The following is a 428,158-nucleotide window of genomic DNA, read 5'->3' as shown; positions in this document are numbered from 1 at the left end:
CATAATAGTTACAGTGAAAGAGAATTAGAACCCAAGGGCCTGGAAAAGCCCTTTACCTTCATCCCCTACATCACGGATCCAAATTCTTACCCAGTTCTCTTAGTTGGAAGAATTAATTTGACAGGTTTTGTAAATATTGTGCTGTTCTAAGTATACTCCATAATCTTTTTATTTAAACATCTTTTGCTGTCATAAGCAATGCTTCCCTGTGTGTGTGTTGTGAGCATTTCTCTAAGGTAGATAGCAGAATGAGGAATTGCTTGGTTTGTAGAGTTTGCACATTTTTTTTTTAATTAAGCTCTGTGTGTTTTTTTTTAAAGGTGAAGTTTTTCTGTTTTTGTTTTTGTTTTTTTGAGGAAGATTGGCCCTGAGCTAACATCTGTTCCCAGTCTTCCTCCTTTTTTTCCTTTATTCTCCCCAAAGCCCCATTAGATAGTTGTATGTCATAGTTGTACATCCTTCTAGTTGCTCTATATGGGACGCCACCTCAGCATTGCTTGATGAGTGGTGAGTAGGTCTGCACCCAGGATCCGAACCGGCAAACCCCGGGCCACCAAAGCAGAGGGCGCGAACTTAACCGCTAAGCCACCAGGCTGGCCCCTGCACATTTTTTTAATGTAATAGATTCATGCCTTTAAACCACTCCATCTCCTTGGCACAGAATGGATCTCCTGAGAGACAAGGTAAGCGAGAAGATAGCTGTGGCTCTGAGCTACACCATTTCTCCAAGATATGGGGGGGGCGGGTGTAGCATAGGGGGAGTAAGCCTGTCTCAGTGTCACTTCAGAGCAAAGTATCCCATCCCATAGGGACAGAAACTCCTTTGAATCTCTGTGGAGTAGTGTGCTTCTGGCCACATCTTGCCTATTTCATATATATATCTATATATTTGTGGGGGGTTTGTTGTTTTTCATTTGATTCCCACCATCTAATTAATTAACACATCCATCACCTCACATATTTATCTTTTTTTTTTTTTGGTGAGAACACAAGTTCTATTCTCAGCGAATTTTAATTATATAATAGTGTTATTGGCTATAGTCACCATGTTTTACAATAGATTCTCAGACATTATTCATCTTATAGCTGAAAGTTTGTACCCTTTCACTAACCACTCCTGATTTCCCCCACCCCCCAGCCCCTGGCAACCACTTTTCTACTCTGTGTTTCTATGAGTTTGACTTTTTTTTTTTTTTTTTGTAGATTCCACATGTAAGTGATACCATGCACTATTTGTCTTTCTCTGTCTGGCTTATTTCACTTTGCATAATGCCCTCAAGGTCCATCTATGTTGTTGCAATTGGCAGGATTTCCTTCTTTCTCGTGGCTGAATAATATCTCATTATGTATGTGTGTATATATGTATGTATATATCACATCTTCTATATCCATGCATCCGTTGATGGACACTTAGATTGTTTCCATTATCTTGGCTATTGGGAATAAGGCTGCAATGGACATGGGGGTGAAGCATTTGGGGGGGATGCTCCCACCCCTAGCCCCACCACTCTTCATACAAAGAGTTAGGAGTTAGAGAGTCGAGAAGAAACTAAATCGGTGGATTTTGGCCCCCTGAGGCTGACCCTGATCCATAAGACTACCCGCACCTCTGGATTCTGGATTCACAGACCAAGTACAAGCCCATTCTTATGTCTCCATCAAAGCCCCAAACGGCATTCTCAGTACTTCTGTTTGTTTTTGTACATTTTATTAGAAAGGACTATAAAATAGCCACTTAGTCACTTTACCTCTTCAGTATGCATATGTAAATAAGTTGTAATATAGGAAATCTTTTGTTTTAATATAAGAATGAGCCTGTCCAATTTCTGCTGTACATTATTAAAGTTTTATTCCCAAGGCTAAAAAAAAACTGTATATCTTCTTTGGAAAAATGTCTATTCAGTTCCTCTGCCCAATCAGATTGCATGGGGGTTTTTTTGCTATTAAGTTGTGTGAGATCTTTATATATTTTGGATATTAACCCCTTATCAGATATATGATTTGCAAATATTTTCTCCCACTCACTAAGTTGCTTCTTCATTTTGTTGATGGTTTCCTTTGCTGTGCAGAAACTTTTTAGTTTGATGTAATCCCACTTGTTTATTTTTGCTTTTGTTGCCTTTGCTTTTGGTATCAAATCCAAAAAATTATTACCAAGACTGATATCAAGGAACTTACCCCCTATGTTTTCTAGTTTCATGTCTTATGTTCAAGTTTTACAAATTTCAGCATTTCAGTTTTATGGGTTCAGGTCTTATGTTCAAGTCTTTAATCCATTTTGAGTCGATTTCTGTGTGTGGTGTAAGATAGGGGTCCAAGTTCATTCTTTTGCATTTGGCTGTCCAGTTTTCCCAGCAACATTTATTGAAGAGAATATCTTTTCCCCACTGTATATTCTTGGCTCCTTTGTCATAAATTAATTGACTGTATATGCATGAGTTTATTTCCTGGCTCTCTATTCTGTTCCAATGATTTATGTGTCTCTTTTTATTCTAATACCATACTGTCTTGATTACTATCACTTTGTAATCTAGTTTGAAATCAAGGAGCTTGATGCCTCCAGCTTTGTTCTTCTTTCTCAAGATTGCTTTGGCTTTTTGGGGTCTTTTGTGGTTCCATACAAATTATAGGATTGTTTGTTCTATTTCTGTGAAAAATGCCATTGGAATTTTGATGGAGATTGCATTGAGTCTGTAGATCTCTTTGGGTAGTACGGACATTTTAACAATATTAATTCTTCCAATCCATGACCATGGAATATCTTTTCATTTATTTATGTCTCCTTCAATTTCTTTCATCAATGTCTTATAGTTTTCAGTGTACAAGTCTTTCACCTCCTTGGTTAAATTTATTCCCAGGTATTTTTTTTTTTGATACAATTGTAAATGGGATTGTTTTATTAATTTTTTATAGTTCGTTGTTAGTGTATAGAAACACAACTGATTTTTGTATATTGATTTTGTATCCTGCAACTTTGATGAATTTGTTATTAGTTCAAACAGTTTTTTTGTAAAATTTTTAGGGTTTTCTATACATAATATCATGTCATCTGCAAATAGAAAGTTTTACTTCTTCTTTTCTGATTTGAATGCCTTTTATTCTTTTTCTTGCCTAATTTCTCTGGCTAGGACTTCCAGTACTATGTTGAATAAAAAAGGTGAGCGTGGGCATCCTTGTCTTGTTAAAGATCTTAGAGGAAAAGCTTTCAGCTTTTGACCATTGAGTATGATGTTAGCTACAAGCTTGTCATATATGGCTTTATTATGTTCAGGTACATTCTCTCTATGTTCAGTTTGTTGAGAGTTTTTTTCATGCATGGATATTGAATTCTGTCAAATGCTTTTTCTGTATCTATTCAGATGATCATACAGTTTTTATCCTTCTTTTTGTTAATGTAGTGTATCACCTTAGTTTCCTTTGAATCTCTTTGAAGTTGTGTGCTTCTGGCTACATCTTGCCTATTTCCTATATATATATATTATATGTATATATATTTATATAATATATATTTATATTATATATATTTTTATATATTTATATTTATATAATATATATTATATATTTATATATTTATATATATATTCAAATATATATATATATTTGAATGAAACCCATCACATATACAGAAGCTAGGTGCATATAATTATCATAATTGGCAAAGTTGAAGAGGCAGCCAGAGGAGGGCTGATCCTCAGAGTTGTGGAGCTGATTAGTAGAACACAGTTCCTTTAGGAGCAACTGGATGGACAACCAACAAGAGAATTACTAAATATGTACCATTAAAATAAATCAGCCTCGAGAGACTGAGGGCAGTTGCTCCAATAAAAAGTCATGATCTCTTATTCTGTTTCCAGACTTTAGTCAGTTTTTCAACCCAGAAATCATTGACTGAAGAAAAGGCCATGTCCCCAGGAGAAGGACCATGCAACACATGTCAAGTATACATGGTAATGATTCCCCTAGTCCTTCCCCAAGGGACCTACCTCTATTTACTTTGGTAACTGTGCACTGGCGAAAGGGAATACCCAAATATTTGTTAGATGCAGGGTCTGAATTGACATTGATACCTGGGACCCAAAGCACCAATTATGGTGGGGGCATGTGGGTGGCAGGTAATAAATAGAGTCCTGGCCAAGGTTTGGCTCACAGTGGATCAATAATGTCATTTGCTTAGCTTCTGAATGTATTATTGGAAGAGAAGTACTTAATACTTCATAAAATCCCCCACATTGTGTTCATAGCCGATAGAGTAAGAATTTTTATAGTGGAAAAGACCGAAAAAAAAAAAAGAAAGAAAGAAAGAAAAGACCTCTGGTTCAAGTGGGAACCTCTGAAACTGCCTCTATCCCTCAGCCAAATAATAAATCAAAAACACTATCTTACCCTGGCCGGGGGGGGGGGTGGTGATGGAGGAAATTAGTGCCCCTGTTAAATATCTAAAAGATGGTGGACTCTCATCATAATCACATGTGGGTCATAAAGAATGACGATAGACTACCACAAACTCCACTAAGTAGTAGCCTCAACTGCAGCTGCAATGCCAGGTGTGATATCCTTTCTATTGCAAACAAACATGACCTCAGGTACAAGGTATGCAGTCATTGATTGGGCAGATGCATAATTTTTCATCCTTGTTGCAAAGAAAGGATCAGAAACACGTTGCATTCACAGGGAAAAGATTACAGTATACATTTATAGTTTAACCCCAGGGCTATTTAAACTTTCTTGTCCTTTGTTATAATTTGAAGAGTTTGCCACAGAGAACATCACATTAATCCATTATATCAATGATATAATATTTACCAGACCATATGAGCAAGAAGTTGCTATCACATTGGAAAGTTTGATAAGATGCATCTTCTCCAGAGGGTGAGAGGTATACTCTAAGAAAATTCAGGGATCTGCGACATCAGTAACATTTGTAGAGTTCCAGTGGTCAGGGGCATGCCAGGACATCCCATCTAAAATAAAGGACAAATTATTGCATCCTGAACTTCCCAAACATGAAGAAGGAAGCATAATGCCTGGTAGGCCTTTTGAGATCCTGGAGGAAGTTTATTCCAACTGGGAATACTGTTTTGACCCAGTAGCATAAAAGGCTACCAGCTGTGAGCAGAAAAGGGGTCTGCAGTTATATGACCAGGCGGGTTCAAAGGTTCTAGAGGTATCAGTGGTAGGAAAACTGGAGTTTATGGGAAGCCCCAATAGGGAAATCACAACTGAGGTCCTGGGGGTTTTAGAGTAAGGCCATGCCATCTTCAGTGGAGAATTATGTACTTTTTGAAAAACAAAAATAGTTTGTTGTAGGAGATGATGATGTATAAGAGATGGAGAACCTGACTAGGGGGCAAAAATCATCATGTGGTCACAACTGCCAATCATGAGCAGGGCTTCTGTCAGACCTAAGTCATAACCTTGGGCAAGTACAGCAATAAATCACTGTATGATGGAACTAGTACATACTGGATTGAGGCAAGAACAGGACCAGAAGGCTCAAGGGAGTTGCATGAGCAGGCAGCTCAGATCCCGGTGTCATCCATTGCTGGTGCATCAGTTTCTCTCCCTCAGGTCACATCTACAGGTGTATTCCTGTAGACCAGATAAAAAAGGAGGAAAAACCCAAGCTTGGTTCATGGATTAGTTACTTCTGTGGGTGCAGGCTGAAAATAGATGGCAACTGCCATACAGTTGCACTCAGGGACGGCACTGAAAGCCAGTCACAGGGGAGAATCTTCCCAGTGAACAGAGCTTCCAGTGGTATACCTGGTCATCCCCTTTGTGTGGAAAGAGAAGTGGCCTGGGTTTAGAATATACATGGACTCTTGGGGAGTGAGAAATGACTTGACTGGCTATTAAGAGGCTTAGGAAGAGAAAGATTGGAAGATTGAGTACAAGGCATAGAGGCACGTGACATATGGGAGTGGTCATGAAGTGTGAGCATCTTCATATTACATGTTAATGCCACCCCAGTGTTGGCACAATGGGCACATGAGCAAAAGGCCTATGGTGGCAGGGATGAAAGCAATGTATGGGCTTGACAGCATGGGCTGCTATTCACCAAAGCTGATCTAGTTTTTCTGCCATTGCCAAGTTTCCAACCTGCCAGAAACAGCCACCAACACTGAGTTCCTGATATGGCACAATCTCTTGAGGAGACTAACCAGGCACTTGATGGCAAGTTGACTACACTGGGCACAATAACAGACATATTGCAGGTATGAGTCTGTCTTTCTTGCTTACACCATCACTTTTTGAGGGTTTACAGATGGTTTGATTCATTGGCATGGCATCATACCTAATTTCGTGTTTCACCAGGGTATTGACTTTAGAACAAAGGTGTGGGAGGAGGCCCATGATCAGGTGATCCATAGGTCTTATCACATACTGAATCACCCAGAAGCTGCCTGATAATGATAGAGTATTATGGCCTGTTAAAAGCACAGCTGTAGCATCAGCTTGGAGGTTTGGAGGTGATATTTTTGAGGATGGAGTATCATCTTCTAGGATGCAGTGTACACTGCAGTATACACTGTTTATATGGTGCTATGTTTCTGATAAAAGAATACATATGTCTGGGAACCAACAGGTGGAAGCAGGAGTGGCTCTACTTGCCATTACTCTTGTGACTCTTGGAATTTGTGCTTCCCATCTGAGCAACTCCTGTTGAATTACATATAAACTTCAACTACCACCTGGCCACTTTGGGTTCCTTGTGCCAAGAGACCAACAGGCAAGGAGCCACCATCCTGGCAGGGGTAACTGATCCTGATCCCTCTTTAATAAAGAACTTGCTGCTGCACCTGCTGGGAGTACTGACAGTAGAAAGCTTTCAGCTGTCAGCTCATTCAGGGAGTCTCAGCTGCAGAGCCCCATTGCCCATGGCATGCCTCTTCCTGGTGAAGCCCACATTCAATGACTTACCAGTCATCCTCATCTACCAACTCTGAAAAGCTCCCTGTGGGGTTAACTGATGTCCAAAGGCACTCCTTTAGAAAACATCCTGCATGCTAAACTTCACCAGAGTCTCCTTCCTGTGGGAACTCAACCTGTGACGAGTTACCATGAGGCCCTCCAGGAACTTATAACTTTTGTGGGTAATTGTCAATTTCAATTTTTATACTGTTTGAAAGTGCTAAGACAGGGTAAGGAAAAGATTTTATGGGATTATTAGTAGAGGCAACTAATTTGGTCTTTGGGAGCCTCAAGAGACTTTTTTGGGAAAAAAACCACTTAATTTATCCTTTCAAAGTTAAAGATGTTTCTTAACAACAAGCAGCTGCTTTTGAAACTGTCATAATATAGTGAGAGCATTTTGAAAATGGATATTTGTCCATTGTGTTGGAGTTTATTACTGAAAATAATGTCACTATAAGAACTCTCATACTTGTAAATGCAATTTTCTATCTCATTTAAAAATCTTCCCAAGGATTTTTTTATAAAAAAAAATAAATGGAATACCTTTAATTGACTTAAAACTAGCTGACTGATCTCAGGAATATAGAAACTTACTAGGTACATTTTTTTTTTTTTAGATTATTTATTTATCTATTTTCCCCCCAAAGCCCCAGTAGATAGTTGTATGTCATAGCTGCACATCCTTCTAGTTGCTGTATGTGGGACACGGCCTCAGCATGGCCGGAGGAGCGGTGCGTCGGTGCGCGCCTGGGATCCGAACCCGGGCCGCCAGCAACGGAGCGTGCGCACTTAACTGCTAAGCCACGGGGCCGGCCCTACTAGGTACATTTTAATGAAAATTTGGTATGCTTAGGGGATGAGACTGAAAAATTAATGTCATGTTTTAGCAAAAAGCGCTAATAATGCAGTTCTTCCTTTAGGATTTAAGTATTTACATGCTTTTGTTTGACCTATGACAACAAAAAAGCCAAATATTTAAATAAACTGAATTTTCACAAAGTATTAAACAAATTTTTTTTTAAAGAGAGAGCATAAAGACCTGGCCATCCAGTCCCTTACTTTATCCAGTTCCTTTAACTCTTTGTAAAATATTTTAATAGCATACTTTTGGTGAGAGCAAAAAGGGTTTGATACCATTAGTAAAATAAAACATTTAAAAAATATTGCATATGTTCATTTTATCCTTTAAAATTTTCTTATGATTAAAATTTATATACTAGTAGAGTAGCATATGTATATTATATAGCACACAATTTTTGCAATTAGGAGTGATTTTTAAAAACAAAGCAAAAGTAAAGCTTTGGTAAAGGAAACTTCTACAGATGCTGCCTTCTTGGGTTTACTAAATCTGACAATTTGACAGGGTTTACCTATTCCTAATAATGATTTAAGAATTTAACTTGAGATTTGAAGAATTCAGCAAAATTACTGATGACTGAACTTACATGACAGTACAAAAGCTAAATGCAATTTACTATCCATTTAAGCACAATCAAGTAAATTAAACTAACATACAGGGACTTTGATAATTTCAACTTATTTTTTCACTTATTGTGACATCCTTTAGTAGAAATGGCTGTATATGTTTATGTTGCAATCTGGTTCCTGCTTTCTTCTTATTGTTCAAGTCTTAGTTTTTTGTCACATGCTATTCTCCCAGTGTTCAGAACTGGCATCTTTTTCTTGAGTAATACAGTTTGCTGACAAATTATTTTTGCATCCTTAATTGCCCAGAGCTCTTCCTAGATTTTTTTTTTGCATGGATTTTAAGGAGGCTACTTCCATCTAATACTGCCTACAAAATTAATGCTAATTAATGGCACTTGTTTGCAAGGCCCTAAGTTCTGCTTTTTAACCTTAGTTGTGCACAATCACTAGTCTGCCCAAGTAAATAGGTGGGCATATGCTGCTTCTTTATGCAGAAAGGGTAACTTCTTGGTTGGAATTTGTGGAAACATGGATGCCATACTACTCTTTGTGTAACATCAATAAATATTCCCTATGACTAAAGTAGCCAAATGGCTCAACTGCCCTTTCATTTGATCTTTGTACTACGCCATTCCTTCTCACCAGTCCCCACCCCCAATCTGTATGACAAATAATGTAATCACAGTGAATAGCTCATGTATGTTGTTGGTCATAGCACAGACTTCAAAGCCTGCAAGTGTATAGTGGCTGTATATAAAGTAATTATCTCTTGAGCAACCTACTCTATGACCAGCATTTTTGTTGTTGTTGTTGTTGAGGAAGATTGGCCCTGAGGTAACATCTGTTGCCAATCTTCCTCTTTTTGCTTGAGGAAGATTGTCAACTGAGCACCTGTGCCAATCTTCCTCTATTTTGTATGTTGGACACCGCCACAGCATGGCTTGATGAGCGGTGTGTAGGTCCGTGCCCAGGATCCAAACCCTTGAACCTCGGGCCACCAAAGCAGAGCACGCAAACCACTACGCCACCAGGCCCGCCCCTGACCAGCATTCTTTTACACATTTTAACATGGCAATACTGTGGTTTAAGATCCAGCTAGCTCAGTGAGGGTTTAGTTTACATTCATTATCATGCCTAAAACCTTTCCATTTCCTATGGAAGAGGCCTGTCATCCTTATATTTCACTCTATTAATGAAACATAGCATTGGAATGATTCCTGACTGAAAAGTGTAACAAAACTTTCTTTAGTCTCACATTAATTGAAACTACCTTGATAGAAATTTATACTTAAATATATTTAATATATTCTTCAGATAGCAGTTTAGTATTAACTACACATCCATCCTAGCACCAAACTGCTTTAAAAAACAAAACAAAAAAACCCTAAATTCTCATCTGATAAAATATATCCCACGTTTCCAGAAATAAATATTCAAGTTCACTGGTTTTAGGTGAAAGTTTTACACATATGATCCTGTTTCTTGCTCCTCTTTTAAAGGTAGGTGTATTTTGTCTTGACATTCATCAGGGTTCTCTACAAATTAACACACATTAGAATAACATCTATATATTTCTCTATGCATGCAAAGTCATTGCCTTCAAAAACCATTTAAAAGATTCTATTGACTTGTGTAAACTACACCTTTTGCTACAACTGCTTATTTCTCATCTTGGAAAAATAAACATTTTGAGTCACAAAACCATTCTCTTCACTGCTGCTGTTTCTAGCTACTCCTGGAAAAATAGAGCCAACTTTGAATGCTACACTGTCTGTTGCCCTTAGCTTAAAATTAATTAGGGTGCCTTTTTTCTTTCCCATCACCTTTCAACTTCAGTGCTCTTGATATCCAAGAATTCAACTTATATGTGCTTGCTGGGATTTGTCTGTCTAGATACTTTTGGCAAAGCATGTCACTTTCAAGCAAACCATGAGTTTTCTAACTTGCTGAGAATCTTTGAAGATTCCAACTTCTGAAGGTGCCCTGCTACATTAAGTGTACTTTTGTGAACATATCTGTGAACCAAACCACAATTAAGTGCTGTTAAATAATTAAAAACAAAACAAAACACCCTCTCTGGGTAGACACAACCCCAAAGGCACCTTGGCCAGGTGGCTGTGCCTTGGTAGAAATTAGGAAAAAGTATTCCTACCTTTACGTGGATGCAACCTCACGCATTGTCAGGGCACACTATTTGTCGCAGATTGCAAGCTGGATTCCTACCTGCCCTGCTCCTCTTGGCTGGGTGCCCATCTGCATAACACAACCCACACAAACTCAGTGTGGTGGTCCTGCTATAATTTATAGCGTAGTTCCAAATAAATTGAAATTTAAGCATTTTTTAAAAAGTAGATTACTCATTATGAAGATCTCAGGGGAGGGTGTTTTAAAAGTCCAATGTTTAAAATAATAGTTTAAAAATAGTGTCAAAATAAAGTTTAACAACTTTTAAGTACTGGAAACGTTCAGCTTTAGCCTTTTTCTCCTTATACAACTAAGGCAAAATGACTCCAAACCATTGTGAGAGCAAATGGTTCCACTGCAAGTTGAAGAGACTGTCACTCTGAAGTCCAAGGATGACAGAGCAAGTTTAAATACCTTTTAATTATTTGGTAAATTTGGGGGAATACAGGTAATACTAAAGGGAAAAAAACCTTCTACAAGGAGCTTTCAAAGTTTCATCTAGGTTTTTAGAAGGCTACCTATAAAACCTGACATAGATTCACATATACACACATGCATTTGTGACAGAAAATGCTACAATATTAATTTACAATGGAAACAAAGTTTGCATGTATGCACTGTAAAGGATATTTCAGCAATCCTACTTAAACTAAGGTACGGGATGAACAATAAAGTTGTTGAAAAGCTGGCATTTCTCATTTATATTGTCGAAATGATCAAAATAATATACATGTCAAAGCATAGGAACTAAAATACTGGAGCCACACAGGATTTCAAAAAATTAAGACTGGTAATCAAAGTTAATTTTTAGTGACAATGTATTCATACATTATTCAGTGGCACCAATTTTTGTGAAAAATGTCATCAGTGTAAATGCCTCTATTATGTACAGATAAGAGTTGAAGTTTTTCTAATATTTGACTTTCCCCTAAATTATTGAATCGTCAAGTGCCTAATCAAAGGCAATCCTCACGTTTCAAAACTTGTATCGTTCAATGCCATCCTTTTTCTTTCATTTCCTGATACTGAATTAGGGGGTAAAGAGTCATTTTTGGAAGAAATTATTTCCAAAGGTAAATAAGAACAGTGGGAAAACTATTTTAAATCATATGGCAGCCTGGTTAAGTTTTTTCCTTCATAGCTTCTATTTACCTCTACAAATAACCTAACTCCCCAGTGCCAAAATACTAGCATGGTCCAATTAGGTCACCTTGAAGTGTCAATGTTTCTGGTAATAATAATTTCCAGAACCCAAAGATATTAATATTTTTTCATTTCTGTATGAAATTTAGGCTTTTAAAAGCAATAATGTCGTGTTATCACAGGAATCTATTTTAACAGACAATAGATAAAACCAGAATATCTAAATTTATAATGTTAAATTTTGATATATTTAAAATTTCATTTCAAAGTAGTTTTCAGTGACAAAGCAAACCTAGTCTACTAATTCTTAAGAAACAATTATGAACATAAAATGTAAAAGACGACGAACCACAAGTTTATTCTACAATTTTTCTATAAAAGGTATTAAATTCTGTAGAAAAATGCAAACATCACCTTTATTGTTATTATTTACATTTGGTTCTGTAAACAAAGTTGGCCAAAAAAAAAAAACTAAGAATTTTATACATATTTGCAAAATTTTCAAGAATATGATCTTTATCACTTCTGAAAGGTTTTTTTTTTTTTTTTTAAGTCTAAAAGCCAATAAATGTAGAAGTTGAAGGGGAAGAGGAAAACACTGACAACAGATTATTTGAATTTTCCTCTTCCCAGATATCTAAAACATCACATACACCACTGTTTTCGGTGTAGCTTGTGAAACCCAAAAATTCTGACTTCTCTTCACTAGTCTGAAATAAGTCCAATAGAGATTGTACTGGTGAACTACAAATTCTGTTTTCCTCTTGTGTAATAAGAAATTCAGTTCTTTTCTTATCTACTTCCACATTTGGTTCCAGATTTTCTTTTTTATTTCTTCCTAATAATATCTTCACTTTCCGGTGGATTTTATGAGAAGGTAAACTATCCATATTCTTGATGTCACATTCACTGGGTTCCTCAGGAGGACTTCGGGATGGAGTCTTTGCCTGAATTGTTAGGTGCTTCTGTGAACTGTTTATTACTAACAGACCAGAATCATGACCAAATACTGAATGATGGTCCTTTTCCTTTAGATCCTTTGCTGGAAAAAGCAGAGTATCTGACTTTTGTTTTGGTTGAGATGCACTATTATCCATATTGAAATTAGCAACTTGTATAGATGCCTGTAGGCTACATGGACAGTGATCTACCTTTAGTTCTTCTAAGTCATTTTCATTTATAATTAATTTATGTTCAGAAACATCAAGAATGCATCCCTGTTTATTTTTATGTGGAGGTAGATGTGTAAAATTTTGTTTTATGTCCTTCTCAGCTGGATTTAACATGGAGCATTTATTAGTTGGTTTCTCATCAAGTCCTCTCAATTCACTTGAAGGATAGGGGATGCATTCTGAAATAAACACAAACTTGTGTTCAAGTTCCTTGGTTTCTTTATACAAGAAACTCTGCTCAATCACCTGTACATTATTTTCCCTGAAGTCTTTCTGACAAATATGTTGCAATTCTAGCTTTTCTTTTGGTTCAGACTTTTCCAGGACATTTGCAGTAATAGGAGGAAGGGATCCAACACTGTATTTTATTCTTTATAGGAAAAAAAGAAAAGAAAAAAATTAAAATAATTGCTATAAAAAATTCCTAAAATTAGCTAAAAAAATAAATTAGTAAAAATCTTTTAAAACTATTTACAAAACTTATTTAACTTAGAAAATATTAAAAAAATACAGAAATCTTAACATTCAATTAAATTCACTTTAGACATTTTTAAAGTAATAAAACTTTACAGATACAGATGAAAACTCTAGTATACTCTGTTTTCATCTACATTATTCCCTTTCCTTCCAGAGGTAACGAGTATCTTGAATTTGGTGTCTAAAACTACTTTAACCATATAAATCAAAGAAATATGATAGTAAAGGGATTTGGGTCTGTTCCTAATTTTTTCATTATCTTGAAAATTTTCATAACTTCTATGCTTTAATTGACATTAAGGTTGTCTCCTCATTTACTTAGCAATGTGGAGAATGAATGTTTACTGGGAAACCTAAGGCAGAAACATTTTTTTATTTACTACAGTCACGCGTTGCTTAACCACAGGGATACGTTCTGAGAAATGTGTCATTGTGCGAACATCATAGAGTGTACTTACACAAACCTAGATGGTATAGCCTACTACACACCTAGGCTATATGGCACTAATCTCATGAGACCATCATTGACCAAAATGTCATTATGTGGTGCATGACTGTATTTAACTATAAAATATCTAATATCATAGTGAGCTGAAAACTTGGTATCTTGGTAATAATTTGTCTTCTAAACATGACAAATTAGTAATCCTTACGTTTCACACACATATTTGACCTGAAACCCTCTTCTCCATGGAGCCTCATGATATCTTAGATCCTCAGGATGCTAGTTTGTGTTAGATAATCCTAAATTATATACAAATAGAAAGAAACTTAACAGCTCACTAATTATGTTTTATTTACATGTCACATATAACAGAGAAATACAGAGTTCTGCTTGCTCCTTCAAAACCAGAATGGTTCCTGTTTTATTTACTTTGTTTATACTTTCACTTAAGAGTCCTCTTGAACAAATGTAAGATAAAAAATGTAAAAACACTAGTTCATTGGGCCGGCCCTGTGGCTTAGTGGTTAAGTGCGCACGCTCTGCTGCTGGTGGCCCGGGTTTGGATCCCAGGCGCGCAGCAACGCACCGCTTCTCCCGCCATGCTGAGGCCGTGTCCCACACACAGCAACTAGAAGGATGTGCAACTATGACATACAACTATCTACTGGGGCTTTGGGGGAAAAAATAAATAAATAAATAAAATTTAAAACACTAGTTCAACACCCTCTCTCCTTTAGTCTAAAGATGTTTAGCTGACTTGCACAGAGACAAAAATTGTGCAAATAATAAGATAACTGATTAAAAAACACCCAGTTTATACATAAGTACTAGTTCAGAATTTTGCTGCAGGTTGACTTTTTAGGGAATTTGAAATTCTTACAGTAGCCCATATAGTTTTTTTTTTTTGCTTGAGGAAGATTAGCCCTGAGTTAACATCTGTGCCAATCTTCCTCTACTTTATATGTGGGTTGCTGCCACAGTGTGGCTGACTAGTGGTTAAGTCTACACACAGAATCCAAACCCATGAACCTGGGCCACCTAAGCAGAATGTGCTGAACTTACCACTACACCATGGGTCAGCTCTGTGCATAAAATTTTTTTTTGGTGAGGAAGATTAGGCCTAAGCTAACATCTGTTGCCAATCCTCCTCTTTTTGCTGAGGAAGATTGGCCCTGGGCTAACATCCGTGCCCACCTTCCTCTACTTTATACGCAGGATGCCTGCCACAGCAGAGCTTGATAAGCAGTCAGTGCATAGGTCCACGCCCGGGATCCGAACCTGTGAACTCTGGGCTGCTGAAGCAGAGCAAACGAACTTAACCACTACACCACCAGGCCAGTGCCTCTGCCCATATAGTTTTAATAGTTGGAAATATATGCCTCCTATTCAAATATCACATTAAATCAGTCATGAACAATTATGAATGTTACAGAAATATGAGGTTTAGGAACTGTTCTACCTAGATACAGTCAAAAAACTTTCTAGTTAATGTTCAGAAGCTGTAGCTTGGTATCATATCTTCTAATCTTCCTTATGCCTTAAGATTAGTCTAAAAACAGATATAACATCTACATAACCTATTGAGTTATCACTAATTCTAGGGTGTATCCACATGAAAGCATTTCTTTTTATTTTAGATTTATGGGAATAATCTTACCAGGATCATTTTCTCAAGTGCAGTTGTATACTGAATAGCACTGTATTCACACTTGTCCTGTCAGTACCTTTAGTAAATATTATCAGCAAGTAGAGTTTAAGCAAAAATATTTAGTGACAGTATCAAGAAGACTTAATAGAGGTAAGCAGAGGAAGGCTTCTTAAAACTCCTTAAGATTAACTAAAAATTCTAGCTTTCTTTTTACTCTGAGCAGATAGTAAACTTCATAGTTCTAGACCAGGGGTTGACAAACTATATAGCACATGGGCCAAATCTAGTCTGCTGTCTACTTTTCTGAACAAAGTTTTATTGCAGCACAGCCACATCCATTTGTTTACATACTGTCTGTGGCTGCTTTCATTGTACAATAGCAAAGCAGAGTAGTTGCCAACAGAGATCTTACGGTTCACAAAGCCTAAAATATTTACTATGTGGTTCTTTATAGAAAAAATTTGCCAACTCCTCTTTTAGACTATAATGTTAAAAGAGGACCTTAAAGGTAATCTAAGGTAAGCACTTCAGGTAGTGGAGGAAGAGGGCGAGAGGAAACAAGTACTCAGTTCTTAACCACATTTACATCCTGAAAATATGCATTCCTTCTAAGAACAGGAAACCTTGTATTTATTTTTAGTTTAATAAAACAGTTTAGTATTCCAGTAAAATTAAAACTTAGGTTGAAATTACCTTTTCTTTTTAGGCATGTCCCTTTCATATTCCACAAAGTCAAAAACTAACTTAGATACGATATCATCAACAACTTGGTAGTGATTACTGTGTGCAAAGTTTCTGTGTTGCTCACTTAGAAGATGCTAAAAAAAAAAACAAAAAAAGCATATAAATCACAAAATTATATTTTTAAGCCAACAGATACCTTTTGTTCAGGTTTTCTAATATTTTCATGCACCTAATATTAGGTTCCTAATAACTCTTCCCCAGAAATATCCTTTACTAGAACTTCAAAGAAAGTTAAGAAGTAAAATAAAAGCAACTTCTGAGAAACCCCTAAAACTACTTCGGTTTTCACAGTCTCCCATTTTTCAATGAGAAAAATTAAGTACTAATTTGTGGTTTCAATGGAACTGAAAACAAATGAGCTATATCAGAAAATGAAGCTAAAGACGGAGAAAAACAACAGTCACATTTAACATTCAGAGTGTGCTAATACTTTTGAAAACACTTTTCTCTTTACTACTTTATCATTATACAATTACCACTAAGTAAGGTAGGGATTGTAAAATATTAAATGAATGAAATGTTATCAACTAACATACAAGAATCCAGAACAAGAATCTAGAAGGCAGATTAAACCAACAAATGAAATACAATGAATGCTGTGAAGTATTAAAAAAGAAAAGATTCATAAATGAGGAACATATTTGAGAATGAGGAAATAAATGATCTCAGTTACCTAGTGCTTATCACTGAGAGTACAGAGAAGTTATTCTCAATCTTCAGAGTGGTAAAGAACAAAAGTAAACAAATTCAGTGTATTGGGATAAAACTCACATGGAAACAAAGTTCTTTCTGAATAGGCGGAATCTGCAGGCTAATTCTATCATTTGTCTGTCAGCTGATCAGGGAATTATATCTAGAAGCCTATACCAAGATGATTATGGAAGAACCTCATTTCTGTTTCCCTAATTTCATATAATTTTAACTTCTGATCATCTGATTGTTTTTGCAAAAACTAATTTCTCCAGTGGGCACAAAAAACACAGTATTCTGGAATATCTATGTATTCCTTCCTTATTTGCAAAATTTACCACATACAAAGTATCTATGACCAGTAATGTTAAATGAATAAGAAATAATTAAAATTTAAAAAGAAACACTAACTCTTTAAGTTCCAACTCAGTTTATTCGTCTTCTTGGAAGGATAAATAATTTATTAATTTAAATAAATTAAGAAAAACAGGGCCTGCCCCGTGGCTTAGCGGTTAAGTGCGCGCACTCTGCTACTGGTGGCCCAGGTACGGATCCCGGGTGCGCACCGACGCACCACTTCTCGCCATGCTGAGGCCACGTCCCACATACAGCAACTAGAAGGATGTGCAACTATGACATACAACTATCTACTGGGGCTTTGGGGGGGAAAAAAAAAAAAAAAAGGAGGAGGATTGGCAATAGATGTTAGCTCAGAGCCGGTCTTCCTCAGCATAAAAAGAGGAGGATTAGCATGGATGTTAGCTCAGGGCTGATCTTCCTCACAAAAAAAAAAAAAAAAAAGAAAAACGAAAAACAACCTCCAACTTTTGCACAGCTCCTGTCTACCTCCTCCTAGCTCTTCTAACTCATCCTTTAAGTCTTGATTTAAATGTTGCTTTCTCAGTTGAGCCTTCTATGTCCCTCATTCTACATTAAGTACTCTCATTATTTATTACCACTGCACTTTATACTTCACTTTTGTGACACTCATCATACTTGCAAATACATGTTTTATATCTGTCTTCTCTGCCAGATCCTAAGATGTTTAAGGGTAGGGAATATGTTTTGCTTTGTTTGATGCTTAATTTCCAGTAATAAAATTTGTTAAACAACTGTCTTGATATAGGTAGAAGGAACTCAATCACTGTGAAATCTAAGATTCAAAAAACTAAAGAATATTTTCTTTATTCTTAGTAACTAAGAAGCATAGACATGAAAAACTATAATAATAATTTTAAAATATCAATCCCAACATCTACTTTCACTAATTTTCCTTCCTTGTGGCAACAGTAACCAAGGTAAAGTAAAGTAAACCAGCAAAGTAAAATTTCAGGACCAATCTGTAATTTAACTTTTCAAACTGACTTTTGAGAAGAGGAACTATTTCTGAGATAGTTTAGTTTCTAACTAAAAATAATTTTAAACTAACTGTATTCTTCTTTATTATATAAACAAAACACAAAAAACTGACACAAAGCACTGATGTATCAAACTTCAATTTAGAGTCTGAGACAAAGTTTATGAATCAGATATTTTCAAGTATTATTCTTTCTCCTTTACTTTCCCACCATCTTCTACCAAAACCAAGCACCAAAACAAACCTTTTATTTTAAAAATTAATTCAAATAATAACAGCTAACATTTAATAAGCACAGTGCCAAGGCACTGTCCAAGGTAACATAGACAGGAAGCCAAGATTCACACCTGTGCAGCCTGGATCCAAAATGCTTGCTTTTTTTTTTTTGTAATCAGTTTACAAACTGTATCAGTTCCCATTTTTAAAACTTTCTCTTCATCCCATATACCCTTCCAACTATTCTATTTCTCTCTCTGCTACTTTAAAGAATTATCTCCACTTTCTTCTCATCCTCCCATTAGTAAATCACATGATCATTTTTTAATTGCTCAGGTCTGAAATATTCCAGTCACTCTTGACTCATCATCTTCTCTCAACTCCCAACATCCAATCCATTGGCAAATCCCCTTGGCCCCACCTTTGAATTATATCCATAATCTGACTGTGTCTCATTACTTCTACTCTCACTGCTTAGTTCAGGCCACCACCATCTGTTCTTTGATCCCATCAATCAGTTTAATTTCGCACTTTTGTGCAAAATTTTGAGTTCTTAAAATTTAGGATAACTCTATCAAAAAGAAATATATACTACTTAATAACTATCAAGTTGCAAACCACAATCAGAAGAATAAGCTAAAATTTAAATAGCAAATATTATTCATAGTTTTATAAATATCAGCCCCCTAAACAGAAAATCACATTTACGGTTTCGAGATCTTCATATTTTTGCAAGCAACATTCACAATATCCTTTTTTTTTCTTCTCTTTCAATTGGAGTTGAATTGGGATTCCACCACATTTATCGCCATCCGTTTGGATTCTGATGGAAATACATGGTAAAAGAATTAACTGCTGAACATGAGGAATAATTTTTAAAATTCATAGTCCTCACCTATCAAACAGAATCTGCTGTAATTTATACAGAGTCTTCCATCAACAAATAATTCTTAACTATATTTCTTTTTAAGAAATTGAGAAGCAAATTAAGAATGAAATGGTCATTCTGGAGAATATTTAAGATCACTTAAGAGAAACAACATATTTTAATTATTTGCAAATATTCAAGCCCCATCCCCCCTCAATCTAAAGTTTCTAAATGTGACAAACTTAAGAGAGATTCAGACTTCAAATCTAGCAAAGCGGCATTAAAAATATACAGGGGGGAAACCCTAATAGCAACCAGAAACACATGCACACACACTCACACCACGCATTAAATGAATTACAGTCATGAGCCACATAACAACATTTCGGTCAATGAGAACCGCATATATGACAGTGCTCCCATAAGACCAGTCCCATATAGCCTAGGTGTATACTAGGCTATACCCTCTAGGTTTGTGTAAGTACACTCTATGATGTTTGCACAACAACAAAACCACCTAACAACACATTTCTCAGAACATATCCCTGTCGTTAAGTGATGCATGACTGTATTTTAAATGTTTGCTTAAAAAGATAAAAAATTACTTGAAAGTTAAACCAACCTTAGTTTCACCTGAGTTTGCTTTTGGATGCTAGATGGCTTATCTACATCAAATGGACTGGAGGGCTTCTGAATAGAATAATTTATAGAAGGCATATTGGTCAGCTGAAGATAAAATGGCCTATAAAGTCTAAAAGAATAAAAAGACAAATACATGAGATTCTTTATGATGAAAGAAATCACGTTTGAAGTCTTATATTTCAAAATCACGTAATTCATCTGGACTCTGAAATAAACAACAGAAACCAGTTAGGCTTTCCTTCCCAATTTCTAGACCTAATATTTTTTTTTAACATATCAAAAAATTTTTTTAATTGTAGTAAAATATACATAGAATTTACTGTCTTAACCATTTTTAAGTTTACAGTTCAGTTGCATTAAGTACATTCACAATGTTTTGCAACCATTAACACTGTCCATCTCCAGAACTCTTTTCATCTTGCCAAACGGAAACTCTGTACCCACTAAACAATAACTCTCCATTCTCCCTTTCCCACCAGACCCCGGCAACCACCATTCTACTTTCTGTCTCTATGAATTTGACTACTCTAGGTACCTCATTAAGTGGAATCATGCAGTATTTTCCTTATTTCACCTAGCATAATGTCCTCAAGCTTCATCCATGTTGTAGCACGTGTCAGAATTTCATTCGTTTTTAAGGTTGAATTATATTCCATTGTATGTATGCACCACAATATCCATTCATCTGCTGACAGACATTTGGGTTGCTTCTGCCTCTTGGCTACCGTGAATACTGCTGCTATCAACATGTATTTGCAAGTATCTCTTTGAGACCCTGCTTTCAATTATTTTGGATATATACCCAGAAGTGGAATTGCTGGATCATATAGTAGTTCTAATTTTTCTAAGAACCTCCAACTACTTTCCATAGCAGTTTCACCATTTTACAATCCCACCAACAGTGCACAAAGGTTCCAATTTCTCCACATCCTTGTCAACACCTGTTATTTTCTGTTTTTTTGATAGCAGACATCCTAATGGATGTGGTTTTGATTTGCATTTCTCTGATGATTAGTGATGTTGAACATCTTTTCATGTTTGTTGCAATTTGTACATATTTGGAGAAATGTCAAGTCTTTCAACCGTGTTTTAATTGGGTCATTTGACTTTCTGTTGTTGAGATCTTTACATTAACATCTTATTAGATATATTATCTGCAAATATCTTCTCCCATTCCATGGGTTGCCTTTTCACTCTGTTGTGTCCTTTGGTGCACAGAAATTTATAATTTTGATGTAGTCCAATTTATTTATCATCTGTTACTTGTGCTTTCAGTGTCGTATCCAAGAAATCACTGCGAAATCTAATGTCAGAAAGCTTTTCCCCTATGTTTTCTTCCAGGAATTTTACAGTTTTAGGTCTCCGATCCATTGTGAGTTAATTTTATATATGGTATACAAAGTAAGGGTCCAAATTCATTTTTTTGCATGTGGATATCTAGTTTTCCCAATACCATTTGTTGAAAAGATACCCACTGAATGATCCTGGCATCTTTGTCAACAATCATTTAACCACACAAGTAAAAATTTATTTCTAGTTTCTTTATTCTATTCCATTGGTCTATATACCTTTCTTTATGTCATTACCAAACTGTTTTGATTACTGTAGCCTTATAGTAAGTTTTGGAATCAGGAAGTATAGACCTCTAACCTTGATCTTCCCTTTCAAGATTGTTTTGGATGTTTAAGTTCCCTTGAGATTCCATATGAATTTTAGGATGGATTTTTCTCTTTCTGCAAAAAAAGTCATTGGGATTTTCGTAGAGATCGCACTGAATCTGTAGATCACTTTGGGTAGTACTGACATCTTAACAATATGAAGTCTTTCAATCCATGAACATGGGATGTCTTTCCATTTATTGGTGCCTTCTCTAGGCCTGATTTTGAATTGCATTTTTTTCCCCCATAGTAACACGTTTCACAAAAAGAAGTATTCACAACAAATTTGTCACTCACTAAAATACTCTTAGTGAGTATCCAAGAGAATTATATCACTCATGTCTAAATGACTAATGGGAAAGTCAAAAGAAAGTAATCTAATTCTCCCATGCCAAATTTACTTATATCTTTAGTCTTAAGATTACCGTATAAGGCTTCAGAGTGAGTTTAGGAAAACTACCAAATTAGATATTATACTCAGATTTCATATTTGCAAATAATACCTAATAATTTCTTTTTCTCAAATGTAATGCAATCTTTAAGAAGTAGTTCTAAATCATATGGTACTGCATGTAGCCAGTGAACAGTTATCTGAAAAACTAAAAAAATGAGTTGGTCTCATGATTGCTCTAGATATTTCAACATACTCCAACTAAATTCAGTTCTTGAGCACAAATTAATTAATACTACTTTCTTTTTTTTTTGTGTGAGGAGATCAGCCCTGAGCTAACATCCGCCAATCCTCCTCCTTTTTTTTTTTTGCTGAGGAAGACGGCCCTGGGCTAACATCGGTGCCTATCTTCCTCCACTTTATATGGGACGCCGCCACAGCATGGCTTACCAAGCAGTGCGATGGTGCGCGCCTGGGATCCGAACCAGCGAACCCCGGGCTGCCGCAGCGGAGCGCGCGCACTTAACCGCTTGCGCCACTGGGCCGGCCCCAATACTACTTTCTAACTTGTGCTACATACATATTAGTATAACATATACCTAACATAAAGGGACCTAACAGTATTAATGGAGATAGCTTAATGAGATTTTTTCCTTTAATACTGTACTTAAATCATACAGATTGAACTTAGATACTTACTGGCCCATATCTTCAACCTTTACAAAAGGCTTTTTGAGTCTACCTGCTTGAGAACATACAAAACATGATATCAGATACAAATCCAGGATTTTTTTTTTTAAACAAAACTACTCTAGCTTAAAAAAACCCCAACAACGTATCCATTATCCATTTCTTTTCAATTCTAAGTTTTAAGCCTCAGGTGAGGTATTTTACAATATCAACCCATTTCCAACATAACTGAAACTCTGTCTATATTCTGAGATTCTTAAACTGAATGGATCACCCAAAGGATCTATGACTAGAATGCAGGAGGATCATGAGCTGGAACAGGAAAAAAAAATCCAACTTTTATTTTCACTAACCTCTAACCGAAATTTAACATTTCCTCTAATTTTGCATATAAGCAACAGGATCACAGTAGTATTAACAGTGCCTGTAATTCTGATACCAATTGAAACAGATATTTTCATATCATATTAGTTATTACAGATATCTCAAAGCATCACTTATGCCTATCACTTCAAAACGACAGTAGCAATTAGAATCACTGCTAGAACTTGTTTTTAATGGGTAATAAAAGCAAGTATATCACTATTTCATTATTAAAAATATCCTGATAACTGAATTCCAATATAATTGATTTTCTTTGTAACGTAATGATTTTTCAAAAATGTTTTTAAAAACATTACTCTGAGAAGGGGTCCATAGGCTTCACCAGACTGCCACAGGGGTCCATGTTCTAAAAAGGCTAAGAACTACTGAGTAAGTCATTTAAAGGGTTGCTTACATGATTTTTTAGATTTTTATATGATTCGTTCTGTTTCCTAAAAGTAAACTAACCACATAATTTAAGGATATCAAAATACTTACTTCTTGCTTTCTGTGTGCCAATACCTACTCTTTTCCCCTAAAAAAAAAAAAAAAAAAAAAAAAAAAGTGTAGTGAAAATACTGGATTTGAAAGTACCGTGAAACAGCAACTACAATTGCTCACTATCCTCAAGATAAAAACATCACAGAGGAAAAGGACTATATAAAATAAAGGTGATTATTGTTTTGTGGGGGAAAAAAGAGAAGAACTTGCTTTTAAAAATCAATTCAACCAAAAAAATGAAAGGAAACAATGACCATTCAAGAATTAAAGATCTTAACCATTAACATGGAATTTAGTAATACAAGCTCACTTTTACAATTCAGCCAACAAGTACTTTGGATTCTAGCTATAATTGTTTTTGTCTTCACAAAAAGAAATCAACCAATAAGGAAAAGGTGCACTTAATGAAATAATCTAAAAATAGTCATGCAAGTTATTTTTATGCCCTTATTCAGCAAAACCTCTGTGATAAACTGAAAAAGGAATTATTAAAAAATTTATTAGTTGTCAATTCCAGTCAAGATGAAATACCTCCAACATGGTCTGTAAATCCCACTGATTAAAAACTCTGGACAAAATACAATAAGCAACTACCTGCAAACTGAAAAGTACACAAAAGCAGGCATATTGAGGAGAGAAGTCAAAACTTTAAGAGGCTACCTTTAAGGGGGTAAGTTTCCCATTTCCCCCACCCTTTTCTCTTGCAACGTTGAGTAGAGGATGGACCTATAATTACGAAGTTGGCAGCAACAGTGGAGCCAGTGGCTAAAATTCCTATACAAACTCCATCTTTCAGGCTAGAAAGAACCAGGAAACAGGCTCTTGCAGTCCAAAGAGTACAAAGGGAAACGCTGTATCATTTCTTCTTTCTTTTCTCCCACAGTTTTGCCCAGAGAGTGGGCCCCAGTTATGAAACTGCAGTTGTAAAGGTGCCACGGGCAGCTAAAATTGAGAAACCCTGTCTTTCTGACCAGAGGAACTAGGAAGGCCCATTGTGGACTGGAGAGTAAAGGGGAAACCACAGAGAGTAGCAAGCTGGAGAAGGGGTTCCCTAATTTCCTGTATAAACTCATATTAAGTGCCAGGCTTAACTCCAAGGCTAAACTCTAAGTTGCATATGCTAAGGACAGACCCAAAGCATATCAAGGGCTTTGAAAATGGAACTAAGATTTAAACCACTGCCCAAGTCTTGAACTAACCGTCTTTGAAAACCGAAACTGAGGCCGGCCCTGTGGCTTGGTGGTTAAGTGTGCGAGCTGCGATGCTGGCGGCCCGGGTTCGGATCCCGGGTGCGCATCGAGGCACCACTTCTCCATCCATCCTGAGGCCGAGTCCCACATACAGCAACTAGAAGGGTGTGCAGCTATGACATACAACTATCTACTGGGGCTTTGGGGGGAAAAAATAAAATAAATAAAATTAAAAAAAAAAAAAAAAGAAAACCGAAACTGAGATTAGAATCACCACCTACAGAAATTGAGACAGAACTGACAGTTTGAACAAAACTGGATGACTGCCTGCTAAAGCAATGACAGCAACAAGAAGAAAATCAGCAGTTCTCCAGATAAATATAATAGATCTGGGGTCTACACAACATAACATTTACAATGTCTAATATGCAGTCAAAAATTATTTGATATATTAAGAACCAGGAAAACATGATCAATTCTTGAGGGAAAAATCAGATGCCAACCCCAAGATGTTCCTGATGGTGGAATTATCAGAAAAAGACTTTAAAGTAAAGGTAAACAACTTAAAATGAATGGAAAGATGTAAGTTCTCAGCAGAAAAAGACTATAAAAAAGAATCAAATGGAAATTGTAGAACTGAAAAACACATAATTTGAAATACAGAATTCACTGGATGAGACTTAATAGCAGAACACAGATGACAGAATGAAGTGTCAGTGAACTTGAAGACAGATAAATAGAGATCTTCAATTAAAAGAATGGAGAAAAAAAAAGATTGGAAAAAAAAATGAACAGAGCTTCAGGGACCCAGCAAGTACCTAGCATTCTAGCTATAATTAATATAAAAAAGTCTAACAGTCTTATCAGAGTTGTAGAAAGAGAGGAGAGAGAATGGTGAGGAAAAAAATTTTAACAAAATAACAGTGGAAACTTTTCAAACATAAATTTACAGATTCGAGAAGCTCAGTGAACAGCAAACAGAATAATTTCAAAGTACACCATGGCTAGGCACATTACAATCAAACTGCTGAAAACCAAAGACACAGAAAAAATCTTGAAGGCACATAAAAATGATACATTACATATAAGGAACAACAATTAGAACGACTGCAGATTTCTCATCAGAATCCACGGAAGGCAGAATATATAGCTGTGGAACACTTGTAAAGTGCTGAAATAAAAAAACTTTTAATTCATAATTCTTTATCCAGTGAAAACACCATGCACGAATGAAGGTGAAATAAAGATATTCTCACATGGAGGAAAACTAAGAGAATTCACTGCCAACAAACCCGCTCTTAAAGAAACGCTAAAGGAAGTTCTTCAGGCTAAAGGAAAAATAGCATCAGAGGGAATTGTGGAACTTCAGGGATGAAGAAAGAGCAAAAGAAAAGATAAACACCTAGGTAAATAAGACTATTTTTCTCCTCTTAAGTTCTTTAAAATATATATGACTTTTTCAAGCAAAGAGGATAGCATTGTCTGGTGGATTTTTCATATATGCGCATGTAATAAAAATAACATTATACTATAAAGATTGGTGGGGGAAGGTAAAAGGGCTCTAAAAGTTTTAAGGTTTCTACATTTTATTTGAAGTCGGTACAGTATTAATTCAAAATAGACTGTGAAAGGTTACATACATATATTTTAAATCCTGTAGCGACTACAAAAGAAAACTATTAGTGTACTGGCAGGCATAAGTTCAATGATATTGATAATTACATTAAGTATAAAGTCACAACATGCCAATTAAAAGAGATTGCTAGATTTGATAAGAAGACAACTTTTTACTGTCTACAAGAAACACATTTTAAATAGATATGTTAAATGTAAAACGAATCAAAAAGATACACCATGCAAACACTAATCAAAAGGAAGCTGGAGTAGCTATATTATATCAGGCAGAGCAGACTTCAGAAGAAAAACTACTAACAGGGACAGAGAGGGATATCATATAATGATAAAATGGTCAATTCATGTCAATTCACCAAGAAGACATAAGAATATTAAACGTGTACACACCTAACAAGACTCAAAATACAAGAATCAAAAACAATGACAGCATTGAAAGGAAAAACACACAAATCCACAATTAAATTTGGCACTTCAATACTCCCTCCTCTCTCAATAATGGCTAGAACAAGACAGAAAATCAGTATGGATACAGACGACCTGAACAATACCATCATCCAACTTGACCTATTCGACATTTATAGACCACTTCACCCATTAACAGAATATACATTTTTTTCAAGTGCACATGGAACTTGCACTAAGAAAGACTATATTCTGGGCAACAGAACAAACCTGACACACTTAAAAGAACTGAAATCAAACAAAGTATGTGCTCTGACCATAACAGAACTAAAACAGAAATCAGTAACAGAAAGAGATGTGGAAAACTCCAAATTATTCAAAAACAAATGATGTAATTCCAAATAACCCATAGGACAAAGAATAAGTCATAAAAGAAATTTTAAAGTATTTTGCATTGAATGAAGATGAAAATCCAACATATCAGCAACAGGAACTCTCATTCACTGCTGGCGGGAATGCAAAATGGTACAAGCCATTTTGGAAGACAGTCTGGTGGCTTCTTACAAAGCTAAACATACTCTTACCATATGATCCAGCAATCATGTTCATTGGTATTTATCCAAATGAGTCAAAAACTTATGTCCACACAAAAACCTGTGCACAGCTGTTTATATCCGTAATTTATCCATAACTGCCAAAACTTGGAAGCAACCAAGATGTCTTTCAGAAGGTGAATGGATAAACTGTGGCACATCCAGAAAATGGAATATTCAGCAACAAAAAGAAATGAGCTATCAAGTCATGAAAAGCTATCAAGCTATGAAAGGACACGGAGGAACTTTAAATGCCTATTACTAAGTGAAGAAGCCAATCTGAAAAGGCTACATACTATGATTCCAACTATATGACATTCTGGAAAAGGCAAAACTATGGACATAGTAAAAGGATCAGTAGTTGCTATGAGTAAGCAGGGGAGAGAGGGATGAACAGATGGATCATGAAGAATTTTTAGGACACACTATTCTGTATGATACTATGATTGTGGATATATATCACTATACATTTGTCTAAACCCACAGAATGTACAACACCAAGAGTGAACACTAATGTAAACTATGGACTCTGGGTTATAATGACATGTCAATGTAGGTTCATAGACTGTAACAAATGTACTACTCTGGTGGGGGATGTTGATAATGGGGGAAGGTATATGGAGGTAAGGGGTATATGAGAAATATCTGTACCTTCCACTAATTTGGCTGTGAACCTAAAGCTGCTTTAAAAAAATAAAGCCTATATATAAAAAAAAAATCCAACACAAAATGTGTGATGCAGCTAAAGCAGAGCTTAAAGGAAATTTATAGCAAAGCTGGTTCTTTGAAAACATTCATTGATAAAACTCTAGCCAAGCTGGCCAAGAGGGAAAAAAAAAAGACAGAATAATGATATCAGGAGTGAAAGAGGAGACATCATTACAGACCCCTGGACATTAAAAGCTAACTTACTAAGGGAGTATTACAAACACTTTTGCGATCAATTCAACCATTTAGACAAAATGTACAAATTCCTTGAAAAATACAAAAACACAAACCAAAGTGCACTCAACAAGAAAGAAATAGCCTGAATGTCGTCTATCTAATAAAAAAACTGAATTCATATTTGAGAATTTTCCAACAAAGAAAATTCCAGGCCCAGATAATCTTACTGGTAAATTCTACCAAACAAGAAATAAATAAAACCAATTCTAAAAAACTTGTCTACAAAATAGAAGTGGAAATACATCCCAGCATTTTATGAGAGCAGCATTACGCTGACACTAAAACCAAAGACATCAAAAGAAAAAAAAAAGACCAATATTTCTCATGTACATATATGCAAAAAATTCTCAACAAAAGAAGTTTCAGCTAAACTAAGGGGAGGGGAACTCAAAGCATTTTAAATAAAGTAATGGAGCAAAATATACTTATCCAACTAATTTTTTTTAAAAGATACATACTAACAAGAGTATTTATGAGACTCTAATGTCTTAAAATTTAAATGCACTATTTAGTGTACATAAAATTTATACATATTCATTCAAGACCCATAAAGGCATCTTCATTAAAAAGTTGTATGTTTTAGTACTTGGCAAACCAAAAATTTTCCAGAAACATTTTTTTCTCACATACAGAAGAAAAAAATTTCAAGTATTGGAACCAAGTCAACCAGTTACACATCCTGGATTATGAAGGTATTTGGTATGCCTATCCTTTTAGTTTAGGGAGAAAAGTAGGATCTGTTTCACAGCTATTTATCCCAGCTTTTTATTGTTTTCCTTGTTTCATGAGGGCAAATACTCCTAGTGCCTCGCACATAACAGGCACTGAGTATTTGTTGAATACTGAATGAATAATACGGGTTACATGTGTAAACAAAACCCAGTATTGAAAAAGATAAGATATATCTGGGCCTTCATGGAGTTTATATTAGATTCAAGGCACTGGTTAGGGACTGACACCTGTTAGTAAGTATCTTTCAGATCTTCCCCTCCCCTTCAGTTACCAGCTTAAGTAGGTTTTCAACATTTCTCCTGATTACTGACATAACACCCCAGAGTACTTTTTAAACTGTGGACTATAACCTATTAGCAGGCTGTAAAATCAATTTAGAGTTGTGACTAGTATTTGTAGAATGAAAATCGAATACTATAGAAATACTGTAATGAAGCACATTAAGGGTAAGCATTGTTTCATGAAACTTGTTTCAGATATGTACTTATACATAGGCGTGTGTGTATAGATAGACATGATATGTGCGTGTACTGAGTCCATAAATGTCCTTGTGGGTTTAAATTTTCATGTTTATTTCTATATACAATCCAAACAATCCACAAAACGCAGTAGGGATAATCTATACGTTATTTAGCATATTTCAATAAAGGAATATTCACCCATCATTTTGGAAAAATTTGGAAATAGCCATTTGGAATTATTTTACTTATAAATAAGACATCCAAACAAAGTATTAACAGTTTTATTTAAATACTAAGTAAATTATTTGTTGCTTTCTGCAAACTGTTCATATCTTAATGTGAATTTATTAAAAATGTGAAATTCATGAAGACTTTATGAATCTTTGTATATCACATGCATATACAGGGTACTCATGATGTAAAGTATGTTTCTTATTGAAAATTGAGTTCAAGAAAGTTCAAAAGCCACTGTCCGATCGTCAGTCTCGCCAGCACAATTCTTTACTGACAATAAGATGATCTTTCCAAAATGCCTATCCAACCAGGTTACTCTCCTACTACTAATCTCACAACAATTTTCCAAACCCTTCAAGATAAAAATCTAACTCCTTTATATAGTGCGCAAGGTCCTATCTGAACTTGCTAATTTTTCCGGCTTCATCTCTTGTCATTCTCCCACTCAAAGGTCAAGTTGCATTATACAGAAAATTTCCTAAATATGCCATCCTACTTACGACTTCATGTCTTTACATACACTCTTTTATAAAATTTATTATCCTTTTAGATTCTAGTTATCCAAGGATTGAGTGAAGAAAAAGCAGACCACGAAAGAATGGTCTGAGAGATATAAAAACCATGAGACAGCTAAGAGATGAAAGAAGTTTCAGAAGAAAATAGATAAGTTCAAGGAGGAAAGGAATGCTAGCTGAGAGAACCAATATAACTGGTTTTAAAAATGCTAACCTGATTTGGCAAATTGTTCAGTAGTTTCATACCTCATAAGTTGAAGAGTGAATGGAAAGTATAAAAGTGGACATTTAATGGGGGCCGGCCCCCTGGCTTAGCGGTTAAGTGCACACACTCCACTACTGGCGGCCTGGGTTCGGATCCTGGGCACGCACCGACACACCGCTTGTCCGGCCATGCTGAGGCAGCATCCCACATACAGCAACTAAAAGGATGTGCAACTATGACGTACAGCTATCTACTGGGGCTTTGGGGAGAAAAAGGGAGAAAAAAAAAAAAAAAGGAAGAGGATTGGCAATAGATGTTAGCTCAGGGCTGGTCCTCCCCAGCAAAAAAAGGAGGATTGGCATGGATGTTAGCTCAGGGCTGATCTTCCTCACACACACACAAAACAGGTGGACATTTAAGAAGTTTGGGGGCCGGCTCCGTGGCTTAGCGGTTAAGTGCGTGCGCTCCGCTGCTGGCGGCCTGGGTTCGGATCCCGGGCCTGCACCGACGCACCGCTTCTCCGGCCATGCTGAGGCCGCGTCCCACGTACAGCAACTAGAAGGATGTGCATCTATGACATACGACTATCTACTGGGGCTTTGGGGGAAAAATAAATAAATAAAAAAAAAGAAAATTAAAAAAAAAAAGTTTGGATGATATAAATATTAGATAGTAGTTAGGAAAAGACATGAGATCAAGGGAGGTTTTAATGCATTTGTTTTAAAGGACAGAAGAGGCTTGATTCTGTATAGAGGCTTCAAGGAGGAAGTTAGTAAAAATGGAAGAGACTGAAGATACGAGAACATTAGGTCTAACAGAGTGTAATGCCCAATGTGCTTATTTTACAAAAATTTGGAGGTCAGGCCAGACAGTCATACTATATAACAAGATTTTGTTATATCACCATTCTACAGCAGTTGAACAGTATATTTCCTATTTATGTTCCCAAAAGGAATATATTATTTATAATAGGAACTTCTTATGCAATAGACTAATTGTGGTGTTTTCCTTCAGAATGAACAAAAGTATCTGTTATAAAGAAGCAGCAACCAAAGAGGAAAAAGAAAAAAAAAAAACAAAACAAAAACTATGCCACCATCCAGGTGGCAACTCTTACCTCATTAAGTCCTAAAATTAAATGATACAAAATTTATTCAAATAACAGAAACATGCATATAGTATGCAGGCTTACCCCTAGGATACCCTGGCAATAATATTTTCTACTTCTCAAGAAAAATTTTATAGATATGTAAATAAAAACCAAGGTTGATTAGTTTAATTAGTTTAAAAATTAAGGAAAATAACATACCACATCTCTTACAGAAGTGCTTGATTTCTTCAGTAGATACAATTCTTTTTTCTTTTGTTCAATGTAGTATCTAATGTCTTTATTAAAGGAAAGAAGGGTTTAAGATTAGCATTTTTACCTTTGTAGTTAAATATTGCTCTTTTCTTATAATCATACTAAATTTAGATGAAAGAATTACCACTACAGTTATCTCTTGCTATCAGAATTCTTGTTATGTAAAATTAGGAACCAACTGACAGAGATGGCTATGTATAACAAATATTGTCAAAAACCAATTATAAAAACCTTACCATCAATATGAAGAATTTTTACTCCCCATGATAAGGCATTTGATAATATACTATTCGAAGGAATAAAATCCTGTAAAAAAAAAAGTTCAATAATTTTTCTAGGAAATTATATGTTACATGAGCTAAATTAAAAAAATTACTTAAAGCTTAATGTCACTGAGAGGGTTACTCAGAATAAACCCTATACAGTTACAAGAGCAACGAGGACATCAGTTTTTTTTTTTGGAATTTCTCAAATCAATCCTGCTTAATATATTCCCATATTCTTGACCATTAATGCACACTGTAGCCTTACAGTTAATAGTTTTAAGAAATTATTTCATTTAAAAATACAAAAATGCCACAAGCTTCAGAAGTCTCCAGTAATATTTTAAAAGGCCACAAGATGGAGATGTTTCTTCAGGAAAAGCAGATTCTGTTCTTTGTAAAATTAGATACATGCTGATATTTACGCTTTTCCTATTAAAAATAAGGAAAGGAAGATTTCAAGAACATCTCTCTTTTTCCACTTGAGTTATTAATAATAGGTAATGCACTGTGAATTTTAAAAGTTCCTACTTACATGGTCCTTGATAGCTTTTTCAACTAATAATTTTCCTCTGCTCAAACACACCTATAAAAAGACCAGAGAACATAAAAAGTTACAACATAGTGCCTCATTGGAAAAAAGGTTAAAAAGATAAATAAAATTTATAAACTTTAATATATACATAAAATTTAAAATAGATAAATTTTATTGGTACAAGTCTTAATAACTATCAACACAAAAAAAAGTATGATAAAGATTTTATTTATTTTTTTTCCCCCCAAAGCCCCAGTAGATAGTTGTATGTCATAGCTGCACATCCTTCTAGTTGCTGTACGTGGGACTCGGCCTCAGCATGGCCAGAAAAGTGGTGCATCGGTGCGCGCCCGGGATCTGAACCCGGGCCACCAGCAGCGGAGCGCGCGCACTTAACCGCTAAGCCATGGGGCCGGCCCAAAAAAAGTATGATAAAAAGTGATTTCCTTAGAACTTTTGTAATAAGATCTATTAAAAAGCTTGTTTCGGGGCCGGCCCGGTGGCGCAAGCGGTTAAGTGCGCGCGCTCCGCTGCGGCGGCCCGGGGTTCGCTGGCCCGGATCCCGGGCGCGCACCGACGCACTGCTTGGTAAGCCATGCTGTGGCGGCGTCCCATATAAAGTGGAGGAAGATAGGCACAGATGTTAGCCCAGGGCCGTCTTCCTCAGCAAAAAAAAAAAAAAAAAGAGGAGGATTGGCAGATGTTAGCTCAGGGCTGATCTCCTCACAAAAAAAAAAAAAAGCTTGTTTCTTCCTTTTTCGGTGGAGCAACTTAACTCAATCGAATGAGACCCAAGGTGAGTTCCATAGTAAATTCTATCCAATATGAAAAATAAAATAGGTTTCTCTGAAATTCTATCTATAATTAAATAAGTTTACATTTTAGTTTCCTATTAAACTGAACATCTAAGAATATGAACAGTTAAACTGTATATAGTGTTTTTACATGGTATTTCACTTTTTAAATAAAATACTAGGAAAAGCAATTGAAATGCTAAGAGCAACAATTAATTTGGAACTAGTCACTGGTATATAATCCTGCTCCTCCAAAAAAAAAAGCATTAACTGAAAGAATGTATGAGTCTTCCTTGGTCTCCTCTTCAACTTTTTTCCTTCTATGTATTTGTTCCTTTTCTCAAGTGATATCTATTATGTAACTCATTTCTTCTGCTTCCCCACCCCCCATTTTCCTGCTTCCCAAATGGCTACAGTAGATAAGTTCAGAAGAATATTAAAAAAGGATAATTACATTTCAATAGAAAAATGAGATAAACCTCTTACTTTTCAATCTCTTCCCCTCTCCATACCCAATTAAATCAATTGATCCTTCACTGTATCTTCCAACTTATTGGCAATGGAGTGGTAGGGAAGTGATGTCAGTAATTCTAGAACAGGGGTTGGCAAACTTTTTCTGTAAGGGCCAGACAGTACATGCTTTAGGCTCTGCAGGCCACGTGGTCTATGTCGCAACTATCCAATTCTGCCGTTATACAAGGAAAGCAACCAATCAATATGTAAAATGAATAGGTATGGCCGTGTTCCAATAAAACTTTATGGACAATGAAATCTGAATTTCGTATAATTTCCACTTGTCACAAAATATTCTTTCGACTTTTCCTCAACCATTTGAAAAAGTAAAAACCATGCCTAGCTCAAAGGCTGTAAAAAAGAGGCAGCAGGCTAGATTTGGCCCAGGGGCCATAGTTTGCTCACTCCCGTTTTAAAACAAACAAAAGGTTTCTATTTCCTCTTTAAAACCATGATTTGCTGTTACTTTTTAGTGGTAAAATATTCTAAAACATAAAAGCCATCCCTAAACACAAGCGTATATTTTAGGAATCAGAGTATGACTACACAAGTACTATTAGGAGAAAAATCACTGTTCTGTAAGACAGCAACCTTATTAACTGGAAAGCTACACATAATGAAGATATTGTTCTACCTAAGTGAACTCTGCTGCCAGCCTACTGTTGAAAATCATGAGCTCCTCAGGATACAGCCTTTCTGAGAGTCTCAAAGCATGTGTAACAGACTTACTGAATCTGGAGACTTAAATGAACTTCCATCATGGCTGGGATGAGGTGAGGTAGTTTCTGCAGTATATGCAGATTCTGGACTTGGTACAGGAGAAATTCGTCCCAAGGTTTGCGCAAATTTAGCTTCCTTTTTATTTGAAATAAGATAACTGATATCTTTGCTGAGAAATTCTTCAACTCGCTAAAGGAAAACAAAGTATTTTTAGGTATGTCATATAAACCATAAACTGTATCATATACTAGGCACGGGTAAAATGCCAATTTGATGCATTTTAATATTTAGTAAATTGGTGGTTTTTATACTGTATTCTTCTGAACCTAGAGTTCTGAGGAAGTACAGTTGGAGTTCCAACAACAACATAAAAACAACAGCATGTGCTAGATAGTATTTTTAAATACTTTATATATCCTAATTAATTTAATCCACATAACAACCCCACAGTACTAATATTATCCACATTTTGTGGCGAAGAAAACTGAAGTTAAATGACTTGCTTGAGGTTACACCAGTAGTAATAGAATTTGAACACAGGTATTCTGATTCAAGTCAATGCTCTGAAGTAGTACCATCCAATAGAACTTACTGCAACGATGGAAATGTTCTTTATCAGCACTGTCCAGTATGGCAGCAACTCGATACATGTGGCTACTGAGTACTTGAAATGTAACTAATGTGACTGAGCAATTGAATTGAAAATTTTATTTTAATTAACTTAAATTTAAATATCCACTCGTGCGGGGGCCGAACCAGTGGCATAAGCAGTTGGGTGCGCTCCGCTTCACTGGTTCGGATCCCAGGTGTGCACTGATGCACTGCTTGTCAAGCCATGCTGTGGCGGCATCCCATATAAAGTGGAGGAAGATGGGCATGGATGTTAGCCCAGGGCCAGTCTTCCTCAGCAAAAAGAGGAGGATTGGCAGATGTTAGCTCAGGGGCTGATCTTCCTCACAAAATAAATAAATAAATAAATAAATAAATAAATAAATAAATAAATAAATAAATAAATAAATATTCACATGTGGTTAATGGCTACTGTTTTGGACAGCATAGTTCAAAATGATCAAGTTATAACATCTTTCCATAAGACTTAAACTAATGGGAAGGAGGGAACCCTTACCCTTAAGAGTGTTAAGACTGTTTGAAGAGAATTTCCCTACAAAAATATTTAAAACCACTGCTTAAATGCCTGAATTTATAAACACATGTAACAAAGTCAATATTATTGAAGATCACTCCCATTCAAGGACAGGAAAATTAAACTAGGTAGACATAAATACTATTAATCATTAACTATTTTCATAAATTAAAGACTGGTAAAATATTTTAAACAGCTATATCTAATTTCTACAGGATCTCATATAAATGGGGATAATTTAAAAAATGAAGCAAAGTATGTAATAGATGAGTTAATTTCATCTAAGCATTAAGTAGAATTTGCTACTAAGACCAGTGGCCCCCTTGGTTAAATGCAAATCACTAATTCCTTTGTTCTTAAGCAACAGTTTCATCAACCAGTAAATAAACTAAGTACCCACGTTTATTCCAAGGATCACAAACTCAAATGCCTACAAGGGCCAGGAGGAATATAAATGAACAATTTACACATCAAATACTTTCTTCATTTTCATAAATATGTGGCCCTAGTACTGCCAGAGGTTCCAATTTTTCATGAGAAGCCCAATCTCCTACGTTTTTTTTGAAAAAAAAAATTGTTTTTTAATAATTTTATTTATTTATTTTTTCCCCAAAGCCCCAGTAGATAGTTGTATGTCATAGCTGCACATCCTTCTAGTTGCTGTATATGGGACGCAGCCTCAGCATGGCCGGAGAAGCAGTGTGCCGGTGCGCGCCTGGGATCCGAACCCGGGCTGCCAGCAGCGGAGCGCGCACACTTAACCGCTAAGCCACGAGGCTGGCCCTCCTACACGTTTTTTTTTAAATTGTGATAAAATATATATAACAAAACTTACCATTTTAATCATTTTTAAGCATACAATCAGTGGCATTATGTACATTCACAATGTTGTGCAAACAATACCACTATTCATTTCCAGAACTTTCTCATCACCCCAAGCTGATAACAGTACCCATTAAACAATAAATCCCCATTCTCCCCTCTCCCCAGCCCCTTTTAATCTCGATTCTACTGCTTCTATAAATTTGATTATTCTAGGTACCTCATATAAGTGGAATCTTCTATTTGTCCTTTTGTGCCTGGCTTATTTCACTTAGCACAATGTTTTCAAGGTTCATCCACGTTGTGGCATAGACCAGAATTTCATTCTTTTTCAAGGTCGAATAATATTCCATTGTATGTATATACTACATTTTGTTTATCCATTCATCTGCTGATGAACATGTGGGTTGTTTCCACCTTTTGGCTATTGTGAATAATGCTGCTATGAACACAGGTATACAACTATCTCTTTAAGAGCTTGCTTCCAACTCTTTGGGTATATACCCAGAAGTGGAACTGCTCGATAATATGGTAATTCTATTTTTAATTTTTTGAGGAACCATCATACCATTTTCCATAGCAGCTGCACCATTTTACAATCCCACCCACAGTGGATTCCAGTTTTCCCACATCCTCGACAACACTTATTTTTTTTTGATAATGACCATCCTAACGGATGTGAGGTGGTATCTTATTGTGGTTTTGATTTGTATTCCCCTAATGATTAGTGATGTTGAAATCTTTTCATGTGCTTATTGGCCTTTAGTATATCTTCCTTGGAGAAATGTCTATTCAAGTCCTTTGCTCCTTTTTTAACAGGGTTGTTTTTTGTTGTTGAGTTGTAGGAGTTCTTTATATATTCTGGATATTAATCCCTTATCAGATATATAATTTGGAAATATTTTTTTCTCCCATTCTGTGGGTTGTCTTTTCACCCTCCTGACAGTGTCCTTTGATATATAAACCCTTTTTCATTTTTACGAAGTCTAATTCATCTATTTTTTCATTTGTTGCCTGTGCTTTTGGTGTCATATCCAAAGAATCAACACCAAATCCAATGTCATGAAGATTTTTCTCTATATTTTACATGAAGAATTTTAGCTCTTATGTTTAGAACTTGATCCATTTTAATTAATTTTAGCATACGATGTACAGTAAGGGTATAACTTCATTCTTTTGCATGTGGATATCCTGTTTTCCTAGCATAAGTTGTTGAAAAGATTGTCCTCTCTCCACTGAATGGTCTTGGTACCCTTGTTGAAAATCAACTGACTATATATGCAAGGGTTTATTTCTCCGCTTTCTATTCTATTGTATTTGTCTATATGTCTGTCCTTATGCTAGTACCACACATTTCCTTTGGTTTTCCATTTCCTATAGCTCAGGTTATAACTCTTAAGTAGTGAATAAAATGTCTTTTACAATATGGCCCCAATATAACATTGTTTCTTGCCATTTCCCTCATCTAAACCCCAAGCTCAAGCTACATTTCAATACCAGCAGTTGCTCAAACAAACCACACATATATTTTAAATATGCTCTTTCCTCTATTTAGTTTGTCCATTCTGCCTGGTATATTCCTACTAGGCTTTTAAGACTCAACTCAAACTTTATCCCTGCTATGATTCCTAAAGGAAGAGTCAATCATTTCTATCTCTGTATTCTAATGGCAATTTTGATATAATTTCGGTTAAAGCACTGACAACGCTATACCATAAATTATGTATTTAGGTGTCTGATATTCCCATAGACTGAGAAGTCCTAGAGGACTACACTACATCTTACTTATTTTTGCATCCTCGGCATCTAAAATAGTGCTGGCATATGGGAGACACTGGTGGAATAATTTTTGAATGAATTTCCACATGCCCAAACCATAATCATTCTTCAAAGCTGAGTTCAAATTGTGTCTGTACAATGGGCTTCAAGATTCCTCAGTTGGAAGTAATCTCTCCCTCTTCTTGACATTCTGTATTGTATTAATATTAATTGCACCCATGCCATCTCTACCTAGATTAGAAGTTGAGGGCAGGATGGACATCAGATTCATTTTTGAATCTACCAAAACACTTAATACTGTGCCCTATACTGTTGACTTAATTTTATTATGGTCTTCAATTCATTACCTATTGTTGAATCTACATCTTTTAAAGAGTAAACTCGAAACTTGTTTTCTGATGACTCAAGATCACAATAAACAAACAAGTAACTCTGTCTTCAAGTTCATAATATGGTAAGGTATCTGCCCTTACATCTCTTTTCTTCTCTAACTGCCTTGTTTTAGCCCAAACTGTTTAGACATGGACCTAAATGTGGTTGGTTCCATGTCCTTTTTAGATGGTTTTGTAACAGCTATTTTCCTTGCTATTATTAAAGATATTCCCCATTATGTCAGGCTTCACTTGCTGTGCTCTCAGTGCTTAAATTTGTCAGAAGCGTACTCTCCAGATAAATGGGGTATTTAGATGTTTTCATTAAGACTAGAGAAAACAAATGCTTAAAGTAGACATTAAAGAAAAGGACAACACTGGTAATAATATGAAGAAAGATAAATTACAAAAAGATAAAGGGCCTAAATAATCCTAACAATTAAGTAATAAGCACAATTTATTCAAGGAATATCTATTCAACTAAATATTCCTTAAAGTTTAATCTTAACACTTAAATGAATGTCTAGAAGTAAAAATTCCTTTATAGTTAGGATCTTCACAACAAAAGTCTTTTATAGTGATAGAAATGGTAATGTGCTAGGGACAGAAATTAGGACATCATTCAATTACTGGAAAGATAGTGTAGGGGGAGATCAGAATTTGATTAAAAAATTTTTTTTAAAGAGCAATTAAAGACCAAAGTCAATAAATCAAATTCAGTTGAAAATCCACAGCGTTAGGGGAAAATCTAGAAACTTATGCCCTTAATAAACATATTAAGGAACACCTCACTTCATTGGTCTACTTCAAACCATTTTAGGATAAAAATTTAAAGTGTATAAAGCCAAAAGTCTCTCAACTATTATCTGATGCCTAAGTTAATTCAAAATTTGTTTCTTGCAAACTGCCTCAGGAACCGCTGTGGGGATGACAGGAGAGAACAAGGGGGCAAGGCAAGCAGTCTCTGCACTACTTCTATACTGCTGTTTTAGCTAGAGCAGTTCTATATTTACCGGCTTTACACACTGGACTTCTGAATATGATTTTATTTGAAGGGTTCCACTGCTAAAAACACAAATCTAAAATCACTTATTTAGATCAGAAGGGCTAACAGGTTATTCATCATATTTGAGAAAGCTGCAAAACTATATCAGATAGCTACTTTGTAGACATTAATTGCTAGAAGGATAGTCTGGGAATCTGGAGGCTACTCCTACCCTGGGCCAGTCATTTACCTTCTCTGGACCGTTAAGTACTTAATTTCTAAAATGAAGGGATCTCTTACTCAATGTCTAAGATCCTTAACACATTTAGACACTATTGATAAATGGTACAGTCAATACAGTGGCAGGCCTATAAAACATGACCTTGTGGAATGCAGTCATATGGTCATTATGATACATGCCACTACTGTCACAAACATGTGACAATGTTTCAGTTTAAGAAAATGAATAGCAAAAAAGTAGAATAGCTTTTCAAAGATAGATAAGTAAAATATCACGCCAATAAACAATTCCAAGAAACTTGTTACATGTTCTTCTGCAAATTTCTATTCCAGGAATGACAGGACCTGCTCAGATTATTAAAGATGTTAACCTTGACAAACTCAAAGTGCAGGAAAAACCTTTTAAACAGAAAGAATTAGGAAATAAACTAATAAAATCTTAACCTCACTTGCTAAAATTTACTCAATATTAACTTTAATCTTAAGAAAATCTTAGAATTTTACCCAAATTTTCTAATTTCCTAATCATTCACTCAATGAATAGGTAGGAAAGAAGCAGGTTTTCCATATTTTTAATCCAAAATCCTGTTCCCTAATGACACTCATTCTATTGAGACTATATCACTTGAGCAGTTTTAACTCTTTGTGGTCTGAACAAGTTTTCCTTGTTCTGTAAGTAACATTCTTGCTGTTATGCTAGTTCAGACAAATTTATGTATCTCTCCAATAATCATAATCAAGGAGTTCTTGCTATCTGGAGGATATCCTGACATTACAATGAGAAGGCAATCAGCGGTTCCAGAAGGACAAGGGAGTCTCATTTCTCACACTTCGCAAACTTTACGTTATAGAAACCTGAAAGTTTTGTCAGGCTACAAAAAGTTATAATAGATGGTTTTTCATTAATGATAAACAGCTGATAAAAATTTTAAGCTTGGTGCTTATATGGTTATAAGTTTTCCAAAATGAAAATTTTAAATGATTACATATTACAAAGCACTAGTTACAAATTTTTCCTTTTTTGTCGAAGTGTACAGTTTTGACTTACCCCTCCCAGATCCTTAATGTCCTTTTGCAGTTTTTCAGATATGGTGACAGAAGGTAAGTCAATATAAAATACTTTTCCCCAAAGCGGCTTATATTTGGATTTTTCTGGTTTGTTATCAGTTTTCAGAGATTTCAAAGATGGTCTGTTTTTTTCATTTTTGACTTGAATTCCACCTGTTGTTTAAAACATTTAGAATTAGATGTTTTATGCAGACAGAAAATTTTTACTGTTTTAAAAACCCGATAGTTGAATCTGCAGGAAATATTCATGCTTTTCTTCATGTTTTATGTATTAAGGCAAGGAACTACATAAAACCTTTTTGAAAGATCTTCTTCCTTGGAACGTAAACTCCATGGCGTATTTATTCAACAAATATTTATGGAGCATCTGCTATTGTTGAACTCTCAAAACTGGTGCTTAGGATGTTAAACACTAAGCAATGCAAGAAACCTGTTACCCAGAATGACCTAGTCCTCAAAGGTTAATGACTGCTGAAGGTTTAGTTTCATACAGTCTGTCTACATATTAAAAAGAACTAAATGGTCCATTTGAAGAACCAAATCACCCTTCATTATTTCCTTTGAAAACAGATCTGAAATCCAAACAACGGCTTTAAAAATTATACAACCTGTTCCTAAGCTTGAAGGTACTATACATATATATATATGTACGCTATATATAAAAATAACATATGTATTTTAAAAAATTGAGAGGCTGGAATGTTTTACCAAACACAGTGATAGGAAATGGAAGTTTGCTTTTGTTTCTGTTTGTCTATAATGTTGGAAACAGCAGTGGTGTGTTTGAAATACAAATACTTTCCCTCAACTTTACGAGTGAGGGAAAATGAACTTAAGACCAAAAATCCACTCACAATCACCCAATCTAATCATGAACCTGAAAAGGCACGAGCACATCTGCTTTTAAATTGAGGATCGAGCTGCAGCGTCAACGGGCCCGGGCGGAGTCGCAGCATCTGGGGGAGCCCCGGCGGGTTCCCGGGGCCGCACACTGTTTTCCAGCTTTACAACCAACAGCACGACCTGGAATGTGGGGCCGCGGCTGGAGCGTGAAGAGCGCGAAGGACCGGGCCGGGATCCGTGCCCTTCCTGAAGAAAGCCCTGAGCGGAGCCTGCCTTCAGGCCAAACAGAAGGACGCACGAGCCAGAAAAGAAAAGAAGCAGGGACCCCATGGAGAACTCTGAACAATCAATGGTGGCACCATGAGGGAAGGAAAGGATTAAAGAGACTGCAGGCGGAGGAGGAGCTTCATACCCTGGAAATGTCCTTTGCTGTGGATCCTCATGGCTCCGGAGTTCATGGCAGCCGCCCGGCACCTACATGCTGGGTCCAGAGAGGGGGTCGCGTCCGGCAGTCGCGAAAACACGGCTCCTCCAGGCCTGTTGAAGACCCAGTCTCCTCTCCTCTTCCGCGGACTACCGCACCCACGCAGTAGAGATGCCGCCTCTGCCGGCCGGGTTTCCGGGGCCGGATCCGGCTTCACCGCGCGGAGAAGGAAGGGGCAAAGCACAAACGAGTGGGCTGCGGCGGTTGAAGATTTGAAAACGCGTCACGCGGCCGCGGCGCCCATACGCGCACCCCGCCCCCTCTCACGCCGCGCGCCGCGTCCCGCCTCGCGCTCGCCCCCACGTGACCGACCCCTCGCGCTGCGCGACCCGCCCCTCACGCCCCGCCTCCTCGCGCCGCGCGCCCCGCCCCCACGCGCCGCGTCTCCGCCCTCGCCCTTCTCCCATTGCGATGCCCTCCGTTCCTGAAATCGGCGCTTCCCGCCCGTCGCTTAGCTTCTGTTCGCTGCGGTGAAGAGCCCTTGTGGCTCCGTGTTGACCAAAGGTAGTGGTCGCAGTTAGCGCCGGAGGCCGGCCTAGTCCTCCACTATGGTCGTTCCGGTCTTCTAGGGTTGCCGGGACCGCCTGCCCTCCAGCCGTCTCCTCCACCAGGTACGCTAGGGGTTAGCTGTGCCGGAGGCTCGAGGCGCGGCGGCTGCGGCTGAACCAGACTCAGCTTCCGGCCTGGCCGGGAGGCGGCGACAGTCCTGCTCAGTGCGCCCCGAGTCGCAGAGCGTGGTTTCCCCCCGATGTCTGCCGACCCTGCGCGCTGGAGACCGGCCGCAGAGAGTAGCCTGGGGGGCGTCGGAGCCAGGGTGGGGCCGGGCGGCCCCCGGCCCAGAGCGCGTTCAGGTCGCTTTGTGTCCTTGAGTACTTGACTGTGTGCGCTGCTCTGTTGACCTCTTTTGTCCCCAGACCTGTTTTCGTTTTGTTGTATAGAAGGTTGTTTCAACAATAATAGAAAGAGTGGAATTTGAAATCTCAAGTGTAGGGTTTTGGTCTGGACTGGCCCCTTACCAGCTTGTAAGACTTTGGTTACATTAGCTAACCGCTTTCAATCTCGGTTTTGTCTATAAAATGGAGATGATAATGGGATTATAGTATGGGTTAAATTAAAAAGTTTTGTAAATTAAATTAATTTTGTTTTGTAAATGGGAAAACGCCTCACAAAAAAATTGGTTTTGTTATGTTTCTGCTTGTAAACGTATTAAGGAGGAAGAGGATTAAATCTTGTGCTACTTTGAATTCCTTAGCTCCTGGCCATAATAGTCGCTCGTTTACTGGCTGATTTTTGATTCTAGTAGCTCAGGGGAGAGTTAGTGCTGCCAATATCACTGTTTCGCAAATAGGTACCTTAAACCATAGGGTGGATTCCAATACTATTAGCCAAAATGGGGAACACAGGGAGATGGTTCGAGTTTGCTAAGGGAAAGGAGAGTTTTGTTGTGGATGGCTTTAGGTTGAAGGGCATGGGGAGACAGTCATGAAGCTGTGTTTATTAGACACTTGGTAGTATTTGTCTGTAACTCAGGAGAAAGGTCTAGGAGAGAGGGAGGGTGAAGAGAGGGAAGATAGATTGATTTGAGAGACATCATACAGAGGAATCGCTGATTCTCAGCCATGGGGTGATGCATAAGAGGTTTTCAAATCTTGAGAGTCAGGAGCAGGTGTAGTTTGAACAAACATATTCAACATTAGAATTTCTATTTGAGAAAAAACCTATTTTCAAAATGTGAACTACAGAAAGAGCACAAGATTTTTATGTTTACAAAGAGCTTTAAAAGATTGAGAAACAAGTAGTTAAAGTCATGAGAGGAAATGAAATTGCCCAGAAGAGCATGTGAAATAAGAGAAGCAGTGATGAGCAGAGGGTGGTATAATAGTGAACGATGGAGAACCAGGAGAGCATGTGAAATGAGAGAAGTAATGGTGAGCAGAGGTTGATGAAATAGTGAATGATGGAGAAAAGGCCGCAGAGTTAGGAAGAGAACTGAGAACAAAACTTAGCAAAAACCACAGAATTGCAAACATTAGCATCATGCAGGCTTCACTAACTGTATGGCTTTGGGTAATTTTGAGCCTCAATTTTAATCTGTGAAAAGGGGGTAATAAATACTTCTCAGATGTGAGGATTACGTGAAACGTTTTTGAAAGCTTAATTAGTACAGTGCCTGGCACAGAGTGAGAGCTCAGTAAGTGCTATCATTCTGATGAACTCTGCACCAACTTCTCCATCCTTAAGAGTTCAAAAAGGCTAAGAGTTGAAAAATAGGCCTTTGATTCTGATATTTAAGATGTCATTGGTTTCCTTAGTGAGAATTTCACTAGATGGCTAAAGTAAGTACTAGATAAAAACTGTGGACTTGAAGTGGAGACAGGTTGAGTGTACTCTTGCAAAACATGTGTCAGTGTAGAGAATTAGGGTAATAGGAAGGGAAGATAGGGTCTTTGGAAGGTTTAGCGTATATGGGAAAAATTGAAACATGTTTCTATTGAAAATAAAAGAATGGAAGCCCATTTTATGTTCTAGTGCAAGATGTTACCTTTCTTATTTACTATAATGATGAATGACAGTAACATAGTTGCACCCTGTGCTTTTAGACACACCCTTGACTGCACTGTAGGTGATAATGCCAAGCTATGAACAAGCAGAAAGTCTGTTTTACTGGACAGTGTTAGTTGTTTTTTAATCTGTAACCCGAGGTTAATTTAAAAAAATATTACTGGAACTCAGATGTTTTAGTAGGCATGGGAAGAAGGAGTTGGTCATATATCTATGGCCTGAAAGTAAAGAACCCTCCTTACTTATGTCAATCATCAGGGCTATTGGTAAGAGAATACAAGTTTACGTTAAAGAATATCTTGAAATGTGCTTCAGGTGAACGGTATACACTCAAGAAGAAATTAATGGAGGCAGGGTTATTTGTGGTGAGAAGTTTGGTTGAACAAAACAACTTGAGCAAAGTTGGAGAACATGGTCTAATTAAATGAACATTTGGCTGTGAATCAGGAGAAATGAATTTCATTCAGTACTGGCTCTATTTCTAAGTTTTATGACCTTGGGCAAATATTAACCTTTCTCTGTGCTACAAATTCATCTTTAAATGAAGTACTTATCACTTCCCTGTTTTCTTTCTTTTGCTTAAGCCTCTCCACCTGGCTGGCAGTTTTTCCTCTTTCCTATTCATAGCAAGCCTACCTTAAATACAACCTTTATCTCTGCTCATTTGGGGCCTTCAGTAATACTCCTGTTTGAATCATTTGCCACCTATTGATATATTATCTTCTGAAATGTGTTCTGTTGCTGTTTGTATTACTTAATTTTCACATTTGAGAGTCTCACTACCCTGGTGAATTGGAGGGCCTAAGGTTTTTCTGAGGTTAACTTCTTAGTTTTGGGTGGTTTTTTTTTTTTTTTGTTTGTTTGTTTTTACTTTTTTTGTGTGTGAGAGGAAGATTAGCCCTGAGCTAACATCTGTTGCAAATCCTCCTCTTTTTGCTGAGGAAGATTGGCCCTGAGCTAACGCCTGTGCCCATCTTCCTCTACTTTATATGTGGGATGCCTCCACAGCATGGCTTGACAAGTGATGTGTAGGTCCATGCCCAGGATCTGAACCCACCAACCCTGGGCTGCCAAAGCATAGTGCGTGAACTTAACCATTACACCACCAGGCCGGCCCCTTAACTTCTTAGTTTCACAGTGTGAGCATATGCAAGGATAGAGTTGGTTAGTGGCTGTGGCACTGAGTCCATGTCTCAGGTGAGGGTAGGCTGGGAAACCAGGGCAAATTCAGCATATCAAGTCCTCGAACACAACCTAGTGAAGAGTCAAAAATGGAGAATAAGCAAGACAGGAGGATTCAAAATTTGAGAGTGGATCCCCCTGAGACAACATCCTTCAGAGGCTACTGCGGCACCAATAGGAGCTGTTATGGGTAATGAACTGGTTCAGAGGTTATATATTACATTCTGAACTAGATTGTAAATTCCTTTAGGATGGTCCAGAATACCTGTTTGGCCACGACTATAAAACAATCTACCTACCTATCCCACTTCCTACTTTGTTTCTCTATTGATTGAGCACCTGTAGTGTGCTATGCCCAGTGAGATTGGTTTGCTATGAGACCCCATAGAAGTTTAATCATGTAGATTTTTAAAATTTATTTTATTATTTTTTGTTTTTTTGTTTATTGCAGTAACATTGGTTTATAACATTATATAAATTTCAGGTGTATATCATTATACTTCTATTTCTGCATAGATTACATCATGTTCACCACCAAAATACTAATTACAACCCTACACCACACACATGTGCCAAATTATCCCTTTTGCCCTCCTCATTCCCCCCCACCCCCATCCCCTCTGGTAACCACTAATCCAATCTCTGTCTGTATGTGTTTTTTTGTTGTTGTTGTTATCTACTACTTAATGAGGGAGATCATACAGTATTTGACCTTCTCCCTCTGACTTATTTCACTTTGCATAATATCCTCAACGACCATCCATGTTGTCACAAATGGCTGGATTTCATCATTTCTTATGGCTGAGTAGTATTCCATTGTGTATATATACCGCATCTTCTTTATCCATTCATCCCTTGATGGGCACTTAGGTTGCTTCCAAGTCTTGGCTATTGTGAATAACGCTGCAATGAACACAGGGTGCATGTATCTTTACGCATTGGTGTTTTCAAGTTCTTTGGATAAATACCCAGCAGTGGAATAGCTGGATCATATGGTATTTCTATCCTTAATTTTTTGAGGAATCTCCATACTGTTTTTCATAGTGGCTGCACCAGTTTGCACTCTCACCAGCAGTGTGTGAGAGTTCCCTTCTCTCCACATCCTCTCCAACACATGTTGTTTCCTGTCTTGTTAATTATAGCCATTCTGACGGGCGTGAGGAGATATCTCATTGTAGTTTTGATTTGCATTTCCCTGATAGTTAATGATGTTGAACATCTTTTCATGTGCCTGTTGGCCATCTGTATATCTTCTTTGGAGAAATGTCTGTTCAGGTCTTTTGCCCATTTTTTAATTGGGTTGTTAGTTTTCTTGTTGTTGAGATGCATGAGTTCTTGATATATTTTGGAGATTAAGCCCTTATTAGATGTATGGTTTGCAAATATTTTCTCCCAGTTGTTAGGTAGTCTTTTTGTTTGTTTGTTTTTAATTGCTTATTTTTTTTTTAATTTTTTGTTTATTGCAGTAACATTGGTTTATAACATTGTATAAATTTCAGGTGTACATCATTATACTGCTATTTCTGCATAGATTACATCATGTTCACCACCAAAATACTAATTGCAACCCATCACCACACACATGTGCCGAATTATCCCTTTTGCCCTCCTCCCTCCCCTCTTCCCCTCTGGTAACCACCAATCCAATCTCTGTCTCTACGTATTTGTTTATTGTTGTTATTATCTACTACTTAATGAAGGAAATCATACGGTATTTGGCCTTCTTCCTCTGACTTATTTCACTTTGCATAATATCCTCAACGTCCATCCATGTTGTCACAAATGGCTGGATTTCATCGTGTCTTATGGCTGAATAGTATTCCATTGTGTATATATACCACATCTTTATCCATTCGTCCCTTGATGGGCACTTAGGTTGCTTCCAAGTGTTGGCTATTGTGAATAACGCTGCAATGAACACAGGGGTGCATGTATCTTTACGCATTGGTGTTTTCAAGTTCTTTGGATAAATACCCAGCAGTGGAATAGCTGGATCATATGGTAGTTCTATCCTTGATTTTTTGAGGAATCTCCATACTGTTTTCCATAGTGGCTGCACCAGTTTGCACTCCCACCAGCAGTGTATGAGTGTTCCCTTCTCTCCACATCCTCTCCAACACATATTGTTTCCTATGTTGTTAATTATAGGCATTCTGAGGGGCGTGAGGTGATATCTCATTGTAGTTTTGATTTGCATTTCTCTGATAGTTAATGATTTTGAACATCTTTTCATGTGTCTGTTGGCCATCTGTATATCTTCTTTGGAGAAACGTCTGTTCAGGTCTTTTGCCCATTTTTTAGTTGGGTTGTTAGTTTTTTTGTTGTTGAGATGCATGAGTTCTTGATATATTTTGGAGATTAAGCCCTTATCAGATACATGGTTTGCAAATATCTTCTCCCAATTGTTAGGTTGGCTTTTCGTTTTGTTGATGGTTTCCTTTGCTGTGCAGAAGCTTTTTAGTGTAGTCCCATTTGTTTCTTTTTTCCATTGTTTCTCTTGCCCAGTCAGACATGGTGCTTGAAAATATGTTGCTAAGACCAATGTCGAAGAGCCTACTGCCTATGTTTTCTTCTAGAAGTTTCATAGTTTCAGGTCTTACAGTCAAGTCCTTAATCCATTTTGAGTTAATTTTTGTGTGTGGTGTAATGTAAGGGTCTACTTTCATTTTTTTGCATGTGGCTATCCAGTTTTCCCAACACCATTTGTTGAAGAGACTTTCTTTTCTCCATTGTATGTTCTTGGCTCCTTTGTCGAAGATTAGCTGTCCATAGATGTGTGGGTTTATTTCTGGCTTTCGATTCTATTCCATTGATCTGTGTGTCTGTTTTTGTGCCAGTACCATGCTGTTTTGGTTACTGTAGCTTTGTAGTATATTTTGAAATCAGGGAGTGTGATACCTCCAGCTTTGTTCTTTTTTCTCAGGATTCCTTTAGCTATTCGGGGTCTTTTGTTGTTCCATATAAATTTTAGGATTCTTTGTTCTATTTCTGTGAAAAACGTTGTTGGAACTTTGATAGGGATTGCATTGAATCTATAGATGGCTTTAGGAAGTATGGACATCTTAACTATATTAATTCTTCTAATCCAAGAGCACGGAATATCTTTCCATTTCTTTGTGTCGTCTTCAATTTCTTTCAGCAATGTTTTATAGTTTCTGTGTACAGATCTTTCACCTCTTTGGTTAAGTTTATTCCTAGGTATTTTATTCTTTTTGTTGCAGTGGTAAATGGGATTGTATTCTTAATTTGTCTTTCTGCTACTTCGTTGTTAGTGTACAGAAATGCAGCTGATTTTTGTATGTTTATTTTGTATCCTGTAACTTTACCGTATTTGTTTATTACGTGTAAAAGTTTTTTGGTGGATTCTTTAGGGTTTTCTATATATAAAATCATGTCATCTGCAAATAGTGAGAGAGTCACTTCTTCCTTTCCAATTTGGATCCTTTTTATATCTTTTTCTTGTCTGATTGCTCTGGCTAGGACTTCCAGTACTATGTTAAATAGGAGTGGTGACAGTGGGCATCCTTGTCTGGTTCCTATTCTTAAAGTGTTAGCTTTCAGTTTTTCACCATTGAGGATGATATTAGCTGTGGGTTTGTCATATATGGTGTTTATTATGTGGAGGTATTTTCCTTCTATACCCATTTTATTCAGAGTTTTTATCATAAATGGATGCTGTATCTTGTCAAATGCTTTCTCTGCATCTATTGAGATGATCATGTGATTTCTATTCTTCATTTTATTAATGTGGTGTATCACGTTGATTGATTTGCGAATGTTGAACCATCCCTGCATACCTGGAATAAATCCCACTTGATCATGGTGTATAATCTTTTTAATGTATTGTTGTATGGGATTTGCTAGTATTTTGTTGAGGATTTTTGCATCTATGTTCATCAGTGATATTGGCCTGTAATTTTCTTTTTCTGTGTTGTCCTTGTCTGGTTTTGGTATCAGGGTAATGTCGGCTTTGTAGAATGAGTTAGGGAGCTTCCCCCCTCCTCAATTTTTTAGAAAAGTTTGAGAAGGATAGGTATTAAGTCTTCTTTGAGTGTTTGGTAGAATTCACCAGGGAAACCATCTGGTCCTGGAATTTTATTTTTGGGGAGTTTTTTGATTACTGTTTCAATCTCCTTACTGGTGATTGGTCTATTCAAATTCTCCATTTCTTCTTGATCCAATGTTGGAAGGTTGTATGATTCTAAGAATTTATCCATTTCTTCCAGATTGTCGAATTTGTTGGCATATAGCTCTTCATAGTATTCTCTTATAATCTTTGGTATCTGAGGTGTGTGTTGTAATATGTCTTCTTTCATTTCTGATTTTAATTATTTGAGCCTTCTCTCTTTCTTTCTTGGTGAGTCTAGTTAAAGGTTTGTCAATTTTGTTGATCTTTTCAAAGAACCTGCTCTGGGTTTTATTAATTTTTTCTATTTTTTTTTTGGTCTCTATTTCATTTATTTCTGTTCTGACTTTTATTGTTTCTCTTCTTCTACTGATTTTGGGCTTTGCTTGTTCTTCTTTTTCCAGTTCCTTTAGGTGCATTGTTAGATTGTTTATTTGAGATTTTTCTTGTTTGTTGAGATAGGCCTGTATTGCTATAAACTTTCCTCTTAGAACCGCTTTTGCTGTATCCCATAAATTCTGGCATGTCTTATTTTCATTTTCTTTTGTCTCCAGGAATTTTTTGATTTCTTCTTTGATTTCTTCGTTGACCCAATCGTTGTTCAGTAGCATTTTGTTTAATCTCCACGTATTTGTGGCTTTTCTGATTTTCTTCCTATAATTGATTTCTCGTCTCATACTGTTGTGGTCAGAAAAGATACTTGGTATTATTTCAATCTTCTTAAATTTATGGAGACTTGTTTTGTGGCCTAATATGTGATCAATCCTGGAGAATGTTCCATGTGCATTTGAAAAGAACGTGTATTTTTTGGTTTTTGGATGGAATGCTCTCTGTATATCTACTAGGTCCATCTGTTCTAGTGTGTGATTTAAGGCCAATGTTTCCTTATTGATCTTCTGTGTGGATGCTCTATCCGTTGGTGTAAGTGGAGTGTTAAAGTCCCCTACTATTATTATGTTACTGTCTGTTTCTCTTTTTATGTCTGTTAATAATTGCTTTATATATTTACGTCTTCCTACATTGGGTGTGTAGATATTTACAAGTGTTATATCCTGTTGTTGGAGTGTTCCCTTGATCATTATGTAATGCCCTTCTTTGTCTCTTTTTACAGTTTTTGTTTGAAAGTCTATTTTGTCTGATGTGAGTATTGTCACCCCAGCTTTCTTTGCATTCTCATTTGCATGGAGTATCTTTTTCCATCCCTTCACTTTCAGTTTGTGAGTGTCTTTAGGTCTGATGTGTGTCTCTTGTATGCAGCATATATCTGGGTCTTGTTTTTTTAATCCAATCAGCCACCCTATGCCTTTTAATTGCAGCATTTAGTCCATTGATGTTTAAAGTAGCTATTGATAAGTATGTACTTATTGCCATTTTTTAGCTTTTTTTTTTCTTAGTGTTTTAGTAGTCCTTCTCTGTTCCTTTCTCCTTCTGTACAGAACTGATGGTCTCTTTAGTTTGACCTCTGTCTGAAAGCTCTACTCTTTAACTTCCCTCCTCCCTCATTTTATGTTTTTGATATCATTTCTAACCTCTTTTTGTGCATTTGTATCCATTACCCCCTTGTCATGGAAATAGATAATATTTCCTATTTGTGGTCTTCTCTTTTCCCCCTAAATCAGTCCCTGTAACATTTCTTGTAGCACTGGTTTCTTGGTGACAAACTCCTTTAATTTTTGCTTGTCTGGGAAACTTTTGAACCTTCCTTCCATTGTGAATGATAACCTTGCTGGGTAGAGTATTCTTGGCTGTAAGATTTTTCCTTTTAGCACTTTAGATATATCATGCCACTCTCTTCTAGCCTGTAAGGTTTCTGCTGAGAAGTCAGCTGATAGCCTTATGGGGTTTCCTTTGTATGTAACTTGTCTTTCTCTTGCAGCTTTTAGGATTCTCTCTTTATCTTTAATTCTGGACGTTTTGATTATGATGTGTCCTGGTGTGGGCCTCTTTGGGTTTATCTTGTTTGGGGCTCTCTATGCTTCCTGTACCTGTATGTCTGTTTCCTTCCTTAGGTTAGGGAAGTTTTCATCTATTATTTCATCAAATAGATTCTCTGCCTCTTTGTCTCACTCTTCTCCTTCCAGAATACCTATAACAGGGATGTTAGTGTGCTTGATGTTGTCCCCGAGGTCCCTTAGACTGTCCTCACTCTTTTTAATTCTTCTTTCTTTTACCTGTTCAGCTTGGGTAATTTCTTCTAGTTTTTCGTCCAGCTCGTGCATCCGTTCTTCTGTATCCTCTACTCTACTTTTGAGTCCCTCTAGTGCATTTTTCATTTCCAGTCTTGTATTTTTCATTTGTGATTGGTTCTTTTTTATGTCTTCCATTTGTTGGTTGACATTCTCACTGAGTTCATCTATTCTTCTCCCCAGCTCAGTGAGCATCCTTAACACTCTTTGTTTGAACTCTCTGTCGGGTAAGTTGCTCATTTCTGTTTCACTTAGTTTTTTTTCTGGGGTGTTGCTCTGTTCCCTTACTTAGAATGTATTCCTTTGCCTCCTCATTTTGCCTCTTTCCTTGTGCTTGTGTCTATGTATTAGGTAGGTCAGCTACGTCTCCTGGTCTTGGATAGGTGACCTTATATAATTGATGCCTTAGGAGGCCTGCAGTGTGCTTCCCTCAGTTCTCAATGTTCCATGGGTGACCTCTATGTGGGCTACGTGTGTCCTTCTGTTGTGGCCTGTTTGCTCTCCCTGTAGGCGCCCAGGGAGGCTGAGTTATGCTCCTGGCCTAATCTTGTAATGCTCAGCTGCTTGTAGTTGTTGTGGGCCCTTCAGTCTCTTTATTAGGTCTGGGGACCCTCAACAGAGTTGGCTGCAAGTTCTAATACCACATTTGTGTTGCAGTATTTCTTTTAAGTGAGTAGGCCCCCAGCATGGCAGGTTGTTAGGCTCAGGGCCTTACAATTGATATAAGCCTCTAGTCTTTAGGTCTCTTGTCAGTTCTCTGAGGATTGCAACTGGGTGGGGCTGGCTTCAGGCACAGGAGCACCCCGTTGTTTCAGGCTTTGTAACGTGGGGCAAACCCCCTATGTGGGTCTTTGAGAAGCACAGTCTTCTGCAGCTGACAAGCCCTGCCGCCCACAGGTCCACACACACAGTCAACACAGTTCTCCTGCCCCGTGTGCGCTCCCCGACCTCGTGAAGTGGACCCAGTCTCCCCACGGTGAGAGCCCCACACACTCCACCACTGCCCCACACTTTCCACCCGCTCCTTGTGCATGCCCTGCCCCACTGAAGTGGGCTCAGTCGCCATGCTGCAGAGAATCCAGTCACGAATCTATGCAAGCCCACAAGTTTCCTGAGAGCTTGTTGTTGGGTGAGCTGCCTGCCCTGGCTGAGCTGGCTTAAATCGGTGCTCTAGTGGGTGGGGCAGACCCTGGGCTAGCAGGCCCCATGGAGAACTTCAATGGCATCTGTGTCAGCACAACCACACCAGGCCACAACAATGGCCGCCACCAATGTCCCAGTCCCTGGAGAGGTCTCACCTCTCACTGCAGTGCACTCAGAGCCTATCAGGTGAGTCTCTTTTCACCAAAGCACTGTGCACCTTCCTTTCTGGTGATTTTAGGTTGCTTTCTGAAACAGGTGAATTTGCGCCTGGACCCTTTAAGAGCTGGTTTTAATTTCTTTGTGAACCAGCTTTTCTGGGGGTACTCCCCAATGTTTTAATAACAGGCAAAATCAGATATTATGGCGCTTGTCTGGATTGTGCTGGGCCCACACAATGCCCACAGCAGGAGCGCTCCCGGCTCAGGGCCCTGCTCTTCCAGGCAGGGCTGTAGACCTTTGGGCTGCTTCCGGGCGGCCGTGAAGCTGGCAGCTTGTGAAGGCGGCGTTTTTTCTTTCCAGAAGGGAGTTTCTGCCTCTTCCACCTCAATTAGGATTGTCCTTTGTTGCAGGAGTTCCTCTTATCCAGTTTTCAGTTCTCAGTGGTAATTTTTCCACGAGGAGTTGTAAATTGGCTGTGTCCATGGGAGGAGGTGAGTTCAGAGTCTGCTTATGCCGCCATCTTGACTTCTCTCGTAAAAATTTCTAATACTCTTAATAATCCACATATAATATTTTAAGCATACAGATTGATGAGTTCTAACAAATATGTATCTCCATGTAATTATTGGTGTCTTGGTATTTTTGCTGTAAGCATCTTTGCTGGAGACATCTTTCCTGCAGGCATTTTTGCTGCAGTCGTTTTCGCCACGTAACTAATTGGCTATAAGGCAGTTTTGCCAGGAAAGGTAAAATAACTGGTTGACAGTTTGGTTTCAACTAGAAGATACGATGATAAAACGTACTGAAAGTGTGAAATAAGAGACTGTAAAGCCAGAATGCATACTGTACCAGAAAATGATATATCAGTTTGCAAATCCTTCGATGAGCACAGTCATCCTTCCCACCACCTCTCAAAACCAAAAGTTTACCAAACTGTGGCAAAGATAAAAGAGATGGCTAAGTCATTCACAACAGTCTTCAAGAGCATTTATTATCAATTCTTTAGCTAATTTAGTTGCAAAAGCTTGTTCTCTAATGCTGTCTTTACCAAATTTATTACACAATATTAGAAGTTGGAGGCAAAAGAAGAATCAAGCTCCTCTTCCTATTTCTCCCCCCCCACCCCCGCCAAAGGAAGTGGTTATGTGATTCCTGATGAGTATAATTTTCTTCAGAATTTTTTGCTATTTGATGTTGAAAAACATGAATTAGACAGAATTTTGGTATTTGGCACAGAATCTGGCCTAGATGATTTGGTGAAATATAAGGACTGGGCATGTGATGGAACATTTAAATGTAGTCCAGATATGTACTACGTGTTTCATTATGTCCTTTTTAATGTCCCTCTTTTATTTTTCATTATTTATCCTTTATGGCAAAATTGCCTTATTGCCAATTAGTTATACAGCAGAACTGCTGGCGGCAGAGATGTCTGTGGCAAAGATGCTTATGGTGAGTGTACCTAGAACTGTAATTACCACCCCAATCAATATATATAACATTTCTTTCATCTCAGAAGGTTAGTTTATTCCTTGTTCCAATCTCTCTTCTCCCACCATTGGTACCCACTCTTCTGATTTCTATTATCATAAATAGTTTTTCCTGTATTTCAGCTTCATATAAATGGAATCATGTAATTTATATGTTTTGGGTCTGAATTATTTTGCATAACATAATATTTTTATGTTTCATCCATGTTGCTACATGTATCAGTAGTTCATTACTTTTTATTGCTGAGTACTATTTCAGCTGTACACCACAGTTTATCTGTTCACCTCTTGATGGATATTTGGGTTGTTTCTAGTTTTTGGCTATCATGGATAATGCTGCTATGAACATTTGTAATAGGTCTTTTTGTGGACATATGTTTTTATATTTCTTGGAATTACTGTAGCATATGTTTACTGAAGGTTTAACATTCTGAGAAAGTGCTAAAGGTTTTAACTTTTTCCTCCAGCAATGTATGGGAGTCCCGTTGTTCCATACACATCCTGTCACTCACTGGGTGTAAACTGGTATCTCGTGTAGTTTTTTAAAAAGTTGAGATGAAATTCGTGTAACATAAAACTCACCATTTTAACCATTTTGAAGTGTGTAATTCAGTGACTTCCAGTGTATTCACAATTCACAGTGCAACCATCACCACTAATTCCAGAACATCTTCAACACCTCAGAAAGAAACTTAATACCTGTTAAGCAGTCATTCCCATTTCCCCCCTCTTTTCAACCCCTGGCAACCACTAATCTGCTTTCTGTCTCTATAGATTTGCCAATTTTGGACATTTCATATAAATGGAATTGTAAAATATGTGTTTTTTTGTGCCTCGCTTCTTTCATTTAGCGTAATATTTTCAAGGGTCATCCATGTTGTAGCATGTATCAGTACTTCATTCTTTTTGAACTTTGATTTATTAAAAGATGTTTTAAAGAAAGTGGAAAGACGAATTATAGACTCTGAGAAGATATAATCTATAAAAACTACAAATAATTTGTTTTAAGAATAAAAGATTCTTCAACCCAGTAAGAAAAATATAAATGCCTCAACAGAAAAATGGGCAAAAGATATAAATGGACATATTACAGAAGAGGTAATACATACTGCTAATAAAAATGTGAAGAGATGTTCAGCATCATTGATCAGGGGAACATAAATCAAGACTATAACAAGATGGCATTTAACACACATTTGAAAAAATTTCTGAGGATACTAAGTATATACTGACTTACTGTCTTCTGACTTGGATATTTTGCCTTAATCCTTTTATTAAAGCATCTCCATTATCATTTCGTTGAGTAGATTTTATCATTAAATAATTTTCATTTCTTCCCCCAAGAAGGGCTCATTGATTATTCATGTTTGAAAATATTTGCCATTTATACTTGAAGACCACCTTGGCGAGGTATAGCAAATTATTAATACTAACTTAAATAGGGTACAGAATGCAGAAGAGGTATAGAAAAGAGGAATTTCATGGAGAGGTGAGGAAGGAAGCTATTCTTGCAGAACGTTTTTTTATGAGACGTCTTAAGTTATGGAAGATATTAATGTTCAAGTCATCTGTCTCACTAGTCCGTGTGCTCCCTGAAAAGGGAACAGTAACTGCCACATAGAAGAGTGGAAAGATGCAAAGAAAAAAGATAAGTAGGTTGATAGGACTATAGGGAATTTAAAGCACTGGAGAATATGTTATGAGTACTAGACAATCCACTAAGATTATTATTTCCCACTTTTTCTCCATCTACTCCCAAAGCTGTGGTTATTTTCTCCATGTTTCCACATTATTTTTCAGATAGATTGAAAAGGAGACTAATTTTTCAGATCTCATTGTAAGTAGATACATGTTATGATCTTAGAAGATTATATATACCACTTATTTTTCTTAAAATACATATATGTTAAGAAATAACAACAAGTCCAATAACCTTAATTCTTCTAAAAAGTTACATCTAAATTTCTGGATTTTTTTCCTTTATGCTCTAAATAATTGCTAGAAATATATACATATATATATATCAGTTTTTCTGGCTTTAATTTCAGGTGAACGTATTCAGGTTGCTAACTTTGCTGGGATGGGTGTCAAAATAAAGCACTGTAGGTCTTTTAGTCTTCTGGAGGAGGAGGAGTATGCCTGTATTCTAGCATATGTATATTCTTTTTCTACTTAAAAGAACTGTGTTCATATAAATGAATGTTAAAAGTATGTTCTTAGACTTGAAAATTGTATGTAAATTTCAAGAATTAAAAAAATTTTATTGTACCTATTTTCTCATGTACAGAAAAATACAGGAGTGAAATATTTATGGCATACTTATCACCTAGATTTAACAGATCATTAACATTTTAGTATTTTTTTTGAATAATTGTAAACCACAGCTATCATAACATTTTAGCCCTTAATACTTCAGTGTGAATCTCTCAAAAAAAAGAAAGACACTTTCTGCATAAGCACAATACCATTATCTCACCAAACAAAATCAACAGTAATTTTTTAATACTATCTAATATATGACCCATGTTCAGATTTCTTTAGTTACCCTCAGACTGGCTTTTTAAATTTGCTTATTCGAACCAGGATGCGTTTGGTTGGTGACTCTCATAAGATTCCTTTATTCTAGAACAATTCTCCTTCCCCTGCCATCTTTTTTCCCCACCTTTCACTTGTTGGAAGAAACCAAGACAGTCCTATAGACTGGAGTAATACACCTTCTCATATTTTGTGATGCACTTTACCATGTTATTTTAATCTCTGAATTTCCTATAAATCAGAAGTTAGATCTAAAGGATTGTTTAAATTCAGGTTAAACTTTTTTCCCAGTAAGTACTTGCTAGATAATGCTGGATACTTAATTTTGTGTCACAAAATCTAGTTGACTCTTAACGATACTAAGACTAATCAGTATGTTTGGGTTCTAGAATTGTTTGTTTTTAAAGCAGAATATATTTACTGGGATAATATGAAATTCTTGTGAAAATACTTTCATAAACTCTGTTACTAGCATTTGTGGAGTGTTCTTCATATTTCTCAAAGGGCTTAATAGAAAGCATTCAATAAATATTTGTTGACTTGTGTTTTAAAGTTTTTTACATACTCCTTTCCTTTAGGCTTGTTATCCCTTTTCTGTGTGAAAAGGTAAGACAATTACTTTATTTTTTCACTACAGATTTTCAGCTACTGATGTTACGAACAGTAAAATATTGGAGCATAGAATTGAGGAAAAGACTTAAACCAGGTAGGTAAATAATAAAAGCCCAAAGAAACAATAAACCTACTGTTCATTTTTACAAAGATCACTATTGGGGTAATTGAAAAAATTGGGATATGAACTGTAGAGTACTATCCAAATTAAGTTTCCTCAATTTGATAATTGTACTGTGATAATTTAAGAATATTCTGAGCTATTCAGGATGAAGGGACATGATGGGTGAAGTCTACTTTCAAATGGTTCAGAAAAGATAAATGATATGTAATGTGAGAGAGTTTGGGGAAGTTGTGGATTAATAGGAACTCATATATTGCCAGTGGTAGTATAAATTGGTCTAACCTTTCTGGAAAGCATTTTGGCAATTTATCTCAAGTTTTTAGTTTAGCCCAGCAGTCTTACTTGTCCTGCTATGGTAATTGTAGGAAGACTACAAAAAGATGTATGTATAAAGATATTTATATGAGAGTATATGAAATGAATGAATCAATGAAAAATTGGCAGTAACCTAAATATCTAACATATGAGACTGATTAAATATAATTCAAAGCTGTGTAAGCATTAAAAATGATAATGTAAATCTATTTTTTTGACACAATGTCTAATGTATTTTTAAGTGTCAAGCAGGCTACTAAGCAATATAAATAGTATTAACCTATTTTTTTTCCTAAAAAGATGCATGTACACAGTTACACGAATGTATGTTTGATTAGTTAGATGTAATGTGCATGTGTGCGTGCATGCGTGATTGTATATATACACACACAGATACATATGTATGTGTTTGTGTGTACATAGACATTTGGAAAGATGACGCCTGTATGTTGCCAGTGGTTGTTTTTGAATAGTAAGTTTGTAAGTGATTTTTATACTTTTTTTGTATTAACTGACTTTTTAGAAAGAGTATATATTGCTTTTCTCATCAAATTTTTCTAAGGTAATACTTATGAAGGTTATGTGTTTTGATTTTATACCTTTGCAACAACTTTTGCTATGCAATAAAAATAGTGCTATATTTGCTTATAACTCTGTACTAGATTAGAGTATCTGAGTTAGTTCTCATGAGGCTAAATTCACAGATTCTGAGCCTTGTTGGTCAGCTGCTTTCATTTTATATGACCAGACTCTGTTTTCTTAATGCTCTGTTAACTGTCTTAACAAATGTGATGCTGCTCACACAGCTTAGCTGAAGTACATTACCATTTTTGGAAAGTCAGAGATCATGTTCTGTTAATGACAGTTGTGTAGTGCCTTTGTGTAGAGAACTTATATATTTACTTTTGATGGTGGTCAGCAACATGTGCTTTGATATTAATGCTGATTGTTGTTTTTGTCGTTTATTTAGTTTTTAGCAGTCAATTTTGAGGGCATTTTCCATTAAGCTTTTATTTTACCTCTTGCTTTTTTTTTTTTTTTAAAACAGATTTTTCTTCTGTTAGTTAACAAGATGGATCCTGAAGCAGGGGGATCACAGATTATCAAAGTGACACCTCTTCAACAAATGCTTGCCTCTGGTACTGGAGCTGTACTGACATCACTAATGGGTAAAATACTGTTACTGATATAGATTATGTAACTCAATGAATCAGTGATTCCATTGGGTTTTACTATCTGTGAGGTTCTTTGAGGTCCCTATCAATATTAAATATTATGATATTAAACTTTTATTACTCTATTATCTTTTTTATAAATAGAATGCAAGAAGATGGAATAAAATATTAACAGAATCTGGGTAACTTATAGTAGCAACAAATACAAATTATGTTTTACTTTGCTTGTGTTAACAGTGAATTTCCTAAATTTCTCAGGACCACATTTTTCTGTTTTTTATAGTCAGTTTTCTTATAGACACAGCCAAATGACATAGGTGATAGTTTAACATTTTACTGATTTTAAGTTGGCTAGTTTATTTAAATAAGATAGATGATTAGAACAAACATAAACTAATTGCTTTAGGATGTAGTATCTTACTTTAGGTCAGAATGTTAGTAAAGACCTTAAAGATCATCTAATGTGACCTCCTCATTATCAGATGAGGAAAAATTTTCTTAGAACCACTATTTGGCATTTTTTCTACTTGGATAAAATATAGCATGCAAATTAAAAGCATTTGGCTTTGTTGTGCTGTTCCTAAGTGGAATAACACAGCATGATGGTAAAAGATTTATGGCTAGCTTACTTAAATTTGCATTATCTATAGTTTTTATTTGATACAGGTGAATTTAACAGATTAGGAAGACTAATCTTGTTTGATTATTGATTACTTATAGTACAGAGTTATTCTCAAATATTTAAATAGACTTTTGGAACTTTTATTCTTTACCTTAGATAACATGTTTTCTTATAAATACTAGTATTTTAGTTTTAATGTTAATGGAATTATAGTTGTAGAAATATTATAAATGACAGTTTAGTACTCATAGGAGAAGTAATTACATTGTCTTCTCTTTGGTCTTCTTTAAACAAAATTCAAAGGCAAAAAATTAGAATGTTATATTCACAACCACTTTAAGATAATCTTACCCATTATGTAGTCATGAGGAAAGGTATGAATCCATGTATTTTGTGTTCTTTGGACAAATATCTGTGTAATTTACAGGTATCACTTGTTAACTGAAATTTGTTTATCTTCATAGTGACACCCCTTGATGTTGTTAAAATTCGACTTCAAGCCCAAAACAACCCATTTTACAAAGGTATGGGTACTAGTTATCCTGAAACTGTTATGTTAGATGTTACTGCATTCATTTTTATTTGAATAATACTGTCTTTTTGTCACTTTTTAAAAATTGATGCCTCTTTATCCTCATGCAGAAACATTTCTTCCTCACTTTGTTGTGTATAATGAGGTCTAGGCGGAAAACAAATATATATGTATAACACATATAACGCTTTTATGAACTAGCTAATTAAAGCAGAGGACGATTTTATGTTTGAATATATGCCTCAGAATTATACTTGTAAGGGAACTTAGGATCTAGCTTCCTCCTTCGCCCGAGAGCTGTGCCCATCCTAGAACATTCATCCAACAGTCTTCCAAATGTTGCTTGAATACAGTGATAGGAAATTCATTATTTTATCAGGCAGCTTCAGTAATTGCTGGACAGTACAGTTTATGTGGAATTTAAGAAGAGTAGTTATACTTTTTAATTAGAGGGGAAAAATGGCAATTCCTTGGTCAATCTTTTACAGCTTTGTAAAGATAATAGCATTTCAAACATATTAAAATAGCAGAAAACAGACTGTTTGGACTGTGAGAAAGTTGGCTCAGACATAAATGCCACTCTGTTGAATGCATAGCAGTGAAGTGGAATGAACAACAGGCATATTTCAGATGAATGAATGCATAGATGGATTGTAGGAAGAAACTAAAAAGTAAGGTAGTTTCCTATACGTTAAAGAAAGCCTTAGAAGCAGAAGGAGGCATTTAGACTTATGTATTATGAAACTCACAGAATTGTATATGGTTGAACAGAGAAGACAGTTCTGGTAGCGAGAGTGAGTCCAATAATGGAAAGGAGTTGGTATTAGAAAGTTGTAGTAAATTAGGTGGAAGCTGACAAATGTCTAGATTGAGCAACGTAAATAACAGAGAAAGGGTCCAAGCATAGCATTATTTACATTGATTGAGAAGAGTATTTGTTCTTCATAATCTGTTTTTTCAATTAAGGTATAATTGACATATAACATTGTATTAGTTTTAGGTGTATACATATACATATATCAAATCAGTATAATCATTATGTATATACTGCAAAATGATTGCCACAATAAGTTTAGTCAACATCACCTCACATAGTTAAAATTTTTTTCTTGCGATGAGAACTTTCAAGATCTCTCTTAGCAACTTGCAGATATACATTAGATTTCATAATATATTTTTGTCTGAATTTCTCTTGTATACCACAGAGTTTTCTTCTGGTCAAATAGAGAAGACGTACACCCTTGTTCACTTTTCAAAACAGCTTTTCCTCTTTTATCTTCCTTCTTTAATCCCTCAGAAAACCTAAAAGAATTTATTTCTGTGTGTGTGCATTTGCTTACTACAGTTTGAAAACATAAAATCCACTAATTTACTTTTGTTTTTCACCACTGTGAGTTTAGAGCCTAGTGCTATGTCATTAAGCAAATCAAATTATGTATATTTCATCTTAAAAGGTGAAGACAAGGTTATATCTCTTCTCATAATTTTCTAGTCTGTTCATCATACTTTCAGTTTGTTCATCTGTAAAAATAATACAGTTGTGTGAAGTAATTGTTGACTGTTGGAATCTTCTTTGTTAGGAAAATGTTTTCTATATAGTAATGGACTTATGGATCATCTATGTGTCTGTGAAGAGGAAGGCAACAAAGCGTGGTATAAGAAGCCAGGACGTTTCCAGGGAACATTGGTAAGGAGATTATATCACAATGTGTTTTCTATTTTTACTTAATCTTGTGTATGAAAGATTTTCCAAAGGCAGGAGAGTAAGAAGTCCATCATGTAGTTAGCACACGTACCCAGTTAAAAGGTAGATATTGAAGCGGGAGAAGGGAAGCACTTTTTTGCTTTTAACTCTTTGTTAATTTTCTTTTCATTTATGCTTTTTTATGTAGAAAGAAAAAAGGGAGTAGATTTTTTAAAATTAAACTTTATTTTGAGATAATTGTAGACCATATGCAATTTTAAGAAAAATATACAGACAGATCCCATGTACCCTTTTCCCAGTTTCCCCCAGTGGTAACATCTTATGAGACAAGTACAATATCACAACCAGGATATTGACATTGATACAGTTAAGATACAGAACAGTTCCATCACCTCAAGGATCCTTCCTGTTGCCCTTTTATAGCCACATCCATTTCTCTTACCCACTCCTTAACTCCTGGCAACCACCAATCTGTTCTCCATTTATATAATTTTGTCATTTCAAGAATGTTATATAAATGGAATCATAACATTTTGTGATTGGCACTTTTCACTTAACATAATTATCTGGAGATTCATCCAAGTTGTTGCATGCATAAACAGTGTGTTCCTTTTCATTGCTCAGTAGCATTCCATGGTATGGATGTACTGCAGTTTGTTTTCTGGGTTGTGTCTGGGTTTTGGCTATTCTGAATAAAGCTGCTACATACATTCATTCACAGGTTTTTGTGTGAAAGTAAGTATAACAAAAAACTGCTCACTGTTTTTCTCTCTGAACACTCTACTTACAGTACTTCTGAAACAGATATGTGGGTTTTTTTCCCCACCAAGCCGTTTTCCAACTATCAGTGGACACCAACTAGATATCCTACAATTTAACTCAATTCTGACACTATCTACTTGGAGTTGGCGTCAGATACCACAGGTTATGGGCTCAGTCCGACAAGACTGCTCCCACTTTAGATATCAATCACAACTCTGGGTTGTCACCTATGTTTCTGACTGACTGGCTATAAATTGGACGTTCCCACAACCCCCTCTTTGAGTTCGATAATTTGCTGGAATGGCTCACAGAACTCAGGAAAACAGTTTGCTTAGTAGATTACCAGTTTATTATGAAAAGATACAGCCAGATAGAAGAGATGCATAGGGCAAGGCTTGGGGGAAGGGGTGTAGAGCTTCCGTGCCCTCTCCAGGTGTGTCACCCTCCCAGTACCTCCGTGTGTTCACCAACCTAGAAGCTTCCAAACTCCATACTTTGGGAATTTTTATGGAGGATTTATTATGTGGGTGTGGTTGATTAAATCATTGGCCGTTGGTGATTAATTTGACCTTCAGTCCCTCTCCCCTCCCCAGAGACCCTGAGGTTTGAGAGTGGGGTTGGATGAGGGGGTAGGGCTGAAGGTTCCAACCTTCTAATCACTTGGTTGGTTCCCCTGGCAGCCAGCCCCCATCTTGTGGTTATCTAGGGGCTTTCCAAAAATCACCTCATTAACATAAACTCAGGTGTGGTTGAAAAAGGGCTTGTTATGAATAACAAAAGACACTCCTTTTACCTTTATCCTCTCGAGCTATTTCAGGACTAAGGACAAAAAACCCAAATATTATAACCAAAGGTGCTTCCATTACTCTTTATCACTTAGGAAATTATAAGGGTTTTAGGAGCTGTGTGCCAGGACCCATGGATGAAGACTGAGATGTATATTTCTTATTATAAATCACAGTATCACTGTAAGTCTTCCTGGGATAAATGCTCAGAAGTGCAGTTGCTGGTCTTATGGTAGTTGCATGTTTAGGGTTTAAGAAATTGCCAGTGTTTTCTAGGCTGGTGGTACCATTTTACATTCTCAGCAGCAATGTCTGTCTGATCTAATTTCTCTACATCCTCACTAGCATTTGGTGTCGTCACTATTTTTTATTTTAGCAATTATGATAGATGTGCAGTGTTATCTCATCGTGGTTTTAATTTGCATTTCCCTAGTGGCTAATGATGTTGAACATCTTTTCATGTGCTTATTAGCCGTCAGTATATCTTCAGTGAAATGGCTTTTCATGTCTTTTGCCCATTTTCTAATTGAACTGTTTGTATGTTTACTGTTGAGTTTTGAGAGCTCTTTATATAATCTAGATATTAGTCCTCTGTTGAATGTGTGGTTTCAAATATTTTTTCCCACTCTCTAATTTGTCTTTTCATCCTCTTAAATAAGGTCTTTCATGGAGTAAAAGTTTTTAATTTTGCTGAAGTTCAATTTATCAGTTTTTTTTCTGTGTAGATCATGCTTTTGGTGTCAAGTCTAACAACTCTCTACTTACCTTAGACCTAAAGATTTTCTCCTGTTTTTTTTCCCTAAAAGTTATGGCTTTACATTTTACGTTTAAGTCCATGCTCTATTTTTAGTTATTTATTGTTTTTGCCTATGGATGTCCAGTTGCAGTTACTGAAAAGGCTGTCTTTCCTCCATTAAGCACCTGTGTCAAAAATCAGTTGGGCATAATGTGTAGATTTCTGGATTTTTTATTCTGTTCGGTTTATCAATTTGTCTGTTACCTGTATCTGTTCCACAGTCTTAATTACTAAAGCTGTAGAATAAGTCCTGAAATCAGGTAGACTGATTCCTCCCACTTTATTCTTATTTTTCTTTTTCAAAGTTGTTTTAGCTATTCCTAAAGTTCCTTTGTCTTTCCATATAAATTTTAGAATTTTAGTCTTGTTTATATCTACAAAAAATCCTGCTGAGATTTTATAGGAATTGTGTTAAACCTATAATTATTTGGGGGAGAAATGACATCTTTACTCTATTCAGTCTTCCAATCCATTTTCAACCTGCCTATGTCATTATAGTAGAAGTTTCTTGTAGAAAGCATATAATAGTCATGTTTTTTAAATCACTCTATCAATTTTCATCTTTTAATTGATGTATTTAAACTATATTTAATGAAATTACAGCTATGTTAGAGCTTAAGCCTGCCATTTTACTTTTTGTTTTCTCTTTCTGTTTAATTTTTCCTGCCTTCTTATGTGTTACTTAAACATTTTTTAGAATTCTATTTTGATCTATAGGGTTTTTGTGTTTATGTTTCTTTGCTGAGGCTTTCTAGTTTTTCATTTGTTTCAGACATGTTTATACATGATCATTCAATGATTTTTATGTTGACTGTTTTAAAACCTTATCTTACCTTTAAAACCTTATAGATAATTCTAGTCTCTCAGTGTTGGTGTCTATTTATTGTCTCTTTTTGTTCAGTTTGACATCTTTTTGGTTCTCAGAATGACAGATGATTTTTGACCAGTTGCCTACTCAGCCTCCATTGACACACAGTGTGGGGGAGGACCTCTTTACTGTTGGATAGGTGCTATGGTCTGAATGTTTGTGTCTTCCTCCCCTCAAATTCCTATTGAAATCCTAAGGCCTGATGTGCTGATATTAGTAGGTGGGCGCTTTGGGAGGTGATTAAATCATGAGGGCAGAGGCCTTATGAATGAGATTGATGCCCTTATAAAAGAGGCTCCGGAGAGCTCTCTTGCTCCTTCCACCATGTGAGGATACAATGAGAAGGCTGCGCCCCGGAAGAGGGCCCTCACCTGACCTTGCTGGCACCCTCTTTTGGATTTACCACCTCCACAACTGTGAGAAATGAATTTCTATTGTTTATAAGCTAGCTTGTCTGTCGTATTGTGTTATAGCAGCTCAAACAGACTAAGACGATAGGGATGGGAGTTCTGGCTCCCTTTGTGGTTTCCGCTGACACTGGCAGGGTGAGCTCATTGCTGTTGGGTGATGGTGAAAGTCCTGACTCTACACTACTCCTCTCCTGACACTACCATTAGAACCCTTAGCATATTCATCATAGTTATTTTAAATTCCCAGTGTGATAATTCCAAAATCTGTGCCATCTCTGAGTCTGGTTTTGGTGCTTGCTTTGTCTCTTCAGACTGTGTTTTTTACCTTTTAGCATGCTTTGTAATTCTTTTGTTGAAAACCAGACATGATGTATTAGGTAAAAGAAACTGAGGTAGATAGATCTTTAATGGGAAGTTTTATGTTTGTCTGGCTAGAAGTTAGGCTGTGCTTACTGCTTGTTGCTGCTCTGTCAGAAACTAAAATTTCCTCTAGTGTCCTAGTGTTTGTCTTGCCTATTGTCTTTGGATTTTCCTGGAGACTCCTCAGAGTCTAAGGCTTCAGTTCCTTTTTTTTTTTTTTTTTTGTGAGGAAGATCAACCCTGAGCTAATATCCATGCTAATCTTCCTCTTTTTGCTGAGGAAGACTGGCTCTAAGCTAACATCTATTGCCAATCCTCCTCCTTCCCCCCCCCCAAAGCCCCAGTAGATAGTTGCATGTCACAGCTGCACATCCTTCTAGTTGCTGTATGTGGGACGCGGCCTCAGCATGGCCGGACAAGCGGTGCGTCGGTGCACGCCCGGGATCCGAACCCCGGCCACCAGTAGCGGAGCACGTGCACTTAACTGCTAAGCCATGGGGCCGGCCTGAGGCTTCAGTTCTTTTGGCTCTGTTCCTCTCTTGTTTTACAGGAGCCCTGTTGTTGTGGTGGTAAGATGTGGAAGAAGGGAAACTTTCTATAGTCCTTTTTTTTTGCTGAGGAAGATTAGCCCTGAGCTAACATCTGTTGCCAATCCTCCTCTTTTTGCTGAGGAGGATTGGCCCTGGGCTGACATCCATGCCCATCTTCCTCTACTCTACATGTGGGACACCTGCCACAGCATGGCTTGATAAGTGGTGTGTAGGTCTGCGCTCGGGATTGGAACTCGAGAACCTCCGGCTGCGAAAGTGGAGTACGTGAACTTAACTATTACGCCACTGGGCCGGCCCCATCTATAGTCTTTTAATGAGTATCAGTTGGTTGTTTCCGTTACCCCAAGCTGGTTAGGTTTTGGTAAAACCCCAGTGGTTTAGGCTCTGGTAAAATAGTTTCCCTTGAGTATAGGCTTTGTTAAGGAGAACAGAGATTTTGGATATATTTCCAAGTGGTTACTTTGCCCCTTCCCCTGCTTGAAGCAAGAGGGGATTTTTCTTTGATCTTCACAGTGAAACTTTGGTAGGGCTCATGGAACTAAAAATCATGAAAGTGTGTAGGGACCCCTCCCTACAATAGGCACCTCAGTTTTTGATTCTCAAGTTAGTCTACACTGAGCTTCCAGCAATTTGTCAGTTATAGTTTACAGTGTTCCCATTGATATTGGTTCCAACTGCGGGCGTCTACTCTAGTAAGCTGTGAGTCTCTATTGGACCTTGTCTCTTCAGTTTTCAGGGTGGCACTTTACCCTGTGATCTCAAGTCTCTGATGAATCTAAGAAGAGTTGTTGATTTTTCAGTTTGTTCAGCTTTTTTCTTGTTGTGAGGAAGGGAGTGACAACTTACAAGCTCTTCACATGTAGGAGCAGAAAGCAGAATTGTTCTTTGGGTTTATTTTGGTCGTTCTCTTCTACTTCCTTAGGTGGAAACAGGGATTATTGATTTTAAGCATCCTTCTTGACTCAACTAAGCATTTAAAACTGTAGATTTCCTTCAAACTACTAAATTAGCTGTATCCCACAAATTTTGAAGTTGTGTTTTCATTATCAATCAGTTGAAATATTTTCTAATTTCCCCTGTAATTTATTTTTTTTGCCTTGGATTATTTAGAAGTATAATATTTAGTTTCCCAATAATAGAATTTTTTCTAAATATCTTATTGTTCCTGATTCCTAATTTAATTCCAGTGTGGTCAGAGGAAATACTCTGTACGTTTTCAGATTGTTGAAATTTATTAAGTCTTGTTGAATGGCACAACATATGATCTGTCTTGGTGAACATTTTTATATGCACTTTAAGATCTATATTCTGTAATTGTTGGGTATAGTGTTCTATAAACTATTAGGTCGGAGTGACTGATGTTTCATTTAGATCTTCTAAAGTCTTACTGACTTTTTGTTTTAATTGTTCTCTCATTCACTGACAGAAGATGTAAAAATCTTCAATTATAGTTGAGCATTTGTCTGTTTTCTTTTTTAGTTCTGTCTGGTTTGCGTCCTGGGTTTTGAAGCCGTTATTAGGGACATACACAATTATACTTCATATGTTTTTGTGATATATTTTTATTATAATGGAATGCTTTCTTTATCCCTGGTAATATTCATTATCTTGAAGTCTTTTGTCTGATAGTAGTATAGCTACTCCAGCTTTCTGTTTATGTGGTATATCTTTTTCCATTCTTTTACTCAGAGACAACACATAGTTAGGGCTTGTTTTTTTACCTTTTCTGACAATTGCTGACTTTTTTTTTTTTTTTTTTTGTGAGGAAGATCAACCCTGCGCTAACATCTGCCAATCCTCCTCTTTTTTTTTGCTGAGGAAGACTGGCCCTGGGCTAACATCTATGCCCATCTTCCTCCACTTTGTATGGGATGCCGCCACAGTGTGGCCCGCCAAGCGGTGCATCAGTGCACGCCCGGGATCCAAACCAGCAAACCCCGGGCCGCCACAGCGGAGCACGCGCACTTCACCGCTTGCGCCACCGGGCCGGCCCCAACCATTGCTGACTTTTAATTGGAATATTTAGTCCTTACCTTTAATGTAATTCTTAATATGGTAAGTGTTAGTGTACCATCTTTGTCTTTTTTTTCTCTTTGCTCCCTCTGTTTTTGTTTTTTGTTTTTTTTTCCTCTTTTCATGCCTTCTTTTGGATTAGTTGAATTGTAATAATATTACATCGATTCCTCTATTGTCATTTCGAGGGAGACAGTTCTTCAAAGGTGTTTCACATTTCTGTACATCTTGTGAGCAAGGTACTGACTGCCTTTTGTTTCTGACCATCCTTTCAAGGGTGTTTATAGTGAACAACCTTGAAAGATACAGTGTTTCCCTCTAGAGCCAGGGGAAGGCATCCTTACTGCCCTTTATAAAGGATTTGGGTTCCGTAGGCTCAGATTTCCTCTCCTGTAGTACCATCCACTGTGTGTTCAGATGTCACCTAGCCTTCTTCACATTGCACTGTGGAAATTGGGGCTCAGGGAATTGGCACAAAAATGTCATACTCTGGCCACTGCTGTTGCTGTATGTAATAAACTGTCCTTCATGTCTTACCCCAGAGATTCTTGTCTACCAGCTCTCATGAGACCGAGGCAGGCTAACTGGTTAACTTGCAAGTAGGGTAAAATCTCAAATCCCACACACTTCTTGAAACCACTCCCTCCCTCCTCGTCCTTTGTGGTATTGGTTCATGTATAGTACATCTTTGTACATTATAAATTTCACAATTCAGTGTTGTAATTTCTTTTTTCTTTTTTTTTTTTATTTTAATTTTATTTATTTATTATTTCCCCCAAGGCCCCAGCAGATAGTTGTAGGTCATAGCTGCACATCCTTCTAGTTGCTGTATGTGGGACGCGGCCTCAGCATGGCGGAAGAAGCGGTGCGTCGGTGCGCGCCCGGATCGAACCCCGGCCGCCAGCAGCGGAGCGCATGCACTTAACCGCCAAGCCACAGGGCCGGCCCCAGTGTTGTAATTTCTGATTTAAATAGTCTTACGTCTTTTAAAGTAGTTAAAAGGAGAAAGGGGGAAAATATGTTTTATATGTACCCATGTATTTACCATTTCTCCTGTACTTCCTTCCTTTTTGAAGATCATAGTTACTGTTTGGCATGATGGCCCCACATTCTGAGGAAACTTTTTTCAGCATTTCTTTAGTGCAGGTATTTTGGCAACGTATTCTCTCATTTTTCATTTATCTGAGATGTTTTTGAGCGTTCTTGAAGCATATTTTGGCTGCTTATAGAATTCTGGCTTAATTTTTTTTCAGCACCTTAAATATGTTGTTACATTGTCTTTTGGCCTCCTATGTGTCTGATGAGAAGTTAGCTTTCATTTGTATCATCCTTTCTCTAAATGTATTTTGTCATTTTTCTTTTGTTTTCATTATTTTTATTCTACTTGGGATTTTTTGAGATTTTGGGCTGTGTAAATTGATACCTTTCACTAATTTGGGAGGTTTTTTGCCATGATTTCATCAGGTAATTTCCTGTCCCATTCTCTTTCCTTTCTTCTATGACTCCAAATAAACCTGTATTATACCACTTGATATTTCCCCTCAGGTCTCTGAGCCTCTTGGTTCATTTTTCTTCATTCTTTTTCTCTCCCTTCTTCAGAATGAATAATGTCTGTCTTCAAGTTCAGTGACTCTTTCTCTGCTATCTCCATTCTGCTGTTAAGCCCACTTAGTGAATTCTTTATTTTGGGTATAGAATTTTCATTTGGCTATTTTTTATAGTAACTATTTTCTTGCTGAAATTCCAAATTTGTTCTTTCATTATTCATATATCATCTTTTAAGCTCTTGAACATATTTATAATAGCTGCATTAGAGTTCTTGTCTGCTAATTGCATCATCTGAATCATCTCAGTGTTGTTTCTGTTGACTACTTTTTCTTGGAGTGTGACCTCATTTTCTTGTTTTTGTGTCTAATGAATTTAGATTGGATAATGGACATTATGAATGATGCATTGTAAAGACTCTGGATCCTTTATATTCTTCTGAAGAGTCAATTTTTTTCTAGAAGGCAGTTAATTTTGGCTGAATTCAAACTCCAAACTCAGGCTTCCCTTTGGTGGGCTGCAGCTGAAATTTCTACTCAGCCTTCAGCTGCCGCTTTTTTTTGGCCAGGACCCTGCTGTCTTCCCCTGGGATTGCATAATTTAGTGGTGAGTCAAGTTTTGTGGCTGATTTTGTATGCAAAAATTGGGGCTTTATCCCTTTGTAGTGCATTCTTTTCCAGAATTTCTCCCCTAACTTTCTGAGTATTCTACTAGCCTGAACTCTGCATTTGCCATCTCAAGCAAGAAAATGTGCTGGTCTTTGCCGCTCCCACAGGCAAAAAGCTGGAAACTTGCAAATCTCACTCATTGTATTTGGTCTTTTTTGTGTGTGTTTGAGGAAGATTGGCCCTAAGCTAACATCCGTTGCTGTTCTTCCTCTGTTTTGTATACGGGATGCTGCCGCAGCATGGCTTGATGAGCGGTGCATAGGTCCACGCCTGGGATCCGAACCTGCCAACTCTGGGCCCACAAAGCAGAGCACGTGAACTTAACCGCTATGCCACCATGCTGGCCCCTGTACTTTGTCTTTTAACAGCAGACCTCCCTCTAGTTTCTGCCTGCTTTTGATTCCTCTCCAGAGATTTCAAATACTGAGTTTAAATAATATTTTCTCAGATTTCATAATTAGGAGAGTTATCTAACCAATTCTCTGCCATTATTCCACTTCCTTTTTATAATAATCTTTGAAAAACTTGGTTTCTAAGACCTAAGTAGAACAGTCCAAAGTTGTGTAGTACAGATTTTATTCTTTAAACAGAAAGTAATATCCAAAAATGCTTTACTTGTGTTTGAAAGTTGAGGAAAATTCCTTTTTTTTTTAAAGAATGAACATATATAAATCTGAGAAGCTCATATTTTAGAAATAATTGCTTGAAAGAATCAAATTATCAATTATCACTAAATTTTTTGTACATCAGGTTCTGGTGTATATTTTTGACTACTTTCTTCTATTATAATTTTAGGATGCCTTTTTGAAAATCGTTCGAAATGAGGGCATTAAATCCCTGTGGAGTGGCCTTCCTCCTACCTTGTAAGTTGAAATTTAATATTTTTCTTACTAAATGATGGTTGTTTTGCCTTGTAATCAGCATGGTTGGACAAAATCGTGCATTTTTCATATTAGAACTTTTTCATTTTCTAAAGCATTGTTTTGTGAGTTTCACAACCACCCACACGTTTGATGGTTTGCTGGAAGGACTCACAGGACCTAAAGAAGGTTATGCTCATGTCTGTGGTGTATTACAGCAAAAAGATGCAAAAGATCAGTAAGGGAAAAAGACACAACGGAAGTTGACTAGGCATAGGCTTCATGAGAGTCCTGCCTTGTGACATCACATAGGACGTGCTTATTCTTCCAGCCTTAAACTATGGTAGCATGTACAGTGTTTCTACCTCAAAATGCACTTGGATTTCAGGGTCTAGGGCTTTTATTGGTGTTTGATGACGTAGGCACATTCTGTCTTTGTGACCAGCAGTGATTACCAAAACTCCAAACCTCCAAAAGGAAAGCAGATGTTTACCAAAAATCAAATCATTTGCACAAATAAACCTAGACAAGTTGGTTTAGTGCTCCAGACATGCAAAAAACCTTTATTATAGGGAATATTCTAAGGGCTAAATTCCTTGGAGCTGGCCAAAGGTCAAGCGTGTAACTAGGCCCTCCTAAAGATATAGAAGATGTGTTAAGTCTTTAGAGCACAATTATTTTTTTTTTTTATGTTTTAGAAGTTAAGAATTTGGTGTGCATTTGACTTTTTATTTTACTAAAATAATGAGAAAGATTGTGATTTGTATACTTTCCCTTTTCCAGATAATTTTAATTCTCTACTAACTAGCTATTATATGAATTAACATGACAAACTAGTAAGGCTGAATGTAAAAGTCTCAACAAATACCTTGCCTTTCTCTGCCTCGTTTCTTTCTAATTTATCTTTTTATGGAGCAAATTAGTCAACTTTGAGGCATATATTTTAAAGTTAGTGGAAGATTCAAAACTAGCACTCAATCCTATTCCTAAATTCTCATCGTCAAACTTCACTAGAGAACATTAGGCATTCCAAAGTATGGTCTGTGAATGTCCTTTATTAGACCATAAACATAGACTGGTTTCTTGTTGCATTAATATTTATGACATGACAGTGCCTGCAACTTTGTGTTTAATAATTTCCTTTGGATATTTTCATTTGAAAAAATATGTCACTGAAATTTCCTCAAAACTATTATATATAATTCCAGTGATGTTAATTGTAATTTATTTCCAGTTATAAGCAGTATGCTATATGGCCCATAGTTCAGAAGTATTTTACAGTTGATTTTGTACTTTTTAAGTGATTTTCATGTTATGGTAAATGTAATTGGGAAGGAAGATTTGGGAGACCAGAAACAGAACAAGTCAAAGAGATAGAGATGTGTCCTCATTTGTCTTATCCTATTTATGACCTGACTGAGTGCTCTGTAACTTACCTTTACAACTAGAATGTAAACTTCTGGAGGGCAGATATCTACTTTACATCTTTTTGTTGCCTACTAAGTTAAACACTAATAATTTTTAAAATAAAAGAAAACTTGATCTCATGGGCTGATTTGTTGTGGTTTTCAACTTATACAAAATATGTATTTTAGCTTATATTTAATAGTACTTTAAGAATATGTTCAAGCCTTTTGATAGTTTTGTACAAATTGTTTTGTTTGTATGTTTCTAACAGAGTGATGGCAGTTCCTGCCACAGTTATTTATTTTACCTGCTACGATCAATTAACTGCTCTTCTGAAATCTAAGTTAGGAGAAAATAAAAGCTGCATACCAATTGTTGCTGGAATTGTGGCCAGAGGTAAGTAGTCAATTTACTATATTTTCATTTTGATTTCTGTTTAGAGCTTCTTTTAAAATTGACATTCACAGAGAATTTGTATAAAATACAGAGTATTGGTGTAAGAAGTATTTTGCATTGTAGTTTATACTAATTTGTTAATATCTGTGCTTGAGAAGCCATATGGTAGGATGATTGCCATCAGAATGAGATGGGATCAGCTGAATCTTAGACAGAGATTTTAGATTCGAGATTTTAGGCTTTAGATTTTAGGATGACATCAGACTGATGTCAAATTGATGCCAAGGTCCTGCATCACTTTTCTTTTAGACTTTGGGATTTAGAGTTTAATTTGCCTCTGTGCAGAAGGACATTTTTCTCTGTGCAGTGGGAGTGAGGTTTTATAATACACCTAGTTGATGTGTAGTATTTCTGGAACTGCTCTTAAAAGACTTGAAACCAGAAAAAGTAAGGTATATGAAAGCAGACTTTGTTTGTTTGTTTGTGAGGAAGATCGGCCTTGAGCTAACATTCGTGCCAATCCTCCTCTTTTTGCTGAGGAAGACTGGCCCTGGGCTAACATCCATGCCCATCCTACTCTACTTTATATGGGATGCCACCACAGCATGGCTTGATAAGTGGTGCATAGGTCCGTGCCTGGGATCCGAACCTGTGAACCCCAGGCTGCCGAAGCATAGTGCACGAACTTAACCACTCTGCCACCGGGCCAGCCCGAAAACAGACTTTTAAGAAATACCTTTACCAGGAAAAAAAATCTGCACCAATATGTTGGCATCAGTAGATATTTGATTTTAAGGTTTGCAGACATTTCAGAATAAAAGTTTAAAATATAAAATGCATGAAATATTAATTTTTGCATACGTGTTTGCATGGTACATGGCTTTGTTTTTGTTATCTTATATTTGCCTGTTTGTTTTAGTTGGTGCAGTAACTGTGATAAGTCCATTAGAATTGATTAGAACCAAGATGCAATCTAAGAAGTTTTCTTACGAGGAACTGCATCAATTTGTCAGCAAGAAAGTGTCTGAAGATGGTTGGATTTCCCTTTGGAGGGGCTGGGCTCCTACTGTTCTTAGAGATGTACCATTCTCAGGTAAGATTTACCTTATTAGTTATCTGCTAAATTTTAGGTAACTTTGTATTATTTATATATTACTTTTAAATCAACTAAATTTTAAACCTTTCAAAGCTAAATGTAAGTTATCTTCTTTAGTGACCACAAACTCCTAGTTCAGTGTTGGGCTCTCAGATCTTCATGAGCCTTTATTGAATGAGTAGTTCCTAATTCAAGCCTGATGTTCTTTTCTCCTTGTGTTTGCTTTCTTTTTAAACATTAATTGGTAAATATTGTATTCATATTTAGATAATGCAAATTGCCTTTAACATTATTCTAAACAGGTCATAATAGTAGGGTAAGTAAACTACTATAAATCAAAATATCATAAAATACATTTAAAACCACCTGTGAATTATATTGACTCCTACGTTTTTCAGTTATTAAAGATAAAATTCTCTCCCATTAAGTGAGTGTTCTGTAAAAGGCTGTTATAAATCAGATAGAAGATCGTGCTAATCAATGAATTATGAAAAGGGAGAAAATCCTGAAAAAGAAGTACACAACTAACAAGTAACTTGTAAAATGTGCATACTTCAGTAATATTTCTCTTGTGGATCACAAGAGTTTCCATTTAAGACCTGAAAGAAGTAATTATTGAGAACCCTGTATTAATGTTCCTCTTTTTTTCTTTTTCCCTTTGAGTTAATCCTTTTCTTGGGCTTTCTTATTCACATCTCTATGTATCTTTCCCTTTCCGTTAGTATTTTTCTTCAACCTTTTCTGTTCCGTTATGCTTTTTAGAAACATAGATTCCGAGGCCAATTATGTTTCTTCATTTTGTTATTATATGATATTTGATACATAAAAAGTAACATAGATATAAATTATGAAGTAGACTAATAAAATGAGCACCTGTGAAGGCACCACTTTAAAATATGAGCTAGAACATTGCAATTTTGAAGTCGTGAAACCACATATATCCATCTCCAGTCACCTCCCCAGCGGTAATCACTTAAGATTCATTCTTCTTTTTATGTGTAACTGTTTCCTTCATTTTTACTCTTGTTTATTTCTGAGTAAACAAGTAAACAGTGCTGCTTGTGGACTTTTTTTAAGTCTCTTGGTGTATATGTACAAGAATTTTTCCAGTATTAGATTTGCTAGTTCATATAAATATATGCATTTTAAATTTTATTAAGTAATATCAAACTCTTTTCTAAAGTGATTGTGCAGATCTACACACCTGCCAGCTTCCTGCTGCTTCATTTCATACCCTCACTAGCACTTTTATTGTTCAAGTTCTTAATTTTTGTTTATCTAGTAAATTAAAGTGGCATCTCACTTTAGCTTAGATTTCCCTGATTATTAGTGAGGTTGGGCACTGTTTCCTTGGCCATTCATTTACCCATAATTGATTTGGGGTTATGGACTGAAATAAGTATTCAATTTTATTTTCCTCTCATATGGATAGATAGTTGTACCAGCATCACTAATTGAATAACCATACTTGCTCAGGGTTTTGCAGTGTCACCTCTGTCACATCAAATTTTCGTATATACATGGATCTATTTCACTGGCCAATTTGTCTAACCCTGTGCTAATACCACAGTATTGTCTAAATTATTAGTGCATTATAAAAAATCTTGATGTTACCTTATTTTTTTCCTGTAGGAATATCATATCTCTTTGTTATATAACTCTTCTTTAAACTGTTTTAGTAGAGATTTAAAATTTTCTTCATAAAGGTTATATACAACCTTTTTTCTTTAGATTTATTTATAGGTACACCCACTCACCCCCAACTTTTGGTAGCTATTTTAAAAGCTCTATTTAAAAAACGTGTTTTCTAAATCTTTGCAGCTGGTGCAGTATTGCAATTGATTTTAGTGTGTTAGCGTATATTCAGCTATTTTAAAACGCCAGTAAAAATTCTAATTTGCCTCTCTTTTGGGTTTTCTATGTAGACAATAATATGTAAATTATGACTAGTTTTTTTTTTTTTTTTTTTTGGTGAGGAAGATTTGCCCTGAGCTAGCATCCACTGGCAGTCTTCCTCCTTTTTTTTTTTTTTTTTTTTTTGCTTAAGGAAGACTAGCCCTGAGCTAACATCCATGCCAGTCTTCCTCTATTTTGTTTGTGGGGTGCCTCCACAGCATGGCTGATGAGTGGAGTAGGTCTGCGCCCAGGATCCAAACCCAGGAACCTGAGCCGCCCAAGCAGAGCGCGCGAAATTTTAACCACTTGGCCACGAGACTGGCCCCTGTTTCTTCATTTTTAATCGTTGTAGCTTTTATCTTTTTCTATCTTACTGTGCTGCCTAGTACAGTTTGGAATAGTAGCAGTGATAATGTTGCATCCTTATCATTTTCCTCATTCTAGAGGAAATAGTTCTGTTGTTTCACCATTAATAATTATGTTTGCTATAGGTTCTTGATGCATGTTGTTTATCAAATTAAAGAAGTTCCCTTTTATCCCTGTTTCCAAGAAATTTCTTTGTTTGCTTTAAATGAAAGTGTGTTGAATTTTATGAAATGCTTTTCCATCATTTTTAGGTGATTTCATGGTTCTCTTAATGTGGTGTATGGCGTGTAAAGCATTTATTATTTACTACCTTTGCATTCCTTGGATAACTTGATTTAGTCATAGTGTATAATCTCTTATGAAATACTTCTGTCTTCAGTGTCTTATTATTATTTTATTTTTTTACGATTTTTACACCTGTGTTCATGAATGAGATTGGCCTGTACTTTTCCTTAACTGTCCTTGTCAGAATTTGGAATTAAAGTCCTACTTTACTGATATGTAGTTTTGTTTGATTGTTCATAAGACTGCTAGAATATTATTGAGAATTTGGCTCCTTTTTTTTTTAAATCTCACTTAGTATGTGTCTTGGGGCTGGCCCCGTGGCTTAGCAGTTAAGTGCGTGCGCTCTGCTACTGGTGGCCTGGGTTTGGATCCCGGGCGTGCACCGACGCGCCGCTTGTCCAGCCATGCTGAGGCTGCATCCCACGTACAGCAACTGGAAGGATGTGCAACTGTGACATGCAACTATCTACTGGGGCTTTGGGGAGAAAAAGGGAAAAAAAGGAGGAGGATTGGCAATAAATGTTAGCTCAGGGCCAGTCTTCCTCAGCAAAAAGAGGAGGATTGGCATGGATGTTAGCTCAGGGCTGATCTTCCTCACACACACAAAAAATCTCACTTAGTATGTGTCTTAGCCAGCCCTGGTGGGTCTAGTGGTTAAGATTCAGTGCTCCGACTGCTACAGCCCAGGTTTGTTTCCCAGTCAGACTGTAGTGGCTGTGTGTTCCTGTGATGCTGAAAGCTATGCCACCAGTATTTCAAATACCAGCAGGGTCACCCATGTTGGACAGGTTTCAGTGGAGCTTCTAGATTAAGACAGACTAGAAAGAAGAACCTGGCCACTCACTTCCGAAAAAATTGACCATGAAAACCCTATGCATAGCAGCAGAGCATCATCTGATATAGCACCAGAAGGTGAGAGGATGGCTCAAAAAGACTGGGTAGGATTCTGCTCTGCTGTACACTGGGTCATTAGGAGTCAGAATTGACTGGATGTCACTAACAATCAAATATGTTGTCTAAGCAGAAAGCAAAGTATGCCAAGGTTAGAATTTCTCTTTTCCTTTAATGTATAACCTCACAAATATTTTCTTTAAAGTCCACGTTTCATTTCTAAATATGTGTTCATTTCATTCTCTGTTTTTATAGCAATGTACTGGTATAACTATGAAGTTTTAAAGAAATGGTTTTGTGCAAAATCTGGTTTATATGAACCATCATTTATGATCAACTTCACTTCAGGGGCATTGTCTGGTTCTGTAAGTTTATTCTTTTGTTGTTAATATTCTGGAATAACGATGATTGTCTTATTAAAACAGAACAAAATATTATATAGCATTTCATGTCTATTGAGATAGGACTTTTGGGCTGTGCTGCTTTAAAAATTTTCTAAATATTTACTATCCTATTTTGAGGAAATAAATTATTTGCCATTAAAATATTTTAAAATGCACTTTATGTCTATGTTTTTATTATACTACAAATACATTATTATATTTTTCTGAAAAACTTTTGGATTTGTTAGATCGTTACAGTTATGATAATAGTAGTTTAAATAGTGCTTTCTTATTTACAAAGTATTTCACAATTCATTAAATGCCAGTAGATCTGGTTAGGTAATATTTCATTTGAGTGTCATCTCACGTGTATAATTGGATTGAATAGAAGTAATTTCATCCTCTGCTGCTGATTCCTGTTTCTTTGGGAACATTTTGGCCAAGTATTTTTTTTTTTTTTTTTTTTTTGTGAGGAAGATCAGCCCTGAGCTAACATCCACGCCAATCCCCCTCTCTTTGCAAAGGAAGACTGGCCCTGGGCTAACATCCGTGCCCATCTTCTTCCGCTTTATATGGGACACCGCCACAGCGTGGCCCGACAAGCGATGCATCAGTGTGCACCCAGGATCTGAACCCTGGGCTGCCAGCAGCAAAGCGTGCACTCTTACCCGCTACACCACGGGCCCGGCCCCTAGCCAAGTACTTCTTAAAAGATTTTTAACATGAATTATAATTAGAAGAGAGGAATCTCAAATGACTATTTTTGAGTAGTGGAGAGTTCACCTTTTCCCACCTCTCCGCATAATGAAAAGTTGTGTAGTGGACTTCCTTTATGCAGATTCATATCACCGTAATCTTGGCCACAGCGAGTTTTCTCATGCCCACTTACTTATAAAATGAATTTGTGAGGTGCTAACTTACAGGAACCAAATGAAAAGTACAGTGAAGTGATGGAGATCACAAATATTGGAATATTTGTATTAGAAAACCTAGGCTAAGAAAGCCACTGTGATTGAGTTCTAAACTTAGATGTGAATATTCCTAGGTCTGAGATTTGCCAGATTAAGCCTAGTAGGTTATAAGCTTATTGAGGCAAAAGTGCAATTACTTTTTTAGCAATTTAAGTAGTTACAATACCAGTAAAATCTTTTTATTATCCCTCTCATGTGTGAGGGGATTAAATGTAACTTAATTGTATTTAATTTATATCTTAATCCAGCATGGATGAAGAAAAACAAGTACTATTTTTATTTAGAAATTAATAATAGTTGGAATTACAGGAACCAATTCCATACTTGACTTACAAATAAATGCTTACTGTCAAAAAAAAAAGTTGAATGATGGCTTCAGGATGTTGTACCAGCTTTCCAGTAATATGAGGGAAAGTTCTCTATTTTACTACTTCTGCTTAATATAGAAAATCTATTAAAAAATTTTTTTTGATCTAGAAAATATTGCTGCCTTTTGGCTGTTTTCAAGTAAAAATTTGCCTCTGCAATAGAAAAAGCACATCAGTGTGACAGTGTCTAGACTTTCTGTCAGAAAACAAAATAGCCTAAACCATATCCTTTTAGAAGTGTCAAAGAGGCTTATGTATTGGGGCCGACCCCGTGGGTTAGCGGTTAAGTGCGCGCGCTCCGCTACTGGCGGCCCGGGTTCGGATCCCAGGCACGCACCGACGCACCGCTTCTCCGGCCATGCTGAGGCGGCGTCCCACATACAGCAACTAGAAGGATGTGAAGCTATGGCATATAACTATCTACTGGGGCTTTGGGGAAAAAGGAGGAGGATTGGCAATAGATGTTAGCTCAGAGCCGGTCTTCCTCAGCAAAAAGAGGAGGCTTAGCATGGATGTTAGCTCAGGGCTGATCTTCCTCACAGAAAAAAAAAGAGGCTTATATAACATTGTTGCTACCTTTTGCTACTATATCTTAGATTGTGGAGATGGGAGAAACAATAATTGATTTTATCTTACCTGAGATCTTTGAAACTGATTTCATTTTAAGAACTTACATCAACGTTTTCAGGGTAAAATAAAATATAAGTGATTTTTGAGGGGCATTTTATGAGCATATTGGCCAGTTGTGAGTTGGGAAGCAAAAAATAGAGACCAGGTTTTACTTTGAATGGTGATTATATCAAATATTATGAGACATTCTTAAGGGAATTTAATTATTCTTTTAAAAAACCTTCCTTGCTTAATTAGGGCATTATGAAAATGATCAAGTTGATTCATTTTGAGATAAGTTTTTAAAAATGTGATTTGTGAACTATTGTAACTATATTTGATAAATTTGTTGAAACCCACAAAGAAAAGATATATAGAACTAAAAGTTCAAATTCCATTTTCTTTATTTAAATTTAATGTTTTATTCTATTTATTTTTAAAACACTTTTTGGAAAATTTTAAATGCTTACTAGATACTTGAGAATTTCTGCTTTAAAATATGTATTATACCTTTATGTGTAGTAAGGGAATAATAGAATACACAGAAGCATCAGAAACTGTGAATACTGGTTTTGGAGTCAGAGAGGTCTGGTTGGAATTCGGCCTCTGCCCCTAGTAGTTATGTAAGCTCAGGACAGTAGGGGAACTTTTCTGAACACTATTTACTTACTCTTGAATTTTGGGAGAAACATATAAGACATGTATCTATTTTCTTGCATAAAAGCTTCTCTTTAAATATATCTGGTTTCATTTGGAGTTTCAGTTTGGTTATGATTTCCATTATTATCCTTATCAAGTAATGTGCTAGCTAGATGAATGTAAAAAGATTTTAGGAAAAATTTTAAAGTAGATTTAAATTAGTTTTATTTTTTGTTAGTTTGCAGCTATTGCAACTTTGCCATTTGATGTGGTAAAAACACAGAAGCAGACACAACTTTGGATACACGAAAGTCATAAAAGTAAGTTTAATTAATTTAAAATATTTTCAAGATGCCTTGGAAATTTTTGTTTTTCTTTCCAGATGCTAAGTGAAGAATATCTAAAATAGAGAAAACAAGTCTTTTTTTTCCCTCTGCTGCCTTACTCTTTATTTAACTGAAACTAATATACATTTTGAATGGAATACCCAGAAAACAGTACTCTAAACCCAAACAAAAAAATTAAGAAATCTTAACATCTATGTATTTTGCCTGCTATCAGTTAAATCTCATACCTGCTATATAGAAAGTTAAATTATGTAAATATTCTTTCAAGTAGATCTAGAGAGATCAGGGTGAAGGATAGGAAACTACTGGGAAACCTTTTTCTCTTGATGTGTTTAGTTTCATTAGTATGTGTATACATTTTATTTGTTCTTTTTTCCTGTTTATTTTTTAGCTTCCCTTCTTTTGATGTGTTTTTTGTACCTATTATCCCATCTCTTTTACTTCTTTATAACCTGTAATTTCCTTTAGAACAAAAGTGTACTCTTAGTTGCTTCCACTAGATTCCTTCTGTCATTATTTATTATCTACAGAAAATGTAACAAACCCACTGAAATTATCCATTACAAAATTGTGTCATGTAAGCCTTGTAATAAGCCTATTATAATGTAATTAAATTGTTCTAACCCACCAGAATAACATTGTACAAAGTTAAATAAATATACCGTTGAAAGAATCATTGATTACAGACCTCTGAAAATGAATCTGATGAATATTAGTGACAACTTTGTCCTTGACTTACCAAAGTCCTAGTCTCCTCTAATATTGGAAGCTAACTAAAACCTGGGAGGCAATCAAAGTTTATTATGAGGGTTTTCCCACTTCCCTCTTTTAGGTGTGAGCCTTCTAGCTGCCTAAGCCCTATCTGTTCTCTCTTGACAGTTCAAAATTATTTTGTTTCATTCTTCCTTCCAACTCATCAGAACTCCTGTTTTCTCTGTTAAGTGAACTATTTAATATAGTAGGAATATCTCTTTGGTGTAATTTATCTTAAATGATTGATGGCTGTGGCAGTGAAGTGGTAGTGGTGATCATAATAATCATGGTCATGGTAACAAAGAGGGAGAAGATGGGAATCTCTGTTACACACTGATGCACACTGAAGTTGGAGAGCCACTTACCTAGGTAAATAATCTTTGGAGTCACCTCGGGTGTGTTTTCACTACATCTAAAGCTGGGCACCACCCCCAGTGGACTCTGATTTAATAGATCTAAGGTGGGGCCCAAGCTTGTGTATTTTGAAAATGTTCCGTAGGTGATTGTGATTGTACGTCCTCATTGAGACTGGCACCAGGGAGCATCTTCATTCATTAGATTTAACCCTTACCTATCACTGCTTTTTTTCTAATTAATGTTTCTCCATTTAAACCCAAAAGGAGAAACCTTAAATAAGCCTTAGGTCTTAATTTCCCATGATTTTCATTGGTCACTTTTACCTGTTACTCTGCTTCAACTATGAACTAGTTACATTTAGGAAGATAAATTTCCATTGCAAACTGCACTTCTGATTTGAGTGATAAACAGCCCATATTTTTTGTCATTATTTTTATTATATATTATTTATTCCCACCAAAGAAGTAAATCAGCTCCATTTAGAAGTGGCTTCCTCCATTCCATAGCTCAGCTATACCACATCCCTTATCTCTAAGCAAAAAGGAAACTATGAAGTGTTACATATAGAATGATGGTCAGTTCCATGCAAGAATATGATCTCTCACCTCAGCGTTCTTAGACAACTTCTCCATCCTTCGTCCGTTAGCTGACTGCTGACTGAGTGCCTACTCTGTCTTGGGCACCGTGCTGGTATATACAAAGGGAGCAGATCCAAGTCCTTAAAGAGCTCATACTGTAGTGGAGGAGAAGCTATACTTACTTACTTATTAGGATATAGTAAGTACCCGATCCTATAACAGAGGTAACTTACCTCATTTATGAGTGTATCATTTATATTTAATTTTTAAAAATTTAATCTCTGGTTCCAACTTTTTAAACCTGGCTCAGATTCACCTGTTTTCCACAGGTTAAACTTCTTTTTCTCTAAACATATTTATTTAAAATACTTCAACAGAAATTTAAAAATCATTTAAAAAAATGGTTATACAGGGCAATAGAAATTAAAAAATGGTTATATGTGGCAGATAAATTTGTGAAAAAATGCTCAATCTTAGTAATGAGGAAAATGCCAACTAGAACAGCAATGAGAGGACATTTATACGCACTGGATTTCATTGGGGAGGATGTGGAGCTGTGGGAATTTTCATGCTGTGCAGGTGGGAGTATAAATTTGCAACAGCTGCATTGGAAAATAATCGGGCAGTATCAAGAAATGCTCTTTGAACAAGCAATTCACTCCTAGATGTGTGCTCTAGAGAAACGTTTGTATGTGTACAAAGATATTCACTGAAGGATTCTTAATCCCAAAAGGTTAGAAACCACCCAAATGTCCCTTGGCAGGGAAATGGGTACATTGTGATAATCCAGATAGTGCAATACCATGCAGCAATTAAAATAAATGAAATATAACTACACTTACCAACATAGATAATCCTAAAATCACACTACAAGAGTAAATGTACAGTGTGATATCATTTATGTTAAGTTTAAGAGCATGAAAAGAAAGAGCATATGGTGTTTATAGATATGTTCAGATGTAGTAAAAGTCCAGACACATACATGAGAAAGATAAAGAAAAAAAGAGAGACAAGAGAGTGGTTACCTCTGAGAAGAGAGGAAGAATGAGATTGGGAAAGAATATACAGGGGGCTTCAATTGTATCTGACAGTTGTTAGGATTTGATAAATTTGGATGGTCAGTAAATGAGTATTCATTTTATTGTTGTCTATGCTTGAAATATTTAATAATCAAACATTGTTTCCTTACAATGTAAGAAGTTGCTTATGACATGTAGGAATAGCTCTTAATGTTGGAACGGTAGGCAGGAGATACTTTCAGGGTTCCATTAGAGCACTGCCGTGGCTTACCTTCAGTTAATAACTGTCGATTCTTTTACAATAACTTCACCTTGCTATTAAAATAGAGACCAGTTGTGGGCTTGAGTTCTACAAGATTAGAAATACCTGGCTACTTGGCCTCCTTTCCTTCACCAGGTTCCAAAATTTAAATAAAGTAATTTAAACATGAAGTACAAGTTGCCAACTTGTAGTATAAAGTTTTGTCATTAACTTTCTTTAGAAAGTTAAATTTCATTCATAAATACTTTGTTCTCGGTTTTAAAATAAATGTCCTTTGTGTTGGGTTGCTATAGTTATTATATTTAGTACAGCTTCTTAAATCACAATGCCTCACTTATCTTCATAGTCAGAGAATCTGATATTTTATATAAGTGAAATTTGAGATAATGAGCCCCACTCCATTAAGTAGCAAAATTCTAAAAAGCTATTTTTGAAAGATATCTTTCTCCAATCTTTCCCTTTTTTGCTAGGCATGCTTAATAATACCTTAATCTTAATGGCTCAGAGTTGTCATCAATGTTCACACTGATTATTGTAGAGATTTATAATGTACCTCTCAGAAGCTAGTGAGAGTATACTAGCTCAGAGCTTGTATAGGAGTGTTTGCCCATCATGCAGATGGTCTCAAACCTAGACTTTGAAATCTTCAGCATGTCAGCTGCCACAGCATTCACATGTGCACTGCTAAGGATGCCTGCTTCTTAGCAGCCTTTCTTTACTTATTGCATCTAGTACTCTGTGGGCTAAACCAGCTGCCTAGAATCACTGTGTACGATGAAGGTAAGCGAAATTTGTGTATGAACAGCTCATTCATAAGCTTTTTGTTTGAACTTCAGTGCCATCTATTTTTGCTGTTTTTTTTTTAAAATATAAATCAGTTTTTTACTACGTTTCAGATATTTGAGTGGTTGCAAATAAGTGAGATGTCACTGTTAGTTAAAGGATAAATCTGCCCTTTGGAGGAGACAGGACTGATATTTATTTCAAGACAGGCACATCTATTTAGAAAGGGTTTAATAAAGCAGGACTTCACTAGGAAGAATGGGCTATTTTCCTCAGAATCCCCTCTATTTAGAAAAAACTTTTTTTTTAATGTGTGCAATAAAAATTTAATGAAAAATGGTTATCAAGTCTTCTCTATGGCTTTGGGAATCTTATGAAGATTTCTATACATCTTTTTAAAATTTCATAATGAAAGATTTTTAAGATGTAGGAAAAAAGTATGAAGGATACCTACCACCAACCTTAACAAACGCCATCAATTCAGGAGAAGTATCGAGTCCTATACACCTTTAAACTAATACCTTTTTTCTAATTTTTCTTTTTAATTATTCCAACTATTAAAAATCAGATTTAAAATAGCTCTTTAGGTAAACAGATCTGTTCTTATAATAAAATGATATACCTCCAAAGGCCACAAACACTATTTTATGTGTATTTGAAATTATGAAGTGGTAATTTATAATAATATAATTTCTTTATTTTAACATTTAGTTTCTGTGCCTTTGCATATGTCAACCTGGGCTATAATGAAGAAGATTGTTGCTAAGAGTGGATTTTCTGGATTATTTACAGGTAAAAATATTTGCTTTACCAAATCATTGAATAAAAGGGTTACTTTTACTTTTAAATCTGTCACCTTCCTAAATTAACTTTCAGCAGGAAATTATTGAAAACATTACACATTTATTGAAAACATTCCATATTTACTATTTCCTCCTAAACATCTTTGCTATAAGTTAAAAAATGTTAAATAATAATAGATTTACTATCGATAAAATTTCTATGTAAATTAACATGGAATTAAAGTGAGGAGGTTGGGAGTGAGCAGTTTGGCTTGTTCTTTGACACCAGTTTCTGGTACACTATTTGATATATCATTTCATTTAATTTGATCATTATCAGAATGAAACCAAGTAAATTACATTTTTAAAAATAAGGTAGGGGCTGGCCCGGTGGCGTGCTGGTTGGGTTCGCACGCTCCACTTCCACAGCCTGGAGTTCATGGGTTCAGATCCCAGGCACGGGTCTACACACTGCTTATCAAGCCATGCTGTGGCAGGTGTCCCGCATATAAAGTGGAGGAAGATGGGCATGGATGTTAGCCCAGGACCAATCTTCCTCAGCAAAAAGAGGAGGATTGGCAGCAAATGTTGGCTCAGGGCTAATCTTCCTCACAAAAAATAAATAAATAAGGTAAAATTTGTTCTGATTTTTTTTTTCAGGCTTAATTCCCCGTTTAATTAAAATTGCTCCTGCTTGTGCTGTTATGATCAGTACCTATGAATTTGGAAAGGCTTTTTTCCAGAAACAAAATGCTCGAAGACAGCAATACTAGTGATGCTATTTCAATTTGGAAACAACCATAGCCAAATAATAAGTTGGAGACTCTTAGGCAAGAACTCTTTTTCATCATTATCTTACAATAATTTTGTATCTTTCTTTCTTATAATTTAAATGAATAGTAATTTCTACTTTTTTTTTAAATCATAGTCCTAATTTTAAAATAAATTTTGCTATCTTAATTTTTATCCTAATATTGCAGATATCTTAATATTTCAGATATCATAACCATTGAGCATTCTTGTAACACAACAGACAAATTATTCCTTAGCACTGAAAGCAATATCTCTGAGGGTTTAGTACTATAGGTTTTGGTGTAACTTAACCTTAGTGGGAGTGTGTCAGATCCATCAGGACAGTTTGAATTGTGTGCTGAATGATGAACAGAATCTAGAAGAAAAATGCCCAAGTCTTTTATACACATTTAAATCGTGTACCTAAATATTTAAGTATTTCAGCAAAGTAGATAATAGAAGGCAGTCTTTAAATAACATTATTCATATTTACCAAATACTACCTATTAGTTATTTAATTCAAATGCATTAGTTTTTTTTTTAACCCCCTCTTACTGTTTTAAGGTCTCATATGTATTAGGATTTCTCCTATCAAAGGTAAGGCTATTTTATCTTTATGAACCAAAAAATAATCATTTGTGTGATATAGATGCTGCTGTTGACTAAAGACCCTGTATTATCTACTATTGCTGCAAGAGGAGAGAGGGGCTTTTTACTGATTGTATTAAATGTTCACTTCAGTCAAACTTGGGTGTGCAGTGGAAAACCACATAGTATTTAGACTAGTAAAAGTAATGTTTCGGCACAGGAAGGGCCTCTGGTATCAACCATCTTGTAATTCAAGTATTACTGTTTGTGGAGTTCTCATCTCACAAGTATGCTAGACCAAGAGACTAAACAGGCAGCAGTTTCCTTGAAGAAATAGCTTTCAGTCATTGTAGGCTAATACCTAAGTAATTTAGCTTATGACTGTAGGAATGAAATTAAAAGGATATGATGGCAGAACAAGAAATGATATTCTTTTTTTATATTTGATTTTCTCAGGATCTATATCCTGTAAGAAAAAGCACTTTATTGCAGTCTATGTGTATTTTATGAAAATGTGAAGCATTTTTTCCCCCTAAAAGAGAGTAATATATTTAGGTGACAAATCTTCTCTAGTGTTGGTAGAGGAATTAATGTATTTTGTATTATAGTAGAAGTGTTTAGATGTTTCACCAGAAATAAACTATATAGGGTTTGTATGTAACCTTTTGTGTTTATTTTATCCTGTGTTGATTTACCTTAAATTTGCAACATACATATCCTTAAAAATATAAATATTTATGACTTTAACTTATATTTTCATTAAAATATTTTATACTTTCATAAAATTATCACTGTGCTTCTATTTTCATATAAAATAATTATGTTAATGCTATATTGTGTGTGTGTATATATATAATATATATTAAAATTTATTTTGAACACTGCTGTTTAACAATATTAAATTTACCTTGGTTCTGCTATGCTTCTTTTTGATAACTGATTGGTAGAAAAAGGCAGAAAAATTTAGATTTAGAACTGTGCTCTCAAAAAGCAGTCACATATTTCAACCTAATATCACTTATAAATAACAGAAGGGAAATTTCCACATATACCCCCCCATACTGATGCACTTGTGGGAAATTCTTATCATTTATGACTAAAATAAATCTAATTCCCTAGTAGTTTTTCGAACACATATTATATACAATGTATCTGAATGAAAAGAAGGCTGAATTGAAGCTTTCTCTATACTTAAGTGGTAAACAAGTATTAATACTTTTGTTAAATAAAAAAAAAATAGCAGCGAAGGAGTTTGGTTGGAAATAGTGTTCTTGGTAATGTTTCTGAAAGGAAACAGTTTCATTCTATTAATGTTAAATTTTTTAACATACACATTTAATTTCTCGTGTAAATTTTTTTAGAAGAAATGCCTTATTCAAGTATTATGTATTTGCTACCTTTCATAGAATACACATTTGACTTTTTAAAAAAGTAGATATGGGGGCCGGCTTGGTGGTCTGGTGGTTCAAGTTCACGTGCTCTGCTTCTGCGGTCCAGGGTTCATGGGTTCAGATCCTGGGTGTAGACCTGCACACTGCTCATCAAGCCATGCTGTGGTGGCATCCCACATTAAAAAAAAGAGGATGGGCACAGAGTTAGCTCAGGGCCAATCTTCCTCACCAAAAAAAAAAAAAAAAAAGGATATGGAGTTAAATTTATTTCTAGGAAAACTATTCATTATTTCTATTTAACTGCAGATGACTCCTTTAAATAATTCTTCCCTCCCTTCTTCTGGGGCACAAATTCCAGGGATGTGGGAGAGTTTAGTGTATCACTTTTGAATTTTTTTCCAAAATGAACTTGTTGTTGTTGTTGTTGGTGAGGAAAATTGGCTCTGAGCTAACATCTGTTGCCAATCTTCCTCTTTTTGCTTGAGGAGTGTGGTCCCTGAGCTAACATCTGTGCCAGTCTTCCTCTACTTTGTATATGGGATGCTGCCACCGCATGGCTTGATGAGTGATGCATAGGTCCATGCCCAGGGTCTGAACCCGTGAACCCCAGGACGCTGAAGCAGAGCGTGCAAACCACTATGCCACCAGGCCAGCCCCGCAAAATGAACTTTTTAAATAAATTACTGTGCTTATATTTTAATCTATCATATAACAAACACTGATTGAGACCTTTTATGTGGGGGACAGTACAAAAAGCACTGGCGATAAGAAGACGTTTCAGATACTGTCACTGGCCTCAAGGAGGTTTCAGAGCTATGATTGATAGAAGTGTGCATAGGGAGTAAGGGGAAAGCTGAGGCATTCTCCACTCAGCCTAGGGGAAGAAGGGGAGTGGTCAGGAAATGCTTCTAAGAAAGATTAGGACAGCTGATCCAGTTAAACGTAACCTGGAGATGGAAGTCTCAATCAGGCAATGGAATTTAGTCCCAGTGGCTTGAACAGAAGGTATACATAGCAATGTGATAGGAGATCAGATTGGAAATGTAGTCAGAGGCCTGTGTGCCAAAGGAGGAACAAGAAGGCAACACGAAACCAAGGAAGCATTTTTGGCACAGCTCTAATAATTAATTAGAGAGTTGGAGTTTTTATTTTTCAAGACCAGCATTTTTTTTTTTTTTTTTACTAAAAGAAAATAGGGTAGCATAGTTTAGCACATCATAGAACAGAAAACACCAGAATGTGTTACATGTAGTTGGTGCCAAGTGTTGTGTAGTAAAACTTTGGTTTTAGTTGTTGGGTTTTAGAAAAATAATTGGCAGTATGGAAAACAGGACTGATAATAAGAAGATAACCTATTTAAAAACAAACAATCTAAAAGTTTTGGTTTGGACTAAAATATACTTTTAAAAGTTACCATAATGACATTGATATAATTTTATCTTCCCCTTCCTACCAGTTAAAAAGAACAAATGCTAAAGATAAATAGAAGCTGCTTTGCTTACAGAAGAGCAGAGTGAACTAATTAAAAAATAAATTTAAGGGGCCGGCCCGGTGGCGCAAGCGGTTAAGTGCGCGCGCTCCGCTGCGGCGGCCCGGGGTTCGCTGGTTCGGATCCCGGGCGCGCACCGACGCACTGCTTGGTAAGCCATGCTGTGGCGGCGTCCCATATAAAGTGGAGGAAGATGGGCACAGATGTTAGCCCAGGGCCGTCTTCCTCAGCAAAAAAAAAAGAGGAGGATTGGCGGATGTTAGCTCAGGGCTGATCTCCTCACAAAAAAAAAAAAAAAATTAAGAGCTCTGATGTTCAAAGCAGTTGTGACATTTCAGAGGTAAGCCAGTGTATTTATCAAAACTGGAGATTTTACTTAATGATAGGAACTTTAACAAAGCATTTCCAAAAGTTATAAATTTCAGACATTTTTAACCACTTGAAAACTTGCATGTAAACCTTTTAAAGATAAAAACTGACTTATTTGCATTTTTAAGGCTTTTTAAGGCTTCTGTCAATCACAATTAATAGCAGCTTGTGTTAGCATTTACCTTTTACGAACTTACTTTTATATGTATGATTTAATGCTGATATCATCCTGATCCCATCACAGAAGTGCTGAGACGATGGTGATGTTTCCATTTTACAGGTGAGAAAATAAACATAGCTATCATATAATTAAATCAGCAATACTGCCAGAACCACTACTGTACTGTACCACTTCAACAGATGTCGTGCATTATAAAACATACCATGTTTTTTTTTAAATAAAAAGTATTTAATTTCATATGCGTTGAAATAAGGATTTCTTCAAAACCATTTTCATATTACTATGTTAGGTGTTAAGTAATATACATTTATCACATTTGTTGAAACAACAGTTCAGTGTACAACTTGAATCAAGTAACTTCATCAAGGAAAAAATAAGACCACTAATGCATGATACAAAATGTTTAATATGCATGCAACAAGTATAGTACATCAAGGCAACAAAACACACATGGAAATATTAGCATATCATTCAGCATTCTACTTTGGAGAGTGTGTGTGAACACTACCACCTAAAATTAAAGATTGAGACATACATTGTTTCCTCATGCAAACATTTACCTCTATAACTAGTGTGAGATGAACTGTGTAGAAACCTGAATTCACATTAGCAGAATTTTATACCAAGAACTCCAAGAAAGGAGGAAAAGTCATGATCCTCAGATGTCATATTTAAATCTGCACTTAGCAGCATGTTAAGATGCACAAGTTACTGTATACATCAGACAAATCTGAAAAAATTTATCAGTTACGGAATCTTGAATTTCCTTTCTGTATTATAAAAATGTGTGCAAAAAATTTAACAATGATTTTTTTAAAACTACGGAAGGATAATACATGAGTGTGGACCATGAATGATAAAGCACTTAAACATTCTGATAGTTCTTAGGAAAGCAGCAATAGTGCTTAAGGCCAGCCTAAAATTTTTGCAGTTCCCCTCCTTAATCATATCTCACTCCCTCCTCCCAAGGTTTCCATTGTCCTCATGTTATACCTTCCTTCCATTGCTCGTGCTAATTAAAAATTGCTTTGGATACCTCACAATAAGGTATACAGAATTAAGAGTAGATTAGAGGTACCATTTCTCAAGAATATTTGCATTTCTACAAGTACTAAAGCCTTAAGCTAAAGGATAATGCTCTGAGTATGTTCGGGTACATCTGAGATAACTTATTTTAAGGGCCTCTAGGCCCTCTTTGTCCCTGAAATGATATTGTTCTGAACTGTCTTACATATAAGACTAGCCTTGTTACTATTTATAATCTTAAATTCCAAATTATAAGAGTAAAGCTCTAAATATTGCAGAGAACCAGCACACTCCTACATTTCTAATACAAAGGATGAATGTGGTAAGTTAAGTTCAGTGTTTCTTGCCTCCTCGCAATAAAATAAATTATTTTAGGAGTAACAGTCTTCCTATATGTGAAAGCTAAGTTTGAATGTAATAGAACAAAAATAGCATATGAAGTCCCCAGTAAGTATTGCAGCCTCTTCATGTAAACAATATATAAAACTTCTTTGGCACAACTGATCATGTTTTCCTCATATTGCTTACTCTAGAAAATATACTTCATATAGTTTCTCCTTCAATATTTGGAATTTTTAGGGAAGAAATGTATATAGCTCACAGCTTTTTTTAAAAAGAAAACTAATTTTACCTGTAGAAGTGTAGGGATTTTTAACATCAATTTTAAATGAGATTATGGCATGATTAATGATAGAAACTGTAAAACGTACATGACAATTCATTGTTGCATGCAAGGGAGAGAAAAACAGCACTGCATGTCAAGACATATTGTTAAGTATGGTGATTACCCTACTGATCCTTATTTAAAAGCTTCTCAAATCTTTAATTGAACTTGAAATCTTTCCTGATAAAATACTTTTTCAACATCTGTTCTACTTTTTAAAATGATCCCAACTTTTGAGGCATATGTGATATTTTTAAATTGATAACCTTTTAAGAAAATCTTGGGGGAAAAAAAGATAAATTTATTCATTTTACTTAAATGGCCTAAAATACTGTAAAATACTTTCCCTATGACCCTAACAAATTTAGTAACTGCCTAAAGGCACATTCCTACAAAATTTATAAAATGTTAAGTGAAATGTTAAGTTGATACCAAATGATAACTGTTAAAGAAAAACAGAATAAGCCACTTTGAAACTGCAGCTAAGAACCTTCTCTTCTATTAAAAACAAGACATTTAAACATCAGAACCTAGGAAGAAATTAAAATTAATAAGTCATTTTTAGAAAATTTAATCACTGAATAAAAGAGAGAAAGAAAATACTTAGCGTATGTCTCTGGAATAAAACGTTGAATTCAGTCTCTGGCAATTATGATACATTTAAATATATGAAAATAAGCTGAATAATATGTATAAATTGCAATGGCTTATTAGAGTATGTTTGAAAGCTTTTTAAGCCTATTCGTTTTTAAACTTCCTCAGTGACAAATATAAGAATTTTACAATGAAAAATGGCAGGATCATTTTTTAACTCATAATTTCATGTGGAGTAGATTGAATTCGCTAATATAGGCAACAGAATTCTAGACATGTGCCAGAACAATATAAAATTCCAAAGGTTTTCCCAGCAGTCAAACTTATGTAAATAGAACATTTGCAACATAAAAACATTTGGCTTTTACATAAAATTTTCAGGATGGAGTTAGGCCTGGACTTGTCATCTCTGTTGTAGGACTTGCAAGGTAGTCATTAGATTTTAGACTTGTTAGAGATTTGTAACTTGCCACTGATGTTAGAGACCCACAGAGACCAAGTAATGAGGGAGTATCTTCTTTCCCTGAAAATTAGAATAAAATAATAAATATTTAATTGCTCTTCAAGAATGATACCAATAAGATCTTAAAACCATTAAAAACTTTCATACTTCACAAAATATTGCAAACATATCTAACTATAAAGTCAAAGATCTGTGTCACCATGTTTATCTTTCAACGTCACCCTTAAAAAAACACTACAGAGGATTATTCATGCTTCTCGTAAAAGTTCTAGATATACAAGTTGAGATACCATGTTTTAGAGCAAAAATTAGAAGTTTACCTTTTTTGGAGAATATATTCCTGTTCAGTTAGTAAAGGATAATAAAAAACTAAAGTAACAGTACCAGTACCCAAGCCACAGAAATACCAGGAAATCCACATGTAGGTTAAGTAATGCAGTAAGAAGCAGAACTGCTTCAATTCAATAGGGGGGCTTGATTTGGGAGCCTTGCATCTACTAAGCAAGCATCAGGAACTTTGTTATGTGTTAGACTTCAGTAGGCCCATGAAGGAGAAATGGTAGATCTGTTTCCACAGCTGGAGAAAACAAGTCCTTTCCAGAGCTGAATAAGTGTCAACCCACAGTGTGCAAAAAACAGCTGTAAGTGGCTGGTTTGAGGCTGTGAAAGGCTGAGGTCTTTAAAAATTAGCAGGTTTTCAAAGAACATGAAAAATTTAGGTTTTACACAGTTAAAGTGTAAGCTGAATGAGATATCAGATGTTTCTGTATATTATATATATTGTTTCAAACAGCCCCTCCAAAGTGTTCCCATCGTCCTTTGTACTTTACCCCACCTCGTAGTACTACATGATATTTGTGGGGCTTTTTCCTTTATTACTATGAACTCTTTGAGAAAGGACATGGAATTTGTTGTCTCCATTGTATATCTCAGTGCCTAGCACACAGTCGATGCTCATTAAATAATTATATAATTAATGAATTATGATTCAGTAAGAACTGCACTGGGACACAAGAGAGCCCCTATGTCCTTTTTAGCTGTGTGACCTTGGGAAAGGCATCTTCTCTGAGCCTTTTCTTTCCTTTGTAAAATGAAAACAGATAACCAAAAGATGATTAGCTATGTTAACTTCATAGTTTTGCTGACTAGTAAAATACAGGAAAATACAACAGTGTTAAGAAAAGATATGGAAGAGTAATTGTTACATTCAGATTTAAAATGTTTGTCATGTTACATCAGGATTAAAAGATAATAGATGTTTCAAGCACTCTTAATGTTTAAGCTTAGAGACCCATTTCAGGCCAAAATCAGCTCTCTGGAATTCTTTCTAACTGCTCCAGGAACTCTGCGTTGAACGGTCTCTCCAGATTTCTACTTCATCATTGGCCCTAATGTTTTAAAGAGATTTACTGCTAATTACATATACATATACATGTACATATGACTATTTATTGTGGTAAATATGTATCACATATAATTTACATTTTAACCATTTTTAAGTATACAGTTCAGTGGCATTAATTATATTCACAGTATTGTTCAACGATCACCACTAGTTCCAGAAATTTTCATCACCCAGATACTGTCTACCCATTTAAGCAATAACTTTCCATTCTCCGCCTCCCCCTAGTCTTTGAAAACCTCTAATCTACTTTGTATCTATGAATTTGCCTGTCCTAGACTCATATGTGGAATCCAACATTTGCCCTTTTGTGTCTGGCTTATTTCACTTAGCCTGATGTCTTCTAAGGTTTAGCCATGTTGTAATATATGTATACACACACACACACTCAGTCCTTTTGTATGGCCAAATAATATTCCATTATATGTATGTACTACATTTTGTTTATCCATTCACCTGTATGGACATTTGAGTTGTTTCCACCTTTTGACTATTGTAAATAATGCTGCTGTGAACAATGGGATACAAGTACCTGTTTGAGTCCTGTTTTCAATTCCTTGGGGCTATATTCTTACGTTACATATATATATATATTTTTTTTTTTTTTGAGGAAGATCAGCCCTAAGCTAAGATCTGCCAATCCTCCTCTTTTTCTGCTGAGGAAGACTGGCCCTGGGCTAACATCCATGCCCATCTTCCTCCACTTTATATGGGACGCCGCCACAGCATGGCTTGACAAGTGGTGCGTCGGTGCGCGCCCGGGATCCAAACTGGCGAACCCCGGGCCGCCACAGCGGAGCGCACGCACTTAACCGCTTGCACCACCGGGCCGGCCCCACATATTTTTTTATTGTAAAGATTATCATATAGTAATTGCAAAAGACTAAACAATCTAAATGTCTAACATAGTTACACAATGGAGTAGTATGCAGCTGTAAAAGAGAACAAGAAAGATCTCTCTGTAGTGCTATGTAGTGATTTCTAGGATATACTGTTAAGTGAAAAAAGCTAAGTGCAGAATAGTGTATAGTATGTTACCTTTTATCGAAAAGGGGGGGCATGAGTTTATTTGAATTTGCTTATATTTTAAAAATCAATAGATAATTCAAAAACTAATAAAAATGGTTACTTGTGAAAATGGAAGTGAACGGAGTTGAGATGAACTTTAAGCAAATCACAAAGAAATGTTAAGCTATTTTAAGTTACCATATTTTAGTAATAATATAGATATTATTTTGAAATTTATATATAGAGAGTAGGAAATTACAGTCATCCTCCAAGACCCTCTGCACATACCAAAATCCATGGATGTTCAAGTCCCTTAGTCAGCCCTCTCATCCATGGGTTCCACATCAGATACAACCAAATGTTGCAGATTCAATGGGAACCCACAGATACAGAGGGCTGACTGTATATTCATATGAATTAGAAACCAGTATTTTCATCATAAAGATATAAAAATATAAAATTAAGTATGTAGAAACCTTGAATCTTATATTTGAATTATAGAAGTATATTTTTTGATTAAAAAAATTCCTAATTCTGTCCACTGAAGAGGGCTAGAAACAATGACCAATCCAGTAGCAGTAGGCACCCCTGAAGCCTAGACTATGATCTTGAACATCGTTTCCTAGTATAAGGAAACAGGACTTTTTGGAGAAATAGCTGATCCTGCGTGTGGGCACGAAATACACCAAAGTAATGCAGAACATTTTGTTTTACCACAGAGCGAGGAAGCTGTAAGAGACTACTGGAGTGTCAAAAGGACACAGGAGCCATCTTTAAGGGTCTCTCAATGTCCAAAAAAGACAGTAACCTCCTGAGGAGATGCACTAAGATCCATTATTTATGTTGTATTCTTGCTAAATATGTTTAACTTGAATATGATAATAATGAACATCAGACAAATCTAAATTATTGGACATTTAACAAAACAGCTGGCTTGGGCTCTTCAATTATATAAATGTTATGCAAGAGAAAGAGAAAAGTTGGGAAGTACTCTGCTAGATGAAAGGACACCAGAGAGACTGAAAACTAAATGCAATGTGTGAGCCTTGATTGGATCCTAGACCTAAGAAAAGAAAAAAAAAACTTTAAGGATAATACTGGACAAGTGGAGACAGGTGAATATTAACTAATTATTTGGTAATATTGTACTGATGTTCAATTTCCTGAAAGTCATAATCATGTGGCTTTTTAAGAAAACATCCTTATCCCTAGGAAATACATACTGATGTATTTAGAGGTGAAGTGTCATGATATCTGCAATTTATTTTCCAATGGCTGAGGAAAACAAAATGTGGACATATGAGTAAATGGAGGGAGCACATCCCCACAAGAATATGAGCAAGATCAGGCAAGTGTGGCAAAATGTTAACGATTGGTGAATCTAGGTAAAGTATACACAAGTGGTTCATTCTCCTGTTCTTTCAACTTTTCTGTAGGTTTGAAATTATCCAAAACAAAAGGTAGAGTGGGGGAAGAAGATAAGGTACACGAAGTCCTCAGTGGTGCCCCAAGGAAACAAACCCTACAGCAAAGCTAAGTAGGGCATAAAAGCACTGGGGGATCTACCTATAGAAGCCAGCCTTCAAAGATGCACGGCCAACCTCTGAAAATATTAATGATATGGAACCTGCAGGGCAGTGTGGTGCCCTCAAGGAAGCCAAAAGAGGCGTCATTCCAAGCATTCATTTAAAAACATATGGGGAAAATGGTGCAGAAGGATCCAAAATGGTTATGTTCATTGGGATTGCAGCTATGCGACTATGCTTATAAAAGGAAATAAGCAAAACTGTGTTACAGTAGAGAATGACAGGTGATTATTCCAAAATGTTCTTGAATATTGTTGCAATGTCAACAGTAGCTAATACATATATATATATGCATATAAATAAACACATGCAAAATTACCTCAATGGATTAAAAGTAACCAGTATCTTAGAATTCGAGTTAATGATATTTTAAAAGCAATTTATCCACATGAGGGGAAGGAACTTGTCAAGGTTAACAAAACTTTCTAGCCCAGATGACTGGGAGAGTGATAGTTCCTATCAGAAACAAGTTAGTCATCAGGAGCAGAAAAGGGATCTTTGATTTATATCAAGAACGATCAGTTTTATATTAAATGTGGAGTCTGGACTCTACAAGTCTTCAGATGGTACTGTTACAAATATTATTAAGTTAGAAGTCATTCATTCAGCAATTTACTGGATGTCCTATATGTGCCAGGCACTGTGATAAAAAGATAAATTTGAAAACCACTTCTTGCCCATAGGGAACTTAGTATATGGTGGAAACAGACACAAACAGAAGATTATAATCAAATGCAGTAAGTGTAGTGAGAACAATAAGTAAAGGGTATTAATGGAGGCTCAAAGAAGAAGTATCAGAACCAAATCAGAAGGTATGGATTGAGGGCAATTAGGGGAGCTTCAGGGAGAAAGTGTCCATTGAACTGAATCCTAATGGACGTGCATACCCAAGGAGGCAGAAACCAGCGGAGGCTCTACAGAAGAACGGTATGAACAAAGAAAGGTATAGAGGGAAGAATTAGCACTGAAGATACAGGGAGCTACAAGCAAGAAATGAGACTAGAGGAATGGGCAAAGCCCACAGAAAACTTTAGAGTTCATGTTAAGGAGCCTAGAAATTACCTTGTAATCATAATAATACCTTTGTGTTGTGACTTGAAATCAAGTCTTCTGAATTCAGAGACTACATTCTTGGTCATACTCTTATATAGCAGGGAGCCACTGAAGCCTTTTACATAAGGGAATTTCATGGTTAGTTTGTATTTTAAATACTTGATGGCTCTGTGAAGCATGATTTTGAGGGAAATAACATGGCTCTAGGGAAACCAGTAAAAAGTCTACTGCAGTTGCCTGAACCAGGGTAGCAGTAGACGGGATACAGAGAATGGAGCACATGTAGAAATCTTCAGAAAGTTAAACTGGTAGGACTTGGTGAAGGCAAAATGTTAGGTGGGGGGCCAGCCCGGTGGCTTAGCGGTTAAGCGCGCGCGCTCCGCTGCTGGCAGCCCTGGTTCGGATCCCGGGTGCGCACCGACGCACCGCTTCTCCGGCCATACTGAGGCCGCGTCCCACATACAGCAACTAGAAGGATGTGCAACTATGGCACACAACTATCTACTGGGGCTTTGGGGGGGGGGGGAACGGAGGAGGATTGGCAATAGATGTTAGCTCAGAGCCAGTCTTCCTCAGCAAAAAGAGGAAGATTAGCACAGATGTTAGCTCAGGGCTGATCTCCCTCACAAAAAAAAAAAAAAAAAAAAAAAAGTTAGGTGGGAGAAGCCACGAATGACTCAGTAGATTTTGAGAATTGATAAGTGAATAGTGATATCAGCCACTCCATAAGGAAGAGAAATTAGGGCTGGGGAGGGAAGGGGTCAATGAGGAAACAGAGGCAGTAAATATGTATCCTAATTTTAAGGAATGCCTAAAGAGATTCCTTAGCCACTATCATAAACACATAGCTATAGGGAAAATGTTATATTAAGCTATTGTGGAAGGACCATGTTTCCTTTTTGTGATCAAGGGTCAAGAAAAGGGGTGGTTATCATTTTGTGCAATAAAATTTCAACCTATTGAAACCCATGTGTGGTGTAGTTGTAGTTGGCCAAGAGGGAGTTGTGACATAGTTGTTTTTGCATGGGCATGCATGAACTTGGTCACAGGTATTCATATTATCACTTTGAGTTATTGTGTTTATATGCTGCTTAAAATGTTTTCAAAAACATTACAGTATAATTGCCCTTAAAATTAATAGTTGTCTATTCATAGAAAAGCATGAAAACAGACAGTAGACTAAATTTCATATTACTGAAGCAAACAGTCATTACAGGAATTACTGCAATTCATATTTTCTTGTAAAACAACACAAAGAGCTTGTTAAAAAAAGAAATCTCTAAGAAAGGGAAAAGCCCTGCAAGTAGATGAAGCTTGGTGACATATGCAAAAGGATTGCTTATCACATGCCAAGCATGTAACTGAAGGCAGAAGAAATTCCTCAGAATAGATAAAAGAAGTTTTGAAGCAACAAGCAATTATTGTTAACTGATTCATGCAGCATGCAGGATTTCTGTTAAGATGTCAAACATAAATTTGACATGGAATTCCTGTGGCCAATGAAGAGAAGCTGTTTAACTTCCAGAAGCGAAGAAAATGAAACTATAAGTTAGGCAAATAGGAAAGTGTCTGCATAAAATTGTGCAGGATACTTGTTGGTAACTTGAAATAAAATCTCTACAACAGTGGAGTATTGTTTTAGGAAATGGTTCACTGTTGGCACAGAGGATGAAATTGTGAGAAAAGACATAGCCACTGACAATTTTGATTTAAATGATTCAGAAAAGATGAATTCTGAACGTGAAGTTCTTGGCAACCGAATTCACTTTTATTTTCCTTTTTATAGATACCGAGGAGTGAAATTAATTTTTAAAATCTATGCTTACAGTCTAAAAGAAGCAATAACAATCAGAAAATAAAATTAAGAAAATAATTCCATTTACAATAGCATCTAAAAGAATAAAATACTTAGGAATAAATTTAACCAAAGAAGTGTAAAAGTTTACACTGACAACTACAAAATATTGCTGAAAGAAATTCAAGGTTGAAATATAAATGGGAACACATCCCATCTTTCCATGGATTGAAGACAATATTCTTAAGACGGCAGTATTTCCCAAATTGATCTACAGATTCAATGTAATCCCCATCAAGATTCTAACTGCCTTTTTTCAGAAATGACAAGTTGATTCTAAAATTCATATAGAAGTGCAAAGGACCTTGAATAGCCAAAACAATCTTGAAAAAGAACAAAGTTGCAGGACTCACAAGTCCTGATTTCAAAACTTATTACAAAGCTACAGTAATCAAGACACTGTGGTACTGGAGTAAGGATAATGTGGCAATGGCACAGACATGTACACAAAAGGAATAGAATTGAGAATCCAGAAAGAAATCCATAAATGTATGGGTAACAGATTTCAACAAGAGTTCTAGGACTATTCAGCGGGGGAAAGAAAGAAGAGTCTTTTCAACAAATGATCCAGGGACAACTGAACATCTACATGCAAAAGAATGAAGTTGGACCCTCAGCTCCCACCATATACAAAAAATGAACTTGAAATGGATTAAAGACCTAAATGTAAGATCTAAAACTATAAAACTCTTAAAATGAAACATAGGCGTAAATCTGCATGACCTTGGATTAGGCAAAAGTTTCTCAGATATGACACCAAAAGCACAAGCAACCAAAAGAAAAACTAGATAAATAGGACTTCATCAAAATTAAAAACTTTGTGAGTCAAAGAACACTAGCAAGAAAGTGAAAAGATATCCCTCAGAATAAGAGAAAATATTTGCAAATCATATATCTGATAAGAGTCTACTATCCAGAATATACATAAAGAACTATTACAACTCAACAATAAAAAGACAAACAATGCAATTTTTAGATGGTCAAAGGATTTGAATAGACATTTCTCTAAAGATGGTACACAAATGGCCAATAAGCACATGAAAAAATGCTCAACATTATTACTCATTGGGGCACTGCAAATCAAAACCATGAAATTCCACTTCATACCCACCAGGATGGCTATAATAAAAAAGACAAACAATAACAAGTGTTGGTAAGGGTGTTAAGAAATTGAAACTCTTAATTATTGCTGGTGGGATTGTAAAATGGTATAGTCACTTTGAAAAACAGTTTGGCAGTTCCTCAAATGGTTAAACATATGATTCAGCCAATTCCATTCCTAGTCATATACCCAAGAAAAGTTAAAATATATCTTCACACACAAACTTGTACATGAATGTTCATAGCATTATTCATAATAGCCCCAAAATGGAAACTATCCAAATGTCTAACTGATGAATGGATACACAAATTGTGATATATCCATTCAAGGAACATTAATATTTTAGACATAAAAGGGAATGAAGCACTGATACATGCTGCAATATGGATGAACTGTGAAAACATACTAGGTCAAAGAAGCTAGACAAAAAAGGCTACATATTGTATGATTTCATTATATGAATGTCCAGAATAGACAAATCCAAAAAGACAGAAAGTAGATAAGTAGTTACTCAGGGATAGGGGAGGGAGGAATTGGGACTGACTACTAGTAGGTACAGGGCTTCTTTGCTGGGTGATGGCAATGTTCTGGAATTAGATCGTGGTGATGATTGCACTACATTATGAATATTCTATGTTTTTTTGTTTTTGTGAGGAAGATCAGCCCTGATCTAACATCCATGCCAATCCTCCTCTTTTTGCTGAGGAAGACTGGCCCCGGGCGAACATCTGTGCCCATCTTCCTTCACTTTATGTGGGACGCCGCCACACCATGGCCTGACAAGCGGTGCCTTGGTGCACACGCCAGGGATCCGAACCTGGGCCACCAGCAGCGGAGCCCGTGCACTTAACCGCTATGCCACCGGGCTGGCCCCTACATTGTGAATATACTAAACACCACTGAATAGTACATTTTAAAATGGTGAATTTTATGTTATGTGAATTAAAAGTTTTTTAGAATTCTAAAGGATCTTTCCAGATAAATATTAAAAATGCTAAGAGATATAGAAACAATGTGAAATAGTTTAATTGTTGGCATTTTATTTTTCTTTTCTTTTTTGGTGGTTCATAAAATAATAGTGTTTAAAACCCAAGGCATCTTAGATTTGATGAAATGTGGTAGCTACTAGTAATTACTAGCATGACATCTGTCATATGATAGGCTTTATAAATGCTTTTTGAAAAAAAATGACAACTTCTCGCCCTTTTCTAAACAATTACAGTGCATTTTAACTTCTGAAATTTTCTTTTATTTTAATAATCATTAGAAGGAATGTAGAATAGCTTTTTGTTTTATACCGTTTTACTATATTATTCATTAAAATAAGTCCTTGAGGAATGTAAGTTATGGGACTATATAAAGGCATAAAAGCCTTTTCTGCTTGAACCAAGTTTTAGAATACAAGCATATATTTCTATTTTTCAAGTCATAAGTAACAAATCTCTATTTCTTAAGACTCGTCATATGGAGATGTTAATGAAAATATTTTTTAACTAAAAATGCATAAAATATGTAAAAGTAACAATCATTTACAGTTCAACCACTAAAATGAGCCACTTTTAACATCCTGACGTATCTGGCTTCCAGTGTTCGTTTTTAGAGGGGAAAAAAAATCTATTATGTTTGTAAAAAGTGACATATTCATTATAAAAATTTAATCAATGCAGTAAAGCATGTAATAAATTTTAAAGAAATTACCATCCAGCTTACATTCTGACAGAAAAATAGATAGAAATAATAATATAAAAACTGGGATGATATAATTAATGTCTTTTAATAAAAAGTTTTCATTTTATTTTTACTGGGATTCAATATAACAAAAGGCCAGTAAATGAAATGCTGAACTTTCAGTAAAACTTTTTTCTTCGAGTTAATATTTTTTAAAGGATTACTCTATGTTTAGAGAACATGAAAAACATTTATAATTTTACCCAAGTTTGAGTGCTTTTTAATGACAAACATCAATTTTAGAATTATCTATTAAACTCTCAAAACTCAATAGTAAAAAAGATAAGTAATCCAATTAAAGAACAGGTAAAAGACATGAAGAGATATTTCACCAGAGGATATAGATGGCAAATAAGCACATTAAAAAATCTTGAACATCATTTGCCATCAGGGAAATGCAAATTAAAACCATAAAGAGGCATCTCTACATACCTATCACAATGGCTAAAATAAAAAACAGTGACACCACCAAACGTTGGCAAGGATGTGGAGAAACTGGATCACTCAGACATTGCTGATGGGAAAGCAAAATGGTACAGTCACTCTGAAAAACAGTTTGGCAGTTTCTTAAAAACCTAAACATGGAACTACCATACAACCTAGCAACTGTACTCCTAGGTATTTATCTCAGAGAAATGAAGACTGAGGTTCACACAAAAACCTGTAAATGAATGTTCATACCAGCTTAGTCTATTCGGGCTGCTATATAACCAATACCATAAACTGGGTGGCTTATAAACAACAGAAATTCATTTCTCACAGTTCTGGAGACTGGAAACCCCAAGATCAAGGTGCTCGCAGATTTGGTGTCTGGTGATGGCCCATTTCCTGGTTCGTAGACAGAAGTCTTCTCATTGTGTCCTAACATGACTGAAGGGGCAAGGGAGCTCTCTGGTGTCTCTTTTTAAGGGCACTAACCCCATTCGTGATGGCTCCACCCTCATCACCTAATCTTCTCCCAAAGCCCACATCCTTATACTGTCACACTAGAGATTAGGTTTCAACATATGAATATGGGGGGACATAAATATTCAGTCTATAGTAGCAGCTTTACAGCCCCCAAATGGAAACAACCCAAATGTCCTTCAATGAGTCGTTTAAAAACTAAACAAAAACAAAAATGACAGTACATCCATACCATAAAATATTCTTAGCAATAAAAAGGAATGAACTATTGATACATATAATAACTTGGATAGATCTCAGGGAAATTATGCTGAGTGAAAAAAGCCTGTCCCAACAGTCTATCTAGTGTCTGGTTTATACAGTACTCTTCATAATTTAAATAGTATTCTTCATAATTTCATGACAAACTTATAGTAATGGAGTACAGATTAGTGTTTGCCATAAGGAAGGGACACAGCTAGGGCAAAGCTGGGAAGGAGGTGGATATGGTTACAAAAGGGCAGCAACAAGGGATCCTTGTGGTGATGGAACTGTTCTGTATCTTGACTGTGGTGCTGTATACACGAACCTACACGTGTGATAAAATTGCACAGAACTAAAAACACACTAATGAGTATATGTATATCTGAATGAAATCAGTGGATTGTGTTGTCAATTTCATGGATGTGATATTGTACTAGTTTTGTAAGATGTTACCACTAGGGCAAACTGGATCAGTAAAGAGTGCATGGATCTTTCTATTATTTATTAAAACTGCATGTAAATATGTAATTAACTCAAAATAAAAAGTTAAATTTTAAAAAGAGTATAGCTAGAGAAATTCCCTAAAATGTGGTAAGCATTTAGGGAAAAATGCAGAATGTGAATGAATACTAAGTGAGCAGAATAACCTGCTGCATATATAGTTTTGTACTGCTTAAGTATATCTTCAGAGTAAATTTCTAGATATGTGATTGCTGGATTAAAAAATAAAAGCACAGGTAGGACTGTGTTAACTTTACATTAATTTAGGGAAAACTCAAAGTATTTCTCTCCATTTGCTTGAGTCTACTTTTGTGTCTCAAGAATTGTTTGTAGCTTTCCTCATTTAGGAATAAATTTAACAAGAAATGTGCAAAGTCTAAATATTTTATTATCTCTGTTGCTATTTAAATTGTTTTTTCCCCCCTCCCAATAGAGTCTCTCACTGGTTATTGTTTGTACATGTGAAGGCTACTGATTTCTGTATGATAATTTTATATCCTGCTACTTTGCAGGACTGCTTTTATTGTCTAAGTATTATTATTTCTCTGTGTTTTTCAGGTTCATGACATCATCTGCAAAAATCCAATTCTCATGTCTCTAGAAGTTTCTTCTTTAAATGCATTAGCTAATACCTCCATTATAATGTTAAATAGTGGTAGAAACAATGGGTATCTTAGTATTTCCTCATTACATAAGATGCTGGCTTTGGAACAAAGACATACATACTCATGTAAAGGAAGTATTACTCAGTTCTTTTTTTCTTCAATGTTTTTGTCACACAAGTGTTGAATTTTGTCCAAGGCTTTTTTGGCATCTGTGCAGATAACCTTTTCTATCTTAGATCTAGTAATATGGTATATTATATTAATGGATTTCTTAATATTGAATCAGCCTTACATTCCTGGATTAAATCCACCTGGTCGTGGTGTATCATTTCTTTATGTGTTGCTAGATTCTGTTCACTAATATAATATTTAGACTTTTATATCAGTAACCATAATTGATACTGGTCTGTAATTTTCTTTTTCATACTGTATTTATCAGGTTATACTTATTCCTTATATTTTTGTTTATTTGTGCTTTCTCCCTTTTGTGATTAAATTAGCTAGGTCTCTAATTTGTTAATTTATTTATTTATTTTTATAATTTTATTTATTTATTTTTCCCCCAAAGCCCCAAAGTAGATAGCTGCATGTCATAGCTGCACATCCCTCCAGTTGCGGCACGTGGGACGGGGCCTCAGCATGGCCGGAGAAGCGGTGCGTCGGTGCGCACCCGGGATCTGAACCCAGGCCGCCAGCAGCGGAGCACGCGCACCCAACCGCCAAGCCACGGGGCCGGCCCGCTAATTTGTTATTTTAAAAAAATAGGGTTTCTTGATTTATTAATTAGATCTTTTTTCTAATTCTCTATCTCATTAATCTATGGTTTTATCTTTATTATTTTCTTTTTATTTACTTTGTTGTTCTTTTTCTAGCTTTTTGGGCTAGGAAACAATTCACTTACTTTCTTTCATTTTTGATGATAAATGTATATAAAAATTATGAATTTTCCTCTGATTGTTGCTTTAAGTAAAGCTCACAAAGTCTGCGATGCAGTTTTATTGTCAATTCATTAGAAGTTCATAATTTTAGCTTATATTTCTTTCACCCAAGAGTTAATAGAAAGTTTATTTATTCCCAGGTGAAAGAGCCCCTTTGAACAAAAAGTTATCAATAATTTCTACTGTTCTTTTGCATGGTGATCCGAGTACTGTCTGTAATACTTCTACTTTATGAATTTACTGGTTTCTTTATGAATATGTTCATTTTTGTTCCTGTTCTATCTGCACTTAAGAAGAAGGTATGTTATCTATTAACAAGTGTAAAGTTCCATATAGCAATTAGGTCTACCTCATTGACTATGTTGTGTAGGTCCTTTATATCCTTACTTATTTTTTGTCCATTTGATTTGTCTTATACTGAAAATAGTATGTTAAAGTCTCCTATTGTCACTGGGTTTCTATCTTTGTCTCCTTATATCTCTTATATAGGTGGATGCCATTATTTGGTGCATAATCCTAACTTATATCTTAATTGTGGCTTTCACCATTAAAACATGTCCTTCTTGGGGCTGGCCCAGTGGCATAGTGGTTAAGTTTCCACGCTCTGCTTCGGTGGCCTGGGGTTTGCAGGTTCAGATCCCAGGCACAGACCTATGCACCACTTATCAAGCCATGCTGTGGCAGGCGTCCCACATATAAAGTGGAAGAAGATGGGCGCGGATGTTAGCCCAGGGCCAATCTTCCTCAGCAAACAGAGGAGGATTAGCAACAGACGTTAGCTCAGGACTAATTTTCCTCACCAAAAAAAACCCACAAACATGTCCTTCTTTGTGATGTTTAATGTGTTTTGATTTAGATTCTATTAGTCTGATACCAGGATTTTTAATCTCTGCTTTCTCAGTGTTTCCATTTGCCTGGTATATACTTTTATCTATTCCTTTATTTTTAGTCATTCTGAATAACTTATAATTTTATTATAATTATTATGTGTATGTTATATTTACTATGTTTCGTTCTCTATATGATATGTTTTCTTTGCCATTTTTATTTTGTAAATTTCTTTTGGTGTTCTCTCAACTGTGACATTATTTTGTTGTTGTTATATTTGCTCTGTTTCTTTTTCTAGATGATGACAAGTTTTCTTTACCTTTTGCTTTAATTACATGTTATTTAGGAAGGTTTGTAGTTTTGTTCTGGTTGTTACCTTTGTAAAACTAGAGAAGTATACTACTAGTCTCATTCTCTTCCCCTTATAAGTTACTTGATCTTTTTGCCTAGAAGCCCTGAATATGTTTTTTTTATTGTTAATGTCTAATAATTTTAGTAGAATATTCTTGGAGTTGCTTATTACAGGTTAATTTTCTCTGTAATAATTTTCTCTGTACTTGGTTAGCCCTATCAATTTGTAGATTTAGGTCTTCTTTTATTTCCAGAAATTTTTGTTGAATTACAGATTTCAATATTAGTTCTGCTCCACTATTTTATCTTCAGCGACTCCACTGATAGGCAAATTCCATCTTCTTTGCTTGACTTCCAATTCAACCACTTCTCTAATTCATTTTACTTCTTTTTTTGGTGAGGAAGATTAGCCCTGAGCTAACATCTGTTGCCAATCCTCCTCTTTTTCCTGAGGAAGATTGGCCCTGAGCTAACAGCTGTGCCCATCTCTCTCTATTTTATATGTGTGATGCCTGCCACAGCGTGGCTTGATGAGCGGTGTGTAGATCCATGCCTGGGATCCAAACCTGCAAACTCCAGGAAGCCAAAGCAGAGCCTGCAAACTTAACCACTACGCCACTGGGCCAGCCCCATTTTACTTCATCTCATTTTCATTCTCTTGGTTGTTTTCCTGCTTTTCTTCAATGTTCTATATTAAGTTTTATTTCAAATCTATTCTTCTTTAGACATTTTATAATTTAATATTTACTTCTGATATAATTTTGTCTTTTTTTTCCATTTCTTTGTAGAGTTTAATCAACTGTCAGTTCATTTCTTCTTGTTTCTTGAACATTTCTGCTCTTAGTTTTTGATATCTGATTTAAAAGATTTTTATAATATCTCTAAATGCTTGTTTGAGGATATTTAATAAAACTATATAGTTGTATTATAGTTTTTTTCTGCTTCACTACTGTTTTTCTGGGGGAGGCTTTCATCAGCTGAATTTTTTTCTCAACTGATGTGATATTTTTAAATAGTAATTTTATATAGACAGAGTGTTTGCTCCTCAGGATTTCTGTGGAGAGAGCTAACTTATTTGGGTGGTTTATGAAATTTTTAATTCAAGGGCACCATCTTGTTTCAGTGTTTCAAAATATGGTTTCCTAATTGTATGGCTTTTATTGGGGGGAAGGATGCTGTGCGTGGAAGGGATGTGTGTCCTTCAATTTTTTGAATATTTTATTTTATTTTACACAATTCTATATATATCTTATAGCCCTTTGTGTTGCTGGTGAATTTTTTGGCTAACCTCTACTCTTTTTATGATCATTTTATTAGGTATTTGGGTATGGAAATTCTGTAAGTAATATTTAATCTGTTATTTAACCTTAAAATCTTAAAGCCAATACTTTTTAAATATGTATAGACTTTTTTTTTAGAGTAATTTTAGATTCACAGCAAAATTGAGCATGAAGGAAGAGATTTTCCATATATCCCTTATCCCCACACATGCATAGTCACCCCATTATCAACATTCCCCACCAGAGTGGTACATTTGTTACAAATGGTGAACCTACATCATTATCACCCAGAGTCCATAGTTTACATTAGGGTTCACTCTTGGTGTTGCACATTCTATGAGTTGGACTAATTTATAACAACATGTATCTACCATTTTAGTATCATACAGAGTAGTTTCATTGCCCTAAAAATTCTGTATGCTCCAGCTATTCATCCCTCCCTCCTCCTCTATACATCTGTTTATACAGTTTAAAAATATTCATTGTTGGGGCCAGCCCCGTGGCTTAGCGGTTAAGTGCGCGCGCTCCACCACTGGCGGCCTGGGTTCGGATCCCGGGTGCGCACCGACGCACCGCTTGTCCGGCCATGCTGAGGCCGCGTCCCACATACAGCAACTAGAAGGATGTGCAACTGTGACATACAACTATCTACTGGGGCTTTGGGGAAAAAAAAGGAGGAGGATTGGCAATAGATGTTAGCTCAGAGCCAGTCTTCCTCAGCAAAAAGAGGAGTAGTAGCACGGATGTTAGCTCAGGGCTGATCTTCCTCACCAAAAAAAAAAAAAAATTCATTGTTAATCTTGTCCTATCGATATTAAAATGCCTATAAGTAAAAATTAGATTAAAATCCTAAATAAATGTGTCTTTTACATGAAGAGTCATGACAAATAAATCCACTCATAGTATGGATTAGTTTTTTAAATATACATATTCTAAATTACGACGGTGAATCCAGTTTACGCTTTTCCATTTACATTAGTGCTACTAAGACGCTCTAATATGCTATCTTCATTATCCATATCATCAAAAAAAGATTAATTTGTAGTCAATATACACTATTTACTAAGCTAGTAAAATAGACTAACGCCCTCTGAGAACATTTCAACAACCATCTTAAAAGAAGCAGAAAATTCAGCTTAACACAATTCTTTCTGGTTAATTGAATTTTTACTTTATACTACCCATACTTTGTTCCTCACATTCTGACACTCATTCATTATGTACTTATTCTATCAACAAATATTTAATAGTTGTCTATTATGTGTCAGGCTCTAGTAATACACTAGTGAAAAATACAGATAAGATTCCCTACCCTTAAGAGGCTTATATTTTAGTGAGGAGTTACAGACAAGAATCATAATGTAACATATGACAATATGGTAGAGTGCCTGGGATGGGGCGGATATGGAGATGGGAGTGGTTACTTAAGGTATGGCAGTCAATAAAATCTTCTTTAAAGATATGATATTTGAACAGAGACCTAGTAAAGAGGTTACCATACAAAGACTTTAAGAAAGAAGTTTTAGGAGAAAAGCAAGTGCAAAGATAGTTGAGGCAGGAACCTTGGAGGACCAGCTAGGAGGTCAGTTTGCTGGGGTGTAGAGAACAAGCAAAAGAATGGTATGAAATGAGGCAGAAGCTGGCAAGGAGAAGATCATGTAGGAGGCCATGATAAACAGTTTGGATTTTATTCTGATTGTCATTGAGAGCTACTGGAGAATTTTAAGTGGCGGTACAATATTTTCTGATTTGTTTTCAAAGATCACTGATTACTGTATGGTGAATAGACTGAGGGGGCAAGAATGAGAGAGATGAAAAGAGCAACGAAAAAGCTGAGGCAGCAGTCTATCCAAGAGGCTTGCTCCAGGTGGCTTAAACTAGGGCTGTAGTAATGGAGAAGATGATGAGTCAATGTAGGTAGCATATGTTGTATGGGGAGCTGACAGGACTTGCTAATAAATTGACTTGCAGTTTTAAGGGGAAACAGTAGAATCTAGGATAATGCCTATGGTGGTGCCCTTTATTACAATGCAGAAGACAGGGAAGAAATTGGAGGCAGAGCGGAATGCAGGTTCCCCTGAGGTAAGGAATTGTCTGTCTTTTCCTAGCCCTCACACAAGCAGATGTAGAGCGGGGAGGAAGGAGATATAAAAGATGTGAGCACGATATCATACCAGCACCGTTTGTCTAATCCAAAATGCTAGGGTCATAGATCTAGCCTATGCTGGGGGTAGGAAAGAAAAGAACTTTGAATCAACTAAGCTACTGACGTTTAAAAATGAATAGGTTGAGTTTTAGAAACTGAAATATGATAATTGAAAGTGGCCTGAAAAGTTATGGAATTGGACCAAGATGTTCAGGAAGATGCAACCCAATGGAAAGAGGTGTTGATAGAGCACAGCGAACATGGTAACAGGAAAAATTAAAACTCTTTCATGTTTATTCCCCAAGTTTTTCAGAACACTCAATAAATGAAGTTCCAGAAGTGACTCAGGAGTGAGGAAGTGGTCAATTGTATCAAAAAGCTGTTGAGAGCCAGCCCTGATGGCCTAGCAGTTAAAGTTTGGTGCACTCCGCTTCAGCGGCCTGGCTGTGGTTCCCAGGCGCAGAACCACACCACTTGTCTGTCAGTAGCCATGCTGTGGTGGCAGCTCACACAGAAGAACCAGAAGAACTTACAACTATGTACTGGGGCTTTGATGTGGGGTAGGGGGGGAAGAGGAGGAAGATTGGCAACAGATGTTAGCTTAGGGCTAATCTTCCCCCTGCAAAAAAAAAAAAATGCTGCTGTGACGTTTAATAGGATGAAGACAGAGAACTGACTTTCGCTATGTGGCAGTGTTTGATCACCTTGATGAAAGTCACTTTAGTAAATGGCAGAGACACAAAAGCAAAATTGGAGCGAGTAAAAAAGAGTGCGGGAAGTGAGGACATAAAGGTAAAAATTATAGACAATCCTTCAAGAAGGTTAGCCACAAAAATATATGAGAAAAAAACAAGAGCAGACCATTTTTAATAATAATGGCAGCTTAATTCCTAGCATGCTTTACAGAAATGTCACTTTTATTCTTCAGCAATCCTCTGCAACCAAAATATAGAATAGTGCAGGAAAAAGTAATTTTCAAATAGATTTTTTTTTTCTTACCTTCACTGATTAAATTTAATGTGTCTTGTTTTCCATCTCCTTCTTGTGACTGACTTGGATCCAGTGAAGTCTGAGAAAGGCTAACTTCAGCTGATAACTGGTCAAGACTTTGATAACTTTTTCTGTAAAACAAGGGTAAAATATTACTTGAATTTCTTCTCATAAAAAAGAACTTCAAGAGATATTCTTTAATGGTTTTCTTCAATTTATTGAATTTCTGGTTAATTTCTCCCCAATTTTTCCCCTTAAATTTGTCTTTATCATGGCTGCAATATGATCTCCATTACACTTTTCCCTCTACCCTCTTTGGAGGTCTGTTTAATCCACAAAAAAAGGAAAAGATAAACAATTTGTCAAATTTAAATCCTTACACCAATTTTTTTTATCCAGATAATTAAGAAATGGGGACTTCCAGTTATTACCAATTGTCAAAGGGGCGTACTCTTAATGCAGAAACAAAATTGACATAACTTAATAATGACCTAGTGTCTCCTAAGCACTTCAGAGTTCTCCAATGCCTTGATATTTTTACAGATGGTTATTATATAACAATAATAACAAATTTTTATTACAAATCCTTATAATTTAGAAATATAAAACATGTTGGGTAATTAAATACCTATTCGCGTTAATACACCATCAAGCTAATTAACCTCCTTCCTTCATCTATTTATTATTGTGATCCCATTTTCCATTAAATAAATTAATGAGAAATGAATTATAATAGAGGAAAAATTCAGTTATAAATGGAAAGTTAATGAAGGTTTACTATTAAAGTTTCCTCATATTTGTTTTGTCAACTCAAGAGATATATGCAGCTTTGGTGTTAATGACATTTCAAGTAAGAGAACAGAATCCATTATTATTTCCAAATAGAAATGATCTAGGAAAAGGAATGTTTTTCAGGCTCAACATTTATTTCCCAAGGTAGCCAAACCCTATCTAATTTCCTAGAAATGTCATATATTCTACAATAATGTTATAGGAAAGCATATATAATTTAAGTAATCTTTCCATAGCTATTCTCTATTCATACACACAAGAGTAGACTGACTTACAAATTTCTCAAAGATAAGTATATTAAGTAAGGGGGATATACACAACAGATATCTATTTTTTTCCTCTAAGAAACGAAGAGAAGAATGAGGTGATGGAAAAACTTTACGAGTTTACAATACAAGCAGCATTCTCACTTTGTAACATGATGACTTTTTAAATGTCGAGAGTATAAAAGTTCTTAATTATATTTTTAAGTAGCAAGATTCTATTGTAGGAAACTTCTGATAATTATAATAGATAAGAGGTATATAAGCTATACAACATGTAACAAAAAAATAATACCCAATATTTACATAGCACTTACCAAATGCTAGGCAATGTTCTACATATTTTATATATATTAACTTATTTAATCCTCACAACTACCCTAAGAGGTGGGAATTGTTACTATCCCCACTGTGTAGCAGAGGAAACTGGAGCACAAAGAAATCAGATTTGAACCTGGTAGCCTGGCTCTAATTCTGACCTCTTCACTACTATGCTATCTCCTCTCCAGTATAGGAAGAAAATACTTGGCTTCCTATTTTATTAAAAACTCTTCTTAAAAAACAGCCTTGTTTGCTGAATAGACCATGTAAACTATGTTGTATTTAATCATATTGCTGAAAATTTCACTTGATTTCCATTAAAATCTTATTTCTTTAACCATAGAGGAAAATAAGAACACAAGAATTTAATAAAGGAAGTTATAAATAAGTTTCTTGTTCACATTATTTTTCTGTGCCTAGTTAGGTAGAAGCCTTGCTTTTAAAACTGGCTTAAGATAAGTTTCTGACATTGATTTTTCCTCATAGGAAACTTATTAGTATTCAATTTTAAAAAATTATATACAGAAATATTTACAAACAACAAATTACCCAGAAGAAAAAAAGACAATTCATTTGAATATTTTAAGTAAGGACTGAGAGCTTGACAGCACACATTTACAGTAATCTCAAGGACTGTCACCCACTTGAGGGAGGACAGCCTGTAAAAGCAGCCTCTGACAACAACAACAGAAAATGAGCTTTCTGCATGACCTATCGAAGTTCCTTTTAGAGTATCACACTTCCAAATCCAAAGTGATTTTGGGATCTTTCTACCCTTTAATATGTCACATTTAGTGAGAAATCCTTGAGTTTATAGGCTTTACTCAACCAAATGCCAACCGATATAGAAATAGAATTTGGTAGACAATGATGTTCTGAAGCAATAATAAAAATTCCAAGCCAAAATTAAGCATCTTATTTATAAGATAATAATAACAGTACCATACGATATCTTCCCTGCATGAAACTGACTACAGACCCACCATATGGGAGGAATCTAGTTCAGCTGCTTTCAGTAATGACAAAGAATGGGTTTGGTTTCCAGATTCTTACCTGATTTCCACTGCCACGGGCAGCTCCATCTGACAAACATGTTTTATCATGGAGTAAACTATCTGTCTATGGGAGTTCTATCTTTAAAAGCTCCCCACTAAGTCCTATCTTAGAATTCTACACTCATTAACATCACACTGTAGGAGTTAAATGTAACCCACTAGACACATCAAAACCAATTAATAGTCTCTTACTATTTCTCAGAGCAGAATTTTTAAAGTAGCAATAGTTTACTTCATCAAAATAAGAATCCATATAGTAAGAGTCATGCATTATGACTATATAAAAGTTTAGTTTAATCTGTGCCTTTACATTGTTAAATGTAATTTAAATTAAACTTTTAGGAATTATGTCATATGTCACAAGCATTTGGGACATAATAAAATCCATTGCATTTAATATCTAACTATTTAGGAAAGTAACATCAGCATCATGGTGGAGTGAGCTTCCCCCACTGAACTCTCCCCCTTTAAGACACAACAAAAAGGACATTCCTATTCCAACAGAAGTTATTCACACAACACAAGGGACATCTGAGGCACCCATGCATCGTACACCTGAGGGGTGAGGTGCTGGAATCCCCAGAGGAGGTGGAAGGAGGTAAGAGGAGCTCCCTTCCTTCCCCAAGGTCTGCGACCCTGAGACTGAGACCATGCGGCTCTCAGGGGGAGGGCCGGCACAGCCCTCTGCGGGAAAACCAGCACTCTCCAAGAGCCCTCAGCCCATGGGGAATCCCCCTACGGAGGGAGCAGAACTGTTGCAAATGTAGTTTTGACAAGCTGGCCCTTCAGGAGAGCAGAGAGCAACAGGGAAGCAAGAAACCTCTGGGATTGGGGAGGCGAAATAAGCGCCACCCTCTCCCCCCGCCTGCCCGGCACTTCAGCATAGTGGCCCTGCAGCATTAGCTCTGTGGTGCTGCAGCTCGGCCCTGGCCCCAGCACCAGTGGCGGCAGTGCGCCCATGCCCCGCCCCCAGTGGTGGCTCTCCAGAGCCCCAGCACCAGTGGTGGCAGTGAGCCCACGCCAAGGCCCCTGCAGTGGCAACTCCCCCATTGCCCTGGCCCCATCAGCGGCAGTGGTGCGCCCACCCCCAGCACCAGGCGGCAGCCCCCCAGAGCCCCGCCCCCAGCGGCAGCGGCCCCCCAGAGCCCTGGCACCAGCGACGGCAGTGTGACCACACCCTGACACCAGCGGTGGCAGCGCACTTGCACTCTGGCCCCAGAGGCGGCAGCCCCCTGGCGTCTGGGCAACAGCAGCAGTGGTGCACCCACACCCAGGCCCCAGTGGCTGCAACCCCCCAGCTCCGCGGCCCCACCAGAGGCAGTGGCACCCCAGAGCTCCTGCACCAGTGGCAGTGGTGCGCCTGCACCCTGGCACTAACAGCTCAGGCCTGAGCGTGCCCAAGTCCCAGCTGCTCTGGCTCAACAGTGCCACGGCCCCAGCTGCCCCAGGCTCAACCATGCCATGGCCCCAGCTGCCCCAGCTCGACCACGCCATGGCCCCAGCTGCATTGGCTCAACCGTGCCCTGGCCACAGCCCCTTCGGCTTGACTGCACCCTGGCCCCAGCTCCATCGGCTTGACCATGCCCTGCTGCCGGCTCCTTTGTCTCAACTGCCCCCTGGCTCCAGCTGCTTCTGCTTGGCCACAATCAGTCTCCAGCTGACTTGGCACCAGCTACTTTGGCCCATCCATGCTCCAGTTCCAGCTTCTTCAGCCCAGTGGCCCTCCAGCTCCAGCTCCTGTTTCTTCAGCCCCACCTGCACTTCAGCTACAGCTGCTTCAACCCAACTGCACTCCAGCTCCAGTTGTGTGCACCAAGCCATGCTCCAGCCCCAGCCGTTCCTACACTCCAGCTCCAGTTACTTTCGCTCAGCCACACTGAAGCTCAGTTGTGCTTCAGCTCCAGCTTCCTCAACCCACCCACACCCGAGCCCCAGCTGCTTCGGCCTAGCCGCACTCTAGCCCCAGCTGTTCCCGTGCTCCAGCTCCAGGTGTTCCTGTCCTCCAACCCCAGCAGCCTCCACTCAGCCGTGCTTCAGTTCAGCCGTGCCTCAGCTCAGCCTCGGGCCAACCAGAGCACCTGTGGATTGAGGCAGGCACAGAACACACAGCTCTTGACCCCCACCCAGTGGCAGCAAGAGGAAACTTCGACCAGGTGTTTTCACTATGACAAAAAATAAGCCAACACCTACAGGTACTAGGCAAAAATATATTAAATCTCCAAACCAAAAAGAAAATGACAAGCACCCAGAAATCAACCCTGAAAGAACAGAAATGTATAACCTTAATGACAGAGAATTCAGAATAGCTATCATAAAAAAGCTCAACGAAATACAAGAAAACACAGACAATTTAATGAAATCAGGAATTTCTTCACAAAAGAGATTGAAACTATAAAGAAAAACCAATCAGAAATCTTTGAGATGAAAACACAATAGAGAAGATAAAGACAAATCTGGAAGCCTTAAGCATCAGAGCTGACAATATGGAGGAAAGAATAAGCAATATTGAGGACAGCAATGCAGAAATGGTCCAGATGAAGGAGGAAAGCGAACTAAGACTAAAAAGAAATGAAGAAACTCTCTGAGAAATATCCAACTCAATTAGGAAATCCAACATAAGCATTACAGGTATTCCAGAGGGAGAAGAGAGGGAAAAAGGAGCAGAGAACTTGTTCAAAGAAATAATAACTGAGAACTTCCCAAACCTGGGGAAGGAGCTGGAAATACTAGTGAATGAAATCAACAGATCTCCTAAATATAGCATCACGAAAAGACCCACTCCAAGGCATATAGTAGTAAAGCTGGCAAAAGTCAACAACAAAGAAACAATATTAAGGGCAGCTAGACAAAAAAAAATAACATACAAAGGAATTCCTATCAGGCTCTCAGCCGATTTCTCGACAGAAACTTTACAGGCTAGGAGAGAGTGGAACAACATATTCAAAATTCTGAAAGACAAAAACCTGCAGCCCAGAATACTCTATCCAGCAAAATATCCTTCAGATATGATGGAGAAATAAAAACTATCCCTGATTAACAAAAGCTAAGGGAATTCATTGCTACAAGACCCCCACCACAAGAAGTGCTCAAGAAGGCCCTCATCCCTGAGAAAAAAAACAGAGAGGGATACAAAGTTTTGAACAAGGAAGAAAATAGGTCAACAAAACAAGAAAAATTGCAGCTCTCTATCAGAATAGATTAGCAAACACTTAATTATAAAATCAAAGATCAATGGAAGGAAAACACCAAAAATAAATATAACCTCATCGTGTTAAACACCAACTTACAAGACAAGATGGAATAAGTTGTGACAACAATAACTTAGAAGGGGAAAAGGAAAGAGATCGAATCGACTTAGTTTAAGGGAATAAGAGGCCATCAAAATATGGACTATCACATCCACAAGATTTTTAATACAAACCTCATGGTAACCACTAACCAAATAACCAGAACAGAGTCACACATGATAAATGTGTGTGACATTTAGAGAACCTCCATACAGAACTACCAAACTGAATTGGTAGTTCGAAACACACGGGATGAGAAACAAAAGAAATGCAAAAGAACTGGAAAATGAGCAATAAAATAGCAACAATAAGCCTTCATATATCAATAATTATCCTAAATGTAAATGGACAGAACTCTCCAATCAAAAGACACAGAGTGGGTGGATGGATTAAAAAACAAGATGCAACAATAAGCTGCTTCCAGGAAACACATCTCAGCTCTAAAGACAAACACAGGCTCAGAGTGAAAGGATGGAAGACAATACTCCAAGCTAATGGCAAACAAAGAAAGCAGGTGTTGCCACGCTTATATCAGACAAAGTTGACTTCAAGATAAAACAGGTAATGAGAGGCAAAGAGGGACAATATATAATGATAAAAGGGACACTCCACCAAGAAGACATATCATTTAAAAATATATATGCACCCAACACAGGAGCACCAAAGTACATAAAGCAACTATTAACAAACCTAAAGGAGATATTAACAACAACACAATAATACTAGGGGATCTTAACACCCCACTTACATCAATGGATAGATCACCCAGACAGAAAGTCAATAAGGAAATAATGGACTTAAATGAAAAACTTGATGAAATGGACTTAATAGACATATATAGAGCACTCCATCCAAACAAGCAGATTACACATTCTTCTCAAGCGTGCATGGAACGTTCTCAAGAATAGACCATATGTTGGGAAATAAGGCATGCCTCTATAAATTTAAGAAGATTGAAATCACAACAAGCATCTTTTCCAACCATAACACCATGAAGCTAGAAATCAACTACAAGAAAAAAACCAGGAAAGAGATAAAGACTAAACAACATGCTACTGAACAACCAATGGATCATTGATGAAATTAAAGGAGAAATCAAAACATATCTGGAGACAAATGAAAATGAAAATACACTGTACTATATATGAGATGCAGCAAAAGCGGTCCTGAGAAGGAAGCTCATAGCAATACAGGCCCACCTTAACAAACAAGAAAAAGCCCAAATAAGCAACCTCAAACTATGCCTAACAGAATGAGAAAAAGACGAACAAACAAAGCCCAAAGTCAGCAGAAGGAGGGAAATAATAAAAATTAGAGCAGAAATAAATGAAATCGAAACAACAAAAAAAAAAACAGTAGAAAGGATCAATGAAACAAAGAGCTGGTTCTTTGAGAAGATAAACAAAATTGATAAACCCTTAGCCAGACTCACCAAGAAAAAAAGAGAGAAGGCTCAGATAAATATAATTAGAAATGAAAAAGGAGAAATTACAATGGATATCACAGAAATATAAAAGATTATAAGAGAAATACTATGAAAAACTATACACCAACAAATTGGACAATCTAGAAGAAAGAGACAAATTCTTAGACTCATACAACCTCCCAAAACTGAATCAAGAAGAAATAGAGAACCTGAATAGACCAATCACAAGCAAAGAGATTGAAACAGTAATCAAAAACCTCCCAAAAAATAGAAGTCCAGGCTTCTCTGGAGAATTTTACCAAACATTCAAAGAATATCTCATACCTCTCCTTCTCAAACTATTCCAAAAAATAGAGGAAGATGGAACATTTCCCAACACATACTACAAGGCCAACATCACCCTGATACCAAAGCCAGACAAAGACAATACTAAGAAGGAAAACTACAGACCAATATCTCTGATGAACATAGATGCAAAAATCCTCAATAAAATATTGGCAAACAAATACAGCAATACATTAAAAAGATCATACACCACGATCCAGTGGGATTTATACCAGGGACACAGGGATGGTTCAACATCCACAAATCAATCAATGTGATACACCACATTAACAGAACAAGGAATAAAAACCATATGATCATCTCAATAGATGCAGAGAAGGCATCTGACAAGATACAACATCCATTTATGATAAAAACTCTCAAAAAATGGATATAGAAGGAGAGTACCTCAACATAATAAAGGCCATATATGACAAACCCACAGCCAACATCATACTCAATGGGGGAAAACGGAAAGCTATCCCTCTGAAAACAGGAACAAGACAAAGGTGCCCACTCTCGCCACTCTCATTCAACATGGTCCTGGAGGTTCTGGCCAGAGCAATTAGGCAAGAAAGAGGAATAAAAGGACTACAAATAGGCAATGAAGAAGTGAAACTCTCGCTGTTTGCAGATGACATGATCTTATATATAGAAAATCCTAAAGAATCCATTGGAAAACTATTAGAAATAATCAACAACTACAGCAAAGTTGCAGGGTACAAAATCAACTTACAGAAATCAGTTGCATTTCTATACGCCAACAATGAGTGACAGAAAGAGAACTCAAGAAGACAATTCCATTTACAATTGCAACAAAAGAATAAAATATCTAAGACTAAATTTAACCAAGGAAAAGACCTATAAAATGAAAACTATAAGACATTATTGAGTGAAATGAATGATGACATAAAGAATGGAAAAATATTCCATGCACATGGATTGGAAGAATAAACATAGTTAAAATGTCCATACTACCTAAAGCAATCTACAGATTCAATGCAATCCCAATCAGAATCCCAAGAACATTCTTCATGGAAATAGAACAAAGAATACTAAATTTCATATGGGGCAACAAAAACCCTGAATAGCTAAAGCAATCCTGAGAAAAAAGAACAAAGCTGGAGGCATCACAATCCCTGACTTCAAAACATACTACAAAGTGACAGTAATCAAAACAGCATGGTACTGGTACAAAAACAGACACACAGATCAATGGAACAGAATTGAAAACCCAGAAATAAAACCTCACATCTACGGGCAGCTAATCTTTGACAAAGGAGCAAAGAACATACAATGGAGAAAGGAAAGTCTCTTCAATAAACGGTGGTGGGAAAACTGGACAGCCACATGCAAAAGAATGAAAGTAGACCATCTTCTTTCACCATACACAAAAATTAAATGAAAATGGATCAAAGACCTGAAGGTGAGACCTGAAACTATAAAACTCCTGGAAGAAAATATAGGCAGTACACTATTCATCATCGGTCATAAAAAGATCCTCTTGAATTCCATGGCTACTTGGACAACGGAAACAAAAGAAAAAATGAACAAGTGGGACTTCATCAGATTAAAGAGCTTCTACAAGGCAAATGAAACCAGGATCAAAATGAATAGGCAACCCACCAGCTGGGAAAAAATATTTGCAAACCATATATCTGACAAGGGATTAATCTCCATAATGTATAAAGAACTCATGCAACTGAACGGCAAAAAAACAAACAACTCCATCAAAAAATGGGCAGAGGAAATGAACAGACACTTCTCCAAAGAAGATATACAGATGGCTAACAGGCACATGAAAAGATGTTAACATCACTAATCATCAGGGAAATGCAAATCAAAACCACACTGAGATATCATCTTACACGCATTAGAATGGCTATAATCACCAAGACAAAAAACAACAAATGCTGGAGAGGGTGTGGATAAACAGGAACCCTAATTCATTGCTGGTGGGAATGCAAACTGGCACAGCCTCTATGGAAAACAGTATGGAGATTCCTCAAAAAATTAAAAATAGAAATACCTTATGATCCAGCTATCCCACTACTGGGTATCTACCCAGCGAACCTGAAATCAACAATCCAAAGAGGTTTATGCCCCTGTGTTCATTGCAGCATTATTCACTACAGCCAAGACATGGAAGCGACGCAAGTGTCCCTCCACTGATGAGTGGATAAAGAAGAGGTGGTATATATACACAATGGAACACTACGCAGCCATAAAAGACAAAATCGTCCCATTTGCGACAACATGGATGGACCTGGAGGGTATTATGTTAAGCGAAATAAGACAGAAAGAGAAAGACAAATACCACATGATTTCACTCATAAGTAGAAGATAAACCAACACGCAGACAGAGAGAACTGTTTGGTGGTTACCAGGGAAGGGGGGTGGGGGGTGGGCACAAGGGGTGAAGGGATGCATTTATATGGTGACTGACAAACAATAATGAACAACAAAAATTTCACAATAAAGAAAAACAATTTTGAAAAAAAAATCTAAACATTTTAAAATTACTCAAATACAAACTTCTGTACACAGAATTGGGTACCAAATAAAGGCAAATTTAAAGGAAATTAAGCAATAGACCTGAATTCACTTATTAGTAAATTTTTCTACAATCTTATACTTTATATCAGTGGTCAAAAGTAATGATATGGAGAATCTACATCACTTATTTTCCCAATAGATGTATTGGGGTCAATAATAATTTACATTATCTGGTAGTCATTGGGCAGCAGAGAGTGTGATGCACAGGAGACATTATCCACATGTAGAAAATAAAGACAAATACATGCACACTGTATACACAGAGGCACATGAATACGCATGGAAACATATATTATTATTTTTATTCTGGGTTTAATTTTCATAGAAACATATTTAAGAAATAAAATAAGCATTTGCTATAGCACAATACCTATATACTCCTAATCTATGAAAATTAATGGAAAGATGCAAGGGAGCCTGAAAGTGAAAAATATATGTGAGTCAAGTCAATGCAAAACTTACAAAATGTAAAAGATTTCTGCAGCCTCAGTGCTTTAGGGAATCCTGCTCCAAAAATACTGGAAGGACACAAAAGGGAAGGAGACCCTTTAATACATCTGAAGTGATTATATCTACTCATCAGAAGTCATTAAGCAAAATTAGCATAAATAGTAGATCATGAAAGACTTATATAAAAGCTCCTAATTCTCAATAATTTTGTGAATGATAGCCAAATTGCAAGACAATGATAAATTTAGAAGACTAAAAAAAGCTTAAGTAGAAAATATAAATATGATGACAATGAATCTGATCTTTTGGGATGGGAATGAGTAGGTTAGGCAATAATCTAACAAGATTATATAACCAGTATCTAACAACCTCTTGTGACCTAGACTTTACATATAAAGAAACATATTAAAACAGAATTTATTGGAAACAAAAAAGAAATCAGTTGCTCTGTGTGTTAAGGGAATGGGCTTTATATACTTATTTATTGTTGAGTTTTTACAGTAAGCCTGTAATGCTTTAAAATTTTTTAACATGATATTCCTATGTTTGAAATAAAGGAAAGGATAAAATCCAGCATAACTAATCTTACCATGTTCAAATAATCAAGAAATAAACTGGAAATAATATTTTCAAGTTTTATAAGCAGTACAGTAAATGGAAATAAACTTAAGATCTTCTATTGTGAAAGGGATCCTTCCATGAATAGGTGACAACATAGCCAAGTTATCCAATGGCTCATTTTAAGAAATGTCAACAAGTCCATGAATTCATTAAATCAGACAGCACACTCTCTTTCTTCTCAAAGCTAACTGGGTGAATAAAGTCGCAGAACTCCTAGCAAAATAACTATAGACATCCCATATTCTTAGCAGGAAACGGTAATTATAATATAATGTCTCATTATAAGGTCAGATTCTTTCTCCAAATTATCAAGAGAGCTAATGCTCCTTATTAAAGAGGTTTTGGCTACCTCCTCCATAATTTGTTGGTTCTCAATAAACGTTTATTAAGATATTTAAGATATTGCTCAAATTAAGAGGAATTAGTGATCAGGTGAGTTCAAGAACTTTGGCTTATATAATAAATTTGAGGAGAGCAAAAACTAGATTCTGATGAAAAGCTATGATTTGTTCCAAACACGATTTATAGAGCACTACTCTGTGTCTGAAAATCCAAAGCCTCCATTTTTACATGAAAAAGTTGGGATTATTTATTCAGAACAGTTGGGGATTTGCTGGTCATTTAATTTTACATAAGGTTTTACAAACTCTCTAAAAAAGTAGACCTTGGGACATTGGATGAGTGTGTATTCTCCAAACATGAAAGACACAAGGTTATATGAGAATATAAACAAAAAAGATTATATGGAGTATAAATAAATAAAGATTTACCAGGAAGATATTAAGTACCAGGCAACTTATTACCTCATTTGACCCTCATAATTCTGTTTCAATAAGCATTACCCCCAGTATTACATGTGCAGAAACAAAAGGTAAGAAGAGGAAGTGTTGCTTAGTGTTACACAGCAAGTCAGTAGCAGAGATGACTGTTAAATCCTAACCTTAAACTCCAGGTCCAGTGATCACAGTACTGCACCCTAGCTGCATACTCTTTGTTCAGGGACATCAGTTTGGCAACAGGGCCATCTAAAAGCAACACCAACATCTGAGGTTGGGCCAGATTAGAGGATGATGCTGGGAAGGAAAGGGTATCCCTCCTTAAGCTAATGGTAACTGAGTCCAGAAGTATAAAATCTGGATCTAGGCTAAACAGATGAGCAGGCTTGTTCACTGCTTTCTTTTCTGAGACTGCAGTTACTTTTGTTGCTGCTACAATACTTTGTCAAAACTAGTCACTATTACTCCATGCAGAGGTAAAGTAGTAATGAATCTTCCACTTAGACTCCTCATTGGTTCCTTAATAGGTAGCTCTGTCAGCAGGCAGGGGTTCACACATGTCTTTTGGTTAAAATATTTTACCTCCCACTATCTAAAGTGACAATGTGGATATTGCAATAAAAAGACACAGTTATTAGTCTTTTAACTTGTCAGTGTTGGGACCTATGGCAGGCCACCCCAAAATATCCCACAATAGCACATTGATTATTTTGAATTAAAGTTATTTGAGAAGCAAAAAGGGCATTCTGACCCTCCTGTCTCTGTTCCCCTGAAAGCAGGAAATAAATCTCCCCTGTGAAAGGTGTTTTCCCTCCATCCTTATCACCAGAGCTGGGGAATTCAGAGTGGAGAAGCCTGTATCAACAAACCTTGCTAATTGACTACCTCAAGCCTAAACTCTGCTTAAATTCCTCACTATATACCTCAAATCTAAGTTTCTTTGTCCTGTCATTCCTCACAAATTTATGTTTCTTTGTGTAAAAGATATATATACTGCCCGCTTTGTTCACTCTCCAAGCATCATTTCTTTATGATCTCCAATATGTATGTAATTAAACTGGGTTTTTCTCCTGTTAATCTAGTCTTGTGTCAATTTTATTATCAGTCCAGCCATAAGAACACAAGAAGGGAAGAAAGGGGATTTTCCCCCACCCCGATATCAGGATTTAGTATTATAATATTTTTGCAGTTAAAAAACCAAGAGCATCTCATATGTTATATATAGACAAGATAAGTGTACCAAGTATTGCTATAAATTCCGTTTTTCAATTACGAATTAGAAATACAAATAAACTAATATCCTTTCATTAATTAAATATGCCACAGAAAGATAAAATTATATACCAGCATAATAAGATATATTCTAATTATTCATAACTATCATCAGGGTATAAAAGGGAACTAGATTCCAAACCACAAAAGACTCAGCACCTTGAATCACACTGAGCAGCACAGTTTAGATGTTGAAGAGAGTTCTACTGATTTATTCTGTAATCTGCTCGTTTCCCTGCTTATCTCTAGCGATCAATGAAAAACAAAAATCATTAAAACACCTAGCAATTTTTTAAACAACATAAGGTCAAATTTATTCTGAGTTCTACCTTTAATAAACAAAAAAATATTACAGAATAAAGCAGGTGGAAATTATGTCTGTGATAAAACATTGCTTGTAGAAATGTCTGGCTGCTAATTACCTAGTGGAAGGCACGCTAAGAAGCACAGAAAGATGTAGGTAGCTGTACCAGTGAAATTTCAAAACAAGGGCTCTAAAAGAAGAGCAAAGAATGAAACAAAAAGAGAAAGAGAAGAAGGGAGGAGAGATGGGAGGTAGGAAGAGAGGGAAGGAGGGAAAAGGAAGGAAAGGGAGAGACAGAAGGGGAGAGAGAAAACAGAGGGGATGGAGGGAGAGCAGGGAAAATCCTCAGAAAATTAGCTGAAGAGAGAGAGGAAAATAAAGATACTGCAAAAATTAGGAAGATGGGAAAGTGGCTAAAAGCCAAAAGAAGGTAATACAATTTACAAGGTCCAAAATGAAGATTATCTAAAGGAAGACAGCCTACGATTTTGCAGCTCTCTCAACATTGGGAAACTATGACTAAATGAAATAGTCTTGAACACTGGGACAAAGAAATAGGAAAAGGATCTTGTGGCCCACAGGTGGAATGATTATATCTTTCATAGCTACCAAAAATTAGATTTATCAAAAATGAACAAAACACTTGTAGATCCACCAAGAACAAGTAAATATCTTTCTATATTTTTGTGAGATGGAATTTTGTGTTTTCTAACTAGCACAAAAATTAATCCTAAGGCAAATACAAACACCAAAGCTACAATTCAAAAATAGATGGCTCATTAAATACCAGCTCATAGACTTAACTGAAGGACTGGTTGAAGATTAACAGGAGAAGTAGGCAGCTGATACAATCCTGCATAAGAATTTCTCAGATATTTTACTTCCCCAGGGTGCCTTGGCTTCAAAACATTAACACATCCACTACCTTAATCTAATCTTACCAAGCCAAAGTAGTCTTAAATCCTGCTTTTGCTCTAAGCTAATAATGAATTCAGATGAAAGAATAACTGAGAAACCAAAGTGGATAGCTATATGTTTTGGCACAACTAAATTTGCAATTAGTTGGAAAAAAAGTATTACACTTACTCATACCACTGTTTATTGTGTTTTCGGTAAAGCAACGTATCCAAGGCAACAGCATTGACATCCAGAGCTCCTGGGGAAGGCCACTGGTTGGTGAGGTGGGCAGTTAACTCTTGTCTTGATCTTAAATCATTATTCTTTAGCACAGTCCTGTGAATATTAAGATGGTGAGTGCTTTTGACTTCACTGTTCTGCAATGGCAGAGGAACCTAATGGTATCAATTTAGGCCCCCAAAATTCGTCTTTTTAAAATGGTATGTTAACAGATTATGAACAGAACTATAGGAAGGCTAGTTGGGGCCATGACTATTTTGTCTCCTGCAATATGTGTTTTTCACTTTTTCTCTGCTGGCTACAACACATCACTACTTGCGAAATTTGGATTTCCTATCTTTTCCACAGAGGTATCACTAAAGGACTAAAGGACTCAGGCTGCATTTTGCATCTTAACTAAAAAACAATGGTGATATCTTAAAGTTACAAGTTATCAGTAAACATAAAAACAATTAAAATAAAAAATAAAATGCAGAAAAAATAAAAAATCCATGAGGTTCCCATAATTGTTTTTGATAGAAGGCAAAATACTAGTAAATTACTAATAAATCTTCATGAAAATAATCACATCAATGACAATTGCATCGAACAATATAATCCACTGGAAATATTTCAACTACAGAATGAAGCCATTATAACAACTCATGGTTTACTTTCATTTTTGTAGAACTCTTACTTGTTAATAACAACTTGCAAAAGAACTAGCTTTTTGCCAAAATTCCAACTTTACAAACCCATTGATCATTGTCACAAGACTAATTCAGCATTTAAACTGGTGGTTAAAGATAATTTGAAAGCGTAATTCTGTTTGCAAAAGTCTTATTCTACCTCTAAAAGGCCTTAAAATACCACCTAGGCACCTGCATCCTCAAACAGGAGTCCATGACTTCAGTGTACCAAGGTTCAGAGCCATCAGCTCAGAAGCAGGAAGTAATATGCCTGCCACTTACTTTCAGAGACAACTGTGGGTGGCAAACAGTCAGTGGTGTGCTAGCAAGACAATCCTGCACTAGAGAAAATCAGCCTGCACAACGCCTCTGGCTGTTAACCATGATTCTAATGGAATAACCCCATTTATATGTCTCTGACAGGCTACATATGAATATTTCTGATTTTAAGGATATCTGTGTGCATTTAAAAATACTTGCTCCACTATGTCCACAAAGAAATATTATCTGATGTAAACACTAGATTCTCTCTCAGAATGGAATACTGAAAGTGAAAAAGGCAGAAGTCAATGAGAATGTATCCCATTAAGAGATTCTTCTAGGCTAGGTCCAATAATTTCATTTCACTGGAAAATTAAAAAAATTTTAAAGACTTTTAAGGTACTTTAACATTGGTTTTTATGAAAACAGTAAAGAGTGATTAGAAAAATTTTCAGATTGACAGAAATATCATATAAAGCAGAAATGGGGATTTTTCTCTTTCACCTATTCCCTCTTTCTAGGGTCTTTAGTGCATGTCACTGGAACACGCAACTCCAATGTCATAAGTGGCTTACAGGAAATAAATCAGAGCAGGATGCGAGAAAGACAGATGTGCATCTGTGAGGAAATGACATTGGTAGAACTCAGTTAATGATAAGTAACTGAATAACCTCCAATTTAGAAAATATTCTTTCTGGAAAGTAAAAAGTTTTATACCACATAAAATGGAAAAAGAAACTGAAGTTTCACAAAAGTTTTTACGCACTATTTGTCCACGGAGAATTTTCGCCTAATGACAAATTAAGGTATTGTCATTAGATCTTTGTGCTTAGAAATTCTAGTGATATTGTTTTCTATGGTAGCTGGTCCTCTAAAACAGGAGATAAGAGATTTCAGGGTATTGAGTAGGCAGTTTTCATCCATGCCGCATCTGTTTTCTACCTTTTGTGAGGAATGTGGAGATAGTAAATCCTTGCACTTGCCCCGCCTCTATGAAAACAAAAGGTTCCTGGAGGATCCTGAGAAAGGCCCTTTCTTTCACCACTCCAGTACACCAGGGAACAGGCAAGTGAATTAAGTTAAACTGAAAACCCCATCCCTGAATTCTGAATCTTGACTAAAGATATCCATTACTATCGAGAGTAATAAACAGACAAAGCAGTATATTCATTTTAGTAGTGGGGTCCTCACCAAAAAATACCAGCAAAGAGACATTCCTGAAGTTCTTACTTCCCAACCCTCTAAAGCAGCTCAGCCTACCTCTTTCCAGGCCTACTCTTCCAGTCTTTCTGTCCATTCCATATGTTGTTGATATTAATCTAAAGAATTCCATTTGTGCTTAAGAGCTGGTTGTGGTTGCTTGCAATCAAAGAATCCTATTACTTACCTTAGAACAAGCAAAATATACCTAGTTAACTTCAAGAGCTACTCAAAGGTAATCCAACTGATGTTAATACGAAGAATGAGGATATTTTTCTCATTTGGCCAAGCTTAAAAATAGGTTCATCTTAAATTAGTCAACAATTACTGTTATTTCACAGTGCAAAATCTTTGGCGATTAAAGGTAAAAATATGTGATAATTGCATTTAACTTTAAAACTCTAACGAATGCTAGTGTTATTGAGCTAATCTAAAAATTGAATCATTCTATATGAGGTAGACTTTACTTGCAACTTACATCTATAATACAAGTTAATTTAACATTCTTTCATTAATTTAATAACTCTACAGAAAGATACACTAAACAAAAATTGTTTAATTTACTAAGAAAGTAGCAATAATATATTTATCATAGCTAATTTTAAAAACTTTCCCGTAGTATCTACCTCTAAATTGCTAGATAGCTAATTTCTTTTCAGATTGTCCAAAGGAATTATTCAGGAATTTGGCCACAAAAAAACATAATTCAGTCTTTCCCCACCACGAACTTTACTGAGGTAAAACTGACAATTAAAAGTTGTATACAGCTAAAGTGTATAATTTGATGATGTGATATACGTTTACAATGTGAAATAATCACCACACTCAAGCTAATTAACATACCCATCACCTCACATAGTTACCTTTTCTTGTGTGTGATGAGAACACTTAAGATCTACCCTCTTAGAAAATTTCAATATTGTTAACAATATTGTTAACTATAGTAACATTGTTGTACATTAGCTCTCCAGAACTTATTTATCTTGCATAACTGAAACTAATACCCCTTGACCAACATCTCTCCCTTTCCCCCTCTCCCCAGGCCCTGGTAACAACTCTCTGCTTCTATGAGTTTGACTATTTTAGATTCCACATATAAGTGAGATCATGTAGTATTGTCTTTCTGCATCTGGTTTATTTCACTTAGCATAATATCCTCCAGATTCATCCACGTGGTCCCAAATGGCAGGATTTCCTTCATTTTTAAGGCCGAATAATAGTCCATTGTGTGTGTGTGTGTACATAGACATAGGGTCTTTGTGTATCACATTTTATTTATCCATTCAACATGGATGGACATTGAAGTTGCTTCCACTTTTTGGCTATTGTGAATAATGCTGAAATTAACATGAGAATGCAGATATCTCTTTGAGATCTTCATTTCATTTCCTTTGGATAAATACCCAGAAGGACTGCTGGATCATAAGACAGTTCTATTTTTAATTTTTTGAGGAGCCTCCATACTGTTTTCCAAAGGGGCTGCACCAACTGACATTCCCATCAACAGTGCACAAAGGTTCCCTTTTTTCCATATCCTAGCCAACGTTTGTCATCTATTATCTTTCTGATAATAAATATTCTAACAGGTGTGAGGTGACATCTTATTGTGATTTTTATTTGCATTTCCCTGATGATTAGCGAAGCCGAGCATCTTTTCATATACCTGTTGGTTATTTATATGTCTTCTTTCCCTGTTGGTTATTTATATGTCTTCTTTGGAGAAATGTCTAATCAAGTCCTTTGCCCATTTTTTAATTGGGTTTTTTTTTTGTTCGTTTTTGCTATTGAGTTGTATGAGTTCCTTATATATTTTGGATATTAACCTCTTACCAGATAGATGTTGCAAATATCTTCTCCCATTCCATAGGTTGCCTTTTCATTCTGTTGATTGTTTCTTTGCTATGCAGAATCTTTTTAGTTTGATGCGATCCCATTTTTCTATTTTTGCTTTTGCTGTCTGTGTTTTTGGTGTCATATCCAAAAAATCATTGCCTAGAGCAATGTCAAGAAGCTTTTTCCCCACCTTTTCTTCTAGTAGTTTTACAGTTTCAGGTCTTACATTTAAGTCTTTAATCCATTTTGAGTTGAGTTTTGTAAATGGTATGAGAGAGGAGTCCAATTTCATTCTTTTGTATGTGGATATCCAGTTTTCCAACACCATTTATTGAAGAGACTATCCTGTCCCCATTGTGTGTTCTTGGCTTCCCTGTCAAAGATCAGTTGACTATAGATGCATGGATTTATTTCTGGGCTCTCTATTCTGTTCCAATGGTCTATATGTCTGTTTTAATGCTAGTACCATACGGTTTTGATTACTATAAATTTATAATATATTTTGGAATCAGGAAATATGATGCCTCCAGCTTTGTTCTTCTTTCTCAAGATTGCTTTGGTATTCGGGGTCTTTTGTGGTTTCATATAAATTGTAGGATTGTTTTTTCAATTTCTGTGAAAAATGCCATTGAGATTTGAAAGGAATTGTATTGAATCTGTATATCACTTTGGGTAGTATGGACATTTTAACAATATTAATTCTTCCAATCTATGAACACAGGATGTCTTTCCATTTATCTGTGTCTTCTTTAATTTCCTTCATCAATGTTTTTAAATTTTCAGTGTACAAATCTTTCACTTCTTTAGTTAAGTTTATTCCTAAGTATTTTATTTTTCTTATTGCTATTGTGAAGAGGATTATTTTTTAAATTTCCTTTTCAGGTAGTTCATTGTCTGTGTATAGAAATATGGTTGACTTTTGTATGCTGATTTTGTATACTGCAACTTTGCTAAATTTGGTTTTTAGTTCTAACAGGTTTTTTGTTATCTTTATTTGCTTTGGATATTAGGTGCTCTAATGTTGGCTATGTATACATTTATAAATGTTATATCTTCCTGTTGAATTGACCCTTTTATCATTATATAATGACCTTCTTTGTCTCGAAAGCAAGTTTTAGACTTAAAGTCTATTTTGTCTGATCTAAGTATAGATACCCTGCTTTCTTTTGGTTACCATTTGCATGAAATATCTGTTTCCATCCCTTCACTTTCAGCCTGTGTCTATAAATCGGAAGTGAGTCTCTTGTTGAAAGCATATCATTGGATCTTGTCTAATACTAAAAGTCACTCTATGCCTTTTGATTGGTGAGTTTAATCCATTTACATTTAAGGTAAAAACTGATAAGTGAGGACTTACTATTGCCATTTTGTTAATTGTTTTTTTGTCTCTTTTCCAGCTGTTTTGTCCCCTTCTTCCTTTCTTGCTGTCCTCGTTATTTGATGATTTTTTTGTAGTGATTTGATTCTTTTCTCTTTATCTTTTGTGTTTCTATTATAGGTTTGTTCTTTGTGGTTAGCTTGAGTCTTGAATAAAATATCTTCTTATAACTTCTTTTTTTTGTGTGTGAGGAAGATCAGCCCTGAGCTAACATCCATGCCAATCCTCCTCTTTTTGCTGAGGAAGACTGGCCCTGGGCTAACATCTGTGCCTATCTTCCTCCACTTTATATGGGACGCCACCACAGCACAGCCTGACAAGTGGTGCATTGGTGCGCACCCGGAATCTGAACCCAGGCCGCCAGCAGCAGAGCGCATGCACTTAACCGCTACGCCACGGGGCCAGCCCCTATAACTTCTTATTTTAGATTGATAACAACCTCAGCTGCATACAAAAAACACTATATGTAAAGCACTTTGAGAGTGCTTATTTTTTCAGTACTTACACCCAATTTAAGTTTTAACCTAAAAATTTAACTTAAATCTACAAAATATTTCACAGATAGCGTTTTCATGAAAATTGAAGAAATATATTTACAACTAATACCAAGTAAATGTATTAGGTAGGCAGTGGAAGATACACTTAACATATGTGAAGAAACAACCATCTAAGAGGATCTGTGATTATTATATTTTTTCATAGTAACTATCCTCAAAATAGGGAGTCCAGAAAGTACAACTAAAATTCTCCTCTTATTATATTCTACCACTCCCAATAATTGGATTCTAGAACCTTGAAGAGTCTTTGTCTTGCTGTTTGTATAAGTTCTTTTACTTGGCAAGTAAAAATATATCATTTGAAAGTCAAGTTTGATTTTTTTATATGTAACTACATTGAAATATGTGTCAGTAATAATTTATCAACTATTTCATGAATTCTTTGAATATACCCTCAATTGTTCGATTGAGCATGTCTCTGATGGATATATGTAAATTCAAAATTCTATGGATTTATAAACACAAAATCTCTCTATGAAATATGGAGTCCAGCTCTCTTGCAAAATAGTTTGAAACAAAACAGGAAAGTTTTCAGTTAAGGTTGAAAGAGCTGTTTTATTTTTCAAAGGAAAAAACAGCTCAGTATTAAGCCCTCCTTGGCCTGATAGAAACATTCAATGAATACAATTTATTCTGTGGAACCTAGCTCAAGCCTGAAAAGTTCCTATACCTTCTAAATATATAATTTGCACCATAGATAAGTATATAATTTGCCACCAATACTCTATTTTTCCTAGGTTTATAATTGTTCTTCACATGATTATTGTTAGTGTATCTTAACTAAGCCCTACAATATAACACAATACAATAAGACTCTGCATTGATGATAAACACCAAAGACTTCACTGTGAATCCTTTATGCCGTCTCAGGAGGAAATTTCTCTCTCAATGTTTTTAAAGAAAAAACAAATTTAGTAAAAATGCACTATTATTTATTGCCTCTTTTGAAAATATCATTCCACATCCAAGTTGTCCATTATGTAATTTGCTAAAATTCAGTTTGTGAGACTGTGTCACATAAACATGAGCCATCAAGAAGGGTATATTTACCCCTCTCTTCCAATAATGTGGAGTATTTTATAGACATTTTAATTTTTAAAAGAGGCTCATCTCAGGTAAAAATGTACAGTCCCAATAAAACATATTTCAATGTTCCCAGAAAAACTATTTGCTTCTAATAATACTTAATATTTTATTACACCGATCTTCCTCATATGATGTTCTGCACCCATGTTTCCAAATGTGCTCTTCCCTTTACCTAGGATAACCTTCTCTCTTCTCCCTTGGTCACCAAGAGAACTCCTGAAAAGCCCTACTCAAATATCAACTTCTTAGTGATGATTTCCCTGGACTACTACTCCTGTGCTACTTCTATAAAGTGTCTATACTTTTATTACTGTACATATATACACGTTCCTATACACTCATCACTTCATTTAGACATTTAGCTAACTTTGATATGCTCACAGTCACAGTTATCTTCTTCACGCTTAAATTATCAGTATCTAGCATCACAGTTCCTGGAACAAAGCAGGCACTCAATAAGTATTTGCTTATACATTAGAAAATATTATTTCAAAGATTTATCTTTCTAACATGGAAATCTGATATTGGTAACTCCACAGAGCTCCTTAGCATGGCATATAAAGTCCTTTCTCATTTGGCCACACACACACACACACACACACACACACACACACACACACACACGCTTGTCCTCTATGTTTGAGTAATAAGGAGCCACCACGCAGTTTCTTATATTTGTTGGACTCTTTAATCTCTCTCTGTTTTTGCTTTTGTCGTTTTCTCTGCTTGGAAGGCCCATCTCTTCCCATACTAGTCTTTCAAATGTCTAAACCACTTTAAGGAATTAGCATAAGCATCACCACTTCCTTAAATCCTTTCCAGTTCATTCTCCTTTATAATGAAATCCTTTGAAATCCTGTAGAGGTACAAGCCTCTATCACAGCACTAGGGACATCTTATCGCTCTTATTGTTTATATGTCTGTGTCCTCTGTAAGCACTTTGAGGGCAGGAACTAGAACAAATTTATTTCTGTATTCTTGGCACCAAGCCCAGCATCTAGGACAGACGAGGGGCTCAATAAACATCAGCAGAATGAACAAATGTTGAACTATAAAACAGAAAATTTTATCATTATCAAAATAAGCCATGGCCCACTTTTCTGAATCTAAAGGACAACAGAGAATCTTAAAGAAAAGGCACCTTGAAACATAATCTAATCTGTAAGGGAAGATAGCAAATATAGAATATAGTCTACTTCAAAACTTCTGGAAATTAGATACCAATGCATCTTTCTTGCTTAAAATAACAAAACATCTAGGTAGCTTTAATGTTTAGAGAAGCAATTAAATTGCTGTTAAGAGCATAATAAATATCATTTTGCTTTGCTAGACATAAACAAACTTCTAGTTTAGTGGTTCTCTATTCTGACTATGTATTCGAATAACTGGGGAAGCATTTAAAAAATATTGATATCAGGTCTCATCTCTGATCAATGAAATGAGATTCTCTGATGGTGGGGGCTCAGGCAATGGTATTTTTTTAATGCTCCCTAGGTGAATCTAATATACATTTTTTTTCCTCTGGTGAAATAATAACAAAACTCATCTCTCTCTGGCTGTTCTTCTTGGTTTCTTTCAGTGAGGTCCCTTCCTCCACTCAGTCCTCAAATGTTGGTGTTCTCAACGATTCCTTCTACTTTTATTCTCAAAATCCTTGAACAGATTCCCTGTAAATACAGAGTACCCCAGCTTCAAAAATGAGATCTTACACCTTTTGAGCCCTGAACATTATATTCATTATTTGAAATGGAAGAGAGAAAAATGAGATTTCCACAGTTTGGTCTCTTTCCTTCCTTTCAGAGATAAGGCTCAAGTCTACTGTTATTTAACAAGCTTTTTTAAAAGATCTGGCATTCTATACTCTATATTTTGATAGCAGTGTTTAGCCAATTCACAACTATTATTTTGTTCACTTGTTTGATTCTTTATCTTGTGTCCGCAGACTTGAGGGTTATCCTCTCTCCCTTACTTTGCTTCCTTCTCACTTACCTCAGAGGCTGTGCTGATGCTCATGACGAAGTTAGACTTTCAGATGCTGAATATACATAAGGCATATAACCCCTGGCACTTAGGACTTAATATCTGTGATTACAAGTATTCTAAGCAACTCCAAAGGTCCATGATATGAAGCAATCTTTAATTTTGGCAGGGCAATACACACATTTGAAGCCCATGGCTATGAGGTAAGTTTTGAGAATGAGTCTAGCAAAATGCCTAACATCACTGCAGCAAACTTTTGTTATTTTCCACTTATCACTCATTGTCTGATGTGCTGTAATTCTCAGAATGTATTCAAGTGCTATTTGTGTCGTGGCACATTGAGAAAATCTTAGGCTATAATCTTCACAAAAATAAAGGATCTAATATATCATGACTATAGTAATGCACAATTTTATGCTAATGGGCAGAATAGCTAGGTAGAGAGCACTGAAGGTCAGAGAAAGAGAAAGCCACCAAACATGAGGTGTTACATACACTCCACCCCCTGACTCTCTTAGGAACACAGGATAGCAGAGTTACCTACCTCCAGCTTCTCTTGACAACTTTGAAAGAGGAACAGGACCATCACTCAAATGCTATTTGTTTACTGTTGGTCTCTGCCCTCCACCCAATGTAAAATCTTTGAGGGCAGGGACTATGTTTATTTATTCCTGACTCACCAGCACCTAGAACAGGGCCTGGCTCTTCATACATTCTCAATAAATATTTGTCAAATGAATGAATGAATATCAGAGACGTTACAAAAGCAATTTAGTATCAAGAGGAGTAATGAGAACTTTCTTTACTTTATTCATTTAAAGTTTTCCAGAATTGGAAAATGCTTATTTACCTTGTGAACACCCTAACTTTTTCATAACATTAATATAAAAATGTTCCCCATTTGTGTGTTTTTGTTTCTTTGTTAATTTTAGACATCGTCATGGGATAATCACTTAAATATATCACTTTACAATTATTTCCCTCAAATAAAACATTCTGAAAGAAAAAGCCTAAAAAGGAGCCAGGTATCCAAAAATTATAAATTATTTACCTCTGAAATATTCTCGCCCAAAAAGCTAAGCTCAAATCTAACCAAGTCTCCAAGAATAGTAGGGGTTTTCAACCTTGGTTGCTCTTGAGAGCTTAACCTGACAGTATCCTTTGAAAAGAAAGAAACAATAATGAGGACTCCAGAACTTCAAAACAAAAATCAAATACTTTACTTTCCCTCCCATTTTATAACATAAGATAAACCCTGAATCCTCAGAGGAATGGCTGATGCCAGGTCTGGGGCAGAAAACAGACAAAGATGAGCCTGGGATACCTTGTGCCAGAAAGCAAGGAAGTTATCAAAGACAAATGGGTCGTGTCAGAGGGACACAGGAATTAATTTAAAGGGATTTTCATTAGACAAAGATGGAACAATCTGAACATCAAAAAGAAAAATAAATGTAAGTGATAGAAGCACAGTGAATATAGGCATTTCTGCTATAATGCAGAAACAAAACAAAGGTGTTCTGCAATAACACACTGAAAATAACTGGCTTTATGGGGAGGACAGGGTTAAAAGCTAACAACTCAAAACCTATTCAACTTTCTAACTAGAACACTAAGAAAAACAACAACAATACTAATAAAACTTCAAACCCAATTTAAAATATTTGTTAAATTCCTATTAAGTAAAAAAAACAACAATAACCTCACAACAACATAAAAGCCATTTGATGGAAGAGGGTGTAAGGAAGGGTTGAGGCTGCTGAGATTGAGGCTTGCCGTGAAGGGAAGGACAAAATTCACAAAGCAGGGCTAACTACAAAACAAACACCTCAACCAAACCAGAGGAATGCAAGGTGAATGAGTATCACGTACAGCGAGAGAGTGCCATCTATTAGTGGCTTGCGGTATTTGCCTGTGTTAGTGTATTTTGCTTTCTGCTAGTGTTACTTGTTGAGAAACGTTAATCTCCCGGAAAAATCAACTATGAATCAAGGTGATTTTTTGCTATACTGACATCATCTCCTTATTTATGAATCTTGTATGAGCTAATTCACATTATAGAAGAGATTATATATAACAAGTTCATAAAATTCTCAAAAATAAAAAAGAGAAAGCAAAACAAAATCTTCATCTCATTGGTAACTAAGTAGGGCATCGGCATCTTATTCTGAAAATTAATAATATCCTATAAGAACTGTAATGGTAACTACTAAATAGCCCTAACTGATAAGGAAACGTTCTTCTTTATAGATGATTCCAGCCAATAAGCATGGAAGGAATGACAATTAGAAAATCACCATTTTACAAATCCTAATGAATCAATTGCTCCAGGTAATGCTCATCCCTGGTTCAAGCCATTAGGTGAAACGCTGATGGGAACTTTTACAAAGGAGAAATAAGGCTGTCACCACCTGAATCCACTGTTCAATCTTAGGATCACTAAAAGTGGGACAACTAGTGTGCTTCCCAATATGAAGTATACAGCACCCCTACAAAATACTCTTGTCATAAAAGTTAAATTCAAATTTAACCCAGCACCTTAGAACAGTGGTTCTCAATGCTGATTGCACATCAGAAACAGCTGGGAAGCTTTTTAAACACACTTGCCTGGGTCCCACTTTTGACCAATTAAATCAACATCTCTCGAGGTAAGGCTCAGTCAGGCATCCTCATTTTCCAAAAAATATTTTAAAAAGCTGAGTGATTCCAAATGTGTAAGCAGGGTGGAGAACCACTAATCCAGAGTGAAGAGGATATACTTTACAGGATATACAGCACAGAGCAGTAATTCTCAAACTTTAATGTGTCAACTAATCCCCTGAGGATCTTGTTAAAATACAGATTCTGATTCAGTAGGTCTGGGGAGGGGCCTGAGATTCTGCTCCCAGATGATGCTAATATAGCTAGCCCACTCTGAGTAAAGAGGATACAGACCAGTGCTGTCCAATACAAATATAACAAGAGTCACACAGGTAATTCAAAATTTTCTAGTAGTCATATTAAAAAGAAGTGAAATTAATTTTAATAATGTACTTATTTATTATTTAACCCAATAGATCCAAAACATCATTTCAACACGTAGTCAATATAAAAAGTTATTAATGAGATATTTTACATTCTTTATTTCATACTATTTAGTGTGGATTTTACACTTAAAGCACATCTCAGTTCAGACTAGCCACATTTTAAGTGCTCAACAGCCACATATGGTTAATGGCTAATGTACTGGATAGCACAGGTGTAGAGGAACAAGTTAAACCACAAAGAACCAATCCAGAATGCTGGATGCCCTATAAGAAGAGTCTGCAGGGCTGCCCAGTGGTGGAGCAGTTAAGTGCTCACGCTCTGCTTTGGGGGCCCGGGGTTTGCAGGCTCAGATCCAGGGTGCGAACTGGTGCACTGCTTGTTAAGCCATGCTGTGGTGGTGTCCCATATAAAGTAGAGGAAGATGGGCACGGATGTTAGTCCAGGGCCAATCTGCCTCAAAAAAAAAAAAAAAAAGTAAATAAATAAATAAATAAAAGTTTATTAAAAAAAAGAAGAGTCTGCAAATAGACAACGACAGGAAAAGTAAAAGTGGGAGAAACAGCTCTAAATTAAGACGCTTAAAAAACATAACCATACGTAATGTATGACTTGGAATCCTAATTTGAAAAAAATCAGCTGCAGAAAAGATTTTATTTTTAGACAATTTGGGAAATTTGGTGTGAATGAGCATTAGATGACAAAAAGAATTATTCCTAATTTTATCAGGTATGATTATGAAGTTATGTGAGAAAATTTCCATATTTTTTAGAGACGTGCAATGAAGTACAAAGGAATCAAAGGACAAAATTTGCTTCAAAATAGTTCAGCAAAAAATGAAAAAGAAAAGAGACAGATAAAGCAAATGTGACAAACTTTGGTAACTAACCATTCAATCTGGATGATGGGTGATCAGAGGTTTATTGTACAATTATCTCTTTTGTGTACACTTGAAAATTTCTTAATAAAAAATTAAAAATATAATAGCTTTAAAATCTAAATGCTAATTTTATAAATGTCAAATGCTAAAGAATGGAAATAATTGAACAAAATAATGATATTTATACACTAATATTGATATTATGTTATTTATAAATTGTAATTTAGGGAGGTTTCCTTTTTTCGTGTACTCAATGTAAAACATTCACTAAATAAGGATGCCAAAAGTGAGTCTTTTTTCTATTCTAATGAGTCATTTCTTCTCTATGAAATATTGTACTGTTGCAGTCCCAACTGTTGCTAGGTCCCTGGCCCAAATATAAGGACATCTGCTCTAGAAGAGAATCTGCTAGCAGTTTTAATCAAACACCATGACTAACGGCAATGAAATAACATCCATATCAAATTAGTACCTTTTCCTGTTGCAATATCTAATTTCCCATGAACACCAAGAAAACACAACAGAATGTTTTTACCTAACTATCTGGTACATGGCTTTTTTCTCTTCTGGATATATTTTCTTCTTTTTTTTGTGAGGAAGATCAGCCCTGAGCTAACATTCATGCCAATCCTCCTGTTTTTTTGCTGAGACAGACTGGCCCTGGGCTAACATCTGTGCCCATCTTCCTCCACTTTACGTGGGAAGCCGCCACAGCATGGCCTGACAAGCGGTGCGTCAGTGTGCGCCTGGGATCCAAACCTGGGCCGCCAGCAGTGAAGCGCATACACTTAACCACTACGCCACAGGGCCGGCCCCTGGATATATTTTCTTGATTTTTCTGTTCTTATATGGATAATAGAGTATGCATTACATATTAGCATGATTGTAATTTAATATTTTAGTAACAACTGTTACCTGCCAAAATATATATATGACCAAGAACTGTCGTAATTTGTCCATTACTAACTGGGCCATGATGACATCATTGCACTCTTTTGTTAGGATCCATACTACTCCCCTAAAACTTGTGAACCAGGATGCCATAGCACCATTGACTCATGGTTTGCAGGCTGATAGATCACACCATCACTACTCACCATGAACTATACCAAATTGGCTGTTGAACTTGAACAATGACTTAGTTTTAGCAATGCATGGTTCTTTACTTCTATTATTTAGACTCTTCAGTTCCTTCACTAGGGAAGCCTATATGACATGTTACTATTCCTATTATCTTTTTTTTTTTTTTTTTTTGTGAGGAGATCAGCCCTGTGCTAACATCCGCCAATCCTCCTCTTTTTTTGCTGAGGAAGACGGCCCTGGGCTAACATCTGTGCCCATCTTCCTCCACTTTATATGGGACGCCGCCACAGCATGGCTTGCCAAGCAGTGCGTCGGTGTGCGCCCGGGATCCGAACCAGCGAACCCAGGCCGCCGCAGCGGAGCGCGCGCACCTAACCGCTTGCGCCACCGGGCCGGCCCCTATTCCTATTATCTTTTAAATCACGAATAGAAAAATTCCATCACCTAAGTAGAAAAAACTACTTATTATACATTTTATTGGTATTAATCATGACAAAAGTGTTTAGCTTTTGCACATAGTTTCGAGGCTGTCTATTCCTGAGGTTTGCAATGAGTGTTTTACAAAGAATTATCTGTACAGTAGATCATCTATCTGAAGGTCTAAACCTGTGGACGAAGACAAAGCTTCCCTCCCATATATGGCACTCTTTAATAACAATGTGATTGATGATGCAATCTGTCCACTTCACTAGCTTAAGGGCCCCTTGTAAAAAGAGACTATGCCTTACTCTTCTCTGCACTCTCAGTTACTCTCAAGCACAAAAGTGTACATTTAAATAAATGTTTACCGAATAAAACTAAATTAAAAAATGAAAAGTTTTTCTACCATTAGCATAAATAAATATGACAAGTTTTTAAAAAGGCCATAAACAGAATATATTTCATAATATTATGAGAAACTTTCCATATACAGATTCAAAGTATAATTGATACATTAAGCTTGTTTATATTTATTTTACTGAAGTTTAATATACAAATAAAATGGAGTTAAAAGTTATTGAAGTAAAATAAAATCAAACTGTACCACAGATTTCAATAAAACTATGAGAATAAAAACCTAGAATAATGCTATATTTCCCAACGAAATGATAACATTATTCCTAATCATAATATTTATAGATTTAAAATCATTTGATATTTTAAACCTCTACCAACCATAAACTTAATCATTCAAATGTACCTTTGTCAATGCCTTGCAAAATACTCCAAATTAGTATTGCATCAATTATCAATGAGGAAAAGAATTACAGTTAAAATAGCACCCGTTAAGTAGTCAGTAACCATGTAACCACTCCCCACATACATGGTATACACAAATCTATACTGTGATTATAAATATTAATCCAACTGCCATTTAGAAACTAGATCTCAAAATTGAATTTCCTGATACTTGGGGATAATACAATCAAGTCCAAACTCATTGTTTGAGCTGTAGCATCTGGGCATGATAAGGTAAGACATTTATTCTTGTGTGTGAGGAAGATAGTGCTGAGCTAACATCCGATGCTGATCTTCCTCTTTTTGCTGAGGAAAATTGGCCCTGGACTAACATCCGTGCCCATCTTCCTCTGCTTTATATGGGACACCCCATGGCTTGACAAGCGGTGTGTCAGTCCGTGCCCGGGATCCGAACCTGCAAACCCCGGGCCGCCAAAGCGGAACGTGCGAACTTAACCGCTATGCCACCAGGCTGGCCCCAAGGTAAAACATTTTAAATATACTATTTATCTTTCCTAGCGAATTTATGAAGGAGATTTTAAAGTTTCTATAAGGCAAAATAGAGGAATAATCTTTGAATGCCTTCTTTGTCCTAGCTATGTTATACATGATACCATTTAACACGCATAATAATCTACATGGTGAATATTATCTTCATTTTATAACTAAAGAAACAGATGCTCAAGACATTAATTAAAGATTGAGCTCATCATAGGCAACTATAGAGCCAATATGTGAACACAGTCCTGATTTACAAGAAAGCTTTAGGACGCTCCTGTACTACATCACACTAGCTTGTACTCTACTGTCAAAACTACAAAAGGTTCAGATTTTATAAGTATTGAAAGACATGACTAAAGTATACTTTAACAGTAACTGAAAAACACATCGAACCATTGAGATATATATAAAAAGAATAAGCAAAATGACAAAGGATTTAAATCACCCAACATAATCAATATAATGTAGAAGCAAATATTACATGCCTCATACTCCATTTAATACTCCTCTTCGGACCTTTTCCTTTATATATTATACATTTTAATCTTCTCAAGACTGCTTTTATCATCTCAGGATTAACAAAGAGAATTTCAGTGCCCAGCTTTGACTGCAGGCCTTCCTAACTGTTGGTAAAAAATCTCAGCAACATAAGAAGGAAAAAAATGTCTACTCTTTCCCTACAGCTGCAAAAATGCCCAGAGTATTCTGCACCATAAAGATGATTCTGATAAAGTAGCGAATTGTGAGCATTCTGAAAGAAATGTATCTTACTTTTCTGTTCAGTATTCTTGTAACGGTTTTTGTACAAAAAGAAATCTCATAAGACACCAATTTACACCCATCTAGACATTGTAGCCATGTTATGTGAACGTAAATCTTAAACCTCTAAACTCAAGAACATAGTCTAATTCTGATTGGTGGCCTTAATTTTTTATTTGTTGCTCTGGTAATATTGTTTTAGTTAAAATCTCCTTAAAGGTATTAACAACAACTGTAAGATTTCTTTGCAAAATCAAGAGGGTTAATGACATTCTTCTATCATAGAAGTATGACAAAACCATAACTCGAGGATTCTTTTTTCTAAAAGCATAAGAGTCTTTGTGGGTTTTTTTTGTTTGTTTTTTGTGAGGAAGATCAGCCCTGAGCTAACATCTGTGCTAATCCTCCTCTTTTTGCTGAGGAAGACCGGATCTAAGCTAACATCTATTGCCAATCCTCCTCCCTTTTTTTCCCCCAAACCACAGTAGGTAGTTGTATGGCATAGTTGCACATCCTTCTAGTTGCTGTACGTGGGACACGGCCACAGCATGGCCGGAGAAGCAGTGCATCAGCGTGTGCCCGGGATCCAAACCCGGGCCGCCAGTAGCGGAGCGTGCGCACTTAACCGCTAAGCCATGGGGCCGGCCCCAAGGGTCTTTGTTTTCTTTAAATTATCAAAAGTAAAATAAATGCAATACATTCAAGTTTATTTATTCATTTATTTATTTATTTTTTGTGAGGAAGATCAGCCCTGAGCTAACATCCATCCTAATCCTCCTCTTTTTGCTGAGCAAGACCTGCTCTGAGCTAACATCTATTGCCAATCCTCCTCCTTTTTTTTCCCCAAAGCCCCAGTAGATAGTTGTATGTCATAGTGGCACATCCTTCTAGTTGCTGTATGTGGGATGCGGCCTCAGCATGGCCGGAGAAGTGGTGCGTGGGTGCGCGCCCAGGGTCCAAACCCGGGCCGCCAGTAGCAGAGCACGCGCACTTAACTGATAAGCCACGGGGCCAGCCGATTACATTCAAATTTAATTCTTCAAATGAAAATATCTCTTTGATAAAATAAAAATTGATTGAATAATTATTTTTAAGTTAAAAGCCTTTAGACAAACTACCAGTATTATTGGCAAAAGAAAAACTACATTATCTTCTTAATCTTTTAATTGTAAAGAAATGACTAGAAATCTCTACTGTTTGGCTTTTAATATTTTTCTCCCTGCTTACAGAAGCAAGGGGCTATGGAAGGTGTTAAGCTACCCCTCAATGAGTGATACTCCACACAGGACAAACTCTCTTTAAAATATTAGAGAAAATATAAGAAACAATATATAAACATAATTCTTTTCATCAAGATACAAATTCCCAAAAAACATTAAATTTTTATGTTCCTTAATAAAACTTTTTTACTTAAAAAATCATCTTTTATATTTATTTAGTCTCAAAGTTATCTCCTTGCAAATTACATGTTAATTACAAAAGGAACAACAGTAACTATACAGAAGAAAAAAAACTTTAAACCAAATGATTAAAACTAATGTCACTAATAAAAGGCAACAGACTTCATAGACCTCTGGATTTGATATCCTAAGGACACATCACTTATGTTGTATTCTAGCCACAAATGGATAAGCTCATTCTAGTCACAAAGAAAAGCAAACAAACTCAAATTGAGGACATTCCAGAGCCTGTATTCCTCAAAAATATCAATTTCATGTGAGACAAACATTGAAAAACTATTCTAAGTAAAAACAGAATATTTTAGAATATATTCTAAATATAGAATAGAATAGAATAGAAAATTCTAAGTTAAAATAGACTGAAGAAACTGACAACCAAATGCAAAACATGATCCTAGATTGGATCCTGTACCAGGAAAACAAAAGTTGCAACAAAGGACATTATTTGGATAATTGATGAAAGTGAAATATGAGTTATAGATTAGATGAAAATATTCTATCGATTTAAATTTCTTAAATTGATAGCTGAACCATGGTTATGTAAGAGAATGTCTTTGTTTTTAGGAAAGACACACTGAAGTATTAAGGGGTAAAGAGATGAATGCAGCCTCTCAGGTAGTTCAGAAAATAACGTGTATATATACACAAGGAAAGAGAGAGAGTTATGACAAATGTGGCAAAATGTTGCAAATTGGTGAATCTAGGAAAGGGCATATGGGAATTATTTTGTACTATCCTTGCAAGTTTTCTGAAAGTTTGAAATTATTTCAAAATAAAAAATTTAAAAATCATCGTTTAAGATTAAGTAAATATTAACATGAGAAGATTTTCACCATAAACAATTAATTGATAAAATCAAATTTGACAAAATGGTATGATTAGTACAAGTGCTTTGAATAGTGACAAATTAAGGAGCTTGTACCAGAATGTAGATCAATACACAACTTTCTTCATCAAAAAAAGTCTTGCTATGCAAAAGCCAGCTCTACTAAACTGTGCTTAATAATATTCTGGCACAACCTGGTAACAAATGATTTATGCACTGGCGCTACACTTTGAGAAGTTCTGGTCTTATATATCATCTGTTTGAAATCAATCAATTAATCAATTAGTCAATCAATAACTAACTAAATACTTTGAAAATTATGCATATGCATTTGGAAAAATATACACCAAGTTATAGCAGTTAACTCTGGGTAGCACAACTGAAGGTGATTTTTATTTTCTTCCTATATTTTGTAATGTTTCTACAGTGAACATGGATTACTTTTATAATAAGAAAAACAACAGTAAGCTTTTCAAAAAGAATAAGTGGAAAAGAACTTAATAGCAGGCAGATTTCTTGGAGTTTGAATCCTATGTCAAAACATGACATTTTCTTATGTTTACATATTGCCAAAATTTTTCCAAAAGGATCTCACTTACAGCTGATCTTGAAGTTCCACAATTATATATTCTAATTGTTCCTTTTCCAATTTATGGGCCAGATCAGAATCTTCAATCCTTTGCAGTAGTATTTTATTCTGGGACACAGATTCAGACAGCTGGTTCTCTCGAAGTCGTAAGAGTTCTTCAAGATAACCCTGGAAATATAGATCACTAAGATACAGAAACTGTAAAATTCTAATATATATCTTGAAGATAAATGCAAAGTAGCTTAAATGTTATTCTTATCTACACTGTAATGAAACAATTTCAAAGTATCACTGATGAAATAGTAAAAAAAAATTGCTTTAATTGCATACAAAAATTTAACACGTTCTCCATGATTTAAAGCTCTTCTCTGAAGTTCAATAAAATATATTTGTAATTTAAGGTAAAACTTAGTCAAAACATTATAATTTCTACACTCTACAACAGTGATAAATACTCTACATGCCTCCTAGCTTCAAAATACAGACCTAATTACAGAATGACCAATTAAAAATCTGCTGCTATGTGATTATTTTTCAAAGACAGATATTAACATTTTAGCATTAACAAATTAGAGGGAAGCAGTATAATGTTTTGGTTAAGCCTGCAGGTATAGGGATAGCCTAGTGTCACATTCCAGTTCTACTATAATCAGCTATGTGTCCTTGGGCAAGTTACTTAATCTCTCTGTGCCGTAGTTTAAAAAAGTGGAAACAATAAGTGCACCTAGTTGGGAAGATTAAATGAATCAATATAAGTAAATTGCTTGGAATGGTACCTGGTACACTGTATGCAATGTATAATTCCTAGCTATTATTATTAGCAAACACCTAACAGATATGAGACTTCTTGGACTGATCCTCTGTCTCACCTTTTTTACTCATTTACTGTTTCTTCGTCCTTTTGCTCTGTTTTCTGGGAGACTTCAATGAATTTATCCTCCAAATCTTTACACTTAAATTTTTGAATTCAGGAAATCTTATTTTTAATTTCTAATAGCTCTTCCACGTTTTCTGATTGTTCTCTTCTCATGACACCCTATTCTTTTTAGTTGCAATGTGCTTTTAAATTCCTCTCAGGATATTAATTAGATTTTTTTTCTTAAAGTATTCTTCTGTTCCATTATGTTATCCTATTCATGTGTCATTAACAAACTGTTTTAGCTATTTTAGCTTTATGATACATATTAACAGTAGCTACTACTACTGTAAGCACAGGCCCTCCAGGACCAGTTCAACTGACCTCATCTCTTATCAACGGAGTGATTAAGAATTGCCTTTCAGAAAATCTGCAAAGTCACTTAGCCAGGGCATGTGCAAAAGAAATCATGACCTGAAACAACCACAGAACCAAAGATCCTCCTTCCCATGGAACCCAAGGACTGGGACACGACCGGAACTTGAGAGTCAGACTCTTATCAGAAGTGAGGGGTCCCTCATTCAGGAAGGCCTGGTGTTAAAATTCCTTCCCTACCTCATCGAAAATATTTAGAACCCCATCATAAAAGTTTAGAACTTCATCATAAATGTTTAGTACCCTGTCATAAATGTTTAAAAGCTTACCATAAATGCCTGAAGCCCACCAATCAAAACCTGTCCCACCAGCATTTCCACATGCCAGCCTATTCTCCCTAACCTCTTAAATTTTGCTCCAAATCCTGAATCGGGGAGACAGATCTGAGGGCACATGGCCCTGTTCTCCCTGCAGATCAATCTCACAGAATAAAGCTGATCTCTTTTCCCAAAGACTGATGCTGTAATTAATTGGCTTGTTTATGCACATCGGGCAGAGAATCCCAATTTTGTGCCGTAACAATTGGTGACCAAGAAGGGACAAGGTCCTGTGACCACACGCCCAAGGCTCAGAAACTGCCGGCAGGGTGTGGAGTCTTTTCATCGACCCTAAGCGGCTGCCTAGACAGTTTTGTCTAGAGGCTCTGATTGGATTCCCATTTCGTGCTGTGGTTCTCCAGGCCCCAGGGTGTTCTTTTCCTTTGGGAGAAGAAACAGCTTCTGGATCAAGATGGCTCTGGGCTCTGGGTGAGTAACTTTAAGACAGTGACTATCCTTTACCTCGTCTCTCTAGTTTGATTTCCTGGAAATATAAGTTTGGCTTGTATTCTGGGGAATCCTGGCAGGCTGAGACCCAAACCTTGGGCCTGAACAACCCGAGGTAAATAGAGGCAGGATAAAAGGTTCATTCGTGAAGTTGCTTCTGGATCTGGGCAAGTCCTGGCACTGGTTCCAATGTGCCCCTGGCAATCTGGTTTCAGGTAGCTTCTGGCACTGGTTCTGAACTACTCCTGGAAAACTAGCTAGTATTCTGGTCTGTTATATGTAGAACTGTATTGTGTGTTAATGTTTGTCTGAATTGAATTGGCTGTTTGGGGACTGAGGTTCTTGGTGATCATGAAACTCTCTTTAGAAATTACCTTGTTTGTTGCAGCCACCTTGGGAAAATCCCCCTAAAATGGGGATAACTATTAACAGCTGGCAAGATAATGGGGGATCATTTAAAATTACAGTGGCCACTTTGGGCTCCTTTTGAGCTTTTGAACTGAGAAAACAAAGAAATCTTTAATGAGTCAAGGGCTTCACCTTTCAACTGAAAAGTTCCAGAAGCTGTAAATGTTTACAAAGAACTGCAGAATCTTACCAAGCTTGTTTTCTGCCCTGAGGGCTTGGCTTGATAATCATCAGGTTGGGGGGATCCCAAAACTACAGTGGGACAAGAAATGCAGGTTGTATTCCCCTTTGTGGCTAAGGGTCTTACCAAACTGCCATCAGACTCAGGGAAATTACACTGGCCATTAGAAGGAAGCCTTGGCTTAGCCTTCATTGTAAGGATCTTGTTTTCAAGGATGCCCGAAATTTTCACGATCTAGTTCTAGTTGCAGCATAAATATATTTTTTACTGGCCATGTCTAAATTCTGAAACAATGGGAAACAGTAATTCAATCCCCACCTGTAGCCCCTGAGGCTGCATTTTCCCAAATTGGGCAATATTTAGCTACAAGTATATAGTATGAGCTACTGAGTACTCATTGATTTATCGATCCTTCTCCTCCTAGAGATGGTCACTATTTTTCCTTGTCTCTGTTTTTTTCTGTCTCATTTGTCACAAAAAGGAAAATATTCGTAGGGCAAGACACAGGCATCTCCATAAGCCTGTTGTCTGGGGGGTCCCACAGTAAACTTTGCTGTAGGGCCCTCATACAGAGTATGCACATAAGATGGAAGCTGTTGCTAAAGGGCATCTTAGAAGCCAAAAAACGCTGCAAAATTGGTGGGCATGGGTAGAGCAGTTAAGAGCCATTAGGGTACTCACCACCTCAAGAAGACTCCTTCTTGATAGGATAAGTTGGTTATGCAATGGGGTAGATGACAACAGGTCTCCCACCAACCTCAAGAAAATGTCCATGCAATGAGGTACTCTGTAAAGCACACTCAATCCCCAAACCCACGGCACCTCCCTCCTAGGTATTAATCTATCTCCAAGAGACCCAAGGCTTAGCTAAAGCTGTTAATGTACATGTAAGATTTTCTTTTGTATTGTTCTGTCTTGAGATCTTGGCTTTGTGAACTTTCTGGTCTCCACCATCTGGAGGATGCACACACCAGCATGCATCTTGGCGGCCAGTCAAGTAGACTGGGGTTCCGAGATGTACTCTCTTTGTCTAGCTGTATCAGCTCTCAGAGGAGTTTGCCATGAGGGGTCCCAACTGCTTTCACTAGGGGCCTTTGTCATCTCAACCGTCATTGCTGGTTAGTGTTCTACTGCCTGTGCAGCATAAGCCTTTGCTCTCTTGGACTGTTTTTGGGAGTGAACTTTCTGGATCTCATGAGGGCTGCTTCTTTTGTACTCTCTTTTGGGGATTCCTCTTGCATCCATAGTTAAGCCATAAACACTTACTAGTATGAATCACTATTAAGATCCTATTCACCAACGGTCAGAGGATGGATTCTTAAATTGGAAAAACTTCTAAATTGAAAAAATGTAGCTGAAAGGGTGGGTCAACTTCTTTCCAGTTCTTTGGGGAACTGGAAACAACCATCTTTGTCTTGCAAATCCTCGAAAGAGTGGAAATGCAGCTCTAGAGGCAGTTCAGATTCCACTCATTTCCCTTATCTCAAAGAGCTTGCAAACTCTCCAGGAAATATCTAGCCCATCGCTAATTCCTAGGATTGAAGAAAAGAAAAGGCAAAGGAAAGAAAAACGGCCATAAGAGCACCCTCACCAAAAATCTAGCATCTTGAGTGTCTCCTCCACAAATATTAGCAAAAAGGCTTAAAACAAAATTTGGATTCATAACTAGGGAGCCCTGTATTCATGGCAGTAATTTTAAAACAATAGCTGTGGATGTTGGTACCACTCACATAAACAATAATCTTTACTATACATATTAAAGCTTTTGTTCTCATTATCTTTAAATTGAATCAGAGTATAGGGCATTGCTCCAGTCTCTGATGCATATCCAGTCTCTCGAAAACAGAAACATTGGTCACAAGGGAGGAAAAACCAAAGATGATAAGAAACTAAGACCAGATGTCTGCCCCACCCAGAGACTAGCCCCTATATAACTGGCCTGTAGTCTTTCTTCTGTCAGATGGGCTTTAAGGACACTAGTCCACCAACTTCCATCTTTGCTGGCAAGAATGAATAAGTCTTTCTATTCCACCAACTTGCCTCCTGGCTTTTTGGCTAAGTCTTATAGCAAGCAGAATGAGCCCGTTGCACAGTAACATGGAGTCTCTGCGTATGTGTCTATATATATATGTGTGTGCGTGTGTGTGTGTGTGTGATATCTTACCTACAGATGGTATAATTTCTAAAAAGCTCTATTCAATTGGCTTAAAGTAAGCGCTTATATAAATTATTTCTAAACGTAACAGCAACTAACCCAAATGTCTTTCAAGTTAACATGATATAAATTAATCTTTGGTAAATGAAAGCTTATTTAAGATTGTTGGTTTGATTAAAATGGACATGTCCTCAGAGTTATCAGCATTGGATATGATGCAGACATGCAGCCTTTACTCTATGTTTATTGGTCAAATAAGCTGATGTTATCTCTGTTACAAAACTGGTTAGCAAAAATAATACCTTGATAGCTAATTTTGTCTAATGTCACAGGAAGTTTTGTAGGCAATCTAAATAACTATTAGGTATATTAATAATTGAGTAAACTTACTAGATATGAAAATGATAAAAGTGTTGGGTGAACTTTTTATGTGTTATGGCATGTATATTTAAGATAACTTCCAAAATCTCTCTGGTAACTTGAAACTTTGAAGTTTTGCTAGGTGAAATTAAGTAACCAAAAAATTCATTGACTATCTCGGTCATTTTCAAATAAGAGAACATACTGAAAGTGTTTAGAACGCTAACATAAAAGACAGTTCATAATTGCTTTTTAGTTTTCATGAAGGTCCGTAAAGGCTAAAAATTCTAATTAATAGAGGTAATTAAAGCTACTCAGGCCGGCCCCGTGGCTTAGCGGTTAAGTGCGCGCATTCTGCTGCTGGCGGCCCGGGTTCGCATCCCAGGTGCGCACCAACGCACTGCTTCTCCGGCCATGCTGAGGCCACGTCCCACATACAGCAACTAGAAGGATGTGCAACTATGACATACAACTATCTACTGGGGCTTTGGGGAAAAAATAAATAAATATATAAAATTATAAAAAAAAAAGAGTGCATGAAATGTTTAAAAAAAAAGCTACTAAAAATTAATAAGGAAAACATCTTTGTATTCAAGGAAAGTAAGACATATGCTTTCAGTAAAGAAATTATAAAGAATGGAAATATTTTTGTTTTTTTTAAGAAAGAGAAATTTGTCCCAAAGTACTAGGAGGAAAAAAAAAAGGGAAAGCATGGGACAAATTCTGAATGTAAAAAGAAAGTTATAGAAGGTCTATGGAAGAGGAACCCTAAAAAAGAGTTTTATGCATGGTCAAGTTGGCTAAGACTGAAGTAAATCTAATTAAGTAAATGAGTTTTAATGTCAAAAGTAAGCTGGTACAAAATTAGAATTTGGTTTTCTCTTAAAAGGCTAATTTTCTTGAACTTTTAGTCTGCTCTTTATAAAGAGATTATGAAAGATTTTTTTTCTTTGAGTACTAGAAGGGTAGGGATTTTATGTTTTATCAAAATAAATTTCCTGTATTGTTTTTATCAGGTCTTTAATCACAGGTGCTAAGGTTTTTCTTATAGATATTTAATTTTCTGCCTTGGCCTGAAAATCTTTGTTGCCATGGTTAAATGGATAACTAAGTTCTGTTTCATAGGGACCTATGATATCATGTGGGTAAACGTTATTGATAGAAGTGTTTTAAAATATTATACCACAGTCCTAAAATTCTAATATGTCCTGGTTGTCAGCCATAATTATAGTTATTATCTTAAAGTGTTGTATGTCACAGAAATAGCCAAGTTTCTTTGTCAATTGCCCTTTTTGAGTCTTTTGTCATTTACAGATAGTTGTTGTTTTACTCTGATGTTTTTGCAGATGTATTTCCTCTTCAGAGAGATTCATGGAAAGGACTCTAATACTTGCTTTAGAATACAGGTTTCTGATCAATTTTCAGATCATAAAACTGAACTGGGTAAGAAATTACAGAACTCTAACAGAGAAACTGATGATTTCATGAAACTGCTAATAGAAGATTAAGATCAAGAATCAATTACACAGGACTGAATGAACTGATGAAGATGATTATAATCTTTATGACTTTTCATTTGAGATATTACTGATTTTTAATATTTTGTTATTTTCCAGATTTAAGGAAACCCTTTTCTCTTTTCTGTTAAGCTAACTATGACTTACAGCAATTTGGTAAATTATACCTTTGTATGCACAATTGAAACATTTATCATTTTTTCTTCCTACGTGATCCCTCCAGAATTTGGAAACTCTTAGTGAGTATTGTTTTCACAGCAATGCAGTTATTTGCATAAGTTCAATAAGAATCTGTTCTCCTTATAGCACGACACAATTGGAAACAAATTGGTTATATTACCAAAGCTTTGACTGGAATGTCATATTTTAGAGAAACATGCAGACTCAGATATGACAAGACAACTTTTGAGGAATAAAGATTGGTCTTTATGGAATAAAGCCACTTGGAAATATTGGCCTGGTACCTTGCTTACAGGGTTCCCAGCAACTTACCAGGAGAGTAAAGAAGGTTATTTCTGTGACAGGTGCAAGGAACCTCAAGATATTTTGGGGACTTCAAAAAGAGAATTCACCCAAAACTGTAGGTATTGCAAGTGCAGTCTGATGACAAGTCCTTGGGTTGGCTTTCCTGGCCTCAGGATGCCTTTAAGGTTCAATCTGAGATTCCTCATGAAAAGTTCCAGCAAAGCAGATTGAAAAGAGCCTATATGATCAATTGCTATTCTTATGTAAATAATTGGGCCAAGTTTATTGAAACTAGACTCATTTTGCCAAACAATTAGTCCTAATTTGCCTATGTTTGGTAAAAATGGGCGTGATTTTAGAGATAAAAGTTATGTTTCAATAGAAACTATAATACACATTCATGGATATTAGCTTCTAGTTCTGATAATTGTCTTTGAGGTTTTGTTTTATATCTTTTAACTGGACTGGATCCTGAATTCTTCTAGTCTCCCAAAATATCTGCCTACAAATCTCCAAACTAACGTTTTCCATTTTTTTCCACCATTTTCATTTGGAATCATTGAGAACTGAACCTACCCTTTTTCCTGAAACCTTGCAACCTGAAGCTGGATAACTTGATATAAACTTAGAAAGATTCATGTCTGTTGCTGTGTAAGTCACTCAGAAAGATACCTGAACACCCAATGACATCATCAGAGACATTTCAAACTGCAAACGATGCTTTGACTCTGACATCTAGAAATCTTTTGACTGGCTTCCTCCTGGGCTCAAAACCTGGTTTATAAATTGCTCCAACAATTAACCTTGTTCTTCCAGAAATGCATCTTATTAAATACCTGGTTCCTTTGGGAGCCCACCCACATCACCATCTTACTAAGACACTGGTTTAACAAGATGGAATGACCTACACCCCTCATCAGCAGGAAGAAGCTAGAGCAGTTGTCACCCAATATCCCTCAAGATTGAGGAATGAACAACAAAAAGGGGGATTTGTAACCACGGGTCCTCCAGGACCAGTTCAACTGACCCCCTCTTTTATCAACAGAGTGATTAAGAATTGCCTTTCAGGGGGCTTGCCCCATGGCCTAGTGGTTAAGTTCAGCATACTCTGCTTTGGTGGCCCGTTTCGGTTCATGGGCATGGACCTACACCACTCATCAGCAGCCATGCTGTGGTGGTGACCCACATACAAAAAATGGAGGAAGATTGGCATAGATGTTAGCTCAGGCCAAATCTTCCTCAGCAAAAAAAAAAAAAAAAAAAGAATTGCCTTTCAGAAAATCTGCAAAGTCACGTAGCAAGGGCACGCACGAAAGAAGAAATTGTGACTTGAAACGACCACAGAACCAAAGATCCTCCTTCCCATGGAACCCAAGGACTGGGACATGACTGGAACTTGAGAGTCAGACTCTTATCAGAAGCGAGGGGTCCCTCATTCAGGAAGACTTGGTGTTAAAATTCCTTCCCTACCTCATCAAAAATGTTTATTTTTTTAATTTATTTCTTTTAAACCTTTTTTTTTTAACAGTTTTATTTATTTATTTATTTTATTTTATTTTTTGTGAGGAAGATCAGCCCTGAGCTAACATCCATGCTAATCCTCCTCTTTCTGCTGAGCAAGACCGGCTCTGAGTTAACATCTATTGCCAATCCTCCTCCTTTTTTTTTTCCCCCAAAGCCCCAGTAGATAGTTGTATGTCATAGCTGCACATCCCTCTAGTTGCTGTATGTGGGACGCGGCCTCAGCATGGCCGGAGAAGCGGTGCGTCGGTGCGCGCCCGGGATCCGAACCTGGGCTGCTAGTAGCAGAGTGTGTGCACTTAACTGCTAAGCCACAGGGCTGGCCCTCAAAAATGTTTAGAACCCCATCATAAACGTTTAGAACTTCATAAATGTTTAGAACCCTGTCTTAAATGTTTAAAACCTTACCATAAATGCTTGAAGCCCACCAATCAAAACCTGTCCCACCACCATTTCCACGTGCCAGCCTATTCTCCCTAACCTCTTAAATTTTGCCCCAAATCTCGAGTCAGGGAGACAGATCTGAGGGCACATGCCCCCTATTCTCCCTGCAGATCAATCTCACAGAATCAAGCTGATCTCTTTTCCCAAAGACTGATGCTGTAATTAATTGGCTTGTTTATGCACATTGGGCAAGTGAACCCCAATTTTGCGCAGTAACACTACCCTCCCCTCGTTGAGTTTCTTTTTCATATTTTTTCATGACAATTCTCAATTTTTTTTTCATAATAAAATCTCAAAAATTGGGCTGGCCCGGTGGCACAGTGGTTAAGTTTGCACGCTCTCCTTTGGTAGTCTGGGTTTCGCAGGTTCGGATCCCAGGGGTGTACCTATGCACCGCTTATCAAGCCGTGCTGTAGCAGGTGTCCCACATATAAAGTAGAAAGGGTGGATGTTAGCCCAGGGCCAATCTTCTTCTTCAGTAAAAAGAGGAGGACTGGCAACAGATGGTACCTCAGGGCTAATCTTCCTCACCAAAAAAAATATATATATCTCAAAAATTAAAAACAAAGTTAATTTTTACAAATGAAATATTTCATGTTGATACACAGCTTATTATAAACTATAAATGAATATTTATAAACATTAGCAATTAAACAATACTTATATACCCAATACTTCGATTAATTACCAATACTTTTAGAGACCCTATAATGTTTTTCCCTGATCATCCCCCTCTGCCTCCTTTGCAAAGATAACAATACCCCAAGATGTGTGTTTATCATCGCTTTGCTTTTCTTTCTAGCTTTACCACAAATGTTATGTCATCTTAAACAATATGTTGCTTAGTTTTGCTGGGTTTTGTCTATATTCCTTTGAAACTTGCTTTTTCATCTTCAGTGATACGTCTAGTTAGAGTTCATTCATGCTCAATACTGGATAGTATTCCATTGTATGAATACTGCAATTTATTTATTCACTCTTCTGTCAATAGACATTTGGATTATTTTAGGTTTTTCTTAATATAAACAATATTACTGTGAACACTCAGTTGTATGTTACCTGATACACACATCTTAAGAGTTTTTAGGAGATATGACTAGGAGTGGAATTGCCGGGGCATAGGCCATGCATATCCTCCCACTTACTAGATAATGCCAAATTGTCCATACTATTGTTTTTATACCAATCACATTCCCACTGGATATTAATTCACATGACCTTATATTAGTATCAAAGTTAATACTGAATTTATAAAATTCATTGAAAAATATCCCTTCTTTTTCTATTCTCTGGAACATTCAGTATAAAATAGGGATTACTGCCTTCTGAACATTTGGTAGAGTTTACCTCCAAAACCAAACAAATGGGGGGGAGGAGTGGATAGATTTTAAACTACTTATTTAATTTCTTTAATGGTTATAGTCTATCCGTTTTGAGAAGTAATATTTATAAAAATTCTTCACCTATGCTTTCTAAGGTATTGACATAAAATTGCTGAAATTATTCTCTAATAATTATTGGAGGTGTCTTTGCTACATTTATAGTTACGCTGTCTGCTCTCTTTTATTTCTTAAAATTGTCTATCTATGACTTAACTCTCTTATAAATTTAATTATTCTTGAGATTTGTCTATTTCACTAGTTTTTACAAACAATCAGCTTTTGGTTTTATTAATTCTGTTTCTCTGTTTATTTCATTAATACCTGCTCTTATTTTTATTATTTTCCTCTTTTTGAACTGGTTTGGTTGTCTTAGCTCTTTAACTTTCATTCTTTGTTTTCTAAATTAAGTACTTCTACAAGTACTGCCCAAGCTGCAACTTACAACTGTTAGTATGCATTGTTTTCATCCTTATTCATTTCTAAGTATTTCCTCATTTCCTTTTGACCCCTAATTTAAAAGTCTTTATTTTTCAAATCTCCACTGGTGGTCTTTGGGTGGTGGTAAACTTTTTGTATTGAATCTAACTTGACTGCACTGTAATCACTATTATATCACTTCTTTGGTATTTGTGGGCATTTGCTTTGTGACCTGGTATGCTCCATAAAAACTGGATAGCTGTCCCACGTGTGCTTGAAAAGAATATGTACTCTAATTGTTAGCATTTAATATATTTTAGATCGAGCTTACTAATTGTGTTGTTCAAGTTCACTACATCTTTACTAATTTTTTGTCTATTCAATCTGTAAATTATTTGGAAAAATGTTAAAATTTCCTACTGTAATTTCAGATTTATCAATTTCTCCTGGATAGTCTATTATTTTCTGCTTCATATTTTTCATGGCTACATTGTTAAATGCATGTAAATTCAGCACTGCTTGTTATACATTTCTGGTGAATTTTTTTTTTTAAAAAAAAGACAATGTCTTACTTTAGTCTTAATAATGCTTTTTGCCTTAATGTCTATGTTGAATAATATTAATATAAAATTCTTTTGGTTAGTATTTTCCTACTATAACTTTACCCTCCTAGTTTCTATTTTTTTTTGTGTCATTGTATTTTATGTACATCTCTTACAGGTAGCATATAACTAAAATGTATGATTTTTTAAAAATAAATTTAAGAGTTTGTCTTAACTGGCAAGTTTATGCCCTTTACGTTTATGGTGATGCTGACTCTTTTGGTTATATTGAGATTTATTTCTGCCACTTTATTTTGTGTTCTCTTTATACCATCCTTATTTTTTCTTATTTTTTCTTATTTTCTCCTTTCTATTATATTAATCAAATTTTCCTTATTTCTCTTCTTTCTTGATTATTAGTTTGGAAGTTAAATATTCTACTTTTAATTGCAACTTTAGAAACAGGCATGTACATTAAAAAATGTGTCTATATTCCTTCACTATAAAACAGAGACCTCAAAAAGCCTTAGTGCCAATCATCCTCTCCCGCCCTTTCTGATAATGTTACTTAGCGTTTTAGTTCCACTTTGCTTCCCAGTGGTGGGCTGCAGCCAGCTTGTACAGCTCTTGAGAGCTAACTGTTAAATCTCAGAAATTTTGTAATTTAGTTGTTAAACACTACTACTATTAAAAGTTAAATTATATAAACTTACAATTAAGTAAATTATATTAAAAACAAGAAAATAACTACTCAAAACTCATCTTCCTAAGTATTTTACGATATTTTGCTATTATTATCTGTGTTCTTGAGGTCATTTACATCTATTGTGTCTATCTGGTAGAAATACTATATAATGGTGTGCTACTGTGCATCTCTACTCAATTCTATATTCAGTGATGTTACACTGATGGCGTTAAGTTGGCCATGATGGGACCATTTACCCCAGAGAAATCAGCAAATGCTACAAATCAGGGTTCTATTTCCTCTGTGAAAATAAGTTGTTAAACATATTCCAGTACACCACTGCCATTTCCTATTGGTCATTAATGTTACTGCTGTTGTTTCATGTAGTCAAGGTTTATTTACCAATTTCTGTGCTTACTCTGCCATTTTGCATCTCACTCCTGCCTTCTAGGTTCAGTTTCCATCTTGAATGATAGTGGGACTAGATCTGCTGTTCCCCTGTTGGTATCAAAACACAAGTACCTAGATTAAGGGAATGGTCCCATACCCCCACCCCAGCGACTTTACTTTTCTTGTTTTTAGGTCCTTCTATGTTTCTGGTCCTAGTGAGCTCCTATTCTGAGAAATCAGCTCTTTTAAAACTCTTTTAAAATTGTACTACTCTACTCAGCGTTTTCAGATTTTTGCAATGTACAGGCTTTCAGACTATCTTAGTCTGACTTCTTGCTGGTACCAGGAGTCTTCTTTAATAGGGTATTAAAGTTTTCTTCATATAAGATTATGCACATTTTTGCAGCTATTATAAATGGGATTTTTTCTTTCTATTTTCTAACCAGTAGCTGTTTTTCTATAGGAAATCTATTTATATTTGTAAATTTACTTTGTAACCCTTTTCCTCAGTGTATTTTTTACTATTCTAATATTTTTATTGATAATTCCATTGGGCTTTCCCTATATAGATCATCTGTGAATAATGATAATTTGAAAGGAAGGGTAGAAGGGAAAATAGATAACATAGTAAAAAAGAAGAGGTTAAAATTCCTCAAGATAATGGAGTTTATTTTCCTTTCTGTTATGTACTCCACTTTGCCCAGTATAGTGCTTAGCACAGAAGAGCTGTTAAAATACTCCATTGAAAAAAAAGAGAGAGCCAGCCCTGATGACCTAGTGGTTAAAGTTTGGCGTGCTCTGCTTCAGTGGCCTGGGTTCAGTTCCCGAGCATGGAACCACATCACTCGTCTGTCAATAACCATGCTGTGGTGGTGGCTCACAAAGAAGAACTAGAAGGACTTACAACTAGAATATACAGCTATGTACTGGGGCTTTGGGCAGGGAAAAAAAAGAGAGAGGAAGATTGGCAACAGATGTTAGCTCAGGGCTAATCTTTCCCAGCAAAAAAGAAATAAAAAAGAGAGAGAGAGACATATATGGAATTTACTTAGGCAATCACTGCATTTTCATAAACCAAATAATCTTTTATAAAATTAATCATAGGAACTAAAATCTCAAACATATAAATGAAACTGCATACAGAAAAATAAATGGCTTATATTTATATTAAAACATAAAATTAGAAAAAGTTCAATAAAAGCTTCTCCTAAAACTTTGCCTGATTTTTAATTATGAAGAGGACAATTCAAGAACAGAAAAGAAGTAGCAATGGGTAAAGACTTTTATTCAGCTAAAAGATCTTTTGGCAGTGACAGTCCAAAGGCAATAATGAGAACCAAATTAAATGCTTCTGACAACTGATAAATACCTTCTGTTCCAGGGTTAGCTGATACTTCTGTTTAACTCGCTTACACTTGTTGAACCAACTATTCTCATCCATGATGAAAGGAGGCCCGACATTCTCTGGAGTGCTGCTTTCACTACCACTGCTTCCCAAAGTCCTCAGCTCTTCCTCATCACTGCTGATACTATCAGAACTAGAAAGATTAAAATTAAAAAATAAAGTTAGTAATATGTTCCACTTTGATTTTTAAGAAATACTTCTGTATTTGCAAGCTACTAGTGAGAAAACCCCAAAATATTTAGCACTAAATATACAGTTATAATGATGACATTATAGACTGTAGCTTTCTGAAAAAAATGACAAGCTAGCATGGGCTGCTGACTACCTCTCACAAAGTCAAGCCTAAAGATGCTGCCAAAGTTCAAGTGAGTTTATAGAACTAAGGAATTAACATAAAAACTGTGAGAATGTCCTGAGGAGAGATAAACGATTTCCAGAGAAGAGAACCAGAAACTCAAGATGTGTTGGGAAGAGCTTTCTGGCTGGGTTCTTTTCACCTCTCCAGGTGGATCACTGCCAGTCCAACCTCCACTGCGAGGCAGACAAACAGGACTACAGCCTAATGCCAGTGGGGTATAATATCGGGGTAGTGTTCAAGGTCAGCTCAGCTTTGGCAAAAAGAAGATAAGTTCAGAAAAACTAGTCATGCCTAAGCATTTTCTGTTGGGGGAAGGAGAGGCAGAGGTGGACCAGAGAGAACATCCATTACAATCTGTATCTAAAATTCATTCTGACATCAATATGGTAGAGGAGTACAGAATAAGGTGAATAAAAAGGAGAGGAGAAACTAAATGAGAAGAAAGTGTGCTAAGATGGCTATCTGGTTTAGAAGAAAGATATAGGTGATAATATACTTAAAAAGGAAGCGGGGAAATTAAATTTTAATATATGAGCAATGATTAACATATAAGAAACAGAGCATAAAAATAATCTGTATAAGCTTCAAAGTATAAAAAAATAAGACAGCAGACTGAGCCCTAATACAAAAGAAACTAAAAAAATCTTAAATAGGTTAAACTCAACAACCAAAAGCCAGATGTTCAGATTTGATTAAGACAAATAAGGGCCAACAATAACTTCTCTGCAAGATATACATGAATACAGAAGAATTAAAATTAGAGAGATGGAAAACACACCAAGAAAATATGAAACAAGAGATATCCAGGCCAGAAATGATAATTTCATAGGTTAACATAGATATAATGGTGGAAAATATCATAATGGTCAAAGAAAGATATTTTATATTTCATCCTCTGTGATCTGTGTTTGTATCTTTTGGGATCTTGAGTGTGGAGTCCAAGCATGCTGCAAAATTTGAATCAGAGACCTCTGCATAAAGAACTTCTCCTTCTCCAACCAAGGAGAAGTTCTCATTTGATAATCTAGGAAATAAACCAATAAACAAACACATACCAAAGGAAATTTGCTTGTCACAGCTGTGGCTTTGGATGGAGTGGAGAAAAGAAAGCAGTGGCTGATGATAAAGTTTCAGCTTTGGAAAACAGACAAGTAGAACTTCGAAAATAATATTTGACATTAAAAATTCAATGGATGAGCTAAAAAGCAGATGTAACTGAAGAGGGAATTAGTAAAATGTAAGATAAGATAAAAGAAATTATAATATTTATTAAAGATTTTCAAAATGCTAAGAAAAAATAACTGCTATACTAGGATAGCATATCCAGCAAAATTATCTTCCCAGAAAGGGGGCAGTATAAGCATATAACTGTATTCAGAAAACTACAACCTGAGAGATGTTATCAACAAATTCTAACTAGAAGAACTTCCAATGATTGTACTTTAGGAAAAAAGGAAAATGATCCAATAAGGAACAGTGAGCAAAGAAAATGGTAAACTTATGGGAAAACCTAAACAAATGCTGAGACTATGAACCACTAACAATGATGCCTACCTCATGAAATTTTAATTAAATCAATGACAGACCTAAAATTCTAGATAGTAATAGCATATGTCAAGAATGAAATGACTAGAGTTAATACAAGGTCCTCATTTATTTGGATAGGTGGTAACTTGAGTCTATGTTAAATTTTAAATACACATATCAAAATTAATGGAGTACCAGTAAAAGAAGAGAAGTATAGTATGTAACTTGTAAATTAGCAGAGGAAGAAAATCAGGGGAGAACGGAAAAATCAATCCAAAAAAAAAAAAGAAGACAGAAATAGTAGAAAAATAAATGCAAAAAGTAGGACAAACAGAAAGCAAAAAGTACAATAGTAGATATCAATCCAACCATATCAATAAATATCCTAAGCCTATTTAGACTAGATTTTTAAAATTCCAGTTAAGTACTATTTTTAAAAGATATACTTAAAAACGTAAGAACACAGGTTGAAAGCACTCTATTTCATAAATTCCTGCTGTACATTTTTTCACATATTAACATATCTGAAATCAAGGTATAGCTTACAATTGATGACATCTTACTATTGCTGTCAAACCACTTTCTCTGAATTGAGATGCATTTACAATGGAAGGCATGTCAGAGTAGATACAACATGGTAAAAAAAGAAAAGATAAAATTATACTAGAAAAATACTAACCTAAAGAAAACTGGTGGGACTCTATTAATATCAGACACAACGGACTTTAAGGAATAAAAAAATTACTAAATATTTATGGTTACTACATATCGATAAAAAATTCATTACATCAGGAAAATTTAAGAATTCTAAAATTGTATGCATTTAGTAAATTACCTTCAAAAAATATAAAGCAAAAATTAAAAGTACCACAGGGAAAAACTGATAAATCAAATATCACAGTGAAAGAACTTACTACATCATCTCAACAATTAAAAAAATGAAGCAGCAAAAAATGAGAAAGGATATAGAATACTAGAACAACACTATTAATAAGCATAATCTAATGAATATAGGGTACGATTATTGGAATACTGACCAACTCTAGGCCATTCAACAAATTTCAAGGAATTATTATTATGTAGACCACATTCACTAATTAGAACAATAACAAAAGCCCTGAATAAGTTTGAAAACTAAAAATTGACCAAATCCTTTGGTAAAAAATAATTATAATGGAAATTATACTTAAAACAACTAAAATAAAAAATAACAAACTTATAGGATGCAGCTAAAGTAGTATTTCAAGGGATATTTATAGCCTTATATACTTATAAGAAAAAAAGTAAATTTAAGTACTGAGAAAGAAAATATCATAAACACTTGCAACAAACTGGGTATAGACGGAATGTACCTCAACATAATAAAGGCCATATATGACAAGTTCCCAACTAACCTCATACTCAATGGTGAAAAGCTGAAAGTTTTTCCCGTAAGATCAGGAAAAGGGCAAGGATGCCCACTCTCACCATTTTTATTCAACATAGTACTGGAAGTCTTATCCCGAGTAATTAGGCAAGAAAAAGAAATAAAGGGCATCCAAGTCAGAAAGGAAAAAGTGAAACTGTCACTATTTACAGATGACATGACATTATATATAGAAAACCCTAAAGACTCCACCAAACACTGTTAGAACAAATAAACAAATTCACTACAGTTGCAAGATACAAAATCAATATGAAAATATCAGTTATGTTTCTATATGCTAATAATGAACTATCAGAAAGAGAAATTAAGAAAACAATCCCATTTACAATTGCATCAAAAAGAATAAAATACCTAGGAATAAATTTAACCAAGGAGGTGAAAGACCTATACAATGAAAACTATAAGATATTTATGAAAGAAATTGAAGAAGACACAAATAAATGGAGAGATATTCCATGCTAATGGATTGAAAGAATTAATATTGTTAAAATGTCCATATTACCCAAAGAGATCTACAGATTCAAAGCAATCCTTATCAAAATTTCAATGGCATTTTTCACCTAAATAGAACAAAAAATCCTAAAATTTGTATGGGATCACAGAAGACCCCAAATAGCCAAAGCAATCTTAAGAAAGAAGAACAGAGCTAGAGGCATCACACTTCCTGATTTAAAAATATATTACAAATCCACAGTAATCAAAACAGTATGGTACTGGCATAAATACAGACATATAGATCAATGGAACAGAATAGAGAGACCAGAAATAAACCCATGCATATACAGTCAATTTATTTATGACAAAGGAGCCAAGAATATACAATGGGGAAAGGACAGTCTCTTCAATAAACGATGTTGAGAAAACTGGTCAGCCAAATGCAAAACAATGAAACTGGACCCCTATCTTACACCATACACAAAAACCAACTCAAAATGGATTAAAGACTTGAATGTAAAACCTGAAACTGTAAAACTGCTAGAAGAAAACACAGGGGGTAAACTCCTTGACATCAATCTTGGCAATGACTTTTTTAGATTTGACACCAAAAACAAAGCCAAAAAAATGGAAAAACAAAAATCAACAAATGGGACTACATCAAACTAAAAGCTTCTATACAGCAAAGGAAACCATCAACAAAATGAAAAGACAACCTATGGAATGGGAGAAAATATTTGCAAACCATATATCTTATAAGTGGGTGATAACCAAAATATATAAAGAACTCATATAACTCAATAGCAAAAAATATATAAACAATCCAAATAGACATTTTCCAAAGAAGACACACAAATGGCCAAGAGGTACATGAAAAAGTGTTTGACATTGTTCAAATCACTAATCATCAGAGAAATGCAAACCAAAATCACAATGAGATATCATCTCATATCTGTTAGAATGGCTATCATCAAAAAGACAAGAGATAACAAGTGTTGATGAGGATGTAGAGAAAAGGGAACCCTTGTGCACTACTGGCAGGAATGTCAACTGATACAGCCTCTATGGAAAACAGTATGGAGCTGCCTCAAAAAATTAAAAATAGAACTATCTTGTGATCTAGCAATCCCACTTCTGGGTATTTATCCAAAGGAAATGAAAACAGGATATCAAAGCGATATCTGCACTCCTATGTTTATTGCAGCATTATTCACAGCAATCAAGATATGGAAACAAGTGCGTCCATTAACGAATGAATGGATAAAGAAGATGTGGTAAATATATATAATGGAATACTATTCAGCCATGAGAAAGAGGGAAATCGGTGAGATAAGCCAGACAGAGAAAGACAAATACTGCACAGCATCACTTATACGTGGAATCTGGAAAAAAAAAAAAAAAAAAGTCAAAGTCACAGAAACAGAGAGTAGAAGAGTGGTTCCCAGGGGCTGGAGGGTGGGGGAAATAGGGAGAGGTTGGTAAAAAGGCACAAACTATCAGCTGTGAGATTAATAAGGTCTGAGGATCTAATGTAAAATATGGTGATTACAGATGATAACACTGTATTGTATAAGTGAAATTTGCTAAGAGAGTAGAACTTAAATGTTGTCACCAAAAAAAAAGATAAATATGTGAGGTAATGGATGTGTTAATTAACTAGATAGGGAGAAGCCATTCACAAAGTACATGTATACCAAATGATCACGATGTACACTTTAAATATCTTAGAATTTTATTTGTCAATTATAACTCAATAAAGCAGAAATTTAAAAAAAGAGAAAGAAAAGATCATCACAAACCCAAAGAAAGTAGAAGAAACAAAATAATACAGATAAGAACAGAAATTAATAAGCTAGATGGCAACAGTATAACAGAGGATCAACAAAGAAAAAGAAATACTTAAAAACACTAATAAAATTGACAATCTAAATTGACAATCTTTTGGCAAGAATGATTAAAAAAATGAAAGCAAAAATAAAAGTTGTGAATACAAAACGTAACTACAGATGAAGAGAGATTTAAAGGATATTAAAAGAAATTCTCTGAACATCATAATATAAATTTTTGAAAATTTTAATAAAATATAATTTACCAGAACTGAGTGAATAATAGAAAATTAGAATGATCATATGACTATCAATAAAATTAAATCAGTAATTTAAAAATCTTTCAAGAGTAGAAAGGGAGGATTGATAATAAGGAAGTTCCTTGTAGAAACAAGGAAGAAAATAAATACTCACCTACAGTGATTCCAAAGTCACCTACAATGATTCCAAAGAACTATATAAACACTTCATATACATTATCTCATTAATCCTCATGATAACCCCATGAGGTACTGCTCTACTCTTTTTTTTTTTGTGAGGAAGATCAGCCCTAAGCTAACATCCGTGCTAATCCTCCTCTTTTTGCTGAGGAAGACCGGCTCTGAGCTAACATCTATTGCCAATCCTCCTCCTTTTTTTTTCCCCAAAGCCCCAGTAGATAGTTGTGTGTCATAGTTGCACATCCTTCTAGTTGCTGTATGTGGGACGCGGCCTCAGCATGGCCAGAGAGGCGGTGCGTAGGTGCACACCCGGGATCCGAACCCGGGCCGCCAGTAGCAGAGCGTGCGCACTTAACCGCTAAGCCACAGGGCCGGCCCGGTACTGCTCTACTCTTTAACAGATTCATTCAACAAAGGAAGAAAATGAGAATAAGACATGGTAAGTAGTTTACTCAAGGTCACCCTAGTAAGGGGAGCTTGTATTACACTAAAAATATATATTTTTAATTATTTATTGATGTCATGATAGTTTATAACATTGTGAGATTCCAGTTGTACATTATTATTTGTCAGTCACCATATAAATACGCCCCTTCATCCCTTGTGGCCACCCCCCAACTCCCTGCCCCCTGGTAACCACCAAACTGCTCTCTCTGTCCGTGTGATAGTTTATATTCCACATATGAGAGAGGTCTTACACTATAAATTTTTAAAATGATATCACATTGCCTCTCAACATTTCAATTACCAATACTATATATGTCCAAAAAAGCTGAATTGGTGGTAGACAAATAACATGGCTAACAAGGTAAATTGAGGCCAGGTCCTAGAGCGTCTGTATGTTTTCCTAAGACTTATTTAATTTATGCCATGGACAATGAAAAGTTGATACTCTTAAAAGTATATCTTATTCTAAAAGATATAGAAATTCTGCAAATATTTTTAGTGAAAAAATGATGCTTAAGAATTTCAGGAACATTTCAATATTTTAAAGAGCAAAATATTTTTTAAATTTTTATTGAGGAAATGAAAGACATATCAGTGATATGAAAGGAAAAATAGTTTTAACAAAAATCTTTATAATGCTTTACTGTTTATAATTATTAAATAGAGAGTAAGAATTCTTATTACTCAATTTCCTTATTCCTCTACCTTTAATAATTAAATATTTATTTTTAATAAATATATACAAAGAAGAAAAAAATGGACCATAAAATTTTCAGCCTGATAACCCTTGGTGAAATTTAAAAGTATCAATTCCTTCACAGGAATTTTTTTTTTTCGGTGAGGAAGATTAGCCCTGAGCTAACATCTGTGGCCAATCCTCCTCTTTTTGCTGAGGAAGATTGGCCCTGGGCTAACAACCGTGCCCATCTTCCTCTACTTTATATGTGGGACATTTGCCACAGCACGGCTTGATAAGTGATGCATAGGTCCGCAACCAGGATCCAGGCCTGCGAACCCTGGTCCACCGAAGCAGAGTGCGCGAACTTAACCACTATGCCACGGAGCCAGCCCCAGAGGAATATTTTTAATCCTATAAATAAGCATTAGAAAATCCAGAGGATATTCATTCATTTAATTTTCAAAACATATATTTAGTACACATCTATTGTCTGCTAAGCATTGTTCTAGGCACTCAGGATATGTGTGTGAACCAACACAAAAGTCTTTGACTTCTCGGGGTTTACATTCTAGTGGCAGGAGACAAAACAAATAACATAACCTGTATTAGATATCAATAGCTGCTATAAAGAAAATAAAGAAAGTAAGGGCATACCATGGGTAGAGATGTTATTTTATGCAGGAGGTTCAGTGAAGGTTTCATTAGTAGGTGGTATTAAGCTGAATTTCAGAGAAGATGAGGGAGCTAGCCATGTAAATATCTGAGATTGTGTTCCTGGTAGAGAGAACAGAAAGAGCAAAGGCCCTAATGCACAGGTGTGCCCTTATGCCTGGTATGCTCAAGGAATAACAAGATGGCCAGTGTTACTGAAGCACAGTGAGTGGGAGGGCAGGTAATATGAGATGAGGTCTGAGAGGTATTGGAGGCCAGATCAATCAAGGAATTTGTCTTTTACTTTGAGTTAGATGGAAAGAAGGTACTAGAAAGTTTTGAGCATAGGAATGGAATGATCTGATGTATATTTCAAAAGGATCACTCTGGCTGCTCGATGGAGAATAAACCAGAGGAGTCAGAGGTAGAGGCATGAACACAATTGCAAATTGCCAGGTTTAAATTAAGGAGATAACAGTGATGGTGCCAAAGGATTTGCGGATGGACCCTATATGAATTATGGCACCGAGAAATCAATGATGACTCCAAAGTTTTGAGCATAAGCAACTGGAACAACAGAACTACCATTCTTGGAATGGGAAAGACTAAAGGAAGTTTCAGGGGAAGAAATTAGGAGTTCAATTTTACACATGTTAGTTTGAGGTGCTTATTATACATCCAAGTGGAGATGTCAAGTTGGCAGCTAGATGTACGAGTCTAGAGTTTAGGGTAGTATTCCAGGTAGAAGTATACATTTGGGAAAGAGCAGCAAAAAAATAGTGTTTAAAGCCTTAAAACTGGATGAAACTTAGAGTGTAGATAAAGAAGATGATTCAGGGCTGATCTCTGAAACAGTACAACATTTAGAGGTTGGGGAGATGAGGAAAAACTGGAGAGCAAGGAGGAGGAAAGAGGAGGAAAACCAGAAGAGTGCTGAAGACAGCAATCACACGTATCAAACACTGCTGAAAGGTCAGGTAAGATAAGGACACTAACCACTGGATTTGCCAATGAGATATCACTGCTGCCTTTGACAAGAACAGTTCAGGGTTAGGTATTAGAGCTAGATTTGAAAAGTTCAAGAGAGAATGGAGACAAAAAAAACTCTGGAGGCACAGTGTTGTAATAAAAGAGGGGGTAATGAGAAATAGCTAGAAGTGAATACGGGGTTAGAAAGGTTTCTGTTTCATTTTTGAAGATGGGGAAAGTAACAACATGCCTGTATGCTGTGATACATGGGAACATCTAGAAAAGTGAAAAATAATGGAAGGGAACAATTGCTGGAGCAAAAACCTTAATAGAAGAGAGAGGATGGGATGTGGTGCATAAGTCAAAGAAGTGGCCTTTGGTAGCAAATGATTAGTTTATCCCTACTAAGAAGGGGGAAAGGCAGAGTATATGGAATCTTACATCTAGGAAGGGCAATTTAACAGCATATTTGATCATGTACAGCCTCTTTAAGTCAGCAATTTTGTTTGTAGAAATTTGCCTCTTTAGGAAATAATCATGTTTGAGTACAAAGACTTAGCTCTAAGTATCTTGATGATGGCATTATACTTAAAAGTGAAAAATTGAAGGCATCATACAAGACGAACAATCATTAGCTACTGGACTTTTCAGGCCTAAAATCCACTCAAGAAAAAAATGTTGAAAGACGTTTGAAGTTCTATCAAGCAGTAACTCAGAAAAACACAACCGTTTCTCACTGGTACACAACCTAAAACTTAAATTAATTTTAAATATGAAATACATTTTAGGATGTTTTCTATTAATGTACTTCATATATTTGGCTTCAGAAGGATAAAACTCCACTTAAAAAGACTAATGATTAATAAATATTTTTAGAAGTTCAACTTCACCAGCAATCAAATATATGCAAATTAAAACAAAAACAGGAAATCATTTTTCATTTATAGAATTGGCCACACTTTTAATACTTAGTTGGCAATGGTAGGAAGCAGGCACTCCCACATATTGCTGATTCAAACAAAATTGGTATGGCCTCTCTGAAGGGCAATTTGACAGCATATTTCAAAAGCTTTAAAAACATATATGCTGTTTATCCCAGAAATTCTACTTGCAGGATTTTAACTTAAAGAAATAATCATGGTTCTGTAAAAAAGATGTAGTTATAAGGATATTAACTGCAATACTGTATATATACTGAACTGAAGGTACCCTAAAAGTCCAACAATAACTAGGAGAACCTATTACACTATAGATAATGAAATTCTATTCACTTTAGGAAATGATGCTGTAGAAGGATAATGAATGACATACAAAAATGTTCATTATACAGTATTAAGGGAAATAAACAGTTACATGTACATTTTGATTCCATTTTAACTAAACGAAAAATATAACTACGCATAGAAAATGCTGGAAAGCTATCCATCAAAATGTTAATGTTTCTAGCAGCTGCTTTTTGAAGGTAAGATTTATGACTGACAAAATTTCTTCCATCTACCTTTCTGTATTTTCTAATTTTTCTACAATGAATATGAACTACTTTCCAAATAAATTAAAAGCAGTAATTTGGGGAGGGACAGACCGTTAGGGTTTCTTAAAATTAGGAAACTAACAGAGTTTTTTAAAAAAGTGTCTAATACAGGTATATTTCAGCGGAAGCAATTCAATTTTTAAAATATTGGTTCTGTATGACAATTAGGATAGTTTATATCTTCCTTAAAAGAAAAACTCCATGGCCAGTTAATGCTAACTGATTTATGACTAGGTTGAATTGTTATTTCTCTTCTTGTTTTAGTATCCTTTATAACAAGATGGTGGGAATCCCTCAGTGTCTAAAGGAGAGGAAGCTTTACACACGTTTGGATTAGTGCATCAAAGAAAGAGAAAATTGCATAAAAATTCAAACAAAAAGTGGTTAAGTAGTTGCAGATACAGAGTATATACGATTAAATTCATTCTGAGGGCACTAGTTGAGAAGGTTCCATTACTGTATCTTTTAAAAGCATTGTAATAATTACTACAGCCTCTTATGTAAGTAGGATAGGAAAATTAGTATTTACATTTATCTTTATAATTTAAGTCATTTCTTAAATCACTAAAAATAGCCTTTGCACCTACATGTTGATGACCAAACTCCTATTTCTAGCTGTCATCTTGCTCTCTAATTCTAGACTTGTGGCTCACTCTGCATAAACTAGCTGTATAACTATGGAAAAGTTATTTAACTTCTTTGTGTTTCAGTTTTTCTCATGTGTAAAATAAGGATAGCAGTACCTATCTCACTGGCTTTTGAGGATTAAATGAGCTAATAGAAGTAAAGCACTTAGAACGATGCCTGGCATATGATAAGCATTCAATAAATATTATTACTATTATTTTTATTAGTATTATTTTGAAGTATTTGTTACCTTCACAAAATGTCCTATAATCCACTATGTCCCAAAACGGTATAATGTTATGCCTGTTCAAAACATCGTCTTGCTGTACTTCTTTTCTAGATCTAATGTACTAGAATTATCCCTTTTCCCAAGGGATCCACTTACTCAATTAGAAATCGTGGTACCATAATACTCTATTCCTCCTTCTCTCTCAGCAACCAAAATATCTTCACACTCCTAGCTCTGAAATAATACCAACTTCTCTCACTAGATGATGATTATCCTGGGGTCAGAGGTTGTATTATTTTTCAGAAGTTCATGAAGTCCCTATACTCTTGACATCTATGTATCCCCAGTAGCTAGGAAAGTTTTTTTCCTACATTAGGCACTCAATAAATGCATCTTGAATATGTGTGTGTGTGTGTATACATATATTACATATATACATATACATATTACTCACTCTCTCTCTCTTTTTCTTTCCCTTACAGCTTCGGCCTGATCATAACATTGTGAAAGTATATAAAGATCATCATTCTATTCAGGAAATCAATAACGCAAGCAGACCTTCAGAAAATCTATAGATTTCATCTGATTAATGTTCAATCTGACAAGATTGTGGGAAATCTGTGATTCTCACACAATACTGGTAGCAGGATAAATTGGTACAACTCTTTTATAAAGATACACTTTAAGAGCCATAACATTTTTTGGGCCGGCCCCGTGGCTTAGTGGTTAAGTGTGCGCACTCTGCTACTGGCGGCCTGGGTTCGGATCCCGGGCATGCACCAACGCACAGCTTCTCCGGCCATGCTGAGGCTGCGTCCCACATACAGCAACTAGAAGGATGTGCAACTATAACATACAACCATCTACTGGGGCTTTGGGGGAAAAAAAAAAAGAGCCATAAAATTTTTCATTGTATTTACCTGAATAACTCTTGTAAATTCACAATAGAAACAAAAAGAAAATTGATTTGCACAAAATGTTCATTATTCTTTTATTTATAATAGAGATAAAATGGAAAATAGTCTAAATAATGAATTATAGTTTTGAAATCTCAATGGACTACTAGAGAGCTATAAAGTTATTGTTATAATGACTACAGCAATAGAAATACATGCTGTTTTTAAAACTTATACCTATGCTGGGATTACAACTATGTAAAAACTGTGTATTTACATAAACACTCAAATGTAACTGGAGTTTGTATGTTTCAATGACTTCTGGCACTGAAATAAATGTTTTATAAAAAGCAACTTTAATCAGATAAATGCACTGTACAACAAGACACTCAATTATAAATTAAGATTTCAATAACATATTTCAAAATGTCAAATACCTTTGGGTAAACTTCAAATATGGTGTATAGTCTATTACAGCAGGAAAGTTGCCATCCAATCCTTCTCCCTTTAGGCAGAAGCTAAGAAAACAGACAATAAATATTCCATATTAATACATAAAATTTTAAATCAAACTTAAGTGTTATAAACAATCTCTTGTTAGAGACGTTTGTTTCATCAAATTGCAGGAGAATTTGTTTGTAATTTAAATGTTACTTGTTACAAATAAATACCTCAATAAAGATATTCCACCTTCAATACCAATGACAAAGCATTGTGCAAGTTAATACACTGTTATATAAATATATTATGCAAATATAAAACTTACTGAGAAACCTGTTCAAACATTGTTTATTTATTTCATACTATCTTGGTCTTTATTGGACATCACTAGAGAACTTTCAAATGAAGACTTGTTCACATTTACATATAAATTCTCAGGTGACACTGAATATCACCTAAAAAAATCTGACTAATTAGAAAATGAGGGCTGGCCCTGTGACATAGCGGTTAAGTTTGCATGCTCCGCTTCAGCATCCTGGGATTCGCAGGTTCGGATCCTGGGCGTGGACTGACTCACTGCTTGTCAAGCCATGCTGTGGCGGCGTCCCATATAAAGTAGAGGAAGATGGGCACGGATGTTAGCCCAGGGCCCATCTTCCTCAGCAAAAAGAGGAGGAGTGGCCACAGATGTTAGCTCAGGGCTAGTCTTCCTCACAAAAAAAAAAAAAGAGAGAGAAAATGAGGGTTTTCTAAACTACCTGAACAGGTGGAAGGTCTTAGATCTTAGACCTAAAAAGAATGCAAAAAATCTTCTAATATCTATTCAATCCTTTTTAAGAGGCCATGGCAACAAGGAAAATGTTAAGTGACTTGCCCAAAGTCATACTGTGAGTCTTGTAAAGCCTATATAGAAACTCTAGATCTCCTGGTCCGCCAACCCAGTAATCTTTGTTTCGTACAATGGTATATCCAATTGGATGATTTAAAAAAAAAACATGCTTATGATTACTATTGTTAAAAGAAAAAGTACACCTTCTAGGAAGATGACCATAGGAATATTTATAAGATGTAGGTTGATCTTTCAAAGGAAAAAATTCATCTATGAACTCCCATCATCTGGTTTCTTTGGAAGTTTGTCTGTTGAAATATTTGTACTAATATATTAATATCAAGGGTATATATGCATTTTTTCAGACTTGAATAAGGACAGAATCAAAGTGGAACACACTATATGGGCTTTTCTTCATTTACAGAAACATTACTAATGTATCTTTAAGACATTTGCTCTCAGTTGATTACACAGAACCAATGGGGTACAATAAAACAGTTCATATTCTTATCCCAGGTTTTTTTTTTTTTTTTTTTACAAAAAAAGAAAAATTGTAAAGGATTTAGACAGAGCCAGCAGCATGCCATGTAAAAAGTTAACACCCTTAGAGGAATCACAAAGACAATCTTCATATTGCATCTATCATGTTCATCCTAAACAATTAAGCTAATTAACCTAACACTACCTTACTAAATCTTAAATAGAGGAAAGTTATAAAATGATAAATATTTTGAAAAGGAAGTGACTTACTAGAAAAAGGTAACCTCAGTGAAAACGGATAGTGTAACTTTTTAATTCAAGACCCAAAAGTATATTTCATTTAAGTTTTATACTTATTTTGTTAATATTCTTGCATTTTAAGTGATATTTCAATAAAAATATATATCCTTTATTCTTATATTTGAGTTCTTGTTGTAGACAAACTTTCTACTTTTAGTATAATGTAAAATCTTGAATCAATTAAAGAAATGCAAAAAGATGCTTCCATAAATCTAAAAAGAACTCACATTGTGCAGTTTTAGTACTTGTCATCTTAGTCTGGAATCAATTCATCTTACTAATAATAAAAGCAAATATTAATTTTTTAATATTTTAATACATAATACAAGAAACATAAGATACCCAAGATATCCTGTCAGGATCTTCTTTATCTCAACACATGAGATAATGAAAATCTTTCTGGCTTTGACTCTACTTTTAGTGTATTTCTTTTCACTTAAAGCAGTAGCTGAAAAATACTAAGAGATAAGATCCAAAACCTTCCTTCAGTGCTACCAGAGTACACGACTTTCTGCTTGGGCGGATGCAGTCTAAGCCTTTTTTTAACCCAACAAGAGAGCAAGCCTGTCAGTTAATTTCTTAAGTTTGAGACAGTCTCTCTTCTGAGACTAAACCCTTTTAGAAAACTGATGTCATTTGAAAGGGAACAATATGAATCAAATATCAACACCCAACTGTGTGCTTTACTTAGAAAACTGGAAGGAAAAAATCATAAGCAGAAACTATTATGAAGTAGAATAATTTAAGAACTAAACATATTTAGTAAGATTAAGTACCTAAAATCAATAGCATTGAGTCCAAGCAGCATGCCAGCAAGCATATTTGCTTCCTCACCCAAGACAATTGCTCCATCCTCATAAAATCTCCTAAAAAATGAAATAGGTGAATAAATAAATATTAAAAACAGACTGAAGTTTCATCTAGAGAAATCACTTAGAGCCCAAACTAAAGTAGAAAAAACTAAATTTTATTTAACAAAATAAAGACATACTTGGATCACCTAAGTCTTGTAGATATTTAGAAAAAAACAAAAACTGCCAACATGACAAAAAATCATTCTAAGCGTTTCCACCTCTCTTAAATAGAATCCCCAAAGTGACTCTTTCAATGGTTCTAGAGTGCCTAGCATTTTTTCCTAATAGTGAAGCAATATAAATGTAATCTGAATGACAGCAAATTCACGGTCATTTATACTGGTCTATTTTTAAAACTATGTAGACTATTGTTCTAGACATAGAACAAACACAAATATACATTCTGTTTTTCTGTAATTCCAAGGGTTATTAACCAAATTAAGAACTAGGAAGGTATGATCACTAGTAATTTGTGCTAACCTTTAACACTGCAATACTAACTTTAACACTGTAGATGGGCTACCAAAGTGGCTGCATAAGAAAAAGAAAGTATTCATTATCTCTGACAAAACGTGAATATGAATCTATCTTGGCTAATTCCTGTAAAGCCATCTGTTTTGGTAAATATTAGTTTTTAAAATGCTAAAATTTTATTTCAAAATGTTTAAAATAAATATTTTTTAAAAATATCATAATATGGGCCTAAGGTATTTTTCAAGAATGTAAGATCACTGAATTTACTTCTTTTTAAAAATAATATTATGCAAAAACTACTTTATGTTCAGTAACCAGGGATCATTAAATTGTTACATCTACTTATATTACATATAGACAGTGAACACCATTCTATAACACTCCACTAACTAAAGGGAAAACATTTTAGTAAATGAAATTTGTCTTGCTCTTTTCAAAGTATCCACGAATTTATAAAGGCTGCAAAAAGATTTTAATATGCTCAAAATCCCACTATCAATTCTGAAAAGTTCACAGTTTACTAAATACTTTTACAAACATATCATTTGATACTTGCAAAAAAGCCTTACACTTACTTGAAGTAAATGTGGAAGAAATTGTCATTAGTTTCAAATTTATCACCAAGAGTTACGTTAAAACGATTTGCCCAAGCTCATGTGGATGAACTGCTCAAGGAGGAAACCCCGTTCTTCTTACTTTAAGTTCTATATATGTTCTATTAAACCATATTAGTAAACAGAAATATTTAAAGAAAATTTAACTTATGTTATGGTTCATAAGGAATTTTAAATGAATAACAAAAATACAAAGAGGAAAATAAGAGATAACTACCCTCTGATAGATGTGAGGTTACAAACAAATATGGGGGGAAGACTAGCTTGGAATAGATGTTGTCTGTTCCCCTGGAAATATGAGAATTGCTTTTATTGATTTATATAAAAGGAAAAAAAATTAAAACTTCCAGCCTAACAAAGATTAGTAAAATAAATGGAAGGATTTTTTACATATTCAATGGAAGTGTTCCACAAAAAGAGATATTTAGACAAATCTATATATCTGAGATTTTGTCCCTGCCCAATGGCTAAGTTGGCTGTTGACAGAATATTTTATCAACTCCGGAAGAATATGATTTCAATGGTTTTACACCACCAAATTCTTTGGGACACATGTGTCAGAAAAGAATTCTGGTTTTTGATGCTGGCAACCATTATTGCTAGTATTTCCCTATATAAGAAAAGGTCTACTTTTTCTATTCCCCATCTTGAGCTTACCAGGTTTAAAAGTACATTCTAAGAGTCAGATAAAACTATTCTTGCTTGCTTCCTAATGTTAATATTGTTTTAGCAACTGTTGAAGAATACCAAAAACAAACACAGAACTATCTGGTTTTAGAAATCTTTTAAAGTCTAAAGGTCTTTTATATATGTGTATATAATATTATTTTAATGATTTTTTTGGCTTTACTTTTACTAATGTTTTTGTGTGTGTGTATGAGGAAGATTAGCCCTGAGCTAACATCTGTTGCCAATCTTCCTCTTTTTGCTGAGGAAGATTGGCCCTGCGCTAACATCCGTGCCCATCTTCCTCTACTTTATATGTGGGACGCCTGCCACAGCATGGCTTGATAAGCGGTGCATAGGTCTGCGCCCAGATTCGCACTTGTGAACCCCAGGCCTCTGAAGCAGAGTACGAGAACTTAACCACTATGCCACCAGGCCGGCCCCTACTAATGATTTTTTAAGCTAACCCCAACACAAACGAAATGCTTGCTCCATGTGAAATCAATAATTCCACTCAAATAAAATCATACCTGAAGCATAATATTGCATAGACCTGGTTTAATACAACAGTATTTACTGCAACAGAGGGGAGGAGAGGACAAATATAAGAAGAAGGGCTACTTAAGAGAATCATCCATTGTTTTCATTTTTAGTTCTGGTTAAGAAAAAAAGTATTTTGCATAAAATACACATCTAAGTTTGAGATAACATTTTAAAAATAACTTAATTCAGTATTTAAAAGAATACTGAAGTGATCCAAATTGGAAAAGATCATATTTTTATCATTTAATCAAAGACAAGTCATTCATGTGTACTAAAGAGACAGAAGCTGTTAGGAAAAATTCATTTTTCATTTCCTTAATCAAATCAGCATATCAATAATTTTGACTGAAAATCTGATTCCTGTTATCAATACTTTCAAAGGCTTCAAAAGATTGTAGGCTTTGAACCTCTTCATTTATCTCATGAAAAATTGGAGCATTAATAAAGTTTGCTTACATAACCAAGGTTCTATAACAAATGAGCCAAGAGAAAAGTCTAAGATGACTAATCCAATAATAGTAAGGTATACACTAAAAAAATTCCTTTTCTTTTGTTGAAAATATTTTTTGTCCTAAAGAAAATATTTTTATGAGAAGAGTCTAACCAAAACAGTGTACTGAACTGCAAAAATGTATCATAAATATTGAAAGTACCAAGGTGAAAAATACACATAAAACTTCCATTTAAAGATTTACATATTAGAATATATCTTTAAAGAAGTTTTGTATTTTAGAAGCAAAGGAAAATTGTGAGCAACCATTTGATATTACTGTGATCTGGAAGAAAAGCCTCCTCTTTTTACTAGGTATACTCATTCCAATTATTTGTAGGTTGACTAGAAAAATATTAGAAACTAGAAAAGCATTTAAAATAATACCTTCATAAGGATAACACTTCTCTTAACACATAATTTAACTCTAATTGAAATATGTCTTTATAATGCTATTTTTACTGTTCATTCTGTAAGACTATTTTAAAGGCCTTTCTGATACTTCAATAACAAATATCCTTTGGTTGGCATCCAAGGTGAACAACCAGTATAGATTATGCTGATACTGCACAGTATCATGCCTCAAAATTTCCTTTTTTTTGAGAGTGAGAAGTTATTTTACACACTGAAAGTGCAATATTAAAATATGAGAAAGCTTATCTTATAAACCAAAGATATTTCATTACCAATACTTTTGTTCTCTTCCCCACTTTAGTCTCTATATATGAAACTTTAAGAGAGGAGATAAGAAAATTCTCTCTCATGACATGCAAAACAGATTACAGTGTTATAAATAAATGTTATATTCTAGGGAAAGTCAAGTTGAATCAGAAGGAAAAACTGATCAAAAAGTAAATCTCCAATGGTCTTGCTATAAGCATGTGAGATTCATTAATTATTTTATCAACAAATATATAAGAAATTTGGTGTTTTTCACTTATCTAGGATTCATTTCTTTTTGAGTAACTTAACCCTATTTAAAGACAGACTGCCCTACATGTAACAGCTACGTACAAAACAGTTATAAAACTGTCCTTGGTTTTACAATCATAATATATAAGAAATTCCTACTGTGTGGCAAGAAATGTGCTAGGCACTAGAGTTAAAATGGTGAACATTCTCCATTTCCAACTGTGTAGGTGAGTCTGTTTTATTGATTGGCTGCTGTTCAAATGGGAATCCGATCTGCCTCACTGGACAAACCCTGTCGTTCACAATAGGCTTTCATTTACTAAGCCATGGATGCCTCTTAATCTTACACGGCACCACAGAACCATCCTGCCCCACTACCTTCAAATTAATGATTGTTGTTCTCAGTCTTGACTCCTTGGGCTTTTCATCAGCCATGGTGAACTCCAGAGTCTCCTCAGTTACCACTTCACAAAAGAGGTACCAGGTCCCTGAGCCTGGAGCAGCTGCAGAAGTACTTCATTTCTTTTCATGACTGAATAACATTCCACCTTATGGAATATACATTTTGTTAATTCATTCATCAGTTGATGGACATTTGGGTTGTTTCCACTTTTTGGCTATTAGGAGTAATGCTGCTATGAACATTTGTGTACTCATTTTTTGTGAACATATTTTTTAATTCTCTTGGAAATATATATATACATATCTAGGAGTCACGTGCTGGGTCACTGGGTCATACGGTAACTCTATGTTTAACCTTGTGAGGAACTGCCAGACTGTTTTTCAAAGTGGCTGCATCATTTTACTTTCCCACCATCAATGTATGATGGTTCCAATTTTTCCACATCCTTGTCAACACTTGTTATTATATATTCTTTTGATTGCAGCTATCCTAATGGGTGTGTAGTGGTATCTTGTGGTTTTGATTTGCATTTCCCTGATGGCTAATGATGTTAAGCATCTATCACGTGTTTACTGGTCATTTGTGGATCTTCTTCGGAAAAATGTCTATTCAGATTCTTTGCCCATATTTAAATTTTTTTTTTTATTTCTGGGCTGTAAGAGTTCTTTATATATATTCCAGATATAAGTCCCTTATCAGACATATGCTTTGCAAAAATTTTCTCCCATTCCATGGGTCCTCTTTTCACTTTCTTGATGGTGTTCTTCGAAGCACAGAGTTTTTAATTTTGATTATATCCAATTTATCTATTTTTCCTTTTGTTGTTTATGTGTTCAGTATCATATCTAGCAAACTACTGCCTAATCCAAGGTCACGAAGCTTTACATCTACGTTTTCTGCTAAGAGTTTTACATTTAAGTCTGATCCATTTTGAGGTAATTTTTGTTAATGCCGTGAGGCAGCAGTCCACAAGCATCTTTTAATAATGTTTACTTCATGAGGCTGGCCCCATGGCCAAGTGGTTCAAGTTCTGCGCTTCTGCTTCAGCAGCCCAGGTTCGTGGGTTCACGTCCCAGGCACAGTCCACTCATCAGCCATGCTGTGGAGGTATCCCACATATAAAATAGAGGAAGACTGGCATAAATATTAGCTCCTGGCTAATCTTCCTCAAGCAAAAAAAAAAAAAAAAAGAAAAAGAGAAAGACTGCCAATGGATGTTAGCTCAGGGCAAATCTTCCTCACCAAGAATAAGGATGATGATGATGATGATGATGATAATAATAATAATAATAATGTTTACTTTTTCATCTTAATAACGTACAACTTTTAAACAGATTCAAATTCCCAAAGTCTTTCTTAGCTTTTGAAATGGTGGTAATTTACCACTATTCTACCTACTTTTCTATAATTGAGAAAAGTGTTTATCAACACTGTTTTTTTTTTCATTTTGTGAAAGCTCAGTAATTTCTAAAATTTTATTTATACTTTACTTCTTCTCTTACTCCTACTATAATATCAAGATAATTAAAACTTCTTCTGAATGCAACTTTTGTCATTATAAATTAAATACTGTGGTGCAACTGGAAAGTAATAAACACGTCTTCATAAAGTTAATTTTATCTCTACTTTATATTTTCTGTATTTGTTACTTCAAAATCTTACCAGAATAGTTTCAATCTTGTTTCAAATGTCACATTTGTATTTTTTAGCTTAATTTTTCTGATTATTTTTCAGTCTGTGGGTGGGGAGAAATTAAAACTTTGAGCAAACTAATTCAGTCTGTACTTTAATTCTCTAATTCTAGGTCTTCTCAGGAACCTACCAAAACAATTTCCCACATTTTTTTTTTTTTTTAGCTTAGATTCTACTCTTGACTCTGTCAACTTCCTACCTCTGGCTATTTCCCAATAACATCCCAGTCCCTAAACCATGAAACTCTTCACAGGCTTTTTTTCAATTGCTCACCAAGACATCCTTCACCCTAGCAAAAAGAGCACATGAATTTCTCTAACACTTTGGAGCCATAGTCATGTACTCCAAGAAGAGGAGGTATTGTGTTTCTGTCCCCATACTTCCTCCACCCAATCTTATCCTTGGATTTTCACTGATTAGTACTTTCAAGCTTGGCTGTCTTAGCTCATGTAGCTCCTCCTTCTGTACTGGGGTAAACACTTGTATCACCATTTTAAAGGACGTCATTACTCTTTATCTGTGAAGAGTAGAACAAGAAGAAATCACTTGATTCAAATACTCTCCAGATTCCTAAAGGATTAGAGATCATTTCTCATTATTGAGGAAGCGTCCAGACAAAAGGTAAGGTATAACTATTCCTTCCAACAGTTTGCTTGTATTTTACAAACCTAATCTTCCAAATAGATATGTTTTGGCTAGAAGTTTTTAAACAAATTTATTTACAATTAAGAAGTATCTTTGGCTTGATTTCGGTAAAAAAAATTGTTTAAATAGTCAAAAAAAACTTCCTTGTCTTTTTGCAACTGCATTTTTTTTAGTTAACCACTAAGATGAGAATTCCGAAACAAATCCCTACTTACTTCCTTTCTTGAGAATTACAGAGCCACTACATTCACATTTAAATACTGTGTATGTGTGTATATAAATATTACATATTTGAGTGTGTGTGTATAAACATACTAAGCCATGTTTCTGTTTGAATAATGCATATTTATATATTGTTACAAGAATATTATTTTTACTTCATGGACTTCTTTAGAGCTGAATCATTTCCTTTTTTAAAAAAGGACGGCTAACACCTAAGAACAAGAGAAAAAACATTTCCCTTCAATATTTAAACTACTTATTCTAAAAATAATCTATTCAAGAATTATTTCTACCCCACCCAATTGTTTAAACTAAGAAACAAGACTAACAACTTAGAGAGATTATTAATGCTTTAATTTCTATTTAGAAAAGACTATCATAACTTTAATATAATCTCGTTATTGCATAGGAGATGATTATTGTGTAAACTTGGTTTTGATTTCATTAATTTTGGATTTTTAGGTTTGATCTATGAGATTCTAGTAGTATTTTTATTTTCAAAGCCTTAGTATCTTCAATATTTAATACCTCTCATAATTAAACTTATTTACTAGTGATGATAAATAAAAGAAACAAATGTTTCATTTCATGAGGTTCATTTCAAATGTCTAAAAGTTTATCATCTCACTGTCTATCTTTAGAAATATCCCAAGATTATCATATTGCTTTAAAAGAATTCAATAGGTATATATCAGATTTACTTTACACAAATACTTCTTTTAGTTAAAAGTCTTTCTATCCTGATCAAATTTATAATTATGATAATTTTTCTTTGTATCTAGCAACTGAAAAATTTACTACTTTATTACCTAAAAATATAGAGCACCTAAGTAAAGATATTGTAATTTGTAACAGCTACTTAAAGCTAAGAATGTGTCATAATAAATGCCCAGATTTTCTCAAAATCCAAAATGTCAAATACTGCATTAGGACATGGAAATTAAGATCCCAGACACACGATTTCCTTATACATATGCCTAATTTTCTCTATCAAAACTGGTACATAGTTGTCACTCTTTTCTTCTCCTTCAGAAATACAATTAATAAGGTAGAAATAAGTATGGTAATTTAGAAGTGTCTAAGGCAGTGCTGTGCATAAGAACTTGCTGTGATGAAGGAAATGTTCTATATCTGTGCTGTCCTATTTGGTAGCCATTAGCCACACACAGATATTGAACACCTGAAATGTGATACAGCAACTGAAGAAATGAATTTGTAATGTTATTTAATCTTAACTAATTTTAATTTACATAGCGACATGTAATTAGTGGCTACTGTATTGAATAGTACAAGCCTAAGGTATTGAAATTATTAAATATTTTCATTTAGAAATACTCTTGATATGGAGAAGTAGTTTCTTTAACAAAAGCTATAACTAAAACATATATAACTAAACATATATGTAATAAAACATATGCTATATATGTTATATAACATATAACTAAAACATAGATTAGTAGACCAGAGCTCAATAAGAATGATGTCTTAATATGAACCTTTTTTCTACCATCGTAAGAAATTAGTAAAGTCTTGTTTTTCACATGACACAGTATGTCATCTTTAAGTCTAATATAATCTAAGAAAAACAACATTGGTACAGACTACCCTAAAAAGACAATCGAGCAATCATAATTATATATATGAATTAAAGAAGTGAATGATTCATTTATATTCTTTATAAGCAAAGAAATAAATAAATGTTGTAGTGTAGAAAGAGAAAGAATGCTATAGGAATTTCGTAGTTAGATTTTTCTTCAAATTGGTCAGGGAAAAGTCTGTGGAGAGAATGAAACCTCAAGTGTTGAAAGAAGTTGACAAATTATATTTTCCTGAGAAGACAGTGGATTTATCTAAGCAGTACAAAAATAAGGAAATAAAATAGTTGAGGACTTTAGAAATGAATGTCTTCATTCTATTCTTATATCTAAGTCTTTAGGTGACTCTTTCAAACATATATTTGAAAATTAAAAGAACTTTTAAACCTGGTTGTTTTGAAGTCTCTCAGAGCTGTAGAGATGTATTCAGATAAATGTTTTTCCATGAGTGCTACTCTGATCCAGGCTCTACCCTAAAAGGAAGAAGAAAGAATCAAATATGAAAGAAAAAATTAGAAGTTAAAAAATATTTTGCCCACTGTGTCATCAAAAATACAAGCATTTTAATATGGAAAGAACAACTCATTCAAAATAAACAGTTGACAAAGACTAAGAAAAATATTTAAGTAGATAAGAATAGGTAAATTTTTATTATGTATAATATATATGGTACATATTTTGTTTCTCTGAAGGTATAGGGTACAGCAAGTCAGATTACCTTTCTATCCTCTGAAGAGACCGAACCATTAACATTGAGTTACTTGAGTTAGAGACTTCTTTTGAATCATATAACATAATCATTAAGACACAACTCTCTACTTCAATGCCCAAGATCAACATGCCAATTAAAAGGAGTTCCCTTATAAAACATGTTCTCATTAATAAAAACAATCAGTCTCACACTGTTACCGCCCAAGGAGGGTGTCGTCTGCCCACTGCAAGACATGCCAACAGTCAAGAGGCAAGGTGGCAGGAGAGAAAGGACTTTTTATTACAGCTTGCTAGCAAGGGGGAAGATGGTCGACTAATGTCCAAAAGAACCATCTTCCAGAACAAAGACTACAGGCCAGTTATATATAGAGCTGGTCTCTGGGTGGCGTAGGCAGCTGGTCTCTTGGTGGGGGTATCCATCTGATCTCCAGGTCGGGGCAGACATCTGGTCTTAGTTCCTGATAGTCTTTCGTTTTACTGGATATGCATCAGAGACTGGAGCAACGCCGTATACCCTGATCTTTCAGTTGTTAGTAATGATGGCTATCAGCATAGACTCTCTGCCCAGGGGGTTATCACATTCTTAAGGAGCTCAAAAGAACAAAGTTATCAACTTATAGAAGCTGGGAAGGGCTATAAAAACTACAGAGCATGTCTGGCTTAGTCAATCAGAGGCCATTCAAAGTTACAGTTACAGTACATCTATAATATGGCTTCCCTTATGTCAACCTTGTGTTGAGCGGGTATCAACACCACTTATTTAAGAGAATTTCCCACCTATCCTTCCAGTGAGAGGTTTTACACAACTAATAATGAACCAAATTTCATTATTTATCATGCATCCAAATCATGGGTTACTGAATTTGGTGCCCCCAGAAAATTCTAAAAACGATTACCAAACGTTTAAACCAGAAAAATCAAATAAACAACAAAAATACCCCAGAAGCATATGCTAGAACAAAATCACAGCAACAGACGATTCTGACTAAACGTGAATAATTTAACTTTACTTTTGAAAAGAGGTAACATCTCTCAATAGTTGAGTCTAGCCACTGGATTTTTTTTTATAATCCAAAGCATTTCTTCTGGACCCTCTGTTTAGAATGAAAGAATGTAAGAGATCATATTTGTAGTGAGAATTTTATAATTCAATTACTTTCATTTTCACTCAACCTTTTCACAAATCTCCAGAAAATCCATACAGATTGACTATATAGAAAATCAAAACACTGCAATGGCCATTGAGAATAAAGGACACTAATCAATATTTATGATGGTCAACTACCAGTAGGGAGGGAAACTAAGCATTCTTAAGAAATGTCTACAACTCCAGTGAATTCACCCAACTCTTGCATAGGACATATCAAAAAGGAGTCAATCTAGACAGTGGTAAAACCTATCAGGCTAGGAGCAGCAGTACTGTTGGGAAATAAAGGAATGATATGGGTGTAGTTTCATTAAGCTCAAAATCTCTTTCAGTTTGTCCAGTGCTCAGTCCATTGTTCCTGCTGAGTAAGCCTAGGGAAACATACAATTAGCTGTGGCTGACTTGAACAGAGGAAGGAAGAAGCAAGCTACTGGCCAGCAGTCTCAAGTTTCCCTCTTGAAATTTCATCTAAAATACACAGAGACTAGTAGTGGTGGCTTGAATCAAAAGGCTACGATTTCACCAACAGAAGCAGAGAAAGTTGCTCTCCAGAGAAAGACACAGGAGACTTGTGCCATTGCTAGATAAGAAATGTGAGGAAAGTCTTATTTTCTGATTTATTAATTTCAGTCCATACAACACTGGGCTGCACCTAGTTTCCTGTCCTTGGATGTTTTGGGAATTCTCTGTTATACTGTAATAATAAATTGTGCTAATTTTAACAGTTCCTTTTCTTTCAGCAAAAGAACGTTCACTAGAACAGTAGATAAACAGACTTATTAAAGACTGTTGGAGCTATGAAGTGAGAAAGCCGGAAACTTAGGTTTAAGATTTTAGACTTTATCAGTTAGATAATGGTAAAAGTAAGTCAACACTTCTTTAGAATGCAATTAATATATGCTTGACTCTGTTTTAAGAGCTTTATATACATTAAGATATTTAATCCTCCCAAGAATCCTGTATTAGGTTACAATACTATCCCTACTTTACTATATGAGAAAACAAAAAATAGACAACTAGAAGACAGGAAACTCATCTCACCACCAAATCGACCAACCTAATCGAAATTTATACCCATATACTCTACCTTCCCTCCTGTTTCAGGAGATGAACTGTAATCATTTAAGAGAGTGAAAAGACAAATCACAGAGTGGGCACAGATATTTGCATTATATGTATCTGACAAAAGACTCTCATTCATAAAATACAAAGAATTCTTACAAATACATAAGAAAAAGACAACTCAATTAAAAAATGGGCCTGCCAAGGGGAAGATTTTTAACCATAGATTCAATTTCTTTAGTAGATATCAGAATATTCAGATGTTTTCTTCCTTTTTGTGTTAGTTTTGTAAGCAACATCTTTCAAAGAATTTGCCCATTTCATCTAAATTTTCAAATTTATAGGTATGAAGTTATTCATAATATCCTCTTTTAGGATTTTTAATGTCTGTAAAGTCTATGGTTGGCCTATTCTTCATTCCTGATACTGGCAATTTATAATCTCTTTTTTTCTTGAATAGTCTTGCTAGAAACTTATCAATTGTATTAATCTTTTTAAAAACACCAACTTTTGCTTTAGTTGATTTTCTTCTAGTGAACATTTGTCTTAATTTAACTGAATTTTTGCTCATTATTTCTTTCCTTCTACTTTGCATTTATTATTTTTTTCTTTTTTACAGCTTCTTTAGATGAAAACTTTGATCACTGATTTTCAAACTATATTTTTTAAATACATAAAATCCTACCTAAGCCTATTTTCCTCTAAGCACAAGTTTTTATATGGTGCATTTTCATTATCATTACTTTCCAAACATTTTTCAATTGCAATTGTAGTTTCTTCTTTCATCCATGAGTTATTTAGAAGTCCTTCTCAATTTTGACTCATATAAACATTTTCTAGATATCTTTTTGTTAATTATTCTAGCTTAATTCTACTGTGGTTAGAGAACATATGTTATATGATTTCAATGCTTTGAAATTCACTGAGATAAATTATAGCTCAGCAAATGATCAATTTTTGTGTAAGTTCTATGTTTGGTAAGAACGAATATTCTGTAGTTTTCTATTTTGATTTTCTTATATAGTCCAGTTCTCTAGAATTACTAATCTTCATTTATATTTTCTTGAACCTATTATAATTACTTAAAAGTCTATTATCTGCATCTCCCATACATCTGTTTCAATTGCCTTTTTTATATTTCTTTTGGTCATTTGATCTTGTTTTCTGATGTCTGGTGATTTTTTGATTGAGTACTGGACATTGCGTATGGAAATTTGTAGCAGCTCTAATGCTACCTTTATCTACAGTAGATTTATTTTTCTTCTGGATAGGCAGACAGTATACTTTAAAATCACCTTGCACCATTTAACGGCACCACTTTTAGGCCTTTTCTGGGCTGGTCTTCATCTGAATTTCCCTTACTCCCAAGGTGCAGCCATGCTGAGGTCTCAGATAAATGCATGGAGTGTTTACAGTGATCTTCCCACTTGCTTGACCTTGCACTCTAACCTCTGTCTCTGCACAACAAGACTGTGAAACCTTTGATCAGCTTTTTCGCCTCCTACCTGCTGCTTTTGCTCTGTGCTTCAGCTGACTAAAAGTTGGCAAACACCTCACAGGAAAACTGCATGTACAACTTCAGGCAAATTTGTCTTCAGTCCTCTCCTCTCAATTAAGACCTGGTTTCACTGGGAGTTCCAAGCTCCAATTTCTGTTTCTCTAGCCCGGAGAAACAAACAATCATCCCTCACCCCTCAGCACTTTCTGCTTAGCCTCTATACCTATAATGGGAACAGACAAATGCCCTTAGGCTAAAAGCCAAGATGAATGTGGGGCTTACCTCATGTACCATCCTTCTCCCCAGGACTGTGGCCACTGGAGTTATCATGCCTTGGTTGTTCTCTTATGTCTTAAATTTGTTGCTTTGTGTATTTTATTCAACCTTTATATTTGTTCTTGGCGGAAGAGTTCCTCTGATACAAGCTATTCTGTTATCACCAGAAGCAGAAACTGATTCATTTCTCACCTCCAGGATCATCTCTTTTTTAGATTCCATTTATACCCTCCTAACTGGACTCTCTGCTCCCACCCTCCTGTCTATGCATTCCCCATATGGTACTCAGTTGATCTTTTAAAAATGTAAATCAGATTACAGTAATCTACTGCTTTAAAAAACATTAAAAGTAAGAAAGAAACCCTCAAGTAGCTCCCCATTGCATTGAGAATAATATCCAAACTCTTAATCATGACCATATTCTACACCTTGCTTCCTCTGCTCAATATTTGCACAGCACATTTCTTCCCATAATTCACATCCTGGCTCAAATGCTCCTGCCTCACAGAAGCCTTCCCTAACCACCCTATCTAAAAGAGTGTGCTCTCCTCCACCACTCCTATCACTTTCTAACCTCTTAACTGGTTTCATTTTTTTCATTGCCCTTGAGATTATACTATGTATATATTTATTTGTTTGCTGTATTACCAAAATGTAATGTACATAACATTTTCTCTTTGCCATCTTTTTCACCACTGCCACTGTAATCTCAGTATTTATAATAGTTCCAGACACAGAGTAGGCACTCAATACCTACTTGTTGAATAAGTGGATAAAACTAAAGGAGATAAGTAACTTGCTCACAGCTACTAAGCATCGGAGCCATCAGTGAGAAGCGGAGAAAAGGAATGACATGAGGAAAACGGTATTTTAGAAGGATTCATATGAAGTTAGTATTTAAAATGGGTAGAATGTAAAACAAATGGGCAGAATCAGAATATCTCTGGTTTCTGCCTAGGAAACTGTTTATTTTTAAAGCTCCCCAAGTATTTCTAACATTCTTCCAGGTTTGGGGCCATCACAATAAAGAACCAGGGATAAGAAGTGGTGGTTAAAAGAGGAGATAGATTTATGAGTCAGTAATAGAAAATGATCATAAAAAATGGCCTCTTTGCAATACTATATTTTACTGTAAAGTTATAGTATTTGATACCTCTGGTATATCTGTAATTAATACCTCCTCTGCCTCTGACTCTTTCAGTAGAAAATTTGGCTAACCTACCTCTGGGACAGAGCATTGACAAGGCCAGCTTCTGAACAAGGGAAAAAGTAAACAAGAAAATGAGACCAAGAAAGACTAGAAAGGATTAGGGATATATGTCATAAGAATGTATTAAGGACCACATTCACAGTTCTGACATGGTATAGGTGTTCCATAAAAATTTACTGGATGGAGGATGCATGGATACATGGATGGCTGATGTGACTAGTATATTCAGAAATTGGTCTAATATGTTAAATTCAATAATAGAAGGAATGTACAGGGTAAGCAACCACAAACTAGGAAAGCCTAACTTAGCCAAAAATAAGAACTGTTCTTAAAAATAAAGAAAAAGAAAAAAAACACACAAGATATGCAGGAAGGTAGGAAGAACTCAAGAATAGCACAGAGCTCATACTTTGAGGTCAAAAAAATAAAAAATGAGGGGCCAGCCCAATAGTGTAGTGGTTAAGTTCACTTCTGCTTCGGCAGCCCGGGCTTCATGGATTTGGATCCCGGGCACGGATCTACATACTGCTCATCAAGCCATGCTGTGGTGGCATTCCATATACAAAAAGGTAGAGGAAGATTGACATAGACGTTAGCTCAGGGACCATCTTCCTCAAGCAAAAAGAGGAGGATTGGCAATGGATGTTAGCTCAGGGCCAATCCTCCTCACCAATCAATCAATCAATATTTTAAAAAAAGGAAAAAGGATTTCCTGAGTTTAAAATCAGTTGGAATACTAGGAAAATCCAATGGAAATATCTGCAAGATCAAAAGCAATAGTAACTAAGGACCCTATTAGGGGGTTTCTGTCAGAGATCATATATTATGCTTATAAGTAATTGGCCAAATAGTAGATAGGGAAGATGGGTGAGTTCAGAAGGCAATGAAATAAGCACCTGTCGAGAAATAAGTGCCTGTTGAGATGAAGTTATTTTTCTGAGTGCTAATTCTAGTGTGAAATCTAAGTAAGTTGATGTATAGAAACCCCACGTCCCAGAACCCCTGCATATCGTAGAAAGAATAGCTGCAAATATGTCTGAGATGGAAAGATTACTGACATGATCTGCAATTCAAATATTCTATTCTACTCTTAGGCTGTGGTTACGCCCTGGAAAATAGGCTCAACTAGTCACAGGCTAAGCAAAGAAAGGGAATCGTCTGCATTTCATACATCTCAGCTTAGAGTGACTAAGCACCAGATATCCCATGGGGGCAAGTTTCTACAATATGAATCTAAGTTGTACAGTGGTACTAGGACACAATCCTGATTCAATCAACTCAACTAAATTCAAAGAATGTTTCTATACTGAGTTAGGCATTGCTCCATAGTGCATCTTGTCTTCCATTGCTTAAAATGTCATCCACATCACCCTAAAGGTGTATTTTAGAGTGAATCTGGCTTCTTATACAGAGTTCAAAAATGAAGATCTGTTTTGGTCCCAAGTGTACTGAGTTGCACATTTTTTAGCATGTAAGTTTGAGGCTTCAGTTCTGATATGTTTTCACAAGTGTCAAGACTGAATAAGAGTGCTATGTATGTTATCAGTCACTCCACACTGCAACTCAAAGGCTCAATAAACCTGTCATCTGAGGTATTTGTTTAATCTTTCAATCTTGACACTTGGCAGGTGAGATTTACTGAGTAGATTAAGTACTTTGCTCTCCCCACTGCAATGAATAAAGACAGAGGTAATCTTTGCCTACAGACTTTTCCCAGGATAACCAGGCAAATCACAGATCTCCTTCCCCATTAAATGGATGCCTGAGCAAAACAAAAATATAAATGTAGGATTTGGAACATGATTGTTCTGTTGTGTTTTGCTACACAACACTGGTTTTTTACAGAATAAATATTAATTCTCTCTGCTGGACAGCATCTTGCTGTGCAGGGCCTAGTCCCAAGAGCCTCATTAAAGAGGTGGTCACCTAGGGTTTGGGTTTCTTTGGTCCACCCAGGTTCAAATGCTACATTTTTATCTTTATTGACTTCTCAATTACTTTTGTATTTGGGGATATGCTAGTTCTGTAAATATATTCTCTCCATTATTGAAGGGGTTTAGAATACACTTGTCAGGTTGATCTCTTCTACTTTTAATTTGAAAATAAAGTTTATGTACCACCTGGAATGTTATCTATTTTTATAGACTTGACTCATCCAAATTACAGCTAGTCTTTTAATCTTAACCAACAGAAACCAAGATATTATTCTTAAACAATAAGGAAAACTGACACAAATTCAACTAAGATTCAAAGGAGAATTCAAATTGCACATTTTTTAAACCTGTAGTCAATCAATTAAAAAGTAAATGCATTAATAAGTTGAATAGTTTAAGAAAATGGAACCTAAAGGACTACTGAGACAATAGTTGTGACTAAAATCTTTTAATATACAATAAAAAAACAAGATTTAAACATCTATGAGAAAAAAATTATTAATTAAAAAAATTTAGCTATAATTGACTTAAAAATGAAGGAATTTATTAGCTTAAAAAAAAGCATGAGGCGGAGTGGAAAACCAATTCCATCTAAAAGTGTTAGAAGGTACTGAAGCAGAACGGTAACTGTTGCTCAGACAACCCCTTGGTTGGAGACTGGCAGGAGGCAATGAAGGAGGGATCAGTGGTTTCAGAAAGTGAACTCTACAGCTTCAGCCTAGGTCTTCAAAAGGTGACAAAAATCTAGTTATAAACCTTATCCAAAGATACACTTCCATATTATGAATTTAAAAATGTTTAAGGGGGCTGGCCTGGTCACATAGCAGTTAAGTGCCCATGCTCCACTTTGGCGGCCTGGGGTTCGCAGGTTCGGATCCCGGGCGTGCACCAATGCACCACTTGTCAAGCCATGCTGTGGTGGCGTCCCACATAAAACAGAGGAAGACTGGCATGGATGTTAGCTTAGGGTGAATCTTGCTCAAGCAAAAAAAAAAGAGGAAGGGGCCAGCCCCGTGGCTTAGCAGTTACGTGCGCGTGCTCCACTAGCGGCAGCCCTGGTTCGGATCCCAGGCGTGCACTGATGCACCACTTGTCTGGCCATGTTGAGGTGGCATCCCACATACAGCAACTAGAGGGATGTGCAACTATGACATACAACTATCTACTGGGGCTTTGGGGAGAAAAGGGGGAAAAAAATGGAGGAGGACTGGCAATAGATGTTAGCTCAAGGCCAGTCTTCTTCAGCAAAAAGAGGAGGATTGGCATGGATGTTAGCTCAGGGCTGATCCTCCTCACAAAAAAAAAAAAAAAAAAAAAGAGGAAGATTGGCAACAGCTCTTACCTCAGGGCAACTCCTCCTCAGCCAAAAAAAAAAAAAAAATTGGATATAGGAACAATAAACTTAGAAACTACACTTTTGAAAGATGATTGTTATATTTTTGTTTATTATACAGACATGTAATTTATAAGTTTATAATTGTGAAATAATGAATTGAATTATGTCAGTCATAAAACTGTACATATCTATTTCCAATCTCTATTTTCTACTTAGGTTTCATTCTGTAATTCTTAAATGTCAAAAACAGTAAGGAAAGCTACTATGAAAATCCAATAAAATAAATAAATAAAACTCCTAAACTAAAGCTGATATGGCTTATATCAGCAGCTCAGACTTTTCACAATTTTAAAAACACTAAAGATCCCAAAGAGCTTTTATATAGGCTACATCTATCCATATTTACTGTACTATAAGTTAAAATTGGAAACTTTTAAAATGTTAGGTAATTAAAAAAAATAATAAACCCATTATATGTTAACATAAATAACATATTTTTATGAAAAATAACTATGTTTTCCTAAACAAAAATACTAGTGAGAAAAGTGGCTCTGTTTTACATTTTTTCAAATCTCTTTAATGTATGGTTTAATGAAAGAGAACTATATATCTGCTTTTGCATTCAATCTGTTACAATGCATTATTTTAGTTGAAGCATATGAAGAAAATCTAGCCTCATACAGATACATAGTTGGAAAAAGGAATCATTTAATAGCCTTTTCAGATAATTGTGGATATTCTCCTTTGATTATACATCAAAACTCAGTAAGTGATAATTTCTTAAAGATTAGTTGAAACATGGAATATAACCATATCATTCAATTTTTCATACTGTATTACATTAAATCCACTGGTCCATCTTGCACTTTGACTGGATCTTTTACTCATGCATGATTTTATAATTCCACGCATCAGTCATTTGGAAAATATGAGTTATGTAGGTCTACCAAATGTTGACACATTTCATTAAACAATTAAAAAATACATTTGTTAATATCAACATCAATGTTTTCAGAAAAGCTGATATCATTGGAGGGAAGGGAAGCTATCAAGCTTAAGATGGTGAATACAAATTTTCCAAAATTCTAATTTTTATTTGAAAGCTTTAATTTTACCCTCAGCAACAAATACTGTCAGCTGCTTTCCTGGAAGTAACAGGCTCACTTCACTCTATTTTTATTCAAGAAATGTCTACCAAATGCCTAAGTCTAAAAAACTATCTAGTTTTGTACTTTTAGTACAAAAACTAGTTTGTATTTTTTTCTTTCAAGGAAAAATAGTATTAGATATCTGACAAAAACGTCTAGTTCAGCTCACATTCAAATAACTGCATGAGTACTTTTCCTTGAGGCAATCATCATATTTCAATATGCTGCAGAAATGCTTTATGCATACTTCCCATTTTGTCACTCAGAATATTAAAAAAATGGGGACTCAAGGATTGAGAGTTAATAAAATTAATAATGTTTACTGCATCATCATGGACACTCTTAAGTGAAACCAGCTTTTTTATTTTTTAGACTGAGTGCATGGTGGGTAGGAACTCAATGACTACTAGTATAGCTTGATGCCACTGCTTTTATTCGTGCTAAGGCACCAGCAATTTTACCCACCATTGTGCTTCTTAAAAAAGAAATTCATAGTGACTAGCTTTCTACCTTCCTGCTATTCATAAGGCAACAGTGAAGATTCAAGAGCATTCTAAAGTAACTACACGCAATAAAAAAAAAAAAAATGGACACAAGCCTCTGAAAGATGTTAAATTTGCTCAAGCGCTTAATTCCAACAAAGAAAAGAAAAATATTTTATATAGCAAAGAGTTCAAAATTTTTTATTTGGGTCAAAATTGTTTAGGATTAGATTATACACATTACATATTATTATTTATGTCTTACCTTAGCTCTAGAGGAACTGACATTTTCCATATTTTCAATGCTGCAGATACAATTCTGTGAAACTTTCCGGCAAGCCACTCTGATATAGTCCCAGAAGCTACGAGGACTCTCATAACCAAACCAGGTTACTTGACCTTCAGGAGACAAATTGTAATACAAAATAAAAGAAAACTAGACTAGAAAATTCAAAATGCAAGAAGATTACAATTCTGAAAAATAAAAGGCAACATAGTGTGCCACAGTGGAAAGCGTACTGACCTCAGAATCAAAAAGCCTTAAATCTGGTCCTGTTCTACCTTTATCTAGTGTTGTTACTTTGGGCAATTTATTTAATGGATCTGGATTACAGTTTTCTCAACAGTAAAATCAAACAATAAAATAAAAAGGAGCTAGACACTAAAAAATCTCTTGCAGTTTAATATCCTCTATTCTAATATAGTCTTTTAGATAGCACACAGAAAACCTTCCTTGTGGTTCTAGTTAAGCATTAATTTAAACATCACCAGTTCCATTCTAAAGCTTTCTCTATCTAGAAAAATAGAAAAAAAGTAACACAACCCTTCTCCTCCTCTTGATAGGGATACTTCAAAGAAATCAAACAATGTGTGGTCTATCCTATACGTAAACATAATCAATTAGAATCCTACATTCACTAATCATTCATAATCTTCTACCCAACCATTCTCATCTATAAGGCCATAAAGCTCCCCTCTAACTATCATTAATCTGCTCTCTTCTAGTCACCAATCCTTGAAAAGTCCTTCAGGCATTTACCATTCTAATCTTTCAGATTTGGGTAATCATGTGTCTGTTCATGAACAAATGTTCTTTTGTGTGTATCTTATATTAGTATTAATATTTCCATGCAGGACTTTGAGTAGAACGTCCACGGGAACCATTCTGTACTCCTAATATTTTTAAAGGAGATATGAAAGACATCTTAATACTTTCTTCAGTTGTCTGGAATGATTACCTAGGAAAATTGTTCAATCTTAACGTAGAAAAATTTGCTTTTATATGTTAAAATCTGTGCTTTCTCGTTTTGAATTAATTATTTATTTATCTCAAATCTTCCCTTCCCCAGTAAAAGCTTCTCTCTAGCAACATCAAAAGTATTCCGGTCAGCAAGCACCAATTTAGGAGCAATGTCTGAAATGAGATTTGAGTGGTTCTCAACCATGGCAGCCCATAAGAATAACCGGACTGCTTTTTAAAAATACTCATGCCTGGGGGCTGGTCCGGTGGCGTACCGGTTAAGTTCGCGTGCTCTGCTTCAGCAGCTCAGGGTTCGCAGGTTCGGATCCTGGGTGCGGACCAAAACAGCGCTTGTCGAGCTATGCTGTGGCAGTGCCCCATATAAAGTAGAGGAAGATGGGCACAGATGTTAGCCCAGGGCCAATCTTCCTCAGCAAAAAGAGGACGATTGGCAACAGATGTTAGCTCAGGGCTAATCTTCTTCACACACACACACAAAAATACTCATGCCTGGGCTCCACCCAAATTAAATAATCAGAATCTTTAGGGGAGGGCGCAGGCATTGGTATTTTTAAAAAGATTCCCCTGGTATTTCTAATAATATATTTATTGTTAATCAACCAATAGAAAGCCTACATATCACGATAGGTAACTCCTATTCATCATTCAGAACATTTTAAAGGCCTCCTCTTCTTGTAAGCCATGTGTCATCTCCACAGTGGGTCAGTTCCCCTCTATAGAGTGCTGGATTAGCACCCTATGCTTACTTATCCTTATAATTATCTGTTTACTGGATTGTCTCCCATATTAGGTGGTAAGGTCACTAAGGCAGAGATTGTGTCTTATTTGTCTTTAAATCGATCTCTAGCACTTGACATAATGCTTGGCTCACAGTAGGCATTCAATAAATATTTGTTAAACAAACCAGTTGGCAAATCAGCACAAAACAGATCAACTTAATTGCAATGCATATAAAAATCTGAATTTTAAAAATCAAATTAGTATCTTTTTACAGTAACAGTTCAATGACAATCTAGTATCAAGATGTCTGCATGGTAGATTACAAGTATCAAATATTCCCGATAAAAATATTTACCTTTGTCTATATATAAATAAAAATACAAAAGTATCTATAAATCCTTACTCAAATATCTATATAACTCAAATTTCCCTTTAAAAATCAAATCTTACTACCAACAAACAGAAATCTATATATAGGAATATTTATAATTTCCCTTCTTCCTCTCAATCTCTCCCCATCACTGCCCTTTGCCCCCTCTCTTCTTAAGTTAAAAAAGCTCCTGGAACAGTGTCTCAATACAGTTTGTATTTAGGGCAATTTTCTTATTATCAATTTGTCAGTCATTTGGAGAGGAGACAGGATGCCTAGTGGTTAAGAATACGGGCTTTTGAATCAGGCAGACCTGAATTAGATCACTTTCTAGCTATGCGATCTTGAGCAAATGACTTAACTTCACTCTCGAAGTCTGGGTTTCTTCCATAATATATTTGATAATAATGGTAGTACCCACATGATAACACTATTGTGAGGATTAGATGACATAACGTATGTGCAGCAAATAGTATATAGCATAGGACAGATGTTAACAATTATTACTACTGTGATTACTATTATCATACAAATAGTTAAGGACCCAAGCTCTCCTTGCACCACAAACAAGTGGGAATGAGATGCAAAGTTATGTTTTTCCCATTGCTTGCTGAGAATCTAGAAAAATCTTTAAAACTTACTCCGTAATCCAACCTTTTCCCATATTAACCATTCTAAATTTACCTCCCTAAAAGGTTTCTAGTCTCAAATAATTTTCCTTGGCTTCTATTAATTGAGATCATTCCATAATTTAAAAATGAGAGGTATAGTTGCCAGACCTCCCTCACGCAAGAGTACTACACACTGGCAGGGATCTTAAAGAAAAGGATATCACAAGGTTTCTCTGGTGACTTTATTTTAAACCTCATAAATATGACATAGCTAAGGAAAATAATTTATGAGAAGTTTTAAAGTAAAGCTGTCAAAAACCAAGAAAATATAACAAAGCCCCATTTTGGAGGAGGGGAAACAAAGATATAGAAAAACTAAAAATCTAGGCTTAGGTTAAACAGACAGGGAATGGACACTAAATCCTGCACTAAATCCTTAGGACTCTTGCTATGGGTGGGATACGCTCTCTACAAGATTTTTACCCAAAAGATAATAAGATTTCCAAGATTACAAACTGAGAAATGAGACAATTAACAGAATGACCTATCATCATGACTTGCAGGGCCTTAAATAAACCAGTAGTATCTTCACAACACTTTTATCTACTCAACAAACTAGACGTGAGGATGACTTGGCTTGATTCTGCCTTCCCTTCTCTTCCACGTGCATCATTTCCAAAGTGAAGTTCTTAATTCAAGACACTGAACTTTTCACATTCAGAATGATCTGCTTTGATTAAGAGAAGATGGATTCCCTTGTTAGAACTTCCAAACAAACTCTCATGTAAACTGTCAGTACCCTAGAATTTTACTTAAATAATTAAATAATTTCTACATCTATGAAAAGGGTTGAATTTAATTAAAAATAATACAAGTGTTCAATTAGTTGAGATATTATTATTCCACATCACTTTTATTTAAACACAGAATAACTGCTAACAAAAGATGTACTTGGGCTATTAGTGTGTAACCAGTATTCAACAGAAAAATTAAAGAACAATGCTACAAGCTAATCATGTCTTTAAAAATAACTATTAAATAAATAATCACTCCCAAGATATTCTCATTTCCTTTAAAAATAACCACAGAAGCAAATCACATAGCAAGAAACTGACTAGTCTATATTTTGAAGAAATTTTATTCCAGAGATATGCTGTCACTAACAGAATTCTCTTTTTAAAGCTCTTGATGTATATAGGTGTATAATATGCTTTCAATCACATGTGTTCCTAGAAGTTGACTTTTTAACCAATGACAAAGTTAAATAAGATTTTCAAAACTTATTCCCATCCCATGAATCCAACTCTAATTCATTTTAGGCACAGAAATAAGAGGTGAAAAGTTTGCTACACTAAAAGGTGATCTGCTGCTAACCAGCTATGTGATATCTTTCCCACTAAACTGCCTCATTTTAGGCACCTAAAAATGGCCTGCGATCTCTAGGGTCTAACGTTATTCTAAAATTACTCTTCTATATTATTTCTATGCTTCTGTTTTGCTTATATCTTATTTTATGGCGAGAATGAGACGTTTTAAGAACAAGAACTAAAATTTCAAAAGTGGTTCTCTACTAAGTAGTGGCTAATGATACATGACTTTTTGACAATATAATATAAAATATAAATGAATCTGTTAAGTGACTTCCTTTCTCCAGCCTCTGTATTAATGCTTAGCTATGTAAAGAGCAAATGAAAAACTAGTCTCACAAGGTGAAGTTCTGTTAGTGTTACAATACATCACCTAGATAACAATATCAAAGACTATTACCTTGGAGCTGTTATTCATCTAGACAAGCAATAAGAGAGAGTCCCATCAGATTTTAACAAACCACTCTGATATCACTGCAAAAGTTTTCAGATACTTAAAGGAAATTGGTTATCTGTGGATTTATTGTTTCCAATATATTAATAGTTAGATATTTAACTTTTCACTTTTCACTTTAAATTTTGTAGCAGCAATCCCAAATTTCTTACTGCTAATTTATGAAAGTTAGTTTAATATTTTCCATGATCTTTTTACTAAACAGAGAAAATTCCCATTTCTGCAAGAGGTCAGAATCTTTTCCTTTAAAAAAAAATATTAGTTGACGTTCATATTTATTAGACCACTCAGCTTTAAAGGTAAAATTATGACCTTAATTAACTTTCTAAATAAAATCTCATATTAATATTCTTAAAAAATAAAACAAATTTAAACACTTTGAAAATAACTTTACACTTTAAGCTGAATATTAAGAAGTCTGAGTCTAGATTAGATACTCAATTGTACTTATATTGCTAGCTCTGTATGTTACTTACAGGATGCATCAAGTAAATCATTTAGCAACTATGAATCACAGTTGCTAATCTATAAAATGTAATTATTATCCTCTGTTCCTGACAATTAATGTTTTGTTCACTGGTAAGGAATTTATCACAAACAAATAACTACAGTATGTATCGATCCCATAAAAATTAGTCAATTCTTAATCTTCCAAAATAAAAAAAATTAAGATAACCAGGTTCACCAAAAATCTGAAAATTGAATTTGACTTAATAGCCTTTTTTATCCCAGTAATTTTACCATCATTCCAAGTTGAGTACACAGGTTTTGTTTCTTTCTTCCACCAGTGTTTTTAACATAAGATTTAGAATACTGGCAGATTGAATTAGAGTACTTAAGGCAGAAGTCCATACAGAGAACTACACATAAAAGTGTAGTCCTGAAGAAATCAAGCATAATTTGTTTCAGTAGTGATTGAAGCTATACATAGGGAACATAAAACAAAAGAAATTGTTTAAAAATGATTACTTGTGGGAATTAGGATTGAGGAAATGAGAAGACATTCATTTTCTACTTTCTATCCTTTGTCTTACTGTAATCTTTAAGAATAATGACTATGTATTTCTTTTCTAATTAAAAAATATAATAAAAGGCTAGGTCATAAGTACAGAGGCCTAGAAGTGTTTTGCCTACAGCAGGAAATCAGTAAAAAAGTTCTGAATAAATGAATAAGGAATGATTCTACCTGGGAGAAAGGAAACTAAGGAATATATCCCACTAATGGTTTATGAATGGCAAAGCAGTTATTGTTGATAGCACCCACGTATGTTTTACTGAGTGACTTCGGAAAATTCACACAGCTTTCCTGAGGCTCCAGTTTGCATGTAAGACAAATATTATTACACAGCACTTACAAAATTGAGGAAACAACCAATAAATCTTATATCATTAAGAGTTATAATAAAATTTAAATAACACAGATATGCATGATTAATAAAATAGTGCTTAAAACCACAGAACTTAATAGAAACATGAAGGGAGTTACATGGGAGAGGGAGAGTAAATAGATTATTGTATGGGTTTACAAGATTTTAATTTAAAAATTAGCATAAGCATTCTTGTGCCTTCTAGATTAGCAAAAACAAAAACAGAAAGCTTTGCAAAACCCATGCAGTGTACTAAAAAAGATCACTTAACTGATACAGCCCTCCCCAGTAAGTCAATTCCATGCTCCCGTGCAGCTCAGTGGCGGGAGACATCACCAGCACAGAGTACCTTGAAGAGGTATTTGGAGATGAGCCAGCCATCTGCAACTTTGGGAAATCTCTTTAAAAAAATGAACAACAACAACAACACACAGATATTTAAGAAACCTGCCACCAAGTTTACAATTGCAAACTGAATAGTCCAAATAAGATGGCTACACATAATCTTGATGCAGTAAACACTACTTTTACCTGATAAATAAAATGAACTCAATTAAGATGAATACGAACTTTACTTGACAAGTAAATCAAGCTGGTCCCTTGTAGCCTATTCTATTGGAGAGGCTAGGGTGTGGGTAAGTCATAGACCTAGTGAGAAGCAACTGTGCCCTGTTCACTTTCACCTCCATCATTCTTTCTCAAATGTAATAAACTGATAATGACAATGCAAAATGAGCAAAAGCTTGACTGAATTCATTAGCTTTGCACCTCAGAATTGGTAAGTTCTCTTTTTTTTTTTGGCCTAAGGAGAGTTAAAGTGGTATGTTTTTTTCTCTGAATTATGAGAATAGCACTTAGTATATCTAGTAAAATGTTCTTCAGTTTAACCAATATTGAATAAATGCTTACTCTATGCAAAATACTGTTTTTTCCCCTACAGCTTCCAATTATTGCTTAACAATCAACATCTGGAAAAGTACTATAAATTCTTGCTGTGTTATTTGGAAATTCCTAGTATAATTTACAGGAAAACTCCAAAGGCAAATTTCTGAAGTCACATTCCCAAAAAATGATATTTTCTTCTCTCGTAAGCAAATACTGAAATCTCCAATAGGACATGGTCCCACACCTTTCCAAATACTTAGACTCTTTATGAAACCAAATAAAAACAAAACAAACACAGTCAGTAATGTAAGAAAAATGAAAGAAAGGAGATATACACAGTTGTGCTATTGCTACATCTATGTCTCTACCATTCACTCTCTATCCTCCCACCTCCATTTGTAACATTTTAAACAAATATTAAATTTGGAAATACATATCCAAAAGGATCTATAATTTGGTACCCTAGTTGAAGCCCATATTGGAACATAATGCTCTTGCTACAACTACAACAAACAAAAATGAAAATTTCTCAGCATTAGAATGTAAATCATAACAGAATGCTTTTCACTGCACATATTACGAACAGCAATTCTTAATGTTTAAGTCACATTTTTTCTATCTCTGTCTTGAAAACAAAGTTATGTATCTTATTTGTAGTCATTTACATAATTAAAAAGTTATCAAAGTAGAGACGATTTCCAGGAAAGTCTAACTTAAAGGAATATTACTTCAAAAAAATGTATCAAATAAGACATATCATATCTAAATTTATGTCATGGCTTAATCAATCCCTGGTATAAAGTGGGGAACAATTATGGAATCTATTACAAAACTCAATTTAGAGATTAGAGTTTTTTTTTTTTTTAAAGCTGATATTATGTTAGGCTTTATGCCCTGGTTATGCATATTATTTTGATCTTGGCTGTGAAACACCATGTGAAAATAAAAAAAATTAAAATATTTTCACTTATTTATAGGCATTAATTGCTTTAATTGTAATTTAATGTCTTACTCTAGGTCAGTTATAAGCAACCAGAAGCATCCAGGACAAATGACAATCCACTAAATTTCAAATTATCTGTAGTCAAATTTCAACAATTCTCTCATGTTATAGATGAGAAAGGAAAGGCCCAGAGAGAGCCTGCCTACACCCAGCACATCTCTGTTCCCTGTAACCTCATGCTGATCTACGCCTTTGGCAACAGACAAGATCTGACAGATGGAGAGAATCAGTCAGTTGGTTATGAGTTTACACTGACAGCCTCAGAAATAGGAAAAATAATGGGGCAGTAAACATGTAGTATGACTGGGGTAAATATTTTTCATATAAAATTTCAATTCTCAGAATAATTGCTGCCAAAAAATATATATATAAGTGAACAACAAAGCTAACATTATTTCAGAGTGGTCCAAGGAGTGCTCGTTTGTAGAAAAGCTTTTCATTTGCAACTGAAATAAAACTTTTTGTTTTAAAATAGATAATATTAAATATTTATTTATATATTTAATTTAAATATACTTATTATATAAGTATATTATTATTATTATACTTATTATAAGTATATTTAATTAAATTTATTTATATATTTAAAATACAAAATGTTAAGAGAAAGTGAAACAGTATTTTACCTTTAAGTAGCTTAGAAAAACAATTGAGATAAGACTAAATAAACAGAAAGTGTTTTGTTCAAGAACAAAATTCATTCAAAAGCACCATTATAATCATATCATACATAGTCATAGGTTTTATCTAGTTTCTGAAATTTCAGCCAAAAGAAGAATCTACGCAGAGATGAATATGCAATAAAAGAACACTTAATCATACTGAAGATATAATATTTTCTGACCCAAAAAGCATATTTTCAAAAACAAATAACTGAAAATAAATGCAACTCTATAATCTTTTCATTAATGTAGAAATTGGCCCTCATATAGAAAAGATTACTGACCACTGCTTTAAACCAATGAATCTGTCTTGGTGATAGACTGAATATAATTCTCATCCATGAATATGATACTTATTCTTCCATTTCTTTCATGTTAGCCCTTGTTCCAACTTTAGCTTTCTATTCATTTCGATTTCTTTGATGACTGAGCTACATTATCACGATTGATAAAATTTGATAAATGTTAACAACTATGTAGAAGGTGAACTTTTTGCCTTTGCTACTTTCAGTCTAATTTTCTCTCTTTCTCTGTGTGTGTATATATTTTTCTAATTGAGTTACAAGTAGATGACTTTAGGGCCGGCCCCGTGGCTTAGTGGTTAAGTGAGTGCGCTCCACTGCTGGCGACCCGCGTTCGGATCCCGGGCTCGCACCGACGCGCTGCTTCTCTGGCCATGCTGAGGCCGCGTCCCATATACAGCAACTAGAAGGATGTGCAGCTATGACACACAACTATCTACTGGGGCTTTGGGGGGAAAAAATAAATAAATAAAATCTTTAAAAAAACAAACAAACAAACAAAAAAAAACAAGTAGATGACTTTATTTTTAAATGATCCAAGATGGATTCTTGAAAAGATCCCTACATGGATCAATTTGTAACCTGACTGCCATTTGTAAGGCAAATAACAAAAGTGATTATAAATTATCAAATAGTAATTCAGAATTTTCACAAGTTTTCTTTTTAAATTGGCAATACCAGATAGAATATATTCTATTTTGTCACTGACAATATTAATGCAAGTTCTTACTGTTTGAAATTTTGACTCTTCAACCACATATTTATATGTAAGAGAAAAATCATTCCGTGAAGCCATAGTTAAATTGCAATATGCACTGTAATTCAGCTAACAATGAAACAATATTATTTTCTTTTCTATGCGGCCATTTTTCATTTCTTAATAGGTTTGAAAATAAAATGTAATATTATATATAACAAACTTTTAAAAGATTGCTTTAAAACACCATTTACAGGTAGATGGTAGATATGTTAGAAACAAAAGTATTTGTTCATTGATTCAACAATTGTAAAAAACTAAGTACCAAAAACATGCAAATATTTTACATTTGAAAAGTCAAAGTTACTTTGAAGGAAAGAAATGTAGGAAGAATTTTAATTAAAAAATATTCGATTACATGAATGACAACTCATTGAAATCAGAAAATCAGAAAGATGTGGGAACTGAAATTATGATCTTCTCCAAAAATGAACTGAAGTCCATAAAATTGTGCAATCTTTTCCCTGTTCTATAGAATGAGAAATATTTACTTCCTTTAAAAGAGAAATATTCGAGCATTAAAAGTGATCAAAACTGTTGCTAGTATTATGTAACAAAAACATTTAACAAAAGCAACTTTCCATTACTTAAAATAAACCAAACATGACTTGATAATTACAAGTACTGTAAGTTGCTCTATGCTAATCTGCAAAAATCATAGAGTCAAACTGGAAATGTCCCATTATTTTTCTGGCAGAAACTCAAAGGGCTACAAACACAAATAAACAAATACAAACCATCAGAGACCACCAATTCTTGCTAAATGCAAGAATTTGGATCATCTGGTAGAATCATAAATGTCTTTAACTTTCTCATATACTAAAAAAAGACATTAAAAATATCTTATGCAGGGGCCGGCCCGGTGGCGTAGTGGTTAAGTTCGTGCACTCTGCTTTGGTGACCCGGGGTTCCCAGGTTCGGATCCTACACACTGCTTATCAAGCCATGCTGTGGTGGCGTCCCACATACAAAAAATAGAGGAAAATTGGCAAAGATGTTAGCTCAGGGACAATCTTCCTCACCAAAAAAAGAAAAAAAATCTTACGCAGTTTTATCACTAGTAGTATTATTTAAGTCTTTTCATAATATTTTCTTCTATGTGGTACACCCCCTAGAAGCCATATCTAAACTTAGAATCCTTTGATTTGAAGGGGTTTTGAAAGTGAAGTTCATGCAAAATAAACTTGAAAAATTCTCCAGAGATAACAAAGTTTAAAACCATTAATAAATCTCTCATTTCTATAAATAAATATTTAAATTTGGGGGTTAAAATGACTCCCTGAAAATTCTGGTTTAGTTGTAAAATATAAAGACCATTTTGTCTATATCTCCTAAGAAGTACAAATACTTGAGATATTTTCTTGCTCTTCACCCAGAAATGCCTACAGCAAATACAGTAATTAAGAGTACTATGACAATCATATAGCTCCAAACAGAAGCAAATAACCAAGTATGTGAGGATTGTGTATTTTAGAATTTTAGACATTCAAAATTATATAAAATGTTACAAAACTAAGACAAGAAAACTATTTCAGATGTTTCAAAACAAATAATAAACCCTCAAATGAAAAATGATAAGCATAAAATGAAATAATAAACTATCAATAGTAATTACGTAAGAAGACTAATATCAAGGGAGAAAAAAGGTCATTATTAACCAAAATGGGCTATATAAAAACCAGTTCCACATGATGTGAATAGTTTTTTTCTATTCTAGGATAAGTAAGAAAATTCACTCCATAAAAGAAACAGAGAAAGGTCATAATCAGGAAATCAGAGAAAAAAAGATTAATAAATATGAAAATATATTCAATCTCATTTGCAAATACAAATTAAAATAATAAAAATTTTTATATATTTCATATTAATAGAAGGCCAAAAAAGATATTTCCCCTTATCAAATTAAATATTAAAAATATTAATGGTACAATGAACACATAAGAAAAACAAAAATCACATACGTTATTGTCAGTACAACCTTTCTGGTAGACAATAGTGCAACAGATATTAAACATAATATAGTACATATATCAAAATGTACACACCCTTTGATTTCAGTAATTACAATTCTAAGACTGCATTAGCTATTATTATTAACAGGAAATAATTTTATTTTATTTATTTATTTTTTTGCTGAGGACGATTCACTCTGAGCTAACATCTGTGCCAATCTTCCTCTATTTTGTACATGGGTCACCACAACAGCATGGCTACTGACAAGTGGTGTAGGTTCGCACCTGGGAACTGAACCCAGGCTGCTGAAGCAGAGCGCGCCAAACTTAACCACTAGGCTACAGGGCTGGTCCCAATAGGAAATAATTTGAAAGAAATTAGAAAATTATGTAAAGATAAATATTCAGTGATACATAACAGCATGCTTAGGAAAGGGAAAATTGAGGAAAAAATAAATACAAAATTAACTATGGTTCATTCACATAATGGAAATTATGCGCTTGTTAAAAATGAAATGGAAATATACTCAAGAGAATAGAAAACATATATTCAAATGAAAACCTGTACATGAATGTTCACAGCAACAATATTTATAACAGGAAAAAAGTGGAAACAATCTGAATGTCCATTAAATGAATAATGGATACACAAAATGTGGTGTATCCATATAATGGAATATTATTCAGCCACAAAAAGTAATGAAGTACCAATACATGCTACAACATGGACAAACCTTAAAAACAATATCCTAAGTGAAAGAAGCCAAACACAAAAGGCCATGTACTTTACGATTTCATTTACATGAAATGTCCAGAATAAGTAAATCCATAACGACCAAAAGCAGATTACTGATTTCCAGAGGATGAGGGGATGAGAGAAAAGGAAGTGACTGCTTAATAGGTATAGAGGTTCTTTTTAGGGTGATGAAAATGTCTGGAACTAGACAGTAGTGATAGTTGCAAAACGTTGTGAATGTAACAAAAACTACTGAAATGTACACTTTAAAATGGTTAAAACAGTGAATTTTATGTTATGTGAATGCAATTTCAAGTTTTAAAATATTAAAAAACAAAATGAAATGGAAAATATAGTATGGTCAATATACTAAGGGCAAAATACATATAACAAAGAAAATATAAAAATAGATACACACTCATGCATATACATATATAACATACATGATACATATACAAAGGTGTTACTTGCAATTATATCTGGGATTTCTGAAAGTTTTTATTAATACTTCCTGCAGCATTATATTTGAACCTCTTGTCATTTTTATGAGTAGTAAGGGAATGAAAGAAGGCAAAAAATGATTGGTAGCCCAAGAAGACAGAAGTATATACTACACAGAAAGACGGTAAATTAAAGAATCGTGATAGAGCTTTATTCTTTTCTTTTTCTTTTCTTCCTTCCTTCTTTCTTTTTTTAAAAAGGTTGTAGACCTTAGTAGACCATTAACAGGGATGCAAACAAAGTCAAGTAGTCTATATGGCTGTTATGGGATAAAATCTTAAAATGAAGAAAGAGGCTTTTCAAAAGGCATCAGAAAAAAAAAGAAACAATGAGGGTTACAAGCTTAAGAGTAAATAAAGTATAGGAATATGACTTAGATAAAAAAACATAGATGAAGAGCATGGAAATTTGAATGATACTTAAATTTTTCCACTTACTAACCTTTTTCACCATACTTGCTTTAGAGACTAAGGCTTTCTAGTTTAAGAATCTACATAGTTACTTATTTACTACTGAACCTTAAATTTACTATATTGTATAGAGGTTAATTTTATCCCCTATGCAATTTAAGACACTGAACCAAATTTACCATGCTACATATAACCCTAGATGTTTCAAGAATTACTTGAATATTATGATTTTCTGACATACAAAATCTGCTGAAGCTATCCTAAATTTCAAAGTACATAACTTAAAAGGGTGTTTTCTCAGAGTGGCCTTGTCCATTGTCTAAAACCCAAACTCTGGTAACCTTCAGAGCCACTTTCTTATCTCTTGTATCATGTTTTGGCCTGAGTATATGGGTATTGGGTGAGTTGTGTTCATATGTTACTACAGAAACAATTGAAGTCTCATTTTGTGCACAAACCAAGAATCAAAAGTTGGAAAACCTTCAAAAATTAACAAAGAAAATTCAAAAGCCAAATGGTCAGGTTCAGCTGTACCCATTGTTTCAAACAGTGTTTATACTGTACTTCAAAAGGTGGCCTCATGGGGAGGTAACTATTTATCATCTAAGTCAGGAAGAGCTTTGAGGTTCAAGCCAGTGTTCCTGAGCAATGCTTAGGTATCATAAGAGTTCAACTGGATTGGAGAAATTCTAAAATGTCATGTCACAGGCATTCTAACTTGTTTTAAGAGTCTGAATGCAGATGCTATCAGAAAAAAAAAAAACACCAAAGATTATAACTCTTGCACCAAGAATTCTATTTTCCAACAAATATTCACTGAGTGCCTACCATATCCCAGGCACTGTTCTAGAGATGCGGGATACATCATGAACAGAATCGACAAAAATCTTTGCCCTGGTGAAGTACAGGTAAAGAAAGACCATAAACAATAATCATAATAAGTAAATCACATAATATGTTAAAAGTTAAGATTTAAAAAAAAAAAAGTAGCGCAGGGAAAAGAGGTCAGGAGTGCTTGGGGTGAAAGGAGGGGAGGGGAATTATAATTTAAAACATGATGGAAGGGTTAGGCTTCAATGAGCCGTTTTAAAACCAACGGGGGAGTTAACCATTCGGATAACTAGAACGGTTTTCGGCACAAAGGGAACAGCCAGTGCAATAGTGGACTGCATTATGGCAGGACTGTGCCTGGTATCGTCAAGAAAAAGCAAAAGATCAATAAGGCTAGAGCACAGTAACTTAAAAACAAAAAAAGGATTCACTGTTCACAAGTATAATTGGAAAACAAGGTTCTGAATCAGGGCAAAATCTGAATTGAATGTGAGTCAGCAAGCCCAATGTTAATAAGTATAATTAGCAGATTAATTCACAGTAAATTTGAAACTGTCTAATTCTACTTGATCATTTTTTTAATAAATGGTATATTACTAATTGATAGTCTGTAGTCCTCTATGATACTCAGAAGCTTTTCATTTTAATCAGTTATTTTCCATATAGCCTTTTACAAATTCACTATTGTATCCCATTCCCACACCACCTAGCTGAAGTTTCCCACTAAACTTTATATTTTCCTTAAACTGTCTGGCCTGCCAGTCCATAATCAAAGCCAGAGATGACATTTTAAAGAATTAAATTTTAGTTTTCATTTGAGGCACTTTTATGCCTCTTTTCTATGTGAAGCCTTCCCTGACCCATCCAAGTAGAACAGATTATTCACTCTTTTGTGCTACATCACACTCATTAACACTTGTATTATGACTCAATGACACTAGTATACACCATTATTTGTTAATGTATCCTTCTTCTGCCCTCCAAGATTGAGTTTCATGTGAAAGCATTCCCTATTAATCTTTGTATCTTAAGACTCCAGCACAGGGCCTAGATGGATTGCTAAATAAGAGAATGAATGGGATAAAGAGAACACAGTATGTATGTGTGAAAAAGACTAGGAGGAAAAAATGCAAGTGAAAAAAGAAAAAAAGAGGAAGGCAGCTGTGAATGTCAAATTTAAGGCATCTGCTCCAGAAAAAGAATAGGGAACTCATGTTATGACTCATTTCCAAAGCAGAGGAAAAGTAGGAGTTACATCTAGCCAAGAAAAATGTAGAAGGGTGATGGTAATGTTCCTTGAGGTTTCTTTCTACTGTGCTCCATAACAAACTACCCAACTTGCTAAAGTAACTGGGGATCAAGGAGTGGGAATTTTAAGTATTAAAATGAAAAAGCAAGATCCTCCCCATTTTAAAATGTTTTAATGGGAAGCAATAGAATTTTGGGGAGCTGTAAATATATTTTTAACTTACAGTAGATTCACTGTTGGTATACAGTTCTATGAAAAAATTCAAGGAGTCATGTAACCATGACCCTAAGACACATAACAGTACCACCACCCCAAAAAACTTCTTCATGTTGACACTATATAATCAACCCTCACACACCCACCCTCTAATCCCTGATACCACCGATCCTGTTCTCTGACACTATAGTTTGGCCTTTTCTAGAAGGTCATATAATTGGAATTATACATTATCTAACCTTTAGAGTCTTGCTTCTTTCATTTATCAGACTGCATTTGAGAGTCATCCATGTTGCGCGCAGAAACAGGTTTTTTCCTTTTTATTGCTGAGTCTGTCCATTGTGTGTGCGTGTGTGTGTCCACTGGGTATGTAACAGTTAGTTTACCCATTCATCATATAAAGGACATCCGGGTTGTTTCCAGTTTTTGACAATTATTTATAAAGCTGCTATAAATAGGTCTTTGTGTAAATATAAGTTTTCATTTATCGTGAGTAGAGGAGTGAGAAACCATTTCACATTCCCACAAGCAACACATGAAAGTTCCAATTTCCCCGCATCCTCACTAGAACTTGGATTAGTCAGGTTGTATCTTCCTAAGTTTTGTTAGGATTCGTCTTTCAAGAAATCAGTACATTTCATTCAAGTTGTCAAATGTATGGTCAGAGTTGTTCACAGTATTCACTTATCCTTTGACTGCAAGGTCTCTAGAGATATGCCCTCTTTCATTCCTGATATTGGTAATCTGTGTCTTGTCTTTTTCTTGGTCAGTCTAACTAGAGGCTTATTAGTTTTATTGTTTTCAAACAACCAGCTTTTCACATTATTGGTTTTATCTATTGTTTTTGTGTTTTTAATTTCATTGATTTCTGCTTTTATCTTTATTATTTCCTTCCTTCTGCTTGCTTTGGGTTTAATTTTCTTTTTTAGTTTCTTAAGGTGGAAGCTTTGATTATTGACTTTAGACCTTTCTTCTTTTCTAATATATGTTTTTAATGCTTTAAAAATCCCTCTAAGCACTGATATAACTGCATCCCACAAATTTTGATATGATGCATATGATTCATTTTTTCATTCAGTTCAAAATACTTTCTAATTTTCCTTGAGATTTCCTCTTTGATCCAGGAGTTATCTACATTTTTAAAAAATTTCCAAATATCTGGTGATTTTTCAGACACCTTTCTGTTCTTAATTTCTAGTTTAATTCTGTTATAGTTAGAAAACATACTTTGTATGATTTCAGTTCTTTTAAATTTAAGGCTCGTGTCATGGCTCAGAATAAGATCTTTTTGAATGTTCCACTTGCCCTTGAAAAGAATATACATTCTGCTGTTGTTGGGTGGGGTGTTTTATAAATGTCAATTAAGTCAGTTGGTTGATAATGTTGTTCAGCTCTTTTATATCCTTATTGATTTTCTGTCTACTTGATCTATGGATTATGATGAGAGGAGTAGTTGCCAAGTACAATTGTGGATTTTTCTATTTTCTAATTCTCCAGTCAGTTCTATCAGCTTTTGCTTTTTGAAGTTCTGTTGTTAGCTGCATACATACTTAAGATTTGTCACATCTTTTTTTTATTATGTAAATATCCACCTTCAATCCCATGAATTTTCCTTGTTCTGAAAGCTACTTTGTCTGATATTAATATAGTCACTCCAACTTTCAATTAGTTTCTGCATCCTTTTACTTTTAACTTACCTGTATCACTATATTTAAAAATGGGTTTCTTTATATATTCAGTCTTTTTTTATTCAGTCTTTTTTTTTCCCTCCAATCTCTTTTAATTGGTATGTCTAGACCATTTATATTTATTGTAATTACTAACATGGTTGGATTTAGGTCTACCATTTTGTTGTTTGTTTTCTGCTTATCTTGTCTTGTTTTTCCTGCCTTCTTTTGGATAATTTAAATATTTTTAGCATTCCACTTTAATTTATTTCTTGCCTTTTGGGTAAATCTCTTAGTTTTGATAGTCACTGCTTTAGGGATTACAATACAATAATCTTTAACAATCTACTTAGAGTTAATATTTTACCATCTTAAGTAAAATATATGACCACAAAGGTCCCTTTACTTTCCACTCTGTCTCAAATGTCACTTATATTATATATGCAAACATTGAAACCTCCCAAGTAATGTTACGATTTTCGCTTTCAAGTCATATTTTAAAGATCTTAAGAAGATAAAAAAAATCTGCTATATTTACTCAGATATTTACCATTTCTGTTGCTCTTTCTTCATTAATGAAGTTTCAAGTTTCCCTCTGCTATCATCTCCTGCTAGCCTGAAGAACTTCCATTAGCATTTCTTTTAGACCAGGTCTGCTAGCAGCAATTCTTAGTTTTCCTTCACCTGAGTATTTCTCTATTTTGCCTTCATTCTTGAAGTATATTTTCACTGGATATAAAATTTTGAGTTGGCAGTTCTTTTTTTCAGAACTTTAAAGATGTTGTTCCATTATCTTCTGTCTTCCACGGTTCCTGATGAAAAACCTGCAGTCATTTGAATTGCTGTTCCCTAAACATAATGTATTATATTTCCCTGGCTGCTTTCAAGATTTTTTCTTTATCTTTTATTTTTAGAAGTTTGATTATGATGTATCTGAGTGGTTAACTTTGAGTTTATCCTTTTAGGGATTTGCTGAGCCTCTTGAATCTGTAAGTATATGTCTTTCCCACATGCAGAAACTTTTAGCTATTAACTCTTCAAATGTATTTTCTGCACCAGTCTCTTCCTCCTTTCCCACTGCAACTCATATGACATGAATGATATACCTTTTGCAATTGTCCAACAGGTCCCTAAGGCTCTGTTCATTTTTCAATATTTTTTCCCCTCTCTTCTTCAGATTGGATAATTTCTATTGATCTATTTTCAAAATCATACACAGCTTTATTTTCTCCATTCTGCTATAAAGCCCCATTTAGTGAATGCTCTGTTTCAGATATTGTACTTTTATGTTCTAAAATTCCCACTTGGTTCTTTTTGAGGTTTTTATTTCTCTATTCAGAACTTCTGTTTTTCTATTCATTTCAAGAATGTTTACCTTACATCTTGGAGCACAGTTATAACAGGTGCTTTAACATCTTTGCCTGATAAGTATACAATTAATTGCTTTTGTATTCTGCTCAGAGTTTTTAGCTGCAATCAGTAGGTGAATGCTATGAACTGAATTGTATCCCCCCAAAGTCATATGTTAAAGACCTAACATCCAATGTGACTATATTTAAAGATAGAGCCTATAAGGAGGTAATTAAGGTTAAATGAGGTCATAAGGTGAGGCCCTAAATCGATAAGATTAGTGTCCTTATAAGAAGAAATATCAGAGCGTTCTTTCTCTCTGTCATATGAGGACAAAGCAAGAAGGCGAACATCTACAAGCCAGGAAAAGACTTCTCATCAGAATCTGAATCAGCCAGCATCTTGGTCTTGGACTTATCAGTCTCCGGAACTGTGAGAAATAAATTTCTGCTGTTTAAGTCACCTAGTCTGTGGCATTTTGTTATAGCAGCCTGGCGGACTAAGACAGAGAGTTAGGGGGGCCGGCCCTGTGGCGTAGCGGTTAAGTGCACACGCTCTGCTGCTGGTGGCCAGGGTGCGGATCCCAGGTGCGCACCAATGCACTGCTTGTCAGGCCATGCTGTGACGGCATCCCATGTAAAGTGGAGGAAGATGGCCACAGATGTTAGCCCAGGGCCAGTCTTCCTCAGCAAAAAGAGGAGGATTGGCATGGATGTTAGCTCAGGGCTGATCTTTCTCACACACACAAAAAAAGAGAGAGCTAGGATAGTAGCAGACTTACTCCATCTTGGCTAGTACCATATGTTCAGTTAGTTTTTTCAATAGTAACTTCTGAAGGCTATAATGTCATAAAATGTACAGCATACTAAAAGACATAAGATAAACAGGACCCATGCTGGCTAAAAAAGAATGCAGTAGAAAAATAAGGAAAGTTTCCTTAGGAAATTTTCCAGAGATAAGAAAAATGAAATGGAGAGTTCAGAATGCAGTAATACATAGTAGAGGAAGGAGAAAAAACACCTGTAGGGAAAGCTTATTAATAACTGGCTAGATAGAAGGAAATAAAGAGGAAGCAAAAAGAAGAATGCAGCTGAAGTGGAAAATGAAATGGCTACTCAAATAATAGTTTCAATGGATAATAACCAGAAGTAGACCTCATGCTCAAGTAGAAAAGAACCTTGTACCTAAAAGAACAAAAAAGTAATTAAAATCTAAGGCTAGAGGATGTAAATGGATGGATTTATGTAAGGAGATGGACATAGTAAAAAGGGGGTGTGTAAACTTAAAATACATATATAATACATTATATACTGTATTACATAAATACTAATATATAATATAGTGATTATATATTATTATAGCATATATAATATAGGATATACAGATAGATATACATATGTTGAATATTTTTTAATGAAAAAATTTTTTTAATTACATGACAATAGAGGCTATCTAAAAGGAACCAATGAATACTTAAAATTAGGGCCACGCTTGTTTTATCTCAACATTATATACTTTACCCATTAAATTTAACTGTTCACCCAAATCAACAACAAAGGGTAAGGATAACTTTCAAAGAAGAAAAGAAGAGAAAGTTTTGGAACTCTCTTTAGAGATAGTAATAATTTGCCCATGGAGTGGAAAATATGGTATTTCAGGAAAATCTTCCTGCTATGCAACACAAAAGAAAACGACAGATAATTAGAAATGCTGGATAAAATATAATAAATACACTTTCAAACATAGTAAACATATGAAAAAAAATCACAGAAATCCTTAAGAGGCCAAAAATGAAAAATAAACAGAAAATAAGGGAATCTATAAAAACCTTAAAACTGAATGCACCAACATAGATTCATAACATAGAAAGCAAAAAGAGACATCTCTATAAGAATAACTTGATAAATCCATCAGAATAACAAAATAGTTTAATATTTCTAAGTTATTAATAGATCTAGCCAACAAAAATGTGAATAACATTTGAAAAACATAATCAACTAGAGAATACACATTCTTCTGAAGATGGAATATTTATTAAAACTAACTATAAGCTAGGCCATTAAGCAAATCTTAAAAATTTCAAAAAATCTGCCATACAAAACAAATTTTCTGACCATAATTTAATTAATATAGAAGTAAAAATGAAAAGATAAAAATTTCTGTTTTCAGAAACATTCAAAATAAACTTTCAAATAACACATAAGCCAAAGAAGAAATAACGAAAAGCAGAAATTACTTCAAAATGAATATTAATGAAAATAACAAATATCCAAATTGATAAATGTAGCCAAATCAGTACCTGAAGAGAAGATTGAAAATTAATCTGCTAAGAGTCCAACATAAACAGAATACACTCAAAGAAGATATAATAGAGGAAATAATAATGTCATTAGCATACATAAATGATCAACAAAGCCATAAGTTAGTTATTTGAAAGTAATAAAATTGAGAAATCTCTGACAATACTGTTCATGAAAAAAGAGAAAAAGAACTAATAATATTGGGGATGCAAAAGAGGACAAACAAGCTGACATCTGTGTGGAAAATAATACCAGGTATTCACTGATAGAATTTTTGTTTCACTCCTTAACAGCAGCTTGAATGAAATATGCCATACCCTTCAAAGTGGGGGGATGGCTGGCAAGTCCTGAGGGTAGGAAGCAGGTTTTTTAAAAAACAGAATCTTAGCTTTAACAGTGTTATAAATACATGAATATGTGCCTTAAGTTTTAGTCTTTAGATCTCTTGAGGGAGATTAACTTCTTAAAGCCATTCAGCTGAATTTATCTATTTTAAATGTCATACTGAAAAGAAAAATTGCAACTAACTAGAGATTAAATGATTAAGAGGATATAGAAGAAACTGACAACTGTAGAATAGAATATAGGAGAAATCAACATGCTAAATAGACCTGTAAGCATTAAAGAAAGTAAAAGTGAATTAGTAATTAAAGCGCATGTGTGCACGTGCATGCACATGCACACACACCACTTGACCCATAGTTTTTAGTAGCAAATTCTCCTAATAGACGATTCCAAGCTTATGCACAATTCTTCTGAAGAATAAAAGAAGATAAAACACCTCCAATTCATTTAATGAGGCCAATATAATCTTGATTAAAAAAACCAAAACAAGTACAAAACAGAAAAATTACAGACATTTTACTTATAAACAAAAAACCAAAACTCCAAAAATATTAGCAAACTAAATCCTAAATCGGGCAAAGTATATTAAAACAATACATGAAGCTTAAGTTGGATTTATCCCAAGAATATACAGATTATTTAACATTAGAAAAAATATTGATATAATTTTTCACATTAAAAAAATTAAAGGAGACTTCTGGATTCAGACAAGATACAGTAGATGCAGCTTTTTCCCTATAAATACAACTAAAAGCCCTAGACATTATACATAAAACAAACATATAAAACATATATAAAACAAAGAAGATTTTGAAGGTGGAGAACAAAAGGAACACTGGTTAGGGACCTTTGAACCCAAGAAATGACACAGCATCAAGTTCCCTTGCCTCATATATCCCAGACTGTGTGCTGGACAAACCAGCAACCTGAAACAATAGGCTTGCCTTCTCCACTTGAGTTTTCTAAATAAAGTTTGATGGTCAAAACAACAACTATAACACCGTCTAATGTGGTCTAAGTATATGTAGGGGAAAGGTTTAAAACAACTATATTATAAATGGGGAGAGTAAAGGGACATGAAGAAAGGTAAAGTTTTTAAATTTCAGACCAGAAAATGATAACACTAGCATACTGTGGTAAGTTATGTATATATAATGTAATATCTAGAGCAATCACTAAAAAATCTATACAAAGAGATACACTCAAAAACCTTATAGATAGATAAAAATGGAATTCTAAAAAATGTTCAAGAAACCCACCAGAAGACAGGAAAAAGAAAACAGAGAAACCAAAAACAGAGGGACCGGGGGTCAGCCCAGTGGCGTAGTGGTTAAGTTCACGTGCTCTGCTTTGTAGCCTAGAGCTTGCCGGTTCGTATCCTAGGCACAGACCTACACACTGCTCATGAAGCCATGCTGAGGCGGTGTCTCACACAGAAGAACTAGAAAGGACATACAACTATGATGTACAACTATCTACTGGGGCTTTGGGGAGAAAAAAGGAAAAAAGGAGGAAGATTGGCAACAGATGTTAGCTCAGTGCCAATCTTCCTCACCAAAAATAAATAAATAAATAAATAAATAAACAAACAAGAGAGGGAACAAACAGAAAACTAAAGATAATAGAAAGCCTATTGTATTTACCTATATTTTTGTTTACCACGTTCTTCTTTCTAAAAGCTTCTTCTTTTATCATCTCTTTTCTGCTTAAAGAAGGTTCTTTAGCTATTATTTTAGGGTAAGTTGGCTGGTAACAAACTCCCTTAGTTTTCCTTCATCTGAGAATGTCTAGATTTTTCCCTTCATCTGTGAAGGATAATTCTGCCGGATATAGGATTCTATGTTGCCATTTTTCTTTCAGCAGTTGAAATAGGTGCTTTCACGGTTTCTGGTGAGAAATCTGCTATCATTCAAATTGTTTTTCCCTTATAGCCAGGGTATTGTTTTTCTCTGGCTACTTTCAACATTTTTTTCTTTGTCTTTATTTCTCAGAAGTTTAGTTATGATGTGTCTTAGCATGGATTTTCTTGGATTTACTCTGTGATTCACTCAGCTTCTTGAATGTATATGTACATGTCTCTTGCCAAATTCAGGAAATTTAGAGCCATTAATTCTTTGAGTACATTTTCAGTCTCTCTCTCTCTTTCCTCTCTGTCAAGGACTCTGATGACAGGAATGGTAGATCTTTTGTTATAGTCCCTACAAGTCCCCGAGGCTCTGTTCATTTCTTTTTTAGTCTATCTTTAGACTATTTTTAGTCTCTGTTATTTAGACTAAGAAATTTCTATTGTTCTGTCTTCAAGTTCAATGATTCTTTCCTCTGTCCTCTCCATTTTCCTGTTGAGCCCATCTACTGAGCATTTTATTTTGGTTTTGTATTTTTCAGTATCAAAATTTCCATTTGCTTCTTTATATCTTCTATTTCTTTGCTGAGGTCTTCTGATTTTTCATTTGCTTCAAGCATGTCTGTAATTGCTCACTGAAGCATTTAATCATGACTGATTTATTATATTTGTCAGTAATTCTAACACCTCTGTCATCTCAGTGTTGACATCTATTGATGGTCTTTTGTCATGTAATTTGAGATCTTCCTGGTTCTTGGTCTGACAAGTGATCTTCGAATGAAACCTGGACATGTTCATATTATGTTATGAGACTCTGAATCGTATTTTTTTTTGTGAGGAAGATCAGCCCTGAGCTAACACTCATGCTAATCCTTCTCTTTTTGCTGAGGAAGACTGGCTCTGAGCTAACATCTATTGCCAATCCTCCTCCTTTTTTTCCCCCCCAAAGCCCCAGTAGATAGTTGTATGTCACAGCTGCACATCCTTCTAGCTGCCATATGTGGGATGTGGCCTCGGCATTGCCGGAGAAGCGGTGCGTTGGTGCGTGCCCGGGATCCGAACCCAGGCCGCCAGTAGCGGAGCGTGCACACCTAACCTCTAAGCCATGGGGTCGGCCCTCTGAATCGTATTTAAACCTTCTGTTTTAACTGGCTTTTTGTGATATTGCTCTGGCAAGGGAAGGTGGGGGGGTACTGCTTCATTACTGCCAAGTAGAGGGAGAAGTCCAAGTTTCCCAGTTGGCCTCTACTGACATTTGAGCGGGGAGTCCTCATTACTGCTGGGTGGAGGTGGGAGTTAGGCTTCCCAAATGGTCTCCACTGATAATGCACCAGAGGTAGCCTCGTTACCATTGGGTGATGGTGAAAGCCATAACTCTCCAAAAGGCCTTTTCTGACACAACCTCCAAGCCTGGCAGGAAAGCAATAACACTTCATTACTGCTGGGTAAGGATGGGAGTCCAGGTTCTCCGTTGACACATTGTTGGGGTCGGTGGGGAGAAAAGGTTCACAACCAGCTAGGAGGAAAGAAGTCCCAGCTCTCTGCTTGGCCTTCTCTGATACCACTCTAATGGTTGTATTGGGACACTCTGTTACCTCATGAGGGTGGAATTCTAGGTTCCCCACTCAGCTTTTTCTGGCCTGAGTCGGGGTAGTGCCACAGTCTTCCTGTGGTATTTGGCTGAAGTACAGCAGATACTGTCTAGAAGTTTTCCATGATGCTAGGCTATTCTATTCCTGGACCTTTAGCTAGAGAGAGCAGGCCATTGTTGGGACTTTTTTTTTGTTCCCGTTGATGCTTGTAGGTTACTGGCTTATCTAATACCCGGATTTGGATATATGAGGCAACCAGAAAATCCAAGGAACCTATCATGTCATTCCTAAGGTCCTGAAATCCCTAGACAGTCTTCCTTTCTCTACCTTTCAGAGTCTTTTTCTGTTTGTTTTATATATAATATCCAGAGTTTTTGGTTCTACTTAGTGGGAGAAATAGTGAAAAGTATGTTCACTTCATCTTCCTGGAAGTAGAAGTCCTCCCTAAATTTCATTTTTACAGCCACTTCATCCATCTCTAAAGTGGATAATGAAGTTTGATATCCCTATCAAACTTGAGCTCAGGCAACTCATTTAGAGAACCTAAATGAGAAGCAATAGTTCAATTTTAAAAAGCCTTGGGATTTTACTTGGTCATAATTTCAGTGTAAACAGAAAGTATGAAGTGGGAAACAAAATGTCAATGTAATCTTAAATTCTAACTAATACAGAGGTTAGCCTATCTGAAGCATTTTACTCAGCTCTGAGTACCAGATTTTAGGAGGAGTACTAACAAACCAGTGATAAACTAAAAGAATAAGATTATAGTGCTTCCAGATGATAGAAGAACCTAGGGATAACTTACCTGGAAGAAAGAAAAAGGGGAACTGAGGAGAAAGGGTTATATAATAGCAATCTTTTTATATTTATTAGGCTCACAATTGAAAAAAGTGGCAGAAAATAGTCCAAAGCACAGTCAGACAGGTTGGCTTTCCCTACATAAGAATTTTCTAACAATCTGAACTGCCCAAAAATATGGACTGCTTTACTAGCCTACGTTCCAGATATCAGAACTATTAAAACAAAGACTGTATGTACAGCAGTTAGAAATATCATTGAGTGGATTACTTCAGTAGGAGAGAGACTTAGAGTAGTGATTTTTTTTTTTTTTTTGCTGAGGAAGACTGGCCCTGAGCTAACATCTGTGCCGATCTTCCTCCACTTTTTTTTTATGTGGAATGCCACCATAACATGGCCTGACAAGTGGTGCATCAGTGCGCATCCGGGATCCGAACCCAGGCCACCAGCAGCAGAGTGAGCGCACTTAACCGCTACGCCACGGGACGGCCCTTAGAGTAGTGATTTTTTTTGTGTGTGTGTGAGGAGATCGCCCTGTGCTAACATCTGCCAATCCTCCTCTTTTTTTGCTGAGGAAGACTGGCCCTGGGCTAACATCCATGCCCATCTTCCTCCACTTTATATGGGACGCCACCACAGCATGGCTTGCCAAGCAGTGCGTCGGTGAGCGCCCGGGATCCGAACCAGCAAAGCCCTGGCTGCCGCAGCGGAGCACGTGCACTTAACCCCTTGCGCCACCGGGTCAGCGCCCTAGAGTAGTGATTTTTAATCCATGATCCACAGCACTACCTCAACTGGTGCTGCGGTGTTGCACGGAGAGGTGAGATTGCTGCTGAGCAGGGAAAAATGCCTGATTTCCCCACCCTGCTTCAACAAAAGCTTCCACTTATATATCTAGCATCTGAAGCAGCTTTTACTAGGGGAGGTGCGAGTGGGGTGGAGAGAAGAATTATGCTTTAAAATAAACGTTCAAAAATTACTGAACTGAAGACCTGAACCAGGGTCTCTTTGAATTCTGTCTTCTGTGATTAATTCCTAGTTCTCAGCCATATTCCAGAAAAGTAAGATCATCATCTTACTGGGGGATTACTGTAAACAAGATTAACGTATGTGATTTTAAAGCTTCCTTTTCCCCAATAATGGGGCTTTTAGAAATGAATTAAGTAGATAACTGTTTCAGCTCTCCACTTCACCTGTGTCAGCACAGCCTATATTGTGGCTGGGGGCAGATTTTACCTTTCTCCAGAAAAATTTAATATGTAAACTAAATGCCCTTTCATTTCAAAAATAAAAAGTAGCTGGAGAAAAGTGTCTTACAAACTGATGAAGTTATACATTTTAAATTTGTACTGCTATAAAGAAAAACATTGGAAAAATTAGTTGTTATATAACTAAATTTTAAGTAAACATTGTACTATCAGAAAATTACATAACTTCTCCAAAATTAAATGCAATTTGTTATATACTAGAATACTAAAAAATAGGAAATAATATAGAGAAGTCTCCAAACACTTGAGTCTTTAAAATACCTGATCTCGAAAGTTACAGATCATTTCATGATTCAAACCTACACTAATAACTGTGACCACAATAGTCAATCTACAGGAACTTTGTTTGAAAGCATGTTTTGAATTATTAATCTTACATAGCTTAAAAAATTAACATAAATTTCACTGTATCATCTTTATTACTGTCATAGTCATACTAATGGAATTCTTATCAATAAATTAACTAGATATTCTATTTTCAACTTAGTAGTACATTGGCTTCTCAGAAATAACATTCATTGTTAAGAAGCCATTCTAAAGGTGTACGATCTATATTTTGCTGAGGCATGACTCAGAAGATAGCAGACAGATGTGTGGTGGGGGTCCACTTATGTGGTAATGAGTCTACCCAATCACTGAGCATGGATATCAGAACACGGCCTGTTTTCTATTGATAGTTTTTTATGTATTCTGTGAGTGAATCATATGCTGAATGGTAGGCTGAATCAAGGGAACTGAGGTCTCATAAAACACTTGTAAACATTCAGATACATCAAGTTCTAGTGTATTATATGCGTTTTTCAGTCAGGTATTATTTATAAATTTATACATAAAATTTAAAAATATAATCACCACACAATATAGTAACCACAACAATATCTCAAAATACTCTCATATCCTTTGCTTTTATAAAAACTTATTTTCTTATAAAAGGTAACATATTAATGGTGGAAAATTCAGGCAGAACAGCAAAAATTTAAAAAAATAACCCTTTTTAAATGCAAAATAACCAACTTCTAACAAAAAAGCACCAGTGATTTTTATGGACCCCATTTTAAGTTGCAAACAGCTGACTGTATTCAGATTTTGTTTCCCCATGAAATTAAATTCAATCCTTTGTTATAAGCCCATAGGACTGCTCAACTGATTTAAACATTTACAATAAAACTAGATGCATCAAAAAGCACAGACTAGAATTAACCTTCAGACAAAATTTGAGATTCTCATAAATTATATTACTAAAGCAGATGACTGATTCGAAACTATATCATTAAAATTGTAAAGATAATAAAAACTTAAGAGAAAACATGTAATGATCAAGTTTCCTTTAGGAAGACTAGATAATGAAATTAATGAGATAAAGTTATTATTTATTATTACTAAAATTTACGCTACACAATATTTCTTGAAGTTATCAGCTATATTTTACAGATACCTATTTTTAATTAAAAAATATTTTATAATCCTGAGAGAACATAGCTACCATTTATCTTTTTAAATTTTAAGAGATTTGTGTTTCTGCTGTAAGTATACTTACTGATTTTAAGAAAACCAAAGTCAAGCATCTCCTTGACACATCTCGTTTTTAACCTACTTGATGATAAAAAATTTTCAAACATTCTGCAGTTTAATGAAGCAAGATAAGCAAACAAACTTAATGCCAGGATGCTTGTTTATAAATGGATTAAAATACCATCTAGTAACCTTTGCAGATGGGTTACCTTTTATTTTAAGCTCTTATTTTAATTACTTATAGAAAGCGACTCACTCCTTGTATGTGGCAATCAATATACTCAATATTTTAATGTATCCCAGAAATGGGTATAAATCTGAGAATAGACTATTTTCCAGGGACACAGGCCAAAAGATTACGTGTTCTACAATCAGTTTTATGTTTCTCAAGATGCGGCTTGGCTGCTCTCTAAATCACACCAGATTTTATGGTTTCTAAAATTTTAAGCTTATTAAAAAGAGAGCTGTTGGGAGAATAAATAATATATTAGCACTGTTACCTTTTAGCCGGTGACTTAGAATCTGTTCCAAAATAGCTGCAAAATTGTTAAATTCAGGAGAAGAATCATCAATTGTCTCAAAGCAGGACCGATCAATCAGGGTCTTTACAGAAAACCTATGAAAAAAAGGATTATTATTATTGCTTTTAAGCCAAGTTGATTCATCCACCTAAGCAGGCAAACTGAAAGGAAACCAATTTGGAGAAGTATTAATTATATAAATACTTCATAAGATTATATATTCTGAAAACTCCATTTATTCAAATTCACTCTGTGAATAGAACATTTTACAGAAATATTAGGCTTTTCACTTATATATTTACTATCTATTGATTACACTAAGACTTAGGAGTAGCTCCCTGTCCTCACAGCCATTAAAATCAGAATCAAAAAATGACTTAAATTATTAACTCCAAAATACTCAAAAGCTATAATACTACTTTTAAGAAATTTGAGCATCAGACCCAAATGTTTTTAAGAGTTCTGCAACACAAAACTGAACAAAATAGGATGTGAGTTTTCATGAAATGCAGATCCAAAGTTTTTATGAGCTATAAACAGGAAAACACAAATCTGTAAAGTGTGCTATATTTTTCCTTCTCATCAGAATGTCCTTTGTCTCTATTTTTTTGTGTGTGAGGAAGATCAGCCCTGAGCTAACATATGATGCCAATCCTCCTCTTTTTTCTGAGCAAGACTGGCCCTGAGCTAACATCCGTGCTCATCTTCCTCTACTTTATATGGGACGCCGCCACAGCATGGCTTGCCAAGCAGTGTGTCGGTGCACGCCCGGGATCCAAACCGGTGAAGCCTGGGCCGCCGCAGCGGAGCGCACACACTTAACCGCTTGTGCCACCAGGCCGGCCCCTTTGTCTCTATTTTTTTACTGCCAAAAATCAATGCATTTTCCAAGACTCAGCTCAAATGCCATCTCTTCAATGAAGAATTATCTTCCTACACATTTCTAGCGCACATTAGCATTTTGCGTGTACCTCCATTAAGAGACAATTAATTTATCTTACTGCCGTTATTTGTGTTGTCTGTTTCTATCTTAATATAAATTCCTTCAGGGCAGAAACATATCTTCTCTACGTTTATATCTTCCTCAGCACGTAGGACAATCCCTCGAATACTGTACTCAGTAAGTACTTGCTGATTTATTTGTAGCCCTATTTTCAAAGAATGGCAAAGAAATACCTAAATTTCAATACCATGGCAAGAAAAAAAAAGGGGTTTGATTTTTAACACGTATACATTTGTGTAACTACCATCAAAATCAGGATTCAGAACAGTTCTGTCACCCTAAGCAATCCCCTCATGCTATCCCTTTACAGTCATACCCTATACAGGCGGACAGATGAGGGCCTAAGTAAAGAGTCAGTGGGGAATGAAGAGAAGAGGATAATTATGAGAGGTATTAAACAATTAGAAACATAAACTATGAAGGAGATACTGGAGTACAAACTGCTGCTTAGGCTTTAGGCTTGCTGGTTATACTATTCAACCAGGACAGAAAATCCAGGAGACGAGTGTAAAGGGGAATATGAAGAGATTTGTTTCCATGGCTTATATGTATCAATATTTACTACATCAGAAACTAAAGGGAGGAATTTTTTAAACAAAGGCAGTGTTCACTTTGCACAGTACAGTAGGACCACAAATAATGACTGTGCAAGCTGAAACCATGCAAAGTGATCTTAATAATCAATGGAAAGAATTACAATTGTTCTGTGATTCTTACAAATTTTGCCAAAACATTAAACATCACTGCTAGTAATAATGTATAAAAAAATAGAACTTTTATTTAGTATGCTGTAATTTAAAACATTAGAAATCTTGAGAATTAAAGTGTCTTCTTTATAAAAAACTTAGCAAGAGTAGTTTGAACAGTGCTTGTTTTCTTCTCATTGTATAACTCATTGTATGGAATGAGCATACAATGCTCATTTCCTATACCTTGGCAAACTGTCGTACTCCTTCCTAAGTTTGGATCAGTTCCCAACATTTTATCCTTTGCACTTTCAAAGTTGTGAAAACCTCTGAGAGGCCCTACAATGTGAACTAGTTTGCCACTGTCACTTCCTCTGGGACATCTTCAACCTTTTTGTCACGACCACTTTGCTCATTTACACCAATACGTTCGCCTTGACTAAGTTCCTCTGGCTGCATATCTAAATTCTCTTGAACAGCAGCAGTGTCAACATTCCCATGATTAACTATTTCTTCTATAACTCCATTTATGTTCCAAATGTTCCATTTATGTTCAAATTTCACTTCCAACATTATCACTTTCCTTTTCTTTATCATACTTTTATCTTTGTTGGCCAACTCACTCTTTCAATTGTCCATTTCATAAAACAACATGTGTGATTATCACTAGGAGACAAGGAGGTTACACAACTACAAGCTTTGATTTCTGTGCATGAACTAATGACAGATAAATAGTGACCAATCCTAGACAGACTTTGAAGGATGTGATGTGACTGGTCACTGATCATGATGTGCATGTGTTATTTACACAGTGATATGTGGACTAAAGAACTAGCAGCAAAATTTTATTTCATGCAATTACTCACAGTTAATACACAGAGGTAGTCAAATTGGAAGTAGTTGTTGTGGGACTGGAATTATTTTACTAAATTGTAGTAACTGAAATTAATGCATATTGGAACTGTGCCAAGTGAGGACTGCCTCATTTATTTATTAGTTAATTACAAACAAAATAAACCCATTACACATTAGCATAAACAATATATTTTAATGAAAAATATATCTTGCAAAATAAAAATATTGGCAAGAATATTTAAGATGCATTGTTTTACATCTTTGCAAATATCTGTAATGTTGTGTTTAATAGAAGATAACTAAATTCTCATATCTACTTCTACATTAAATCTATTCTAAGACTACACACCACGTAGCCTCTAGAAAACTCCACAGCACACTTGTTAAAGAATGAGTAGGGGATGGCCCAGTGGTGCAGTGGTTAAGTTCACATGCTCTGCTTCGGTTTGGTGTTTGCAGGTTGGGATCCCGGGCACGGACATACACACCACTCTTCAAGCCATGCTGTGGCAGTGTCCCACATACAAAATAGAGAAAGACTGCCACAGATGTTAGCTCAGGGACAATCTTCCTCAAGCAAAAAGAGGAAAATTGGCAACAGATGTCAGCTCAGGGCCAATCTTCTTCACCAAAAAAAAAAAAAGAAAAGAAAAAAGAAAGAATGAGAACAAACAAGGTAAATAATGTCTTATAATTGTCAGGAAAATAATTTTGACCCTTCAGACCTCTGAAATGGTCTGAATCCAACAGTATACTTTGAGAACCACTCCCCTAAGGCACTCTTTGTATGTAATGAAATAACTTTCTCCTATGCAACTAGAATGGTAGTAATTATATATCCTTGAGAGATTTAAGAAAATAGTTACTCAAATAATTTTCAGTCTTCTTTGGGTCAGATGAAAAACCCTGACTGAGAAAGGCTGAGATAGGTTAATATTCAACTACATAGCACTACCTACAACAGCAACTGGAACATAATGGAGGAAGGCAATATGTAAAAGAAAGAAAAAAAAGAACATCTAGGAAGTAACACTGATGAAGTTGGTCTCTTGTACCTAAAAGACAGTCAAGTTAGATAAATGATAGAGGTAATGCATGAATAAATGAATAGAAACAACAAGAAAGTAAACAGAAACCAGATTAAAGGGGGACTTGAAAACTCATTTTTGTTTCATATGTGTATTTCATTGACAATACAGCAAAAAAAATGCTGCCAATCCTCAGCAAACTTTTAATAAGAATAAATAAGTATAATGTTCTTATTCAGTGAGAAAATAAAATGGGAAGTGTTCTTAAAACAAACAAAAACCACAGAGTCTTCACCTCCACCTTTGACCTACAGAGGAAACTTCTGATTCTTTGAATGTTTCTCTCTAATCTTTATTAGGTAGAATGGAACAGGAAAGCTGACTCTGCAATCACATTCAAGGTACAAGTAACCTACTGCCTTAAAAAATTATATCATCTAAGATAGTAATACACATTGGTGAAACGAACTGAAAATTATACTTAAAGATAAAAGTAATAAAGTGCTTATTTCATCAAAAAGAGCTAGGTTAGAACGCAATTTCTACCTGTACCAGTCTGATGAGATTTTACTAGTCACTGCTGTCCTCCAGGAATAATACAAAACCACTTAACAAATGACGTACTTTGTAAACTGTAACAGAAAAAAAAAAGGCCATGGATAGTAACACATATATTTCTGTAGCATCGAAGGGCATATACAGATCAATCAGTGGTCAACAAAACACGAGTCTTTTTATCCTGTTATCTATTACATTCCTATAGAAGACACTACTTGAATGACAAAAACCTTAGATGGTGAATCTCAGAGCACTAAATTACCTTAAACTCAACATCTGACTAAAAACTAAAACAAAAGCAGAGTCCAAATATCCCAAAGCATATCATTAGACACAATTTCTGTTATTTCCAAGCATGAAGATATTTTAAGGGTGACAAAACATTTTAAATAATTTCTATTATATCAAGGTTAATAATGAAGAAGAAGAATGTTTCCCAGCTTTGCTTCGCCATTTATATCCTGCTCTCCTCCTGTCAACACAAACCAAAATTTCAGAAGGCAAATTACTTCCTTAGAGTCCATGTTTTACTCCAGCTAGCCAAGTCTTCCCACTCAACACTTAATTCTCTAGAATCATGTAGCTAGCTCCACTGTGTCAGAATGAGAATCTTTTCCTCCATAACACAGAAACTAGCTAAGATGTGCTATAAAAACCAAACCTGTAAAAAGATTTCAATACATCTAAAAATATCACACAGATGCCGAGCTATTTCCTGATAATGATGACACTAATATTAGTCATCTATTTCCTAAAGAGGACTGATTTTAAAGTAATTAAATGACAATTTGATGAATGTCTAAATATACCAACTCAAGTCTAAATAACAGCTTTTACGTAAGAATTAAAAAATCAAAAATTTACCTAAAAGGGTCTGATAATTAAGTGCAGTTTTTGAAATGTCTCTGACTTAAAAGATTCTCTTTCCCATCTTCATTATCCCAAAGGAATTTTTGTTAGCTTCGAAATAAGAAACAATGATTATGACTAAAACCTTCAAACCTAAGAAAGCATGAACTACTGTTTTCCCTTTGGCAACATACCAAGAAAAATGAGAGAGTTACAAAACTATGTTTAAAAAATCTTCCTTATACCCATATATTAAATTAATTCTTTCCATAGTTCAAAGACTTGTAACTACAAATAATTAGAAAGCGAAAAATACAACAAAATCAAAAATAAAGTTATCCTTTTGTTAACTTTCCTCACCACTGGAAAGAAATTATTCAAACTCCGGAAATTGACCTTTAACATTTAAGGCCCTGCATTAGTAATATACATGTATATATTCACATACATACAGAGTAATTAAGTAGGAAAGAAATGTATTCGCATCTCTTTACAACAAGCTCATATAATTTTAACCATTTATCAAATAGGCTTCAGAAAAAATAAATTTCACACAAAACAGGTTTTCTTATCTATAATGTTGTATCCCTTTACATGGAATTATATCTGACAACTAAAGTACATAAAAGCATCTAGAATCATCACATTTCAATACTAAAAGGGGTTCAGAAAAAGTTACAGTCATTCATAAGAAGACTGATATTTTTAAATGTAATACAAGTATCCAAATTCTGAGATAGAGTGTTTCCTACTATTTCACACCAAATTTACAGGATTCCTTATATTATTATTGCTAGTAGTCTTTACCAAGGAGGTGAGGTATCTATCCTCTGCCATTAATATAATTTTGTGGTGGTGTCAGTTGACTTGACTATAAATTTGTCAAGTCAATTCCGATTTCTAGAGACCCCAGGAACAACAGAGTAGAATCCAGCCCAGTCTTTTTGCTTCCTTCTCTCACCTTCAGGAGCTATATTAGACAATGTTCTGCTGCTATTCATAGGGTCTTCATGGTCAATTTTTCCAGAAGCGTGTGGCCAGGTCTTCCTAGTCTGTTTTAGTCTGGAAGCTCTGCTGAAACCTGTCTATTTGAAACACAGGTGGCATAGCTTTCAGCATCACAGCAACATGCAGTCACCATTGTATGACAACCAATAGCCAGGTGGTATGGTTCCCTGACCAGGAAACGAACCTGGCCCCTGGTGTTGAGACTGCTGAATCTTAACCAGGAGACCACCTGGAATGACTATTGATATAATACCCATCATCAATAATCAACAAGGAGATGGCTGCCAACAGATAGATACAACCTACCCCAAATATAATGTAAAACTGTGACTATAGATGATAATGAGCACCGTATCCAGATATCTGTTCACTGGAAGCTTATTTCTTTTCTTACATTTTACACAAGAAACTGAAAAATTCTTTTAGAATCAGCAATTTGCCTTCTTTTTTCAAGTATTATGCAAGTTAAGAATTCCCAATCATCATGTGTATTTCCCCTTTATTTTTCCATAATTTTAATCTATTTTATAATAAGAAAAAATACTTTTCCCCTATCCTTTTAGCAGGAGTCTGTAGGCTACTGTCCACAGGCCAAATCTAACCAGTTGCCTGTTTCTGTAAATAAACTTTCATTGGAAAACAGGAAAAAAAAAGTCCCAATCATCTTCTCTGGAATTTGTACCCTGAAACTCACAAGTCTCTCTGTTATCATAGTTATTTACCATTTCTAAAAATTTTATTCAATGTAAAAATTAAAAGGAAAGAGAGAGAGAAGTAAACTCTAAAATATTTTCCCCACCTGTATTATCAAAATTTCTTTCAAAAAGAATTGTTAATCTAGGCACCTTAAATATGAGATATTCTATTACTAACATCTTGTATTGTTATATAGAAGATTAACAACAGCAGATCGCCCAACATGAGAAATAACATTAGAAGCACTATCTTTAAAAAAAAAAAAAAAAGACAAATTTTGCACACAAAAAAATTCACCTAAAATTAGAAAGCTATCACACAAAGGAAACTTCCTATCTTAAAAGAAATTAACTTGTTTGATCTCTTATATGAAAGAACTACCAATTAAAATCATTTTCATAAAGAATACTTTATACACTTGGATCACATATCTCTTTGGAATCCAATTGTTCTTTTCCAATGACAAACAAAATATTCAAGTAACATATTTTAACGAAGGTAAACAGTTTAGTAAACTAGATATAGATATTCAATGCAGCAGTACAACAATAGGAAGAACAGGATCTTTGATATCAGAAGGGCCTGGATTCACACCTGGCTCTGCTATTATCCATTCCTTGTCGAGACACTTAACCTCGCTGAGTCTCAGTTTCGTCAGTAGTCAATTATCTAATTATTGTGAAGATTAAGGGAGATAGCATAGATAAAGAATTTAACATGGTCTTAGCTTATACACAAATTACTAATGTTACCACATAGGATTAATAACATCTAAGCACAGAAAAAGGGAGGCAGAAATTTCGGGTGTCTGCATGTAAACCGATTTTTTAAAAAATCATAACGTATAGTGATCATGGTTTATCAACATTAGAAATACTACAAAAATGAAGATTCCCAATTTCCGGTTGTATGGCTCAAATACAAACACATATACACAAAAACACACAGGTGTACACATGCACAAACACACAAACTAGATCCAACTGACCTGTCATAGACACTCAAGGCAGCATAGCATAAGAGAAAAGCATAGGTTTTGAAACCAGATGTATCTGGGCTTAAATTCTAGCAATGTTAGCCTTAACTAAAAACAAATCCGCTTTAAATAAAAATTGTTTTAATTAGAACTTTCATTACAAGTCATAAACACTCAATCTAATATTTTTCCTCCAAAACGCATATTCTCCATGCATTATATAAATTAAGTAATATAATGCATTTTCTTTACATGGTAGGCATAGATGTTTTGTGATGTTTTAAATTTACTAAAATTTTAAATTGTATTTTTAATATTAATTTTGAGACTACATCTGGAATATAACAGAAGATTTGACTTTATAATTGCAAATACTATAATTGCAATTACAATTGCAAAAATCAAACGTTAAATTTGAATATTTGGCGGATATTATTATCCTATCCTTTTCTAAGGACAATCACCATCACTGTAGAAAATGGACAGAAAGTCATTTAATTTTGCAAAAACAACAAAATGTGAGCATTACATACATTTTTCTATCTTTTATAAAATATTTTCAAAACAGTATGCATTTTAGAATTTCTACCTATTTTTGTGAAATATAGTTTTGTATAAAATAGAAAATTAAAGCAGACTGCTATGGGAAGGTAAATATCAAAAACACATCCATTAACTTAGTTCAACCTTCAGCCTTCTTTCTTTTAATTCAAACACTGGAAGAGATGAATTTTTATTTTTCCATTTCCACATTAAATTTCAATTAGAATAACTCCATTCAAAACAAAGCAAACCCTACTGCTGAACCTATTAGATGTTTGAAATTCCACTATCATTAGAGATTAATCATTAGGGTGACTTTTTAAAAACAAGTGAGGTTAATTCTTTAATTCAACCTTCAACTTTATTTTGAAAATGTCCACTGCTATTACTCTTCAGCAGTTAGAGAGAATTACCTTATTCAATAAACATGCCTTCTAGGTACTAAATGCTGACAATAAACCAGACACTGATTAACTATGATTCCTGTACTTGAGAAATTCACATTCTAGTAGAAGACAAAAGAGACAGATTACAGTATAATGAGTACTATGTTTATTTACATAACCTATTCCAGAAAACACGAAGGAAGAAGATGAAAAATATGGGAACAGATTTCCACTTCCCAGTAGGATGGAGTAACTACTGGTAGACCAGTGCTCCCACAGAGTACAACTAGAAAAACTGGGGAGAGGGGAATTACAGAAATCTCATGTTTGAGAGATGCAGAGAGTTGCTGAAACAATAATTAGAGAGGCTGAGACTCCAGAGAAGGAGGAAGCTCAAAAAGGTGAGCTGACTGCTACAGCTGCTTTTACCCAGGAGTGTCTGCCAATTCTGAGTGCTGCTAGGGTCTGGCACCCACCAACGTTGCTAGTCAGGGAGAGAAAAACCAGGAAAGCTGTTGAAGGAGACTTGGGAAAGCCTCAAACACAGTATGATTTTCTCTTCATCAGGAGACTAAAATCTTAATCAAAAAGCCTCTGAAAAACAGAATAAAGTATTTGCTAGTTTCAGAAGACAAAATAATAGTTTAGGACTACCAGAAAAACAGTGCTGGAAAATACACCAAACCTAGGTAAAACTCTGGAGGGTCATGGACAAAGTAAAGGCTGACTGAGACTTATGAGGGTTGAAATCCAGCCTGGACTCAGCACAAGCCCTGACTGGATGAAGATGATTAACCACAACTCTGTCTTTTAGGGGAAGATAACATTAGGAAAGGAAAGTGAGCACTAACCTCTACTATTGGCTATGGGCTCTTGGTCATGTTTTCCTCAGATTGAGTGGTGCATTCCATTTGTTTACTCCACTGTTGTCTCTCTCTACTACATGTTATGTTCTGATAAAAACTTTTGACACATAATAGTCAACAAAAGGGTAAATGTAATAGTACTGAAAAAACAATAAAAGTGCTAAAAAAAATCTAATACATATTATTTGCCATTCAATAAAAAAATTCTAGACATGCCAAAAGATAAGACTACATGACAAAAAGAGGAAGAAAGAAAACAGACAATAAAAACAGATGTAAAGATGATCCAAATATTCTAAATCAACGACAAGAACTTTAACTATGATTAATATGTTCAAGAGAATAAAGGAAAAGATAGACATAGATGAAAAGCTAGGTATTTTTATCAGAGAATTTGAGTCTATTAAAAAAGAATCAAATGGAAATTCTAGAAATATCTGAAATTGAAAACTCATTTGATGGGTTAAACAGTAGATGAGACACAACAGAAGACATGATTAATGAACAAGAAGAAAAGTCAAAAGAAAATATACAAACTGAAGCACACAAAGAAAAAAACAGAAAATACAGAAAAGAATATGAGTCAACAGGGGCCTGAGTTTAACATACATGTAATTGGAGTGTAAGAATAGCCAAAATTTTTCCAAAACTGATGGAAGAGCAAGGAAAAGGGTAAATATGTAGGTAAATACAAATGTACTTTGCCTGAATATCGAGTGTAAAATACAGTAATAAAATAATCTTCCAGAATTTAAAATGTAAGTAGATTTAAAAAGTATGTCTTAGATGAGGGGGAATAAATAGTTATAACTTACTAGAGAAGCAGCAAGAGTTAAGTTTGCATTAGACTGTAATAAATCAAGGGTAACTGCCCAAAAAAGGATATAAATCAAATATAGATATAGAAAAAGAAAAAGAATATATGACTAATAAGTTCATAGAAAAACTGGAATAGTAGGATAAATGGAATAAGAAATACTTTACTGATATACAAGAAAGCAAGAAAAGAGAAAAAAGTGAACATAAAAAATAGTAAAATTGTAGCTAAAAACTCAACATTAAATGTAACATTATAAATACATTTATACATTACATTTAAATAACATTAAATGTAAATGGGCTAAACTCTAAACAAAAAACTAGATAAAATGCAAAATTCAATTCTATTCTGCCTACAAAAGACACTTTAAATTTAAGGACCCAGAAAGACTGAAAGTTAAGAATGGAAAAAGATGCATCATACAAACACTAACTAAAAGAAAGCTGTTTTAACCATATTAATAGCAAACAAAATAGACTTTAAGGCAGTAACAGTATTAGAGACAAAGAAGGAAATTTCATGATGAACAAAAGAATCAAACCACTAGGAAGAGATCACAATTCTAAATCTGCACACACCTAGTAATAGAGCAACAGGATATTTACAGCACAAAATGACAGAACTAAACGGAGAAACACACAAATCTACACTCATAGAGATAGACTTTAATACATCTCTGTCAATACCAGATAGACTAAGCATACAAAAAACTAGTAGGATACAGAAGAGATGAACAACACAATTAACATACTAGATCTAATTAGCATATACAGAACATACAATCAACAATGACAGAATATATATTCTTTTCAAATGCATATGAAATATTTATCACAACTAACCATATGCTGCATCATAAAGCAAGCATGAACAAAATTTTAAAAGTTTAAAATCTTTCAGAATATGTTCTCTGTACAGTGGACTTAAGTTACAAATTAATAACTAAAAATAGAAAATCCTCAAGTGTTTGAAAGTTAAACAATATATATTTAAATAACCTATGAGTCACAGAACAAATCCCAACAGAAATTAGAAACATTTGCAGAATGAAAGGAGAGATAAATAGTTTTCCAGATAAGCAAAAACTATAGGAGTGTATCACCAAAAAACCAGCCTTACAAGAAATGCTAAAGGGACTTATTCAAGTGGAAAAGAAAAAACCAAAAACAGGAATAAGAAAATTATCAAAAAAAAACCCAACAATAAAATCACTGGTAAAGTACAGTAAAGGTACCAGGTCAACCACTTATGAACCTACTATGAAGGTCAAAAGACAAAAGTACTAAAATTATCTATTTCCATGATAAGCAGGTAATGGAAACATATGCACAAAAAAGAGGTTAGATATGATATCAAAAACATAAAATGTGGGAGGAGGGGAGTAAAAGAGTACAGCTTTTAGCAAGACGTCAAACTTAAAAGATCATCAACATAATACAGATTGTTATATGCATAGATTATTATATGTGAATCTCATGGCAATCACAAACCAGAAACCTATAATAAACACACAAAAAATTAAGAGAAAGGAACCCAAACATAATACTAAAAAAGCCATGAAATCACAAGGGAAGAGAGCAAGAGAAGAAAGGAACAGAGAAGAACTACTAAAACACTGAGAAAAAAAAGTAACAAAATCGTAATAAGCACATTCTTATCAAAAGCTACTTTAAATGTCAATAGACTAAATCCTCCGATCACAAGGCATAGAGTCGCTGACTGGGTAAAAAACAAGACCCATATATATGCTGCATGCAAGAGACACACTTCAGACCTAAAGACAGTCATAAACTGAAAGTGAAGGGATGGAAAAAGATACTCCATGCAAATGGCAATGAAAAGAAAGCTGAGGTAGCAATACTTATCTCAGACAAAAAAGACTTCAAAACAAAAAGTGTAACAAGAGGGGCTAGCCTGGTTTCATAGTGGTTAAGTTTGGGTGCTCCACTTCGGCAGGCCGGGATTCACATGTTTGGATCCCGGGCGTGCACCGATGCACTGATCATCAAGCCATGCTGTGGCAGTATCCCATATAAAGTAGAGGAACATGGGCACGGATCTTAGCCCAGGGCGAATCTCCCTCAGCAAAACGTGGAGGATTGGCAACAGATGTTAGCTCAGGGCTAATCTTAATCACACACACACAAAAAAACTGCAACAAGAGACCAAGAAGGACACTACATAATGATAAGGGAACAATCCAACAGGAGGATATAACACCTATAAATATCTATGCACACAAGAGCACCTAAATACATAAAGCAATTATTAACAAACATAAAAGGAGAAATAAACAGTGACACAATAATAGTGGGGGACTTTAACACTCCACTTACACCAATGGATAGATCATCCAAACAGAAGATCAATAAGGAAACAATGGCTTTAAATGTCACATTAGACCAGATAGACTTAGTAGATATATACAACATTCCATCCAATAATCACAGAATACACATTTTTTGCAATACGCATGGAACATTCTACAGGATTGATCACATATTTGGCCACAAAACAAGTCTCAATGAATTTAAGAAGACTGAAATAATACCAAGCATCTTTTCTGACAACAATGGTATCAAACAAGAAATCAACTACAACAATTGGGTCAATGAAGAAATCAAAGGACTAATCAAAAAACACCTGGAGACAAATGAAAATGAAAATACGACATGCCAAAATTTATGGGATACAGCAAAAGCAGTGCTAAGAGGGAAGTTTAAAGCAATATAGGCATATTTCAACAAACAAGAAAAATCTCAAACAATCTAACAGTACACCTAAAGAAACTGGAAAAAGAAGAAGAAACAAAGCCCAAAATCAGTAGAAGGATGGAAATAATAAACATCAGAGCAGAAATAAGTGAAACAGAGACTAAAACCACAACAGAAAAAAATCAATGAAACAAAGAGCTGGTTCTTTGAAAAAACAAACAAAATTGACAAACCTTTAGTTAGACTCACCAAGAAAAAAAGAGGGAAGGCTCCAATAAATAAAAGCAGAAATGAAAGAGAAGACATTACAACAGAAACCTCAGAAATAGAAAAGATTATAATACTATGAAAAACTACACACCAACAAATTGGATAATCTAGAAAAAATGGATAAATTCTTAGAATCATACAACCTTCCAAAACTGAATCAAGAAGAAATAGAGAATCTGAATAGACCAATCATCAGTAAGGAGAGCGAAACAGTAATCAAAAACCTCCCAAAAAATAAAAGTCCAGGACCAGACAGCTTCTCTGGTGAATTCTACCAAACATTCAAAGACTTAACACGTATCTGTCCCAAACTCTTTCAAAAAATTGAAGAGGAGGGGAAGCTTCCTAACTCATTCTATAAAGCTGACATTACTCTGATACCAAAACCAAACAAAGACAACATAGAAAAAGAAAATTACAGGCTGGAGAGGAAGTCAAGATGGCAGCGTAGGCAGACTCTGAACTCACCTCCTCCCGCGGACACAGCCAATTTACAACTATTCGTGGAAAAATTACCCATGAGACAGAAGTGAGAACTGGATAAGAGGAACTCCTGCAACAACGGACAATCCTAACTGAGGTAGAGGAGGCAGAAACTCGCTTCTGGAGAGGAAAAACGCCGCCTTCACAAGATGCAGCGCCTCACGGCCACCAGGGAGCAGCCCAAAGGTACGCAGCCCTACCTGGAAGCGCAGGGCCCTGAGCCAGGGAGCGCCCCGCTGTGGGCATTTCGTGGACCCAGCACAATCGAGACGAGTAGCATAATATCTGACTTTGCCTGCTACTAAAACATTGGGGAATACCCCCAGAAAAGCTGGTTCACAAAGAAATTAAACCCGGCTCTTAAAGGGCCCACGCGCAAACTCACCCGTTTCAGAAAGCAACCTAAAATCACCAGAAAGAAAGGTGCACAGTACTTGGGTGAAAAGAGACTCACCTAATAGGCCCTGTGTGCATCTCAGTGAGAGGTGAGACCTCTCCAGGGACTGGGACATTGGCGGCGGCCACTGTTGTGGCCTGGTGTGGGGGTGCTGACACAGACTCCATTGGAGTTCTCCCTGGGGCCTGCTAGCCCAGGTCTGCCCCACCCACTAGAGCACCGATTTAATCCAGCTCAGCCGGCAGGCAGCCCACCCTAGAGACTGGCCCCACCCAACAACAAGCCCTCAGGCAACTTGTGGGCCTGCATAGATTGGTGACTGGATTCTCTGCAGCCTGGCAACTGAGCCGACTTCAGTGGGGCAGGGCGGGCACAAGGAGCAGGTGGAGAGTGTGGGGCGGTGGCGGAGTGTGTGGGGCTCCCGCTGTGGAAAGACTGGGTCCGCTTCGAGAGGTCGGGGCGCACACAGGGGGTAGGACTGTGTTGACTATGTGTGTGGACCTGGGGGCGGCAGGGCTTGTCAGCTGCAGAAGACTTGTGCTTCTCAAAGACCCACATAAGGGGTTTGCTCCACCTTCCAAAGCCTGAAACAATTGGGTGCTCCTGTGCCTGAGGCCAGCCCCACCCAGCTGCAATCCTCATAGAGCTGACAAGAGACCTAAAGGCTGGAGGCTTATAGCAATTGTAAGGCCCTGAGCCTAACAACCTGCCACGCTGGGGGCCTACTCACTTAAAAGAAATAGTGCAACACAAATGTGCTATTAGAACTTGCAGCCAACTATGCTGGGGCTCCCCACACCTGATAAAGAGACTGAAGGGCCCACAACAACTAAAAGTAGCTGAGCATTACAACAGCTGGCCAGGAGCATAACTCAGCCTCCCTGGGCACCTACAGGGAGAACAAACAGGCCACAACAGAAGGACACATGTAGCCCACATAGGGGTCACCCTGGAACATTGAGAACTGAGGCAAGCACACTGCAGGCCTCCTAAGCCATAACTTACATAAGGTCACCTATCCAAAAGCAGGAAACATAGCTGACCTATCTAATACATAGACACAAGCACAGGGAAAGAGGCAAAATGAGGAGGCAAAGGAATACTTTCCAAGTAAGGGAACAGGACAAAACCCCAGAAAAGGAACTAAGTGAAACAGAAATGAGCAACCTACTAGACAGAGAGTTCAAACAAAGAGTGTTAAGGATGCTCACTGATCTGGGGAGAAGAATAGATGAACTCAGTGAGAATGTCAACAAAAAAATGAAAGATATAAAAAAGAACCAATCAGAAATGAAGAATACAATACCGGAAATGAAAAATTCACTAGAGGGACTCAAAAGCAGAGTAGAGGATACAGAAGAACGGATCTGCGCGCTGGACGAGAGACTAGAAGAAATTACCCAAGGTGAACAAGTAAAAGAGAAAAGAATTAAAAAGAGTAAGGACAGTCTAAGGGACCTCTGGGACAACATCAAGCACGCTAACATCGGTGTTATAGGTGTCCCGGAAGGAAAAGAGCGAGACAAAGAGGCAGAGAATCTATTTCAAGAAATAATAGATGAAAACTTCCCTAACCTAAGGAAGGAAACAGACATACAGGTACAGGAAGCACAGAGAGCCCCAAACAAGATAAACCCAAAGAGGCCCACACCAAGACACATCATAATCAAAATGTCTAGAATTAAAGATAAAGAGAGAATCCTAAAAGCTGCAAGACAAAGTCAAGCTACAGACAAAGGAAACCCCATAAGGCTATCAGCTGACTTTTCAGCAGAAACATTACAGGCTAGAAGAGAATGGCATGATATATTTAAAGTGCTAAAAGGAAAAAACTTACAGCCAAGAATACTCTACCCAGCAAGGTTATCATTCAAAATGGAAGGAGAGATCAAAAATTTCCCAGACAAGCAAAAATTAAAGGAGTTTGTCACCAAGAAACCAGTGCTACAAGAAATGTTAAAGGGACTGATTTAAGGGGAAAAGAGAAGACCACAAATAGAAAAAATTATCTATTTCCATGATAAGAGGGTAATGGATACAAATGCACAAAAAAGAGGTTAGATATGATATCAAAAACATAAAAGGAGGGAGGAGGGGAGTTAAAGAGTAGAGCTTTCAGACAGAGGTCAAACTAAAGAGACCATCAGTTCTGTATAGAAGAAGAAAGGAACAGAAAAGGACTACTAAAACACTGAGGAAAAAAAGTTAAAAAATGGTAGTAAGTACACACTTATCAATATCTACTTTAAACATCAACGGACTAAATGCTCCAATTAAAAGGCACAGGGTGGCTGATTGGATAAAAAAACAAGACCCATATACATGCTGCATACAAGAGACACACTTCAGACCTAAAGGCACTCACAAACTGAGTGTGAAGGGATGGAAAAAGATACTCCACGCAAATGGCAATGAAAAGAAAGCTGGGGTAGCAGTACTCATATCAGACAAAATAGACTTTAAAACAAAAACTGTAAAAAGAGACAAAAAAGGGCATTACATAATGATCAAGGAAACAATCCAACAAGAGGGTATAACACTTGTAAATATCTACACACCCCATGTAGGTGTACCTAAATGTATAAAGCAATTATTAACAGACATAAAAACAGAAATAGACAGTAACACAATAACAGTAGGGGACTTTAACACTCCACTTACACCAATGGATAGATCATCCAAACAGAAGATCAATAAGGAAACATTGGCCTTAAATGACACACTAGAACAGATGGACCTAATAGATATATACAGAGCATTCCATCCAAAAACCGAAGAATACACGTTCTTTTCAAATGCACATGGAACATTCTCCAGGACTGATCACATATTAGGCCACAAAAAGAGTCTCCATAAATTTAAGAAGATTGAAATAATACCAACCATCTTTTCTGAACACAACGGTATGAAACTGGAAACCAACTATAGGAAAAAAATCAGAAAAGCCACAAATACGTGGAGATTAAACAAAATGCTACTGAACAACGACAGGGTCAACAAAGTAATCAAAGGAGAAATCAAAAAATACCTGGAGACAAATGAAAATGAAAATACGACATGCCAGAATTTATGGGATACAGCAAAAGCAGTTCTAAGAGGGAAGTTTATAGCAATACAGGCCTATCTCAACAAACAAGAAACATCTCAAATAAACAATCTAACAATGCACCTAAAGGAACTGGAAAAAGAACAAACAAAGCCCAAAATCAGTACAAGAAGGGAAATAATAAAAATCAGAGCAGAAATAAATGAAATAGAGACCAAAAAAACAACAGAAAAAGTAATAAAACCAAGAGCTGATTTTTTGAAAAGATCAACAAAATTGACAAACCTTTAGCTAGACTCACCAAGAAAAAAAGAGAGAAGGCACAAATAAGTAAAATCAGAAATGAAAGAGGAGAGGTTACAACAGACACCTCAGAAATACAAAAGATTATAAGAGAATACTATGAAAAGCTATATGCCAACCAATTCGACAATCTGGAAGAAATGGATAAATTCTTAGAATCATACAACCTTCCAAAACTGGATCAAGAAGAAGTAGAGAATTTGAATAGGCCAATCACCAGTAAGGAGATTGAAACAGTAATCACAAACCTCCCCAAAAATAAAAGTCCAGGACCAGACGGCTTCCCTGGTGAATTCTACCAAACATTCAAAGAGGACTTAATACCTATCCTTCTCAAACTCTTCCAAAAAATTGAGGAGGGGGGGAAGCTCCCTAACTCATTCTACGAAGCTGACATTACCCTAATACCAAAACCAGACAAGGACAACACAAAAAGAGAAAATTACAGGCCAATATCACTGATGAACATCGATGCAAAAATCCTCAATAAAATACTAGCAAATCGCATACAACAATACATTAAAAAGATTATACACCATGAGCAAGTGGGATTTATTCCAAGGATGCAGGGATGGTTTAACATTCGCAAATCAATCAACGTAATACACCACATTAATAAAATGAAGAATAAAAATCACATGATCATCTCAATAGATGCAGAGAAAGCATTTAACAAGATACAGCATCCATTTATGATAAAAACTCTAAATAAAATGGGTATAGAAGGAAAGTACCTCAACATAATAAAGACCATATATGAGAAACCCACAGCTAATATCATCCTCAATGGTGAAAAACTGAAAACCATCCCTCTAAGAACAGGAACCAGACAAGGATGCCCACTCTCACCACTCCTATTTAACATAGTACTGGAAGTCCTAGCCAGAGCAATCAGGCAAGAGAAAGAAATAAAAGGGATCCAAATTTGAAAGGAAGAAGTGAAACTGTCACTATTTGCAGATGACATGATTTTATATATAGAAAACCCTAAAGAATCCACCAGAAAACTTTTAGAAGTAATAAACGAATATGGTAAAGTTGCAGGATACAAAATCAACATACAAAAATCAGTTGCATTTCTGTACACTAACACCGAAGTAGCAGAAAGAGAAATTAAGAATACCATCCCATTTACAATTGCAACAAAAAGAATAAAATACCTAGGAATAAACTTAACCAAAGAGGTGAAAGAACTGTACACCGAAAACTATAAAACATTTCTGAAAGAAATTGAAGAAGACACAAAGAAATGGAAAGATATTCCGTGCTCTTGGATTGGAAGAATTAACATAGTTAAGATGTCCATACTTCCTAAAGCCATCTATAGATTCGATGCAATCCCTATCAAAGTTCCAACAACATTTTTCACAGAAATAGAACAAAGAGTCCTAAAATGTATATGGAACAACAAAAGACCCCGAATAGCTAAAGGAATCCTGAGAAAAAAGAACAAAGCTGGAGGTATCACACTCCCTGATTTCAAAATATACTACAAAGCTGTAGTAACCAAAACAGCATGATACTGGCACAAAAACAGACACACAGATCAATGGAATAGAATCGAAAGCCCAGAAATAAACCCACACATCTATGGACAGCTAATCTTTGACAAAGGAGCCAAGAACATACAATGGGGAAAAGAAAGTCTCTTCAACAAATGGTGTTGGGAAAACTGGATAGCCATATGCAAAAAAATGAAAGTAGACCCTTACCTTACACCATACACAAAAATTAACTCCAAATGGATTAAAGACTTGAACGTAAGACCTGAAACTGTGAAACTTCTAGAAGAAAACATAGGCAGTACACTCTTCGACATCAGTCTTAGCAACATCTTCTCAACACCACGTCTGACCGGGCAAGAGAAACAATAGAAAAAATAAGCAAATGGGACTACATCAAACTAAAAATCTTCTGCACAGCAAAGGAAACCATCAACAAAACGAAAAGACAACCTAACAATTGGGAGAAGATATTTGCAAACCATACTTCTGATAAGGGCTTAATCTCCAAAATATGTAAAGAACTCATGCATCTTACCAACAAAAAAACTACCAACCCAATTAAAAAATGGGCAAAAGACCTGAACAGACATTTCTCCAAAGAAGATATACAGATGGCCAACAGACACATGAAAAGATGTTCAAAATCATTAACTATCAGGGAAATGCAAATCAAAACTACAATGAGATATCACCTGACGCCCGTCAGAATGGCTATAATTAACAAGACAGGAAACAACATGTGTTGGAGAGGATGTGGAGAGAAGGGAACTCGCATACACTGCTGGTGGGAGTGCAAACTGGTGCAGCCACTATGGAAAACAGTATGGAGATTCCTCAAAAAATCAAGGATAGAACTACCATATGATCCAGCTATTCCACTGCTGGGTATTTATCCAAAGAACTTGAAAACACCAATTTGCAGAGGTACATGCACTCATGTGTTCATTGCAGCGTTATTCACAATAGCCAAGACTTGGAAGCAACCTAAGTGCCCATCAAGGGACGAATGGATAAAGAAGATGTGGTATATATACACAATGGAATACTACTCAGCCATAAGAAACGATGAAATCCAGCTATTTGTGACATCATGGATGGACATTGAGAGTATAATGCAAAGTGAAATAAGTCAGAGGGAGAAGGTCAAATACCGTATGATTTCCTTCATTAAGTAGTAGATAATAACAACAATAAACAAACACATAGGGACAGAGACTGGATTGTTGGTTACCAGAGGGGAAGGGGGGAGGGAGGAGGGTGAAAGGGATAATTCGGTACATGTGTGTGGTGATGGGTTGTAATTAGTATTTTGGTGGTGAACATGATGTAATCTATGCAGAAATAGAAGTACAATGATGTACACCTGAAATTTTTACAATGCTATAAACCAATGTTACTGCAATAAACAAAAAATTAAAAAAAATAATAATAATAAAAAATAAAGAAATCAAAGAGGAGAAATTACAACAGACACCTCAGAAATACAAAAGATTATAAGAGAATACTATGAAAAGCTATGTGCCAACCAATTTCACAATCTGGAAGAAATGGATAAATTCTTAGAATCACACAACCTTCCAAAAGTGGATCAAGAAGAAGTAGAGAATTTGAATAGACCAATCACCAGTAAGGAGATCGAAACAGTAATCAAAAACCTCCCCAAAAATAAAAGTCCAGGACAAGACGGCTTCCCTGGGGAATTCTACCAAACATTCAAAGACGACTTAATACCTATCCTTCTGAAACTCTTCCAAAACATTGAGGAGAGGGGGAAGCTCCCTAACTCATTCTACAAAGCTGACATTACCCTGATACCAAAACCAGACAAGCACAACACAAAAAAAGAAAATTACAGGCCAATATCACTGATGAACATCGATGCAAAAATCCTCAACAAAACACTAGCAAATTGCATACAACAATACGTTAAAAAGATTATACACCACGATCAAGTGGGATTTATTCCAGGGATGCAGGGATGGTTTAACACTCACAAATCAATCAACGTGATACACTACATTAATAGAATGAAGAATAAAAATCACATGATCATCTCAACAGATACAGTGAAAGCATTTGACAAGATACAGCATCCATTTATGATAAAAACTCTGAATAAAACGGGTATAGAAAGAAAGTACCCCAACATAATAAAGACCACATATGACAAACCCACAGCTAATATCATCCTCAATGGTGAAAAACTGAAAGCTATCCCTCTAAGAACAGGAACCAGACAAGGATGCCCACTCTCACCACTCCTATTTAACATAGTACTGGAAGTCCTAGCCAGAGCAATCAGGCAAGAGAAAGAAATAAAAAGGATCCAAATTGGAAAGGAAGAAGTGAAACTGTCACTATTTGCAGATGACATGATTTTATATATAGAAAACCCTAAGGAATCCACCAGAAAACTTTTAGAAGCAATAAACGAATATGGTAAAGTTGCAGGATACAAAAAAAACACTCAAAAGTCAGTTGCATTTCTATACACTAACAACGAAGTAGCAGAAAGAGAAATTAAAAATACCATCCCATTTACAATTGCAACAAAAAGAATAAAATACCTACGAATAAACTTAACCAAAGAGGGTAAAGACCTGTACACCGAAAACTATAAAACATTGCTGAAAGAACCTGAAGACACAAAGAAATGGAAAGCTATTCCATGCTCTTGGATTGGAAGCATTAACATAGTTAAGATGTCCATACTTCCTAAAGCCATCTGTAGATTCAATGCAATTCCTATCAAAGTTCCAACAACATTTTTCACAGAAATAGAACAAAGAATCCTAAAATTTATATGGAATAAAAGACCCCGAATAGGTAAAGGAATCCCGAGAAAAAAGAACAAAGCTGGAGGTATCACACTCCCTGATTTCAAAATATACTACAAAGCTATAGTAACCAAAACAGCATGGTACTGGCACAAAAACAGACACACAAATAAATGGAATAGACTCGAAAGCCCAGAAATAAACCCACACATCTATGGACAGCTAATCTTTGACAAAGGAGCCAAGAACATACAATGGAGAAAAGAAAGTCTCTTCAACAAATGGTGTTGGGAAAACTGGATAGCCACATGCAAAAAAATGAAAGTAGACCCTTACCTTACACCATACACAAAAATTAACTCCAAATGGATTAAAGACTTGAATGTAAGACCTGAAACTGTGAAACTTCTAGAAGAAAACATAGGCACTATGCTCTTCGACATCGGTCTTAGCAACATATTTTCAAGCACCATGTCTGACTGAGCAAGAGAAATAATAGAAAAAATAAACAAATGGGACTACATCAAACTAAAAAGCTTCTGCGCAGCAAAGGAAACCAACAACAAAACGAAAAGACAACCTAACAATTGGGAGAAGATATTTGCAAACCATACATCTGATAAGGGGTTAATCTCCAAAATATATAAAGAACTCATGCATCTCAACAACAAAAAAACTACCAACCGAATTAAAAAATGGGCAAAAGTCCTGAATAGACATTTCTCCAAAGAAGATATACAGATGGCCAACAGACACATGAAAAGATGTTCAAAATCATTAACTATCAGGGAAATGCAAATCAAAACTACAATGAGATATCACCTCATACCCGTCAGAATGGCTATAATTAGCAAGACAGGAAACAACATGTGTTGGAGAGGATGTGGAGAGAAGGGAACTCTCATACACTGCTGGTGGGAGTGCAAACTGGTGAAGCCACTATGGAAAACAGTATGGAGATTCCTCAAAAAATCAAGCATAAAACTACCATATGATCCAGCTATTCCACTGCTGGGTATTTATCCAAAGAACTTGACAACACCAATGCATAAAGATACATGCACCCCTGTGTTCACTGCAGCGTTATTCACAATAGCCAAGCCTTGGAAGCAACCTAAGTGCCCATCAAGGGACGAATGCAGAAAGATGTGGTATATACACAATGGAATACTACTCAGCCACAAGAAACGATGAAATCTAGCCATCTGTGACAACATGGATGGACATTGATGGTATTATGCAAAGTGAAATAAGTCAGAGGGAGAAGGTCAAATACTGTATGATTTCCTTCATTAAGTAGTAGATAATAACAACAATAAACAAACACATAGAGACAGAAATTGGATTTGTGGTTACCAGAGGGGAAGGGGGGAGGGAGGAGGGTAAAGGGATAATTCGGCACATGTGTGTGGTGATGGGTTGTAATTAGTATTTTGGTGGTGAACATGATGTAATCTATGCAGAAATAAAAGTTTAATAATGTACACCTGAAATTTATACAATGTTATAAACCAAGGTTACTGCAATAAACAAAAAATTAAAAAAAAAAAAAGAAAAAGAAAATTACAGGCCAATATCACTGATGAACATCAATGCAAAACTCCTCAACAAAATACTAGCAAATCAAATAGAACAATACATTAAAAAGATCATACACCATGATCAACTGAGATTTATTCCAGGGATGCAAGGATGGTTCAACATCTGCAAATCAACCAACGTGATATACCACATTAACAAATTGAAGAATAAAAATTACATCATCATCTCAACAGATGCAGAGAAAGCATTTGACAAGATACAGTATCCATTTACAATAAAAACTCTGAATAAAAGGGGTACAGAAGGAAAGTATCTCAACATAATAAAGGCCATATATGACACACCCACAGCTAATATCATTCTCAATGGAGAAAATCTGAAAACTATCCCTCTAAGAACAGGAACCAGACAAGGATGCCCACTTTCACCATTCTTATTTAACACAGTATTGGAAGTCCTAGCCAGAGCAATCAGGCAAGAAAAAGAAATAAAAGGGATCCAAAATGGAAAGAAAGAAGTGAAACTCACTCTTTGCAGATGACATGATTTTATATGTAGAAAACACTAAAGAATCCACCAAAAACTTTTAGAAATTATAAATGAAAACGGTCAAGTTGCAGAATACAAAATCAACACTCAAAAATCAGATGCGTTACTACACACTAACAATGAAGTAGCGGAAAGGGAAATTAAGAATACAACCCCATTTACAACTGCAACAAAAAGAATAAAATACCTAGGAATAAACTGAACCAAAAAGGTGAAAGACTGGTACACTGGAAACTATAAAACATTGTTGAAAGAAATGGAAGAAGACACAAAGAAATCGAAAGATATTATGTGCTCTTTGATTGGAAGAATTAACATAGTTAAAATGTCCATACTTCCAAAAGCAATCTACAGATTCAATGCAATCCCTATCAAAGTACCAATGACATTTTTCACAGAAATAGAACAAAGAATTGTAAACTTATATGGAACAACAAAAGACCCCAAATAGCCAAAGGAATCCTGAGAAAAAAGTACAAAGCTGGAGGTATCACACTCCCTGATTTCGAACGATACCACAAAGCTATAGTAATCAAAACAGCATGGTACTGGCACAAAAACAGACACACAGATCAATGACACAGAATTCAGAGTCCAGAAATAACCCCACATGTCTATGGACAGCTCGTTTTCAACAAGGGAGCCAAGAACATATGATGCAGAAAGGAAAGTCTCTTCAGTAAACGGTGTTGGGAAAACTGGAAAGCCATAGGCAAAAGAATGAAAGTAGACTATAATATATAAAAATTAACTCAAAATGGATTGAAGACTTGAATGTAAGACCTGAAGCCATAAAACTCCTAGAAAAAAACATAGGCAGTATGCTCTTGGATATCAGTCTTAGCAGCATATTTTCAAGTACCATGTCTGACAAGGAAGGGAAACAACAGAAAAAAATAAACAACTGGGACTACATCAAACTAAAAAGCTTCCACACAGGAAAGGAAACCATCAACAAAACAAAAAGACAACCTAACAACTGGGAGAAGGTATCTGTGAACCATATATTTGATAAGGGATTAATATCCAAAATATATAAAGAACTCAAACATCTCAACAACAAAAAAAAACTAACGACCCGGGCCAGCCTAGTGGCATAGTGGTTAAGTTCGCGTGCTCCACTTTGGCAGCCGGGGGTTAGTGGATTTGGATCCCGGGAGCAGACCTATGCAGTGCTCATGAAGCCATGCTGTAGCAGCATCATATATACAGAATAGAGGAAGATGGGCGCGGATGGTCAAAAGGCACATGAAAAGGTGATCAACATCACTAATTACTAGGGAAATGCAAATCAAAACTACAATGAGATATCACATCACTCCCACCAAAATGGCTATAGTTAACAAGACAGGAAACAACAATGTTGGAGAGGATGTGGAGAGAAGGGAACTCTCATACACTGCTGGTGGGAGTGCAAACTGGTGCAGCCACTATGGAAAATAGTATGGAGATTCCTCAAAAAATTAAGAATAGAACTACCATACGATCCAGCTATTCCACTGCTGGGTATTTATACAAAGAACATGAAAACACGAATGCGTAAAGATATATGCACCCCCATGTTCACTGTGGCATTATTCACGATAGCCAGGACTTGGAAACAACCTGGACACTCATCAAGGGATGAATGGATAAAGAAGATGTGGTATATATACAAAATGGAATACTACTGAGCCATAAAAAGATGAAATCTTGCCATTTGTGACAACATGGATGGACCTTGAGAGTATTACGCTAAGTGAAATAGGTCAAAGGGAGAAAGTCAAATACCGTATGATCTCATTCATAAATAGAAGATAAAAACAACAAGAAACAAACACATAGAGACAGAGATTGGATTGGTGGTTACCAGAGGGGAAGCAGAGAGGGAGGAGGGTGAAACGGGTGATTAGGCACATGTGTATGGTGATGGATGGTAGTCTTTGGGTGATGAAGATGACGTAATCTACACAGAAATCGAAATATAATGATGTACCCCTGAAATTTATATAATCTTATAAACCAATGTTACCTCAATAAAAAACAACAAATAGAATCATACAGTAAAAAAAGAAAGAAATTATAAAACATTTAAAACTAATTAATAATGAAGATACAACATTCAAAATCTTGGTTGCTATCTAAAAGCAATGTCAAACAGGGAATCTGTTGCCTTAAAATGCATATATTAAGACAGAAGAAAGGCTGAAAAACAATGATCTAAACTCCCATGTCAAGAAATTTAAAAAAGAATAGGAACTTAAAGAAAGTGGAAGAAAGAAAATAGTAAAGACAAGAGAAATCAATGAATTAAGAAACAAATGTACAACAGAGAAAATTAGCAAAGACAAAGGTTGGTTCTTTGAAAAGATTAATAAAATTTATAAACTCCGAGTAAGAAAAAAACATGGGAAAAACAGAGAGAGAAATAGGAAATAGAAAATCAGGAGAGAAAAATAGAAAATGACTACAGATTTATTAAACAATAAAAAGATATTAAGAAAAGCTTTAAGTTTAAATTTGATAGTATCAAGGAAATGGGTGTATTCCTTGAAGAACTTGCTGAATCTGACATAAGAAACAGGAAATTTGAATTGTTCAGTATCTATTAAGTAAATTGAATCTGTTACTAAAAGACTTCCCACAAAGACGATCCGTGGTTCAGATTTCTTTCCTGGTGAAGTCTTCCAAAAGTTTAAGAAAAAAGTTATTAACCTTACACAAACTCTTCTACAGAATAGAAAAAAACTCCCAACTGATTTTATAAGGTCAGATAACCTTAATGACAAAACTAGACAAGAACACTATAAGAAAGAACAATTATAGACCAATCTCTTCCATGAACAAATATGCAAAAATCTCAAATAGATTATTAACTCACTGAATGCAAAGACATGAAAAAAGATAATACAGCACAACCAAACGTCTTTCATTCCAAAGTGGTTTAGCATTCAAAAGTCAATCAATATAATTCACTACATAAACAGAAAAAAAGGGAGAGAAATCATATATTCATCTTGATAGAAAAAGCATTTGATAATATAGTATTCAGAATCCACTTATGATAAAAATTCTCAGCAATCTAGAAGTAGAAGGGAACTAAGAAAAACCTACTGCAAACATTCCACTTAATGGTAAAATTGTTCATGCTTTCTGCAATACTATAGTCCTAGCCAGTGCAGTAAGACAAGAAAGAAAAGGCATAAAGTTTGAAAAAGGAAGAAATAAAACAAGCAGATAACATGACCGCGTACGCAGGAAGTTAAAAAAAAAAAACTGCAGAAAATCTGTTAGGATTAATGAGTAAATCTGGTAAACAGGATTACAAGATCAATATTTTAAAAGGCCAATTTTACAACTATATATCAGCAAAATGAAAATCATGAAAAATATTTTAAATGATCTTACAGTAATATAAAAATATCAAATACGGAAGAATAAGTCTAAAAAGAGATGTACAATACTTATATACAGTCATGCATCACTTAACAATGGAAATACATTCTAAGAAATGCGTCATTAGGCACTTTATCATTGTGCAAACATCATACTCACACAAACCTAGATGATATAGCCTACTACACATCTAGGCTATATGGCAATCTTACAGGACCACTGTCATATACGCAGCCTGTCACTGACTGAAACATCCTTATGTGGCGCATGACTGTATTCAAAACTACAAAACATTTTTGAGAAAAATTTCAGAATAGGTAAATATATGAGGGGATATATTATCTTCATGGATTGCATGTAAGTCTTAATATTGTGAAGATGATGGTTTTCCCAAGATTGATTCATGCATTCAGTGCAATCTTAACAAAAACCCCAGGAGATTTTTTTAATGGAAATCGACAAGCTGATTCTTAAAATTTAGCTTGCAAAGGCCAAGAAGTGCCAAGACATTCTTGAAGAATAAAGCTAAAGAACTTATATTACCAAACATCAAAACAAATTATAAAGTTATAGTTATTAAGCCAGTATGATATTAGAACAGGATAGACAAATAGAGTATTGGAACAGAAGAGAGAGTCTAGCGGCAAACACACAAATGATCCAGTTACCTGACTTATAATAAATGTAACACTTGAGTGTAGTGGGGAAAGCACGGTCTTTTTTAAATAAATGGTACTAGGTCAACTGATTTCCTTTAAGGAAAATATTTCATCTTGACCCCTATACTTCACAGAGCCAGCCCTGGTGGTCTAAAGGTTAAGATTCTGTGGTCTCAGCACTGCAGTCCAAGTTCGTTTCTAGGTCAGGGAACCACACCACCTGTCTGTCAGTTGTCATACTCTGGCAGCTGCACATTGCTGTGATGCTAAAAGCTATGCCACCGGTATCTCAAACAGATTTCAGTGGAAGGTCCAGACTCAGACAGACTAGGGAGATCTGGGCATCCACTTTCGGAAAAACTGGCCATTAAAATCCCATGAACAGCAGCAGAGCACTGTCTGAGGTAGTGCCAGAAGATGAGAGGATGGAGCAAAGTGACTGAGCAAGGATCCCCTCTGCTGTACACAGGGTCACTAGGAGTGGGAATGGACTCGACAGCACTAACAACAACAAATACTTCACAAAATAAACAAAAACTACAGGTGGATTATTGATATAAATGCAAAAAAGTAAAACAATAAAGCTTTTAGAAGGAAACAATATTTTCATTACTTTGGGGTAGGCTGATTTCTTAAGTCCGTCACAATAAGCATTAACCATGAAGGAAATTTATGGACTACTTTACAATTAAGAACTTCTAGCTATCAAAACACAACATACAGGGGCCAGCCCGGTGGCACAAGCGGTTAAGTGCGCATGCTTCACTGTGGCGGCCCGGGGTTCACCGGTTCGGATCCCGGGCGCGCAGGGACTCACTGCTTGGCAAGCCATGCTGTGGCGGCGTCCCATATAAAGTGGAGGAAGATGGGCATGTTAGCCCAGGGCCAGTCTTCCTCAGCAAAAAAACGGGAGGATTGGCAGATGTTAGCACAGGGCTGATCTCCTCACACAAAAAAAACAAAAAACAAAAAAAAAACCCCATAATATACAGAGAATGAAAAATCAACCCACCAAATGGGAGAAGATATGTGCATTGCATATATCCAGCAAAAGACCTGCATACAGAATGCACAAAGAACTACACATCAAACAAACAAGTCAGAGATCCCAGTTGATAAATAACTTGAACTGGCACTTCACAAAAGAGCATCTCCAATGGCCAAGAAACTTATGGAAAGGTGTTTAACTTCATTAGATATCAGGGAAATACAAATTAAAACCACCATGTGACACCCCAACAAACACACCAGAATGGCTAAAATTAAAGACAGAAAAATTTCAAGTGTTAGTAAGGACGTAGAGCAACTAGAACTCTTATACACTGCTCACTAGTACACAAACTGCTACAACTCCTTGGGAAAACTGCTGTATCCACTGAAGCTGAACTGAACCAGAGATATATTTTATAAACCTGTAAAACTGAATACAAGAGTGGATAAGCTTCACATATTCCCGCTTGACTATCATATCTCTAAATTGAGCTTCTGACATTTATCAATCAGCGGTGAAGTTAAGATAATATACTCTTGTGCCGGGGACAGTTATTCTCTGTTGTCAGTTGAAGATGAACCCAGTTTAACTAGGAGGAGAGATAGTGACCTTCGGTGAATGCTGACAAGCCTACCTAGGACTAGTAGCTGAAAAGATGATCTTCCTGCCTCCACTGTGAACACCTACTATTAAGGCTCTAAGAGTCCTTAGAAATGATGCAGAACCTGCTCCAAAGCAACAAAACTAATGTTGATTAAATGTTGATGACGTCTCAACCCAAGTTCTACCACATACAACCTGACTAAAAGAGCTTTAGCCAAAAATATATTCACTAAAGCCAAGGTATGAATACTCTTATGAGGCCATACTCAAGCAAACAGCAACTAGAAAAGTAAGTCACTGAATTTAGCTCTTTAAACGATTATATTACCAATAATAGTCAGTAATATTTCACATATCTGCATTTCACCCACGAAGTTCAAGCATAGTAATAGACATTTTTTTCTGCTTATTCAGCAACCAGAATGTTAAGAAGTTCAGGGTGCTAAAGCTCATTCACTTAACTCAGGCCTCTGGTGCCTTTTTTTTTTTTAAGCACATGATAAATTTACTTATCTGCTTTCCTAGCTGACAACCAATTACCATTAGCAAGTCAGGATGGGAAGCACAAATAAAAGAGCTGCTAGAAAGAAACAGGCAGAGTTGTAAGAAGTAACAGCTAATTTGGTAGGAAGAGACAGCAAAAGCAGACAAAGAACTGCAAAAACACAATCTTCTGGGGCCATTAGGCAAAAAGCCTTAAGAGCTACCTCAAGAGTCTTTAAGAGCAGCCACTGCACAGGGCACATTCATAGAGACAGATCTAGAGTAAGGCCATCAGTAAGGATTATATGACACTACACAGAGACGTTTTAAAGAAGGTAGGGAAATGTGTAATCCTTTCTTAAAAGCAATTCATCCAAAATGTTTTAAATATTATTGCTTATTGTGATTTAAATCTGAACACTTAAATTATAACCTTCAGTTATACAGAAGATTGCACTCCACAATAAATGCTGAGTAAAGCACTATGGTTGATGGGACAATTTTAAGCTTACCTCAAACATTAGTTACATGAAAAATACGAGCATCGCATTCCCGGACTACACTGGAAAAACGAGGTGCTGTTATTTGAAGTAACATTCAAGTTAAAAAATGATATCTTGTATAGAAAATAATAAATATATAGAAATAAAAGAATAATATCCATAGAAAACTAAGAACAACTATGTACATGTTATTAAAAGTACTTTAATTTTGAAAATCATCATTTGTCTCCACTCTGCTTAGCTCATCACATTATCTCCTTAAATCGCTCATTAGTCCTTTCTATCCACAAGACAGGAAAATTATGACTTTTTGTGAGGAGTTTCTCTTAAAAGTATTGATTTAAAAATGTAACAAATGTTATTTTTAAATCTTTTTATGCATATATATTTAAACATGTATATTTTATAATTTTCTCATAAAACAATGTTAACTCATAGAAAGAGAATTTAGATTTTAACTGTCAAAAGAACTAAAATGAGAAATATGTAAGCTTTTCAATAACCTATGAAGCTTAAAAATAACAGAAAAAATGACTAATACCTGATTTTCTATGGGTGAAAAATGCAGGTTAAAAAAAAGCCTGAAAGACTTTAACAATTTAATTTCTCAAAGTTCTAAATGGTAGAGAATTTGCAGGGAAAATGGTAATTGGTGCACAGAACCAAAGTCAGTCTATGAATATTTCAGAGTTGAGTGTAGAATATTTAAGAGGCCTCAAATGACCTACTTTCTCTCCACTACAATCCGTGAAAAATATGATAAAACTACTTATTTGCTGAGCTAAGTACCATCCAAGTGTTTTTAGTCTACAATATATAAATGTTAACTGAAAACAAAAACTGATGAAATAATTACAATCACAATGAACCGATATTCAATCAATTCAATTCCTGACTATCCTACCTAACCAAACAACCCCCTTCCAAAGTTGCAACTCTAATAATATTGCTGTTGTATCAGGCGTTTTTAAACCTAAAGAATTGTGTAGTTATAAGGTTTTAAACCTAAACTGAGAGTATGTCTAAGTTGTTCCATAGGTAAGGAAAAGCATTACTGTATGAGTATTAACAGACAGAACAATAGTGGGGGCACTTTGTTTTGGTTTGCTTTTGAAAACTGTTCAATTTTTCTAGAACATCAATAGGGAATCACAAAATGGAAGGCAGAGTTCAAAATGTTTTTGTTTATAGAGAAAAATGCACATGCCTCATCTAGCTACCATTAAACTTATGTCTACCGTTCCCCGCTAGTATTTGGAGAAATTCAAAACCAAACATGAGCACATTTTGCTTGAAGGCTATTATTACTTTTAGGGTTGTCTTGAAGGTTATATTAGTTTTAGGGCTGTCTTGAAGGTTACCAATGATTTAGTCCAAGATTATTTTACAGACGAGAAAATGTAATTTAAGCAAGGTTGAGGTATAAGTCTCTTTCTTCTCCTTAACTGCCTCTGACGAGGGAGCAAATGAACATTAAATGACCTAAAACCAGCCATGACAAAAATGGAAAAGCAAAAGGAATAGTACCTACCACTGAATTTACTCATTCAATAAATATTTACTGAGTGTTAGATGCTATAGCAGGAAGTAAGAATCTTAAAAAAGGATGACAACTAAGCAAATACTAAAGGTCGCTGCTCTGTGAAGTTTAACTCTGATGGAGGTTTTATGAAATACACTATCCCAAGAAGCACTGTATATGTTGGAGCCTGCTCGAGACCATCCTCTTTTTAAAAAAATAATTCTCTTTAACATCTGTAAAATAAAGGTAAGAAAATCAGCCTTTCTTATTGTTCTATTTACCTAACAACAACAAAAAGATTTGCCTAGATTTACAAAAATTTCATAGTCTTTCTCAAAAAGTTGCATCCTAGACAGCACAAATGGTAAATTAAACAGATTCCATATTATTTTACTGTTTACAGCTCAAAGTGCCATAACAGTCAGTGACGCAGGTCTTCCTGCTAGACAGGTGAATATCTGTAATACTTCTAGTTAAAAAAACAAAAAGTCACTCAAAGTTATTGAATATAAGTCCTAGTATAAATATCTGTATTCTGCTTAAGAGGCTAGAGACATTTTTACGCAAAGAAAAGAGAAGAATATAGATACAAATTGCAAAGGAAGAGAAGGTTTCATCATACTCTGATTCTTAGAGGATTATCCATGGCTGATGATGAGGGGTTCCATGGAACAAAGTAATTTTAAAACAACTTAATGGTTCAAAGAACTTAAGAAAAGGATGGCTAGGACTTCAATTCTTTTTAATACTCAGAAATAAGACCTAAAGAAAATAAATCAGCATGTTAAAATCAGTTATTTCCGCATACTAGACTCATGGAAATTATTCCTTTCATGTTTCTGTATCTTCCAGAGTAAGGGAATACTACATTTGTAATTAGAAAACATCTAAAGAAAGGCACACCTTGGAATAAATCACTGACACGAAGACTACGTGTCCTCCACAGGCCCACTCTTGAGAACAACTGCAGAAAACAGCACTAGCACTGCAATTTAAAAGTGGAGAGGGATACACGCGCGCGCGCACATACACACACACACTTGCTTGACTTGTAGCAGGCACACACACACACACACACTTGGCTGGGTTATAGCAGGCACTCAGTATTCATGGCAGGAAAGGACTGAATTTATATGTAAACAAGCCAAACAAAAACAAAGTGCACTCGGCTTTTGAGCAACACAGTAAACAATCACGGTAACCACCACCTGACCAAACGCTGGCTGACGGCGTTCCGCGCACTGCACGCCAGAGCTCCTGCTCCCCGCCCTCCTCCTTTCTCTGACACCACGTCGCACACTCAGAACAGATCCTCCCCCAACCCCGCCCCAAGCCCTACCCTCGGCGGCTTCCAGCCCTGGGACTGACGGAAAAGTCCGGGGCCTCGGCGGCGCCCAGGCTCGGGCCCCCTCGGGGCGCTCCGGCCGCGGACACGCCGCGCGGCAGAGGCTGGGGCGCCGGGGCTACAGCCCCCCGGCTCCGGGCCCCCAGGGGCTCGCGCGCTCGCCCAAAGCCCTTGCCCGCGGCGCCGGCGGCCTCCTCCCCGCTCCCGAGCGGGGGCCGCGCCTTACCTGCACACCGTGATCAGGTTCCTCCTCTCCACCGCAGCGTTGCGGGCGCTCAGGCTCTTCTTGCCGCCGCTGCCGCTGCCGCCGCCCCCGCAGCGGCTTCCGCTCAGGCCCCCCAGGCTTCGGGAGGCCATGGCGGGCTGACCCCTCTCCCTTTTGTCTCGCGCGACCCCGCCCGCCCCCCACACCTGCTTCCCCGAGCTCCCCCTCGTCTGCGTCCGTGGGGCCGCGGGAGCGTCGTAGGGAAGGAGCGGAGACGGAGGGAGGGTGTGGAAGACGGCGGGGGACTCGCACCGGGGACTGACAGCTCTTGCTCGCACCCGAGCTCCACACCACACACACACACACTCACGCGCACACACGCACGCACCACCCCCGCCCTCGCGCGCGCCGCCGGTCGCCGGGCAGCGCGTGCGGGTCCGCGTCGGGCACTCCCCTACTTCCCGAGGGACCTGAGCTGCGGCAGCGCGCGCCCGCACGCCCCACACCCCCAACCACCCGCACTCGGCCGACACGCGCGCTCCAGCCGCGGTCGCTGAGGTGAGGCCACTGGAGTCGCGCGAGCAGCTCCGCCCCCCCTGCGACTACTGGGGCACGCAGCTTCACCGCAGCCAATCACGGCGCGCGAGGGGCGGGGCCGGCCAGCGGACAGTTAAAGGGACGTGCTCGAGCCCCGCCCCGGCGCGTGGGCAGCTGTCAGGACGCCGGGCTGGCGCTTGCAGCCCGTGTGCTGCACACGGTCGGCACGCAGGGGAGCAGCGCTGCTGTTCGCACCGGGCTCGTGAGGTGCGGAGCCCGCGAGAGGCCCGGGCGGATCACCGACTCTAGCCTGACTGCTGGGATCTCTAGCTTTAAAGGCTGATCACTTTCCCGGAAGCCGACTCCCAGGTCCTGTGGCATCTGTCGCAGCAGCGCCGAGAACGCGGCAGCGCCGGCTCCCGCACCCGACCCAGGGCCCGACTCCCAGGAAGGGAGGGGGGTTCCCTTTGTCCCAACCCTCCCTGCCTGATAAAGCAGCGACAAATAGCCGAGGCGGGAAATTGCCCCTGGAATGCCCCTCTTGGGGCGTCTGTGGTGGGATTTCGTGACCCTCCCCGCCACGTCGCCCCTACCCCAGCGCCAGCAGGCCTGCAGCGGGGACCGACCGCCCGCGTGAGAACGAGCGCGGTGCGAGTGTCCAGTCTTGCCCTCGCCCTGCTCCGGCCTGGGCAGTGACCGGGACTGGGCGAGGGGGACGGTGAGCCTAGGGGCACTTCGGCCTTGGCCGGGCCCGCTGCTCCCTGGCAGAGGCCAGGAGCGCCGCCCTCGTCGCGCGGGTTCGGAACCTCGCGCCCACTTTCCAGAGCTGCTCCACCCCTCAGGCCGTCCCCGCGGGAAGGTGCTGGCTTCGCCCGGGTCTCTGGCACTCACTTAAGTCGGCCTTCGACCTTCTTTGCATCAATATGCCCAGATTTTACTTAATGACTACTGTCCCCGTGGGGCCTAGCACGGGCTGTGCGTAGAACAGGTTCTCAATCAATGTTCGTTAACTTGAAGTCACATTTGGCAATATTTTACTGTTTGGTTGGCCCCAAAATCCATATACCTTCCAGCTCTGGTTTTGAAGATTCTGTCAAAGAATGTTATAGGATATACAGTTTACTCCAAATATCTCTGTACTTCTCATATATTATCATATTATATGAGCCTTTCAGCTACTAAGTCTAATCATAGTAGAATCGAAATCTGTGTAAGAAAAAATATTTGTCTTAACTAGTTTACTACAATACATATTCACACATTAAAAGTACAAGAAAATAATTTAGACAGACTTCAAACTTTATCTTTCACTTTAATGAAAGTGGGAGGATTTTTTAGGTCAGTGCACTTGTTTCCAAACATTTCTTGTCTGCTCTCTGGAGACAGAGACTTGTAAGGAGCTTTGCCCTCCTAGAAGCTCCACCTTAACCTGTCTCTTCTTGCTAGCCCAACAGTTTGAATTCAGAAGTAGCCATCAGGAAACAGATGCACTGGCTGTGCAGGCAGTCTCAGCCAAACAGTTGCACAGGCAGTGACAAATTCTACTCAAATTGAAATTGTTCTTGTCTTTTTAACACAGATTAAAACTAAGTAGGGGAAAGAGTGGAAAGCCAACAATTATCAAGAAAATTCCTAGACATCCATGCTGGTTTGTCCTGCAGGAGAGAGAGACACATGCCTGAAACACTTATGAAGACGACAAAACTGAGTGGTCATATCAAACAGAGAACAGTGAGGTGTCATTGTTCTCAAAAGTGGCTTTCTAGCCTCAGTTACATTTTCATGTTATTTGTACTATGAATTCATGACTGAGGACTTAGTAAACCTCCGTCTTAGATGATTAGGTAATAATGCTACTTTTCAAATGCTACTTTTAGGGGGAGTCAGTTGACATTGGTACTTGCTGAACAAGATCTTGCCTTAAGCCATTGTATGTACAGTGTATCATTAAACTGCCACATGGTGGCCTTATTTGATAAAGCTTTTTCTTTATTATCCTGAGCAGTATTTCCTGGGTCTCATTCTTTGTCTACATTACTAATCTAGAAATAATTAATCCATTATATCCAGTATAACGTATTGTACCACTACTATAGAGCCACAGGAGTTTTCACACTACTTTTTTAATCTCTTTCAGCACCTATTGCAATTCTTTATTTTACTTATTTGAGCATTTGCACAAAGGTTATTCAGAGATATAAAAAGACTCACAATAAAAATAATGAAAACAGTAGATGCCTAAATTAACCTATAAGAATTCTGTAGAAGTAAATGGGAAGACCATACTCATTCATCATTCTCCCACTCTCCTCCTTCTTCTCATCAAAAAAGACAAAATTACAACTGTAACATATAAAATGTCCTCAAATCTAAAATTCTATACATTAGGGAGATGACTAAACCATCATTTATTTTAATCTCAAAGAAGAGGTGGACTAAGTATGCCCAAACCTCGCAGCCATATAGAAAAGACAGATACAATTGAAGACACAAAAAAATTTTTTTAATCCACAAAGCAAGTTTCACCATAAACAAAATTGAAGGAAAATAAACAGGCTGAGAAAACACATTTGGAACTCATATCGTGGACAAAAAGCTAATTTCCTTTATATATACAGTACTCCTGCAGATCAAAAGAACTGTTTCAGTAGGATAATGACGGTCTAAGTCAAATAGGAGAGAGTAAAAGAGTCAGTGGGAAGTGAGAATCACACAACTCTTTTAAATAGTTTTTGTGAAGGGGGAGAAACAAAGGGGAGTGGCATAGGGGAATATTGAGTAGAAACCGATGTTGGCATTTTCTCCCTACTGTTGTATTGTTACTTTTCATGGAAGTGACTGGAGCACGTTTTAAAGCTGGTGGAATGAACCCACCGGGAGGGAATGGTTAATAATGCAAGAGGGAGAAAAAATGATCAGAAGTGAGAATGCAGAAAAGCAACGGGATCCAAGACACAGATGGATGGGAGAGCTTTGGTTAAAGCTACTAATTCTCAACTGTAACCACAGAGAAGGGTGGGAGTACGGATACAGATATAAGTAGCTTTGAGCTTTTATTATTAGAAAGTCAAGGAAGTTCCCATCTGATAAATTCTGCTTTTTCTGTAAAATAAAAGACAATGCCACCAGCTGAAAGACTCAAATAGTCCTTTTATAGTGAATAAGTCAACTTATTCACTATAAAAGAGTAGTTGACTAATGATATTTAGGACTCTTGGTCAGTGTTTGAGGACTGATTTGAGATTGGGGATAATGAATTTACAATGAGACACATCCACTCTATTGTGTGACTTTCTTCAGCATTGTTAGCATCTCAGTCAGCTCGGGCTGCCATAACAAAATGCCATAGTCTGGGTGGCTTAAACAACAGAGATTTTTTTTCTCACAGTTCTATAGGCTGGGTAGTCCAAGACCAAGGCGCTAGCCGATTTGTTTCTTTGGATTGGGAGACAGAGAGCAAGCTCTCTGGTGTCTCTTCTTATAAGGGCACTAAGCTCATCTTTAGGGCCCACCTGCATGACCTCATCTAACCCTAATTACCTCCCAAAGCCTCCATCTCCAAATACCATTACACTGGGGGTTAGGACCTCAATGTATGAATTTGGGGGGAACACAAGCATTCAGTCCAGAACAATTAGACTGCTGGCAGTCAGGTAATAAGGGAAATGTTGATTTCATGCAGGACTGAGATTTTATGAGAAGGTAGAAGGAAACGACAGAAAAAGAAGGAAGTTTGGGATATTAACAAGAGTGTGATTCTAATGCACTTTAAGTTGGATCTAGAGGGAAAGAAGAAAAGAGAGAAGTGAGGGATTAGGGTAGGGAAGAGGGATCAAAGGACTGGATGATCTGTTGAGTTCAAAGAATAATCATAAAGCATATAGTTAAGCAAGCCGGGAGAGGAAATTAGAGATTGTGATCAGAGAGTGGTATACTTGAATTAGCAATTTTGGAATTAGAGTAGTTATAGGTGATGACAAAATCCAAGGTATAATCATGGTAATGCGTGGCACTGGAGAAGTGGAGGGGTAGATCTGGTGATGAAAAAGACTAAAAAAATTCAGAAGTCAGACTGTTGAATGGCCATTTATGTTGTTATAAAGTCACCCAGGATTATGGCAGGATTTAGAATACACAGTAGCTGCTGTGTTATCTTATCTCCGATAATTTAGGGAGAGTAAATGGGAGACTGGTAGATGACAATACTGTCAAATTACCTAAGCCTCCAGGATTGAGAACAAATTTTGTTGGTTCGCCTGCTTTTTACAAGAAGGTGGAGAAATAATAGTCTAGAAGTGGCAATAGAAACCAGGGAAAACACTACTCTTCTGGCCCTGAGGTTTGAAAGGGATGAAAATATTTAAAAACAAAACCAAACAAAAATATCCAGTTGAGAGTACAACAAGGGAAGCAGAGCCCTCAGTGGAGATCCAGATTTCCGTTAAGGAAAGAGGATGAAGGGACCACTCAGCAGTGGAGGATATAAGGTAGTATTGGTCACAGAGCAAAAGTTCCAGAGGGCATCATAGAAGGGAGTGGCAGACAAGGTCAAAGGCAAGAAAGTGTAAAACATGTTGGTGCAATAGAGTTTGGATGGTGAGGCTGGCATTACAGGCTATCCTGAAAAGTACCTTGACAGGTCTCACAAACTGTTCTTTGTAAAAAGTCTTAATCTTTGGGTAAGGCTGATTAAAACAAAGTGGATTTGGTCTTACAGTTTCTTTGAGAAGGGCAATATGGACCCTTAGTTCAGAGGGCTTTTTTCTTTTCTTTTTTATCTTGGAGAAAGGTTAATATTTGATTTGTTAGCCAAATGTAACAGACTCCAGATTTTGCATGGAATATATTCATCAATTAATCTTCAGAGTCATTCTCTGAAGGAGGTACTGTATTCTCCAATTTACAAACAAGGAAACCTCTCTAAAAAGAGGTTAAGCAACCTACAGAAAATCACACAATAAGTGGCAGAGCCGAGTAAAATCTTAATCTATTAGATGCAAAATGGATCTATTAGATTCATCATTTTCCCTAACATGTTTTACTGCCTTTTTGAGAAAATAACTCCAGGTAAAGCTTAAATACAATATCTCTGCTTTGCACATATAGTGCTTAAGAATCAGCAAAAGTTGTATAAAATGACCAGTTGCATCACTCACGGAATGTAGAGTCTCTAGAGAGTTGAGAGCAGCAGAGCTCAGGCTTCTTCCATAATTTATGAGAAATGTGGAATGAATTTCACAGCTAGCAAGACAGTCACCTGATCAACTTGGGTGGGGGCGTGGGGGGCAGCAGTTCTTTCATTTCTCTCCTCCCTCTTACCTTTCTCTTTGGACTAGAACCTTAGCCTCATATTTTACTAGACTGAATTATTTTATACCAAAGGTTATTGTTGTCAGCATTCTCCAGCATATTAATTTCATTTTATATCCATTCTTTTCCTCTTCTGTTTCTATCTCATACCATCAACATTTTTCTGTCACCTTAACAACAATAAATACTCTTCTACATCAGAATAACAAAATAATATTCCATCGTATAGTTGTATCACAATTTACTGGATCAACCCCACATTGCTGAACTTTTAGCTTGTTTCCAATTATATTATTATAGACGACATTAGCATTTCAATACCTGCATATCCATGATTACTGCTTTAAGAGAAATTGCTGCATATACTTTTGGATTCAGAGAATATGTGTTGAGTCAAAAGATATGAAAAATTTTAATAGACACAAATTAAATTTTTCACTAGAGACATTTTACCAATTTACATTCCTACTAACAGTACATAAGAGCATTTTCCTACACTCTTGCTTACTCAGAACTATCATTCTTTTTGCTGTTTTTCCACATAATAAGCAAAGGGCGATATCTTATTTATATTTTAACTTTTTTTATTAGCAGTGAAACTGTACATTTATTTCATGTGCTTATTGGTCACATATCTTGTCTTTGGGTTTTGCCTATTCATGTTCTTTGCTCATATTTTTCAAAGGAGTATTAGTCTTTTTTAGAGCGGCTTATTATCATATTGGTTTATTGTATGTATAGCAAATACTTCTTTTAGTTTGTTGTTGTCTCATTGATAGTGACTATAGAGTTATTGTATGAAGAGATGTTGAAAATGTTTTACATAAATGAAATTCATCAATCTTTTTTTTTATTGGTTTTTCTTTTGGTCATTTTAGAAAGGCTTTTGCCGCTCCCAAGATTATACAGGTACCTTCTGGTTTCTTTTTTTTACATCAAAAATAATTCATCTATTGTTCTCATTTAAAAACATAATTCTGTAAAAATTTATATGCACTATGGCTCCAGGAGGACAGCTATCATTTTCATTATGTTTGGCATCTGACACATCATTGCTAGTATTCAATAAATATTTTTTGAACAAAAAAAATATTCATTTGTATGGATACATGGAGGTGTGAAATTAGGATACAACTTTATTTTTTTGAAATAATTAGCCATTTGTCCAGTTCTACTTATTAAATGATCCATCTTTTCCATACTAATTTGAAATATTAAATCTATCATGTAATAATTTTAAATAGCAATTTGCATTTGTAGTAAAGATTTGTGCTCATGATAATAAATCCACAGAGATAACTAACATATATGTTTCATAGGAATTTTTTTCTAGATATCTCTCTAGACATACAATAGAGATATATGTACTTAATTTTACCCAGATGGGCTCATGCTACATAAGCTGATACATATTTTCACCGTCTGTTTCACTATTTGTTTGTGTTTGTTTATAATATTGTCTTCCTTTCAAAATTTTGTATTTTTATGCTGTCAAATTTATATATTATTTTTTTATTTATGTAGTAGGTATTATGTATTTTATTTATTTATGTATTATTTATTTTTATGGTTTCTGGGTTTTCATGCTTAGAAAAGCTTTCTGTATCTGTAGATTGTAAAACTGTCTACCTATCTTTCTGTGATATTTTTATTTATTTATTTGCATTTGTATATTTGCTATTTATACAACTTATCTTGATGTAAGAGTCAGTTGATGAAAAAGCCTAACTTTTCCAAATGGCCAATAGTTACCCAATACTGGTATTAAATAATGCATCCTTTCCCACTGATATGAAATGCTACCTCTGTTAGGTACTAAATATTTGTATATATTTGAGCCTATTGCTGGATTTTCTATTTTGATCCATTGATTTATCATTTGTGAGGTAGTGGTACCAAAATCTAACAAGTTCTGAAGACTTATAATTTTCTTAAATATCTAGTAGTCATAGTATCTTCCAATTATTCTCTTTCAGAATCTTCTTAAAAATTTTAGAATGTCTGTTCTTCCATACAAACATTAGAATCATTTTGAAACATTCTCCCCCCTAAAAGCCTATAGAGATCCTGATTAGAATTGCATTGCATTTATACATTAGGTTAAAAAAAATTGACATCTTTGCATTATATGAGATGTTCTAAGACCATAGTATATCTCTTTATTTCTTCATATATTCTTTTTTTTTTTTTTCGGGTGAGGAAGATTAGCCCTGAGCTAACATCTGTTGCCAATCTTCTTCTTTTTGCTGAATAAGATTGGCCCTAAACTAACATCTGTGCCCAGCTTCCTCTATTTTATATGTGGGACACCTGCCTTAGCATGGCTTGATAAGCAGTGCGTAGGTCCGCACCCAGGATCTGAACCCGAAAATCCTGGGCTGCCAAAGGGGAGAGCACGAACTTCACCGCTATGCCACTGGGCCGGCCCCTTCATATATTCTTTTATTTCACTTGGTAGAGTTTTATAGTTTTCATCATAAAGTTCCAGATTGATATTATGACTAGGTTTTTTTCTTCCATTATATTTCTAACTAGTTCTAATTTTTACATAGGAAAGCTGTTCTTTTTTTCACAATTACCTTTCTAAGTGTACTTATTGCTTTTAATAGCTTTTCAGTTGATTCTCTTAGTTTTCCAGGTACACAGTTATATCATCTGAGTTTGATATTCAGGTAGCATGGCAGGCACTTGGTAAGGACTCAATAAGTGTTAGATATAATTATTATGATTCTTATTACTATTTATATTAGTAAGTTATCAGAAAGACTAAATTGTCCATGACAAAGTAAGTAGGTTTACATTTTTGGATTTTGGCAAAATGACTCTAAATTTCATCTGTAAGTATAAACATGCAAATATAGCCAAGACCATTTGGTAAAAGAAGAGTAACAAAGGACAACTTGCTTTATCAGATATTAAAATATATTGTAAAGTATATAAAAGCATATTATAAAGTAGCAAGACACTAGCTCAAAAGCAAAAAGATTAATAGAGAGGTTAATGGAGTAGCACACAAATCTTTTTAACATCATGAATTTATTTTCATAGCTGAGAATGTGTGAATACCAATTCTACAAAGTAATTTTCTGTAAGTTGTCTTACAGAAAATGATGTCAAGGATGTCACCTTAATTCCTCCTGCCGAGAGACTAAATGAGACTTGTTTCTCTTAAAGCAATCTTCAAGAAAATTCTCGCTGAGATATCCATAAAGTCAAAAGAAATAAAACACGTTTTAGTACCAATTTATGTCCAAAGCTGAATTTTGCTTATGCAAGCTTAAAATATATCAGAATGACAATGATAGTAATGATTGCTCCCTGAATTTTCAGGGTCAATTTAATCATATATATATTCATATATTTATTAACATATATATATATATATTATTTTTGATCACTAAGATCTCTGCTTGGTGTTCAATAAGTGGACAGCTGCATCCTTCAACTCATAAATCTGACCAAGTATATTTACCAGTGCCAACCAATGAACCTAAGTAAAGAAAAGAAGAATGCTATGATCATCCTTCAGATCTTTACCAACCTTATGTTTAATTCATTGTGTTTCATATAATTGACCTTAATAACAATGTTAATATCCTCTCAGATATATGCTTGGCAGAGTTTGAATGCCAATGCTTAGTGGTTATATTACTTTTCTATTGTTATGTAACAAATTACCACAAACTTAGTAGCTTAAAAACACCCATTTATTAGCTCACTCTTCTGTAGGTCAGAAGCCTAGCCCAAAACGAAGGAATTCTCTGCTCAGGGTGTCATAAGGCTGAAATCAAAGTGTCAGCTAAGCCAAGTTCTCATCTGGAGGCTCTGGGGAAGAATCTACTTTTAAGCTCATTCAGGTTGCCGGTAGAATCAAGTTCCTCACAGTTGTAGGAGTGAGGTTCCCGTTTTCTTGCTGGCTGGGGGTTACACTCAATTCCTAGAGGTCACTCTCAAGTCATTTGCACCTGGCTTCCTCCATCTTCAAGAAAACAACAACTTGAAGCCGTCTCACGCTTTGACTTCCTCTTCTGCCACTAGCTGGAGAAAACTCTGCTTTTAAAGGGCTCATGTAATTAGGTTTGACTCACCTAGATACTCTCCCTATCTCAAGGTCAACTGATTAGTAACCTAATTACATCTGCAAAATCCCCTTTGCCATATAAAGTAATGTAATCATGGGAATAATACCAGGGAGCAGAGATCATACGGGCTATCAGGATTTTGCGTAACACAGTGGTGAAAGAAGCAATGTGTTCCTTAAAGAGAATGCATTTTGTTAAATATTAACTTAGCATTTTCCTTCTCACTCCAAACCACTTCTATTGACATCTTTATATGAATTTTGATACAGCTAACTTCAAAGAGACCATCAACTTACTGGTGAACTCCAAGGCTTGGGAAAACAACATTTGTCATTTTTATTCATTCAATAAATATTTTTTTAGTTGCTGCATTAGCCAAGGTTCTCCAGAGAAACAGAACCAACAGCATATATACGTAAAGATAGTTATAAGAGAAGAATTCTTATAAGACAGGGCCCGATTATGGAGGCCAAGAAGTCTCAGCATCTGAAAGATGGAGAACCAGGAAAGTTGGTGGTGCAGTTCAGCCTGAGTCTGAAGTCCTGAGAACCAGGAAGTTGATGATGTAAGTCTGAGTCCAAAGGTCCAAGATTCCAGGGGCCAATGGCGTAAGTCCTGGTTTGAGTCCAAAAGCCTGAGAAGCAGGAGGGCTGATGTCCAAGGGCAGGAGACGATGGATGTCTCAGTCCAAGAAGAGAGCAAATTTGCCCTTCCTCCCTTTTTGTTCTATTCAAGCCCTCAGTGGATTGGATGATGCTCACCCAAATTGGTGAAGGCACCATTTTCTTTACTCAGTCTACTGATTCAAATGCTAATCTTTTCTAGAGACACCTTCACAGACTCATCCAGAAATAACGTTTTACCAGCTATCTGGGCATGCCTTAGCCCAATTAACTTGACACAAAAAATTAACCATCACAGTTGCCCATTATGTGACAGACACTGTGCTAAGTTGTAGGGGTGTAAGTGTTCCTGCTTTCTTAGAGTTTAAGTTTTAAATGGGAGAGAGAATTATTAATAAAAACTAAATAAACACGCATAAACTTATAAAGTATGATAAATGCTCCAAAGGAGAGGAGAACATTTAAAAGGGAAAGTTTGGAACAGGACACCAGGAGGTACAATTCCCATAGAATGCAATGTCAGCAGCGCCCCTGGAGCTGAACAACACTGTGGCCCTGCACAGGTGTCAGGGAAGGAAGTAATGATTGAGCTGAGATACGAAGGAAGAATTAGGAATTAACTAGGCAAAGGGGCTTGTGGTGGAAGAAAGTATGCAGGCAGAAGGAAAAGCACGTATAAACGGTCTGTGGCTGGAGGAAATACACTCTGCCTGAGGGTAATGTGGCTGGAACTCACAGAGTAAATGACTAAGAGGGTATTGTTGGACATAAGACCAGAAGGAAGATAAGATTTGCTTTACACAGAGATTCATTGATCACATCAAGCATTTTGATCTTTATCCTAAGAGTACTGAGAAGCCCTTGGAACTGTTTGAAGCAAGAGACTGGCAAGACCATACCTGAATTTTGAAATGATCACTCTGGCTGCCATGTGGAGAATGGTCGCAAACAGCAAGTAAATAGTGCTGCCACATTATAATTTGGCAGCACTCAGAATGCAAGATTTCATTCGAGTTTCCCTAATGACTTAGGGTATTATAGACTTTGTGATTTAAAGCTCTAGTTTTTGCTTTAAAGCCTTCATAGGTTCCTGATAAAAGGCGCCAGTACTGTGCAATCTGATGTACTGAGCCAAGTTGTACTTTGTAGAAGAAGAAGTTGAACAATAACAAACAAAAAAGTCCACTGGTTTTTCAGTAATATATCTGTGATTTTGCCTCAGATGAGAAGGCCACATGTTGTCACTGTTTAGTGCTTTCTAACCAGCAATACAGTGAGTGAGACTGTTGTTGTAAAACCCCTTCTTTATAACATATGGGAATCGCCACTTGACATATGCCTCCTCGAAGTTTTGGTTGTCTGGGTCATTATGATCTTCTATCCAAAAGAAAAAATAAAGGAAATTGAAAAACAGACAGGAGTATGAGAATTTCCCGCACAACTGATGAATAATTTCTAAAAGCAATGCCTGAGTGCAGGATTGTCCTGGGTATGCCTGAGCTCCCTCCCCACTTAAGTGAAATTTAGCCATCAGACCAGTGTCTTGAGCCATTTAACAGAATCCCAGGCCAGTAGATCTCAATAATCTTATTTCACTAATTTTGTGATTCCCAGCTTGCAGGGCTGGGCAGAACTCCAGTTGATAAGGATGGACTAAATAGAACATATAACCCAAATCAGCCCATATCCAACTCCCATGAGCTCACTCCTGTTCCACTTGCCACACATACACATTCCCTACCTGTATTATTCAGGGTTCTCCAGAGAAATAGAACCAATAGTTTCTCCAATAGAAACAAAAACAATAATATAACCAATATTATATTATATAAAATATACATATTATATTAAATAAATATAAAATATATTTACTATAAGGAATTAGCTCAAGTGATTATGGAGACTAAGAAGTTCCACAATCTGCCATCCGCAAGCTGGAGATTGGGGAAAGCCAGTGGTGTAATTCGGTCTGAGTCCAAAGGCCTGAGAACCAGGGCAGCTGATGGTGTCTCAGTCTAAGGGCAGGAAAAGAAGAGATGTCCCAGCTCAAACAGTGAGGCAAGAAAAAAAGGGGTGAATTCCTCCTTTCTCTGCCTTTTGTTCTATTCAAACCCTAAACAGATTGGATGATGTCCACACACACTGTGGAGAGCAATCTACTGCACTGAGACCACCAATTCAAATACTAATCTCATCCCAAACACTCTCACAGACACACCCAGAAATATGCTGAATCTAGGCACCCTATAACCAGTCAAACTGATGCATAAAATTAACCATTACATTACCCATTCCTCATTAATATGTGTAGGTTTTCTCTCTTAGATGAAAGATGCAGTGAAAAGGGCCTACTGAGTTCTTCTCAGACAAATTCTATTCACCCTCACCACAAGGCTGTGTAATAGCTCTTAGCTCCATCCTTGATGAGCTAGGTGATCTTGGGGAAATTACAAAATTTCTGTGTACTTCAGTTTTCTGATCTCTAAAGTTGGGATAATGATGATAGTACCTATTTCATAGAGTTTGGGGGAAGATTAAATAAAAAACAAATAAAGCTCTTAAAACAGGGTGTGGTGTACAATAAGTGTTCCAGAAGTGTTAGCTATTATTATTAATTGTTATTCCTGGAGCACATCAAGTCTGAATTCAGCTAGCGCCCCCAAAATTCTATTACATGCCTTGGCAAGGGCTTTATGAATTTGACCTTCGCATTGTTTTTAAACACATGAAATTATGTCAGTTCCAGATTGGACAGAACATCTATCCTTCCTTACCACACATTTCTTCTTCATGGTCTTATCAAGAACACCCAATAGGGTATTTTGAATGATCTGTGTCCTTTTCTTCTATATACTCATGCTGCATAAGACTTCCAAGGCCTCACAACACATAAGTCACAACAATCCAGGAACAGCCCAAGATATGCTCACACTTAAGATACCTTATTATTCCAAGTAAAAGGAGATATCAATATAAGATATAAATAACACTCAGGTACATAATTTTACAGGGCAGATGCTTCTTATTAATTTATCCCATTACTATAAATTCAAACTCTATGTTAAAGTCTACTCTCCTAAAACATGTTATACCTACTTGAAGCAATAGCCATAGAGGTATAAATTACACCTTCCATTTACTATGAACAGATTTATTAACAAAACCAAGCACAAGGTTAATTGTTAGGCTCTCTTTCAATGATCTCTTCCTTAGTCTTCTGAATATCTTCCATCCTGACCAGTCAAGAAGATTTTTTAGATCTTTAATTTCTGTAGTCTGAGTGAAAAATCTATTTTTTCCAATATAAAATTAGATCAAATGTGCCTTTTCAAACTTATCAACTGGAAACTCTGAAATGACCTCTTGCCCTCCTACTCCTTTGATCACTTCTATGAATAGGCTATTTTAGCAACTTTAACGATTATACAAGTCTGCAAATTATGTTCCCATGACATTTAAGGCCACCTACATTCGTGTTGGTGGTACCTTCAAAACATATCTGGAATCTGAACACTTCTCATCACTTCCACTGCTACTCCTCTGGGATTACCTGGATTATTGCAACAGCTTGTCAGTCAGCTTCCTGCCTCTGTCCTTGGCCCGCTTCTGTCTCATTTCAATTCAGCAGACAGAGTGATAAGATTACGTTACTCCTCTCTCCAAACTCTCCATCCTTTTCTCTCTCACTTCCAGTAAAAGGCCCCATAGGATGGAATCATATGTCACTGTCCCTTCTCTGACATCATCTCCCACTGCTCTTCCCCCTTGGTCACTCTGCTCTGGCCACACTGCAGCTTCCTGCAGCTCCTTGGACTTGCTAGGGATGCTCCTGCCTTAGGGCCTTTGCACTGCTGTACCCCAGATATCACCAGGGCTCCTTCAGTCCTTAATTCCTTCAGTCACCTATTCAGTGAGGCCTTCCCTGACAACCCTATGGAAATTGCAAACTGCTTTCCTCTGAATTCCCTGTCTTCTTTCACTGCTTTGTCTCTCCAGCGCTTATCACCATCTTAATACTGTATCTATACTGTCCACTCATCTGTTTGTTCATTTTCTATCTCCTCTCACAAAGATGTAAAACTTCATTAGTGCAAAAATTTTTATATGCTTTGTTCACTGATGTAGAACAGTACTTGACATATAATAGGTGTTCAATTATTATTTTTTGAATCAATGAAACCAGCCACAGCTTTCTTTTCCTACTTCATCTCCCCTTTTTAACTCACCCATTATTTATTAAACACATTACATTCTAGGTATTATACTGAGGTTACACAAATGATTAAGACAGCCTCTTCCCTCAAAGTGCTCACAGACTAGTAGAAGCCATAAACATGTAAACCAATCATTACAACACATTGATAAGTACTCTCATAATGAAACCTCATACAATGTATATTGGAACATCAAAGGGGGCATGATTAGTTTTACTTGGGAGCTGAAGGTGAGAAAGAAAGACTTGCTGAGTAGTCGTTCACTGAGTGGACTTCAGGAGGAAGAACCTTCCAAGCAGAGAGCACATCATAAGAAAGTCTGGGGAGAGGAAGAACATGGTGGATGTTGGAGCTCCAATTAGTGAGGTCAGACTGGAGCAGAGGGTGGCAAGAGAGGAGGCTGAAAAGGGAAACAGAAGCCAGAATTCAGAAGCCCTTGTCTGCAAAGCAGTTTGGACTATACTATTTAGGCAATTGAGAGGCACTGAAAGTTTTTAGTCAGCATTTGTCTGATCTGTTTTTCTAGCAACTTTAGAAAGATCACTCTGGTGGCAATATGGCATTTGAATGAGAAGGGACTGAAATCAGAGGCAAGGAGCAGGTTGATTATTCTAGAGTACTCCCCATTTTTTCCTTCATTCCTAGGCCTCTGGTTAACTCTCAGTGGACTAAACATACAGCCCAACCTTATTCATTCATTAATTCAACCAATACAGACTAAACCCTTACTCTAGGCACAGGCATTAGGAGATTATTGAAATGCACAAGATAGACAGAGTTCCTTCCTTGATGAATTTATAGTGTAGCAAGAGAGACAGAAAACAAACAAGTTATAGAAATAAAAGGCAAAACCCAGGGTTCGGCCTAGTGCCACAGTGGTTAAGTGCACGCGCTCTGCTTCGGTGGCCCGGGGTTCACAGGTGCGGATCCCAGGTGCGTACCGATGCACTGCTTGTCAAGCCATGCTGTGGCGCCGTCCCATATAAAGTAGAGGAAGATGGGCACAGATATTAGCCTAAGGCCAATCTTTCTGAGCAAAAAACAGGAGGATTGGCATCGGATGTTAGCTCAGGGCTAGTCTTCCTCGCAAAAAAAGTAAAAGGCAAAACCTATAATAATTATTATAAATACCTAAACTAGCTGATTTTAACACATTTCAGTTTGCTTTATTTTAGATTGCAACACTCTTCCTACTCAACGAACATTCACCTTGAAGACCCTTTATTTGATCTGTTGCTTTGTAATGCAAGGTCATGCACGAACTTTGAAATGCTATAAACTAGAAAACGTTGTAAGCTTCAGTACTAGGTATCAGTCAGGCTTTTCTCCTTTCATCATATTATAATTTTTTTGGTTTGGGGTGGAGAACTAGCTTCATAATGTAAAAAAAAATATTAAAACATTTAGAATACTTTGGCTAAAATGAGGAGAAAGCAAGTAGAGGATATTAAATATTATCACCAACCCAAAGGATAGTTTAACAGAAGTCAAGTTTTTATAGATTACTAAACAAAAATAAAACTTCCAAAGCTGGTAATTTCCTTTTTCAGATCCAATTTTTGATTAAAGAAATTCAGGTTTTATATCTGAGGGAGGAATTTTTTCAATAAAGTTACTGTCATATAATTCAGCTATCTCTGGGAAATAAATTGCAAAAAGACAAAAAGAAAGAGAAGAAAAACATAAAAGAAAATTAACCGGAAATAGTTGTGTTTGAAGGATTTGCTGTCCTTTAGAGCTGCAATGAAGTTTTCCCACAGAACCTGGAAATCAGGTTGCTCTCTGATAGTTAAATTTAAAAACCTACATATAATGCATCAGAATAGAAATATACCAAAATACCTTAAAACACATGGCTAGGAAAGCAAGACACTGAGTCAACATATGTGAAAGTATTAATAAATCTAAGGGGAAAAATGGAATCAATTAGAAGAAACTGGATTGATTAGCCATGAAAGCCTGCTGTTTTTCTAAGTGTTGGCAGTGCCCAGTGGAGACCGATTCATGTGAGGAGCGCCCTCACTCAAGCTCCCTCTCTGCCCCTGGTGGCAGGCAATTCTCCATTGTGCACATAGACATAAGATATGTGAGTTTCCATCTATGAGATATAAACGTAGTAACTTCCACATATCCTCGCTCACCGCCTCTAAAGGCTTGACATATGTTTACAGGTAGACAACTCACCCATTACACTGCTGCAAAATTTAATCTATGCTTCAATAACTCAGAATAAAAAACATTTTAAAGGGTACATTTCTCCTAAAAACATTTGTTACCTGTGTTTTCCAAAGTATACCCTGTGCTAAATTTAACTATAAAAAATAAATGTTATTGTATGGCAAGACTTTATTCATTCCATGCGGAGTGAGTTTCTTAAAGTCAAAAACAAATTTTTATTCCCTATCTGTCACAGAGCCTGTTACACAGAGCACAATGCCTTGCACATAACACACAATCAAATATTTAAATAGAAAAATGACATTAAAAGGACTTTTAAAAGTATATAAATTCTTCATTCTAAATGATAACCCCTTGAATTCTGATAAAACTTCTAAAAAGTCAGTAACTAAAAGCATGTTTTACTTTTAGTAAAGTTTTGTAAAAGAATGGGGTCATAATTATTATAGAAATACATCATCCTTCTTACAGAATAATAGAACATGCATATTTTTAAATTTTGGAAAGAATAACATTTTTTTTTTACCCATATGTTCAGGCTTTTGATTACGTGCACACATTATGATATAATTGTAATCATATAGTAAAAACAATTCTATATCCTGTGTTTTTTACTTATTTATATGGTAAACTCTTGCTATGCTATTCCAGAGTCCTCCTGTATATGAAAGTGGTCACAAATCATAATTTACTTCACTTTTGTTTCCCTATTGTATGATAATTAATTTCCAGTATATTATTTGCACTTCAAATAATACTATGATAATGACCATTGTCATAAAGCTGTTTTGTATTTAGGATTATTTTTCTAACACCAACTTCTAGGAGTCTAATTACTGGGACAGATGTTAATACTTTTGAGATTTTTAAAAAAATATTGCCAAATTGTTTTCCAATAGGTTTAAATCAATTTACAAGTCCAATGACAATGCATAAAAATGCATGTTTCAATCTACCTTGCCATTTAGATATTACTTTAAAAAAATATTTTCTCAGAAGATAGGCAAAAACAAACAACAACAGGCAAAATTATGGTTTCTAAGAGCTCATTATTGTTTTGAATGTGGGTTGAATATTTCTATTTTGTAAATTGTCTAATTACACCATGTATCTATATATTGCTATCTTAGCATTTTAAAATAATTATGTTCTTCACATTTTTTATTTGTATAATAAGAATAAACTTTTATCAGTTGCTTACTATGTGCTATGCTCTTTACATATATTATTTCATTTAACTCTTATGAAAGCCCTATAAGTGACTGCTTTATCTTCATTTTACAAATGTGGAAACTGAGACCTAGTAGAGTAAAATACCACTTCTCTACATTACTACGCTCATTGGTTACTAAAGCCATTAACTTTTTGTCTTTCATGTCTGCTTTAAACATTTTCCCTAGTGTGGTCTGCCTTGTAATTACTATTATTTATTTTTTTTGTGAGGAAGATCAACCCTGACCTAACACCCGATGCCAATCCTCCTCTTTTTGCCAAGGAAGATTGGCCCTGGGCTAACATCCGTGCCCATCTTCCTCCACTTTATATGGGACACCACCACAGCATGGCTTGACAAGCGGTGCTTCAGTGTGGGCCCGGGATCCGAAACTGCGAACCCTCGGCCCGCGGAAGCGGAGTGTGTGCGCTTCACCACTGCGCCATCAGGCCAGCCCCTGCCTTGTAATTATTTTTACTAACAATTTTTTATTTTTTAATTTTTTACCAACAAAGTTTTATGTTTCTATGTTGTCAAGTCTGTCAATCCTTTCTTTTGTGATTTTTTTTTTCTATTACTTCTAAATTTAGAAAGTCCTTCTCTCTTTGGAGGTTTGATACATATCTAATTCTCTCTTTTAATTTGTCTGTTTTCTTTTCTGTTTACTTTTAAGCATATATCCAGAATTACCTTGGTAGGTGGTATGAGGTAAAAATTTAAATGGATCTATTTTCACATAAGTAGCCAATTGCTCAGAGTTTATTGAAAAATCTCTTTCTTCACCATTACTTGTGATGTTTCTTTTACCACACGTTATTTTCTAATCTATAACAGAGTTTCTTTCTGATTACCTGTTTTGTGCCAGTACCACATTGCTTTAGTTATACTAGGAAATGCTAACACTTCCTTAATACTTTTTCATTAGATTTGGACATCTTCCATCTTTAGGTTTTGAACTAGTCTGTAAGTTTTGTAGATAGAAACTAAGTGACATGTTTGCACCTTTTGTAACTAAATTATGTTTTATAAATAAACACATTTCAAAGGTCTATTGTATGGTGCCTGTGTATTATCTCATAGATCAATGTTTAAAACAGTTTGCTTTAGCACTTCCATAAACTCTAAGATATCTGGAAGATAAGATATTCATCGAAAATCTGAACTGTAGGAACTCAGCTAGAAAGACAATGTTGTTATCATTTCATTGAATGTATAATAGTTTATCATTATCTTTTAAAAAATCACAATAACTATCATCTACTTTGAGAAGAGGTCTACTTTTTTGGCTGAGGTTTTCCTTCTTACTACATACTATGTTTAGGACAGTGATAATCTTCTCTGAATACTGTATTATGTAAAAACATTGTCTTCCATTAACTCATTAGTGAAAATTATGGGTTTAAGGAATGTCTGAATGTTAAGAAAAAAAAAAGAAAAGAACTTAATCTACATGCATTCACGCCTTTCCACTCTGTCTTTCCTCATTCCCCCAATTATCGCCATTTCCCCAGATGTTTCCTTTGCTTCCTTTAAATGAAGTGACCACATAAATCTGAAACTCTCTCGATACAGAAGACATTTAAAAAGGATAGGATTTTTCTTCTTTAAAGTCTAACAATTTATATCCTGGTTTGAACTGCCTCATCAGAACAGATCAGGCCAATTTTCATGAGGTTTAATTGTAAGAATGAGATTCTTGGAGTAGAATTTTCTCCCTGCCACGTAGGTTGAGAGCTCCTTTATACTCTTCTTATGAAGCCTGCCATGAACCCAGCATTATGGAGGAAGGACTCGGGGAAGAATACCCTGAGCAAACTGACACCTAGATCCACTAGGGATTAACCCTCCAGGATTTTGATTCTTATCCATCCTTCCTAAATTGTAGAACTTCATCAGGAAGCCACTAAAGTAGGATACCAGTGCTCCTTCACGATCTAGAATCACTATACAAGATAATCTCGTGGTCTGTACATTGAAGAAAATGTCAAGGAATACATGGAATCGTACAATCCAGACATGTAGACTAAGGTTCCATGCCATCACTCCCAGGCTGATAGCAATTACTGAAAACTCTTCCCACACACGCTCCACCCATAAAGACTATGGCAACACTTGTCTGGATTTAAATGTCAGTCTTCCCATGTCCCAAGGCTACCTTGAGTGCCATGTCATCTGGAAACTAGCTCTGAAACCTGCCTATCAAATCATTGAAACGTCCTCCAGCTTTTTAAGTTTAACAGGCCTAGTTTTACTCTTAAGAAACTATTGAAAGTATATACCATTGCTGGTTCAGATTGGTTTGAAGTCTTCATGAACTTGAATTACTTTCCTTGGAACATTGATGGAGACCATTTTAAGTTTCCTCCCAACAACAAAACAATGTACCTCAAATATTCATCCTCTCAAACTCTAATATAGCTGCATTTAGCACTAACTTAACGTGATTTATTTGAGGGGGAAAAAAATCAAATGTGGAAATATAGGCTCTCAAAAAGAGATGGTTCTGCCCTTAAGTAGTACACTAGCTGTCTGAAAAACCTCAGTTCTGCTTCTTAAACACATAATGTTGTTCTGAACCTAAGGAAGCTTAGAGAAGTGGTTAAAGATGTGGGTTCCAGAGTTCAAATTCCTGTGTAGGATCCTGGATTCAAATTTCTGTTCTGCCACTCACTGACTGACAGCCTTTTAACTTAACTGAATCTTAGTTTCCTCTTCGTTAAAATATTGTAATCATAGCCCTACTCGTGCCAAGATTAAGTGAGACAACACCTGATTTAGAGCTCAATAAATACTAGGCATTGTTTTTATTTTCTTTCCTCAAATGTATTAGGGCATTAGTCCTTTGAGGGCAAGGACTAACTCATTTCTCTTAATATTTAGAGTGTGCAGTGCAATTGCTCAATAAGTATTTGTTAAATTTTGTTATTATGGAATTCTTAGATCTGAGGGAGCCACCTGCAGAATGCTATAAAAAATTTTTAATAATGTATTTTCTATGGCATCAGATTACCAGGGCATAGCATGTGGTGGCAAAGAGCAGGGAACTTCTGCCAATACTGGTCACAAACCTTGATCAGACCAGTCTCCAAAAAATTTCCAATGTAGTATCTTTTTCTTCAGTGAAGGTGATTTGCTATATGCAACACCAAATATGATTGATTTATACCTTTGTAACATTTTTTATATACAGAAAGTCATAAAACAAAAATTATTCCTTCGTGAAACCCTGTGTCCTGATTCTTTTATTTGCAACATATACACAAAACTAAAAATCTGATCTGCATAGATCAAAGAATTTCAGACATGCTGTAAACATTTTTTTAAAAAATATGAATGCATTATTTTCTTCAGTCTCAAAAGATGGGAATTTTTGTGAGAATGTCAAATGAAGGTAGTGATCTTTGGCAGCCAGGACCTTGCAATATTGTTCTAAAAATACAGAATGAGGAAAGAGTAGGATATAATGAGGGAAAAAGCAAGAGGATGAGCAACGATATTAATTTAGCCATTCCTCATTCAGTAAATATTTACTGAATGTCTACTAGCTTTCATTGGCTGGGAAACACAACAAAACAGAGATGTGCTACCTTTATAGAGCTCATATCTCAATGGGAAAGACACATTTTATGAAGAGAAAAAAATACAACTGTGATGTACAATGGGAGGGAGAAGTACAAGGTACTCCGTGAACTACTATCAAGGAGACCAAATCTAATCAGGAAGCATAGGGAACATTTCCCTGAGGAAGTGACTTTTAAAGTAAGCCAGAAGAATGAATGCATATTAGCCAGGTGGTGGTGTGTGTGTGTCCCTGTAAGCGCATGTTGGGCAACTGGGAGGGAGGGGAGAAGGTAGAGAAAGACCGCGTCAGGAGGGCAGACAACAGGAACACAGTGCACAGCATAGCTCCAAGGGGCTGACAGAAGGCCAGTGTGGCTGGATCATGAAGGAGCAAGGAGAGGAGTAGCCTGAGGTTAGGGAGGTGAGCAGAAGACGGATCATAAAGGGCCTTTGGAATTGAACCTGAGAGCAATGGGAAGGCATCGCAGGTCTTACCTGGGAGTGTGACATGGTCATCTGTGCATGTTTACAAGTTACTTTGGCTGCTGTGTTGAGAGAGAATTAGAGGGGGTCTAGAATGGATGTGGAGAAACTAGCTAGGAAGCTCTGATAGTAGCCCAAGTAAGAGGGGAAAGTGGTTACAGTGGTTTGGACAAGGTTATTGTCACTGTTGAGAAGAAAATGGATTTGGATTGGATATAGAGAGGAAGGGAGAAGGGGGTGCCAAGGATAACCCCTCCCCTCCCACCAGGTTCCTGACACAAAGTAAATGTTGATGCTGTGTACCACTTCAGATGCGTCTGCTGAAAGAGAAGCCAATTTGAGGACAGGTTCGAAAGCTCAGCGTTCAGCGTGAGATGTGTTGAGCCACTCAGGTGGCAATATCCACAGCATGATGTTTAGAATTTACTGTCTTTAATAGTAACAAAGATGATGGAGAATGAGAAAAACTTGACTACAGAATAGCAAGAAGGTTTGCCTTTGCCATATGATGAAATGGTAATAAGGATAATATACCAGCTTCAGTAAGCACTCTTTGATTATAATGCATAGTAATAAATAAAATAAAAGGAACAAAGCCTGAAATGATAGCAGAATATCAATTGCAAATTAAATTGCCAGGTTCTAGAAAAGAACACCACTATATGACTTGACAATTAGGTCAAGCTATGCTATGATGAGGTCATGGCATGCTATGTCAAGCAACAGAGACAATATAGTCAAGTATTTGGCAGAATTACAGAATACCTCACTGGGAAGGACTAATGCAAGAGAACCCAATTAAAAGATAAGAATCAGAATTCATCAGTGTCTCAAGAAAAGGTCATGCAATAAGTTAAAAGTTTTGCAACTTTTTTTTACTTTACTGTGATTAGCATAATCCCCTCGTTCTTTGTGTTAATATCATTTAAGGTATTTTACTAAATAATTTTATTATTAATTACAACAAAAATGCAACTTGTAATGAGAAATATTTTTTTCATCCCCCTTTTTCAAGAATTGCCCAATAAAATTAACCTCGGGCCTCAGCTGGCCAGCTTTAGAATCCTCAGAAGTTGGACAGCAAACACTACTAAGGCAAACACATAGAACGCACTCTAAGACCTATAGCCCTCTGGGTCCTGAAGAATGGTAATTAAAACAGGCTAGTTGACTGATCAAGGGCAAAAACACAACCAAGACAAGAGCAAGTTTACACAAAAATTAAGTAAAACAGCTAGAGAACATGATTGCCCCTGGCCCCCTAACACATATCCCACACTAGCCAATCTGAAATACTCACCATTAGAATTTCCTCTCAATATAAGAGAAAGAACAACAAACTCACTGTCAGAAAACCTACGCTGCTAACTTGACCCTCTTTCTAACAGACTGTCTGGCTTTGGACAAGTTCTTAGCATTTCAGAGACTCAGTGTAATGAGGGAACTGCACTAGATGACCTCTAAATTCTCTTACAAGCCTAAGTATCCACGAATCTAGAGAGAAACCCTAGAGCACGAGAATTACCCTACAAGAGAAACCATTTTATAGAAATCATTTTAAAAGCATTAATTTTCAGGGATTTCTAAGATCTTAACTGCACCACTCAAAACTTTCCTCAGCTCTATCCTGTCTTGGCTGAAACGAGGTCATCCTGCTTAAAATTGTAATCTTTCCCTGACTGGGACACCCAGTCTCCTTACTCTGCTCTGTTCAGCTCCGTAGCACTTTCCACCTCGTAACATACTAAATCACTTATTTTTTATGCTCTTGTCAATCTGTCTGCCCCTACCACCAAATATAAGTTTTACCAGGGCAGGAGTTTTTGTTTGTTTTGTTCATGGATGTATGCCAAGGACCTAGAATAGCACATGACATATAGTAGGTGCTCAATTAATATTGTTGAATGGATGAATGAGAGAATTCCTAATACAAATTTAAAATGAAACATTCCCTAACTTAAGCTACAATTGTAAAATCAGATCTAATCAACTATGCATTGGTCTATTAGCATGATGTTCCTTACATATGGAAGTATATTTTAAGTAGATTTGTCTTTTGAAATAACACAAATCTTTAAAAAAAAAAATGAGTGAACATCAGATCATTGAACTGACTTGACCTTGTTACCAAGAGAGAGTTCATTTAAGATTAGGGAAGGTCAAAGTCGATGAATCATAAAGCAATTAAAAAGCTAAGAAGGAAATGACATTTTTTATGAACTCTGAAAATTCAAAGCCATTCAGGGTAATATTGTTACTATATTAGGAATTCCTCAGTGCTAACGTCTGAGGGCAAAAGGTTTGGTTATATAGTAGGAAGGTGATTAAATGGATGTATACTAGGATTGATTCAAAGAAATTTCTCTTTAGGAATAATCAGAAAAAATTTACTCAGCACAGAAGAAAATTTGGCTCTTTTATAGCCATATTTCATTTTTAGCTGACACTTCTCCCAAGGAAGTCACTCACTAGTCTATTAATAATAACAATAACGACAAAAACAACAAAAGTAAATGCTCAGAACGTATACATCCAGGTACTAAGCTAATTGCTTTACATTCACCCTCTCACTTTACAAATGAGGACTTTCAGTTGCAGGGAGAGTAAATAAATTGTCCAATGTCAAATGACCAGAACTTAATCTGTTTAATGCTAAAGCCCATTCTCTTCACTGCAATGCCAGGTTCTCTTGTTTCTAAAACTTAAATTTATCATTAAAAGGCAAAATTTACTACTATTGAGGACCTTCAAAGCATATTTTTGTAGACTCTGAAGACAAATCCAAAACAAAGTTCAAACTACTTTATTTCTTGGCAGCATCATCGAAATTGCTTCAGAGGTTCCTTGGGCATTTACTTTGAAAAGGATACTGGTCATTTTAGATGTAAAAGTCCAGTTTTGTTTGTAAAAAACAAAAACAAAATAATCACCCTGTATACTAAAATTATACTAATTCTTTTCACCCTTAAAAACACACATACACAACTTGAGGACTTCGTGCAGGTTCATCTTCACATCACCAGCATCCAGCAGAGTGCCTGCCATATGTTTAGTTCTCAATAAAAATATTAAGAAAAGAAAATAAAAAAAAAATAATCGCTCCAGCTAAGGCCCTCTTTATTTGTTTGGATATGCTTTAAAATGTCAAATAGTGCTGTTAATGGGAATTTCTCTAGGTCCGTTCAACAGACAGAAATTGAGTACCTACTACGTGTGCTGCGCTTTGCGTTAGGCACTAGATGTACAGCATAAAAAAAAGAGACAAGATACCTACTCTCATAGAACTCCACCTCTTCAGAGGGATGACAATTAAGTCCTTATTTGGTTCTCTCTCCTCATTATCTTTCTTAGGTAGAAGTACAGCTAGCTTGTAGTATCCTTGGGTTCCGCATCTGTGGATTCAACAACAGCAGATGGTGTATGTACGATGTTTATGATCCGCGGTTGGTTGACTCCAAGGATGCGGAACCCGCGGATACAGAGGGCTCACTACAGGACCTGAGCATCCGCGGAGTTTGGTATCTGCAGCGGGTTCTGGAACCAATCCCCCGTGGATACTGAGAGGACTGTACATGGTGGTTAGTCAGGGAAAGTATCTGCAGGCCTTTGATCTTCTCCGATTGCTCCTTGAGGTTGACATGGAAGCAGCAATTAGATAAAAATATATCCAAGTTACGTGAGGAGTTGATGGCAAAACCAAAGCTAGACTCCAGTTATTTCAGAGTACCATAGATTTTCTTATCCCTTAAAGATCGTCTCTCTCTATTTTTGTCTCTATCTTTCTCCCTTACCCCTTTCTCTCTTTCCTTAGAAACATGCTGAAGGAAATCTTCAGAAATATGAGAAAATTTTGAAGAAATACAGAATATTGGGAATTCTCAATGTTACTTGTTTTAGCCAGCTAATTTTGGCCTTCACTAAATGTGACTGTTTGCTCCTTAATAAATAGCAAACCCCACTGAGAGATGGATAACAAGCCAGATCCTGGACCTTCTTCCTTATCCCCATCTCCATGCTTTATACAAAAACCCTAGGTGGATTCTGTTATTGTCTCCATTTTAATGATGCAGAAATCGAAGTTTTGAGATGTTGGGTAACCTGTCCAAAACCACTCAGCTGATAAGTGATGAAGCTGGAATTCAAACCCTCCTGAGCCCCACTTCATTCCCATCTTTCCCTTGATCTCACTCCTTTGTCCTCTCTCCCATTAATTCTGTAATTTATTAAAAAATTCTTCTTGTGCTATTATGGTGGATTTATTTTAATAGAGGACAGTCACAGAGGGATGATTCTCTAAAGGAGTTTTAAGGCTGATAGCGGCTATAGAACTTTCAAAGCACCTAATGATTAGCTAGGCAGTTAGCCTACTAGTCTAACTTCTATAAAGCTGTCTCTGATATGAGACTCTGAACAGTTCATATTTTCAACATTTATCGAATCTTTATTTTGTGTAAGTTGCCGCACTGTTAAAATATAAAAAGAAATTCATAATCATATAAAACATTAATAATAAATAAAAAATGAGATGTATAAATAATGAGCAGTAGGATTGGGTGGGTAGAAATCACTTCTGGCTAGTGTAGACAGAGAAGGGTTTAAGGAAGAATAAAATTCATGCTTCTGTTGGCCATTGTTGACACATGGTTAAGTGACTTAGTTGTTTTTTTTTTTTTAATTGGCATTCTTTATTCTTTTTGAGGAAGGTTGGCCCTGAGCTAACATCTGTTGCCAATCTTCCTCCTTTTTCCCTTTTTTTCTCTCCAAAGTCCCAGTAGACAGTTGTATGTCATAGTTGTACATCTTTCTAGTTGCTCTATGTGGCACGCTACCTCAGCATGGCTTGATGAGCGGTATGCAGGTCCACACCCAGGATCTGAACCAGAGAACTCCAGGCCACTGAAGTGGAGCACGCAAACTTAACTGCTATGCTACTGGGTTGGCCTCTGACTTAGTTTTAAATTGTCAGTTTGTTATCATCTGATCACCATTTCACCCAGATTGAGGCTGTGCAGCATTGGTTAAATGATGTCAAGAGAAATAACCTCTTGGAGATGATTATAGTTATACTGAAACTTTTTTTTTTTTGAAGTGCATGTGTGCATAGAAACAATCTGATGTAATCCAACTTGAGTGAGTTAAGGTATAGTTATTCAATGTCCCCTGTCATTAAGCCAGTCATTTATTCATAAAAGTCACTTACACATAAATGGGTGGAGAGTGTGTGGATTCTTTATTGTTGTTGCCACAACTGAGTCATTTGTCTTGCTCTTTGGACTGGAAATCTCAGGTATATTCTTTGTCTGGCTCGGGTCAATTAAGTTCATTAACATGAATTTGTATTCCTTCTTTCAGAATAGTGAACCTTCTGGGGCTGGCCCCCTGGCCTAGTGGTTAAGTTCAGCCTGCTCCACTTTGGCGGCCCAGGTTTGGTTCATGGGCGTGGACCTACACCACTTGCCGATGCCCATGCTATAGCAGCAACCCACATACAAAACAGAGGAAAATTCGCACAGATGTTAGCTCAGGGTGAATCTTCTTCAGCAAAAAAAAAAAGGTGAATCTTCAACTCAGACCCAGATTGGCTAAATAGAGGAGCTGGGAGAAATAGGGAAAGTGATTTATTGGAGAGATCAGAGAAAGAAACACACAGGATTTACAACAAAAGAGTCATAGGAAGAAGAACCTCCTGAAGAATTATAAATCTTAGGGAAAGTAGGTGAACAGCATAATAGATAAATGGTAAGAGGAGATTAAGAAAATAATAAAGGGTTGAAGGAGGTAGCGTATGAATATTTATCTGAACATACAACCAGAAAGCCTGTAAATTCTTCACAATTTAGTCAATGTGTGTTGATTGATAGAAACACAGGTAATAGATTTTCTATTGATGGCAGAATTTAAAACTTCTGAAAATTCTACATTAAAGAAATATAAATATTTATTAACAACACATTTATAGAAATTAAAAAGCAAGGCATTGGAATTAAGATTCATTTGTGCATTGTAACATAAAGAGAACCAATGAGAGTAGCTAAAATACTGGTAGGCCTTCCACATCTAATATCTAATTTCAATGCGCTGGGAGAAACTCACCGTTTATGAGACTTGTATGGCAAATAGTCTTTACATTTAAGGTTGAGTTGTTTGGTTTGGTAGATCTTCACATATTAGTTTTGCTTCAGGTAGGGTAGAAAGGTGTGTTTCAGAAGAGGTTAATGTCATTTTGGATGGCAAACAGTTTCAAAGAAAATAAGGCAACTAGCCTGACAATAGTATTTATGGAATCCTTACCAGTGAAAAAGCACTATACTAACTGCTATATAAACAAAGAAATGAATAAAACACATAATCCCAGTCTATCTGGGCCAGCAAAACTTCTACAAATAAAATAATCTGCAATCTCCCTGAAGGCAGAATATAACGTTTAAATCATCTTTCACTATAATTTAGCACAATGCCTGCTTTGGCAGGCACTCAGTAAAGGACTATGGAATAAATCCTGACTGAACTGAAGCCTAGATTTATGAAGAAATATCCCAATAAGTATAAGCTCAAATAATTAAAAAAATTTTAAGCAGCGTAAAAATAAGAACAATGTTTTATCTTAGAACCAAAAGCCTTTATATGACTTTATATTTAGTCTACAATTTCCTGAGTCAACCTGCTCATTCATTTTTTCCTTTCATTCACTTATATATTTATTGAGCATTTACTATGTGCTAGACAATGTTTCTAGATACTTGGAGCAAAATAACACAGCATTTGAGTAAAGACCTGGAAAAATGAGGAAAGGAGTCATGCACTATGGTTACCTTAAGGGCAGAGAGTTTCAGGCAGAGATAATGGTAAGTGCAAATGCCCTAAGATGGGAGCATGCTTGGATGTTCAAAGAACAGAAGGCTGATGAGACTGGAAAAGAATTAATGAGGAAAGAGAAATACGGGATGATGAGGTCAGGGGTCAGAGGGGGCCAGTTCATGTAGGGACTTAACAGGCTACAGAAGGGACTTCAGATTTTACCCTGAGTGAGAGGGAAAACCATTGGATAGTGACAGAATTTGACCTGACTTACTCTCAACAATAGGCCCTGTGGAGGGGAGGGTGGAGAGAGACTGTTAGAGAGGGCTAAAGGTAGAAGTAGAGAGACCATTTTTGAAGTTATTGCAATATTCATGGTGACAGATGCTGGGGAAAGTGGCAATGAACGTATGAAATGGTATTGCATTTGTTCATTTTCTTTATTATTTAGGTATTGGCGTCTTTTCTCTATTACTCTATTGAAAGTAATAAAGAATAAATAAATGTAGCTACATACATGAGTGCTGAAGAATGCCAAGGAAGGGCAAAAATAGATTGAGAAGGGGGAATCATTACTAATATATAGCATTTGAGTGTTTAAGGTGGTTCAGGCACTGTTTAAGCCTTTTAAACACACAAATTATTTAACTTTGCAATAACACTATACCAAAGAGACAACTGAGGGGCAGAAAAGTTAACCTGTTCAAACTTACAGAGCAAAAACAGCAGAAATTGTACTTGAATCTTTTTTCCTGAATCTACGCTAAACCCAAATTGTTTAGCGGAGTCAGGTGCTGAAGAAGAACATTGTTGTAAATCAGTTGAGTTTAAAGACTTACATGTGGAAAGGCACAGAGTGGGAAAAAAGAGAAAATCATCTGAGAGGTGAGTTGGGCTGAAATGGAATGAACAGGTATGGATGTGTTGGGGGCCAGGGAGAGAGTATAAGAAGTGAGGTGGTTGAGGAAGGTCAGAGAGAGGTAGTGTGTTGTAGTCCTCAAAAACTGCGTGGAAACTCAGATATGATACAGTTGGTGGTAGGGAGCCATTGAAGGTGTTCTAAGATGGAGTCATAACATGAAAATGTTTCATGGGGCTCGAAAAGACAGTGCAGTAGATGTGCTATAATAGTGCACTACAGTGTAGGCTAGTGGTGATGAGTGCAGTTGTGAGAGTTGGACTGCTTTCAAGCCCTGAGTCAGGGGCTTACCAATTATGTGACTCTGGGCAAATAACGTAAACCTCAGTTTCTTCCGCTGTAAAGTAGGAGTAGCAACAATAGTACCTACTTCTTAGGGTTCTTGTGAGGATTAAATGAGTTCATCTCTTTCAAGTGCGTGGGACAGTATCTGGTACAAGGCCAGTGTTTTGTTAAATGTCACTTATTACTATTACCCCACAGGTATGTATAGGATAGACAGCAGCAGGGACACAAGTCTTGAGCGTTGGGAGAGTACAGACAAGGTGGAGAAAGGACTACACGCCGGTGGAGGACAGGAAGGTGCAGAATCACGGGGAAGCCACGTCAAAAAGGAAAAATAGCTGCTTGAATGAAGGCGTGCGAGGGAAGACTTGGAAAGGGGCTGCTTGGGTTTCACCGAAAATTAATGAAGCTCCCAGAGACGCTGCCTAGCCCAGCCGTTAGGTATCACCAGGAGTGGTGGACAGTAACGGGAGCCAGGAGTCAACGTCTGAGAAGAAGTCAAGGACTGTGGCTTGGACGTGGCTAGAATTGTCCATTGTTTTAGGTCCATCATGTTTTATATCCATATTTTCACGTCAGTAGAGCAAAGAAATTCAAAAAAATATATTGGAAAGACAGAGCTTTATTAACAATTCTCTGGGCTATTCTGATCCTTAAACTATGTCTGTCCTTGACAGAGATTTTCACTTGAAACTCAAGCTTGTAGAAGCAGTATAATTGGCATAATATAATACTTTTTAAAATATCCTGCATTGTTTTAGGGAAAATTTAAGGCAGTTTATAAGGATAAATATATATTTATAATTAACATAAATATATTTATAATATAAAAATATTTTAATATTATATATAATATATAAAAGTATAAATATATAATAAATATAAATATATAAATTATATATTACATGATAAATATACATATAATATTACATATATTTATATATATAAAATATAACAAGATCACATTAAAGGTGGGACAAAGTAAAACAAAGAGAGCAGAGGCATGAATCAGAATAAAAATGCATCTGAGGGAGATGAAAGGTTTATACATTTGCCCCAGGTGGGCCACAGGATTGACGTTAAGCCTTTAAGCAGTGAACCAATGCCGTACACACGCATATCCAATTGGAACAGAGAGAAAAGTAGTGGCCTGTTAGAAAGCCTAATTAACAGTTTGTGAGGAAAGAAACCTGATTGTATGGCTAAGGACAAAATCCAGGCAAGGAAAATTTGGAGTAAAGGATGGAAAGAAAATCATGGCTTTGAAGTATGATTTACTTAAAGAAAGGAGGGAGAATACTCACACTTTGCAGTAGAAAATAAAAACATTTTCTTCTTTTAAACTTTTGCAGTGAGCTGAGAGGCAACACATGTAAGTCAGAGGATGCAGACTAAAGGTTACAAAACCACCTATTTTCCCTAGGTTTATAAGAAGTACAGAAAGCTCTGATGTGAATCAACTGCTTTATGAATTTGAATTGTGAAGATTGCACTTACTTTTCATCAATGTAGAAAATAGTGGACAAGAAAAAATAGTAAATGGTAGCAGTAAATACGGAATGAAATTACTATTAAAGTTACATGCTCAAATACACGATACTTACTTTAATAATCTGAATTAAAATGTAAGAGATTTGAAATTCCTTGGGAAAAACATGGGCCTTGATCTGGTGGTTAAAATTTGAAAATATTACATACTTTTAAATACTATTTCTACCCTGAAATGTCTGTTTTTATTTACATATTTAAAAATCTTCCTATTTATTTCCTTCCATTTATCTTCAAATAAAAGATGCACAGATACACCTCAGAAACTGTCAAACACACTGAAGAAAGACTCTTGTAGAAACATTTCACTTTGCTTTTTTAAAGGTGCTTCTAGGAGGGAAGTTGAACTCATTTTAACCACAGAATGGGCGAGGTTGGAGGTTGTTTTATTAAGTGTATTAGATGCGATGCCCAAGACAGTTTCCCCTATCCACTCGAGATCCAGGGGCAATTGCATATCTACATAAACATACTCCTGTGGATATGGAGACTTACGTGGACGGGTACAGACATGACTCTATACACCTAAGTGTCCCGGATGATTCAGCAGATAATGCGTTTCTCTACTCGCCCTTTAGCTGAGGGACAAAAGAAGTGAGGGCATTCCTACTGGAATTCCAACCTGTTTTGTAACTTGTGCAATAATCATTCAATCAAGCGGGGCCGGGAGTCATCCTGAGCGGTCAGGCTGATTGGCTGGGCAGAGCAGCGCCGGGGTGTGGGTTGCGCACCCCTCCTCACTCCCTTATCTACAGGAAGACTGGGCGCATTCGAGCAGCAGCTCCTCCAGCATCAAAGAAGCAGGGGCGCTGTTCGCACCCGCCGTGTCTTTCAGCTCAAGTCGGAATCTCTTGTTCCAAAATCCACTTGTCGGTGGACGCCCCGGGCACAGCCCGAGGTAGGGGCGCGCGAAGCTAGGGACTTGGTGGGCACGGTTCTCAGGACGGGTCGGGCTCTCCAATTTCCTGAGCTTGGTCCCTGCGGGAGAAGGGCTTCGGGGGAAGCGATGGGAGATTTCAATCGGCAAGTCCATGGGGACCAAGTGGGATGAGACCTAGTCTCACTCGGGGAGCCCCTGGAGCTCCCCCAGCCCACAGTTTTCGGCGCTAGCCGCGCGCACCGGCTGACACTGCCCAGAGCGCGGAGGGCCAGCGCGGTGCGGGGAGCCGGCCTCTGATCCCGCGGAGGGTGGACGGAGGGAGCGTCGTCCGGGCGAGGGGAGCCTGGAGGGAGAGCCACGGCGGCGCCAGGCAAAGTCAGAGCAGCCGCCGTCCTCCAACTCGGCGCGCGTCGGCAGGCCGGAGCCCCGGCGCGCAGGCGGCCCCTGCGGAGACCTTCGCGGCCCGAGCAGCTAGAGCATCAGGGCGGGACCCCGCTCGCCGGGCTCCGCGGGGGCGTAAAGCTCAGTCTCGCTTCCGCCTCCTGCGGACCTTGCGTGTGTCTAATGGGCTGTGGTTTCTCCTCAGGTCACGATGGATCTTGAAGGAGGCCGCAGTGGAAGAAGGGGGAAGAAGAACTTCTTGAAAATTAACGAAAAAAGGTAGCCAGTTTGTTTTACTTTCATACTTTGCGTGGCTTGAGAGATTTGGCCGATTTGTTTCTAGCCTCCAGCTCTGAAATGAATGAAGAGTTGATGATGATTTTACTCTTATCTGAAACGCCAGCGGTTGCCATGTAGAAGTTCTCTGGCTGAGCTGAGCACATCGCCTTGGTGAGCTGCTGCTTCAGCTTCAGGCCGCAGACAAGCCAATGCGCACATCCTTTTCCGTGTTTTACAACCTTCTGCTTTACTAGCGAAGTTGATCGCCTGGACGGTGTGCTGCTTGTGCTCTGCTCTGTGGTCCAGTCTCTTGCTTCTGGTCAAACAGCCACATAAACATTGTAAGTTTGTGGCATGGCAGATGGGACAGCAGGCCAAAACTACGTTTAGGTGTTAATTTATTAAACTAATGAATACTCTGAAGCTCTTGTAGAAGACGTTCTGAAAAGAGAAGACCACAGTACCAAAGAAGCTAGCATGGTGTGAAATTATCCAGATTGTATATAGAAGTGGTAATGTAACCACATAGGGAAAATAATTATTTTAAGGAAATGTCTACACAGGAAATTTTAAACATCACAGAATAGGTTTGTTGTTAGTAGTAAACTCTAATATAAAAGGTAAAATAAAACAAATTAGTAACTATGTTAATATCATTACAAACCAAGCTTTCCAGTGTAAGAGAAAAGAAGTACAAAATGGACATAAAATGAGTTTTTTTAAAATGTTAAATTTGAATTGGAAAGTTCAATATGAAATCCTGATTTTTTCAATAGTTCAGTTTCTCTCTTTCTGCCCACTGAAAGGCACAGTAGCAACGAGCACATTTAGTGGCAGATCTTGGTTTCTAAATACCATTTTCACTACAAGGAATCCACACTCCACATAGAAGTGGCTAATTCCCACCATTTCTGGGGCCGGGAAAATACAAAGTGAGCCTGGAGTATCTTGTGGTACCTGAAAACAAGGAGGCAGAGTTTAACGGAATTGTCAAAAAGGACACAGGAGATGACTTGAAGGGGCTTCCATTGGCCAAGTTTAGGACAATTTGAGCATCAAAAAGAATAATGACAATACTTGATTGTGAAATATTGAATACAGTACAATCCATGAATCCTTACAAACTTTGAGAGGGGGAGGAAGACTAAAAGGATGGGAGAGGTGGAGAGAATAAAGGAACATTCTTTATAGAAAAATGCCAGCTATCATATTGGAACCTGCATTGTTGTAATTGATTCAGGCAAGGATTGTTAATGGATCCTAAACCACTCAGAGAAAAGTTGTAACTAAGAATTATCCAAAATTCTTACTAATTGGAGAAAGGAACGTGGTTTTCTAGGGGAGAGATTCTGCAGTTAGCAACTTTAAGCAAGTGATCAGACCTGGCAGCGCTCATGGTGGAACAGACTGTGTTAGTGACGGGACAGCTAGGAAGTTAGTGACGCACCTAGGAAGTATGTTTGGAAAAACATTTGGTCTGAATCCAATCAAGCTTCTAGACTGATGCTGTCCAATAGCAATATAATGTGAGCCACATTCATCATTATTAATTTTCTAGTAGCAACATTTAAAAAGTAAAAAGAAACAGGTGAAATAAATTTTGAAAATATATTTCAGGAACCCAGTATATCCCAAATATTATCATTTCTACATGTAAATGGAATTATTAGTGAGATGGTTTACATTTCCTTTTTCATTTCCTCAAATCTGCATATTTTATACTGCATGTCTCAATTTGGACTCAGTTTGAAACAGACATATCCAAGATGTGGGACATTCTAAGACATTGGTTCTTGTTCCCACAAAAAGTCAATGTTGGGGGTGTCATAGAAGGACTTCTACATTTTTTTAAAATTTAATTTAATTTTATTATTATTATTTTTTTGTGAGGAAGATCAGCCCTGAGCTAACATCCTTGCTAATCCTCCTCTTTTTGCTGAGGAAGACTGGCTCTGAGCTAACATCTATTGCCAATCCTCCTCCTTTTTTTTTGCCCCAAAGCCCCAGTAGATAGTTGTATGTCATAGTTGCACATCCTTCTAGTTGCTGTATGTGGGACGCGGCCTCAGCATGGCCAGAGAAGCCGTGTCTCGGTGTGCACCTGGGATCCGAACCTGGGATCCGAACCCCGCGCCGCCAGTAGCAGAGCGCGCGCACTTAACGGCTAAGCCATGGGGCCGGCCTGAAGGACTTCTAGATTTGAAGGAAAAGAAAAAAAAAGACTAAAGAGACAAAACCACCAAATGTAATGCTTGAACCTTGATCATCTTAGAGTTCAAAAAAGGAAAAACCTATAGAATAGAAAACATTCTTGGGAAATTTGAATGTGGATTGGATATTAGATGATATTCCAATTGCTATTAATTTTCTCAGATGGGATAATGGTAAGAAACCATGTGAAGTGCCATGATGTTTGCAACTTACTTTCAAATGGTTCAGCAAAATATTAACAATGATAATATATACTTCTTTGTATAGATAAAGAAATATGGTCAAAATGTTAACAATTGTGGAATCTAGGTGAATTTTATATGGGTAGTCATTATGACTATTCTTTCAGTTTTTCTGTTTATTTGGAAATTTTCATAATAAAAAATTTTCATATAAACAAAAAGGAAAAAGACTTCATAGAGTGTAAGGTAGATATTTCCATTTTTCTTTAACTTTTTTTTTTTAACTGTACCACTTAAAGAAATACATACTTAAGACACAGTCATTTAAGGATATTGGAATAAGAAGTTATTGAGGGTATGTGGAGGGAAATGGTAAAGAAATTTGTTTGAGCCTGCACATACCTTCATTTTATTATTAGTTCTTATCATGGCCTACAGACTTTTTTTCAAACTAGCAATTGTTTTTTTAGTTAAGTAATTCTTATTAAACTGTGCTGGTCGCCATTGACTTTTTTAGTCTGTTCTCAATAAAACTATATATTCTTTTTCTCCCAGTTTTATTGAGATATAATTGACATATCGCACTGTATAAGTTTAAGATGTACAGCACAATGGTTTGACTTATGTATACTGTGAAATGATTACACTATAAGTTTAGTTAACATCCATCATCTCATATAGATTCAATAAAAAGCAAAAAAAAAGTTTCCTTTGATGAGATGTCTTAGGATTTGCTGTCTTAAAAACATTTCTGGGAGCCGGCCCAGTGGTGCAAATGGTTAAGTGCGTGCACTCCCCTGGGGCAGCCCTGGGTTCACTGGTTCGGTTCCTGGGCGCGCACCACCGCACAGCTTGGCAGGCCATGCTGTGGCAGGCATCCTATATAAAGTGGAGGAAGATGGGCATAGATGTTAGCCCAGGGCCTGTCTTCCTCAGCAAAAAAAAAAAAAAAAAAAAAAAAAGAGGATTGGCAGATGTTAGCTCAGGGCCGATCTTCCTCACAAAAAAAAACAAAAATCATAAAACATTTCTGTATATCATACAAAAGTGTTAGCTATGGTCATCATGTTGTACATTACATCCCTAGTACTTATTTATACCTTATAACTGGAAGTTTGTACCTTTGGACCACCTTCCTCCAATCTCCTCCCCCTCCCTGTCTGTAACCACAAATCTGATGTTTTTTTCTATGAGTTTGGGTATTTTTTTAAAACTGTATATTCTAATTTGGAACTATAAAGAAGCATGTGGCTTTGCTAGTAGGTATAATGCTTGGATAATAGTACCATTTGGAATATCTGTGTTTGTAAAGATTCCTCATTAAAATGAGGTTTGATAAGTAACTTGCGTTTTGTGAGCACTGTTTTGAGCTGATGGGGATAAATGAGTAATCTAGTAGGGAGGAAAGCCGGTGAGGAAGTGCATTTCCATGCAATGCAGTATCTCAGAATTCTAAAGCTGCACAGAATATCTTAGTTTCTAGGGGATAGACTTTTCAGTTTAAACCTTGGCTTTTTTCTATCTATGTGACCTTGGACAAGTCAGTTAACTCTTCTTACCTGCAGTTTTCTCATCTCTAAAAGGACAAAAATATGCCTGCCCCACAGAAGATTAAATGATATCATGCGTGGGAAATGTTTACTTAGCCAGAGGCTGGAACATTATAAATTCTCCAGAGTAGCGGGTGTTTTAGGGAATGAAAAAGTTAAAAGTACAAAGTTTAGAGCTAAAACTCAATTATGTTTGGCTATTTTGCTCCTGTCATCCTGGTTCCAGGGACACTGAAACCATGCCTTTACTGGGACTAGGGTGGGACCAGATCTGAAGAGTTATGTTTGTGTGTTTTGTATGTTTTATGTCCATCTTACAGCACTCCAAAGCCAAATATGGGGTAAACTCTAGATTCTTTTCTTTAGAAGTCTCTTCAACTCTTTGACCTTGCTTAGTGTAAAAAACAAAGACATTAATTTACTTTTTGAACTTGAAAATCTGTGTAAAGATCATGGGATTCTTCTCTGAAATGGTCTTTCTTTTGTACATGTAAAAATACAGATGCAGAGGGGGGCCATCCTGGTGGCGTAGTGGGCAAGTTCTCGGGCTCTGCTTCCTACGCCCAGCTCATCAAGCCATGCTATAGTGGCATCCCACGTACAAGATAGAGGAAGATGGGTACAGATGTTAGCTCAGGGCTAATCTTCCTCAGCAAAAAGAGGAGGATTGGCAGTGGATGTTAGCCCAGAGCCAGTCTTCCTCTCTCTCTTTCTCACACACAAACACACACACACACACACACACACACACGCACAAAACAAAACAAAAAAACAGAGGCAGGGGCTGCTTGTGGTTGGTTTGCTCCCATGTCCTCGGTGGCAGTTACATAGAGTGGAAATTGGGTTATAGAGTTACATTCATTTGAATTTGGGCTCAAAATAATTATTGACCTTTTTATCCCTGAAGACAGCTTTTTGACAGTTTACAGACCATCTTTTTTGACTGTAGCTTTTCTAGATTGCATTTATTGCCATAATGGTCCATTTAGGGCTCCAGACATGCTTTCAGAATTAGATTTGCTCATAGAAAGTGATTTAATTACCTTTCTTCCAGGTTAGTTTATGCCCAGCATCTGATTGCCACTACTCTCCCTTAGTAAAGGGAATGATTAAGGATAATATCTAGGCAGTAGATAGTGTCCGAGATGATAATTCAGGTCATTAACTCTGGAGACCATGAATGATTTTGTAATTAGAATAAAACCAGGAAGCTCTTTTTAGTATTATTTTTTCTAATTGCAAAAGTTGTGTGTCTGTGTGTATTCATCATAGAAAATTAGGAAATACCAAAGGCACAAGGAAGAAAATATTTTGATAGAAATCGCAACACCCAGTGATAACCACATGTGTGGATTTCTAAGATACGTGTAAACATATTTATATTGAAACTTCATAAATGGGACCATACTATTAACCTTTCTGGTTTTTACTGAATAATATATTGTAGATATGTGTCTTTGTTCTAGTTGTTATTAAATATAAACTCTGTGTTACTTTGGTAGTTTAAAAAATTATATAAATTTTAAAGTTTTGTGTAATTTTATTGCTATGTTTTTCAGTAAAAAAGATGAGAAGAAAGAAAAGAAACCAACTGTCAGTGTATTTGCAATGGTGAGTTTGAATTTATTCACTATTCAAAATGCTTTGGAAATTTGACTTCTCCTTATCTAGAAAAGAGATATTTCATCTGGTATAATATTTTCCTGTAGAGTATGTTAATGGAGAGGTAAAATGAATTTGCTTAATTTAGCTTGTTTTCAGGGGAATGCCAGTCATCATTTACCATGTGAATTGAGCCTCAACAGGCACCCTTCTTGGCCTAGATTTCAGTATTCTCCTAATTAGTTATGTTGCCAGTGATATGTTATCCATGCAAGCACTTTTCCCAGTGATGGTCTCAGCCATCTGGATAGAGGAAACCAGCCACATGGATTGTGGTTCAAATGAGACACCAGGTTGCCTGTCATCAATGGCTCTGAAATCCTGACAGGTTTGAGGTCAAAGTCCTAGGTACCCATATAATAGAAGTTAGTAATGGATTACTTATTACTATGACAGTACATGTCATTATTCCTCTCTGCTGAATAACTGAAAATCTAGAATTTGAAAACCTTAATATAATTCTTTTTTTAAATTTATTTATTTAATTTTAATTTTAATTTTTTTGGTGAGGAAGAGCTAACATTTGTTGCCAATCTTCCTCTTTTTGCTTGAGGAAGACTGTCCCTGAGCTAACATCTGTGCCAATCTTCCTCTATTTTTTCTATATGGGAGCCCACCACAGCATAGCTTGATGAGTGGTATGTAGGTCCGTGCCCAGGATCCCCGCAAACCCCAGGGCCACTGAAGCGGAGTGGGTGAACTTAACCACTATCCCACAGGCCAGCCCCAGCTTAACGTAATTATCTCATTTTCTGGTTGCACAGTGGTCGCTTAGAAGCTTTTCTTTAATCAGACTTGGAATAAGACAGGGATTTTATGGGTGTGGCTTGTTGGTGCTGTCTCTCTACCTGGATCCCTCTTTTTTTTCTATGGGTGCAGACTTAGGTGAACTGTGGGATTAGAACCTGGAAGACTACTGAACCAATTAAGTCTTGCAGCACACACTTTATAATTCAGTCATAACACACTAGACATTTTTTAAATGTGGGACGGGGAGGGATAGGCTATCTTGTAAAGTGGATAGTAGTAAATTGAATATAGAAATAGTTATGGGCATAAAAAAAATAGTCGCCTGGTGTCTACTGAGGCCTCTGTTGTTATTTTATATGATCTTCATCTTCCTGGGCTACAACTGCTCTGGCTCTGCCTCCACCCCTGGTTCTATGTCTACTCTCTTTGGAATTTTCCGGAGATGAGACATACACTTGAGTCATTCTCAGAAAGACTACCTGAGTGACCAAGTGACAGTTTTTGTTTTAGATTTCATTCTTATGTTCTTGTATTGAAAGAAGCTTTTATGTTGGAGTAGGGTTTACTCCCAAGATTTAATTTCAATTCGGTCATTTGAGACCAAAACATTTCTGTCTTTTGTAGTTCAGTTTTTATTATTTGTAGCTTAAATTTTTTAAAAAGTTTTATATTTTACAAAATTTAATTCGACCTCATATGTAGAGGTAATACTATCAATACAGTTCAAGCCACAAAGGAATAAAAATCTGGAGTTGGAATATGAGGTAATAATAATATATAGCACTATATGCCATATGTTGTTCTAAGTCCTTTATATATGAACTCATTTGATCCTTACAACTCCCTTTGAGATAGATACTATTATTATTCTAATTTTACAGATGAAGAAACCAAGGCCAGACATATTAACTTGCCCAGTGATACACAGCAGGGCCAGGATTCAAACCTGGAAGTTCATGTTCTGAATCGTAGTACTCAGGATGGCACAGACGGAATATATTCTAAGCCCTTTGTGATGAAGAGCTGTACCACTTATGTGGCTTTTCCTCACGTCTTTCTCCTGAAGAGTTGCTATAGTAAACTGTGAACTTAATTTGTATATGAAACCTATAAACACAAGAATACGTTCAGGACATTTCACAGTAAAATGCTGATGTTATTGGCATTGCTTGTTTCTTGTTAACCACAGTTTCCAGCGAAGACAGAAACTCATGTGTGTCAGGGGTTCCCAAGAGCCCCAGGTTCAATGATTCACTAGGAGGACTCATGGGACTCAGGACATTGTCATACTCGTGGCTAAGATTGTTACAGCCAAAGGATACAAAGCGAAATCAGCAGTGGGAAAAGGAAAGAGAGAGGGAGAAGTTCAGGAGAAACCAGGCACAAGCTCCCAGAGTCCCCTCCCAGTGGAGTCACACTTAATTCTCTCAGCAGTGACTTGTGACAACACGTGTGAAATGCTGTCTATCAGAGAAGCTCATTGGAGACTCAGCGCCCGAGGTTTTTACTGGGGGCTGATCATGTAGGCACAGCATGTACCAAAGTTCCAGACTCTCAGATGGATGGCAGGTGTTCAGCATAAAGCGCACTGTACAAACAGTTTGTCCACCTTTATCAGTTAGAGTGATAGTAACCCTCCCAAAATCCAAGTTCTAGAAGCCAGCCACGGGCCAACCTTGAAGGCAGGCCTTTCCACACACAGCAGTCACATGCTTAAAATGTAAGCTGTTTTCTGCACACCATCCCTGTTAACCTATTTCTACTATGAGGCTTTTTAGCAGTCTTGAGAAAGTGATGGAAAAAAGGTAAGGAATACTTCCAATTTTGCCCAGATTTGCTTAGTCTAAAGCCAGAGCTTTTAATAACTTTAATCATTTATGATAGTTTATGATTGGTTAAGCTTTTATCTGCCTGTAATTGAAGAGTTATTTGATGCTATCATCTTCTGACCACCTGTCATTCCTCAGTCATTGAGACTGTATTCCCGACTCCGTGTCTCCCTTTCCAGCTGGTGGTGCTCCTAACTACCTTAGGTGACTTTTATGGTGTTATGAATAACCTCTCCTTGACCGTCACAGCTGCAATAGTCTTTTCCTCCCCTTCACCCCAGCCATCCACTCATATACTCACATCCTGGATTTTGTTGTTGTTTGAAACTGTTCTCCCTCCAAAGTGACCAATTCAGGCAGCCACCTTAAATTAGCCAGCCATCTCTTCTCTTTTCAGTCTGCTCACTGTTCTCTCTGGCTCTGCAGCCCATTGACCCATCAACTTCCCATCAGCCTCTTCCTGTCTTCATTCACTCTCTTATCCAGCTTAGAGTAATGACCATCACTTTAGTTATTCTCTCACCCAAACTATAAACTTCCTTTCACCTCTCGTTTGTCATACACAGCCCAGGCAAAATCAGCCATCTGCTTTCTTAGTGCCTGAACCCTGACACCTCATTGGTGCTGGAGAAAATCTCACAACAGGGTGTACCCGCCACGGACATCCTTCTCCTCCTCTTCTCACTGACTATGTCAAACCTCTACTCTTTTCAAAGTTTCCCCCACCACCCCGACTCCAAACCCCTCCTCTCCTCTCCTTTTATTTCACAAACAAAATGAAAGCCACCTAACAGAAGTTTCTCAGCTCTTCTCTCCCAGTCTGCAGAGGTACCTGAACCTGATCGGTTCCCTCCTCCTTCCCTCCTACTACAACAGAGGAAGCATCTGGTTCTTAAAACTAATCACTCAGTCATATTTTGGTTTCCACATCCTCTGCCTTCTCAAGGAACTTTTATTATTATTTTCCTTTCTTTTCTGTATTTTCAGTCTCTCTCTCTCAAGGGGGTCTTGGCCATTGGCATTTACATGTCAGGTGTCTTTAATTTCACTAACGTCCTTAAATCCATCCCTCTCTAGCTTGCTTCATGCACAGGAGCTGCCTTTGCTTTCTGTCTCAGTTTCACCTTGCAATCACTTCTTTCTTTTTTTTTAATAATTTTATTTATTTATTTTCCCCCCAAAGCCCCAGTAGATAGTTGTATGTTATAGCTGAACCTCCTTCTAGTTGCTGTATGTGGGACGCGGCCTCAGCATGGCTGGACAAGCGGTGCGTCAGTGCGCGCCCGGGATCCGAACCCGGGCCGCCAGCAGCGGAGCGCGCGCACTTAACCGCTAAGCCACCGGGCTGGCCCTGACCTTGCAATCACTTCTTAACGTTTTATCATTTGGCTTCTGTCTCCACCGCTCACCAAATTCAGTGGACATGTTTTGATTTTGTCTTGACCTTTATGTAGCGCTTGACACTGTCCACCATATTCTTTCTTCTCTTTGCTTCTGTGATGCCACAGTCTGCTGGTTTTCCTCCCAGCCCTTTGGTTTTTCTCTTGTGTCACCTTGGCCTGTGAAGTTAGATTTCTTCAACCCCTTATATCAGGAGTCAGTGATGGTATTGGCATTTTTCTGGTTTCACACAGCCATTTCCAAATTGTTTTCATGCAAAACTCCTTTCTCAGTTGAGTTTCATTCTGCACAGTTATAGTATCTTCTGTCCCTTTTCACTGGTATCCTTCTGATTTCTAATTACTTTTGCTCCTCCCTGGAGGACACTGGCATTTGATTGCTTCTACTTCATTCACCTATGCTCTCAGTATTCTGTTTTGGTACCCTTATTATAAAATGAGTCCCAGGCTCAACATCCTTTGACCTCTTCAGTTCCAACAACCTTCACCCCTGCTCTACTTTAGTAAGTTATGCAGTGGACAAGGACCTTGGGCTTATCATCTGGGTGGACTCCCATCTATGAAGCTGTAAACTCAGATATATCAGTCCCCACCCCAAATTCTGATTCCTTCTATCCTGGCCATTCTTCTTTATTGTCCTTTTTTTGACATTGTGTATTCGTTTCCTATTGCTGGTATAACAAAATACCACTAAGTTAGTGGCTTAAAACAACATAAATTTACTACCTTGCAGTTCTGGTGCCATAAGTCTCACTGGGCTACAATCAAGGTGCCAGCAGGGCTGGATCCTTCTAGAAGCTCTAAGAGAGAATCTGTTTCCTTCCCTTTTTGAGCTTCTAGAGGCTGCCTGCATTCCTAGACTCATGACTTCTTTCTTGCGTCACTCTAGCCTCTACTTCAGTCATTTCTCCTACTACTGACTCTGATCCCCCTGGCTCCCTCTTCTAAAGACCCTTGTGATTACATTGGTCCCACTTGGATAATCCAGGATAATCTCACCACCTCAAGATCCTTAACATCTGCAGAGTCCCTTTTGCCATGTAAGGAGACATAGTCCCAGGTTCCTGGGAGTAGGATGTAGACACGTTTGGTGGGGTGGGCCTCAAACTCTGCATTTTCTCTGCATAGTTCCTGGATAGCACTTCCAGGATAGGCGTTCAAACAGGACCTTTCCCCCAAAACTTTGCCTCTTCTGGTTTGCCCCAGCTCAGTGAAGGGTGCTTCTTGGTCAATCAGCTTTTTCTTGCTGCTTCCGTACTTCACACCCCAAGCTTTGGAGACAACAGTGTTCTTTAAGCACATTGTGATCATTCCTGCTCTGCTTACTGTTCTTTCTGGCTGGAATGCCTTTCTTCTTGCTTCTAAACACTTGCTGAACTTTCAAAACTGGGCAGAAGCATCACCTCCTCTGTGAAGCTGTTCTGCAAAGGAGGAAACGATCATTTGCTCATATTTGTATCTACTCTACTCTGCACACTCTGCTGTCAGAGCGTGCAGAATATTTATTGCATACACATTTTTTGCTTTGCCTTCTTCCTTAAACTCTCCGAAGGCAAGAGTTATGTCTTTGGTATTTATCTCTGGCTTTCATCAGTCATTGAATAGCCTTTAGTAAATGTTTATATTCGTGACCTGCTTGTTTTTCTTACAGCCAATGATCAGTGTTAGAGGGAAAATGTGCTGTGGGGGTGGTGATGAGAGAAATCCTTGCATGTCAACTATCTTCTCTTTCTCTATTGAGGAAGTTGACATTTTGTCCACTTCCATAGAGTCTCTAAGAGAAGAGAAATGTTTTCTGCCCATCTCTTTCTCCGTATTTGTGTGTTTTTTTAGGAGGTGGATGAATGCTTAGTTAAGGCAAAGTAAATAGTGGCAAAATTTAGCCTGTGTTTCAGTGAAATATGAAAAAAAAATATGCCAGAAACATATTCTCCTTTAAAGGTTTTAATTTGTAAAGAGAATGATGTTTTTAGATTATGGAAAATATATGTCATTAACCCAAGCTCACTCAATGACGTTTTTAAGAGCTAGAAAAATTTTAAATGCAAATACCTAAGAGTATATTAGATTTTCTCCTTACATCAGACTTCTGTTTTCGCTAATTTAATAACTCAGCTTCACTTTTTCTTTCCCGCCTTATGGACTGCCATTCACTACTGCCAAGTTCTTCTGCTTTAGTTCTCCACTTGTCAATTCAATACTTATTCCCACTTATTACTACTATAAGTCTCTTGTTAGCTAACTTTAGGATTGGTTTCTGTTTGTGAAATATATGTCAGTTCTAAAATCTTACTTTCTGCTGCTGCTGTGTCTTTTATGTTGTCTGATCTCGATCTTTGTTTTGTTTTACATTCACTGCCTAGTTGTTGTTAGTGCCACTGAGTCAATTCCAACTCCTAGCGACCCTGTGTACAGCAGAGTGCAACCCTGTCCAGTCTTTTTGCACCATCCTCTTACCTTCCGGCACTCTATCAGACAATGGTTTGGTGCTATTCACAGGGTTTTCATGGCCATTTATTCAGAAGTGGGTTGCCAGGTCCTTCTTAAAGTCTGTCTTAATCTGGAAGCTCTGCTGAAACCTGTCCACCCTGGCTGATCCTGCTGGTATTTGAAATACCGGTGGCATAGCTTTCAGCATCACAGCAACATGCAGCCATCACAGTATGAGACGGATGTTGTGGTTTCCTGACCGGGAAATGAACCTGGGCTGAGGCAGTGAGAGCGCCAGAACTCTCACCTCCCTGCCTAGACCTATGACTTCTTACCCAGTTTCCTCCCTAGATTACAGACCTGCTGACTACATCTACATAGTGCATCCAGATGACAAGCATCTTCCTTGGGGTTTATCCATGAACTGCCGCTGCTGGCTTCATCCTGTTTCTGTTTTTTTCTTTCATTTGTTTTATCTTTTGGTCCTCAACTAGTTCCTTGAATTATACAGAATATTAATTGCTTCCCAAGTGGGCCTGTCACAGAGCCCTGAGCCCATTCCCCTTACTGTATGGTCTTCTTATCACTTTTTGGGTCCAGAGAAGTCTTTCTTTCCTTCTTGTGACTTGTCTCTGATCGAAGAGATTAGGCAGATCTGCACTGGTCAGTCATTATGGCCACATTCTATCTTCTCAGGAAATCTCTTCTTTGGGAAGCATACATCTAACTCATCCCTTCCCTCTTCCTTCTCACTGTTGAGGCCTAATTACATTAAAATCATTTTACAGTTATGCTAATGCAATTATGCAACAGATCTTTGACCCAAGCCACTTTCTTAAAGCAACAAAACAAAATGTTTCCTCAATGGTGTCCTCAGAGGGGCCTTTGGCAATCAAGATTTTTCTTGATTAAAAAATTTTGAGATGAAAGGTGGCTTCTATTTTTGGAAATCAGACCAACAGATACTATATTTCTATTATTGTACCGGTAAAGACTTCTACAATTTCTCAGAATGTCCCATCCTTCTCATCAATCTGCATATATAAGAAGAGAAGACAGACTGAATCCAACATGAAAAAGTAGGTCAGAACTCAATAGAAGAATCAAATGCCCATTTCTGATTAGGCTATTGCAGGAGTTTAGCTTGGACCACCATGGTAGCAGTAGTAGTCTGAGAATTGTTTGGATTTTGGATATATTTGGAAAGTAGATAAAAACATCCATGACACTGTGCTAATTGTTCCTTTTCTCTACATTTTCTCTCTTTTTAGTTTCGCTATTCAAATTGGCTTGATAGGTTGTATATGTTGCTGGGGACTACGGCTGCCATCATCCACGGAGCTGGACTGCCCCTCATGATGCTGGTTTTTGGAGAAATGACGGATAGCTTTGCTAATTTAGGAAATATGACTAGTCTAGGTAAGTATTGTTTGTGGTACTGATTTTGTTGGAAGCTTGAGGGAAAGTCAGTCACTGAGAGTGATGTTTGTGGAGCCCTTACTAAGTATGCAGTGGTGTGTTTAGTGGTGTGGGAGGTGGAGGGGTCTAAGCTACACTTCATATTTGTAAAGAGTTTGAGAAGATAATATTCACAAGCATTAGAATGCACAATGGAAGTGCTGGCAGAGATATGTGAAAAAGAGAGAGCTCCAGGAAGTCAGAAATGTCCCTGGAAGCTCCAGGAAGAGGTCTAGGAACCTAATCTGGACCTTGAATGATAGGTAGGAATCAGTTATGAGATTCTCTGACATACTGGATATGGGTGTAAGAGACAGGAGTCCAGGATGATTCTAAAGGTTTAGCCTGAGAAACTGGATAAACTGGATGCAGTTACCATCAACTGAAATGAGGAAGGTGGAGGGAGAGTAGGTTTCAGCAGTAAATACCAGAAATTTAATTTTGGACACTGTCACAAGTTGGGCTCTTTGGGAACTGATGGTAAAATGGAGAAATGGAGCCTAGAGAAGTTGTGTGTGTGTGTGTGTGTGTGTGTGTGTGTATTGGATAGTTCATACACAATAAAAAGTAGGAAGAGAGAGTGTTTGAGTGCCAATGCCCAAAGGTAGATAGATGAGGAGGAGAGAATTTGTGGAAGTTTTCTTCTGATTACTTTAATTTTCTTAGTGAAGTAGGAAGCAAAACATTTAGCTGATAAAGAAAGGAGATCTCAAACAATCCTCCAGGAGAGTGGGAAAGTGAATGGACTGTTGAAATAATTTGGGTGACACACACACTCACTCACACTCTTATGCTTGATTTAGGAGGGAGTGGTTGATAGCTCTGAGCTTCCAAGTCCTTTGATCAAGCATAGATTGATTTAAACTAAACTAGCCAAAGACTTACAAACTGGTTTGTGCTTATGTGGAGGAAATGTTGAAAATGCCTATTTCAGAATATACTTGAGAATACAGTGATACCACGCAGCTTTTACAATGACCCTTCAACTTTTGGACCTTTAAGTCTCTGATGAATGCTATGAATCCTTTCCCCAGAAACATGCAAATAAATATTCGTACCAATTTGGGGTATTTATGGATCCTTTGATACATGTCCCTGGGTCCTGGGAACTCCTTCTTTGTGATCCTCAAGAGCACATTGTTTACCCTGAGATAGGACTACTTCAATTTTGTGAATGCAGGTAATGAGCTGGGCCAGAAAATGTTATGGTATGTTTGAGCTATGTAAAATTCTCATGCATTTATTACGCACCTCATGGCATTCAAAGAGACCTGCCAAAAGGTGTTGCACCACCTTTGAATTGGCACCTTGCTTTCATACCATTCACAAAAGGAAGTTCTCAGTGCTCTCTCTGAATTCTTTGGTTCCTGTGCATGCTATAGTTGGCAAAAAGTAGATGAGTTACAGTGTAATCTCTACAATATATTATAAAAACAGCAAAGAAAAAATAGATATACAGTACCTGATGCATTCTAGGTGCTTAAGAAATAGGATGAATAAATGAAAGACTGACTCATAGAATTTTGTAGGTGAAAAAGAGCCTAGAAATTATCTGGCCCTGGCCCATAATCTTATAGATGTAGAAACCAGTGCCCAGGAAGTTGAAGCAATGTGGCCACGATGGAATTAGTTGCTAGAGCTGAGTTCCTGGGCCAGAAATCCTGCCTTTCAGTCTGGTATTTTTTCCACTCTACTAGTGGTTTCAAAGTCTGCCTAAAATTATAGCAAACGCCAGCATTTTTCACTTGGTGTTTTCTCTCCCTGAGATGCCATCCTGTAGATTTGCTTATTGGTGTGTCAGGCAGGTGGGCCACAAGGCACAGCTCCCCAGGCCAGAGGTGTGAAAGCAGCACACATGAGGAGATCGTGGCTCCTGGAGTCATCTCTGTCACTGCAGTAAGCCCAGCCACACTGAGTGGCAGGCTCTTGCTTGGGCAAATGCAAGAGAGATTGATCATTGAGGCAAAGGTCCAAATTTCTCCTGCTTGTGGTTGATGGAGCTTCCTGCACAAGAGGACTAGAAAACTTGGAATCATAGTGTTCTTTAGCTAGAACTGACCTTGTGGATCAGTGAAGTCAGTGCTTTACTAACTCTTCTTTAATTGGAGAAACCCCGCCCCCCACCCCCACCAGTGTAAATAACATCTGTCATGGAAGCTCATCAGGTAAAACAGCTCAAGGGGAGGCTTCCTTGGTTGAAAGTGGTGGAAAGGAGCCCAGGCCAGGATCTCTGCTGATTGTCTGCTTTCCTACCACCTGGCAGCAGTGTTGCAGTCACTCCACATATAGCCCACCACATATATACCTGGCTGCAACCTGGCCCCAGAGCCATCCTCATCTCATCTCTTGCCTACGCAACTCTAACTTGCTAATTCCTCTGTGTGCTTCCATTCTTGCCCACTGTGTCCAGTTCTCCACACACTGTCAGAGTGAGCTTTTCCAAACATAAGTCAGGTCGCATGTCTCCCACTGGTTTCCCATAGCATGGAATAAATACACATTCCTTACATTGGCCTACATGGCCCCCTCCTGCCCCATCAATCTCATTGCCGTTACCTCTTCAGTACAGCCTACCACGCTGACTTTCTTTCTGTTCCGTGAACACTCCTGTCTTCTTCCTGGCTCGGGGCCCTGCAGAACCTGCCCCATCTGTGTGTTTGTAATGGCTTCCTATCATTCAGTTCTCCCTCAGAAAGACCTTTTGTCCCCAACCCCACCCAAAGTCACTATAGCATCACTGCTTTACTTACTTATTAAGATTTATTACTCTAAAATTATCTTGCTAATTTATTGGTTTACTCGTTCTCAAATGGGAAGAAAGGCATAAGGGAAATAAAAAGGAAGTTCCTGGGAAAAACTGTCTTAGATATTTCAGCAATGGTACCATGTCACATGAGGTTTGGGCCCTGAAAGTGAAGAGAATTCCTGCTTGCACAGAAATGTAATGAGATTAGAAAAAAAGGTTCTCTCGTTCTAGGTTGTGTCTCCAGTGTCTGGAACAGTGCCTAGCATGAAGGCTCTGTGGAAAATGGTTTGAAAACCAACTTTATGATATAATCTCATTTTACCAGTTACGAAATCACAAATGTATTTATGCCACATACTTTTTGTTCATACCGTTCTTAAGTGTTCAGTAGGTAAAATTACTAAACATTCTGAGGTATTAGGGTCAGATAGAAGTGTAATGTAATGTGATTCTTAAATGATATGGAGTCTTTAGACAGGGTGGTGGGCACTGTCTAGTTGTAGGTTTCTTTGCAGTCTTGCTTGGGTAGTAAGGTAGTGGTCTACTGTATCTCTTTGTAATCTTATGATATGTGAGACACTTGCACACAAAATAGGAGAACGATTGGATGGAATATTTTGATAAATGGTCTGCATGTGTGGTGGCTCTGTGAAGCCACTTGTAAATCTTTGGGACAAGCTAGGTTACAGTAGATGGAGCAGGCTCTGCACTGAGTATAGAAAGATAAGTAAGACATAGTCCAGTTCTCTAGGAGCTGACACCAGTGGGAGTGGGAGGCGGAGATAGATATAAACCATCATACTTCTAGTCTAGCTTTGAGTTAGTGAATTGAATTGTGTGTCAATTACTGTGGAATTCTCTAGGAAGCTGGGTCACTCTGCTCGGGGTAAGCCATTTGAGAGGAGGTCACATTTGAGGTCACTCATGGAAGAAGAGTCTTTTCCAAGAAGGAAATTGTGGTAAAATGTATTCCAGATAGAGAGAGGAGTGTGAATACAGGCTTGGAGGAAGAAAGCCATCATCAGTTCTCTATTGCATCTCTTCTCAGTAGGTGGAAAACATTTTTAGTGTAAAAGGGTCGAGCTTAGTCTCATGAAAATTTAAGCAAAATGTTCTTTATGCTTAGTTTCCTCTCCAGCCCCCAAGGGCAAAGGCTTCAAGAACACAAAAGCCAAGAAGAAACTTAGGCACCATTTTCTTTTATGCTGCAGCAGCCCTCCCTCCAGACAGTGACTGCACAGTGCCCTAGCTACTGGAATGAGGAGAAAGGTGTGGGGTTAAGAGAACATCTGGAAAATCGTTGGTTGACATTTCAAAAGTGTTATCCTGGCTTGTGTGTCTTGTGGCAGGATTGTGAAGGGACCAATATGACATATTATGGATCTTGGACTTTATCCTTTATGCAGTAGACTGTCACCAAAGTTTATTAATGGGAGCAAGATGATCATATTTTTGTTTCCAAAGATAAAATCTGGTGATTATATGAAGACCTGATTGGAGTAGAAAGATCAGTTAGGAGGCTCTTGTTAGAGTAGAAGGAAGAGATGATGGGGAGCTGAACCAGGGCATTGACCATGAGGAAGGAGAGGGTTTGAATAGCTCCAGTGCAGATATGGGAGTCACTGAGGCTGTGGGAGTAGCTGGGGTCACCCTGAGAGTGTGCATGGGATTCTGGGAAACACCGGCATGTAGGGAGGAGGGAGAGCATGAGGAACCAGTGAATGAGACTGGAAGAGAGATCAGAGTGGTGGAAGAACCAGGAGAATGAGGTTCTGGAAGCCGGAAGAGGAGACAGTGGTATCTTGGACATCTGGGATAATCGGACCTCTTCAACTGAATGTCCCAAGCATCACAGAATAAAAACTTTCAAAACTGAACTAATAATCTTCTCACATCTGACCAGACCTGCTCTTTTTGCTGACTTCTCATTCCCTACCATGACACCATCATTCTCCAGATGCTTCGACTTGAGGTCTTGATCGGTTTTTATTTTCACTGTCTCGACTTCTGTGCCATGAGTTGCTAGGGCCTGTAACTTCTCCCTCTCTAAATCTTAGGGTACTTTCTTCTTTTCTATTCTCGTTTAGACCCTCTTTCCTTGCATAATTGCAGTAGTTCAAGTTTCTCAGTCTCTGCCTATTCCAGCTGGCAGCTAAGTCATCCTAGACCATTTATCTAATTATGTCCTTTTCTGCTCAAAAGCACTGAATGACTACTAGTTTTTATACACCCTACCTGCGGGGCCCAGATTAACTTTCCAGCCACATACCTGCCTCCTCCCATCCACACAATACACCACACACCCCAGCCAAAGTAGCTTACTCACTGTTCAAACATGCCGTGGACTTTTGCCCATCCTTGTTGTTCCTTTTGTCAGAAAAACTTTTCCTCTTTCCCACACCTGTCAAAATCAGACTCCTCTAAACTAGGCCCTCTCGTATTATAACATAACTTTTGAAGTGACTACAAGACTTAAAGTTTGCCTTCCCTGATGATCTGGCAATCTTGATTATGAAATTTATCCTATAAAAATATTTACCGTATATTCATATCTAATATATGTGTAAAGGTATGTTTAATGCAGTATTGCTTGTAACAGTAATATATTGGAAACAACTGAAATAGATGCAATTTTGAAAAAATAGATACACATATATACACACACACTGACATGGAAAATTGGCCACTGAATGTGGGCTGTGATTCTTTTTTTTTTTTTTTTTTTTTGGTGAGGAAGATCTGCCCTGAGCTAACATCCATGCTAATCCTCCTCTTTTTGCTGAGGAAGACCAGCTCTGAGCTAACATCTATTGCCAATCCTCCTCCTTTTTTTTTTTCCCCAAAGCCCCAGTAGATAGTTGTATGTCATAGTTGCACATCCTTCTAGTTGCTGTATGTGGGACACGGCCTCAGCATGGCTGGAGAAGTGGTGCATCGGTGCGCACCCAGGATCTGAACCTGGGCCGCCAGTAGCAGAGCGCGTGCATTTAACCGCTAAGCCACGGGGCCGGCCCTGATTCTATTTTTTAAAATAAGTGCTATGTGTTTTTGTGTGTGTATGCATGCATACAGAAAAGAAAATCTGAAAAAATACACACCAAAATATTGAATCGTGGTTATTATGTGTGTCTGTTGGGGAGGTGTTAAAGTTTTAATGTACCCATAAAAATTTTAACATTTGCTAATACTGCATGATGAGCTCACTAGTATTTATTACACTATTGTTTATATTTTATATTTTTAAATAAAAATAAAAACAGGAGAAATGCAGTGTTAGCTTTTAAGTACTAAGTGCTTTAGTGTCAAGTATGCACTGATATTTATTTATCAGGACAGAGACCCTAGAAAAGATTTTTCTCTCTGTCCTCTTGGAGTGATATTTCAGAAGGTACTTTAATTCAAGGATGCCAATATTCCTGCTGACAGACAGACTGCTTCTTAATAAATGTGGGTTTCTTCTTGCAAATAAGCTTCATTGAATTGAGCGTGTGTGTGGTTGCACCTGGCCAGCAGTGAAGGATTTGAATGGGTGCCATGATTCTTGCACACAATTAAAACTGAATCAGTTTGACCTATTTTTGTGTAAGTTGTTAAGTGATACAAGTTTTCATTTTTATATGCTTATTTTTAATGGCGAACAAAGAGACATAATGGTATGTGTTTGTTTTGTGGTGATCTAGGTAATGGCAGCGGTACACCTCTCAGCAATCTGGAGGAGCAAATGACCACGTAATTAGACATTTTCCTTATTATCGTTAAGCTCTTCTGTATTGATCCAATTGTAGCAATGTTTAAAATTTTGCATTATTATAATAAAGATTCAAAGTTTTGAGGAGAACAATGCCATTGTTAGTTTTCCAAGAGAATACAGTGTAGATTTTTGTTATTTTTAAGAAAAGAATTTGCTGCATCAGATATACAAAAGTTAAGGTTAAGCCTAGATTAGATTTATGTACGCACTGGTAAATTTAGAATATCTTGTACAGGGAAATTAGAGGAGTTCAATGTGGCCTTTTAAAATGTAGTTAAATTACAAATCACATTATTTGCAATGGCTTTGTAATTATTAGTTTGCTTTCTGGACGCTTTCAGTCATGTAATGATATGAGATCAGTCAATGGGATTTTTTTTTAAATACAGTGTATAATTCTTATCAATGAAACAAAACATCCCAGAATAATTATAGAAACTCTATAACCTTAATTAACCTTGGGTAAATTTTCATTAATGATTTACATATCTTGAAGTTTGCTCCCCAGAAAGGCTTATAAAAGGTATGCAATGATATGAGTTGGTGAATCAGAAGATAATGATTCCACCTTATCCTATAAATAATCTGCTAAATTTGAAGTAAATGGAGACATTTGATCATATTTTGAAAGATGAGAAGCAAGTACCTACAAATATTCCTATGGAACGGATTTTTTTCTATTAGGGAAAATAAAACACAATATCTTGTAATTGTCTTATAAATGCTTAAATATAAATATATTTTGTTTGAGTAAACATTGACTGATAGTTTAAAATACATTCGCTGATTCTCAAAGCATGAGTTGTCCTTGTTAAACGGTGTTTCTTTTTAGCTATCTGTTGCTACATCAGTAACACGTGGATAATGATTAATTATTGAGTTATCTATTAACTAAAATTTAGTATTCTAATTACATCTTCCTTGACAAATACATTGTAAATTACAAGGTGTAGCTCGGGGAAGATATGTTTAACAAGATTCCTGCTGGGTTGAACACTGAGTTGTGAACAGTAACATCAGCAACTATCTGCTTATTACGTAGCCATTTTTATAGCTTCTCTGTGGTTCGTACATTTTTATTTGAAAATGGCAAGTAGTAAACTTTTAAAAATGGGAATATTGATATCATATTTCATTTTAAAATGTTTGTCTTTAACTTAAAAATTAATTACTTAGTAAAACCCAAGAGATGTTTGCTTTCTTAAATATGAAGACTCAATGTGAGGAAACAAATTCAACATTTCTAGATGATCAAGGGTCTAGTTTTAGAAGATGTTCATTTTTTGTTAGAGTTTAAACTGAAAGGACTACTTTTTGATTCATTAAATATTTTAGGATAACTCACGATGGTCAGTTACACAGACAATATAAAAATACTTTTTATTTTCAGTTGCTCTTGACATCCACATTCTGCCAGATTAATAGCCCAGAAGGCCAGGGGACTATTTCCATCTCTTGGTTCCACTTTCTGGGAAGTTCTGTCACTTCTTTCCATTCCCCAGTGTGCAGAAACCACCCCAAAGTGCTCATCAGCTGATATTGAGGTAATCCAGGTAGGCAGGACTACAATGGTAGATCTTACCTGATGCTGTGATGCTCCCAGGCGCCACACAAGTCTTTCACAATAACTGGCATTCTCTGAGTGCTTACTATGTGTCAGGCATTGGCCCAAGTGTATTACATGCATTATTGCGTTACTATTCTTATCTCCATCTCACCAATTAGAAAACTGAGGCTTAGAAAGGTTAAGCAGCTTGCCCAAGATTACACACAGCAGTTAAGAGCTGGGATTTGAGCCAAAGCAGAAACCACAGTCTTAACCATTCCACACTATACTGGTGCAGACATAGCTGGATGCCGACCATCAACTCTGCTTGTTACAACCCCTTATTATTTGTTAAGGATGGCAAGATAGCTAGATAACTAAAAAGTAAGACTCAGTGGTCTTTTTGGGAAAGAGGCATGGATTAGAAAACAGAGTATGTGCAGTATTCTTGTTGTTTTTCAGGTATGCCTATTATTACACTGGAATTGGTGCTGGTGTGCTTGTTGCTGCCTACATTCAGGTTTCATTCTGGTGCCTGGCAGCTGGAAGACAAATACACAAGATTAGAAAACAGTTTTTTCATGCTATAATGCAACAGGAGATAGGCTGGTTTGACGTGCATGATGTTGGGGAGCTTAACACCCGGCTCACAGAGTAAGTACCCAGTTGTATCTTTAACTCAGACATGGTTATTATTCTTATTAAAATGAAAAAGATGTCATCAGATCTGTTAGGAGGCTAGTGCATCACTCAGAAGTAGTTATGAGACTAAAGTCCTTCTGAGCAGCGACCATGTCTTATGCATCTTTTTGTCCCCATTACTCTGGCAGGGCATGAGGGGACTTGCGTGACTAGCCCCGAATGAGGGATTGGACTTGCCAGACTCAAGAAATCCTCGGAGAGTGTGCAGTAGAGCAACAACATGATGCTTTCTGAGGATATTTCCCAGCAAGAGCCTTAGTCTTAACTAATTTACCCCAGGCTAAAACAAACAAGCCAAAAACAACTAGATTCAGGAGAAAAGTTCTGTGTTCACAATTCTGATGTTTATTTCTAACACTATCTGTTCTTTTAGTGATGTCTCCAAAATTAATGAAGGAATTGGTGACAAAATTGGAATGTTCTTTCAGTCAATAGCAACGTTTCTCACCGGTTTTATAGTAGGATTTACACGTGGTTGGAAGCTAACCCTTGTGATTTTGGCCGTAAGTCCTGTTCTTGGACTGTCAGCTGCCATCTGGGCAAAGGTAGGTGAATCCAGATTTGAAACTGTCTCCACCCCACCCCCCACAGTGGAAGGCTGTTTCTACCAAATGATGACCCTGACTCTGTACTTGATCCTTAGTTTTAAATCTTCTGTTCAAAATCAGTGGGAATAAGCAGATGCAGCCTCTGTGTCCTGCTCCTGCCAGGACTCCATGCTGTCCTGGGCCATGTGGTTATCTGGGGAAGAGATGAGAAAGAAAGCAGCAGCTCTCGTATCTCATGTTCCCCTTCATGTAAAAGGCATGCTCACCTCTTAAAGAGCTGTGTTCTGTAGTAGACAGACTCCATATTTTCACAGCAAATATGGAGTCAAGTTCAGTGAACAACACGTGTCCCATTCAATTAACAAACATTATTGGTTTAAATGTTTTTGGTTTTGAAGATTTTGTTTAATTTGTAAACTGATTTTACAGTTTTGTCAGCATTGTAAATGGTTTTATGTTTATACATATTTAAATGCATTGGTAGAACATAATTAAAAAAAATACTTCCTAGTCCCATATGCATGTAAATAAGAAGCGTGCAGTTCTCTCTCTCAATCACAAAGGCAGAGCAGTACAGATGGCCCTCCCCACCTCTGCACAATGATCTTATAAAACTTATTTTCCTTTTTATTTTTATTTATTATTTTTTTTTGTGTGTGAGGAAGATTAGCCCAGAGCTAACATCTGTTGCCAATCCTCCTCTTTTTGCTGAGGAAGACTGGCCCCGGGCTAACATCTGTGCCCATCTTCCTCTACTTTATATGGGACCACCATAGCATGGCTTCACAAGCGATGTGTCTGTGTGCACCCGGGATCTGAACCTGTGAATCCTGGGCCGCCAAAGCAGAGTGTGTGTGCTTTACCGCTGTGCCACCGAGCAGGCCCTTTATTTTCCTCTATAAGACATTATAAAATGAACATGATGTTCATTTTAAACTGATTTGATGTAAGAGTGGGTTGTGGTGGAGAGATTGGCTCAGTATGTAATTTCTGTTGGGTTCAACACAGCTTAGAGAAAGCACTACAAATTCTTGTGACCAAAGAATATACAATAACGGAGGGCCAACCAAAGCCAAGACTAACACAAAATAAATCAGGCTGTAAGTATTAAGAAGTTTTAGATTTTTTACTCTGTAGGATGGATATTGTTTTGCTGTTGCAAACAGTAACTACCATTTATTGAGCATCTTGTATGTCAGGGAAATACATATGTTATCTTTCTGAAGTATAGGTATTATCTCATTTTACAGAGGAAGAAACTGAAGTTCTGAGGATTCTGTTAATTTGTTGCTCAAAGTAATACAGGGTTTAAATGATGTTCTTTGTAAAACTGCATCTCTCTATCAGTCAGCTGAAATTCTTGGCAAAATCTTTGTGCTAATTGATTTTTCTATTTACTAGAATATTAAGCAAGTTAGGTGGCAAACTCTTCATATCAGTATCTCTTTAAAAACTATCTAAAATGTATTGATCCCCATTCTAGTTAAGTTAGGAAAACAGACTGTAAGTTAATCTTTTACCAATTAATTATACGTTGCTTCAGATACTATTTATTTAATAAACAGAGCCCCAGGCTTATTGCTGGAGACCTAAGTTTAAATCCTCACTCTGCCATAAATATTTGGTATGATTTCAAACAAATTTCTTAAATTCTCTGGTTGTCAGCCATATTAAAAAAGAAATCTGGCCTAGCCTGGGAAGCCTCTTTGTCCTTGTGAGCTGAGGCTGTCCTCCCCAACCCTGAGACGCTGGGGCAAGAAGGCAGAGCAGGAAGGGACCCAGTCACAGCAAACTTCCTGGTGCAGGAAGCCTCTTTAGACCTGTGTGCTGACACCTCTCTTCCCTCACCCAGAGACACTATGGTGGATAGAGAGCACAGGTAGGGGAAACCACAACACTCTGCCCCCACCAAAGGATACTTGGTGCTCTGACCTTAAGAAACCACTTCCACTCCCTCAGGTAGCAGAAGCTGGGGCCAGTAGGAGCCCCAGCAGCTCCAGATAAACCACACCGACAAAAATAATACCACAAAGTCTCTGAATATAAAACTGCTACTGGAACCACACCTCATGAAAGTAGGCCAAGAATTGCAGGCTAAACCCAAACAAGGTAACTGCTTGCTAAAATAAAAGCTTTAAATAGGACCCAGAGTCTCCTAACATAATAGACAAAATGTCCAGGATACAATAAAAAGTCACTTGTTTTACCAAGAACCAAGAAAATCACAACTTGAAAGAGAAGAAAACAATTAACTGAACCGATACTCAGATAAATCAGATGTAAGAATTATTTGACGTGGATTTTGAAACAGCCATTATAAAATTCCTCCTCACTAATCATTTACAGCTTCTCTTGAAACAAAAGAAAAAAAATAGAAAATAGCCATGAAATAGAAGTTTTAAAAACAGGACAAAATGAAACTAGAGAAGCAAAAGATAAAACAGCAGAAATAAAAGTCGTGCTGGATGGGCTCGATCTGGTTGAGTGGAGATGACAGGATAGAATCAGTGTACCTGGAGACGGCACAACAGAATTCACCCACTCTGAAACAGAGAGAAAATGGAAAGAGCTTCAGGGACCTGTGGAAAAATAGCAAAAGATCCAACATTTGTTATCCTTGAGGCCCCAAAAGAAGAGGAGAAAGAGAGTGGGGCTGAAGGAGTATTGGAAGAAATAATGGCTGAAAGCTTCCAGTATTTGGTGAAAGACAAAGCTTCAGATCCAAGAAGCTGAGCTAACCCCAAACATAGTAAACCCCAAGAACTCCATCTCATAGCACATCATAATTAAACTAATGAAAACTAAAGACAAAGAAGAAAATCTTGAAGTCAGCTAGAGAGAAACACAGTACCTATAGGGGAACACCAATTTGAATGACAACATATTTCTCATCTGAAACCATGAAGGCCAGGAGGAAGTGGCATAATATTTTTCAAGTGCTCAAAGAAAACAACTGTGTGCACTGTATGTGGTAAAATTACTCTTCAGGAGTGATGGGGAAATAAAAACGTTCTCAGATCAAGGAAAACTATACGAATTTTCCACTAGCACGCCTAGTGTTAAAGACTAGCTAAATGAAGTTTTTCAAACAGAAGGGAAATGATAAAAGCAATATTGGAGGATCAGGAAGGGAAAAGGAACAACAGAAAGAGCAGAAATTGGGAATATACAATAGACTTTCCTTTCCAACTGAGAGAGTTGAAGGGAGAAATAGAAAAATCACAATTATAGTTGGAGACTTCAACACTCACTTCTCAGCACTGATAGAACTACTAGACAAAAAATCAGCTAGAATACAGAAGATCTGACCAACACAATCAACCAGTCGGATCTAATTGGCATTTATAAAATGCTCTACCCAACAACAGCAGGATACACATTTAAACCTTCACCAATATAGATCATATGCTGGGCCATAAAACAAACCTCAACAAATTTAAAAGAATTGAAACCATAAAGTGTGTTTTCTCTGAGTACAGTGGCATCACACTAGAAACAAAGAACAGAACAACAATGAGAAAATCTCTAAACGTGTGGGAATTAGGCAATACATTTTTAAATAATCCATGGATCATAAAGGACATTTCAAAGGAAAAAGTTCGTATAACTAAATGAAAACAAAAACCAAAACATCAAAATATTTGGGATACAGCTAAAGAAGTGCTGAGGGAAATTTATAGCATTAACTGTCTACATTAGAAATGAGGAAAGGTCTCAAATCACTAATATAAATTCCGACCTCAAGAAACTAGATAAAGAAGAGCAAAATAAAACCAAGTCAAGGAGAAGAAGGAAATAATAAAGGAAAGAGCAGAAATCAGTGAAATTGAAAATAGAAAAATAATGAGACTATAAATAAAACAGAAAGCTGATTCTTCAAAACAATCAATAAAAAGAAGACACAAATCACAATATCAAGAATGAAATAAAGGATATCACTACAAATCCTGCAGACATTAAAAAGATAATAAGGGAATACTACAAAAAACTTGACACTCATAAATTTGAAAACTTAGAGATCAAATCCTTGATAACTACAAACTACCAACACCCAACTACAATGAAATAGACAATCTGAATAGTCCTATAATCATTAAAGAAATTTATTTTGTAATTTCAAAGCTCTTGAGAAAGAATTCTCCAGGCCTAGATGATTTTACTGGAAAATTCTAGCAGATATTTAAAGAAGAATTAACACCAATTTTATACAGTCTCTTCCAGAAGAAAACACTTTCTCTTCTTTCCCCCAGAAGAGGGAACACTTTCCAATTCATTTTATGAGACCAGTACAGTCATGTGCCACATAATGACGTTTCAGTCAACAACAGACTGCATATATGGTGGTGCATTAAGGGTGGTGGTCCCTTAAGATTAGTACCATATAGCCTAGGTGTATAGCAGGCTATACCATCTAGGTTTGTGTAAGTACACGCTATGATGTTTGCACAGTGACTAAATTGCCTGATGATGCATTTCTCAGAACGTATCCCTGTTGTTAAGCGACACATAACTGTATTACCCTGATACTAAAACCTGACAAAGCAAATAGAAAAAAAGAAAACTTCAGACTAATACCTTTCAGGGAGTAAGAAGAAGAATTACTCAATAACATATTATCAAGCCAAATCCAGCAATGGATCAAAAGATTAATATACCACAACCGAGTGGGATTTGTCTCAGCTGTGCAAGGCTGGTTCAGCATTTGAAAATCCATCAATATAATCTACCATATCAATAAGCTAAAGAGGAAAAACTATATGATCATATCAATTGGCAGAAAAAAATCATTTGACAATATCCAACATCCATGGATGATTAAAAAAAAGAACCCTCTCAGCAAGTCAAGAATAGAGGGATACTACCTCAACTCGATGCAAATCATTTGCAAAACCCCACAGCTCATATCATGCTTAATAGTGAAAGACTGAATGCTTTTCCTCTAAGATTGGGAATAAGGAAGGCAAGGAAGTCTGCTCTCACCACTTTTTTTCAACAAAGTACTAGAACTTCTAGCCACGGCAGTAAGGCAAGAAAAAGAAATAAAAGGCATATAGATTAGACAGGAAGAAATAAAACTATATCTACTTACAGACTGCATTTTCTCTGTGTAGAAAATCCCAAGAAATCTACAGTCTCCTAGAACTAATAACTGAGTTTGGAAAAGTCACAGGATACCAGATCAATTGCATTTATACATGCTAACAATGAACATTCATAAAACAAAGTTTAAATATTAAATTAAAATTAATACCATTTACAATCACTCCAAATAAAATGAAACTTAGGTATACACTTCATAAAACATGTAGGATCTGTATGGTGAAAATTATTAAATAGTGATGAAAGAAATCAAGGCTAAATAAATGAATAGATATGGTGTGTTCATGGATTAGAAGACTTAGCATAGTAAAGATGTCAGTTCTTTCCAAACTGATCCTTAGGAGTAAGGCATTTCCTACAAAAAATTTTAGTAAAGTTTTGTGTAGACATAGACAAGCAAGTTTATTCTAAAATTTATATGAAAAGACATAGGCCCTAGAATAGCTAAAACAATCTTGACAAAGAAGAATAAAGTGAGAGGGATAAGTCTACCTGACATGAAGCTTACTATATAGCTATAGTATATTGGTGGAGGGATAGACACGTAGATCTATGAAACAATAGAGAACCCAGAAACAGACTTACACAAATGTGCCCAGCTGATTTTTGACAAAGGTACAAAAGCAATTCAATAGAGGAAGAATAGCCTTTTCCACAAATAGTGCTGGAGCAATTGGACATCCACAGGCAAAAAAAAAAAAAAGAACCTCAACCTAAACCTTACATTGTATATAAAAATTACCTAAAAACAGTTCATGGAATTACATGTAAAATGTAAGCTATAGAACTTTTAGAAAAAAACATAGGAGAAAATCTTTAGGATCTAGGCCTAGGGCAAGAGTTCTTAGACTTGACACTAAAAGCTCAATCCTTATAAAGAAAAATTTATAAATTAGACTTCATCAAAATTAAATAGTTTTGCTGTGTGAAAGCCATGTGAGGAGGATGAAAAGACAAGCTACAGACTGGGAAAAAAGGATATGCAAACCACATACTTGACAAAGGACTAATATCTATAATACGTACAAAACTCTCAAAATGCAATAGTAAAAAGCAAACCAATTAGAGAATGGGCAAAAGATCCGAACAGACATTTTATCAAAGAGGATCTACAGATGGTAAGTAAGCACGTGAAAACTTGTTCAGCATCATTAGCCATCAGTGAAAAGCATATTAAACTACAATGAGATATCACTACACATCTAGCAGAATGGCTAGAATAGAAAATAGTGAAACACGAAATGGTGACAAGATGCAGAGAAACCGGATCACTCGTGGATGGCTGGTGGGAATGTAAAATGGTACAGCCACTCTGGAAAACAGTTTTGCAGTTGCTTCTAAAACTAAGCATGCAATTACCATAGAATCCAACAATTGTACTCCTGGGCATTTATCTGAGAGAAAAGAAAATTACGTTCACATAAAACCTGTATTCAAATGTTTACAGCAGCTTTATTCGTAATAGCCTCAAACTGAAACAACCCCAGATATCCTTCCACAAGTAATTGGTAGACAAACTGTGGTCCATCCATATCATGGAATACGACCCAGTGATAAAAAGGAAAGAACTATGTATACACACAACAACCTGGATGAATCTCCAGAGAATTATACTGCATGAAAAAAGCCATTCCCAGGGGGCCAGCCTCATGGCCTAGCGGTTAAGTGTGCATGCTTTGCTACTGGCAGCCCGGGTTCGGATCCCAGGCATGCACCGATGCATTGCTTCTCCAGCCATGCTGAGGCGACGTCCCACATACAGCAACTAGAAGGATGTGCAACTATGACATACACTATCTACTGGGGCTTTAGGGAGAAAAAGGGAAAAAAAAAAAAGAGGATTGGCAATAGATGTTAGCTCAGTGCCGGTCTTCCTCAGCAAAAAGAGGAGGACTGGCATGGATGTTAGCTCAGGGCTGATCTTCCTCACACACAGAAAAAAAGCCAATCCCAAAAGGTTATATACCATATGATTCCATTTCTATAATATTCTTGAAATGACGAAATTATAGACATGAGAAGAGGTTAGTGGTTTTCAGGACTTAATGGTGGGGAGGGGAGGAGAGGCAAAGGGTGGAGAAAGAGGTGGCTGTGGCTATGAGATAGCAGCGAGGGATGCTTGTGATGGAATTGTTTTGTGTCATGACTATAGTCACTTGAATTTATGAAGGTGATAACATTGCTTAGAACCACACACACACCACACACACACACACACACACACACACACACAAGTGCATATAAAACTGGTCAACCTGAATCACATTGATGGATTAATGTTACATGTGAAATCCTGGTTGGGATATTGTTCTGTAGTTTTCAGGATGTTACTATTGGGGAACGCGAGATGAAACATACATGGAATCTCACTGTATTGTTTCTTAGAACTGCATGTGAGTCTACAATTATCTAAAAATAAAAAGTTGAAAAAACATAAAGCATGTATAAATTATCTCAAAACAAAACAAAACAAAATCCTACATTGAGAAATGGGACAGAGATGCATGTCAAAATATCTGCAGTGGTCAAAAATATTGCTTCTGGATATATTAGTTTGAATGATACAAAATTCAAAATATCTGCAGTGGTCAAAAATATTGCTTCTGGATATATTAGTTTGAATGATACAAAATAGCCTATATTATTAGACAGCTTTTAGCTTACAGAAGTAACAATTTCATATGTCTCAAACAAATACAATTAGGCTTTGTTAAGAAATTAGCAGCCTTTGGAAGAAGGGATGAGTTAGTAATACTATCTATAGATTATGTGGGTAATTGTAATAATGGAAGTATCACCATTCTATTATTTTATATCAGAGGAACAGTGGAAGGATATAGCTTTTCATATCGCTAAGAATAGTTTGGGGTTTTGTTTGTTTTTTTTTAACAGACATGATCTCTTAAAAAACAAAACAAAACACTTAATGAAGATTCTGCTGTAGTCTTGCCTAAGCATCTGCTTATAATTATGGAAGTTCATAGAAGGGAAAAAGAGCAAGGTTTATTGAATTAATAGGTACTTGATATATTAATAAATTAAAATAGCGTATTTTGAAACTCCTAAATCAAAAATATTTCTGGTAATCTTTCTGTTGTTGGCTGCCTCTGGTGTGGGTGATTGTTGTGGGGTGAGTTTTCAAGAGGAGCAGATGAATAGCTGATTCATATTGTGTGAGCGTCTTATCTTATGCAGACCTGTTTATTCAGGGATGGCGGTGACCACACTGCCTCAGACCCAGCGCTATGAATCATTCTGGCGAGTGTGGTGGGCAGCCCGAGGAAGGTGGCTTTGAGAAGTCAGGAAGATTTGGGGCATCATGGGTTATTGCTTTGGGTACCAAAGAAGATGAGTATGTGCAGCACAATATCTGCACATGGAACATAGTTGCTAAATGTTCATTTGCCTTCACCCACCCGTTCCCACATCTATCACAGCTCCTTTTACTTTCACACACAGCAAAGGAAGCAATGCACTGTTAAAATCAAGACAAGTTTGAGCTTTTTCTGACAGTATGGAATAGACCGATATTACTTATCCAGATGAGTCCACAAATGCCTGTAAACTATTCAAAAAGTGTAATACTATTTAATCAGATTTTTATTATGAATTGCTTGTGTGTATAATCTTTAGTTCTATGGTTGACTACTTAGGCATCCCAGGTACAAATAGTAACCTTAGTCCTTGCCCTGCCAGTTGATCCAATTTTCATAATAGGGCCCTCTGGGATCCCAGTTCACACATCAGTGGCTGGTTTCAGAGACAGAGAGAGCCACTCCAGTGGCTGTTAATTCAGACTTTGAAGCCATATGAACTGAGCCTTGAATCATGGATATTTCCCTTACTAGCAAATAACCTCTTCATCCCTCCATTTCCTCATATATAAAATGGGGAAAATAATACCTACTTTACTGTCCAATTGAGAAGAATAAGTGAGATCCTGTGTATACAAAGTACCCAGTTCTGTTCCTTCCACGGAATAAATGCTCAGGAATCAAACAGAAGAATCAAAGAGCATCCATAAAACAAAGACCTCCCTGGTGGCTGAATGTATTGCTTTGCTTAGGAGCCACCAGCAAAGGGAACTGTCTGCTTCCCCTGGCATGTGAAACCTTCTTGAAGTCCTGTCAGAGCACAGCGCTTGGTCTCCTGTGTTCTTCTGGCCTCCCACCTTGACACTTCTGAACCAGAGTACCATTAACGGTTGTGTGTTGAGCACACACGATATTTCCTTAATGTAACGCCTTTTAAAAAAATTTTTGTTACTGATTATAGTATACATTTCCTTTTCTGAAATTTAAGATCTCCTGGAAGTCACAGTTTTATTCATTTAGATGAGGATCCATGAGGTATTTCGTGAGAAAATAAAACTTTTATTATAATTTATCTACCATCTCAGTCTAAAAAGAATTTGAAGTGGCTTACAGAGCGAATATGTGTACTAAAAAATAGAGCATCATGACCAAAGACAAGTAAAAGATTTTCTTCTACACATACATGAACATACAAACAGCATTTGTGTATATATTTAATTTTACTTTACGAAAGATACAATTAACTTGTTAAACAGTTTTAAATGGTCTGAAATTGCATTTTTAAACAGATACTCTCTTCATTTACTGATAAAGAACTCTTGGCGTATGCAAAAGCTGGAGCAGTCGCTGAAGAGGTCTTGGCAGCAATCAGAACTGTGATTGCATTTGGAGGACAGAAGAAAGAACTGGAAAGGTTTGAGTCTCTTTTTTTAAGTTGATAGAAATGTTAAATTCTATGTCATCTTATATGCCCTTCAGGTTGACAGTGTTGATTATAAGGGTATTCTCCAATACATATGTTTCTTTAAATAGCTTTATGGATATATTACAGCATGGCTAATATTGTGGACAAGTTGTAATTCTAGTTGTACCCTTCTTATATCTGCTAGGCGGGTAGCGACATAGAATATTTTCTTAAGGCTGAAAGATATTTTATATCTCTGATGATAATTCTTTTCCCCATCAAGTTAATTCTTGATTCTCTAAGATTAAATGAGTATTTTGTGTAAGATCCTTGGGGACATTTAATCATTTTAATTGGTAAGTTATACATTGTTTGCTAGAGCCATAAATAAAAACAAGGGATTTTTATAAGTGAGAATAATGGTTCCCTTTGGGGCAGATGAGGAGTTGGTAATAAGAGTGGGACACATGGCAGAGGCTTCTGTGGCTCTGGCCGTGTTCTGTTTCTTGACCTCAGTAGTGCTTAGATGGGTGTTTTCTGTATAAATTATTCTTTAAACTGTACATGCGTGTTTCGAGTACACTTTTGTTGATATATTTCATACCCAAAAAGATATCCTCCGAGAATAATTTGTGATGGCAAAGTACCTACTATAGTTCAAAGGAAAGCATTATCTATGTTCTATCTCAATTTGTGCTAAGGCTTTGCTTTTGCCTTAAAATATGTCTGAGTAATAAAATGGGAAGTCTGCTTAATGCAGGCAAACATCCAGTCAAATCCACACAGCCCTCCTCTCTTGGAGCCAATATTCTAGTAGGGCGAAGGGAAGGGTACCAACAACCGCAAATCAACAAAAGATGTCATATACCAGCTGAGGTCAATGTTATTGGGGGAAATACTCTATTAGAGTCATAGGGGGTACTATGTATAGAGATTGTTCAGAAAAGTCCTTTCTAAGTAGTTAATGTTTGAGTAGACACAGAATGAAGTTTTGAACTTAGAATTCTTTTCCAGTTTTCCTCAGTGGAAAGGGACCAGAAAAAGATTATGTCCACCAGCATGGGGAGACAGAAAAAGCTTATGTGCTTCTGCCTAGTTTCTGAGCTGAGGAAGAGCATCTCTCCATAGAAATCAAAATCTCAGGCCTCCCCTTCAGGTGCAGTTAGAGTCTTAATTTATAGTCCTCTGTGGACTAGGGAGCTCTCTCTCCCCAAACCTGAGGGTTTCACATTAAAAATGAATCCTAGTCCAGTGATACCACTAGCATATCTGGTAGAAGAGATGAAAAATGTCTGAGAATTAATAAACTGAGCATCCAAATTAAGAAGTTAGAAAAATAAACAACAGAGTAAAGGACGTATAAGAAGGAATTAATGGAGATAAGAGCAAAGAAAAATTTAATAGAAAATAAAGGTAAAAAAGCAGAGGGTTGACAAATCCATAAAGGAATTCTTTGAAAAGACTCATACATAACCAAGTATTTTGTAAGTTTAATCAGAAACAAAAGAAGAATGAATTAGAAAAAATTGCTACAGATAAATAAAAATCTATTTAATAAAATTAGTTTTACACCAACAAATGTTTAAAACCCTGATTAAATAGACAATATCCTAGAAAAATAAGATTAAAACTCTCACTTAAGAGAAGAAAACTTGAGTACACCTATAATCATTAAAGGAATTGAATCCACAGCTTAAAGATCTCTCTATCCCTGCCCCTACATACACATACACACATAAACAAGCAGAAACCACCATTCCAGATAATTTTACAGACAAGTTCTACTAAAACTTCAAGAAAGAGATAACTCCATCTTACACAAATTGTTTCAGAGAATGAAAAATAATACATAGAAAATTGCGAGTTCATTTTATGAGGCTAGTGTAACTTTGATACGACAACCAGACATGTATATGAGAAAGGAAAATTATAGGACACTGTCACCTAAAACATAGATGCAGAAAGTCAAGATAAATTATTAGCTGAACAAAACCATGTAAAAGGTATCAGGATTCAAAGTAAATCCTGAACATGTTGGCTTTATCTCATGAGTGCAACGATGGTTTAACATTAGGATATCTATTAATATAACTAAGCACGTTACAGATTACAGAAACTTTTTCTTTTGATGGATGGGAAAAAGCATTAATTACATATGATTCATGAAAAAAACTCTTAAAACTAGGAATAAGAAATGCCTTTCTTCACAGGAAATTTCATACTCAGTGGTAAAATGTTAACAGCATTCCTTTTTAAAATAATGAATGAGACAAGTATGTCTGCTAGCATCATTTCTATTTAGGATTGTACTGGTACTAGATAATAAGATGAAGGAAACAAATAACAGTAAGAATAATAAAAGAAAACAAAAAAGAAAAGCTTTAAGAGTTGGAAAACAAGAAGCAGAACTGTCATTATTCACAGATGATATGATTGTCTACATAGAAATTCCAGTAGACTCTGCAAACTAACAACGTACAGTAAGATTTCTGGGTAACCTGATCATGATTCAGAAAAAACGGCATTCCTTTGAACCAGCAGTGAACATTTAGAAAACATGTAGTAGCTCTGCAGTTCTAAGATGCACATTTTTCTCTCACAATCCACCCTCACTGAAATTGAGAAAAATCATACAATCAGTGTCATCTTATAATCGCTGTGGGTCTGGATTGAGGTCGAGTTCTTCCAGGCACGATTTGTGTTTGCTTCTGCCATTCACTGGGGGCACTGCTAAGCTGAGACGACCTTATCTTAAGTTCTTTGTCCAGGAGTTTTTGAACCACATGGGTAGTGTGAATTTATATTCAGACCTGCGTGAGTACTGCCTTATGGTGCAGATTCTTAGAGGAGGTGGTTTGTTCACCTCAATTTTTGCCAGGGTTGAGACAAGCAAGTTCTCCTGCTGTCACTTTCCATGTGCTAGGTGCTTATTATACTGAGGCTGTAGCCCTTTGGGTCCCAGGTGTATATGGGGTGTCCTATTAAACTGCATTCTTAATGCTACATAAAATAACTGAATAAAAATATTTGTTACAATTAATGACATCCTAAATTTGAGGAATGTGATAATATTTTTAATAGATATGATTATTAGTAACAAAAAACTGTAATGATGTATGGGATGTAACCTGGGTAAGGAGAGAAAGGACATTATGGGAGTCAAGTCCAATATTCCAAACTTAGATAAATCTGATCATTTAGTTCACTGAAAGTTTAAAGGAATTGAGATCAGTTTTTTAATGTAATGATTAATGAAGATTGATAAATGATGAATGAAGATGGTGATCAATTTTTTATTATAAGAATAAGCAAATGGGCTTACACAGCTGTATTCCAAGACTGATTTTATGTGTGGAATCATTTCTTCAGAAGATACTAGTTACTGGAATGTATCTTTTTTTTTTTTTAATAATTTTATTTATTTATTTTTCCCCCCAAAGCCCCAGTAGATAGTTGTAGGTCATAGCTGCACATCCTTCCAGTTGCTGTATGTGGGACGCGGCCTCAGCATGGCCGGAGAAGCGGCGCGTCAGTGCGCACCCTGGATCTGAACCCGGGCTGCCAGCAGCAGAGCGCGCGCACTTAACCACTAAGCCACGGGGCTGGCCCCTGGAATGTATCTTTGAAGGGATGTGCTCCCTTGGAGCATTGGAAGTTAGATTTGCCTGGAGATCAAGAGTAGACTTAAGACTACAACCTAATGACCTAAGGTTCTTTCCAGTTTGGCTGTTTCTTGAAAGTTCACTCATTCAACAAATGTAGCCAGCATCTACCACAAGCCAAGCACTGGGCTAGGCTCTGGGTTTTCAATAGTGGATTGGAAGTAGAGGATGTCTGCCCTCATGTGAGCCTCAGTGAAAATAGTAAGGTGGAAAAAAAGGGAAGGAAGGGAGGAGGAAAGTAGGAAGGCAGACAAGAAAGAAATCATCAAAGAAATAAATTAAATTACAGATTTTTAAAATGTGCTATGAAAGGATCAAAGAGTGTGCTGATGAGGGTGAGGAGGGCAAATTTACTGTAAATATGGTGGTCAGGGAAGCATCTTTGAGGTTTCATCTAGGCTGAGACTTGAGGGATGAGAAAAAGCCTGCCATGGTGGGGGTAGGGATAGAAGAGTCTCCCAGATTTCCTGAGGTGGCAAAGACTTTGGTATGTTCTAGGAACTGTTCTAAGGCTTGTGTGACTGGAGCTCAGTTGAGTGAGGAGAGACTGAGGTGAAGAGAGGCTGTTGAAGGTGGGTGGGGCCAGAACTTGAGGATTTGCAGGCCATGGTGAGGAGTTAGGATTTTATTCCAAGGGCACAGGGAAGCAGTTGAGGATCCTAAAGAAGGGAATGACTATCCATGTTATAAGAGAATTTCTCTGTCTGTGAGTGTCTGGTGAATGGACGAGAGCAGTCAGAGTGGAAGCAGGGAGAACGTTGCAAAGGCTGTTGTAATGGTCCAGGAGGAAGGGCTTGTGGTGGCCTGATCAGGACCTCAGGCGGGAGAGGGGTGACAAGTACATAGATACAGGATGTTTTGGAAGTAGAATTGATAAAACTATCTTAGAGCAAATATAATCCTTCAGTTTTCTTTCTCGTTCTACCTCTTCCCTTCTCTGCTTCCACCAACACAAGTAACTAAGGTCTTCGTCTTTCTCTTCAAGTTAGTGGCTGCAGGAGGAAGCTGGCTGTGTTGGAATGGAAATTTAAGCAGAATCTAAAATGAATTTAATTCAGTAGTATACAATAGTTTTCTTCTCCTGATTTAAAAACATTTTCTCCCTTCTGTCTTACAAATGTTTACCTATTAGTATTGATTTCTGTTTGCTTAACTAAAATTATTCCTTGCTCTTGTAAGTGGCTATTTGTATCACTGATAAATATTTTCATAATATTTAAGAAGAAGAATCTTTTCTAAATATCAATGTTTTGTTTTGTAACTTTATGCCATTTTAGGAACTCCTGCTTTACTTACCATTTTCATACTAATGCTTTTAATGAATGGATGATTTTAATATCGAGTTTTTTATTGCGATATTTTTATTGAAATGCTAATCAAAAAGCCTGTGTAAAAGGAGAATTGTGTATGTCTCCTCCCTCCTTACCCCCTTGTCTTCATTTATCTTTTCTGGTATCTAAATGATTTTCTTCCTTACTGTTGATTTTTCCTGTGCAAATGTTTCTTCTGGCTGCATGGGACAACAACATAGGAGTGAAATTATTTCTGCATTAGTCTCAGTAAGCAAGAACTGAAATAAAGGAGATAACAGGGTGTGAGTCCAAGGCGTTCAAGTTCCTTAAATGTAATCATGTATAATTTATGTCTAGTAGTAACTTTCACCTCAGATCAACTCATAAAGTGCGAGATATATTATATATACACACATATGTATATCAACCATTGAAACACGTTTCTCAAAAATAATTTTTTTGTTCAAAGTTAAACTAGCAAGTTGAGGCACATTTTTGTGGGGCAAAACTAATAATATGTTAGTATTTTATCACTATAAAGTTCTGTTTCAATTTGGTCTTTAGGGGACATGATGGTCATGTAAATTTCATTTGGCTTGCTTTTGTAAAGTAGCTGGTTAAAAAAAAGTCATGAAGGCAAGAAAGAATGCATGCTTGCAGCTGAGCAGGGCTTGAACTCTGCTGACATTTAATGGAACAAATTCTCTGAACCAAATTAATAATAATATTTATATAGTCATGTTTTTATGGATTAAAGACCTCAGAATATGAATTCTATGTGGAAGTAAGTTCTTTCATTTCAACAATTATGAACTCCTTCTTTCTGCAAGGCATTGCTCCAAGGTTCCACAGGGAGTTGTGATTAAGAGGATCAAAGTAGGTTTAAGGCTCAATTATAATCTGTCCTATTTCTCTAATAATTTTACCTTGATTCTATATTTGCAAAGATCCTTCTTTTTCTTTGAATCTGGGCCCTACTAGCTTATCTCCACACCTCTCTTCTTAAGTAGAAGAGTCTTCTATGTTCCTTTCAAATGAAGGCAAAGTTACAGACACCACCTCCTTTAATTTTAACATCAGAAATTAACTGCTCTCCGACGGTTTAAAAAGTACTATGGTTATCATCTGGGAGTCAGCTTGAAGTCATTAGAGCTGGAGAGAGAAAATCTGTCAGTAGTCTCCGGCATTGTTTTTGTTTTTTGTTTGCTTCCTTGCTTTTGCCCTTTTTTGTGTAATTCCCTGTATTTACTCTAAGAAATATTAATGAGTGTTCTCCAACTTTGGCTAATATATTGCAAACCTTCGTGTTGTGTACTGGTTACAGGGTTATAGATGTGCTGAGATCTTGATTTGCTCAGCCCATGAAGTAGCCAGAAGGCCTTGGGTGGCCCGAGCCTCTTCCTCCAGCGGTGAGCAGCCATGACATGACCAATGTTGGGAAGCATTGAGAGAGGGAAAGGGATGTAGGCAATGTGTAGAAAGGCTAAGGAAGGGGACATGGATAAGTAATGATGGATTAATATACATTTTTAAGCCAAATAATTTTTGCAGGTCAGTGACTTTAAAAACAAACATTTTTTTGGAAATAAGATAAACTATATAGTTTATTTAAATGTAAAAAGTATTAGATAGCAATTCAAAGCTCTCGAAATGCTCTCACACGTGTATCCTCTCAGTTGGTCCTTCCAGCAGTCCCAGGGGGACGCAGGATGGCGAGCAAACTATCTCCAAAGTTTCCTTAACCTTCAGAGATTTAAAGGACTTACTCATGTTGAGCTCTTTCTCGCATTATGTCTTCTTTTTATTAATACGTTTAGAAGGCATGCAGATTTTAAAGGGAAAACACAAGTGCTTTCATAGCTTCTAATTTTGTCTTGTGTATGAAGCAATGCAAGTTCTGGAAGTTTGCTAAATATAATTTCACTTATTTCACTATTGCTAAGGCCAGAGAAGGAGCTTTTAGAAGACTCTCTCTCAAATTACTTAATGTCTGTAAGCCTCAGTTTCCTCTCCTGCAAGAAGGAATTAAAATAGCATTAATATCATAGGGTCAATGTATGGACAAAAGGAGAAAATACATGTAAAATGCCTACCACAGGGCTGGGCACTTTCTAAGTACTCAATAACCATCATGGTATATTGACTCACTTCATAAGATTTATGAGTATATGTGATAATTTTTGTTTCTTCTCCCAGGTACAACAAAAATTTAGAAGAAGCTAAAAGAATTGGGATAAAGAAAGCTATTACAGCCAACATTTCTATAGGTGCTGCTTTCCTATTGATCTATGCATCATATGCCCTGGCATTCTGGTATGGGACCTCCTTGGTCCTCTCAGGAGAATATTCTATTGGGAAAGTACTCACTGTAAGTGATGCTATATTAAGAAATGAATCATTATTAAAAATGGTAGTGAAAATTGGTGTAGGCTTGACTGTAGAAGAATATATTTTGAAGAACTATTGAATAATACAAAGAGACATGCTACTAGATTAAAAAGTGGAAAGGAAATTAGAGATATTCAACAGCCACTTTTGTCTTTTTTTAGGTCCCTTGCACAGTTTATCCTGTAGCCTAAATAATATTGACAGCACCAATCTCTACAGCATGAACTTTAGTTTGTTGAGATTACTTCTTTGTGCCAGACTCTATGCTAAGCACTTCACTTTTATTTTCTGATTTACTATTCACAACAACAAATGGCAAAATGTCAGTTTAACTTCTTTTCAAATTCTTTTGAATGACAGCTAATCCATGTCATAAATATACGGAAGTATAAATTGTTACTTCCTAAAAGAATATTCCGTTCAGAGGTTCTCTGCGTTTCAGACCTCTGTATAAGCACAGAAGGCCTGCCATTTGATGCTATCCTCTTTTATTTAAAGGCAATGAAATAATTCACAAACCAAGCTCAGTCTGTATCTTGATCTAATAAAGTACATACTGTGTGAAGAGTCACTCAGTTCCTCTTTTATAGGCCAAGCACAGGAATATTGAATTAATGACAGACCAACTTTTGTTGAGTCCTTTCAAACAATTCCATTTCTCAGGAACCACATTTGTAATGTGTATATAATAATTGCATCTCGTTTTTTCAAACTGTTGCCTCATCGAAAATGTGTGAGGCTGTTTAGTTAAGAATGACTTTTACCAAAAAGCTCTTATTAGGATAGTGATGCTGTGGGTGAACCTAGGTTGTGACAAGAGGTGTATTCTGCTTAATTGTGATGTAGATAAGCAGTTTCAAGTCCAGTATTCACTGAACCCAGATCTGCCTCACAAACTGCAAGCACCCAGAATAGTAAGAGCTCAGGAATTGGTATCAAGCCGACAGGGTTCGGATTCCAGCTGTGCCACTTATTCGCTGTATGATTTGGGGCGGCCACCTAGACTTCTCAAGCCTCCGTTACCTCTTCTGCCAAATGGAAATGACAGGAATGACGTGCCGTAACTTTTAGTGTTGTTGTAAGGCCTAATTGCGAAAACGAGTATAGAATCACTTAGCAGAATTCCTTCTACGTAAATTATTGGGTAACCTAATTCCTGTGTGATTTAGAACAAAATGAATAGTGGCATTAGTTCTCTTTAACCCTGACGAGAAACCAAGTCAAGCCTTTACCAACAAGAAACTGATTAGGGCAAAATTGAAAAAAAACAGAAACCTGTTTATCAGCCTCCAAAGAGAGCACAGTCTGGTAGAGGAACAAAAGAGTTAACCTGATCAAGAGTAATGCCTTAGGTGTGTGTGCTTTATAGTTTACAAAATAGTTTCATATATACTGTTTCCTTTGATACAACAATTCCTTTAGAGTAAGGAAAACAGAATCTTGACTGTTTTTGCAAATGAAGAAATGGAAACCCAGAGACCCCAGAATTGCCTGAGACAATTAGCCAGTTAGTGCTTAATCCGATTCGGACCTGGTTCTTCTGCCTCTCCTTGTAGTCTTTGTTTCCAGCCAGTTTATACACTGCTGATGATGTAAACCAAAATTCTTAGCTCTAAATAAATATAAATCTAGTCTATTCTAATCTTCTGGTTCCTATAGAACTTATATCATTGTTTCACTGAGCAAGTAAGACTAATTCTGCATTGTAAATTGAAAAGAATTTTAACTTTTAAAATGTTTTTGACACTTAGTATTCATCAGTTGCCTTGCCATTTTAAAATTTAATTAGCTGTGTTAGAAGAAAGAAGCAGAATGAAAAAAAGTTGTAGTAAACACTGTCTATGTAACTTGATGGTTTTCCTTCCTTCACTTTCCTCAGGTCTTCTTTTCTGTATTAATTGGGGCTTTTAGTGTTGGACAGGCATCTCCAAGCATCGAAGCATTTGCAAACGCAAGAGGAGCAGCTTATGAAGTCTTCAAGATAATTGACAACGTAAGTCTGGGCTAGCCATTTATCCATCTTTCTAAAAGTATTTCTAGTTAGAAGTTGGTGTCTTTATCACTTAATCCAGCTCTCCACAAATGTCACTAAAAGTGGTTATTGTAACCTAGTAATCTTCTGAAATTTTCTTCTGTTTAGAAGCCAAGCATTGACAGCTATTCGACGAGTGGGCATAAACCAGATAATATTAAGGGAAATTTGGAGTTCACAAATATTCACTTCAGTTACCCATCTCGAAAAGAAGTTCAGGTACAATGATAAATGATTAATCAATGATTCAACAATGTATTGGATGAAGACTTTCTGATACTTGCCTTTAGAGATTGTAAAAAAAAAAAAAAAAAAGTATATGTAAACCTAGTTTTGAATTGAACTGTCAGTTCATAGTCCCAGTACCTGTGAGTGGCCTTTAAGTTTACTTGTCTTTTGTCCTGGTAGATCTTGAAAGGCCTCAACCTGAAGGTTCAGAGTGGGCAGACGGTGGCCCTGGTTGGGAACAGCGGCTGCGGGAAAAGCACGACAGTCCAGCTGATGCAGAGGCTCTACGACCCCACGGAGGGCGTGGTGAGATGGCTCTTGCTGAACTAGATGCTGTAGCACTCAGCAGTTGCCCCTGTAGATCACACGTTACAAATCTGCAGTGTATGAAGATCACATTTCCTCTTTATTTCAGGTCAGCATCGATGGACAGGACATTAGGACCATGAACGTAAGGTATCTTCGGGAAATTACTGGTGTGGTGAGTCAGGAACCTGTGTTGTTTGCCACCACAGTAGCTGAAAACATTCGCTATGGCCGTGAAAATGTCACCATGGAGGAGATCAAGAAAGCTGTCAAGGAAGCTAACGCCTATGACTTTATCATGAAACTGCCTAATGTAAGTCCTTCCCGATCTTTGTCGTGGTCGAGGTTGACAGAATAGAATGCTGGCCTAATGCATAAGAAGTTAGGAAACTATTATAAATTGGAGGACCCTCCTAAGATAAGAAATCAAGATTACTTCAGATTTAAAGCTCCAGGAGCACGAATTAGTAGCAGGATAATTTCAAAAATTGGAGTTGGTTATTACTAAGTGTAAGGAACTGGACATTACTGCCCATGAGGCTTGGCTTGTTTATGGGATTACTTCCCATCTTAAAGGGTGAGCTAACTCTTTTGCTAAATCTTCCTGTGTTTTCTGTGCTGTAGAAATTTGACACCCTGGTTGGAGAGAGAGGGGCCCAGCTGAGTGGTGGACAGAAACAGAGAATCGCCATCGCACGAGCCCTGGTTCGTAACCCCAAGATCCTCCTGCTGGACGAGGCCACATCAGCCTTGGACACTGAGAGTGAAGCAGTGGTTCAGGCGGCCCTGGACAAGGTCTGTGAGCCTCAGTTCAAACCAACCTGATTTATAAGCATAAGAACATCCCACTGTGAATTCTTCTTAATATTATTTAAAAAAAAGAAAATTTCTGATCACTTCTAAAGTGATCCCTTTAGCTATCAAAATAAAATCATCAGGCCTCTTTGCATCTATTGGTTTAATTTCTATTCATTTCTCTGGTGTTTTTTTGTTTTTTTCTTAAGTAGAGATGAATAAACTTTCATTGAAAAGTACTTGCTAATTTTAAAAATTATACAATGAGAAATACAGACTCCAATGAAAATTGGTCTTCATTGTGATCTTGAAAACTCAGCCTTCGAGATAACCCCATTCTTTAGGTTTTGTGAGTTTTACTGTCGTCAACAAGAGGAAAATATAATCTGAAGGTTCACATTTGGTTTCCAAGATGTTAAATGCCTGTTGAAGACTCCTTGGGACATGAGATACCTCTCATCCCCGGGGGGGGGGGGGGGCGGGCTGGAGCCGATGATGTTGGAAACTTACCGAGGCCTTGAAATGTCCTTGACTATCAACAGAGTTTGAGCTTCCTGCAATTCTTGAGTCCGTGTGACTCATTCACCAAATTGGATTTGAGTGCTCCAGCTGTGCCAGGCACTGTGCTTGGTCTCTGACATGTAGTGGTAACCGGGCTAGCTCTGTGAGGACAAGGAATGTGGAGACCTTTTAACCCAAAAGTGCTCTGAGGTGAAGTGTCACAGTACAAGTCAAAGATAAACTCATATTTGTTCCAACTCTCCTCCTCTCTAATAATAAAACAACACTGGATCTTCCTTTAAACATCCTGTCAGTGTGCTTAATAGATTGTTGAGGGAGGAAAAAGCAGGTTACTAAAACTTTTCTGACCCACAATAGAGGCAAAAGGGATTGTGGCTACTTTATTTCTCTTCACCTTGCTTATCTGTAATTTCACATCTGTGTTTTCTTACTATTCTGCAGTGGATCTATGTATTAAATTATAAATAAAAACAATTTTACAATTTGCATTTAAAAATAATTTTTCTTCAGAGTGTGAATTTTGGGGGGAATCCAACATGATCCCCTTTGCTTGAAAACATCCAAAAAATTGATCCATTGTCTTCTCTACTTCACAGTTGCTGCCACCTAATTCTTCTAATGTGTATTTTTTTATCTTCTCAGAGTTTTCCACTTCCCTTTTACACATTGATCCTAATACCTTCTTTTGTTAGTTTGTTTTGAGAATTTTATTGCTAGTTCCTGGAAAGAAATAAAGAGTAACAAAAATCTTAAGCATTGCGAAAGTTACAAAGGTTAAAGAAATCTCAGAGAAGTTCATGTTATCTGGCTTTGTTCCTTATTAAAATAAAAATGAGATTGGGCATTTAAAAACACTGTCATAGCTCTTCAAATTTTCCACAATGCTTCTACCTAGTAGTAAGTGTCCTTTATTAGGCATTTCCTGTGTACGCGTCACAATGCTTTATGAGCATTATTTTAGTCATCGCAGTTACTCTCATTTTGTGTATATGAATAAACTAAGCCTCATACAGGTTAAAAGATCTGGATAAAATCCTGGAATTCATAAATGGGAGAACTAAGATTTGAGTTCAGATCAATGTGATGCTGAAGTCTGGACTTTGCTTCCTCACATTTATTGTCCACCTTGACCATCCACTGTCCTGTGAGATAGGACATTATGATGCCCAGGACTGATCGCTAGCTAGTGAGCACCAGTATGGCACACCGGCCTGTGTCTGCTCAGATTGCCCAATGCCTGGGCTGTAGGCTTTTTTTACTTTTCACAGCCCCTGCTTGTTACTATAAACTTAGGCTGATAAAGATTAAGTGAAATACTTAGAGGCTTACATAATATTAATGTGTGACTATCATATGTGTGCTTATATTTATTATAATAAAATATCACCTCAAGCCCTTATCAACTGACTATACATTTATTGAAGTGAGAGACTACCTTATATAGCTTAGACAGTTTTCAACGTCCAAGGCACTGGTGTTCAGTAAATACATAAGTTGAATGAATGAACTTTTGCATGTAATTATTCATGTATTCAAAAACTAAATTTTTCTCGCTTCAGGCCAGAAAAGGCCGGACCACCATTGTGATAGCTCATCGGTTGTCTACAGTTCGAAATGCTGATGTCATCGCTGGTTTGGATAATGGAGTCATTGTGGAGGAAGGCAGTCATGATGAACTCATGAAAGAGAAAGGCATTTACTTCAAACTTGTGATGATGCAGGTATAGTCTGACTCTAGATTTTCCTAAAGTATCTGAGGAATAAGGTGATTTTGCTGTGTTTGATGCTATAAATAAACCTTACTTAACTTGATTATCTTGAAGAGTAGGGAAAAATACTTGTGGATTCAGGATCAGACCAGTTTTTAAAATATGTTTTCCGCTCTTGAAAGAAGGGAAAATTAAGAAGGATAATTAGAGAAAAATTAAGGAAAAGTTTCAAAAGATTTAAAGCTGAGTTGTCCATTCACTATGGTAGACAGTACCCCATGTGGCTATTGAGCACTTGAATGGTAGTTAATCTGAACTGAAGTGTTGTAAGTAGGACGTGCATCCCAGATTCTGAAGACTTAGTATAAAAAAAGAATGCAAACTATCTCAATTAAGTTTTTACATTGATTACATCTTGAAATGCTAACATCTTTGATACATTAGGTTAAATAAAATATATGATTAAAACTGATTTTACCTCTTTCATATTTTTTTATGTGTCTGCTGAGAAAATTTTAAGTGACAACTGTGGCTCACAGTTAGGCTTGCACCATGTATCTGGTGACAGCACCAGTCCAAAGCAAATTTGGTTGAGCCAAATACACCCACAAAAAGGAGATGACGACATAAGATACATGGAATGGGTGCCGTATTATTTCAGCATATTCAACGGGAATCGTTCTTATTTAGTGGTTTTAATTTTCAAATATATCATAAAAAAATAAAGAGCCGTTTAAGTTTATCCTTTCCTGTAATTACTTACAAAACCATTTTCCTTGATATCTGATGTTCAGCAATTAATTTTCATTCGTTAACTGAGCCTCATAGGCTTATGCACATTTCTTGTTTATTTTAGACAAGAGGAAATGAAATTGAATTTGAAAATGCAATTGGTGAATCCAAAAGTGAAACTGATGCCTTGGAAATGTCTCCAAAAGATTCAGAATCAAGTCTAATAAGAAGAAGATCAACTCGCAAGAGTATCCGTGAACCACCAGGCCAGGAGGGAAAGCTTAGTACAACAGAGGGCATGGTATGGAGGAGGATGTCGAGTTCTGGCTTCACCCCTCCTGTTGTAGCTTCCTCATTTGGTGGTCTGGGGTGGAGTTGGGAGAGGGAACAAGAAAGGGTTATCCAGAATCCTCCTGTCCTATCCCCCAGAGTGTTCCACAAACCACAATCTCAACATTTTAGACTCAGTTTAGCATTTATGACTGAGATTTATAGGACAAGAATTTTAGAATTAGAATTTATAATATAAAGAGACAGACAATAATCGTTCTTCAATATAAACATTTTCTGTTTATCCCTTCCTGTAAATATTCTTGTTATGTTCCAAACGTTGGTAAGAGTTAAATGTTTGTGGAAATATCATTTATTTCTCAAAAAATAAAGGAATAATGTAACAGCCTGTCAGCACTTTTTTTAAGCTCAATTGCCATCAGTTGATAAGGAAATAGGAATAGGATATGTTCATTTAAAAATTTTATGCATATGGAAGAAGTGTCCATGATTAAATCAATTAAGTATCAATTCTTTTTCTAACTAGCCTATGGTAATATTTGGTGTTTTCCAGGATGAAAATGTACCTCCAGTTTCCTTTTGGAGGATTCTGAAGCTGAATATAACCGAATGGCCTTATTTTGTAGTTGGCATATTTTGTGCCATTATAAATGGAGGCCTGCAACCAGCATTTGCAATAATATTTTCAAGGATTATAGGGGTAAGTATTTATGTCCATTTTTGGATTTACCTGTGAGTCCTGACTGAAGAATGAACTGTTTGTTTGTAACTGTATACATAAGCCACAAAAAACACGTACCATCATATGAAACTAAGCAGCTTGAAGATGTAAGAACAGAAGTCCGGTTTGTGATAGGAAAGCTAATTTTTTGAACCTTCCTTTGTTCTGGCAGTTGGTTTTGATCCTAGGGCCCTCGGGATCAGATCCCTGAAATAGGCAATGTCACTGACTAGATGACTAGCCCATCACTGGGCTCTGAGTAAACCTCCTGAGCTGTTGTATCACCAGAGTGCAAAGAGAGGTCCTCACATGTGTGTCAGACAGGCTTGAGAGAGAGCTGTTCTCTGACATGCACACCTGGCAGGACACGAGCAGGCCTAGCATGCTGCCTCTGTGAGATGTCCATCCCACTTGTTAAGATGAACACAAATGGAACAGCTTCCAAAGATTGAGGTTGACACCTGTTTGTTCTGCGTGCTTTCTACAAGCACGTTAGGAATATGGCTCTGTTACTAGACTGATTGTGGCCCATGTGAAGGGAGATGTTTGTTTTCTTTCCCTGTGGAGTGATTCTTCTCTGTCTTCCGCATCTCGGGGAAGGTCTCCATGTGTGGTGCTAGGTCAGCTGGCTGTAGTTCCCCCACTGGCTATCTGTCTGGCCATCCTATAAAGAAGGCTGGTTCAAGGCACCTTCTTTCTTTCTCAAAGGCCTGGGCTGAGTCAATGACCACCTCTGTCCCAGCAGATTTTCTGCAGACACCTTGGGTCAGTTTGAAATGTCCAAATCATAAAACAATGTATTGGCCTCCAGTGTAGTTTCCCCCAAAGGAGGAAGAGAGCGTCGTTCCCATTTCTGCTTGACACAGGAGCTGTGGCACTTGTGGCGCTCGTTACTCCAGGAGGGAGTATGAGCAGAAAAGTATTGGATCAATTGAGGAGTGACAGACCCATTCTTGGCCCCTAAGGGAGGCAGAGTGCATACACTTCCAGGTTTGGCATTAGGGAGGCAACCCCAACCTCCGTTACACTAAGGCTCTCTTGACCCCGAACCCTGTGCTAGGTGGGAAATGGGTCAGACCCAGAATGGCTTCTTCAGTGCTTGAACTGATAAGCTTTCAATATTTTCTTCACAGGTTTTTACCAGAAATGAGGATTCTGAAACAAAACGACAGAATAGTAACATGTTTGCACTATTGTTTCTTATCCTTGGAATTATTTCTTTTATTACATTTTTCCTTCAGGTAAATATCTACATTTTCACTTTATTCATTTTTGAGAAATGGGTCATCATTCAACTGTGCAATTTATAAACATCTGTGTAATTTTCTTTTTAGTAGAATTGCTCCTCTCTTAAGGGGTTATTAGGAGCCAGGTTTCTTTGATGTATTTAAAACAAAGATGTTTGGGGCTGGCTCGATGGTGTAGTGGTTAACTTTGCATGTTCTGCTTCAGCAGCCCGTGGTTCACGGGTTCAGATCCTGGCTGTGGACCTGCACACTGCTCATCAAGCCACGCTCTAGTGACATCCCACATATAAAATAGAGGAGGATTGGCACAGATGTTAGCTCAGGACCAATCGTTCTCACCAAAAAAAAAAAAAAACCACGAAGGATGTTTTGCTTCGTCTGGCTCCCTTGCTTACCTCTTCCTCCCCTCTCATCTCCCCCACTTGAGATAATAATGAAACTAGAGGGAACAGAGCAAAGGACTTAAGTGCTCTAAAAGTGTAGTATGGTAAGGCAGTATGAGTTTTGGTGTTAGAGTTGGGGTCGAGTACAAGTTGAACCAGTTCCTAATTTTGTCTCCTTGGGCAAATAAGTAGTTTAAATTGTCTAAGCCTCAGTTTCCTCATCTATAAAATAGGGATAATGGTACCTGCCTCTTGATGATTAAAAGAGGTCATATGACTACGTTTCCAGGCCTGTGTGTTGCAGCAGCAAACACGCAGTCACTTATTGAATAAATGATCAGCCATACATATTTTTTTAAGAAAAAATATTGAATAAGTCATTTTATTTAACATGTTGTAACCATGTACTAGTTTTTTTAAATAAACAGAACATTTTCCTTGACATTATAGGAGGTACAAATGAAAACAGACTGAACTCTCTCATTATTAAGTACTTCAAGTCTCACTGGGGAATCTGACCTTGCCATCATAGATGGGACACTCTATGTACAAGTTATAACTCTGTGCTCTTTGCATGTGTTTCTTCCTTCTCTCTCAGTAATGTCCAGCACACTACTGGGGAGCACAGAGGAGACATGGTTGCCTTCCTCCACTGCTCTGATTCTGCAGGAGACTCAGGCCTGTTAGTAGGGCCTCTCCTCGTCTGATGCACCACACAGCTGTTTCCACTCTCCTTGCCCCATGCCATTGTGTGGCAGGCCTCTTCCAGATCTCCAGCAAGAAAGGGGTATTCCTTCTAATCTTGTATCCCCAAACTCATCAGGATGAGGGTTCTGTTGTCCTTCCTCCCCAGAGGTGGCCCAGCATGGCCACACAGTCACATCTCACTGTGTTCTTTCCTGGTAACTTTCTTCCCTCCTCCAGACACAGAAGGTTCTATCCTTGGGGGATGGGGAGGGCAGTGCAGAAAACTGTCTCTCTGTAAGCCACCTTCCCCAACCTATTTTGCTCCTCGAATTTGCCTTTTTAAAACTAAGAGACTAAGAATTTGATGTCTTTGTTCTCTGCATCCTTTATGCCTGGGGTGGCTGTATATTCCTGTTTTCCCAGGTGACACCTTAGGTCCTGGTAAAATTATTAATAGCAACCCTTTGCACTCTCAAAAGTGGCCTAGTTTGGATGATATATAATATTGCTACCCTGTTTAGAGTGCCCCCTGCCTTGGGAACAACTCCAGCTTCCTGAGTGACAGACATTGGTTCACTGGGAGAAATAAGCAGGGATAGGAGTGGAGGAAAGAAACACCTTTCCAGTAGATCCCTGATCAGTCTGCCAGCTAGCTGAGGAGTGGCAGTATCAGTTTCAAAACTGGCTCTCTTGGCTATTCCACCAGGGCGGCTGTGCACTATAGTACACAGTCACTGAAACGTAGGCAACCCTTGAAATCAGCTTCTGACTTTGTGTAGTGTCCTGCTTTAGCAATGACATCAAGTCCCCCTCCTTCTGTGCAGTCAGCGACTGGGTCTCTGGCAAGTCTGCTTCCTGTGGCATGTTCTCTTTCTTCACAGGGCTACACGTTTGGCAAAGCTGGAGAGATCCTCACCAAGCGGCTCCGATACCTGGTTTTCCGATCGATGCTGAGACAGGTATGTCTGTTGAGGATTGTGCCCTGGGCTGTACAGAACTCCACACATGGGCCCTGTGGTCTCAGGCAGTGGGAGCGCTGTCAGGTTACTGGGAGTGAAGTCCTGTATTGATCTTCCCTCAGTCTCATCTCAGAGATGTAGCTGATCTGCCCCTCGGGTCAGGCGCAGAGGCCCTGCTGTCTGTGGGCTGGCGGTGGGCACAAGGAACGGATCACTGGAGACAATGAGTCTCCAGAGCAGGTTCACCTCCAGGCTTTGTCTCAGCAGCTGTAGGCAGAGTAGGCAGAAGCCATCTTCAGTACCCTCGTCCCTTTCCTCTCTTTCTTTCCTTCTTCCCCCTGGGAAACTCAGGACACTTGTGTTTCTTCCCACCAAGAGATGCCCTGTGTACCCTTTCTTTCCACAAATCAAAATTCATCCCCAGGGCCCAGTTTCTCTGCTGGGGCTGGACTGATTTACTCATTCAAGCTGCAGTGTTACTAGCTGATAAGGACTTAATGGAATGCCTTGCACATTTTACACCTTCAGAACTCTAACAACAGGCAGATGTGAATGTTTTTCTGGGGAAATGGTAAGGAGGGATTCTGGGGATGTAACCCAAAGCAGCCAGGTCAAAGGGGAAAGTTTCTTTAAGAATCATAAAAATTTTGTATGTGACTTTATAACTTTCCATTTTAAAATCACTAATGACTTGGCAGTGAATCAAATGATGCTCTAGAAGGATTCTCTGGACGTGGCAGGGGTAATTGAACCGTGGCTGAGAAGTGTCAGTTTGCTGTATTAGGATTTGTAGATGACATTCACATTTTCCCAGCTGTCTTCGGTACCTCAATCTTTTCCCACTCCTCCCAACACCACTTAGAAAGAAGACATATTTATGGAAATTGCTAGTTAGACAGTAACAGAGCCAGCCTTCAATCTAACGAGTGAGAGAGCACTGTTTGATGGCTCTCGGTGTCCTAGGACTCTCAGTCAAACCATATTTGTAACTAAGATTCCACTTAGGCTTACGGCTGACCTTGGTCGTGAGCCAAATGCCCCATTACCCCCCCCAGGCTCCAGGCCAACTCCTAGGTCCATTATACTTTTGAAGCTGAGCTGATGGTTTGTGTAATGCCCTCTGCATAAATGATTATGTCTGGCTATCATACATTAAGAGCCTTCTGCTTAAAATCATAATACTAAGTGTTGTAAGGCATTCAGAGCTGAATGGTCCCTGTCTTTAAGGAAGTTACATTCCAGTGGAGGAGGCACTTAAGCACTTAATAATTTTAAAAGCAAATTGATACAAAATATAATCAATTATGATGCTTTGTTTTTTCTTAAATATTTTGGGGAAAAATGATAGATACTGCTTTAATGCGAATCACCAGTTCAGATAACTTCTTAGGACCATAGTTATCTTTGTAGCAGACATAAATTCATACTTCAAACTCACAATCCTTTTAGTATTTGTATATTTAAAAATGTAAGTGGCTTTCCAAAGAAAATCCCATTTTATGTTGAATGTTAAATTTTAATGTAGATTTTTTGATTTTTTTAACCCAATTTATTTATTTTGCCCTGAACTACAGTTATCTAACTGCTTATTCAACTTCTCTATCTGGATGTCTCATAAGCATGTTATACTTATTTCCTCAGTTGAACTTGTGACTCTCCCCTCGCCACAGGGCTTACTCCTTACCTGGTCTTCTCCTATGTTAGTAAATGGCAGCTCCATTCTACCAGTTGTGTAGCTAAAAACCCTGGAGTCATCCTAGATTCCTCTCTTTCTGTTTCATATTACAGTAGCCTCCTAACTGGTCTCACTGCCTCCAACCTTATCCCAATCCAGTAGGTTCACCTCCTAGGAGCCACAGCCTTTCTTCTAAGATATAAGTCAAAACATCTCTCTGCCCAAAACCTGCTGAAAGCTATCCATATCTCTGAGAGTAAAATCTGGAATCTTTATAGTTCCCTATAAGGTCATAAATTATGTGGTCCCCCATTGCCTCTAAGACCTCATCTCCTACATTTTCACACCTTTTTCAATACACAGTCTACTCTATACACACTGGCTTAGTGCAGAAAGGTATGAGAGGGAGAGAGTGGGAGAACCAAGTGAGAATGGAAACCTGTTCAGAGGAAGAGGCAGCTTTTACAAATTCACACAGCTTTTAAGGCTAGTGGCCACCCTTAAGGCTTTCTTGCCAGTGCATGAAGACAGCAAGTATGCCTTTGCCTCAGGGCCTTCACAGATGCTATTTCTTCCTTATCTCAGATATTATCAGCCCTCTCTTCATTCAGGTTTCTGCTCAAATGTCACCTTAGAGAGGCCTTCTCTGTCCCCTCCCCAATCTATAAAATAGTGTGTTTCTTCACTTTTTTCCTTCTTATCCTGCTCTATTTTTCTTCATAGCATGTATTACCACCTAGCATGGTATATATTAATTTACTTGTGGCTTTCATCTCTAGAATCTAGGCTTCACAAAAGCAGCAACTTTGTCTTTTTTGTTCACTGTTGTATAGATCCAACGCTTACAAATCACATTTGGAACAAAGGAGGCACTCAAAAAAATTTTTGACAAGGGAAATTATTTGTGTTTGTCTAAGTCCCTTTCTCATCTGTTGAGTGTCAAATCCTGAGTGCTATATGCAAGAGATACAAGTGATAATCAGAACAGACCCTGTCACTGTCCCCGGCACCAAGAGTTTCATAAACAGGGCTTTAAGATCATAACATCATTTTCTGTGCCACAGGATGTGAGCTGGTTCGATAACCCTAAAAACACCACTGGAGCATTGACTACCAGGCTTGCCAACGACGCAGCTCAAGTTAAAGGGGTATGTGCCTCCTTTCTGCTGGTGTCTGTCTGAATTGCCCATTTTGAATCTCAGCATGAAACTAATTTTCTCATTACAGGTGCTAGTTCCCATCATCATTAAAATGTTAAATAAATATTTAACCATACATCATGTGCCTTATAACAAAAATGTTAACTATTTAAACATCACATACTGTATAGTATATAGATAACTTACAAGTCTTCTTTTGTTATTTGCTATCTTATTCATGCCATTAACGAAATACACGTGGAAGGATAACTACTGAGAAAAGGAAGTATTTATCAGCATATCATGTAGGATCAGACTGTTTTAATGTTCAATTAATCAACAGAAAATTGTTATTGGTACTGAAAAAACAAATGTGTAGCTGCTGTAAGAAAGTTTAGGGGAAGTACAGTTCAGAAGAGGGGCAAGAAAATCTAAAAGAAGGTTGAAAGAAACAAAAAGCACATGAACAAATTAAAGCAAAGGTAGAAGAAACAACTTTATCAGATTAAACCTTAAATTTTGCTACTACATGAATCTCTTTAATTGATATAACTAGAAACTGTTGAACCAGGAGGTTTGATTTGTGGACGAAGTGACAATGTCTTCTACAACTACAACTGTCAATAGCAAAAATCCAAAAGGTGATGCGGAATTTGAAAAAAGACATGTGACCTCTGCCCTGTCTTTCCCTCCCGTGAACCTTATAAATCTTTATTTTTTAATCTTTCTGTACTGTAGTACTATAATAATATTCCTTCTGTATAATATATGGGGCTTCTGTAAGAATAAATTAGCTTATAAATGTGGAAGCATACAGAGACCTATAAAGTTGAAATATAAATCTAAGGAATTTTGGTTTTAATATAAATTCTTTTCTTAAGCCAAATAAGTCAATAAAAATTGAGGTTTAGATCAAGTTGTATAGAACCTCACTCAACTAATGGGCACTTACTGAAATAGCTTTGAACTTCCTAAATCAGACAACAACCCTGGCCTTATGGAGTCTACGTGGTATGTCAGATCGTCATCAGTGCTGTAGGAAAAAAATGGCAGCACAATATGGCAGTAGGAGGTTGCTGGTTGCCAGGAAGGAAGGCCTCAATGATATGGTGATATGTGCAAAAGGCATGATGGAAGGAAAAGTCCCAGCCCTGTAGATGTTTAGAGAGGAGTGTCCTAAACAGAAGAACCAGCAAGTGCAAAGGCCCTGACGCTGGAACATTTCCACCACTGTTCTCAAAACAGAAGGAGGATAGAGTGGCTGGAGTAAAGTGAGTCAAAGGAAGTGTCCTAAGAGTTGAAGTCAGCATTATATCCAGAATTAGATAGGAAATTGTCTCAAGCATTGTACAGTTTTGAATACCGGAGTGACATGATCTGAAATTTTTACAGGCTGCTCTGTGAATAGGCTGCAGGGGGCAAGGGTGGAGGCAGGGAGTCTACTGCAATAATCCAGGGGAGGGATGATAGTGTTTCAGACTAGGGTGGTCACAGTGAAGGTGATAAAAAGCAATCAGATTCTGAAGGTACACCCAACAGAACTTGTTGGCTGCTTGGATGTGGGATATGCGAGAAAGGGGATTTAAGGATGACTCCAAAGTTTTTGACCTGCACAACTGAAACAGTGGAGTTGCTTTTTAATGAAGCTGGGAAGCCTGTTGAAAGAGCACATTTCGGGGAGAATTGAGAGTTCTATTCAGAACATAGTGAGCTTGAGATCCCCCATTAGATATCCAAGTGGAGGTGTCAAGAAGGCAGGTGGATTTGCAAGCCTGGAGTTAGCAGAAAACTCTGGTCTGGAAATATACATTTGGAGCTTTTTCAGTCCATTGCTGGCTTTTAAAGCCATGAGACTGAAGATAGCCAAGGAAGCGTGTGTAGATAAAGAAGATGGCAAGGCTGGGCCCTGAGCTCAGGGCTGTGACGATGAACCAGCAGAGGAGAGGGAGAAGGAGTGGGCAGTGAGGGAGAAGAGCGGTGTCCTAGAAACAAAATGAAGAAAGCGTTTTAAGGAGGGAGCAGCTAGGATAGCAAATACTGCTGATGAGCTTGCAGGAGGATGGAGCATCTCACAGTGCTGCAGCCACGTGGAGGAGTCTAGGGTTCTAACAAGAACTGTTTCAGAGGCGAGGTGGGGCCAAAACCTGACGGGAGTGGGCTCAGGAGAGAGGGGAAGGGGGAATAGGACTCAGATGGACAAACGGTTAAAGGATTTCCTGGTAAATGGGGCAGAGAAACGGGTGGTAGGTGGAGGATGTGAAGTATTAGTCTCTATTTTATTTGTACTTAAATTGACATGAGAAACAAGCAGCAAACTTGGGGTAAATCCATCTTGCTAGCTTCCTGGAGGAGCCTTTCTTGCGGATGGTGATCACTGTGAACAAATTATTTTCAAGTTTTCCAGATTCTGTATTCCTTAGCTAAACATAGCTGCTGTAACTTTAGTCTACCTTTCACAGAGACCTTGTCACATGTACTCCTGTGCTCTCACAGACACACACATCCCATATCCCATTTGATGTTGAGGACAGAACCCTGGGGAAACACTGACTCAGTCCCTTGCAGCTGAACCCTGAGCAGATGTGGTCTGGGTGTTGTGTGCCGGCAGTCCTTCCCTCCCTAAATTCCTCTGGAGTTATGGCCTGCCTTAGGCCACAGTGCTTTCCTATATTTGTAAACTGGTGGTCAGTCCTTTCCCGCTACAGTGTTGTCTTTGAGGCCCTTAGCCGTGTCTGGGAACTCCACTAGTCCCTAACTGCCTGCTGCTGTCAACCATCTGCTTTTCACTGGTTTCCTCAAAGGGATCTCAAACTCGCACTTTCATGGCCCCCCTAGCACAGACACCTGCACACCTCGTGTGAGCCACTCTGAGTCAGAACTGTCCTCCAGAACTTAAAACAGAGGCTAGAAAACACCAGAGAGGAGGAAGCAAGCAGATTGGTGAGTGCCATCGGAACCAGGAAAGCCCAGTATAGCTGTTACCACAAATTGGCTGAGAGAGGACAGTTGTATCCACTTTACATCACCAGCTGACCTTTCGTGATGGGGGATACGTGTGTGAGTATAAATATGTACATGTACATACACATGTATACACACATATACATACGCATATATATATATGCATACATATATGTATATATATGTATATATATGCGTATGTGTATACGCACAATGCATGTGTGCGTATCTGTCTATTCCACAGATGTAGTAAAATAATTTTTTTTTTTTCTGAGTAAGATTTGCCCTGAGCTAATATCTATGGCCAATCTTCCTCTATTTTTTATGTGAGCCGCCATCACAGCGTGGCCACTGGTATAGGTCCATGCCCACGGAACTGAACCCAGGCAGCCGAAGCAGAGCGTATGAACTTAACCACTAGGCCACTGGGGCTGGCCTTGTAATTAATTTTTTATATATAAAAGTATCTGAGGGAAGCTGTGCTGTCACAAATCATTGCCACAAAAGGCAGGGCTGACTCAAGTTTTGTGTTTATAGTTAATGATAACGTTTACCTAGGTTAAATGTTTTTCATGTTTAACTTCATCATCAATGAAACATTTTCTGAGATGTATTTTTGAGTAAGTAGTTTAATCCTGCAAAACATAAATCAGAAGAAAATATGTCTCAACATTTTGCCTATGAAACTGTGGGCTTTTTTGGTATTAGGACTAGATTTCTGCAGAGAAAAAAGCAAATGAGAGCCATATGGAAATCAAAAGCAACTAAGTAGTTTTAAAATTTCTTTTCTGAGAGAAGGTAGTTGAGGGAAGGATTAAGTTAAATGTTCCTAATTTCAAAAGGAGGTTCAGGAAATATGCTTTTTTTTTCAATAAGCACAAATATTTTAGAATTAGATTTCAAGTGATATGGTGGTTTTGAGGAGGAAAGAAATAGCAGGAGAGGGAGAAACAGGGAAAAGTGGAGAGAAAATTGAGTCAGAGAGGGAGTGAGATACTAATACGAGAAGTACAGTGCGAGGGAGAGATTGTGAGGAGAGTCGGGGTGGGTTCCAAGTGTTGAAGCATTTTTGTCTTACCTTGCTTCACACTTGGGCTGTGGTTTCCGAGTGTTACCTCCTCTCAGCCCTACTCTTTGAAATGAAAACTATCTGGCTACTACTACCCCATGCTCTCTCACTCGTGGTGATCCTCAGAGCTCTAGAGACTCCCACTCTGTGTGGGGAACAGACGTGGGACCTTAGTGAGCGTTAGTCTTAAGAAAAGAAACGGTAACCAGTGCAATGTCGCCTGAAGTGCTAAATCAAATTATGCCAAGGAGCCTCACCTCCCCCCAGCTGACGGTTCTAGACCTTTTAATTCTCCTTTGAGGTACATTAAAGAAGAATTTGTCATCTTTGATCCATTTTACTCATTTCTGTGGCCTTGCCTACAATCCAAAGCTGAACACTTATATGTCTGGGTAACTCATCTGCCATGAACTTGGGGGTGTTCTGAGTTGCTCCTTCAGTCAGTTGCTGTGGGAAATGAGTTCTCAGTAGGACTTGCAGATACTGAGAACAGGGGCAATCTGCATTGTCTCTGTGATGCAGACTCTCTGCAGGTTGTAACCTGGGACTTGCAAATTGAAAATGTGCAGATACAGAGAGCTGGCTTTGAAGGCCACTTCACTCTGCCTTATGCCAAATTTGGCTAAGCATCCCTTTCGTATAAGCTCAGGGACTGCATCAGATAAAAATGCATACTCTATTAATTATGCTGTCTCCTTCAGCCCAGGTGCAATTCCCTGGTATGAAATTTAATGTATAGAGGCTACTGGTAGTTGTAGCAGCTTTTCAACTTAATTACTGGTCTAGTGTTTATATCACATAGGTGTTGAAGGATTTCAGAGGGTTGATATTGGGTGGAATGGGTTGTAAAGGATTCTGTCGTAAAATTCAGAGCTGAGAGAAGGTTTGGTGGTTAATCAGTGTACCTGCTCATTTTGGGAGTAGGGAGAAATTTGTCCAAAGTCACAGAGTTGGTAGTGACCATTCTAGACTGTTCTCCATCAGAAATCTACCTGGGACCAGCCCCACTCAGGCAGAGGAAATTTTGGAAGTTGAGAAAGGATGGGTCATTTCCAGAGAAAGCAGATCTGGGGTCAGAGCACAAGTTGGCATGGCTTGAGGTCACGGGGTGTTCCCAGGGTGGAGGAGAGAAGTGTAGAGCAGTGACTGAGTTGACTTCATAGTGTGACTTCTAGCTGTAGAGTTGGAAATCGCTGCGTGCTCTGAAAGTCACGTATCAGGCTGCCTCTGGCATTCAAACTGAAGGTTCTGATGCCTGCTTAATATCCTAAATTAAATTCCATAACTTTGGGCTCTGTGTATTTTTTCCAGATCAAATACAGGTTAAATTAAACACAATAAGCTTCTCAAATAGGCCAGATATATTTGAGTATCTTTACAGACAAATATTAGGCTTAAATTATGAGTAGTTATGCATCTAACCTTGGAAATTTCCAACATTTCCAGTTGAATATAATTGTCAGACTATTTTGTCTTGCTAATTAACAGAGCTTGCTTTAGTGATCAGGGTTTCATTGACTAATGAAAATTTTTTTGGTGTTAAAAAATCAGAAGAGATAGAAATATGTAATTGAACTCTGAATTATTGATCTTCTACTTTCAGTATTTATTCTGAAGTCATGGAAATCTTCATTTTAGAAACCAAATAAACTTACAAGTAAACCTTTGCTTTTCATTTCATAATTGAGAGAATAATTAATAGATTTTCATAAAACTGAACTGTCATAATCCTTAAGAAAATACAAGCATGGAATTTAAAGATAATACGAAAGTGTCCCTCTAATTTTTTTCATTTATTTTGCAGGCTACAGGTTCCAGGCTTGCTGTAATTGCCCAGAATATAGCAAATCTTGGGACAGGCATTATCATATCCTTCATCTATGGCTGGCAATTAACACTTTTACTCTTAGCAATTGTACCCATCATTGCAATAGCAGGAGTTGTTGAAATGAAAATGTTGTCTGGACAAGCACTGAAAGATAAGAAAGAACTAGAAGGTGCTGGGAAGGTACGTCCAACTAAGTATAATTGCTGACCTAAGTAGACTAAAATATCCAAATCAGTGTTGTGTTACTCACTAATACTTACTGTGCTCGGAGAACATTTTTATATCTGTTCCTCAAAGCCATCTTATTATTATTTTTTTTTTTGTGAGGAAGATCGGCCCTGAGCTAACATCTGCCAATCCTCCTCTTTTTACCGAGGAAGACTGGGCCTGGGCTAACATCCATGCCCATCTTCCTCTACTTTATATGGGACGCCGTCACAGCATGGCTTGGCAAGCGGTGCGTTCGTGCGTGCCCGGGATCCGAACCAGTGAAGCCCGGGCCGCTGCAGCGTAGCGCGCACACCTAACCGCTTGCGCCACCGGGCCGGCCCCAAAAGTCATCTTATTTGACGGTTGTTCTGCAGATTGGAAACTGAAGAAAAGCAGCAAAACAAATTCTTAGGCTCATAAACTGACAATGAATTTTGTCAGGCTTTTCTAGTTTCAGGCCATTTCACACTCTTCCTTCCTCCTTCCCTCTTTCCCTCCCTCTCCACCTCTCTTTCTCTCCTTCTTTCTCTCAAGCAAGCTGAAATCCGTTCCTTTATTGAGAAACGTAGGCATCTTACACCCATGATGGGGGAGATTAGAATATGGAAAAGTCCTAAAGGTCTTTATTCTATCTGGCTTAAATTATTATTACCATTTTTTCCTTTTTATCATGCTTCCTCCCTTCCTCTTATTCCTGTTTATCCTTACCTTTTTTTGCCTGCATACTTGTCTATTCGTTTTTTTTTTTTTTTTTTAAACAAATACTTATATGGCATTTTGTGGCATAGTGACCCTGTGAGGTAGGTTCTATTATTAGCTCCTTTTTCAGGTGAGGCTGAGGCACAGGCAGGTAATGCCCCCAATGCCTGAGAGCTGAGAAGTCTCAGAGCCAGGATTCAAACCCAGACAGTCGTGCTCTGAAGTTGTGCCTCTGTCTGTAAAGAAAGAAAGAGGTCTGCTGATGGCAGAACATAATCCGATATCACATGATCTGTACCACTGCAGAAATGAGCAGTCAGAGAAGGGCTGACCCCTAAACTGGGCCTAACCCCCTAAACTGGGCCTAACGTCTGGGATGGGGATTTATCTATCAGCGGCCCTTGCAAGGTTCCCAAGAGTCAGGGCAGGGACCCAGGCAGTGTCAGTGGCCGCGGCTCTCAGTAGGCCCAGGCGTCTGAGGTACTTTGTCTCTGGTCCAGGCACCTCATCAATAAGAATGAGGAAGAGGATCCTGGAGGTTGGTCATCACTACTAAGACTTTGTCCTCCACCTCCCTGCTATCTCCTCAGATTTTTTTATCCCATTTCCTTGGTATTCCTTCAGGAAATTCCTTTAGACCAGTTCTAGTGCTTCCCAACCGGTGTCTATGGGGAAAGACCTCATATGAGGCTTCCCTTCAGGCCGTTAGAGGCCCAGTCCTGAGGTTCAGCAGGGTGGTGTGGACCACAGGCGTCTGGCTGTGGTAGGGCCCATGTAACACTGGCCCCTGCCAGCAAATACATCCTGTGACCAGTCACTTCATTTAATATTGTACTTTGTTGTTTCTTCCCCCTATGGTGTTGACTCTTCATCTGAGGAAGAGATGGAAAAATCTAGGGCAAAAGGTATAAAAGGAAAATTCATCACTATTTAAGTGTCCTTTACTGAGGTGTTCAAAATGACCCAGAAAGGAGTCTTAGATTGTTGATAGGAAAAATATGATCGATCATAAGCTAATTCGTTGCAAACCACAGGTTAGCACCTTTGAAGTGATGCGTCAGTTTTAAGACTCTTGGAGTTCTGTCAGAGGGGGCAAGGGAAGGGGCGCAGCTGGAAATGGATATGTGTGAATATGGCAGGCTTTCTGAGTAAAGATCAGGCCTGAGATAAATGCTCCAGTTCAGTGGTGGTTCATGAGAGGGACAAAAGCGGGTAGGGAAAGGGGTGGTGCTGCACCCACCAGTCCACGTAATATTGAAAATCAACTCTCATCTCATTATCCCTCTCAGGTTACCATTTATTGAGTATTTATTAGATACCAGGCACATGCTAAGACTTCTACATATATCATCTCATTTGATGCTCTCAATAACCCTTTTGAATTATCCCTGTTAGACAGTAAAATTCAAGGTTCAGAGAAGTCAAGTAACTTGCCCAAAGTCACAAAGCAACAGTCTAACTGATCTCCCTGCTTCTACTCCTTCCATTCTTGGCCACCCACTTCCTACATTCCTTTCACAGAAGCCACACCGATCTCTTACAAACACAAATAAGATCATGCTGACCCCTAGTTAAAACCCTCCAATAGCTTTTGATCACACTTGGAATAAAATCAATCTTTTACCCTGGTTTATAAAACTCTGCATGACCCCAACTGGAGGATTTCATTCTTTTTTATGGGTAATGTTCCACTGTATGTATACACCACATCTTCTTTATCCATTCATCTATCGATGGACACTTAGGTTGCTTCTATATCTTATCTATTGTAAATAAGGCTGCAGTGAACATAGGGGTGCATATACCTTTTCCAATTAGTGTTTTTGTTTTCTTCAGCTAAATACCCAGAAGTGGTATTGCTGGATCATATGGTAGTTGTATTTTTAATTTTTTGTGGAACCTCCATATTGTTTGCACGAATTTACAATCCCACCAATAGTGCAAGAGGGTTCCCTTTTCTCCACAGCCTTGCCAACACTTGTTATTTGTTGTCCTTTTGATAACAGCCATTCTGACAGGTGTGAGGTGATATCTCATTGTGGGTTTGATTTGCATTTCCCTGATGATTAGTGCTGTTGAGCACCTTTTCATGTATCTGTTGGCCATTTGCACATCTTCTTTGGAAAAATGTCTGTTCAGGCTCTCTGCACGTTTTTTAATTGGAATATTTGTCTTTTTGATATTGAGTTGTATGTGTTCTTTTATATTTTGGATATTAACCCCTTATTGGATATATCATTTGCAAATATATTCTCCAATTCAGTAGTTGCCTTTTTGTTTTGTTGATGGTTTCGTGTGCTGTGCAAAACCATTTTAGTTTGATGTAGTTCCATTTGTTTATTTTTGCTTGTGTTGCCCTTGCCTGAGGAGACATATCCAAAAAAAACTGTTAAGACCGATGTCAAAAAGTTTACTACCTATGTATTCCTTTAGGAATTTTATGGTTTCAGCTCTTAAGTCCTTAATCCATTTTGAGTTAATTTTTGTGTATGGTGTAAGATAATGGTCTACTTTCATTTTTTTGCATGTGGCTGTCCAGTTTTCCCAACACCATTTGTTGAAGAGACTTTCCTTTCTCCATTGTATGTTCTTGGCTCCTTGGTCGAAAATTAGCTGTCCATAGGTGTGTGGGTTTATTTCTGGCCGCTCTATTCTGTTCCATTGATCCGTGTGTCTGTTTTCGTGCCAGTACCATGCTGTTTTGATTACTATAGCTTTGTGGTATAGTTTGAAATCAGGGAGTGTGATACCTTTCTTCTCCTTTCTCAGGACTGCTTTGGGTATTTGGGGTCTTTTGTGGTTCCATACAAATTTTAGGATTATTTTAGTTCTGTGAAAAATGCCATTGGTATTTTAACAGGCGTTGCATTCAATCTGTGGATTGCTTTGGGTAGTGTGGACATTTTAACAATATTAATTCTTCGAATCCATGAGCATGGTATATCTTTCCATGTTGTGTCATCTTCAATTTCTTTCATTAGTGTCTTATAGTTTTCAGTGTGCAGGTCTTTCCCCTCTTTTGTTAAATTTATTTCTAGATAGTTTTTTTCTTGTTTGTTTATTGCAGTAACATTGGTTTATATCAGTGTATGAATTTCAGGTGTACATCACTATACTTCTATTTCTGCATGGATTACATCATGTTCTCATGTTCACCACCCAAATACTAATTACAATCCATCACACACACATGTGCCTAATTATCCCTTTTGCCCTCCTCCCTCCTCTGGTAACCACCAATCCAATCTCTGTCTCTAGGTGTTGTTTGTTGTTGTTATTATCTACTACTTAATGAGTGAGATCATATGGTATTTGACCTTCTCCCTCTGACTTATTTCACTTTGCATAATACCCTCAATGTCCACCCATGTTGTCACAAATGGCTGGATTTCATCATTTCTTATGGCTGAGTAGTAGTCCATTGTGTATATATACCACATCTTCTTTATCCATTCGTCTCTTGATGGGCACTTAGGTTGCTTCCAAGTTTTGGCTATTGTGAACAACACTGCAGTGAACACAAGGGTGCATGTGTCTTTATGCATTGGTGTTTTCATGTTCTTTGGATAAATACCCAGCAGTGGAATAGCTGGATCATATGGTAGTTCTATCCTTAATTTTTTAAGGAATTTCCATACTGTTTTCCATAGCGGCTGCACCAGTTTGCATTCCCGCGAGCAGTGTTTTTGAGTTCCCTTCTCTCCACATCCTCTCCAACACTTATTTCCTGTCTTGTTAATTATAGCCATTCTGATGGGCGTGAGGTGATATCTCATTGTAGTTTTGACTTGCACTTCCCTGATAGTTAAGGATGTTGAACATATTTTCACATGCCTGTTGGCCATCTGTATATGTTCTCTGGAGAAATGTCTGTTCCGGTATTTTGCCCATTTTTTAATAGGGTTGTTAGTTTTTTTCTTGTTGAGATGCATCAGTTCTTTGTATATTTTGGACATTAACCCCTTATCAGATGTATGGTTTGCAAATATCTTCTCCCAACTGTTAGGTTGTCTTTTCATTTTGTTGATGGTTTCCTTTGCTGTGAAGAAGCTTTTTAGTTTGATGTAGTCCCATTTGTTTATTTTTTCTATTGTTTCTCTTGCCCACTCAGACATGGTGCCTGAAAATATGTTACTAAGACTGATGTCAAAGAGCGTACTGCCTACGTTTTCTTCTAGAACTTTCATAGTTTCAGGTCTTACATTCAAGTCTTTAATCCATTTTGAGTTAATTTTTGTGTATGGTGTAAGGTAATGGTCTACTTTCATTTTTTTGTATGTGGCTATCCAGTTTTCCCAACACCATTTATTGAAGAGACTTTCCTTTCTCCATTGTATGTTTTTGGCTCCTTTGTTGAAGATTAGCTGTCCATAGATGTGTGGTTTTATTTCTGGGCTTTCGATTCTATTCCATTGATCTGTGTGTCTGTTTTTGTGCCAGTACCATGCTGTTTTGGTTACTATAGCTTTGTAGTATATTTTGAAATCAGGGAGTGTGATACGTCCAGCTTTGTTTTTTTTTCTCAGGATTCCTTTAGCTATTCGGGGTCTTTTGTTGTTCCATATAAATTTTAGGATTCTTTGTTCTATTTCTATGGAAAATGTTGTTGGAACTTTGATAGGGATTGCATTGAATCTATAGATTAGGAAGTATGGACATCTTAACTATGTTAATTCTTCCAATCCAAGAGCATGGGATATCTTTCCATTTCTTTGTGGCTTCTTCAATTTCTTTCAGCAATGTTTTATAGTTTTTGGTGTACAGATCTTTCACCTCTTTGGTGAAGTTTATTCCTAGGTATTTTATTCTTTTTGTTGCAATTGTAAATGGGATTGTATTCTTAATTTCTCTTTCTGCTACTTCGTTGTTAGTGTACAGAAATGCAACTGATTTTTGTATGTTGATTGTGTATCCTGCAACTTTACCGTATTTGTTTATTACTTCTAAAAGTTTTTTGGTGGATTCTTTAGGGTTTTCTATATATAAAATCATGTCATCTGCAAATAGTGACAGTTTCACTTCTTCCTTTCCAATTTGGATCCCTTTTATTTCTTTCTCTTGCCTGATTGCTCTGGCTAGGACTTCCAGTACTATGTTAAATAGGAGTGGTGACAGTGGGCATCCTTGTCTGGTTCCTGATCTTAGAGGGATAGCTTTCAGTTTTTCACCATTGAGGATGATATTAGCTGTGGGTTCGTCATATATGGCCTTTATTATGTTGAGGTAATTTCCTTCTATACCCATTTTATTAAGAGTTTTTAACATAAATGGGTGCTGTATCTTGTCAAATGCTTTCTCTGCATCTACTGAGATGATCATGTGATTTTTATTCTTCATTTTATTAATGTGGTGTATCACGTTGATTGATTTGCAAATGTTGAACCATCCCTGCATCCCTGGAATAAATCCCACTTGATCATGGTGTATAATCTTTTAATGTACTGTTGTATGTGATTTGCTAGTATTTTGTTGAGGATTTTTGCATCGATGTTCATCAGTGATATTGACCTGTAATTTTCTTTTTTTGTGTTGTCCTTGTCTGGTTTTGGTATCAGGTAATGTTGGCTTCATAGAATGAGTTAGGGAGCTTCCCCCCATCCTCAATTTTTTGGAAGAGTTTGAGGAGGATAGGTATTAAGTCCTCTTTGAATGTTTGGTAGAATTCACCTGGGAAGCTGTCTGGTCCTGGACTTTTATTTTTGGGGAGGTTTTTGATTACTGTTTCAATCTCCTTACTGGTGATTGGTCTATTCAAATTCTCTATTTCTTCTTGATCCAGTGTTGGAAGGTTGTATGATTCTAAGAATTCATCCATTTCTTCCAGATTGTTGAATTTGTTGGCATATAGCTTTTTATAGTATTCTCTGATAATCTTTTGTATTTCTGAGGTGTCCGTTGTAATCTCTCTTCTTTCATTTCTGATTTTACTTATTTGAGCCTTCTCTCTTTCTTTCTTGGTGAGTCTAGCTAAAGGTTTGTCAATTTTGTTTATCTTTTCAAAGAACCAGCTCTTGGCTCTATTAATTTTTTCTATGGTTTTTTAAGTCTCTCATGAAATTTCATGTATTTTCATGATTTTTATTATTTCCCTTCTTCTACTGATTTTGGGCTTTGTTTGTTCTTCTTTTTCCAGTTCCTTTAGGTGCACTGTTAGATTGTTTATCTGAGATTTTTCTTGTTTGTTGAGATAGGCCTGTATTGCTATAAACTTCCCTCTTAGAACCGCTTTTGCTGTATCCCATAAATTCTGGCATGTCGTATTTTCATTTTCATTTCTCTCCAGGTATTTTTTGATTTCTTCTTTGATTCCTTCATTGACCCAGTCGTTGTTCAGTAGCATTTTGTTTAATCTCCATGTATTTGTGGCTTTTCTGATTTTCTTCCTATAGTTGATGTCCAGTTTCATATCGTTGTGGTTAGAAAAGATGCTTGGTATTATTTCAATCTTCTTAAATTTATGGGGACTTGTTTTGTGGCCTAATATGTGATCAATCCTGGAGAATGTTCCATGTGCATTTGAAAAGAGCGTGTATTCTTTGGTTTTTGGATGGACTGTTCTGTATATATCTACTAGGTCCATCTGTTCTAGTGTGTCATTTAAGGCCAATGTTTCCTTATTGATCTTCTGTTTGGATGATCTATCCATTGGTGTAAGTGGAGTGTTAAAGTCCCCTACTCTTATTGTGTTACTGTCTATTTCTCTTTTTATGTCTGTTAATAATTGCTTTATATATTTAGGTGCCCCTATATTGGGTGCGTAGATATTTACAAGTGTTATATCCTCTTGTTGGATTGTTCCCTTGATGATTATGTAATGCCCTTCTTTGTATCTTTTTACAGTTTTTGTTTTAAAGTCTATTTTTTCTGATATGAGTACTGCTACCCCAGCTTTCTTTTCATTGCCATTTGCGTTGAGTATCTTTTTCCATCCCTTCACTTTCAGTTTGTGAGTGTCTTTAGGTCTGAAGTGTGTCTCTTGTATGCAGCATATATATGGGTCTTGGTGTTTTATCCAATCAGGCACCCTATGCCTTTAATTGGGGCATTTAGTCCATTGACATTTGATATTCCATAGCTATTGATAAGTATGTACTTACTGCCATTTTTTAACTTTTTTTCTCAGTGTTTTAGTAGTCCTTCTCTGTTCCTTTCTCCTTCTATACAGACTTGATGGTCTCTTTAGTTGTGACCTCTGTCTGAAAGCTCTACTCTTTAACTCCCCTCCTCCCTCCTTTTATGTTTTTGATATCATATCTAACCTCTTTTTTGTGCATTTGTATCCATTGCCCTCTTATCATGGAAAGAGATAATTTTTCCTATTTGTGGTCTTCTCTTTTCCCCTTAAATCAGTCCCTTTAACATTTCTTGTAGCACTGGTTTCTTGGTGACAAACTCCTTTAATTTTTGCTTGTCTGGGAAATTTTTGATCTCTCCTTCCATTTTGAATGATAACCTTGCTGGGTAGAGTATTCTTGGCTGTAAGTTTTTTCCTTTTAGCACTTTAAATATATCTTGCTACTTTCTTCTAGCCTGTAAGGTTTCTGCTGAGAAGTCAGCTGATAGCCTTATGGGGTTTCCTTTGTATGTAACTTGTCTTTCTCTGGCAGCTTTTAGGATTCTCTCTTTATCTTTAATTCTAGACATTTTGATTATGATGTGTCTTGGTGTGGGCCTCTTTGGGTTTATCTTGTTTGAGGCTCTCTGTGCTTCCTGTACCTGGATGTCTGCTTCTTTCCTTAGGTTAGGGAAGTTTTCATCTATTATTTCTTGAAATAGATTCTCTGCCCCTTTGTCTCACTCTTCTCCTTCCGGGACACCTATAACACGGATGTTAGTGTGCTTGATGTTGTCCCAGAGGTCCCTTAGACTGTCCTCACTCTTTTTAATTCTTTTCTCTTTTACCTGTTCAGCTTGGGTAATTTCTTCTAGTCTTTCGTCCAGCTTGCAGATCCATTCTTCTGTATCCTCTACTCTGCTTTTGAGTCCCTCTTGTGAATTTTTCATTTCCATATTATTCATTTCTGATTGGTTCATTTTTATCTCTTCCATTTCTTTGTTGACATTCTCACTGAGTTCATCTATTCTTCTCCCTACATCAGTGAGCATCCTTAACACTCTTTGTTTGAACTCCCTGTCGGGTAGGTTGCTCATTTCTGTTTCACTTAGTTCCTTTTCTGGGGTTTTGTCCTATTCCCTTACTTGGAATGTATTCCTTTGCCTCCTCACTTTGCCTCTTTCTCTGTGCTTGTGACTACGTATTAGGTAGGTCAGCTACGTCTCCTGCTCTTGGATAGGTGACCCTATACAAGTGATGCCTTAGGAGTCCTGCAGTGTGCTTCCCTCAGTTCTCAATGTTCTAGGGGTGACCCCTATGTGGGCTACGTGTGTCCTTCTGTTGTGGCCTGTTTGCTCTCCCTGTATGCGTCCATGTAGGCCGAATTATGCTCCTGGTCAGCTGTTGTAATGCTCAGCTGTTTGTAGTTGTTGTGGGCCCTTCAGTCTCTTTATCAGGTGTGGGGAGCCCCAGCTCAGTTGGCTGCAAGTTCTAATAGCACATTTGTGTTGCAGTATTTCTATTAAGTGAGTAGGCCCCCACCGTGGCAGGTTGTTAGGCTCAGGGGCTTACAATTGCTATAAGCCTCCAGCCTTTAGGTCTCTTGTCAGCTCTCTGAGGATTGCAGCTGGGTGGGGCTGGCCTCAGGCACAGGAGCACCCAATTGTTTCAGACTTTGGAAGGTGGGGCAAACCCCCAATGTGGGTCTTTGAGAAGCACAAGTCTTCTGCAGCTGACAAGCCCTGCTGCCCACACGTCCACACACACAGTCAACACAGTCCTGCCCCGTGTGTGTGCCCCGACCTCCTGAAGCGGACCCAGTCTCTCCACGGCAGGAGCCCCACACACTTCACCACTGCCCCACACTCTCCACCCACTCCTTGTGCACGCCCTACCCCACTGAAGTGGGCTCAGTTGCCAGGCTTCAGAGAATCCAGTCACCAATCTATGCAGGCCCACCAGTTGCCTGAGGGCTTGTTGTTGGGTGGGGCCAGTCTCTAGGGTGGGCTGCCTGCCCTGGCTGAGGTGGATTAAATCAGTGCTCTAGTGGGTGGGGCAGACCTGGGCGAGCAGGCCCCAGGGAGAACTCCAATGGTGTCTGCCAGCATCTATGTCAGCAGGCACACACCAGGCCACAACCAAGGCCGCCGCAAATGTCCCTGTCCCTGGAGAGGTCTCACCTCTCACCGAGATGCACTCAGGGCCTATCAGTCTCTTTTCACCAAAGCACTATGCACCTTTCTTTCTGGTGATTTTAGGATGCTTTCTGAAATGGGTGAGTTTGCGTGTGGGCCCTTTAAGAGCCAGTTTTAATTTCTTTGTGAACCAGTTTTTCTGGGGGCACGCCCCAATATTTTAGTAGCAGGCAAAGTCAGATATTATGCCACTGGTTTCTATTGTGCTGGGTCCACAAAATGCCTACAGCAGAGGCGCTCCCCGGCTCAGGGCACCGCGCCTCCAGGGAGGCTGCATACCTTTGGGCTGCTCCTGGGCGGCCGTGAAGCTGGCAGCTTGTGAAGGCGGCGTTTTTTCTCTCTAGAAGGGAGTTTCTGCCTCTCCCACCTCAATTAGGATTGTCCTTTGTTGCAGGAGTTCCTCTTATCCAGTTTTCAGTTCTGTCTCAGGGGTAATTTTTCCACGAGTAGTTGTAAATTGGCTGCGTCTGCGGGAGGAGGTGAGTTCAGAGTCTGCCTACGCCGCCATCTTGACTTCTCTCTCAAGCTGTGTATCTTTAGATAAATGCTTTTGTCTAAGTCTTAGTTTCTCTTTCTGTAAAGAAGAGTTGAAGTAGCCTATCTTCCTTCCAGATCTAAAACTAGATTTGATAAATTACTTACAATCCTTTTCCATAGTAAAGCAGCTCATAGGTCATAGTAAATAAATAATATGTAAAATAAAATTAATTTTATGAATCTCTTTTATGGAGTTCAAACTAATTGCAACTGTTTGCCTTTGGGCCTTTTAGTGACTGGGTGTTCTCTGTTACAGATCGCTACTGAAGCAATAGAAAACTTCCGAACTGTTGTTTCTTTGACTCGGGAGCAGAAGTTTGAAGATATGTATGCACAGAGTTTGCAAGTCCCATATAGGTAATAACCATTAAAGAGTGGGAGGGGAGAGTGGGGAGTTTTTCAATTATCAGATTTCTTTTCAGGGGGATTACTTTGGCTGGAAGGTAGGGAACAAGTGGAGAAACTACTAGAAGGGAACCAATTGGGAAGCACTTGTAATTATCCAGACAGAAATCACAAGACCCTGACCTAAAGCAGGGGCATCTCTGAGGTAGAAGCTGTAAGAGCAGGTAACTGATGGGAAGGGGAGAGAGAGGATATTGAGAATGATTCTCCGATGCCACGTTTGGATAAGGACCCTATTATTTGCTCTCGGAAATGAGTTGTTTATGGAACTTGAAATTTGAGGTATCTCTTGGACCCGAGGAGGTGGTTCTTCTTGAGTGTGCCTTTGCTTGGACCTTCTGTTCTTCCTTTGATGAATTCATCCAGTGAAGGCCGTAAAAAGTGATGTGAATATAAGCAAGCCCAATCTCTGAGTCTATTTTCTTCTATAGTTAAAAGGAGAAAGAGGCATTTTATTAATGGGTTTTCAAACTTTTTTTTTTGATAGTAGAGCCTTATTTTCTGAAAAAAATTTTATTTGAAATCCCAATATATGAAACAGATAAAAGCAGAGTTGATCTGGTTGAAACAGGAGTTGATGGCCCAGAAGGCTGCTCACTCACCAGCCTGACTCCACATCGCCCAGTTCCACGTGGCTCAGAAAATCCACGAATGTTAACTCCTTTGTGAAGCCTTCTCTAACTCCCCCAGAGAGTAAAGTGCTACCTCCTTTCTTCCCATAACATTTTATTCACAAGCTACCTCCACTGCATAAATTATAATCCAACTTGATCCCTGGGTTCCCCAGGGCAAGAACGTGCCTGATTCCTCTGTGTCACCTAGCGTGGTCCCTGCAGCTTGTAGGTATTGGGCAAATGTGTGCTGAATGAATGTTTACTATAGAGCACATACATGTTATATGTCCAAGACAGGGGAAAAGGGAAGGAACTTCTATTTATTAATCCCTAACAGGCTCTTCATGTTTTCTTTGGATTATTTTAACTTTACCTCAACACTCTGAGGTGTGTGTCGTTAATCCTCCATTAGGCAGTTTCCTAAATTTTTACAAGTAGTAAAGTGAGGACCAAACTTAATTTTTTGGAAACTAAACCCATTTTTGTTTGCCTCACCTCCATGCGCCACTGCTAATCTATTAAATGTTGCGTTTTAAGCACTGAGAATTGAAGGTCAAGTAAGTTTCAAAATGTCTTCTTTTCAGAAACTCCTTGAGGAAAGCACACATCTTTGGAATCACATTTGCCCTCACCCAGGCAATGATGTATTTTTCCTATGCTGCCTGTTTCCGGTTTGGTGCCTACTTGGTAGCACATCAGTTCATGAGCTTTCAGGATGTTCTGTTGTAAGTATCCGGTTAATATTTACAATTAAATTCTAGAAATAAAACCAAGGGGAACATTCTTCATGCTTGGATAGAAAACCTTACTGTGAAGCTTCATGAAGAGATTTGGTGATTCAGAAGGTGGCATTTTGCCTCTGAGTCTCCGTCTGTTATCACTGAAGCACCCTATTTCATTTGGGGAATCAGTGACTTCCCCACACCCCAGTGCTGACTCTCACATTTGACCTTTCTGAATCTCTGGCTAGGTGGGGTAGTGATTCAATAAGGGGTTTCCAGAAGGCCTTGGCATTTGGGAAGAAGCCAAAACCTGAGCCAAGTGCTTGACTGGCTCCTTTTAAAGGAGCCTCTGAACAGGCAGGTAAAGAAGAAGTGTGGAATACTGAGTTCTGCAAGGCCTGGGAGATTCCAGGATAAATTTGCTTTCCTTGATAAAAGAAGAGCAGCTAGAAGGTGAGAGCTGGAGAAATTCAGAAATGACAAAGGAAAAGCTAGATTGGGATTTCTGCTACATCTCTGTGAATGCAGAAAATTGTACCTCAGTCATGGGGAAAACAGGCCTGGACTTACTTATACTCTAAAGTGCTCAAATATGCAGTCTGGTCGTGAAAAGTGTGTGTAATCTTTCTGAGCATCTAGATTTGGTGATGGGTGAGATTCTACCCTTTGATAGCGACCATAATTAGTGGTAATACACTTTTACATTTAAAACAGAATCATCTAAGCCTGGCAATATGTGTTAGTATAATATTTCCATCCTATTTAGGCACTGACTTGTACTTGCATTATAGTTTGCTCAGGATGACCCCAACAGAAGATTTAAAATTTCCACTTAATATCTCTGTCTGAAAAATGATATGCAGCTGCTACTTATGACTATGACCAAAAGATCAAAACCAGGATCATTGGCATAGGGGCTTTCATTAGATAATTATTTGATATATTGCTTTACTCCAGGGTAAGGCATTGAACTGACGAAAGTTGCTGATACTTGGGCGTTTCGATTCAGAAAATCAATCTTCCAAGTAAAGGAAAGGGGAGACCTGTCTCAAGAGGAGTCCATTTTAAAAAGATCCCACAGGTCTAAATAATAACAAGCCCAAGATTAACCATGTGTGTGATTTATTTAGAGCTATTTTAAAAAAAGAAAAGACGCTGTGTGCTACATTAACACGGGCCTCGAGTCAAGGGGAGAGGACACGATGGACTCAGGATTATTATGGGATGGTCCCCAAGTACTATGTGAGTTCCAGGCCCAGTGTTTAAAAAGGCATGTGGATAATTGCGTCCAGAGGAGGGCAGCTGGAATGTTGAGAGTGAAAGGAGTTATCAAAGAGGCCAAAGGCATTTTTAACAATATTCCAATACTTGAAGGGCTGTATCATGCAAAAGGAGGTACATTTTTCTTCAAATTGAAAAAGAACTTTTTAACAATAGACTTACTTGATCACACTTGCTACCTCCTAAAACAAAGGATGGAAGCCAACTTGGTAGAAGTGTCTGGGCACAAACATTGAGAGTTGGACTTGATATCTTGTGACATCTTCCCAACTTGAAGCTGCTCTGATTCTCATGTCACAGATTAAGAATACTGATGCATCTTGAGAGCAGCATGAAATCTAGCTCTGTAAGGAACTCTGTCTTTGCTGTCTAGCTCATAGGTTTTCTAAGAATGTGATGTAATGGGCATCACTGCCTATATCCAGTATTGATTGCCATAGTAATGGTGCATAACAACCAACCACTAAACCCAGTGAAATACAATAATAAACATTTATTTTTGCCCACAAGTCTATGGGTCAGCTGGGCATTTCTGGGTTGGCCATAGCGGATCTCAGCTAGGTTCACTCATGTGTGCAGTGAGCTACGAGCTAGTTGGCTGGGGCCCACACATCTATCCTCCATCTGTGCCTTGTCCTCCAGCAGGCTGGGCTTATAGTAGTGGCAGAGAGACTGAGAGAGAAAAGCATACCAGGCCCCCTGAGTCGTACTTGCAACTAGCAACAGTCACTTCCACCACATCCTGTTGGCTGAAGCAAGTCACAAGGCCAACCCAGATTCAAAGGGTAGGAAAACAAATTCCAGTTCTTAAATGGAGGAGCTGCAAAGTCACTTTACAAGAAAGTGAGGATACAGAGAGAGATGAAAAATAGGCCATTTTACAGTCAATCTATTGCACTGGCATGAACTTATATGGAAAGTGTTTCTTTTCTAAACTTCTGTTTTGTAATTGTTGAGGCAATGCTCTCTGGTTGTAGAAGTATCAACTTTCTAGCTTTGCAGTCATAACTTGTTGCACATGTTTTGTCTTTGTTTTCTGCAGGGTATTCTCAGCTGTTGTCTTCGGTGCCATGGCAGTAGGGCAGGTCAGTTCATTTGCTCCTGACTATGCCAAAGCCAAAGTGTCAGCAGCCCACATCATCATGATCATTGAAAGAACTCCTGTGATTGACAGCTATAGCACAGAGGGCCTACAGCCAGTGAGTTTGATGTTTTGGTTATATGATCTGCTCCTAACTGATGAATGAAAGTTTTCTAAGAGGAAATTTAATAAAATCTGTGCTTTTTTATTTTCTGGTAATAAAATGAAACTTTCTAGATCATTGGTTCATTTTAGTAAGTGCTAATAATATATGTTAGTATCCAGTACTTCTGTACAACAAAGCAACGGGGGGATGGAAATATTGCTAATTTTATAAGCAAATCCTGTTAAACGGGTTTTATTATATGTAGGTTACTCTGTTCTTGGGGAACAGATTTGAGTTTATCATATTTGTATTGTATTAAAAATACATACTATGGAAACACTGATCCTTTTACATCTTATTGATTACATTCTGGCAGTTACAAATGAATCCTAATTGTAACACAAGTTCACTACCTTCTGACACCTGGTGGTAGAGGGGGTTGACTATGTGATGAGTTTTCAGATTGGCAGCAAATTTACTGTTATTGTTCTCACTTTAGACTACATTGGAAGGAAATGTGACCTTTAATGAAGTCGTGTTCAACTATCCCACTCGACCAGACATCCCAGTGCTTCAGGGGCTGAGCGTTGCGGTGAAGAAGGGCCAGACACTTGCCCTGGTCGGCAGCAGCGGCTGTGGGAAGAGCACAGTGGTCCAGCTCCTTGAGAGATTCTATGACCCCTTGGCTGGAACAGTGGTGAGCACACTCTCTCACTGAGCTCATTTCAGGTTTTTCATCATCTTAATACCTGCGTCTATTTAATTCTTGTCTATAGACCACGGTTTTTCAAACTTTTAAACAACAGTCTCACTTAAAGGCTGACATCCTAGATAGGGTCTCCACTCTGTGTCAACTGCCCCAGCCATCTTCTCCCGACTCTCTCTCAACACTGCCCCTCTACCCTCTTTTGCAAGCAGCCATTTTTACCACCCATCCCCCTTCCCTTGGTTAGGTTTCAGCTTGCATGAGAAGATCCAGGAAAACCTGAAGTAGCCAGAAAGATAGAAGAGAGGTGCTAGGAGAGACAAATAAGATGGGAGCTGAGGATGGGGAAGGTTTCAACAAGGAGAAGGTAATCAGCAATGACAGGTGCTAGGGACAGATAGGGTAGGATGAAGACTGAAAAGACATGATAGGCTTTAGCAAATAATGGGCTGCTTCTGACATTTAAAATATTCTCAGTGAAGTGGTGGTGGTAGAACAGTTTAGCATGGCTGGGGTATGGTGAGGATGGGAAATAGAGCTGAGTGTAGACCTTCAGGAAGATAAAGGTGAAGGAAAGGCAAATAACAACAGCAACTTGAGTGGGGAGGCAGAGTCCTGGGAAATTGTTTAGGAGGCAGAATTTTGAGCATTTTTATGGCTGAGGATGACATAAAACTATTGCTGGAGAGAGGTCATTGAAACACTTTTTAAGGAGAAAACAGAAAAGTGAGATCAACAAATTTTGGCATCACATAAAGAATATAGAGGGGTTCCGTTTTGTTTTCTGCACTAAGAGATTAAGTGAAGGGTCAGATTTATTCATTCAACATTCAAGACGATCTTGACTCAGTGCCTGTCAGGGACTGTCTCAGGTACTGAGGATGAGATAGGAGTCTTGAAGGTAGTAGTGAAATTTTAAATGATTATAATGGAGAATAGGAACAGGCTCAAATTAGGAAGGAATAGAATTTACAGCAAGAAATTTTCATTATGTACGCATTTAGTTATTGGTTGTATTCAGAAGTGATATTAAAAATATGACACAACTGGAATAGCATGGGCACCGATCAACCAGAATGGATAGCTGTTCCATGTAGTCATAATGATGCCCAGCTCCATATGGGCCCTTCTTGCACAGATGACTGATGTGAAAATAGAACTTTTTCAGCCTGTAGTCCAGGGCTCCTTTTACTTCCCCACAGCAATCATGGTTACTTATAAATATTTTTTATTGTATTCAAAGACACTTGTGCCTTTACTCAGTCCATTCCTCCATAGCTACATAAGCTTTGATCCTGGTGTTTACTACCTTGTCTTTATTTTGTGTGAATTCTGATTTGATGCTTCAATTTTGTGGCTGAAGTTTGAACAAAGGACTCTAAATGAAGACCTCGCTAACAAATGTAGCAATTAGAGGAGAAAATGTTAGCTCTCAGACACTGATTATAGTCTTTAACAGACATGTATTAAGCAACGTGTTAAATGTTGAGCTCTAATGAGTTACAGGGTATGGTGTCTGACCTGAAAGACTTTAACTGAAGAGATGGGGCATATACTTCCATGAGTTAGATTAAAGAAGAAGATAGGCCTAGAGCTGGCTGCATAAGGGGGGACAGTCAAGAACGTCATTTGATGCAAGAGATGTGAGCTGTGGTTGATAAGTGATTTGTCCCCAATGTCCCTATGGGCGAGTTTGGCTGAAATAGGAGATTTAATTAGAGCTGTGGTTCTCAAATTTTTTTGATTATTAACCACTTAGGAATGACAAAAACTCTCATGGCCACCTTACTGCCCTCATAGTCTCTTTAGTGGAAAAAACAGTGATAACAAAGTGCTGGAGTTGAAAACAACAATGGTACACAGTACAGTAATTAAAGAGAAAGTAAAGAAATTAATGATTATTCTACACGTACAGAAACACAAGAAGATAATTAAAATCATGGACCATATCAGTTATGGTTCAGCGTAGGAAACAGAAACTGCTCTAGGTATTTCAAGTAGATTAATATTTAATAAAGGGAGTGAAGTGCTTACAAAATCATCAGAAAGGGCTGGAAGAGTAGATGTAAAAAGTGAAAGTAAATGCTCCTGGCCATTCATATCACAGCACTGCAGCTGGGATTTTATGCCCAGGAAGTTGCAGAAAATTATGCAATGCCACATCTGCTCAGACCTGAAGACACAAGTCCAGAGTCTGGCTGTTGCAAAAACTCCCGTCTCCCAGAACACGTGTTAGCTTACCACGGCTGCTACAGAGAATTGGCCTCTGCCTTCCACATTTTTCACAATGCATCTCACTGGTAGAACCTCAATTACTTGCAGAACCATGAGGAAGTCTGGAACATAGTTTTTAGCTTTCCAGTCCCTTGATGTATGGAAGGGCAGACGTAGGAGAATATGGAAACGAATGCTGAGTGCATAGGACGATTATCTTCTCAAGACAACACTGATAATGCACTGAAAACAGTGTCCTCAGCTATGGTAGGAATACGATTATCTGCTCCTGTGCATTTGCACTAGAGCTTTGAAACATTGCTAAGTGGGACACAGCCACCCTGGTTCATTTAAGTAGGTCAGGGCCTGACCTTTTAAATTTTACCATCTTGCCAGGTGATTCTGATGCCAACCACAGCTGGAGAACCACTGAACTGATCAGTTTGAAAAGTTGAGGTTAAACTGCAGAAAGTTTTTAAAAATGAAGCTACGGAAATGTACAGAGGGGAGGATCCAAGTTTTGTGGGGCCTGAAAGTTACACAATTTTAGGGACTCTACTTAAAAGAATACAAAGTTATGAACACAAAATTAGGTACAAAAGTGAATACTTGCTTAGAGTGAAAAGAAAATACAACAAAATACTGAAACCTTAAATATTCTGGTCCCCTTCCAGTTGAGGCAGGGTATCATCAGTGTTACCCGGAAGAGCTTTCTTTTTTTGTTTTTTTTGTGAGGAAGATCAGCCCTGAGCTAACATCCATGCCAATCCTCCTCCTTATTTTTTTTTTCCCTTTTTCTCCCCAAAGCCCTAGTAGATAGTTGTATGTCATACTTGCACATCGTTCCAGTTGCTGTATGTGGGATGCCACCTCAGCATGGCTGGAGAAGCGGTGTGTCAGTGTGTGCCCGGCATCCGAACCCGGGCTACTGGTAGCGGAGTGCGCACACTTAACCGCTAAGCCACGGGGCTGGCCCCCTAGAAGAGCTTTCTGACTGCAGCCTGGCCTCTCTCCCACCCAGAACACTGTTCAACTCCCAGCATGCATCTGCAATTGAGGGCCCTTGAAGCTTAAGCTTCCTTAGCTTCACTGTCAAATCACCTCTGGTTTGGGTCTTACCCTGACCTTCCCTTTCTCCCTTCTCTTGTCCCTCCCACACACCAGCAGAGTCCTCTGTCCCTCTTTGGATACAGTTAGCAGCCTGTTGTCTTTGTCTGGGTATTACCCAGAGGGTCCCTGGACTAAGATGGGGACATTCTTCTTTTGAGGGAGGTCAGAAAATATCTTTCAATTATGAGACACTTGTGTTACCAGAACCCAACCTATAGTGTGTAGATCCAATCCTAGCTCCCCAACTAACTGTGTGACCTTGCACAAGTTCCTTAACTTTGCTCATTTCCTTATCTGTAAAATAGCGATTAAAATCACACCTACCTCACAAGGGTTGTTGTGAAGATTAAACAAGAGAATCTATAAGACACGCTATCACAGGTCCTAGAATATATTCAGCGCCCAATAACTCACCTATAATCTTTATTTCAGAGTAAAGACATATAGCAGAATAATACACATTTAACATTTGATTGTGCTAATGAAAGCAAGCAGTAGATTCAACAATCTAGAATAGAGACGGCTAGTCATTTTAATTTGGCCTTACATTATTATTACCAATGTGTTTATTTTCCTAGTTAAGTTTTTATTTAGGCAGTAGCTTTTGAGCGTTTTCACTGATTTCCCAGAGTTTCTTTGTCTTCCCTCAGACCACCACCCATGCCTCAGCCTAAGAAGCTCTGCATTGATCTGTTTTACATTTCGGCTTCTAAACATTTCTTCCCTAAAGAAAGAATTCTTCAGCTAACACAGGTTTTAAATACTTTGCAAATCCAGTGTATCTTGTGGGGATAAGGAGGCCTAAGAGTGTTACTGTATTCACTGTGACGGAGAGACTCATTAAAACTTGCTAGGATTATTGAAATTTGTCTGATTATATTACCTAGGCAGTGTCTACTTTCCTCCCAGGGGCATAAGCCTAGACAAAATTAAAAAAAAAAAACAATCAATTACTCCTTCTTCCCTCAAATTTCCATTTCTCAAGTACAGTGTTCCATCTAACAAGATCTGCTGTTTCGCCACATCCTTGTATGGTTTTTCCTGCCTCTCTCCACCCCTACTTTCCACCTTCAATTGACACTGTAAGGAAGCCTGGAGCACAGATGCTCGGAATAGTCTCCATGGCAACTGGGCTTGGTACTAATAAGGTCATGGCTGTGCTTTCCATTCCTGCACCTGCCAGCTTCACAAACAGAAGCTGTGCTCCTGCAGCAAAGAATGTACCTTACCCCTGGCCAGCTGTCTCCCAGAGGTGCCCAGCCAGGCACACAGGATTCAGAGAGTTTATACAGCTCAGCATATACTCATCACCACTATTAGTACAGCTCAAAGCTGAGTCACTGATGTCTTCTTCAGAGGGGATGAACAACTCTCTCACTTGAATGCCAGAATTCTCCTACAAAGTAGATCTTTTGGGCAGGCATACCTGCATCAGAGAGTAAGGATTTTTATCAGCAAGGCTGTAAAGGGCACTCCCCAGGCTTCTGCAGGATAATCAAGGGAGCCAGGTCAGTAGAAAAAGGGCAGCTTCTCCTTCCCACTCCCTTGGCTCAGCATTGTAGATGTTCATCCATCCTTTCATCCACCTGTATTCCAAGTATATCACACACACCCAGTTACAAACCGCTGACAGTCTTAAGCACATCCTCTGTGCCCAGCACTGTGCTAAGTAGGATCGTTACATGATCTCGTTTAATCCTCAATTCTGTGAGTTTAGGAATTATCATCATTCCTGTTTTACCCACAAGGAAACAGAGAAATTAATTCACTTTCCCAAGATCAACAACTACAGATATAGCAGACACCCTCCCACACTCATTTCTATTCCATTTAACTGCTGCATCTGATTCCTCAAAAAACTGATTCTAACTAACTCAGGTCAGAACAGAAACCTCACCAGAAACTTATTATGTGTTCATAGTAGTTATTTATTTCCACTCTGATCTTGGCTACTTTTCCTGTGAATAACCAACAGATAAGAATAAGGATACCAGGATACATTCCAGAAATATAATGCATTATCTTAGTTTCCTGTGGCTGCTGTAATAAATTTACCACAAATTTAGTGCCTTAAAACAACATAAATTTATCATCTTACAAGTTCTGGAGGTCAGACGTGTAATATAGGTCTCACCAGGCTAAAATCAAGGTGTGAGCAGGGCTGTGTTTCTTCTGGAGGCTTTAGGGGACAGTTCTTTTTCTTGCCTTTTCCAGCTCATGGACCTTTCCTCCATCCTGAAAGCCAACAATTACAGGCCGAGTCCTTCTCATACTGCACCACTCTGATACTCATTCTCCTGCGTCCCTCTTCCACAGTTATGGATCCTGATGATTACACTGGGCCCGCATGGATAATCCAAGATAATCTCTTACTTGGAGGTCAGCTGATTAGCAACCTTAATTCCATCTGCTACTTTAATTCCCTCTTGCCACGTAACATAACATACTCCCAAGTTCCATGGATTAGAACATGGATATCTTGGGGGGAGGGCATTATTCTGCCCAACACATGCATATATCAGAAACCAGGGTTAAAACAGAAGAAACATGACAGTTCCTCAAAGCATAAAATTATGACCTTATTCAATTAACCTTGACAATCCAAACTAAAAACAACAACAAAGGGCACTCTCACAGTAACTTGGCAATTTTAATGTATGAAATAATGATATTAATCTTGCTAAATTCACAATGTGCTGGTCCTGAAGTGGATCTGTGACCTCTTGTTTTCAGCTGATTGATGGCAAAGAAATAAAGCACCTGAATGTCCAGTGGCTGCGAGCACACCTGGGCATCGTGTCCCAGGAGCCCATCCTGTTTGACTGCAGCATTGGTGAGAACATCGCCTATGGAGACAACAGCCGGGTCGTGTCACAGGAAGAGATTGTGCAGGCAGCTAAAGAGGCCAACATACACCGCTTCATCGAGACACTGCCTAATGTAAGTCTCTCTCCAAATTAGGAGCCCAGGAGCATGTGGCAGCCTCCGTGGCCTATAGTTTGATTGCTAAAGGGCTGGTTTCCCAAAGGTGAGAAATGAGCAACCAAAACACACACCCACCTGTAAACAAGCATCTGGCTACACTTCCCGTCCCCATTCGATGTTACGTTTTACCTCATCACCCAGCTTACTCCCTGTGAGCAAGCCTGACCGAGAGCGCATATGTTTGGGAGGCCTTTCCCTCTAAGTCTAAGTGCAGGGCCCGCAGAAGCAGGCATCACCCTCCCTCCCCATTTCCTCCCAGTCTTCCTTCTGCCTCCATGCAGCTCTCCCCCAAGGCTCAAACCTCCATCTGTGGCGTCAGGCCAGGGAACTGGACCCATGCTAGCCAGAAGGCTCTCTCTGATTAGGGCTGAGTCACTGAGTAACCATGGGGTCGTGTAATCTCTCACCATTGCACATTTCATGGGCCCCAAGCTCTGCTTACAGGGTTGATTACCGAAACCTTCCCTCGGCTCCCTGGGCTGTTATCCTGTGGATGTCCTCTGAATTCCTCCTAGGAAGTTAGATAAACGGAACCTCTCGCCCTCTCTTAAGCCCCTTAGGTTGGTATCTACCCGCCTCCATTATCATTAGTTATGTTCTTTATTGTAAGGAAGTGCCCCTAAAAAAGAAAGCTCAGTCGCCTCAAACCAGTGAGGAAGGCAATCTCCCCATGGGGAAGTATGGCAATACCAGGTGGCCCCCACTCTTCCCAAGATTTCCTTTTCCTGAGGCTCCTCTTTGGATAACTGCTGCTACCACATCATAGGCCCCAGGGAGGAGGCATTGTCCCCCTCCCCTCCTCAATTTAACCTTCTAGCCCCACTGTGGATAATTGGCCATTCCCAAGGCTAGAACATGTAAAACGTACAGTGCAAACCCCTTTACTAACGATGAGGTGAGTGTTCTCAAAGGGTAAGCATGGACCAGCACATCAGCATCACCTGGGAACGTGTGAGAAATGCAGATATCAGGCCCTACCCCAGACCTGCTGAGTCAGAAACTTTGGACGTGGAGTCTGGCAATCTGTGTTTTAATAGCCCAGGTGATACTGACGCTGGCTGAAGTCTGAGAACCACTGGGCTAGGGCTTACCAAAGACAATCACAAAGAGTAACTGTTATCTAGGTCATTAAATATACCTTGCCCCTCTGGCATTTGTCTACCACAGGAGCCCCACCTTTCTGGGCTCCTGGGCTCCGTCTGTCACACAGAGCACACCTGTTGACGTTGTGATTCTTTTCCTCAGTGTCTAGAGGAGGAAAGCGAAGGCAAACCCATTAGTCCTGTCTGCTGTCTAAGGACCCACTTCTTCGCCTGAGTGATTCATACCTGGACTTACCTCACCTGGCACGGGGCTGCTCTGGTTACCTCCTTCCTTCAGGGTTACAGCCCTGCCTTTACTGCCTCAACAGGATCCATACTAATAAGTGCAACCTGGCACCCCTATCTCACCTGGGCACACTGCAGTGCTCCCCGGCCCAGGCAGCTGCAGCTCTGGGGTGGAGCCTGTCCCCAGCATCTGACAGAACCTCCCCTGCAGTCTTCTCACTCCATCTGCAGGTGGAGACCTGTGTCGGATGCCATAGAACAAGGGTTGCCAGAAACAGCAAATAAAAATAGGTAACCCTACTTAGAACATGATTTGAAAGTCAAACTCTGGGTGCCAGAATCAGAGCCCACAGTTTGACTAAAATTTTCTCCTGGCAAGGGCCTGAGAATCATAAGATAGTATTGTTTTCCAGGTTACACATGCTGTCTGTCACTCCCATTTCTGTTCTCCACAACGTACCCTTTTAAATCCTCTCCCTATCATCATATCGAATAGTTAGTGCCAATTATGTACTGTGGGAAACAATATGTGAAGAATTTCAGGAGCACTCTAAAAACAAAAATAAAAAAAGGAGATTTCAGCTTTTAAAGTTAGATATCAAAATAGAATTCTTTAACATCCATTAAAATTGTTGAAGTGTTGGAGATAGTTTTATAAAAACAGACACCAAAAGGCTAGCATCCCAAGAATTTCTTCCCTTCCTCACTTTAAAATAATGCAGAGAGCGTCACTGGCTGGTTATAAATAAAATGAGCTTCAGTTATTTTATTATGCAAGCCTATTCAAATCAAATTTCCTTCCTCCTACCAGTCTTTGTCCCAAATATAATGAAATCAGAAGACTGGAAGAGACTAACATTGCAACAATATTCTTCCTCATAAAAATGTTTACTTGCTTACACTAAAACATAACTTTCAAGACCCAAATGTCTATTTTCAAGGAGAGAAATCAAACCTACCATTTAGAGCTATGTTTTTATTGTTTAACTCTCTATGAACCTGTTCTTAGCTTCTGTACCTGAACTTTCTTCGTGTGCATGGAACTGGTTATCCTGTTTTCTATAAGCAGGCTCTTTTTCAGAACTTTATTATCAGTTCTACTTTTCATAATCACAAAATTCTATTGACAGAAATATGACACCAGAGTAGGAGACAAAGGGACTCAGCTCTCCGGTGGCCAGAAACAGCGCATTGCCATAGCTCGTGCCCTTGTGAGACATCCTCAGATTTTGCTTTTGGATGAAGCTACATCAGCTCTGGATACAGAAAGTGAGAAGGTAAGAATTTATATTGGGCTCATTCAGGCTTGAATCAGTCGTCCTAAAAAGGTTTAAATTTATGCTTCTATCTTCCACAGTAGAGAACAAAATTTAGCCAGATATGTTGATTGTTACTTATGTCAGCTTTCAGTGGAATTGAAACACTTTCTGTAGCTGTGATTCAAGAGACCTAAGATGAAGCAAGGCAAATTATAGCACTTGTGCTCCCACAAACAGCCTTGGGTCACTGTGTATTGACCTGAGAAGCTGCATTTAGGAGGCATTATTTCTCATTTCTACCAGCAGCATCTTCTCAACAACTGTATAAAAATGTGAGGGCAATACAATGTTAAAAGCTGACTGTACTTTAAGATAAATATTAGTAATCATTTTCAGTTCAAGAAAACGTTGAGTATTAGCTATCTGAAAGACAAACTAATTCTGAGATGTTCCCTATCTTAAAAATCCCAAAATTCGAGGAGGCTGTGTTTGGCCTCTGTTCAGTCTTCTGCAGAGTTGGACTAAAGGGCTGCTTTGAAGGATGTTATGTGGCTAGGCATACCAGTAAATGTCTTTAGATGATCTGACAGACTGTTACTTATTGTCACAACTTTGAGAATAGATAACTCCTGCCTCAGAATTAATCCAAACTAGGACTCAATATTCTGATATGACAAATCCTTTCCTTTGTAAAATCTATTAAGTGTCAGTGACACCATTGTTATAGAAGGACCTACAGTGGGAGAAATTGGAAGGCTTGTCACGGATAGGACTATTTTTATCAGAATTAATTTATGTGATCATTGAACAGGTTGTCCAAGAAGCTCTGGACAAAGCCAGAGAAGGCCGCACCTGCATCGTGATCGCTCACCGCCTGTCCACCATCCAGAATGCAGACTTAATAGTGGTGATTCAGAATGGCAGAGTCAAGGAGCATGGCACACACCAACAGCTGCTGGCGCAGAAAGGCATCTATTTTACCTTGGTCAGCGTCCAGGCTGGAGCAAAGCGCTAGTGAACTGTGACCATATGAGCTGTTAAACATTTTCTAATATTTGTTAAATGTGGCATTTAATCAAAGTTAAAAAGCGAGTGCTTACTCAATAAACTATGTAGAGTTACCTGTTTAACATTTCCTGCCACAGTGGGAGATCATTCCACCAAGTTCTGAATCTTCAGAGACTATAATGAAAGGAACAGAAAGAAACATCATGAAACGGAATAAAATAATGGTTTTAATTGCATTTGAAATTTATAAAATAATTCAAATTAGATTTTGGCAATAAAGTGTGTAATTTTTGTTTATATTTTCTTATTTGGACTAGAACTGACTGTCTTGCTAAAAGATTATAGAAGTAGCAAAAAGTACTGAATGTTTGCATCAAGTGCCTATAATAAAACTAAACTTCTATATGACTGGAGTCATCTTGTCTAAAATGCCTGTAAATATAGCATCTCCCAGTTGGAATACTGAAGCGCATTTCTGCATTAAAAAAAAAAAGACTTCTTTAAAATCTCCCATTAATTTTTCGGGAAAGGTTAAACAGTGTAAATAATTCCTATTGTAAATATTACCTTTTCACACTGGGTCCTGCAAAACCCTCTGGCTTCGTTCTTCTTGGACTTCATCCTGCTGATTCTTTCATTTCCACATTATGATGCCTCTCAAACCGACCACATACATCAATACAAGATTTTGGGGGCTGCGGTGGCACAGAGATTGCACAATTATGAAGTTTATTCTCTGATGTATATTAAATAATTTGCATTGCTCTTATAAAGGGCTCTTTCAGGATTTTACTATTTCTGAACTTTTAAAACTACAGTTACTCATTCTCTATTTTTATAATGAAACACTTTTTCCAGTAATTAGTCTCTTCCAAAGCTGATCCTTTTGGTGGCAGATGTATAAAATGTGTCGTAAATTTATATACATCATCATGCAAATGATGAAAAAAGAAAATATCACAAAGAATGATACTGACTACAAAAAAAACATAGAAAAGTACTATAAACAAGATTGAAAGGCACAAGCTAGTAGCATTATTTGCCATATTTATTATAAACAATTGATAGCCTCAATATATAAAGAATTTTAAAAGGAAAAAATACCATCACCTCCAAGAAGAAATGGGCAAAGCACATGGTCAGGTAATTCCCAAAGAAGAAATACATGAGAAAAATAGTGCACGGTCTCGAAGAAATGCAGACTCAAACAACATACCCTTGAGGAGTAACATCAGTTTCGCAGCGGAAAAACACGTCCCTCATTTTGCCCTCAAGAAGTAGGCACCCATCCACGGACAAAAGTGCCTCCCTGGAAGCTGTGGGATCCAACCAAGGGACCTGAGACGATTCTCACCCACTTGTGTTGGGTAACAGGCATACAGCCCTCGGTCTTGGCTGTGGACCCCACAGCAGCCTGTGAACTGGCTCTAGCCCCTCATGGCCTCAATTCGAGAGCCCCTGGAAAATGGTCTTAAACAATCACCTGTGGACAAGAGGGCCCTTGTAGAAGTCCAGGTTTCCAGAAGGGAAGTTGCAGCACACCGCTGGAGCAAAAAAACACAAATTTGGATGCACTGGAGAGAGTAAGAGGCACAACTTGACTTGTGTTAGTTCGCAAACTGGTTGCTATACATGGACGGCAAGGAGAGACTAAAGAAAGAGGCAGACCACTCCAGATTGATAAGCGGTGGTTTTAATGAGCAAGGGAACTCACTTACGAGGCTTGTCTTGGGCAGCCACAAGACGAGTAGATCTCCACACCCACCCACCAGAATCTTAAAAGTTTATATAGAGGCCTTAACTGGGTTCAGTCCCGTGTTCAGTCCAGATGGTCTTAACAAACCTTACTCTCTCAAGGCTATGTCCTCAGAATAGCTCCCCCTGTGGGAATGGTAGGCAGAGCGTACATTCCAAGGACAGGGGAGGGAGTGAGGAGCCTCAGATTGCCCAGGTTCAGCTCGAGGGTCAACTGGCAGTCAAGTCTTCTTGATTACCTCTTCCAACACTCCACCTTTCATGAGTGGCTCTTACAATCTTACATGCCCCCCTCTTCTGCACGCAATGTGCCCTGAGCGGTCAGCAAGGGTTTTCACCAGCATGGAGGTGGCTTGTTTGGCAGCTATCTGCCTACAGTGGAGGCAGATACCACAGCAACTATACAGGCACACGCAAGAGGAAACAGACTAAGATGACTCCCAAAATAAGTAATAATTTATCCACCAAGAGCCCCATGATCCGAACCATTGGTTTACTAAGTCCCCGAACCTGGAGGTTGGATCACTCAGGTTCACTTGTGTCCTCAAGTGATTTAATAAAGATGATACATCAGCAGACTCATCAGGTATGAACACACAACATTCTGTTTGGATAATGGCACAGGTGCCTCCTTGTGAGGCAGTAATAATGTCCAAAGCCATTCTATTTTGAAAAACAGCTTTTCTCATTAGACATTTCAGTATCTGGTAAAGAGGGGCTTTGCCAGCTATCACTTAAGGCTTATTGGGTAAATTTAGTAAAGGCAGGTATACGTGCTATAACATCCTCCAGGCCAATGGAGGGAAAAAAGACAATGGCCAAATGAGTGTACCAGTAGAAAGCAGAACTGCCCATCTTGACTTTAGGAGAAGGAGGTTGGCAGCTTTCGGAACTTGACCTGGTTGTGCATACCATACATTTTGGCCACAGGAGGCAGCACGATCAGGCATGAGGAGATGAACTGGGGGTGGGATATGCAAGACCAAGATCTTCACCTTCTCCCCTCTTTCAGTGGACCATGTTTCACTCCAGATAAATGCATTCCAGATCCACCTTGCAGCAGGACAATGGGATCCCAGTGGAGACTGAGTAGTTCTGCCTCACCCAGGGGTATGAAGTAACTCACCTATCCCAGTGGAACATGCCATTGGCAATTCCAGTAGATAATCCTTTCCGAGGTGTGATGGGGCTTGGTGTCCTCGGCAGCACAGCACATTGATCCACAGTAAGAGTTGGGGCATTGGCTGGTTCCCACAACTTCCATACCTTTTCAGCACTGAGTTTTTTGGCAGGGATCCTCAGTCTGGCATATAGGGCAACAGGCCCTGCTGGTTGATCATTCAAATGCCTCAAAACCTGGGACAGTACTTGAGTCTAGCAAGCCAAGGTGGTTTTACCTGTTAGTAATTTAATCTGCTGCTTTAATATTCCATTTTTCCTTTCTAAGAACCATGCTGCCTGCAGGTTATACGGGAGATGGAACCTCTATTCAATGTCACTTTCTTTAGCCCAGTCTTGCACATCATGACCTTTGAAATGTGACCCCCGATCACTGTCTATTTGACGAGGGTATTCATACATGGTACTCAGCTTCTCTAATCTCCTGATGGTGGCAGCCTGGTTTGTGCGGTCACGGGGGAAAACTTGGGTTAGGCCAGATGCAGTGTCCGCACAAACCAGGGCATATTTAGAACCCTCACTTGGAGGCAGGGGGCCAGTATAATCAATTTGCCAATCTCTCACCAGGTGGGAACTCTGGTGAATGGCTCCAGACTCCTTTGGCAGATGCCATGGGTGTTGTTTAGAACACACATGACAGCATGCTGTTACTGCATTAACCAAGGCACTGTATTTCAAGGGCAATGTGGCATACTTGGAAATATGATATCCCACTCAGGTGCAACTGTGGCTGCTCTTCCTATGCACCCAATCTGCTGTATCTACTGAAGGGTCAGTTGCTACGGCTCATACCTCGGCTAGGGCACCAGCTTCCTGATTGCCAGTGGGTGTCAATGCCTCATGAGCTGGGACACAGAAGACAGTGAGGATTATTATCTGAGGCTATTACAGGCAAACCCAAATGTCTTTCCATGCATCCTGACCCCACAAGGGCTTATTTGTGATCATCCACTCCTTGGCTTTCCACTGTCCAAGTCATAGGGTTAATCTCCTTAGAACAGCCCAACTGTCAGTGCAAAGGGTTAACGGCCAAGGCTCACTAGCCAACTGCTCTGAGTTCACCCACTGGCTATTACAGTTGTGTCTGTTTCTAGCCCTCTGTATACCAGGCATCAGTGGGAATTTCCCCCATTCCCTCTCTGCAGGCCTCAGGGGCGACCACAGGAATAGGGGTGGAGACATTTGGAGGATTTACCATCTCTATACGGCCTAGGAGTACCTGCATTTCGAGAGACGGTGGGAAGACGGACAGGGTGCTCCACTGCTGCCAAAAGGTATGCCGCTTAGTGCTAGTGGTAGTCTAAGCCATGGCAGAGGAGGGTTTATGGAACATATTCTCAACCTACTCCTTGATAGGAAGGGAAGTTCTTACCACGATATGCTGTTCCTAGCTAGAACCTAGAGAGACTCTAGCTAGAGGAGGGCGGTCTTGGGCAGAGGGATGTGATTTGACTTATATTTTAGAAGAATGACTCTGGCTTTTGTGAAGTGAACCTACTGGATTGGGATAATGATGGCGGCAGTGAGACCGGTAAGGAGGCTATTGTAATATGAAATAGAAAGAGAGGAATCAAGGAGGATTCCAGGGTTTTTCACCTACACAACTGGTAGAATGGAGCTGCCATTTACTAATATAGGAGAAGACCAGGTAAGGAGTAAGCCCTGTAGGGAGGGGAGAGTCACAAGTTCAACTGTGGAAATGTTAAGCATAAAATGCTTATTAGACATCCAAATAGCATAAAATGCTTATTAGACATCCAAATAGAGAAATTGAATAAGCAGTTAGATAACTGTAGTCTAAGGCAAAATAAATAAATTGGGTTAAAAAAATTTTTTAAACTACAGATTAAAATTTAAAATTCAACACGAAATAGGATTTTCTTTGTAAAACCACTTATGTTTTAAAACATACAAATACTAAAAATATTGTGAGTTTGAAATATGAATTTATGTCAGCTACAAAAATAACTATGGTATTAAGAAGTTATCTGAACTGGTGATTTGCATTAAAGCACTATCTATCATTTATCCCCCAAATATTTAAGAAAAAACAAAGCATTATCATTTATTTATTTATTTTTTTTTGTGAAGAAGATCAGACCTGAGCTAACATCCATGCTAATCCTCCTCTTTTTGGTGAGGAAGACCGGCTCTGAGCTAACATCTATTGCCAATCTTCCTCCTTTTTTTTGTTTCCCCAAAGCCCCAGTAGATAGTTGTATGTCACAGTTGCACATCCTTCTAGTTGCTGTATGTGGGACGCGGCCTCAGCATGGCCAGAGAAGCGGTGCATTGGTGCACGCCCGGGATCCGAACCCAGGCCGCGTGCACTTAACCGCTAAGCCATGGGGCCGGCCCAAAAGCATTATCATTGATTATACTATGTATCAATTTGCTTTTTAAAATTGTTAGGCACTTAAGTGCCTCCTCCACTGCAATGTAACTTCCTTAAAGACAGGGACCATTCAGCTCTGAATGCCTTACAACACTAAGTATTATGCCTTAGAATAATGCACTTAATGTATGATAGCCAGACATAATCATTTATGGACAGGGCATTACACAAACCATCAGCTCAGCTTCCAAAGTATAATGGACCTGGGAGTTGGCTTGGAGGTGGGGGGGATGGGTAATGGGGCATTCGGCTCACAACCAAGGTCACCCTCAAGGCTAAGTGGAATCTTAGTTACAAATATGGTTTGACTGTGAGTCCTAGGACATGGCCCACCATCAAACAGTGCTCTCTCATTCATTAGATTGAAGGCTGGCTCTGTTACTCACTAGCTAGCAATTTCCATAAATATGTCTTCTTTCTAAGTGGTGCTGGCAGGAGTGGAAAAAGATTGAGGAACCAAAGACAGCCGGGAAAATGTGAATGTCATATAGAAATCCTACTACAGCAAACTGATGCTTCTCAGCCAGGGTTCAATTACCCCTGCCACGTCCAGAGAATCATTCTAGAGCATCATTTGATTCACTGCCAAGTCATTAGTGATTTTAAAATGGAAATTATAAAGTCACATACAAAATTTTTATGATTCTTAAAGAAACTTTCCCCTTTGACCTGGCTGCTTTGGGTTACATTCCCAGAATCCCTCCTCACCATTTCCCCAGAAAAACATTCACATCTGCCTGTTGTTCGAGTTCTGAAGGTGTAAAATGTGCGAGGCATTCCATTAAGTCCTTATCAGCTAGTAACACTGCAGCTAGAATGAGTAAATCAGTCCAGCCCCAGCAGAGAAACTGGGCCCTGGGGATGAATTTTGATTTGTGGAAAGGAAGGGTACAGGGGGCATCTCTTGGTGGGAAGAAACACAAGTGTCCTGGGTTTCCCAGGGGGAAGAAGGAAAGAAAGAGAGGAAAGGGACGAGGGTACTGAAGATGGCTTCTGCCTACTCTGCCTACAGCTGCTGAGACAAAGGCTGGAGGTGAACCTGCTCTGGAGACTCTCGGTCTCCAGTGATCCGTTCCCTGTGCCCACCCACAGCCCACAGACAGCAGGGCCTCTGCGCCTGACCCGGGGGGCAGTTCAGCTGCATCTCTGAGATGAGACTGAGGGAAGATCAATACAGGACTTCACTCCCAGTAACCTGACAGCGCTCCCACTGCCTGGGACCACAGGGCCCACGTGTGGAGTTCTGCACAGCCCGGGGCACAATCTTCAACAGACATACCTGTCTCAGCATCGATCGGAAAACCAGGTATCGGAGCCGCCTGGTGAGGATCTCTCCGGCTTTGCCAACCGTGTAACCCTGTGAAGAAGGAGAACATGCCACAGGAAGCAGGCTTACCAGAGATCCAGCCACTGATTGCACAGAAGGAGGGGGACTTGATGTCGTTGCTAAGGCAGGACACTACACAAAGTCAGAAGCTGATTTCAAGGGTTGCCTACGTTTCAGTGACTGTGTACTATGGTGCACAGCCGCCCTGGTGGAATAGCCAGGAGGGCCAGTTTTGAAATTCATACTGCTACTCCACAGCTAGCTGGCAGACTGATCAGGAATCTACTGGAAAGGTGTTTCTTTCCTGCACTCCTATCCTGTCTTATTTCTCCCAGTGAACCAGGGTCTGTCACTCAGGAAGCTGGAGTTGTTCCCAAGGCAGGGGGCACTCTAAACAGGTGGCAATATTATGTATCATCCAAACCAGGACACTTTTGAGAGTGCAAAGGAGTGCTATTAGTAATTTCACCAGGACTTGAGGTATCCCCTGGGAAAAGAGGTATATACAGTCACCCCAGGCATAAAGGATGTAGAGGACAAAGATATCAAATTCTTAGTCTCTAAGTTTAGAAAAGCCAAAGTCGCGGAGCAGAACAGTTTGGGGGAGGTGGCTTACACAGGGAAAATCTGCAGCATTGCCCTCCCCATCGCCGAAGGATAGAAACTTCTGTGTCTGGAGGAGGGAAGAGAGTTACTGGGAAAGAACACAGTAAGATGTGACGGTGTGGCCATGCTGGGCCACCTCTGGGGAGGAAGGACAACAGAACCCTCATCCCGATGAGTTTGGGGATACGAGATTAGAAGGAATTTCCCTTTCTGGAGCTCTGGGAAGAGGTCTGCCACACAATGGCACAGGGAAAAGAGAGTGGAAAACGTCTCGGTGGTACGTCAGAAGAGGAGAGGCCCTTATAATAGGCCTGAGTCCCCTGCAGAATCAGAGAAGTGGAGGAGGACAACCATGTCTCCTTTGTGCTCCCCAGCAGTGTGCTGCACATTCCTGAGAGAGAAGGAAGAAACACATGCAAAGAGCACATAGTTATAACTTGTACATAGAGTGTCCCATCTATGATGGCAAGGTCACATTCCCCAGTGAGACCTGAAATACTTAGTAATGAGAGAGTTCAGTCTGTTTTCATTTGTACCTCCTATAACGTCAAGAAAAATGTTTTGTTTTTATAAAAACACTAGTACATGGTTACAACATGTGAAATTAAATATCTATTCAGAATTTTATCTTAAAAAAATACGTGTGGCTAATTATTCATTCAATAAGTGACTGGGTGTTTGCTGCTGCCCCACACAGGCCTGGGAATGTAGTCACATGACATCTTTTAATCATCAAGAGGCAGGTACCATTTGTTTTACAGATGAGCAAACTGAGGCTTGGACAATTTAAACTACTTATTTGCCCAAGGACACAAAATTTGGAACTGGTTCCACTTGTACTGGACCCCAGGTCTAACACCAACACCCATACCGCCTTACCATACTATGCTTTTAGAGCACTTAACTCTTTTGCTCTGTTCCCTCTGGTTTCACTATTATTTCAGTTGGGGGAGGTGAGAGGGGAGGAGGAACTGATCAAGGGAGCAAAACATTTTTGTTTTAAATACATCAAAGAAACTTGGCTGTTAATGGCTCAGTTAAGAGAGGAGCAATTCTACTAAAAAGAAAGTGACACAGATGTTGATAAATTCCACAGTTGAATAATGACCCATTTCTCAAAAATGAATAAAGTGAAAATGTAGACATTTACCTGCAGGAAAAATGTAATAAAAGAAATAATTTCAAGGACGAGAAACAATAGTGAAAACATGTTACTATTCTGTTATTTTGTTTCAGGATCCTCATCTCTGGTAGAAACCTGTGAAGAAAATATTGAAAGCTTTTTAGTTCAACCACTGAAGAAGCCATTCTGGGTCTGACCCATTTCCCACCTAGCACAGGGTTGGGGGTCAAGAGAGCCTTAGTGTAACAGAGGTTGCGGTTGCCTCCCTAATGCCAAACCTGGAAGTGTATGCACTCTGCCTCCCTTAGGGGCCAAGAATGGGTCTGTCACTCCTCAATTGATCCAATACTTTTCTGCTCATACTCCCTCCTGGAGTAACGAGCGCCACAAGTGCCACAGCTCCTGTGTAAAGCAGAAATGGGAACGACGTTCTCTTCCTCCTTTGGGGGAAACTACACTGGAGGTCAATACATTGTTTTACAATTTGAACATTTCAAACTGACCCAAGGTGTCTGCAGAAAATCTGCTAGGGGGGTTTTTGTGAACCAGAGAGAGAGGTGGTCATTGACTCAGCCCAGGCCTTTGAGAAAGAAAGAAGGTGCCTTGAACCAGCCTTCTTTATAGGATGGCCAGATAGACAGCTAGTGAGGGAACTACAGCCAGCTGACCTAGCACTACACATGGTGACCTTCCCTGAGATGGGGAAGACAGAAGAATCACTCCACAGGGAAAGAAAACAAACATCTCCCTTCACATGGGCCACAATCAGTCTAGTAACAGAGCCATATTCCTAACCCATAGAAAGCACGCAGAACAAACAGGTGTCAACCTCAATCTTTGGAAGCTGTTCCATTTGTGTTCATCTTAACAAGCGGGATGGACATCTCACAGAGGCAGCATGCTAGGCCTGCTCGAGTCCTGCCAAGTGTGCATGTCAGAGAACAGCTCTCTCTCAAGCCTGTCTGACACACATGTGAGGACCTCTCTTTGCACTCTGGTGATACAACAGCTCAGGAGGTTTACTCAGAGCCCAGTGATGGCAGGGGAGGGACAGTCATCTAGTCAGTGTCATTGCCTATTTCAGGGATCTGGTCCCCAGGGACATAGGATCAAAACCAACTGCCAGAACAAAGGAAGGTTTGAAAAAGGAGCTTTCCTATCACAAACCAGACTTCTGTTCTTACATCTTCAAGCCACTTAGTTTCATATGAAGGTACATGTTTTTTGTGGCTTATGTATTATACAGTTACAAACAAACAGTTCATTCTTCAGTCAGGACTCACAGGTAATCCAAAAATGGACATAAATACTTACCCCTATAATCCTTGAAAATATTATTGCCAATGCTGGTTGCAGGCCTCTATTTATAATGGCACAAAATATGCCAACCACAAAATAAGGCCATTCAGTTATATTTAGCTTCAGAATCCTCCAAAAGGAAACAGGAGGTACATTTTCATCATGAAAAACACCAAATATTACCACAGGCTAGTTAGAAACAGAATTGATACTTAATTGATTTAATCATGGACACTTTTTCCAAATGCATAAATTTTTTTTTTTTTGTGAGGAAGATCAGCCCTGAGCTAACATCCATGCCAATCCTCCTCTTTTCGCTGAGGAAGACCCGCCCTGAGCTAACATCTATTGCCAATCCTCCTCCTTTTTTCCCCCAAAGCCCCAGTAGATAATTGTTATGTCATAGTTGCACATCCTTCTAGTTGGTGTATGTGGGATGCCACCTCAGCATGGCCAGACAAGCGGTACGTCAGTGTGCGCCCAGGATCCAAACCCGGGCCAGTAGCGGAGTGAGCACTCTTAACCACTAAGCCACTGGGCCAGCCCCTGCATAAATGACCATAGCCTATTCCCATTTCCTTATCAACTGATGGCAATTTAGCTTAAAAAAAGTACTGAAAGTCTGTTATATTATTCCTTTATTTTTTAAGAAATAAATGATGATTCTACAAACATTTAACTTTTACCCAACATTTGGAACATGACGAATATTTACGAGAAGGGATAAACAGACTAGAAATGTTTATATTTGAAGAACCATTATGGTCTGTCTCTTTATATTATAAATTCTAATTCTAAAATTCTTGTCCTATAAATCTCAGTCATAAATGCTAAACCGAGTCTAAACTGTTGAGATTGTGGTTTGTGGAACACTCTAGGGGATAGGACAGGAGGATTCTGGATAACCCTTTCTTGTTCCCTCTCCCAACTCCACCCTAGCCCACCAAATGAGGAAGCTACAACAGGAGGGTTGAAGCCAGAACTCGACATCCTCCTCCATACCATGCCCTCTGTTGTACTAAGCTTTCCCTCCTGGCCTGGTGGTTCACGGATACTCTTGCGAGTTGATCTTTTTCTTATTAGACTTGATTCTGAATCTTTTGGAGACATTTCCAAGGCATCAATTTCACCTTTGGATTCACCAATTGCATTTTCTAATTCAATTTCATTTCCTCTTGTCTAAAATAAACAAGAAACGGGCATAAGCTGGTTACGCTCAGTTAACCAATGACAATTAATCGCTGAACATCAGATATCAAGGAAAATGGTATTATAAGTAATTACAGGAAAGGATAAAGTTAAATGGCTGTTTCTTTTTTTGTGATATATTTGAAAATTAAAACCACTAAATAAGAAGGCTTCCCATTGAATATGCTGAAATAAGATACATGGATGCAACACGGCATCCATTCCAAGAATTTTATGTCGTCATCTCCTTTTTGTGGGTGTATTTGGCTCAACCAAATTTGCTTTGGACTGGTGCTGTCACCAGATACATGGTGCAAGCCTAACTGTGAGCCACAGTTGTCACTTAAAATTTTCTCAGCAGACACATAAAAAAATATGAAAGAGGTAAAATCAGTTTTAATCATATATTTTATTTAACCTAATGTATCAAAGATGTTAGCATTTCAAGATGTAATCAATGTAAAAACTTAACTGAGATAGTTTGCATTCTTTTTTTATACTAAGTCTTCAGAATCTGGGATGCACGTCCTACTTACAACACTTCAATTCAGATTAACTACCATTCAAGTGCTCAATAGCCACATAGCTCTAGCGTCTACCATAGCGAGTGGACAACTCAGCTTTAAATCTTTTGAAACTTTTCAATCCTTTTTTCTAATTATCCTTCTTAATTTTCCCTTCTTTCAAGAGCAGAAAACATATTTAAAACATTGGTCTGATCCTGAATCCTCAAGTATTCTTCCCCACTCCTCAAGATAATCAAGTTAAGTAAGGTTTATTTATAGCATCAAACACAGCAAAATCACCTGATTCCTCAGATACTTTAGGAAAATCTAGAGTCAGACTATACCTGCATTGTCACAAGTTTGAAGTAAATGCCTTTCTCTTTCATGAGTTCACCATGATTGCCTTCCTCCACAATGACTCCATTATCCACACCAGCGATGACATCAGCATTTCAAACTGTAGACAATCGATGAGCTATCACAATGGTAGTCGGGCCTTTTCTGGCCTGAAGAGAGAAAAAAATTGGTTTTTGAATATATGAATAATTATATGCAAAAATTCATTCATTCAAGTTATGTATTTACTGAACACCAGTGCCTTGGACATTGTAAAACTGTCTAAGCTATATAAGGTAGTCTCTCACTTCAATAAATGTATAGTCAGTTGATAAGGGCTTGAAGTGATATTTTATTATAATAAATATAAGCACACATATGATAGTCACACATTAATATTATGTAAGCCTCTAAGTATTTCACTTAACCTTTATCAGCCTAAGTTTATAGTAATAAGCATGGGCTGTGAAAAGTAAAAAAAGCCTACAGCCCAGGCATTGGGCAATCAGAGCAGACACAGGCCGGTGTGCCGTACTGGTGCTCACTAGCTAGCGATCAGTCCTGGGCATCATAATGTCCTATCTCACAGGACAGTGGATGGTCAAGGTGGACAATAAATGTGAGGAAGCAAAGTCCAGACTTCAGCATCACATTGATCTGAACTCAAATCTTAGTTCTCCCATTTATGAATTCCAGGATTTTATCCAGATCTTTTAACCTGTATGAGGCTTAGTTTATTCATATACACAAAATGAGAGTAACTGCGATGACTAAAATAATGCTCATAAAGCATTGTGACGCGTACACAGGAAATGCCTAATAAAGGACACTTACTACTAGGTAGAAGCATTGTGGAAAATTTGAAGAGCTATGACAGTGTTTTTAAATGCCCAATCTCATTTTTATTTTAATAAGGAACAAAGCCAGATAACATGAACTTCTCTGAGATTTCTTTAACTTTTGTAACTTTCGCAATGCTTAAGATTTTTGTTACTCTTTATTTCTTTCCAGGAACTAGCAGTAAAATTCTCAAAACAAACTAACAAAAGAAGGTATTAGGATCAATGTGTAAAAGAGAAGTGGAAAACTCTGAGAAGATAAAAAAATACACATTAGAAGAATTAGGTGGCAGCAACTGTGAAGTAGAGAAGACAATGGATCAATTTTTTGGATGTTTTCAAGCAAAGGGGATCATGTTGGATTCCCCCCAAAATTCACACTCTGAAGAAAAATTATTTTTAAATGCAAATTGTAAAATTGTTTTTATTTATAATTTAATACATAGATCCACTGCAGAATAGTAAGAAAACACAGATGTGAAATTACAGATAAGCAAGGTGAAGAGAAATAAAGTAGCCACAATCCCTTTTGCCTCTATTGTGGGTCAGAAAAGTTTTAGTAACCTGCTTTTTCCTCCCTCAACAATCTATTAAGCACACTGACAGGATGTTTAAAGGAAGATCCAGTGTTGTTTTATTATTAGAGAGGAGGAGAGTTGGAACAAATATGAGTTTATCTTTGACTTGTACTGTGACACTTCACCTCAGAGCACTTTTGGGTTAAAAGGTCTCCACATTCCTTGTCCTCACAGAGCTAGCCTGGTTACTACTACATGTCAGAGACCAAGCACAGTGCCTAGCACAGCTGGAGCACTCAAATCCAATTTGGTGAATGAGTCACACGGACTCAAGAATTGCACGAAGTTCAAACTCTGCTGACAGTCAAGGACATTTCAAGGCCTCGGTAAGTTTCCAACATCATCGGCTCCAGCCCCCCTCCCGGGGATAAGAGGTTTCTCATGTCCCAAGGAGTCTTCAACAGGCATTTAACATCTTGGAAACCAAATGCGAACCTTCAGATTATATTTTCCTCTTGTTGACGACAGTAAAACTCACAAAACCTAAACAACGGGGTTATCTCGGAGGCTGAGTTTTCAAGATCACAATGAAGACCAATTTTCATTGGAGTCTGTATTTCTCATTGTATAATTTTTAAAATTAGCAAGTACTTTTCAATGAAAGTTTATTCATCTCTACTTAAGGAAAAAACACCAGAGAAATGAATAGAAATTAAACCAATAGATGCAAAGAGGCCTGACGATTTTATTTTGATAGCTGAAGGGATCACTTTAGAAGCGATCAGAAATAATATTAAGAAGAATTCACAGTGGGATGTTCTTATGCTTATAAATCAGGTTGGTTTGAACTGAGGCTCACAGACCTTGTCCAGGGCCGCCTGAACCACTGCTTCACTCTCAGTGTCCAAGGCTGATGTGGCCTCGTCCAGCAGGAGGATCTTGGGGTTACGAACCAGGGCTCGTGCGATGGCGATTCTCTGTTTCTGTCCACCACTCAGCTGGGCCCCTCTCTCTCCAACCAGGGTGTCAAATTTCTACAGCACAGAAAACACAGGAAGATTTAGCAAAAGAGTTAGCTCACCCTTTAAGATGGGAAGTAATCCCATAAACAAGCCAAGCCTCATGGGCAATAATGTCCAGTTCCTTACACTTAGTAATAACCAACTCCAATTTTTGAAATTATCCTGCTACTAATTCGTGCTCCTGGAGCTTTAAATCTGAAGTAATCTTGATTTCTTATCTTAGGAGGGTCCTCCAATTTATAATAGTTTCCTAACTTCTTATGCATTAGGCCAGCATTCTATTCTGTCAACCTCGACCACGACAAAGATCGGGAAGGACTTACATTAGGCAGTTTCATGATAAAGTCATAGGCATTAGCTTCCTTGACAGCTTTCTTGATCTCCTCCATGGTGACATTTTCACGGCCATAGCGAATGTTTTCAGCTACTGTGGTGGCAAACAACACAGGTTCCTGACTCACCACACCAGTAATTTCCCGAAGATACCTTACGTTCATGGTCCTAATGTCCTGTCCATCGATGCTGACCTGAAATAAAGAGGAAATGTGATCTTCATACACTGCAGATTTGTATCGTGTGATCTACAGGGGCAACTGCTGAGTGCTACAGCATCTAGTACCGCAAGAGCCATCTCACCACGCCCTCCGTGGGGTCGTAGAGCCTCTGCATCAGCTGGACTGTCGTGCTTTTCCCGCAGCCGCTGTTCCCAACCAGGGCCACCGTCTGCCCACTCTGAACCTTCAGGTTGAGGCCTTTCAAGATCTACCAGGACAAAAGACAAGTAAACTTAAAGGCCACTCACAGGTACTGGGACTATGAACTGACAGTTCAATTCAAAACTAGGTTTACATATATATATATATTTTTTTTTTACAATCTTAAAGGGAAGTATCAGAAAGTCTTCATCCAACACATTGCTGAATCATTGATTAATCATTTATCATTGTACCTGAACTTCTTTTCGAGATGGGTAACTGAAGTGAATATTTGTGAACTCCAAATTTCCCTTAATATTATCTGGTTTGTGCCCTCTCGTCGAATAGCTGTCAATGCTTGGCTTCTAAACAGAAGAAAATTTCAGAAGATTACTAGGTTACACTAACTACTTTTAGTGACATTTGTGGAGAGCTGGATTAAGTGATAAAGACACCGACTTCTAACTAGAAATACTTTTAGAAAGATGGATAAATGGCTAGCCCAGACTTACGTTGTCAATTATCTTGAAGACTTCATAAGCTGCTCCTCTTGCGTTTGCAAATGCTTCGATGCTTGGAGATGCCTGTCCAACACTAAAAGCCCCAATTAATACAGAAAAGAAGACCTGAGGAAAGTGAAGGAAGGAAAACCATCAAGTTACTTAGACAGTGTTTACTACAACTTTTTTTCATTCTGCTTCTTTCTTCTAACACAGCTAATTAAATTTTAAAATGGCAAGGCAACTGATGAATACTAAGTGTCAAAAACATTTTAAAAGTTAAAATTCTTTTCAATTTACAATGCAGAATTAGTCTTACTTGCTCAGTGAAACAATGATATAAGTTCTATAGGAACCAGAAGATTAGAATAGACTAGATTTATATTTATTTAGAGCTAAGAATTTTGGTTTACATCATCAGCAGTGTATAAACTGGCTGGAAACAAAGACTACAAGGAGAGGCAGAAGAACCAGGTCCGAATCGGATTAAGCACTAACTGGCTAATTGTCTCAGGCAATTCTGGGGTCTCTGGGTTTCCATTTCTTCATTTGCAAAAACAGTCAAGATTCTGTTTTCCCTACTCTAAAGGAATTGTTGTATCAAAGGAAACAGTATATATGAAACTATTTTGTAAACTATAAAGCACACACACCTAAGGCATTACTCTTGATCAGGTTAACTCTTTTGTTCCTCTACCAGACTGTGCTCTCTTTGGAGGCTGATAAACAGGTTTCTGTTTTTTTTCAATTTTGCCCTAATCAGTTTCTTGTTGGTAAAGGCTTGACTTGGTTTCTCGTCAGGGTTAAAGAGAACTAATGCCACTATTCATTTTGTTCTAAATCACACAGGAATTAGGTTACCCAATAATTTACGTAGAAGGAATTCTGCTAAGTGATTCTATACTCGTTTTCGCAATTAGGCCTTACAACAACACTAAAAGTTACGGCACGTCATTCCTGTCATTTCCATTTGGCAGAAGAGGTAACGGAGGCTTGAGAAGTCTAGGTGGCCGCCCCAAATCATACAGCGAATAAGTGGTACAGCTGGAATCCGAACCCTGTCGGCTTGATATCAATTCCTGAGCTCTTACTATTCTGGGTGCTTGCAGTTTGTGAGGCAGATCTGGGTTCAGTGAATACTGGACTTGAAACTGCTTATCTACATCACAATTAAGCAGAATACACCTCTTGTCACAACCTAGGTTCACCCACAGCATCACTATCCTAATAAGAGCTTTTTGGTAAAAGTCATTCTTAACTAAACAGCCTCACACATTTTCGATGAGGCAACAGTTTGAAAAAACAAGAGATGCAATTATTATATACACATTACAAATGTGGTTCCTGAGAAAGGGAACTGCTTGAAAGGACCAACAAAAGATGGTCTGTCATTAACTCAATATTCCTGTGCTTGGCCTATGAAAGAGGAACTGAATGACTCTTCGCACAGTATGTTCTTTATTAGATCAAGATACAGACTGAGCTTGGTTTGTGAATTATTTCATTGCCTTTAAATAAAAGAGGATAGCATCAAATGGCAGGCCTTCTGTGCTTATACAGAGGTCTGCAGGCAAAGAACCTCTAATGGAATATTCTTCTAGGAAAGTAACAATTTATACGCGTATAAATTTACGAGGTAGATTAGCTGTTACTCAGAAGAATTTGAAAAGAAGTTAAACTGGTATTTTGCCATTTGCTGTTGTGAATAGTAAATCAGAAACTAAAAGTAAAGTGCTTAGCATAGAGTCTGGCACAAAGAAATAATCTCAGAAACCAAAGTTCATGCTATAGAGACTGGTCATGTCAATATTATTTAGGCCACAGGGTAAACTGTGCAAGAGATTAAAAAAAGACAAAAGTGGTTGTTGAATATCTCTAATTTCCTTTCCACTTTTAAACCTAGTAGTGTGTCTCTTTCTATTATTCAATAGTTCTTCAACATATATTCACCTACAGTCAAGCCAACACCACTCAATTTCACTGGCATTTTTAATAATGGTTCATTTCTTAATATAGCATTACTTACAGTGAGTACTTGCCCAATAGAATATTCTCCTGAGAGGACCAAGGAGGTCCCATACCAGAATGTCAGAGTATATGATGCATACATCAACAGGAAAGCAGCATAGAAAGCACAGAAGTGTTAGCTGTAATAGCTTTCTTTATCCCAATTCTTTTAGCTTCTTCTAAATTTTTGTTGTACCTAGGAGAAGTAACAAAAATCATCATATATACTCACAAATCTTATGAAATGGGTCAATATACCATGATGGTTATTGAGTACTTAGAAAGTGCCCAGCCCTGTGGTAGGCGTTTTACATGTATTTTCTCCTTTTGTCCATACATTGACCCTAAGATGTTAGTACGATTTTAATCCTTCTTGCAGAAGAGGAAACTGAGGCTTATAGATATAAAGTAATTGGGGAGAGAGTCTTCTAAAAGCTCCTTCTCTGGCCTTAGCAATAGTGAAATAAGTGAAGTTATATTTAGCAAACTTCCAGAACTTGCACTGCTTCATACACAAGACAAAATTAGAAGCTATGAAAATATTTGTGTTTTCTCTTTAAAATCTGCATGCCTTCTAAATTTATTAATAAAAGAAGCACTTATAATACCAGAAAGTGCTCAACATGAGTAAGTCCTCTAAATCTCTGCAAGTTAGGGAAACTTTGGAGATAGTGTGCTCTCCATCCTGCATCCCCCTGGGACTGCTGGAAGGACTGACTGAAAGGATACACGTGTGAAAGCATTTTGAGAGCTTTGAATTGCTATATAATACTTCTGACATTTAAATAAACTGTACAGTTTATCTTATTCCCCAAAAGGTTTGTTTTTAAAATCACTGACCTGCACACCTGCACAGAAGTCCCTCCTCCCTCAACATTCTTAATACTTAGGAATAGAGAATAGGAGAAATAAAGACATAACTTCTCTCAAAATATTGCCATTTTAATAAGGAGCAAGGCAGCTGCCCTGCATCCTGACTTTTGACAGCAATATTAAGAGGAGACTGAGAAGCAAACTAAGGTATATTCTTGGTCTGCAACTCCCTTGTGTTCACATTGTGTGACAGGAGCCTAGCCAAAGCCGCCCCCTTACACCCCTCATTCCCACATAAACCCCGTTCCCTGTTTAAAAGCTGGATACTTTCCAATTTGCTGTTATTTGAGTTTCTTAAATTGCTATCTTAAGCTTTTAAAATTTTTTATAGTAAAGTATCTAGCTTATTTCCTTTTGTAAAATATTTTCAAAACTGTGTTTTACCTTTATGTGTAATGCATAATTGTTTCTATTTGAATTATTTGCCTTTTAAAAATTGTTTGATAATGTCTCCAGATTTAAAGGGAGAGAAGTTCCTATACAGTGTCTTAGGAAATTCATCTTGTGGATAAACCCAATGTTTTTGCCAACTTATTGCCCAGAAAATGAGGGCTTTTTTGAGATTGTTGCCATTCAAGTTTCTCGTCCTTGATTGGAAACCAGTCCCAATCCCCTTGGAACACCACAGCATATCCTCCCATTGAAAGTGTGATAATAATTCTCCCTTTTTCATTAAGCTGCTTTTTTATTATTACAAATTGTTCTAAATTTGTTAATGTTTTTTGGGGTTGAGCATTCATTTCTCTATAATTTTCTTCCCTCACACACTTTAGTAATTTTCTTTTGTTAATTTACAAGTTTAAGAAAGATTAGGTACTATTAATACTATTTTAAAATAGAAAATGGGCATATTTTTGTATGATAATCAAATGAAGTAAAATATGGTTTTTTGTTTTATTGTTGCGGGACAGTTGTTCTATCATGATTATTGTGTCACAATGTATCATGCATAATATGAAAAACAACTACAACAGCCTTAGTCCTGGCCATTGCAAAAGCTGCCTGGCACCTCTGCTAGCAGAAAGGGTGCTGTGGTGACAGAAGTCCTCAGCGTGGTTATGTACACTGTACCAAAGAAAGCTAACACACAAGGGCCCCACGCCTTGTGCATGATGGCCCTGGTCTGATGCAACACCACGCAGATAGAAGACAGCTTTGGACTTTCTAGTATTGAACTTAAAGATGTACATCTTACTGTCATTCTATGATGGAAACCAATTTTAAAACCAAAAATGTCTAACTTTTTTTAAGAAAAGTATAATAATTTGTGCTAACAGAGTGTGAAAACTATTCAACACATCCTTCAACAAAATGTGCTTGCTGTTGCAGTAACCTTGGGTAGTTAAAACTTGGCTTTGAGAGAAAACTAAAACCTTTGTGCCTAAAATTGATTATGACTTCACTTAAAGTAGGATGAGCAGGAAGATGAGAGATCTTCTTGTTCAACAGTAATGAATGTGAAGGGAATTCTGACTGCTAAATAAAATTTCCACAGAAAAATAAAATAAAATAAAATCACTGACCTGCAAAAATTATTTGGCTTAAAAATGTATATTAATCCATCATTACTTATCCACGTCCCCTTCCTTAGCCTTTCTACACATTGCCTACATCCCTTTCCTTCTCTAAATGCTTCCCAACATTGGTCATGTCATGGCTGCTCACTGCTGGAGGAAGAGGCTCGGGCCACCCAAGGCCTTCTAGCTGCCTCGTGGGCTGAGCAAATCAAGATCTCAGCACATCTATAACCCTGTAACCCGTACACAGCACAAAAGTCTGCACTATATTAGCCAAACTTGGAGAACACCCATTAATACTTCTTAGAGCAAATACAAGGAATTACACAAAAGAGGGCAAAAGCAAGCAAGCAAACAAAAAACAAAAACAACGCCGAAGACCACTGACAGATTTTCTCTCTCCAGCTCTCATGACTTCAAGCTGACTCCCAGATGATAACTCAAGTACGTTTTAAACCCTCGAAGAGCAGTTAATTTCTAATGTTAAAGTTAAATGAGATGGTGTCTGTAACTTTACCTTCATTTGAAAGGAACACAGAAGACTCTTGCTTAACAAGAGACATGTGCAGATAAGCTAATGGGGCCCAGATTCAAAGAAAAAGAAGGATCTTTGCAAATATAGAATCAAGGTAAAATTATTAGAGAAATAGGACAGATTATAATTGAGCCTTAAATCTGTCTTCATCCTCTTAATCAGAGCTCCCTGTGGAACCTTGGAACACTGCCTTGCAGAAAGAAGGAGTTCATAATTGTTGAAATGAAAGAACTTACTTCCACATAGAATTCATATTCTGAGGTCTTTAATCCATAAAAACATGACTATATAAATATTATATTAATTTTCTTTGGAAGATTTGTTCCATTAAATGTACAGCTGATTTCAAACTCTGCTCAGCTATGAGCATGCATTCTTTCTTGCCTTCATGACTTTTTTTTAACCAGCTCCTTTACCAGTTACAAAAGCAAGCCAAATGAAATTTACATGAGCACCATGTCCCCTGAAGACCAAATTGAAACTGTCCTTATAGTGACAAAATACTAACATATTATTAGAGTTTCTCCCCACAAAAATGTCCTCCAACTTGCCATTTATAATCTTTGAACAAAAAAATTGTTTTTGAGAAACGTGTTTCAATGGTTGATATATACATAGATATATATCTCCCACTTTATGAGTTGATCTGAGGTGAAAGTTACTACTAGACATAAATTATACATGATTACATTTAAGGAACTTGAATGCTTGGGACTCACACCGTGTTATCTCCTTTATTTCAGTTCTTGCTTACCGAGGCTAATTCAGAAATCATTTCACTGACATGTTGTTGTTCCATGCATCCAGAAGAAACATTTGCACAGGAAAAATCAACAGTAAGGAAGAAAATCATTTAGATACCAGAAAAGATAAATGAAGACAAGGGGGTAAGGAGGGAGGAGACATACACAATTCTCCTTTTACACAGGCTTTTTGATTAGCATTTCAATAAAAATATCGCAATAAAATACTCGATATTAAAATCATCCATTCATTAAAAGCATTAGTATGAAAATGGTAAGTAAAGCAGGAGTTCCTAAAGTGGCCTAAAGTTACAAAACAAAACATTGATATTTAGAAAAGATTTTTCTTCTTAAATATTATGAAAATATTTATCAGTGATGCAAATAGCCACTTACAAGAGCAAGGAATAATTTTAGTTAAGCAAACAGAAATCAATACTAATAGGTAAACATTTGTAAGACAGAAGGGAGAAAATGTTTTTAAAACAGGAGAAGAAAACTATTGTATACTACTGAATTAAATTCATTTTAGATTCTGCTTAAACTTCCATTCTAACACAGCCAGCTTCCTCCTGCAGCCACTAACTTGAAAAGAAAGACTAAGACCTTAGTTACTTGTGTTGGTGGAAGCAGAGAAGGGAAGAGGTAGAACGAGAAAGAAAACTGAAGGATTATATTTGCTCTAAGATAGTTTTATCAATTCTACTTCCAAAACATCCTGTATCTATGTACTTGTCACCCCTCTCCCGCCTGAGGTCAGGGCTTGTGGCCTGATCAGGCCACCACAAGCCCTTCCACCTGGACCATTACAACAGCCTTTCCAATGTTCTCCCTGCTTCCACTCTGACTGCTCTTGTCCATTCACCAGACACTTACGGACAGAGAAATTCTCTTAAAACATAACATGGATAGTCATTCCCTTCTTTAGGATCCTCAACTGCTTCCCTGTGCCCTTGGAATAAAATCCTAACTCCTCACCATGGCCTGCAAATCATCAAGTTCTGGCCCAACCCACCTTCAACAGCCTCTCTTCACCTCAGTCTCCCCTCACTCAACTGAGCTCCAGTCACACAAGCCTTAGAACAGTTCCTAGAACATACCAAAGTCTTTGCCACCTCAGGAAATCTGGGAGACTCTTCTATCCCCACCCCCACTACAGCAGGGTTTTCCTCATCCCTCAGGGCTCAGCCTAGATGAAACCTCAAAGATGCTTCCCTGACCACCATATTTACAGTAAATTTGCTCTCCTCACTCTCATCAGCACACTCTTTGATTCTTTCATGGCACACTTTAAAAATCTGTAATTTAATTCATTTCTTTGATGATTTCTTTCTTGTCTGCCTTCCTACTTTCCTCCCTTCCTTCCCCTTTTTTCTACCTTACTATTTTCACTGAGGCTCACACGAGAGCAGACATCCTCTACTTCCAATTCACTATTGAAAATCCAGAGCCTAGCCCAGTGCTTGGCTTGTGGTAGAAGCTGGCCACATTTGTTGAATGAGAAAACTTGTAAGAAACAGCCAAACTGGAAAGAACCTTAGGTCATTAGGTTGTAGTCTTAAATCTACTCTTCATCTCTAGGGAAATCTAATTTCCAACTCTCCAAGGGAGCACGTCCCTACAAAGATACATTCCAGTAACCACTATCTTCTGAAGTAATGATTCCAAACATAAAATCAGTCTTTGAATACAGCTGTGTAAGCCCATTTGCTTATTCTTACAATAAAAAATTGATCACCATCTTCATTTATCATTTATCAATCTTCATTAATCATCACATTAAAAAAATGATCCCAATTCCTTTAAACTTTCAGTGAATAAATGATCAGATTTATCTAAGTTCGGAATATTGGACTTGACTCCCATAATGTCCTTTCTCTCCTTACTCAGGTTACATCCAATACATCATTACAGTTTTTTGTTACTACTAATAATATCTATTAAAAATATTATCACATTCCTCAAATTTAGGATGTCACTAATTGTAACAAGTATTGTTATTCTGTTATTTTATGTAGCATTAAGAAGGCAGTTTAATAGGACACTCCATATACAGCTGGGACCCAAAGGGCTACAGCCTCAGTATAATAAGTACGTGCCACATGGAAAGTGACAGCAGGAGAACTTGCTTGTCTCGACCCTGGCAAAAGTTGACGTGAAAAAAACACCTCCTCTGAGAATCTGAACCTTAAGGCAGTACTCATGCAGGTCTGTAGTATGAATTCACATTATCAGTGTGGTTCAAAAATTTCTGGACAAAGAACTTAAGGTAAGGTCGTCTCAGCTTAGTAGTGCCCCCAGTGAATGGCAGAAGCAAACTCAAATCCTGCCTGGAAGAACTCGACTTCAATCCAGACCCACAGCAATTATAAGATGACACTGTCTGTATGATTTTTCTCAATTTCAGAGAGCGTGGATTGTGAGAGAAAAATGTGCATCTTAGAACTGAAGACATACTACATGCTTTCTAATTGTTCACTGTTGGTTCACAGGAATGTCATTTTTTCTGAATCACGATCAGGTTACCCAGAGATCTTACTGCACATTGTTAGTCTGCAGAGTCTACTGGAATTTCCACGTAGAGAATCTTGTCATCTGTGAACAATGACAATTTTGCTTCTTGTTTTCCAACTCTTAAAGCTTTTCTTTTTGTTTTGTTCTATTATTCTCACTCTTATTTGTTTCCTTTTTCTTATTATCTAGTACCAGTACAATACCGAATAGTAATGATGCTAGCAGAAATACTTGTCTTATTATTTTAAAAAGGAATGCTGTTAACGTTTTACCATTGAGCATGAAATTTCCTGTGGAATTTGGTATATATTCTTTATTAGGTTAAGAAACTCATTTCTTATTCCCAGTTTTAAGAGTTTTTGTCATGAATCACATGTAATTAATGCTTTTTCCCATCCATCAAAAGTTTCTTTCTTTTAATCTATTTACGTGGTTAATTATATTAATAGATATCCTAATGTTAAACCATCTTTGCACTCATGAGATAAAGCCAACATGTTCAGGATTTACTTTGAATCCTGATACTTTTCACATGGCTTTGTTCAGCCAATACTTTATCTGGACTTTCCACAACTATGTTTTAGGCAACACTGTCCTATAATTTTCCTTTCTCATATACATGTCTGATTGTGGTATCAAAGTTACACTAGCCTCATAAAATGAACTCACAATTTCCTATACATTTTTTTTCATTCTCTGCAACAATTTGTGTAAGATGGGGTTATCTCTTTCTTGAAGTTTTGGTAGATCTTGTCTGTAAAATTATCTGGAATGGTGGTTTTTGCTTGTTTATGTATGTATGTGTATGTAGGGGAATGGGATGGAGATCTTTAACTGTGGATTCAATTCCTTTAATAATTATAGGTGTACTCAAATTTTCTTCTTCTTCTTATTTATCTTTTTTTTTTTTTGAGGATATCAGCCCTGTGCTAACATCTGCCAATCCTCTTCTTTTTTTTTTTTTTGCTGAAGAAGACTGGCCCTGGGCTAACGTCCGTGCCCATCTTCCTCCACTTTATATGCAACGCCGCCACAGCACGGCTTGACAAGCGGTGCGTCGGTGCACGCCTGGGATCTGAACCGGCGAACCCTGGGCCGCTGCAGCGGAGCGCACGCACTTAACTGCTTGCGCCACCGGGCCGGCCCCTCAAGTTTGCTTCTTCTTAAGTGAGAGTTTTAATCTATGTTTTTCTAGGATATTGTCTATTTCATCAGGGTTTTACACATTTGTTGTTGTAAAACTGTCGTTTTTTTAATAGATATTTTTTATCTGTAGAAATTTTTCCTTATTCATTCTTCTTTTGTTCCTGACTAAACTTACAAAATACTTGTTTATTTATTAGTCTTTTCAAATACTTCCTTTATGGATTTGTCAACCCTCTGCTTTTTTACCTTTATTTTCTATTACAGTTGTCTCTGCTCTTACCTTCATTAATTCCTTCTTATATTTCCTTTACACTGTTGTTCTTTTTCTAACTTCTTAATTTGGATGCTTAGTCATTAATTCTCAGCCATTTTTCATTTCTTCTACCAGATACGCTCGTGGTATCACTGGAGTAGGATTCATTTATAATGTGAAATTGTCAGGTTTGGGGAGAGAGAGCTCCCTAGTCCACAGAGGATTATAAATTCAGACTCTAACTGCACCTGAGGGGAAGGCCTGAGATTTTGATTTCTATGGAGAGATGCTCTCCCTCAGCTCAGAAACTAGGCAAAAGCAAATAAACTTTTTCTGTCTCCCCATGCTGGTGGACATATCTTTTTCTGGTCCACCTTTCTACTGAGGAAAACTGGAAAAGAATTCTAAGTTCAAAACTTCATTCTGTGTCTACTCGAACATTAACTATTCAGAAAGGACTTTTCTCAATAACCTCTCTAAATAGTACCCCCTATGACATTAATGGAGTATTTCATTTCCCCAAATAATATTGACATCAGCTGGTATATTACATCTTTTGTTGATTTGTGGTTGTCAGTACTCTTCCCCTCCCCCTGCTAGAATGTTAGCTCCAAGAGAGGAGGGCTGTATGGATTCGACTGGATGTTTGTCTGGTCATTAAGCAGACATCTCATTTTATTAGTCAGACATATTTTAAAGAAAAAGCAAAAGCTCAGCACAAATTGAGACAGAACATAGATATTGCTTTCCTTTACTATGATAGGTACTTAGCCATCACAAATTATTCTTGGAGGATATCTTTGTGGGTATGAAACATATCAACAAAAGTGTACTCCAAACACCCATGTACAGTTTAAAGAATAACTATACAAAGAACACTCATATAAGCACAACTGAGGTCAAGAAACAGAACACTGCCAGAACCACAGAAGCTCCTGCCATGTGTCCGACTCTTATTACCAACTCCTCATCTGCCCTAGAGGGAACCATTATTCTCACCTACACAAATCCCCTGTTGTTATTTATGGCTCTACCAAACAATGTATAACCTGCCAATTAAAATGATTAAATATCCCCATAGACCTCACACAAAATATTCATTCAATCTTAGAGAATTAAGAATTGACATGATGAGGAAAAAATCATCACCAGAGATATAAAATATGTTTCAGCCTTAAGAAACTATTCTATGTCACTACCCGTGTAGCAGATATAAGAGGACAACTAGACTTACGACCTTTCCAGAATATTAGCTACGCTGTAATATATCCATAAAGCTATTCAAGGAAACATATATATTGGAGAATACCCTTATAATCAACACTTTTGCATATGCCAAGAGTTCTTTATCAGTAAATGAAGAGAGTATGTGTTTAAAAATGCAATTTTAGACCACTTAAAACTGTTTAACAAGTTAACTGTATCTTTTGAAAGTAAAAATGAATATATACACAAATGCTGCTTGTATGTTCATGTATGTGCAGAAGAAAATCTTTTACTTGGCTTTACATGATGTTCTATTTTTTAGTATATGTATTCACTCTGTAAGCCACTTCAAATTCTTTTTGGAGCGAGATGGTAAGTAAAAAATTACATTAAAAGTTTTATTTTCTCATGAAATACCTCATGGATCCTCATCTAAATGAATAAAACTGGGACTTCCAGGAGATCTTAAATTTCAGAAAAAGAGGTGTATACTAAAACCGTAAAGAAAAATAGAAAAAAAGGCATTCTATCGAGGAAATATCGTGTGTGCTCAACACACAACCGTTAATGGTACTCTGGTTCAGAAGTATCAAGGTGGGAGGCCAGAAGAACACAGTGGACCAAGCGCTGAGCTCTGACAGGACTTCAAGAAGGTTTCACATGCCAGGGGAAGCGGACAGTTTCCTTTGCTGGTGGCTCCCAAGCAAAGCAATACATTCAGCTACAGGGAGGCTTTATGGATGCTCTTTGATCCTTCTGTTTGATTCCTGCACATTTATTCCGTGGACGGAACAGTACTGGGTACTTTATATACACAGTATCTCACTTATTCTCAATTAGACAGTAAAGTAGGTATTATTTTCCCCATTTTATATATGAGGAAACGGAGGGATGAAGAGGTTAAGTAATTTGCTAGTAAGGGAAATATCTAAGATTCAAGGCTCAGTTCATATGGCTTCAAAATCTGAATTAACAGCCACTGGGTGACTCTCTCTCTCTTGAACCCAGCCACTGACACGTGAACTGGGATCCCAGAGGGCCCTATTATGAAAATTGGATCAACTGGCAGGGCAAGGACTAAGGTTACTATTTGTACCTGGGATGCCTAAGTAGTCAACCATAGAACTAAAGATTATACACACAAGCAATTCATAATAAAAATCTGATTAAATAGTATTACACTTTTTGAATAAATAGTTTACAGGCATTTGTGGACTCATCTGGATAAGTAATATCAGTCTATTTCATACTGTCAGAAAAAGCTCAAACTTGTTTTGATTTTAACAGTGCATTGCTTCCTTTGCTGTGCGTGAAAGTAAAAGGAGCTATGATAGATGTGGGGACGGGTGGGTGAAGGCAAATGAACATTTAGTAACTATGTTCCATGTGCAGATATTGTGCTGCATGTACTTCATCTTCTTTGGCACCCAAAGCAATAACCCACCAATGCCCTAGACCTTCCTGACTTCTCAAAGTGACCTTCCTAGGGCTGCCCCGTCACACTCACCAGAATGATTTATAGCGCTGGGTCTGATGCAGTGTTGTCACTGCCATCCCTAAATAAACAGGTCTGCGTAAGATAAGAGGCCCATCCAATATGCTTCAGCTATTCGTCTCTGCTCCTCTTGAAAACTCACCCTACAGCAATCACCCACACCAGAGGCAGCCAACAATAGGAAGATTATCAGAGATATTTTTGAATTACGAGTTTCAAATATGCTACTTTAATTTATTAATATATCAAGTACCTAATACTTCAATAAACCTGGCTGTTCTTCCCTTCTATCACCTTCCATAATTATAAGCATATGCTTAGGCAAGACTAGAGTAGAATCTTCATTAAGTGTTTTGTTTCATTTTGTTTTATTTTTTTATTGAGGTCATGATAGTTTATAACATTGTGAAATTTCAGTTGTATATTATAATTTGTAAGTCACCATGTAAATGTGTCCCTTTACCCCTTATCCCCATCCCCGAACCCCTTCTCTTCTGGTAACCACTAATCTGTTCTCTTTGTCCATGTATTCGTTTATCTTCCACATGACTGAAATCATATGGTGTTTGTCTTTCTCTGTCTGGCTTATTTCACTTAACATAACACCCTCTATTCATGTTGGTCTATTCATGTTGTTTGAATGGAAAGATTTTGTTTTTTTTTAATGTCTGAGTAGTATTCCATTGTGTATATATATATATATACCACATCTTCTTTATCCAATCATCAGTTGATGGGTACTTGGGTTGCTTCCACTTCTTGGCTGCTGTGAATAATGCTGCAAGGAACATAGGGGAGCATAAGTCTCTTTGAATTGTTGATTTCAAATTCTTTGGATAAGTACCCAGTAGTGGGATAGCTGGTTCGTATGGTATTTCTATTATTTATTTTTTGAGAAATCTCCATACTGTTTTCTACAGTGGCTGCACCAGTTTGCATTCCCACCAGTGGTGGATGGGGGATCCCTTTTCTCCACATCCTTTCCAACATTTTTTATTTTTTGTCTTGGTGATTATAGCTATTCTAACAGGTGTAAGGTGATATCTCAATGTAGTTTTGATTTGCATTTCCCTGATGATTAGCGATGTTGAACATTTTTTCATGTGCCTATTGGCCATCTGCATATCTTCTCTGGAAAAATGTCTGTTCATATCCTCTGTCCCTTTTTTGATTGGGTTATTTCTTTGTTATTCAGTTGTGTGAGTTTATATATTTAGGAGATTAACCCCTTGTCAAATATATGATTTGCAAATATTTTCTCCCCGTTGGTGGGTTGTCTTTTCGTTTTGTTCCTGCTTTCCTTTACTAAAGCAGAAGCTCTTTAGTCTGATGAAGTCCCACTTGTTTATTTTTGCTTTTGTTTCCCTCGCCTGGGTAGACATGGTATTCGAAAATATCCTTCAAAGACCGACGTCAAAGAGTGTATTGCCTATATTTTCTTCTAGGAGTTTTAGGGTTTCAGGTCTTACCTTCAAATCTTTGATCCATTTTGAGTTAACTTTTGTGTATGGCGAAAGACAATTGTCTACTTTCATTCTGTTACATGTAACTGTCCAGTTTTCCCAATACCATTTATTGAAGAGACTTTCATTTCTCCATTGTATGTTTGTAGCTCCTTTGTCAAAGGTTAGCTGTCCACAGATGTGTGGTTTTATTTCTGGGCTTTCTATTCTGTTCCATTGATCTGTGTGTCTGTTTTTCTGCCAGTACCATGCTGTTTTCACTAGTATAGCTTTGTAGTACATTTTCCAGTCAGGGATTGTGATGCCTCCAGCTTTGTTCTTTTTTCTCAGGATTGCTTTAGCTATTCAGGATCTTGTGTTGTCCAATATGAATTTTAGGATGCTTTGTTTTGTTTCTTGAAGAATGCTAGTGGGATTCTGATTGGGATTGCATTGAATCTGTAGACTGCTTTGGGTAGTATGGACATTTTAACTATATTTATTCTTCCAATTCATGTGCATGGAATATCTTTCCATTTCTTTATGTCATCATCGATTTCTTTCAACAATGTCTTATAATTGTCATTGTATAGGTCTTTCACCTCCTTGGTTAAATTTATTCCTACATATTTTATTCTTTCTGTTGCAATTGTAAATAGGATTGTATTCATGAGTTCTCTTTGTTAATTCATCATTAGAGTATACAAATGCAACTGATTTTTGTATGTTGATTTTGTACCCTGCAACTTTGCTATAGTTGTTGATTATTTATAATAGTTTCCGATGGATTCTTTAGGGTTTTCTAGATATAAAATCATGTTGTCTGCAAACAGTGAGAGTTTCACTTCTTCATTGCCCATTTGGATTCATTTTATTTCTTTTTCTTGCCTAATTGCTCTGGCCAAAACCTCTAGTACTATGTTGAAGAAGAGTGATGAGAGTGGAGACCCTTGTCTTGTTCCTGTTCTCAGAGGGATGGCTTGCAGTTTTCCTCCGATGAGCATGACATTCGCTGTGGGTTTGTCATATATGGTCTTTATTATATTGAGGTACTTTCCTTCTATATCCATTTTATTGTGAGTTTTTATCATAAATGGATGTTGGATCTTGTCAAATGCTTTCTCTGAGTCTACTGAGATGACAATGTGGCTTTTATTCCTCATTTTGTTAATGTGGTGTATTACACTGATTGATTTGTGGATGCTGCACCATCCCTGCGTCCCTGGTATAAATCCCCTCGATCATGGTGTGTGATCCTTTTAATGGATTGCTGTATTTGGTTTGCCAATATTTTGTTGAGGATTTTTATATCTATGTTCATCAGCGATATTGGTCTGTAATTTTCCATCTTTGTATTGTCCTTGTCTGGCTTTGGGATCAGGGTCAGGTTGGCCTCATAAAATGTGTTAGGAGTTGTTCTGTCTTCTTCAACTTTTTGGAATAGTTTGAGAAGGATAGGTATTAAATCTTCTTTGAATGTTTGGTAGAATTCTCTAGAGAAGCCATCTTTTCCTGGACTTTTGTTTTCTAGGAGGTTTTTGATTACTGTTTCAAACTCTTTCCTTGTGATTGGTCTATTCAGATTCTCTATTTCTTCTCGATTCAGTTTTGGGAGGCTATATGAGTCTAAGAATTTATCCATTTCTTCTAGATTGTCCAATTTCTTGGCATATAGTTTTTCATAGTATTCTATTATAATCCTTTGTATTTCTGTGGTATCTGTTGTAATTTATCCTCTTTCACTTCTAATTTTATTTATTTGAGCCTCCTCTCTCTTTTTCTTAGTGAGTCTGGCTAAGGGTTTGTCAATTTTGTTAATCATCTCAAAGAACCAGCTCTTTGTTCCATTGATCCTTTCTACTGTTTCTTTTTTTTTGGTTTCAATTGCATTTATTTCCACTCCTATTTTTATTATTTCCCTCCTTCTGCTGACTTGGTGCTTTGCTCGTTCTTCCTTTTTTAATTCTGTTAAGTGTAGTTTAAGACTGCTTATTTGAGATTTTTCTTGTTTGTTAAGGTGGGCCTGTATTGCTTTGCATTTCCCTCTGAGGACTGCTTTTGCTGCATCCCATATGAGTCGGTATGCTGTATCTTCATTTTCATTTGTCTCCATATATTTTTTGATTTATCCTTTAATTTCCTCAATGATCTTTTGGTTGTTCAGTTGAATATATTTTAGTCTCCACATATTTGTCCCTTTCCCAGCTTTTTTCTTGTAGTTGATTTCAAGTTTCATAGCATTATGGTCGGAAAAGATGTTGGATATGATTTCAATCTTCTTAAATGTTTTGAGACTTGCCTTGTTTCCCAACATATGGTCTATCCTTGAGAATGTTCCAATGTGCACTTGAGAAGAATGTGTATTCTGCTGTTTTTGGATGGAGTGTTCTATATATATCTATTAACTCCATCTGATCTAGTTTTTCATTTAACTCCACTATTTCCTTGTTGACTTTCTGTCTGAATGATCTATCCACTGATGTAAGTGGGGTGTTAAGGTCCCCTACTATTATTTTGTTGTTGTTAATATTTCCTTTTAGGTTTGTTAATAGTTGTGTTATGTACTTTGGTGCTCCTGTGGTGGGTGCACATATATTTATAATTGTTATGTCTTCTTAGTAGAGTGTCCGTTTTACCACTATATATTGCTCCTCTTTGTCTCCCATTGCGTGTTTTATCTTGAAGTCTACTTTATATGATATAAGTATGGCAACACCTGCTTTCTTTTGTTTTTCATTAGCTTGGAGTATCATCTTCCAACCCTTCACTCTGAGCCTGTGTTTGTCTTCAGAGCTGAGATGTGTTTCCTGGAGGCAGCATATTGTTGGGTCTTGTTTTTTAATCCATCCAGCCACTGTGTGTCTTCTGATTGGAGAATTCAATCCATTTACATTTAGAGTGATTATTGATATATGAGGGCTTAATGCTGCCATTGTAACACTCGTTTTCCAGTTGTTTTGTATTTCCCTTGTTTCTTGTCCCATCTATTTCAGACTACCAACTCAATTTGGTAGTTCTCTATGACGGTTTTCCCAATTTTCTCTTTATTTATCATTTATGTCTCTGTTCTGATTGTTTACTGGTTACCCTGCGGTTTGTATAAAAAATCTCATAGATGAGATAGTCCATTTTCTGATAGCCTCTTATTTCCTTAGTCTTAGCCGATTCCATCTCTTTCCTCTTCCTCTTCTAAGTTATTGTTGTCAGAACTTATTCCATCTTGTGTTGTGAGTTTGTGGTTAAAATGATGAGATTCTAATCATTTTTGATGTTTTCCTTCCCTTTATCTTTAATGTTATAATTGTTTGCTAATCTGTTCCAATAGAGAGCTGCCATTTCCTGATTTTGTCTGCCTGTTTATCTCCTTGCTCAAGGGTTTGTAAACCCTTTCTTTTTTATTTTTTCAGGTATGAAGGGCTTCTTGATCACTTCTTGTTGGCGGGGGGGTCTTGTGGAGACGAACTCCCTTAGTTTTTGTTTCTCTGGGAAAGTTTTTATTTCTCCATCATGTCTGAAGGATATTTTTGCTGTATAGAGTATTCTTGGCTGAAAGGTTTTGTCTTTCAGAATTTTGAATATATCATTCCACTCTCTCCTGACCTGTAATGTTTCTGCTGAGAAATCTGCTGATAGCCTGATAACTGGTTCCTTTGTAGGTTATTTTCTTCTGCTTTGCTGCCCTTAATACTTTTTCTTTGTCATTGACTTTTGCCAGTTTTACTAATATATGCCTTGGAGAAGATCTTTTTACATTGACATAATTAGGAGTTCTATTAGCTTCTTTTACTTGTATTTCCAGATCCTTCCCCAGGTTTGGGGAGTTCTCAGCTACTATTTCTTTGAAAAAGCTTTCTGCTCCATTCTCTCTCTATTCTCCCTCTAGAATACCTATAATCCTTATGTTGCATTTCCTAATTGAGTTGGATATTTCTTGGAGAATTTCTTCATTTCTTTTTAGTCTTAGTTCTCTCTCCTCCTCCATGTGAAGCATTTCTATATTTCTGTCTTCCAAGCTGCCAATTCTGTCCCCCATCATATCAGCTCTGTTATCAGGGATTCCAGATTCTTCCTTATCTCATCCATTGTGTTTTTCATCTCCAACATTTCTCATTGGTTTTTCTTTATAGTTTCAATCTCTTTTGTGAAGAATTGCCTCTGCTTATTTATTTGTTCCTGATTTCATTGAACTGTCGGTTTCAATTTTCTTGTCACTTGTTTTTTTTATGAGAAGTAATTTGAATTCTCTGTCATTTAAATTGTAAATTTCTGTGCCTTCAAGATTGATTTCTGGGTGCTTGCCATTTTCCTTCTGGTCTGGAGTATTAATATATTTCTTCACACCATTTGATGGTGTGGATTTGTGCCTTCACGTAGTGATAGTATTTGGTCACAGATTCCACCTGCCGCCACTGGGGGGGGTGGAGTCAGGAGCAGTGTATTCTGAGCCCACTGCAATCCCTAGCGTCTGTGCCTGTCAGCTGGGATCTATGCTTAGAGCACTGTCTGCAATTGCCAGCTCTCTCGCTGGCTGGCTCACAGGTGCTGCTTTTCTAACATATGCATATGTGAGGGCACTTCAGCCGACCTGCTGAGCTGGAACACTGGGTGGGGGGAGGGGCACTTTCTTTCATGTGCACAATCCCAGGAGTGTTCTCGCTCTTCCCTCGCTAACTGCTCTCCTGGGGTGCTGGCTTGATGAAGACACCCCGCCTCCTCTGTATGGAATTTTCCCATAGGCTGTCAGAGAACTTGGAGAACAAAAGCTTTCCTGTAGAGAGTTGCCCCTCTCCCCTCCTTTCTCAGAGCTGCAAGTGCAGTCCCGTGCCCTGGGTCACTGTCAGGGATCGAAAGGAGATCCCTTTAACTCTTTCCACTTCTTCCCAGAGGTTCCAGCATCTCCACCCTCAGATGTATGGCCACATGGGTCTCTCAGACGTCTTTTGTGTTGTATGAATGTCCTCTATTGGTTTATGAAGGTCCTTTTCAATGTATCTTAGGGCGGAGAGTCTAAGGGAAGAGTTCACTCTGCCAGGATGCTGATGTCACCTTGTTTTCTGTTTTTCAAGAGACCACGCCTGTTGAAAGAAAATACAACCTCCAAACTATTCTCAGGGATACGACAAGCCATATTCTTCTACTGTTCTTCTAACATAAAATAATAGAATGGTGATATTTCCATTATTACAATTACATAAACTATAGATAGTATCACTAATTCATCCCTTCTTCCAAAGGCTGTTAATTTCTTAACAAAGGCTAACTGTATTCGTTTGAGACATATGAAATTGTTACTTTTGTAAGTTAAAAGCTGTCTAATATAGGCTATTTTGTATTCTGCAAACCAATATATACAGAAGCAATACTTTTGACCACTATAGATATTTTGACCTTCATCTTTGTCCCATTCTCAATGTAGGTTTTTGTTTTGTTTTGAGATAATTTATACATGCTTTATATTTTTTCAACTTTTTATTTTTATATAATTATATACTCACATGCAGTTGTAAGAAACAATACAGTGAGATTCCATATATGCTTCATCTAGTGTTCCCCAACAGTAACATCGTGAGAACTACAGAACAATATCCCAACCAGGATTTCACATTTAACATTAATCCATCAACATGATTCAGATTTACCAGTTTTACATGCACTCATGTGTGTGTATGTTAGTTCTAAGCAATGTTATCACCTATGTAGATTCACGTGACTACAGTCATGATACAAAACAATTCCATCACAAGGAACCCTCGCTGCTATCTCATAGCCACAGCCACCTCTTTCTCCATCCTTTGCCTCTCCTTCCCTCCCCACAATTAACCCCTGAAAATCACTAATCTGTTTTCATGTCTATAATTTTGTCATTTCAAGAATATTATAGAAATGGAATCATACGGTACATAACCTTTTGGGATTGGCTTTTTTCACACAGTATAATTCTCTGGAGATTCATCCAGGTTGTTGTGTGTATACATAGTTCTTTCCTTTTTATCACTGGGTAGTATTCTACAGTATGGATAGACCACAGTTTGTTTAACCATTCACCTGTTGAAGGATATTTGAGGTTCAGTTTGGGGCTATTACAAATAAAGCTGCTACAAACATTTGAATCTAGGATTTACGTAAACACAATTTTCTTTTCTCTCAGATAAATGCCCAGGAGCACAACTATTGGATTATATGGTAACTGCATGTTTAGTTTTATAAACAACTGCAAAACTTTTCCAGAGTGGCTGTACCATTTTACGTTCCCATCAGCCATCCACAAGTGATCCGGTTTCTCTGCATCTTGTCACCATTTGGTATTTCACTATTTTCTATGCTAGCCATTCTGATAGATGTATAGTGATATCTCATTGTAGTTCAGTTTGCTGTTCACTGATGACTAATGATGCTTAACAACTTTTCATGTGCTTACCAGCCATCTGTATGTTCTCTTTGATGAGATATCCGTTCACATCTTTTGCCCCTTCTCTAACTGGTTTTTTTACCGTTGCATTTTGAGGGTTCATTTTGTATTATAGATACTAGTTCTTCGTCAGGTATGTGGTTTGCACATAATTTTTTTCCAGTCTGTAGCTTGTCTTTTCACCCTCTTCATGTCGCTTTCACAGAGCAAAACTTTTTAATTTTGATGAAGTATAATTTATACATTTTTCTGTTTAAAGACTGGACTTTTTAGTGTCAAGTCTAAGAACTCTTTGCCTAGGCCTAGATCCAAAAGATTTTGCCCAAGGTTTTTTTTCTAAAAGTTTCATAGCTTTACATTTTACATATAAGTTTTTAAACAATTTTTGTTAAGTAGCTCTTAGGCCTGAAAAGTCCAGTAGCTTAACTGTGGTCTTTCACAGTGCCTTCAATTTTTCACTTGTAAGTATAATGCCACCATCAAGATTCTTAGAGCTAAGTCTTCGTACTTAAACATGATTATTTCCTAAAGGGGAAAATTTCTACAAACAAAATTGCTGACTTAAAGAGACTGCATATGATCGTTAAATTGCCCTTCCTAGATGTAGGATTCCATATACTCTGCCTTTCCCCCCTCTGGGTAGGGACAAACTAATCATTTTGATACCAAAGGTCAGTCCTTTGACTTGTGCACCACATCCCATCCTCTCTTTTCTATTAAGGTCTTTCTCTAGCAATTGTCCCCTTACATTAATTTTCTCTTTTCTAGATGTTCCCACATATCACAGCGTACAGGCATGTTGTTGCTTTCCCCATCTTCAAACACAAAACAAACCTTTCTAACCCCACATTCACTTCTAGCTATTTCTCAGTACCCCTTCTTTTATTACAACACTGTGCCTCCAGTGTTTTTTTTTTGTCTCCATTCTCTCTTGAACTTTTCAAATGTAGCTCTAATACCTACCCCTGAACCACTCTTGTCAAAGGCAGCAGTGATATTTCATTGGCAAATCCAGTGGTTAGTTTCCTTATCTTACCTGACCTTTCAGCAGTGTTTGATACATGTGATTGCTCTCTTCAGCACTCTTCTGGTTTTCCTCCTCTTTCCTCCTCCTTATTCTCCAGTTTTTCCTCATCTCCCCAACCTCTAAAGGTTGGACTGTTTGAGAGATCAGCCCTGAATCATGTTCTCTACCTACAGTGACTCTATAAGTTTCATCCCATTTTACGGCATTAAATACTATCTTTTTGCTGCTCTTTCCCAAATGTATACTTCTACCTGGAACACTACCTTAAATTCTTGACTCACACATCCAGCTGCCAACTTGACATCTACACTTGGATGTATAATGAGCATCTCAAATACAACATGTGCAAATCTGAACTCTTAATTTCTTCCTCCAAAACTTTTCTTCCTTTAGTCTCCCATTCCAAGAATGGTAGTTCTATCATTCTAGTTGCTTATGCTCAAAACTTTGCAGTGATCATCGAATTCTTGGTGCCATAATTTACATAGGGTCCATGAGGAAATCCTACGGCACCATCACTCTTATCTCCTCATTTTAAACCTGGAGATTTGCAATTGTCTTCAAGCCTCTACCTCTGACTCCTCTGGTTTATTCTCAATAGAGCAGCCAGAGTGATCCTTTTGAAATGTACATCAGATCATTCCATTCCCCTGCTCAAAAGTTTGTAGCAGCTTCTTTCCTTCTAACTCAAAGTAAAAGACAAATTCCTTAGTTGATCTGGCCTCTAGTACTTCTCTGACCTCATCTTTTACTACCTGCCCTCTCACTCACTGTGCTTCAGTACTATTGGCTATTGTTATTCCTTAAACATACCAGGCATTAGGGCACACCTCTGCATTAAGGCCTCTGCCCTTTCCATTCTCTTTGCCAGGAAGGCAATCTCAGATATTCACATTTTTATGTCCACCAGTTAGAAATATCGTTGAGTGAATTACTTCAGTAGGAGAGAGACTAGAGTAGTGATTTTTAATCCGTGGTCCATGGCACTACCTTAAGTGGTGCTGTGGAGTTGCAGGGAGAGGTGCGATTGCTGCTGAGCAGGGAAAAACGCCTGATTTCCCGACCCTGCTTCAACAAAACCTTCCACTTATAAATCTAGCATCTGCAGTGGCTTTTATTTGGGGAGGTAGGAGTGGGGTGGAGAGAAACATTACGCTTTAAAATAAAGTTCAAAAATTACTGAAGATCTGAACCAAGGTTTCTTTGAATTCCATCTTCTGTGATTAATTCCTAGTTCTCAGTCATATTCCAGAAAAGTAAGATCATCTTATTGAGCAATTACTGCAAACAAGATTAACGTATGTGATTTCAAAGCCTTCTTTTCTTCAATAACGGTGCTTTTAGAATTAATAACTGTTTCAGCTCTCTGCTTTACTTGTGTCAGCAAAGCCTATATTGTGCCGGGGGAGATTTTATCTTTCTCCAGAAAAATTTAATATTTAAGCTAAATGCTTTATTATTTCAAAAATAAAAAGTAGCTAGAAAAAAGTAAATCTTAGAAACTGATGAAGTTATACACTTTAAATTTGTACTTCTATAAAGAAAAACATTGGAAAAATTAGTTGTTATATAACTGAATTTTAAGTGAACATTGTATGGTTTGGATCCTGGGCGCGCACCGACGCACCGCTTGGCAAGCCATGCTGTGGCGGCATCCCATATAAGGTAGAGGAAGATGGGCATGGATGTTAGCCCACGGCCAGTCTTCTTCAGCAAAAAGAGGAGGACTGGCAGATGTTAGCTCAGGGCTGATCTTCCTCATACACACAAAAAAAATTATATAACTTCTCCAAAAGTAAAAGCAATTTGTTATATACTAGAATACTAAAAAATGGGAAATAACATAAGGAAGTCTCCAGACACTTGAATCTTTAAAATACCTGATCTCAAAAGTGATAGATCATTTCATGATTCATACCTATACTAATAACTGTGACCACAAGTCGATCTACAGAACTTTTTTTAAACGCGTGGTTTGAATTATTAGTCTTAACTAGCTTAAAAAAGTAACACAAATCTCACCGTATCATCTTTCTTACTGTCTTAGTCATACTAATGGAATTCTTATCCTTAAATAAACTAGAGATTCTATTTTCAACATAGTATAATATCGGCTTCTCACAAATAACATTCATTGTTAAGAAGTCATACTAAAGGTCTACGATCTATATTTTGTTGAGGCATGATTCAGAAGATGGCAGACAGATCTGCAGGAGGGGTCCACTTATGTGGTAATGAGTCTACCCAGTCACTCAGCATGGATATCACAATAGGGCCTAATTGTTTTCTGTTGATAGTTACTTATGTATTCTGTTAGTGAATCTTATGCTGTATGCTGAATCAAGGGAACTGAGGTCTTATCATAAAACACTTGTAAACGTTAAGATACTTCAAGCTCTGCTGTGTTACATGTGTTTTTTAGTCAGGTTTTATTCATAAATTTATATATAAAATTTAAAAATATGATCACCACACAACATAGTAACCACAACAATATCTCAAAATACTCTCACATTCTTCGCTTTTATAAAAACTATTTTCTTATAAAAGGTAACATATTAATGGCAGAAAATTTAGAAAACACAGAAAAGCAAAAATTAAAAAAAAATAACTCTTTTTAAAAGCAAAATAAGCAACTTTTAACAGAAAAGCATCAGTGATTTTATGGACCCTGTCTTAAATTGCAAAGCGGCTGACTGAATTCAGGTTTTGTTTCCCCATGTAATTAAATTCAATCCTTTGTTATAAGCCCATAGGACTGCTCAACTGATTTAAACACTTAGGACAGTAAAACTAGATGCTTTCAGCATAAAAAAGCATGGAATAAACTTAACCCTCAGATAAAATTTGAGATTCTCCTAAATTATATTATTAAAGCAGATGACTGATTTGAAACTGTATCATTAAAATCATAAAGATAGGGCCAGTCCCGGTGGCCTAGTGGTTAAGTTCAGCATACTCCACTTTGGCGGCCTGGTTTCAGTTCCCTGGCACAGACCTACACCACTCTGTTAGCGGCCATGCTGTGCTGGAGTGTTTAGTATGGCTGGTGGCCATACTGAAAAACAGAGGAAGATTGGCACCGATGTTAGCTCACGGTGAACATTTCTCAGCAAAAAAAAAAAATTGTAGGGGGCGGCCCCGTGGCTTAATGGTTAAGTGCACGCGCTCCACTACTGGTGGCCTGGGTTCGGATCCCTGGCGTGCACCGATGCACCGCTTCTCTGGCCATGCTGAGGCAGCGTTCCACATACAGCAACAAGAAGGATGTGCAACTATGACATGCAACTATCTACTGGGGCTTTGGGGAAAAAAAGGAGGATTGGCAATAGATGTTAGCTCAGGGCCAGTCTTCCTCAGCAAAAGAGGAGGATTGGCATGGATGTTAGCTCAGGGCTGATCTTCCTCACAAAAAAATATATATATATAAAAAAAAAAAATTATAAAGATAATAAAAACTTAAGTGATAACATCTACTGATCAAGTTTCCTTTAGGAAGACTAGATAATAAAATTAATGTGATGAAGTTATTTATTATTACTAAGATTTATGCTAAATAATATTAGTTGATGTTATCAACTATATTTTACAAATATATATTTTCAATTTTAAAATATTTTATTATTTTGAGAGAACACAGCTCCCATTTCCCCTTTTAAAGTACAAAAGATTTGTGTTTCTGATGTAAATATATTTACCAATTTTATGAAAACCAAAGTAAAGTATCTCTTGTACACACCTCTTTTTTAACCTACTTACTGATAAAAAATTTTCAAACATTCTGCAGTTTAATGAAGTAGAGATTAAGCAAACAAACAACACCCAGATGCTTCTTTGTTAATTGATTAAAATATTATCTACTAACCTTTGAAGATGGGCTACCCTTTATAATTTAAGCTTTTATTTTAATTACTTATAGAAAGTGACTCACTCCTTATACGTGGCAATTAATAGGCTCAACATTTTAATACATCCCAGAAATGGGTATAAATTTGAGAATAAAGATTCTTTTCCAGCAACATATGCCAAAAGATTAGGCATTCTACACTCAGTTCTATGTTTCTCAAGATGCGGCATGGCTGCTCTCTAAATCACACCAGACTCTATGGTTTCTAAAATTTCAAGCTTACTAAAAAGAGAGCTGTTGGGAGAATAAATAATACATTAGCACTGTTCCCTTTTAGCCGGTGACCTAGAACCTGTTTCAAAATAGCTGCAAAATTGCTCAATTCAGGAGAAGAATCATCAACTGTCTCAAAGCAAGACTATCCTGGTCTTCACAGAAAACTGATGAAAGAAATGATTATTATTATTGCTTTTAAGCAGAGTTGATTCATTCACCTAACTAGGGAAAATGGGAGGAAACCAATTTTGGGAAGTATTACAGAAATGCTTTGTAAGATTATATATTCTGAAAACTCCATATATTTAAATTCACTCTGTAAATAGAAAATTTTACAGAAATATCAGGTTTTTCACTTAAATATTTATTATCTATTGACTACATTAAGACGTAGGAATAGCTCACTGTCCTCATAGCTATTAAAATCAGAATCAAAGGGGGCTGGCCCCATGGCCTAGCAGTTAAGTTCAGTGTGCTTCACTTTGGCGGCCTGTGTTCGGGGCCCAGACCTACCCCCCTTGTCAGCGGCCATGCTGTGGCAGTGACCCACATACAAAATAGAGGAAGATTGGCACAGATGTTAGCTCAGGGCAAATCTTCCTCAAGCAAAAAAGAGGAAGATTGCCAACGGATGTTAGCTCAGAGTGAACCTTCCTCAGCAAAAAAAAAAACCCAAAAAACTCAGAATCAAAAAATGACTTAAATTATTAACTTGAAAATACTCAAAAGCCATAATACTACTTTAAAGAAATTTGAGCATCAGACCCAAATATTTTTAAGAGTTTTGGAGTACGGAATTGACTAAAATAGGATGTAAGTATTTGTGAAGTGTACATCCAAAGATTTTATGAGGTATAAATAGGAAAACTTACAAATCTGTAAAGTGTGCTATATTTTTCCTTCTCATCAGAATTGTCCTTTGTCTCTATTTTTTTACTGCCAAAAATCAATGCATTTTCCAAGACTCAGCTCAAATGCCATCTCTTTAATGAAGAATTTTCCTCCTACACATTCCTAGCACAAACTAGTTTTTTGTTTGTAACTCCCTTAAGAGACAATTATAATTTATCTTACTGCTGTTATTTGTGTTGTCTATCTCTATCTTTCAGAATATAAATTCCTTTAGGGCAGAAACATATCTTCTGTTTGTTTATATCTTCCTCAGCACGTACGACAATACCTTGAACATTGTACTCAGTAAGTTGATTTATTTGTAAGCCCTATTTTGAAAGAATGGCAAACACACACAATTTCCAATATCACGGCAAAACAAAAAAAAGTTTATGATTTTTAACATGTATACATTCCTGTAACTACCATCAAAATCAGGATTCAGAACAGTTCTGTCCCCTAAGCAATTCCCTCATGCTATCCCTGTAGAGTTATACCCTATAAAGGGTGACAGATGAGTGTCTAAGTAACGATAATCAGTGGGGAATGAAGAGAAGATAATTATGAGAGCTGTGAAACAATTATAAATGTAAACTATGAAGGAGCTAGAGGAGCACAAACTGTTTCTTAGGGTTTAGTCTTTTTGGTTATAATATTCAACCAGGACAGAAAATATAGGAGGTGAGCATAAACAGAAATATAAAGAGATTTGTTTATATGGGTTATATCGATCAATATTTACCATAGTAGAATTTAAACTGAGGAATTTTTAAAAACTCTTTTATTGAGGTCATACTGTCTTATAACATTGTATAAATTTCAGGTGTACATTATTATATTTTTCTGTATAGACTGCATCGTGTTCACCACCAATAGTCTAGTTTTTATCCGTCACCATATATATGTGCCCCTTTACCTCTTCCACCCTCCCCCGATCCCCTTCCCATCTGGTAACCACTAATCTGTTTTCCTTGTCTATGTGTTGATCTTCCACATATGCGTCAAATCATTTGATATTTGTCTTTCTCTGACTTATTTTGCTCAGCATAACAACCCAAGGTCCATCCACATTGTCCCAAATGGCATGATTCTGTCTTTTTTTATGGCTAAGTAGAATTCCATTGTGTATATATACCACATCTTCTTTATCCATTCATCCATTGATCGGCACTTGGGCTGCTTTCACATCTTGGCTATTGTGAATAATGCTTTGATGAACATAGGGGTGCATAAATCTTTTTGAATTATTGATTTCATGTTCTTTGGATAAATACTCAGTAGTGGAATAGCTGGATCATATGGTATTTCTATCTTTAATCTTTTGAGAAATCTCCATACTGTTTTGCATAGTGGCTGCACGAGTTTGCACTCCTACCAGCAATGTATGAGAGTTCCGTTTTCTCCACATCCTCTCCAACACTTGTTGCTTCTTGTCTTGTTAATTATAGGCATTCTGACAGGTGTGAGGTGATATTTTGTACTTCTGATTTGCATTTCCCTAATAATTAGCGATGTAGAATATCTTTTCATGTGCTTGTTCACCATCTGTGTATCTCCTTTGCAAATATGTCTATGTCTGTTCATATCTTCTGCCCATTTTTTGATTGGGTTGTTCATTATCTCATTGTTGACTTCTATGTGTTCTTTATATATTTTGGAAATTAACCCCTTGTAAGATATATATGATTTGCAAATATTTTCTCCCAGCTCATGGGTTGTCTTTTCGTTTTGTGGATGGTTTCCTTTGCTGTGTAAAAGCTTTTTAATTTGATGTAGTCCCATTGGTTTTTCTTTCGTTTCCCTTGTCTGAGTAGACATGGTATTCACAAAGATACTGCTAAGACTGACATTAAAGAATGTACTATCTATATTTTCTTCCAGGAGTTTTATGGTTTCAGGTCTTACATTCAAGTCTTTAATATATTTTGAGTTAATTTTTGTGAATGGTGTAAAATGATGGTCTACTTTCATTCTTTTGCACGTGACCATCCAGTATTCCCAACACCATTTATGAAGAGACTTTCTTTTCTCCATTGTATATTCTTGGCTCCTTTGTCGAAGATTAGCTGTCCAGAGATGTGTGGTTTTATTTCTGAGCTCTCAATTCTGTTCCATTGACCCACGTGTCTGTTTTTCTGCCAGTACCATGTTGTTTTGATTACTATAGCCTTTGTAGTATATTCTGAATTCAGGGAGTGTAATACCTTCAACTTTGTTCCTTTCTCTCAGGATTGCTTTGGCTATTCAGTCTTTCATTATTCCATATAAATTTTAAGATTCTTTGTTCTATTTCTGCGAAGAATGTCATTGGGATTCTGACTGGGATTGTATTGAATCTGTAGACTGCTTAAGGTAATATGGACATTTTAACTAACTTTATTCTTCGAATCCATGAGCTTGGAACATCTTTCCATTTCTTTATGTCCTCCTTGATTTATTTCAATAACGTCTTATAGTTTTCAATGTGTAGGTCTTTCACCCCCTTGGTTAAATTTATTCACTGGTATTTCATTCTTTTTATTCTGATGGTAAGTGAGATTATATTCTTGATTTCTCTTTCTGCTAGTTTGTTATTAAGTGTATAGAAATGCAACTGATTTTTGTATGTTGATTTTGTACCCTGCAACTTGACTGTATTCACTGATTGTTTCTAATAGTTTTTTGGTAGATTCTTGAGGGTTTCTATATACAGAATCATGTCATCTGCCAATAGTGACAGTTGTACTTCTTCCTTTCCAATTTGGATGACTTTTATTTCTTTTTCTTGCCTATTGCTCTGGCCAAAACTTTCAGTACTATGTTCAATAAGAGTGGCGAGAGTGGGCATCCTTGTCTTGTTCTTGTTCTCAGAGGAATGGCTTTCAGTCTTTCACTGTTGATTATGATGTCAGCTGTAGGTTTGTCATATATGGCCTTTATTATGTTGAGGTACTTTGCTTCTATTCCCATTTTATTGAGAGTTTTTATCCATAAATGGATGTTGGATCTTGTCCAATGCTTTCTCTGCATCTATTGGGATGATCATGTGACTTTTATTCCTCATTTTGTTAATGTGGTGTATTACATTGATTGATCTGTGGATGTTGAACTATCTCTGCGTCCCTGGAATAAATCCCACTTGATTGTGGTGTATGATCCTTTTAATGTATCGTTGTATTCAATTTGCTAATATTTTGTTGAGGATTTTTGCATTTATGGTCATCAGTGATATTGGCCTGTAATTTTTTTGAGTATTCTCCTAGTCTGATTTTGGTATCAGGGTAACGTGGGGCTCCTAAAATGAATTAGGAAGCGTCCCATCCTCTTGAATTTTTTGGAAGGGTTTGAGAAGGACAGGTATGAAATCTTCTTTGAATATTTGGTAGAATTCACCAAAGAAGTCATCTGGCCCTGGACTTTTGTTTTTTGGGACGTTTTTGATTATTGTTTCAATCTCTTTACTTGTGATTGGTCTATTCTCTTCCAGCACTAACATTTTCCATTTCTTTGCCATACTTTCACCTTTGTTGGCCAATTCACTCTTTCAATTGTCCATTTCAGAAAACAACATGTGGGTTTATCACCAGGAGACAAGGAGCTAACAGAACTACAGGCTTTGACTTCTGTGCATGAACTAATGACAGATAAATAGTGACCAATCCTAGACAGACTTTCAAAGAAGTGATGTGACTGGTCACTGATCATGATGTGCATTTGTTATTTACACAGTGATCTGCGGACTAAAGAGCTAGCAGCAAAATTTTATTTTATGCAATTACTCACAGTTAATACACAGTGGTAGTCAAATTGGAACTATGTTGTGGGACTGATATTATTTTACTAAATTTCAGTAACTGAAATTAGTGCTTATTGGAACTGTGCAAAGTGAGGACTGCCTTATTTAATTAATTACAAACAAATAAACGCCTCACATGTTAGCATAAATAATATATTTTTATGAAAACCATATTTTCTAAAACAACAAAAGAATTGGTAAGAATAGCACTGTTTTACATCTTTGCAAATATCTGTAATGTTGTGTTTAATAGAAGATAACTAAATTCTCATATCTACTTCTGCATTCAATCTATTTTAAGCCTACATACCATGTAGCCTCTGGAAAACTACACTGTACACTTGTTAAGGGGATAGGGGCCGGCCTGGTGGCACAGTGGGTAAGTGTGTGGGTTCGGATACCAGGCACAGACCTACACGCCGCTCATCAAGCCATGCTGTGGTGGTGTCCCACATACAAAAGAGAGAAAGATGGGCACACGTGTTAGCTCAGGGCCAATCATCCTCAGCAAAAAGAGGAAGACTGGCAACGGATGTTGGCTCAGGGCCAATCTTTCTCTCTCTCTCTCTCTCTCTCTCTCTCACACACACACACACACACACACACACACACACACACACACGAGAGAGAATGGGAATAAGGCAAATAATCTCGTAGAATTGGTAAGAAAATAATTTTGACCTTTCTAACCTCTGAAAGGGTCTGGGTCCCAGAGTACACTTTGAGAATCACTATCCTAAGGCATGTAATGAAATAACTTTCTCCTACGCAACTAGAATGGCAGTAATTATATATCTTTGAGAGATATAAGAAAATAGTTGCTCAAATAATTTTCAGTCTTCTTTGAGTCAGATGAATAATACTGACTGAGAAAGGCTGACAGAGATTAATGTTCAACTACATAGCACTCCCTACAACACCAACTGGAACATAATGGAGGAAGCTACCATGTAAAAGAAAGACAAAAAAAAGAACATCTAGGAAGAAACACTGATGAAACTGGTCTCCTGTACCTAAAAGATAGTCAAGTTAGATAAATAATAGAGGTAATGCATGAGTAAATGAATAGAAACAAAAAGAAGGTAAATAGAAACCAGATTAAAGAGGGACTTGAAAACTCATTTTTGTTTCATATGTCCATTTCATTGACCATACAAGAAAAAAAATGCTGCCAATCCTCAGCAAGCTTTTAATAAGAATAAATCAGTATAATGTTCTTATTCAGGGAGAGAATAAAATGGGAAGTGTTCTTAAACAGAATAAACAAACCCAGAGGCTTCACCTCCACCTTTGACCTAAAAAGAAGGAAACTTCTGACTCTGAATTGTTTCTCTCTAATCTTTATTAGGTAGAATGGAATAGGAAAGCTGACTCTGCAATCACATTCAAGGTAAAAGTAACCTACTGCCTTAAAAAATTACATCATCTAAGATAGTAATGCACGTTGGTGAAATGAACTGAAAATTATATTTAAAGATAAAAGTAATAAAGTGCTTATTTCATCAAAAAGAGCTAGGTTAGAACTCAATTTCCACCTGTACCAGTCTGATGAGGTTTTACTAGTCACTACTGACCTTCAGGAATAATACAAAATTATTTAACAAATGATGTACTTTTGTAAACTGTAAAGGGCAAAAAGGGCCATGGAGAGTAACATATATTTCTGTAGCATCGAAGGGCATATACAGATCAATCAGTAGTCAACAAAACACGAGTCTTTTTAGTCTGTTATAGATTGTATTCCTAGAGAAGATAGTATCTGCATGACAAAAACCTTAAATGGTTAATCTCAGAGCACTAAATCACTTTAAACTCAACATCTGACTAAAAACTAAAACAAAAGCAAAGTCCAAATATCCCAAAGCATATCATTAGACACAATTTCTGCTACTGTGCCAAGCATGAAGTTATTTTAAGGGTGACAAAGCATTTTAAATAATTTCTATTATATCAAGGTTAATAATGAAGAAAAAGAATGTTTCCCAGCTTTGCTTCACCATTTATATCCTGCTCTCCTCCTGTCAACACAAACCAAAATTTCAGAAGGCAAATCACTTCCTTAGAGTCCATGTTTCACTCCAGCTAGCCAAGTCCTCCCACTCAACACTTAATTCTCTAGAATCATGTAGCTAGCTCTACTGTGTCAGAACAATGAGAATCTTTTCCTCCACAACACAGTAACTAGCTAAGATGTGCGATAAAAACCAAACCCGTAGAAACAATTTCACTACATCTAAAAAATATCACACAGATGCCAAGCTATTTCCTGATAATGACTGACATTAATATTAGTCATCTATTTCCTGAAGACCACTGATTTGGAAATAATGAAATGACAATTTGACGGATGTCTAAAAATACCAAATCAAGTCTAAAAAACAGCTTTTATGTAAGAATTAGAAAATCAAAAATTTACATAAAAGGGTCCTATAATTAAGTGCAGTTTTTGTATTGTCTCTGTCTTAAATGATTCTCTTTCCCACCTTCATCATCCCAAGGAAATTTTTGTTAGCTTTGAAATAAGAAAGAATGATTACGATTAAAACCTTCAAACCTAAGAAAACATGAACTACTGTTTTCCCTTTGGTAACATACCAAGAAAAACAAGATAGTTACCAAAACTATGTTTAAAAATCTTCATTACATCCATATATTAAAGTAATTTTTTCCATAGTTCATAGAATTGTAACATAATTGTAACTACAAATGATTAGAAAGCAAAAAATACAACAACAAAATAAAATCATCATTTTGTTAAATTTCGACACTATTGGAAAGAAACTATTCAAAATGTGGAAATTCACCTTCAATATTTAAGGTCCTGCATTAGTAATATACACACATATATTCACATATACACAGAGTAATTAAGTAGGAAAGAAATGTATTCACATCTCTTTACAACAAACTTATATAATTTTAACCATTTATCAAGTAGGCTTCAGAAAAAATAAATTTCACACAAAACAGATTTTCTTATCTATAATGTTATATCCCTTTATGTGGAATTGCATCTGAAGATAATTAAAGTACATAAAAGAATCTAGAATCATCACATTTCAAAACTAAAAGGGGTTAAAAAAAGTTAGTCATTCATAAGAAGAGTGATATTTTTAAATGGAATATAAGTATCCAAATTCTGAGGTAGAGTTCTTTTTACTATTTCACACCAAATTTACAGGATTCCTTATATTATTATCGCTAGTAGTTCTTAACAAAGCGGTGGGGTAACCATCCTCTGCCATTAGTATAATTTTGTTGTTAGTGCTGTCAAGTCAATTCAACTCCCAGAGACCTTGAGTACAGCACAGTGGAATTCAGCCCGGTCTTGTTGCTCCATTCTCTCACCTTCCGGTGCTATACTGACAATGCTCTGCTGCTATTCACAGGGTTTTCATGGCCAATTTTCCAGAAGTGGGTGGCTAGGTCTTCCTAGTCTGTTTTAGTCTGGAATCTCTGCGGAAACCTGCCTATTGGAGATACCAGTGGCATAGCTTTCAGCATCACAGCAACATGCAGCCATCACAGTATGACAACCTATAGTCAGGTGGTATGGTTCTCTGACCAGGAAAGGAACCTGGGCCCTGGTCGTGAGAGCACTGAATCTTAACCACTAGACCACTCGGGCTGGCTATTGATAGGACATCCATCATCAATAATCAACGAGGAGATGGCTGCCAATAGACAGATACAACCCACACCAAATATAATGTAAAACTGTGACTATAGATGATAATGAGCACCGTATCCAGATATCCGTTCACTGGAAGCTTATTTCTTCTCTTACATTTCACACGAGAAACCCAAAAATTCTTTTAGAATCAGCAATTTGCCTTCTTTGTTCAACTATTATTCACGTTAAGAATTCCCAACCATCATATGTATTTCTCCTTTATTTTTCTATAATTTTAATCTATTTTGTAACGAGACAAAAAAATTCTTTTCACATATCCTTTCAGCAGGAGTCTGTAGGCTGTTGTCCACAGGTGAAATCTAACCAGTTGCCTGTTTCTCTAAATAAATTTTTATTGAAATACAGAAAAAAAAAAAAAGTCCCAATCATCTTCTCTGGAATTTGTACCCTGAAACTCAAAGGTCTCTCTCATCATAGTGTTTATCATTTTTAAAAATTTTATTCAATGTAAAAATTAAAAGGAGAAAGAGAGAGAGAAGTATATCTGAAAATATTTTCCCCACCTGTTCTGTCAAAATTTCTTTTAAAAAGAATTGTTAATCTAGGCACCTTAATGGTGAGATACTACATTATTAACATCTTATATTGTACATAAGCAGATAAATGACAGCAGATTGCCCAACATGAAAAATAACTTAGAAGCACTATCTTAAAAAACAAAGAAGAAAAAGGCAAATTTTTCAAAAAAAAATTTCATCTAAAATCAGAAAGCTATCAAACCAAGAAAATTTCCCATCTGAAAATAAATTAACTCGTTTGACCTCTTATATGAAAAAAATCCCAATTAAAATCCTTTTACCAAAGAATACTTAAACTATACACTTGGACCACATACCCCTTTAGAATCCAATTGTTCTTTTTCCAATGACAAACAAAAATATTCAAGTTACATATTTTAACACAGGTAAACAATCTAGTAAACTACATATTCAATGAAGCAACACAACAACAGGTAGAACAGGGGCTTGATATCAGAAGGGCCTGGATCCACACCTGGGTCTGCCATTATCCATTCCTTGTTGAGACAGTTAACCTCTCTGAACCTCAGTTTCCTCAGTAATCAATTACCTAATTATTGTGGAGATTAAAGGAGACAGCACATATAAAGTATTTAACATGGTGTTAGCTTATACAAAAATTACTAAACTTGGGCAGACAAGGTTAATAACATCTAAGCACAGAAAAAAAGAAGCAGGAATTTCGGGTGCCTACATGTAAACAGATTTTTTTAGAAAGCATAATATATAGCGATCATGGTTTATCAACCGTTGAAATGCTAAGAAAATGAAGGTCAGCCCTGATAGCCTAGCGGTTCAAGTTCGGCACGCTCCATTTCAGCGGCCCGGGTTCGGTTCCCAGGTGTGGAAACATACCACTCCTCGGTTAGTGGCCATGCTGTGGGGCAGCTCACATTAGAGAAAGAAAAAGAGGAAGACTGGCCAACAAAAAAAAGAGGAAGATTGACAACATATGTTAGCTCAGGGAGAATCTTTCTCAGCCAAAAAAAAAAAAACAAGAAACTGAAGCCTTCTAGTTTCTGGTTCTATGGCTCAAATACAAACACATAGACACAAACACACGTCATACACATGCATGCACACACAAACCAGATCCAACTGATCTGTCACAGACACTCAAGGCAGCATAGCATAAGAGAAAACCACAGGTTTTGAAACCAGATATGTTTGGGCTTGAATTCTGGCAATGGTAGCCTTAACTTAAGATAGCCTTAACTATAAAATAAATCTGCTTTAAATAAAACTGGTTTTAATTAGAACTTTCATTATTAGTCATAAACACTCAATCTAATATTTTTCCTCCAAAAAGCACATTCTCTATGCATTATATAAACTAAGTAATATATTTCTTCAGATACTATGTAGAGATATTTTGTGGGTTTTATTTATTAAAATATTTAATTGTATTTTTAATATTAATTTTGAGACTAAATCTGGAATATAACAGAACATATGGTTTTAGATTGCAAATACTAAGAGAAATTTTAAAATTTCAAAGTCAAATGTTAAATTTGAATATTTGGGGCATATTATTATCCTATCCTCTTCTAAGGACAATTACTATCATTGGAGGAAATGGGCAGTAAGTCATTTTATTTAGCAAAAACAACAAAATGTGTGTATTATACATATTTTCTATCTTTTACAAAATATTTTCAAAACAGCATGCATTTTAGAATTTCTACCTATTGCTGTAAAATATTGTTTTTTATAATCAGAAAATTAAAGTAGATTGCTTTGGGAAAGTAAATATCAAAAATATATCCGTTAATTTAGTTCAGCCTTCATCCTTCTTTTTGTTTTAATTCAAACACTGGAAGAGATAAATTTTTATTTTTCCATTTCCACATCAAATTTCAGTTAGACTCCATTCAAAAGAAAGCAAATTTTACTGCTGAAGCTATTAGATGTTTAAAACTCTACTATCGTTAGAGATTAGGCATTAGAGTGACTTTTTAAAAATAAGTTAGGTTGGTTCTTTACTTCAACCTTATATTGAAAATGTCCACTGCTATCATTCTTTATTACTTAGAGACAATTACCTCATTTGATAAACATGCCTACTATGTACCAGATGCTGGGAATAAACTAGATGCTTAATAAACTATGATTCCTGTACTTGAGAAATTCACATTCTAATAGAAGACAAAAAAAGATAATGAGATTACAGTATAAGGAGGGCTATGTTTATTTACACAACCTATTCCAGAAAAGACTTGAGAATACTTATGGGAATAAATAAAATACAGTTGACTGCATAATCTAAAACTGGGGAGGAAGATGAAAAATATGGGAATAGACTTCCACTTCCAAGTAGGATGGAGTAACTATTGGTAGACCAGTGCTCCCCATACAGTACAACTAGAAAACTGGGGAGAAGGAGATTACAGAAATCTTATGTTCAAAGGATGCAGAGAGTTGCTGAAACAATAATTAGAGAGGCTAAGGCTTCAGAGAAGGAGGAAGCTCAAAAAGGTGAGCTAACTGCTACAGCGGCTTTTACCCAGGAGTGTCTGCCAATTCTGAGTGCTGCTAGGGTCTGGCACCCACAGAACGTTGCTAATGCGGGACAGAAAAACCAGGAAAGCTTTTGAAGGAGACTCGGGAAAGCTTCAAACACAGTATGACCTTCTCTTTATCAGAAGACTAAGATCCTAATCAGAAAGCCTCTGAAGAACAGAATAAAGCATGTGGTAGTTTCAGAAGACAAAATAACAGTTTAGGACTACTGGAGAAACAGTGCTGGAAAATACACCAAACCTAGGTTGAAAACCCTGGAGGGCCAGGGGCAAAGTAAAGGCTGACTGAGACTTACCAGGGTTGAAATCCAGCCTGGACTCAGCACAATCCCCGACTGGATGAAGATGATGAGCCACCACTTTGTCTTCTAGAGGAATGTAATATTAGGAAAGGAAAGTGAGCACTATCCTCTACTACTGGCCATGGGCACTAGTATGCTCTTGGCCATGTTTTTCTCAAATTGGGTGGTGCATGCCACCTGTTTACTCCACTGTGGTCTTTCTCTACTATATGTTATGTTCTGATGAGCACTTCTGACACATAGTGGTGAACAAAAGGGTAAACATAACAGTACTGAAAGAACAACAAAAGTGCTAAAGAAAAATTTAATACATATTATCTAGCACTCAATAAAAAAATCTAGCATGCCAAAAAACAAGGCAAAAAAAGAGAGACAGAGAAAGAAAACAGACAATAAAAAAAAACAGACATAAAGATGACTTAAATATTCTAAATCAATGATGAGAACTTTATGATTAGTATGTTCAAGAGAATAAAGGAAAGGATGGATATAGATGAAAAGATACATACTTTTATCAGAGGATTTGCATCTATTAAAAAAGAACCAAGTAGAAATTCTAGAACTATCTGAAATTACAAACTCACTTGATGGGTTAAACAGTAGATGAGACCCAGCAGAAGACACGATTAATGAACAGGAAGAGAAATCAACAGAAAATATACAAACGGAAGCATAGAAAGAAAAAAAATAGAAAATACAGAAAAAAATACGAGTCAAGTCGGGCCTGAGTTTAACATACACGTAATGGGAGTATAAGAATAGCCAAAATTTTTCCAAAACTGACCGAAGACCAATGAAAAGGGTAAACATGTGGGTAAATACAAATGTACATTGCCTGAATATCGAGTGTAAAATACAATACTAAAATAATCTTGCAGAATTTAAAATATATGTAGATTTAAAAAGTATGTCTTGGGGCGGCTTCGTGGTGTA

At 37.0% G+C, this 428,158-nt stretch overlaps 4 protein-coding genes across 18 annotated transcripts; 1 reads left to right on the top strand and 3 right to left on the bottom strand.

Moving 5' to 3' along the window:
• Nucleotides 1-12,002: 12,002 nt before the first annotated feature.
• Nucleotides 12,003-42,604, bottom strand: DBF4 (DBF4 zinc finger). Of its 4 annotated transcripts, none has more exons than XM_058524985.1 (12): nucleotides 42,297-42,602; nucleotides 41,022-41,194; nucleotides 34,642-34,821; nucleotides 32,606-32,656; nucleotides 32,044-32,113; nucleotides 31,754-31,830; nucleotides 23,530-23,566; nucleotides 22,678-22,723; nucleotides 19,910-20,038; nucleotides 19,122-19,242; nucleotides 16,106-16,230; nucleotides 12,003-13,212 (listed from the first exon to the last, which is right to left on the bottom strand). In XM_058524985.1, exons 1-12 carry the CDS (start codon nucleotides 42,340-42,342, stop codon nucleotides 12,225-12,227), a joined length of 2,043 nt encoding a protein of 680 aa, XP_058380968.1. In that variant the 5' UTR covers nucleotides 42,343-42,602; the 3' UTR covers nucleotides 12,003-12,224. The 4 variants fall into 4 exon arrangements, with proteins under 4 accessions (XP_058380968.1, XP_058380976.1, XP_058380988.1 ...); XM_058524993.1 differs by having other exon boundaries at nucleotides 22,678-22,720; XM_058525005.1 differs by having other exon boundaries at nucleotides 19,128-19,242; nucleotides 42,297-42,600.
• A 135-nt stretch (nucleotides 42,605-42,739) lies between these two features.
• Nucleotides 42,740-110,325, top strand: SLC25A40 (solute carrier family 25 member 40). Of its 8 annotated transcripts, none has more exons than XR_009215993.1 (14): nucleotides 42,741-42,979; nucleotides 58,389-58,457; nucleotides 59,851-59,971; nucleotides 61,064-61,123; nucleotides 62,712-62,818; nucleotides 72,390-72,457; nucleotides 74,133-74,257; nucleotides 75,177-75,350; nucleotides 79,047-79,156; nucleotides 82,000-82,081; nucleotides 85,810-85,857; nucleotides 86,572-86,652; nucleotides 98,046-98,419; nucleotides 106,142-110,325. XR_009215993.1 is itself a non-coding variant. In XM_058524852.1 (13 exons), the coding sequence occupies exons 3-13, from the start codon at nucleotides 59,875-59,877 to the stop codon at nucleotides 97,475-97,477; spliced, it is 1,101 nt and encodes a 366-aa protein (XP_058380835.1). In that variant the 5' UTR covers nucleotides 42,740-42,979; nucleotides 58,389-58,457; nucleotides 59,851-59,874; the 3' UTR covers nucleotides 97,478-98,039. The 8 variants fall into 8 exon arrangements, 6 of the variants coding, with proteins under 6 accessions (XP_058380835.1, XP_058380849.1, XP_058380869.1 ...); XR_009215989.1 differs by lacking the exon at nucleotides 98,046-98,419 and adding an exon at nucleotides 87,303-88,031 and having other exon boundaries at nucleotides 42,744-42,979; nucleotides 106,142-110,311; XM_058524852.1 differs by lacking the exons at nucleotides 98,046-98,419; nucleotides 106,142-110,325 and adding an exon at nucleotides 97,329-98,039 and having other exon boundaries at nucleotides 42,740-42,979.
• RUNDC3B (RUN domain containing 3B) lies at nucleotides 91,685-257,100 on the bottom strand. Of its 5 annotated transcripts, XM_058524841.1 has the most exons (12): nucleotides 256,955-257,100; nucleotides 223,367-223,482; nucleotides 201,037-201,087; nucleotides 194,803-194,936; nucleotides 184,121-184,206; nucleotides 175,400-175,489; nucleotides 173,011-173,091; nucleotides 160,497-160,665; nucleotides 146,616-146,773; nucleotides 127,255-127,401; nucleotides 112,731-112,852; nucleotides 91,685-94,259 (listed from the first exon to the last, which is right to left on the bottom strand). In XM_058524841.1, exons 1-12 carry the CDS (start codon nucleotides 257,083-257,085, stop codon nucleotides 94,114-94,116), a joined length of 1,431 nt encoding a protein of 476 aa, XP_058380824.1. In that variant the 5' UTR covers nucleotides 257,086-257,100; the 3' UTR covers nucleotides 91,685-94,113. The 5 variants fall into 5 exon arrangements, with proteins under 5 accessions (XP_058380824.1, XP_058380826.1, XP_058380821.1 ...); XM_058524843.1 differs by lacking the exon at nucleotides 127,255-127,401; XM_058524838.1 differs by lacking the exon at nucleotides 201,037-201,087.
• A 128,064-nt stretch (nucleotides 257,101-385,164) lies between these two features.
• LOC131393784 (ATP-dependent translocase ABCB1-like) lies at nucleotides 385,165-427,503 on the bottom strand. The gene is given in 9 exon segments (XM_058524819.1): nucleotides 385,165-385,811; nucleotides 386,671-386,832; nucleotides 388,883-389,053; nucleotides 389,365-389,568; nucleotides 389,678-389,803; nucleotides 389,991-390,101; nucleotides 390,249-390,362; nucleotides 392,263-392,439; nucleotides 427,220-427,503. Coding segments are annotated over 8 exon segments (1,377 nt in total). The 5' UTR covers nucleotides 392,347-392,439; nucleotides 427,220-427,503; the 3' UTR covers nucleotides 385,165-385,406.
• Nucleotides 427,504-428,158: the final 655 nt, after the last annotated feature.

Source organism: Diceros bicornis, chromosome 3, assembly GCF_020826845.1.
Source record: "Diceros bicornis minor isolate mBicDic1 chromosome 3, mDicBic1.mat.cur, whole genome shotgun sequence".
NCBI classification, from domain to species: domain Eukaryota; kingdom Metazoa; phylum Chordata; class Mammalia; order Perissodactyla; family Rhinocerotidae; genus Diceros; species Diceros bicornis.
The sequence above is the reverse complement of the archived record's forward strand: the minus strand, read 5'-3'. Positions and strand labels throughout refer to the sequence as shown.

Coding starts and splice junctions, on each gene's coding strand:
- DBF4 (XM_058524985.1), bottom strand. CDS start 42,342: ATGAACTCCGGAGCCATGAGGATCCACAGCAAAGGACATTTCCAGG. Junction 31,831..32,043: donor AAAAATTCTTCATATTGATG/GTAAGGTTTTTA, acceptor CCTTTAATAAAG/ACATTAGATACTACATTGAA. Junction 16,231..19,121: donor AAGATCTCGAAACCGTAAAT/GTGATTTTCTGT, acceptor TTTTTTTTTTAG/CATCTTCTAAGTGAGCAACA.
- SLC25A40 (XM_058524852.1), top strand. CDS start 59,875: ATGGATCCTGAAGCAGGGGGATCACAGATTATCAAAGTGACACCTCTT. Junction 75,351..79,046: donor TAGAGATGTACCATTCTCAG/GTAAGATTTACC, acceptor CTGTTTTTATAG/CAATGTACTGGTATAACTAT. Junction 79,157..81,999: donor CAGGGGCATTGTCTGGTTCT/GTAAGTTTATTC, acceptor ATTTTTTGTTAG/TTTGCAGCTATTGCAACTTT.
- RUNDC3B (XM_058524841.1), bottom strand. CDS start 257,085: ATGGCCTCCCGAAGCCTGGGGGGCCTGAGCGGAAGCCGCTGCGGGGGC. Junction 201,088..223,366: donor TCTAAGTCACCGGCTAAAAG/GTAACAGTGCTA, acceptor ATTTTTTTAAAG/AGATTTCCCAAAGTTGCAGA. Junction 112,853..127,254: donor CACAATAAACAGTGGTATGA/GTAAGTGTAATA, acceptor CTTGTTTTACAG/AAAAAGTTATCAAAGTCTTG.